Source organism: Passer montanus, unplaced genomic scaffold (genome assembly GCF_014805655.1).
Source record: "Passer montanus isolate IOZ18808 unplaced genomic scaffold, ASM1480565v1 scaffold9, whole genome shotgun sequence".
Lineage (NCBI taxonomy): Eukaryota > Metazoa > Chordata > Aves > Passeriformes > Passeridae > Passer > Passer montanus.
The window spans coordinates 7,550,343-8,127,058 of NW_024374367.1; the positions used below are offsets into that span (position 1 = coordinate 7,550,343).

Here is a 576,716-nt window from a genome sequence, read left to right on the forward strand (position 1 = left end):
TGATGCAGCTTTGTGCTTAAGGCACCTGTAGTAAGAATACCTTGGTAAAAACACATTTCTGCCCTACAGACGTATTACACCCAACCCGTTTGTAGGCTATTGTACATCCTGCACTGTCCCTGTCACTCTGGGAAGGTATCAGTAATGCAACTACACGAGTGTATTATAGACTGAACGATTTTTCTTGGTGGGTATTTTAAATTAATTATAGGTTGGTGTTTTCTGAGGGCATCAGAAAATGCAGTCAGCAGCTTAGCTACTGGACTCACCTCTACAAGTGTGCTTTGTGACTGGAATTCAGTTATTAGCAATAACTACAGCCCTGTAAAGAGGAGGCACAATAAAAATAAATCTTCATCCTGGGTATGGGGTGAGAATCAACAGTCAAAAGATCCATTGTCAAGTTGAATATGTCTTTACCTCAAAAAATAAGTACTCTCTTACAGTAAGCCCATCCCATCCTTACCATTCCAGACTAAAATGTTTCCCTTCTGCTTTGAGAAAACTTTAAATTTGCATGTATTACTTCTAGTTTTACATCTGACAAATGTGATCTCATAGTTTGTAAGTCAAAAGTGATAAAAAGTGTTTAGATTCTTGTCACAACATAAGTTTTCAGCAGAACCAGACTGAAAAATATGCAGACAGTTGGACATTAGAAAATGGAGAGCTGTAGGTGTGATTCTGGCTCTAGTTTTGTGGGATTCTGGATGATTAATCTGATACTTTTCTCAAGCCTGTGTTTTCCAATCTCTAAAGTAATATGATGATACCTATATTTTTATAAGTATCTCTTCTTAGGTCTAGGAGTTGGAAGGTCTGCATATGTACTGGGGGGATATAAGCCTATTACTGTCCAAACAATGTTATTAACTGCAAGTGCCTTGTATTGCCTGAGTACAAAATTTCTTATAAACAGAGCTGAGTTGGGCTCCTGAGAGGGGGTCAGGGTGATGGAGCTTGTCTTTCTCTTCTTTTTGCTGGCAGGTTTAAGGATTACTTGTGATCACATAGCTGGTACATGAGATACGGAATGGAGGTGAGGCTGGAACAGCAGCCTGTCTTGAACACAAACATCTATTCCATGAGGCACAGTTGGTATGAAGACTCAGTGCTCATCAAGTTGAATTAAAAATCTGGAGTGTAAATTTGGAAAGCTTCAGAACAGTGTCCTAGAGTTTAAAATAACACTAGCCCCCTGCCCTGGCATTGCACTCTGTTGGGAGCCAGCAAAAGATGAGATTAATTGTGATGAGATGAGGCTTTCGATGGGATGCTGGTGGGGCTGTAATGGAGCCCTTAGATAGAATTATGGACCATCAATAGCTCCAGAGAGCTCTTCCAAAGACTCCAAAGTTGGGGACTAATGTGCAGCAAGTCAGCTTTGTTCCTTGGGCTTTGTGAGATGGTGTTTATTGTGAACTCAGTACCTGCTTTTTCACAGGACTTGGTCCTGGGTGACAAGGTGAACCAAGCTAGAGCTGAGGAATCCTGCCTGGCTTGCCTGGCTTGTGTGTGCATTTGTGTGCGTATATATAGAGATATAGAGAGTAAGCACAGAAAACAGAGGCAGTTTGTGTCATCACAAACAGTGGCACTGCTCTCTCCGCTTTCTGTGATGTGGCCTTGCTGTCGTATCCAGCGCAATGGCGAGCTCATCCCTCAGCTTAGTTTGCGTTGCCTGTGTGGGCTCTAGGCCCTGTCCATCCCCAAGCCTCACTGCACCAGAGGTGACTGAGACAGGATCCAGGCTCCTTCCCTCCTCTCCTTTCCCAGGTGCAGGAGTTTGGAGCTGGCTGCCATTCCTGCCCACAGGAGCCAGGCGAGGCTGGGGGAAGGTGGCAGGAGCCAGGCTGGAGCAGTCGTCTTGCAGGCCTTGGGGCTTGCATTGGCACATGGAGTTACAAAGCTGCCTGAGACTTCATGAAAACATAAAACAAGGCAGCTGAGGTGTGGAGTGAGGTGTGAAGAGGATAAGTGGGGGTGAACATGCTTTAGGGAGAGATTTCTTGATGCCATGGACAATTTGACTGGCCTAACATTACAAGGGTTTTCCCCTTGCCCATTCTTTGATCTACGGTGAACAGGTGATTTCAGGAGACTCTTGTTTATCTTCGAACTTTCAAAAGATCATGAAAGCAAGGAGCAGAACAGATATAAAATAAAATAAAATAACATGCATTTGTTTAACATTGTGAAGTATGTAGAACTGCAGAGTTACCTGGCCAGTTCTGAGAAAACTTTCAGTTCTTATTTTCATAATTATGTGGGCATGCTAATTTGTAAAAGCTCAATTGCCATATGCAGCCTTGAGCATCAAATTCTGCTCTCAATCCTATCAGTTTAACTAAGACATAGTTCTATGCTGATATGTTAAAAATGTTGCTGAAGCTGCTCAAGTGCTGCAGCAATGTGCTGGATGTAAACAAAGAGCTGGACACACCAAGGCATGACAAAGGGGATTGCTGGGGCAGGAGTGCTGCAAATGGCTCAGTTGTAACAGTGATCTCTCAGTGCCTGTGCTGCCACATGTTTTCCCAGTGTTTTGAATCAGCCTTTTCAAAGAAATCACAGAACTTTCCTCTTGTATGAGCACAGTCTTGGTTTGACCACAGGCCCATTGGCCTCCTCTGGCTACTGGTCCTTCAGCATCCTGCCCATTGTGGCATAAAACAGATATTTCCAAGGAATATTCCCTCTTCACAGGGGTGGGGAAATGCTGTTGCTCTGGTTTCTTGGTAACTGGGCTTTTATGTACCCAAGGATTGTGAAACAGAGGCTGGAACATGCCTTTTTCTCAGACCTCCTCTGGTTTCAGTTGTCACATCTACAAGCAGAAGAGATCATGCAACACATGCCCTCTCAAATCCTGTCAGCTGGGGAATAGTGAAATCTTTCAAGAGCAGGAATTGGTTAGTCCCAACTTTGCCATTTCACCAGCAATGCAAATGTCTGTTAGCCAAAGGCTATTTAGGAAGAAACCTGTCATGATAATGACTGAATATCCAAAACAACATCTTATGACCAAATATTATGAAATCATCAGATTAAACACAGAAAAAATTAGCACAAGTTGCCAGGGCAGAGTTCTCCTCTGCTTTCATGTGACTATCTAATCTACCCTGACCTGCCAAGTTGCTTGAAAGGATGTTAGTGTCTGAGCTGGGGACATTAGTTTTATAGCACTTCTCTGTATTTGCTAGCATGAGAACAGTAAGGAAAGCATGTACCAGAAGGAGATTGATGCTGGTAATGTAATTCACTGTAATGGCTCCTCTGAGACAGAATTCACTATAATGATCTTGTCTAAACTTTGAGAAGATTAAATCCAGGAAACCCTTAGGATCTAGATCAGGGGGTTTATTCTTATAGAAGAAGAGAGGAGAAACAAATACCTCTTCTTTGTGGGAGCTGCCTGACTTCATCCCATCTGACAAGGAAAGACAGTACCTGACCTTCTTTGTAAGACACCTAAAGCAGAGATTATCCTTAATTATCCTCAATATTTGTCCTATAAATTGTCCTGTGGCAGTCAGAGACAGCCCTGGCAGGAGCAGAGTGCCCTGGAGGCACACTTCCCTGGGGTGGCCCTGGGAGGCACTGTGTGCCTGTGCCAGCTGATTGAGAGGCACCTCGGGGTTAAATGCCTTCCTCTGCTTCCCCCTTCTTTCCAGAGATTAGTAAGCAAATTGCTGAGCTTTACCACAAATAACCTGACACCGTCACCTGAGGTCTCGCTCCAGGTGCTGCTGCTAGGGTCAAGAACAGGGCAGGAGCCAAGTCTGCCCTTTGCTCATTGTGCCAACAGGGAAGAGGGATGGGCTCTGTGTCCTTGCCCAGAACCCAGGAGGTCCAGGCAGCATGGGTGGAGAGGGAGGCAGCGCTAGATTTCTCCAACTATCCTTTGCCTGGGTGGAGAGTCCAAATTGCAACTGAGTTATCGCAGCCACCCCAGACAACACCCTCCTTCCTGAAGCTCTCACAAAGTGTGATTAATTACATGATAAGGATAGGGAATGAGTTGCAAGTGAGCAATAGCTTTGTGCAGGGGTTAACTCTGTGCCTGTGACCTTTGCATGGCCCAGTGTTGCTCATGCGCTGCCACAGATATGTGAACTCCAAGACCCCGCTGATTTCGGGGTAAGACAGGGCCTCTTGAGGTCTGTAAACCTTTGGACGCCTTTGGTGTTATAATTCCCTGGAAGTGCACTGTAAGTTGCTTTGCTTTTTGAGGTTGTGGTGGGTTTACAGTAGAATTGTCTTCATCTGCCACCACCAACAACCACACTTGGTGCCCAACAAGGATGGAAGGTGGAGGACAGACAACATGAAGCAAATGTGTGACCACACTCTAATGAGATGTAATCATCAGGGTGATACCATCATATTGATAATTAAGATTATGAAAATAGGCAGATTTGTTATTTTAAAGAGTATTTCAATCACTAGAGAGTTTGGCTTGACACATTTAATTTCTTTTGAGTTAGGGTTTTTCCTCATTGTAGAACTGTCCTTATAAAACATCTGTCTTCTCATACTTCTGTGGATATTATGCAAATGTCCTCTCCTAAGCTATCATGAAAGCATCCTCCCTTTTGTGTCTGGAAATCAACCCTGTCCTGATGGAGCAGAAAGTCCCATTCTGCAGAGCCAAAGAACAACAGTTTTATTATAAGTTTATGTAACTTGAAATACAAAAGGGCCCTAAAATTTGCAGTGTGGAAAACTGCACAACATTATAAACCACTCAGGCTTCAGCACAGAGACCAATTTATCCATGTCATATGACTCCATAGAGCCAGGAAACAATGCACATCTCTTCAGCCTTTCATGAACTTCTTGGTCAATGTGATGAGTTTCTTAAGAAATAAAACATCCTATCATCAACCAGGAAGAGGTATTTTAGACCAGTTGTAAAACACAAACTTATTCAGAATTTACTGACTTCTCTCTGCATGTGGAGTTGTCTGGTAGGGAAGGGGTTTCCTTACAGAGCAGTTCTACCTAAGTTTAACTGAAGTCTGTATAGTCTTAAAACATGCAAGTTGTCCTCTTCAGGTCTAGAAATCAAATTCCAGCTGACAGCCTGCAGCTGAAGTATAAGCTTTCAAGGGCAGAGGGAATTCCTTTATCTCTATGAAGTAATCACCATGTGCCCTGAAGCATGATGTAATCTTACCAGGCTACTCAATTTTTATTAAGGTCCAGTAAGTTAATTATACCAAATTCTGCTATTTTCTCTCTGAGGAATTTATTGAACAATTTTCCTAAAGTTTGTTAAAGTCTACCTAGCTCAATGGATAATGGTAATTGCAATCAACTCCTCTCAGTTTTACCTATCAAATTTATTTTGCAGATTGTCTCAACATGCAAGGTGTCATAAAGTCCACTTTTGCAAGGCCAGCTAGAAATTGCCACAGGTTTTCATTATTGGGAAGAAAATAGAAAGTATAGGAACTCTTGAAAAAAATGAGAAATGCATTTTATGCTTTCAGGTGCTCTGGGACAAACATGAGTTTGACATCAGGGTCTCACCCTTTCAAGTAACCACAATGTATAACTTAAGTGGCAATATTATTTACAGTGAATAAATACTACCCTCTAAGTATTTGGTGGATAAAAACAGAGGCCTAACAAAGGTGAATTCTTCTCATAGTGCAGAGAAAGTGCAAGGGATCCCAGGCCTCTGACATATTCAAACAAGTCACCAATTCAATCAATCCTAATGCAGCACTTTGTTATCAGTGCTTCCCACAAAATAATTCTTCTTCCACTTCCACACCACTCTGCTGAGCAATGCTTGGAAAGCAGCTGTGCCAGCACTGTGGGCTCAAAAGGAGATGACCCACAGGGTGACCACTGCCTGTGAGAACTCCCCTCCCCTGTGGCCCCTTGATCCTCTGCCTCAGTGGATGCCAGAGGACAGGTTGCATCACTCAGAAGTGCAGATCTACCCATGCTTGTCCCTCTCCTTCAAACTAAACCAACACAAAGCAGAATGTGAGGGTCCTTGTGAGGCGTGACTTGGGAACTGGGAGCCTGAGCTGTCCTCTGTGTGAGCTAACCCCAGGACAGGCCCTTCGGAGCAGCTCGATGTGCGTGCGCTGGCAAAGCATCGTGGATGCTTAGGCAACTCTTATCAGATCTCTGTTTATAAATACAAGATTTTGAATTTGGCTTGAGTGCTTAAGCTTACTAGCAGGCAGGCTTCCCCCCCAACAAAAGCACAATAACAACCAGAACGAACAATCACTGTTTCACCTCTCCCACATTAGCTATTAATAATGTTAATTTACTTCCTTTGAGAGATACCATATGGTCCCCTTCCTGATCCCTCTAGAGGCATAAGAAAAAACTAAGGAAATTAGAGAGACTCCATAACACTGATGGCCACATCCAATGTCTTATCAGACTTCCTGTTGTTGGGAGTATTGTTTTCCTTTAAAGATTAATATTTACAATGGTTACTTAGTTATCTTAGTTCATTTGGTGACCATTAAAGATTCCAGCCCTGAATGCGATGAATGAACCTCTTTTTATTTGTCCTTGATGACTTATTTGTCTTGTGCCTCGTCTGGCTGAAAATCAAGGAAAATAATTATTGGGTTGGGCTTTTACTGCAATTTCATATGAGGGTTCAAAGTGCATGTTTCTGTTTGTTTTAGAGTGAGAGCCCTTACCTGCTGTTTCTGCTGATGTATGCATATTTAAGAATATATTTTCTGATTAGAAACAAAGTTAAAATAGGTATTTTCACCTGTTTTTCTTAAGTTGCATGCCTGGTTTGAGTACTCTTTGGGGAAAAAAGCGGATGTTTCACATTTCTTCCACAATTGAATGTACAGCAGCCATAAAGGATCACCAAGGGGGTCTTTGATGGGACAGAAAAGGCAGCATGTGGCTGTGCACAGGCTAAAGGAACAATAACCCAGTTCAGAGTCTGTCCTTAGTTTTCCCCTGTGTATCAGTTGAAGTTCAAGGAATTTCTCAGCAAGGGCTAAAGAAACAGTCATTTTTCTCCTGTATTTTTAAATAAAAGCCCAAAGGCAAAGCAGGAAGCAGTCGCTCAGTGTGACACAGACAGGGATCTCAATGCAGCTACAGGCTTCCAGAGCTACAGAGGCATTTCTAGGCATGAGGGATTTTGAAGCTACCTTGAGTTGTCTTTGTTCCTGCTAAAGAGGAGTACAAAAATGCCCTTGTACTCACAGGGATACTAGACCCAGCCCAGTTCTCTGGAGAACACCAGAGGAAAACTTGGTCCATACTATGAATTGCTGGGTTCTAACCTTGTGCCATGGGCAGCATTACTGCAGGCATGAACATGGGTGCACGAGCATGCCCTGGTTTTCCCCTCAGCTTGGACTAGAGGCATACCTTGCCTTCCCTGGAAGTGGGAGATCCTACCAGCTTATCCTCAGCTGCCCTTAAAACAGATTCATTTCCATCTTTGTGAGCAGAGCCCCTGCAAGTGCACTTCTGGTGGTAATCCCCATGCTGGCCACCTCTCCACACATCCTTCCCACCCCAGCCCATCAGTGTTTTCTTGAGTAAAGCCCTCTGGACCACAAAGGCCAGGATTCAGCCAGATCTGTTTACAATGTGATAAGCATTTTGTTCCTTCCCACCCCAGCCCATCAGTGTTTTCTTGAGTAAAGCCCTCTGGACCACAAAGGCCGGGTCTGTTTATGATGTGATAAGCATTTTGCAGCATGAACCTCACAAGTGAGGTGGTTCTCAGGCACAGTTGATTCCTAGAGAAAGGATAATTTATAATAATGACACTTCCAAGGTCTCTCTTTTTCTCCCCCTTCCCCTCTCCCAGCTCTCATCCCAACTGGTGAATATAGAACAGACCATCCCAGCATTTGCAGGGGGAGGCTGCTCTTCAGGTTTCCTTGCAGAATTCCGTCTCATCCTGAAACAGCATTTTTGATGCACTTTTTTATTGGACTCATTTGCAAAATGACAGATGTTTCTGACACGATAAGGAACGTGGTGCAGCAGCCAGCGGCGCTACAGAGCTGCTCATGCTCCTCACCTGAATCACAAATGAGATAATGCTTCTTATCTGTTAAAAAACACAGCAACTGCACATATAAATAACACGTCACCAAGTGCCAGCTGTTTGTGCCAATGACATTTTTCTTAAAAGAACAGCTCCCCCCATCATCTGCTTTCCCTCTTGCAGAAAATCTGGAGCTCTTTTGCAAGTGCAGCAGAAAATATGTTTTTTTCTTTTTTAAGATGCAGCTACTTTAAAATAATTCCATATGAGCAAAAACCAGCTTTTATGACTCAGGTTTGGGCACTTTTTTTATTTTGGTGGTATTTTTTGGGGTTGTTTTTTTTGGTTTTTGGTACTTCCTTGTCCTTTTTCTGCATCTCTCTCTGAACAGAAGAAAGTAAGTATCACTGCTGCTTTCTGTCTCTTGGAAAATCATTCCTGCAGACCTCGTTGGCTTTCCATGATTTCAGGGCTTCTGTTGTGAATGATATTGAAGAACGTTACTTAGTATTCAAATTTCTTTTTTCTGATTTTGAAAATGTGAAAGAAAACACTAAATCACTTTTCTGAAGGTTTGTAAAAGGTTTTTTGTTACCTTGAAATTAGTTTGAAGGTAAAACCACCTCTAGAATCCCAGGCACAGAAGAAGGCAGGCCTGCTCACTCAATAACCTTTACTATTAATTCTTGCAGACAACAGAACTTAAAAATTCTACCAGGCGAAGTTGTTCTGGTAATTGATCTGTTCGATGTTTTATTAGGATAAAACTGAGAAACATTTTTCAGCGTTTTGCCAGCTCAGGCAGGGATGTATTTCTGTTACAAATGACCTTCTGGGAGAACTTGACTGCAGGGACATGATTCATTGGCAGCCTGCTGGTGACAGCCTTGTTTCTATTGTTCTAAAACTCTGGTTTCACATTTCTCCTGTTAGATAAGCTGCAAACATTAACTACACAGTGAGCTACAAATAAAGTGTGATGTAAGAATTAAGCCCATTATCTGATTGGCAGTGCAGAGCCACTCTTCCAGGTTAAGGGTTTGAGCAGAGGTTTTGTTTTTTGTTTTGTTTTTGTTTTTGTTTTTTCTTAAAGCAAAACTTTGGCTTCTTACATTAAGGGTTTGAGCAGAGGTTTTGTTTTTTTAATTTTTTTTTTAAAGCAAAACTTTGGCTTCTTGCATTACTGAAAGCATTGTCCTCCCAAAAGATAAAATATTCCTTTGGAAGCTGCAGTGTGTATATATAGTGTGAGCTATAAATAGTCTGGGGCTAGTTCTGCACGGTACCAGTCTGCAGAGATATTAAGGACAGATTCTGATTTTTATGGCTACACTGGGGCCACAGGGAAGAACCAGTCTGAAATGGTGGCTTTTAAATTTTATTCAGTATGTTTAGATTCACACCAAGATAAGAATCTTGCTGGGGCTTTATATGTGTTTTAAGGAAAAAAAGGAATTCAGTGGCCTCTGTTTAATCTTCATTTGAGTTGGAGATTGCATATCCATTTCTGGTATTCTTATTTAGGACTAATACAAAGGCAAATGAATTCACTCTTAAATGAGGAATGTCTTGATTATCATGCTAGCTGAAAAATAGGTCTATATACTCCCACAGCTCAGCTGCTGTGAGTGGATGTGCATAAGGACTGAGAAACGGTTGCTATTCAGCTCCTTCAGATGTTAGGATGGCTTTCAGCAATTGAATGATTTATGATAATGTTGATATTCATGCAGGCTATTCGACTGCCAGGATAAAGACCACAATGCCTGATCGGTTTCTTTTTCTTCAGGCATATGGTAGTTACAGGCTGACATTGGAAAATTCTCTGGCTGAAGCAGTATCTTCCCTGCTGCAACGGGGTGGAGGCTGTGGGCAAGGGGACAAGAAGAAAAGTACCTGTTTATAATGGATTATCGACCATGTGTTATCTCTTCTGCTGTAAAATCTTAACAGGACAAAGCATAATAATGTTATTAAGGGCATATGAGACAGGGTCAATGCCAGGGTATTAACCTCACTTAGCAAATTTGTGATAAATATAATAGATTTCATGTTTCTACAAGGACTTTTACAGCAGCATCTGATTATGCATTAAAACTCACTGCCCTGTGTTGCATCCTTTCTTAGATTTGGACAGCAAGGAGAGGCGTTGTTTGTGCTGTTTGCTTGTGCCTTTTAACAGTTTGTGCAGTTTTGAGGCATCTTTCTGGGTTCCTAAATCTTTTTTTCAGTTTGTCAGGTACACCTGAAAGAATGAGTTAGGCCACCCACACAGAGTTGCCTGGTGGAGGAGGCTGCCTGGCCTCGGGGGTGCGTGATGGGTCCCCATGGAGCACTTTGGGGTTCAGTCCTGTGGCACTCTGCTGTGCAGTGGATTGCAGGATTCAATGGAGCAGTTTCATTCATACTGGTGAATTCCTGGTGACTTGTGGAGTGTTTGTTGAGGCCTGTGGAGGTCTTATGCATCATAACTGAAATTGTGTAGTTTCCTTCCAAGGATGATCCATATGACTTAACACATCAGACTTCACCAGCCAGTTTATTTAACAAACTTCTCAATCACTTCTGGAGCAGGACTTCACTCCTGCTTGCATTTATCCTCCTATATGCTGTCCTGGCCACTCTCAGAGGCTGTAGAAAGGGGGCAGGAGAGACAAGAACAACCTCCTTTGTGTATTCCTTTCAGCTCATGACTCACTGAACAGGGACCCTGGAAATGGGCCATGCTGAAATGCACTGCAGGCAGGGCCCATTTCACATCCTGGGAAACATCTCAGAGCTGCCTTCAAGTGCTCTGGTGCATGCCAGAAAGAACAAAGCACCTGCAAGGACCTCAAAATCACTCTATCCCTCTAAAACTTCTGTGCCACCTCTGTCCTTGCTATGTGCAGTTGGGACAGCTGGGAACAGGGAACTGTCTTTCTACAGATACACTGATGTTCCCAGGCCAGTGACACATAAATATGAAAATCAGTAAAGTCCAAGGACTAAAAGGACACCAGTGCAGCTCACTCAGATCCCACTGCTGTGAGCTCCTCTCACACCCAAGAAAAGTCCCCACTGCTCTTCCCAAGTGGTGACTAAGCCCACCCAATAACCTCTGCCACCCTTTTGAGTTCAGCTCTGGCTGTGCCCGTCCCTGTCTGCAGAGATGCATTTCTTGATACAATGGGAGCTGGCCAGATATAATCCCAGCCTTCCTTTTCAATTCTTCACCCTCATGTGGTAAATGTCTTTACTTGTGTCATTCCATTTACCTTTAACATTGGTTATTCTTCTTGCTAGCAATAGCCCTGGAGCTCAAACTTACAGGTGAGCACCTTTTACTCCTTACTCTTAGCTCTGGTGCTGACTGTGGAAATATCTCCCCCTGTCTTCAGCTGGTTCCAGGTAGAGAAGGGAATTTCTGGCAGGCATAGCTCTGTTATTTATCTAGGCTGGTCTGAGTATTTTCCCAAAGAATTTGTGAAATACTCTCTGAATGATCAAAGGCACAAGCATGTGACTCCAGGTCACTGGAGAGCAAGCTATTTAAAAAGCACTAAAAAAAGCAAATCTGAAAGACTATCTGGCACTAGAAAGCACTTAATTTAGAGAAGTGTCCATGTGATGAGTGAATGTCTTGTCATAAGGGAATATTGCAGCATTCCTCAGGGCTAGCGCAGGTCCCACTTTTGTGTGTGACACATGAACAGTGCCACACTGAATGTAAATGTGTTCACACACAGTTCAAATACCCTTGGCCTGCAGTCTTTTTTCTTTTCTTCCTCCATCTGTTTGACCCCTGCATCACTGGGCTGTCTGGTTGATTCATATAGTCTTGTGCACTATCAATTTCAGCTCGATCTTGATTTGGCATCTGTGTCTTTCAGCATCTTCGAAGAAAGCCATTGCAATTCCATGAGCCTCCATGTTTGTAGAATCATTGTCATTTCTCAGATGCAGATAAAATGTTTCTATCTTTGGGACTGAAGATTTGGCGTCTCAGATGAAATTGTTTTATCATCATATAATAGAGATAAGCTTCTTACTTTGAGAATTGTTGGAGTAAGGCTTACTGCTCTCATGGCAATATATACTTGCACTTATTTTCCATGGCTCTGTTTCCTGCTGGACTGGTTTAGGGAATAATAATCTAATGAAGGGCAAGAAGAAACAAACTGTGGTGAATTATTCCCTTTGCACTCTTTTTATTTCGAAGAGTTCATCTCCTTTCAAGGACTGTGTGGATTTTTCAGTTTCACAAATAAGACCTTGTCTAGATCCTTTCCTTTGACAGGTACAGGATCACACAGGAAGCCCTATGAACTTTCTGACACTGGTTCTAACTCAGAATTACAGCTTTTTAGTGAATTCCCTTGCTGCTCCGTAGGATTATTTCACCAACTGTTTTTTCCCCTCTACAGTTTATATAGTTAATGGGCACACATTCAGAACTGATAAATGAGTAAAATGAGCAAACATTATTATCTTTGCTGTAATAAATTGAACAGAGTGGGTCTCTTAGCATCATTTTGTGTACAGTCCTTGGCACTGGGAGCCTTACCAAGATGTGCCAGTTCAGGTCTCCTCACTCAGCTCCCTGGGAAGGCTGTCAGAGTGGCCAGCAGAGTTCACCTTAGAGTTTCTCTTCATGCCTTGCTCTGCAGCTGCTATGTGATTTGCAAGCAAAGTTTCTTTTTCTTCAAAAGCACTTTCATCTTTTGAAAACCTTCCCAAGAAACTCTGCTGCATCCCTAAATTATTGATGTTTAGGATAGGTCTTCTGGTGCCCTGAGGTCTAAAATACATATATTGATGACACCTGCTGGACTATTGTCTGTGTTGGCAGTGGTAGGAGAGACCTGTGGACCTTTAGTGACATGAAACACTGTGGGTATATATGTCTTTCAAAGCCAGCACGGAGATGCAGCTGAACTCCACTCCTTTACCCTTTGACATCCACTTTTTCTGAAAAACATTTTCCAGTGTCATATTTCAATGGATCAATAAAGCATATGGCCTTGCTACTAAAAAAAACAAACCTGAAAGTATTTTTGACAAGCTGAAACCCATGACCTTCCAACATTTCCATGTGCTGTTTGGCTCCTTTGGGTCAGCAAGAATAGCCCAAATATTAATATTAGCTGAATAGCCTTGTAATCCCAAAGAGAAGAATTTTTCCCAGTGGGGGGAGGCTCTCTCTTAAAAGGGCCCTTTGTATTTTCTTGGATGTTTCACAAATGCTGCACCTGTACATGAGAGCTTCATCCAGATATCAAATATGCACTTCAAAGTGTGCTTCCATACACCCCTGAAACAAGAACTCCTGTGCATTTGATAAATCAAATGGGAGTCTGATCTGATTATACAAATATTATGTAGCTACAATGGCTGTGCTCTAATTAGTTTTTCAGCCATGAACCTTTGATAGTGGCCCTTTTCTTCCAAAGGAGGTTTTATCTCCTATATTGGTCAAAATATTTTTAGTTGTCAACCTGTTAAATAAATTCCATCTAGTCCATGCATATTATCAATCCTTCTGTAATGTGTATTAACAAGATGAATAAGATTATTCTAATTTTGGAATCTCTTTTGCATTTAACAGTACAATTTTCCCTTTATGTAGAACACTATTCATGAAGACACATTTTCTAAGCAAGAGGTTCGATTCATTTTTGCAGATCTCAGATCAGTCCAGTGCTCTGTTCTCTCTGGCAAAATTTTTAATTCCCTCCTAGCTGAAAAAAAAAATCCAAATACATAAATTTAAAAAGAAGAAAAAAAATAAAATCCAACCACAACCAGACATTTGCCCACAAACCTTGAAAGTTCTGTGCATCTGAATCCCCCTGGCTGGAGCTGGAGGTGTCACAGGCAGAGATATTTCAGGTATGCTCAACTCAGTAGCAATAACCACGCCAGCTTCTCAAGTCCACCACTTTGACATCTCCAGCAGTTTTCTATTCCATAATGGCACAAGAGAAGGCAGGAGGCAAACCTGACCTCTGTGCAGTCTTGTAAGCACAGAGTGCCAACAAAACCCAGGATGAAAGGAAAACCATTTGCAATTCAGTAGGGATCTGCAACCCTTCTGCAAGGTGCAGTACAGTGACAAACAAGTGATGGTCTCATGCACATCATTACAGGAATTTCTCCATGCTGACAATGTGCTCTGATGCTCACCAAGTTTCATTCTAACAAAGCATGACTTTGTTTTCCTCACCTGCTGGCCTGCACTGCCAGGCCATGGGGTTTGCAGGTTTCATACCTGAGGGAGAGAGAAGCCCTGATGTTGTCTTCAGTGGTTGCCTTTCATGCTGAAACATTTTCAGCCTAATCTCTTTTATTGGCAGCATCCAAAGTCAGATGCTTAAACCTCATATGGAGACTGAATAATTAGAAAAAGGGATTGTATCCAACTGCCTCATGTACTCACATGTGCCTGAGTGGTGAAAAGTCACAAATGTCTTTCTTCTCTCTCGCTCCTTCACTGATATTGAATAACTTTATCCCTGTCAAGTGCAGGGGTGGTGTTGTGTCCTTTCATACACTTTAATAACTGGTTTCCCTTAGTTAATACTCAGTATCACCTGGTTTCCCTTTGACTCGAGGTTTATATTTTATGTTTTCCCAAGGCAGGTATGAAGGCTGGCTGCGCCCAGGTGCTGCTGCTACTGTTGAGCTTCCACTTTACATTCCCCAAATTCCAGCCTGGTGTGTCTAGGCAGATATCTCTTGGCTGTTTAAATTGAAAAACAGTAACATTGAAATACACTGAGGTTAAAGAGAAAGTCAAACAGCTGCTTTAGGCTTAGAGTAAGAGAGTACCAGCTGAGAGAGATTTTGTGGGCAGGAAAGCTAAAGGAATTGGTCTTTAATGCAGGAGCAAAACCACCTCTACAGAGACATGTAGGCTGAATAAGGATATGATGTGAAAATACAAGAAACAGGTAGCTGAAAAATAGCCAATTGTTTTAATTCCAGGGAAATTCCAAAGCGGGACTTGCTGTAGCACATCCAAACTGCATATATTCTGACAGTTTTTGCATTTTTAGTGGTGTTTTCAAGATGTCTTCAAACCACTGGTGATTTTCCCCCTCCCACCGCCCTTTTATCAGCAAGCAAAGATGACAAAGCAGAGTGGGAAATTAGAATATTACAATGTTCACTACCCACAGAGTCTCAGTGACCATAAAGACAAAAAACAACCTGACGTGCAGAGCACCAGCTGTGAGAGTTCACTGCCTGCGTGCGTGTGTGCAGCAGAGAGGGTGCAGAGCGTGGGGGATGAAATCGTGTCACTGCATAAGGAGTGGTTTGGGCACAGTAATTGTTATATCTGAACGATCGTGACATGCAAGCAGAGAAAACAATGATGTTTTCAGACTCTGCAGAGAAGCAAAATCCTTGCTTCTTCCAAGCACGGCTGAACTTTGCAACCAGGAGCTTAATGCCATACCAGGTCAGTTGGGATATTATTGTCTCTAACCAGAACAGTCAAAAGTTGGAGTTTGCTATCAACTGCCTGAATGACACCCAGAAATTCTTTCCAAACTTACAAACAAGCAAAGAGGCAAGTTTGAACCTGAACTCCAGGGAAATCACGCCCCTCAGGAGCATAAACAAACATGGCAACAGCTAGAAAATGATTCTTGAGGCGTCACTTTTGACTGATGCAGATGAGAAGTTTCCAAAGTCGGGGTCGCGACCCCGAGGAGCGCTGATGGAAGGGAGGTCATGAGCCCGGAAAGGAGGGTGGCAGCCCACAGGCTTGGGAACTGCTGAGGTAGGCAGATGAATGGTCACGTCAAAGGGGTCCCCCTGGAATACCCTTTTTCCCCTCTCCTGCCTCAGAAACAGAAACTAGTGAGTTTAAAGCTGACGAGACTGGCTGTTTATAGCATGCTGCTGTGTTTTTACAAGCACCCCTGGAAATGAGCCCAAGATGATTAGAGAGATGGGAGCAAGGAAAGCTCTTGAGGGAAGGATGTAGGACAAGGAGAAGGGGATGAGAAGGAGGTCTCTGGGAAACAGGATCTGCCAAGCAAAACTAAAATTTATCGGTTTCAATGGGAAGAGAACAGAGGCTTTTTAAGGTTGTAGTGGAGTTCTAAAGTCTAACTTGGAAGGTCAAATTCTTCTCCCTTGAGAAGTCTGAGGGATGTTCTTGTTCTCCTTCCCTGTGAGAAGCCCCTGGTGCTGAACTGGATACCTTGGTGTGGAAGTTAACACAAGGTGGGATTAATGTGTGGCCAGAGTAAGGTCTGTACAGCTAATATATACACAGAATAAGATAATTACCTCTAAGTGAGTCTCCAAATGGCCTCCTTTACTGCCCTTGTGTTTTAAAATCTACCAAAGCTAGGCCCTGCATTTAGGTGTATTGAGAGTTAAGACACTGTTACTGGGAACTGGGTGGTTTACTTTATAATGCTCATATAATGGAAGAAAGTGGAACAGACCAGCAAATTAATGTAGCATACATTACTAATTTTGTATCATGTCATTATTAAGAAAAGCATTTTAAGTTTTAATAATGTCATCTTTTGTAATGCAAAACTGGCTTCTATACAAGAGGAGCATCAGCACTGTGAAATGGATACCTTGAACAGACCCAGGGCATGGAGGAGACAAGCAATTTTTGGCAATTAGGAGGGAGTATAGCAAGAGCATAGGTTCAAGTCAGGGGTGGGAAATGGGCCCGGAGGGGATAAACCAACAGAGGCCATCAATGAAAAGCAAACATTAGGTGTGTGTGGTGCAATACCGAGCTGTGGCTACGTGCTGGGTACAACGCAGAGGTAAAGTCAACACCACTGTGTGCTATTCATTTAATAGTGCTATGTTGAGAGGTGTTCACTGGCAGGAAGGTTTTTGTAGCCCTACAGCTGCAGGGTTTCCTGGGTGCTGGCTTTTAGGCTCAAAGATGGCAGGGACAAGTCCTGCTCAGGGCTGAACCCTTGTTCTGTGAGCTAAAAGGCAAGGCAGAGCCAAGTTGTCTGTCTGTCCCTATTGCTACTACAGAGGCTGAAATAAATGCTGGAGAGAGAAGAGAGGTGAGTGAGACCCTGAGAACAAGGAGAGGTAGGATTTCTTGAGCTTTAAACACTGGCAGAGCAGACCTAGGGACTTCTGCACAAGGAAACTCTCTGCCTCTGCTTGTTTCTAGCAAGTTAAGGACTTTCTAGACCTTTTCATGATTAAATGAAATAATGTCAGGCACGTACAACTTCAAATGACAGCTAATTGGTCAAGCAAATTATGCCTAATCTTACATTCTCTGTTGAGGGCCTTGGGAGCTTTTTCCTTGAAGGCACATAATTTAGCAGGATGGTCCAGATTGAATTGGTAGGTGAGATTCAGTTAAAGCTTTTACATGCATATCTGCTAAGTGCCAGCCATAGAGACTGCTCACAGATGTGCTTCAGGTGTGGCCAGATTAGTGTGGAAGCAGTCCATGTATCCAGTTCTGGTGAACCATCACAGACCAGTCTCCACAAGTTTCTTTTCAGGATTTATACCAAACCTTTGTTTTGTTTGAGAAATTAGAAATTTTTATTTTCATAACGACCTTTCGTTTTGGAGCTGCCCTTTGGGCTATCTGGAATCTACATGCTGAACTCTAAATCAAAGGTTTCTGTATTTCATGTCAAATGCACAGAAATCAAGTGTGAGGTTTCTGCTCCAGTCATGTGGAAGTTCTTTTTAATTTCCAAAGCATACTGCATTTTCTTTTAAGAAACTGATGAGTTCTGTTTAATGCTGAGGTCAGAATATATAATTTCAGCCTGGCTGTTTTTTCACATCAAAGCATGTGACTTCAGTTTCCAAAACATTTTTCCCCAAATATCTTTTTCCAGTCTGGAAAATAACCCATGGGAAAATAATACAAATCTCATCATGATGCTTGAAATTGTCATGGTTTTCACATGTGACTGGTGACCATGCAAAGTAAAGAAAGGGTCTAATGTTACAGGATCTTCATGGTCAGTTTGTGTTGTGATTTAAGTGTTTGGTGCCTTTAGTGCAGCAATAATCTGGTCCCGTGGCTGACCCAGGACTGATCCATCTCTTCAGGTACACCAATCTCCAGTGTGCTTCAGTCAGTAGGTTTGTTCAAGGCTTTTCCCCTTGATACTACCTGAAAACCCTTTAAGGTATATTGCATCCTCCTTGCAAGGAAATTTTTCATGGGAATGTCAGGAATTTTTGATTCTCACATGCAGTCTGGTGATTCCTATTCTTAATTCTTCCTGTCACTGCTGGTCATAGAGCTCATCTCTGTGATGGCACCCTTAAAATAAAATGTTATCAGGTTCATAAGTCAATTTGTGATACATAATGTAAGGGCTCATCCAAGTCCTCCTACTCGAGCTCCTAAATACCAAAGGGAATTCTTCCTGAGTAAAAAAAACAAACAACAAAACAAAACTTGGGTTTCAGTCTATTAGAAATCTAAGCTTTGAGAATAAATCCTTTACCCAAAATATCATTCTCCCCACTGAAAGGCAGGCATGATCAGAATGCTAGATTAAATTAAAAAACAAAACCCAAACAAATAAACAAACAAAAACTCCCATGAAAACAAGTAAACAAATAAAGGGCTTTTCTTGCTAGAGGCTGCTACAGGGCAGAGCTCTAGAAATAGATCTATTCACTTAATGAAGAGCCTTTGGATTATAAGTTTTCTGTTTGTAGACAGGAGACTGTCTTTGTATTTCTATATTAACGGGGTTTCTCCTAAGGAGCTGTGACCTTTAATCTCATTATGTATGGATCTTTGTATGTGAATATGACATATGAATTTGTTACCAAGATACTATTTGAAGCAAACATCCTAAGGCCTTCCAAGTTGGCAAGTTGATGCTGATTTCTGAGTCATCCCAGCCTAAAATATTGTTTTGTATTTTTGCAACATTTTGGACTGTAGAGGGAACCTCAGTCATCTTACCTGACTGATGCTATCTGGTGCTTTCCATTATTTTCCTAATGTATGTCCTAGAGACAGCCAGACACACACATCAGCCTGGACACAAATGGCACTGCAATTGAAGGGGATCCAGTTTATCAGAAAGGTGGATCAGCTCAGTTAACTACAGCAACTTATCTATAGCAGGGTAAGGACTTGACAGGCTCTTTCAAGCTTGGTGGAATTTGCATCACCTCATGTGTTGCCTCCCTCACCTTCCTTCTCCTTTCTTCTTCCCTGGAAAGTGCCATCTCCTCTTGGTTCATACACACACTGCTAGTGACAGCTTTTTCTGCTGTGCTGGTTCAGTGGTCGTGGCAGATCTGGGCATGGGCTGCACATTTGTGAAATGGGCTGGGGGGCTCCAGCCTGTGCCACGGTGTCTGGGCTCCTGTTAGTCCCTTGGTTCTAATTTATATAGTAGTGACTACTAATTAACAACCTGTTAGCTTGTTCTGAGAGTTATTCTGGAATGTGGCCTTTAGTAATAGGGGATTGATAAATGGCAGGGGATTCACTTCCAGTCCTGCACTCATTCCAGGAATCCTATAACAGTGCACAATATCTCTTGGTGCTGCATAATGTCTATTTCTGAATTCTAGCTGCAGCTGAGGCTTTCTTTTTTTGTCCTGCCGGAGTTGCTGAGATTGTTTCATTTGTCAGGGGAGTATGTTCAAAGAAGAAATACTAAAATATGTTGAATAAAGATATAGTTAAAGAATTTCTACTACCCTATCTGAAATATGATTTCTCAAGATCTTGCAGAGTATCTGTAGCTTAGCCAGCTGCAATATTAATGGCACTTCATGAAAAAGTGCCAGAGCCCTATAACTTTCATATAATTAATGAATTGTAGATACCACTCTCAGCACGAATAATTAGCAGGATTTATACTGTGTTCTCTTCACGAAGAATGAGTCACTTCTCCCACACTCAAAGCATGCAGAAATTCTCAGGGAAAATGCAGCTGAGTACATTTAATTATTATAATTTCATTTAGCTATTTTTTGGGTTTGATGACAATGTCATCATAAATGAAATCTAGGGCATTTCATACCTTCATGCTAGGAAGCTATCCTTTAAAGGGCGAACATGGCAGTTTTAAATTAGTGTAAGAAATGAAAATTATTTCCATGGACATCAATATTTTGTGGAGCAGAAGTTTATTGAGTAGTATCTCACTTTCATTTTCCAGCAGTCCAAAAGTGAAACTTTAAACACATTTACAAGCAGAGGAGCTGACCTTCAGGAACTCACATGATTTCCAGCAACACCCCATATATAGAATTGAGATAATGAAAGCAATGAAAAAAAACTTGCCATTACAAGTCTCCTGAAGCTGGCAGGTGTTATCTCTGTGTAGCCATGCTCCCATATGTATGGCATAAGGCTCTCTTCCCTTGTGTTCCAAGAATTTATATCACTGAGTAGTTCAGAGAAGTCACAGTCCTGAATGTTATGTGTGGTGGATGATGCTGTGGGGACTTTGGAAACTCACAATGACTGTATCTAGTTGAACAAAATGTACAACCCCTCATGGAGGTAACTTTTAATAGCAAAGTAAATAAGTAAAGCTGGGGTAAGTAATGTGTAACACAGGTTAAAAATTTATCAGGATCAAAAAAGTAGACTCTGGGAAAGGAGGGGTCTGCATGGGCTGAGATCCTTGTTCAGCTGCACTGAAATAGGTCAGTTCCTCCAGCCTAAGGTGTTCCTGCTGCCTTCCTTAACTTGTCCTTGGTGTCTCTGAGGCAGGTTCTGTGTCCTGAGCTGTGTGTGCCCTTTTTCTCTGGTACCTATGCACTATGGAGGCGTTTGTGCAGCTCAGTTAGATTTATCTCTTTTGCTGTCTTCCTAGTATGGTTAAAGGAGAGTTGGGAAACTCTGAATAGAATCATTATTTCAAATATGGTCCAAAAGTTTGTATTTTCACAACCGTGTCTTTTCAGAGAACAGAACTGAGCTAAGTCAGAATAAAAGCAATTGTGGGATTTTTGGAAGGGAGTAGATGGCACAGGGAAAGCAATGTGTTGCAAGTGGGTAGATCCAGCCTGTGGGTACCATATGTTTTGAAATCCGTGTGGTCTGGATAGTGACCAGCTAGATTTTTCAGCCTGAAGCTTCCCCACCCCACTGAGGAAGATTTCCTGTTGCTATGGAGCCCAAAAAGTGCCTGAGCACCCTGAAGTCCCTCTGGCACTTACCAACATAAATACAATTAAAGCACCTTTGCAGCAGAGTGTTTGCAAAGAGAACTGGAGATCATGGCTGTCTATGCCCTGCTTTTCTGAAGGCTGCTGTCTTGATACATTTCTGTATCATGAAATTTCACTAAAATCCACGTTTGAAGTGCAGATTTTCACCAGACAAATTGTGGGTTGATGAGCCTGGCCCGTGAAAAAGTGTCAGCATTGACTGCTGGATGCAAAATGGGATCTGAAGCACAGGGGTCTGGAAGGCAGAAACTTTGTGTTATGTGGCCTTTCTGTTCTTATAATTAGGATATGATTATGGCTGAGCTCTTTCTTTCATAATACACTCCTGTGATGACTCCCAAACATACTCCTTCAGAGATAGTCTGCAGCCAGTTATCCAGATAATGAAGAAGGGCAGGGAGAGGGAGGGGGAAGATTGCCCAAAGCTAATGTGAAACATGTGCCAGTGAGACAGTAAATAGTCAGTGTCTCCATCATTTTATATGCAGAAAGTGCATCTCCTTAGAGCCAGAGATGACCTGGGGCTCCTGGAAACTGTAAGCAGGTGAGAGTCTCTGTCCTGGCTGTGACACTGCCAAAGCTGTGGGGAAAAGACAGAATGGGCCAATCCACGGCTCAGGCAATCCATCTATGGATAATCAAACATTGTGTCTGACATGATTTGTTCATGTCATGACTGTTCTCCTTGTTAAAGTTTCCATTGCCAGTCTAACATGATGAAATTCCTGCCACTGAGGTTGATATCTTTCCTTATTCTAATTAGTAACTGGACTTGGAGCATGCCTTAAGATCAGCTGAGCTATATAATATAGCTTTTTAACATAAAATAGAGGAAGTGGAAAGACTGTATAAAACTGCAGAGTGCATGGCAATACATCTCATTCATCTTTTGAAGATTACTTGACTTCAGTGAAAAAGGCTTATTTTCCTCTGGGTAGAGACATTCTTCTGCTGTGACATAATCTCACATTTTATCTTGTATCTTCTTTATTGTTTCTGGAGAAAATATAGAGAGAGGGATAAAATACCCTCTGATGACCACTACACCTCCAGACTCATTATTGCCTCATGTCTTTTGTGACAGGCAACTTTCTAATGAGTGCTGCTGAAGGAGTTTCACAGTCCTTGTTAAAATGATTTGTTGGCTTCAGGACTTCCATTTGCATGATGGAATCCCTTCCCATTGAGAAGATGCAGACCCCTCAAGTGGCATTTAGCATTACCTTCAGGATCAGCCCCTTGCTGCTTCATCCAGCACTGTTGATGCCAGTAGAAGTTTCACCCTGGATTTCAAACCTGATCAGGCCTGAGGATTGTGGTCCTTTCATCCTTTGGGCAGTTAAGATGCTTATGGCCTTCCACAGGATCTGCAGACACTGTGATAGAGGTTGGGCCTGGTGCCACACATGGTGGCAGCTTTGCCCTGAAGTGCTGACAGTCTCTAAGTTTAGATGTGGAGCAATGAGTGGGACTAACAAGCAAAAGTGGGCAATAGGCACAGTGAAGGTCATGGCAGTGGGACCAAGGTTACTCTGATCTGGCAGGTGAATATCCTGATGGCTGCACTGATTAAATAGTGATTAAATCACCAGCTGCAGGCTGGAAGGAAGAAGCCAGACCTTAGAGGGATGTGGCTGTGGGGAGACCTGGAGGGCAAACATCAGGAGGACAGTTCATGCCCAGAGGACTAGAAGAGCTTGTCCACTACTTTAGTTGTTTAGGCATTTAAAACACACTGGGTAAATCACTGACAAGAATGCCCAAAAGAACAATGTTGCATCACTTATCTTCCTGAGCATTTGACTGGATTGATTTTTATTTATACTAGACAAAAAGGGTTATTAGTGGTGCTTCATCTTTAGTCTGAATGTCTTTAATTTGGACATCCATTAAATTTGGAAGTTTTCCATGTGATGCCAGTGAGACTGTTGGATTGTAGTCATGACTTACAACCAAACATCTTTCTTGCTGACCGCAGCTTTGGTTATGAAATGGGAAAGAATGTTAAACTCCAGTGTATTTTTCTCTGTGGATTTTGTTTATTTTTATTTTTAACATTTCGATTGGACAATGAAATGTCAGTGATGACAATTGCAAGTCTTTAGGTACAAGTTTGCCTTTCAGCCATTGCGTGGGAGTGATTATTTGCTTTTAAAAACTGACAGATGTGGATTTTTAGTACCTTTTTCTTAATAATCTCTGGGAAAATGGCTTTACATAAAAGGCTGCTGTTTGAAAAGGTAAGACCATGGCCAGTTTGGGATGACAACATCTTTTTCATGTGTTGCTAACTTTTCCAGCGAGCAGCAGCAACAAGCTGAGCAAAGGTTGGAGGCAGCATGCTTCTTCTGTTTCCCTTGAATTCCTTTCATCAGTCCAGTGACTACGTGAGTCCTGATGACACATTTCTGGATCACATGTGCCAGAAAGATGGACTATATGGAGACACATGGCATGGAAACTATTCTAGCTGGAGACCAGTTACATACACAGGTTTCAGACATGCTGTAAATGTGTATATTCTTCACATGGACTTTATTAATAGCACAAGACTGAGACAGGGAGAGCCAGTTACATTGCTCCACATATAAGTAAAGCAACAGAAATACAATATTTCTTGTTCCTTAGTGTATTAAAAGTGCAAGTGGCTTGTTAGAATCATAGAATGGCTTGGATTGGAAAGGACCTTAAGGTCATCCAGGTCCATGCCCCTGCCATGGTCAGAGACAGCTCCCACTATCTTAGGTTGCTCCAAACCCCATCCAGCCTGGCCTTGAACGCTTCTAGAAATGGGGTATTGACAGTTTCTCTGGGTATCCAGGCTGTCACCACCCTCAGAGTAAAGAATTTATTCCTAATATCTAATCTAAATCTCTCCTCTTTCAGTTTATTACCCTATAAGGCAGCTTAGACCAGCACAGGCCCATTAGGAAATGCAGAGCAGCCCAAGTCAGAGCACAGATTACCCAAGCCCAGCTGGGGGCTGCAGGAGAGGGGCAAAGGCATGAGGGTGCAGCATCCACAGCCGGAGAAAGAATAGGAGGCCCAGATGAGTATTAAAAGAGCCAGACCCATGCATGACCAAACTGAATGCTTGTTTTGTTTTTGGTCCAGTGGAAACTTTGCAATGGAAGAGTTAGATAGTTTTCTTCCTTGGCTCTGCCATCAAAGGGGTGCTGCTGCCATTCCCAGCCAACTTTCTCACATTCAGTGGGATCGAGATTTCTCTCTGCAGGATATTGCTCTGGTTAGGAGATCAGAGGGAAAAATGCTGGAACTGTAGGTTCTCTTTATTTGGATTTTTTCAGGTTTGTCAGTCACTTCCACTGCAATTCTTTCAGTGGTGATAGTAGCAAGCTGTTGCCCTGGTTCATGGATTAAATAGAGTTGGAGGCACAAACTGGAGTGGTTGAAGACTGCATGTCCAGTCCTCTGGGCTCCCACTAACAGAAAAAACTGAGAAATGTGTCTACAGAAACTTGACCCAAGAATTCGTGTCCTTCAGACACTGAATAATAACACCTGCATGGAAAGAGCTTTCATTAATTACTCTCCTGGGTTAATCACAACAAATTAATTTTATATTCAGCAACATGGAGAAGTATGGAAAGGTTCACCCAGTTTGGCACCTTTGATGAATATGAACCCCAAATTCAAAATAATCACAGCCTGGGCTATGCTTTAAATTTCTATTTATAACTATAAAAAGGGGACACTCTGACATGCTCCAGACTCGTGGTGAGTCCAGATGAAAATACAGACAGCAGGTGGTGACTATTGAGTAACTTAGGGTACTTGAAAAATGAGAGCTATTTTACAATATAGGAGGTGACGTTTTTCTGCTAATGGAATTATTACACAAATTATGTAATAATTCACAGATTTTCATTTGAAAAACAAGTAGAAATTTTTCAATGGTGGTGGCAAGGGGCTTCAAACCATCCTAAGAGGAAGAGTGATCTCCCATTCAACACTTTTGATATGAATGGGATCCTGATCCAGATAATGTGTTCCTAAATGCCAGCAAGGAAAGGAATACCAGCAAACTGGTAGAGCTGACAGCTAGGAGTCTGGATCAGGATTTCTGTCCCCAACTCTGTACCTAACATGCATTTTGACCCTGGTAACTTTTTGATTTTCAAGCCTCAGTTTAACCATGTATTTAAACAGGTAAACCAAAATGTATCCTGTGAGGACACTGTAAAAGTTAGAGGGTATGGAGGGGAGAGATGCTGAGTGTAGTATTATTTGAGCTGTAGTTTTACAGGTTCACTCTCAGAAGAAAATATGTATAATATGTAAAATTCAAAACATTCCTCCATATCCTTAGGTTGAAATTATGGACATAAATGAGAAAAATTGTATTTCAGTGCTAAGCAGGATACAGTAGTAGGACTATTGCATTTCTGTTTGCACTGTAAGGAAAGAATTCATCACAAATGTGTTAGGCTTACATGGTGTTCTATCACATTTATGATGATGATTTACCTCCTGTAATCAAAGTCAGCCACATTAGTGGCTAATGCATTTCTGTTTGCACTGTAAGGAAAGAATTCATCACAAATGTGTTAGGCTTACATGGTTTTCTACCACATTTATGAGGATGATTTACCTCCGTAATCAAAGTCAGCCACATTAGTGGCTAGGAATATTTACTAAGCTATAGGGAAGGAATCAGTTTTAAATTCTACTGATTTCTTTTCATCTGTGTCTCAATTAAACACTCTACATTAAATTCCTGAAATGTCTATGCTGCTACTTGTAATGGGTCAGAAATGTCAGGGCATCCTTGAAGTGGAGCACTCTTCTCCAAGGCACTCTGCATAGCTTAATTAGCACATTTATTTCTTTCCCTCTGCCTTCTCTAAGGGCTTTCATTATGTCAGATGCTTCCAGTTATTAGAAATCAGAGCCAGAAGTCAACTGATGAGCTACTGATCGCTCAAGCTAAATGTAATTTAATGCAACAGTTATCAAAGCAGTTTGCAAAGCCCCTTTGGGGACTGGATGTGCTGGGATGCCCCAGGATGTACATCCCTGCAGACTCTGTGCAGTGCAGCACGAGACGTGGGTGCATCAAAGCACCTGATCCTTTACTAGCCCAAAGTCATCACTATGGCACTTTCTTTTATTCTGCTGTAGCAAGAAATCAAGCAAACAAGCTTTAAAACTGTCCAAAATTAGATGTTTGTTTTGTTGGTGTGTAATTGGGTTTTTTTTTCTTAAAAGGTAGTGAGGGACCTTCCCAATATCTTCAAGTAGCTCTGTTGTCTGGAAGCCCCAGCCTTGGCTGTATAATTTACACTGGGCAGTGAGTGAAACAGTCCTCATTTTAACTCCTGGAGCCAGATCATGTCTCAGAGTCTCTAGCTGAATATTTTTCACCCAAGGTAACTGACTAAGCAGAACTAGTTCTGATTCTGTCTAACGATATGTCATTAATATACAAGTCCTCTAAAATGTTTGCCTATGAATTGTGAGACTTTGACCCTGAGATATCAGAAATCATTCCAATTAGACTAAACACATATAATTCACATAGTTCAGTATATGGTGAGGTCTCTTACCAGCCCTTTTCTGATCACAGCCATTACGTGAATGACAGCATGTGCATGTCATACTGGGATTTTCCACTTGGCCTCTGTTCAGTACCAATCTGATAGTGGGATGAAAAGTGGACTTGAGGAATGCAGTTCAAAGGACTTGCACTCTTGAACCTGTGTACCAAGCCTGGCTGTGTGGATTGAAGTAATGACTTGTGGCAATATCGTAAACTGGAGACAGCCCATGCAGGGCCATGAAACAGAAGATATAGCCCACAGGTGGGACAGGGAGGAGGAGGAGCCAGGCAAGGGCCACTTAGGGAGTGGAAGGCAGCCAAAAGATGCTACAGAAAACAACAGTCATGGCAATACTGTTCTGAAAACAGTTTCTTCCTTCACTTCCCCATGGAGGACTTGCGAAGTTAAAATTCTCATTTTTGTTATCTCTGCCCTTGAAAAGAGTGTGGTTACATTTTTAAAGACATAATGCCAAAATTGCCCCCAAATTCTGAAATGCAAAAGGAGTAAGGAATAATTTAAGTAAAAAATCTATCCAGATTGCTGGATCTTGTTGTATTAGGAAGTATTAGAGTGCTGATACCATGTAACATACAATAAAATTGGTCTTGGTTTATTACCATATTTCATGCAGACACTGAAATACAGAAGCTTTCTGAAGACCAGTCTTATGTCTAATGTGGTGTCTGGTGTCTGTTGGTATACTTCACCTTGCATGTTAACAGCGCAGCAAAGCATTACTGCTGGCTGACATCTTATAAAAAATAACATCTACCTTCTTCAAAAAAAACCTTTTAATTCCCCATCTGGGATGCTGTTACCTAACACTTTCTGTAAAGGTAAGCTTGATAGGCATGTATATTAATTCAGATTCAAGGACCCTTGACCACCTTTCTGTCTGTACTCTTTGCTCACGGTAGTTTTCCTTTTACCAGATCCCACTGCACGTGCTGCAGGCCCCTCAAAGGTACTGTGGTTTTAAATGCTCAGCTTTTTATTGAGAAAATCAATGCAGGTGAATGAACAGTGTGAGTAGAGTGGAGTGGAAGCCAACATGGCTGGGATGTACTGCAGTATCTCAGGAAGGAACAGCCAGATCTGGGATGCAGCACAGTGGGTGGTAGAATCGCATTGTTCCTATAATACTTCTTGAGACTTCAGATATTGTGATTTGTAAGGGTATTCCTACTTTACCAGCAGGCTGATTAAAAAAAAAAAAAAAAAAGCAAAACAACCAAAAAACAATTATAGGTAATGCACATTTTTCTTTTAGGGACAAAATGCTATGCAACTCTGGGCACATCTTTCTTAATAGTCTAGTTGTTCACATTTCACATATGCCCCTCTTGAACTGCCTATAGCAATATGCAACACTCCTCCTTCTCTGAGTTTGGGGATTTCAAAGGCTTTCCTGGCTCTAATGAAGGAGAAGAAAGGCATTGTATGGACTTTCTCTAAAGTTGAACGCCATGCAGAAAATGCAGGGAACAACTTGTTCCATCGCCTTCGTTTAATATGTTGACAAACCAAGGCTTAGACAAGGCAAGTGTTTTGACCTAGTTTACCCAGAGAGCAATAAGGAAGTAAGCTAGAAAATACCAAGGAAATTACCCAGGGAATTCTCCAACAAGGCAATAAAGTACAAATGAGTCTTTTTGCTATGAACTGTCTGCAGTGCCCTCTACCTCCGCTGGCTTTGCACAGGGCTGACTTTGTCAGTGCTTTTTGGATTGAACAGTTTTTAAAATGTCCCTTTTGGGGAGTCTAAGCAGAGGGAAGGTAATTGATCACGTGCTGTAAGTGCTTCAGATGGGCTCTGGATGCTGTCTCAGGCAGCACATGACCTGACATGCTGAGTGGGTGAAGGATGGGTGCGGCTCTGCCAGGGGTGCCTGGGCTTGTTGGGAGGATTGTTGCCATTCCTGCCCACTTCTCGCTCTGTGGTCTTTCTGAAACAACAAGGGATATTAGCAATGGTTGTGTGATGTAATTAATTCAGGGGGGAAAACTCCCTCATAAAGTTTGTGATGCTATTCTCTTTGAGACAAGACTAAGTGGGGAGATGGGCTGGTGAGCTGAAAATTCAGTGGGACACTGTCATCCATCCTGCAATCAAAGGTTCGAACAAATCTTCCACTGGAAGGTCCCGAGTCTGTTCTAAGTGCAAAAGCACAGACACTGAGCAGCCTGCAGTGCCCTGGGCTGTGCACAGGCTATAGGGTTGGCATGGCAACACCAGCTTCCAGTGGGTGTAGGAGCATCCCTGAATCACAGCTCTACCTGCCATCCCCTTGCACCTCCCAAGTGCTGAAGGGGAGTGTCATGGGAGCCAGCAAAAGGCTTTCTCTCCCAAAAATAACTACTGAGAATAGGGAATACTTATCTGACAGGGCCTGCTATTGAAAAACGGATCTTGGTTCATATAAGCAGGAAAAAGACATTGAGGCTTATTTGTATTTCTGCCCCTGAGCACAAAGGGGTTGGAAAGCAGGCGGATCCCACCGATTGTGTGCTCCTCCTGTTTGGAGATGTAATCGGCGTCCACATACTGTGCCACAGCCTTTCCTCATCTCTAGGGGTTGGGTTGGGGCTGGGAATGATGTGTGGGGATAGACCACCTCCAGTGTAGAAGTGAAGATTCCAGAATCCGGGTGGGGGAGGGCTGGTCCCTGATGCAGTCTCTTCCCGTCTTCTGACATGTGGCACACACTGCTGGGAACAGTGTCTGTGAGGAATGGAAGAAAACACAGGGTCACCCTATTCACTGAATCCCAACTTACCAACTGGAGAAAAAGCCTCTGTGTAAACAGCACAAATGAAACGGATGTTTCACTCTGCTACTGATAAGTTTATCAGAAAATCCAATGTGCATTTTGGGCCCTGAGGAAAACACAAAGAAATTATGTTAAAGAAAGAGATGTGGAGGGTCCCCAGCTTACCTCCAGTTTACCACACCCTGGGGATCAGGGTGCTCTGGTCCATGCTCTGGCACATGTCAATCATTGCTCAGCCAAGGTGACTCTGAGGCTGGGGCTTTGTCATTTGTAACCAAAAGGGCCAGTCTTTCCTGGGCTTGAGCTGTTTTAAGTGCTATTGAGACAAATGAACCAGGACTATGCAGAGGAAGGGGTATATGCTGTATCCCTTTGTCTGGGCAAGATGGAAGCACAGCAGGGGCAGGCAGGAAACACAGCTGATGCTGAGGAACACCGTGGAAGGCACTGCTGGACCTTGGGTGAGAGGTGCGGCCGTGGCCTCTCCAGCTGGTATTGTCTGTGAGCAGACCATTGTTCTCTGCAAGGAAGCAAAGAGAAAACTGTCTCTTCTGCTTCCTTGACTGTGGCTCTGAGCCAGTATTGCCTCACCAAGGGCTCGGCACCAGCTCGGAGGTCTCACAGCTCCAAAATGCCTCGCCCACGTTGCCTCAAATGCCTGCTCTGGTGTCCTGTTACACATGGATCATTTTGGCTGGCTGGATTTTGTTCCCTGCAAGTGAGTGGCTGGGAAGGAGATGTGTTTCACAGAGCTTATAATAGAACTCTTGCTTTGACCTCCACGACCAGGAGATTAACACCATTCCTGAATGATATGGTGTGTGGTTTTTAAGGGTCCAAAGGCAATTCCTGTTTACAGAGCTGGTCTGGAAGAGCCTCATAATATTCAGGCTGGGACAGTGGCTGTGCAATTCCTTCCCTATCACTACACTTTCAGGTGTACTTATGCCCTGTTGAGGGAGAACTTGAAACATCCTGTGGATGGCTGAGCCAGGCTGTTGTGGTTGTGCAAAATCCCACTGTCTGTCTCTGAGACAAGAGAATGAGGAAATTCCTGTACCTATCCCTTCTCTTGAAAGGAAATCATTTCAGAGCTTCTTCAGGGTGATTCTTTCTGGGTTTGGATTTTCAAAATTTCTTTTAGGAATTATTTTGATGAGATCCAGAGAAAGGTTGCCAGTACCTGTGGGAAATTTGTCATTGACAGTAAAAATACATTTGCAATAGCCTTGGACTTCCTTCAGTTATTCAACACTGTAGATACAGTCTTAAATGCTTTGATCTATTGAGGTCCAGCCTGCTAATCCTAATTATGTGCTCATGCCCAGCATCTTTACCTCTAATGGGCACTGAGAGTGGGCCTGTTATACTGCTCCCACCATGCCCATTTTTCCAATCAGTACAACAGGCTGAAAGCCCTCTGAACAGGAAAAGTCTCCATCTGCTAATAGCATCAACTCTTGTGTTTTCAGTTACATTTCCAGAAACCAGAGAATACAAGATCTCATTTCTGGGTAAATGTATTCTCATGTCCATGAGGAGCTTGATGCAAGTCAACCATCTGAGGCATTGTGAGCCAGTGGGGAGCCACAGTGGCAGGAGCCTGGAGTCCACTGTCTGATGTGTATTCCCTGGCATGGCTCTGAACAGAAAATTGGTTATGTGTCTTTAGTCAAAGGAGTTATGCACTGAATCATTGTCATGGCCCAAAATTTAAGGTCCTTTTTGGGGAAAGTGGCCTTTAATAAGCGCTCAGGTTTACTTATAAGATGTGGAGTGACACCTTGACCCTCTAAGTCCTCTAGGTGGGACATATTTAGCTTGTTATTAACTATGACCTTATGGAAGGAGAGTCATGTTCATATACTGGCATGGCACAGCTAAGACTACAGTCAGAGGCAGGGATTTTACTTTTGGAAAATTTAAACTCAGATTTTTAGGTGCCAGCAGCACCGAAATGAGAAGATACAGGAATGTGGAAATCCACCATTTGAACAATACAGAGCTCTTGAAGGAAAGGGCAAGGCACACTGAGCACATGCAAAGCTGTATTTACTCCAGACACATCATGCTGTGAGGTGATGACATGCCTTCCTTCCCCTCTCTACTTCTCATTTTTTCTCTGTATCTTGGGTCCCTGACCTTGGAAATTATTTACTTCTCCTTTGCAAACCATGACTCTCCTTTCTTCTCCCTCGTGGTCTCTTTTTGCACAAAGCTTTTGATGTGTTTCAGCCTCTCTGACCAATGCACACGAGCAGTGAGGGGTGCAAATCCCGGCTGCCTTTACTGGCACCGGCCATGCCCCAGTACAGCTGGTGTCTGCTGGGCTGGGATTTTCCGAGTGCTCCTGAGGAGGAGCAGGTTACAGACCGATTGAGACATGTTTGGTGGCTCAGCCATGTTTGCCACAAGGGGGGGTGAAGAACAGAAACTGTCGGTGGAAATTTACTGACTCTGAAGACCGCATGACTTCTTGCTAAATCTGAAAATTCCCAGTATAATTTTTCTAAACCAGCTGTGAAGCCTTTCATTATTTACCTCAGTATTGCAGGGTCAGTGTTTTGGTTTTGTTGGTTTTTTTGTTTTTGTTTTTTTTTTGTCAGTGACACCAGTCCATTATTTGCCATAGGTGTGAAAGTTAAGGAATTAGTAGTCAAGGCACTAGTTTCTAATACAAGAACTTCCACAGAGATGTTGAATTTCAAATATTTTTTTTCCAACAAATCAGCATGTAGTGTTCTATCTCTTGTGAAATATGTACCTATTAGGAGTATAAGTGGGAGCAAGTAAGGTTGTGAGGAATCTTTCTGCAGTTTCTGTTTTCAAACTGGTTTGCAGAAAAGCCGTTTTCTTTTCTTTTTTATTTTAAAGGTTAATATGTGCGAAGCTCTTTAAAACATCTGAGGTGGATCAGGGTTATGAGTAAGAGATAAGGAGGGATTTGTCTGTCTGACCAACTTCCCCTCTGCTTATAGAGAAGGTTGGTGTGTTCAGAAGTGGCAAAATACCACTGAGTGCAAAATGCAGGGCATAGTGTAAACTGGAGTTTTGACAGTTCACAGGCTGAACAAAACCCCTTGAAATGCAAGATGCTGCAAAGCCCAGCTCTGTGTCTGCACAAGAAAAACCTCCAGTGATGTCTATAAGACAAGTGCTCAGTCTCCAGTCCAGGAAAGATCAATGTAATGCCTACTGCAAAGCTGACAGGAATTTTACTCTTAGGACAATTAATGTTCTTAGTCATTTTTATATTGGATCATATCATCTACCCATCAGAATGAATGCTGCTTGTTTAAAAAACTGAGTGAGGGAGAGGGGAATAAGACAGGAGAAACCATAAAAAAATGCCCTGAGTCTTTGTTGTGTCTCCAGGCAGAGCACAAAGTCAATCTGCAATAATGTAATTTCTAAGCAAACCATAGCTAGGAGTATAGACTGCAATGGTGATCAGGGATGACCAGTGCAGTCAACTCAAGCACAGCTAAAGGCAACGCCTTCAGAGCCTGCAAAACTCATCCAGGGCACTGTGCAAGGCCCTGATAAGTGCCTGCAGTGCAGTAAAGGTTACATTTGCTTTAATATTTTATAGATAATGCTCTGTAAAGACAATGGACTGGTTCAGGTGCAGCTGAAGTCATGTGAATATAGATCTGTCTGCTTTGGGTTTTAGCACTGGGGATGAAGGGACGTGGTAAGAAGCTGTATCTGCTCCATGTAGCAGGCCCAGTTGCTAAGCTGGCATTCTACTGTGTTGAAATCCTAATTCAAATACAAAAACTTCCAGCAATTCAGGGCAGGAATAAGATATTTGCAGGTGGATAACAATGATGATCTGTTCTTTGCAGCCAAAATCTTGATTTTGTACATTTAGTGTTATACAAATTGTATTGAGATTTGACATAATGTAAATTCTCTGCATGTGCCCAGGAGAGAGTAAAGAAGATAACAGATAATCCCAAAGACCCCAAGAAAATTCATAAAACACTTGAGATCAGAAAATGAAACCCACGGAGAAAGGCATAACCAGTACAGGCAGCAGATGTGCAGATTGCACATCGCATAAAATGAATGCAGTCCATCACACTAAATTGTTCATGCCTAGACCATATATGTTCATTTTTTGACAAAGTAATCTCTTTACAAAGCTCCATAATGCAGCAGAGTCAGCTAAGAACGAGTTATAAACAAAGAAGCTATTCAGCTGTCAAAGCAATTTTCAGCTATATTAAGGCAGAATGGGATGGAAGGAGTTCTGCCGAGCCTTCTGCTGTCCCGGGGAGCCGGTGGCTGTGCATGTGTGCCTCGTGTGACAAGGGGACAGCGCTCTCGCACGTGTGCGCACACGTGTGGGGCCAGCGCCCGTCGCCTTCCCCAGCTCGTGGCAGAAACTGCAAAACGCTGATTTCAGCCCTGTTTTGGGTCTGCACGTGAGGACGTCACCCAGCTCTGTCCATGCCGATGATGTGTTTTGTTCCCATAGAAACCGGTGTACTTTGTGGGGGGAAAGGCAGAAGGAGACTGAGGGAAGCAGAAAAATGAGGCAGAGCAGAAGTGTGCGGTGGGAATAGATTGCTCAGGTTGTGGGGCTCTTCACTGAAGGCAGTGAGCTGCTGTATTTATTTGTGGCTATGTCATTCAAGAATAATTCAAATCCTTTCAAATGTACGTCAGTTAAATGAACACAGCATCCTATTTCTTCATGTGCACTGTCCCCCACCAGACAGGCTGTGTCAGTGCTGTAGGGGCCAGGTTTCCAGGGTCCTTTCTGCTGACACATGACTTTGATGTTTGCTGTGTCTCTGGTGTCATTAGCAGGTGTTTCCTATCTTCATCCCCAAACTTGGGAAGGAGGCAGGGCCTGGGAACCTACTGATTTCAACTAAGGTTCAATGAAATACCTGTCAAGTCTCCCATAAAAAAAGCTGTGCATGATCTGAACCTCCCAAGGGGTAGACAGGGCAGGGAGAAGCATGCTGGAGCTATTCTATGATTTTTTTTTTTTTTTTTTGTGCCTTAAACCAGCCAACTTGCCATTGAATAATTTAATAACTAATTAAAAGTCCTGGATAAAACACGCTGTCTACAGCTTTCTGGCAAACATCCCAATGACTTCAGTAGAGGAAAGATTTTACCCTTTTCTTGACTGCAGAGCTTGTCTGTTGTCACTTCTTTTTCTCTAGCTGCTTTATGTGGTTTCTCTTAGAAGTGGGGTTTTTTTCCTTTTGTCAAATATTCTCACTTCAGCTCCAGAACAGAAACTCAACGTGATGGACCTCAAGAGTTAGTTCATGACCAGGTAGCTTTGTTTTGCTCATTTCCTTTTCTACTGTGATCTAAGAGATGACAAGGGGTAGAGGACAGGGCAGTAGAATTTTCAGCAGCTAAAGGCCACTTCAAGCATTTTTGTCCAGGCATCAACTTGACTTGCAAGTCCCTGCTGCCAGAGCTATGTGGTGCTTACCGAGGTCCCTCAGCTGGTATCTGACCAGCTGGAAAAAGGATGGACCACTACAGCCTAGAGCATCAGCTGTTTCACCACCCAGGGCTGAATGCCATGAGGAGAAACAGAACCCTGTACACCTGTATCCTCTGTGTGTAAATGCTGTTCTGACAGGATACTGTTCCCATTCTGTCTCTGTGTGTTCTTTGGTACATGTTTCTCTGTCTTCCCCTTTTGTGTCTACCACTTGTATCCTCTGTAATTTTGCTTTCAAAGTCTTAGAAGAGACCATTTTTTCCTGGAGCTGAATAACCCCAAGATGCACCTCTGCTCCCTGCTTGCTTGAAGGTAGGGATGTGCCAATAAGCCCTGCTTCCCAGGGGATTTTTGGTGGGGCATGTTCAAGTTTCTGCTAAGTTCTTCATGAGAAGTTGCTCTTGGTCACACATGGCCCATGGAGAAGGGACATGACCCAACCAAAATTGCCAGACCTTATTGGATTCTTCAAAGTTTAGGGCACTAGAGAATGAAATGACAGCAAATTACCTAAGCCCTCACCAATGCATCGTGTGGGAAAACCCACAGTAGTTGCTTGTGGTGTTGGTATAACTCAAACCCATGCTGTTTAATTTCTTTTTGTGTACCTAAAGCCATGGCACCTAACAGTATTGACAGCTGAGAGTCTCATTTGTTGGTTTATTGACAAATTGTAAGAATAAAAAGACACTTTGTGAAGGGAGATACGATTTTGTTGAACAGCTCTAATCTTGGTTGTTTTCCTAAGCTTTAAACTTTGAATTTTACAACTCATATGTTAAACACTCTGCTTCAGTCCTTTGTATCCAGACAGAAATAAACAGATTGTAAAAAATGTGCTTTGTGGGTGATGTAGAATTCTTCTCTTCTGGGGAATCCATCAGGGAGGATGTTTGCTATATATTTATGAGGTCCCTTGCAGATCTTTAGATGCTGTCAGATGTTCATTTTCTTGACCTTTTTACTGCTAACCTTTATTCTTCTTCTAATGGTAAGCTCTCACAACAATGCAAAGGGTTCAGTTCAAACTCCAAGCAAACCTTACATCAGTCTTGGCTTTCAACAGGGCTCCACACAGAACTCAGCAAGATTTCATTGAGACTTTTCTATAGTGTTGGTTATAGTTCTCTAGGGGGGACAGGGAAAATTACTTTGGGCTTTAATGTTCTGTATTCATTAGTCTGTGATTTGTTTGCTCCAGAGGCTGGCTATTATCTTTGATATTGTGTCATTCTGTAAAGCAGCACTGAGTACCAGAGAGTGACAGAGCATCTCTCATGCTGCAGCTGATTCATGGCATGAACTTCTGCAGTGGGGAAATACCTTGGTCACGTCAAGACAGCTCATTTCTAGATAGTAGCTATTATCTAAATACTAAACATTATGTGACAAGCTTGAAGGCCAGAAGATAATGTTCAGGGCTGATGTCTGTACTCCAAAACATAATCTGCTGGAAGCCAATGTAACTTTACGTGTGAGTGTGGAGAATATTCATGACTGTAAATTCAGGAATGGGCTGCTATTCAAGTACAAGGTTGTAAGAAAGGTTAAAAACACTTTTTAAAAAAAGCCTCTGAAGTCCAAGTGTACTGTTTATCATCTTGTTGTACCAAAACAAAATGTGTACTTTGTGATGTACCATGATGTACTTTGACATGGAATTTTCCAGAGTCATCAGTGTGGTGTTGGTTTTCATCCTTTCTCATCTTGCTGTTTTCTGACTCACCTTTCCAGGCTTTGAAATTTTTATCCTGAATTTCTTCTTTTGCTTTTAATTAAATTTTAAAAAAATTAGTGTTTTGTCCTCAGAGTCTACTGCCACACTAGAGAATTTAAAAACAGAGTCAGCAGGAGATTATGATAGCCAGTCTAATATCCTTGGAAATGTTGTAGCTGAAGTATTTATAATAATGCAGCTTTGTTCCTGGAACTACTGAATTCCACAGCTCTGAAACAGGTAACTGAACCAGCAAGTTCTGGAAGTATTTCCTTGAGAGGAACAGGGGAGGAAAAAGAAGAATGGGGGATACCAGCAATGTAATCATGTAACTGAGCATGCAACTTTCAGTAAAAGAATTTCCTTGTCAAGTGTAGTGTTTCTTCTTTTTGCAAATTTCTTATGTAGAAACTGAAGTTTTTCAGTCCCACTGTTCCAGATTCTGAGGTTTTGGTTTACTTGATGTGGTTACTTTTTGACATCACTTAGGGGTGATGAGTTGGTGTTCATGTGGTGTGATTGGTCAGCTCAGTCATGCTTAATGACTGAAGCCTTGTAAACTGCATTTGACTCAGACAAATATTGTTTGGCTGCTGGAAGGAGAGGCTGCCACATTACTCAGGGAAATTTCTAATCAAAAGATTTTGACATGGTAGGAATCTACAAAGCTCAAATGATTCTTCTGATATGACAGCCATAAGCAAATTTTGGTCACATGCTATTCCCAAAAGTAACTAAAACTGGATGCAAAGAAAGATCCATCTGATAATAATCTAACACATTCCCAATATTTTCTCACTGTTTCTCTACCACTTGTCAGTTCTCCCTTCTTTTCTTTTATTCCCTTTTACTTTTTCTTAGGTTTGTATTTTGATGATACCTGATTTGATTCCAAAATTCATCTTTGAATTTATAGTAGTTGTTTTTGAACATTGATGAATCTCCATATACAAATGTAGATATATAAAGTGGTTTATTTTTAATGGAGGTTGACTTCTTTTACAAAGCAAGAGAGCAGACCTGGTTAGAGACATTGCAAGCACATGTGTGACCAGTCAATCAGTGCAGTTGCACCAAGCGACCTGATCGTGTAACTCGTGCTGTGAAATATCACTTGAGACCTGGCCTCAATTCTTACTGGATAATAGTTGCTTATATCATAATGGTGAGAAATTTCCCTTTTGTTAAGAGAATTTAGGGTATATTCGTTGATTGGTTTTGTTCTGGTTTTCCATAAGATCTTTATCACTGAGTAGGCTCATCTTCAAAAACCTGGTCCCCTCAACCACGATGTTACCTCTGGAATATCTGGCAGCTGGATTAAAAGCAAGTCACAGTACAGCTTGTTCTGCATGAACACTGTAAATCAGCTGTTGGGAAAAGTTCCCCTGAATACACAAAACCCGTGAGTTGCAAGTTGTGTTTCATCAAGAGGTGTTTTTGTTAAAGAATAGCCGGAGACAATCCAAAAATTAATCTTGGTCGTAATATAACCCTGGTACAAAATGCATCAGTTCTTCTTGGCAACTGGAGTGTTTGGCATCAGGAACTATTTACATTTGCATTGTTTTCAAACTTCTGTGTGTGCTGGAAGGTAGAGTGAAATATTTCCTAGATGGCCAGACTATTCCTAAGAAAAGATACACGAGGGAGCATAAACTCAGAACCGTTCTGTTTCAAAGGTTGCTGCAGGATCAGTACAACTACACTGGAGTTTTACTGCATGTTCAGAGCAGATCTTTCATTTGCTTTACATAGGTTACACCTCATTTTTATTTATTTTATTTCACAATGTTAATTTTTTTTTTTTGTATCAGTAGCTGTATGAGCTACCTTTCCTTGTGTCCTTGCTTTGACACATTCCTATCCATCCATGTTCCTATGAGATTTTTTTTTCCTCTCTGCACAAGAAGTGCCAGGAGCTCCTGTTGGTTAACTCATTACACTGTGATTGCATGTCTATCTTAGCACAATTCACTAAGTAAATATAAATGTGATATACTTCTTTGTAACGGTATATGCCTCTTCCTTCCACTTTTCCTGGTACTTGAGCATGGAAAAATTGCAAGGCACTGAGAGAATATTGCTGCATGTGAAATAAATTGCATGGACCTTGATTCCAGGAAGAACATACGCACATGCTGATAAACAGTTTCTTATCTAATAAATACTGAAGAGAGTATTTCTTAAATGGCAGTGCTTCTCTGAAATCATGCTGTTAGTTGCTGGGTTGTTGGTTTGTTGGGGTTTTTTTTTTGGGTTTTTTTTTAAAGTATTTCAACACCCTGCTGATAGTGTTGTGAAATCTTTACTGGGCCTTAGCCAATTAACTGAATCAACTTTTACATGCTTAATGGTTTTATAACACTTCTATTTGAGATAATCTTGCCATTTGTTCATTTAACTTCACTCCTGCATTTTGTATGCAAATACTATCTAATCTCATGGAGATTCCAAGTCTCTGAGACTTAAGTTCTTGCAGAGTTGTCAAATACAGCAATCAGAACACATTTGAACACTTAACAAAGGTCTCTCAATGTTTTTCACTGATATTTTTAGTATTATTTAAGATAATTACTGTTATGATTAACTACATTGAGCTCTCGTATTGTGATGTAATTTTCCACTTTCATATTTACATTTATTAGTGCACATTCCATTTAAAGTCATCTTTCATTGCTCAGTGTGTGACATACTTCGGAGAAGAACTGAGATTTTCCAAATCTGCATCCCATAACCTGTCTGCAAAATATTCCTTCTTTCTAATGGCTAACCAGCACCTAAGTTTAAGATCAGGAGTATGGTAATGTCACTGAAGATATCAAATGATTGACTAGAATTTCTTTAATTACAAAAGAATTGAAAAGGAAGATAAATATTCCCTAAACACTGCAGATTTTCTTGCTCTGTGACTTATGGTATTGTATTTCATGTTTTCAAGCATTCAAGTAATGGACACAAAATTGGAAGCAGAAGGAAAGGTATAGACATCATTACCTGGAGGCAATGAAAGAATGGGAGATTTTTCATCTAGTATTGGAAAAATAAATTTGTGTCCACAGGGCATAGGCATTGAGAGGAAAATAACTTATATGAAACCAAGGGCTGTAACAGCCTAATTTTGTTCTCTGGACCCAGGTAAATTTCATCCTAACACCATAAATAAATACATAATATGAAGTGCAGTGGTATTTCCTGATTGATGATCTTGTTAGACTCCAAATAAACATATATCGTGCTCAAACTGTAATAACACAAGCTTAGTACATATAGAGGGTATTGCATCCACCTACTAAATATGAAGAGAATGTACCAAAGGGGAATGATTTAGAGGAGAATGAAATTTTCTTTTAGACTCAGGGATGATTCTGCTGAGCTTTCCTCTGGAAGACAGTCCTTCTCAGGACAGTACAGATACTTTTACATAATTTGTTTCTCAAGCTAATTTAAAAAACAAACAAACAAAACTCTTAGTGGTATAGAAACAGATTTCAGGCATTTATCTATCTACTATCATTATGCTATAAGCTGAAAAGCAACACTTTTCTTTGTATTCTGTGTCTCCTGAAAACATTTCTTCAGTCTCAAGAGCTCTCTGGAGAGGAGAGCCCATATTTGTCAAATATTGTGGGAATAAGAGAAAGAATAGTAACAGCAACAAATTGCTTAATCATTACAGTTGTCCTTGCTATTATTATTCGTTATTATGAATATAATTTCCTGTAACACCTGTGATGTGGCTGGCAATTTTCAGACATTTCAGTGTTTTCACTTTGTTCTGCAGAGTTGATAATCCAAGGACTGATGTCAGGGCAGAAAATACCAACCATCAGTTTATGGATAGCACATCCATAATTCAGCAAGCTGCCTTATAGCAACAGAATCACACTCTCTATGGAAGGCACCAAACAGATGAGCCCTGGATGACTGGGCAGGGTGTAGGGTTTGGACTGTGGTGTGATGGCCTAGGGCACATTGGGAGTGTGGTTCCAGGAAATGCAGAGCTTGGACCTGGTGTCTGGAAGCCTCTCATGGTTGAGACATGAGAGTAAATGCATGGAAAGGGCACCAGAGTTTAGAAAGCTGAAATTTACTCCATGCAGAATGGGAGACTTCTGGGATTCCAGCTGAGGAATTCAGAACTTCAGTAAGGGAGTTTCTTCATGTGTCTTTGTCAGTGAACCTAATACAGATTTCAGCATCACCCAGCTGAGAATTTGACCAGTGATTTCCAAATCCCCAATGCTACACATGTTGGAGTCCCAAACAGCTGCTCTTTCAGACTCTTGTGTGAGTCTTAGCCTCTCCTTCTCCTTGAGGATGACCCAGCTACCTTGTCAAGGAACTGCAACAAAACTACATCAGCTGACTTAGTTATACAACCTGGAAAACAAATTCCCTCTGCTCTTGAGTGTCCCTAAGGCAATTTTTGGTGCCATATCTTGAGTTTCTCCCCATAGAAAGGCCAGATATGTAAAATTGCTCCTTATCCAGACATACATCCTATTTAAGACCCCAGAATAGATTCAGAAGGATTCTGCTGAAAGGCTGATTTTCCCCTTTGATGGCTGAATCACTGCAACATCTGTGTTGAGCTACAGCACAGCTCAAACACAGAGGGACGAGGGTGAAGAAATAAGTAGCTAATACCTCTTTAAGAATCAACAAGAGCAATGTAATAAAAAAGAAATAAAATAACTAAGATAGTAAAAACATTATCTTACAGGTTTTGTAGAAACTTTGCCTTAGGGATGCCACCTGGATGTGTTCCACTGACACAGCTGTTCACACTTTTTTTTCCCTTTGCTGCATAAAAAAAATAGAGGCATCTGAACAGCTGCTTGGGTTAATTTTTTAATGCCTTCAGTAAGTAAAAATAAAGTCAAATTACATGAATGAGCAAGGTGTTGTTGATGCATCTGTGTGCATCCACAGATGCTCTAAAATATTAACAGAATACTTCCAGGACCTCATCCACAGTAAATAAAGGTCTGTTGTCCATGGAAGGAGCTGAGTCAGAAGGGCAGGTGAGGCATTTGCATTCGTTTGCTAGACAAGGTGTAGGATTCTCTGTCCAGCATCTCTTCTCTGTAAAAAGGAAAGGCTCCTTTTGTTTAGGGCAAATTGGCAGACCTGCTCATATTGAAATCAGTCCACAGTCACCCCATTGACTTCACTGACATCACTAAAAGTGTCATTAATTAAAACAAGCAAACAAATGGAAAAAAAAAAATCCTGATTTTGCTTAAATAGATTCACCCATTCTGAAGCTGTCAGCTCCATTGCCTGCCAGGGAACTACTCCCTAAGAAGGTAGTTGAAGGGAGAATGGGAACAGGTTGTCTGGATAGACATGTAAGGTTATCTGGATAGACATAATTTTTCAATGAAAAAATGTAATTTTTTGTTGTTTTCAAAATTCCTTGGGGGAAAGGGGGAGGCAGAGGAGTCTGCGCTGATTTGTGCTGCCCCTCCTGACACACAGCACACTGAGAGCGGTCCAGGTTGAAAAAGAGTCAGGTATAAAAGGGTGATGGAATGAAACAAGTGGGAGTTGTGATGTTTTTTGTTACCCAGTGTTTCACACACCTCTAGCGGCAAACCCTCTTCGTTGCCAAGACAACCCCGAAGAAATACGAAATCCAGAACAATACGCTGTGTACGAGGAGCCTCGTATTCTCTGGTGCACGCGTTCGTTGTGAATGTCAAGGGAAACAGTGCCCTGCCCTCCACAGCGACCCAGGTAAGCCCAGGTAAAGTTATAGGTGATGTCTGTGAGATTATATTGACTTACATTTAGAGATTGTCTTTTGTCCTGGCAGCTACCAAGCTCAAGGGCTGGCTCTGAGAGCCTGGGCACTGTATTCCTGCAGTGCAGCATTACCCAAGGCTGGTGAGGCAGCACCAGGAGGATTCCTGAGGCTGTCATGCAAGTAAGTCAGGGCTGGGGCTCTGGCTGCTCTGCCCAGCCAGTGCTGCATGTGAAAGTGTCTGCAGTGAGCAGGGAATGCCAGCCTGTGGTGATCTGCCTTTACAGCAGTTTCTAAAGGTTTCTCAGGCAGCTGAACGTGAGGTTGTACAGCCATAGAGGTCTTTTTGCTCCATAACTGGGATATCCTGAGCTGTGCTCTGTCTCTAGGTCAAAGGAAATATAAATGTGACTTAAGCCTCTTTGCTTAAGATCTTGGCTCAGTGCAGGACAGTGGAAGATCTGGAGCCTTGGGTTTGTTAATGCTTATTTATTTAAACCCAATGAGTGAACCTCAGACAAAAGTCCATGAGGTCAGAATAAATATCTGCAGGGATGCTTATGGCACCCTCATGCAAGCAGGAGCCTCAGGAACTTTTTATGTCTCAAAGAATTGTTATGTGCAGTTTGCAGATTATAAATTTTGCTTTTACAATTCATCTGCAAGTCATCTTTAAGATTCTTATTGTATTCCCAGTGACAGGTTTTCTGAAGAACGATAGGGATACTCTTTTTGCTACACTTGAAGCTGTCATTGACCTCCTTGTTAGGAATGTCTGCACCCTTAGGAAGTAATGTCAGCCCCCCATTTGGTTAAAGCTCTGTTAAATGGGGGGCCAGAACTTGGAGCAGGGGACACTGGATTCCACATAGCAATGCATCCATTTTGCTGTGCACCCAGTGTGAGGACAAAGCCATTTTAACCTGCACTGAATCATAGCAGCATCCCAAAAGTAAGCAGGAAAATGCCAACATCTTTTGCAACCTTTCATTCTTTGGCTCTCTGCTCCCTGGGTTCTGTCCTTTGGTATCAGCTGCCTGTCAGATGTTCACAGCAGGAAACTCAGCAGGTGTATCCTGATGAACATGGTCTTTAAGTGGGCAGGGAACCTTGGGGGACTGCAGCTTCCTCTCTTCTGCTGCACTGCTGGAAGCACTTCACATTCCTCCTTTTGCAATTGTGTGCTGAGATACAACAGCTCCAGGACTTTGGGGTCTGAAAGACAGGTAGGAAGAAGTGGTAGTTTGGTATGACAAGAGCACCAAGCCAGCACAACAAACCAGGTAGTGCTGACAACTCCATGTCTATGCTATTGACGCTTGGGGGTTTTAACCTCACACTAATATGAGTTTAGTCCTATAGGCTGAGCTCTGAAACTGTGTGGTATGAAGTGAAGCACAGTCAGTCAGGGATTCACTTCAGAAACACTTACCTGTTCCAGAATAAGACACAGATGTAGACTAGGATTTGTAGAGCTGAGGGTCAAACTAATCAGTGCTGAAAAACAAGTGTTGCATATTTGAGCGTCATAGCAAGAAACTCTGAAGCAGAGCTGGTTCTGCTTTCATGGCTCCATCAGGATATCCAGAGCTTCAGCTTCCATGTCCATGACAGTGTCTCCCTGGCTGTGAGAGAAACCAGAAGCAACAGTTCTGCACTGTGCTTCCTTTGTCTTCCTGAAGAACAAACTCTACAGTGCACTGAGAACCATCACACCTTCATTCTATAAAAAGACACATCCTGTTAGAGCTTCGAGTGAGGCATCCCTGAGCTCAGGCCACTCTGATCCTCTTTTAGCACCTTAGAAACGAACTGAAAACTCCTGGCTGCTCAGGAACAAAGGAGTATGTGAAAGAACTGCAATTTCATAAACTATGGAGTGGGAGTTGGAGCTATTATAGAACATCCCGTTCCAAAAGGAAACAAATGACAGCCTGACGCTGCCGGGTAGTAGTGACGTGTGCGGCCGCAGAGTGAGTCAGTCTGTGTGAGATTCAGATATGGACCTAGAGGGAAAACATTTGTGGCAGCAGGACCGATCACATGCTCATAGATGGAATTACCTCAGCTCATTTTTCATGCATGTGTTAATGTATTTGCTGCGCTTCTTCAGCAAAAGGCAAATAGTACAGAAGGAAAAGTCGCGTGTAGGAGCTGCATTATCTGTCTCTTCTTGCAGCCTCCTGCTTCCCACCCACACTCCTGCACAGCCAGTGATAACGTATCACGTGCTGTGTTTTGGTATATCACTGTTTCGTTCAGTAAGATGGAATGTGCTGCTGTTATTTTTGTTATTATTTGTATTATTTGGAATCCCAAAACATTGGTCTAAAGGCATAGGTGAATCGAGCAATTAAGTGAACTATTGTAAAATTATTTAGTTTATCAGTGATGTCTTGCTTTAATAGCTTAGAGCTCAGTTGAATGCTTGTATTCATTTAAAAATGAAAACTGAAGCCTAAGAATCCTTTTAAGGCCTGAAAGGAGTCTGTAGAGCTGATTCTCTGTTACATGGGGGATGTGTAATGATGTATAAATTGTGAAATGAATTGGCTGTTTACTGGAAAATTATGGTGATCTCCTGATTGCGGTCCAAGATAAGAAACCTTGGCCATGGTTTAAGGACAAGGAAGCTTTCGTAGTAATTCTGTCTTGAGATGTTCCCATCTCAGCTTTTTTCCACACTGTTTCATTCCAGCTCAGCCCCCTCCCAGTTGTATCTAAACAAGTCTCCATGTGACTCTGCAGCAAGCCACATCAGGAACTGCTGGTGGTTAACACTGTGAACAAAAAACCCTGTAAAATAGAAAGGATTTTGTTTTTTTCTTTTTTTGTATGTGTTTTGGTTTGCTTTGATTTTTTGCTTCAACTAGATCAGTGCCTGATCAGCACTGCCCCCGGGAACAACTGCTCTGGCCCAGCTGAAAGGCCTGAGTGTTATTTGGCAGGGGGGACACTGGCAGGGACTGATGGTGGGAACTCTGTGACAGCGCTGCCACCAAAATCTGCAAATCAGGAAACCGTAGCTGGTAAAACATTGATTCATTCAGCAGCAAAACAGAACAGCTGCTGTGTCTCCAGAAGGAAAAAGAAAAGGGGATGTTATTTGGCTACAGAGTGTGTAGCCAGGGTTGGAGGACAAACTGGGGGAAGGATTTGAGTTCAGGATATAGAAATCTCATGGATGAAAAATGCCTTAGAAAGCAATATCAGGCATGAGGTGTTTGCCATCTCTTGCGCTGAAATTTCATAAGCATACATGACATTTCATGGACGTAAATGAAAGCTAAATCCAAAGCAGAATTGTAGGTCTAACTCTCAAACAGCACCAAACTAGTGAGCTGAGAGCAAAAGCAGAACTCTCCTTGCACTGAAACTGAGAAGTTTGGTTTTTATCTCTCTGTGTACAATTGCTTTATTGATGTTTCAAAGCAATGTTAGACTGGGGGAGCTCACCTGTCACCCCTCCCCAGTAGACATGGAGACTCTGTGCTGGTGTAGCTGAAGTCCATTGGTGAGCAAACTGCTCTGGGATGGCTCTGACCTCTGGCAGCACTAGAAGAAAATGGTTAGAAAAACACTATCAGACATTTTGTTTATAGTGAAGCGTTGGCAAACCAGGCTGGCTGCCCCTGCCACAGAGAGAAAGGGAATGTCTTGAAGTAGGTGGGGTGCCTATCTCCCCAAAACGGTAAGCTCAGAGCTGGAGCCATTACCCCGAGCCACCATTATCTGCTGCATCCTTACATGCCCCCCCGTCTGCCCTGGCATGGGCACTCTCCCCTCTTATCAGTGAGGTGCCAGCATTTCATTTGCACAGCTGAGTGCTGTTGAACTGACTCTGTGCATCCATCAAGGTCATGAAGTCATTCAATCCCTTGCTGAAGTAGCCTCCGGTCAGGAATACAGGACTGCAATGCTGTTGGTGCAGCTTACAACACCAGAGGGATAACTTTCCTGCAGTACTACAAAGCAGCTTTCCTGGAAGAGGTAATGGTTTGCCAGTATTGCAGAATGGTAATTTTAAACCCATAAAGAGCTCTTATTGTAGTCTCAAAGCAGACTTGAAAACCGGCCGCGCCCTCTTTATCCTGGCTCAGATGAAGTGCCAGCGCCGTCAAAGAAAAAGGTGTTTGCAGCATGTGCCGTGTCCCAGGGTGGCTGGCACAGGTAGCAACAGCCGGCAGGGCTTTAGCACTGCGCCGGAGATTCTAGGAGAGGGTTTGCCTGCTGTCAGGCGTGAAAAACAGGGCTTCTGCAGCTGCTCCTGCGGGGGCTCGCGGGTGGCATCCCCCACAACAGACGGCTTTATGCAGGGCCGTGCTCCCACCGACAGGCCCGGGCCTGTGCTCCTCACAAACCCCGCGGGCAGCGGAGCCAAGGGCAGCCCGAGGAGGGCCGCGAGGGGCTGATGTCACTGCCCAGCCCGCCCGGGGCTGACTCATGCGGGGAACAGAGAGCCCTTCATGGGCCTGGAAAACACGAGCCCGTGGGAGGGCCTTGCTCCAGGAGGGAATGAGACAAAGGTGCGGGAATAACCCAGGGAGCTTGAGGAGGGGGGCACACCTCAGCCCCCAGCACTGAGGGTTGGAAGGAGGTCACCTCCTATTTCGGATTCCTTCCCTTCAGTTGATTTGAACAATTCTGCCCTTATTTTAATAAAAGATCAGGGCGGGGGAGGATGGATTTATTTGAGAGGAATTCCCCGCGCCTTGAGCTGCCTGGATTAGTCAGGAGCAGGGAGGATGGAGCAGAGGAGGGAGGATGGTGCGTGTCCTGAAAGAGCCGCAGGCAGGGAGCTCAGGCTCCACTGAGGATGGCTGAGGCACATCCCTCAGTGAGGGGCCTCTCCAGGGCTGCCTTGCTGCCCCAGTTCGCCCTGTGGAGCTGCACTGCACCAGGGCAGCGTTCCTAGCAAGGCCAGGTGAATGAGAACAGGGATAACCAAACCTGCTGACACCAAACAAGGGAGGGGATTCACCTGCCAAAGGTGTTGTGATGGAGGGGAAAGGGAGTCAGCTGCTGCCTCCAGGGAACAGGCTCACGGCACCACTTCTCTGTTTGTAACGTCAAATTCCTAAAAGTGACAGCACTTGTGGTCATGGTGGCATGGGCAGTGGTTTCTGAGCACTTCCAAAAGTCTTTTGAGATTGCCTAAATTAAAGGATGGAGTACTGATGATGATAGAATGTGTTATGTCTAATTATATGAGCCCTTAAACCAGCCATTTCCTCTTTCTTCCATCATTCCAATATAACTGGATGCAGGAAGACACTCACAAAAGAAATATTGTTTCTATGAACAACCCCGTGCAACCATTTTCTGCAGATTTTCATTGAAGGTTCAGAACCAGCAAATTTAAATATTCCTACAAATTTACATAGTCTGAACTGGCCACTGCATCTGATTCTTCTAAACTGATCTTTTATGTCTGCAAGGAACCAAGTGAAACCTTCAGATTTAAATACCATTGAACTGTTGGATTTGAGAAATTCAGATTCAACTGTATATCAGCTTCTGAGCCTGAAATTAAGATTTGTTATTGTGACTGCACATGCTGGGAATCAGGATGAATAGCAAACATGCAAATTCAGTTCTTAATTATGAGCTACATGGAATTAAAAATAGACAAGACAGTTCCATTAATGGAGAGGCAAGCAGAAGACTGTGATTTCCTATAGATGTGAGGTCACAGTTGAATGTAGATATGGTTGTCAGGGTTTTGTAAAGATGCTCACAGACTGCAAGGTTTCATGGATTTTCTCATGACCAGAGATTTGCACCATGTTTACTGTTTGCTATTCACTACTATCACTTTTCACTAACAGAGTCAGGAAAACAATGTCAGGTGATTGGTACAATTGATCAACAGATCTAATGAATAGCCAGGACTGAATAGCGAGGCAGAGGGACAGTGAATGCGTTCAAGTGGGACAGTGATGGCCCATGATTTTTCTGGGAAACAAATACATTTTGGAAAAGATCAGCCTTAGTTTTTGAACTAACTGAGATAGGGTCATGTGCTAAATTTGCAATTAATATTATTTTAAAGAATAGATCAAACAGCTCAAGCAGATTTCCTCTAACTGACAAGTTCCATTAAACAAGAAAGCTCATTCTTAGTAGGAGATTTTAATATAACACTGAGAACAGAGAACAAAACAATGAATGGAAACATATCAGCAGTCAATTTCCTGAGTATTCAAGCCTGCATTATACTTTGTTCTTTGCTACAGCCATGGCTCTGTAATTATCAAGCGTATTCATGGGACTTTTTCCTATTGACACTCAGCATGAGTGTGGCTGGAAAGAGATTAAGCTTTTGTGGCAGCCATTTGAATTTGTCTAACTAAAAACAACCTGCAAGGCTGTGGGGAGCTGTATGTCTTGGGGGATTTGTGATGGTCTGCAGAAGCTGCAGGTCACAGGTTCAGTGCTGGGTGTGTGCAGGGCCTGTGGCACTGGGCCCCTGTGGCTGCAGGCACTGGCAAGGTCACAGAGCAGTGACTGATGATGGAGCAGATGCTTCGAGATATTCCTCTGTTATGTGATAAGGCATGCTTGTTGGACCATGAATGGCATCACTGGGTAAGCCGTTGCCCATTGGCTTTTCCTCAGAAAAGGAACTTTACTCCTGCAGGACTTTATCTGGTCTTTCTTGTAGACACTATCTCTGCTTCTCAAGTGATACTCCAGAATAACTCTAGGCCAGGTTACACCCTCTCCGTGCTACCAGTGGAGCCTCATTTTATTAGCCATTGTCTTTGTGCCTCCCATGCACCCTGTGCCTGGGAATCCACTGCCATGCGGGATTTCTGGGGACCAGCCTCTCAATGGCTTTCTGGGCAGGTTTGCCTCTCTGCAGGTGATATGGAGAGATGTAGTGGAGTGAGGAGCAGTGCCTGGAGCCTGCTGGTGATGACTGTGAGGAAGGAATAGGAGTAGTATGTGGCAAGTGGACTGCAGGGAGAGGGAACTGTGAGCTGGTTGCGTCTCCAATCTGAAAAAATCCAGAATGTTCATGTTAACTATTCTGGAGCCTTGATTGCATTTGTAGTAACCTGGAGTTTCCTTCCCCCAGCTGGCCAAAGCTGTGCCCATCCACTATCCAGGCAGGAAATATCTCTCTGAGGGAGCACCATATCTCTTTGCTGTTTGGTGCAAGTGTGGGCAGCACTTCAGCTCCTCAGCTCGTGGCCGTGCTTCAGTCCTCAGATTTGGGCAGGCACCATGTCTTTTTACACAGTTCCCTGTTTCTGTGTAAACAACCATTTTAGCCAAAGATGGAAAACCAAAATCCTGTTTACTTAGGCTCTTTTGCAGTCCCATAGAGCAGGAGCAGCAGTGCTGGTGTTGTGGCTTAGCTCCAAATCAGGTAATTGCTGTGCATTCTGTCCTACTTACACACCCCCCATAGTTTCAATTAGAACAATTGTTTCCATTTTTCTTTCCTGCTCTGTCAAGTATTAATACAGTTGCTGTTAAGCTGCTGGTGTGATCCCTCACCTAGGTGTTGTGTTTCCATGGTAAAGACAGACATCCTCATGTGCATACCTGGACTGAATCTTCACTGGCACAGACTGATGTAATTCCATAATAGAGCTGTGTTGATTCACACCACATGAAGATACAGCTTTCCTATGCAGAGAGCCACATCCCTAATTAAAGGCTCTGTATGTGATCTATTTTTCTATTTTTCTACTCGCTCTTCAGCTTTGCAAATAACATGAGGTTTGAGTAGTCATTCACACTTCTGGTCACAGTGGTGGTCTCTAGAGAATACAACTGCCTCTTTTTAATGTGCTTCCCCCCAGCTGTTCAAGAGTGGGTCTGTAGGAATATCTGAGTTCTTTCACTCTGGGCTGTAATGTGGTAGATAGAGTTCATGATGTGTGATATGTTATGAATTGCTGGAAAATGTGTTCTTTGGAAACAAATCTCTCTAAATTTATCAGGAGAATTAAGAATATGGAAGGATGCCTGAAAGCTACACAACAACAGGAGATTACACGCTTGCAGCTTAAGCCACCTGGCATATTGAGCATTCATGTTCACAGCTGAGGGCTCCGGCACTTATTATGCTGTTTATGTGATCAGGAGAGCCTTCCTTTCATCTGATAAAGAACTAGGCTTGAAATGGCACGTGTTTGGGCTGGTGGGCTCTGTGTCACACACTGGGGTGAGGTTTGCTGTCTGATTTTCTAGTCTGTCACGTGGCCCATCAGATGGTTATCAGTATCATATGCATGTGCTGAATGGATCGATGTTTGTGTGCATGAAGGCTTGAGCAGATCATGGCTTGGGTTTCTCTGCTGCTCAAGGCTGTGGTGGCTGGTGTCATGGAGACCTTCCTAGTGACTTCAGGGAATACAAGTAAGCTGTTATATTTTATGTAAAGTAAGCAGACATTGCCTTTCCCAGCACTCCTTTCAGACAGTTTTCTGAAATGCACAGAATGCATTCATGGCTCAGTTCTCAGCAGACAAAGAAACTGGGAGCAGATCCTTTGCAAACACTGAGTTGACTCACATAGGAGGCAGTTGAGTTGCCTACCTGTATGAAACAAAGCAGGACAGAGTCCCCAGGCAGTGCAAAGGAGAGTGGCTTTATTGCAAAAAACAGGTCTTTTAAGCAGTTAGCCAGTTATCAGTTTACACAGTTTTAAGGCACAACAAGCCCTAGCACCACACACCACGCGGCAGGCAAGCAGCGTGGCTCTCGCGGCTCTTGTGGCTCTCGCGGCTCTCCCATCTCTCTACCCCTGCTCCAGCTGAATCACTCTCCCTCAGTTCCCTTCTGCTTAGCCTAAGTAGCAGGCCTGAGCCATGATTGTGCAAGGGTAACAAGGCCCTTATTTTATAAGGCTTTTCCTATATGCAACACCTACCCATATGTGTCTGGCACTACATAGGATTTGTGATATACTGCAGTGCCTTCATGTGTCCCACATGACCTCCATCTGTCCCTAAAAAAGGATGTGAATCTCCTGTAGGCCCTGACTTTTACCTGCCTTGGGAGGTCACAAACTTTTCAAATAGCTCTAAATGCCTCTGTTCAGATACCTAGAGCCCACCCAGGGGTGAAGTGCTCCATCTGAAAGATAAAATTTGTCTTTAAAATGAACTGTTACAAAATTAAAAGATGTAACAATTTCATTCTAAATTTAAACTAAGGCTGTACCTCACTACTGGTGGGACTTGGACTAGCATCTTCACAGTCTGGTTTGGAGAAACCTGGAAATGGAATGAATGGGTAACTGAGAGGTGTGTGTTAGCATCTCATAGGCTGCAGCATGCTGAAGGCAGCACTGAGGCAGGATTTTGTCAAACTGCTGGATCTACTTTGTGGTAGCTCCTGTCCCTGAAGCTGTTCTCAGGTGGTACAGGCTGCAGTCATCCCAAAGTCCTTTTCACTATATCTCTTGTGTTAAAATGGCCAAACGTCTGCAGGACATGGTTTGTAAAAGTACAAAAAGTTGCTGTATACTTCTCAGTCCCATAGAAAGTGGAGAACAGTATAGCACAAGGTGCAGAGATAATTTTATCCCAACTCCAAATTCTCATGATTTCAGGTAAACCATCCAACTTTGTTCTCTCAAATTGCTGGAATTTTTATTAAAATTTTGGTTTTATCCATATGGGGAAATATTTTTGTCTCTTCATCTTCCCAAGGCTTCTAAATTTCTAAAATGACTGTGGCACTGTGGGTCTAAAATGACAGTCAGCATGCCCTGGAGCTGACCACCAGTCGTTCTTCCTTGTGCAGTAGCTGTTTGCAGAGTCAGGGCAATTCTTTATATACAGGTTTTGTCACCCCCTTCATGCAAAACAAAAGGGTTTGGTTGTTTTCCCAAAGCAAACAGTCTGTGTCAGCTGTCTTGCACTGACAGAAAAAACAACCAACCAAAACAGCGTGAGCTTTTATATCCACGTCCATGAGTGGCAGGTCACAGGTTCCCTGCAGAAGAGACGGGGAAGGTAAACAGCTCAGAGCATGCCGTGTTTGCCATGCCATTCCAGTGCATAGCAAAGCTGTCCCCAGCCCTTCTCCCCCTTATGCAGCAAATCACATTCTGCTGTGTAAATAGCAGTTAATAAAAAGAAGCCAAATTATCATTCTTTACTAGATTTTAATTACAAGACGTTTCCGACATTTCTCTTGCCTGAAAGGCCTGTAGGAGTTTAGGCACTATGAGATAAATCAGGGAAAATTTTAACTCTTGGGCTCAATATGAAAACAAATCAAATGGGAAGGAATACACCTCTCATATCACGCTCTTCCAGAAAGGGAAAGTTCTAAAAAGACAAAAGCCCAAAACACCGGAAGGTTTTATTTGTGCTGGTCTGTATTAAGCCCGTTATTATCCTATCAATTGTTTGTGTAACCACTGTTTATACAAAGTGAAAGATGGCACATAGGAACACGTACCAGCAGTCTGTGTTTTCTGATGAAGCCCTGCAGTGCTAGAGCAGGAGCAGGGAGCTGGCTGCTGTCCGGGTGTCCCCTTGGCGCCTCACAATGGGGCTGGAAGGGATTGGCCACCTGAAAATTAGAAGAGCCTTAGGGATGTGCTGCATTTAGATGGCTGCCTCTGTGGGATAAGGTTGGCATTGTCATTTCTCCCTAGCTATGCCAGAGGAGGGCCGTGGTTCGGTGTCTCATGCCTGGAGGCAGGTGGCCAGGAACAGGGGTCTTTAGGCTGCAGTTTTGGTTAGGGCAGTTCACCAAGAGCAGCTCATCGATCCTTGACACTGTGATGTTTGCAAAGGGTGTAATTGCAGAATCCCGCCCAGCTTCTGCACAGGCTATCGAGTAGAATGAGCAGATGGAAATCAGGTTTATATTTCCCTCACCTTCTTGAAATGACTCCTCAGAGAATTATTTACCAGGTAGTGTGTGCCTGGGTAATGTACTCTGGACCATAACGAAGTACAATATTGCTGACAGAGACCTGGCCTCAGCTGGGCACAGAGAGGAAAAGGACAGGTTTGAAATCAGTTTGCTGTCTAACCAGTTGCCAAGGTGGAGGTTTTAACAGAACGGATGATACTGTCCCTTCTTAACTCAAATCCTGCCGGCCATATTTCACACCATCTGGAGTTTGTGCAGAGCCCCCTTTGGGAAGACAGCCAATAAAGAATTACAATTATCTAATCTTGCCATGATAAAAGTGTGAATAACCATTTCAGAATCTGACTGGAAAACTACAGAACTTGTCAGTGCTCCTTAGATGGTGGCCAAGAGGGCACCCGATGACACGCTGGAAAGCGTGGCTCAGGAGATAAACAGGAGCTGGCCCACACCAGACACCGAGCTGAAAACAGTCGGATTTTCATCAGCTGAAACAAAGGACAGAAGGAGAATGTAACTGCTGGGCTTGGGAGAGGTGACACCCCCATCCACACTGATTCCCATGGACATTAAGGCACTTGGCGCTTTTTGGGAGGGCTGGGGCTATGTTTTACAGCAGTTGCTCCAAACCCACTATCTTTTAAGCATTTGCAGCAGTCTCTGCTGGAAGTCTTTGGTTTCACGCTTTTAATTGGTTCTCAGATGGAATGGGAGTTGGTTTGGTCTTTGTTTTCCAGTGTTGTGGAGTTCCTATTGACATTTTTTACATCCCACCCTGAAAAAGAATTTTCACATAGCTTTCCCCACATTGTTTGCAATCAATGATTTCCCTGTAATGGATACTAAACATTTTTAAAGGCAGCTTTTGGGACTCACTGGTGCTTGGGAGACAAGAAATGTACTTTAGTGATGTTCATGGCTTGACATAAACTTGCTTCTTAGCAGCACCTCAAAAGAACACTGGGATTCACCGATATGAGTATGCTCTTTGTCACCACTTAATTCTCTTCACACCACACTTTATCTTTGCTTAGTCTGGTGCATTATAGATGCTTCCAATTTCTGTCCATTCTCTTCTTTCAGTCTGGCTGCTACAGGGAGTGAGGACAACTACAGAAACCTCTGTCTAACTGTCTGAATGAAACATATAATTCACACTGCATACAGCAGAATTATGCTTCTTTTTTCAAGGGATGTTCCCAAAGTAGACACAATTTGAGAAACAAAACAGAATTACTCCCCTTGGCAAACAGGGATATGCTATTCCACAGCACCAAAGAATGATGCTCTGTGGCCTTTTTGCACACATTCAAAGGTAAAAGTGGGAGCAACGTGCCCAAAAATCTGCCCAAGTCTGGCTTCATCTTTATGCAAGTATTTAACTTTCTTTAAAACTCCCCAGCAGCCCATAGCAGGTGTTGCTGCTGGGTAGGTGTTGTGAAAGGGTCCCAGAGCAGGGCTTGCTGTTCCTCTCTGTTTCGGTGAAGGGGTTTTCCTATTGTTACTGGCACTGAGGTGTGTGGACTCTTCCAAGGCAGGTTGCTTGGTACATGAGAAGTGATGCAAGTTATGGAATCATGCAAGAGCCATGTTGTCACTCCCTAAGTGGACAAAAAGGGTTGTTGCTGGGGGAAAATCCCTCAGCATCAGCCTGCCTAACCAGCAGCCTGGTTTCTGCTTTGTGATAGGAGTTGGTGTTTTGGCTTCCTAGAAACTAGTTTGGGGTGAGGTACAAGGATCTTGATAGGATTTAATAATTGACATTAGTGATTTCAGCACTATTTTGCTCCTTTCCCATTTTTATTTCTAGCCCCTGGCCTTTTGAAGCCATCTTTTAGGCAGAAAGTTTATTAAGGGCATGATTTTTAGAAAAGTCATGTTTGTTTCAAACCAGAACTAACTTCACTTTTGCTAGCTCAGATCAGTGGAGTTACATCCCTAAATCACAGAGAATTAAGACAGAGATAGCCCCTGTAGCATGTTCTCTCTGCATTGCCTTGCACAAAGTGTTATAAAAGAAGTCAGGTGAAGGTTTTGGAGTGGTTATCACCAAGTCATATCCTGATGGTCTGAGTGGAGTTCGGAACAAACAGTCCCAGCATCAGAGCAAACAACCCCAGCACGACTGTCTGGGACTTTCAAAGAATGCCACTGCTTGATCACCAAAAGCCCAGTGACAAACTCTTCAGGACCTTTATTGAAAGTTTCCAGAACAAGCACCATCATTTAAATCACCATCTTAGGTTGCTCATGCTTCAGAAAAGTGCAATTTGCTTTCATTGCCCAGGGAAAGAAGATGAGCCCTGATGTGCCAATGATTCCACACCATGTGCCTTTATGGACCCAGCTGTAGGCAAGGGCTGGGGTGAAGCATGTCGTGGGAAGGCAGATAACACAAACATGAAAGCAGCACAAAACATGAGTGCCTATAAATAGCAGGAAATAAAGAACAATACTGTGATAAAATCCATAAGACAATAAAGACCAATGTGGGAGAGACCATTTCCCCCCCCACCCTTCTCCAGAGTTTCTCCTATTTCCCAAAGCTGCAGAGATCATCTGACTGCTGTGTGGTACACGCCAGTCAGCTAAGCACAAACTCCAGTGCTTGGAGCCTTACACAAAGTATTTCAAAACCCTGTTCCTTTTTCTTTCTTGATGTCCTGCCATGACTATTGTGGTATTTAAAGCCATTCCCAACTCACCAGCTCGTCAGAGCAAGGAGAAAAGAGGGAAGAGGAAGGGGGGGGGAAAGCCCTATGGAGATTTATAGTCATTAACAGCCTTTATAGGGTTTCAGACATTTTTGTGGTAATTCTTTGGAAAGGACACATCCATGATGAGCTGGGGTTTATTTTGCCACTGGCATAAGAAATTAGACCCATTCCAAGAAAATATTTGCTTTTTACCAAGAAGAGGGCAAATGTAACTAGAAAATGGCAATGGATGGGAACTAGGAACCTTGTTTAAATTTTGAGTCATTCCCAGCTCCTCACCTGGCCCCTTTGAACTGGATCCTGCACAAAGCAAGTCTCTGGAAGCTGCTTTCAGAGTGAATCTATGGCTGTGCAGTGGGCACTGCAAAGCTCCCTCCCTTCACTGGCAGCAGCAACTGAAGATGGTTAATTACCCTGAGAGATAGCTATCACTCATAAACCTGCATCTCACAGGAACATGTCCTGTCAGGAGGCAACCACTCTGTGGGCCTAAAATGTCATGAGGACAGCTCACAAGCACACTTATTCCTGGTTTGGAGTGTAAACTTCTCTGGGGAGTAGATTTTCCTGGGTATTTCTGCATGGCCCTGTCCCGTGGTGCCCTAATTTCTGAACCAAATCTTCCAATGGGGTAACACTAACTTGTGTGAATGGCGTTAGGCTGATTTACAGCAGGGGAGGATTGAGGCCTTATTGTAGGGAACAAAAGGATTATATTGGCCTCAGAGTTCATGTCAGAGCTGGGACTGGAACTCAGGAATTACTAAGCAGTTTTCTCAATTGCTTCTGTTAGTTTTAAAGAGGGAGTTGTGTTGAGGAAAACCTCCAAGAATATCCGATTTAATGGCAAATCCACTCTCTTTTTTTCCACGGCTGGTTCTAAGATGCCTGCCTGCTAATGAACATGGCTTTTTGTGCTCACACAATGGAGTTGCTCCCTCGTGGCCCACCCAATCCTCTTACAGGATCCCACCAGGGAGATGCAAGGACAAGTTTGGAGGTGACGCAGAGAGAGGTGCATTATGCAAAAGGTGACTATTTTGATTCAGAGGGTTCAGAGGTGACAGTAAGGTCTGAGGAGCTCTAACTAAAACCTTGACTGGCTACCACTAGTGCTACATCACACTCCATCGTGTGGCATGACAAACAAATGGGGGATTTATATCCCTCCACAGCTGGGGGCTGGATTTCTGCCTACAAGGAAGCATGTCCCACATTATACTCTACAGCTTTAGGTCCCTTCATGCTCTGTTGTGCAGTTTCCAGCTCTGTTTTATGGAGGCAGAAAGCCTCAGATGATCTCCTCTCAACCCCATGGGCCGCTCCTTCCTTCTGAGGCCATGTTTTGGTCTTAACTGCTGTTCACAATTTCCTCCTGTAGGGAAGTGGGTCAAATATTCATGTTCCACCTTTTTTTTTTTTTTGTCAGATATGAACATTTTGTGCAGGGAGATTAAGCAATTCAGCCAATTAATATCTTCTGACTCCTACTCAGTGCTTTAACCCATGTCCACCATCTTTGCTGGACTACCACAGTGTTTATAGAACATTTGACTTCATTTGGTTTATGAAATTTTGCTTATTCTGCCTTTCTTGATCATTAGCCCACAAGGCAGCTTGAATGCTTTTCTGTATCCAACATTTCTTTCTGCCTCTTTTTTTTTCCCATTTCCAGAAGGACTTGTTCCTTAGAACAGATGAACCACATACTGAGAAAATGAACAGGCCAGATTGTCTAGTGCTCCGCACCCACTGCTGAAGACAGATTTTCCGGAGAACTCAGTTTCCAAGGAGGCATCTAAATAAGTGACAGATACTCAGAAGTGGAAATGTGCCCACTTCTTTTGGTGCTCAACTAGTGCTAGAGCTGCTCTGAAAAAAACTTGCTCTGATACAGCTGTTCTCCTTCACTTATGCCACAAGACTTCCACAGCTCATCTTTTGTACTCTATTTATGGCTCTCTGCTGTGCTCACCTTCATGCCATACTCCATGCCACAGGTCTCAGCTGACCTTCTTCTTGTTGCCATGTCCCTCTGCACCATTAAAAGGCCAGCGTGTATATACACTCACATTTCTGTCAAGGGGCCATCGTGGCTATTGCCCCCAAATACAGAACATATGTGCAACATAAATTAATTGTTAAGGCTAATGTTGATTGAAGTTAGGTAATTCAGCCTGCAGGATATACCATATGTTTGAAGTGTATTGTCCAAGTTTAGATTTTAAACTCCCATGGGCAGGGACCACTCCTTCCTCTATGTTTACATAGCATCAATGAGACCAACAGTGCTTGGGTCTGATATACATTAACCTCAGCCAATGCATTGTTAAGTTTAATAATGACATTAAAGCACAATGGATAAAATATATAGACAAAGACTTTTCTTGGCAGAGATTTTTGTCATGGTTTTGATGCCAGGTTCCTACCCAAGTAAATAGTCCCTGGTCATCTGAATCATTGGCATTTTCTTGAAAAATTCTCCCCTTATATTGCACCATCCTGGTTTTCCCTTGTGCAGGAATTGACACTATGCCATGGATCACTATTTAGGGTAACTAAGCCAGAGCCCACCTAAGTGAAAAGTCTGGAATAGGAAGGCACCTAAATGATGTGCCAGACAGTGAACCCAGCAAATCACAGAGCCAGGGTGTAAATGGGCAAAGGAAAATAAAGGTTTTGAATGCAAGAATTTAATGTCATTTCTTATTATTTATCTCATTACTTTGTAGTTCCCAGAAACCCCATTCAAAGGTTACTGTACACAGGCCCTCCAGCGGGAGCATAAGAGAGCTCAGGAATAAATCCAAACTCCATCTGAACTGACAGGCTGTTTTTCAGTGCTAGTTATGCAACATGTTAGTACCTCTAGGTATAGGGCCAGTGGGATTTAAACTTGTACAGCAGATGGTCCGTGCATCATTGCTGGAATGCGCCTGCTGACCCTAGGGCAGAGCCTGAATGGACTTCAAAAGAGAGACTGAGCATGCTTCAAAGTGTTATTGTTTAAATGTTCCACTAAATGGGGACTCCGGAACAAAATATCTAGCTGAGGTCAGTCTGAAAAATGTCAACACACATAATGAGAAAACAGTATGTTGTGTGAGAAAGAATATTTCATAGGGGTATTCTGGCTATTGGGAGTTAAAAAAACCACTTTTTTTCATGTGTGTCAGCAGATTGTCATAATCAAAGTGTCTTTCTCCATGAGATTCATTTGCTTTTATTGGAAAGGACAAAGTCTGTATGTGAAAGTCATAAATACCTTTGGAAAGTGTGTTTTGTCCACAGACAGGTACACTGGGAGAACTGTCAACCAAAGTTATGGCAAAGGTGTGTTACAATACAGCATTTACATAGCCCTGAAAGCCACCCTCCCACTCATTTTTTGTAAGGACCTTGTGTTTAGTTTGAGAGTGTGATCCTGGGATTTCTAATCATTACTGTGTTCTGATTTGTTCCTCCCAAAGCCCATAATTCCTGCTCAGTAATCCACAAGTTTTGGCTTCTCCTAATGCCATTTAGGAAGGATTTCAGTAGGAAAGGGATTGGGTTCATGTTTAAATCAGTAGGTTTAATATCATGAAGGAAGATTTCCTAGGCAAGTCAAGCTTAACAAGATCAAGACTTCAGTAGAAAATTCAAGATGCAGCCTTTGATTTGCTGGTCCCTGAGCTGCACCTTGGGCATTGCAAGTATCAACGGTCTGGTAGGTTTTGGTCTACAAAAGCTTTCCATGCTGGCCACTGGCGATTCAACATGGGTGGCTAAAATATTATTTCTTTTGCTGGAAGCAAAGAGCAGCAACCTGAACTTTCATAGCATCTTGTCCTGCTGGGGCATGCCTCTATCTTGATGGAGACACATTGCAATAACACAGATTAAAAGCTAACCCTCCCTGCAGACGTAATATAGATCCAATGCCAGGAAGAGCAAACAAGACTCATGTTAAATAAAGGGAAGGCTTGTTTCTTTCACATATCAATATTCAGAAAGATCAGCCAACTTGGCATGCTGGGGTGAAAACAAAGCCACCAGGCAAGGTAAAAAACTGAAGGGCTCTGAAGTGAGATGTTGTTAAACCAAGAAGGTAACTTGGGCTTGTTTGTAGATTCTCTGTGTCTATGTAACATGTTGTAACTGACACAAAACTTGAGTAGCAATCAATGTAAGTGGGTCAAAAATAGCATCCACACCCTCCCTGGAGTCCTGGTTGTTGCACCCAGTATCACTACTCAGCTGTTAGCTGTGGCCCAGATTAAGCAAAAACCCTGTAACCTTACCTAACTGAGTGTGAATTCAGCAAAGCTTTCAGGCTTTTGCTTATCTTCAGTGTATGCTTAACTTCAGTAAGTACAGAAACTCTTTGTTAAATAAGGCTTTTAAACCTGCAGAGAGCTGATAAAAAAATCAGAGTTTCACCTGTTTTATCCTGTTTGCCAAGTGCTACAAATAGCTGATACTCAATGTGTAGATTGTTGCAACTATTCAGTGGCCAAAAACTCAGAAGTGTGTCAGTAAGTTAAAGGTGATCTCTTATCTCAGTGTTCCCAAAGCAGAGAAGTTACAACACATTTCTGATTAACATAATTTGTTTTAGGAATTCTGGTTCCCTGGAAATATTGTCACTCCAAAACAAATGCACTCTGCAAATTCTCTGAACTCCAGCTTGTTAAACTGCTTATGGAGAACAAAAAGTACAAGTCAAGACAAAGTGAGTTTGTGACAAAACTTTACACAACAGGGAAATAAACTCCAGTAAACCTAAGGAAAAGATATTCCTTCTATTACTCAGTTTGCATTTTTACCCTAGTACAATAGCAGTATAACCATTTTCTGTCAACAACTTAGAAAGAAACTTGTTTTGAAATTGATCTATGTTGAGTTGCATCTAAATTGGGTACATCTAAATTAGACTGAATACAGAACATCCCTAAAGGTAGCTTTTGGTTAGAGTTAGCCAAGGAACACAGAAAAGAGTTTACAAATATTGAAAGAAAAAACACCCCCAAACCTCAGATTCTCCTCCCTCCATATGCTCATAGTACAGGAGTATTTTGGGGATAGCATGTTTATTTGGGTTTGCACTTCGCAGGCAAGTGGTCTCCAGTTCTTGCCCAGAACGTGCTATTTGGTGTTCTCCTCTTAAAGTGCAAAACATGGCCAAGTGTTTGGCTGAACAAGGAAGGACTTATAAATGCACTGGGCAAGGCCTACAACACTGCAGCTCTGCCTTCAGTAGGTGGCAGGGATTCTCTAAATTCTCTTGCTCATTTACATTAAGCAAACAAACAAAATTACCAAATTGTGAAGCCCACAAACTATGTAGCCAGGCTCCATAATCACAAGTTTTCCTTATGGCTGCTTTTATCTTCCTTTTCACTCACTTGCCTATATTGCTGCTGATCTTTATTAAGGCCCACATTCTACAAACATTTATGCACTATTTACTTCATGCTTTTAAGCAGTTGCAGAGTGTTCAATAGGTGTTAAATAGAGAAGGAGCTAGAACATAATAGAACTGCATAGCTGCACAGATCAGACTAAACCCAGTGAAGTTACAGCTGTGCAGAAAGTTCAGACACGGGGAAGAGTTTGCAGGGTCTTGTAGGGTCTAGTCTCCCAGAGCTGGCATTTGTGTTTGTGCAGCACCTGGCACAAAGGGACTCCAAATCTGACCAGGATCCCTAGATCCCAATACACTGCAAGTAATGAACTGCTCCAGGGACTATAATTAGGCACCAAAGAGCAAGAACTCAGAGTTCACAAAGACTCTAGCATATGGTATTGCCAATACGTCTGCTGACATTCACATCTGTAGACTGTTCATTCAAACACTGCCTGTTTTGGAGTGCTAAAACATTCCCACCACCCATCAGCTGCTACCTGACCTCTTTAAAATAAACTTTCTTAATGGGCATGTGCCTGGATCACCAAAGAGACTATCAAACTTGGCACTGCAGAGGGGAAACCAAGCCTGGTGCTAGTGATGGCTCTGCATTCTTACTCTCAGGCATCCTGTCATCAGGTCAAGGTTGTGGCACAGTGACATGGGGCATGAGCTCCCTGCCTTCATGCTGCCTGTCCAGCATTTAAATCACCATTATTCCAGGCATTCGTTGCACACCGTGGTACAGAGGTACACATACTATCAACTAAAGGAAAAGTGAATGACTATAAGCACTTTGTCATGGCTTCAGAGGATATTAGCAGTGAGAACAGTGTGCCAGGCTGAGGGGCCCAGCCAGCAGCTGGCAAAGCATGTTTGATGTAGATTTGGGAGCACAGACTATGCAAATGTATTCAAAGGATGTTCTTGAGGCAAATTGGTTGGAGCTAAATTTGCCCAGATGCTCTTGAATCTGCTTATTAGAGTCCTTAGCTTGAAAATTAGCTGGAACTGATGAGTCAAAGCAGAGCTGGCTTTAGGATCCTTGCATATTAAGGAAACCACAACCGGATTAAATGTGTGCATGTCTATGTAGCATGGAAATTCAGCTCTCAATGCCTGATCCCACTATTCCCAAGATGGGGGCTTCACAATGCTTAATATGTGGAGAGCTCCTGGAGAGGCCTGGGCAACTATTTTGCCTTGAGTTTTTAAGTTAAGAGAAAATGAAAAAATAGTTTTCTCTTCCATCATGGCTTCTGATTTTTGTACTTGCATCTCATTTTGCCTGCAGAGGCACTCCCTGGCAGTGAACTCATGCCTTCCCACTCCTACACGTTCCATTACCAAAGGTGAATAATCAAGACAAATATGAAGAATGAGACAAGTATGTACTCATTTATTCAGATAATTAATGTGAAAGATGAAATCATCTTAATCCTGAACTAAAAACAACTACTTCAGGATCCTGTTTTGGTCGCAAAAGATACTGGAAGAAGGTGGGATTGTGTTGTGACAACGACTGTGATAATTTTGTTTCCTTGGACTTCTTTCTCATATACAAAGACTTTTAAGGGAAACTATTGGCACTTCTCTTTCACCTGAGTATTGACTTTAAGAAAGGAAACTGTGTCTTGAACAGGGGTTGAAGCCAGTTTCCACAAGACAACATGTAGAAAGTATCTGCTTGCCCACGGGGCATTTTCGCAGATTGGCCATATGTTGTCCCCATTTGTGCCACCTCTGCAGCCACTGGCAGAGCTCCAGGGCAGCAGCTCTGCCATCCCCCTGCCTCTGTCACCCTGTGTCAGACACTAGCTGGAATCAGCCTTGCCCTTGTGGCAGCTACACTGTGTCTGACCCCTGCCTGGGTGTACAAAGGTGGGAAAAGGGTGGGCCATTTCCTGCTCTTAAACAACTGAGCCCTGTTAGCTCAGGGACAATTGAGCCTCTGGTGTTTATACTGTCTTTGTCTGGATAAACTGTATGGACACAGTTCCAATGCAGCCACCAGGAGATTTTCTTGCTGATATTCATGGTGCCAGCATTCCACCCTTAATGTGTATTTTGGGTATCCCCATCTTGAATCAATACCTCGAGCCTCTTAATACTTCTTTGTGGTTATGTTTAGATTTATTCTATAATATTTTTCTTTTACTGAGGAAACCAAAGCTGAACAGAGTTTCATAACACATGGTCTTCATGCTCTGTAGAAGGTAAATGTCACCTCGCTGTGATACATTTAGTCTACTCAAGTATCCTCAAAGAATTTGACACCAAGGATGTCCTAAGGGATTTGCCTCCCAATGCCACCTTCTGGGATTTGAGCACTCAGCTCAATGTAAAGCTTCAAATATTGCTGAGGCAGACAGAGATATTCAGTATCTCGCACTTCACAGAACCTGGACACATTTTGCACACACCAGCTGTGTGTGTAAGGAACTGGGGTTAAATCAAAGAATTTCTCTTCCAGCCTCCAGCTTTTCTATCTGTGTCGCAATGATTGGTCTCCAGCTGTGAGGAAATACAGAAAGCTTCTTATTTAATAAGTTTTGAGTAATTCTAAAGAAGCCAATTGCTCCCTCCCCAAAACAGCACATTCTGCATTCCTTCAGAAACATCTTTGTAAATAACACCAGAAACTGAAAATACCTTTCTGGTCTCGTAGGCTGGGATAGGAATTATAGTGTAGTTGCACTGACATTAGTCCTTATATACTTATCATTTCCTCCTGAATTCTTCCCTGCCTTCTTGATGGTGTGCTGGATCTGCTAAGAGTGGAGAAGGTCCTGTAGGGGTGAGACAATCTTATAACTAGGAGATACCAAGAGTTAGACCTATTTGGATATTTTGCTTGCCTCTGCATTAAGTTTGTACATCATCCTGGGATAGCATGCAATTTTTCATAATGAAAAACATTTGGGAAAAAAACTTAGGGAAAACTACATCTTTAAATAAAAACAAAAATAAGCCCTACCAAACAAATAAAGCCTTGTATTTGTCCATAGAGTTTATGACTAAAAGATAATGGCATAGAAAGTTCCTGGATTTATGGCTCCTCAAAAATCCCTTTCTTCCTCAATGGCAATTATACTCCTGAGAAAAAGTCAGATGCCAGATCTAGCCCTGGCATCTTTCAGTGGATTTTTCCTAAAATCAAGAGGCTTTTCCAAGCCTGGTGGTTTCAAATGTTATGATTGATGTTTATTCATTTGTCCTCTCTTCCCATGGAACTGGCAATGGCTGTTATTTCTGTATCCAATACCACTGTTATGTCTGTTGCTCTAATCTAGCTGCTTATATGGTCTCCACCATCTCAGTGTCTGAGCATATCCCAAGAATTAATTTAAAAAAACTACATAAACCCCTTAGAACAATAACAACCTCTCCCTCCTTCCAGCCTTATCCTAGGCAAGAGTCTCGAGATTTTGAGCTTGTATGTGTGTGAGGAACTAACTGAGGCAAAGCTCAATTGGAGAAATGGGTCCTACCTTCAGCTGGGAAAACAGTGGGAATGGCTGGCACAGGAGAGGCCACAATGGTGACCTAGGCTGCTACAAGAATTTGCCAGGACTAGATGTGCTTCCCCTGTATTTTCTGGTCCTTGGCCCCAGCTCAGTAGTATTTTCTGTGATTCCTGGAATCTGGCAAGTCATAAAATTTTTGAGGGGCAGAGGGTAGACATGAGTTTTTCTTTTGACAAAGAGAAGTACTAGTTCTGCCTGGAGATGAGCTGCCCTGATCATATGCCATTGAAGGTGTTGCTTCTATTTGTTCTGACTGCATTTGGATCAAAATCAGTGTTTCTGTGTGTCTCCTCTCCATCTTGTTTGGGGATTGTTGTCTGTTATTGCTGTAGTCCCCCAAGACAAAATTCCTCCTCCAAATTCAGTCTCTGTTTTAGACAGCTTTCTGTCCAGATGTTGTGAGTAGTGTATAATGGCTTGTTGGGAACCTGGTCTTACCTATAATCCAGTTTCTGTGCTTTGAAAAGGCAGTCCAGGGGAAGGACAGGTTATGAGTCTGTGGGTCCAACAGCACTGGGGAAGAGAGCAAATCCCACGTGCTTGAGATGGTCAAGGTGGTGGTGAAGAATTAAGTGCATTAAATCCTATGTGAATAAGAACAAGCTGACGCTCTTGCCAAGAACTCTGAATCCAAGAACAGCAAATGGAAGAATTACCAATGTATAAAAATATAAATAAACACATGCCAGCATTAATTGGAGGAACATGTCCTTCTCACTGACCTTAGTCCATGTGACTGTACCTCTGCTGGAAGGGACATGAGCCCTTGATTTCTCTGTAACCAATAGACATAGCCCTTGTTTCCAGCTGAGGGATTAAACTGCACGTGAGGAAATAATTGAGTGCTGGATGGCATTTTTCACACGCCTCTTTTTCAACCTGGATCAACGAAAAGAAATATCATTATATCTCATATTTGTGCTAGAAATGAAGTGATTTGCGTACTTGCAGGAATGAGATACAGTTGTCTCAGAAGTTTTTGTTGGCAATAGAACAGGCAGCTGTCAACGCTTCAGCCTAGAAGTAGATGCAGCTCATTAGGACAGTTGGATATCATCAGATTAGCTGGGCTTGGAGATAGGGTGAGACAGGAAAACATATGACAAGAACTGGCATCGCTAAACCTCCCCCTTCAGAAATACTACCTCAAAACCAAGGAATGTTGTGGTTGATCACAGCCAATATCAATACAATATATCCTAGTTTAAGGGCAGACTTGCCAAGTATTTCAGCATGGGTTTCAGTGCCCCTGGTACACATAAAAGTTATGGCATTGGTTCTGGATTATTTACTGGGACTCTGGTAATGATGTTCCTGGCACAGCACTCCTTGCAAACACGTACTTTGGAGGAGTTCCCATACTTTTTTTTTTTATTGTCCTCTAGAGCTGTGGTGGCAAGCTGTGTGAAATCTATCCAGAAAACTGGAAGAAATCAAAACTAAAGGGAAAAAAACCAACCAAACCCAATTAAAGATGTCAAAGCCTTTCTTGTGTAGACCTAAAACAAGGTCTAAAATCAAAAGGATATGGGTTGACTGTGTAAGAGTCATGGGGGAGGGAGTTTTAGATTTTCGTTCAGTGCCCCTAGAGGATGGCCTGATATATTCTGTAGAGTTCTGGGACCAGAAAGATGCTTTCAGACTGAAACCAATTCAAAGATGAATAACAAACAAAAATAACAGCACAAAGTACCTGAGTGGCAGCAGGGACGAATTTTGAAGAAAGCTTAAACAGACTTGTGTCAGTGACAGGTCAAGGTGACCAAGGCCCTCAGCAGTACTCCATGGATATGTAAAAATATGTAAATGGAAGCAGGCAGATGAAGTGTTTGTCAGCATGCATTGCCATTGTTTGTTTTTGTGTTCAAAAGCTCTTTTTTCTAAGCACACTTCTCTTTTCAGAGCATGAGCTTTAGCTTTGCAACCCAAGCAGCAGGGATGCCTTGTGTCTCTTTAGGACTTTTCATCAGATGATTCCAAATGCTTTAAAAGGGTGAATTAAAGGAGCTCCACATTTAGAAAAAATAGAAATTGATTAATTTATTTCCTCCAAAATGCAATCAGCTCTGGTGTAAAGTAAAAGAGGACCTGGATTCTCCAGTGTGTGAGATCCCTCTCCCTTTACATTGCTGCAGAGTCACAAAGGATTCATTACCCAACCTCACTTCCTGTCTGGGGGCACCTTGAGCAAAGGAAAGAATGGTCATGGAGAGTGTGCTGCAGCAAGCAGCACCAGGAATAGAAGTTATATCAAATTAAAACATAGGGGAGGAATAAAGGAGAGAATTGCAATTTCCTCGAAGGGTATTAGGCTTGATCATAATAACTGCTGCCTCCATTCTTAATAGCAGTGAGGATGTACAGACATTTGTGTGATTTCTCTGCTGAGCAGCACCTCTGCTTAGTCAGTACTGATTTGGGGTTGCTACAGCAACACCAAAACCACTTCCTATAGAGCCTGGATGTGCTCTGCAGCCCTCCCAGGCCTCCATGGTTAGCAGAAGTTAGGAAACTGCACAGAGGAAATACAATGCAAAGTACTAAGAGATGTGGAAACCTTAAACAGGGATGTCAATTTGACCACTATTTAGTCAATGCTAAGGGAAAATAGGAGCATGATGGCCTTAGAATCTCTTTAAGGCAGCTTTTAGTCTGTTAATAATTAAGAGGAGATTGCTTTATTAAAAAAATAAACAATTTTGATTTTATTTGAACAGCTCCCTTCAAATATTATTTTTGTGCACACTAACATGTGACACCCATGTGACATTGTTTTAAGCCTTATATTTGTATTCAACATGTGTTTAGCTTTCATTACTGACAAAACTTCAAATGCCAGAGGATGTACAAAACCTGCTGGGTGATTTGCAAAATCTTCTGGTGTTGGAAATTTTTTAATGATTAAATACTTTATTAATTGCTTCTATTTTATCTGATTCCTGGCTATTGCCACAGAAATCTTGAGGGCATTGCAACAAGGAAGATCTGTACTCCCTAAATTATAATTTCTGGGATTATGCTAAAGCACCATGTAAAAACAAGTAATAATTATTATTCATATATAATGTTTCAAACATATCTAATTGAGAAAAAAAACAAGAATTTCACCTATAGGCTCTTTACTAATAAAATCCCCAACTACTTCTGTAGAATTTGATTTGCTGCTCAACTTGTGTGATCCCGGGAAAGAAAGTTCAAGGTCTGCCTAACCTGGAGATTTTTCTCCAGTATGTCTTCTACTGAATTGGGAATTGTTTGAGTAGTGTTTGTGCTAAAAGTATTCCCAATGCTTTTGATGTTAAGCTTTTGCTTGTTGGCTGTTGTGTGTCCTTGAATGTAGCAATAATGGAGCAACTCTCTTCATTTCCCTCATATTGTCAGAACAATTGAGATTTTGGTCCATGCCCAGAGAATCATAAAACCATGGACCATAAGTTTAGGGGAGTGTTTCTACTGGTGATGAAATTACTGCTGGAATATTGAAGTTATTTAAAATTTCATCTTGCTGGAAAGTACTGGCAGCCTGAAAGGAGGAAAAACCACCAGACAGCTTGAGAGCCTCACACATAACAAAAGTTTAGAAGAATGGCTTTTGAGCCAAAAGAAAAGTGGTGATTTTGACATAAGCACAAACACGGAGGTCAGTGTGGATGTTTATACAGAAACATGGGAGAGATCTCACTTACTTTATAGCTGAATTAAGGGATGTAGTTCCTATACTTTTATTCCCTGATCTAGATACAGCATGGCTAAGATGATGTATTGTGTAGCTGGACTACAGCTGGGTCAGAGTCCCACACAAGCATCAGACTAAACAACGTGCCTTGGCCACAGCACCTCCTTGGAGAGCACTCCAGAGCAGGGGCAACCGGAGGTTGGCAACTACATCTGGTAACCATGTCCCCAGGCCACCAACACACACAGGGAGTGTTGGGCTAATGTAGGACATTGTTGCAGAGAAAATGCCCTTTGACTATTGACAGCACATTCCAGTAGAGTGACTGGCTGGGAGGCAGGTACCCACAACAGACCCACTGCCAGCAGCTGGGGGTGCCTAAATCTAGATTGGGCAAAATATTAGAGGCTATGCAGAGTCTGCAGCGGCCCAACACAGGCAGGGAGACAGCTGACTTGTGGGATGTCTGCAGAGATCTCAATGGGTCTCGGCCTTCTCTTCCATCTCTGATTGCTGCCCTGCCAGCCTTGGAGTACATCATTGTTTATTACCCAGAGGGACGGCTGAATTCCTTCTACAGCAACAATATTTTTTTGTGATGCCAATGCCATGACCTTTATTCATGAAAAACAAAGTACAAATGGGGAAAGCTGGGTGGAGCTCTGTCAGAAATGTGATGTAAACAGCTACAAAGATGTGGCTCTGCTCCTCCAAAGCCATTTCCCACCAGGTAAGGATCAGAGCAACAGGCATTGCAAACACAGCAGAGATCCTATCTGATATTTTGTTAAGCTAATTGCCTATACCTAACAGCAAGGCTTAATAAAAATTGCCAAATTGAACTTTTGGTCAGATTAGACAACATCGACAACAACAGTTTCCAAAGGATTTACGGAAACAAATTCCTTGTTCCAGGTATCTGCTGACATTTAAAAAAAGCCAGCCTCTTTTCTAGCATTCATGAAAGTAACATGAACAATTCAGTAGAAGAGCTCCCGTTTTGTTGTGGAAACAGTCTCCGCAGTACCCTTGAAAATTCATCCTGAGGCAAGTTTGAAATAATTCATGCTGCTGCTCTTACAAAAATATCTTCATGTTTAGAGCAAACAGCTGTTTTGCTGGTGGAAAACAGCAGAAACATGACCTGTATTTAAACCTGTATCTTACTGGGAGAACTGGGAGCTTAGCCTCCCAGTAGGGATGCAAAATTCAGGCAGTGACACCTGCAAAGATTTCTGGGGTGGCATGAATTCATCTGAGGGGAAACCTGACTTGAAGCCAGGTGGAGTGGCCATGTGGCAGTGTCCTCTGCTCTGGCTGGAGCCTGTGTCCTGAGCTCAGCAGGCCGGGGGATGTTCCTGAGAGATGCTGTACCCCTCTCCACACGGTTTCACAGGTCCTCCAGAGACACAGGATGGAAAAGCTCCTGGGGTCCACCACACCCTGCACTGTGTGCCTCTGCTCCGTGACTTCTTCAGCTCTGCCCCCAGGCAGTCCCAGGCCCTGCTGCTCAGGATGATGCCTGGTCACTGCCACAGCCCAGCCTGGCCACGCAGCTGCTCCCTGATGCTGATGGCCTCCAGCAGCACTTGCTATGGGGCAACTGGGGTCAAGGGTGTCCTTGTGAGTGCCAAGGGCATCCCAAACCCACTTTGGCTGCTCCACAGTTTGCTGGGATGTGCTTCCCAAGGAAATATGGGAGTATAGGGGCAGGTTTTCACTTCTCTCCATGAATTTCATGAGCCCAACAGACAAACTTGGAGAAGTACAAAGGAGAAAACTTGAGGACTTTGACTGACACAGAGAGTAAGAGACAATTGCTCAGTGCTACAGGCAGTCTGTGACCAACTGTTCACAAAATATTAACCATTTGTGGCACATTTAATAATCAGTAAGTGATAATATTGGGCTTTGATACAGATCAGAGCTAACTAACATTGACCAAAGAGGTTCAGAGGCCCAAGTCTGGATAGTTTGTGCTTCGTGTTGAGCCTATTCCACCCTGTCCCCTTTCCTGACTTCTCATGTACAGACAACAAAGTGGGATTGCTCTGGCTGGGACAGACAAGCAGAAATCGCTCTCTGCAAGGATGCACTGCTGGGTTGGTAGTGTTGCTGCACCCAAATAAACTTTATAAAACCAATCTCTGCCCAGGTTGGGACATAAGCATCAGGTATCCCAAAAGAGAAGTACAGGGATGCCACAGTGAATATTGCTGAATTTATTTTAGGCCACGGAGATTCCGGATGAAAGATCACTTGGGAGCGTGCCAAAGGTCCAGAAAAGGGAATTGCTTGGGGAGATCAAGGTCACCCACGCCTGGGAGCTGCTGGCATCCCCTCAGTGGCACTGCTGCATGGAGCAACGTGCTGCCAGGGGAGGTGGAAGCCCAGGCATCTCCTCGGAGCACGTGGGCAATGCTTCAAGTGTTCGTGGCCTGGCTGTGCTGGGGGACTGCAGGCAGGGCAGGGATGGGCAGAGCCAGGCAGGGCAGAGCAGGGACAGGCAGTGGCCAGCAGGAATGGGCAGGGATGGGCAGGGATGGGACGGGATGGGACAGACAGGGCAGGGCAGGGCAGGGATGGGACAGGCAGGACAGGGCAGCGCTGCGGATGCTGCAGCATCACTCGGCCAGGCTGGAGCAGAGCTCCCACCCCTGCTCTGCCTCCCTGCCACCAGATGCAAGCAATTTGTTTTGCATTTGGACTGGTAGTCTGGAAAACGCTGTGGTTTTAAGTTTATATGATATGCTTGCTTTCCAGTTTTGTTAATTAAAATCATGATACTGGATGAGCAGTTGCTGGAGAGCTTGTAGGGTTCATTTTAAATTTCTTCCTTTTTCTAGACACTCAGGCATTTGAAGCCCTTTCCCTGTTTGCAGTGCATTAATTCACTTAGCTAGAAATTCTTTCTGTCTGAACTCGTACAAGCATGCATTTGGGAATGGTTTTGTTTCTTACAGTACTTTCTCCTGGTGTTTGCCTATATCTTCCAATGTAATTTATCAGAATAAACAAAGTATATAAGGAGTGTATAATTTTCAGTTATACACTCCTCATAACTGTTTCACCATCACTTTGAGAGGGAAGGGAGCAGAGGGACCCATAGGCAAATAGAAAGAAATATGAGCATGTATGAATTCACTCAAGTGATCACTCTTCTTCTTTGGTGGGTTTAATCCATCAGCTTTTCTGGAGCCATTGTGTAAGTCATGAGGGCTCAGCTGCCTCCACAGTACATTTTTTAACTATTTTCCACAGTGATGTCTACTGTCACCTGGGATGTGGTTACGCCAACCCTTTCCAGCTCAATAATCAGCTCCAAATGGAAATGGAAGTGGTTCTTCAGAGCAGCCTCACACTCTGTTGACTTTTATTGCTTTCAGAGTGGGTCTGCCACAACTTCTTCCCTGTCTCCCAGTTTCAATCTCCCACAGCTTCCCAAAATCCATATCACCTTTGCTGCTCCCATGCAACCATCTTGACTTGGCAGGAGCTGTTGTGCTCAGGAAATCTGTGCAGGCAGAATATTTACCTGCAGCATGGCAGGTGTGTTACTGGCAGGGAAAGAGGCACATTCACACTGTGCCTCATCTCCAAGTGCACCCTGTGCTGCTGGAGCACTGCTGACAGAGGACTTGGTCCAGTGAGGGAACATCACTTAAACTGCCCAGATGTGGAGCTTTGCTTTCAGGACTGCCACATTGAGTGTGGACATGTGCAAGGATGGGCCAACATCTGCAGCATTTATTTTGGTCTGCAGACAAAGCTCAGAGTGGCTCAGCAAAGCTCACACGAGCCTCTCCCACGCACGAGTGAACATCACCTGAGCTCAGCAAAGCCTTTCCATGCAAATCCCAACTGCTCTGCATTGTGTCAAACAATGATTCCAGAATTAGATCCACCAAGATGTCTTTTTTTCTTTCTTTCTTTTTTTTTTTCAGCGAGTACATTCAGTGACAGTCTTTTCAGGGCTTATACCTTGGTTATTAATACTACCATTTGCCTTCTTTTGGAAAATTGAACTCATGTGATAGAGGAATTTTATGTGTCAAATTCTGATGCAGAATTTCTGATATGAGTGCTTCGGTAAAATACAGAAGTGGAAAATGGAGATACTATGGTAGGAAATTATTTTCTTGGGTGGTTTTTAAAATAAATTTTATATTATTAGGCTAGCAAAGAACAATGCCAACATCAAAAAATCCATTACCTGTTGTTCTTGTCCTGTTTTTGGTAAATTTAGGCAGGCATTGCAAGATTTTATAAGAACTGTTATGTAATAGTTCAGGCAAAAAAATTATTAAAAGAGATAAGTTATCATATATCTAGTACTAGGTAATCAGATTAAAAAGAAAAAAAACAAACAACAACTGGGAAGTGCAATAACTAGATTTGCTAATGCCACATAAAATAAAAATATGAGTACGTTTTTGGATTGCTGCACAGGGCAAGTGCCACAGAATTTTCCCTAGGGAACATGCCTCTATTGGAAAAGTGTGGTCAAATGCAACAAACAAATCTTTTTTGTCTTTAATTATTGTGATTCTGTTTAAAAGTTAGAAGACGTCAATTTTAGCATGTGGAATGCAGTTGTGAAAGAAAATGGGTTTCCTGAATTTTCAGTGAATGACAAAAATTCACACACATACTGGTTATTTTAATTTAAGGAAAAAGGATTTTGTTTCTTTATCCTGTTACATAACCCTGGATCTATTCTCCCTTGAACACACAAGTATGATTATCATTAATCTTAAAGGGAAACAGTTGTCTTTCAAAATCCTTTCTGAATTTCCAAATTTTTATCTTCTTTTTTTAAAGTTAGATCCCAAATGACTGGATATGAATTGAAGATGAAAGCACATTGTTTATTTTTTTAATTAGATTACTTTAATCTCATTTATACATAGTTCTTCTACTGTTCTTCCCAACAGCAATAGTGAAGAAAAAAACATTGTTTTAGAGTGACTTCCAAAATACAAAACATACGGTTCATATAGCATCCAGCAGGAGACAGACTACCTGTTATTACTTTTTTAGCTCATTTTTATGAAACTGGCTGGCTTTCAGTTCAGAGACATTCTTTAATAATACTTATATTTTTCATTCTATACTGCATTCCTTTCAAGGATTTTAAATTGCCCAGGAGATCTTGAAAATCCCAGTGAAAACCTTTGGATATATGAGAGGCTTTTATTTCCAGGTAGCTGACTGTCAGTTAACTTGAGAGACTCACTTTTTTCAAAAGCCAGTGTGACCACTTTGGTTCCAGGCTGTTTGGTTCCTGTGTGTTTGCCCCTCACTTTAGGAATCAGCCACTGTAAAGCAACAGGCATTTCCAAACTCAGAAAGGACCACCTCCAGCCTCTCAGCCCTGCTAAGTGCCTTAAGTTAATTTGTAATTAGTTTGATGTAAGGAAAGGACCAGTGCAGGCAATCCCATAATGGCTAGGCAGTCTCAAATATAAGCAAAACAGGCCAGCCAGAGCATTAAAGCAAGGGAATTTAATACCAACTGGCTATTTTTCAAGAAGACCTGTGGTTTTTCTTTGCCTTTGTGTTTGACTTGTAAACCGGGTGCAGAGCTCTATCACTGGCAGGTTCACATGATGGGGAGTGTACTAAAAACACAGGTCATGTTTTGGTTTCTGTTTGATACCTTATTTATATTTGATTTATATGGATAAACTAAGAAAAATTAACCGTCCAGGCCATAATTTCATCTAAAATAAACACAGACTAAAACTACAGCAACTTAGTGGATTGCGTGGATTAGTGAGATATCCTGGTATGTAACAGCAATAGCAACAATTTATTCCCTGATTTAGTAATGCTTAAAATCTGCAATCCTGAGTCACTCCATGATATGCAAATCCCTTACAAAATCGGCTTCTCTTTTCAGGCTCAGGATCCTCTGCTATACAGGGGAACCCCAAAGACTGACCCCATGTAACTTTGTATAGGAAATTCATGTATAGAAAATAATTACTGCAATGGATTTATTCAGACCATGGTTTTGCCATTCTTGCTTACACAATCCTTCACAGACAGTGCTGTCCATTTCTCTCCTACATTTCTGCTGGACTTCATGCCTGGATGAACTTCAGTTTTTTAAATTTTAATCTTTATTTGTAAAATCTTCCCAATCCCTGCAAAATCTGCTCTTTGTCCATGCCCCATCTTGGTCCTGAGTCCATGAAACATCATGTTCCCTCTAGCAGCCAATGAAAACAAGGTTTTTCCTGAAAAATGAAGAAATATTAAATTGGTTATCATTTAAAAATTAAGGCGAATTTGCTGATGAGCATATTTTAGGTCCTGGTGTAATATCCCTCCCTCCACCTCACCTTATGGAAACCTGAATTAGCTCTGCCATACCCTTGGCTTAATATTCATCCATCTGAAATCTGGCACTCACATCCCTGCCCCTCAAGACCTCTACCCGGGTGCAAATACAGTGAATCTCTCCTGACTTCCGTGCCATCTCAGTACATTTCCACACGTTGTAGCCAAGCTGGGGATTTGGCCCAGTGTCTTTTTTAAACCCTGTGACCCAGACGTGGAGATTAAAAAAGAGTTATGTTATCGGATTAAACAGATACAAGAGGCACTCGCTGTATCAGCATCCAACACCTTAAAACTCCAGCAAGTAGATCAGCACGGTAGTGGCAAAAATAGACTCTGAAAAAGAGGGAAAACTCGAAGGTGATGGCAAACCCATGCCTTGGACTGGGGTGCAGAAACCTGCCACTCTGCTTGCCAAAGCAGCCACAGGGATATGGTGTTCTGCTTGCTACAGCATCTTGATACAGGATACACTCGAGGTGTAAAAGTCATTTCAACTCCACCTACCTTAGCCAGAGTGATTTTGGCCTTAGTTAAGTTTGGGTTAATGTCTTCACAGTGGGGTTTTTAAGGGGTTGGCTTGATTGCCTTATGAACTGCATCAGCGGACACTGAAATCAATAAAGCTGCAGAAGCAAAAATTCTAACAGATTAAAAACAGACCTGCATGAAAAGGATAGTAATTTCAGGCACCATTTGTATGCTTAATATTATACACATGCTTATGCTTTGTAATTTGGGCTCTAACTTGTGATTTTGGTTACATAAGAGAGTGGAGAAGCCAGAAGCATTAGTGCTGCTGTGCGCCACTGCAGCTGAAGGCAGAGCTCCCCCAAATATTCATTAGGCACATTCTCAGAAATTGTGCTGTCTCATAATGAAATAGCAATGAACACATTTATGGCACAAAATAACATCATTATTATTATTATTATTATTATTATTATTATTATTATTATTATTATTATTATTATTATTATTATTATTATTATTATTATTATTATTATTATTATTAGTTCCAGGTACTGTGTACATGCCTCTGACTTCAAAACGGCTTTGGCTGTTGGTTGCTTACCCCAAACATTTTATTTTTAAACACATGGAGCAACCATGTGCTTTGTGTGGCTGACTTTTAAGAAGTGAGGAGCAACAGAAGAGAGAGCAAGAGACAAAATACAGACTTTGATTCCTCTAGAGAACTAGAGCAAAATATTCCACTGCTGTGTAGTGGTACAGCTGTGCTGGCAGGATCCTTCACACAGACAAGGCTCCAGCCACTACTTACATTTCACTGATGTGACTGCTGGTTCCTAATCTGCATCTAGACATCCTCACTGCAACCAAACAAGTGGCTGAGCCGGTAAGAAACGTTTTGCTTCACTCCCTACTGCAGCCAGAGCCTCCTGTTTGTGGTCCCTCGTGGAGCTCACAAAATGTGAGCTGCCTCCTGCAAAGGATGCCTACGAATCAAAGTTGCAGTACACAAGAAACCTGAATCAGAAGACGTAGGTGGCAGCACGGACTACATCGTTACGAGTTTAAACGAGGCTGTTCAGTGGAGATATGTCATCAATTAGCTGTGTATATTCTATCTCTGTCTGGTTTTCTGCTAAAAACCTTCCGAATCAGTTCGGATATGGAAAATCACAGAATGCACTGGAGCAAGGGAAAATCGGCTGTGTGACTGTGGCACAGGGGTTTTTGGCGTCCTGTATTGCCATCAAAAAGCGTGCAGAATGGTGTAGCTTTTGCAAGAACCAGCTAAGGAAATCAGCCTTTTCTGAGACCTCCCTGGAGGCTGCTGTGATGGAATTTGATCCCTCCAGCAGCCTATGCATTGGTTATGGGTTCCGGAGGTGGTCTCCCAGTAACTGCTGTCCTAGTCTGTGGTGTAGAAAGGTAGCATCTTGTATTCGGGAAAACCTAGAGAGCAGAGGTGTGGGACTATCCACTCTCCTTTGGTCCATCCCTGCTGTACCCAGTGCAAGGTTAGCACCGAGGGACTTCTGTGAAACACAGATGTCCCCAAATCTCCTTTTCACCACAACTGTACCCCCACAATGCAAATGCTATTTTGCAGTACAGAGATTCTTACTAAGTCTTCAGCAGGGGTTATATGAAAATGCCTCGCGACACTGTCTGCTGCTGAATCCTTTCATGTAGAGAACCGGGGGGATGCAGGTAGGAGAGGAAGGGCATGTTTGAGTCATATACCCGTTCGCCTGCAGGGGAAGAGGACCTGCTTTCGGTTCTGTGAAACCCGACGCAAAACAAAACGCTGCCCTGCTCCTTTTCCCCGCCGGTCGCCCCGGCCGTACTTTGTTCTCCCGCTGCGACCGGGACTTCCCGGTGCCGGGGACCGCGCGTTTGGGAGGCGGCAGGGCAGAGCAGGGATGTCCCAGCCTCCCAGGCACCTGCCACACCACGCTCCCGTGTTGCCTCCTCCAGCAGCAGACGGCTCCGGGAACAAACCTGTCCCCCAAGCCTGGCCGAGCGGCACCGGCTCCAGACTCCAGTCCCCCGGGGGGCCGGGGAGAAAAGCGGGAGCGGAGGAGCAGAGCCAGGGCCCAGGCGCAGGGACGGGCAGCGGCGGTGACAGCGCCGTGGGATGCTTTTTCTGTGAGGAGGGCACTCTTTGTGTAAAGATAAAAAACAACGATTGAAAAAACCGAAAAATACCGAGAGGAGCTCAGCGGCTGGGAGCCCTCGCTCCGCTCCCTGCCCGCCGCGGGCCGGGTCCCTCGGGGCGGCCCCGCCGCCGCTCCCGCTGCCCGCGGGGGAGGCCGCCGTGTCTGCGGCATGGCCCCTCCTCCCCCACACCCCTTCCTTTAGGCTCCCCCCTCCCCAGCAAAGAAGAGGCCGTGCCGGTGTTTTTCCACTCAGCAGGATGGGTGATGCTCAAAGCTCCCTCATTAGACAACAGACACGAGAGGTCAGGAAGAAAGCGCTTATAAATTACCGTTTCCTCCTGCTCGGCGCTGCTAGTCGCGCCGCACCGCTCCGCCGGACGCGCCGCAGGGGCGCAGCGGCGCGCAGGCACCGCGGCCAGCGGACACAGGTACCGGCACCTCCCGGGCGGGACGGCGGCGGGGCGGGCGTGGGGCTGCCGCTGCTGCCGCCGCTGCCGCTGCGCTGCTGGCGGTGGCGGAGCGGCGCGGATCGCCCCTCGCAGCCGCGCCGAACAAAGGGGCGGCAGCTCCGCGCCCAGCGGAGCCGAACCGAGCCGGGCATCGTCCTCCCTTTGTCCGCCTCGACTCGGGGTGCCCCCGGGCGCGCTTTCCCTTCCCCCCTTCCATTTATTTATTAATTCATCCTCCTCCTGAAAGCCCCCTCCTCCCCGGCGCTCGCATTACCTCGGCGGTGTTTTTTCTCCCCAGCGGTTATTTACCCCACACCCCCCCCACACCTTGCGTTAACTTTTTTTGGCGATAACATTCTCAGCCATTCCCCGTTGGCCGCCCTCCAGCACATCGACGGCGCACGCTTCTCTCCCCGGCTATTTTTGCCCATTTTTTCCTCCCACCCCTCCCCGCTGTGCTTTCTCTGTTTGCCGTGCGCTAACCTCGAGTGAAGAGACTGGTACAGGCAATGCTGCATCTGATGCTAATGGGCCTACCTGGTGGGTAATACCGCTGCTGCTGCTTTCTTGTGATTTCCCTCGTTTTCCTTTTTACTCCCCTCATTTTCCTTTTTTATTTTGTGGCTTCTTGACATGCTGAAATCAAAGTAGTGATGGGGCTTAGAAATAAAACACAGGGACTACACAGGGCAGGTTACCAAGCTCAGCGTGGTGCGAAGGGGTGATAATTCTGGGTTTGTCTGGGGGTAACTTGGATCCAAAATTCACCCGCTGGCTTTGAGATAATGAATGCCCATTGCTGCCTGGTATTATAGCAGGAGGTATGTGGGAGGACTCACAAGGTTTCCATATAAGAGCATGGGAGAATTTATTTCACCCAGGCGAAGAAATGTGCAGAGTATGTGTTATTTATGATACTGAAGGCAAGCTGTGTTGTCCTTAGGCAGCTCCAAGAGTGGCAAAACTTGGTATTTGGAAACTGTAGAAGCTGATTTCTGCCGTTTAATAAGAGCTATGTTTAAAGGGAAGCACGGATGAAAATAAAAGAAAGGAAAAAGTAGTGGGAGAGGATCCAGATAAACACGAAGAAATACAAACCCACACTTATTTCAGCACAGTTTGTGCCAAGGTGTAAAGATGGAGGTTTTTGATGAGTTCCCATGTTTTTTAACCGTATTGGGAAAGGCATTAAGAAAATGTGCCGAGAGGAGCTGGTTACGTTGATAGTGCTATTTTGGTAACTGCATTTTTTTTTTATTGCTTGCATGTGAAAATGTTTTGAGTTTTGGACTAGCAAAACAGTGAGGCAGTCCTGACGGGGACACATGTCATCGGCTGTGTAATTCAGGGCTCGGATGACAGTTGCTACCGGTTTAGGTTTTATGGCTTTAGGTTTGAGGGTAAATCAGCCCGTTAAAACCTGCTGCTGTGGAATTTCGATGGGAGAGCCTTTGGTGAGAGCTCTGATGGTTGTTGACAGCCGGGTGTTTACCTCTGGGTCTGCGTTCAGCTGCTTTCTGGCATTGCCTACCTTTGCCACAAGTGGTACGGAAAGGTTTCCTTGAAGGTTATTGGGGTTTTTTTTAAAGCAAAATGTGTGAGCAGCTGAGGCAGCCAGCAGCGTGACAGTGACAGTGTCCCTCACAAGGACCAAGTCAAGTCTGAAGCACGAGTGTAGAAGGAGGATGTCTGTTGGAAACTGCATTTTCTGCATTTTTGGTACTTTCAGCAATAGTATCTTCCTGTTTCCCTTTCAACTGTCTCTTATCTGCTTTGCATGTTCTATTTTTGTCCTTTTTCTCTTTATTTGCCTTTCACCCCTGTCCATTTCCCTTCGCACCTCTCCTGCCTTGGTGCCTGTGGCAGCTCCCACTGGAGGGCGACAGACACCTTTCCCCTGCCCGGGGCTGCCCGGGACCCCGGCCGGGCAGCAAAGGCTGCTTCTTGCCGGTGTTTGTTAACCTGCTGCTCTCACCTGCGCTGTGATGGCTCATTTCTGTCATACTTGGCAAAAAGCAGGAGGTCGCAGGTGGCACCGTGGTACCTGTAGGCCCAGAGAGGGTGGATGTGCGCTCGGGGGTGCTGCATCGAAATCCTGGGCCATTTGGTTTGTTTGCTTGAGGAATCTTGGTCTGGAATCTGGTAGAAATTTGGAATCTTTCAAATGCTACCGACTTCTGGTTTATTTTATTTTTCTGTAACCAGAAACAAAATTTGGCATACAGCTCTTCATTGGTAGTTTCAAATGTGGAGCTTTTGCGTGGGTTGCCTGGAGCTTTCATGTCAGAGGTGAAGTGTTGGGGCGATGGCAGGAGACTCCAGTTGGTGTGAAATGCTGGCAGAAAAGAGGTGCCACATTGTCCTGGAAAACTAGGAAGACACTTTAGGTTGGCTTGCCCTTGTTGCAGAGTGCTTGGGAAACCTCCCTTGCCTGAGTGGAGTTCTGTTTGTAAAGCCTTGGTGAGGATCTTGTTGTACAGCTAATCATTGCCAATATTTCAGTGAGGGTTTTTTTAAAATCAATACTCTTAGTGTATCTTAGTGGCTTCCAGCCAGGTCCTATGGGCAGAATGTTTCCAAAGAGACTCTTGGGCACTTTCCAGATGGTGATATTCCTTGAATTTTCATCAATGCACATCAAGGCTCAGCAACCCCCTATTATTTTAATATTGCCCCTTCTATATTTTCCAATGCCCCATATTTTTGTCTCAGTGGGCAGTGGGGCAACAGTGGTAGTGCTGCCAGTTCCACCAGTAAGGGGAGTCTCTGCAGTGGTGCCCTACCTGGGGTTTTAATCATGCTGGCAAACAGCTCTGAAAAGATTATGCTAATTAGTTTCTTATAAATTTAACCATATTACAACACTTAAAGACGGATGGGAAAGCCGTGGTAGTTGCAGCCTTTTGTAAGTAATGTTTATTTGATTGGTCATATGAATAAATTGTAGATCATTTAAGAAGTGAAGCTTTGAATAGATTACCCAGTCGGATTAGTGCCTTCGACTTCTATTCATCACTAACTTAATGACCAGAATGGATCAGGGTTATTTTTTTAAAAAGTAATCCTGTGTCTGCTCCAGTACGAGCTCTATACACGGAACTAAAATTTATTCTAATGGCACTCTAGGGGGGTTGCTTGCAGGATTGGGTCCTTTGCTCTTGGAAGAAAAGTATGAGGATGAAAATGCAGTGATTTAATATTTGTTGAATTTCTTCCACGTATGCCTGTTTAATTGAACCCTCAGCTGTTCTAGCTCCATGGATTTAATTGATTTGTGTGAGCTTTGTTTACATCCCAAGGCATGTAAACTTTAAATTGCTTACATAGTAGCTAATATTGATACAAAGTAATACCATAGAAATTAATTGAACACTCCACTCTTCCCTGTTCGTTTTTCCCCAAAAACCTGCTGTTGGAAGGGCTGCTGTGCTGCCAGTCAGTGACCCTGAAACCATGGCTGGTGTCCTACAGCATCCTCCCTTTTTTCAGTGTATCCAGATTTACACCAGCAAAAAGCCATTTAGTGCCAGCCCTAAACCCTGTTCCAAGAGCATCCACCAAACCCACCAGCTCAGCAGTGTGAATCAAATGCCAGCAAGCTTTGGGTGGTGGCAGCAGGGTGGCAGAGCTGTGGTTGCAGGAGGTGGCTGTTAGGGCCTGCTGGGAAGGTTCCCCATTTCAGCAGTTACTGGGTTTCCTGTTGTGGTTCTCTGTCACTCAGAATTGTCACAGCCTTGAAGGACGCCTCGCTGCTGTGGCTGCCCAACCTGGGTTTGAATGCAGTCAGTGCTTGAGCACTGGCATGGAAAAACAACCCTGCTGTGCCAAAATGCACTAGGAGGGCCCTGCCTCATGGTGTTGGTGTCAGTCCCATGTCCATGGGGAGGAGAGCAGCCCAAACACTGAGCCATGGGGTTATCGCTGAGCTGGAATGTAGTTAAAGGTTCTTTTATTTTTTCATTTTTTACCCAGATCACATGGCATTTGTATTCTGTTTCACTGCTGCAGTGTAATTGTCCTGCCATTTAGAGGGGACATAGTCATATCTCCTGTGATGCACTATATAGGATGAAATGCACGAGAAATGATCTCCTGTTTTGACATTGGTGCTGCATCCAGTGTCTTGGTGTTCTTCAAAGAGAACTTTTTACTGATGAAATTCAGAAAACGCAGTGCATTATAGCATTGAAATATGTCTGACTTATTTTGCTGGACCCATTTTTCCTTTAAAATATTTTTTCCCTTTTCTTTTTCTCTTTTTTTTTCCTAACAGGAAAAGAAAATACATTCAGCAGAGATTCTTCTTCATGTAAGTGTTATTTATGCTTGTTTATGAAATTACAAAAAGGCTTAAAAAACTCATTATAACATTCAAATGCTGAACACTTACCATCTGTGTGTAGAAACCAAGTATAGAGCATGTAAAAATAGGCTGTAGTTATACAGCAGTAATGCTCAGCAACTGATATCTTAAATTTGTCTGTGCAGTTCTTCTGTGTATATCACCACAGAATTTAGAAAATGTTGCAAAGCACTTTGCAGACATTTAAGCAGCATGCCCATAAAGTCGGTGTGTAAATCCTGGAGGGATAGTGTTGAAATGGTTTGCCCAAAGCAGAGGAGACACATAAGTGAGAGCTTGATTTAGCACCCCAGAGTCCTTGCTCCCCAAACGCTGTGACAAAGTCAGCTTTTGTGCCTTGGATCCTACAAAATCCAAGTTCTGCCCATAGAGCTGTTTGCTGTGTGCAGGTGTGTGCATGTGTGTGTATGGGTAAGAGAGTGTCTGTGCGTGTACCTGGCCTCAAATAGCCTGTAGGTATTTCAGGCCTTCTCCACAACCTGTGGTGATGCCCATTAAAGCAAGAGTAGATGCCACCAGCCATTGGTGGGTACTGTTGCAAATGTTTTGTGAAAGCATTTGGCTCCAGCCTGGCTCTCAGTCTGGGGGAGCCTGTTAAAGTACTCTTCGTGGGACTGAGAAAGCTGCATGTCATAAAAACCCAACAGGTTTTCTTCCACACCATCTAGCCACCTGGTTGTTTTTTGGGTTTTTTTTTAGCAGATCTCAGCTTTGAAAACTGTTGAGTAGCATAGAAAGCTCTGCTCTGGTATTTCTTCCTAGTAAATAAATCTGATTAAATGTTTTACGGGGCTGCATAGATGAAGACTCTCATTGCCTTTATGCAAAATTAGCTTAGCAAGGAAAACGACTGCATTGTTCCCAATGCAGGGCCTGCTTCGCATAACTTCCGAGCATGTACTGTGTCCAGTGGCATGGCAAGCCCGCGAGCACTCACCTCGGGCTGATTTCCCATAAATCAATTTATTTTTTTTTTAACAACATGTATCTCAGAATTGCAGCACTCCATTATGCTTGCGTAGCAACTTGCTGGTTAATATGTAGCAAAATGCCGTGTGGTAACAAATGTTTTTTTGCTATTGTTGAGCTGGAATGTTAGTTCAGCTTCTAGATAAAAGTGGCTTGCGCAAGGCGTCCCGGTAGACCATGATTTCTGTGGCTTGTACAGTAGTTCTGTAGGCAGCCGTGTTCTGCTCTTCCTCTCCCCTGTGCTTCCCTTCATCTTCCACGTGAGCGAGGGTGGGCTGATGGAAAGGCAGGAGCTGGCAGCCCTTTGCATCCTGCAAAACGCCAGCCTGGGGTTCTTACTATGCCTGTTGCTAGTCAAGCATCTGTTGAAAACACTCTTTATTCTGGTTGTGTTGCTAGCAGAAACATTGTTAGATGCTTTATTTAATAGCTTTAAACCACAAGTGTTCTTTGGCTGGTTTTATGGATAAGACAATCTTTCAAAAAAAAAAGACAACCCAAACAAAAGAAATCCAGTACTAAGTGAAGGATACCCGACAAAGGATTAAAGAATCCTCCTTTCCTGCTGCTGGCAATCCTAGATGGGGCTAGGTTAAGAACGTACATCATCATTTTTAAAAGGTGACAGAGAAGAAAAAATTCCAGAAAGTTTTTGAGTATGAACATTTTCAACATTTGTAGTTCATTATTATTTCATTCTAGAATGGGAAATTCAAATCTCTTGAAAATCCTCTGAAGTATATGCTTCCTATAGATTATAAAGGGGAAATAGTGAAGCAAAAACCCCTTTAAGGGAAGAAGCTGCCAAATAAAGAACCCAAAGAGATGAACCCTACAGCAGTGACTGTATGGTGTCTGGAAACTGCAGAATAACCACGCAGTGCAGATCTGGGGAGTTTTGCTTGGAAATTGCAGTATTCCAGAGAAAATTCCTAAGTTAAATACATACACTCTAAAAGGAGTAATGAAGTCAGTGGTCCAGAGGCCATTTGCAGTGCAGCCTTCCATCACATGCTGTGGCTTTTCCATGGCTAACAGCAAGCTTTGAGCACCAGAGCCTCTCTCCTCTGGTTCTGTGCATGAAACATGATGACTTTGACCCGATAACTCTGTTTGTGCCTGTCTGTGCATTGGCTTCCCTTGGCTTCTACAATGGTGGGAGTTTCCAAAAGAGAGTTAAACTCCAGGGATGGGAGTATTGAGGTCCCAGTGAAAAGGCAGGATGGTGAAGCATCCGGGACAGGGATCTCTCCCAGGTCCTGTTCAGAGAGTTGGCTCCTGTGGCAGCGAGTGCTCAGTGGGGATTAACCCCTCAGGCCCTGGCTTGGGCCGGTCTCTGACAGGAGGTGACCACTTTGAGAAGGGGCTCTTTGTGATAGTAACCAGCCATATGTAGTTGTAATGATAAGAAAGGGACCATCTTATTTTAGTCACTTTGCGACAAATACTACCACAATTCATTACTTTCCATCAGTGCCTCATCCTATGGAGGAATCACCACTGCCCATCTACATTGAGGAGGGGACAGAAGTCCCGATTGGTGAGTGCAGTTGGGATGGGATTTGTTTAAGGGAGGGTATTAAGGGTACTTGGGTTTTATATTCCTCACATTTGTGTGTACCCGTTTGTCAATGAAAATGGTAAGGTCTGTTGCAAATGTTTTGGGGATTTTATTTTATATTCTTCTTTATTTTCTATTTAGAGCTCCTGAGAGTTGTTGAACACTGCTAGCATTGGTTTTCATTTAAACATAAATCAAAGTACATAATTTATACAGTGACATTGAAAGCTTCTGTGCAGGATGTCTTAACACAAGGCTGAGGAAAGACCAGAAGTATCACAGGAGGTAGTCCCCACTTTGGCCTTTGACCTCAGCGTTGAGGTACTCTGCATAATCTGACATCTGGGTCAGTGTTTTTGTTCTTGCTGACACTCTCATGCCCAGCACCCAACAGACTCACATTGTCCACACCACTGCATAAGCAGAAGAGAGGCAGAGAGGTTTGCCATGCACCTTGGAGTGCTGCACACCCCCAGCTCTGAGCTCTGGGGTAGATGTATTGTCACTACCTGGATGTACAGGTTGAGTGCTGTTTTGGGGTTTTTTTAGATAGAGAAGCTGGCTTGAAGATAACCCATAAAAGAACATAACTAAAAGATCAGTAAGTTGGACTGTGGTGATCTTCTTTGGACAGTAGGAAGTTGTGATTGCAAAATTTCCCAGAGCCCCATCCGTATACAATCTGTTCTGCACTGCATACAGTAAGTGTGCCTTAGCTCTCACCTTGAGAATCTGCCTTGTTGAGCAGATGTGTCTCTTCAAACAACTTTTTCTTATTATATAGCCTGAATTTTTCCATTCCTAAATTCAAGCAATTGCTCCTTGTCTTACCATCTTTTGAGCTAGATGAATTACCTTCCTCTACACACAGTACCTGGAAGGTATTTATAGCTGGATCTCAGCCCAGGAGTTTTCTCTTTTATAGAACATATTAATTTTAGCTCTCTTACTCTCTCCTTAGATCACTTTTGTTGTCCTTGTTTGTATTTCCTTTAATTTCTCTATCTCCTTTCTAATCTGTGGAGACTTGAACAACTCATAATTTGTTCACTGTGGCTGTTTTGACATAGCATTATGCTTTAGATTTCCATCACCCCTTCCCTTGTCCACATCCAGAAATAGCTTAGCCTTTGACCCTTCTGCATCACTCAGAAGCATCACAGAGAGAAACTCTATTACTTGGTTAATCTTACCTGCAGTCACCTTTGGGTTATTCTTGGATTCATGGCTTTGCTAGCTGCTCCTCAGGCAATGTTACTGCTCTCCTGGGATGCTGGGCTTTATACTTCCTAACACTAAATCCCCATCCTATTGCACGCCACTTATTTTATCCAGGAATATTTTCAAACAGTATGCCATTATTTATTTTAATGCCCTAGGATTTTATCATTTACATATAAGCTGTTACTGTTTTACCATGTATAGAGAAAAGTACTTAATATTTTAATATTTTGATACCTATTACAGTTGTCTTTTGCATGTTAGTCCAGACTCCTTTCCCAGCTTCATCATTCTTATTTGTATATCTTCCCTGATTTTCCTTCCTCTAGTTAAGAAAGTTAATAAGAATGGGCAGGTTTAGTCTTCTTGTCTTCATTTTGTCCCTTTTCTCATTATACAATAAGAATATTGTTTCTGTACCTCTTCTATGCATGTCATGATGTGGTCTTCCCCACAGCAGATCATCTTTTCCTCACCTCTCCTGGGGTTGTAGTCAGCTGAACATCTGCTGCACATTAGACCTCTCTTGTAGAACTGTTAAGGTTCTGTCCTGGCCCCTGGGCTTTCATCTTGTCTTTCCCACTGCTCTGAGGAAACCTGGACCACTGAGCTGGTGGCACCTGCACCAAGAAAAATACTGCAGGGCTGATGAGTCACAGAACTGACCAACCAACCAACCCAAAAAAACCCCAGCTATGAGTGGAAAGCTTTTCAGAGGATGTTTGTTCGGTGCTGTCACGAAGCAGGTTGGTTGGATCAGGCTCTGAAGTGCAGCACCAGCTGTGAAACAGCCAGACTGGGCTGGAGAGGGCACTGTGTTTGCTTATTCCAAATAAGAGTCTGGACTGTCAATACAGCAAGCTGTGGTTGAGGGGCAATGAGTGGAAAAAGTAAATGGTGCAGAGATGAGGGCAAACCACAAGCTCTGAGTTTGGTATCTGAATGTCTGACATGGGTCAGGGCTTTTAGATGCAGCATGAATCAAGGTAGGAAGCAGCTGTAAAATTCTGGCCTGGGTCTGGGTCTTGGTATTGATCCTGCTTTCCATTGATCTCACCAGTGTGATCCACATCCAGGGTGCCCATTTGTACCTGTACAGACCAGAACAGGAATAAAACAAAGGCCTGTCTGCATTTAGGCTGGAGAGAAATAGCACACAGTGCAGTTGTTAAAACATTCCATTCAGCACAACCATCATTTACTTTTAAAAGGTTGTTTGGAGAACTTAGATTATTTCCTCATCTGAAACACATTTTGGCTGCTATATGGCATGCATACTATTCTGACCCAGGCTTGACTGGTGGTGGTAGATTGCTTTGTAGCTTCTGTATTTATTTAAAAAATAGAAAATCAGTAGACTCAGACTTTTTCAGAGTCTAAATTTAACAGTGCTAATTATTTCAAGCAATTTTAAAAGGAACATAAATCTCACTTGTTTATTACAGCTGCTTCATGAAAACAGCAGCTACAAATAATGCTCTGTAATGAAAATCTTGCTAAAACTATCATGAATTAGCCAATAAAAGAATGAACGTTTGGGATTTGATCAAGGGCAGCATTTCCTTCTCTGGCAGGAGGGTCTTTGCATTGAGGAGAAGGTGGTTATTACCTAAATGCTGGTTTTATTTCCTTGGGTGAAATGAAGACTTTGGCATCTTTGCATAGAGGAATATGATTTTTGATTGGAAAAAGGCCTGAGTTCTACTTAATAGTTATGTACTTTTGCCTTTTCTTGAATACATTCCTAGAGCAATGTAGCTGAGTGAGATGCAACAAATATTTGAATAAATCAAAGATATTTATGAGAAGATGGGGAATATATTGTGACCATTAGCAAAGAACCTACAGAGCAGTGACAAAAAATTGCAGGTCAAATGCTGGGAGTCTTGGTTCAGGCACAATTTCAACTATCTCCCACTCAATATTTCAGGAGATTCAAGGTGAAGAAATAGGCAGAGCAGGTCCTTATTCCCCACTGCCATTGATAGTAAAGTCATGCCCATATTCTTCCATCACTGTTGTGTTAAATGCTAAAGAAAACACCTGAGACAACACAGTCCAAATTTACGTTTTGTAAGGCAAAAACACAGGGAAAAATATTTGTATTGGTAATCATTGCATTTGGTCTGTACAGGAAACCACTGAAGGAATAATTGTGTCCTTGGGGATCAGGAGCAGTAGAGCTTTGAGCTGGAGTGTTTATGTTTTGCCTTCCAAGTCACATTTGAGATGTTAATGTTGTCTGATACCTATGAAATTAGCTCAAAGACGTACAAATTCAGGATATAATTCTCAACTGATTTATTCCAGCATAGTTTTGTTGATTCCAGTAGCATTGCTATTGCTTTATTGTGCAAATTATGTCAAAAGCCAGACCCCCTTTTTCAGGAATCAGCCCTGCTAGCCTTCAACCCCATTGCACTTCTGCTGCAGCTCTGAGTTCCTACATGGACAAAATCTGAATTAGCCACTTCCATCTTTCTGATCTACTTCTGCTAATGAATAGCACTGGCTTCAGTGTACTTTTGTCAAATGTATACAAGTGTTAAGTAGCCCTTAGCTCTACAGAATTCTTACCCCCATGAAGTCATCTGGGTATGGTGGAAAGCTCCATTAGCACTCTTGGAGCCATGTTTCTTTGATTGTCCTCACAAGTCATGGTGCAGCCTGGGCTCATTTGGGGCATCTTGATTACAAGAGAAGAATTTTCTTGTAACTGCACACAGTTTCTTCTGCCACTACTCAGTCTCTGCTTTTAAGCATCTCTGATGTTTTCTTCATGATAAAAAATGGATTTCTAGTCTACTGCTCTTGAGCAGACTCACTCAAAGAGAGAAGCTTTGTTACTTTTTATGTTTCCTTTTGTAAGAGAAAGTGCCCCCTTTCCAGTCCAGAATAGTATTTGACACCTACAGAGAGCTGGCTCTGTGTCTCTCTAGGAGATTGCCTTCCCTTGCAAGAGAAGAGAACCTTTTTTGTTGCACGTGCTTCATGGTTTGCTCTTTCACGGGGAGCTGGCACACAGAAAGCTTGATTTTTGCCAGGTACTGAGTGCCTTCTGCAAGGTATTGAGTGCCCTCCTATCCTTTGCAGCCAAAAAGGAGTTGATTGCTCTTGGCATCAGTCAAATCTGGACCCAGAAGACCACAGGTAGTATTTACCAATTATTTGTGTGCTTTCGCATGCCAGAGTTTGTCTGAATTGATTTTCATTGCATACGAGAGATTTGAGGCGTTAATGACACTTGCCTGCCACTAAAAACACTTTTAAAAAATAATAATAATACAATAATAAGCATGACATTTATTGTATTGCCATGGGGAAATTAAAAACCCCCAAAATTAACTAGAGTCCAAGTAACTATTAGCTCTTCAGAGCTAATGTGTGAGTTATATACCCTGAATGAGCACCATATGCCAGTTCATTGTGGCACAGTGAGTCACAGGACACATTGTGGAAAGCAATAATTGCTTGGCATGCACTGAAGCACTCAGTAAGGCTTTTTGTTTGGTTTTCTTAAAGGAATATGTTTTACTCTGACAATAAATGGGTGTTGTCTGATATGCTGCCACCAGGGACTGTTGCTTTTTCTGTACTTAACCTGGAGTTTACCCATTGTCACTCACTGCAGACCCCCTCAGTATCTTTTGCTTTCCAACTGCTTGTATTGTATGTGTGCAGTACCAGAAGGGTGAAGAGTGAGCCTTCCATTTGGTATCATCTTGTCATTCTGTATTAATCCTCCTCTCCCTTTTCCTCCTCATCTTCTTTCTTTGTCCACAAAGATAGAGACGTTCAGATTGTTTATGTAGAATAAATGTTCCTGAGCAGAGTGAAGCAGTGGGATGAGTTGCACAGGGATTGTACAGTCCCCACACTTGGCCAGAGCTTGACCAGATAAGGCCATAGGCAAGCCAGTCTGATTTTGATATTGGCCCTTCTTTGAGCAGGAGGCTGGGCAATGTGACCTCCAGAAATGCCTTCTACCCTGAATTACTTTATGGTTCTATTTAGTAGCCACTTCCTGTGCTGATTCAGCCATGGTGCTGTGCTTGTCATTAACTCCTCACTCCCTGTCACTGTCACTCTCATTCATACCTGCACAGAACAGGAGCGACCTCCTGAAGGTCACTGAGGAGACTGAGGTTTTACATACATGGGAACAAGATCAAGATGTAAATGGTGACCTCATACGAGATTAGTAGGTGAAATTTGGTGTCTCTGAAATTATTTGGAAATTGTAGCAGGATTTCACTTGAGTTCTCTTCAAATCTTCAGTAAGTTCCAACTGAAGTTATCAGTTAGAGAGTTTAAAGCATAATAATATCAGGATAATAAGTATTTAAAAGTAAATATCACCTTTTTTTTTTCCTTTTCAGTGACAAATCTCATTCTCTAGCAGCCTTGAAGAGAGCTTTGGGGTATTTAGGATTTAGTGAGCCACCAACTGCCCTGGCGGGGCCGTTACGTGCTGGTTTCCTCATGTGGCTGCAACCACGTGAGGGAGTTAATGCTGCACAGAGCATCTGCTCCTCAGCTCAAGGCCCTCCCAGCCCTGCAGCTGTCTGCCAGAAAGCTGGGACGTGCACAGGGGCATCTGCGAGCTCCATCGGGTAGCAAATTTTCATGGTCAGCCCATATGCTAGCCAAAAAAACGCCCTTCGTCAGAACAATGTTATTTTAATTGTGCTGAGAGAAAGCAAGATCACATTCAGATTCACCATGTCAGCCTAGGGGATTTTGAACAATGATGTAGCTATTCTAAGGCAAAAAAAAACCCCTTCTAAAACTCCCTTGGTGGAAAAAAGAAATAGGAATATTTCATAGGGTTTCTCTTTCAAGTCTGACAAGATAAGGTGCTTTCTCTCCATCTCTCTACTCTATCAACAAGAAGTATGCTGTTTATGTAAACACCTGGTTTCCAATCAGGTTCTACCAAAAGTAAAGTTTACAAATGGGGCTCCCATAGTGGATTGAAGAAGGACTAAATATGAGCAACCAAAAGCTTTTGTTGTCCCCTTTTATACAATGCAGGATTCTAAAATCAAGATTTAACAGGATAGATTTGCTTTCATTGCTGCCCTCTCTTTTCTGTAACCACACAAATACTCTCAACTCATACAGATCCTGCTTAAATGATGCAAGGTACTGCTCTTTCAAGTGTGAAAAGGGTTTGTTCCTGGTAGAGGGAATATAGTAATGGAAGATACTGTTGCTCAGTAGGGTTGAAGTTCCCTTCTCCACCGCCCTTTGTGCAGTACACAAGCAATAGGTTACAAGTCAAATTTCATGGACAGATAGTATCCAAATGTGGAACTTCAAGCAGTACATCTGACTTTGAATCACCTAGGTGATTTCTCCTTCTGTAAAGCTATCACAAGTTCATGTAGCTCTTGTAAAGGTCACCTCCAAAAATTCAGACAAGTCAACCAAAGGAAGTTTCTCACTTTCTACCATTGGTTTGCATGTGAAGTGTTTTTGTTGTTATCTCAGCTGCTTGTCAGGTGCCTGTTGTTTAAAGTGGAACTGCAAACAATTTCCCACTTGTCCATTATTAACTTTTGCATAAGAAAACCAAGTAGTGAAAAATAATTGTGGTTATGATGAAGACGGCTTTAGATACTAATGTGCCACATTGGTATCCTATTTAAGTGTGTTCACAAAGATGAAATTGCAGGAAGAAAAATCCTCAGCTGCTAATAGGAGTAAGTTTATAGTAGTCAGGCCAGGACTATAAAAGCAACCTGCAATGAAACTATCAGCTAGCATTTGTTTGAAAAGATAAGAAGGGTTGGAGAAAGGTACTCAGGCTGTTCACATATTGTCATGCTGTATTTGGGGAAGCTTGCCTGCAAAAGCCAACAGAAAAACAAGTAAACAAGTACCTGTAGCCTGTGAGATTGACCCTGGTGTGAAGGTGGGACTGCACAAACTTGTGTTGTGTTGGAGTCAGCCTTTGCTCTAATACAATTTCCTTTGGAGCCTGCAATTCGAGAGTGAATTCTGTGAGGCTTTTGTCCAAGTAGTGTGTGAGCCCAGGGTTTTGTTCCTGCTTGGTGTGTGCTGTGCACTTTGCAGACCGTGGTATGCAGAAGTGGTTTATGTGTTAGTTTCCTTGGAAAAGTGAAGTATTTGTTCTGGCACTGTTTGGTTTTCATATCTCTTGACATAAAAATGAGCACAACTCTCGGTCTGTGAAAGCAAACGTCAGAGACCCATGGCAAAACTGAACTGAAAATACACCTCTGGTTGGGAATCAGTCTGAATCATATGGTATTTAAAAGTGGTTTAGTGGTCAGTACCAAATGTTCTATTTGCAACTCAGAACTTTATTTATTTATTTTGATCAAATAATGCCCATTGCAAGGCCTGCAGGACATAGTGATACTCCTTCTCAAATGCCCTCCAGGAGCACAGTGAGTGGCTCTGGGCAGCCAGGGAAATTGAGAGGACGGGGCTGCAGCTGGAGACAGAGCCAAGGCTGTTCTGGGATTAAACAAAACATGCCATTGTCCGGCCGTGCAAGCCAGCACCTGGCACCAGCTGCAGGAGAGCAAATAAATATCATAGTGTCTACAGAGCTTCATTTTTTTGTGTGTGTGAAAGTCTATGTTTCACCAATCTGTTTTGCAAAGTTGTGCTCTCCCTGAGCTTGTTCATCAGCTTTGCCACTTCTTCTTTTTGCACGTCTCCTGCAGACCCACCGTGTCAGTGGTTTCAATTTTATTTCCTGTGCGAAACTTCATATGCCTAAATTTTTTGTTCCCCTTTTTTTTTTCTTGTTTTTGCTTGAAGGAAAGAAAACAACAACAGTAAATTAAACCTCAGGGTGCTTAGGAAATTTCTGTGGCTAAAGGCTTGTGAGAAGAGCAGCCCAGTCACCTGAGTACCCTGGTTCATAGCAAAGGGTTGATACTCCACTTCTTAAAAGATTACAGCTCATTTCTGTCACTGAGTCGTATTTTTGCTGGTATTTACTGCCAGCATGGAGGAAAAGTCAAGGCTAAAATCAAAAGTAGCTCACTCTCGCCATTAAGTTTTAGTGCTCATGGCCCAGCCCTCAGGGCTTTGTAACCTGCTCAGATTTTATAGCCCTGTAATGGGACTAACGCTGCGGATCGCGTGCGTGTAATAGCTGTTTTCCTGGTGCAGGTTGGCTGGCTGCTTTCCACCCACACTGCCGTGTTGCACAACTCTTCCTTCCATTAATGTACTCTAGAAAAAAAAAAAAATCAGGTGTTGGGCAGATGGGGCACGGGAACAAAGAAGAAGAAAGGATTGTTCCCTTCCACTGATGGTGTGGGGAATCTAGATTTCTGGGAATAAGGTACTGTATGACATGTTTGTACAGCTGCCACAGGTGGGATAAAAATCTGTCCTCAGTTATTGTTTAAGATGAATGGATAGAGGCAGTAAAAACACAACTCTGGCTTTGTGTGGAGGTGGCCTAGGCAGGTATGGCAACAGCTGATCAAAGCCATTGCTGGGTATAGAAGACTCTATTGTTTTTCAAAAAAATGTGTAATCTTACACATCCATCTGTTTTTTACTTAGTTAGAAAACATAATGAAAAAGTACAGTACTCCTCAATTATGAGAAACCCCTGAACATTAGCATTGGTAAACTCAGTTAATTTAAGGCTAAATTTAGAATTAGCATGAAAGAAAAAATAGGTGAGGGTGAAATGATTTCTCCCCAAGGAAAAACTACTTTGATATAATGAATTCAATATGTTTTATTGCACATTTGCTTCATTAAATTACTACTTTATTGTTTATCTTCCCTGCACAGGGGCAGTGCTCCATTACTGTAGCATGGAAATTGCTGTCTGACATTATCATGTGTTGAAGTGCCTTGCAGAAGTGCCACATAGGATCAATAAACTATTAATCACATGCAAAAAATTCAATAGGCACAATGCACACCACTGACTGTTTGAGTTCATAAACTTTGTGAGCTTTAGGGGGTTTGCCTTTTTTTATAGCACGATGAAGGACATCCCTTAATTGATTTTGATCAATTTGGTGGTTTATTTGTGGCAATAGGAATTAGTTAATTGGCACCAGGGCTTGATAGAGAATTTCATTCCATTCAGATGCAGACCTTCAGAATTGATAGCAAAGCACAGCAATGCTTACTTGGTCAGAAGGTGTATAACTTCAGGGTACAAGGAGACAGAAGAGTTGAGGATGTGCACAGCTTGTTGAATCTTGTTCAACAATGCCCATCTTGCTTGGAAAGCCATCAGCTTGCTACAGCACATGGATAGAATGCATTTTAAGGGCCCTCTCATAAGGACAAAGAGGTGGTGTCACCCAGTGAAGTAATGGTTTTCCACGTTCACAGAGGGTGAGCTGGTGGAGCAGAGGGAGCAGGCAGGGATGGCAGTGGGAAGCTGGTGTTTCTTTCCAGCCTGTTGACAGTCAAGAGGCTGTGAGCTGGCACACCCAGAGGCATTAAACTGGGTCAGCAGTTGGCTTCACGTGAGCAAAACTAGTTTTAACTGGTTGTTCTCCTGCACAGAGTTGCCAGCAGTTTCCCCTCAGTCTCTCTGCGTCTGCCAACCTCTTGCTCCTTCCCCTTGGTTCTCTTTGCCAGAGCAACCCCTGGGTTTGCTTCTCTGAGGAGGGGACAGAGCAGGAGCACCATGGCTCTCCAGGCAGGACACGTGGGACACAGGAGACACTGTGAAATCCCACAGGGGACAGAGCAGGAGCACCATGGCTCTCCAGGCAGGACACGTGGGACACAGGAGACACTGTGAAATCCCACAGGGGATTTCAGTAGACAGAGTCATAACCAGTGTTATGTGTCTTGCATCCCACGCTCCTCCCTACTGCCTGCCATGACTGCCCTGTGCCATCTCCTGGGGAGTCAGGCTCCAGATGAGGACGGGGAGCATCATCTTTGCCTCAGCCCCTGTTTAGGGTCAGGGTCATGCTCCCTCTGAAATCCATTGGAATTTGTGGGTATTCGTTTTCCTCCTTTCCACCCCACACAACAGAAAAGGAGTTTTTCATTTCCTCCTGTTCCAGGTTTAGTTGTAACTGCTTTGTTCTTTGACATAAATAAGTAGAACAAAATGAGCATCTAGAGTATTATGTGACTGCAGATTTTCTGCTGCTGAAATCTGAGCAAAGATGCAGGATTTTATAACAGCTCGGTGCTGTGACATGGTGCCTATTTGAAGCATTTGAAGAACATGAATGGAAACAGCAGTAAGAAAAAAAGCATGTAGGGAAAAAAGATACCTTTTGTCCAGACCACAACTGATGAAAAAGAAATTGCATTAAGCCCTGGGCTTTTCTTTCAGAGTAGGCTTCAGCTTTATGAAGAAGTTCATTTTCCTCCTAGAAAATTTTCAGTGGCAGATTTTCCAGTCAGTCTTAGAAGACTAAAAAAAGCATCACAGTGAAAGAAAAGGAAATGATAAAGTGAAAAAGGAGATGGAGAAAGTTGGAGTAAAAAACTAAGAAGAAAGGACAAATGGATTCTAGGGTTTAAATAACAACCCAAACCCATGGAAAAGTATAGAAAAAGAGGAGTCCATTAAAGACAGAACAGTGAGCTGTAGTTCAGGGAATTTTTAGAGGCACTTTTTAAGAGGAAGAGCGGCTGTGTGGGCAGTAAAGAGGGTGGTATTATTTTTCAGAAATTGTAGGTATCTTGTTCAGTGAAGCAGAATGAACTTGGATATGAATTAGGGACAATAAGTGATGTCAGGTGCTCCTTGGATACTGGTGGGGCACTGAGGGCTGGCAGACATAAAGGCTTTTTTTCCCTCCAGATCAGAAAGGCTTGCACTGAAGCCATGAGTTTGATCAAGGAGCTGTTTATTTTAATCATGTATCGATTGGCTTAACCACACTGCCCCGGGAGGGAGGGAGAGCTGTCAACATCAAGAATTACAGCTTTCAAAGTTCCAAGTAATCCTAGGAAATGAGCCAAACATAATAAATGCAGTTTTATTTGGGACCTGATCCTACTACTGTTGAAATCAATAGCAGTTTTTCCATTGCTCTCAATGAAAGTGGAAGCTGCTTATTTGAGGACCAGCTCTGATCCAGCAATCGGGGCATCTAATTTTGAAATATTCATGAATGTGAATGTAAAATAATAATAATTTTTTTAAAGAGCCAACCCACAAATAGATTGGCAGTTCTAGGAAAGCTCAGTTTTTAAGGGAATGTTGACTTCAATTTGCCGAATACAAAATGACAGAAAATAAGAGAGATGGCAATGTCCAAATAAGCAGTGAGCTTAAACAGGGTTAGAAGAATTATTTATAATGTGGTAAACTGATGTCTTTCAAAAGTCATTGAAAGAGAATACGATGAGAGAGCACTGAGAAACGCAAGATATACATTCTGCACAGGCTGAACTTATTAGAGAAGGGTCCTTGAAAGCAGAAGTAATCATGATACACATCATATTGCAGAAATAGTCCATAAAATCAGTGGTACAGCCATACAGTCATTCTTCAAGCAACATTCCCATCAAGGTGAAAGACACTCTGAATGTGTACTTTGCTTTTAGTTTTCCAACAGAAAGAGAAGCTAGAAAAAAACACATTCAGTTACCACTCTAGTCATGCTGAATCTTTAATCAAAGTTTATATGCATTGACCAAAAAATAAGTATCTGCTTTGCTGTGGTTACTGGTGTTCAGATGCAAGACAGGGCATGCATTTTAGCATGTGTAAATATTTACAAACACATATCTGTGTGTTCAGGCAGACTTTGATTTTCCCATTTCCATCAGCATTTGGATAAATACTGTTTGAAAGGTTTGATTTTTAGTGACTATTAAATGAGGTGACATCCGTGGTGTGCTTGTTCTCGAGGCTCCTCCTGGAGGTGCTGCTGTGCATTGGTCTCTTGTCTTCAGCTGTAAGAAGCTTGGAGCGGATCATTACTGTAATCCCAAAGCAAAAACTGAACACAGTGTATTTTCAGATGTGTAATCCATGGGTTGTCTGACAAAAAAAGTCAGTGGTTCAGTAGTACTGGGAGTTGTGTCTGTTCTGACAACCAGCAAGTCCTGACTGTGCTGGTGGCCTTCCCTCATGGGCATCACTCACCATCTGCCCCCTCTGTGCAGTGCCTTCCCCTTCCTCTACCCCTCTTTTTTTTGCGTGTTATGAGGGATTACATTTCAATGCCAGTATTTTTTTAAAGGGTATGGGTTATCTGAGGTGCAGACTCTGAAGAGCTGATAGCTGTAGCCCAGGGGACGTCCCAAGCCAAGCTGGCTGTGAAAGCACTCCTCTTATGGAGGTATTTTCACCTGTGCATCAAAGACTGATCAGTCATGGGGGGCAGCAAGAGAGCCTGGGTTATTGCAGGGTATTTCACCTGGTGAAATTTGTGCAAGGCACAGACACGTGACTCTCCTGTGGAAGGGCCTCCTGTCTGCACCAGTGAGCAGATACTTGAGAAGTGCAAAGTGCCCATGCTTGGTCCCTTGTTCTGTTTTTCCATATTTTACCAGCATTGATTTGATAATTGATTACTCCATCCTCAGTTAATGAGGGTATGTACCAGTGTATGTGAGACAAAGCCTGGCCCAGTCTGGACTTTTTCTCCCCTTGCTGTCGGATCAGGCTCTTGCAGTGTGACTGGGCTCAGCCTAGGGGCACACCATAAATAGCAGGCTTGACTGCTGCTTTTTATTTATCCATATTGAGTTCATCAGATGAAGCCAAAGTTTCCTGGGGCCATCTGAAGCTTCCTGGAGGGGGTACTCTCACAGTCAGATGTGGCTCCTGGAAGGCAGACGTGTGTCTCTGGGAGGCAGACACATGCCTCAGACTTGGATCGCTCCTTTTGGACTCTGTGGTTGTAAGAGCATTTTTTCACAATATATTTCCTTGGGGGAATCTGATGGACTTAGATCTCGGATACCATCCCCACTAAGTGATACAGTAAAAATAACCTATTATTCTCTGCTTCTGACCTGGGCGGTGACAACATATTGTTTCAGCATCTCTGTCAGACTATTTCCCTTAAGAGCCATTTTAGCCTCACCCAGTGGGACATAGCTAAAGGAAATGAAACTCCAACCCCATTAAGGAAAAAGACAATGCCTTTCACTAAACAAACTTACTTTTCTTGGCTTTTCTTCACCAGGGAGAATCGCCCGTACCCCCCACCCTTGCAGCCTTTGTAGACAGTTCCTGTAATTGGGAATGGCTGGGTGGACACCAATGGTTGGCAGCAAAGGGGGATAAATCCGACATCCCTTGAACGTGACATGGGCTGGGACCACAGTCCCAGGTGGCCTCTTAGTGGCAGTTCCTGTGGTACTGGTGGACAGTACGTGCCTGCCAGCCACAGCTGCCGGTCCTCCAGACACAATTGGGATTTTAGCAAGTCTGTACACAGTCAAGCTGGGCTGTTACTAATTGTGTGCAATCCTTGGATAGGTAGTGTGCCCCACTATTGAGAGCTGGTGACTGGCACCAAGGTTTAGGTGGCTCATCTTCTGCCACCCATCCAGTGAAATGACCCCAAAAGCAAGCATGAACTTGAGGGTTCGTGGACTAAAGGAGAGATCACGAGCTGTCACCACACTCCAGCTAAGGCTGAAGCACAATTTACACTTACTAATTAGGTTTTCAAGCACTGCCATTAATTTGGGGTATCTTGAGACAAATTAGAAATCCCTTTTGCAAGTTCCACTCAGTTACAAAGAAAGAGTCTGAAAAGGCACCGTTTCACATTTTGTGTGCTGCTAATTGGGCCAAACCATAGGGTGATCATCTTGTCCCAGGGAGAGTCAGGGTTTACAGAATGCAATCAACTGGTCAGCCTTCCAAACTCTGGGTAGAACTGACTAACACCTGGGTCAAAGTAAATCCGCAGGCAAGAGGATTAGAGCTGGCAGAAAATAAAGAACTCTGTGTCATGAGATAAAAGTAGATCGCAAAAAATTGCAATCCTGAAGAGTTTTTAATCTTAGAGGTGGGTAATGCTGCAGGTCTCCTTAGGTTTTTATACATAAGGGGAGCCTGTGTTCCCAGTGGTCTGTTTTGGGGTATTTCCAGTATCAGTCTCCATGGGGAGCAGTTAAGCTCCTATTTCAAACCTAATCCTGCAGGGATCTATAAATCTATATATCTCTGTGCCCTCTTAAGCAGGTTTATGGCTGTCCCACCAGTTCACCAAAAAACTGTGTGGAAGATAAGAGCATACCCTAAACCCTAGGTGTGAGCCTCTTTCTTTTGCACGCTTTCCCGCTCTGTTGATGAGTGTTTCAATAGCCCCTGTGAAGAACAGCTTCCATGAGACAATCCAAATGCCCTCCATTCCTCAGCCCAGAATAGCCTGTTGCCTGATGGTTATGACATGCTCCAGCAAGATGGAAGATAGGGATTCAAGGAGCACAAATAGCAAAAGAAAGCAAAAATGAGCTTTCTCCGTACCTGGTAGGTGTTGCAGAGAGAGCAGGACATTAACCACCTGTTTGAAGAAAAGCAGCTATGTCCACTTTTTTTTTTTTTCCCCCTCGAGAGAGGACTCCTGGAGTTTATGCAGGATGATGCCTGTTTGGGGCTTGAGATGCAGGTGTCTCAGGGAGGTTAAGGCTGCTGTGAATCCCTTTTAGAGGCACCTCCATTAATCTCCATTCATGACACTCAACTCAATTTAGCTGCTGTGAATTAAGCCCAAAAGCAACTAAGTGCCTAAAGACTGTTACAGAGCTGGCCCTACCATTTTTATTCTGTTACTGCTTATCAAATACCTGTTACTGCTTATCAAATACCTGTCTCTAACAGTGACCAGCAGGAGCTATTTTGGTGGAATACGTCCTGCCTTCATCCCCGTGCAGTGGTGATGGTCCATCACCCTGTGATTCACTTTCTCCTTCTGTGAGCTCTCTCTGCTGTTGATCACGAGGTATTGCAGTGCTCATGCCACCCAGCACACTCACCAGTGGCCTGGTTTAAAAACCAATAGAAAGTCATAATGATTAACGTTGTGGAGATTAAAGTCCCTCTTTAGATCGTGGCCTGATAGGCAGCTGCTGTCACAGTGCCTGCTTTGGAAGGCCACCAGTGTGCCAGTGGGACGAGTGTGGAGCTGCTGTGGTTTTGGCAGTGTTAGCCCTCTGAAACTTTCCGCGGTGAATGGGGAGCATTGCAGGTACAGTGATGCATATCTATCTCAAAATCATGGTCAGATTAAAAACTTCCTGCAGAGCTAATGCCAGCTCAGTCTTCGGGTCACTGCCACGAGCTCAGTTGGGTTAGGGATCAAAACCAGTGTGCAGGTACGGGGGAGGCTGGCAGCTATCAAACAGGATAATCTGCAGCACGATTTCTTTATGACTGCACTCATAATGACATGTATAAGCAGCCAGTGGTTGTGATCTGGAACAAACTTGCTGGTTTGCCTGGTTCTGGTGAAAATTTCAGTATCAACACACTATGCAATAATAACTGGTCAGAGCCAGCTGAAGTCACTTGAGTTATGTGGGGAATTAATTGGCCACGTATGCCTGACATCTCAGTTAACATGAAAGCTACAGGTTACTCCTAAATTGTTGTCATTAGAAAATCTTAGTTAAAAAGGCGCTTGTTAGAGTAATTCTTTCTGTTATTGTTTTTGAATGTCTGTGATTTTGATAATAAATTATATATGTAAATTATTAAACCAGCTATGATTTAATATGACTCATGACACTGACTTTTTAATTAACTAAGGAGCCATCATTCTCAGCAAACTGTTCCATTGCATAGGTGTGCATTTCACAATAATTGAATATAAAGGCTTCTTTTTGTCCCTTTATTGATGTCAAGGGAAAACAGTGCAGTTATGAAAATGGAGTAAACTGAAAAGATTCCTTCAGTTCCTGCAGGCTGATTAGAACAAATGACTTTCCATTGCAGTTTTTATGAATGTATAGTTTTCTGAAAGGTTTATAGTACTTCAGGGAATGGAAATTGCAGGCAATAAATAATATAGGATCGCTCAAGCTGTTGGGAAGTAGAAGAATAGGTTTTATCTGGAAAGGTGAGATTTACTATTCTGTATTTCACATAAATGCTTTAGAAGGAACCAGATGCAGTGATTTGTACTTTATTTTGGGCATGGAAGCAGCGTTAGACACTTGCCCAGGAGCACCACGTGCAGGAGCCGGCACGGGGAGCGCAGCCAGGGCTCCCCTTCCCTGCGGGCAGCAGGTCAGCAGTGCCAGGGCTTCACGGTGCTCTGCGCTGCTCTGGCTGCAGAGAGGTGACCACACAGCCAGGGGGACTTTGCCTCTGCTGCTCAGTGAAGTCATCAGAAGTATTTTCCTATCTCAGCTTAATAAACAACACTGTTTTGCACAGAACAAGTTTGGCTAAATAGTTCTTGCAGTGTTAGAGAGCTCTGCTGGAAAAGACTGCTTAATAAACCCCTCTTTTTTTTGTTGTTGTTCTTTTTCTGTGTAGAAAGCAGAAATATGGCAACAAAGGAGAAGCTTCAGTGCTTGAAAGATTTCCACAAGGACATCCTCAAACCTTCCCCCGGCAAGAGCCCGGGGACACGGCCTGAGGATGAGGCTGAGGGAAAGCCACCGCAGCGCGAGAAGTGGGCGAGCAAGATCGACTTCCTGCTGTCCGTGGCGGGGGGATTCATCGGTTTGGGCAACGTCTGGCGGTTCCCGTATCTCTGCTACAAAAACGGCGGAGGTGAGTTGTCATCCCACGCTCAGGAACAGGTCTGTCTGCCCCATGCTCGCTGTTTTTCAGTGTCTTCACCCAGTTTTTAAAGAGGATTGTTCGCGCGTGTGTTTTCTGCCTCCCTCCCTCACCCTCACCTCGCTCTTCAGGAGAGGTTGTTTCATCACTGAATAGTTTTTATTTAAACTTCATTAGGGAAAAAAAATCCAGCAATTTCTAGTGTTGTGCTATTGAACCTTTCCTGCTCTTTTACTTCTGCTACAGCTGAGTCTGAGTTTTAACTAGAAGATATGCTATTTATATAGACCATTAGGATTTCAGACCAGGGGATTTCAGAATAAGAGCAGTCTGAGCCATATGAAAGTATTGTATGCCTAACAATCTGCCATTGTTATTGGAGATATTCACTTTAAAGAGGTAAGAAAATGCCCTTTCCAGCCTATACTCATCCTTCTTGCAGAAAAAATGAGCAAAAATACCCCAGAATAAGGTTATTGCACAGTGAAATTAAAGTACCAAATATCTTTCTTTGTTTATATGTGCCTGTTATCACTTTTTTTATGATCTTGTGTAACTTCTGTCATTTAATCTCATTATTTACTATTGTATTTTCTCAACAGGTGCATTTCTTATACCTTATTTCATTTTCCTGTTTGGGGGAGGTCTTCCCGTGTTTTTCCTGGAGGTGGTGCTAGGACAGTATACCTCCGAAGGTGGAATTACATGCTGGGAAAAGATCTGCCCTATTTTCACTGGTTAGTACACCTTGTTGTGCTTTACTGCTGAAAGACCCCTCTGTAAACCATATGTAGCAGCACCATTCCCCTCATGTCCATTAACTCAGCTATTTGCTCTAGTAATTAAGGGTATGATATTGGTTCCTGGAAAGGTAGAAGTCAGAGAGTCTGAAGGGACGTATTGATTTTGATGCTATCAGTTTGTTAAATGGCAAAACTGCCAATAACCAAGAATGAAATTGCATATTATGCCATTTAAGGCAATTGCACATTTTGTTTACAGGTATCAGAGAAAGTGTTGTCTTGAAAGACTAGGTGGCATTAATGAAACCATCTTTGAAATGTTATTTTGGTCTGGAAATCAAAATCCATCTTCCATGTGAAAGTTTATCATTGGCATGATCTGTCTGCTACAGATGCAGTCAAAACCTGGACAGCATTTTTTGGTGGGATTCAGGAGCAGGGCTTTGGTCATAACTGAGCAGGTCCTGGCAAATGTTGGTCTGATATTACCAAAGGGCCTTTGCCTGCTCAGTGCTCACAGGAACAGTGTGAAGGCTGCTCTGGAAGTTAACTAGAAGGAAAAATGAAAGGTTAGAAAAATGACAGAGGATGCCTGTCTTGTGTTCAGATTGCCCTTTACAGCTGGACAGCACAGGCAGAATCATTTGAAATAACTGCACTAAACATGTGGCCCTGTTCAAATCCCATTTGGAAAGAGTGGGCACTTCACACTGGCATGTCTCACTGCCACTGTTGCTCTGCCACTGTTGCTGTTCCAGTCATCTCTCTCCCCTGATATCACCCCAAGCAGAAGTGGGGGTTTTCTCTGAGGCTCACCCTCCCACCTAGTGCTCAAAATGCTGCTGAGGGTGATGTAATTCTGCTGCTTTAGCTTAATTTTCTTCCTCCTCCTCCCACTTTTGTCAAAACTTTTTTTATTTTTGAGGAGGAGGAGGAGGAAGAAGGAATGTTCCTTGTTTAAATAGCAATCTCCCAGGCATCCATAAAGAGAAAGTATAGGTAATGTGACTAGCTGTATATGCAGCAGATGTACAGAATAAATAGCACTTGCTCAGCTTGTTAGCATCTGAGATGAAAATAATCTCTGGTGATAAAGACTCCTGCTGCAATAAGGTTTTAAACTGTAAAATATGAGGCAGGTATCCCAAGTGCTGGAATATCCATCAGAGTGATATTAAAGGGAGCCTCACAGGTTCTTGTAAGAGGCAGCTCTAAATTTTTAAAGGAAGTATTTTTATTTTGCCTGTGGTTCATAACTGGCAGACTATGTAAGCAGAGATTGATCCAGGTAACCATAAGATCCACAAATACCATGCTTCCTTAGCACAAGTGAAATTGAGGCAGAAACCACTACTTTCACACAGATTCCTTTTCAGCTCACTCAAGAAATGTCTTTTTTTCCCCACATAGACTGAGCCCAGCCAGTTGATAACTGAGTGGTGCAGGTGCTGTCCAGCTGAGAAGTTGGCTTGGGGGACAGTGTGGCAAGAATGAGGTTTCCCACACAGGCAGCCTGAGAAGTGAGATGATGCAGCAAACAAGCAAAGCCTGATGCCTTGCCTTCCCTCTACTAAAACTTGAAACAGCTGGGTTAGTGTTAAATTGAGTAGATTCCTGCAGTCCTCCCCTCAGTGTCAGCAAACCATAGCCAGAAACTCAGCCCAGAGTCCAGAGATGGTGGCAGGTCTGTGCTTATGTGTGGTTGAGTTGAGTTTCTATCAGCAGTAGGGTAGGGCAGGATAGAAACCCACAGCACAGTGAAAATGGCACCAGCCCCAGGAGATCACAAGCTGCAGAAGCTGTCACATCTGCACGTTTTTCATTTCTCTCCCCTTCTTTCCAGGAATTGGTTATGCTTCCATAGTGATTGTGTCCCTTCTGAATGTGTACTACATCGTGATCCTGGCCTGGGGACTCTACTACCTGTTCCAGTCGTTCCAGAGCGTCCTGCCATGGGCACACTGCCACCAGAAGTGGAACACGCCCACCTGTGTGGAAGACACTCTCAGGAAGAACAAAACACTCTGGATATCACTGAATGCCACTAACTTCACCTCTCCTGTCACAGAGTTTTGGGAGTAAGTACCCCCTCTTCTTGGTGTCTTCAGGGAGCTTTCAGTGGCATGCCAGAGGTCAGTCCTGAGGTTTTATGGGAGCCCACAGGGGAGTGTTAGATAAGAAAAGAAAATTGCTCTGGATGTCAGTTTTTTGACCAGTGTTTGCTACTGGTTCTCACCTATCTTGAAATGGACTAGTAAGTGTGGGAGTGGTGGAGACAGGTGATAGAAGAGATTTATCCTGGACCATATGGGGAGCTTTAAAAGCCCAGCACAGCTGCTTCTTTGGAAGCAAACTTACTTCCTTCTTGGCTGGAGTCTCTGAGTGTGGCAGGAGAACACAAACAAGTCACTGCAGATGCCCTGATAGCAGGGATTTACAGTGGAAACAGCAACAAATCATCACCTTTGTGGTTGTCTCTTCCCCAGCTGTTAGCATTTGCAGTACACTTTGTGAAGCTATAACACATCTCTCTTCAGTCTGATGGCGATGTGAGGTTCTGACCTCAGTAATAAATCTGACAGAGGTGGTGAACGTTGTCCTGTATTCTAGGTTTCCCAGGTCATCTCTGTTACAACAGTTTTTTCTGCAGTCCCTGAGGAGACTGTTTTGCCAGATGCCTGAATTTCATCAGTCATAAGCTTCTTATTCTCATTTCTCTGTTATTTTTCAAGTTTTAAATCATATTGCATAATGTGATCTCTGAACAGACATGACCTCAAAACTCTGTGTTTATATAAGTGTCAAAACATAGCAGCAGAGGAAGACACCTGTAAGGAAACCTAAATCCAAAGTATTTTCAAATAGTTTATTAATAATTCTTTTGCTTGCTTGCTCAGATAGTCACTTATGGGTAGAATCAGCATCTGGCCCAGCTTGGCTTTTTCAGCATGTTTAAAGTGCAGTTTCATCTCTGATCAACTTGTACCTACTTCTCTATTTTTAAAAATAAGCATCAGCCAAAGCCCCAGCAGGAATCATGTTCGTGCTGAAGATGTTTGGCATGCATTAGGTTTAGAAAAAAATAGTCTCAGGAGCTGTGCTAAAATTTGTAACACAAGAGCCAAAATATAAAGGGGCAGATTGAATCTGGGCTTGGTAGTTTGTCAAAAGGCTCTGGTGGCAGGTGTGAGAGACAGGGTGCAGGTTCTGAGCTCTGTGTTTCCATGTTGAGGGGCAGCTGCTTTTCCAGGTGACTTCCTCTCGTGTAAATATGGAGAAGTTGGAAAACGATTGTTAAGTGGTACCTTTGGATATTTTGGGGGGACTGAGAGGCAAGCTGCAGTAGGAGGAGAAGCAGCTCTCACTCCTTTGGACTCTCCCACAATGACTTCAGACTGAAGGCCTTGAATCCAAATGAGTGGCTGGTTTGGCTGAGTGTTCCAAGGTCTTCTCAAGGCCTCCCAAGGGAGCAGAGGTCCACAGTGCTGCCCCTGAAATAGTCGCTCCCCAGACTCCCAAAGCACTGTGTTCATCATTGCTTTTGTGCAGTGATTTTGCTGACAGTCCTCTTGTACCTGGGGCACTGACCTTGGTGGCTCCTGATGTGACCATGGAATTGTCCTGCTGCTCTGGAAGCTCCTACCCCTGTACTGCACAGATTTGTGGGCCAGATTGTCTCCTGGAGGCCCCAGACAGGATGTTCACCTCAGGAGACTGAAGATACCACAGCAGAAAGGAGAAGGGCTGGGAGCTGGGAAAGGGATTGTAAAAGAGTGAGGGCTCCAGCACACTGGGGAAGAGCAGAGCTCTCTGTGGGTCACACCACAGCAGGTGTTTGATTTAGGGTGTTGTGCCAGGGCAGCCAGGGGTAAGGGGAGTGATGTCCCCATGGGAGCACACTAGTGATGGAGCTTTTAGTTACCTTCCCTCTAAGGAAAACCAAGTCAGAAGACTCCTCTGCAAGCTGAGCCAAATCCTCCTGAAGATGTAGTCAGGCTGGAGGAGCCTGAGGCTGGACAGCAAATCATTGATCCTCACACACGTTGCTGTCCTCGGTTGTGCCCTCACTGTGTCAGTAGCAGAGCTGGAGCAAGGGTTGCTCAGTGATTAGTGCTCCTGGAGTAGCTCTCCCTGCATTTGCAGCCACTGTAACTTGTGTCCTCAACAGTTTTAGGCACTGTAAGCTGAACTCTTCCCTGGACTCTTGCTAGGGAGGAGTTTGGCTTTGTAATCCTACTGGGACAGACACACTGCCCATAATTCACTGTTTCATCATGGGCAAAACTGCCCTTAACCAAGCAAGCTGCCTGCAGGAGTCATGACACTTAGAGGACTATTAAAAATAGCTGCTGTCTCTGCATAAATAACTATTGATGTCTTAAAGTAAGAGCAGAGATCATGCAGCACTGTCGTAATAAAAGTAGCCTAGCTTTCACTTGATGCAAGCTCTGAATATCCCCATATTTTTTCCCAGACGTGCTACTGTTCTTTACAATTCTGAAATTAAAAAAATAGTTTGAAGAACTTTCAGGTACCATGCTGCCACAGACAATACTGGCTGCCAGCCAGCCAGCTACCAACATTGAAAGGACAGGTAATAATTAGTCTTTAACTGAAGATATCCATCTGCTTTGTGGCACAATTAATTCCAGTTTAATTCAGAGGTTTGTGAGTATTTGGTTTCTGAAACCCAATGCCATTTTTATTGTGGGACATTTATATAGTGTCCTCATCAGCACTGCTTTGTAAAACTAGTGCTGCCAAGGTATAATTGACCACATAGATGCATTAACCTCTTCACGCTGAACTTCTCAGCCTGGCTGGGTATGTAGTGCAGCCTGACATTTCAGTTCATTTGAATTAATGTTTGGTGCAAATCACATGCTTGCTTGAGCAGCAATAAAAGGGGGTTAAGAAAATCAGGCTTTATTTCAGGAGACTTACCTCTTGGTATCACATGCTTCAGGTCTTATTTCTGAAGATTTTATTTTGAAGTTCAAAACCTTAAAGGCTTACACACATATTAATACATAAGGGATAAGTGTAATAGGGTAATTAGGGTTGAACAAAACCCCTGATTGTCTGGTGCTGGCCTAGTGTTTATAAATATTTGGTAATCAGCAGATTTTATTCGTCCAAATCCCAAGAAAGACCATCACATGCTAATGGCATGTAATCCTAAAGGCAGCAACACAAAAAACTAAACAAAATCTAGAGCAGCTGTCTCTGCCTTTAAGAGCAAACGTGAGAGTTTTTTAAATTGTTTCATATTCTCATTTTAATATTCTTCTGTACAACCTCTTCAGTGTTAATTATTCTTGTCCATCCAACATGAAAGGGTGCTTCACCTTTCCTGGTTTAAAAGGTCCTGTCTGCATTCATTTGATTAATGAGCTGGAATATCCCCCAAGGATTGCATAACTCTCTTCATTTTATTTTTGTTTATGTTGTAGAGCCAGTTACAGCTCCTGTTACATTTCCATACTGCGCACACTAGAACATATTAGTGTTCAAGGGTCAAGAACTCCTGTTCATAACAAACTCAGCCCCAGCCTGTTGTCCCATTGATTATACATGAGTGACAGTTAATGACAGCATCAGACTATAAATCTGAATGACTAACAACTCCATGTGTGAGTGGTGTCAAGGTAGCTGAGTGGGCTTGGCTGAATCTCAGTAGCATGGGGGTTGTGTAACAAAATTGAAGAGCTATCAGCACAGCCCAGCTCATGCTGCTTTCTGAACTTGAATTTACAGGGTCAAAAATCTACGTTGAGTGCTTCTGCAAAAATATGTAGGGCTAGAAGTCATAAAAGAATCGTAATGCTGAACCTCCCCTAGTAATTCTGAGCCTATTCCTTGAGGAAGTCAGTCTTTGTGAGATGGGATAAGCAAGAAAAGCATGGAAAAGAAAGATACCTGTCTCTCAGTCGCCCACTGGGTTGTCTTCCAAAAAATCTTGAAAGAATTACTGGGGCAAACTCTAGGAGAGATGGCCACTTGCTTTTAGTTCTGCAGTAAAAAGCAAAGTCTTAGCTGAATGCATTAATAAAGCTCCCTATTCCAAAAGGCATTTGCAGTTAATTATGCACTGTTTCCCAAGAGCCAACTCTATAGATTGCTTTTTCAATATGAACTGCCCCTTTAACTGAAAAATTGCCATTTATTTTTTTAAAAGGCATAGAAGGTTGCAGCTGAACTTTTTCATCTTATAAATGTATTTTCTTCTTTTGTATATGCACAGCAGGTTTTTCCTTTGTTTCTTTAAGCTCAGGTGAAGCAAGACTGCAACTTTATGCCAAATATTCATTACTGAGGGGGTTCTCATAACTATTGAATAGCTGTGCTGATTAGGGCAGACTTATCCTGTCTGGTGCCATTAGTCCTTTTCCATAACAAAATACACACACGTTCAGAGAGAAGAAAGCATTTGGTGTGAGAGCACGGTCACACAGGTAATCCAAGTGAGTTTGGCAAGCAGAGATGCAAAAACAGATGGGCATGGGTTTGAGTCCTATTAAACTGGTCAATCCAGGGCTTTTTCTAAAAACTAATTGCAGATTTTCCATCTGTGACTTCATTCACTATTATTTCCATGGTAATAGCAAAAAAAACCCCAAATTCATTAGTTCAGGGGAAAACCAAACCACCCTGGTCTGTCTTGTACTGGATCCCCATGCAAAGCTGTGCACGCCACACGAGCCTGACCCACACTGCTCTGGGCTCTGCTCTCCTTCACTCTGGTGAGTGAAAGTGCCTGACTTTTACAGCTGTTGGAAAGTAAATTTTAACTAATAATTAATAAAAAATTGGTTAGATAGCAAGTGCTCTTCTGTAGTCTTGGAACAAGGCATTTCTGTGGTAATTGAGGTCAAAACTTATCTTTGACCAAAAAAGCCTTGCAGAGTTTACTGGGTTCATTTGCAGAGTTTTAGCTTAGTGAACAGTAAGAAACAGTTTGTTCTTTTACATATTTGACAAATGAAGTGTTGAGTATAACAAGGCCTGCACAGTGGTGTGAGGACAGTGTATGTTGCATGAAATTATTTGAAAAATAGTTTGAATTAAGTATTTAATGGTAAGCATGGGAATTTTGAAAAGAGAGAAGCCTTAATAAATATTTCCCCTCTGGATGAGATTCTTTTAATGGTCAGATGTTGCTCCCTTAAAACACAGCTCAGGAATTACTTTTTTATTTATTAACCTAAGAGAGGAAATTAAATTTCCTAAATAATCTGGTGTTAGCTAAATGAGACCCTGGTGTTGGGAGTGCTGAGGGCAGGTGGTAACACCTGGGCAGTGTTTGTTTGGGGGGTCCCAAGGGGAAAAGAGATAAACGGCTTCAGCCTTCTCCTTGAAAAGCTGCATGGCCTGACACTTCCCTGCACTGCTTTTTCCCTTTCCTCCTTGTGGCAGCCTTGCTAATGAACTGCAAAGGAGCAGAAACATGTGGATACAGGTCAGCTGCAAGTGTCCATGATGGAGACATGGTGTGTACCACTGCCAGGTAGCTTCACTGGGGCAAGTTGGTCTTCAATCTTCACGAAAGCAAATACTCTTTTATGTCATATTAGGGTGGTCATAGGCTGCTAAAAAAGAGCTTAAGGTTTTTAAATGCAGTATATTGAATGAGGAGTCCCACAGATATTGGGGAGATGTAGGGTTGCAAAGCACAGCTTGGTTCACATAAGGCACTGACTTAGCACGTGTTTTGAGAGCAGAGATCTGTCTGTGCATCAGCTACCTTACACACCATCGTGTCTTCTTAGCCATCACAACCAGAGTCTGCATCAACTGAGCTCCTGCATCTCTGTCTTCTTTTGTTTCCTTTCAAATAATCAGGCGCAATGTGCTGAGCTTGTCCTCGGGAATTGAAGATATTGGTATTATCAAGTGGGATCTAGCACTGTGTCTCCTCCTTGTCTGGGTGATATGTTTCTTCTGCATTTGGAAAGGAGTCAAATCCACTGGGAAGGTAAGTGCTCTTTTACCCATTCTAAAATCATTACAGTTAGAGACATTAGGAATACCAAGTAATGCTGTTCTGGAAGATATTCACCATTTCCTGGAAAAACTGTATTTTTCCATTGAGTAAGAGAATTCAACTGGCTTTTGAAGTTCGTTGCCAGTGTCTAAAATGCCTGTGAGTCAAGTAGCCACTACTGGAAGGGCATCAAGAAGCAGATACAAGCACAGATTGAGCCCCACCTCGGCTCTCAGAGGACAGACATCCCACTGATGTCATGAGTGTGGAAGGTCTCAGGCTTGTGGTGGGTGGTGCTCTGCACTGTGTGTCTGTGTTCTCACTCCAGCCCAGTTCATCCCAGTGCAGCAGGATGGATGCTGACAGAGCTGTGGTAGGGGTGTTGTGGAGGCACAGCATTTTTGAAATGCCGCTGCCTTGCGGAGGAGCTCTGTGGAGACACACAAGGCTAAACTTAGGTACTCCTTCAGGAGCATTGTCACTAACAAAGATCCTGCATAGCTTGTGGGTTGTCCCATCACATGCTCTTCAGAATCGTGTTTTCCTGTGAAGGATAACAGTTGCATCCCTCCTGAACATCCTGCTGCATTGCAAGTCTTGGTCAGTCACTTGGCGTGAAGCATAATGCTATTTCCCCTTGCATTCAGTAGTGGTATACCTATTTTCGTAAGTTTTTTAAGCCATTGTGTTTGTGTAATTCTTAGCTTTCAAAATTGTTGCTTGAGACACTGTTCAGATAAGTCTGACAGAGGAGGAATCTCAAGGTACCAAGTTCCCCACATTTCTTCTCAACTAGGTGGGAGGAAGTGACCCCATTAGTGCCCCTCTTAAGAAAAAGGCCACAGTGTGAACTCATCTTTTATAAGTCCGAGAAGTCAGGGGGAGAAATTCCAAGCGCCTCAGCTGCAGAGAGATCATCATTTAGCAGTTTTAGCTTGTTGCACACTGCAGAATCAACCAGGAGACAAAACTTTGTAGGAAGCCAGACCTCATGAGTTCCACTGTTGACTAAACCACTTGCTTTACTGCAGTTTCTGTCTTGCTTTCTGTGATTTTTATCAATGAACCTCATTAAAATGCTGGTGCCTTACCCTGGATTCCCTCCACCTTTTCCTCGAAGAGCAGCTTCCACACCTGTAAAGCAGGCATTGACAAAAATGTTTGTTTCAAATGATTGATGTCACTCAGTGAGGAGCTTGTACAAATTTTACAGTAAAGGTGGGTGCAGTAAATCTCTTGCAGCAACAGGGTGGAAGTGAACATTTCTGCACCACCTTTCACAACCCTGGTGTTGCTCAGAAAAGGCTCTGGTAGCACAGAGAGGCATTCCAAGCTCCCTGTGGTACTGTTTCCACTCCCCATGAAGATAAAAGGTTGAAAACAGGTCTGTTAAAACAAGATGTCTAAAAATCTGTGTTTGCTGCAAATCCTGCAAAATGGTCTCATGTCTAAAGCAGGGTGGTTGGTAGGAACTCACTCTCTGCTCTCTGCAACGTCAGGGCTCGTGCAGCCAAAGAGCAACAAATCCACTGGAAAGTCTCCGGCTGACTCCATTAACTTTGGGGTCAAACAAAAGTAAACTGTAAACTCTAATGGAGGACTTGAATTATTTGAAAAGTCTAGTTTACTTTAGTAGAGGGTTGTTTATAGCACTTCCCTGCTTTCCAGTGTGTTAATGGTTCTTTGGAGAGCAGGGTGGGGGGTGGGGGGAAGCTGTAGTTTTCAAATCTTTTAGTAAAGCTTTGGACAAATAAATATGATGAAAAATATTAGTTATGCTTAAGCTTTAGATAATGTGATTGGTCTTAAAAATTCCTGCAGCATTGTGAGAGAATCTCTACCTGCAGTGCAAAGACTTCTCTGTGGGATTTTAATTCAGTTCCTGCAAATACATAAAAACTTTCCTTTTTTTTTTTGGTAGGAAAACTTTGATTTCTTTCATAGTCCTGGCTTATTTAAAAAAAAAATAAGAAGGTGCAGAAATCCTCCTTTTATCCTGGTTTTGGTGAAACTAGGCTAATGTGCATTACATGTTATTTGTGGAAAATATCAGAAAACTCAAATTGATAATTAAAAAGGGCATGTATGAAAAAATTTCATTCTATGAAATCAAACCCCCTCTGTGAATTATTATGGCAAAACAGGCTTTGTGGAAAATATCAGAAAACTCAAATTGATAATTAAAAAGGGCATGTATGAAAGAATTTCATTCTATGAAATCAAACCCACTCTGTTGGGGGTGGCATTATTATGGCAAAACAGGCTTTTAGTTCTCCTCATTATTCTCAGAGGACACACTTATGAAGAAAAATGGAGCATCCTGGGAACTTTGCAGTAGTTAAGCAAATTCTGGAAAACAAAAATACATTTTAACTCATGGCAGCAAACTGTAATTACCTGGGGGAATCATCTGACTCCAAGAAAAATGCCCGTTCTTGGACAGTAGTGGCTGTAGCACACAGCAGTTATATAAAAAATGAGGGAAAGCACTGATGAGCAAAGAAAGCAAAATGTTAGAGGTCAAAAAGTGTGGGTCTAAAGATAGAACTGTCCAAATGCAAGCTCAATTAACCCTCGTGCTGGAGATGAAAGCAAAGGGCTCTTTCATCAAATGAATGAGGAGATAACAAGAAGAGAAGAAGTAGGCTGTTATTCAAAGAGAGTGGGAATAGAGGTTAAAGATAATGAAGACATATTTTCAAACTGGATGAATAGAGCCTTAGTTTCCAGTAATGATGTTGCTGAATAGGCAGCAAGGGCAAGAATGAAGTTATAGGACTGGAAATTACCACTGTTGAGGCTGATGCCAACCTGAAGGGCTTGATGTGTTCAAGGAGATAGGAAGGGAAACCCAGGAGCACGAACTAAATGACCTTCACCTCTGAACACAGTTCCTGGGGAGGGTGGCTGTAGGAGCAGCAGTGGGGCTGCACAGCAAGGTCAGAGGTAGCAGCAGAACTTGCGAAACAGTTCGCCATTTGTAAGTTTTAAAGTTCCAGTAAAGAATGAGGTAATAATATTTCAGGGGCCCTCGGTGAGTAAACCTTTTCACTTCCCTGGCAGAGGTGCACTTAACATGTGAGGAGCACAAACCCAAAGGCAGAATTTTTGAACAAAAGTCATGAATTGTATAAAATCATGTCTGAGTGATGTGACCACTGATGAGGCCCTCTGGAGGGATTTCTGCATTGCATTCAGGCCTAAGGCAGTGAGCTGTTAAAGACCACTAAATAAAAGTAGACACAGAAACTCAGGTTGGAGTTTTCTGAGCTTTTTAGGTATGAAGAGGCTTTGAATTCCCATTTTTAGACCTCTCTTGGTTCTGGAGCTTTGGCTGCCACAGTCTAAACATTCCTTTTTTTCTTTTCTCATTTCCAGGTAGTGTACATCACTGCCACATTCCCATTCATCATGCTCCTTGTTCTGCTCATCCGTGGTGTGACCCTGCCTGGAGCTGCAGAAGGCATCAAGTTTTATCTTTACCCTGATATCTCACGGTTAGCTGACCCACAGGTACAGAACCAGGAGTGGGGAGCGGGATGATTTCCTGTGCAAAGGGAGGCGGGGGATGGTGTTGATGTAATGGCAATCAGGTTTTTTTTCCACAGTCTTCAGAGGTCCAAATATAGCATGAACTTTAATGCTGGGTTATATTTTCCAGAGCTCTGCTTGAGAAGGTCACTGTTAAATGTGTTAATGCATCTTTCCATGTGTATGTTTGTGTGTATGCGTGTGTATTTTTTTTGTGTCAAAGGACTCTGAGGCTGTAGACTCTGTCCCGTTATACAATCTCAGCTTTCTTGTGGGTAAGGTAAGGGAGATGCATTTTTTTAATGAGGATAGTCTTTAGTTTCAAAGGAGAGACACGTGAGCTTCACAGATGGAACAACAAGCAACAACTGTGAGTATCAGTGTCACTTTTGTCCCACTGCTCAATAGGAGGAGATTGGGAGAGCAGTGAATAAAATTATAGAAGAATGAAAAGCCATGCAAAGGTGGAGAAAATACTTTCTGAGGAACAGGAACCGCTTGCTTAGCCCTGGCTAGTGGGAGACAGGCTTACTCTTTCTGTATAGATAGAAATTCTGTCTGTGCTCACAGAGTGCAGGTATGGGATACTTGAGCAGATCAGCATTGTTTCAGCTGATAGTGTTCATGTGAGAAATGAAAAAAAATACAATATTCCCCCATTTAAAAAAGAAAAGAACACAAGGGATCTTTGAAAATAATACAATGTTTGTCACAGTGATAGGAAATAACATCTGTCTTTGCTATTCTTTCTAATGAGTACTAAGTTAAAATAAAACTCCATTGGTCGCTAAAGGACTGAAGTAGGAAAAGGGTAATTGAAAGAAACATGAAAATTTGGTTCATTATCTAGTCTTGTCCTCTTTTACAAGACACCCTTTTCACAGGAGACATTATATTTTATGGGTTAATCTTCTTTTATGGGACCCTATAATTTTTATGATCTACTGTTAGCCCTAACCAGAGTGTCAGCAGATAATGTAGGAGAGGTTCATGTGAGCTGGCTGGCTCCCACCCACAGTCTAGCAAAAGCATCACTCCAAGGAGACAGAAGTCTCCTCAGTCTTATCAGCAAGGTGCTGGGAAGTGATGGTGGGAGGGAGGAGGTAATGGTCCTCAGTCTACATTCTCACTTACTCAAACTCCTTGGTGGTTTCCACTGGTGTTAGCAGACTTGAATTTGCAGAAAGAAGAGAACAGATGGGATTCAGAGGATGTGTTTTGATAGCTTGCTATGTATTTACTAGCCAAGAAGTTCATAGTGTATGGTTATTTCACTCTCTATGTGTTTTTTTAAATGTAATCAGGGCAAAGAATCATGGGACCAAGATCAGATATGTATCTTATAAAGTGCATTGTATTTTGCTTGTTTTCCCCCCCACCCCTATGGCTTTTTATCTTGCATTTGAACAGGTACAAAAACAACCAGAAAGCTAGAAAAATAAATAGACCAAATACACAAACCTGTTTCTCAAGCTTTTCACATCCTCAGTTTAAGGACTCTGTCTGCTGACTCTAACTGAAATGAGTTACAAGAGAAATGAGCAATGTTATAAATACTTCTGCATTTCCTATTGCATTGAAACACGTTTATTGTTGTGCCAACAGGAAGGATCAGCTGAATGACTAAGAGACTAGAAATACTGAGCATCTCAGGGGAGGGGAAACAGGAACTATTGTAGAGATTATGTTCTTCTGGGTTCTGATGCTAACAATTCTCTTTTCCTTGTGAAAGCCAAACTTGCAAATGTGTTGTTCTCTTTCCGTGTCTCCCTGGTCCTTTAGCTCTCACCCTCAATGGAAACAATTATTTTGTAGATTTTGCTTAGTTTGAACTGTGTGTTTGTGTTAATTATTGCGATGCAACAATGCTGGTAGTAACAGTATTTCTATCTTTCCCTTTAGGTCTGGATAGATGCAGGGACACAAATCTTCTTCTCATATGCAATCTGCTTAGGAGCAATGACTTCCCTGGGGAGCTACAACAAGTACAAATACAACTGCTATAGGCAAGTTTCCATCCAAGGGGGTTTAGTGTTTTAGCTAAATGATGTAAATAAAGTAGGGACAATGGGTTAATTTTTTTTTTAATTAACTTGCTCCATGACATATGTGTGACTTAGGGACTGTTTGCTGCTGGGATGCCTGAACAGTGGTACCAGTTTTGTGTCTGGCTTCGCAATTTTTTCCGTCCTGGGCTTCATGGCACAAGAGCAAGGGGTGAACATTGCTGATGTGGCAGAGTCAGGTACGATGGTGTTGGTGGCAGTGGTGGTGGGCACTGCCGCCCAGCGTGTGAGCAAAGTTCTGCAGACCCAATCAGCTAACATTTAAGTGATAGAACAAAATTTCCCATAATTGCCAGAAAAAAAAAGCACGTTGTTGATTTGGGCTTTAATCTAGAGCAGTGAGGGTTAGCTGGGGTTGTACTGTTTACTCTGTTTTGATTAACAGGGCAGCAAACACATTTCCTAGGGTGTGCTAATCCATTTGACTTGCGATTAGAGCTAAGATAACTACACCATTATCCAGAGTCCAGAATGTCATTGATTCAAGAATTTATTCCATCCTTCTCTTCAGACTGCTTTTGTTTTCATTCAAATGCAAATTGCCAGTGTTTATATATTTTTCATAGCTTAGTATTGCTTGCTTACAGCACTAGGGTAGGATTAGTACCTTGGCCTTTTGAAGGGACACACACACATACATTCCCAAATCTCATTGAAAGGCAAGAGAAGTTGGAGAAGTCCATCTCCAGGGTTTTGTGAACCATTTCAGCCACAGGAACTCTAGGCATTGCAATCATGCATTTCTCTGTAGCTTTCAGCGTGAGGTTAACAGAACTGTCAAAGTCCATTTTGAAATTTGATGTACATTTAGATCTCTCCCTTATTTCAGAAGTGTCCTTCCCATTAACATTCACCTATGCACAGGCAGAGGTAGAAGCTCAATCCTCAGAGCTTGTGACTGTATCTCAAACAAAACAGATGACATTTTTCCTCTGTGCATTTCTAGTCCACGAGGGCAGGTGTAACCATGTGTTTTCACATAGAACAGACAGATTAGTTGGGAATTACCATGGAAAAATAATGAATCAGGCCTTGACAGCCATGAGGCTTAAAGCTAATCAGATTCTAGTAATAACAATGTCACCCGAGTGCACTGTTGGTATTTCTTTCTAATTTTTTGAACACTTTTAATTCACCTGCATAGAATTTGAAAGCTTTCCTCTGCAAACATGCTGTTAAAATGAAAAAGTCAGTATATCTTCTAATCACATGGTTCTGGGAGTTAAGTCTTTAAGAAAAATGTCTCACTTCACAAGGGCTAGTGAAAAACTAATGACATTGATGGCACCACTGGATTCTTGGGTGGCTGCAATTGGCATAACTCTTGCAAGTGCAATTAGTAACAATCTTGGCCATAATGCTTATTTGGATTAGAGGTTGATTGCTTTGTTTGGAAACAGGAAGCAAGGGAATAGTCCTATTGAATGAATCATAATTAGCCCTATTTTTTTATTTATATGTAGGTGGATCAATTCCAAGAGTAGTGTTTTTAAGTATTTGTACATTAGGTTTTTATCTGGTCAATATTTATTCTAATTTTTATTATTAAATCTCTGATAGAGGCAGCTACATTCCTGTCACCTGACATTTCTAGAATTAAACAATTCTATAGTAACACTGGATTGTTAAGTAATCTTTAAACACAAATTAACTCAGTGTTTAAATAGCCTATTTCCAGCACCTCAAAAAGCATTTTTTAAAGGAGGGGTTTAATAGCTCATTATAGGGACAGCAAGGGCACAGACTAGCATCTGAACTCTCCTTTTGATTTTTTTGCATATTTTGTTGTCTACTCCCCATGTCACTGATGGCCAGAGATTGCAACTGGCTCACCATGCAGTGGGTGCCCATCACTGCTGGTCTTTGGCTAAGTCCTAGGGGACATTTTTACATGACAGTAAGCACTACTGAAATTATCCAAAAGTATCCAAACCACCTCCCATGTGTTTTCTTGCTGCTTTTCTGAGAGAGATAAGTGCAGAGCTCCTGAAGACCCTTGGTCCCCCTGGGATGAGTGTCCCAGGACCTGCATGGGGCTCTGGGAGAAGTTTTCCTTGCTTCTTCTCAGCACAGGAGGATTCAGCAGGTGCTCGAGCCTCTGTTTTCTGGCTTTGCCTTTTTTGGTTGCTTTTGATACAAGGTCAGAACTGCTCCCCTGGGTCAGGAAAAAGCAAGCAGAGGTGCTGCCACTTGGCTGCAGCACTTGGCAGAAGATGTTGTCTGCAGGGCTGAGACCCCATCCCTGCCCAGCAAGTTAAATTCCTCCTGCCCTATCCATGACACCATTTGTTTGCCCTCCTGAAAGCCACGGGAACATCAACAAATTTGCTGACAGAAGAATCTCATGGCCACATTTTTTCCCAGTGCCAAATTCAGTGTCGGTGCCATGTGCCTGGGTCACACTTGTCAGCCAGGGCTGGCTCTGGTCACAGGCTGAAAGCACTGGTCACTGCTGGCCTTCACTGGCTTTAGCTGGTTTACTCAAAAGTTAACTCAGATTTCTGACTCCTGAATGAAAGCAGATTTTAAATAAACAGCTTCTTTTTCTTTTCAGAAATTCTTTTAAAGATAGAGAGAAAAACAGTAGGGCTCAACAAAACCATAATGAGTCCTGTCTAATCCATGTGGCCTCTGTTTGGCTGGAAAAAATACTTTACCACCCATGCAATTTGTAGCACTGTTACACCAGCACAAGATTTGCTTTTTGCCTTTTTTTTTAAATTCCTTTTGCAAACAAATTCAGATTAGGTCACCAGCACAAGATTTGCTTTTTGCCTTTTTTTTTTTTAATTCCTTTTGCAAACAAATTCAGATTAAGCTTGTCTGACAATAGTGCCTTGGGTTTCCTGGTGCCTGCCTGGTCTCTGCCCCTGCAGCTCTCCAGCCATGCCACAGCACCCCATGGCAATGGGCCAGTGCGTGGGCTGGGATCATGGCAATGCTCACTGGCTTTTAATAGCAGCCACAAGTGCTTCACTTTTGCAAAACACTCTTCAAAACAACAGGGTTTCAAATTAAATACAAATTTTAGATTATTTATGTTTCGGTTGAGGGCTTGCCAGGAACATTTTCTTTCACATGGACTTTTTATATTTCAACACTTAGTTTCAAAGGAAAATCAAAATATAGCTCAGGGCTTAGGGCACTTGGTATTAGTTGGTATCACAGTGCAAGAACAGTTTCATTGGCCAAAGCATACAAATTGCAGCAAATTTTGAGGAGAGCAGTTTTACATCTGTCTCATCAATTGCACAGATCAGCTGCAAATGCCATCTGTTAGCAGCTCTCCCTCAGAGAGGATCTACTGTATCCACTGAATTAAGGGGGAAAAAAAGCAAAGTTCCCCAAAATTTGAGACATTCACCAATTTTTTGGTATCTTCTGTCGTATAAAATCTTAGTTGCGTTTCATTAAAATAAAATTAGTTGTTTGATTGTTGGTTAATTTGTATTTATTTATGTTCAAATATTTTCAGTGACTGAAAGTTTTCTTTAGTTTGAAAAAAAGTCATCTCATTTTACCTCTTTCTCTTGCTTCTTTTTCCATCTTTCTTGTTGAAAGGAAAAGTGGGAGGTAGGAAGAGCAGTGTTAGAGATTTTTCTGTACAGATGAGAGATAAGATTTTTTTGGCCCCACACTGCAGCATCTTAAGAAAATTCCTTTTCCCATTGAAAATTACATGAATCCGCTTGAACACTGTCACTTTGAAGGCTCCTCAAACTAAACAAGCAGATGAGCCAGGCACTCCTGGTTTCAATCTGTATTGTAATCTGCCCTCAGAATTTTTTGTCAGCCTCACCAAATTTCTTCATCTCCTCTGAGACCCTGCCCTAAATGCAGAGTTGCCAGTGTTCCTGTCTGCCACTGGTGGAGGGCTCTTCCTCTCTCCAGAACAGCTCTCACAAAGGACAGCTGATAGCAGCTGGCTCCAGGTGAGGGTGCCTGTGCTCCCTGTGTGGGCACGAGTGAGGTGACACCTGGTCACAGGGCAGGCCAGACCTAGGGAGGACCACTCCACACTTTGGGTTCCAGAGCAGAGAAGCTGGGCACTGAGCCCCAAGCACTCAGCCCCAGCTCTGCTGGTCCTCCTACACTTGCAGCCCATCCTGCACCTGGGGCTGATGATGGTCATGCTCAGTGTCACCGTGGCAGGTCCATGTAGGCTGGCCTGGATAGGGGCAAATGGTGTAACAGCATGGGGAAGCAATTTTCCACAGAGTGATTTTACACCCCAGCAGTTCCTAAGAGCAGTTTTCTCAATTTTCAGTTGGTAAAATTAGGAGTAGCCTGATCACTCAGTGCAGCAGGGAGGGTTTGCAGAAGAGAAAGGAGCAAACTCCTTGGAGTGCAAAACCTGGTTTAGAAAAGCCATGCAGGGTTTGGAGGTTGCATACAGAGGGAGGCAGTGGTTGCGTTAGTGGAAATCCCAGGGAAAGTTTATAGCAGAGTCCCTTTCCCTGCATGCAAAAGAGTTTCATCATCATCATCTTCATCACGACCATGTGGGCTAGCAGTGGGATTCTGCCATTCCCTTGGGTCACCCCTTGTCCCCCAGCCCCGAGACTGTCCTGTGTCCGTGCAGGGCAGGTGTAGGACACCTCCATTATTGGCATGTTTGAGACAGATGTTAAAACTGGAGATCTGTTAGCACTGGCCTTGGGGGTTTGCCCGTGGTTTCTGCTGTAGTCATGCGTGCTTCGATTTCAGATAAAAGAGCCAAACTGTTTCATTTCTGGTATTTCCAGCTGCGTTTGGATTTATCTGAACGGAACCAGGCATTCCTGAATTTGAGGGTGGCTGCCTTTACAAAAGAGCTGGTACTTACTACTTTTCTTCCCTTCCCCCCTCCCTATTTTCTCTTTCTCTAGGTCCAGGCCTGGCCTTCATTGCCTACCCAAAAGCTGTGTCCATGATGCCACTGCCCACCTTTTGGGCAATCCTTTTTTTTATTATGCTTCTGTTGCTTGGACTGGATAGCCAGGTTAGTAATGAATAAGGGATGTGTGGCTTATTGTGTCAGCTCTGCTCACTGAGAAAAGCTGGTTTTACAGGGATGAATTAACAAGACAATACCTCTAATGCTGCTTGAGAAGAATTCATCTGGGTTGCTTTTTACTGCAGGGGCTGCACTTGATGAATCTACAACATCATAATATTGTGTTGTTCAGTAAATCTTTGTCATAAAGGGTTAGTGAGGTCTATCCCACTAGGGCAGTACTCCCTAACCTAAATTTCACTCCTAGTACAAAATACCACCATTTTGGTCACAGTATTTTCTTTCTTTGGATAAAAAGCTTAATCATTTTAAAACATAAAGGACTGCAGTAGTTTGTTCCACAGAGTCCTTTGTGCCATTGCGAACACCTGCAGGGCGTATACACCATCATTAAAAAACTAACAGTTAATAACTACTAGGAGTATGTGTTTTGATGGTTGCCAAGTGTCAAAAAAGAAAAGCAAAGTCAGCATGAGGTACAAAAAAAGCACATAATGTTTTGTACAGTATATCCAGGGTGGCTTCAAGAGCAGTGAGAGGACAAAGCTGCAGCCTTTTTTGGTGGCCTTGGGCTTGGAGGGGCTGAGCAATGTGGGATCCTGCTGACTTTCACGTCAGCAGCATGCATTCAGTACCTCCAAACAGGCCAGAAAGCATCTCAGATTCCAGCTGCACTAATTTTATAGCACCCACTGCTATTAATTAGTGAGCATGAAAAAAAATCAAAAACTTCAGTCAGGAAGTTAGGTTATTTTTCCCAATGGTTACTTGTAGGAATGTTGGACAAATACTGCCAAGGAACCTGTAAATCATTACTAGATAGTCTACTTACAAGGAAACATGGGTGACCAGAGATTATGCAGTAACTACACATTCAAAATTGCCAGAATTTTCTGCATTCAAATGTAAAGCCACTAAGATTAAATATATATATATATATTCATAAGGATTAAATGTTTCTGTAGCCTAAATGCTGTCTCATATGAGGAGAGCTCAGTAAATGGAATTTTTACCCAGTTGTTGTGTACTTAATCTCTGACTTTTTTTTTCATTTCATTTGCTCTAAATTACTCTTTATGGCTTAATCTTTGAACTGTACTGAGCAACTCTCAATTGCTCCTAAGTAAATGTGAAAGTACCCAGTGCTGTGGTTCAGCAGCCCTATGCTTATGCAAATTGGAAGCTGTCTAGTAATTTTAAAAAGCTCCTCACTGGGCAGAATGATTAAAACTAATTGGAGCGCTTAATTTCTCTCCTCCACCCCTCTGGTTTTTTGGAGTGCAGTCAAGCAGGTTTCTGGAATGCCAGAGCAGTTTCAGATCAAATCAGCTCAAAGGAAAGGGTTGCATTTAAAAAGAAAACCAGTTTTACACAAGTCAAAGTAACAAGACAGGAGGCAATAAAATTTGGTGGAGGACAAAATCTGTTTGCAGAACAGTCTGTATTTCCAAAATAGAACTTCAGGAAAGAGGGTAGGGTTGTTACAGGGCATTTCTGGGTGCTGTAAGAGCAATGAGGTGCCAGGTAGGAAAATGCAGCTTTTTCTGAAATAACTTCTGTCTTAGGTTCCCCATGATAAGTTTTTAGTTAAGATGATGTATCTACTTAAAGTGAAGATCTTTTATGCAGAGGCAGCCTTGATGGATACCTCCAATCCATATCCTCATGTCTTCAGTGAGCTTGGTGCTTTTGTACCTTGCCAGGTTGAAAGTACAGATCAGTCAAAAGATCCCTTCCATGGTTTTACTTGGGGAAGTTCAGTGGTTGCTTTCCTCCAGGTGCAGAAATGTCTGGTTTTTAATTAACTTTCAACTATTATTCAAATCCAGTTTGGGTTATTTGCTTAACTCAAGTTACACAGTTGTATAGTTTTCCAAAGACAAGTGAGTATAATACAGTTATCATGAAGTGAGATAAAGACTTTAGCTCATTTATTCAGAGCTTCATTTTTGGTTTACAAGTGCAAATAGTTTGCCAGATCATTGAATGTGGACTGTATGAACGGTTCCATTATTGCTGCAGAAGTACCTAGAGCCTCCATCAGAGATAGTCCTCTCACAGCTCCACAGAGAACACTTTCAGTCAAGAAGAGCTGCTGTTTCACATCACAGTCTGCTTTGCCTTGGCTGGATTTTCACTAACAAACCCAACAGCAGAATTATATCGAATTGTGGAAATAACCTAACTAGTGTCTGTGATGTTTCCTGGCACATCAGAAAAAGTCTGGGAGGTACTGTGCTAGCTTGGACTTTTTTGAGTGTTTTCCCTCTGCCTCTTCTCTAGCATATATCCTATGTTCATCTGGAACAGTGACAGCATAAAAGCCACATAAGTACCTTCCTGTCATCAGGCGCATAAGTGCCTCCTTCTTCCTTGTGGCTTGCATTTGCAGAGCCCCTTTTTAGCTCATAAGGCGTCTAGGTAACAAAAAGAAATTCTGAAAGCTTGTTCCAACCTGAAAGCTCCCCCCACGCACCAACCTCGGGTTCCAAAGGAACCTTTTCTATTTCTTTATGGTGAGCAGCACAGAGCGCAGGGCTGGGGTGCTGATGGGGAGGTTTGTTCAAGCAGGAGCCTGGATGAACTGCATGACAGGTAATCTCCAAGTAATTTCTCCTGTTGTTTTCCCCCTGTAGTTTGTTGAAGTTGAAGGACAGATCACGTCATTAGTTGATCTGCACCCATCCTTCCTAAGGAAGGGTTACCGACGGGAAATCTTCATCGCTATAGTGTGTTTCCTTAGCTATCTTCTGGGACTAACTATGGTGACTGAGGTAAGTGGCACCAGTGCTGCAAATTGCCTTCTTCTTTAGCCATTTTCCAGGCCATTTTTAGCTATGATTGAGACTGCAAGGAATAAGTGACTCAGAGGAGTGCTTTTTAGATGGACAGAGCATCTTTCATCCCTAGGTCTGAAAGCATTTTGAATGGTAGTTACATGTCCCTTCCCTTTTCAGTCACAGGAACAGAAACATGAAACCTCATTAAATTCAATCTGATCTCAGGTACCAGTCAACAGGAGTATGAGTGTTAACATCTAGTTCTAAATGATGAAACATAGAGGAAACCTTCAGCAGAGCACTTTGAGAACCCATCCAGTGGCATGCAGGGAAAGAGATTTTTATCTTACACTGATTTGAATTAATTAAATTCCACTTGGTTTATTCTAGTGTAAACAAGACAGGAATATGTTCCAGTGCCTGCACTGTTGTGATATTTATCTTGAAAATAAAATCCAAGCCAGATTTTAAAAACAACTGAAAGAGCATGACTGTGGGAGGTAAAATAGCACCTGTAACAAAGATGCCCAAACCCTACAGTTTTTCAAGTGAAAGTGCAGTGTAGTAAGAGTAGAGTCTAACAGCAGAGTATAAATAGAGTTATAAAACAAAAAAATGAACTATTTTCATGAAACTAGCCCTTTCACTCAAAAAATAAATGAAGACCCTCCTGATGAACTGACTTTCATTTTTAGTCTTTTAAGGTGTTAATGTTAATGCTAATGTGTCAACCATTTGTTTCTTTAAATGCCTTCTTTGTAAGAAGGAAAGGTTTAAGTGTCTCAGTAGATTGTATTAAGTGGTTTAATTTTGTTTAATCATTGTCTTGTTTGGAGTTATTCCTGTAGTAAACATGCATATTCCCTGGGGAAGGTAATACCAAATATTTACTTTACCTGTTTGCTAGATGCTGCTTCTTGTTGGACAGGAGTCATTGGGATATGTTGGTAGATGTTACTGGGAGCTGGGCCTGAATTCTTGGGGTTTTTTTTTCTTGCTGGATCTTAACCAATTATGTTTCTCTTTTACAGGGTGGCATGTATGTTTTTCAACTCTTTGACTACTATGCAGCTAGTGGTGTATGCCTTTTGTGGGTTGCATTCTTTGAATGTATTGCTGTAGCCTGGGTTTATGGTAAGTGAGAATCCTTTCATCTCATAACTTTTGACAAGTAGGTGACAATTTTGCTAGCCAAATATTTAATCATCAGCCACCTCAGATTCTTCTTCCCAGCAACAGACACATGCCATTAATATAACTTTGCCCTGACCTCTGGGAGACAAATTTGCATCTGGGATGAATCCAACCTCCAGTGTTTTTCCACAAAAAATGAGTATTCTTCCATTGCTAATTAATAAGGGCACAATTAAGCATTTTTCTGTGTTACATTTAGAGGTAAGAGTTGAAAGTGTGGCCAGCCATGAAAATTTCTGTTTGTCTCTCAGAGATTTTCCTTTCAGAGCTGCAATGTCTGCAGGGACAAGCCAACCAAACAGAAAGTACAAAAAGAAAGCTGAAAGTATATTCTGCCCCATTACTTTTGGCAATGCCAAGCACCACAGTCTGACAGTGGCCTCTCTGCCTGAGCTGTGGCTGGGGAATAATCAGATGTTTGCTGACTAGGACTGCTTATTTCTCTGATTCTCCATGAATTCCATGACCTCAGAAAAGTAAAACAAACAAATTCAGATTTCTGTAGAAGCAGGTGCATTGTTTGCTGTCAAGTGTTTCCCGTGGTGATCCCTCTGGGAAGTTCAGAGAGAGTCTGGAGAGAGGAAGGGGGGTGTGACGGGGGCAGGAGAGATTAGCATCACACTCCTGCAGCCAAATAATGAGGGGAGGGTGGGATGAGAGATCCCCCAACATGTGAGCTTTTCAAGAAGATCATCTTGGACTTCACAGCTGTGAGAAGCATTTTAAAGAATACATCTGACATCCTCATCTTCCCTTTAAATACCCCTTGGGGAGCCTGGGAAAGCAGCTTTAATCCTACAGTATTTACAGGCTTTCATTGCTCGTTTCTTCCAGGCGCTGATAATATTTATGATGCCATTGAGGATATGATTGGATACAGACCTGGTCCCTGGATGAAGTGGAGCTGGATTGTGATCACACCAGTTCTCTGCGTGGTGAGTACTGACCTGTGCTCTTTCAAGTCTTGCACTTGGCACTGCTAAGCCACCTCTTACTGCTTCTCTTCAAGGGAAGGATGTTGCATTCAGAGGCCAATTTGCAAAGAGAAGCTGAAGGTTTGAACATACCTTTCAAAGACATCATGTTCTCAGATGTCAGCTTCTAACATGACAGCTCTCTCTACTGTGCCTGCACGAATTGCAGTTGGCCTCGTTTAAGCGGATTTTTCTTAGGATTGGTAAAATTCATGAAGAGAAAACTAACTCACCAAAGAGCAGTCCCTAAGACATAGGACTGCTAGGCTATTGTAATAAAAAGATTTCAGCAGTCTGAGGCAGACCTTGGCTTGAAGTATTTCATTGGGTGGGAAGAACATCCTGCTAATCTTGCAGTGTACAGCAAATAGTTGAGCCCTGAAGGAGAATTGGCAGTGAACTGCAGCTGTTCAGCACCATCTCATAGCACTCTGTCATCACACAGCAGATGCTATAAGCAGATGCAGATGCTCTTCCAATGATTGAAATGGAAGAACAATTCCCCCATTGGTTTAAAATACATATGGTATCCATCACTCTGCCTTTCACTGCCTGTCTTCCTCAGGGCCAGTGGCTGTACCAGAGCCCTACTGCTTTAAGCATTTTTTGAGCCTCACTTTGTTTTTCTTTCTCATCCACAGGGGTGCTTTATCTTTTCTTTGGCCAAGTATAAACCACTGACCTACAACAAAGTCTACACATACCCAGACTGGGCAATTGGCCTGGGCTGGGTTCTTGCCCTTTCCTCCATGATCTGTATCCCTATGGTGATGGTCATCCGCATCATTCGGTCAGATGGGTCACTCATTGAGGTAAGAACAACCAACTGTCTCTCTAGAGGAGAAAGGGAGCTTTAACTTGTTGTGTTTTATACAAAGTAATGCTTGGAAAACTGCCACCTTGCCCAGGTAAGGCAAATAAGACTGTTAAAGATCACCTGTCCTCTGGGCAAACAGTAGAAAGAGAACAAACACAAAGCCTTCTGTCCTCAGATAAACACCAAGTGATTTTACTCATGTTCCACTTGTGCAGCTTCCAGCTTGGCAAATCATTACCTCCACGTGCAGACAAACATTCAAGGACTGGGGTGTTTCTGAGTCTCAGGTTTCTCTTCTCCAGCCCCCAGGGACACAGAAACACCATCCTGAAAATTGCTGGGAAAGCAAGATAAAGAGAGAGAGACCTGGGTCAAACCTGGTTGTGTCAAAACCCATTGAATTTCAGGGAAATTCAGATAAACGTGTGGATTGTGTGGCTCTTAGGCATGTCCTTCACTGTGAGGGACTAAATAAAAGTCGAGCCCTCTTGATAGAGGGCTTTATGTTTTAGCTTTTTAAATGTGTGTTTATTTTATTTCAAACTGAAACACTGGATCCAGATTGCCCTGGTATCTGGAAAACTTTGTGTCTGATTTAGACTTGACAGTGCAGATTCCCTCAGGTTTGGATTTGCAGGAAATCTCTTGCCCTTTGCAGTTCAGTCTGGGCTCCTGTATTTTTTTTTTTCTTGTGGTGGAAAGTTTTTAGAGGCTGTGCAAGCATGAAACTTAGCAGTTCTCTTCAAAGTTTTCAGATTAGTTTTCTTTTTGTCTAACAAGGTGATCTTAAATGCAGCTCAGGATATTCTTGGGGAAGGAAGCGGGACAGTTTGGGTTAGGAAAAAAGAGAATAGAATTCTAAAAAATACCAAACCCAAACATCCCAGAGCACAAACATTTGCATTTGTTTTCGTCCAAGTGTTAATGGCCTTTTTCAGCTGTGGCCAGGGCATAAGTGTTAATTTTCCTGCCTTCATTGTCACCATTGTCACCATGAGAGACAAGTCTAAAAGTAGCCAAAACACTGCTCAAAGTCCATGTTAGGAAAGGAAAAAGAGTAAACACTGGTCAGATGCCATTCAGTTCTTCCTTTGTGAGCTGAAATGTAGGACAGAAGTTGCCACTTGGCAGTGAAGGCTGGGCTGAGAGGCAGAGCTGTTTCTAAACGAGGGAGGAGGACGCACACCATTTGCAGCACTGAAAGCCCAGTGTGCAGGATGCTGGATGATGCTCCTGCCTGATTTCCTGCCTCAAGTCAGCCTCTCAGCTGAGCAGGAGTTGAAGGCTCCACAGATCCCCACATCCTTACAGAGCCGCGGGCACACATCTCCCACAGCCACCATCCCTGTCCTTGGAATGCTGCATCCTGCACGTGGAGACACAGAGGCCTCCTGCTCACCTCCCTCTGCTTTCCTCAGAGGATTTATGCTCATCTCTCCTCTGCTTTCCTCAGAGGCCTCCTGCTCATCTCCCTCTGCTTTCCTCAGAGGATTTATGCTCATCTCCCTCTGCTCTCCTCAGAGCCTTTATGCTCATCTTCCTCTGCTCTCCTCAGAAGCTTTCTGCTCATCTCCCTCTGCTTTCCTCAGAGGCTTTATGCTCATCTCTCCTCTGCCCATCTTTCCTCAGAGTCTTTCTGCTCATCTCCCCCTGCCCTTCTCAGAGCCTTTATGCTCATCTCCCCTCTGCTCTCCTCAGAGGCCCCCTGCTCATCTCCCTCTGCTTTCCTTAGAGGTTTTCTGTGTATCTCCCCTCTGCTCTCCTCAGAACCTTTATGCTCACCTGCCTCTGCTCTCCTCAGAGTCTTTCTGCTCACCTCCCTCTGTTCTCCTCAGAGCTTTTATGTTCATCTCCCCTCTGCTCTCCTCAGGGTCTTTCTGCTCCCCTCCATCTGCCCATCTTTCCTCAGAGGCCTCCTGTTCACCTCCCTCTGCTTTCCTCAGAAGCTTTCTGATCATCTCCCCTCTGCTCTCCTCAGAGGATTTATGCTGTCTCCCCTCTCTGCCCATCTTTCCTCAGAGGCCTCCTGCTCCTCTCAGCTGTGCTCTCCTTCTCTCTTGCAGAGGATAAAGGCGGTGGCTGCCCCCAAGGAGGTGAACCGGTGGTCCAAAGAAACGGAGAGTGGCACCCCCTTCTGCCCCAATGGAACTTCGAATGGCGGATTGATCAAGCCAACTCATATCATTGTGGAAACCATGATGTGAGCTCTCTCTGTGAGAGGATAAACCTGCTTTAACTGCCGTTTACTAACCATAGATTCTCATAGGACCAGGTTTACAGAGCTTTATATTTGCACTAGGATTTATTTTTATTTCTCACAGAGAAAGTTATTTTTTGTGTGTTGTTTTTTTTTTTAATATTTTGTAAGGTAATCACAGCAGACGTCTCTCTGTAGAGGGAGAGCTTTCATATCAGACTAGACATATTACAAGAATTTACTATTATTGGGTTTTTTTAAATATATATATCTTTATCTCTAAATATTATACACCTTACCACTTGAATTGATTGTCTTGCCAGCAATACATTCAAGTCTCAGAAAGCAATTTTAGGTGCTGGTATGGTTGGGAGCAGGGTAATCTACAGAACACACAAAAGGAGCTCTGTTGAGAGATACGTTTTTTAAAAAAATGCTGTTTCAAGAAAATTTTCAAAGGTGTAGTATTTCCACCCTCTGGTTCAACTGTGGTAAACGACAGGTGTCAGGGTCACTTTAGGGAGCGGGTACAGTTTTGTTTAGTGCAGTCCCTGGATAAGAATATAGCCAAACAGCTGGAGTGGAGAGTTTGCAAGGGATGCAGAGAAGCTGGATGTGAACAGTATTGTGGCTGTACCTGCCGGGGACAGCACTGGGACCCTGTCACACCAACTGAAGAGAACTTGGGGAAGGTATTTGCAGGATTTGGCATGGTTCAGTCTTTTTTTGTTGTTGTTTTTAAAATTTTTGAGATTTTTTTTTAAACATAAGTGAAATGCCTGCTGTTTGTGTGTGAGCAGGGAGGTTGAGTACCTGCTCCTGAGTTTTCCAGCAAACCATATTTTGGTGTGGTGGCACTGGTGTAAACTTGAATTCTGCAAACTGGGAGGGCAGCCTGTCCCCAGGGCAGCAGGGATGAGCACAGAGCAGCCAAGAGGGGAAAAGCAGCACCTGCTCTCTGGGTGCTTAAGGTGTTTGCTTTCTCATTTGGACTTCGGTTTGGGCAGGAAAATAAAGGAGTCACTTCTGGACTCTGACCGTGCAGAGGTGAACACAAACCAGGTCATCCCTGACAGGAGGAACAAAATCACTCACCTGGTGTAACTGGTATTGATAACACACACGTTGTTAATAATAATACTAATGATGATAATAATATCACACAGCAAACAGGTGCTTTTCATCCATGTATCTCAAAAATGCTTTTCCAAGTTCAGTAACCAGGATTTGCTTTATTTATTTATTTGGGGGAGGGAGGTCATTGCTGTTGGAGGAGCAGACAAAAGGACTAAGTGAGTCCCTTGTCCCATGTTTCTAAATGGCAGTAGTGGACCTAGAGGCCCCAGTCTCCTTGCTCATCATTGGATTAACCCACGATTTTATTTTATTTTGCTTTATTGTATTCTATTTTATTTTTAAGGGGGCTGGAGGGTGGCAAACATATTTATGATTCTTATCTGCTGAAGAGACAGGGCTCTTTGGAATTTAAATTAAAGCAAAGGGAACATATAATACTGAAATATTTTGTGTTGGTCAAAGAAATTGGGTACCATTCCGGGTGAGACTGGGAAGTGAAGAGAAACCCCTTCAGGAGTATAGGAATGGGGGTTCCACTTCAGTGTAGTGCAGGTGAATGTTTCTGTGGGGAATTGGATCCCTGAAAACTGTCCAAAACATGGACAAAAGCCTTTTTCTAATTTTTTTCTTCTTTTTTTTTCTTTGTTTTTTAACTTGAGCAGGTTGTGCTGGGAACGGGTTCTCTGGCAAAACTCAGTCTTGTCATGTGGGCATTGTATTAGAGGGAGAGAGTTTGTTTTTTTTCTTATGATACCACAGGTAGTCTATCCAAAGGTATTTAGAAGAAATACTTGATAAAAGCAGAGTTTGTATCTGCTTATTCTGTTGTAAGCTTAGTCTGTCAAGGCAGAGGTTGTCACTTATTTAAACAGGAACATAAACAGTTCTTAACATTCCTACACAGCAGCTTCATTTCATTTTTTTTTGTCCCATGTGCTAACTGGCCACAGCAGCACAAACATTTCTTAACTTGTTGGTTTCCCTGTAACAGAAACAGGGAGATTTAAAACTAAGAGATGGACCAAAATAATTATTAATTATTAAAGAAAAACATTGCTGCATCTATAACTTCCAAATTTTTCTATTATGAATTTGTAGATACTTTTACAACAGAGAGCTGAGTTGCAGCAACAAAACCAGCCATGGTAGAATTGTTTCTTTTTTCTCATTGCTATATTATGAGAGTTCTGAAGGGAGCTTTTGCACAGCTGGAGATAACAAACATCTAAATGACACCTGCTGGGCCAGTAGCAGAAACCACCCAAGGTTACAGGAGGAATTCTGAGAGCCAGTGGGTGTCATCAAATGTGCCCAAAATAAAGAAATATGCATGCAGCAATTTAATTTTTTTAACAATCAAAGGCAAGGAAATGTAACTAAAACCACTGTCTTAGTGGGCTTCAGCTTGGACTCTCATTTTTGAGTTACAGTCAGTGTCTGCAGTAAACAGACACAGGTGAAGAGGAAGTAGAAGGTTAGGGGGGTCTAAATTAATTTTTTTTTATGAGTGCAGATGAAACACTGATGCTTGATTTATTTCTTTTTTTTTATATATATTGTCATACAACTATGTTTGAGGTTATATAGTTTGCACATGACTTTTGTGCTATAGAGCTGAGACAAGCTTTAGTTAGGGAAAAAAATGGTTTGGCTACATCAAAGATGTCTCCAGCAAGTCAGCTGGGTGTTTAGGCATCTCCCGTGTTGTGTGGAGAGTGTCTTAGTGGGAAGAGCCAGAGGAATAATACTACACCTTTCAAAATGCAACTACCAGAGAACAGAACCCAGCCCCATTTCAGTACAAACTGTGCCATTCAAATCAGTCGCTTCCATGTTCCAAGTGAAAAGGTCTCGCACATATGCAACAACCTCCCTGAAGATTGTCTGTGTCAGCTTCCCTGCCCTGCTGTGCTCTTCAGCACGACTGCCAGGGAGGGCTGGGACTCACCAAGAGCCAAGAAATCATTGTTTATGGAAAACAGTTCCCCTCTCCCCTCCCCGACAAAAAAAAATGTACTTAATTCTTCTTGTTTTATCTGGGGTTTGAGTTCCAGTGAGCACATTTGCATTTTTACAGTTTGGGGTTTTTACCTAACAATTTTATCAGGTTTCTAAACTTTTCTTGGTGATTAATTTGCATTTCAATATGATCCTCTGCCAAATTTATTAAAACATAATTTTTAAAAAAAGTTTGTGTTTTCTACCTATTTTGACTGCAAAGACAACTGATTTTTTTTCCAATATTTACGTGTTGCTCTTATGACGTATTTTACCTGTTTTGTGTAAATGAGGAACTCTGTGTTAAAGCATCATGACTAGTCATAGATGAACTGGTTTGGATCTGGGAAAATAGTGCAGTTTTGGCATGAGATCTTTAGCACTAGATCCCTGAGATTGAAGCCAGCATAAACCAAGATAACACGCACACTTTTCCATGTTTCATGTACCTTTGTATTCATGGGGTCTTCTGGGCTTGAAAACAGCACAGTTTCAGCAGTATTTATTTCCAGCTGAACTGAAATCAAGAGATAGAAGAAATATAAAGGGGAACATTTCCCCCATGAGATTTTTCTGATCTCTTTCTTATTTCCCAAACCTTTTCAGTTCACCTGTCACTAGTGATGATCTCTCTGAATGAGTATCTATTCTAAGGGACTTTACCAGTAGTCTGTATCTCAGTGTTTAAACAGTATGATTTCATAAATAGAACTGGTTTTTTATTGTTGTTGTTATTATTCTACTTTTCCTTCTCATCTATAGTTATCCTTTTCATCTGGTCCAAACAGATCCACACACTTAGAAAAGTCCTCTTTCAAGTTTGAGATAGTAGGTCCACAATGGATTTGTTCTTGTGTTGTAAATGAAAATACAAAAGCCTGGCAGCTGTGTTTGCCGTCAGGAACAGTGCTGGTGGCCACCCCGCAGCAGCAGCACAGCTCCTGGAATTAGGGGTGGAGGGGAGTCAGGTATGATCTGCTGAAACAGCTCAGCAAAACTGATTTTCACTGCTGTTCTTGAGGAGAGGATGAAATGAGAAAAAGTACGGGGGAAGAAAATAGTGCAGCCTTACAGTTGCTGTAACACCAAGAGAAGCCCAACAACATCAGCAGAGCTTTCATTGTCGCCGCCAGGACAGCACCTCCTGCAGCTGTTTCCAGCCCTCTGTTCATCCTCCTTTCCCAACTGCAGATGCTCCTGGTTCCTCTTCTTTGTCTCAGCGTTAGATAACTCAAGTAGATCTGAAGACACATGGACATCTCCATTCAGTAGATCTTTTCCAAGTCTCCTCCTGGTCTGTTTTTATTTGCTAAGGAGACTTTCTGTTTTGTTGAGGTTGTGCTTTGATATTTGGGTTCAAAGCTCCCACTTGTTGCATCACTGGCAAACTTCCAGCTGTGGGAGAAGGATTTGAACACTTTTGAATAACTGATTATTAGCTTCCATGTCTTGTGGTCCCTGCAGGATCACTCATGGAGGCATAATGTATATAAGATGTTAAATAAGCTGTGCATTGAATGCAGTGGACAAGTTAGTTAAGCAGCTCAAGTACACTTGGAAGAAAGATGACCCTGACATCATTTCCAAGGAGATTCAATGGAAGTTGCTCACTTTCAGTAAAAAGAATAAAAATAAATCTGTGTTTAAGTAGACTAGTAGATGAAATCTTCCACCCTCATATGCACGCACACAGTGGGGACATTGCTTCTATTCCTAGGCTGCAAATCATGTGTGTAAATCTTGCCAAGCTGTTCAGGATGAGGATTGAGGAGGTTTAGGCACCACTTGCCTGCATAAAGCCAACCTGCCAGGGTGTCCAAATGGTCTTTCCTAAATGGGGGTGGTGGAAGAAGGAAAGAAATAACAAAATCCTGGACCATGGCCCCTCCAAAGAAGCCTTAAGGTTCAATTTGTAAGCTCTCCTGGCTCCTTGTAGGCACCACATGGCTCCTGGCATGGGAGGTTGGGTGTGGTGTGGGTTCAGGCAGCTGCCCTGGACTTGTTTTCTCCAAAATCAGCATCCAAAGCCTTGTGGTTAGGATTGACGTGTAGTTGTGTATTTGTATATTTGCATGAGCAAAGGTCAGGAACTGTCAGACCCTGGTAGCTTGTTTTATTTCTTATAATCAAAGATAAGTTTAAGAAACGAAGTATTCAGTTGATTTGGTGACACTTGACATTTAAGAAACCCTTGAACTTGTGCAAAAGAGGTGCCCTGAGCTACATATTTGAGTCACAAAAATTTTTTTATGGTGTTAGCAGTCAATTTGAGTATATGGGAAAGATTGCTCAAGAGAGACTTGAATATAACCAGCACCAGCACCCACTGGAAAACTGCCCAAGTATAACCAGCCCCACACCCTCCACCAGATTGTGGCTCTTTTCTGCCAGCTCAAAAGAAATGTGTACATGGACAATGCTTCTCCGAAAAAAAAAAAATAAAATCTCAATTTGTTTCTATTAAAAATAAACAGAAAAAGTCACATTCTTTGTGTGGTTTTCTTTCCAGCTGTCATTGGGAATTGGTGATTTCAATTTACCCATGTCCTAAAACAAGAGCAGAAATAGCTTGAGACACCATTTCACCAGAAAACAGGAACAAGCTCAAAATCCTGCAGGTTGAAAACTTTAAGAAAACAAATCAGCCACCCATCCCCATCAAAGATGGAAAACTTTGGTGACAGGGTTTGTGCCTGGAAAGAGCCTGACCCTGCTGGTAATGTTGGGCAATTGAATGGGTGACACAGCCTTTTTGTATTGCTGATGTGTCCTCATTTGAAATAATCAGTAGAAGTGCCAGAATTTAATTACCACGAGTTTAGGAGTAAAGTAAATTGAAGATAATTTTAAAGAGGCAATTTTGGGAAGCTTGTTCCCTGTGGCTCTGCAGTGCACAGCAGAATGGTGCTGCTCACTTTCACATTTGCAGCACAGGGAAAACATGGCCTGACCTGAGGAATCAGAATAAATAGTGGGAAAAATAAAGCTATTAAAAAAAATAATAAAACTCGAGGCTAAGGAGCTGTGCACATGCTCTGTGTGTGTGCATTTGTGGGGGAAGGCTTCAGCCCTGTAGCACAGGGAGCACGATACACACTGTTCCTAAATGTACCTGCTTCTGCAGCTGAGGTGTTAGAAAGAGTTGAATTTGTTTTTCAATATATAAAGAAAAAAAAAAAAAGAAAAAAAACCAATACAAACAAACAGTGGCAAAATTATGTTGAGAGGCTGATAAAACAAACAAAACCTGAGGGGGCAAGTTGAGTTAGTTCATGACCTGCTCCTGTCCTGGAAGCCAGCGCTGGTCTCTCAGCATCGCAGCATCCCAGTACTGTTCTGAAGTGCTCGTTGTTCAGTAGGATGTTATTTTTCTCCAGTGTAATGTTGTGATTGTTACCTGATAATGTTGCCAGGGACTTCACATTGTAAGAGGTGATCCATCTTGTTTGATGTGTTTGGCTAAAAAACAGTGGTGTTTTTTTAATTATTTAAATTCCTAGCAACTGTGACTACAGTAATGTGATAATGAGTAGCACATGCAGCGAGGAGGCGAGGGCGATGATAGCCTCCTTAAAAATGTCATCTGAACTTTTTTTAAAGAAAAAAAACCTTAAAAATATTTTTAAAACATTTTAAAACATTTTTTGTGTGTTCCAAACCGGAATATTTGTATTTGAAAAAAAAAACCCTGGAGTGTAATTTAATCCTAAAACCCCCTAGCCTTTGTGTATATGGTAAATGTTTGTATTTTGCAGTTTCTGTTTTGCTTTTTAGATAAATAAAATGTATATGGATATTTTTAAGTCATCTTTGCTTTTTTAGATGAGTTTGTAATCACCTTATAACTGAAAATAAAACTTTCCTTTATAAACCAGCTGTGCTCTTGGATGGGTTTTTTTTGGTCTTTGAGTAGCTCAGTTTTTCCTTTATACCTGTTACTTATTTTGGGGTTGTTGGTGTGGGGTTTTTTTGCCATTATAAAATGCTATATATATATGTGAAATATGTGTAATCACTATCTCACTTCACCCTGGTTGGCAGCACAGCCCCACACACAGCCACTCACTCACCCCCTCATTCAGTGGGATGGGGAGAGAGTCAGAAGGGTAAAAGTGCAAAAATTCATGGGATACAAGTTAATAAGTAGCAAAGGAAAAAGGGGGTGAGGAAAAAAAAACCACAACAAAACACATCACAGATAAAAAACAAAATTAAAACCCCCAAGTGATGCAAAAGAAAGCCATTTCTCACCAGCCCATGCATGGCACCACTACTGTGAGAGTTCAAACATGTCAGAAAAGCCCAATAGGAAGAAAAAGAAAGGGAAAAAACCCACCCCAACATTTATTTTTCTGGTGAATGGGACTGGTTATTTCGCTGACCTCTTGACCTCTTTGGCTTCTTCAGTCAAACAGATGGAGGTTAAACCAGTGTCTATTCCTAAACCCTGATTTGAGGTAGGGAAAGAAAAAACCAACCTGTAGGTGGCTACTCCTTGTGCAAATAAAACATTTGAGTATCACTGCTGGGCCTCCAGCACCCCATGCCCACTTGGCCATGAAGGGTTGTAAAACCCAGCTCAGCCCCTCTGTGCTGGAGAGCAGAGATTCCCTACGGCCTCATCCAGGGAGCATTCCAGCCTGTGCTGCCCACCCTGGGGGCACAGGGAACAAATCCTCGATGCATGGACACAAGAGCTGTGTTCTGGCTTCACGGCAGTCAATTCTTGGGATGTCTGGTTTCAGAGGTGGGGTAATTTGGCTACCACGGTGCAGATCCCCAAGGCACCCCGCTGGAGCTGCAGGGTTCTGAGCACCAGATGGGACCTCTCCTGCCAGCACTTCATTCTCCAGGAGTTTTCTAACCCATCCCCAGGGATTAACCACAGCTTTGCAAACGCTGCCACGTCACGGCTGCCACGTGCTTTGCTGTGTCAGTGTTTTGTCACGGAGCAGCCCAGCTTTAAGCCAAGATTCCCAGTGTGGAAAAGCTGCAAGCAGTGCTGGAAACACGTGCGTGAGCATCTCCAGATCTTCCTGTTAACAGCCGCAGCAAAATTGTCTCTATGGGCACAGGGAAGGGAGCAACCCAAGTCCTGCTGCTTATGGTGGGTGGGAAGGGACAACATTGGTAGCCCTACAAACATCCTCCCCCTTGTCCCCCAAGGTGTCTTACAAACAGTGTCTCCTGGCAAGTTAAAATATTGCTGGAAGCAAAGCATTGCCTCACTATCATCCTCCAGCAGAAAGTAACACAAACCAAAATAAATGCATTTCATTTGCTTTTATTTAATTTAAAAAAAGTCAGAGTCATTCCAATCCCATTTAAATACAGAGATTTACAAATAGGTCCAAAACAGGACTAAAATATCCTTTGAAATGCTGTACTTTTAAATATTGTGCTTTCATAGATACATAAGAAAATTAGCATATAAAAATACTTTACAAGGAATACACTCTAATATATGGATAAAAATACACATTTAAGTAATGCATTTCATCTTCATATCATTCAAAATGCATAGGAAGGGATACAAGGACCAAGTTTTTCTTCCTTCTCTTTTTTTTTTGTTTTTTAAAGCCTTTAATAAAAGTCTTCATTAAAAACCTATGAGAAGCCCCAGTGAGCTTCCACTGCTCAGAATATTGCATATAAAAACACTTTCGGCTGCACTGTCAATGCTCCACAGTATCAATTATGGCACATTATCTAGCTGTGGCAGCAATGGTATGGGATATTGCATACTCAAAGAGAAAATGGCTACAACGACAAGGAGCTGGATGGGGCCGTGCCTGGGAGGAACATCTGTGCTGTCACAGGGGCTGGAGGGGACAGACAGCGCGGGGACAGTCCTGGCTCAGCAAAGCGACGCAGACGTGCTGCACACCCGCCCAGCTCCCTCCACACAGCCCTGGCGTGCAGCTGGGCATGGAGGAACTGGGAGGGCAAGCAGGGAATGGGGCAGTGGGCTCTGGAGCTGCTGTCTCTGACCAAAGGAGCTCTTGGACTCCATGGCCCAGCCTTCCCAGGGAAAGCGAAGCTGCACGCCACCACCAGGACAGGGACATCATCATAAAGTGCTAATGTGGGAAACAGGGCAGGCAATGCAAACGTCACAGCCCCTCTGCCACGCGGGGCTCTCGGGCAGCAGGGGAGCAGCCACAGAGCTACAAGAGGCCAGCAGCAGGCAAAGGGGCACACACACCCAGCCCACAGGGACACAGGACACCACCTCCACCCAGCCAAGGGTTTGTCATTCCTCTGCCTCAGGGGAGACAGAAAGGTTTCATTGATCCAAAACATCAGGGGCAGCCATGGGAATTTTGCTACTCTGCTATTTGCTTCCAAGCACAGGCCAGGTTTGCAAGCAAGACATCTCTGTAAAGCTCAGACAAACAAGGGGGATTCAGGCAGGTACTCAGGGCCTTTAGCTTTGGGTATGGCCTCTACTCTGCAATCACTACTGAGCACAGGTAACAACACTGCTCATGGGAATCAGGCACACAAGGCGCCTAATCCCACTACAGGTGAGCCAGACCTAGGGGAGAGTGTGGATAGGGCTGGCAGGAGACAGCTGCAAACACCAATTTCTGCACAAGAATTGCATTTAGCCACTCTCAAGCACATTTTAAAGTGTCTTTTAACTGGCTCTCTCCACAGCCCTGCACTGGGAGTGCAAGGGGCTGCAGGAATTGATTTGCCAGGAGTGTTGAAAGGATGGAGCTGGGCACAACATAAAAGGAAAGGCATTTCAGTCCTGCTGTATGTGATTAACTGAGCAAAGAAAGAACATAATAGCACCATGTGTGTTTGTAGGATGGCCAAGGCCTTTCAGGGTGAGAAGAATGTCAGAGGCAGGACCCTGCACACTCGATGGCAGAAGCGCAGGGGGATGCCCTGCCATGGGGGATGGCTGTGGATGCTCCTTCCTCCTGCTGCAGTTTGTCCTGCTGCCATCGCTGCCACAGCCCCAGACGCACACCCAGCTCTGACCTTCCCAGAAATATTTGGCGGTCTACAGGCTCAGTGAAGACCCACCTCCCCACTTGCAGGTTATGGTACACAGAGCATTTACAAATACCAGTGCAAAAAAAACAGGAATAACACCCCAAATACCACAGGAGCTCAGCAGAGGCATCCTCTGCTCTGCTCCTGCTGCTCAGAGTGTCTGGACACTCGCCTTGACCTCGGCGCTGTGGGGCACCTGTGCTGGGAGCTCTCTGTTCCCCTCCGAGGGAGCATTGGCAGCCAGGGCCAAGGGGTTCCGGCTAATCACCAGGTCCAGCTTATCTCCAGCCTCTGAAATCAAGGGAACGGCCAGACAGCAGTCAAAGTCTCTCGTTCGGATGTGGTTTACCTGCCAGGATGGATTTAGGACATGCCATGGGAAGGAACAACAGAAAGATCATGTTTGTTAGTCAGCAAATGCAAGATTAGTGCTAAACCCCAGCTGGAAAAAATACACAGTTCTTGGGGGTCCCTGATTCCAGGTTAACAATGGAGAAGAGCAAAAGCACCCCTTCAGAATGAGCATCCATGCTTAGCTGAGGAACAATGCAGTAGCTGATAGAGGAAAGGGGGAAAAGTCTGGAATGAACCCTGACCCTCAGTGCCTGGGGCAGTATTACAAATATTAAACACTGCAGGGCTCAAAACCAGTTCTCCTGTCCAAGTCTGTAGAAAAAAAGTTGCCATTTTCCATTATTTTTTTGCCATAATGGCTTTTACTGGCCTTAAATTTGGGGTGCCAAGTATCCAGCACATAGAAAACAAATGAAGGCCTGAGGCTTCTGGCAACCATTTTCCAGCTCAGCCAGAGGTAAACCCAGACTATACCAAACAATTTCTTCTTCCCCTCTCCCCATTTATATCCTTCTTTTCACAGAGCCTGGATGCATTTCATGTCAGCTCTGGAGGCAGCTGCAAATTCTCTCTGTAGGATTCAACAGTGAAAGCAGTTTCTGCTGGCTCTTGCAGACCTTCAAGCACATTTCTAGGCCGGGTCATCTGGAGAAATCACCCCAGCTCTCTCACCTACAGTTACCAGAACACTTGGGCTTGGTGCCATGACAGCTCTGGGACAGAGCAGGCTGGCAAACGGCACAGGGATGGGAAGTGGGGAAGGGGAAAAGCAATTTCCCATACACCTTTGGAGTGAACATAACCCCTGGGGCCAGGTGTTGCTTCCTTCTTTGGGTAAGGGCTGGGTATTTGACTCCATACAACCCTTCCATGCCAAGCCCCTTCCCAGAATTAATGCATGCCCACAGTGCTGGGTCTGTGAAAGCAGCAGTGTCCCCCCACCCTAGCCAGTGTCCGCACAGAGACCCCACTACTGGCCCTTACAGCACAGGGACAATTTCTAGTCCACTTGTGAACAAGGAGAGACAAACCACAAGCTTGCTCTGCCCCTGCTCTGTGCCAGCCAGGCAGCTCCAGTGCAGAAGTGCCACCAGTGCAATGCCATGCTCCAGTTAATCCATGCAGCCAAGAGGCAGAGGGTCTGTGACAGCAGGGACGAGGTGTTTCGCTGGCCTTCGGGCACATCACCGTGCCCACAATCAGCAGCACTGTGCAGCATCCTCAGCAATGCAGCTCTGCACTTCTTGAAGGGAGTCACCTATAGCACATCTGCAATCCCTCATTCCCAACTCCACGAGACAACGTGATGGCAGCTGCCTCATGTGCCCGTAGGTGTGAGCTGTGTGGCACAGCATGTGGAAAAAGGGTGTCCAAAGTCTCCATGCCGCTCTGTTTAGGATTTTGGGCACACCTCCCAGAGCACTTGGCACTTGCAAAAAGCAGCACATCCAACACTGAACAGAAAGGCAGCCCAGAGCCTAATTAGCTTCTTGTTCATTCTTGCACCATCTTTTATTTGAAGCTGAGAAGGAATAATTGTATAGCAGCCAACTGGCGAGAGACCATAACAAGCTTAAACAAGGTTCCCCACAGTGCTGCCAGTCCTCCAGTTACCTGATGTACATAAAGTTTTGGCTTTAATCCGACTGCTAAGAACCCCCACCTAGAAATTAGTAAAACTAAACATCTGAGTGTTTCCAAATATGGTGACAATATCTGCATTTCCAAATGGTAGCAATTTTTCCACAGAGGTTGCACTTCCTTCAGTTGCTGTTTGAGTTGCCTCAAAGCTAAAATAGTTGGTTTTCATCCACACAGAGCTTGTCTCCAATCTCCAAAACTCACCAGGTTTTTTCTGTCCCTCCAGAAGTTGCTATGCCCAGGGCACATTTATTACAGACTGTGCTTTTGACCAGTTTTGATTCTGTTTCTGCATCAGCTGTTTCAGATGAAGCATTTTTCAAAGAAAAATATCCATAAAAAATACCTTGCTTGAAGGATGTGTTTCCTAGAAAACTTTTCTAGTTGTCAAAGGCATGCACAGAACTTCATGGACTTCACGTAATTCCACAAGGGGCTTCACAGGAACACATATTGGTCAACACAGTCTGGTTCATCCAAAAACTAGGAGTAGGATTGAGGGTGAGGAAAGGAAGCTACACAGCTTTTCACTTGTTTTGAGCCGTCCAAGCTCAAAAAGGCCAGTGCCAGAACAGGCTGTGCTCTGGACCAGTGTAACCTAGGAGTACCACCTGGGGTACCACCTGAAGTACTACCTAGTGATTTCTCATTATAAAACTCTGGACCAGTGTAACCTAGGAGTACCACCTGAAATACTAGCTAGTGATTTCTCATTATAAAGCACAGGTCCCATTGAGTGTTGGTGGCTAAGAGCCAACCTAGTTGGCTAACTATTACCTTTCATTAAAGTTAGTGCTGCCATGGATGGGTCTCACTTCTCTCTTCCTCTCAGCCACTCATTCACTCCGTCCCAGCCTCCAGAACTGCATTTTGCATTTATTACCTGAAGCACTCTGTCATATGGCTTGAGGCCACACTGATCTGCTGGCCCATCCGGACGGACCATATTTACATAGACACCTTTTTCTAACAGGCCATCCGACAAACTGAATCCAAAGTCTTCACTCTCTGGGTCTTTGTGGAGTGTCATCTGCAGAGGCAGAAAGAGAAGAAGCAGGTTTCAATGCAGCAGAGTAAGGAGGTGATGTACAGGGGTGCCAGGATGGGAGCAGCATGAGTAATGTGTGCAGACCTGCAGCAATTCTGCTCTGGGTCTCCTGGGCAGGTTTTTCATAGCCTGGGCAGATAACACAGACTGAGCCTTATTTACCTGACACCATCATCACAGGAGAATTGCTTTGGTGACTGGCATAAAAACAACCCCATGACAGTCCCTCGCTCTTGGATGTGGAAGGAAACCCAGGCAGTGTAATACAGACAGCACTCATGTTTCACCCAAAGAGCAGCAAACAAGTGTTTGTAATAATTGCCTCCCCTGGCTCAGGTTATGCTGTGTATCCTCTGGGTGTGCCAGACCAGCACACAAAAAATTAACATGTTTACTGGGAATTTTTAACATTGTGAGTCAAATGGGAAGACAGCTCATTTTTAATACATCACTCAGCAGGAACATCTAAAGTTCTCCATATTATTTACAAGTTATTTTCAGAAAACTCATATCAGTAAGTGCTGACGCTCTGAGGACAAGAAATGGGCAACCTCATCATCCTTCCCTTGGGCACATCATGTTTTGGCGTTGCCCAAAGGAGATGAGCACTGCTGGAAGTGTCTTCCCATGGGGTAACACTGGGAACCAGGGACAGCTGATTCCCCAACACTAGCAAAACCTCCCATTGCCTTCCATGAGCTGGGAGTGAATCTCTACCATGACTGTGCTCCAGGCTGGGTGAGCCTCATGGATCTGCGGTCCTGAGGAAACACAATGCTCAGGATGACACACAGGAGCATCCCCTCTGGCCTCAACCTCATTTCCAAACACAGCCAAAACCAGATGCTCCAGGAAAATGAAGAGTCACACTATAACACGCCTGATTACATAGCTCTTCTCCTTCAGGTACAAAGGAGTTTTATTTAAAGACACATTTGCCATGCTCTGGAGGGCAAAAGCAGATCAAACATGAAAAAGTTGTTTTTTCCAGCTAGCACAACTGCAGGTTTCATTCTGAAGTCACATTAGGAAAGAAAAAGGCAATCAAATTTTTGAAACCTCTCCAGCTCCCTTCCCTGCTTGCATTCTACATCAGCAGCTTCTACAGTTAATTACTTTTCTTAATTGCCATTGCCTTGCACAATGGTTAAACTGGCTACATTCAGCTGAATGCTGAAATCAAACCAGTATCCCATCACTGAAGTGGAGTGGAAGCAGAGGGAAGTAGTTTCTTTATTTGAGAAGTGGCCTACTAAATGGAGTGTACCACAGGAAAAGAGCTGATGGGTCTCCAGGGGGCCATACTTTGAGCTCTCTCACTTTTATCTGTAGCACAAATTAACAAATGCCAAAACACAAGAACCTGGAAATCTTACATATAAAGAGAAACAGCAAAGCCCAGGTTTGAACCCTGCTGAATGATGGCAGCTAAATCCCATTACTCTTCTGAAGTACTCATGAGCTGGGAGTGAATCTCTACCATGACTGTGCTCCAGGCTGGGTGAGCCTCATGGATCTGCGGTCCTGAGGAAACACAATGCTCAGGATGACACACAGGAGCATACCCTCTGGCCTCAACCTCATTTCCAAACACAGCCAAAACCAGATGCTCCAGGAAAATGAAGAGTCACACTATAACACGCCTGATTACATAGCTCTTCTCCTTCAGGTACAAAGGAGTTTTATTTAAAGACACATTTGCCATGCTCTGGAGGGCAAAAGCAGATCAAACATGAAAAAGTTGTTTTTTCCAGCTAGCACAACTGCAGGTTTCATTCTGAAGTCACATTAGGAAAGAAAAAGGCAATCAAATTTTTGAAACCTCTCCAGCTCCCTTCCCTGCTTGCATTCTACATCAGCAGCTTCTACAGTTAATTACTTTTCTTAATTGCCATTGCCTTGCACAATGGTTAAACTGGCTACATTCAGCTGAATGCTGAAATCAAACCAGTATCCCATCACTGAAGTGGAGTGGAAGCAGAGGGAAGTAGTTTCTTTATTTGAGAAGTGGCCTACTAAATGGAGTGTACCACAGGAAAAGAGCTGATGGGTCTCCAGGGGGCCATACTTTGAGCTCTCTCACTTTTATCTGTAGCACAAATTAACAAATGCCAAAACACAAGAACCTGGAAATCTTACATATAAAGAGAAACAGCAAAGCCCAGGTTTGAACCCTGCTGAATGATGGCAGCTAAATCCCATTACTCTTCTGAAGGGGCTCCTTCATCTTAATCTGACCTTCTGGAAACCTTTGCTGCAGACCTTGGTGAGGGCCAGCTTTAACAAGGACCAATTTCTGGGGGTCCCTCTGAGCAAAGCAGATTTCTTACAAGGTTGCAAAGGTTCTACAGCTTTAACCACTGAGGTACTGCAGTGCCACAGTTACACCCACCCTCGGCGACACAAACCTTGTGAAACTCGAGGGGGGTCGGGGACATGATTTCCTGCATCTCCTTCTCCATCTTCTTCATGTCCAGGTTCCTCTCGTTCTTCTTGGCGGGGGAGCTGCTGCCCTCAGTCTGTCCGTCGGTGCAGCTGGAGTTGGCTTTCCTCAGTGGGCTCATTCCCGAGGGGTTGACAGAGTCCAGGAGCAGCTTGCTGCCCTCCAAGCCCAGGTTGTGCACGCTCCCTGTCATGATGGATGCCTGCAGGGCGAGGGCACAACGTCACTGCTGAGTCAGCAGCAGGAAGAGAGGGACCAGGCGGTCACTAAGGCGCCGCAGACAGCACGGCGGCACGCTGCTCTCATTAATCAGAAAATTAGTACCAAGAAGCTCTTCCTGTTGGCTCTAAGAGCCTTTCCCAGACCTTGGGAGCTTGCTTCCAGGTCTACGGCTGAGCCACTTTGTGCTCTCCACCTCCACCCCAACAGGGACCTTAATCTCCGAAGGAAGCATTTGTGAAGCACTGCCTTATTTTTCCATGACCCCTTCCAAACCAACTGGGCCAGGCAGGCCTCATCTTGTGCCTGAGCCATCTTGAGTCAAGGAGGACGAATACACCATTCTCAGGGAGCTCCCAGAGGAGCCAGTGTCAGCCTGCTTCTCCAGCCTACCTCTGCAGGCTGCAGCTCCTCTCCAGCATCACACGGTGCTGGCAATGGCCCAGGGGAGTCAATGCCTTGGACTCCACTGAGGGCAATTCAGCACAAAAATTAGGATTTTATCTGTCAGTAAACAGGAGCTGTCACTGAGCAAAATTGAGTTAAAAATACAAAATTAAGTCATGTTTAAGCCTGGTCATCCTTGATAGCATCCATTAAAAGATGCCCCTAAGTAGACTCGACTCCATTTGGCAATGCTTTCCACTAATGAGATTATGTTGATCAAAGCTAACGAAGGAGTCAAAAATCCAGTCTGTGGAACCTCAGCTGGCTCCAGGTCATAGAGTCCATTTAAACAGTGTAATGAAACCTGTAATTTCAAAGTTCAAGTTCAAAGGGTCTGCAGTGCCAGTAAATGTCAAAAGGGAGAAGAAATTAAAGGAAAGGTATGGAGCAGACAGCAAAATTCTTCCACACTAAATGTGGCAAGTCAAAGAGCAATTGATCCTGTGCACAGGGGAAATATCATCCAACTAAATCTCTAATCAAGACCCTCCAAGGTGGAAAAAAGGCAAAGTGAATTATGGTGGCAGTAGGAAAATGCCAGCACTACCCACATTATCCTAAAAAGGGTTGGATAAAATAAAGAAAACCTTTCATCTTTGCACTTTTCAGGTCTTCACACATGACTTGATCAGCTCAAGTTAGGGCAAAACTCAAATACCTGTTATGTGGAAGGACACTGACTTATCACATATTTGAAAGGTAGACTAGCAAACAACAGCACAGCCAGCCAGAGTACATTTGGTCACTGCCCTTGGGTAGCCTCAGCCCCCAGGGTGTTGTGCTGTGCTGTCCCAGCACTGCAGAGCCAGGGAGAACAGGAAGGTCTGTGCATACCATGCCACTGCCCTCTCCCACAGGCTGCAAATACCACAACCAACCAGGACCCAACAGCACTGGACTCCTTTTCCATCTTCACGGCATTTAAATTCTCCTTGCAGCATCATCAGCAATTTCCTAAAGTTTTTTCCATAAGCTTTAGGTTTAGGGCAAGCAGCAAAAAGGGCAATTCCAGACTTCTCCAGCCTGTGGCTGCTCTGCATTATTTTTTCCCATGTCTTGGCTGCCTCAAAGTAAAGCAGAGACACACACTTTACTGGAAAAAGCCTGTTTCTTCCCATACTCATAGCCTAGATTTGGATTCTGACTGTGTGTGAACCTGTTTCTAGGCTATCATGGGTCACCTTGCATGACTCCTTATTTAAAAGCAAATTATGAAGGACCAATTTTTTTTTAGAAATACAGACAAATCCAATCTCTGACTGTCATATAACCATGGGAGAATGAATGTTGGGGTGAGAAAGCTGCAATACAGCAAGGGCCCCAGTGAGCTCTGCACATCCCACAGCACACTTAACAAAGGCTGAGCACATGGAGAGGAAGGAATGGATCAGGAGTATTTTGGATTTGATAAAAGGGGAGTTGAACCCAACAGATTCCTGCTAAAAATAGAGCACTTCCCTTCTGTCCTCAAAACTTTCAAAATATTCTAGAAACGTGCTTAATACACAGAAACCCTGGAGGTGCTCAGCTTTCAGTAAGATTCCTTTATATGTTAAAAAATATTCCTGTAACTGTCAAAGCTCCAAACAGCATAAAACAACAATTGCACCACAGATCCCTGGAAAACAAACATGAGTCCAACAAATCCCATCTTTTGCATTTAGATACCAGCAGAAAATAAATATTTACGCATCATTTTAGAGAGGTACTTTCTCTTAAGCAGTCAACAACTGCTGTTTAAGAAAGGTTGAGAACAGCTGCCTAAACTCGTTTCCAAATACATTCAGATCCAGGAAATAAGTGATCAAGGGGAAAAGTTATAGTCTGAGAGGGCTGGGGATTTGGGATTTTTGAGTGTGTTGTGGGGTTTTTTAAGTCAGCATTTTCTTAAGCAGCTAAGATAATAAAAACAGCATTCCAAGCTTCAGCACAATAAATTTAATTGAGATTTCCTCCTCCACTTACAGTTGCTAAGGATCAAGGAGGAAAGAACAATTAGCAAGTCCCTTGTCACAATACAAACCAAAACAGGACTTTCCTCTTCGACCTTCAATTAGTCAGAAGTTGCCTTTTTTTTTCTCTGAAACCTCTGCAATATGCAAGTTTACATAAAACCAGTCCCACTGGGAGTGATGGAGGGCATGACCCAGAGAGTTCTCCCCAGCCCTCTGCACCTGGAGGGCACAGGGAGAAATGGTCTTATGGGGTCCTCCTCTTTCATTCAGGCTGTGGAACTAGGGAAGGGAGCAGCACAGGCCCCATCCTGCCAGGCAGGTTTGCTTCCTGCTGCTCACAGTCTCAAGGGGGCCCTTTATTTGCATCCCATGACTTAGAAATCCAGGCTCCTCATCCTATAACCGGACACAATAACATGACCTCCAAAGCATTTTGGATAAAGAAAAGAGAAAGTGGTTTGTGAAGAGAGGAAACACCTTTATTTCTGCAGGAAGCAATTACTTTCTCAGATTTTTCCATGGGGAAGGCTGGCTGAAAAGCTTCCAATTACCTATTTCACTGAAAGAGTTTCCGGCAGAGTGACAGCTGAATGCAAGGTACGTGTGCCTGTCAGCACTTGAAGCACGCCAAGGTTTCAGTCCCAATGGGGGTCTGTGGGGCTTCTTTTGCTTGGCCTTCAAGTGCTCTGGACAGACAATATCTTTCCAAGCAGAGGGTTTACCACTGGATAGGGAAGGCTTGCCAAAAGTCATGTGAAGGTTATTGGCCAGCAACGGTTTGTGAAAAGGGCGTGGAGTTCCTGGCAGGCAAGACATGGGCTCAGAGAAAGAGCACAGGCAAGCAGATGTCTAATGAGACAGAGTTACCCATTAGCACAAAGCCTGACAGGAATTAAACCCAAACCCTTCTTCACACCACCGGCAGCTCGGGGATGTTATGGGCAAGTAACATTTGGGGAAACGGTATAATATTTATGGAAAGAGCACAACAGTCAGGTCAGCAACAAATTCAGAAAGTGATTTACCTCAATCTCCCTCAATAGTTCAGACTGGCCGCATGTTTCCAAATCCTCCAAAGCTTCTCCAAAAACACGCCAAAAATTGTCCTCATGAGTGGTCTCAAGGCCATTTTGGCGGTTGGGGTATCTGTTGTAACGTAGGAACCAAATATTGTCAGCACTCTTCTGCAGCGGGGTGAAAGCTGCAAGGCTACAGCAAGTGTCTCACCAGTAAAAGCAGACTTGAAGAATCTTCATATACAAAAGCAAACAATATGAACTTTTCAAACAAGAGTCCACATACGAGACCTCCATGCATTTACTAACGGGGCAAGTGTCCTTCAAAGGAAGCGTTAAGTTGGTGTAGCAATGTCAAAGTTCAAAGGGTAAATTAAAAAGTGCCTGTAGGAAGATTGTAGGTTTAGGAAGACCTTTTGGTGAAATAGAGAAGTGAAAGAAAAAAGGATGCATTATGGGTAAACCAGGAGCCTCAGAGACTGTTAGTACAAAGGCTGATGGGATAGAGCTCAGATCTGAGACACAGAACACCTGAGAAGAGAGAGAAAAACACAGAGGGTAACAGACATGGTGAGAAAATGATAAATACATTAGGTCTCTATGAGAGTAAATAATGCAAAGATGTATATAAAATGACTGCCCTGGGCTGGACAAGCAAACGCACACTACAGCCAGCAGTATCAACAGTGTCATGTACAACCCATACAAACCGAGTTTCATTTGCTTTGGGATGGCCAGGGAACTGAACTGCTACTTTCAGGAGGTCTCTCTTTTTTTTGCTGTATAGCAGTCTTGGCACTTACAGCTGTGTAAAGTCTGCCACCAGTTCTGTCTACAACAGAGAGTTAGGTTAGAGAGAACCTCTCTCATGCTGATACCGACACACGTTAATGTGACCACTGTGTGCTAGGGTTCTGCAATTCCCCACCTTGGCAGTTGCAGCACTTTTTATCTCAGACCACAAGCCAGGGTCAATTCTCATATCTCTAAATCAAACAGCAATTAAACATGGTGAAATCCTCTGAACAAAAAAGCAGGTGATTCTGGACACTGCTTACTGAACACCAGACTGCAAAACTCAGACCAGCAGTGCTCTGTTTAACAGGAGCCTATTGAGAGAAACTCTCTGTGGTGTTAAATCAAGATCACGATAAACCCAATAAGGAGTCATGGGAAGAGCCCCAAGGGGACAGTGATATTGGAGCAGCCCTAATGCATCTTATAAGGAGCTGCATGGATGATGCTCCAGCTCAGCACCATGTGGTAGGACCTTGCACGGTTTAATGGTCTCCAGCTCCACAGACAGGAAGGGACACTCATGCACCACAGCCACTCAGCAAAGTCAAAACATTTTACTTGAGTAGATGTCACAGAGAGCTAGGCCTCCATTAGATATATAATGACCCCTTGTCTTTTTCCAGATGTTTAATGACTGCAAAGTCTTTAGCACACACTTTCCCTTTGATCCACTGGTTTAAATGGGGTCTGTAGCAGGCAGAAACTCACTCACACACCCTTTTGCTCCTTGTGGGATCACGGACTTCCTGAAGAGAACAGTACATGACATGGCTTATTGTATTTTAAATTCACCTCCTATCTTTAATCAACTTTTAAAGGACAGTAGCCTTTACACCAGGCAGAAAGGTCAAATAAACACCCAGCAAGACTTTTTAAAAACAAACCAAAATTTCCCCCAAAAGGAATTTTTTTTCCCCTTACTCATTTCCTTCCTCTGCTCCCAGGTTCCCAAAGAGGCAAATGTCCCTTCTAGTTACCAGTCTTGCCTCTCAGAGCAGCAATACACAAACATATCCAGGACACAGATGAATCAGAATGGGCTCCCACATCACTGGGTCAGCAGGTTCTTCCAGGCTAAAGGCTGTCAGGGTTTGTTTTTCTCTTTAATAAAGAGGGCTCAGCAGCATGAACCATCTCACTTGCACTTTGACATCAGGGCTTGGAGTCCTCATTAGGGACACGGGGGTTTCGAGGGCTCAGATTTGCCAACTTCAGCTGCCAGCAGCCTCGCCGGGAGGGATCAGTGACCTCTGTGAGCTGGCTCTCGCTGAGAGGCAAAACAAGAACAAAGTCTCCAGCGCTGCCAGCCTTCCTGCCAGCTTGATCATCTTTAAATAGGTGGAAATGGCCATGAGATGTTCTAAGGGTTTTGTTCGGACAAACAAAAGTTAAGGAAAAAAAATAGGAGAAAAAAGAACCGACAGTAACAACACGACACACACAACTGTGGGGACTCTGGAGGATGTTGAGGGAAGGGAAGTTTTGAAGCAATGGGGCTTTTCCATTATATGTGGCTCAATGAAGGGCAGCCTGTGGCCAAGGCAGATCCAGCAGGATTTTCACCCAAAGCACGGGGCAGCTGCAGCTGCCTCCCTGGCCTCAGGAGGTGTCACAGCATTTTCCCCATGCTGACTGAGCTGGGGGATTCATTTGACCATGTTCACACAGTGTAGCTTTGAGGTGTTGGAATGGCCAAAGTGTGATGGAGAGAGAATCCAGCCACAGTTTTGGTAGATTTTAACATGGATATGCAACCTCATGCTGGTCCTCCAAGAGTTTGATTGGCCTCTTTTGCTTTGTGGCACTGAGCTGGTGTGAAGTTGCATCCTTCCTCAAAAAAGTCTGGCCAACATATACAGGGACAACCCTGACCATCTCTGTTTATTACACCTAAACAACAAAAATACTGCAGCCTTTACATGGCAGGAAGAAACATGGTAGGAACGTGTGGTCCATGCAGCTGAGACCACCCTAACTCCAGACACAAATGTCACCTGGCCATGGCAGAGCTGTCACACAGTTACACTCAGAGTAACCTGGCAATGTGCAGGTGGCCCAACACAGCCAGTGCACCACCAGTATCCTTCCCCATGGCTTGATGCCAAGTGGGACATTCCTGGCCACTCCATCACATTCCAATGCCCCTCTTGTCCCTGTGCCTTGACACCCATACTTCCAAACACCTCCCTGCCTCCTCCCACCTCTCCGTACCTGCTGGATTTGTCCCAGTCATCTTCACTGAAGCTTCCATCCATGTAGGGGTAGTTTTTCCTGGGGTCTGCTGGAGGGGTGCTGCTCTTCTGCCTGCTGTGTCTCCACTCGTGTGGATGGAGGGCTATGCCAGCAGCCTGGGGTATGTACGTACCTAGGGAAGGCAAGAAGGAGAGGAAGAAGAGAGAGGGCAATACCTGGTCAGAAACCCCAAATGGAGTAGGACACGCAGAGCCAGGAGAGCCTCCTTCCCTAGGTCCCAAAAGTGAGGTCACATGGACTGCACACTTGCCATCTAGCAATACAAAAGCAGTTCTTCCAGTCTCTTCTGGATTTAACCAACGCAGCTTCTCAGGATGTTGACATGGGATGCCCCATTTCTCCTTTTCTCCCCTGCTTCTCAGTAGTTTTATGGTGTGGGTCTGGGATGCACAGACCTGGAGTACACATACACACCAATGCAGATCCTGCCTCCAGCCAGTGCCAGCTGTGGTTAATAGCTTCTGTTTCCACACTGAATCCAGCAGAAATTATGTAGTTGAATCAGTCACCTTTAAATACAACAAGTTCTTCAAAGCGCAAAGGGAAGATCCTGACAAGCTTCCCTCAGTGGTGGTAATGAGGAAAAATCAGCTCTTATCCTAAGAGCTGCCAGACAGTTCTCCCAGAAGTCCCAAGCCTTTGGGATCAACTGGTACAGGTACAGGAAGCTGCTTCAGGGATGTGTGTGTGAAAGGCAAGGAATAGCATGGAAAACTCTGCTGGCTTGAGAGCAGAGGAGGCTCATCTATATCACATTTGACAGGAGATCAATACAGACTGTTAGTATGAAATCAGACAAGTTTCACTACATCTGCCCCCATGAACTTTTCCATACTTCAGTGTCTTACTTCAGAGATGAAAATCCATCATTACCAAGTCACAAGATCCTCAAGTCTCATGAGAAGATGCCTAAACAGAAAACTTCCAAAATAGACCATTCCTCAGCAGTGGCAGTGCCATCTGCAGTAGAAATACATCTCCTGAGTCCCCTGCCCACCTCCTACTGCCCATTCAGTGTTTCAGAGAAATCCTCAGAGCCTTTCCAAGAAGCACCATATGCTCCCATCACATGCTGTGCCAAGCAAACAGGAAGAAGTAATGGAGAAACATGTAATTAAGGGAGACTTGACGTCCTAAACAGCTAAGAGCACTGGAAATACCCAAAGACAATGCCAACATTTTCTCTGAAAATGCCAAGACCTGTTATTTCATTTAACGGATTGTTTCCTCTGTGTGTTTTTAAAGGTTAGACTTCTCTGGAGAAAGCCCCAGGAAAATTGCTTGCCAACATCTTACAGCAGTGGGAAGCACTCACTGCCTGCCAGAGCAGGACAAGGGCCCTGGATGCAGGCCCCTGCAGCGGGTGGGCAGCAGGTCTGGGCTGGGCACGGGGCAGGTGTCCAGAGCAGTCACTATAGATTCATCTCCTCCTTCCAGAGAGAAGGGTGGGATCCCTGGGATTCAGAGCCACCTGGTGGCATGTTCCCACCAGGCCCAGCACAGCTTCCCTGCCAGAATTCTTCCTTGAGCAATCTCCTACTGCTGTGAATGAACCTAAAACCTACAAGGCTGCAGAGCCTGATCTGTAGTTTTCCATTTGGGGTGTAACCCCCAATCTCCAGGCTATTTGATTCACAGGTTTCCCTGCACCCTGCCTTCTGTGCCATCCCATGGGCAACCATCCATACATCCATGCCCTTCTCCCTACCTTCCAGCACCCCCCTTCCCAACCAGCACCACTGCACCACCATGCAGCCAAATGCAATTACCAGGGAAGACAAGAGAGCCCCTGAAGCAAAGTTGCAGTGTGTGGATTTTGGGCAACTTGGCACCAGCCCCACTCCCTGGGGCGCTGTGCTCAATTACTTGTTCTCAATTTACCGGCAAAGCAATCACTTCCCAGTGTCCAACTTGTGTTAACATTCAATTAGATGGAGAAGGATTGCAGCATTATGAAGGCCAGGGGATTCCTCCTTAATGAAGCCTCCAGTCCCAACTGTGCTCCCAAATTAATATTTCAGATGAACAGAGGCTGAAAGAAGATGCAAGGATGGGGAGAGCTGGGGCAGTGCTGCCCTTTGAACTCAGCCAGAGTGCAGTGAGCACAGCACACTCACACTTTGCAGCAGCATCCCTCCCTGGTTTCACATTCTGCTCTGGACAGGAGCCTTTCCACCAGCTTCCTGTTCCATGTTGGTTCAGGATTTTGGGTTGTTTCAACACGGGCTAGTGCTAGCTTACATCACTAAATCTGAACTGGTATAACTATTTTCCAGGGCTTTTCTCCAAGTAAAAATATATTCCCATGACTAGAGTATCCTCCATTCCAGTTCCACATCTGCTAGAAGCTACAGCTGAATAAACCTGACCTTGAAGACATGTGTTCATCTGATCACTCACTAGAGAGAGATACTTTCTTGTAGTATTACCTTAATTATTTTGTTAAGCAAGTGCTTCTAGTCACAAGACATTCTAGTGGATTTTAAAACATCCTGAAGAGGATTATTATGGCCTACAAGGCCTCTCTGGAGAAATAAAAGTAAGCTATGGACCAAATACTCTGTAAAACATATGGCCAGTGAATACTGTCTCTGATTACGAGAATTATAAAGTGCTGTAATGGTTTTGAAAATTATGAGAACAGTATGATGCCACATAAGCCAGAACAAATGTGCCAATAAAAGCCTAAACAGATACACCAACTCAAAGCACCACATGAGTGCATTCTAAAATATATTTTGTTCCCTTCTGGAAGTAAGAGGCCATACAAATGTGGTCAGGCTTTGGCTCATGCTCAGAGATAAGACCCAGACAGAGAAGGGACCCCTAAGAAAACACAACCCTAGCTTACCTTGGCTTCCATACCCAGCATCAATGGCAGAGCCATCCCAGGACTCCACAGTATTGTCCACACTTGGAATTGTGGAGGAGTACATCTCAGACAGCTTGCTAGTTTTCTGGGAGTCTGTCAGCTCATCTTCTGGGTCACTCACTTCGTTTATGCTCCCCGACTTCTTGGGGTAGGATTCTGCAACCAGAACACCCTGCTTTAGCAGGCACGAAGAGCAAGCCTCAGGGAAAAGCTTATGCTGACATGGGAGCAAGCCCAGGTACTGTTAGTCTTTAAAGTACCTCTTTAGCTCTTCAAAAGCAGCTGAGAAAGGCATGTGCAATGAAGCTGAAAGGATTTAATGCATTACTCTTATCTCAAGCTGAATCAAGAAAAAATGCCTTTCCGAGTTTTTAGCACATGGAACACAAGGAGCAGTCATGGGGATTTGAGGATTACCACATATGAGAGAGTTGGGACCTAATCTCAATTCACAAGCACATCTTCCTGTACATTTGGAAGCTTCCTGCAAACAGCCCTGCCCAGAGAAGTGTTGGCTCCTGCAAGCAATACCCTGTAGCTTCTCTGGACTCAGAGGGCCTCCTTTATACTCAGAGCAGCACCAGGGCAGCTGCTGGCTGCAAACTTGGCTACAAACAGGTGTTTTAATGAGACTCCAATGACAACCACCACTGCTGAAGTTGCAGCCCTCTTCCACGACTGCACAACCCTGAAAGAACCCAAAGCTAAACACCACCTCTCCAGAGTCTCCCACGCATGTGACAACAGTGGAATTCCTGGGTGTGGTATTTTGAGGCAGAATTTCCCCTGATCAGTGATTGGAAAATGGGAGCTGAATGTGAATGATGAAGCTCAGACCTTCCCTTTCATTATTTTAGTGCTAACAGGCACTTATTATCATTATATCAGATTTCCTTTCAGACAAAAGCTATGCAAAGAATGGTTTCTCAGCACAAGCATTTCTTTGTACTGAATATTTTAAAGTCCTTGTTGATTAGATATCTTGTTAGCCATCCACACCCTGGATCTCTGACCTGAGGGATAAAAAGCCCTCTGAAAGTCTGCATTTGTCAATGAGGACAGATTATTTTACCAAACAAAGCCTGGTGTCCTGAAAGTCCCTATTTTCCAAGCCTTCAGAAGATTGCTCACCATGATTAACTCAAGATTACCTTGAAATTTCAATTACACCTGCTTCATTCTCAGAATGATTAACGAGTTTCCAACAGGCACTTGCATGTCAATTATTTCACCAAGCGCCTGTGACAATGCTAAGTGTCAGCAGGGGGAGAAAAGAGCATTTCAGACCAAAGACAAGACATTTAGCTACAGGGGAAGAGACTGGGGCTTCGTGAAGAGGAATCAACTCCCCAGCTCTGTCTCTATTTGCCACATCCCTACTCTCTGCCCAGTCATCATCCATTTGTAAAACAGGTGCATTGTCACATATCTGCAAACTGCTTTGAGGCCTATAGAGGTTCTATGTTTAAGAGTGATGTCACTTTTTCAGATGCAGGACAAGCATCCAAAGGGCTACGCTTGCTTAGGAAAGATTTATCTCTTGATTTCTTCTAATTCCCACAGCACTGTGGGCCATTGGCTGGGTAAGTCCAGCCAAATCTACAGACTGCAGAAGCATGGCACCAAAAAATGAAAGGAAAATACTAGGGGTGGGAGAGACTAGAATGAAACCAGGCACCTGGTACTTTCTGAATTTAATGGAAAAGCCTCTGTTTGGCTGTGGTCATGCAATCAGAGAGAAAAGTTTGCATGGTCCCTCTTTTTTTTCAATCACCCTTCTGTCCCCAAGTGACCTGCCAGTACTAAGTATGCTTCTGCGTTTTTATACTATGTCAACAACAGCTTCAAAGCCACAGGGAGCTTGTCAGGGAAACCAGAAGGGGATCCCTAGAATGAAGTTAGATGCTTTGAAAGATGATCTTAGAACCCCAAGCCAGGAAAAGAGGTGTAACACATTCATTGCCAATTGTTTTCAAAAAGTTGAATTAAAGACTGGGGGGTCGGGGGGGGAAATTTATGGATTCTTCCAACTCAGAGTCTTCTAGCTCATTTAGCAGGGTTATAGTTTTAAAAATCCCACATTCTTATACTTCTAAAAGTAACTTCTGCTTCACTTCTTTGGGAAATACCAATACAGACGGGGAATGGCAACAACAGTACAAGTTGTCAATCTGAATTAAAAATTACTATTGCAAATAAACCTGCTGTTTCACCTCTCCTTATCACTACAGAGAGACTTTGGGTTGCCTTTCTTTCACCTGTGAGTCTGAATTTCAAGAAACACACACGTTTTCCCACTGTGCCCAGCCATGCCCATGACCCACACTGCCTCATCCCACCTTCCAAAGGACAGGAGCCCCCCCATCAGTGCCTGCTCCATGGCCCAGGATCCCTGCTGGGGTGAGCCTTTCCCCTCCCCACCCCAGCTCCTCAACTCACTCTCTGTCTGCTTCTTGATCTTGAGGGTGACAGTCTCCCCTGCCATCTGCAGCAGGTGAATGGCCTCGCTCAGCGGTTTGCCCTTGAGGCTCACGTTGTTGATCGCCAAGATCCGGTCCCCAACGTGGATGGCTCCGGTTCTGGAGGGAAAAGGCACTGTCAGGAACTCAGAGAAGCAATTCCTCGGGAGGACAGGACATTCAGCTCTTGCTGGAAGAAATTAACTCTCAGCACTTTAAAATATGTCTTTGTTCCTTCTTGGTACACTCTACAGCTGTGACTTCCCCTTCACCACCAAAGTACCAGGAATCCAGGTCCTCCCCAGCTTCCATGTGCACAGACATACAAACACACAGGGGAACACATGACCTCCTCAAATCCCAAGCCCCTCAGGAACTGGGAATGCAGACCAGCTTAGAGACAAAACACTTCAATGCAATGGGGTTAAAAGCACAAGCATTTTCACTATGTGGAGTCCAACACAGTCATCAAGCATGGAACTGAAGGACATGATCACCCTGATGGAAAGAAATTATGAGACAAACCTAGAAACCTATTGGACAAAATAGCTCAACAAAATTGCTCATGTATGTGGCAAGCACGAGCTGAACCAGCTGCAATTAATGATATGCTTAAAGTTCACCCTACTCAGCTACACCCTTGTGACTTTCTCCACCAGCTCAGGAAGAGGTTGTGTTTTATTGCTCTGCCACATTCTAGCACTGGCTATTGCTCTCACCTAGACAAATCCTCAGGCTTCAGCAACAGGAATGAGGAAACGAACAAGTCATGGCAATTCTCCCCCTTCTCCATCCTTCCCCTCTGTCACAGACAAAAGCTCCCTTTACCTCTTCCCAGTGAAGCTCTGGGAAGAGCAGGCAGGGCAGGATGTGTCCACTGTCACAGCCACTGCCAAACCTGGAGCTCACACTCGCTACTGGCTGGACTGAGCTTCCCAAACTCACACTCCAGCTCCCAAATGCCAGCACACAAGAGCAGCAACCACTTCCTGCTCCAGTACTGTGGGAGGTTCTGCTGTCAGGAGATGGAGTCAGGAGGAGTTGCAAATCTGGACTGCAATGTCTTTTTGTCCTTTTTGCCTTTTTGGAAACTTGTCTCCCTCAGGCTGCATCTCCAAACTGGACTGCAAACAGTCCCTACAGAACTGGAATTTGATATATCAAGGCAGGAAAAACAGCTCTTGGCTTTCCCCAAAACATCAAAAGTCTGTAGACACATTGCTGTGAAACTTCCACTATAAGTACATCAAATCAGGAAATGCAGCCAAGCAGCAGGCAGGACTGCTCAGGCTTCTGCTGCTGCTGAAGTACTCAGCAGTGCCATGTTGGTCCCACCAGCCACTAGATGTCCGTCTTGTGCCACCCAAATCAGCGTGGAAAAGCTGTCAGGGAAACAAACATTTCTGCATTCAAACAAATTACAGATGAAACTGGGACCGGAGGATTTGTCTTAAAAGTTTCATCTATTGCAGTCCAGAGAATCAAGCTAAACTTCTGGCAGTTTACAGAAGATCCTTTTCTCACTGCAGTGCTTCAGCATTCAAGGGTTTCCTGCTGTTCCCTGAACCCAGCATGGGGACACATCCATCCAAGACACCCTCCCAACCACCCAGCCCTGAACATGATGGCTCTGCAGTAACTGTGAAAGTCTCTCAGCAGGGAAAAATACAGGAACAATTAAAGAGAAAGGTCACATTCAGCCAGGTATATTTTTTCAAAGGGGAGAAAGCAAACCAAAGTCCAGTTCTCTCAGGGTCCCCCTTCTGAGGCCAAGCAGAAGGTGAGAAGGACTGACAGAGGAAGCAGTTTCCAGCTAGTGACCCTTGTGCCTCTCCATTCCTACCAACAGTCCTTAACTCACCTCAAACACAAAACAGCCCAAGGAGCCATGGGCTGCATGTCCCATCTTGCTCAGTGGGGACATGCAAGAATAGAATTGAGTAACAGGCAAGTGGAAACGTGTAAAAGGGGCTGCTAGAATTTCTCAGCAAGCACTGGGGAAGAGGTGGGTGCATGCATCTTGTAGGGATTAATGTGGCACATGGGCAGTGTCACCATCCTTTTTGCTCCCTGCCAACATGGCTTGGTGCTGGATGCTCCTAGACCAAACTCTCCTACAGCTACCCCCATCTACTTGAGCAGGTGGCACTAAAGGAGGCTGGTCTGGCACTTTAAAATGTCAGCAACAGCCAAAAATTGCTGTTGGAGAACCATTACACCTCAACCAGAATTCAGTGTTCAGGCACACTCCCTTGGTCAAGAGGAAGGAAAATACAAGTCCTGTGGCACAGGCTTAAGCCATCTGCAGGCACTCAAGGAGGGGACACAGACAGGAACATGGGAGAGACCCACAGCCACATCAATCTAACAGCCTAAGCTGCTTTTGTAGGTTTCTGTAAGATCAGACACGAGGGGGAAAAAAAGTTCAAGGTCAAGATAAAACCTAAATCATCTGACTCTGAAGCCTTTTTGACTTAGTCAGCCAGTCATCCACAGAGAGATGTGTGACAGATCCTTGAGGACAACCTGCCTCCCCCACTGCCAGCAGCCCAAAATGCAGTGCAGATTTTCACTTGCGCCTCTACAAGAATGGCCTGGGGATTCCTGCTATCAGACACTGGGGTCAGGTCCCAGTGTCAGTGCTGGTGAACCATGTCCTGTGCTCCAGCAAGAGCATGGATTTGGATTTAAGTCCCCATCCTTCACTCAGAGCCTGGCTAAGGGCATCTGTGGTAGAGACATGAGGAAAGGGACAATTTAGAATAGCAATAGGAGCACCCCTCTTCCCTTGACAAGGTCAAGTCATCCCCTTCTCTCACTCACAAGAGAAAAAAATGCACCTTTCTTGCAAGCAGCATCCATCCCAGTGCTCCTCGCCCTCCCCACAGGGAGCCAAGGTTACCCAGAGACATCCCTGTGCTGCCCTGTCACCACGCTGTTATCTGCTACTCAGGCACAGTGAGCATGCTGAACAGCTCCATCACTCTTCTCACAAGGCTTTTCATTCCTCACTGGCTGCTCGCTCCTGATCAAAATTCAGTGGTACTGCAGCTCTCGCCTGCACTGCATTTCTGGACACAGCAGTCACCGATGTGCGTCCGAGTTCACAGAGGAGCAGACGTGGAATTGCAAAGGGAACTGAGATCAACAAAGGTACAATTCTGTCTTCTGACACCTGACAGCATTTGAGCTGGCTGTTCTTAACCTCTCTGGTGCTGGGTTGCAGGTAAGTACAGAAGTGCTACACAGAAACACCTTGGATACTCTGTGGCTACTATTTTATAGGGAAGAAGACCAAACCCTACAGGAACAGGCAGTGACGTAAAATCCTCAGTGAGAAGAATCACTAATGACAAAGTCTATCCCCTTCCTTCCCAGGAGGCACAGACCTTCTGCATTCTGCACCAAAGGGAAGCAGTGGAAATGCACAGCAGTGTGCTGAGAGCTCTGGGGACCCAATGCAGTGAAGGACACAGAGCTGTTTCACAGTCCAGCTAAGAGGAAGCATGGTCTTGAAAGAGAAAAAACCAAAAGGCCAGATCTGCTGTCAAACATCCCCAAGGTCTTGCACTTTACAGCAGTTTGTTCAGGGTTTTTTTTGTTGCTGTTCTTCCTGTCATCAGCACAAAGTAAGAGACCCTCAGAGAAGCATGAGTCAAGGCTGCTGAAATGATCTATTTACAAGTCACAGCTCCCGTATAGAAAGATTAATTAAGATAGAGTGTATGACTCAGTCCCACCTTATACTCTCAGGAATGTCCTGATCCTTTAAATCCCACACATCCACACATATTCAGACCCAGGCACACAGTAACCTCCCTGGAGCTGGAAGGTAAATCTGCTCCTACGTTTATTCAGTATAAATGTCTGATGCTTGGGCACGCCAGCCTGCACTGACATACCTCACATGTAACACAGTGAGCAACAAGCAAGGACAGGTCAGAATACACCTGAGATCCCTGCTTGCAGCAGGACACACCACTGCAATGCCCATAAGCCAGTTTAGAAACAGGGGAATCCTGGACAGTGGTTTCACAGACAGGCTGGGCACTCTCCTGATACAAGGTGTGCATGGCAAATCCCAGACCAGGAAGCACCTCTGTGGGAGAGGGGCAAATAAATATGTATTCCTGGCTGAAGACTCACTGGGTCTGACTTTTCCTGAAGTGTCTCTCTCATTGCCCCAGCAGCACAGCCCCCAACACCTGCTTCATGTCACTTGGAACCTTCAGAGCACCTTTCCTCCTTAGCAGACTAAGACACCAAAGAAGAGTTTATGACAGTGGAGGAAACTTGGCATGGTTCAAGACCCCTTCTTAAATCAATTCAAGTGTTCTCTCCCAAACCTCACCTCTCTGCCAGCCCTCGTTTAGTCAAGCCTGAAATGACAATGGGATCAAAAGGCTCCTCTGTCCCAGAGATGGTTATTCCCAAGGGGCCTCCATATCGTTTCAGCTCCACTGTGTAGATAATAGCACCAGTTGTCTCCTGCTCATCTGAAAGAGAAAACAGGAATGCTGAATTCTTGTCACTTCCCAAATAAAAGTAGTCATAGGAAAGACTTGAAGCCTCTAGAAGCAAAAGCCAGAAGTCTTCAGTGACACTCATACCAAATAGGATTTTAACCTTCCAGACATCACTTAAGGGCAGAATAACAAAAATAGACTATAATCAATTGGAAAGTGGTGACTGGATAGCAGCAGCCCTTATCTTTGTTAGTTTGCACTACCTATTGGGAAATGTCATTACAGTGGACAGGCACCAGTTTGCATCAGGATTTCTGTACCAGAGTTATCTTCATCCTTCCTAATCTTCAATTTGACCAGGTCTTCACACTGCCTTAAAATCTGCACAGCATCCTCCATTGAGCAATTGTCGAGTCGGATGTTATCAATGGCTAACAGCTTGTCTCCAGGCTCCAAGGTGCCAGTTCTACATGGAGAGGAAAAGAAAACTAAGAGTACATTTGTATTTGCCTTTCAGATCCCACAACACATTCAGTTCTGCAGTGGAAATGACAATATTAAGTTTTTACTGTCCTTGATCTTTTCTGGAAAACAACCATGAGCTGAGTCTGGGACACCTGTAATTTTAAAGAGAGGAAATTTGTGTAGAGCATGTACCCAGACAGAACCAGCCAGGAAGGTTACATAAATATCCTGGGCAACCTATAACCCTGAAAATGCCTGATGTTTAACTGACAGATATCCTATCCCTTATGGAAACTCCCATGTGAGCACTCTTAGAAATAAGCCATACAGCCACGCTAAATTCCTCTGAACGCCTTGCTATGAGATCTTGGATCAGAGGGGAAGTCAATAAATCCTGAGTTATTTGCACAGTTCTCCACCAGTGCCCACAATTCACTCACTCTGTTCACCAAAGCAGGAGCTGGGACATGGCAAACTACCTGATGAGCCATAGCACCTCCTGGGATATAGGAAGCTCTTTACCACATGCTCTTAAATGCTAAACATCCATCTCCTAGAGACACAGCAGACATCTAAACCAGTGCCCTGGTCATCTTCTCCATTAGCTCAACTCTATTCACTTCAATACAGACAATTTTTATTGTAAACCCTACTGTGGTCAAAGAAAAACCTCTAGTGCTGAGATCTCCTTGGATTCTGGAAATATCCAGACCCAAGTGCTACTGCTTGGGCTACATTCAGCTCCTCTGGTAGACATTCATGGAAGGCCATTTTGCAGTGGGTTAGACAGATAACCCTGAAGAAAATCCTGCACTCACCTGTGTGCTACACTCCCCTTCTTGATGTCAGAGATGATCAAAGGATCCCCAAGCTTTCTGCTTGCAGCTGCAAAAGAGACACATGGTACAAAGCCTGGTGGTGACTTTGCTGTGGGGGACAGGCACGGTAGATAGGTAATGGAGAGAAGCAGCCATAAGGAAAGGGGATTTATATTTCCATCACAAAATGATGCTTCACATTTGAATTCTGGAAGCCTCTCCAGAAAGAAAGAAAAAAACCCAAAACATAAATCCCTGCAGTTTGTTCATTGCCCTTTGCCCAGGTCAATTTCCTTTGGACTCCTGAAGGAGAGGACATGTGGTGTCCAGCAGCAAGAGGTGCCCAACAGGAAGGGGTGGCACTGCCAATCCCAGCACTGTTGAACACTCCTCACCACCCCTCACACACAAGAGAAGGGAGCCAAAGGTCGTGGCTGCAGTCACAATTAGCACTGCTGCCTGGAGAGCATCCAGCTCTGCCCCGTGCTCCATACAAGCATTTCTATGTTCTTCAAGTAAAGTGGGCTGTGAAATTTTCCAGGTGGAAAATAACCCAGTGAAAAAGCTCAGTTTTTCAGCTGGTTCAGCTCTCTAGGGCACTTAATCATACAACCAGATGAATCAGGGATGGTTTGTGCTGGAGCTGGAAGGGGTGGGTGGTTTCCAACTCGTATCTCCTGGCCGACCCTGATAACTTTTTCAGCCCACGAGATGTGAATACACATCTCTGGGAGCATTTACATTTTCAGACTTGCCTGCAAGACCTGCTGCTCTCCTGAGATACCCAAGAGAGATTTATGACTCAAACTCCTCCTGACCTCCTTGTCATGCACACACCAAACATACATCAAGAAAGAGCATCCATTCCGCCCTGCATCCTTCCCTCCTGCCTTGCTATGGGAATTGCATTGCCTCATTTAAAGTTGACAGAGCTTCTCAGCTTCTCACAAAAACTGTGTGGGAAGAAAGAAACTCACAGCCTTTGAAGATATCAGGTGCAGGGCAGAGATTAAAATATCTGTGAGGCACGTGGCACCAAACACACAGAGATCCACCTGCCTGAACAGCAGTTAGAGAGCACCCACAAAGTCAGACATAGTAAGTGTTTACCAACCTCTCTGCCCTAGATTTTTCTGTTGTTTATATTCATTTATGAGATTTTAAAACATATGTCCAACCCAACAGCTTTAAGGATATCCTCTCCTAGAAATAACCAAACCTTCTGTACTAAAGAGAGCAAAAAGACAGCCAATCTCAGTCATGGCAAGGCTGAGAACCACAGTGAGGTCAGACAGCAAAAAGCAGACTGTGACTGATTTTATAATAGTCACAGCAATGTGACTGCTGAATGGTACAGAGCCTGGAGGAATCCTTTTCCCCATGTTTTACTGGAGCCTGGTACCAGACAATTTTGGACTGGACACTCATGTTCTGCTTCTGTCTGCAGATCTAAGGGAGAAATATATGTTGTGGAGATTCCCAGAGGGCTTGTGCCTATATTCAGCTTGTCCACAGCATGGACCAGACTGCAGTGAGGACAAGAGAATCTGGGCAAAGCTGAGCAGTGGGAACGAGGGTGGGGTTCAGATAAAAACAATGCAGAAATCCCCATGCTGATGGAGAAGGCTACACACCATGGACTAACAGCACAGGGATTGAGATGTACCACTCTGGTAAATATTACTGTTGCATTCCTTTTCAGTATAGGACATGTATTTGATGCTGACAGAGGTGTGCAGAGTGGTGTCTGAGCAGCAGTGAGGGCAGACCCTGTGAGCACACCCTAAGCCCTGGGTCAGGTGGCATTGCTGCATGTTTAATCACTCCCTAGCCTGGTTCTGTCAAAACAATCCAGGTTAGCAAAAATACTTTTCACTGCAAGGTTTGTTTACTAGTTTCAAAGCAGAGGCAGTGTGACAGAAAGGGGTTAGGAAGGATCCTAACCTGTCCTGGTGGTGGGCTGGAATGGCCATCTCTAACCTGACCAAGCTACAGCTGAACAACATGTCTGGAGAGCATGAACATCAATAGAGCAAAGAGGGAAGGGAGGGTGACAGAAAGGGGTTAGGAAGGATCCTAACCTGTCCTGGTGGTGGGCTGCAATGGCCATCTCTAACCTGACCGAGCCACAGCTGAACATGTCTGGAGAGCATGACCACCAATAGAGCAGAGGGAGGGGAGAAAAAAAAAGTCAAGCAAGCAATCACAGACAAAAACATGCCTCAAGCTCTGCAGGATTTATGTTTATCTCAGTGTCTGCTTGCAAGCCCTGTGACATGTGGGGGGATCCTGCACACAGTCAGTCTCTGAGCAGAGAACCAGACCTTGTCCTTCTGAAGCTCCACAGTCGGTGTCAGCACTGAACACAGCACGAGCTTCCCATGACAGAAGCAAGGGTAACAAACCAAACAAGTGCTTTATCCATTAGAGAACAAAGCAAGTTTAAGGAAAAATCATTCTGGGTTTTGTTTGTAGAATTTTTTTAGAAGGTGTGCTCTCAGAACAGATTTTCTTGAGACCTGAGTTAAATGGAAGAGCCATATACAACTGCATACAACTGTCCCTACCAACAGAGAACTCAAACTTTAATACATGTAAAATGTAAATGTAAAACATTCTAAATATTCAGCACTGAATCATTATAGAAACACCTGGCTTTGAAGGGACCTTAAAGATCATCTAGTTCTGCTCATGGAACAGGGACACCTTCCATTAGACCAGGTTGCTTAAAGCCCCACCCAAACTGTCCTTGAACACTTCCAGGGATGGGGGATCATCACATTATATAATTTCTTAATGTAAAATGCAAAGACTTTATAAAACCATCAAATTTGAACGGTAAGTTAGAGACACTTAATGAATAACCATGTTCTCTCAAGAGGCGAAGACACAAGGTTAAGATAATGAAATCTCACAGCACAGAACAGAGGCTTGTTGTTCATTCTAAAAACCTGTAGTTACTGACTCCATTAATTAACCTTTGGCATCCCAAAGCCCTTTCTGGGACACAGCAGAGTGTCCAGATGGGCTTCCTGTCTGTCTGCTGGGATAAGGTTGCCCTGAGCACCCCTGAGAATCACAATTTTAAACATCTTGGGCCATTCATGCAGGGTGACAATGTTTCCCCCTGCAACAGCTGCCTGTCTGACGGTGAGAGAGCTGCAATTTCACTGAAGGAGTGGCTCAGCAGAGGTCAGAGCCGTTAAATACATGAATCCCTGGTGAGATTTTGAATAGACAATTTCCAATTTGCCTGCAATTAAAACAGCACCAACCTAAAGTACATCATTATTAGGGCTGTGGTCTTTGGCATTAAGACATTTGCACAGATGAATAAAGCCTCCTTATCCATTCATTTCTGCTGTTAATGTGGTTATATCTCTTCAAAGGACATTGTCTTGGGAACTCTGCTGCAGGAAGGCACAGTTTGGACACTCAGCCTTGCCTCTGGGTTTTGCTCTCCTGTGTGTGAAATGGAGATGGCAGCAAAGGAAGGCAAGGGAAGAGATGGAGGCAGGAGCTGGCGTGCAGAAACCCATGCTCACCCCCAGCAGGCATCCTGGCTGTGGCCTCCATCTGCCAGGACAAGCCATGTCAGGTGGAAACAGACCCTTTTTCAGACCCATTTGTATTTTTGGTGGATTTACCAGTACAAAAAGGTAGTTTAAATCTGCTCCAGTGGCCCAGAGAAGGCTCCATAAATCAACAGCTGGTAAAGGTAGAAGCATGTGGTAGGGAAGAAACTCAAAATGAAAACACTGCTTGGCAGTGGTGACAGGGCAGTGATAAAAAGGTGAATTGATCAATACTGTTATTTACTTTTTATAAATTGCTTTCAGTCTCTCTGCTGGGGTTGTGGCTAACTCAGTGTTTACACTGTGATGGATGACGAGGCCAGGAACACATGTCCGGTTTGTGTTTTTAATAGAATGCATAATGACTTGTACTGGTAAATTATTCTCCTCCAAGGAGCACCAGCACATATTTCACAGGCATCAACCCGTTAAAAATGCCCTTTGTTATTGACCAAGCCAAAGCAACGCTGCCAATGTGTAATTAAAGAAATTGTAATAATGCCACGAGAATGCATTTAAATAAGAAGCATTTTTAAATTGGAAATAACAAAATCAGAAACCAAATAATCTCAGGATAGCTAAGGAATGAGAAAAGGAAAAAAGTGAATCAGAATTGATTACAAAGAGCAGCAGTGAAAATCAAATCCTCAGTACCCAACTTTTTCCTCTATCATTCATTAAGTTTAGCAGCAGGTGAATAAATTATCAGTGCCTCCAGCAGGATATCTGCCTCATCACAGATCCTTTTCCTTTCACAATCTCCAGGTAGCAAAAGCAGATCAGGATATCCCACCAGGATAAAAGCACTGGAGTGAATCAGCTGTAGTGTGAGTGAGGGGGCAGGACAGGTGGCTGCTGAGCCTGCCCCGCCTGCAGACACACTCAGCTGGGCTGGTGGCAGGGCACAGGCTAATACAGAGCCAGCAAAACTAGATTTGCTTGGCTCAGAGATCCATCTTCTCACTAGGACAGTGATTACACTGCTTAAGCGACTTAATCGAAGTTATCTATCTACCCAAATTCCGGTTTTATCACCTGCAAGCAGATATACTGCCTACTCCTTATCTGCAGTACTTCACACCAAGGGCACAGGAATTGATTTGTTAAGATATATAAAGGTAATTTGATAAACAAGCTATATAAAGCATTAATTCATATCCAAAATTAATGGCAATTTCAGTATCTCTTTAAACAGCAACATCAACACACCTCTACCCTACAGTGAATGTCACAACCAGCCCTCGGAGAGGATATTTGAGACAGGAAAAAAATCCCAAACTCTCAATACAAAAGGTAATCTTTTGTGTAATCAACTATCATTTTCCAGAGGGGAATAACAAATCTATACCTTATTTTAAGAGGAGAAGTATTGAACATATGAGAATAGAATTATTATTACCTTCTCACTGCTGGAGATTTTAATTTATAAGAGATTTACAGAAAACTTTCAAAGGCATAACTGCATCATTAGAACTGGATGCAGCCAGCAAGATCAGAGCATTTGAGGCATGAGTTCTGCTAATGGAGATGGGTAGTTCAGGCTAACAAGAGTCAAATCTTCACATCCCTGTGTCAAAACTCTCGGTTTACCAGTATTTGCATCCTCACTATTTTAGCCCAGAGGTTGCTGCAAACAGGTAAGCTTCAGAGCTCTTTGAGCAGAAAGGAGCATGCTCTGTTCTTCAGCCAGAGTAGCTGCTCTACAAACAAATGCCCTTCTGCCTGGTACAGAGTCTGAGGTACTGGAGCACAGAGAAAATGAGAGTTTAGTTGGCTTTGTGTCTCTTCACTTCTGGACAAAGGACATGGAGCAGCACACACGTGGCAGCTTGTTGTTGTTTAGCATATTGAGGAGACTGAAATGAGGCTTGAGGGCACAGAGATCCCTCAGAATCAAAGCAGTGTCAGGGAGAGGCTCACCCCTTGGCTTTTGTACTCATCTTTTGAGGAATGGGAAGGGAAATAGTGCTGCATGGATGTATTTCCACCATGTATCTTGATTTGCTGTGTCCCTTTGCCACACTATGTTTGAGCAGGGGGAAGAAACCCATCCATGCTCTCAGACCACAGCTGGAGACTCATCCAGCCCAAGCCTTCTCTTTCTGGAAAACCCTGAGATCTCTGAAAGATTAATGCCCTCAGCAAACATTTGCCCCTCACCAGGAACAAGTACGACCCCTCTCTGTATTTTCATCCCAGAACCAGCAGCATCTGCCCTCCTCATACACAAATCTCCTGGGTTTTCAACCCTTTTATAAGCATTTCCAGCAGATTTATGGCTCCTCCTACAGCCAGCTCCATTACATGAATTTTTCCAATGCATCCATCAAGAATCCTGCCCTCCCCCCACCCTTTACCTAGTCCATCTCCCAATTAGTTCTGAAAGCCACAGCACAGCAAGAACTTGATCACATTTATTTCTGGAGTGCTCCTCTGATGAGGTCGTAACACTTTCTGCCCATTTAAGAAGGCAGAGGCAAACCTTCCTAGGCAGAGGAATGAACTACAGAGAAGCCAGCTGAAGCCAAGAGGTAAAACTCAATGAAAGCAACTCATCTTACATCTGTAGTGTAGCTAGACGATAAAGTTCACGAATAAACCCAATTCTGTGCCATGACAGTGCAGTGGATCTTCTTCTGACCCCTTCACCTTGTCATGTACTCAAGTTGCTGCGGTTTTACAGAGTAGGGAACAGGAATCCAATGCAAGAGGCCAGTAAACCAAGTTCTTTAGAACAGTAGTTATATACTTTTCCATTTCAGAAGGAAAGCTGTAAAAGCTGTTTCTAGATCTACACAAACACTCAAGTCAGCAGAACCAAGAGGAAAGGAACTGAGCAAAACAGAGAAGGGTTATTTTTACTTCTTTTCTTTTACTGCTTGCATCACATTCCTGCATGCACATCATGTCTCTGCAGGAAGTACTTAACATAAGGCTGCTTGCTTTGGTTTTAATGTTTGAAACTGGTATATTTATCTGCCTGGTCAGAGGCAAAGTGAAAAAATGATGATCTAATTTTCTAAGGATCATGTGGACATAGGTTTATATAGACTAATATATGAAAACAAAATTAGGATTAATCTTGAATTTCATCCTTGCCACCACATTTTCTGAGTGCCTGACTTTTTTTTCCATTTGTAAGTATAATTTTGGCTTTGACTCAGAAAACAACTCAATATATTTTAGGTTTTTGCAAGTGCATTACTTAAATAATGTCCTACAAACATGTTCAGCAATCAAAAAGATCAAATCAATTATAGTGTTAAAAAGCTGCTTTGTAGTTGAATAATGGGCATCTATTTAAAACCCAGGGGTCAGTTCCTTTCTATTAGCAGTGATTTCAAAAAAGTGTGTGAAATCACTTCTTTTAACAAATTTTAAATGAAAACCTTTCCAACATAAAAATATGTTTGAAGTGTAAATGCACATCTGAAGCAGATCCCGTTCAAATAAGACTTCACAAATAAAACTTCTGTTCTTGCCAGCAGCTCCCAAGTTCATTTTACTCTAGACATAAACTAAATTTTGAAACTTAATAGGACCTTGCTCCAGCCAGTTTTTGCTACCAGAGCCATTACCCTGGGTTGCCTCCTGAGGCTGGAATGCCAAGGCAGTTTCGGGGCAGCAGGTTGGAACCCAGCAGAGTCTGCACCATGCATTGCTCCCCACCAGTGAAATGCCATTATAGACAGCCTGCTGCTTTCAGAAAGCACTTTGATGTCTTCAGACAATAACTGCTACCAAGCCAAATGTTAAATACTGTGATATTATTTCTCAGGATTGTCTTTGTGGCACAAATAGGGGAAGCTGAGAAAAGGGAGAAGAAATATCACTAGGTGCAAAGGCATCATCCTGTCAATGTTCCAGTCACTGAGAATCATCCCAGTTAGACCAGAACACTTCCAATTAACTCTCTAACTAATGCTGTAAATGTCAAGAGGTAATTACCACAGCTTCTCTTTTAATGAAACCTAGTTTTCAAGTGTCCCTTGTGACTCCATTCCCCAGACACAGCTGGGTCCGTGCTCCTGAGGGCTTAGGAAAGAAATCCCATTACTGCCATCTCACAAACTGCTCTGCTGCAGATCAGAGGTGGTGGCAGTCTCTGGGCATGGCAAACCTCACATGATTCAACTCACTTTACCCAGAAGTGAGAGAGGGATGAGAGATCCAAGACCTGCATGTGTTTGCCATACAGGAAAAATTCACTGACATAACAAGACCCCAGGTTAGCCAGAAATTTGGGATGGGTCTGCCTAGATCATCCCCCTACAGCATCCTCTCCAAAGAGGCCAAAAGATCTTTAAATGAAAAACTGTGTTCAGAAGGGAAACAGAGATAATTAATCAAGTGAGCAAAGTGAGAGAAAGAAGAGAGCAAAGAAGAGAGAAAAGAAGGAAAAAGGTTTATGGTCTCTTCCCTCAGTGCACACCGAGTCCTGGCACATGGCTCTCCTTCTGCATGGCTTGAGCTTGTAAATGAAACAATTCCTGGCAAACCCTGGAATTTAAAGTGCCTTGCCCTGTCTCTAAAACAAATCCCCCTCTTCATGCTCCTCCTCTTGGCAGTTTCCCCTCTCTACCCTTCAAGCTGTGGGATTCACCTCTTACTTGTTTTCCTCCCTCCACCTCTTTTTGCAAGGGTCCCACCAGACCCAGGCAACTCTTTTTTAAAAGAACATAATACAAGTGTGAGCAAGGAAATAAAAACAATAGAATAGAATAGAATAGAATAGAATTCTGCACCATAGATCAAGTGATCAGTTGAGACGCATCCTTTGTCCCAACCCTTCCTGCACCTGCTTTTCTCTGCAGCTGCCAGCTCATGGAGGCAGGAACCACACATCTGATTCATTGTGGGATAAATCACGAGCACTGGAGTTCCACAGAAACCCCACATAATCTTATCTCTCTGTAGAGTCTTCTAAAATGCCTGTGTGGAAAGCAGAGGCTCTTGCAACTGCTACTGCAAGTCTGAGCAATACTTACAGCTGATTGTAATTCCAAGCTCTACACCTCTTTTCTTGGGCAATTTAACGTGGAAAGTACCGCTGCTGGGTATGACAGACTCTATAAAGCAAAAAACAAACAAAAAAGGAGAAAAAAGAGAGTTTTCAGTTGCATGGATAGTTTCTTTGGAAACAAGAAAACAAGCCCATGAAGCACTGCTTTATTGGTTCAAATAAGGTTATCTGAGGCCCTGTGGACTTCAGGTTGAAATTTGGATTCTCATTAAAAATACATGCTCTGAACATCAAGTTAAGTGCTCGCATCACACAGTATTTCAAAACTGAAGCAGCTCTGTCAACGTAAATGGAAAAAAAAAATTAATACAAACCTGCACTTTATCCCTAGCCTACAGCTTTGGCTCCCTCCTGGCTTCAAGGCCACAAATGAATATGAATATTATTCCTATTAATGAGAAAATATTTAAAGTGTGTCCTCTTCATCTACTCCTTAGGCTTATCTCAGCCAAGCAGTGAACACAGAACGTTTATGAAAGGATCAGAAGAACCCTCCACTTCAGCGCACATTAGAGAACAACAAGAAAGGGAGCAGGTCCTCACGGGGTTTCTCACTCTTCCCTCTGAGCCTGGTGAATAAGCTCCCTTCTCTGGGTTAGCAAAGGCACTGGCAGAGTCCCACGGGCAGGAAGGAGGAGCAGTTCCTTTGGGAACATACCTGCGACATCAAACTCGATCTCGAGCACCACTTTGTTGGTGAGCGCCGCGTCCCGCAGGAGCTGGTTGGCCTCTTCCATGGTCCCGTCCTCCGTCGCGATGCCGTTGATGGAAAGGACTCTGTCTCCTACTTGCAGCAGCCCACACCTGCAGTTCACAGTGGGAAAAGAGGGAATGGGAACAAGGAGACAAGGAAAAAGAGGGAAGGAGGAAGAAAACAACCCCACAACCAGCCATGAGTTACTTGTGCCAGGCAAATCTGTTACAAGACACACAAAGTACTGTCATATTCTGCAGAGGAGGCCCCAAAGAGAAAATAACTCGTTTTGTTGTGCCCATCACAAGGTCCCTGGAAGGGCACAAGGAAGCAAACCTTTGTGGGTTTCTAAAGTTCAAACATACTTTGCTCCTAAATAACCATTTCTGGTCACATTCTTTGCAACAACCAAGGTGGGGAAAAAGTAACCCTCGCCTTTCTAAAAATCAACACCATGGCTGAGAAATGAGAATGATAAACACAAGGGAATGTGACTTCCTTCCCTATCTAACCACAAACAGCTCTACCCATGCACCTGCACCCTCTGGAACACAAACTAATGGCACTGAAAATTGCACAGATTCCTCTGCTTAGTTCATGGCAAATACTGAAGCTACAATCCAATAAACTCACTGAAATGTCTCAGCAAATTAGATAATCATTTATCCCTTCTAATTGCATTTCTGGAAGCCAAATGCACAGTGATACTTTTTAACTGCCTTGAAAGGCCAGTGTTATTCCAGTGTGATGGCCTGACAATATAACCACAACTGATCCTTTGGGGCTCTTGGTTTAGACCCACTTTCTCCAGGAACAGAGATCAGCAGGATTTTTACTTTGGAAGGAGAACATGATGGCAAGGCTATGTTGGAGATGTACTGCTACAGCACAGTTTGTCTCTTGGGACCCCCCTGCATTTATAAGCAAGGTGTTTTTCATACATTCCTACACTCAGTATCCACCCACACTCCCTTTTTTTTACACGTACTGCAACACCAGCAAGATGATCCTCCAAGTTATCTCCCACATTATCTCAGTCAGCTCCCACCTGAGCTGGCCCATGGGTCTGTAACAACAAGACTGCAGTGCTCCCTGCAACCAGGGGAAATTGCTCATCTTCCTTCTCCTCTACCAGTTGTTCACTTTAACTACATCTTTTTAGACTTTCCACTTATCACCTGGCTGTCCACTAGATCAGAGCTTGGGAAACCACTCTTCACTCATCACTAACATAAGCTACAGAGTGGTCTCCAGAAGAGTTTTAGGGTTATGGCATCAAGTATAAGGTTCCTCTCAAAATGTGGAGTTATTTTACTACAAAGATTCTCCAGAAAACATTAGTTAGCCTGTTTTAAGCCTTCTCCAGAGAATCTTTATTCCCTTACTGTTTAATGATCAAACACATCTTTGTCTTCCCCTTTCTTTCACAGATACCTCACAGAAGACAGCTTGTTTTTTTTTACTAAACCTTCCAGTCACTCTTCATCACTCACACCCAATTCAGCTGTAAGAAAACACAGCACCACAGCTCCAGGCACACAAAGGCATCAAAGGCGACAGACACTTGACTGTATTATTCACGTCCAAACAACAGGATGTATATGAAAGGCCGAGTTATCAAGAAAAAGTACACACATCTGAATTCAAGAAAAAGTAACAAGCACAACAGCTTGTGCCAGTGGCCCATCAAAAGCTGAGATAGTAACAAGTTCGGAGAGAGCCCAGGGAAGTTATTTTACTGGTAGGAAGGTATATTCACACTTCTGCCTGAGTTCATGCCATCGATGGAAAAATGCTGGCTACTTTATGAGATGCAAATTAGAGCTGTTTGTTCAAGGATTCTTGGATTAGGACAGACAACTCCATGATGTATAAATGAACCCACCCTTGTGAATAAATTACATCGAGTTTAATTGCAGTCCTTTACTGGACTTGTGGCTATGCAGCCACATAGAAATATCAGCTTATAAATATGAAGGTGGCACCGAGTACAACAGAGATGACTCCTCTGTCACCAAGAGGTCTCTTGCTATGGCAGAACCTTTTGCAAAGGAGGGATCAACAGCTGCATCACTCAGACATCACTGTCATCTCAAGCTCACACAGGGACACAATCCACTTTAGCACCACTCTTTCAGCTACAAGGGCTGGGAGCTCATAGGATAATATTACACTGCATCAAAGCAAACATTTGCCACTTTTCCCACCAGAGCCGCCTTCTCCCAGAACAGCCATTTCTCATGGTTTTTCACTCAAGGTGCATTTGCCTGAGTCTTTTACAGCCAACAGCTCTGTTAGGTCAAAGGTATTTTATTTCTTTTATTATTAGCCACAGTTAATCACAGTTGTTTAAGCCCTGGTCTTGCAGATATGTAGAACTTTGTAGTGTGATGCCACAACCTTCTGGCTTCCTCTGCCAAGTACAAGGAGGCCTGACATTTCTTGTTAACCCTTCAGAATCATTCCAGAGACATCCATCTCCAGCTGTTATGAGTCCTTGCATTGGGAGTGGAGCCTGGGGAGCCAAGGGTCTTGCAGAGCTCTCCTTTGCTCTGCCATGGGATCCTACAAGAATCTTCAGACAGTTTTTCCAAAGAGAAGGCATTTGTCTCAGAGACACTCAGTCTAACATCAGCACCTAAAAAGTGCTTTCAGACTATGGGAGTAGAAGTGTCTTAAAATCAGAAAGAACAGGAGTACAGGCATCTCCTGGAGCAAAAGACAGCACCATGGATGTGCTGGAGTCCATGATGGGAATATCTCCCTGGGGCAGAACAGATTTGCATTTTGCCATGACTCATTCCTTGGGCTTAAAGACAGCAACAGAGCAGCGGAGGCGTCTTGTTTGATACAGAGAAGCACATATTCAAGCCTTGGGCAGGATCTACACTGAAGAGCTCACTCAGCATCATCCACATCTGCATGGTCACTCCAGCAGTGGGGGGAGCAGCTGTGACTGTGGCCACACTGCTGGATGCAGAAACATCCCTTGTGCCCCTTAGACAGCCTGCACAGGTCAGACATGCACATCTGTGTGTGTGCACATCTGTGCCTGCACGTTGGTGGGTGGGTCTCAGCCCCTAATGGATTAAAGCTCTGCTGACAGCTTCAGCCAGCTGCTAAACTTCGCTTTTGCAAACTATTCATACTCAAAAGGCAGAAACACAATGATCAAACAACTGTGTCTGAGCAGAGCTACAAAACATGTAGCTCAGCAGGAAGCATTGATTTTGGATACCAGGATGGAGAAGTCAGATACTCTCCCTCTGCTGCCAATGACAGCTGTGGGAGGAAGGACACAAAAGCTTTGTGCTTCAAGGCAGCCAAGAGGGGATGTCAGGCTTCTTCCCCTTCTACCCTCCCTGCTGATAACAGGGGCTGAATCACTGTCTCATTCAGAACCCAAAGGCTTCATCATGCACCCTGGAAACAAAACAACAGGTGGGGAGGGAGGTCTATTAGAGGCTATTTGCAGTAAAACAAATCACAAGTCAGACAGGTGCAAATTTTTTGCATCAAACCTCTTGGCACAAGCTAGCACAAAGCAGACAAAAATGTGAGGCAGCCCAACATCCCTGAAAAGAGGGTGATGTCATGCACCTCCCTGGTAGTGCTCACTTGCTGGGCACCCCAGAGGCATCTCCTCCACAACAATCCAGATGGACAAAGCCAGTGAGGATCACGTGCTTGTACAACAGCACATTCAGATCCACAGATTTTGCAGAGTGTGTGAACATCCAGATCAGATTCAGGTTGCTAAACCTGATCCCTATATCCCTAAAGCTCACCTTTTTGGCAAAGAGCAAAAACTGCAGCACAAGAAAGAGCACAGTCCAGCCTCAGCTGGGAGCCCAGCCTGGTAAAGGGGATGAAAAGGGCTCTAATGTCTTGGGCTGCAGCTACAGCAGAACAGGGAATAAGGTATCTTGAATGACAGAGCAAAGAGCTCTGTGAAACAGCAAGAAACAAAAAATTAAATAAAAACATAAAACTGCCTTTTTCACTTCACTGCAAACCCAGTGCACTTATCACTTCAAGATGGGGAAGAAAGACAGCATTTTCCTGCCAGCTAGGAAGAGCAGTATGGTTTAGGAAAGAATGAAATGCACAGCAGAGATTTAATCCCCAAATCAAATCCAGGCTGCAAATGCAGAGGGGATTGCTCCCAGTCTGCAGAAAGCAGCAGCCAGAAGAGCGTGAATGCTGCCGGGCAGGCAGCACAAGGGCGAGCACGGGAGTGACACATCAGAGCCAGGCAAGGCTGCACTGCCAGTCACTGCTTTTCCTCCAGGCTTGGCAAGAGGATAAAGCAAAGCCAGGCAGATTTCAGCACATCTCCCTCGTCCCCTGGGACACCAGGCTTTGTTGCTGCCTGATTTATAAAAGGAGTTTGGTGCTTCGCAACATGAACCAAGTTCACCCACAACAGAGGATAAAAAACTATAATGCCATCACCTTAATTTTTAAACTTTGTTTGGAAACAATCAAACAAACAAAAGGCATAACAGGCTTTTAAAATCTCTCTTAACCTGCATCAAGACAGCTCTTTTTCCTGTGCCAGCCTCTTGTCATTGTCCTCCCACAGACACAAGCACCAGGTACTCCTGTTCCACCTTGCCTCTGCATTGGCTGACCAGAAAGGCTACAACACAGAGACTGCTCTGCACAGCAAGGACTAGCATTTCATTTTGCAGACACTTTCCCTGCCATATGAGTCTACAACTCCCCTAAGTGCTGTTTTTCTGGGCTGGCTTGGAGACACCAAACCTTCAGCACATGCTGATGGGGCCATCAGAGACTTCTCCAAGAAAGGCTCTGCAGCAGGCACTGTGTACTGCTACATTGCTGCACCTTTGGCGCCCTTAGGGAGGACAGACCACAGTGGTAATCAAAGGTGGGAAGAGAAATGAGCACAGGGACATTAAGTTCCAGCCTAAAGAAGAGAGAGAGATCAAGCCATGCTAGGACTTGACCTGTTTAGTAACAAAAACCTTACCAGAAGACACCTAGATTGTAGTGCACAGACACTCGAGCAGACTCTAAATCCAGTCAGCAGCACTCTAAATCCAGCATTGGGTGCAGCTGAACTCTAGGGCTGAGGCTCCACCACTGGAGAAGTCACTGCTCCCTGTGTCCTCAGGGTGATAGAGAGCAGTTAATGCTGCTCCTCCCTTCTGCACTTTTCCCAGCCTTACACTGCCAAAAGCAGGAGGGATTAACTGCAGCACCTACCTGCTCCTCAACTAGAGCTCTATCTCTGTAGTTCAAAGCCTTGTCTTTATGGCCAGTTCATACAGCTGGGTTTTGCTACAACAAAATCAGTGAAAAAACATTTTGCAGGGGCCACTTATTTTGACCTTTCCCCTTTTTGGCACCTATACAAAAGATTTATCTTTCAAAGAGGAATTTAAAAAAAAAAAAAACAAAATCAAAAGAAAGGGAATGGGAATGGCACTCTCACACAGACACACGCTCCCTTCCTCCTCCTCCCAGACCAGCCGCAGCCTGGTGCCAAGACGTTCACCTGGGGTGCGAGGGAGGCCGCGGTCAGCCGACGAGTGCAGAAATGGCAGTGACAGTAAACCATGCCCAGTGAAGAATGGGAGATATTACAAGGATGATAGTAAATATCTAAATGAGCCTCTGAGGAGAGAAAACAAACCAAACCATGAAATGTTCAGTAGCAGCACCATCAGCATCCAAGGGCAAGGTCTCTAACCTCTCTGCCGGGCTGTCAGGCTCAATAAAACGGACGAGAGGTGGGGAAGACAGAGTTTCCGTAGCAAAGATGCCTCCCTGGAGCTGAAGTCCAAAGCCATTCAGAGGGTCTCCCCTGAGGATCACCTCTGTTGTCTCCGTGTGGACTATCTGCCCGCCAGGACCCACCGTGCTGGAGGCCAGTGACACTGAGAGGATGAGAGAGACAGAAGGTCAGGGCAGCCATGGTCAACAGAATAAGCTGGGTCCAGACCTTGGTCTGGTGACCAAGGATGAGGGAGCCACTGACAGTGCTGAGATGAGTGGCTCTACCCCAGCTAACCATTGACAGCAAGGATGGCAAGGCAAGCATGCATTCCCCCTCCAACCCAGCCTGCTCTTACGTGAGCTCTTGTGCTCCTTCTTCTTCTGCCTCCTCCTCAGCATGGTGGTGCGGGGGCTCATGGGGTGGGAGCTGCGAGGTAGCGTGTTGGAGTTCTGGCACGGGAATCCCTGCGCGTTCATGGTGGGAGACGAGAAGTTGGCAGCCACCAGAGCTGGGGACACACAGAGGACATTAGGGACATGCACGGGGGCTGCAGCAGTGGTTCACTACTAACAGTGTCACCAAACACCTCACGGGTATGGAGCAGCTCCTCCTTTCCAGCTCCAGGGTGCAAGACTCAAGGAATGTTTGCTTCCAACAGTTTGGACACAGTGCAATGTGTCCTCTTCACTATCTTACTGCCACAAGACCAGAAACCTGGAGCAGCACAGAGCCCACTCCTGACAAGAAGGGCATCTACAGATTTTGAAGTAGCCATAATCCTGCTGTTAACAAGCAGTATGGCACTAGGGCTGAGCTGGATGAGCTGCATCACATTCCTACACAACACCAGAGACACCCTTCCCTGTCCCACAGAAACTCATTTTTGCTGTATGAAACCAGGCATGGAACGTGGGGTTACAGGATTGGGTGCATGGGTCTGCCCAGCACACTGCTCTTGTCCCAGTTACCAGATCTGTGTGTGCTGGGCTGCAGATACTGATTTGGTACCTCAGCACTGGGCTGTGGAAGCAGAACTAGGTGACTGAGGAGCAAACAAGTGACAAACCACACTATGGATCTGAATATTAAGGAAATGGAGAGGCACAAGAACGAACACAGGCAGGATGAGGGCAATGCCATGCACTGAGGTTACATTTGCAGTAATCCTGTCCAGATGTCTGGGTCCAAGTGGGTGTCTTGCAGTGTCCAGGGTGGTGGGTGTGACAGTAGTTGACACAGGGGTCCCAGCAGTGATGGTGGTCACTCTTCTGCACCTTGACTGATGGCATCCAGGGGAGCAGAAAGTGCCACAGGCAGGAAGGAGAAATGAGAGAAAGAAGAGGTAAGAACCATAAGCCAGGAGATTGCAGAAAAGAGCTTTATACTGACTCTGAACAAGTCAGGACCCAACCACAGCGTGTCAAGCATCAGCAGCAAAAATGCAACCCCACATAACCTCATGACACTTGATGCAAAGTGGCAGAAATCCACCCCTTTCCCACAATAAACTTTGCATCCAATGCCACCAGCCTGACTCAGCCATGCTGGCAGTGCACACATGTCATTACCATTTGCAGTCTCTTGTGTGATGTGCAGAAGCTCCATCCAGCCAGGAGTTTCCTGAAGAGGCCATCAGCACTCTCTGACAGCACCAGGGAAACCTCCTTGTGCTGTTTCTCACCTTGCTGCCAGAGCTGCCCTCCCTGTGACAAGGCTCAATGCCTTCCCCACGTGCTGTGAGCACTGTGCTTGGCTTCAGCATTCAGTTGTTTAGCGGCTACTCTTGCACAGGAATGCACACATGGTTGAAAGACAGGAGTAGCAGAGAGCCACCCTTCAAGCCACCTCCAGCTCACAACAACAAAAAGGGGTTTATACACCACTGCTTAAATTAAGGAGGCCAGCAGCACAGGAAATATGCCAATGCTGTGACAAACATCAAGTGAAAGCATAGCACCAGCATGGCAGAGCCTGTTCAAGGGCACAGCACTGCTTTAACTTTTTAACTTCAACCCTATCCCCAGCACATGCTGGCAGAATCTGTTGCAGTGTGACATTCATCATGTGGAAACCCCTGTTCAGGAACTGCAACTTTGCAACACCAAGTCACAAAGCCACAAGTCTCTTCTGAAGTGCCTCAAACAGTGCCCAGGCACAGGTCCCTTGTCTGTTCTCACTGATGCTCCTTTTACCCCTGGGCAGCACAGGGTCAGTTTGGTTTTCCTTGTCCAACACCAGGTGTTCTGTTCCAAATCTCTGCACCATGCTGCCTTGAACCTGTTTTCCTCCAAGAGGAATTTCTGGTTAAGAAGCAGGATTTCAAGTTTTTTTTATTCAGCTAAGCATGGAGAGCATCCCACAGCAGAGCATCACCGCAGCCACACATTATCCCAGGGTTCTTCGGTTCTTCATCTCACAGCCACTTGCACTGACATGCCACCATCTTCCCATGAAGGATGACATCTCCTCCTGCCTCTGGGTGCTCTGACCAGGTAGAAATGCCAACAGCACTGGCACTACCAGAACCTTCTTAGGGCGCAAACCTGGGAGAGGGACTTATTTTTTTCACTGAGCCCACCCAGAGATCTCCTCTAAAGGTCATCTATTAGTGCCTTGAACAGCAGAAATCCATTTTGTGTGTGTGTATCACAGGCATTAAATCATTTGGGTCAGATTTTCTAGACAATATAGTGATTATATTTTGTCTTTGCTAAACATTTCGTGAGTTTAGCACTTAATCTATCAAGCTTTTAAAAATACATTTCCAGCTCTGGGGTTTCTATTTTGCATGTTTCCAAAAGTAAATTTTGAGCCAGGCAGCTTTTAAAAACAACAATCAAATTAGCTATAGCTAGACAAAAAGAAAAGTTCTTAATAAAATTAAACACTTTGAACATAGGGGACAGAGCTTATGTGTACAAAATAATTTAATCCATTTATAATAACCAAAACTCTCCCATTTGTCTATTAATTCTTAGCTTACATTAACAACAGAAAAAATGTGCCTTTGAAACTCAGCTGTCAGCAAATTCAGGGAGAGGAGGCATTTTGGAAATTCTGTAAAAAAACCCTACAACAGCCTTCCCCAATCTTTCACACATCATCCCTGCCTGAGGAAACCCATCCATCCCAGCACTGCTCCTGGGCAACATCTGCCCCCATTGATCTTGTGAGCAGGGCATAATCCTCCCACAAACTCTCCAAGTGCCCCCAGAACCACAGAGAAAGCCAACTCAGTTTGATAAATCCCATGCTTCAGCATCAGGCCATATTTTTGCATGGTAAGTGATCCAGCATCAGATCCCTCTCCATCTCTTCCAACCAAATGCTGACTGCACAAGAAACCACTTTAAAAAATATAATGATGAACACCATGCATTCACAGGCTGAAAGGACTCAGTAATGCATGTGCTGAACAGGGATGGATCTGCATCATATCCTCTCCTCAGTTTCTTTACCTAGGTTCCACTCTCTTGCCAACCACAAGAGTTTGTTTTTGCAGGGTCCATGTTTCCTCACTCTCTCTGTTTGCTAAACTCAGAAAGAGCAGCCTGTGGAGTTTGCACAGCATCCTTCTCTATGATCCCTCAAGTGTTAAAGAGTTTAATCAAAAGTGGGAACAATTGTTACATCCCTGAGTTTTCATACTCATGTGTTGCAACTGTTGTCCTAAGTTTGTGTTCTGTATTTCTGCCACAGCAAACTCATCTGTGTATGGGGGTTTGGGTAAACAGGCTCTGACCACACCCAGCTGTCCTTCCACAGAGCCTCCTGAGCAGCTGCTCAATGCACATATTCTCAAGAAGATTAGGAGGAGGGCACTAATGGAAGGAGGAGAATACTTCATCTTAACAGCCATTGGAAAAGGATTATAGCTTTCCATTTTTTTGTGGGCACAAAGGTCAAATCATCCATTCACTTTGTTAAACTGCTTCAATTCTGCACAATTTGGACTGGACATATAAGGAATTTATTTCTAGACATGGAGATGGTTTTAGGTTTCACTGCATCAGTTTAAGGAAAGCCATAAGATATTTTCTTCCTTTTCCCAAACCTCCCTAGAAGAGAGTGCAAAGAGCAGATATGCCATGGGCTGCTGTGCATCAATACTATTGAAATGCGTGTCCCTGAGAGACAAGTGATTGAAAATGGTGGAAAAAGGAACAGTCACACCCAAAACACCTGAATTACAAGACTGCCAGTATAGAGTGTAACAAAACTGCAGGCAAGAGCTGCAACAAATACACTAATACTGAGGCCATGGTCACAATGAATTTTAATGGAGAACCTGAGACAACTTCTCACATGGAGAGGGGAACAAACAGTGGGCAACAAGAATGCTCACCAGGGTGAATTCCTAATAACATTTTGCAGGCATTTTGGCCTTGATCTTACTGCAGCCAGAATTTACTTCCTTGGTATTTCTTTTGTATGAGTGATGGAAACCAGCAGCTGCTGGTGAGCTCACTCTACCCCTGGCTGCCCAGACACAGCTGCCTCTCAAGCAGGCTGGTCTGAAAGATGAACACTTGTATTCCAGCTTTGGAAGTTCATCAGGACCCTGTCCAGCTACTGAACTCATCCTTTACAAAGCCTTAACAGGAATCAGCAAATAAAAACTGAGCTTGGAAATGTATTTGCCAGTAGCAAGGTTGTCAAGGTTGTTTTCCTCCCTCTTGATCAAAGTCTCTTATCTAAGGCACTAAGGAAGTACATTGCAAAACCCTGGGATTCCCATCTCCAATTTCCCTATTCAAGCACAGATGTTCAGATGTTGCCTCTTTTCCTATTCACATACTTGAAGAACATCATCTAATCACATACATTTCATCAAAACATCCATTTTTTTCCCTCTACAGATGTCTCTCTTTGGAATCTGTTGTCAGCACTCAAAAGCAAGAACCCTTTGTAGGGAGCTAAAGTGAGTTTTGAGGGTGACCAACAGTGTAGGCACAGAAGACATACCTGTTTCTGGAGGCTTCAAAGGCAGCCTGCTTTGGTGAACAGGTAATATCTCCAGCTTGACATTTTCAGAAGTGGCAGCTAAAAGCTGAGTTGCCTCTAATAAGGAGCAGTGCTCTGTGCTTGTGCCATCAATGGAGAGAATGTGGTCACCAACATGCAACGCACCACATCTGCAAAGGGAACAGCAGGAGAGAGAATTACACACACGGCCAAAATCCATGTCCTTTTGGTAAGGGGAACATACACAAAATTCAACTGCAAATTAGTGGTCAAATTCTTGTTAATTTATTTTCATATAAATTGTTTTTCATTCCAATCTGAACCTCAGGTTCAAGCATTACCCAGCTAGGATGGTTGTCATGGTTGGACACTGGCCCAATGCCAGGCATCCACAACAGCCACTCATTCAACCTCCTCTTCCACAGCTGGGCAGAGGAGAGAAAAAAAAATATTAAACAAAGGGTTCATGAGTTAAGATAAGGACTGGGAAAAACCACTCCTGGGACAAAAGAGGCTCAACTTCAAGGCACAAAGTGAGTTTATTACTAACAAAATCAGAGAATAATGAGAGGTAGAAGCCCTTAAAGCACCTTTTCTTTCCCTAATCCCTCCCTCCTTCCCACTGACAGTGCAGGAAGACAGGGGGTGGGGGTTTTGGTCAGTTCATCACCCGAAGTTTTCTTCCAGTGCATAGGGAGAGGAGTTTTCTCCCTGTGACACTGTGGGGTCCTTCCCATAGAGACAATTCTCAGTGAACTTCTCCAGCATTGTTCCAATCTCACCAGCAGCAGTGCTCCCACACCTGCTGCAATATGAATTCCCCTCACGGTTAGGCATTCCTCCCAAAACTGCTGCAACATGGGGTTCTCTTCCCATGAGGTGCAGTCCTCCAAGGACAGGCTGCTCCAGCCTGGAAGGGCCCTCTCTCTCCACCGGGTCTCTCACTGGATCCCAGCCTCCTCCAGGCATCCACCTGCTCTGCCATGGACACCTCCCCCATGGGCTGTGGGTGGATCTCTGCATCCCCTGGATCCCCATGGGCTGCAGGGGCCCAGCTGCTTCACCATGGTCTCACCACAGCCTGCAGAGGAATCTCAGCTCTGGTGTCTGGAGCACCTCCTGTCCCTCCTTCTCCACTGGCGTGGTGTCTCCATGTTGTTTCCCTCCCTTCTCCTCTTTTCTAGTTGAAATTAACACTGCACGCAAAACTTCCTTTTGGATTTCCTCTTGAGTACATTATGACAGAGGCCTTATCACCATCTCTACTTGGCCCAGTTTTGGCCAGATGGTCCATCTTCAAAGCCATCAGGGATTGGCTTTGCTAGCCATGGTGGAAGCTTCCAGCAGCTTCTCACAGAAACCACCTCTGTGGCACCCCTTGCTACCAAAAACCAGACCATGCAAAACCAACACATTCATGTTTGAGTCAGTGTTGTTTGTGGCTTTGCAAAAAGTCTTTTTAAGTTTGTAAGAGTGCCCCTCATAGACAGTCTGGATGGCTAAGGGCTCACCCAGCAGTATAGTTAAGTCCTGGGAGCCAGGAGTTCAGCTCAGCAACACAGCTGAACACAGCTAGTGCTGCACAGCAGCCTGTCTGTGCATCCCCACGTAAAGGGTTTCCTGCCTTGTCCTGCAGGAAAAGGCTCCAGACAGAAGTTTCCATAATAGGCTTTAGCCGTTTCACAGCTCCAGCACAGTCAGACTTGAGGTTTTTAAAACTCAGCTTTCACATGCACTGAGTTACCTGCAATTCCTGCTGAGGAGTGTCCACTGCTGGAGCATCAGATATTTTTAGTACAAACAGTGCTAAGAACATGTGAACATGAAGATTTCAAGGCAAGACTGAGAAGAATGGCTTATAACTAACAAGGGGCCAAAAAAGCAGCAAGAAAACGAAAAGCAGAGCTAGGAACAGCCTGTTCAGATCTGTACCTGTCCACCACGCTGGCTGGCTTGATCTTGTCGATGACGATGACCTGCTTGTTCCGGTGCATGGCTGTGGTCAGTGTGATTCCCAGCGTGGACCCTGGAGTCTTTGCTATTTCAACTAGTAAAGGACCAGAAGCATTTGCTACAGTATCTGAAAAACAAGAGAGCACCTGAAGACACTTCTCATACAGCCTTTTCCATCTCTAAATGCAGGGGTTGGCCAACAGTGCTGACCTGCCATGTGAAGCAGCAAATCTTTACCTTGGACATCTGTAGTCCATGACACATGTTGAATTAACAAAGAACACTCAAGAAGTAAAATTGTCTCTGCACAAAACCTACATGATAATGAAGAGTATTACAACAATTCACTCATGGAAAGAACTCTCCTTTCTCTTTACTTTGGATTAAACAGCAATATTGAGGAATAGATTGCTCAAAGGCTCTGCAAAGTCACATCAATGGTATTACAAGCACAAAAAAGGAAGATCATAAGGACATCGTTGTTATTGGCTTTTTCCCAAACCAACCAAAATGAAAAGGCACAAGGATCCCATTGTCTAAAATACTCAGAAGTTTCATGGCTGATGACAAGCCAGTCAACTCCTCTGTGCTTCAGCACCAGCTTCAAAATACCACCTCAACTGCTTGTTTGAGCTCCTCCAGTGTGACAGTGGGAGTAGACACAGCATTTGAACCCCCTGCTCACAACAACCTCCTCTCCCATCAGACAATACATGGGAAATTTTTAAAAGATGCATCTCTGCAATAAGCTTAATAGATGCTGTAAGTGAGACTATGAAACTCCTACGAAATTGCACCTGTTAGCATAAGCCTGCACCAAACCTTTCCATCTCTTCTGAGGAAGGGGGGAGGACAAAGAAAGCCTGTGTTTCTGGCTGATTAGACAGAAATTCCCTCCAGCTCTGTTCCGCACATTTGCTTCCAGATTACCTAAAGCCTTCACAAAGAGGTAGGATTCACAAATGTATTATCACTATCAGACATCCAATAACCAGCTCCCCCCATGTGTAGGTGACAGCCTCCACGAAAGCACTTGTGAAGACCCAGCCATCACTTCAAAGGAAAGGCCAGCAGAGCCTTCAGAGCACCTGATGCCTTCTCAACCCTTAATTATTCATAGTAAGGCTTTTCTCTTCCAAAGATATGCTCCACTAAAAATGCTGATGCTACTTGGCTCCAAACCTGATGCATGGCTCATTTTCGCTCTCTTATAAATGGGAACTTTAATGCAGATCTGGGAAGCTAAGCTGCAGCAAGGTCTTTTCTGAGATTTGTTGAAGATACATAGTCTCTGGAGATAGAAATTTACCTTGGAAATTCCCCTTGGGGATCAGCCAAGGGATGCTCAGGCTCTGGTCTACTCACAGTGTCATTTTTCACAGGGGAGGAAGCAGGAGGAATGAGCCACATTAAAGGTTATGCAGGTTTCACATAAAACACTGTTTATTCTCTGATGAAAAGGACCACTGGGGAGATCAGCAAGCCTGGTAAAAAGCACAGTCCCAGTTTAATCAAAAGATACACAAAGCACCCAGCTAAAGCCTGCAGAAGGTGCACTTAAGCATTTGTTAGCAAAGGAAGCACCAAGAGACTGAGGATCTCTTCCAACAGCAAACACCAGGTATATGTCAGTTTTGCAGCCAGTTTTTTGTGTATGTCCAGCACATGTCCTCTGAAGAATGACATGGATTTATATCCCTCCACCTGAAGGGAAGAAGATAAGGAAAATAAAAAGACCTTGCTGGACCATCGGACCTTTCTTTGCAAAGAAAACACCTACTCCTCTCCAGTTTATCCAGCATCCAAGCTGCTCAGCTTTGCCAAGTGCTTCCCAAGGAAGTCTCAGCATGATGGTGAGAAAAAAGAGCCTCAGGACCAGGGTCATTAATAAGACTGTAGGAAACCACAGTGCCACCTCCAGCCCATGGTCATTCCTCCTGCCACACACAGCAGGGCCACACAGGGCCACCTTGCTGTCCCTTTTAAATCTCATCTCCATCACAGACCACAGACATCTCCTCCAAATCCATTTTATAGAGGCATTTATTGAGAAAATACCAGCCAAGCCTCTATTAATTATTCCAGGAGAAGATTTGCCTCAAATCAAAGGTCAGGAGTCAGCAATCCAGCAATATTTGTGAGGTGTGATTAACATGGAGCTATTACACCCGAGCCAACTTTAAAAGAAACACGGAAAGGCCATGCAATAACTTTACTGTAAGGAGTCAACTGGCATTGTTGCACTGGCACCAGGAGGTGTTTCTGCACCGTCATGCACAGCTACAGCCTCCCAGGAGGACACAAAGGACTGTGCAACACTTGCTCACACCCATACGCTTGTGGGGTACCCAGCAATATTGTGATGGATACAAGGGGAACAGAGCCTGCTCCACGCTCTCACTCACCCCAGTGTAGAAGATATGGGAAAGGTGGTCACCCCACCACTCAAAACAGGGGGCTGGCAGGTGTTTTCTAGAAGATCTTTCTTTTGACTTCCTGGGCCCCTCTTCAGGCTCTAGCCTCTGCCACTGCTTGGCAGACACTGACAAGTCACCCTCTTGTGGGACACTACCAGCCCTCCACTCAGTCAGCAGGAGAGCTCCACAGGCTTAAAACTTCAGCCTAAAACTGAATGGGTGGAGGGGCAGCCAGGGGAAGGGAGAGGAGGAAAAGGACACAGCAAACTGCTTTGTTCATCCTTCATCTCTGGCAGCAACCTTTCCACTTTCATGAGTCAACCCCAAAGGCTTGCAGCCCAGATCCTTGGTACATGGCACACACAGATTATTTACAAAATAACTACTCAAATACCATTTTCTGGCTGGTCAGTTTACTTGAGGTGATTTTTTTTGGTTGTTTTTTTTTTTTGCATTCTCCCGTGTTTTTCAAAAGGTCCATAAGATAAAGTGCAGCCATGGGAAAGCATCTGTTCAGTGCAAAGATGGGAAGAGATTTTTCCCAATGCCCTGGAGGGTCCACGTCCAGTTGGCACTCATTTAAAATGGAAATAGCAGATTATTTTAATTCCTTCAGTGGCCTTGAGAAATCTTAGCCAACGTGACAAAAAGCCTGCCATGGTCCCATCCTACGCCAGCCTCCCTGGTGAAATCCCTACAGGCAGGGGATGCCTGGTGGTGATGGCAGGCAGCTGCCACATCCCTCACACCAAGAGCAGGGCTGGTCCCATGCAGATCATCCCCAGTGCACAATTTTGGCTGGAAAACCACAGAGACAGCTGGGGAATGCCATGATTCAACACTCCCCCGCAGCAACCCTGGGCTCTCACCAAGGACAGATGCAGAAAAACAACCTTCCCTCCTCAAGGGTTAGCCCACACCACCCCAGCACATACAGCTGCAGCGGAGAGAGCACCATGTAAAAACCTCTATTTTCCTGAGGATGAACGGGACAAGACCCCTTCATTGTGGTGTCCCCAGCCCCTTCAAAATAGGAATTAAGAGTCCTTCCTTTGGGCTGAAAATATCACCAGACTACATTCAGCACCAGCTCTTCCCTTCCCTCATCATCTTCCAGAGGCTGTAATAGTTGTGAACTGGGGATGATGTACTCATCTCCCACTGCAATTATTAGCTGCTGCCTGGCAAAACTGGAGAGATTGTTGTAAGCAACATGTTCTTATCACCTTGCCTTAAAGAAAGCAGGACAAATATATTCCTTTACAGGGTTGGAGAGAGCACTCTCCAGGCAAAAATTATCTAAGAAAGGGACAGGTTTTACATTTTTGGGAAGTTTCTAGTTTTGATCCACAAATTAGCAACACAAGATGGAGAGCCATTTCCTAAAACCTGCTGTGCCTCCAAGATCACTCAACCCTCACAGTTTTAGGTGAGAGTTACCCAAGAAGAAACACATAGACACCAAATCACCTTCATGGCTATTTTTGCTCCAGTCAGGTTTTAAAACAAGAAGCTTTCTGCAACATAGACACCATGGACTGCAAAAACAATAAAGCCCCCAAAGGTCCATTTCCCATGCACAATTAATTGTTCACCATTGTTCAGACTTGACAGCTCCATGCAAAATCCCTCCTTACCTCCATTTCCCCCCCTCCCTGGAGCGGTCTGTAAGGAGAGGAATGGACATGTAACTGCCCAGTTACCCCAAAAAATCATAGAAAGGCAGAAAATAGATTTTGGGTAGTTTCTGCTTCCCACGGTTTAAGTGTTTCCTCTTTATCATGAGCAGTTTCCAAAGAGAAGCTGCTCCTGTGGTGTGGCAGAAGTCAGGCAGTGTGCAGGCAACTGCCAGGCATCAGCTTTTCCTTCCAGCTCTTCCATGGAGAACTTGTCTGTGTGGCACACACTGCCCAGCTCTGGGCAGCCACCCTGCCAGGGGAGAGCCTCTATGTCCATGCTTGTGGAGCTTCTACCAAAAGGAAGGGGAAAGTTTGTAGTGAGGAGACTCAATGGGAAGCAGAAAGCTCTCAGGGCTGTCACAAGGAGCTCCCTCATCCTAGTGCACATTGCATGGGTGAGTTCTGGTGTTCTCAGCTCTCTTTCCTCAGGGGTGACATAGAATCAAACTCTCACAGCTTCAGACTGTTTTTATTTTCCTCCATACTGACAAATCAGAAAACAACCTGATATCATGGACTCCTGTTCCTCATTGAACCCTGGCTCAGGCATGTTGGACTGGTTAGTGAGATTTGTGGAAAAGACTCCAACCTAGTCCAGCTCATGGCTCCAGGGAGGCAGAAACCGCTCTGGAGATGGATATGAAGCATCACAACCTACTACACAGCTTAACAAGCTTTCAGAACCAACACAGCTTCAAATTCTGTGGTAACCCTAAACTCATTAACAACACTCCCTGCCGTAACAGCTGTGTGTCACAAAGCCAGCTCAAAGTGACTTTACAGTAGCTAATAATAAATCCTTTCCCAGGGCTTGAAACTTAACATCAAATTAAAAAACAAAACAACAAAAACCACAAAACCAAAACAAAACAAACAAAAAAAAAAACCAGCCACCAACCCACCAAACCCTCAAACTGTGTGAAATGCTTTTTAGAAATACTCATCCTCTGCCCTCCAGTAAATTCTGTCTTATTTGGGGTCAAGCATTTGATCACCTCTCATTTATTTCAGAAGAAGATATGAAATAACATTTCTAAGAAAAGGAAGCTCCAGAATTAAGCAGGGTCAAAAATCAGATCCAAGGCCACAGCAAGTCTGCCTGCATGCAGCTCACTCCTCTGCTCACATTTAATAGTGCTATTTCCAGTGCTGGCAGAGCGCTCCAGCCCCCTTTAGCTCTGACTTCTCCTGTGCCCTCCCTGCCTGCATTAGAAAATCCCCTTTTGCCCTCTCCTCTAAAGCCACTCATCATTCCTATCAAGACACATCACTGAATAAGGGCATTTCAAATGCATTTAACGAAGCCAGTGTTGAACTTTACCCCCTACATCCATGCTGACAGCACATTGCTCAGCAATTTTTCCACTGAAATTGAGTATCCCAATTACTGTCTCTAGTCTCACATACTTTCCAGGCAGTCAGAGAAAAAAAATCCCATCAGAACCATCTTGTCCTTACCCATGATGGTCACATCATACTCAATCTGGAAAAGTGCCTCCTGGCTGCACTGCCGCAGGATGTTGAGGGCATCAGCGTGGGTCATGCTGTGCAGAGGAATCCCATCCACACTCAGCAGCCTGTCCCCAATTTTCAAGGACCCTTCCCTGTAAGAAGCCAAAGGCAATCCTCTTCTTTATGTGTATATATATATTTATATTTATATTTATATTTATATTTATATTTATATTTATATTTATATTTATATTTATATAAATAATGTATATATCTTTATGTAAATATCTATATTTTTATATATACACATTTGCTATATATCTGTATTATCTATATGTAAATATAGAAACATATTTTATTTGTGTGTGCACACATATGTATGTGTGTGTGTATGTACGTACACACACATATTAGGAAGTTAATTACTCTCATCCTGTAGGATGGAAGAACATTCCTTGGACAATAGTCTGGGTTATTTATAGTACCAGGCCCATCATATTAAATTATCAGCACAAGAGTAGATAGACTGGCTCCTGCTTTCCAACACAGCATCAGCAATTCAAGAGCTAATGAAGGGGCTGCCTCTGCAGGAGCAGTTTCTGCCTTTAACTACAACATCTGCACTGGGCCAGCCTGGGAGCACCGTGCCCACCTCCCCTCCCAGCACAGGCATCACACCCCTGCTGGCACTGCACACCAGCAGCATGAGAAGCCACCAGAAGGAGGACAGGAAGGGCACACATTCAGGGGACAGCTGCTGTGTGTCCTGTGGAGGCAGATGTGCAGGTGTGGCATGAGCAGTACCTGTCTGCAGGGCCCCCTGGCCTCACATAGGTGAGCACCAGCGGCCTGGACTTGTGCCAGTCTTCATGGGCTCCCCCTGCAATCAAACCAGGAAAGCCGTAAGTCACTGGAGGTTTGAATGTCTGAGTGAGAGTGCTGAGAAAGAGACATTTGTCACATAACAGCTGACACAGCCTGCCAGCAAAATCACTGCCCTGGATGAGGCAGCCGGCAGTCCTCAGAAGCAGCAGGGGATCCTCTCCAAGACATGCACTGACTGCTTAGCTGAGGTTTTTGTCATTCACCTTCTTACTTTTCCCACTTTCCACCTCTGCTTCTGCTTTTCACTGGAGAAGCTACTAACCTCTCAGCACAAAGCCAAAGCTGTTGCCTTCCTTGTAGAGGGACACTTCAATGGTCTTGGGAATAATGCCAGCACTGCTTTCTGGCACTAAAAGGAAGAGAGAAAGACCCAGTTACCCCAGATAAACCTTTTCCAACCACAGTGCAAAACAGTATCAAAACTCATCCGAACAACACTGACATTAAAGTCCAGCCCAAAACCCATATTTTATTTTCCCTGCTTGGAAGCAAAAAGACCCCAGCCCGGACACGTGAATCTTTATCAGAGCCAACATCAGGTTTTAGGATGATTTCAGCAGCTCAGTGTTGTGCATCTATCCTCAAATTTGTCTTGGTTAATACCCTGACATTCAAGTAAAACCATCTCGTTTATCAACTGGCTTTAATGCATTCAGTTTTTCTCAAAAGCTTCTGCCACAGATAGAAACTTATTAAAAAAAACAGCAGCAGCATAAGGAATCAAGTCACTAGCTGACCTTAAAGAAAATGAAAATCCCAAATCCTCAATGCATAAAGTTGGTTTCTTTCCCTTACCTCTCATATTTTGGATTTTAAAAAAGATTAAGTGAATCCTTTAAACTGATCCTAGGGGCAATTCAGTATTTTTATGTTAAATACACAGTATTATTTGTACAAAATAAAAAAAAATTACAAAGCAAAGAGGAAAAGAAAGAAATGGTTTCCATCTCTTGATGTCCCCTACTAGGTAATGATTTATTGCACTACTGCAGTGGACAGTTTCCCAGTCTTCTCCACCCAGAACTGCACATAACATTTCAGCCTGGTCCACTCTGAAAATTTCTAATTTTCAAACCAAGTGCAATGAATGGCCACAAGGATAATCTGGAAAAAAAAAGACCAAGAACTTGACTTGGAGATGAAGAGTGCCCTAGGAACTTCCACACTGCCATCTCCCTTGGCTCAGGAGGGGAGTTTCAAAGCAAATCTCCTCACTGTCCTCACTGACCACACTCATCCTTCCTGCCAAGCACCCTGAGGGCTTGCAACCTGCAGCCAAATTAGGCTCAGCCCAGCTCTTAAGCCAACCCGAAAGACATGCAATGGAGGCATGGTACTGCCTGCAGGCAGACAGCCCTGGGGACCAGCTACAGTGAGGCCAAATAAACCTCCAAACAGTGTCCCCACTTTGCTCCTACTGCTGTGCACAGACAGCTAACAGGGACACTCCTCCAGAAGGGAGTGCTCAGGGCATGGGAGCACCCTGAGGGCTTGCAACCTGCAGCCAAATTAGGCTCAGCCCAGCTCTTAAGCCAACCCGAAAGACATGCAATGGAGGCATGGTACTGCCTGCAGGCAGACAGCCCTGGGGACCAGCTACAGTGAGGCCAAATAAACCTCCAAACACTGTCCCCACTTTGCTCCTACTGCTGTGCACAGACAGCTAACAGGGACACAGCCTAGAAATACTCCAGAAGGGAGTGCTCAGGGCATGGGAAGGCTCCCAGCCAAGGGGTGATACTCAAATACCAAGAAAAAGGGTATAAAGTATCCACAAATGAGTTCAGAAGCTATCCAATTTCTGTCCTAAGCATTGAAGTATGAAGTGCTGCAACAGTCTCTTATGAGATCAGTGGGAGCTGGGAAACCTGAGCCAGTGTTAACACAGGGTTTGGTTTATTTAGAAAGACATGATAGGACACAGTAGCCTGAAAACTAGACTTGGACCTGCAAGATCCCTTTCAAGGCAGGAAATTACAGAGTGGGAAGAAAAAGTCAAACCCACAAGCACAAGATATCGAACTGCATTGTATTTCTGCTCTTTGCTCAGGGACAGACAGAGGTGGGGGGATGGTGAGCATACACAGTGATAACAAACCCTCACAGCAGATAAAAAACCACAATGAATTGGAAACAGGCAATAATTGACAATTCCCTGTATTTTGCAGTGCTTCTTTGTTTGGACCATTCATAAACAGCTGCAATAATCTCACTGGAGAGAAGTCACTATCTCAGTGTGCTCTTCCTGCTCATTTAAAGCTGAGGACATCTCACATTGCTGCTATTGATTGAGCTGGCACCACTCCTTGGCTGGCAAGTTCAGTTTATCAGATTCCTCATGAGGAATATCACAGAGAATAAGGAATACCATGGAGAAAGGTTAAGAGTGGTCATCTCTAGGGGTCATGAGAACATGGAAGAGTTGAGGCACAGCTGGCTTTACCAGAGGTGTTTGCAAAAGCTCACTAACATTTACAGCAGAAGAGAGAGGAATGATGGATACAGATTCATCTATTCCAGATTAGATTTTATTCTTTTGGGCTTTACACAGTCACTTTTATATTCAATACTTTTTGTCTAAAGGCAGCAGCTACAGCAAAGCTCTGAAATGTAAAATATCTTCCTATCTGGGGCAAAATGTTAGATTTCATTAGTTTTGTTTTTCCTGTCATTTTATTTTTAGTTGTTCTATTTCTTCTGCCCAATCATTGTGTGATTGATCTGGGTAAATGAATGAGCAATAACTGGGGGGATTGCATTTACAATGGAAAGACTGTGATGAGAAACTGTATAGAGGAATTTGTTTTAACCAGAAACATCAATCATCAAAACAAGTGGGGTCAAGAGTATATAGTCTCCCATGACAGGACATAAGCCCTGTTATTTGGACTTGCCATCTTCTGCCAGGGCCCCTTAGCTGGAAAGCAGATTGCTTCAGTTTCCCTTCTAAAAACACGTAACACTTCAAAGAATCCTGAGGACTAGCAGCACTTGCCACAGTTCAGAAAAGGGCATTGGAAATACATGTTTAAGACTGAATTAAACCTCTTGCAGCACACTCCAAAAGGGAAAATGAGAAGCTGAAGCAGCATCAGGAGGCAGATTGGCCTGCGCTGTCGAGTCACTCCAAGGCAAGACAGACCTAATCAGCCATCCCCTGTCAGTGTGCATGAGCAGGCACCCACTGTGCTGGAAAAAGTGCTCTGCTCCAACTGCACAGAGCTCGGCAGCCTCCACCACCCATGTGAGCAGACGAAGCAACGGCAAAAGGGCCCTGGACACTGCCTTGGCCACGGCACCTCTGCACAAGCAAGTCCATTGGCACCCCAGGACAAAAAGCAGCCAAGAATAGAGCAGCATTGTCTGAGAGGCACCCACCGGCTGGAGGGAGCTCATACTCGACTTCCAGCACCACCCTCTCGCCCACATTCTTCAGCAGGCTGATGATCTCGTCGTGCCGCAGCTTGGTCAGGTTAATGCCATTCACCGACTTGATGTAATCCCCCACGTTCAGCTGGTCACTCCTGCAAAGAAATAAAATAAAAAGCAGTGGTAGCACGAAGTCTCCAGCTGGCTGGTAACTGTAGGACTTTCTGAACAAGCCAGCAATGCTGGACTGATCTCTGCTGTCTGATTGCATGTGTCTGCTATCAGAGGGAAGTGCTAAAATTGAACCCATCTATCTTTCTCGGTGGCAAGTGTTCAGATCTGTACATACAGCAACAATTGCAGTGTACGTATTCACAACCTCTCTGCTGTTGCTCAGTTCCCATTCATGTAGAGCAATCAGTCAAAGAAAAGCACACCAAGAGCTGTCTGAAAAAAATCCAGCAGGGAAAGAGAAAACATCTTTCCTTTTGCCTGTTTTCTGCAAAATTGTTCAATTACTCTTTCCTTTTTCCTGCTTCTTGGAGCCTTTCTTTGCCCATTCCTTTTCTGAGCCAATAATGTTACTTATACACTCAGTATTCAGAGCAGATACAATATTAAACCACTTAGCTTGATCAAGATGTATTGTACCATGCAGCTCTCCTGACAAGGCTGCCTAATTTCACAGAACCACAAATATCCCTACAAAAAATTTCAGAGCATAATTGCACAGAGCATAGGAAATAACTCAAAATAGAACATGTTCTACTTCCTGAAGCAACAACTTTGCATTCTGGGGCACTTGAAAAAAGGGTCTTGGGTGCCAACTACTTTAATTATAACTCTATTCATTCTCTAGCTGGAACATGCAACTATTCCTCTCCATTCCTGCTGTGCTCTCTGCACCCCATTTCCATTTCTCACCTTGCAGCCAGTCCCCCTGGCCTCAGATTGGAGACTCTTGGCTTTCCATCTTTGTCTGTGCCACCTGAAATGGTTAAACCAAGGGTGCTTCCTTCTTTCTTAATCAGCTCCACGATTGTGACCCCTCTGAACTCTTCTGAAAGATTGAGAATAAAGACAAACAACTCAGTGGAAGGCACATTCCCTCAATCCCAAGGACATCCTTTTCCTACAGGTAGTGGGAAAGTAGATTTGAACAATTAGCATGAAGAAAAAGCCTCTGTTTATTTGAAGTTGTAAAACAGAAGTGTGTCCTGGTAGACCCACAGCAATGTTTGCATGCAGGTCTGGCAGGCAGGACCAAAAAAGACAAGGCAGAGCAGTCTGGGCTTATGAGAAAGTAAAAACCTTGTGTTTCAAGGTGCTGGAGTCAGTATAAAAATTCAAAACCAGGATGATGGGACCTCAGCAATGGTCCAGGGAGACCACCTCAGGAACTATGTTTGATATAGAGTGGGGAGGGCATTGACAGAGCTGTTAGGTGGTCACAGTTACACAGGAGGAGGATGCTCCTGCAGCCAAGTCCAAGAGATGTGGACCTGCAGTAGCTGCCTGGATGGACCAAACAGAGTGGATCCTAAAATACCATGATTAAAAAACTATCATGAGACATCAATATAATTGGGAGATACAGAACATAATGTGGAGAAGGGTGAGATCCTGCCATCATCAGGGGTGGAGAGGGAGGCATGACCTTCCCTCACTCACAACAGTTTGCTCACCCATCTGCACCTAGTCCAAGTCAAACTCCTCATCTGCAGCTGGAATTGAAGATACAAGTCACTTTGACACCATGACCTGTTCCACATGCACTGCCTGCCATCAGACACAGGTCCAGGGGATGCCCACCCCACAAGTGCTGCACCAGTACTGCTGCAGGCAGTGCACATTTTACCTTTTCTAGTCAGAGACAACACTCCTGTCAGCCCAGTATCCAGTATATAAGCCCAACCGCGTTCTAGTTTTGATCCCATCACAGATCATGTCTTAGTTTTACAAAAACAGGTTTCCTAAATTATTCCAGCTTTTGGGTTTGGCATGGAAAGGGCAGTAATTGAGCAGGAGAATCAGTCCTGAACTAAGGAAAAGACCAAGAGCTCCAAAAGACTTGGAAAAAGGCAGCTCTGCAATACTGCATACAACAGACTCACACTCTGCTCAAAGGGGGACTAGCCCTGGGGCAAATAAGGACAACATCCACACCCTGTCAGAGCCTCCTCTCAGAAGCTTTTACACAATTTGTCCATAGAATTATCCATCCACCTCCACTATCTCAGTATACTGAAATCTTCCATGACTTTACAGGAGGAAACCAGTCACCCTCACACAGGGTGCCTTTCTCCAAGGCTATGAGGAGAAGGTGGTGATTGGCACTGGCAGCACACAACAAACAGCAGCCCCACAGATGTGGACAAAAACCCCATGTTGCAAATGGTCCAGGTGCTTGTTTACACAGTAAACCTTAGCAGGCTTAAATGAGATGCTCTGTTTGGAGAGGGAACAGTTGAAACCTCTTGCACACTGACTTCCAGAGCAAGGCAGGGCTCCTTAAAGAGCATATTGACACAGAAGATCTATGCTGGTGCAGGGCCTTGTCCACCCATCCAAAACACAGGGTGTATTGGCACTGTGGTGCCTCATCACCAGCACTTTGCTCCTGTTCAAAGCCACCAGGACACCAGAAATTGCAGCTCACTTAAGAGTCCTGCCATGCACTACCTGTTTTGTAAAGCACTTCCAAGAATAATCTGTGCACTTGATTAATGTGAGTAGGGAACCTCTTTGCAATCCAACTCCAGTCTGGCAGCATTTAGGCACTGCTGGGCACCCATTTAATGTGGCACTGGCAGCTCCTTGTAAAAATGTCAGGTCCATAATACTTCTGCTCTTTAAACTCAGTTTTGATCCCTTGCCAGCTGCAGTAAGTTAATTTTCAATTCACCAGCCCAGGAGCCCAGGGGCTGCCAGAACCTTGGGAGGGCTTGCCACCGTGCTGGAAAGAACAACATCCAGCACCATCCTGCAAATTTCCTCTCAACTACAGACATGACTGATCAACACAGATGGTGCCACAAGGGGAGATTATTAGCTTTTCAATGAGGTTTAATTTTGATCCTTGATAAGTGTTTAAAATGAGAACTCCCAGAGTGCAATTACCCATTGTTATGGGTTCAAGGAGAAATTACTGCTCCAAAAAAGGCAGATCCCTGACATCAACCAATCAAGGTCAGCCATAAGGAATTTTGACCCATGCTTCTATAAATCTACTGCCACTGTCACAGACCCACAAAGTGTAAAAGTGAGCTGGTTAAGGAGGATCTGGTCCTTCAAGACATAGTCTTTAAGCATGACATATGACATAGTTTGGATCTTTTTCTACTGGCATATATGATTGGATTTTGCATCCCAGGGCAGGAAGAGCACGCCTGAATTTTTCCCTCCCTATTGAGGTGCCTTGAGCTGGGGTTGTTGAATGCACTGGCTCTTGTGAGCCTTTCCCCATCAGGGCTGCACTACAGTGGTGTGTTGCAATGGTGTGATGCAGAATATCCTCTGCAACAAGTGTTGAAAGATGAAGCAATAGCAGAAGGGCCCCACCTCCTCCCCATTACCTAGAACACATTAAACCAACCCTGTGACCGGGTCATTAGCAGCCAGAAGTCAAAACCAAGTCCCTGGCTTTCCTAGAAAGATGAGTGGTCCAAGGCAGCCCATCCAGACCTGCTGGAGTGCTTCTGGCACGTGAAGCCCAGTGCCAGCAGAGGCAAATGAATTACCATTTCTCCACTTCCTCTTCAGCTCCCGGGGTGTTTTTGCATGGGAAGGTTTATCTCACACAAAAATTTGCTGTGACTGACTAAATATCGAAACAAACTTAGTCAGATGTGGGAGATTTGAAGCTTGCCAGTTTCCGTCCCTGCTTGAGGAGCTCAGCTATGGCAGCATTTCTTCCCTCTCTCCTTTGCTGCTGTTTTCTTCTTTGTGAGTGTCAGTTCAGTGCAGGAATAAGTCCTTTCCCAGCTCCCTGTAGCTACTGTCAACAGGCCCACACAAGACAGGGATTGTACCAGTAACACACTACTCACTGAGACCAGTTACCACCATCCATTTCTGTCTTCCAGCAAAAGCCTTGCTGATGGATGCACCAAAATTAGTGTTTTGAGGGGTTTTACTTATTTTAGTGGTATCCAGGTAAACTGTAATGGATAATCCAATGTTTTGGAGCAGGAGCTGACCCCTCCTTTACCTGGGATGCTTTGCCTCCTGGAGACCAGGGCTGCATCCATCCCTCCAGAGTCCTTGCTTCCCTTTGAGTAAGGGCCATCATCTGTAAGCAGAGCAAACACAGAAGCTGAAATTAGTACCAAAAGCCACAAGCAACTGAACCTTTAAGAAGTTGTCCTGGTGACACCAAAATTGGAATCCTATCTGTATCACAGACTGCAGGCAAGAAAAAACATTACCAACCCCAGCTTTGCACTGCACCATGTGGACTCTCACCTTGTAGAGAGGGAAATGGGAAGGCAGTAACATTATCTGATTTATTCTTTTTGGAGCTAATCTGCTAGGAGAGAACAAAATTCCCTTACTCCTGTAATTATGTGGAACAGCTGAGGATAGAAAAAGCTGGGGCATTCGTATCACAAGTTTCAAGCCTGTCATTATGCTTGTGGAAAAACTTACGGTGTTTGGAAATGCAGTCATACATCAGGACACTAACAGGGCACTAAATCACTATACTTGAGTGAAACTGCCTATTCTTATAGATCCCATTATTTCAGAGTCACCTTTTCCAGCTGCAGTTCCAGCCTCTGTGCAATATAGAGAGCACCTTCTTTTAAATGATTAAAAGGAATAAAAAGTCAGAGTGATGAGAGAATAGCATTATACACTGTAAATACACTATCCAGCATAAGCTAAAATTTAAAGCATCTTTGTATTATATTGTGTCCTATTGGAAGACTGCTACAGCATTATCACAGAGTTTATCTGCAGAGAAGGTAGCATGTTTTTTACAGATCTCATTTCCATCCATCTAAAATGTCTATTTTTATGGCATTTCATAAAAAGCTGGCACTTTTCCAATCAATAATTTCCAGTAACCATGTAGTACCAAATAACTCCCATTCTCAGTAACCACATTCTTGAATTTTTTAGTAGCTGTGAAGATTTAGAAGTTGTACATGATAGTATAAATATAGGTTACTGAAAACCTTATCCATTTATTCGGGTCCACAGCCCTTAAAAAAGTTACAATTAAGGTACAAAGAAGTTTTTGTCCCACTCCATACAAAGTGAACAAAAATTTTAATTCAGCCTCATTCAAGACAAGGGTCTGTACAGAGTGGATTCAACCTCAATGTTCATTTTGCTGGCAGCCCACTTTCCCATAGCCAAAAGAAAGATGGTGCAAATCTTAGTCTCTCTTAGCAGGAGGTTTCTCATAATATCCTGGTTCTCTCTCACCAGGAGGTTTTTCCCAATATTCTGGTTTACCCTCTCTATCACCTCATCCCTGGCAGAACTGCAGAGTCAGATAACAGGGATGGTTTGGGTGTATAAAGGAAAATGGCAATGCCCAGGGGAGCAGCAGGACAAATCCAACTGCTCCCTGCCCACATTCCCAACAGCTACAATCACCCTTTATTTCTTTCCCAAATGCAGCAGCACATTGGAAGAGGGATCCTAAAGCTCAGGAAACCCAGCATAAGGTTCCTTTTTCAACACTGGAGGTAATTGTGCAAAAGGCACCTGCAACATACCCTGGGCCACCCAGGGCTGGAACTTTTTGCTGGCATTGGAGCATCAGTGTGCCTTTGGTGCCACAGGCCACTGTGGATGGTGAGGACCACCCCAGCATGCAGCTGCCCTCCACAGGAGAGCACTGCTGCCAGCTCTGCCCCCACATAACATGCTCAAAGCAGTAAGGTTCTGCTGTGGATGGGATCCCTGCCTTCCTGGGAAACCACGCAAGATGGTTCAAAGCCAGCTCCATAATCTGCTGGCAAACTGAAGCAGAGAACCATCTGTTTCACATAAACACACCGCCCCAGACCAGACAGGCACCAGCACCCTTCTGCGCTCCATTTCCCCATCAGTGTTGATAGGAAACACCAATTCGCTACTAGTTGCCCTCCCTACCCCAACAGCTGTTGGCAAACATGCCTTGGTTTCCCTTTGAGCAAGAAACCAGGTTGCCTGTGCATTAACAACAGCTTCCAGCAGCAGCCAAGTGGCCAAGAGCAGTGACCCGAGCTACAGGCCCTGCCGGCAATTAGCAACGCCGCCCTGTGCCACTGCTCCTGACAGCCACATCAGCCAGCAAATAATCAGCACCACAGCTACCCTTCTCCTATTGCTCCTCCCTTCCAAACTCAGTTGATTGTGTGAAAAATGTTTGGGTTTTTCCCCTCATTATCTGGCTAAAACGTTTGAACAGCAGAGGAGGCTGCCACACGCGGCCTGCTGAAATGGGAACCGGCATTGGCTTGCAGGAGCATCCCCACCGTGTGCACGGCTCTTTGTTCATTTGCAGCCGATTTCCTGCTCTGCCACTCAAGCTGGTAATAATGCAGTCACTTTTGATGAACTTTTTTGTTTGTTTGTGCAAGAGGTTACATTGTTTGGGTTTTGTTTGTTTGTGCAAGAGGTTACATTGTTTGGGTTTTTTTAATAAAGGAACTCCTTTTTGTGCTGTCAGTAATTTCTCCTGCCTAGCACAGCACTGGTTTGGGGGTGAGGCTGCTAACAAGCCTGATTGCTCAGTCGGCCAAAATTGCAGGCAACAACCCAAGCACTGAAAATCTCTCTTCTCCTTAAAATTGGGAAAGTAACTCTCTTTTTAAATCCTGTGCAGGTTCTTTTTGCAAGCAATCCATGCTGGAGCTATTAGAGTTGTATTTATCAAGCTTTTTCTCTCACACCAAGAGGGCCAGAAATCTTCCAAAAAAAGATTGTGTAATTGATGGTTTTCAAGCAGTGGTAGTAATGCTAGCTCTAAATCTTTCAGAAAAGCTCACCAAGTGCAAAAGACCCTCAATAAAACCTAGATTGCAACACTTTCCATATATTGATCCCATGGGAATCTGTGGCAACATACAAAGTTCCTGTAAGTCTTTGACAACAGTTTTTACTATTTACATGCCTTACTATTTACACAACACCAGAGAGAGAAGAACTGAGTCCCTACACCTTCACACAGAGCTTTGAACTCTCCTCCCCTGCAGAAGCAGTGCAGAACAGTGATACACATCAGTGTACAGTGTATAATGTACAGTGACAGTAAATGAGAGAGAATCCCCATCTCATTCCTTCAAAAACAAACTGAACAGATGAAGGAGCAGGAAAAATCTCCATGCTTCAGCTGGGGGCCAGGAATAAAGGACAGTCAGGGCAGACTCCACTGCCCCTGCAAGCACAGGCTCCAGGGTCTCCTGAGATCAGTTAGCTGCCAAGACAAACTGCTGAAATGGGGGGAAATGGCTTCCTTGGAAAGAGCACTGATTTAGGAGTTCATTATCCCTGCCTGTGGGGGGAAAAAGGAAAGTTTGGGGTTTTTTTCATTTAGAAGAGCTATTAGTCTCTATTATTAGCAGAGATCACTTCTTAATGAAAATGAGCATTGGCTAAATCAGATTCTATGGCAATTAGGCTGCTGTCTGCAAGTTGTTCAGATTCCTGGATCACTTTAAGACAGTTCCTGCAGAGAAAGTGCATTAATCTTATGGGAAGACCAAGAGGTAAAACCTCCCGTTTGTTTAATGGAAAAAAGACAGTTGGAGACAGTTATTTTGCTACAGGGTAATTGCATTCCTTGTTTAGGGAAATGAATACCAAACCAGCATTAAGAACCAAAAGCTGTTCACGCTAAGGCAGGCCGGTATTTTTTTGCTAGAATAAAAGCATCACACTGGAAGCAGAAATCCAAATGATTAAAACTAATTTCAATTTGATCCATTTTGAGCAGAGTTAATTCTGTAAGTCAAGGGAGGCATTTATCTGTAGTCAGGCAAAGAGCAGCAGAGGGTACACAAGCGTGGGTCAGCCAACCAGTGATGATTCAAACTGCAGCTCTGGGAGCAAACCTCCAGTGCCTGGGATTTTAAAGATCTCTGAGTGCCTGAAGATGCAGACATGTACTTCAAAAACAGACTATAATCATCTAGCTGCAGCTTTAGGCATCTCATCACCTTTGAAAAGTTGATATATTACCAGAAGGAGGGGAAGGGGAAAGTGGTATATCCATGCACACCCATTCTGAATCTGAAATTTGTTTTCAGCTCACATATGACACAGTCCCCACTACAGCCTGGCCAGGGGCTGGACCATCATCAGAGGAGGACATAACACAATCCTTCCCACTCTCCCCAGGCTGGCACTCCACATTGCAGCACAGCCAGAGGCATCTCATGTGCCAGTGATGGATTTGGGCTGGATAGCAAGGTTGTACCCAACTGCCCCTCCAGCACAGCTCCCCAAGGGCAGTTTGGGTTATTTCAGCACCACCACAGCAGGCTGGGGACAGAGTGCTGGTGTCAGCTCTGCACAAGAGCAGCACAGTGGCGGCCTCCCATCTTCAAAGCACTTAGCCTTTAACATGGGAGACAGGCAGATCCAAAGAACCCAGGACAGGAAAACAAAAAGCCCATTGAATACTGTTACAAACTGCATGATTTCCTGAAACTACTTAATTACAAAGTTCACTGCAGAGCAAGAGCTCCTCTCATGTCTTTGCTTCAGACAAGGAGCTGTTTGCATGAAGGATCCCACCTTCCCCAAGCCTTCCTCAGAAGGTGGCCTGAATTTTCTTCTGCCCATCTAAATCCACAGCTCCTCAGGCCCTTGGAAAATCTCTACATGAGTTCACTATAATCATAACAGCTGCTCAGGTCTTTTCCCATCTCTAGAAATACAGTGCTTTGGCTCTGTATCATTAAACTTAAAGAAAATAAATAAATAGAACCCCAAGAAACAGATGAAACACCTCTATCCCAAGAAACAGATGAAACACCTCTATCAGTGATCTCTAGACTGCTTTTCCTGGAATGCTGGAAAAGTTGAGCTAAAGCATAATCCTGCCCTACATAAACTAATCCAAGCATGTAGCAACAAATACACTAAATCCTTAGACAAGATAGTCCATGCTCCTATGCTTAAAACAAGAAAACAGAAAGTCACTTTTGCTTTAGGATTCTGCACCACAATTTCATTTTCATCACACTGATTTTAGCTTGCTGCATTTAAAAAAAAAAAACAACAACAACAAAAAAAGAAACCACTACAAACAAAAATCCCAACCCAACCCTGAAAGGGCTCAATGTTTCCTCACTTTTTATTCTTCAGAAGGTGGGGTGGGCTTGAAGAATGCCAGTGAAAAACCCAGTGCCCAACACAGCTCTACCCCTTCCTTCAGCCCAGGGCACCTTCCATGTGACTCTCTCACAGCACTAATCCAAAGTCAAGCAGTATTTTGACATGCTTTTCCCTTCCTTTCTGCCAGGAAGATTTAAAAAAAAATTCCCCTTAACCAGCAAGTTCAGGCTGAGAACAGACCAAGTTATTTACAGAGCAGCTCCTCCCTAATTTCATAAATACACGTATCAACAAATCTAGTAAAAATTGCAGAGATTGCCTTTTGTGAAGAAGAGCCTCTTAATTATCCCTTTACTGGCAACAAATCCCCTCCCAGCTCATACTCAGGAGACAAATGAGAAGTTGAGGAAGTTTCCTCTTAACTTCTTTCATCACAAATTTCTGAGTGAACAGCCCAGGAAAACAGTCATGCTGTACAAGAACAACGTTTGCTGGAACTAAGGCTCTTGCCCCAAAAACAACAACTGAGTTTTATCCCATTTTCCCAGATAATTCTGGGGAAAAAAATTGTTCTCAACCTGCTGCCAGTCCCTGTGCCAGCCCTACTGCAATGACACTGTGTTCCCAACCCTGGCCTGGGGACGTGCTCCATCAACTGCAGCTTCTTGTGCCACCAGAGGCTGTTGTGTCAGCTCTTCCATCCACTTGTGCAGTTGCTGCTCCTGCCTTCTGAGCCAGGAAGAACTTGTCCATACTTCAAAGGTATTCCAAAAGGAAGCTGTACTTCTTAATTTCTTCTCCTCAATAGACACAGCGTGAAATTCGTCTCCCCACACCCTCCACTTCTCTCCTTCTTTTTTTCTGTATTCATTCACCTACCAACCTTTCTCAGGCATGCACAATTTCATAACACCTGCTGCTTTATTCACAGAAATCAGTTCTAGGAAAATACAATAGCCTATTGTTCAACAGAAACTCCATGCTTTGTTCTTCTGTGTTTTTTTTTTTATTTTTAATAAGAAACCAAAATTACTTTTAAAGAAACAATTTGTTTCAAGCAATCATTTTCAGCTGAAATACTGTAGGTAATTATTTGCACAGCAGTGGCCTTTATGGGACCAAGATATGAGCCAGAACATGTCTCTGTTACCAAGCAGGTAGGCTTCCAAGGGATATAAGAGCATATTTTTTACCCCCTGCAAGACTGTAGCAGATAACACTGATGAAAGATTCCTGCTTCACATGAAGATGTGGGAAGAGTTTCTGCTTTTAGTGAACAAATTTTGTGTGCACAAAACCCATTCAAGTTGGCTTTGCAGAAAAGCCAGGCTTTGGTAAGGTTCAACTCATATCAACTTTCATAGGATATTAAACACCTCTCAAGGACTGATCCAGGTCCCATCTGATAAGAATGAATGCTGGACTCAGCTTGCAGTGCCAACATCTGGTGCTCCTCGTGTTTTCATTAAATACATTACATTCCAGAAAAAGGAAAAAAAAAAGAAAGGAAAAAGGAAGAAAGGAAAAAACCCACAATTTAAGAATCTACAATCAACCTGCCATTACACTGATGTCTTTTCTATACCAGAGCCCTTTCTACAATGCATTGTTTGTTCTCATTATTGCTTTGGAAGCCAACACAGAGTCACTTTATCTAATCAGCACATCCAAGGGACTCTGTGATAGAGGACCTGGAAACAGTTCTTAATTTCCACTCAAGCTGTACTGAGAGATGGAAGAAAAAATACTCGCAAAAGTAAAAAAAGAAAAAAAAAATAAAACCAGCTCCTTTGTCTCTCCTGATTTTGTATGAAAGTTAAATTCCCATGCTGTCCATCTACTGTCCTCTCTACCTCTGGAATCCAGTGGCCAATATCCATCAACCTGGAGTGGGGAGAGAGAGAACAGCCTCAAAGAGGTTTATAATCTTGTAACTTTCAATAAAAAATGTGTTTTGAGTACAAAAGACTTAAGTTATTGCTTGCAGAAAAGCAAAGAGCTGTTGTGCAAACCAGATCTAGATCAACTCCACCACTCATTTTCCTCTGCATGGTAGGGAGGAAAGCAGGGAATAGTAGATGCAGAACTTCTGGAAATGAAGCATTCCTTTGGTCTTCTGTTCACAGAGGAGCTTATGTTGCTCTTCTGAAGTAGCCTGTGATTTTGTTTCTTTCATTTAAAAGTATCAGGAATGACTCTTTCCTGATTCCGGTGAGGATATGATTTTGTGCATTAATTTAGGCTTATTAAGAGCTGCTTCAGGGATTTCACTGGCTGGATCTTCAGCACAAATAGCTTTTCCCAAACAAAACCCAAGTATCTTCACTTTTATCCATCTCTTTCTAACAATCCTCTAACAACATCAACACCAAGAAGATCCCTCTTCACTCACTGAGCCCTCTCTTGTTCACTTTTCTTAAGCAGTCCCCAGCAAGATTTGCATTTCTAGTGTTAAAAAACAGAAGGAGAGAAATGGAGAGAGACTTCCCTTCCTGCAACCCTTCTCATCCTCCCAGGCATTTTGAGACAGCTTCATCAGTTTATATTTGTGGATGACCCAGTGGCAGAGGAAGCCCTGCAGTGCCTCACCCCCTTGCAGGGCATTTGCACACACAGATTCACACAAAGCATCCACAGTAATTCTGTGCACAAGAGACAAGAATAGTGCAAAAACCAACTCCATGAGATTATTATTTCTCAATGGTTCTAGTGCTTGAAATGATGTTATTAAAGTTACATTTTCCAGTCAATCTGGCAATTTCTCTTATTAAGCAGCATAGAGTGTACTGGGGAGAGTCCAACACTAAGCTAGAAAGATGAAATATTGCTGATATATTGATTGTGTTATCTGAAGAAACTAACTTTCAATAGCAAAAAAATCAAGAGGAATAAGATACATTTTCAGACTGATCTTTCATGGAAATTATCCAAGTTAGCAATTGTAATATGGTGAGAAATTACCAATAAAGTCTAACATCATTCCCAAGGAAGAATGCCTCACTAGGTACAACTGGATTTATTAATCTAAGCAGCAGGCAGCAGTCAATCCTAGCTGGCAAGGGAATCAATTCTTCCTATTAACTCCATGTAAGTTTCCAAACTCTTTCCTAAATATGGAGGTGGATAAGAAATGCAGCCTGCTGAATCCAAACCCTGAGGACTTACCTTCTTTCAAACTCCAAATGCCATGCTAAGTGACTGTGGAGTAAAATCAAATAACAAAAGACAGCTCTATTGTGGGTTTTCAATCAAATGAAATTAAGTACTGTCAGTTTATTAGACTTCAGCATTCAAATCATTTGGTGCCATCTAAGTCTAGAGGCCACTATTACTTACATCTTTAAAAACCCTGGAGTTAGTCAGAAAAGAAAAACGAGGTTTGTTTTAATGAAAACTATCATGAATGTTTTCACTGCACAGGGTTTGGCTCCAAGCTGCCTTCCACTGCCTTCTAACTAAGGTAGCTTGTCAAAAGGCTACACCTTAGCAGGCAAAAGCTTTAATTTTTTAATATATCAATAGTTGAAGCCAAAAACATTATCAATGTCCATATTACAATGTATTTCATCTTGGTGTCTTGTTGGGGTTTTTACTGTTTTACCTAATTCTGGGTTTAGACTTACAGAGGTCCAGGGAGACAAGACTCAAGGGCCATTGGCAGTGCCAAGAGCTGGGCACCCTCATGCACAGCCTGGGTGGGAACATGAAGCACAAAGCAACACCTTGGGAGTGACAGAACAGGGAGAAGTCAGGACTTCCATCTTCTGAAGTGGAGATCAATTTGCTGCAGTGATAGTGATAGCAAATTCTTGCACCTATTTTGCTTTTTAAAAACTCTCCTTTGATCCTTATTATGATTGCTTTAAAAATGGTACCTGTTGTCTTTCATCCTGCAAGATCTTACAAAAGAACTGTTAAATCAAGAGGCTGTTAACTTTCCAGAGAGGAAAGGAATTTAAGAAGTACAAGGTAGGGCTGTACTGAAGAGAAGGGAGAAGGCAATCTGGTCTGGTGTGTGAGCCTGGCAGGAGAGCACAGAATTCTTCAGTGCAGAGCTAGAGAGCCAGAATTTGAGAAGGGAAGCTATAGATGCATCCTAGATGTTGGGACATGTGCATGTCCTCTCTTTCCACTGAATGCAAAGAATTAACCACCTGGACATTGTGTTACAGAGTGTCTTGGCATGATGGATGGACATCTTTCTCAGAAGCATTTGGCAGCCCTTAGGCAATTCAGAGGATGGCTCACAGGAGTTAAGCTCTTTGACCTGTATTATGCAGGGAGTGAGACTAGATGTTGAATGGCTCAGTCACAACCCAGTCTTACAGAAAAACCCAAAACAAAACAGGTGAAGGTGCCATTTGGGATTAAATTGGCTGAAAAGAAATATCACAGTTCAGTGAAAGGGTAATTTTTGCCCACAATAAATCTTTTCTGCAGTTTTGACCAGCTCAAAGCTGAAGATCCCACCTTAAATGAAGCAGAAGGATACATCAATATTACTGCAGCAGAGACAAAAAGCAATGACTGACAGGGTTCCCTGAGCTACTTTTTAATGGTGAAAAGATGTTTCATTTCAAACAGAGGAAAACTGGAATACCCACTTCCCAATATATACCTGGATAGGAAGTAAAAAAACAGAGCATGAGTTCTGAAATAGAAGCAGGAGTAATGAAAACAATCATTGGATATCCCGGAGTTTGTAAATTAGGGGCTTGAGACAACAATTTTTAATTCTGAGCTTTGCTACAGACAGATAACTTTTCCCAATTCAGCAGGCAAATTGTCAAGAGCAAATCTCTTGTGGCAGGCAGTAGACAAAGCAAAGGAAAAACCACTGGATTCTTCACCAGACAGGGAAGATGAGGTGGCAAAAAGATATTGTGCCAACATTTAGTCTCATAATCCTTTACAAAGAGGGACTTAGCTACAGTAGTAATGTCTTTTTTTTCTTTTACTTCTATAGTACTTTAAAGAGTCCTTATTACAAAAGTAAATTATGTGCCCCAAAGAGCACATGAAAAATTTTAGCACCTCTAAACTAACCATGTGGAGACCAAGTGAAGAGAGGTAAACCAAGCTTAAGGAAACCTTTTAGAAAACACAGCTCCTTAGATGAGTTGGGAAAAGCCCCTTCTTTTTGCTTCTGGAAAAGCAAATCACATCTTGCTTCCCTGCTGATCTCATCACTTTGACATAAGCAACACTTGTACCAGCAAGATATAACAAGGGGTGGGCAAGGAGAGCCCAGGAGGGCTTTTTCAAGGAAGGTCACCCTACCACATATCCAGGTTAGCACCCTCTCTCTGCTCCCAATTACAAGTCTGCTCTGACTCATGGGAAAGGCACAGAAAATTAAATGAAGGATCAAATCTGGGAGATTTACAGTGCCAGTTCAAGAGGTGGCTGAGACTGATACAGGTCATGTGTGGTGTGTATCAATCTCAGTGCCAAAAGCAATAAGAAAACCCTTGCAAACCACAGGAAAACAAAAACAGCAGAACCAAACAAAATAAAACAAACAAAAGAAAAATACTGGCAAATATAGGCAACAGAAGAGGTGCATTTCAGTGCAGTAACATTTAATAAAAGCATGAGTCTGAGGTCAAAGTGTGAAATGAGCGAATAGATTCAGGTAAAACTTCTCTCCTACAGCTTTTTGCCTAATCCCATGGGCAGTGCACCGAGGCATCTCACAGCCAGGTTTGCCAGCAATAGGGTGATGCCCCAGCTGGAGCCCCCAGCCCACAGTGCAGCCCCCAAGGTTTGGGAACCTATTTTAGCACTGCAAAGACAGCTGGTGCTGCAGGAAGGTGACATCAGAGGAAGACATTTAATGCAGTAGGTGGCAAATCAGGTGCTTTATCCCAGATTTGCACTGCATTTTGATGCAAAGTGCTTAAAAGCCAGTGGGAGTGAAAAAAATAAGGAAGAAATTCCAGACAGCATTAACTATTTTAAAAGAAAGATTTCTGGCACCCCATTTAGACTTGTTTCCAGCTTATCCATGAAGCTCTGCTAAACCTTACTAAGACTTAATTCCCACAAATGTGATTCTCCCTCAGTGTTCAGCTAAGTAGCAATGTTTCAAAAAAAGTAAATACCAAATCGTGGGAGTTGGATTATTCATTCATGTGGTAAAAGCCATTATATATTAATACATACAGATGTTTCCACTTCAGGACTGATCTAAACATATGTAGATTTTAGGCTCTGACACACAAACCATCTCTTATGCAATGGCCCGTGTATGAGCCCGGGCTGATTTATCCTAGACTGTGTCAGGAGGATTCACAGGAGCTGTGTGAGAGATGGAATAAACTTATAGCTAAATGACTAGAAAAAGTAAAAGCAAGAGCCTCACTTAAAATGAAAGGAAGGAGGGAGAAGGAGAGAAATTGAAGAGCCAGGGAATCTCAGATTTAGCAGGACAACAAGATAAAATATGAACATTCCAAAGCTCCAATTATTTGATGTTGGAACTGGTGCAGCCTGATCTCATCAAACCAGCTGTTAAAAATTTGCCTGAATTGTCTATTAAATCTTGCTTCCAACAAGCTCAGCTCCTGTGTTTGCCCACTTCTTGCTTCCCATTAAGCCTTGACTTGGTTTCAAACTCTGCCAACCTCCCAGCCTCCAAACAGGCTGATGTCAAAGATCAGCACAGCACCACTTTGATGAAAGCAAACATCTGTTCAGTATGAAAGATGGATGAGACCCTGCTCCAGCAGAGTTATTAATGTATTCCAGCTGTTTTCCATGGCTGCCTTAATGCAAACTGCTGTGCTGGTTTCCAGTTGCTTTATATCACACAGGTGAAACAAAACAGGTGGAAAACCCAGTGTCAACTTCAGCCAGCACAAGAATTCACACAAGACATGTAAACTCCTGGTGAAATTCAGAACAAAATGCTGCAAGTCATGCTCTGTGACCCTCTGAAAAGCTCACAAAGATGTTTCTTGTGAGCACTTGCAAGCCAAGACACCTTGAGATTTTCACATGGAAATCCTGCTCTGTGAAGAATTCACACCCCATAGTTCTGTGGGTCAATTTTCCCTTGGCCTTTTTTGAAACCCAAAACCACAGCAACCAAAGGATTATCCAGGAGCAAGGTATGGCCACAAGGAGCCTCAGGTGTGGACATGGGGACACTGGTTAAAACAGCACTTGGAATTTGGTGAGAGTCCCAGCTCTCCCGACCATCACAAACACCAGAGGCACTGGCAGACTCACCCTAGGACTGAGGAAAAGTCAGTTTGCATTGCCCCAAGCAGACACCTGCTCCCTGCTCCTCTTTGAACATGGGAGAGGAACCTGGATAAGAAGGGGAGAGGCGCAGCAGCTCTCCTGGGGCTGGGCTGAGCAGCTCCAGCAGCACAGCTCCACCTGCACCCCAAACCTGCCCTCTCCCCACATACCACTACCCAAGGCCAGGCAGGTGTGCAGCAGAATGGGGCCATACATCTGAAAAAATGCAACAACCTGAATGGTTGCAGCTGGGAGTTTTACAGCTTACAGACGATAGGAAGTAGCAATGAACTCAGGAAAATTCAGGTGTAGCTAAAGATTGCAGAGTCTTGGGAAGAGAGAAAGTGCATGTGACTGCCTTTCTCCAGGCAGGAACACAGACCATTAAATGTAATGCTTCGCATTATGCTTCCAAATACCCACTTAATTTTGATTCAACAAGGCACTTGTGCTAATAAAAATTAAAACCAGCAGATTCTGTAGAGTGTGTAATGGATGTGTGGAAGAGCTGCATGCACAGGTATATCTAAAATTAACTATGAATACTAAACCTGACTACTTTCCAAGTCTGGAGAAGTGGATGTCAGTGGACTGGCATCCACTGTAAAAACCTGGATGCCAGTCCTCAGCAGAGAGCTGTGCAAGTGACCATCCAGCCCCTCACCTCACCAAGGGTCCTCAGGATTGTGGGGGGACATCCCTGCACCAGGTATCTCCCATTCCCACCTCTCTAACCTCCAGATGGAGTTTGGATTCTCCAAAAGCAAATACTGCCATAAGTTTACCTTTTGCCACTGCATGCCAGAACCAAAGGCAGCTGCTGATGATGCATTTCCACCAGTTTCACACAAGTATGGATGTCTGTGTGTCCACACTGCTGCAGGAGAGCTGAGTGTGTGCTCAGGGAGGCAAGGGGGAAGAGATTGTCTCAGTGAATGTCAGATAAAGCAGGTCCATTTAATGACTAAACACACATGACTGTTTGCTTATAAAACACAGTGTCACATAAATCTGCTAGGAGCTAATTGCCTATTATAGCTCATGACACTGCTGGAGTCAGCTGCTGAATTATAAAGGGTCCTTTACAAAGGAGGGAAAGCCAGTAGAGCTCTGCTCACCCGCCTCCACTACAGTTTCCAAACATTTTGTTTTCTAGTTCCTGCAAGGTGAATGCTTATCCCCCCTCTAAGTGATGGGGCCCCTCTGCCATGCTCGCTGGAGTGAAAAGATTTAGGATAAATTGAAATACAAGGGAGAAGAGGAGTTTCTTTGATTCTTTTTTGAAATTATTATTATTAATCATTTAAAAATTTCTCTGTTGTCTCAAGACTCTTGTCCAGCCTCACAAATCACAGCACCTATCTCTCAAATGTCTCTGCAGAAATCCTGGACCTGGGTGGCATTGGCCACCACCTTGATAGCAGCAGTCACCTCCCATGGCCTGGCTACAGCAGCAAGGAGCAGGGAATGGCAGGGAAAAGATCCACAGCAAGGACAGACAAGGGAGCAATGGACCCCAGCGTGACACCTAGGTTTGGAGGAAAATAGGAAGCAGTGAGTGAATGAAGCAATGAGCACCCTCTGTCTCCGAGCTCTTCTAACTTCACTCTGATTTTAACCCCACATGTATAAGGTTTACAAGTCACCTAGACTGTCTCATCCAGATCTGCCCATCCTTGAGCATCTTCCCACTGATTCCAGACATACGTCTGTGGCTCCATCCCAGGACCCCATGTAGTCAATTCCTACCTCAGACTCACATCCCCGTGATTTCCCTGCATGGCTTCACTGCTGCAGAGGCATCAGCTGAGGCTGAACCTGCAGAGATAGTGCCACAAGATCCCCCCTGCTCCTGGGGGCTGCTGGGCTGCAGATTGGAGGCATTCTGAGAGCAAGAGCAGCAGAGCACAGAGTCTCATGGCAGGAGGAAGGAACAGGATCTGTTTGCACAGTGGGTTATATAGGAAATGCATTATATTATTGGGGAAAAAAAACCCTTAGCAAAACACACACCTTCATCTGATGCCAAGAGTTTAATCCTACCCAAATGGCACCACATTCCATAAAGAAATTATCCTCAATAAATCACTGGGCAGGAGCAGTCCACTTCCCTCACATTTTAGAGTGAAGGATTCACTGCAGTGAGGACCTGTATGGATCAGCCATCATGACCACAAGGGAAAAGGAGGGGATCTCCACTGAAATCTTATGGAGAAGCAGATTTATTGCTACAACATCTCCACCGTGTGGGCTGGTAGCACAACAGTGGGGACTGCTGGAGGTCTGACTCAGACCCTCATCATTTGTATGGTCATGCATGTGGCTGCTCAAAGACCAAGGAGCAGATCCATGACTGAAGTCTGCAATTTGGCTGGAAAAGCAGATGTCTGGAGCTGTGCCATCCCAGCCTCAGATGAGAGCTCCCATAGGGCAGGGGCTGAGGGTGCTGGACCTCTGGGCTCCCCACATACTGAGAGGGCCCTGAGGAGGGATAGAACTTGGGAGGGAAGAATTATTTGGAGTCTCAAACAAGTTAGTTTACTCAATCTCTGCAAACAACTTGGCACATGACCTCCAAAACAAGCACACACCAGATCAGGGACCTCACATCCCTCCTTTGGAAAGAAGAAGATGCAATGATGCAGAAGAGTGCAACAAATCCTGTTTTCATCCACACACCTGGCAGCAGGGAGCCAGATCATACTCTACCCAGCACAAGTTCTTGCCTCCAGGACAAAAGCATGTTTATGCTTTTGAAACTGCTCCCCAGACCTTCTTACCAATGCTGTTCACCCCAGACCTGAGCCAGTTCCTACCTCAAAGCTTCATTATGATAAACAACACAAGTGTTGATTATATATAAAGACTGGAAGTTGGAATACTGCTGGGAAGAAAACCACAATGCCTTCACCTTGCTAAGATGAACGTGCACAGTAAGAAACAGATCAGTTGTGAGGAGTGATGAAGTGGATCATCTCTTCATCTCTCAGCTACACTAAATAATTTACAGGGCTGTTTTGGGACTGACATGCAAAGCAGTTTAACAATGATTTAACAAAAAAGTATGAGATTCCATCTTTTCATGGTTTCCAGGTGTTGAGATCAATTTACTTCACAGCAATTTTAATTTCTGGGCCTTTCTTTTCCCTCCTCCCCACAAAACCTGCAGCTGCCAACTATGCTGGCATCTACAGCAGCTAGGAAACGAATTTCCCTGTGAAGCAAATTCTTCCAGGATGAATTGAATGAAGGCAGAGCTCATAATTGCACATTACTGAAAACATTTCTGATAAAAAATGGGAGATATTTTTATCCACATCTCCAGTTGAAAATTGCTGGGAAAGATGCTTTTGAAAAGCCATCATCTCCAAGCATGTAATTATCAGATCCTTGAACAAAAACACACGGTCAAAGGAAAAAAAAAAAACAACTTCCATTGAAATAAAAAAATCGGGGGTGGCAATTGTTAGGAATGGAGGGAGAGAAATTCTTCGTCCTGTGTGATTTTGCACATTTCAAGTTACTAGACTGATTTGTAAATCCACAGATTAATAAACTTGGCAGCTAAGAAAATCAAGCTCAATAATTTTTTTTTTGTTATGAACAGAATAATAATAATAATATTATAAGGAAAAAAAAATCAGACGCAGACTAGCAGTCAGACTGTCACAGACCCAGAATTTCCTAACGCCCACACAAGCACGTTTGTCTTGAAACCAAGTTCTGCCACCTTGAATAGACAGGCATACAATGACCTGGGGGCCCCATCCTATCAAGGCTTAAGACCATGCCTACCCTGATGGGATTACTCACATGCTAAAATTTATGCAGTAGCTGAACCGACAGCTGAAAAGACCCTTAAATGTTCTTATGCCTGGTAGCATTTCATTGTCAATTGATGAACATTGCTAAATTTTTTTTTTTGCTCTACTTTTTCCTCTCCAGCTCTGCATTAGCACATCTTTCTGGTTATTATTACTTGTTAGATTTAATTGTTTCTTTTATTTGCAACACCTACACATGCCTACACACAAAAGCAGAGGTGCCCTTCCCTCCAAGTTGCCCAATACCTTTTTCTAACTTTCTGGGTAAAATTCCATTATTTCCATCTTTGAGTTAGGTGGATAATATCACAAGCAGTAAACATTGACATCCTCACACAATCAATTTTAACAGTCCATTTTCAAAAGAAATCAAATCCTACATGCCCTAACATACACAAACACTTTGGCAGTGCAGTTACCCTTGGCTTCCATGGATTAATAAAACAGAACAAACATTATAAAGAACAGTGATCATAGATATAAAGCCAAAAGCAAGACTTGACACGCCACATGAAACTCAGTCCCCTTCTATGGGTCACTCTAAGCCAGAGTGAACCTCTTTCAGTTGCAATGAAATTTTTTTAAGCAGGGTGGCAGGGAGGTTAATGCCTGGGCTGGAAACTGGGCTCCAACATTTAACACTAGAGAGAAAACCTCTATAGCAGTTGTTCAACTGACACTGTGGACCAACATTTCTATCAAATCTCCCAGGTCTTTGCACTGAAAAACATCCTTCTCTTAATAAATCTGTAGTAATAAGATGTGCTTGACCACAAGCGTTTGAGAGAAAAACTCAGTAACCTCCATACTGGAGGAGAAAAACTGAATTTAAAAAATTGTTTCTATAGGCCATGAAAAGCTGTAGGATATTACTTTCATCTGTTTTCTTCTATAAAAGAGCAATTTCAGTAGAATGGGTAATCTCTAAAAAAGAGCAAGAATTCATTTTGACAGCCCTGATCAGCTCATTTATACTTAGAAGTTTAGTCAACAAAACTTTAGAGACCTGGTCACCAAAGTCCTAAAGCCATCAGGAGGTATCCATAAGTACCTAAGGAGGAGGGGTAAGACTTCACAAGGTTGAAGAATAAAATGCAATGTTCAGTTAAAAAAACCAAACCAAAACAACATGCTACCAGAGTGGGGGCGAGAGAATGACAAATCCATCACCCTCTCTTTCAGTTCCTAGAGCTGACTATCTGTGTGTGAGCTGTTAACACCAAATGAGGGGGACTAACTGCAAATCTAGATCTACCACAAATAAGTCATGCCCACTCAATTGCTTTCCATACGAGAGTAACATTTCTGGATAGACAGAAAATGCAAATTGCTATATCTCGATTTTAGAAATGCTTCTGATACTGTTTCACATGCTATTTTTGTAAGTATGTTTGGGAAGCAGGATACAGATGATTATGAAGTGTATGCAAAACTGATTGGAAAACCACACACTGAGAAAATTCATCAGTTGTTCACAATCAGGAGGGAAAGATGTATTAAATGAAGTTCTGTGAGGACCCTCCACCAGCCTGGTATGGCTCCAAGTTTTCACTAAATGACCTGGATGGTTGCAGAGATCTTATTAAGTTTGCTGACAGCCACAAGGCATGAGGGACTGGAAGCAGGCTGGGAAGTAAATTTTGAACCCAGAATGACTCATACATGAAAGGACAGATCTACAATTTGGTAGAGAGTCATGCAAGCTACCAGACCCAGGCAGGAACAATCTAATGAATGAAGGATGGGGAAAAACTATCAAAGTGACAGCAAAGACTCTTCAGATACTGTGGGCTACAAACCAAATGTAAATCCACAGTGCCACGTCATATGAAAGAACAGCTAACACCCTGCTACAAGCAAGGTGGGTATAGTCTATAAAATCTGTGAAATCATCCTTTTGTTTTGCTCAGCACTGATAAAAGCCTGGGCTTGAATACAGTCCCCAGGCTTGGGTACCACAGCTCAACAACGATGTGGCCCAGCTGGAGTTCATTCAGGTTGGATCAGTGCAGGCTGGTCAGATATCTCAAAGACCACAACTTCTGAGGTTGGGGGGAGAGATGAGTTGCCTGTGCTAAAAAGAAGAGAGGGAGGAGGAAAAAAAGTATTATTACTCTCCTCAGATATTTGGACATGATGCACAGAGGGAAAGGAGTAATCTGTCATCTGTGTTAGGATGGAATACAAAGGCACTGAAATTACAAATAAGCAAAGCTTTTCCTTAATATTTCAGAGTACTGAATTAATTTGAGGTGATGCAGTGTCCCTAGATTGGATATATTCAAATGCAATGTGGATGGATGATATCACAGGTATGGCTGATACTATCTCAAGACAGAGGAAGAGCACAAACTCTCTCTGCCCAGATTTGGCTCAAGGAAATTAACATCAATGATTCAGACCCAGAGATGTTTGTCTTGGTACACACACCCCAGTTAGTTTTTCTCTTAATCTTTCATTTGGCTGCAACTGAGGCAAAGCTGACAAGTGACGTAAGCAGCCTGATGAGCAGGACTTATATTAAATAGCACTATTGTGATGAATTCTTCAATAACAAAGATAAAATCTTTCTTCCTAGGAGATTTATCTATGAAGATTTCCTCCTGTCTTATTCTAGCTCCTCACATTAGTTTTCTATCCCTTTCAGGCATGTTTTTTTTTCTTTTCTTTCCCCTGCTTATTTGGCAAGCAGAGAGAGAACAGGGCAGCTGATCCCTTGAAAACTGAGAGCAGGAAGGGGCAGAGATCTATTAACAGGTCTCTTTTTCTGGCCATTCCGACCCTGCAATAAAGGGTGCAGCTTGCCAGTCTGGGAAAAGGACAGGAAATTCTGCTCTACTTGGTCTGCAGAGAGTCCATCTCATTCTAAAAGTGTGGCTTCTGTTGGCAAAAAAAAAAAAAAAACACCCACACCTAAAACCAAACAACAAACCCAAACAGAAAAGCACTGAACATCCTCACTCATCTACTATCTTTATTCTTCCTTTGCCTCCTATACAAATAGTATTTTTAAAAAATCAGAAATAATTAAGTCACCCAAATGGATACATCTGAAAGAAAAATGGTCTTCTGAAGTTGTCTGTGCTGTCTTCAATTAACATTTGACATGGGCTGGTTTGGGATGGGATCTTCAATGGGTCACTTGGAGCAGCACAAAAGAGATTCAGTGAGTTCTGTTGCTCTGCCCATTTCTGCAGTGATCCCGCAGAAAGGACTAACTGAATGTGAAGTTTGCTACAGCAAACACAGAGGATGTTCCTGGACTTCAGAAAGGCTATAAAGGATTTCAGGGAAGTCTTCCAACAGCAGGATTACAAAGTCTGTTGTGGAAACACAATCACCCTGCTAGCAGCAGAACTACTCACTCTGAATAGGAAATAAACACCACCCCCCATAAAACACCACTGCTACTTTGCATTTTCTGGCCCTTTCTGAAGGACACACAAAATCTCTCTATTATTAAAATGTCCCATCAAAAAATGTCTGAAAGCAACTGACAGAAAGAAATCACCAATACCCTAATGGTGGTGGGCCCAAAAAGCACATCTGAAATGTTTGGGTGCTTCTTTGAAACAATCCATTTGGTTTTGCCTATTCCATTTAAAATGTTAAAATGAGTGGTAAGATTGCAATTCTCTTCATTGCTTCCATTCTAGATTTCCAGAAAGCATTCCCATGAAAGCCATGATCTTGGTCCTCAGGAGCACCACAAGCATAAGCTGTGAGGGTCTGACACCAGGGTAAAAAGGCTTCCTCACCCACCCAGTCACTGCACCATTCCCTTGTATGTGACACAATACTGGCCCAAGATTCTCAAGAAGTGTTTGGGGCTGACATCAGGAAGATTTCTCATTTGATCACCCAGCATCCAGACAACATCACCATTTGCAACAACACAGCCATCTTGAAGCACCAGAGGTCTCTAGTGTCATGTTGGAAGGGCTTCACATATGACCCCCTGGGTGGCTGGTGGCATCAAGGAGACCCCTCCAGCACACTCAGTGTCAGCCACCTCCAAACCAGGGCCCAGGTCCTGGCTCAACCCCCAAGAGCAGTGTGAGATTCTGCCAAGTTGTCTTTTGCTCTTTCCATGGAACAAGTACATTCCTGCCAAGTCACACGCCCAGACTCCCTGAGCCTATCAGGACTCATCAACGTGTCTCTGGCAGCTTCAAATTAAGCCCCCAAAATGCTTCTTGCTGTGCTGGTACAGTAGGTGGACACTGCCTCCAGTCATTCTCCATGGGATTAGGCAACACAACCAGGCTAAAATGCTTTCCACCTGGTTCATCTTACCCGCAGATTTAGGGAGGGAAAACAATTATCTAAAGTTAGGTTCATGCTTTAGGGCTTCTGGATGCCAAGGAGAGGACGAAGTCAGTCTCACTACATCACTTCAGGCAGTGCAAAATGATTCAGAAACCATAAATTACCTCTGTACTTCCAACTCCAACGTCTTTGCTTTCAGAAGGGAAATGATTGTAACAGAGTGGAAGACAAGCTCCATGCAGCACATTCAGCTGCAACAAGCAGAGCTACAGCACGCAACAAAGTACCTGAATACTGCACTCAGTTAGAAATATAAGAGCCTGTGCATCCTGGAAAGACTCAGGCCGGAATTTGATGCCTGCCCTTTGTAAAGGTGCCCTTCTACACTCATATACCTAGTCTTTTGCAGAAATGAAATAGATTTTTTTATACTTCACAGTAACAGTGAACTCGTATCTAAAGCAGGGGTTAGCAGCTCATTGAAATGGCAGATTTCTAGCAGGAGCTAAAATATTTATTAGACAAGGTAATAGTGGATTATAGAGGAGTGGGGGGGCAATGGCAGTGATCCCAACACATTCAGCAGAGTCCCTTCTCCCCTCTTCCTTCCCAGCCCCCTAATCAGTATTGCTGAATGCCCAGACCAGTCACATACTGAACCTGGAAAATAAGGAGCTACATTTAGATTTTGTTTTTTAAAAAGCCAAAACAGCTATAAAGGCTCCACAATATCTGAGGTGCCATAAGAACAGCCCCTGTGACTGCCAATCTTCCAGGCAGAGAAGAAGGCAGCCTGAAGGGTACTCTCCAGTGGTCACAGGGAGAAAATCTTTACAGAGAAGCCAAGAAATATTTCACAAATCAAAGCAATTAAGTTTGCATGCAACGGTTTGGATTTGTAAAACCACTTTGAAAGTAGCATGTGAAACTGTTCATGATATTAAAGATGCTTAAAGAAAATCATATTAAACAAAAGTAAACTACTGCACAAGGGCAGAAAAAAAAATACAGACAAGGCTCACTCACCAAAGTCTGACTGCAAATCCTTTTTCAGTCCACAAAGCATGTCTGCTGTTATCTATCAAATCATTCAACTAATTGCAAGAGCCGCTCCGTTTTGTCCCCCTGCCTGGCTGGAATCGCTCCCCGGGCAGCCCGGCTGCGTCCCCGCGCCGAGCGCGGCTGCAGCGCACACGCGGCTCCCGCACCGCCCGGCAGCGAGATCGAGCACGAATCGTCCGGGGCTCTCCAGTTTGCGAGGACTCAGAAATGTGGCAATCCTTTAGGAAGAAATATCTTTACACGGCTGTTTAACCTGCGGCTCGCCAGTCCTGTGTAGAAATAGGAAAATTAAGGGTATGGGTTTGTTTTTTTTTAATGAGGTCCTAAAAATCCGGTGCTAGTTCTCTCGGCTCCACTGTCCATCAGGCATTGCCAAGCAAAAGTTGGAAGCGCAGTGATTAACCGGAACAGCTGGTTGAAGGGGAGGCAGCCGCTGAACCCTGGCGCTCCGGCAGATGCAGCAAATGTCGAGCGAGCACTTCATTCCCGGCAGAATTCCACCCCGCGCCCCGCCGGCGGAGAGCGGGCATCATCCCACGGAGATGTGCTGGCCCCTTCCTGCCCGAGCCCCTCCGAGGCTTTCATGGGCATTTCAGGCTGGGGGTGGGGGAATAAAAAAAGGCATAGACGGGAGGGGGGCGGGCAGGCGGTGCTGCGGCGGAGGCAGCGCTGCCCCCGCGCCGCGCTCAGCGCCAGAACTTGGCCGGCAGCGGAGCCGCGCAGCAGCCCCCGAGTTGCAGTTGCAGTTGCAGCAGCAGTTGCAGCAGCAGCAGCGGGGCTGAGCACAAGAAAAGGCTGCGACTGCAGTGTTGCCTGACACACTTTCCTCTCCCCCACCCCCTCTTGGCAAGTGCTTGCAGAGCCTCCAGCACCTTTCCAGGCAATGTCAAGCTGCTGTCAAAGCATTACAGTGCCTCCCAAACACACACACACGGTGCTCGTAAGGGAATATGAGGCTGCAGCCTTGTGTCCTCCCTACAGTGTTTGCTGAAAACTCGGATTAACCCTTCCTTAAGAAGGTCGGAGGAATCAGCACAGGCAAAAGACATGCAAGTCCTGTGTTGAGACCTTGGCGAGAGGAGGCTTTGAGGGCAGTGCTGGGACCCAGCTGGCCACGGGGAGTTTGGCCCTCCAGGACAAGATGCTGCATGGCTTCCCTCGAAACTGCTGGCCTGGCACTGTGGGTAGGGAAAGGGCACTGGCCTAGGAAGAAAGGGTTGCAGTAAACCAGTCTCCTTCCTTTACTATTAAAATGGAAAAGTTGGCTGACTTGTGTTTGAAGATCCAGAGCCCTGCCCACGGGGCTATAAGGGTGTGCACAGGGTCAGATCCTGCCTCCAGCACCGTGCACGTCTCCTTCTCAACCAAGCTGTGAGATGCAAACTGTGCTGCCCAGCTCATTGCATTCTCCACAGTCACCCTATTCACTTGAGAACTACTGTCATCTATAACAGCAAGATAATACTCACAAACAGTGAAGAGAGATCAAGATGAGCATGGATTAAGGCACAAAAGTCATCTACATATATGAGGGGCCAGTCATGGTAGAGACTGCTATTAGATTTGTCTGAAAGTCACCAAGAGGTCACAAATTTAGAAGGAACCTCATGGAAAGGCAGCAAGGTTAAGCCTTATTTCCTTAGGAAAGAAATCAGGATAAATCAAGAGGAACTAAACACATCTGAATGTGCCAGCAGGAAATTTTTACAGACCTGGGGGCCCTAACTCTGTGTGGAGGAGGATAACTGGGTTTCAGCCTAATGCCAGAGCTCTTGTTCAGATTGAAATGCAGCAGCATCTCTATTGTGGTTCAAATTCAGCTGTTTCATGAGAGGATAACTTAAACAAAAGCAATAAAATCACAAAATAAAAAAACTACTTACAAAAGAGATATTTTGGTCCATAATTTCTTTAAAATAAGTTGTTCAGCCTGACAATAGACTTAATTAGTAATTGAGGCAAAATTTATAATTAGAAATCTTTTCACACAGCTATTAATGCTTTTGCTGCAGAGAAATTTCATCTTAAAGGAAAAAACATTACCAGTTGCACCACAAATACAAGAAGCTGCTAATTTGAGTACAGCCAATTGCTTTGGATGCCATGAAATGGATGTCTCCAAAATGGTGTTTTAAAGAAAAAATTAAAATAATTGTGTATTTACACCACCATAAAATTCTTCCCAGGTTATCTGCTGCACAAAGAAAGTGTGTGAGAGCACAGGTCTAATACCCAGTTGAAGTTGCTTGTTTTTGTGGATGAGAACTGGCTGGAGCTGCCCCATTCCTGTGCTGTTGGTGAAGAAGGAAGAGGTGTTTGGGCATTTCAAGCCCAGAATTGCTGGTGGCATTTGCTGAGCTACTTGGCAAGACACCAGAGCACCAGGAGCCTGGAGAGGACAGAGATGTTTACTCTATGGTTTCTGGCCAAAATCCACAAACACAACACTTTCTTCATGTTTCAGGTGGCACGATATTAAAACAGGTTGAAGTGAACAGCTTGAGTTTCTAATGGGGAAGGGAAAGGATACACCACACACCCCAACAAAACAAGGCAGGGCAAAAACATATGGTATGGCATCAAAATATGTAGGTGCCACAAAAGAGAATGAGGCATCAACCTAAGCTATGGTGACAAACTCAAGGAACAGTATGTAGAGTTTTGATGTTTCAGGAACAGTCTGTGCATTGTCCTGTACCTTCTTGACATAAACTTTAAGTTTGTGTGCTCAGAATTAGCAGCTTTTCAAAAATGCTCTGGCAATGTCAGCTACATACAAGCCTCACCTATGAATGTATGGTTTTTAAAATAAGTTAATTTTGTGGAGGAGGGGTGTTAAAAAAGTTTTTTCATGGGGAAAAAAAAGAAAACAAAAAAAATCTCCGTTCTGTTTTTTTGGCATATTCTGATCTCCTATTACCATTCCAGGAGGAGAGAGGTTTTAGGGAATGCTTTCTTGCACCTCCACTTCAGTATAAAATGCTCAAGAAGAAAGACAGCACAGGCTGAGGACAGTCCATGGCTAGAGAGCTTCTGGGTGGTCTGGTCCCTATTGGAAACATCCATCCATGCAGGCTCGTGGCTCTCACCCATACAGCTGAAGTGGTGATGCCAGAGAAGCACCCGCTCTGCAGAAATGGGCATTTACTTATCTCAGGAAGAGGCTGCCCTTCAAGAAAAGTTCATTTCTTGTAAGTAAGGAGTATCTACCTTACACGCACAGACAGGTACTAGTGCTTGGTTTAGCACTTCTTGTACCCACCACATCCTGTCCTGCTCGTGAACCTCATACATATTTCACCACAGCTGCCTTACAAATCCTCCCAGAACCTCGGTGGGAGTGATGCTGCAAACCTAGCATGACTTAAATTGGCTGGGACAACATTTACAGAATACACTTTTATCCAAACAAGACAGGGAGGACAGCAGAGGGAAGATCACAAGCTATTCAGAATGTCCATTATTTAGTCCAGTGTTTGATGGGTATTTGTAACCATTACTTATTTAACCACATCCAAAGCGATCCTTGTCAGAAGTCACAGGACTTCTGACACTCACACAGGATTCTGATATGAACCATTTAGAGCTGAACATGCTCTGAGCTGTGGAGAACACGGAGATAATCTTACATCACTCCACATTAGGAAGTCTCAGGAGACTCTCTGAAGACAGCTGAATGAACATAATGAACAGTGAGCCACAAGAAGACGATGAGGAAAAACCCCCAACCACATGCACTTAGCACAGAGAAACACCGACATTCCAACCGCATATAAAATGATATTAATAGCAACAGAAATTGCTTTGGGTTAGGGAAGGTTCAGAAGAGACTGACACAGATGCTTTCTACTTTTTTTTTAGTTCAGATGTTAAATTAAGATTTTCCATTGCCATCTCCTTCTTCTCATCCTACTTCTTCCATTTAATAATACACGCCTGCACATCAGGGACCCCTGGGACTGGGGACTCATCTTCCTGCTCATCCACCCTCTCATGGCTTGTTTCTGGCACAGCAGAGCCTGTGCTTCCAGTTGTCTTACTGGGAAAGACAGTTTTACCAGGAATTCTAAGCATTTCTGCACAAAATCAAGAAGTTTGGAGAGCCTATACCCTTCTTTGATTGATTTTTGGTTGCAACAGACGGGAAGGAGGAGGAAGGACAAAAGGAAGACCCATCACTCTCTTGGTGGAGGAGACTTCACAGCTGATTACCCAGCTACCCACTGGCTGCACATTTGCTCCATTTCATCTGCTCCAATTTTACGTGGTTGTGCTTATTTAGAAACCCCAGACAACTGCATATCAGCTTCAGGCTTCATCTCTGGTCTAAGCAGATGCCCTGATTTTTACATACAACCCCAAAATGCAATGCACTGTTTCATCAATATATTTTTATGGCAAATGGAGAAGGGACTTGGAAAGAAAAAAATCTTTAAGGGTATTTAAACAGCTTAATAATGGAGCCAGAGGAAGAAGTCCTTGATTGTTCTTTTCTTCAAGTGCAAATTCCACCAGCCAGTCCTAAACATTAATTTATTACGGGTAATGAACACTGAAAGATAAATTGACCCATCCAGTAGGCAATTAGAGCCCATGCTGCACGCACACACGCAGAGCACTGAGACTGAGCACTTCCTTTACAGAGCAAAGGTACTTCCAAGACCCCCATCCATTCCCTCCACCACCAGAGCACAGTAAAATGATTCCTGCACATTTTTCTGGGTAATCAGAGTAGGACACACTGGGGGTGGAGACCCCAGTGCTGATAAGAGAAACAGTGGAATACAAATAGGCTGCAGGAAAGTACAAGGTCCTTTATTCCCCAGCCAGCTCTAATGATACAAAAGAGCTTGTTCAGGGACCTTGTTAGCAAAGGTCATCCCAACAAAAGTGAATCTTGGCTTCACAATGATTTTTTAAGCCAAATGGAGATGAGTTTGACAAGACACAGCAATAAGAAATACAGCAGGAGGTTAAAGATACAACAACAACCAGCAGCCATGCCAGGGCTAGGCTGGAGTTTATGACCTGGTCCAAAAGGAGCAGAGCTCTGGAAGTTGCATGCACAGCATCTGAAAGCAGGTTCATCACTTTCAGGTAGACAGAGCACATTTCTCTCATTTATCTCTACTTCTGTGGCTTTATGTACAGAACAAGTACTTTTTCTAGGCAAAATAAACACACACCCCCCGCCCCCTTTTAGAGATTCTCCTATTTGGTTTTACTTTTTACCCCCCTCAAATCTTTCATAGCAATAAAGCTGGCTGGTATCCCACAGCCTTGTGACATTGGTAAAATCCTCAAGCATGCGTGTGATTGGAGGAACCATGCAGACACAGGAAGCAAGAGCAGCAGCATACCACTAGAGGAAACAAAATGCCTACTTCCCAGCTTTTAGTGATCCGTGCATTGGAATGACAGCAATGTGTTGACAGGGAAAAAAAAAACCTGGAGGGCAAGTAAGCATCTAAACTTTTCAATGACGGGACTGATTTCCAGTTTTAATGTCATTAAATCACTCCAATCCACAGCAAGTGCATGGCAGCTACACTTGGCACTTCAATATCTGCACCAGTGGCTGCCCTGAAAGGGCCTGTTGGTGATCCCTCCTTCAGCAAAAATGCTGTTTCTTCTTTATATTTTATTCATGTCACCAAGAATGAAAAGAGTGATGGGTCTTTTAGCAGCTGGCCTGCATCCACCTTCCTTCTACACTATGGGTGAGCAATTTAGGTGAAACAAGTTCTAACACAAAGTACAGATGAGAGAAAACATATTCTGCTGTACTGCTATAGACCTTTGGATATAGAGAGAAAATGGGAAACAGGCAGTGCAGCCCTACAAGAATAGGACACAACCTTAGAGCTCAATCAGCCCAAAGCATGGCAGAGAGCAGAGGTGTGAGCATGTGGATGGGGCTGCAAAGCACATCAGCAGCCCTAAAACCCTTACTGCATTACATGCCACAAGAGCTCAGGTCTTTGCAGTAGTAGGGACTGAAGACTTCTTCCTCTTGATCCAAAAGGATGCAGTGTTTGAGCCCAAACAGAGGACCCTTCTAGTAGCAGGGATGTGGCCATGCCACATCTCACCCCAAAAGACAGATTAAGAGGCAATGCTGCAGCCTGTAGGACAAGTCTTTAGTCAGCATCCAGCTCCACTCCTGCCTGTGGGAAGAAAAACCTCTGCATCTTTCCCTTAAAGGATTCATCTTGGCACTGGTCTCTGCAGAGGCAATGCTGCCAGTGCAGATGGAAAAATAAGCAAGTGGGTCATCAGTCTTACCCGTTGTCACACAGTTTCTTTTCAATGAGTAGCAGTGTAACAATGCATTAACAATAAATGAAATGCCATGTTAACACTAATTTGCATAGTACAGAGCCACATTGCTCTGCTGCCTCTATTCTCTTTCCTAACTCTCCTGACCTGCATATGAAACAAGATGAAATTTAATTGCTGGGGCATTCAGTAGAATCACTGAATTCCTGCTTAATGAGCCTTCATTTGTACTCTGTTGCATCCGACACCTTCTCTCCAAGGTGCTGTATTAACTAGCTCAGATATAAAATATTTTCCAAGGCACATTTTCATATGTGTTTCAACAAAGAAATAGCAGGAAAAGCGCTGACTGCAAAAGACAATATTAGTATCAGCAGCATGATAAGGCCAGTGAAATCCCAAGAGCACCAAGACATATTCCTCCACCAAAAAAAAAAGCTTTAATGGCTTTTATATATGCTCTAGCATGCTACTATGCAGCATCTACGCTGTGCAACTCTTCTAGAGGAGACAAGACAAAGCTAGGTGAGACCTGGCCAAGGTCTATATGGGAGACAGCCAAGAACTAGAAGCAATACCAATAATTTTGGTGACTCAGAAAAAGCACAGCCCACGTTGCACCCAGGAGTCAGAGCTCTGGCTGGTTTTGCATTCAGATATCTCAGTGAGCTCACCTCATTCAGAAGTCCTTGGCTGAGGAGGTAGCTCATGTGAGGCACCTCAGGCTGCATGGCCAGGCAGCTCCCTGAAAGGTCAGCCTTCCTCCTCGGCTTTTGCTCAGCCGTAGCACAGCCACTACCAGCAGCACATGGCTGTGCTTCAGAGTCACATGTGTGAGAAATGAAATCCTGGAGACGGGAGCTCTTTTTCAGAGTGGAAATAGCTAGTTGATGTTGATGAAGTTGATAGGGTCTTAATTTGAAGTGTTGGTCTGTTGTTGAATATTGAATGTTAGAGTTATGGGACTTGCCTTTGGTTGCCACTTTTAAGTGTTACTATCTTACTCAGTATTTGTATCCCTTTCCATGGGGTCGGGAACCACTTCCCCTGCTCCCAGAAGAACTTGTACCCAGACTGGATTTAATGAGGGGTTGTTGGTACTATATGGACCCTTGCAAAAAACAAACCAGCACATAAGCTATGATTTTAACCTGGCAGAACTACAGGGAACCACTTACCATTGACCAGAGCTGGATTCCATCCTGACACCATAAATTTAAGAGTACTCAGTCTGGATGACACCCCTAAACTACGAGTGAGCATCTTCACAGGGTCATCCTTTGGGAGCAGCAGTGGTGTGCGCAACCCCTTGGGTTCCTCACCCAGAGCCGTTCTTAATAAAGGCCTTTTTAAAGGAGCAGTCTCCTGGCCCTAAAAAACAAACCAGCACATAAACTATGATTTTAACCTGGCAGAACTACAGGGAACCACTTACCATTGACCAGAGCTGGATTCCATCCTGACACCATAAATTTAAGAGTACTCAGTCTGGATGACACCCCTAAACTACGTGTGAGCATCTTCACAGGGTCGTCCTTTGGGAGCAGCAGTGGTGTGCGCAACCCCTTGGGTTCCTCACCCAGAGCCGTTCTTAATAAAGGCCTTTTTAAAGGAGCAGTCTCCTGGCCCTTGTCTATTATGCATGTAGGGACCAAAGGTGACAAAGCAGGCGACATTAACTCGTAGTAGCAGGGGTCACGGGGTAGACAGGAGTGCCCAGCTGAGCGGGCACACAGCGCTGGGAGGCCGCGGGCTGGGGTCGGCCCCAGCCCTCATCTGCCCCCCACGCCGGGCAGCAGTGTCGGCCCCAGCCCGCAGCTGTCCCCCAGCAGTGTCGGCCCCAGCCCTCAGCCGTCCCCCACGCCGGGCAGCAGCAGTGCCGCACCCGCGGTGGCAGCAGGAGCGCGGGGGGATCGATCACAGAGAGCAGAAGCCGTGACCCGAACGGCACTGCCACGCCACAGGCAGCAGCTCCCCCGCGCGGGGTGGAACCAGGCCAGGCTGCCCTGCTGCCTCAGGAGGGCTCCCGGCTCTCCGCAGCCGCCGCGGCGCTGGAACCCGCGGCCGCCCTCGGACCGGGCTGGTGCTGGCGCAGCCGCGTGTGCCGGGCGAGGCCTTCCCAGCTGCGGGCTCCCGCTCCAGCTTGTCAGGTTTTACCTCCCAGGCTGGGGCAAGGCAGAGCCACACACAGCTCCGCGTAACCCCCAAGTGCTGAGAGAGGTGATTTTTGAAGAATTTTGGCTTCAGAGCGTGCGGAGCTCCCTGAGGGACTGCACATTGCTTGTTAGGGCAGGTTTGCAGGATGGGAGCAGCCTCCCTGCTCCCATCCGCTCTCCCCGGAGCAGTTCCAGCACGCTCCCAGCAGCCTGTGAAGGTTTCTCCTTTCACTGGTGTGTTCCAGTCCCCTGTAAAACACTGCTTAGGCTCATCCCCAGCGCGGGTCCGGACAGCACCAGTGCATCCATGGCAGCTGCAGCGGGCCAAGAGACCAACCACAAAGTCAGCTTCCCGTTTGCGTTGTGAGCAGAAAGAGTGGGGATCAGGGTATGGTGTGAGGCACTACTAATTATCCCAGGGTAGCTAATTATAAAGGACGCAAATTGGCAGAAATAAAACCACATGGTCAATAATAGTATTTTTTTTAAAGCTGGAAATTTTAGCCCATTATCTTTCCAGCTGAAAAGCTTTAATTGAAAATGGCTAATCTTCCAGTGGGTTCAGGAAGGGTTTACGAGCTAATTGCTCTCTTTTCTTTAGGATTAACACTTTGTTCTGTGAATAGAGGTGGAGGGCAGCAGATGTGCAGCCTTTGCTCTCTTTAATCCAAATACCCCACTGCCACAGATGCTCCCAATGCTGTGTGGTGGCATAATGGAATCTCTTTCTTGCACATAAAGTGCTTGTTCTGAAATGAAATTACAGCTATCTATTAGGAAGAGTACAATAAATTTCCTCCACCACACATCCCCATCACGAAAGACACAGCATTGGGCTGTAAAAATCCCTGATGGAAGTAAATCTTGCAGGGGAGAGAGCAGCTAACAGATGAATTTACCATGTTCCTTTTGTAACTGGTAGTCAGTGTCATTTGGACACGGGCAGAAAAGTCATTATCCCACGAAAGTCAGAACACGGTCCCACAAACCTCAGGGTGGCTGCGACCTGGCTGCTAAACTCTAGGCTGGGAGAAGATTTAAAGCAGCCAGTTGGGAGAACAACTGCCTTCCATTTAAAAAGAGAGAAATTAATTCTGCTAACCACAGTGACAGCTACAACCTATTGCTCTCACAGACTGCCCATAAGGCTCACTGGCAATCTTGACTACCTGGACTAGATGGGATTTGTATTACATGAGAAAAAGGAGTTGGCTTGATCCTGTGATCTCTCTGGAGAGATGTACTTAAAGGAGAGGAGGATCCCTAACAGCAAAGGTAGCATGAAGCCTGATTCTCAGAAAGAGGGGAAGGGGAGAAAAGGTACATTCAAAGACATCTTAAACGAACAAAATGAGGTCATGGCCATTCAGCTCTTGCTGCTGCAGGGCAAGGAAGACCAAGTCCTTCTTCACCTGAAATTGCACTCCTGCTGCTCAGAAAACCAGTGTCTGACACTTCCTTGTGAGATCCTGATTACCAGTCCTGAAGGATGACACAGCTGTTAGCAAAGCAACTTTTCCTATTGCCATGATCAGACCAGGGAAGGCAGCACCATTAGGAGTAACAGTGTGCCAGCCCACCCTGCCCAGACTGGAGATCACAAAAGCAACAGAGCACTTGGGCCCAGAAGGTATGGGGAGAAGGAGGAAGCATTTGGTGTTTGAATGTTTTGTGTCATAATGTCTCAGCAGTGCTGCTGAGGAAGGCTCCAGGGAAGGGATCCAGCCCCACATGTATGAGTTAATAGCATCTCCAGGGCTTCCTCTAGGATGGCCAAGGAGGACGACATGCTTGCCTAGAGAACAGGTCATCTCAAGTCCCTTGAATCAATTTCCTAACTTTGGCAAACTGTAACCTAGAGAGAAGATTAATCTCTTGTGACAGAACAGCAAATACAGCTCAGTAACTGCTTCCCCTATTCCTCCTCTCCCTAAAACCTAGAATTTTCTGCTGAATCACTATCAAAAAGAACATACTCAAACCCAGGAAGGAAGCAGTGCAAACACTACCCATACAAGAGTGTCTCAGTCAAACCCATGGAAGCAGAAGACACAAGAGTCTGGGGAATGGGTACCATAGTCAGAAATTTCAAAAGCTCAGCTAGTTTTTAAAAACTGAATTTATGTGAAGTACAGCTCAATATTGCCTTTTCAAACCCTTCCTGGAACAGTCACGATGTTGCTATCCTAATTCAAGCCTTTCATTAGCTGGTGAATTGGAATATTTAGTGTTCAAATGAAGATGAATTGTTGCCAGTCACAGCATCATCCTGCATTCAGCACTGGCTGATCTTAATCTTGCAAAGTATTTCCTCAACTAAGGGAGAAAATCCTCAGAGCAAGCAGATGACAGACACACATATCATGAGCATATGACCATATTAAAATCTAGATGGATGCTGAGATACTAGAGGCATGGGTTAGGAGGAATATTTTCAAAACTCTCTTAACCCAGTGACCCAGTTTATGGGAAAGATGCTTTATCATTTGTACCTTTAGATTGCACATGAGAAGAGGCAGCAAGTGCACACTTTTCTACCCCAGCAGCTGTTCACATGCTGAAAAAGTGGTAGTTACTTGTGCAAGAAGGCATTAAAAGTTAGAGATTTGTTCATTATTGCTTTCCTGGGTGTTGTTTCTGGTACTCAAAGGCACAAAAATCCTGCAGAAGCTGACTCTCTAGAGCTACACCTCCTACTCCAAGAGTGCATTTCTGTGCAAGAGCCACTGGGAACAACACTGAAAACCTTATTACTCCACAAAGATGAACACACAGAATCCAAGCCAGAATCAACACTGGATAAATTATGGGCAAGAAAACCAAGTTTTAAAGCTGTATATTTGCCAAAAGATGCTTTGACTGTCTTCTTCTTTTCAAAGGAAGACAAAAAAGCACAGAAAATTATTTTCTGAAAACTGTAACAAGCACTGTGAAGACCTAGTTTTGTAGTTTTGTGAGCACCCACCTTCACATTAGCTGACATCCCTGACATGCAGTTACAGACCTACTGCAGAACTGAACTACCATTCCAGGAGAGCTTCCTAGAAAAGCTTTTTGTAATAGAAATATTTTGTCCAATTATTTATAGAATGATCACTTAAGGATATTTATTCTCCAAAATATACTGTACTATAAACCCCATTTACTCAACTATTAATTAATTTCTGAGAAGCAGCACAAGGCTTAGTGAAGCCTACAGAGACTCTGAACTAACAAGCAACACCTGAGGGGAAGGTCACAATGGGGACATTAAAGCTTCCTTGCAAGATTTCAGGTGCACCCCTGCAGTAACCACACACTCCTGGAGACCATTGCATGTAGATGGTGCCCAGGCACGGCTGACTAACAATTACTTACATTTTATGTGGTGTTCCAAAGTAATTAAAAACTGGATTCCTTTAGAAAAAGCAATGCCTCAAGCCCATCAGGATGTTTTTTAGGCAGTAGTCTCACCATTACAAAGGGTATTTGTGATCTGAATTGCAGCTACATTAAATACATTATTAAATATACAAAGCATCATGCAGCTGGAGTTATCCCCAGAATGACTCACTCCTGGTGTACAGTGATTTAGCCAGAGGAGAAGGGTATTGGAGGAGGAAGGTGCAAATGTTTTTCACAGGTCATTACTGTAGCTGCCACACCAATCCTCTCTCCAAGCCACTTTCTCCTTTCCCTTCTTCATGGAATCACTTGGGTTGGAAGGAACCTCTCTGGAAACACTGCCATTAAGGAACTCCATGGACAAATAAAAATGCTCCCCTTACTTGGGAAGCTTCCAACAACATAAATGTTTGCACTGGGACCACATGGGTGAGGGAAGGTGGGTGTACCTGCTGTCCCCTGCAAAAAGGGACATTGGCAGAGCCACTCCAGCAGCATCCACCTGCTGATCCTGCCCAGGGTGGGAGCCATGCCCTCATGGCCAGGATTCTCCTCTCTGCAGAGAGCAACCCGAGTGCACCAGCCTCCCTCACTCTAAGAAGGTTTTGGCAGGATTTGACGGTCAAGCATAATTCCAGATGAAACACGCCAGATTGAAGGATTTCTGCATAATTAGGGATATAATACTGTATTTAAGAATCTCCCAAATACCCGCAGTTAACAGAGGGCAGCGTGCTCAGCGGAAATCCATCTCCTGTCACCAGGGAATAAAGCTGGCACTAAGTGGATGCAGATCTTCACTTTCTTTAATACCTCAGCAGCCCAAATGCAGCAGCCAAAAAAAGTCCTTTCCAGAATGGGCCTAAGTCCACAGGAGATCTCCTGGACTGGATGGCCCCAGCTTAGAGGCATCCAGTGTTCCCAAAACAGTAAAGTGGCTGTGCTGGTACCCAGGCTTTGGGAAAGTTTCTATAGCAACAGGACACAAAGAAAATTTAGGTGTTTACATGGCACAGCTAATTTACGCCATCACAGCTGTGTTTAAGTCATTGAGGCCGAGGAAAAAGCCTGAAAATATGCAATCCCCCATCAGAGGAGTTTTTCCCTTTATTTCATCCCCTAACAGTTTTTAAGTCTCAGATTTTGTGTTGATAGGTCACTTTTCTGTTACCTCTTCCAAGGCCCATCCCTGTGTAGGTGCTTGCTTTCTACCCCAGCTGTTGAAAGGCCATAGAATCCCAAATTTTCCAGCTTTCAGAAAGACCTAGTCCAGACAGTACTGCAAGATACACTCTTCTCAAAGCAGCAGGTGCAAATATATTGGTTGGTTACTTTGCATTGTCATTTCATTTGGAGAAGAACAGGACAGCTATACATGCACATCTTTTAAGTACACATCCAGATTTCCTGCAAAGCTGGCAGGCAGCAGTGGACAGCACCACCATGGTACATGGGGAACTCAGGGTGGGCAATCCTCTGCACTGAGACCAGGAACACACTGCACAGCAGCTCTGTGCCATGAGGTCACAGATTTAAGGCTGGTGGGGACCTTCCTGTGTGTTTTCTTGCCAGCCCACAGACACAATGAGCTCATCCTCACACCACTGCAGAGGACACAGCTCCCATGCCTAGCAGAAACCCCAGGACAGAAGTGTCACCTCAACAGGCTGATCTCAATGCTCAGAATAAATGCAAAAAATTCCTGCCACTCCAGTCCCATGCTGCAGCAGCCACCTCTCAGCATTATTGCTCCCTCTGCCCCTGGATTGGCAGGCTCTGCTTTTCCAGAGGGATGAGTGCACAGGAGTGTGCTGCCCTCACACAACATACCACCACTATGGAAACCCTGTCTGGGGTGAAATCTGAGGCTCTGCTCTCACTGATGTTTGCAGCCCTGCAGGCTCCTGCCCCAGCAGGACATTGCCTGTCCCCTAACCCTGGGGTGACAGAACAGATTTATGGGCTCAGAAATGTGATGCTCATCTGTATCACGGGATGGAGAAAATAGCAGCTGCAAAGTTCAGTGTGCCATTAGGACAGCTATGGCTTTTCCCAAGACAATATTGCTGCCCAGCTGCTCTCACAGCTTCTCTCCCTATGCTTTCACCTTCCCTGGGCTTCTGCAAATTAGGAGTTTCACTTCAGTTTTGCACTAGCAAAAGTTTCAAAACAAATGAGAGGTGACCATTCAGTGTTTTCTCTCACCTTTCTTACAGGTGAAGAGCTCCTGAAGGACAGTGCCACAAAGCCTTCCTCCCACTGCAACCTCACACCCTCTCCCTGAGAACACTTGCTGGAAGGCAGTTAAAACTTAAAAAAAAAAATTAAATTGTGAAAAGGACAGGCAAGGAAGGGGAAGCATGGGGATTGAGCAGACAGCAGATTAATAGCCTGGCATTTATGGCAGTTTAATAGTAGAGCTGTCACAATAGGAGAGATTTACTAATTGCAGAGTCATTTGCCATGGATTCCCATCAAGCTGCCATTTAAATCGCTGTGCAGTTTTTAAGATGGCTTTTGAAACTAAGGAAGGGGGGAGAAGAGACATCACCCACAGTCTTTATGAAGCTAAATTTAGGGAAGTATTGTGTTTTCACAGAGATGACCAAGTCAATAAGGAAGCAAGGAAGGAGCCAGCAGTGCTGTGAGGCCCAAGGAGCTGGGGAGGAAGGGGGCAGGTATTTGTGTCTGAGTCCTGCCATGCTATAAGCAGGTCTTACATCTGGGGACAAGGCTCTGACCTCAAACTAAGTCCTGGAGAGTTTTACCTAGGTTTAACCAGTGACCTACTAATACCTCCAACACCTCCCCAGGCATTGAGCTATAACTTCAACATGTCTTTTTTCAGAATTAGTCAGCACTGGGTTTAGGGACAAAAGAAGAGTAGTAATCTCTTGGGTCTGTCAGCAGGGAGGATCAAGTTGGTCCTGACTTCAAAGTGAGCAGTAAGCTCCTAATTCAAACGTTCTCATCACACAGAGCCTCAACCTGAGGCATGCACAGCTATTTTTGTCAGGGCAACCTGGTGACAGCTTGCTGCAGTGCTCTGCATGCCACCCCCATAACTTGGCTCTTCTCCATCGGGTCCCTGAGGCCACCAGTGCCAGGCCAGGGAGTGATTCACAGAGCTGTGAGTCCTACTAGACTCATGACACCAGGTTTGTAGGAAAATTAAACAGGTTGAGATTTTTTTCCAGCTAAATCCTCAAGTGACTGTTGTTACCTGGTGAAAATACCTCATTCCAGTCAAACCTGATGTTCCTCAGCCTTGACCAGGAAGTTTCCAGAACAGCCTGGAAACCAACCCAAGTGCAAGCAAGAGACCTGATGAATGGATGATGAATGGAAGATGGTTCTCAATCAGGAAAAAGAGCCTAGGAGTTTTATATACTAGAAGGGCACCCTTACCTTTCGGGAAAGAAGGGTTCTCAGCACTATCAGGGGCAGTTCTGCATCCAGACTCCTTTGCCCCACACTCCCACCCTCCCCAGCATCACTCTCTGGACTCATTTTCCCCAGAATAAAAGGGGGCAGCTGCCCTTTGCACCTTAGTCCTTTCACCTGCAGAGGCACAGGACACTACCACCATCACCAGGGTGCCAAGAGAACTTCAGGACACTCAGGTGGGCTCCACTTCGTGCCACAGGAGAGGTGGGGGAGAAGCTTTTTGGGGGCTTAGGGCAGTGATGCCACCCCATCTCAACCAGCAGCACAAGGGAGGCTGTGCCTTCTCTGTCATACATGTTCTCATAGCTCAGCTGAGAGGCTAGAGAAAAAGGCTGGTTGACTCCTCTTCTCCTTTAGGGAAATAGAGCAATCTTAGCAGTTCAGCCAGGGCTTTGCAGATCATCAACAATTAGCAGCCTACAAGGGTGCACGGTTGAGGCTTTTGTGGCATTTCAATTCTGCTGTCATTTAATAACCACCCATGACTCAGGCTTTCCTCCCACAGGCTGTGGCCCAGCACTCCTGATCTTTTTCATCCATTTGGATCCACTGGTACAGAAGATAAAAATGCGTTAAACAAGACTGCTTTGCCATTGCACCTGCAACTAATCTGACACCCCAAGAGCGTGATTTGATCAGGTATTACACCTTGTCCTGGTCTCCAGACTGTTGTTCAAATGCATTTACAGAAAGGATACTGTATTAAGGCAGCATAGAACTCTTCCTATACTTTCTCTGAGGACAGGACAAGGCAGGACCAGCCCCCATCCAGCCCCAGCATCCAGCTCTTGCTGCAGCTGCTTCTAAATGGTTTTGGCCTACCAGGAACACATTTAGACACAGATGAGAAGTGTTACAAGGAGTTTTCTTCTCAGAGGCACAATCAGTTCCCATTTTACATTTAGCAGAGATAAGATGGCTGAAGCATAATTGATTTTATTTTATGAGATGCCATACAATGAGCATCCTTAAACAGAACTCAGTTATAATGAACATACAGTACAAGATGAGTCTTCACTGAGGCAAATGTCATTGCCTAGGGACAAGTTCAGATCTAAGTAACATCAGATTCATTACTCTGCATCTTAGATGAGGCTCTTCAGTCATGTTAAGTCAAACGTACCAACGTTTATGTTCCTCATGCATTCCCATCAAGATGAGAACAATGTTTATCACCAGCTCCCTTGCAAATTCAATGTCTTCCACTGTGCCTGTTCCACTTTGGAAAGTCCTTTTCCTTCTGTGTCTTCCTGTCAACTCATCTGTGGTACTTGGGAAATCTCTCCTCAGGCTTTGCAGTGACATTTGGATCAGTGGGAGAAGTTAGGGCCACTTCTCTTTTTTTCTGCCCAGCACCCTGAAGAGCCAGCCCAGTGCCTAGGTTTTGGGGTCCTTCTCATGCTGCTCCAGTTTGGAGGCCACAGCTGCCAGCCCAACCACTCCTACATCACCACAGACACCCACTGCTCTGGAGGGGAGCTTTTGCTTGTTCAGACAGGTGCACCCCACCACCCTTGGCCCCAGGATCTAGCTCTGCTCCAGGAGCTGTGGGAACACATCTTCCCACCCCCACTAGTACAGCCAAGAACTGCTTTGTCTGCCACCACACACCACCTCTCTATGGACTACATGCCCAAGGAGTTAAGTTACCCAGTGAGCGAGCTGGAGAGCAAACAAAATCAACCACTGAAAGAAGCTTTTTTTTTTTCACCTTTTGAAAATTCTGGGCTCATGTAAGGACAAAAGAGGATTAAAGAAGTGTTTGAACAACATAAGTGAGTGGTGGGGATGCAAATTTGGAAAGTCCCATTGAAAGAAAGTCCCAAGACTGATGAGGCAAAAATTAAGAGGCAAAGAAGAAAAGAAGAAAAATGTAGAAAATTACTAAGTGTAGATGTAGAAAAATGTAGAAAATTACGCACGCAAAAACTGAGAGGTTTTTGCAGTGTGCTTTTTCTTTGATGTTAGTTTTAGTTTTCTGCCCCTACTTTCTCCCCAACCCTTCTTCCAAGTCTGAGCTTCAGGCTTGCTTTCCTTGTGCATGGAGCAGGGGAATGAGGGAAGCAAAAAGAGGAGGATGCTCTGGAATCTGTAGAGTCTAAGATGTTCCAGCAACACTCTACTGAGTTCAGCCATCACATATTAATACAAGCTGTGTCTGATCAGAAAGTGAGTAATTAGAACAGCCTGGAAGGTTAATGACATGCACCACCTACCATCACCTCATTAGAGGATAATCTGTAATCCAGACACCAGTATTGCACCTGCTTAGTACAGGCTTGCAGAGTGATAGATGGCAGAGCTGCCTCTGAACCCTGACAAAGCTGCACATGGGAGCTGCTCCCCAATCACAGAAGAGACTGCCAGCATAGCTTGGGTGATGGCATGGCTCTGCCTTCAGTTTTACAACTCCAATTTTTCTTTCCAGGAAAGAATTGGAGGAGAGAGCCAAAAATGAAACGCTATTCCCATACCCCAGGAGAAATTCCAGAGAATGTAGAGTTGTCCATTCATCATAACTTTACTGCTGGACTTCGTGGCATCAATGAAACACAGAAAACTGAAGATTGTGTGGAGTCTTACCTAAAAATTGCACAGGTCGCACTTGTATTGATTGCCACACTTCAAACTGTTCAGTAGAGTTGTGCCATGGATTTCAATTTTGATACAAACCAGCCTAAATAACACCCATTAAAGATTTCCTCCTGATAACTCCTTATCCAGAACATCAAGCACAGCACAAAGAAAAAACCCTCCCCAGTGCAGCAAGTACCTGTGCAGTTAGTACACTACAGGTCAGCTACATTGCAGAAGGATAACACTGCTTCCAGACAGTTCCTCATGTTCAAGATTGTGAGAAAGAGAAGAGAAGAGAAGAGAAGAGAAGAGAAGAGAGAGAAGAGAAGAGAGAAGAGAAGAGAAGAGAAGAGAAGAGAAGAGAAGAGAAGAGAAGAGAAGAGAAGAGAAGAGAAGAGAAGAGAAGAGAAGAGAGAAGGAAAATATCCAACCCCACGAAGCCTGATAGGCTGGCACTGGTTGTTTCCCACTAAGTTAGCCCACTGCTGAAATGAGGAACTGAGAAACCTGTGTTTCCTTGGCATGGAGACTAAAGCAGCTAAGAAGAAAAGCTGTTGACAAGAAAATGGTTTTGGATTGCACCTTGCAGCTGGGACGCAAGTAGGAGGAAAGCTGAAGTAAAGCAATCCAGCCCTGCCAGTTGTTTCTCTGCCATGCAGCTCTGAAAATCCTCCAAGTTTAAAGAAAACTGAAAAATCCCTTGAGGAAGAGAAGCTCCCAAGATACAGAAGGGCAAAGGCAGAATGACTCAGCCACTAATTTCCCAAGGACAAGTTGTTTCTGCTGTGCTTCAGCTGCCTTTTGGAACTTTGATCTAATTGGACTCTCAGTGTGGGAAGCAGGGACTACCTTCCACCATGGTGCTGCACAGCCCTGGGACTCTGGCTGACCACACCTTTCCCTGTGGTGGGGTGAAAACCAGCTGAAGTGAGCAGCACACTTTCCTTTGTCCTGGGGACAGTCTACAAATCCCCTCATCCTGAGGCTGAGGGCAGCAGACAGCTTGGATGGCGTCTCTTACCTCCACAAACCCTCCTTAAGGAGCACTTGGGAGCCTGGATGCCAATCACATGTCAGACAGCTGTAGTTGTGCACTGAGAGTGATGGCAGTGCAGGAGGGGAAGGATGACCTGTGGGTTTTCTTCAGACAGACAATATGCTCAGAGACATGAGAGAGCCTTGGGTATTTCAAATTTTCAGTTTTAAATTACTTCATGGCTCTGATGAACTTGCTTCAGCATCCAGGCTGTGTTTGCAGCCCAAATACTCAGCACAGACTTTGTCTCCAGTCTAGGATCAGGGACCTCAGTGTCTTCTCTGTGGGCACTCAGGTTTTAGATCTGCTCTTGATCAGATGAAGTTAGAACAAAAGTGTCTCCCATCCCAGGATACTCTACAGGGAGGAGAGCGGCTCAGAGGGAGACAATCTCAGCAAGAAGGACTTTCAAAAAGTACCTGCACTGTGTTACACTTCAGTCTCTAGGCAGGATCCCAGAGGGAGTGGCTGAACTTATCCAAGTCATTATTTTCCACTGGAACTGAAAGAGATGCTACAAGATTTTCTCCTCCCATCGCTCTAAATCTAGAATTTATTTAAAAGCCTTAAACTCTGCATTTCTGCATTATCTGAAAGTGCAAAGAGCAACAACCAACAGGTGACCAGGAGGCAGTCTCCCACCGTGATCATTCCAGTTCCTTCCAGGCTATGTCACAAAAGACAGGCTCAAAATGTGCCAGTGTTATTGGCCTGCTCATTGTCTGCTCAGGAAATGTGTTCATTAGCAATGGCACCTCTACTGTTTTAACTGCAAACAGGACCTGTGATCTGCATTTATGCTATTTGCAGAGTTCAGAGCCATGCTAGTGAAGCTGCCTCCATGCATTATTACCAGCACTGCTCAAGCCACAGCGCAGCTGCTAATTAGCAATCAATTTATGTTTTCAATTCTAACATCAATATTAATATGAAGCTTTTATTAACGTCATAGAGAGACCACCCACAAGTGTAGCACAGATACTGCTGACCTTCCAAAGCAGCTAGAGAAGGGTCACAAGAGATATTCCTGTCTCAGCTGTATATCCCCCAGGTGACACTGGTGCTGAAGGGCGCGTTCAGAGGGACGGAGCCACATTTGTGCCCACAGCCCAGCAGCTGCTCAGGCTGTCCCCGGTGCCAAGGGCAGGGCCAGCCCCGCTGTCCCGCGCTGGGGCCATGAGCTGGAGGAGCTCTCGAGCCATGAGCCAACTCTGCCCTCTTGCGATGACAGCCAGGCTGCCAACCTCTCCCCAGCCCCGAACATCGGCGGGGGAGAGGGCTCTTCTCCAGAAAATCACCTGATTCGGGCACACGAATTAATTGAATTAAATTTATCATTTATCTATTGAATTTTCCAAGAGACAGAAGCTGCTGGATGACGGTGGGATTTAGCAGATTCCTCAACAGAGCAGGCACGCAGGGCAATTCCTTCTCCTCCTCCTCTGTGGGCACGTCCCGGACCTCAGGTTTGCTCGGTGCTTTGCCAGAGGGATTTGGCCCCGCGTTTGGCAGTGCCCAGGACTCTGCCTTTGCCTCAGGCTGCAGCACTGCAGGCACACACAGGGCTGCTGTGGGAGCAGGCTGGACATGCACGCAAACCTCTAATATCCTGGGTGTGTATACAGGCTCTTTATCTTGACTAATCTCTAAAAAAGGCTGGAGAAACCTGTCCCTACCATCATGTCCTCATCCTTCCATACCGCCCACCAAAGCCAAGCCAGCTCCACAATGTATTCCTGCATGTTCCATCCCAAGGCAGGGGCTGGCTGGAAAATAAAGGCAGGAAAGCCATTCATCTCATCACCTGTAAAATCTCCTTTTCCCTTTCAAAAAGAAGTATCAGTCGTTTCAGAGGCTGAGCCTGAGGCTGCAAGGTGGAGCAGCGCTGTGCTCCAGCCTCGCCTGCAATGCCTGGAGCTCCACGAGAGAGCAGCATGTCCCTGCACTTGGACTCCACATCTCCTCTTAAAATGGCTAACGGAGAGCTGCAGGAGGACAACGGGGACAGAAAGCAATGCAGGTTAATATTTTTGTTCTTACACAAACCTACATACAGGGTCCCTTTTCTTCCTGCATGAAAGAAGGTGCTGATGCAATGCACAGTTGATTTATTTTCTTGCTTTGTTCCTTGTATAAGCTGACCTACCATAGTAAATAACTGCTAGACAGTTTTAAAATAAATTATTTTAAAAGCCCAAATAACAAAAACAAACACCACCCCAAAACCAAACAAAACCACCAGATGTCAGGGGGAATTAGGCTTCAGAACAGGCTTCAACCCAGTTACACCAGGCTTTTCAGGATTCACAAGTCAGGTATTGAAGCCAGGAGGGCCTGACTTGGCCATCATAGTAACTTGCTGATAATACAGTCAAGTGCATCAGAAGCGCAGGATACCCTTTATATTCTCCCTTCCCAGTATTTTGACAGAAATGAGATCCTCTTTTGACATTTGCCTTTGCTGCTCCCCTCATGTAAACTCGGCAAGACACAAAATTCACGTGCTAACTTAAATTAAATCTCACAAAGAGTAAAGAAAGAAAAAAAAATTTACGTCAATCCCTAAAGCCAGGAGTTTTTGAAGGCACAGAGCAGCCAACAAGAAGGTGATGGGGAGTGGGTTAAGACAGTTCACACAGGCTTTTTGCACCATGGTATTGATAATGTAAGGAATAAGATTACACACAGTTATTTCCAGTTATTCTGAGTTATACATCCAGAACAGCTCAATCAGATCCCTGTGAGGTCAGAACCCATTCATTTTGTGGTCATGGACATACAAAATGCCCTCATGTAGTCACAGCAGCAAAGCTTTTCAGTAGGAAACAGTGGAGTGGAACTGCACAATGCCACAGAAGGGAAGAGAACAACACAGCACAAAAGCAGGAGCAGCACAGGTTATTTATTGTCAAGATAATACTATCACAAATATTTACTTGGGATATGTTGGAAAATGAACAGTGATACTTTATAAAAGACCTTTCAGCTCTGGTTGAGCACGAAAGTGGAATATAGCAGAAAGCTGCAACGTGTCTGCCTGGGAGCTTGGGGATAACACACAAAATCCCCACCATCCATTGCTGCACCAGCAAAGGAATGTGGTAATACATTTAACTGCCACCAAAATATTTATACACACATATATATATATTCCTACATATGTCTCTCTACAGAAGCTTGTTACATATGTCCCTGTCACATTATGTCACCACTGCCTGTCAGACAAAATGACAAGGAAGGATCTGAGCAAGGGTTTGAAAGTTCTGTCAGGGATGAGGATAATGAGGGATGCCCTCATGAGTGCTGTGAGGGAAAAGAAATAGCAATATCTCAAGGAAAAAGAAAAGAAAAAACCTAATAAATATCAGCACTTTCCCTTCACAATGTTGTTTCAGAAAGTGTGGAAAAAACCCAAACCCTAGGAAATGACCTGCTACAGGAATTACACTTTAGAGCAGAAAATTATTTCCAGCTAGGATGTTTCCCAGGGCTAACTTGTAGAAAAACCCCTCTAAGGCTGCAGAGTCCCACACTGTTGGGGCTTGGCCCAGAGTCCTGCTAGGGGTGGCCATAGGGAAGTGTAGGTATTCTCTGAGAAGAGCATTTTGGTCATTGCTCAAATACCTTTTGTCAGCTCCTGTGCTCTGGTAGCTAACACAGAGATGTTTAGTTTGCTTGGTTGGTTTTTTCTGTGATGTTCACTAATCACACCCAGTTGTGTAAGGGCTCCCCCCTGCATTTCCCCCCTCCCAGACATACCAGGCATAGATGGAGCAAGAACACAGAGTGACAGATGATGACTTGCTGGCTGCTTCAGCCCTAAAGATACACACACACACTGGGTAGAGCTGCTCCATGAATTAGCAGTGAATCTCAATCTGTCAAATTCAATGAATGCTGATTGATATAACCTTTTAATTGATTTTTTCAGGAAAAATAAAGGAAAATTATAACATAGCCCAAACTGCTGCAAGAGTTGATGTGGACTGGGGGTCAGCTTCCCCTGTCCCCTCACTCCCAAAGCCTTTCATCTACATTTTCTGATTTCAACCACAGGAGTTTAAAAAATCCAGTAAACCCAACTGTGCCATCTCATTCCATCAAAACTTCTCTCCCACAGTAGCCAGTTGGAAGGCTGGTTGATGCTTACAGGAAAGTCTTACAGATCAAATCACACCAAGCCTGCTTAGACACGCCTGCTGTCCAAAAGGCTTGTCTGGATAGCTCCTGATTAGCTCCAAGTCCAGCACAGGTCAACAGCAGATGAAAGGCAGGCATTTAGCAAGCACCAAACTACTACAAGACTGCACTCCCCAGCTTCTTACCCACCCTGTACTTGCAGCTGCAAGCTCCTTACCTGCATCCCAGAAATCTGGATGTCAGCAGGTCAAGGGCAACAGTGTTGTCCCATGTTGGACATGCTACATCTTTCTTCCTATGACACACAAGCTCAGCTAGTTCCACATATTTAAGGAACTAATAATAATAATAATAATAGAGTGGTTAACATTCCCAGGATCCTGTTGGTTACCCTGTAGCCACTGAACACACACACACACAGCCCAGCATCGGCTCCCAACACCAAGCACTGAGCAGACAAGTTGCTCTTGGTAGCCATGTCACTTCTCTTCCTGGGGGACAGGAATGAAAACCACAGCAGTGCAATAGCTTAACCCCAGTCAGTCCAGAGCCAGCATTAGCACAAATCAGCAGAGACATCACGATCACAGCATCTTACACGATTTTTGTTTCCCTACTAACAACAGCCTAATGGAAAATTCCAGTAATATTTAAGGATTCCCCTTACCTATGTACTCTAACTCTGGTATCCAAGTAGGAACAGGGGACACAAAAATCCATCAAGGAATTCCTTTATGACTTGAAAAAGATAAGAACTGCAGAGATTTTTCAAAGAAAATTCTGTTCCTGCAGGGAAAATTCCAGTAATATTTAAGGATTCCCCTCACCTACATACTCTAACTCTGATGTCCAAGTAGAAATAGGGAACACAAAAATCCATGAAGGAATCCCTTTATGACTTAAAAAAGATAAGAACTGCAGAGATTTTCAAAGAAAATTCTGTTCCTGCAGAGGCCCACAATCTCAATGAGAGCCAGGCACACACTGTGGCCATGTGTGGGTGCTCCAGGAGTGTTTCCCTCATTAGGGAGATCACCGTCTCCCATGGGCTTTGGTATTCTCCAGAGCACATTCCTCTGGAGGATCCCTCTCCTGGATAGTAGCAGCATACCACACTTTAACCCCTGTAATGCAAAGATCAGGTCTAAAAACCTGAAGATTTCTGACCTGCCCAGGCAATGTGTACATGGAGTTGAACTAGTGTGTGACACAGGTGCCAGAAAGTCAACTCACTCACAGCCCTGCAACTCCACCACAAAGAATAAACCACAGGCACAGAGGCAGCAAGGGCTGCTGGCAGGACGTGGGAGGTTTGCTATGAGAGCACACAAAAGTACATTGATCTTCTACAACAGTGTTATTTAGGAGGTGTTTGGGAAATCGAAGGTCCATAGGAAAGGGTAAGTTGTAATTAGCTGGATAACAGAAAGCAGTATGTAATAATTACCTGGATAATGTGCTCATACACAGAGCTTAGGAACAAAGAAGCAAAGGATGAAGTTGTAATTGTCAGAAAATATGGGGAGAAGAAAAAAAATTAAAATGTATCACTGCACTTTGGCCAGATGCTTCAGGAAGTAAAAAGACTCTTAATTCCTACAGATTTTCAAAGTAAAAAGTTTGCTGTCTTTAGGGCATCCAGATTTGGATGAACTGGGTTACTAAATGCAATTTCTATTGTATATCACTGCTGCATATTTGGATTCTGTGGCTTCTTGACAGTGAACAATTTTCTCAATATGCAACATGCAAAAGGCTTAGAAAACTACAAATAAACCTTCTGCTGAGGCTCAGCAACACAGTACCTGTTAGAACAGTGACCCAAGCCTCTGATCTCTTTGTCAAACCAAACTTCTCTGATACTCACAAGGAAACATCTCCCCAGCCCTTTCCCTGCCTCCCACCCCAGAGGATGGGGATGACTGCAGTCCCTGCTGCAGCAGTGCTCTGTCCCCAGCCAATTCTTCTGTCAGGAAGAGGATGGGAACATGGAAAGCCTGCAAAATTTAAGTAAGTAGTAAAACATCCAGATGAAAAGCTTATTCAATACATTAAAACATATTGTGGGCAGTTAGGAAGTTAAAGCATATGGATCATAATTTTAGATCTCTAGAAAGCAGAGCAGTGCGTTTGGCTTTCAGCACAGCACATGGCTGCTGTCCATAAGGAGGACAGCACAGACACCTTTATAGAAGGACAGAGGAACATCTTAAGGTATTTGGCAGGGGCAACTACTTCCAGTTATTTTGTTAAAACCTGCATAGTTTACGTCACCTATAAGTGCAATTCTTAAGGTTGTTTTCCTCAGCCTTAAGAACAGCAGGAATCAAATGCTTAAAGGAAAACAGAAAGAGCAACAGAAAACAGCCCACTGCCACAGCAGACTGCTCACCACTGCACTGACTCATGCAGGGATTAGATACCAGGAGCAGTCAGCAACCCTAGTCAGGCAGAACACAAAGTCCAGCTGTTCCAGGAAAAAATAAAGGCAAATAAAATAATTACTTCTCAGGGATGACTCAAGTTCTCCCAACAAGCACCCACCTCACCAACCATTTGGTCACTTCAGAAGAAGCCAGTGTGCCATCCTGGCCACAGCACACCACCATCCCCAAACTGCTCCAGCTGTGCCCAAGGAGACAGCTTCCCACTTTGTTTTCCCATAAAGTGTCAGCTTCTGCAGCATGCTAAATTTTCCTGTGCTGCTCTTTCAAATCATCTAATCAAGACCATCACACTTCTGATACCCTCAGTCACCAACAAACAAGGCTTAAACCCACTTCTTTTAACAGGCAAGCCCCAGATCTGGTAATAGGAACAAGCCTCCAAAGGCAATCAGCCTTGTAATTAAAAGCCCATAACTGGGGAAGGGGACAGACATGCCACCTCTTTTTCCCCATCCCCTCTCAAGCCCAGGAGCACAGAGGCAGACAGGGGATCGTTGAAGTTGTGTTCAGTTATTGAAATATCAGCTGCAAGATCTGCAGATGAGCTTAATCACAGACCTCAGGCATGCATCTCACAACCCACCCTGAGATTTTAATCAAAGCAAAACAAATGATGAAAGGTTAATTAAGCCACAAAACAAATGAAGAGTCCAGTTAGCAGTACAATTACCTCGGAGTGCCCTCCACCAGAGGAAGGTCTGCAAGAAGTGCATGCTCTTTTTCCTCAGTCCCGGAGGAGGTGGCAGCATTAGCAGGACCAGGGCTGTTCCACAGCTCACTCACAACTGCTCCAGCATCCCCAACCTCCTTCCAGCCCCAGCCCTGCCTCGGACCAGCCTGCGCAAAGTGCACCTGGTCTGCTCTGCTAATCACTGAGGGGGAGTCCGGGACTTCTCTCTCTCATGCTCTCTCCCTCTCCAAATAAGCAATTAGCATGAATAATTACAGCACTGATAATAATACCCAGCCACCTTTGAGCAAGAGGGAAAAGACTGTAATTAACTCTTTCTCAGGGATCAGAGGAAGTTGAAATAGCACAAGCCTAATTATCTTCTTCTGGGACGCCTCCTGGCTACCGAGAAGCTCTGGAATGTGTGGGAGGCAGGGGTCAAGTAACATCCTTTTGGAAATCTTTCCATCCAACCCAATTTCACGTGTCTGCTACCCAAGTGATCATTAGATGTGCAAATGTACACAACGGGGAAGAACCCACATTTTCCCTGCACTGTGCTAATCAGCAAGGGGCTGTCCATTCCGAGACTGCCTGCAGCGTTATCCCACGATCAGTCTTTGGCCACTGAGGACTTCGGAGCAGTTCCCTCCTGGGGGATACATTGTGGTTATGTGTGGCTCCTTCCATGCACAAATCAGAGCCACACCAGCTCTCAGGAGACCTGACCCCAGGCTGGAGAGAGCACCGATGGCCAGACATATAAACTCAGCACAAAGGCAGTCCCACCCCAGAGTTCTCCTCCTGCCCCATCCCCCGGGTCACAGAGCTAGGGGAAAACACATACCTGATGCAGGTAAGGGCTCCAGATCAGCTCAGCAGGGAAACTGGGCTGAGCACATTTAAAATGGCCTTGCATAGAACTGGCTTTGCCCCCTTCCCAAAGCCTCTCCTGGCAGGCAGGTGGGACAGGCACACGTGCATGTGCTGCTCCCAGCTCCTTCCAAGAAGAAAAACACTCCATGCAGCACCCCAAAGGAGTTCTGGTGAGTTCAGAGGCTAAAACAATAAATGGTGGCCTCTGCAGTAACTGTCCCAAATTGCACAAGGCTCTGAAAGGATGCATGGGTTAAATGGCTGCTGTAACATACCCTCTTCATGTTACTAAAAATGTGATAAATCAAGTAATTATACAATCCTGTCATGCTTTATTGCTGCTGTGGTATCTGGAGATGTTATTAGAGTGCTGCAGAAGAGCAGCTGCCCTCCAAACACTCCAGTTTCTTATAAAAAGAGCACAGGTTTTGTTAACATCTCCTCTTGTACTCTATTGACCCGAAATATTTAAGAGTGGAAAAATTAACGTGTTTATGAACCCTTATCACTAGCCTTAGAAAAACTGCTGGAATGTTTATGTCTCTGAGCATTTAAGCATTAATTTTCATATTATGAAGATTCCACATCATTGTTTTATTTATGAAGTCAAGGTGCTCAGGGCACTGCAGAATATAATCAAGCACATTAAAAAAACAACATAATATAAATAAAATAGTTTCAGTAATTTAATGATATTTCAGTTATTTAATGATTTTGTGAGACTTTACCAAGATGTTGTATATAATATGCATTTTAACTTTCCTTACTTCCTCTACTCTTTTACTACAGAACTACCTTCTATTTTGCTCATTTCTTGAAAACTGAGAAAGTAAACATATTCCTATAAACTGCGTGAATCCCACAAGTTATTATGTATATTAGTTTCCCTGTAACATGAATTGTTGCATGAGCACTAAGTAGACTAAGCAGTGGAATAAATTGAAGCCTATATATTAAGATCCAGACCCTGAAATGGTAATTATTAATAAATAACACGATCAATATGGCTCAATGGTTATGATACTGCAGTTTTAAAATGCTGGTTTGTTGTGAAAAAACTATACCTGGTGTACCCATACTTACAGTGTGACCCAATGTAATTTCAAGATTTGGTTAAATTTGAAAAGATTGCACTTTTAGGGCTTGACTTTAAATTTTACTCTGACCTAATTGCCAGGGCAGCCAGTCCAGCTGCTGCTCTGGATTCTTTCCAGCTTATGTGTAACCCTCAGAATCTCTGACCCAGCAGGCTATTAATGTGCTATTAATGGACACTGGAGGTGGAGGCACACACAGGGATTCTCCCATTGGAAATGTCTTTCCTGGAAGCTGGATGTGCCCCAGGGACAGGGAGGGCCTCGGTGACACTGCCCAAACAATGGTGACAATCCCCATCATGCTGTGGTGGGAGCCCACAGGGATGCACTGCTGCAGGAGCTCCCACCCGGACACAGCACCTGGGAGCTGCCTGAGGTCTGGGATCTCCTCAGGGAAGTGCTGTGATCTGGGCATTGGGCAGAGGACAGGAGCACCCACAGCTCTGCACTGGCAGCCCCAAGGAGGGATTTGCACAGATCTACAGCAAAGTACAGACTTGGGAGGTCAAGTGAAATATGCCCAATGGATCTGTAAGGGAGGACAAATTCCAAAATTATAACCTATGGGGAAGCTGCAGCACAGGCACTCAGAGACAGCAAATTGGTCTGCAAGCAGGAGCCTCAGCTTTTTAAACAGGGGGACATTAGAGGACTGGGGCTGTGCAGAGATCTGGGGCTTTGTGGCTCCATCATTTGGCTCCAAGTCTTAAAGATGCTCTTTGATCCACAATTTTTGGTTACTACTGATCTCCCTAAACAGGAGTGAGTGTTGCAGCCTGTTGTAGTCTGCTCTACACACTCGTGTACCAGCTGCCTTCAGGTGTTACATTGCTAAAATTTCCAATGCTTTCAATTAACACGTAGCAAAGCCATTAGTCATGTTGTCTTTCTGACAAATAATTGCTCTCCCTGGCTCTCTTCCACATTATTGTGAGTTTCCATTTAATTTATGGGCCCTAATAAAACATAAAGAAACCAAGACTAATGCTTCATCAGTTTCTTAGGTTTTCCAACATCTTTGGTGGGGAGGGGAGCTGGCACTTTACTGTTTTATGGCTCTGAGGGGAGAGTGGCTCAGCTAGCAGCAGACAGGGAGTTTGCAGCAGCGCAAAGGACAAACTCACACCCTCTGAGTTACATCTGGAGCATCTGCAGGGTGGGAACAAGATCCAGCCCCTGCTGCACTGGGATGTGCCTGCCTGCCCCTCGGCTGAGCCTCCCACGCATCCCATGGCTGTGCAAGGCACTTGCCACAGAGGCACGAGATGAAAGGAAAAGGATGCAAACATCAGAGGAAGGGGAGAGGCTGTGGCATAAAGAAAACACAGCTAATTCCTCAGTAATTATTCAGACCCCAGGCTTTGCCTTATCCAGCAGCTTCACACAGGAAGCACAGCCAGGGCCAGCTGGGGAAGGAAGAAGGTGCTTTCCAGCACTGGGGGTTCCTGCAAGCCCTGCACTGGCCACCAGTTGCACATGATCCATGGCCTTGATGCCCTCGAGGACAGGTTCAGGTGTTCCAAACTCTCAGCTCACCCATTTTGAAACACAACCCCAGTAACAAGGACAGCACCCACTGGGCCCAAATTCACCCTATGCCTGTCCACACACATCCAGTGTGTGATCACAGGCCAACACACTCAGGGTCACCCCACACCTGCCCCATAATGGGCACAAGCCCCCGCCTCGTGCTGAGACCTGACAAACTTCTTTGCACAAATGACCAGAGACAGCAAATCAAGGCAATGAGCAACACCCCCAAAAACAAAAGGCTGAAGAAGCAACGCTTGGGTGATTACAAAAACTTGAACTGAAAGCTGTTCAAAAGGCATCCAAAAGAGAAAGGGAAGAAGGCTGCTGAGGCTGACTCCCCAGATAAAATCTCCCTGCTGACAAGTTCATCTCCAATTTGCAATTCTTGTGTCTGGCTGCACACAGAGTCAATGCCAGCCCTGTCTGATGTCTCCGCTTGCACAAGTATCTGCTGGAGTGAGAGGCCATTCTTGGAGGAACAGAGCACTCAGGGCAGCTGTCCCATGGTCCCCACTGCCCAGTGCAGGAGCTGGGACTGATGGCCACCCATGGGCTGAGCCCCAGTCCTTTCCCTGCAGTGCCACAGGATGAGCAGCAGCTCCGGAGCTGCCAGGCTCTTTAAGTGCTGCAGCCTGGACAGCCTTGCTCTGAGCTTCAGGGTGGTGTGAGAGGCTTGAAGGGAAAAGCAAAGAACTGTGAATCTCAGCAGAAATGGGGGTTGTGCTATTATACCCCAGTACCAAGGGAGAAGACTAAATAATTAATCACAAAAGCAACTGAGTGTTAACGAGCCACACAGGATCAAACTGCATGGAAGATGCAAAGGCCCCCCAACCCTCTTCAGTGAGCTGACAAGTTTCATTTTAATAACTTCACTACCAAAGCTGAGAGGATATGCCACAAATAAATAAATGTATCCCAATATCCCCCTTGGGCTTCTGCTGGGGATCATCTTGACACCTTTGCCACCAAAGGAGCCAGTTTGGAGTATGCTTTACAGAGGGGAGTCCTGAGAGAGAAAAATCTCCCTGGCTTTGGGTGCAGAGGCCTTCTGCACATGCAACCCCACTCCCTCTGCAGCTTTAAGGAAAGGGAGGATATGCATTTTGAGTAGGAAAAGCAAACATAATGCTGCTTCAGTGCCATTCCTAAATAGCAGAGTCTGACTGCGCAGAACTGAGCAGCAGCATCCAGGAGCTGTCAGGGATAGCACAAGACAGGAAGGGAAATACATGGACATGCCACTCTTGGGTGCTCTGTCTTGTCAGCCATACTGAGCACAGACCATAGAATCATTGAAATTGTGTATTATCCTGCACACAGAACATCCCTGTGCAGACCTAAGGGCTATCATATACTACTAATACCAGGACACAACTAGTAAACCACAATTTAGACAGTACCAGCATTAAATCTCTTTCCTTCCCAGCCCATCACTCCAGACCCAGCACACACCTCTGTTACTGCAGCTTGTGATGGAGATCTTAAGTACCAACATTTGCATCACAGTCCCTTGCATCAGGCTTTCTCCATCCTGCAGAGAGAAAGGGTTGTGCCAAAGAGGGTGAAAGACCATGTGGATTCCGTTGTGCCAACAGCTACAGCAAAATGAAATCCAAATAATTGTATATTCTGCTTAAACAGCACCATGGCTTCCAAAAGAGCTTTGAGATGTTAAACTGACAGGCAGGTCATAGGCAGGGTTCTGCAATCCATCACTCAGATGCTACAAGCTGACAGGAAATAAGGATCCTGCTTAATGGCCCAGAAGGAATATATAGAATTTAGGGGTATTCACACATTCAGTGCAGCACACATACACATATCACCTTCAGGGATCCTCCACAGGAGCTTGTTCTTGTTCTAATATCTTTGTCCTGTAAAATCTGAATTAGCTGATTCCCAGGCAGCTGAGCATTGGAAGACAATTCAAATAAGACAGTGTGGTGAGCTTTTCTACAGCTTCTGTGTGATTGGAGGGCACCCAGCCTAATGAAAAGACCCATGTGCTGATCTCAGAATGATGCTTCTGACAATTCCCTGTCATAAAACACAAAGTCTTCTCTCCTCCACCATGATATCAACATCACAACTCTGATTAAATTAAGGAAAGTCATAATCTAAAACAATATGCACACTTGGTGCCTTTCCAATATCCATATGTAAACCTATGGGCATCAAAAGAACTTTAATCCTGTGTATTTTATCTGAAAAACACGATAGACTATGGAATTACTTCCTCTGCCTGCATCTCTTACTGGGACTGGAAGGGAACAGAGTGAATTTTGTAGGCTTGCCCATCAAGGTATGCCCACAACACACCAGCAGGGTCAAGATTTCCAGGGACAAGAGCCCCACAAACATCAGGATGCAGCAGGACACATTTGCAATTATAAAGGCCAGTCTCGTAGCACAGGTGGGGGCAGAGAACTGAGACTTGGTCAGCAGTTCAGAATTTACTGAGGCACACTGGCTTGGGGAGGCTTTGCTGCAACACTTTAATGATACATGGGCTGAATATTCTGCATTTCTGTGCATAAAACCTCACTCAGCTGGAATGAGGTTGTGTCCCTTGCGGGACATCATTTACATCAAAATCTCCCCCACTCCTCAGCAGGACTTTCATGTCCCCCCAGCTTCGAAGGCAGAGGCATGTCTGTGTGGGGGGATAGAAATGTCGTTTTTAAACATTCATTGAGCTGGAAGTGTGGAAGATGCCAGCATACGAAGGGTTCAACTGATGTGTAAATGCAGCTCTTTGAAAAGAAGGAATTGAACACCAAAACTGGTTCAGTGCAGCTAAATTGGTCCCCTAAGGGCCAGTGGTAACAGAAACCTTCAGCCCAAATAAGAACAAGTGAAATATTCAGCAAACAGCATTTGATGCTTATGTGCAGGAGAAAAAAAAAAAGCGGTGCAACTGTTGGAGAAAGAAAATATCATGTTACCCCAAGTTACATTAAAAGTAGCAGATAAAGGGTTTTTGGGAAAATGCTCTGGGTGTGGCAGAGTTCCAGCAAGCCAGTGCTGGAAACCCCAATGTCCCAAGAACATGGATGAAGTGAGCAATGGAGGTTGTGCCACTGGTTCCAGCACAACACCCCACTGCTCCCTCCAGGCACTACAGCCCTAAACCCCATTCCCTGTGGCAGTGGTGGGGAGACAGCACAGGCCTGAAATGGGTCCCAAGGAATGAACACAGATGATATCCAGGCTCTGAGCCATGTATGAGTAGGACATTCATGAACAAACTTCCTTCTGTGACACAAGGCTGTCTCTGGAGACCTTCAGCTTTGATAGAATTTAAAGGCTGATGATATCCTCCTGCCCTTGGGCTGAACTTCACCTGGTGCTAGGAGCAGGAACAGGACCCAGCTCTTGTTTGCTCACTGGGTGTGTCCCCATGGACTGGGAGCATGAGCCCAACATGCAGTTAATTCATTTGTATTAACCAATATCCAAGTAATTATCCAAGTAATATGAATATGCTGAAGGATCAGGGCTTGTGCAGGCTTACTTCACCCCCCGAGGTTCCCAAAATCAGGGTGCAGCTGCCAGTGAGGCTTTAACCATCAGAATATTCTCCTGTGCTGCTGGCAGCCTGAAATCAGCCTGCTCCACTGTGCCAAAAGATAGCACCTTAGCCAGCCAGCCAGACAGACAGACAAAGCCTGAACTTGCTCAACAAGAGCTCAGTTCTTGACTGTTTTTCAATAAAAATATATCAGAAACACCGCAATCATTTTAATTTCTCTGTGAGGGATGCCAGAATTGCTTTTTGTTGTTCAAATCAGTCTGTTTTATCCCCTCCCTATATTTTTTCCTGTTTTCTTCCCAGAAAGGAATGTGTAAATGTGGGTACTCCAGTGCCTGAATTTCTTGAGTCACTTTAATTATCTATTATTATGCTCATTGCTTGAAGACAAAACTGTAAGCAATAGCTCTTTCCAGGGCAGGAAGGGAGTTCATCAGAAAACATGACAATAGATTCAAAGAAAGAAAATGCATAAGAAATGAACTGCTCAGGGAAGCAATGCTTGCTTTACAGGTGCAACACAGACAGCATATTATTACCACTTGAATTCCTTGCTTTCTGAAAACTGCTCATCTTTATGACCATTCAGCTACACATCATAGAAACAAAAAGGAGTTATTTCTTCCTGCTTTACCAATCAAGGATGATTTTGTGAAAGAAAGACCTTGCCAATACCTCTGGGATGTAAGACCACAGGTATTGTTAATATATGGCAAGAGCAGCTGGTAAACTAACTGGACATTATTTTATTTTCCAGCAGGATTACTGAACAGATATTGGAAAACACAATGCTTACCCTCGGAGCCCTGACTTAAAGGCAGAGGGAGAATTATTTCAGGAAGAGAGACCCATGTTATTGAATTCATATATCTGTGCTTTTCCTGTTGCACTGGCAGTGAATCCAAGTGGGGAAGTATTTTTTTGTCTTGCAAAACCAGAACTTCGTTTGTTGTTTCTATGATGATGCAGAAGCTGTGCATGCCACAGCTGATAACCTAAAATAACCTGAGATGTCAATTCCAACTGCAGATCTAAATCAGGCACATGAGGGATGTGAGCTGGAATCCCTCTGCTCACATGAATATCTTGACCACCCAGTCATTACCTGTTTCTCATGAAAATGTCTCCTTCTTTTTATTCAGAGTGTGGTTACAAAGTTCATCCTGGACTGTTGGAATTTCTAATGGCAGGTACATCAAAACTGCAGATCTCATGCATCTGTGAGTTCTGACTCTCCCTTTTGATTAAAAGAATCCTAACTACCTTCATTTCTTAGACCACTTATATTGCAATAGAGCTGGGAAAAAATTAGATGGACAGACTCTGCCTTCCTCACTGCCAGAGGTATCAGCTACATTCATAATTTCCCAAAACTTTTAAATATATGCAAATGTATTTTAAGCAAAACAAAATATAAACAAGCAGAGAGGGAAGGGGGGAAAACCCCAAGAGTAATGTGCAAAGCCTTGAAGTGAAAAAGGCTGATATTTCTCCTTGGTTACATGCCAGCTGAGAAAAGGCAACATCTTCTCAGAGACAGCACCGAGCCTCTGCTAACTTCATATTTCATCTGAGGTACCTTGGTGAAAATTATGTTCATACCAAAATACCTCAGCAACTGTTGGTTTGTAATCATTTTTATTCTCTAATTGGCATTTGGCCCCAGTGCAATGCATGCTGATCTCTCCAAGCAGCACAGACACAGCAACAGCATGAACAACCCACTGCAGGATTCTGGACCAATGCCCAAATTCATTTTCTGCTCAGGTCTGTTTTCTCAGTGGAAAAAAGAGTGTGTATGAGGAGAAAACATTATCTCATGACTGTTCTGCTACACTCCAATGCACTCAGATGAGAAGGGGCATATAGGTTGCAAAGACAAACCATTTATTTTAAAAGGCACTTTGTTTCCTTTTGGTTTGTGTTTCCTGAAATATATTGTAAAAAATGAAACACAGACATAAGTCTTGAGGATTGATATATCATGTGGCAATTCTGTAAAGAGCACAACCCTTCCCTTGTGCCCTCCCCACAGTCAGTCATCAAGCCCTGAATTACACACTGCTGTTGATTTCCATGGCTTTGTATGATTAATCTGGCTGTACTCTGTAAAGCAAAAAGAGCAATTGGAACAGAGAGGAAAGGAAATCACTCACAAAAAAACTAGGTTACAATAACCCTCAGGAGCTGAGTGAAACCAAGAAGAGGAGAAGAGTTCAGCACTAGGCTGCCAGCCTGGCCAAGGACACAACCCTAACTCCAGCATGTCAGACCCAGTGAGCCTCAAATGCACAACACAGCACATTTAGAAGAAAGCTTTTATAGACCCATATTAAAAGAAAGCAATGGATTTTTTTCCCAAGGACTTAGACCCTAGGAGGAGGCACACAGTGCTATTTTCTTTGCTCTGAGTACAGTGAGGTGTAAGTAGCTCATGCAACACAGAAAAAAAGTGAACAGAGGAATCCTGTTCAGACCACTCCCAACACATTCTGCAATGAGACAGATCACTCCTTTTAACTGAGCTAAATGAGCCAGCACAGCATATCCAGGAGGGAATAGAAAGCTGGGGAAGCACTTCTTGTTATTAGCTAACAGTTGCATTAGGAGAACAGCTGGTGGCCACCAGATTTGTTGAAAGTAATTGAAAAATTACTGTAATTTCAGCCTACAGCAAAAGTCAGTGTTGTTTAGTTTCTGTTTGTATCTGTAACTCAGAAACATCTTCTTTGGACAGACTACAAATATACAAAATGAAAATACAGACCTTTTACCTTGCCAATATGTGGTCTTGTTATCATCTCAGGACCCCACTAGAATCAGAATGCTGAAACTTCACATCACATTATTTTTGTCCTCTTACTCTTCTGGAAAGCATTGTTAAAATATTTTGCTAGTTAATAAATTAATTTCATTTCATTTTGTCCATTTCTGTTCAAAGTAATTCCTTCAAAGTATGAAATAAAAACCTACTTCCTTACCAGGTATTTACATTGAGACAGGATGGAAAGCTGTCCTGGGGTGACTTTATGATGCTGAATGGTATCCCCATTCATCTGTTTAGCCCAGAAATAAGTTTTGCACCTTTAAAAGCACATCTGAGAGTGAAAGGGGGAGAAGGAGAAGAGGTGGAATGCCTGAGGCAGCTGTATCCAAAAGCATAGAGACAAGAGCTTCAGCTTTCTCTGTGTTTCTCAGACTGTTGTCTGCAGCACAGACAGCGGGACAGAGCACTCATTTGCTTTTTAATTTTTAGCTAGTTGAGGTAGAGAAGTTCCCTAGACTGTGGCTTTTCTTTTTCTTGGAACTGATCAGCCCTGCTCTGGACTGAAACCCAGAAGAGCACTGGGGGCTCACACCTGTGGCCCACTGGGGCCAGGACGTGGCATTTGCAGCATTTCCAGACAAGGGACTGACCGAGCTGAGCTACAGCCCATGACAAGGACTTGGTGAATTTGCCATCTCTTCAGAACAGCAAGGGGTTTTATTGTTTAATGTTATTCAAATTTTTATGCTTGTGAATACTTTGCTTGTTAAATAAGCAGTTTTATCCACTTTTCTGCAAGGAAATCTTTTCCCAAACCAGCAGGAGGAGAAGCTGCTTGAATCTGCTTTCTAGAGGAACCCTTTTGGAAGTTTCTTCCCAAATTTGCCCTAAACCAGGACAAGCCCTAAACTTAAATCTGCCAGCAAATACAAAAAATATACCATATTGGTAGCATCAGTCTGTAGATAACTTCAGTTCCCGCCTTTCTAGCACTTTTAAAGAATATACTTTTGTAGATTATTACAGAAGAAAGAGGTTAAAGAAAAATACTCATTTCTACTGATATGGGATTATAATTTTGGCTTGTTCCCAGTGTCACACTGGAGGCACAGATCAGCCTGGTGGAGTTTGATTTTAAGACTTTCAGAAGAGAAAGCATTACACAGAATTTACTGAGGGTGCCCATGGGATGATTTTAGACTTTCAATTCTGTCAAATTTAGGTAGATTTTTACAATTAAAAGGAAAGTACTTACTGCCACACTGAGAGAACAGAGGAGCTAATACAATCTCCTTGACATGGCCCTGAGGCACAGGAGCAGATTGGCCTCCAGACAGACCCACTGCAGATTCCCTGTCAGCTCCAAAATAAATGAAGAATTGTGATTTGGCACATCCCCGTGAGTATGCAAAGTCAGACGTCTGTACACGAGGGAAGAAATGCTATGGAAAAAAAAGTTGTACAGGTGCAGGGGAATAGGAAATCAAGGTATTTCCTCACCTGTTTTAAATGCTGCCTGCCAAGCTGCTTTGTATTATTCACTGATTTAGAAGACTGTGACAAAAACATCCCACAGCTGTATGTAAGGAATGGAGTCAAGAGGAAATAGCTCAATGACAAATAGGGAAAACAACTTCCTTTAGATCCTTGGTTTTAACATCCAAATCCTCTCTGGTGGCACACACACAATGCAAAAAAAGAAACTTCAGGTACACCTTATAAGCGTCAAGATGGTAATTCTGAAATAATATTTTTAAATCTTGTTTCTATTGACTCTGAACTCACTATATCTTGCAACTTCAGTGAACTGGGTTTTGTTTATAAAGCAGCTAAATAGCAACTATCAAATCACAGTACCCTGTGCATTTGCATTTCCTTCACTCACATTCTGCACATAGACCAGTGGTGACCTCATGGACCTTCTGCAGCTTTCCAAATTCAAGGCCTGGTTTTCCTCTCTATGACAAAGCAGATTAAATATCATCTGAGTTAAGGAAATTATTCTCTGTTCTCCAAAAATGTCTGTCTGAGCTTGCAAGCCAGAGATGCAAATCAGCAGCACTTCCCAGCCTCAGGGGCTGCCCCATGTCACTGTGACATGTCCTTGTGCCAGGGGGTACATGGGACACAGGGAGATGGGTGATGCCCTGCAGCCAGTGGGCAAATCCATCCACATAAACAAGCCTTGATCAATAATTGGCACCTGCTGTTGCCATCCTCAACTTTTCTCCAGGCAGAGAGCTGGAGTAGTTGTCACAAAGGAAACAAATGCCCAGTAAAACCACCTGCACAACAAATGGTTAACCACAGTAACATAAAGGGAAAGTATGGGACAGAGTCTCTAGCTTCTGTGTTTAGCTCTAATAACACCCCCAAAACCCACACAGTTTTATATGCAAAACAGAAAGAAGGCATGGATACACACAAGGAGCACAAGGATTTCACCCCTTATTATTTTTGCAGGGTCAAAAATCAGGGCTCAGATTTTCCAAACAACTCCAGAAAGAGCCTGGGACTCCCTGTGCAGCACAGCAAAGGGCCAGTACAACTGCTCTTGTGTGACATATCCACAGCAAGGCAGGGTTGTCTTTCATTCCTGTTCCAACAGGTGGGATCTGGGCAGGATTTGCACACAGGATTCCAACACATGCTGTATCCTTCGAGCAGGAAGGGTTAATGCCCCTCAGACACACTGTTTTGCACATTGGCTTCCCTGCAAGGATTTATCATCTGCCTCTGGGCTGCTAGGGGCTTTTTTCATTCAATTACCCCCTAAGAGATCTATATCCTCTCAGCTACTGGAGCCTGGAGGAAGATGAGGGATGAGCTAGGGCTGAAGGAACCACACAGTGCTCAGAGCTGGTGACAGTCACCGGGGATGCTAGAGCACCAGGCTGAAAAATGGGCTTCATTTGGAGATATAAATAAAACATGCCCAATCATGAGTTATTGATGAGACAGGGAAAGGGCTGAAGCGTAGCCACGCTGGCAGGAAAGGAATCACAGCCACTGGAGCTCAGTGGTTTGGGTGAGGGAGTTCCCCGTGTTCACCACTGCCTGGTTTGCATGGCTGCAGCAGGAACAGCCCCATAAATATTCACAGCAGCACCTCCAGGATGCCTTCTGCTTTCAAACAGGCAGGTGAGGATAAATCCTGGCAGGCAGTGATCATCCTAAGGAAAAGGTGGCCAAGCAAGGGCCAAAACACTGCACTTGGCCTCACCATGGGCTCAACCTCTGCATCACAGCTTCATTTTGGGGATGAGTCTGGTTTCTCTGTATGTTGGTTGCCCATCTGCTTTGTTTTACTGGCTCGTCTGGGCCTGGAGGATAAATACAGAAATAATAATGGTTTCTCTCCTCCAGGAGTAGAAGCTCCACTGGACTTTTCACTCTCTCATGTCACTGTGTGGTGCTCTGGACTTGGCACCACACCACAGGATGGAAGCAGCTTACCTGCTTGCACTTTTTTTTCTTTTTTTTTCCCCTTGCCAAGTAGAGACTCAAAACTTTTCTTGTCCTCCTGCAGCGAGGAGAGCAAATCTTTTTGTGGCAGAAACACAATTGCAGCAACACTCCCTGCTATGAAACACAGCCAGGATGCTTTAAAACGTGATACTGCTGTACAGCAAACAAGGGGAAGTGGCACAAGAGCATGTTCCCAGTTCTTGGGATTGATTCCCATGACACTGTTCTCAATAAAAACATGGAAATAAAAGCAAACATCTTCCTACACCAAGCAGGATGCAGTAACTTCCATCTAAGGGACAAGAATGCCTGCATGCCCAAATGTGTTATCATTGAAAATCTGGGTCTCATGGTAAAAGCTGCTGTTCTAAAACTTTTTTATTGAAAATTTCACTCTATATGACAGTTCTTCTGAACATATCCTTCTATTTTATTCCTGGGGGCTTCAGGGTGTTTTTTCTTTGCTTATTTATTTTCTCAGTTCCCAGACAAACACAAGAGAGGAAGAACAAAATGCCAGAGAAAGCATCTAGTCCAAAAAAGAATGTAGTAAAAATGACTCGGTGAAGCTTAAAAGGCTGAAAAATACTGAGGTATGTAAATGGAAAGCAGAACATGTATTTTCTTTTACAGGATGTGATGCCTGGCATGTGACAGTTTTTGACAAAGGAACAGCAAAATTACTTTCATTACATCATTCACACCACACAGTAGGAGAAACTAGACTGGACAAAAATAAACATGTTTTAAGTTTGAATGTCTCAAACCAAGGAACCAAGTTTTTCTTCTGCCATGGCAGTGGGGTCCAGGCCCCCTGGTGTGTGCTACTGTTTGTTCAGGCAGCTGCTGGTCCCACCTGCTCTTGCAGAGCATCCCCCTCCCCTTGGGCTTTGGAAAGCAGGGGAAGCAGTGAGGACACCTTTGAATTGCCTCATTTGCTACTTTTCACTCCAACACATGTATCTGGTTAATTATTCAAGCTCTTCACTGCTTCTGTTTACTTATTTATAAAATACAGTTGATTTGCTGCAGCAACTGGGGGCTAGCAGGGCAGGCAACCACCAACCAACCCTCCCCAAAGAGTTCCTTTTGAGCTCAGCTGAATGACAAGCACGACCAGACAGAAATTATTTCGCTTTTCCAATTGAAAAACCCACTAATACTGAGGAAAGTTTAGTTATTGTATTGGACAGGTGTCTATGTTTCTTGGGGTCTTCAGTAGCACCTTCTGCAGAGGATCAAGAGTCCTTGAAGAGGACCGAGGAGCCCTGCAGCTCTATGAGCTGATGTTGGCCAAAGACAGCTGAGAGCTGTGGGCAGGGAAGTGCTCCAGCCCCAGCCAACCGGATGGATGCCTGGTGGATTAACTGTGAATGTTCCTCATGCCAGGAAAAGCTCAAGGGCTCAGCGAGAGAAGGAAAGCAGGAATCCAAGAGGACTGACAGCAAGAATTTCTCCCCGAAGTGAGGGGATTAGCTGGCGAGGAGCAGGCAAAGTTTGAGGGATGGAAAGAAAATAGCAGAGAAGGCAGAAAGTTGGGGGAAGGGGTCTGTTTTTAAGCAGAGAGGAGCAATTAGTACAGGGAGAGCAATCCTTATTTCTATGAGGATGTTTAAAGCTAAAACTACACAAAACTAACAGCAGCCACCATAGCTGAGATTTGAACACTGAACCTTATAATTAATTAAAATCAGCTTTAGCAGAGGAGTATCCCCTCAGCAAGCATCCCCCTGCAGAGCCAGGCAGAGCATGAGTTTGGGACACTGGGTCACATAAATGCCTGGACCAGAGGACAGACAGATACCTGGGCTGGGCTATCTGCCACTCTCTTTCACACATCCCCTTTGCCATTTCTTCCTGTCTCTCTTCAAGAGCTGGTGGGAATTTTTAGTGCCAAATAATGGCCTGACCATCTCCTAGGATGCAACATGTGAAATGTAGCAGAGTTTCATGACTCACTAACATAATTCATAGCAGCTCCTGTCCTTGATTGCTGCCCAGTCATGATGGGCTCATTCTGGTACCAAAGTGCCCAGGCAATATTTATTTTTGATAATTCTTTTGGGTATGTTCATTAAACATATCTGTCCCAAAATGCTGAAGACAAATAACAATGTCTCTCTCTGGTTGTTCATTTCAAAGCTCAAGTCCCAAAAGCCACCTCCAGCTCAATTTAATCCTTGATCAAAGCAGTATAATTTATCATTGGATTAGCAATTCTCTCATTTAAATCTGTCACTAAGAAAAGCAGGTGATCTAAGTCAATTCTGAATATTTCAACTAAAGCCACTAAAACTTCATCAGGTAGTACAGGGATAATTCTTTTTTTTTACCTTCATTACAATCTCAGGCTGCATGTTCAGTGTTTTGCAGGCACAAATGCACTTATTCTGCCCTGTGTTCCTTGCTTTCCTGGAAAACTGTAGAAGAAAAACCCATCGTGTTCCAACACTACTGCCAATTCCTTAAGGATATGTACCAAAAATGCATGCCAGGGAAAAAGAACTGTAAAAACTAATAAGGTACCAGACTTTCTCCTGGCATCTGTCAATTAAAAAGGGACCCCAGGGCTGTGTTTGATTCAAGCACTTCCAGGCATTGCTCTAGAAGGTGGAAATACTGCCTGTGCCAACATGTTTTATTGCAAACATGAAACTCCTTCCATTGCAGAGAAGCCCACGAAGCCTCCAAACTATGGAGGCAAAGAAACAAAGAAGCATGAGGATAAACTGTCAAAGGCAAGTGATGACAAAAATATATTTATACATCTGAAGTAAGTTCAGCTCCAAGGCTGCCACAGCAGGACTGTAACCCTGGGGTGAACATGCCCTTGTGTACAGCAGAGTGCAGGAGAGCATCTCACTGTCTGTGCACACAGGAGGAAGGAGCGCAGTGGGGCAATCACACCCACGTGCCCTCTTAGCACCCCAGTAACCCATGCCAAGTGAAGCAGCCCTCAGGCTCCTGTTCCCTGTTCACATCTATCCCATAGAATTGCAACCTTCATCTGAGTAAATACTTTTTTAATTACTAGGCAAGTCACACACAGGAATTGCATCCTAGACTTAAGGTCCAGTCCACATCAGAAACTTGTGCATTGCGTTCAGGCCTTTCTCTTTGCTACCAAAGTTTTCTACCTGCCGGTCCTGACAGAGTTTGTGTGTCAGCACAGAAACCCTTGCATCAGCATGTAAGTGTCTCTCCCCTTAAGTGAGACTAAAAGCTGAGTTTATGCATTCATTTGGAATCAATAGCATCAGAGTTACACTGAGCCCCTAAAAGCTCTTTTGCTTTAGAGGTCCCCATAAAAATGCAGGTCATCTTCCTTAACAGCAAAGGGCTTTGATCTGCTGCAGGAGTGCCGCTGGCTGGAAGGGCTTGCACAGGGGAGTCAAGCTCCAAGCAATGAGATCTGCTTCAGGCTCCATTAAAATGCAAACTTGCAAAAATCAAAGGCAACAGCAGCAGGAGCGAGTCCCGGCTGCAGCGCACCCGTGAGCCAGGAGAGCAGAGACCCCCGAATGCTCACACAGCTGAGCTGGGGGTGAGGGACATCACAGTCCAGCACAACAAAACTTCTGCACTTCTGATCACAAAACTGCAGAGAGGTGAGTACAGAAACTGTCCTGTCTCGGATTAGGTTAGATTTGGCACTACATTAACATATTAATTTGCAAAGTAAGATTTTCCCTTAGCACACACGAGTGCCTGCTTGCACTTCACTGGAAAGCTAATCGAGAGATTGCTCTGAAATAAAATATTACTGTTCTTCAAACCTTTTCAAAGTTGATTTTTTCCCCATTATCCTGCCAGGCTTCTCATCCTTTCAACCCACTCCCCTTCTAGAAGGAGTGTAGGGAGGGACAGACACCATGACTTTCTAACAGTCTGGTGGAGTCCAACACTCAAGTGCTTCTCCCTGCAAAGTAACAGCTCCCACACGGGAGGAGGGAAACCTTGTGAGACTCTGAGGTACACCTAAATCTACTTTACTGCTGTAATAACCATGGTAGATGAATAGAGAAAAAAATCCAGAGAGTCAATGTTAAAAAAATCCCGCATCTGAAAAATATAGGACATGCAAGAAATTAAAATAATCCTACTCCCGCCTGCCAATGCACAGAGGGTGAAAATCAATCACAGACCAAGTAGGTTTTTTTCCTCTTGCCCAGCTAAGGAAAAAGCAAATGCTCAAGCGAGTGCCCTCCACGTCCCTCTGAGGCAGGAGCAGCTGCTCTGCTCTGACCATACCTTTGCTCCTGCGTCTCACCACCCCGAGCCGGCACTTGAGCGAGACAGCGAACATCTTCTGCAGCCTCCAGCGCTGCGCTCACATGGCTCTGTGCCGCGGCTCCCTCCGCACCCCTGCCTGGCTCTGCGAGGGGCTGCCGGCTCCAAATTAATGGATCACGACTGTGGAATCGAGCCGGGCTTTAGGCAGTGGCACAGGGAGTGAGAGGGAAGGGGTTTTGGGGGGAGAATGGCAGAGACTGAGCTGGAGGGGGCACAGACTCTTTTCGGTACTTTCAGTGCAGGGCTGTTTTGTTATCTCGTCCAGATGAATAAAATCACACATTGATGTTTTAAACCTATCACCGGTCTCCCACTGTTAAAGGCTGGGAATCTGGCACTACATTAACATATTAATTTGCAAAGTAAGATTATTCCTTAGCACACACCAGTGCCTGCTTGCACTTCACCAGAAAGCTAATCCAGAGATTACCAGCGCAAAGGAGATAAAAGCCCTCAATTTTATGGGAGCAGTTCACCAGAAACCCAGCACCAGCACAAAAACAATGGGACTGTTCTGGTAACAGCCCCAGCAGGGCAAGTCCTGCTAAAGAAACTTGTCTGCAGTAGAGCTTTTTGTGTCTGTAGAAACCACTGACAATATCATGCAGACCTAAGAGGAAAGCCACCATCCCACAAACCACAAGTTGAACATCAATTTCCCAAACAAACGTCACACTATTTTTTTTTATGGAAGGACTTTAGAGAGGGTTCATGATGGCACACAAGTCTCACTCCCTTTCTTGCCCAGCCCTGCTCATCCCCACACTCTTCTGGGAGAGCAACACCTGCTGAGGACTCTGCCCGAACAATATGTTACTACTCCCTTTCATTTGAATTTTAGACCAAATCACACTGGGAGCAGCACTTTTCTTGACCTTTTCTGCTGAGCTGAGCCTCTCCCAGCAGCTGAATAAGCAAAATATTCTTCCCTCTCTCTATGGGAACTCAGACTACAGCAGTAGTGGTTCTCAACTATTTCTTACCAAGCTCCCAGGGGAGCTCAGCAGTGCCTCCCAGGAACCCATAGGGAAACTCTGGATCTGTACAAGAAAGCTTCATTACTAAATCAGTACCTGAGGGGTACAGGCTGCCCTCAATAGATGGACATCTGGGAGTTTACCTCTAGCCAACATTTCTGCTGATCCCACAGATGACTTTGGAGATTGCAATTTGCTGCCTGCAGCCATTGGTCTGTGGAAACAACACACTGTGGCTTTCCAGGAGTCTCCTCAGAGACATGACACAGAATAATTCACCTCCAGTGCCTGATCTCAGCAATGCTCTGCCACTGAGTTTTTGCACTTAGTCACCAGGGCTATCTTCCCACTTTTCAGGCTAGAAGAGCACATGAACAGTTTTGCAAATTCAGACTCAGAGGTCTAAGTTTGGAACCAAAGGAAAACAACACAGACTGACCCAGAAAGCTTTCCAGCAGGGAAGGGGCTATGGAGAGCTGCTCTGGTTGTGTAGAAGTGTCAGCAGCACACACAAATGACAATCCCAGAGAGCTAACACCAAATTCCAAATTCAGGAATTGCCATTACAGATCCTCAACAATCAATAAACCCTCAGTAATTTCGTGGCCAATCTTGATGTAACAACACCATAGATTTTCTTCTTCCCTCCATCTTATTTTCTTTAAAATTATATAGAGTTGAAAGTACTGACAACTGTGTACGTGTGTATTAACTATAGATAAATTTAGATGTAAAGTATGCATTTAAACCTTGTACAGAAGATGAAAAGCACCTGGGGGCTGATTAGACCCCAAATGTTCAATTTCTGAGACAGCCTGAGCACTGACTCCCAGCTCCCCACGCACAGTTGCACGCTCTGTTCAGGCTGCCTTTTCTTCTCTCCCCTCTATTGAGCACAGGCATCTCCAATTAATTTCACTGGAACTGTAGCAGAGGATCTTACACTCTTTCTCCAGTCAAAATACCATTTTGCACCACAGCTTCCTTGCTTTCATGATGCTGAAGTACCAGTCTACAAATAAGACTAGAGGAACCATGCCATTTCATTCTCTCTCTGGGTTCATCACTACAATTTAAGCATATTCTGATTTAAACCTGAATATTAAGATCCAATTTACGCTCGTCCAAGAGTCTCAGAGAACTTCCTTAGCCAGGGGAATTGCCTGAATGTCCCAAGACAATTGGTTTTACCTTAGAGGAAATGCCAGTTGAAAACAAAACAGCTGTTTCTCTTCGATACTGAAACAAATGTGTTTTCTGCTCTCCCATATATAAATCTAATCCTCATTTCAGCTCAGGAAATGACTGTGGGGACACTGGTCATCGAGAGTGCACAATAGAAGTAGTGAGAAATGCAGCAATTAAACTAAGAGGATAAAAAAGCATTTGTATAATGGGAAATCTATTACCATTTATCATGTCTAGTATTTGAGGTGGCTCTGCCAAGCCATAGAATCTATTGCAAATAATGCAAGAGGATAATGAAAATACACACCAAGTTTCAGAAAAAAATAAAGCCAAACACAGTGTGATTAATGAATATACAGTATTCATAATATATGTATGTACTGCTATGTTTATCTGTCTGACAATGAATACACTTTTTCTATAACAGCAACCAGTGGAGAAATGGCAAGCAAAAGAAACAGCCTTCTATTCAAGTAAACATTTAAAGATATGTATCAGAACAAAATTAAAGGAGCGGAAACTATTCCAAGTAGAGCTCACATTAAATTAGTTCGTTTTTCCCTTGAAGTTGCCATATAGTTTGTTTTCTTCCTCGGGAATAATAAAGCAAAATCCTGAGTGTCTAATACATATCCTGAAAATTACACACTGTACTAAAATGCATTTTAGAAGGCAGTATTTCCTTACTAACAGGTGCAGTTACGGCTGAATGTATTAATGTTACAAATACTGATAATACTGCCTTTGTGAATTTGTTCTGATTATTTTCATCTTCTCTTCACTAGTTTAAAGGATGTTCCCACATTACTTTTTATGTGCTTCAATGACTATCAGAACAGTCAGTGGGCAGACCCATAAAACAGGCTCTGGGGAGAAAAATGCAGATTTATATGGAAAGGCAGCCTTTTCTTCTTTTCTTTTGGTATTTGCACATTGTCTGCAAAAAATAAAACCAGGTATTTCCAGGTACTGGACTAACAGTCTTTTTATCATCTCTATAGCTCAGACCACATTAAAGTGGCTAACCAGTGTACACCTTCCATTTAGGAAGAAAGCAAAATAAATGAAGTTCACCACAGATAGTTTTTCTCTGTAAATAGTGTATGAGTATATATGGGCATATAGATTATGTGGGATTACTGTCCTGCAAAAATATGTCAAACAGATGGGCTGACAACCATCTGAAGGCATCTCTCAAAAACATTCATGCAATAGTGAATATTATTATAATCTATTGCAATTAACAGACAACAGATCCCCCACAAGAGCCTGAGAGCTCTTTGAGAGCTACAGAAGAAAATAACATTGACCAACTGTGGCATTAAAGCATTTGGAGACAAAAAGTCTGCCTTAGATAAGCAAGCAGGATCAATGCTGAAACAACAAATCCAATACAGTAAGCCTTGAACCAAAGGCAGGATGAGCTGATCTATAAAATTGAGGTATCCCACAGACTCATTGGCTGCTATCTGTTGGCAATGAAGCCCCCCTTCCTGGCACAGGAATTCCCACAGAAACACCCATATCCACTGTGGAAGCAGAGCAGCACCAGAGAGGCCAGAAGGGGCTCACCCCTCCTCCATGCTCCAAGCTTATTGCCTCTTGGAGTGTGTTAAATCAAATGTGCTGATTAAAAAAATGCTGTTGTTTCGGGCTGGGGGGGGTCAAACTGGCAGCTCAACAAAGCCAAAGTGAAGTGCTTTTCTCCTCATATATTGACATTGTCAATAACAGACATTTGGAAGAAGATGTTCTACCCACATTGACATCTCTACTGCTTTAACTGATTACCCTTAATAAATGATCCTGTGACAGTGTGAACAGTGAATAATTTCATTGGAACCACGCTCATTAGTAGACAATTCCCAAAAGGAAATGGTCTAAATGATGCTTTACAAGTACCTTGCCTGATCCTAATTAGCATGGCTACAGCTTTCCCTGTGCAATGCCACAGCCTCCAACAGAGTAAAACGTGGGTTGGGATGTGTCATGTGGCACTGGAACGTTTAATTACCCTGACAATAACTTATGCAGGTGACAGTCTGCCACATACTGTGTTCAGCAAAAAAGGCAAACATGCTTCAGTAATTAACACTCACCCTTGATACTTTGAAAGTTCTTATTTCCTGCATCCAGGGGCACTTTTTCTGACACACATTCTTAACATCCTGTGCAATTTCTTACAAACTCACCAAAAGGACACTTCATGAGAAATGCCACATTTAGTTTACAGCTACATGCAATTATTTCCCCTAAATTAGAATTTCTCCCAGACCCTCAACCCCCTGTAGCACCAGCTGCAAGAAACCAGCAAGAGGCTCTTTGGAGAAATTCCTAGTTCTCACCATTGCATTTGCTGAGACCAGGAATGCAGTCATGTGTAACCATCACATGTGCTGACAATGTCTTCCCATTCTTCCTCTCCATAAGTCACACCCCTTATGAGCAGGAAGGGTGAACACACAGGATTTTTTTGGCACTTTTCTGCAATTCAAGTGGGTGAATGGCATTTGAGTTATGTCCCAGAGCTAAGATGACTACTTTAGGCATTCACCTCTATGTTCCTTTCTTGAAATTCCAGCTTAAGGCATATCAGTATTACTTGTAGACATCTCTTCCTACTATGCCTATTTTATCAGCTGATATTTGGAAATGGGGTTATCAGAGCTGTATTATCCCAAAGAGTAGTGACCAAAGTGCTGCTGCCTATTTCCCACAGTAAGAGGAGTGGTCCTGCAGGTGAAACACTTTTGCCAGGATTCAGCCTAAGACCACAGTTTATTTTGCCAGGAAATGCTGAAGCTATCCTTTAATAATTAAATGACACAGTATGTTTGCTCAGTCTGTGAATCCATAGACAAGACATCAGTCTTTCCAAGGAGGCAGCTGAGTCTCCTGAAGCAAGAAATTAAAATAGTCTTATCTCCGTGTGCTGTGCTCCGCTCGCTCCGACTGCCAATTGACTTGGGAGAATGAAAGGCTCCTGCAAACGCTGGCTGCAGATGCCTGCCTAGACAGGGGTCATGCTCTGCCTTCATGGATGTACTCCCAACAGTCTTCTCACTCTATTTTACATTGTTGCTGTACTAATGAAGCAATTAGCCAGGAACAGCCCCGACGAGTTAGAAAGCTGAAAGCCAAAAGGCATCTGCCTTTTAAGCAGGTTCTTGTGCCCCAGTTTAAGTGTCAGCTGCAGTCCTTTACTGTGAACACAGTTAAAGATAACACACAAATCTGTCACTTACAGAGCACCATCAGCCCCAGAAAGGATGGTAGGAAAGCTGCGGTCACTGCAACCTGCAGCTTAGTTTTGAAATTAAAACAGCCTCATTTTAGGCATTTTATACAGGGAAAATTTAAATAACCATGCAGAATCACTTCTGCTCATGCTAGGATGTATATGTACCTTTTAAAATAGCATGTTCGTGCTGGTAGACTTGTTGTTACAAATATTTAGCACCCAGTAAAAAAAACTACTTTGTTTTTTAAGCAAAATATTGGAAGTTTCAAGTTAAACAATTATTAATCAATAGCAGAATGTTCAAGAGGTTTTAAGGATTCATGAAATTGAATTTTATTACTCATTAAACACACTGCATCAATACTATGTTTGCTTATAGAAGCCTCATCTGAAGGTTCATTTAGCCTACAGTGTACAGATATTCCCATGTCACACTGAGTAGGGTTTAAGTAGAAGAGGTAAAGAATGGGCCAAGAGAAGTACAATTATTTCTATTTTAAACTGTTATATGCAGATGCCTTTTCCAAATAATACCAATAAAGATATTTTAGTCACAAGAACAAATTAATGAAGGCAACACCACATTATCTGTATTCTGGTTTCCTTAAATCAAAACCAGACGTCTGCCTACCAGTAAACCAACCAGGTTTGCCTTGATCTTCTCCAAGTTGCCAGGGATACATGGCTGAAGGATTTGGCCTGTGTTTTCACAGGACATCAAGCTGAATTATCCTTGTCCACCATCAAATCTCATTACCAAATCCACTGCCACACATAACTGGCATTATTTTTTCATCTGCAAAACAGCTGTACCCAGAAAATTCGCTCATCAGTGGCCTAGCCACCAGACTGGAAGCCAACAGCAGAGTAGGTAATAAAGCCCAGCCCTGAGTAAATCCATATATCCATCTGAAAATTCATCATCCATTTTTCCTCGTTTTCACATTTTTCTTCTCACACCAGTCTTGAACTTCTCACCCCATTTGGTAGTAGGTGTAGATTTACCAGCCCCTGTGGTTATCAGACCCAGAGCTGCACCATCACAGAGGTTACACAACGCTCACTTTTCCAAGAACTGACTGCACTGTCAATTAACTAGAGATTTGTTTTGGAAGTGTCTAAATTGTAACAATTATCACCATGATGGCATAATTAATAATGGATTGAATCTGGCCAACAGCTGATATTTTGAAAAGCACTTACCAGCAATTCCATACTTCCTACTAAGTGAGATATTTATTTTTGTCATCCAAGGGAGACTTTAGGAACTCCATTTCCCACATCTACTGTCTTCAGACTTAATTTATTATCCCCATTCCTGAAGTATTTTCCTACTCCAATAGCTTACATCTCCCTCATCCCAGAATTGCCAAATTGATTTCACTAATCAGCAGTGCCAAACTCAGCTCTTCACAAAGGCTGTGATTCAGTCTATACCTTATATTTTATGTTGATGTCTAAAAGCAATGTCAAGGCTGCATTTTATAGTCAGGGAGACTGAAACTCTCACTCTCTATTTGCATTTCCTTATTAATGGGTTGGTCCCATCATCAGGGGAATGAGGTGGAAACACTTTGCTCCACAGTCAGTGTTGATACATCCTACAGGTGGGATTTCAGATGAATCAGAGGAAAGATGGCGTCTGGATTTTTCTGAAATTCTTTTGCTGCCTGGCTTTGCTTATTTATTTTTGGTTTTCAACTGTAGAAAACCTGCCAAAGCAAGTGCTGCAGAGTGTTTTGAGAAGCTAATTCAGTATGTGTCTCTGCTTCCCTAGAAATTCCAGCTGTTGGCCTCCAGGCTCACCTGTACTTGTCTCAACCACAGACAAATTCAAGATCTGGCTGCAAAAAGGACTGAACTACACAGCTTCTGCAACTACTTTATAAGCAAACAAGGTGTGGATGCCACCTCTAATAATTTGAGCATTCATGTACTTGCTCTTGAAGAAGAAAAAGGTCTGTCTCATCAAACATTTTCACTCATTTCCTTAGTGTTTATTACAGTTGATCCCCAGATGGAAGGATTGGATTGAATCTGATCACTCCAGTCCTCTGAAAGCTGAAACCTGCAGCTCTTATTTACCCCCTCCGTAGTGCTTGGCATTATAGGAAATGTGAGAAAGAGGCACACAGAAATTCAAATAACACTTTACAATAAGAAAGTATATTTATCAGAACGAGATTAAAGAGATTTAAGGACCTCATATACTTTTTCTTTTTGCAAATATTAGCCTTCAGCAAAGACATAAAAACATTTGTCTTCATTCTAAAGATAATATTATCAACTAATTAATTTCTAGCACCAAACAATCCAAATGTAGAAGGGTTTAATTGCTGAAAATGTTGGAACAGAATATTTTCTCAGCAAAATTTATCTTTGGCTACAATGGACTGAATCTGTTTGATCAAAAGCTTTCTCTGTACAATTATCTTTGCTAGAAGTTAAGAGAGACCATAACCATTTGTGAGCTTTTAGTCACCTCTGAATCTCCAGTGAATGCCAGCAATTCCCTTTCCATGGGCACTGCAGGACGTGCAAGTGGGGTGCCCAGGAGGAGCCATAAATAATGCAGCTCCACAAGGCCCTTAGCAAAGAGAGAGATCAGGGCTGCTGGGGCTTGGAAAGGGCACCTGGCTCCAGTCAGGAAGCACAGCTTTCTCCTTCTGCTGGTCCCCACAAGGGAAATCACTTTGAAAGGTTAAAAAAGGGCAACTCTTTCTTGCTCAATAGACCAGTTTATATCTTGTGCTATGAGCAGAGCTGCTAATAACTGCTTCATTTACAGTTCACTCACCACTGCAGGGCACTGGAGGAGGGAGGATTATTAGGGTCTTCAGCCTGTGGCTTCCTTGGGATCCTTTGCCTTTATCTACAAACATCCCAGCCTCGATGCTATTAACCCTGACTTTTTCAGAGCCACACATTAATTCCCACTCTAGGTTTTCTCCATCCTACCAGCAACAGTGCTGCCCTCGCTAGCAGAACACTTGGTGCCAGGTCTCAGTGCTGTGCCAGAACCTTCAGAGGTTTAACCTCAGCTGCTTTACTGCTGTTTGCAGTGCTCCAGCACCATCCCCAGACCCCACTTTGACCAAATAGTGCAGCACGCATAGACCCAGCCTTGTGTCAATGCTCTGCCAAAAGGATCTCTTTCCCTTTCCTGTTTCTGTATCTTCCCTGGTGTAGTCTTGTCCAAATCACTTCACCTCTTGCAATCCCATATAAAAATTTATTTAGAGGTTCCTCACACTATTTAAGTTACCACTGCTTTTACCAAATATCATTCTCACATCTAGGGGCATACAGAGCTCTATGAACAGCCATATTCAAAGAACAGAGGCAGAGGAATACACAAATCTCTTTTTCCAGCATTTGAATTTATGGCTGGAAACCAAACTATCAGCTTTGCAATGATTTACTGCTGTACAATAAGACCCACAAGATATAAACAGAGAAGACAACCCGGCAGGACAATAAATTGCATCAAGCCAAGCTGTCATCACAAAACTCATAAAAGCCTTGTGAAAACCACCCTGCTGATGGGACACAGGATTTTATGGCAGCTGCACTTCTGCAGATATTAGGTACAGGGTCTCTTCCAAAGTAGGAGATACCTATGCCTGGCTTCCACCACCACCTGCAGCTCTTCCCATCTTCTCCTCTGCCAAGGGTCTGGGATACCCATCTCATGAGTTTTGCACCTTGATTTCCCAAAGCACACAAACCCTTTGGACAGCCTGGCCATGCAATTTTGGACTCCCTTGTTGATGCAGCCCCCTTCTGAAGGGGAATCACTCTGGAAGGCACCTCTCTGAAGATGTTTGTCTTCACCACAGGAATCAGGTATGACAAGACCAGCTCTGAGAGCAGCCCATCAGAGATCACTGCAGCTTCTGATCTCCTTTCCCTGCCAGGGCTGCCCTTCCGTGGGTCCTCATGTCCCTCCAAGCCCCAGTACTTGTGAACTTCAAAGCCACAAGAAATACACCAGCAATTCTGGCAAGCTTGGCCAGTGGCTTTACAAGGATGGCTTGGTTTTAATCATGTGCCTGGGGGATTTCTTGTGGGAGGATGAAGCAACTAGGTCTGGCATCACTTAGGAATGAAAGGGTAGGATTAGAACAGAGGTGATCTGAAAGGCTGAGCAACATCCCTTTGACTTAATTTATATAACCCAGAAGTTCAGCAGCTCTGTATTTTTAAGGTAGCCAATACTGGGTGAAAAATCATAAGAATAAATGTATCTTAGCTTTCAGAATGACCAGAGAGGGGAAAAAATTAGTTCCCCTTAAAATTACATATGATTGGGATGTAGGTTTATATTCAGAGCCGTAGAACAGTGCAGAAAGAGCTGTGATAGCACACATGTTTAGGTCACTGACAATCACCCCTCCCTTACCAAATTTCTCTCTTGATAATAACATGAGGCTTTCCCAAACAGCTCCTTTGCTGAATCTGTCTTTGTGCTTAGACACCACAAAGCCAGGCAACTCAGTGCTGCTTTGCAATGGGAAAGGAGGGGGACACAAAACAAAGAAATCCAGAGAGACTGTCCACAGGGAAATCCAAGGAGCTATGAGAAGATAAAACAAGAGGCAAAGAAAAATCCTTATTAAAATGCATGAGATGTAAAAAACTGACAGTCCAATTAAATATGCCTAAATAGGATCAGAGATTATCCCAGTGCCACTGTCATGTCCTATTGTTCTCCACCCTCCCTCTGTTCCCCCTCCTCAGCCTCTGGAGCAGCTCACTGGAGACTCCCAGTCCCTCCTGCTTGTCCCTCTGACCAGTGACAACCACACCTATCACAGACCCATCGCTCCCTGCCTTGTGCCTCTGCTTTTCCCAGCCCTCAGCCAGCTGCTGGCATTCCCCCTCCTGTGCCCTGCTCCTGCAGAAGGAGCAGGAATGCTGAGAGCCTGCAGGGAGTGGGGGCTGGCTGATGCTTCTGTAAACACCACTCTAATCCGTTTCAGATATTAGACTCCCATATATGTGTTTTTAATAATAAAGGCAACATTTAGATGCTGCCAAGGTGTCAGAGAGCCAGCAGCAGACACAGAAGAGCCATCCCCACCAAATAAACAATGGGAAATGCTCGCTTATCTTTTCATACCACTAGGCCTCCAGGCTCCAAAAGAAATTATTGCATTCATTTACATTTTATTGTGGAGATATAACTGGCTGGAATAACTGCCAGCACAGAACCCAACTGCAGGAATGCAGTATTTTTCTCCCCATTTGCTTTAACTGATGCTTTTCTCTTTTTTTCTGTCAATCTATCTCTATCACTGTTGCCTGGATGGCAGAAGTGCATTGACCCACTACCAATCTTGCATTTAGGAAAAATAAAAGCCATCAGTTGAGCTTTTAAAAAGCCTCAGGCTTACAAATTGTTGCAGAGTAGCAGAGACTGTGAAAGAGGGGACCCTTCACCTAAAGCATATCCAGGCAATAAAGCCAAAAGGTTCTTAGACAGTCACACATTCATGTTCCAAAACCCCTACAAGCCATATAAAAGTCAGCCCACAAGTGAAATCTTAGCCTGCAGTTTTACTTCCCTTACAGTCAACAGAGAGGAATAGACTCTTCAGAGAATTCATAATGCAAGTTTGTGATGTTTTGGGTTGAGAAGCCCCAGTTCTTCTTCTTTCCCTGCTTAGCAGCCTGAATCCATGGCTCAGAGGGAGAAGTCCACAGTGTACACCCAGCTGAGATGGAATCAGGCTATCTAACTACTATTGCGCACACAGCTTGACATTAACTACAAGTTCAAAATATCTGTGTCATTCTTTTTATCAAAAGAGATACCAAATTAAAAAATAACCAAAGCATTCCATCTCTCAGGTCCACACCTAGGAGCTCACTAGATGAGATGGCAAGAAGGAAGTGGACTGAATGTAAAACTCAGCCATGATGGGATCACATTCCCAGCATGAGAAGCTCAGGCTGGAGGTGAACCTTCTCAGTAACAACTTCCTATTAAAAAGATGGAAGTAAAGTACACACAGGGTTACCAATACAAATTGAGTGTCTTACTGTCAAAACTGGTTAATGTTTTCTGCTGCCTCTTCACATTCTGATACCTGAATACACACGTAGCTTCTTAAAGATAAGGTAAGAAATATAATAAAAATTTTAATCAGTTTCCTAAAGATAAGGTAAGAAATACAATTTTAAGCAAAATTATTTTACTATATTCACTGGAAAAAATGGTGGCAGAAACAATCAGACTGTTGAACTAACAAAGGAGGTAAGAGAGGTGAAAGTCTGGACAACTGGAAGCTGAAGCCAAGAGCAGGACAGTCAGCAGTGCTGCTCATCATGATGCTTTCTGAGGTCTCAAGCTCAGAGGCCAGTGCCCACCCCTGCCCCAGTCTCTGTAACCCGGGACAAGTCCAGTAACATCTCTGTGCCCCAGTCTCCAGCTGTAAATGAAGCCACCCAAGGTCCTGCAAGAACGGAGCCATCAGATGCTCCAGGGCAGGGTCACTAACACAGCTCAACAGAATTAGGCATGTGAGAACGAAAAAGAGTGAGTCTGTAAATGTACAAAAGCTACAATGCTATTGCAAACAAACTACCAACTGTGACAGCAAGAAGAGCACTGACCTACATTGAACCTGAGCATGGCTTCATCCTAAGTGTGGTTTCATAAGGGCTTCATGTCCCTTCATATGCAAAAGGAAGGAAGCTGAGCCTGATGGCCAAGTGCACAGACCTACACATTTTCCTCTGCTGGGTCACAGCCCCCAGCAGAAAGTTCAAACATGCTGGGAACGTGCCAGTGAATGCCCTAAATGACCCTTTTTCATGTTCTCGGCATCTTTTGTTTTGCTGTTTCATAGACTAAACACAGAATAATTTTCAATGATATTACAGCCACAGTATTGTTTGCTTGGAAGGCAAGGGTGGATATAATGGACCACACCAATTTTGGTGGCCAAAAACATCCCTCAGAAAAACAGCAACCTAATTTCATCAATTCCCCATTGCTTTTCAGTTGCATAAATATACAGAATAAACATTCTGCCTTAAATATCTCAAAATGCAGCCACAAATATCAAACAAAATTCTGAATGAGCTACACATTCTCCCTACATTTCCAGGAGCACCATTCTTCCAGAAAGAATATTCCCTTCTCTCCCCACTTCACAAATGTGCAAAATGCCACCTACACAAGCAAGGGAAGGTTTATAAAAGGAAACCCAGGAGTTTCAGTTCCCTGTCTTCACCACTTCTCCCACCAGTATTTTCCACAAAGAGCAGAGCAGCAGTGTCTGGCTGTAGGAAGCTCTCCTGTCACACATAAGCAATGGATGTCAAACAGGAACATTGTCCCAAGGTGAGCAGCAACGTTCCCGTTTCCTTACCAGCAGTACAGAGGTGCAGGTGGCACAAACCACCTGGGTCACAGAGTTCCTGGCTCTCCCCTTCCTCCTCCACCCTCAGCTCCTCTCTCCATCTCTTCCTTCTCCTCGATGACTTCTTAAGGATCTTCAAAACCTTGTTCACTTTATTCATTTGGTCTCAAGGCTGCAGGGAGGGGATGGGATCTCCCCAGCTCCGGTGTCTCAGCAGCTCCAGCTCCCAAGGAAGGAGGGACAGCTAGAAGCAGGCAGGTCACTAGGAAAGCGCTTGTGTGTGTGTGTTTCAAAAGCTTCTTTCCACCCAAGGAGAGAATTTTGGGTGGTGATGGGAGAGGGGGGAGGAAGGAGAGGGATTTCTTTTGCCTCTGTCCATCCACAGCTCTTACAGACAACAAGAGCAGGCGTTTCTTCTTCCTGATGACTTGGGAAAGCACATAACTCACAGGGGCAGCAGATCCTGTGTAGGGTTTTCAATTTCTGTTTTTGACAATACATGCATTCTGGCAGATTTCAAATACTCCTCAGGCAAAAGAGCCAGCATCAGCTCAGAAAAAGCAGTGACTCTTAAAGAATTCTGGCTTCTTTTCAAAGACTAGAAATAGCTAACGCAGACAGCAAATAATATCTGCATCTATGTGAAATGCTAAATAACTCTGCAAGCTTGTAGGAAAAAACCTTAACTTTCCTGTGCTCACACAGTTGCTCACCTTTCAGCACTTACTTTCTCACCAGCATCTTTGGACAAAGACAAGGAATTTTTCCAGTTTCCTGCAGACACTGAGGCAATGCAAGGTGAAGTAGCTAGTCAAGACATTTTTAGCAGAACCAATGAATGCATCCCTGAAAATAGCTTCTCTTCCTGTTTCAAAAGCTCAGATTCTCTGAAGTTTCCAAAAAAATTTAGAGCCTTTAAATGTTTCTACACAACCCTCTGGTATTTTTGTGAAGACTTTAATGGGCAATAACAAGCAGTCTACAGTGTCCACCCAGTGCCATAGCTGCTCTCAGACATCACCAAACCACTGGGAAGAATGCAAGAACCCTGTGTGGGAAACTCTGACATGATCTCCTGTCCATGGCAATCTCCAGAGAGAGAGAGTTCAGAGTCCCTTGTACTGCTGTGCTCCTAGCACTGCAGACCAAAGCATGGATGAGCAGTAAGAAGGGCATTCCCTTTGAAAAACTCATTTTGTTTGTAAATTACAGTTTTGCAAGTCAAGAGGCTAAGTAAAAAACAACCCTGTGTGCTTGGGAATGACTGCCTGGGAGTCAGGTGGGTGACAGGATGAGACCCTAAACAAACTAATAGAGCAGGTGGCATCCCTGCCCATGCCAGGGTGGGTCAGAACTAAATGATCTCTCAGGTCTCTTCCAACCCAAACCATTCTGTGATTCTGTGATAAACACACACCTTTACTGCTGGCTTCTCAGATTCAAACCAGACCACGAGACTAAGATAGATGTTTATTAACCTATTTATACCCAAAAGAAACAATAGCAGAAGCAGCTTATCAGTTCTCTATAGTCAGGTCAATCCTCAGCCAATCTACAAAGTTATTTGCCTGAAGGAAGAACTTACCTTGGAAAATTTTGGGAACTGAGGTGGTTCCTAGCCCAAAATTTCTCCTGTCTCTGCCCTGCAGAGAGAGTCAATACCATCCTATCTCCCACCCACCAACACTGGTGGGTGTCTCCCACTGACACCAAAGAAATATCATTATTACCTCCTGGCCATTTCAGGGAGGAATGATGATTTTTGGGCAGTGACTGCCAGCCTGGAAGAACCCTCCCCACCCAGGCCAGTGGGGTTAGTGGAATGGAACAGACCTTCTCCAAGCAACCATGTGCAGGGATTGGACATGGTTGTGCTGGCAGCAGGACTGAGAGCCTGTTAATATACCTAAAACTCCATTTAGAGTGATATAATTAAGTACAAACCCTGCAGTAGATAGTATTAATGGATGTGCAAATTAAATTATTATGCACTTCATTTAAGGCATTATAAATAGGGCCATCATTCTCACCACTGAGCACGATGCAGCCCACACCCTCAAAGGCCAGCACAGGGCAGAGCATGGTCACCAGCCACAGCCACTGCCAGCCTTGGCTAACCCTCCAAGGCCTGAACTCTCAGCACCCAGACATGGCCACATCAGCAGTGCCACAGAGCAGACCCCAAGTGCAAGATCTGGCAGATGCTTCTCAGCTCATTAAAGCCCATATTTTAATGAGTCTTGTCTCCAGAAAAGCAGCGCTGTGCAAATTGCACCACCCCAGGAAATTGTGCTGTTCCCATGCATCACTCTGAGGCATAATTCTCCTCCTGCCACCTTTCTCCAGGGCAGGAGGTAATTTGCACTGCCTCCTCTCAGCAGTTTACCACTGTCAGGCTTGGCTCACTGTGCAGGAGCAAAGGCAGCTCTTCTGCTGAGCAGGGATCTCCCTGCCTCCCCTCCAGGGCTGCATGGATGTTCCTGCTTTCCTTTCCTCCTGTCCACAGGCAGCATCCAAATCAGAGCCTGCTCCTGGCAAGAGCTTGTCCCAGTTTGCAGTGGTCTCCACCATTTGAGATCTGCCTGCTCTTCCCAGGCATTAAGGTTCCCCATGAGCTTCCTGGGAGATGGGCAGGGCTCTGGCCCAGCCTCACACAATGGAGAAAGCCTTTGCAGTGGTTTCCAGATTGGATGTCAAGCCAGCAGCAGAGTCCCAAAGGGAAGTGGGAAGCACTAGACAGGTAGCCAGGCTCATGGGCAATGGGATCCATATTTCCTGATAACTTGCAGGAAAACCCAACCTCATCCACCCAGGCAGCTGCTGACTTAGTCCCCTTTGCTCAGGCTCCTTCTCTGAATAATCTCCAGCATATTGCTAGCTCTCCCTAAATTTTCTTCCACCTCCATCTCACTCCTACTTCAGACTCACTCCTTTTCCTCTCTTTTCCTTTGGAGAATGGCTGTAATCCTTCATGTAGTCCTAATCAGTGAGATTTATGAGTACAATTCTGTTTCATTTTGATGGTTAATACTAGCACTAATGCTGCTGTCATGTCTCCATAATTAATTACAAGACTAATAATACAAAACCAATCTAAGAGTCACTTTATTAGTCTTCAGTGTCATTAGTTAGAGCTGGCATAACCAATTCTAGTTGTCATCCATACCGAGTCACCACTGCCACTTCTATAAAAACAAAACACATGGATTGGGACTGCACTGTAGCCCAGACTCTCAGTCCAGCAAGCGATGTTATAGAGGGTCATCTGAGGGCAAAATCCTTCTCCTCTCATCAATATTTTAGAGAGCTGTAGCAATACAGTGAGCAGCAGGAAAGCAAGACAGCATGGAGCAATGCAAAAGATTTTGCTGAGATGGGCTCTCAGGGACCAAAGATACAACCTGCACGTCCCCTGTGACTGCAGATGCTCCCTGCACTCAGCCCAATCTGTATTTTCCCACCTGCCAATATAAAAGGCAACAAGCCACCACGAACCACCCAGGTCTTGCGGGCTACTTTTTCATGATTAAGTAATCAGAAGATCTCTCTATTTTGTAAAGATTTCTGCTTTATGGCCTGGCTGTTAATCCTGTAGATTGCACTCACACTGCTTTCAAAATTTATTCCACTGTCAGAGCAGCAAGTTGCTGTAGTCAGTTGAAGGCCAAAATCGCTGTCTCAAAGCACTAAGGATTTAAGAGGTGAAAAAACCTTCGAAGCATCTCACTAACTGCTGTGAGTACTGGGAACACTTTGGTTTCCATTCAGGTAATCACACACTCCTTTCATGTCCTACTCCCACTTAGTTTCACCTATTGCTTCTCACAAATTATCTGAAGCTGTTTGATTTAAGCCACAATTTGGGTAGAATTTAGGAAGGTTCAACAATAACAATAATATTGCTAAGTTAATGTAAACTATCTACTTGTCCCTCCTTTTCCAATCAGAGTCCCACAGTTAAAGTATAGCTGCTATTAAATATCTTCCGAAGCAAACCACGCATGTTTCAGATTGGTCTCAATTTAGCAGTTTTATTTTTGTGTTAAATGATAGGGAACAGCATTAGCACAAGGGTCATTATGTGAGTCAGCAGCACACAGCAGCTGCCTCTTCCCAATATGACTGAGAACAGCTCCTGCTGCCCTTCATCCTGGGCAATCCTCCTCTTCTTCTGTTCCTGTCTAATCCCACCCTGACCACAGAGCCATTCTGTGCCCTGTGGAAGAGCCTGCTCCCTAACCAGCAGCACTGTTCAGTACTGCTCAGCACTGGGACATGCCAAGTGATTTCAAACAGGAGGAAGCCAATACCATTGCCTGGAATTTTTATAAAGCATGCAGATGGTGCATCTGCCACAAACGCTAAAGGGAGAGAGGTTTTCAGCAGGAAGACCCCAAGGAGCAAGGGATACAAAAACACAGCCCTAACTGGCTGTGCCAGGCCATCCAAACCACAGCTGACAGATCTGAGAGATTTAAGTAGACCCAGCCTGTGGCCTGTTTTGGTAGGCAACCCTCAGGCAAAACTGAAGGCATTGCTCTCCAGAGCTGGTTCTTGGCACTAGGTTCTCAAAGCCATCCCCACTGCTGCAACACGGTTCCAGGAAATCACAGGAGCACAGGGGTCTGCTGCAGCACAGACACACCATGTCCTTGTTCCACCCTTATCAAACACCTCCAAACAAGGAGATGCATCCTGCCTCAACTACAATTTCACAGGTGAGCCCTTATGATCCTTCCCTACAGCATTCTGTTTCACTTGCTGCATAACTCCGAGTTTCTGTGAGGCTGGAGGCAGCACAACATGCTGCAGTTATTAATCACACCCTGCAGCACTGCTGTTAGGCTTTATGTCATCAAGTCTTCACCTGCTTTAACACCAATCAGTGCCACTGACTCCCTCTGCAAGTTTCTGCTGATGCCCTGTCATTTCATTCCCTTCCCTTCACTATTTTCCAGCTGTTTCAAAGACCATGAGAAGCTTTTGAGAAGACAACAGCTTAGCGTCTTGCAACTGCTGTGTCTCAAGTGAATTATTTTGGGCTTTTGGCTTTATTACAAAATAATAAACATGACAATAAATCAAGGCAAAAGAGAAAGAGGATGGTGTTGGAGTTTTGCCACCTGTGTGCATCTTACCAGCTTAACTGCAGCTACAGAAATTAAAGTTGGGGATTTCAAAATCTTCAAGAAATGAAAGAGCACAGGCCTGGCAGAGCAATGAAGGATTTACCCAGCTACTTCCAACCACTCATACTAAGCTAATGCTTATTTCAAGGGAATGTGGTCTCAGAATAAAAACTGTCAAAGAAAAAAGGCTCAGATGGTTTTTAAAACCTTCACAATTTTAAAAGCATCAGGTGCATATTTGGCTTTATCTTTATTTTTTCTAGGGCTGGAAAACACTAGCTGTCCAAAAATACCTACAAGAGAATAAAGAGCTGTAATTGCTGTAGAGACAACAAAACCCACACCAACCGCATAAATAAATTTCAGTGCTTGACAGTGGCTATGGTATTTTCACTGTAACAACAACAATACTGGGAACAAGGAACAGACTGTGGCCATTAATCATGGGAAATTATTCAAAATACCTGAGTAAAATATGAGTTTATCGGACTCACACATTTTCTTTTCCAGGTCCTTTTCTTCAATTACCTGAATTTCTCTCACTTGTTTGATAGTAGTTCACAAGATATTCCAGCACCTGCAGTGTCCTGGCTTCCAAAGGTTGCGATCATAATAGCACCAATTAAATAATAAGCTTCACTAGGCAGGGTGAAAGCCACAGCTCTGGAAAAGTGAGGTGACAGATTTGGTGACTGACATGTAATCCCTGGCACTCGCAGACACCAAAACACACGCTGCAGCCAAGCCCAGGAACGTGTAGTAGACACTTTTCTACTGGAAGGGAAAGTGGAGAGACCAACACAGAATTGTTATAGCAAAACTCTGTTTTGTGGAAGTTTGAATGCTGCACAATTGATGCTTTCAGGTGCTGTTTCTCAGCACTCCCATGTTGTAGCTCTGAAATTTTATTTTGGTTTAGCAGAGAAATCTGGAAAGGTGACAACTCTGATCCTGTGCCAAATGCAGCTTGGCAGACAGCTGACAAAGAAAGTAAGCTCAGAGAAACATGGAGTTTTTCAGGAGCATAAAGTATCATGGGTGGCTCAGTAGTATTGAGTCTAAAGGGACTGACCCTGTAACCATGGTTTCTAAGTGGAGGATGATGTCACAGGGGCAGAAAAACACACATTGGTCCAAACTTCTGCTTTTACATGAAACCCTGAGGCTCATAAGTAAAGGACTGGAAAGAAAAAACAGCACTGGGAGAGACAACTTAGAAAAAGCAAGCAGAGACAAGTTACACATGTGGCTTTTAAGACAGGAGGCTGGGGAAACATTGGTGGAATGAAACTGGAAGCTGCCCTGCCAGTCTGAAATCAGCCCAGGGGTGTCATGCAGAAAGAGGCATTAACTGACAAGGAGTTGATTATGAGATGTGAGACTCAGCCCAAACCCTAGTGAAATATGGCCTGTGTTCAGTGGGCAGTTCTGATGGAGGAGGGGGATTCAGCAGCTCAGAAGAACTTGGAAGATATTTACTCTGCAGCAGACCAAAGATGTACTGACAGTGCAAGATGTTTCAGTGGGATGAGGTGGGCTCAGTTTGCTCTCCTACCTCCAAAAATGTACCTGTTCTGCAGGCAAACAGACATCACCACACCTCACTGAGGGGCTCTGGGCTCAGTCCCTCACAAGGGATTCACAGTGACAAATGTTGGTATTATTTTCCAGATCAGAAAGCAGTGTCAGGTATGACTGTGAATAATCAGCCTCCCAAAGCCTACTTGCAATCACTGCAGTTGAAATAGCCCTGGCTGTCTTGCTGTAATCAAGAAATGGAGGCACAGGGAGCCCACTGCAAACAGACAATAGCTGAGGTTGTAAGGACCTCTGGCCAAATCATGGAGAGACCTCAGAGCTGCCAACTGGCCCCAAAACACCCTTCCTTTTCTAGTAGGGGATCCATGATTTACCACTAGGAGAGGTGAATGGCATTGCTTCAGGACTGTACAAGATGATGGGCCACACAACATGGTGCCAAGCCAACCCCTTGAAATCAGCAGGACTTCGGCCTCAAGCACCCAGCTAAAAACAGGGACACAAACACATGCACCATCGAGTTGCTCTGAGAACTCAAGTACATTCAAGCACTCAGATAACACAGTAATCAGGGATATAATACAAGGATCTGAGCTTATTTGGGAGGAAAACAATGTTGTTCTCTCTTTCAAATGAAGGGCTCCTATGGCCAGGGGTCAGCCTTGATGAGAGCTGCAAGAAGAAAGCTGTTCCTAAGTTTCTCACTGCCTTCCTCCTCTTCCTTTAGCTTCCACCCAGGATCCTGGCTCAAGTGCCAGAGCATCCTGGCTGGCTCCTTGCTCCCTGTTAATTGCAGGATCTGCTGACCCTTGAAGCTGCCATAGCCAGTGAGAAGCAGCCAGCTCACTGCTCCTCCCAACTCTCACCATCTTAATGTCCTCAGGAGATGCCATTTGGAAATGAAGTCATGGGCTCATTACAGCTGTTCAGAGACTCTGCTCTCTCACCGAGCTTCTGAGGGAATTGAAACAAAATGCTCTGAAAAGATGGCACTGCCAAGCAAAGCAATTCACAGTGGTGCTTCTGGCACAAGATGCCGAGTTCCCTCACCAGCACCTTAGACAGTTAATAAACAAAAGGAATGACACTTCTGGACCCAACTTCCCTCTTCCATTTATTTCTTTCTCCAGTGCCTAACCCAGATCAAGCCTAAACATCAGTGTGATTTCCACTCGCTCTCTGCCATCAATCTTTCTTTGTTTCCACACTGAAGTCATGCAGCAAAATAGTTAAGGAGGGACATTTCCATACCACATTCTGTCAGTACAGATTATTTCAGTCCCCTAAGCTCCTTGGGGGTGTAATTTGCAGGAAACCCAAATGAGGCAGATGTCTAAAGCCATAGGCTTGTGGAAGCAGGTATTACTAAAGCTTGTCACCAGCAGCAGTGAAGTTTAGCATATTCTCCCCAGACATTTAGGTTCGGTTCTGTAATCACCAAGATAGACTCAGGTGAAGTTGAAGCTCTTATTGAAAAATAATCACTGCACAGCAGCTCCAAATAAACAAGAGCTCTCGCTAAAGGACTTCATGACAGTAAAAACTCCCTGGAATCCATCAGGACTAGCCTCCAGCTCTGTGGCTTCTCCTGCTGCCCCAGAGAAGTTGCTTGCATTTTTCCTGCTCCTGCTAAATCTGGCTGCTTGCAAGGGGCTGGCAGCCCAAAAACAGCACTTGATACCAGAACTTCAGGTTGGAAATAAAGGAAAAGACAAAGACAAGCTTGGGAATGGGAACAAGAAAATGGATGAGTACAGAGAGGAGAAACAGCAATAAAGTAGATTTCTGATTAAATGAGTGCTTTTTGCAAGGGGCTGGCAGCCCAAAAACAGCACTTGATACCAGAACTTCAGGTTGGAAGGAAAAGACAAAGACAACCTTGGGAATGGGAATGAGGAAATGGATGATAGAGAGAGAAGGAACAGAAATAGAGGAGATTTCTGATTAAATGAGTGCTTTTCCAAAGGACTGGCAGGCTTTAAGAAAACTTTGATAGAAGCAGCTCCATTTTCATGAACCTGCAGGGGAGCCTTGCTGCTGGCTGGCTCTGCTGTGTTTCTCCAAGGTTTTCATGTCCACAGGAGCCACAACATAGATAATGTTCAGAAACCAACTCATTTAAGGGTCTGTCAGGGAAAGTTCAAAAGGGAAAAGAGAGGAGAGATGGATGAATATCAGGCTGTGCAAGGTGTCTGGACCAAATGGCTGGAGGCCAAACAAGAAGGGTGTGCAGTTGTGTTTTCTCTTCAGGTGCTACAAGCACACACCACAATGGCCAAGCAGCCTGCTCAGCCCTGTCTGACACTTGCAGGTTCATTCCTGGCTGAAAGCACAGGGATCCGTGAAGCTGCAGAGGCTGCAAGCTCCAGAAACTGCAAATTTGACTTGATGTGAGTTCTCTCACTCTCCTACCACCTCCCCCTGTGGAACTCAAATGAAGATGATAAGAGTAATGCCAACTTCATTTCCCACAGAAATGCCAGACAGCAATCTACTCTCCTGGAAACATATTTTAGTCTTTTCATAAGGAATATACTAACATTTCAACTTCCTGGAAAAATTTTAAAGTTTAGATGCATTCTGATTTAGAATTCATTATTGTCCCACAAACCTCAAGAATGATTATGGAAATCAGTTTTTCAGTGAACTTTAATGTAAATAAGCAAACAAATGCAGTATCTCCAAAAAATTCCTAAATCTCACTTGTTTCCTTCAAAACCACCCATAGCAATGACCACTGCAGGAAGCAGGAGGTGCCTCATTGGTTTCAAGGGAGTCTGAAGAATGCCCTTGTCCTAATGAAGGAGAAAGCTCAAAACTTTTGGATAAAAAGAATAGATGCCCATGGCAGTTGAGACTCATTATCACCAACCAACAATCCCAAATGGTGTATTTCAAGGTTTCTGGCTGACTCAGCTGTCAAAACCTGCCATCCTAATCAATGCTTTTAAGAGCACTTACACTCAGTGGGGCTTCATCCAAGTCAACAGTCCTGCTCCTGGCAATTAAATAGAACCATCCAGGATGTAAAAAACACCAGTATTATTGAAAGAAAGATGTGCTGGGTTAGTAAGACCTACAAATGGAAATACTGTTTCCAAAAAATTCATCCACTGAAAATTATTCTGGAAGAGAATAGGGGAGTAGAGACAGATAAGTGAAGAGGGACAAAGAAATATTCATAAGTTTGGGATGAATCCAAAAACTAATTTAACAGATGAGAGATTCCAAGGGAGAAATTGAAAAGGCAAAAGGAACAGCATTCAAAATGGCTTTTTTATATTATTATTAGAGGGTTCAGAAAACAAATGCAGCATAATGATTTACCTGAGAGTGGGAGTTTTTTCTTCTATTTTTTTTGTGGCTAAAAGTCTTATTTAAACAGTTTGAAACCTACAAACCTCATCTATCATGGGAAGAGGAGAATGTTCTTGTATCTCTCTGTTACACAAACCACCAACACATGCCAGGAAATAAGAGGGCTCCTGCTCCCTCATGGAGGGAGCAAAGCCAGCTCCTGCTGCCAAACCACCTTTCTTTGCCTTGGACACAACACCTCCATTTGCTATGCCCCTCTCCAAAACAGATGTGCAACATAGAGGGGCCTCCTCAAGCATGTTTGTTAAACACCAGCCAAATAATTTAAAATACCTCAGCTGAAAATTGCCCTGTGAGTTGCTGGAATGGCAGTGCTGTCACTGGCTGCAACCCCTGCCCACAGCTGATGGACAGAGCCCTGGGAGGCACCAGGAGAAATCCGTGAGCCCATCACCCTCCCCACTGCAGCACAGCATGACAGCCTCAAAGCTCCTTCCTGTGCTACCAGCAAGGCATTAATTCCTGGTGGAACAACAAGCTTATCAAGTAATCATGACAAAAAGCATTAATGACCTTGCCTTTACTCTTGCCAAGACATTCTTAATGTGTATAACCACTGCGAGCGATCAACGCGGCTAAAAACACAAGCAAGAAAACCCCAGTCAAGTGAATCACTCTGTTATTCCAGAACTTCTGACAGCATCCCATTATGTCAGACTGCATTGGATAAGGTCATATAATCCATCATAACCTGACTTAATGAGGCAATTAAAAACAAATGCATTTCATGGGCAAACTGCTTGCTATGCAGCCTTTTTCTTATTCCACTTGGCTTCACAATTTCTTAGGGGTGAAGAGTCCAAGACAAACTAAAAGGAGTAAATGAGCTATTTATTTAACTTCCTTTCAAGTACATAAAGCATAAAAGCAATACTCCCCTTCAAACCACAGCTAAGTAGCTATATACCTGAGGTGGGTGATACCAGAAAGGTTTCCTCAGAGCTAAACAGATCAAAAACACACAACAAAAGCATTTTGGTTTGGTATTTTGGTGTTTTTTTTAACATAAGGGCAGGATGACAGCTAGGCTCTACAGAAGGATTGAAACAGAACATCAAATTGCAAAAGCATCACCACAGACTGGTGCTGCAAACCCACACAGTTCTCTGTCACCACATCAGGAGTACCCCAGCCCGAAGCCATGGCACATCTGGAAATGCAGGGGTTTGTTATTTTTTTTCTTCAGAAGGAATAGCACAGAAGGCTCCTCACTTCTACAAAGGTTGCTCCTGCACGTACCTGTTGTAGAAGACACAGCTCCAGCTAGAAGCAGTTTGTACTTGGACCCAGAGAACATGTTCCCTTCATGTACCACCCCTGTGTGTTCATCAGCAGGTAATCTATTTCTCCCATAATGGATTATCAGTCAGTGCAAGAGAAAAAAGGCAGCAAACCATTTGGGTTGACCACCTGGGGTTCATTGTGCTTTTCCTCTTTCCTTTTTCCTTAAAAAAAGCCCACACATGTTGGATCCTGCTCCGTTGCCTCACACTGGACTCCAGCAGAGGACCCCTCACTGCTTGTGACTTTTGCTTGTGACAAAAGCAGCACAATTGCTCAGCTTATCCAATTTACCACAAGTTGTGTTTCAGGCAACTACAAGGGGAAGATTTGACTTGTCACTGAAGAGGATGCAGCCCCTGGATTTATCCATCGCTTCAGTGGGGTACACCAGCAGAAAAGCCCCTGAGGCACAGATCCCCTTCCTGCACTGTGATCACTGGTGAGCGCTCCCAGCTGATCTCCTGGGTCATTTACTGCTGTCAGAGGTGACACTAATGCACTGCTCAAAACTCGGTGGAGAGATCCCCACCCTCTTCCTCTTCCTTAGCAGCTTGAAAGGAGCAAACCTGGCACTTCCAGCAGCCAATGCAAGACAGATATAGACTCCAAAGTGACCCCAGGGCATGCACAGCATTCATGCCTGTACAGTATGGACACCACAGGTCACACAAACAGGGGCTGCACAGCCACAAATAAGTGCCACTCCCCAAAAAGTGAATTGGACAACTCTGCTGATACAGCGAGGAACAAATTGTTTTGCTCTTTAAAAGCTGAGGCATTTTCTAACATTTGCTACTAGCCCTGGTCATTTTTTCTTTCAAAATCAGAGGCCTCCCAGAGAACGAGACCCAGGTTCAACAAAAGGGGCTGCTTTGGCCACAATGACTGTGGAGGTATCCACTGCTTCAAAACACATGAAGGACACTTATGGATTTACTTAACCTGCAGAAAAGTCAATCACCTTGTAACAATTTGAAAAAACGAAGTTCAGTTCACCATGATCAGGGAGAGAGAAGAAATTAAATGGAAGCTTCACTCCCCTCCTGCAGCCAGACCAAGGCTGTGTCCCTCCCCACTGTGAGCCACGAGGAGGGTGGGAGGTCAGGCTGTGCATTGCAAAGGTGCAAAGAGCTGCAGCCTGGCACAGAGCACTGCATATTTCCATGGATGTACTACAACAAGGCCAGCACAGCTGCACTTGCAGTACACAGAGACTATTAGCAGAACAAATTGTGGAAGAAATTTACTCCTTTTCCTAGCAAAGTAGTTACTGCATTTATTTTGCCCTCCCCCCCACCAAAAAAAAAAAAAAAAAAAAAAAAACTACAGAACTTCAAATGAGCAAGAATTCCTGAGTCCTCAAATATGCTCATATTTATTGAATTGGGTGACCTGAAAACCACCTCTCACTCTATGGAGAAATGGGATTTTTATAAATACATGTATCAGCAAATGAATATTTAATGTTTTCTGTGCATATCAATGTTCAGGGTCTGCAATATTTAAGCTATCAGACTTGTCAGAAAATGTAGTAGCCATGAGATAATTAGATCTCTGGAGTATTTTGATGCATAAAGGGCAGTCAAGTGCTTGTATTATCTCGAGATTGTGATTATGTCACAATTACAACATCATACAGAAAAAAGTTATAGCCAGCAAAAAAAAAAAAAAAATCCTACAGGATGACCACTCTGTAGCCTCCTTTGTTCAAAATAATAGTATGTTCCTTCATTATCAAAAATAATTATACCACTGTTGTCATTGCAACTGACACAATATTTGAATTAGAAGCTGCTTTCCACAGTAAAATACATTACTTAACAAACAATAAATTCTCAGCCTAAAACATATTTTCTCCTGCTTATGCCCAAATTTAGAGCCAATTATACTTCTAGACAGAAGGAAACTATTTCTAAAGTGTTCCTCTTCGTCCTGTCTGATATTTCTGAATAAAAATAAACATCTCCTGTCAGCAAAATGCTAACATATGGGCTTTAGGAAGAATTCAGCCATACTTAAGTCCTTTGATGAATCAGGACCTAAGACTTTTTTAGATATCATAAGCCTAATTCTGCCCTCTCCTTTTATGCTGGTGTCAGTCTAGACTAACCTCATTCCCTTTAAGACAGCTAAATCCAGACTGACATCAGCACACTCAGACCCAGCCTCCTGCTCCTTCTAAAGGCTTTCTCACTGCAAAACCTAAATAAAATTTTTGAAATGGCAAATTCCTCCCTTTAAACTCCTTGTCCAGCAAAGTCCTACCTTGCAGGTCCACCCTGCAGGTGGGAATACCTGACAAGACATCACCCACGGGCAGGTTTGCCAGTGCTGTGGACTATTGGAAAATATTTCACAATTTAGGATTGCCACTAAACTGAGCTCTCCAGGAGGCTTATCTTTATGCAAGGGGAAAGCAGCAGTGCCAGCACTGATGTCAAAGCTTTGCCAAGCCTTTTTTCCATGGTGGATCTGGAGGGAAGGGGTCTGCACACAGCGTGGCAATGTACCCCCTGCTCCTCCCTTTGCAGGGACACAGCCATCCCATGCCAGGGGACAGCAATGCAATCCATACCACAAGCAAGGGGACACTCCTCCAGAGGCCCAGAGCTCTGATTTCCACCAGTGTTTCTCCCAGCCTTTATAAATAAACTACTTACAGCAAATTGATACTTCCCATCCCTTTCAGGCTGATTTTCACTAACCTCCTAGGAGTCATAACTCACACCCTGAGAAAGGGAAGAAAGATTTATAGGAGCTGTGTAGGAAAAGAAGCAAACAAACAAACCATTTACAGCTTCCTAGAGCAACAGGACAGATTGTGAGTAGCAAAAAAGAATAGCCATAGTGTCACTCCTGAGATGGTTTGGAGACCATTTTTCAAAGCCAGGAGACTAGGACAAATCATCCTGGAAACTGAGATTGTAATCTCAGTGGGTTTCTACCCAGATAAATAAAGCTAATAAGAAGGACCAAGCAGAAGCCAGGAAATTCTGCAGATGAACAAAACTTTCTGCTAATTGCCTCTCAGTTATGCCTTGTTCCTTTACCTTTGATTCAGAATCAATTCTCAAGAGCATCCTGTGAGAAGAAGAATAATTTTTTTAAATGCCCTTCCAGAACAATGAGCAGGATCCACAACAATATGTTGTTGCTGTGAGCAAGCACCACAGAAAAATAATCAATGTTACTGCAGAAAAATGCTCAATCTCTTTGAGCTATTTTGTACGGTGAAGGCATAAGATCCCATTTGCAGTTGGAAGCTCGTCCTGCAAAATGCTGAGCAGCTCCTGGGACACACCAGGCATTATGTGTTAAGACCTCAGAGCATAATTTAGCAAGGCACCACCGTGCCAGGACACAGGGAACCTGATCTGCTGGCAGACAGGCTGGCCCCAGGCAGCTCCAGGCTGCCAGCTCCCACTTCCCTGTGCTCAGCAGACCACGTGCAAACACTGCCACTGCCTGCCCTGGCCCTGGCCACTCCAGACAGATTGCTCATAAAAACCACATGAAACAGAACCAGGTGCAAGAATATTAAAACTATAAACTGCATGATGAAAGCCTTATGAAATGCACATTTAAGGGGTTTTATTACTTTAATTCAGCCTCTGAGTACATAAATATGAAAGTGCATGTTTTTAATTATAGGATATGTACTATTTTTAACCCAGAGTCTCATCTTCTTTCCATTCAGTGGTTTAATGGTGATAACCAAAAGGCAACAGTCCTTCCACACTCCAATGAATCTACAGATCCAGGGGCCTCTCAGAGTCCAATTCACCTCACCCCAATCAAAGGCTGCTCTAAATCCAGGGTCCCATGGTCATAGTTCCTCTATAGCAGTAAATCACTGCAGCATCCAAGTGCTTCACAATTATTATTAAATTGAACTTCCTCCTCAGAAATGAGGGGGTTTCTGGTCTCCAACAAAAGGTCCTGCCACAAACAGCCAGAAAAGATGTTTCTTCTTCAAAGCTCAATTTCAATTTTCAGGAAAAGAAATAAAAGAAAGTTTCACTTTGCCCTTGTTTTGGCCTGCAGCTCTGCAAAGAGTCTGCAAGAAATGGCTGCATGGGAAATGGAACAGGTTTGGAGAACCTGCACTTGATCAACACAGAGACCCTACAGTCTAAGATATCTTGGTTCTGTGCATACAACTAAACAAGTTTTTCCCTCTGATGAAATATAGGCCAACACATTCCCCTTGCTCTCTTCCCCAAGAGGCACAAAACATTAATTCAGTCATTTCATTAATTCAGAGTTCACACATCAAAGTGAATTGCTCTGGGTTTGCTTCTGGATGAAACTGAAGATATTCTAAACACCAGAGCTTGATGGGAGAGGGAATTTAAGACCCAGTGTGAGTCCAGACACCAGCATGGACAAGGACTGCTTGAAGATGGCAAAGGCTGCTCAGGTGCAGGAGAGAGCATGGGAGGCATTAAGGAAACTACGCTTCAAAGAGAACAAGTGTAAGTTCACATCAATCTCTTCTTTTCACAATTCACTTTTTTATGATAATGTCATGCTAGAGGCTGCTTGAGCCCTGCCATGCAGCTCTCAGGTCCTGTAGATGCTGTCTAGTTTCCCATCTCTGTGAAAATACTACAACAGTAAATGCACACACCACTATCCCTGCTCCTCCTCCAGATCATGGCTCCCTGTGCGCTGGGAGATCCAGTGTGAGGAAAAGTTCTGCTGCTGCTGGGCTGCCCCAGAGGGACAGGGGAGACTCACCAAATGGGAAAGTTAGAGGAAGACACACAGACAGATCTGGAAAGCAGGAAAATCCAAACACAGGAAATTCATTTATCACAGAAAATAAGTACGAAAAAACACAACGCATCTCACTTCTGTACTCTCAACAGGCTCCATGTACAGGCTACACATCTTGGGCTGTGCTCTGCAGCAATTGCACTGCTCAGTGCTTGGGTGGTACAAGAAACAGGAAAAGCTGGAAAGGACCTAGAAACAGGGAAGTTTCTTAGAAAAACCCATTTCTTCAGAGATTGCTGAGCTCATCATCTCCTTGTGTGCAAGAGAGAATCCACATGGCCCATGCTGCAGGAAGGTCACTGCCCTCACTGGTGCAAGCCCCAGGCAGTGGTTGCACAGCACTGAGGCAGCACTGCAGGCACAGCAGCTGCCCCACCTGTAGGAGCAGGACCGTGTCAGATACCTTCAGTGTCCCCATGACTGTCTCAGTTCCCAAAAACCCCCTTGGTTTCTGCAGCCCTCCTTTCCCTGCTTTCAACCTTTTGGGATATGTAAAGCTTCTGCTGATGGTACAGCTCTCAACCTCTGCATGTAAAGCTCTCCATTAGCTAAAATACAGCTCCTGGAAGTAGCAGGAGCCTAAGATTCTATATTCAAATCTAGACTCTGTATTCAAATTCTCCCTGCTGTCCTCCTGAATGGTTACACACGCAACTGCTGTGTCTTTGTAGGGTGGGATTTTTTATCCTTTAATAGTAACAATGATTTCACAAACCTACATTTGTCCCACCTAGTGACAAAACTCATCTGAATTCATCCCTAGACCAACAGCAAAATATAGTAAGAAGACAAAAGAGGTCCTCCCAGAATAGCATTATGGACAATACACTCACCTTAGCTGTGGGAAGAGTTTTAAGCTTGTACCCCGGCCAGCTTTACTACAGTGAGTAGAACCTGAATTTCACACACATCATACACAGTTCCTGTGAGAAGCTTTTGCACATTTCAGACCCCCATCATCTCCGTTTGACCTGTAATTTCACTTAGACTCACTCCCAAGCACATCTACTCTCAAGTTTCATCACATCACCACTACACTCTCTGCAACTTACTCTCATGGAATAAAGTGAGTGGTAAAAATACAGACAAAGAGATAAGGTGCAAAAATCCACTGAAGACATGAGGGACAGAAAGCAGAACTAAAACCTCAAGCCCCCAAAACAATTCTATAGAAGCAAGGTGATCATGAAACTGAGAAAAAAAGCTGCAAGGACAATGTTGAAATGATCACATTCTTCCAAGCTCCCTCATCTGAGTTTCCTAGCTTCTTGTAAGAGCAAGAATCTCCATTCTGGAGACCTGAACCAAGGGTTGAATCAGGGAAAACATTTCACACTGCAAAAGAGGAATTTTCAGAAAACATTCTGAAATGTTTTCCTCCTCTGAAGGAGGAGGAAAAAACAAGTAGGCTTGGGAGAAGTAATTAAGCATTTTCCATCAAATTTGACATTTGGCATCTGCTCAGGTGTCTGCTGAGACTTGCTTTGTTTCCAGTTAATATGTGTGACATAATATGATTTAGCCTTTGGCTAAGAAACTCTCAAGAGGCCACATTCAGGGAGAGAGACAGGCAGACTCAGGGGTGGGAGGAAGGAGATGGGCAGTGTAATTTGCTTTGCTTTTCACAACAGTGCAGGGTATCTGGCTGCATAGCACCACATGCCAGACAGACATGTCACAGAAGCAGTACAGCCTCATCTGAACTGGATTAGGCCCTGACTAACCAGCATGGCTGCAAGTGAGGGCAGCACTGAGGAGATTATTCTGCACATAAGGCTCAAAAAGCCTTGCTGTTAGTGGGGATGTTTCTGTGCCACGAAACGGTTGAAAGGAAAGAATTGATTACATACATCTTAAAGTGTGCAGTCCTCTTTGCCATGTAAAGCCCAACATTTTCTATATTCTAGCACTGACCTTTGCAAACCCAAGAAGACACAAACTAAAGCCCCAGCTTAGTGTGGAAAGGAAGCAGCGGGTCACTTCCAAAGCACAAGTTCCTCCCCCTGCCCCACAGCTCTGAATTTTCAGTTTGGCAGGTTGATCCAACCCTGCCACATCAGCAGCAACCACCACCCAGCAGGTATTGCAGAGATCAGGGCTTCCCACAGGAGGGTGAACAGGTGTTTTGTGGTGCAAAAACAGTGATACAGTCACATTATGACCTCACAAGGTACCCAGATGAAGAAAAACTACCAACCAAGAAGATTGCAATTCAGGCTCTTGTCATGAGGAATAAAGGTGAGCCTTTGGAAGTCACCCTCCTCAACACTCACAGGAGACACATCTGGAGCAGAGCCTTGTGGTCCAGGTTTAATTTGCCAAGGTGTAAATTGGCTGCCAGTCCCTGCACTGCCAGTTTGTGGGAAGGACATGCAGGACTCTGCAGCCATTCAAGCCCCAGCAGTACTCACAGCCTGCTCCATGCACTGCTCCTCCTGCCCGTGCTGTTGGCTTTGTAGGTTGCTGTTCCTTATCCCTGCTCACAGCAGGGAGGTACTGAAGCATCCCACATCCCCTCTCTCACTGCTGACACATGGGGTGCCTGTCCCCCAACACAGAAGCTAATTAAAGCAGTTTTCCTTAATCTTTACCCCCCTCCTTGCTCATGCCAACAAATTATGCCATCCATATTTATGACTCCAGTTTTTCAAACACAAGAGCTCCTGGAACAGCACAAAAGTATTTTTTCTATGTAAAAGGGGCCAGCCACAGACCCAAGGTAGACTTGAGGCACAAGTGCCCAAAACAAATATGCATCTTGGAACAACAGCATTCACCAGTGGCTGAGATGTGAGGAGAAAGGAATAAATCATGATGAAAGGGAGAAGTGTAGGATTTGCTCTGAGGTGCTTACTGCAGGCTAAACTGACAGCATCTGCCCCAAGCCCTCCTGAAAGTGTCTTTCATCTGGGTTTCTGTTAAATGTGTGATTCTATTTACATACATCCAACTAATTCAATCAAAACTGAACTCTAAATTGGTCCTCAAGGGAATCCTTGAAAACACTTTTTATCTTCATGCAGAAATGAAGATTAGAAGGAAAACTGGGTTGAAGAACTGTCTTCCCAAGCAGCTCAGAAATACTGCAAAACTTGCTAGCAGCAGAACCCACCTTGGCTTTAGGCAGGGTCACAGCTCAGTGCACAAACACTGAGTGGCAGCAAGGGAAGGACAAGGGCTTTGACACTCGAGGGCTGAGGTGACAAGTGACAATGGCCATCTTCATACTGGTGAGGGGCCCAGGCAGGACACCTCTCCTGGCTTTCAAGCTACCATTCTGTCTCTTGCCTGACAAAGAATTTGAAAAGCCACAAAGTACTGAGAAAGGAGATCAACCACTGAGTTAAATCCCACCTCTTATCCTTTGTGAAGCTTTGCTTTTCCTAAGTAGTGCTGAGCTTCTCCAACCCTTCTCAAAGTCAAAGTGCAGAGCATATTTGCCTTTCATCCAGAGCAGTTAAGTTACACAAAGAGCCCCCCTACCCCGACTGCTCTTTTTAACATTGAACTACACTAAGGATGCAGAGCTCTGCTGGGCTGGCAATGTGGAGAGACAAACTTTATACTGTGGCACATGTGGCAGTGGCAGGAGCAAGACAACCCCTTGGTGCCTCACCTGCCATAGCCAAGGCTGATCTTCAGCACCAAAATTCCACTTGCTCTCAGTCCTTTTACTCTGTCCAGTATGTCCAGTTATAATATCCATACAGGAACAAATGGAGACTACCATGACACTTCATAAAAAAACCTCAACAGCCACATTATTGTGAGGACCTTTTCCTGTGAACAAGCTTGTAACCTAGACTGAAAAGGCAGTAATTCAGCTACAAATCTCTTGAAACTGTGATTATGTTATTCAGTTAAATTTATGTGTTACAACATTGCCAATTTTTCATGCAGATTTGCCATCATTGTACAGATATATCCTTAGCAATTCAGTGTGCCTTCACAAAAGACAACCTCTGGATCACAGGATAATTTTTGAGCAATTTTGTATAGCAACAACAGCACTTCCAGTGAAAGGAAACACAGGGGTATTAATGCTAGAAAAACCTCAGTTAAAAAGAGGTTGCTATGCTAAGCAGTGTGGTATTTGGGCCAGCTGGAAAACAACAGGAATAAAACTTTGTAACAGAAAGGAAAGACAACACTGGATGAAAATAGTTCATACAGGAAAAAAATACATCTGCTTTTTTTTGTGACTGGCTTAGTGTAGGGTTTTCTATGTAAGATGCTGATGAAAACTACTATTGACTGACACAAATTCTGCCTTTTTCACATTTCCTCCTAAGAACAACAATGAACTAAAAAGGACTTGACATCCAAACACAGCTTAATCCTCTGTTGAATAAATCAGCGAATGTCCAACACCAAGATTAACTGAACTTTGCTGCCTTCAGCAGTGGGCACAAGAAGATATCAAGTGAAGACCAGGGAGAGAGCAGCTGTACATGACTCCTGCAAGAAATCTCCCAAGTTTTAAACTATGTTCGTGTCTGTGCTCTTCTCAGCCTGAACTTGACCAACACATCACTGCACCAGGCACTTCTCCCAATTATAAGGAAAGGTCTGTGAATGTCTGTACAAACCTCCTGCATTTATAGCAGTCGGTGGAAAGGAATTCTACAAGCTCACTGTGAACCACCTCCGTTGGTAAAATTTGTCCCACTACCACCATAAAGCATGTATGGGTTGAGGTGCAATTTTCTGTAATGGCCTTAAGCAAGAGTGGTTATGAAACAGAAGTCAGAGTCAAATAAAATTTGCAATGCTGAAATTCTAAAGGAAAAGACAAATGCATTTAATGAAGAACAACTGTATCCCCATTACCATTAAATTTTATTGCATTTCTATGAAAGTTAAGCTGATACAAAGCAGCTGACTTCTGCATTAAAAAAGTATCATATGATGGAATTTTGGGACTGAAACCTTATAATGCACAATTTGTGGTCATTAGCTAAATAAAAGCATATTGAACTCTTTAATCGCTATGACAAAGTGCAATAAAGACAACAAATTGTGACAGATCTTGTCAGTTGGATCCAAAAAAACTACAATAAACCAAACACACCACATCTGCAGTGGCAGCTCCTCTGGGAGCTAAAAAAACTCCTGTGTTACCACCTTGGGATTCAAAGGAAAACAAAATTTGGTAGGATCCCAGGAAGAGTAAAGCACTTCACAGCTGTGTGGCCAAGGCTAAAATATCCCACCTCTGGAAGGGTTCAGGACCAGGATGGATGGGGCTTTGAGCAGCCCAATCTAGTGAATGGCATCCCTGCCCATGGTAGAGAGGTTGGAACTGGATGCTCTTTAATGTCCCTTCCAATCCAAACTACTTTATGATTAAGATGCTCTTATCAGACTAAGGGGACCCCTTACCTGTCCTCTGTTAGCTCTTGCAACAGACTTGCCCTCAAGTCCTCCTCATTTCTACAGCTACTGACCTCTTTAGGACTCTGATTAGGACTAGATCAAACCAGAACTTGCAACCAAAACAAGCACTTCATGCTGCTCCAGAAATCTTGGTTTCAACCAACATAAGTACTGATTATGTGGGCTTGTCTGACATTGCTGCTCATGTCTGATACCATCTGCTAAATCTATCTACTGGTGTTGTTAAATCATCTGGGATATTACACAGAGCACTCACCATGGTGATTTCTGAATGCAGCAGAACAGAATGTGAGTCCTGAAGCTGGCCTGAAGGAAACTAGTGAATAATGCAGCTGACATCTCCCCATGCTCAGCATCATTTCCCTCCCCCTCCCCTTCTTGTTGGCCTATCCTTCTGTCTGTAGGGCTTCTTGCTGCCCATACCCAACCCACCAGCATCACTGCCCCATCTCTTTCCAGTCACTTCAAATCAGGAAAGGCTCCCAGGTTGAGCTTTCAAGAAGGGAATATGCATTGCTAATGATACACCCTCCCTGAGAAGTTTCCTGCAGGGCACAGTGCATGTCCTTAGTCCCATAAGTGGGAAACTGCAGGCAGAAAATCTTACCTCTTATCTCATTTGGTCTTTGCACTTTGTGCCTGTATCCCTGCACCCTGTAGGAATTTAATACTGAGCCCAAGGATGTATTGATCATCTTGCTTGCAGAGTGAAGGATATCCTTGGAACATTAAGGTAAAGCAGTCAGACACTTCAGCTTACCCCTAAAATGGAGGTAACTCAGATCTCCAGTGAGTCATTCCTAAGATACAATGCTCCCTGTGACAACCACCTGTCTGTTCCAAGCATCAATTCCTACAGAGCTGTCATAGCATTCAGACAGCTGTCATTGCACCAAGGACAAAGGAAAACCAAGCTAATCATTACGTATTTATACCACATTTCCAAAGAGAAATCAAAGAATATATTTTGCTCCCTGTTTCTAAAAATCAGAAGTGATCAGAGAAACATCTCAGAAATCTACCAGGTGATTTGCCAAACCCAGAGAGACCAAGAGACCATGCTCTGGACTTGGTGGTGTTCCAGTGCTCACCCTCAACACAGCCCCACAGCTATTTAATTTGAAGTTTTGACAATCAACATCTTCCACAAAACTAATGAAAAACCCTCTCCAAAACCCAGTTTCTTGACTTACCACAATAACTTAAGTGATCAGTACTGTGTGGAAGCTTTAAATGGATTCTATTTTAAAACTAAGGCATTCAACTTCTACTGTCAAACATACATCTTAAGAAATACATAAAGCCCATGTGAAGGACTAGAGAAGACAGCAATCATTTTATTTTTCTCTATCCAAGTTCTATGTAAACACAGCTCAGAGACCACAGTCTCAGTCTAACATGGCAGGCAGTGGGAAAGTGGAATGCTTCTGCTGCATCTTCAGTCAAGTTTGTTGCTGAATAGTTGCACACAAACAGAGAATAATTGGCAATTATTTTTATTTCACTTTTTATTTTTTATAAGACAGACAAAAAGAAAAATCATCTCTATTTAGAAGGTCAATTAGATCAGGCTGCAAATAAAACATATCAAATTGAGACATGATTTTAACAGTTTCTCTTTATGTTTGCTGTTTGTCTCTGCACAAAATGCTGCTTTAGAATCTCTCTGTTCTCCTGTCCTCTGTTTCCAGCACAAGTTCCTTTACTAATCCTGTACACAGCACATACAACGTGATGCTGCTGCTCTGCAGCTGTATAGGCCTATCACCATTTCATGTGTCTGGAAACCTTTTCTTTTTCAGAACATCTGGTTTCAGCTTAAAACCATGTTCTGAAATACACTGAACTGAATTCCTGGGGAAGTGAGCAGAAGCCAAATCCACTGCACTCCTCCATCCATCATCATCCTGGGCTAGAACACAACACAACCCCTCCCAGTGCTCTGCTTCCCAGGAACAGAACCCCTCCACAGCTAATTGCCCACACTTCAAGTTTCAGTTTGAAACCTGCTCTGCCCCATGCAGATGACCCCCTGTTACTGGGAGTTAGATATCACAGCTGTAACTCTGAGCTCCCCTCTCCCATCACTGCATGGAGTGCAGCTGTTATTCACACAGTTATTTTCCTCTCCTTTGAGTAAAGCTATCCAACTGCTATTGCATCAATATTGAGACCCTCTGACTTTTAAATTACACTCACATTGTGGCTGTTATTTGCATGTTTATGCTTTCCTGTGGGTATAGTTACCTGATACTATTATCTGTGTAGTTAGTTATATCTTCCTAAGGGTGTACTTACTTCACCAGCTGTATTTAAATCGTCTTCCACAGCTGTAGTTACATTGTCAGATTTATATCAATGGTGTGGTTACAGTCAAGCAGGCAATGCTTGCAGTGCTGCAGTTATTCATAAGCATGAGGATCCCATGGTATAAATACCTCACTCAGAGGCTGTTGCACTGCTCTGTGTATAAATAATTGGTGGGAAAGTGGCTCTTGATCACAGGGCTCCTACTTCAGAGTAAAGCACAGCACCAAGAAGGGAGACAGCAAGGTATTGGCCCCTGTGCCTGCACACCCCACAAGGGATGTGTTGGCTTCAGAACTCCAAATTCTCAACATTTCTTTTCTCAGAAAATTTCTTGCACTGTTCAGTATGATAATTTTCCAGGTGAATTGCTGTGCCTGCCTAAAGGACTTTTACTATTTCCATCACTGCATCATCTCAGTGCCAAGTCTCATAAGACAAAATCCACTAATATACAGGCTTAACTAGCAGCAACAAGATATAGTGCAACAGCCAGGCAACACCACACACACTGGGAACAGAAAACTGATTATCTGCTCCCAAAGGATGAGGAGTTTCAGTGCTGCTGTGCTACCAAGTCATCAACAGAAATGATTGTGTTGATGTAGCAGGTTAATACATGGCAGATCAGATCCAAGGTCCATCTAAGCTCATAATTCCTTCTTAGGCAGCAGCCACACATCACACCATGAGAAAAAAAGATGAAAACTGAACAAATCAAGATGAAAACTAGTTCTCTGCATCTCTGCCTTCAGTTCCAGTCACTCTTCCCCAGCCCATATTCACATATTCACCTCAATTAACTTCTGCCCTGCAATGTTGTCAGAGAGCTCTATTTGCGTAGATGTCTGAGATAGGAATCCACCAGCAAATCTCTCCTCACTTTCTTGAGGCACCAAGCTCTCTCTGGCTTCCATGGTGAAGATGACACTGAGCAACACCTGCTGCTCTGTCAGAAGCATTTTGCACTAATGTGAATCACTGTCCTTCCTGACAGTGTTCAGATCCACACACATCCTAAGAACTGGCAGAAGGGATTGCTGCAGCAAGCAAAGCCAGCAGCACTGCAGAGATTTGATCTTTTGGCAGGCAATCTCCTCAAGGAAGCACCTCAGTGAAAAACATACAGGAGTTCAATGTGATGGGTCTCAGAAGAGAGACACTTAAATGGTCCACTTTGAAATTGCATGTGAAACAGTTTGGAAGTGGCATCCTTGGAGCAGAAGTGGCAAGAGACTCTCTACCAGCCTACAAAAGGGTTCACCTCCACTGGTGATGTTACAGTGGGGGCCCTTGGCACAAGGAAGGAATATTTGCAGCTCTCCTCCAGTGCAATGGTGAAATAAAAGCCCTTTTCTAAATAGTGATGGCAGAGGCAAAAAAAAAAACAAAACATTGTTTCTGTGCAAGTATAAAATTCAGGTAGTAGTCAAACATCCAAAAGTATCTTGTTTCTCCTTTCACTGCAGCTTTCCACTGAAATATCTCCAGGGACACACACTACATGTTGTGACAAGTGAGGTTTTTTGGGGTGGTTTTTTGTTTGTTTGGTTGGATTTTTTTTGTTTTGGTTTTTTTGGGTTTTTTTTTTTTTGTTTTTTTTTTTTTTTTTTTTTTTGTTGTTGTTGTTGTTGGGGTTTTTTTACCATATAGGATCTCCCCTTTGTGACACTTTCTACCTATATAAGATTTTCCTATTAGAGAATTTCCTAGTAAAGCAACAAATCATTAAAATATCTTTTTAAATTGCGAAATTACGTCTTTATAAAATAAGTGATCTCAAAAAATGTCCTCCAATTACAAAGTAGCCATAAATTATGATAGAATTTATATTTGAAGGGAGACATCAGCATAAATGTTTCGTCCAGACTCATAAGATTGATGGGCATACTTTAATGTGATAAAAATTACTCACTCTTCAGTATTATCTCTGTACTTTCAGTCCATACAGAAGTCCTAGAAACTTTAAGGAAAATGCACCACTTACCAAGTCCTCAGCTGCTTCAATTCATAACATCTGAAGCCAGGAGACACCATTTGATAACCAGTGACATCTCTCTTCTAACACAGACCATTATCTTTGGCCCAGTTTTCTTTACACTGAGCTCAGCAGTGCATAATTTCCTGAAAAATACCTTCCAGAAAGGCATTCAATCATGATCTGAAGGTATCGAGAAATGTTAACTCTCCTCTATTCTTTACCTCCTTAATCTCAATGATTATCTAAAATTACTCCTTAAAACATTCATCACTCCACTGCTGTAGATTCATCTGGCTCTATCTTTCAGCCATTAATTCCTGTTATGCATCCCTCTGCTAGATTCAAGAGCTTTTCAATAGCCAGTATTTTACCATAGTAGGAATATTTATTTATAACCTGTAACTAAGCCACGGCAAAACTGTGTTGATAAGCAAACCAAACAGACTCAGATAATACTTTGAGGTGTACCCAAAAATCTAGAAGCTTTTCTGCCTTTGGTAAAACAAAGTTTGAAGCTCAGCCATCACTAGGGACTAGGGATAAAAAAAGGATTTTTATTTTACATCTTCTGCAGACTAAGATACTGGCTGATATAACCCATCTAAAATCTAAATCAGAAAATCTCTCTCAATCTCCACCCGTCTCCTACACACTTGTGACAAATGGCCAGATGACAGATTTCTCTAGATGAAGAGTTAGTTCTGATTCCTTGATACCAAGTGGCCTTTCCTTCTTTCACACAGGCATATATGACACCCTAAGCTTATCAAGAGCCTCCATTAGATTTGGATTCCCTTTAATACTCTAGGAATCAAACAGAATATTACTTGAATGTCTTAGATCACAACCATCACATAAATGCTTTTTATGCCTATAAATCTTGTGGTCCCCAGGTAATCAACTGAAACAGTCTCTCTGTATATCTGATAAAAATCAAAGACTTCATCACAATAAAAAATAAACTTTTTTTTAACTTTTTTTTTTTTTTTTTTAAGAAAGCAGTCATACATCATGATGGAAACCAATTGATAAAAATCAAAGACTTCATCACAATAAAAAATAAACTTTTTTTTAACTTCTTTTTTTTTTCTTTAAGAAAACAGTCATACATCATGATGGAAACCAAGACACTGTTCTCCCAGGTCTCAGTCCTTAAAAGGCAGCACAACTCATGGGGGCAATCCCTTAGACAATTCAATGAATCACTTCAGGACAAAGTATTCATGGTATATTTGAGACATAGTGAATACAGAGATTGACCAGAGCTTTGGCCTTACATGCTAGTCTGATCTTTGAGGCATAGAATGTGCCAAGGGGCTTTTCACAGGCAAAACTTGTTTGAGGGCCTTTGTACAATAAATGCTACAGGTTTCTTTCTTAGTTTAAATACTTAGCTACAAGCTGTGGTTCCCTGATCACCAAGATTAAGCCTCAAAACATCTGCAAGTAGGTACAAAATTGTATACACCTGAAACAATTTTCATGTGCCTGTGTTTACAGGACCAGATATTTTAAAATCCCAGACATATCTTTAATTATTATAAAAGTTTTGTCCAAATCTCAAAATTATTTCAAATTATACTGCAAGGACATACTTAAATACCAAGAGATAAAAACCCCCTAACTTCTACCATTTTCTAAGCTTAATCAAGGAAAAAATGCAATTATAGAACAACTATTTGGGGAAATCAGATTAGATACTAACAGTGGTAATTAGGAGATAGAATACATTCTCCTAATTGTTCAGCTAAAACCTGTGTGCTTCAATAGCCTATGTACAAATGTAAATAGGAAGTTGAAAATGGGTTGCAGTTCAGCTCTGTCCTCTTCTTACAGTGTCCATGCCTTGATTTATCCCACCATGAATAACAGACATGGTCAACAGCCAGGCTGGGCATGGCTGGTAGAGGACAAGAGAGCAGGGAGTGTTTGATTGCCAGATTTTTGGCCAGTTTGGGTGAGCAGGTGACTGAATCAGCCACAAAAAAAAAGTCAGTATTGTAAACTGGGTACAAAACTTCAGGTCAGCCACAGGTTCCTCCCCCTCCCCCTCCCACCTGATCTTTGCATTCCTCAGCAGCAGCAAATATGAAAAAAAACAATTACACTCAGCTAACCACCCACCCTTCTCCACCAAATACCAAAACCCTGTTGCTTTCCAGGCCATAAAAATGCAGCTGCAGCCTACTCAGTTGACCAGTTAAATAATCTTATCTGCCAGCAGCAAATTTAACCTTTCTGGCCACGCAGCAAGGGCTGCTCCACAGGCCCAGTGCAGGACTGGCAAGTCTCTCACAGGAGCCCTGGGGTTACCTCTCCCAGTGTCAATCACCATGGTGTCCACATACTGCCAAAATCAGCAGGACTGCCCTCAGCACCACTAAGCAGCTGATTGTGCACAAATTAAATTTGGCAAAGATGTTAAATGTCATGGTGTGAGACACTGAGATGGCAGAATTAGCAAAATGGGGGGGAAATCTCTCTTTCCGTCCCAGTAGGAAGAGGAGCTTTGAGGAGATTTGCATACAATTTGAAGCAGCAGATGATAATAGAACCTGATTCTGATTGTAATAGCTTGCTATAAGTGTTAAATGTGTCCCATTAGAAAGAAAAAATTGGCTTGTGGTGGGTCATTTTCCCCTGTTTGTAATTAATCTGGGCACTTGTGCTGATACCCAAGCCTGGCCAGGTGTGCAGCTCTAACAGGGGCTGGCCTGCACAGGTGTCTCAGGTTTGCACACATCCTCTGCCAGATTCAGCCCAAATTCAGAAGTCTCTCTTGTTCAGGCAGCATAAGAAACTTTAGATGTAGCAGATGTGCTACACTATGCTTTAGAGAAATTTTCTTTGCGTCCTTATGTCCTCCACATTTCAAGACCAGTTTTCTAATTTCTTCCTCTGCCCTTCAGCTGAATTTAAGCCACACCATGAAGCTGACATGGGAAAGAAACAGAACCTACCCAAACTTATTACATTTTTAGAGCAATTCTATTCTATCATCCATGAGCTATCAGTTTGGGGTTTTTCTCCTATGCAATGTCTCCTACCCTGATGATAAAAAGAAGTAATTATCACTGATATTTTTTCTCTTTTGTAAATACTAGAGATGGAAGAAAATTGGCCTTTTGATTCAGTGTTTCTTTGGAGAACTGAGGAGATTGCACTTTTAAATTTCCAGATCCCAGCTCTCCCATATAGTTCAGGTTTCTGGTCACTTTGAATTTCAACAAGATTGAAGAAAGAAGAATACTTCCATTCCATTATTTTCCACATTTACACACACACAAAAATCTGGAGGGCGGTAGCTCTGACGTCCCCAGTTCTGATACACACAGGCATATTTGTAGCACAGTTCAGAGTGTGTTCACTAGCATCTCACTTCACTCTTCCTGGGTGTCTCACTGCAGTAAATGAGCTTTTCTTTCGCTGGATCCAAAACCTAGAAAAGGCCTCCACCTCTGCCCACCTGCAAAGAGATTTCTCATAGAAATTAGGAAAAGCAAAAAGAAGCCAGAGGGATATTTTATGCTTTCATGTTCTTAGGAATGACCCAACAGGCTGGTGCACAGCATGGATCAGTACTTCAGGCAGTGAGGTTAATGTTCAGGAACACAACAAAATGAGATTTATTTTCCTCTATACCAACTTTCACAGAAGAGAAAGGACTGCTCTGAGGATTATGAACAAGTGTTTCACAAAAGCTTCTCAAGACAAGAACTAATAAAAATATGACTTATCCAAAATGAAACGCCCATTCTGGAGGTCCAAAGGCCCAGACATGAGATCAGGGCCACCGCAGGCCAGTTCTGCAGCACGAGGCTGATTGGTGGATGGGACAGATCCCAAAAGCAAACAAATCTCCCAGAGATGATGAAGAGCTCCTTGCTTAAACCACAGCAGTTTGATCACAGACTGAATGTTCATGTCAAACAGACCAGGGCTGCTGGCCTGCCCATAGCACAGCCATTGCCACCTCTGGTAGCCCATGATGGTGTGACAAAGGTGATGGCACGTGTGCTGAAGGCAGCAGATGTTGATAAACTACCTAATATCAGCCAACTGAAAACAAACAAGCAGAGGGGAAGCTATCAACAGAGCCTCTGTATTTAGGTCCTCCTCGTTGACATCTTGTGGTTGAAACTAGTTAAGTAGGGGGGAAAATCCCAAACTAATTTTCAAAGCCTCTGACAATGGGTCTGATTGATCTCTGTTCAGTGCCAAGGAAAGCAGCTCCTGACTGCAGAACCTCAACACTCTTACATAACATAAGAAAGCCAGAGGCAGCAGACAAGGTTTGACATCTGTGCTCCAGTGATGCCCAAAGGGGTGCTGTCAGTGACTAAGATGGAGCAACAACTGCCCCCAGAAGTAAAAACTACTGCAAGGAACAACTTCTTAATATTCAGAGTGTGCAGACCAGCTCTGAGTGAATTCACAGGTTGCTTCCCAGCTTAGATTTGTTTCTCTCTCTGTTGCTGACTGGACAAAATTTTCCCATGAGAGAGCTTATATTCTGCAAGTCTGAGTGCTCCATTTGGAAAAAAATTCACCAGAAGCTTCTTAAAATTAATTCCTGTTGGATGAAATGCACCATTCAGAGGATTGTTGGCATTTAACCTGTCAAATGAAAAATCTGAGGGTATCCCCAGAGTGGCCAAGCCTTATGATATTACTGTGAGTCTCAACATTTAGAATTTCTTTTAAATCTGCAATTCCTGAAGCCAATTGTGGGAATTTCAGTTTTCATTTTTGAAAAAGCACTTGTAAACTTCACAATTATCAACAAAAAGAGTCTGAAAGCATAAACTCACTGTGGCTTAAAGGAATCATAACTTATATTAAGGACTCTAAATGTATTTATAAAGGAAAAAAACAATATTAAAACTCATTTTGAGGCATTAGGGACAGCAAATATAGCTAAAGAGAATTAATTCAGTACTAGATAACGAAAGGTGGAAGAGAGTCACAAACAACTTCATTTTGCACAGCTGAACAGACCCAAAAAACGTAACACAAAATATTTTTCAAAGTTTTAAAGGTAACAAACAGAAAATGTCAGGGAGACACAAGGCAGTGCAGAACATCAGCAAGGGCAGAGGAAAGACACTGTGACGCACCACATGCCTCTAATTCAGGACCACATAACCCAAAAGGATTGTTGTTCCAGGCAAGGGTGAACACACAAAGATGGGTTTGAAGCATTTCTGCTTCCACACTACCATTACCTGAGCCAGGAAGAGCTACTGAGGGATTTCAGTAACTGCATCTCCAGAATATTGATAGGATCTAATTCCTGATTTATTACTTTGCTGTTCTTGCACACAAGGGGCTGATTGGCTCTGGCTGAAGATGAGGGGATTTCTCACATTTGAGCACACCACACCATCACTCCCTGTGAAAAGTTCCACAGCTTGGATCAGCACCCCATACTTGCACAGACAGTTCTGTCCTGCTTGCAGATCTGCAGAGCAGGAGAGCGCTCAGAGCCACCATTGACTTTGGACACCACTGGTTTCTGGATCCTCAGTTCAATGAGTCAAAGACCCAATTCCTGCAACACAACACTTTTCACAAAGCATCTGCTAACCCACATGCTCAAAAGTAGTTTCCCCTTCTATAATTACTGGTAAGATCCTCAAGTACATTTTCATTTACAGCCAGAGGATAAAACAGGCCAAAAAGCTGTAAAATAACTTTAGTCCCTGCAGCCACTCTGTGCCACATAGGTTTGTAAATCACTTCTGCAAATATTGCCTTTAAATCAGGATTTGAGGCGAGGTTGCAAACACAGCAGTAACCTTTCAAACCATCCATTTTGTCTCCACCTCCTGCAGCAATTTTCAGGAGAGCCACTGAGGTGCTCATCCTGTGGGCACTTAGAGCACCACTTCAGCAGCAAGAAGCTCTTCAAGTGTCCAGCCTCTTCTGAGCACACAAGGAGGGTGCTTTCAGTTTTCAAATATGCTATTGAGAGTGCAGGCTACCACCCTGTCAGCCTGAAAGGAGCTCTTGAAGTAATGAATGAATCCTGTTGTTCCTACCAAAACAGGGTATCACTCATCCTGACAGCATAATGTATGGGTTCCCCACAGCTATGCAATGCGTGGAGCCACCCGTGCAATTCAGAGCCATTTTACAGTAGGGTGCTACAGGGTTCATATCGTTATGTAGTTAAACAAATTCTCTATTTCTTTATTGTTCATTCAACACACAAAGATTTAGCCATTACCCAGTCCCTCTTGCTTGTCACAAAAAAAAAAAAATTAGATTTAGCCTCCCGGGCTCCTTTGCCTCCTGAAGAATTTGAAATGTGCACAAACCAACAGAGCAGGCGAAGGAAGGCTGCTTCATTAGTTACTTTTCAAGGTGAAAATTTAAGGGCAAAATTAAGGAGTTGTCTAACCCAGATCTAAGGCTCCTCCACACTTGTTCCAACTATAATTATCAGCAGATTTCTACCTCTAAGCCCCCATTTCACACTGTGAGATTACAGGAACCTAGAGGTGGCAACATAAAAACCTACAACACCCAAGTGCACTTCAGCTTCCCTAGGACCCCGAATCCCAGGAGTTTCCATAATCTCCAGGGTCAGTTTTCCCATACATGGGTTTGAATTTTACTGAGTTGGTTGCCAGAGGTAAAGCAAATAAAGAATAATTAATTAGTAATAGTTTCTCTACAACAGGGTAAAAGCAGCAGCTGAGAACACAGGCACCATCTCCGAGCTGCAAACACTTGCCCAGAGAGATGGGCTGCCCTAGTGGGAATTGGGTCAAGCCTCGTTCATTCCTTGGCCAGCCATTGACAGTGTTGTCTGGAATAACGGCGGGAGTATGGGAGGCATAAAAAACCCCACTGAAGCCCAGCTGATTTGGTTGCTTTATCTTCTTTTTCACCCTGATTGCCCTTCAGCTAATGCTGTGACTGACAGGTACACTTCAGCTTTCCGCTACCCTATCCAGGACCGTGAAATTGTGAAAAAGTTGCAAAGAGAATTATGAAATAAATACTCTTCTATCTGATCTACTACAGCTCTCACATGACAGCTGCTGCTTCCCAGGCTCCTCTTTATCCTTCTGGCAATGAACATTAAAGAAGCATCCTGGAAATTAAAGGCAGCTGAGAGAGACTTTGCACAGCTGGAAAGAAGCCCATGGCAAACACAATCCCAAGGAAGCCAGAGAGCAACGGTAGCACAAAAATCTGGCTGGTACATGAGCTGCACAACCAGCTAAACCCTTCCAATCCCATTGCTTTGGTCCTTAAGCATCTGCACTAGTACCACTGCAGAAAGGAACAAGAGTGCCACCATGTCCCTTTGGTGAGCTAAACCAACTCCCTGAGCACATTTGTTTATCAAAGAAATTAAAAACTGTGTCATTTGCCATTACTGCTCCGTTTACACCACATTCAGAACATTAGGCCCTTTTGTTTATTCAGCACCATATGATTGTGTGATTGCTCTGACGTGAGGGGAGTGGAGAGAGCCAGAGTGTGGGGAAGAGAGCAAGGAGGCGGAATTGCATTTATTTTCACAATTCCTCTTGGACAGAAAATCATTAAACTTTAACTCACATCCTTCCAAGCAACCAGAGCACACAAACAGAATGTAATTTATAGTGCAAAGGAAGTTCTTTGAGGGGAAAGTAGCCCGGACTTAGTACAAAGTGGGTGGAACCATGCCCACATTTCCCTTTGGTCTCTGTGGTGCTGCTCCACCTCTCCCTCTTTCCAGAAGGCATGAGGCCAGAGCCTCATCTCCCATAAAACCATTTGACCTTTTCCTTGATCATTTTAAATTGTCTAAGTAGATGACCCTCCACATTTCACAGAACGAAGTTTTTGCTGATAAAAGCCAGACTCTCACTGCAGTCAGGGTAGGAGGATGGGGTGTCCCAGGTAAACCTGAACACAGGCAGTACTGCATTGCTCCTTGAAACTGCCCTAGTTTCCATGTAAAACCAGATGCAATGCAAGTTTGCCCCAGGCTCAGCAAGACTGTTGAAAGACGGTGGCAGAAGGGGAATTCACACCTGGGTGTTTTTAGTTATTGCACAGGGAGAGAATGAAAGGGCAGGAAAGGACAGCAGACAAAGGGAACTTTGCCTGCCACGCTAAAATCTGGGCATCTCAATCAAAACAAACAATCCCCAGAAGCACCACTTTACTTTCTTCTCACTCCAGAAAATCTGGGGGACATTTTCATTTTTGACACTAAGGAGAACAGGAGCAGAAAAAGGGTGGTTTTGGGCCAGTCAAAGAATGCAAGGGAAGGTAAGTCAAGACCCCAGTAAAACAGACTCCCAGACCTGAAGTTGGACCATCTAAATTGTGTGCAGGTTAACTGTGAAAACAGGATGGAAATGAGAGTACTTGGGCTCCCAGTGCTGATGATGGTATTTTGAGTGTATCTTTACTAGAATTGCTGTCAGAGAGGATAAAGTAGTGGGACAAAGCCCAGCTTCATCCTAGAACTCTGCTCCTCCATTTATGGCAGGAACAGCCAGGGGAAATGCTCAAAGGCACCTCTGCACATCAGCCCAGAAGAATGGGATCCTAATTTGTGCTACTGCGACCAGCATGCATCTTAAAACTATTGGAAAATTGATTCAATTGTCCTCCTATTGAAGTTGTTAGGATTTTTAAATGTGTTTATCCCTCCCTGTCACTAGACAGTTCATTAAACCCAAGTCTTGGAGGGCATAACTTTAATTAGTCCTTTGCAGTCTCTATGTGAAAAAGGACCCCTCAGAAGTTGGCAGGGAGAATTGCTTGGCCCTCTGCATGCTGAGTCACAGAATAATTGATGCTGGAAACTCTGGCACAATTATTCTCCTCCCTTTCTAACCTCAGGCCATGTGGGGCACTTTTAGGAGTGAATCTGCTGTGGACGTAGGGACATTATCTCAATCTGGAGCACAGAAACAAGGATCTGTCCTTTGCCTCCCTTGCTGGACACAATCTACCTTGGATGCCACAGGGGCAAAGGAAACCAGCTACCTCTGTTGATAAAGTTTGGTGCTTTTCCTCACCCTAGAGCTCTGTCCTAACCTCCCTGTGTGCTATTTTTAGCCACTCTTTTCTTGGCCTGTTCACTATGGACATGGGGGATTGTCCCCAGCCACTCATTTGCCTTCTGCAAACCAGACTTGATGTGCCTAAAAGATTATGTAGCCATGAACAGGAGGCAACTTCAAAATTTAACTGGAAAATTTAATTTTGTGTGTGCTTACAGCAGCTCTGTTCCACTCTAAAAAATGCATACTAAGACAGACCTCATCATCATCTAGTGAATAAGGACATCCTATCCATTACTAAGAAAAAACATCAAAGAGTATATGGAGAAAAGCTCCCTTCAAACTGTAATGAGCACCCTTTCCTGACTGGAGAGAGTGCCTGCCATGACCATACCAAACAAATCTCACCAGGGAACACTTATAAAACTGCACCTTTATAAATTAAATCTTGCTCAGTAAACACAGAACAGAATAAAACATTAGAAGCCTTTCATTTAATCCTTACTCATTATGGATGTAAAATCTGGATCTTGTAGTACTCAGATGCTTCATCCCCAAAGGCATTTCCCAAGCAGGCAGCTGAGGTCCAGCAGCCCCAGAGAAGAAACAGCCTTAACTGCTCATTGCTCTGCTGAGCTTCACATACTGTTTGCTCTTAAATCTCCTTCAATTTCTGCCTGGTGACACTTACGTGTTACTTCAACATGTCTTTAAAGCATTTCAGCTTATTGGACAGCACAAAGAACTGTAAAAGAAATTACCTTCATGTTTTAAAGGAAAAAAAGAGAATTCAACTGCCACAGTGCAAAAGCATTCATTAGGCTATGTGTAAATTTTGCTGCCAGTTCAGCTCAGATTTTCTCCTTTGTTTTTCAGATCTTTCATTTCAGACAGCTGAACCTGAATGCCTTGGCCTCAAATTCCTTGCAGAAGCACACTGACCCCCTCACACAGCTAATAATCTCTTTTCTCCTGTTCCATCTCACCTTGAAGTATAAGCATCAGTCATTATCCAGAAATCAGCAGCACTGAAAAAATAAGCAGCCTTTCAAGTCAGGCAGTCGGCTGCTCCTCCTGTCCTTCCATGAACTCAGCCTACTTTCACCTCTTTAATTGCCTGCAAAGATTGAAACACGTTTCTGTGCGCTGACTTTGCAAACCACACACTGAAATGGGAACACTTTGGAATAAATTACACTGAGAACTAACAGGTAGACAAAGAGCTCAGAGAGCAGCCTACAAACGTGAGCAAACAGATTTGCTGTGCCAGGATGCAATGGCTCATGAGTTAAAGAGGCACAACGCCCCTCAATCCCAGTGCTGGGCTCTTCCTCTTTGTAATTTGCAAGGCAGGAGTTGCTTTTCCCCTGACAAATGCCATGTACAACAGCCACAGATAGTAAGTTGTGTTGCTGTTATGCCCAGGAGACAGATGCCACCAGAGGATAGACGAAAAACTACTGTAATCACTCTGTTGGCAATAAGAATACAGAAATCAATGTTGTCCTATTCCCTTCAACACTGAAATGTATTATTTGCAATTCTCATAGTCCATGTTCTGTGATTTCTGCCTTGTTGCCTGCAAGCAACAGCTACCAAAACCTCAGCCTATTAACTGAAGTTTTCCAAAACTCAAAGGCAGGGAGCACGGGGCCCAAAACAATGAACTTTTTGCACTTATCACTGAACTAATAAAACAAAATGGCACAACATAAAGACAGTGACAGATGCCAAATCAGGTCCCCAAACCCAGCTAGTTACTAGGGCTCTTTAACCAAAGATAACATATACACACACAAAAAAAACCAGAATGCTAGTGAAATAGAGTTGTCCTTGAGTTGATTTGTGGCTAGCTTCTGAACAGGATCCATTTTTTCCAGGCCTCTAGTCCAACTTTGAGTTGCTTGGACAGAAGGAAAAATCTGGTCCCACAAACACTGAACAGATGGCTTTTGATTTTTCCCAGGTGCTAAACACACACAGCTCTCTAAAATCTCTTCAAAGTGTAGCAGTGCAGAGCTAGACTATAAATTCTACCTCCCAGGTTCCTCCATGTCTAGCTTAGTTATGCTGCAGTTTATTTTGTTGCAATATTGACCTTAAACAATAATTACAAAAATAAATCACTGTGGCTGAGCCATGCATTCAATCTCATTCCTGGTCTGTGCTCAAAGCAACTTTGATGCTACTGAGTTTTGCTTCTCAGGTACCCTTAAGCTGTGCTGTTTTATTAGAGCATCTTGAAAAAGCACTAGCAATAGGAGTTTCCTTAAACCTCCTCTCTTACTACCTCAGCAGGACTGTTTGCTCTGCAAAGGTGTGCTGCTTTTCCCTTTAACTACAGGACAAACTTCAATCCATAAAGCTAACCCAGGCTTGGAGGAAGTCTGGAGAAAATTCTAAGAAAACCAAGAGCAAAGGGGCTGGGGCAGATACAGGAAGGAGGAACCAGCTAGGTTATATATAGCTTGTAAGGAGTCTCCTCTGCCTGAAATAAAAACATAAAGCAACTGAGAAGACACTTGGCTGCTAGTGATTGACCCTGAACCAGCCTGCTGTAGATATGGGATTCTGCAGAGAAGCACCAACCACCCCCCACAACCACGTGGAAGACTCAACCCCTCTCATTCCTATAGCAGGCAGGGACTTCAGGGGGCTCACTGCACTCAATCAGTTTGCATAAGGACAGAGTTTTTATCTCCCACATATATCTTTATTTAAAAACAAGAGTTTTGTTTTGCAGATGTGCAGGCAAATGCCGACCTGCTTATTTCAGTTGTTCTCTGCAGCTTTGGACACCCATTTGTCAGACCTCTTCATCTGCCATTAATATGCACTCAAGAGAGGTAGATGGACAATTTAACAGAGAAACAAAATGGTATAAGACAAAGAACAGTAAAAAAAAAAATCACTTGAAATTAAATTATAGAAACTATTTGCTACATTTTAAAAAATTATTACAATACTCAGAGCATGCCTGGACAACTGCAATCACATTTCACTTACACATATAACACAGCTAAAGATTTTTTTTTTGGTCAAATGTCTGATAATTGCCATTTCCGAAAACCAGCTACTGTCTCCTGTGGGATCTGGAACACATCATGAGTCCCTGCTGCAGAAAGCACCACTCCATCCTCTCAGCTGTCCCTACTGTCTGGCCTGACTCCCCATGATTATCCCAAAAGCCAGCCAACAAAGGAAGAAGGGAAAAAATTAATTCAAATTCATAATTGGTGGGAGTACATGATTTACCACCATCAAAACCTACCAGAGTGGAGTGATATGATGCCAACCATTGGCTAGGGAGAAGTAAGAAATTTGCTGAAAGTGGGAGCACTCATATATGGCTTTACCCATGTCCTCTTTTCCTCATTACCCACTAAAATGAAAGCTTCAGGAGTTTGTGCTTCCTCTGACATGGACTGAAAGCATTAATACTCCCCAAGGCTTTCACAATTTTCTGCCAAATTAATGGAGTGGATGTGGAATATTTTTTTAAATACATCATTTCCATTCTAATTTTCAAAAAGAATTATTAAACACAAAGTATTTCTAAAAACTAAGGATTACCACTCTAAAAAAAAAATCCTGATATTCTCTTTTCCAAAAAACTAATAGCTACCAGAATAGTGCGCTTCTTGTTGCACTAGTTGTTTTGATCAGATCAGTGCCTCAGGCATAAAAGTTACTGTCATTCCCCAAGCAACATTTCTCTGTATATGGGCTCCAAGAAGAAAGCTACTGACTTCATGGCAGCAGTCAAAAAGTCCTTAAGACTTGTCCATATCAGGATCACTGACATGAAAGAGCACACACTGATATCTCTATCTCCAGTTTTACTGCCTCCAACAGTTTCATGCCTCTAGGTAGTTCCTGGATTATTAAAATTTGTAATCTCCTCTAGGATTTAACCCAATCTGCTGCTGCATGCCTTATACACAGATTGCTTGGACCAGAACAGATGAGAACATGTGTACTTCAAGGCACCACTGGAATTTTGGTCTGCAGAGATAATGAGTCCCTGGGCCCAATAACAGCCCTCCAGGATGTGCTCCTGTATCACACAGACAACCCCCAGTCCATGCACACAGCCCCAGGGTCAAGCTGGGCCATGCTTGCCACAGCCTGACCCTTGACAACCATTTTCAGGGTGTACAGAGCCAGTCTGAGTCCATAAACACCTCTCCTCTGCAACCTGAAACCAAGACTGGTTTTCCAAAGGTTGACTTGAATCAAACCAGACTCGTTCTCAAAGCAGTGTGTGGCAGAGGGAAGCAAGCACATTTTTTATTTCCAGCAGGGAGAAAAGGTCAGTCCCAACCCACAACTCCTGTGCCATCACTGTTACCTGTGAGTACCCTGCCAAGTACAAACTGAGAGCAGTTACCCAGACACACTGAGAGCTTGCTTTGCGCTTTCCTGCTTGCTGCTTCTCTCTTCCAATGCTCCCGGGAGATTTCCCAAAAGCTGCCAACTCGTCAAGGAACCCAGGCTGCAGGAAGACTCCATGGGCCTTACTGCCTAACCCACATCAAGAGTCTAAAAGTCATCCAAAACATGTCATATTAGATCTCAGCAAGCAATTAATTGGATGTCCTTTAATAGCAGCCTGCACAAAGAAGTGAGACACAGACCAAGAGCAGGCTTTGGAGCTAAACACAGCAGCTCCATGAGTTGCTCAAGCATCCCAGCACAGGACTTATTTTAAAATGTGACTACAGTCTTTCAAATCATCCTGTCACTCCTGCTAGAGTGCAAGTCAGACAGGGAACTGTTTGGAATGTGTCCTTTCATGTCACTATACTGAAACAAGAAACTGAGGCAGGGAGAAATCAGAGATTTGTTCAGCATGATCTAGAATTAGTAGGATAAATGACCACTCAGATGTGACTCATCTGCTTTTTTTGCTTGCTGCTGGAAGACAGCAGTGCCACACCACACACCTCAGGGTGTTCAAAGGGGTCATTTCCACCAGGTCTTTTGTTAACTGTGTACATCTCTGTTGATCCTGATTTCTGCTGTGGCAGGCTATTTGCAAGATCTGAGCTCCTGACAAGAGATACAGAAACGAGCAGACCTTAATTAAATATTTACCTGTCACCAGCCAGCCTGCTGTCCCCTACTCCCCTACTTCCCATCACACCCCAGCCTGGCTTGCACAGAAAGCAGAGGTGTCATGTCACTTCACCTATTCCCAAGTACCTGGAGCGTGAGAGCAGACCTCAAACAAGATCAAGCTTTCCTTTATATCAGTTCCTGACAATTTGCATGGAAAGACATATTTGCATGGTTTTTCTGGCTTCAATCAGACATTAGCAAAGATCCACAGGTACCTTCAGTTGCTGTTGCTTTCCAAGCTCTAAGTGACTGGCAATCTCAGACCAAAATTTACACTAATTCAGTAATCGTCCTGTATTTATTGAAAGGCTTATAATCTCCTCAGCAAAGACATTCAAAAGGCTTAAGGAAAGGAAAAGCTGCTGACAGTAGGGCATGCAAAGAGTCACTCATAATGGCATCTTAAGAGGGTCTCTAATCAACAAGATACACATGGCACAGGGAGTCAGATTAAGCACAGCCGTCTTGCTAAAATGATTTGAACTGTGATGTGGGCATGAAAATGAGGCAGGCAAATAAAAGCATGTAAAAAAGTGGGATAAAGATGGAGGCAGGTCTGCATTATGATATTATACCAGGTCACCAATGAACATTTCGAGGCTGAGAGTCAAGCTGTCGGTTTCCCGGAGGTTCTTCGGATGTTTCGGCTAAATGGGAATTTTCTTGTCACCTGTCAACATTTGGATCTGACTCACTCTTCTTTCTCTTCTCCTCATATGCACTGTGCACCCTTTCATGTGTATACGCCTGCACACAGACTCATTTACATTCACACAAATGTACTCATGTACTTTGGCATGCTCTGGTTATTCTAAGCCAAGAAAAGAGCAATTTAGCCACAAAGTAGCTGCAGACTGTGCCCTGGCAATGCAGTCTTTTCCCTGTCCTATCAAGGTGCCTTATATTTGATATGCTGAAATCACAAGACATCATTGCCTCTAGAACTGACAGGAGAGCAGTCTTCACAGTCCATTTAACCTCTCTATTCAAATGGCAAATCGATTTTTCGTGACGCAGACATCTGTCCCAGTAGGGACTAAACCAACACTCGCCAAATTATTCTTCCCAGATTACAGAGGAGCTATCAGATAGTAAAGACTTCTGTGACAGTGACTCAAGCTTTATTTGAATCACTGATGGAAAGATGAAAGCCTTCTCCCTTTGTGAGACAAATGTGAGAAAAATTATCCCCTTGTGAAGAGCAGAGCACACAAAATGTCTTGTTCCCAGGGCACAGGGAACATCTGTGAACCTTCTGGGAGCTGAAGTGCTGCTCAGGCACACTTACATCACTCCTGAAGTTTACTCCCAGTATCCAAAGATCTGGGAACATCAGGGTGTTGAAATTATGTGGGAGGTTCACTCAGGCTTGCAGAACTCAGCACAGTGCAGAATTTTATCCTTGCTGCACCTGGAGAATGAAAACCAAAGCAAGATTTCCTCTGGATATATTTGATCAGCCCTACATTGAAAACATCACTGTTCAGAAAGGACAAAGGGCCTCATGCCCACTGGCTGAACAAGCATGGTTCCCACATTGCAATTCTCAGTGGTAGCCAACACAAAGACAATCAAGTCTCTCGTAGAGAAGCTTGCCCAGGACTTTTCACTACTCAGAGCTCCCCAGTTGCCAAAAGCCTCAGAATAACCTTCTCCAAGCACTTCCAGCACCAATAGCAAGGCATACACGTGGGCATCAAGCACATATTAAATGCACTGAACAGTTTCTGGACTCTCTATCCTACAGAGAGAGATGTTATAGAATCAGGATGACCAGAAACAGTCAGACCAAGCTGCAACCTCTTCCAGCACCTTAAAAAGCCCACTGTTGTCTGAGGCAGGCCTTTCACTCACACACTGTTTGTTGGAAAAGCCTCTTACCCTGACAAGCATCTCAGCCAGACTTTTTAACTGCTTGTAAAGAGTCCAGATTTATCTAAACTATTGCTCTTACATAGAAAAAGACAAAACAAACCAAAGAGCACCTGCATTTTGTAAGGATTACAAAAAATTTGCCCAGAGTCAATACTTTTAACAACAGGAAGAACTTCATGGCACCTTAACTACCTAAACCACCAACCACCCACCAAAGAGCAGCACCTTCAGTCTCATTTTAGACAGAAGCTGAGGCATAACTTCATGCCACAGCACAAAAAAGAGTGGCAGTCCTTTAGCAGGCAGTGTCGAGAGCAGAAAACTACCAGGATCCTTCAGTGTCCTCCGTGTGATTTTTGGAGCAGCCTCCAAAGCCATGCAAAGGGCATCCACTAAAATGAAGGAGCTATGCATGGCCTAGGTGGGAAGGGAGGGCTATTTAAACAGATTGGCTGCATTTATGTCCTTCCTGCTTTTGATTAGGATTTTAAAATGATGAAAGGGAAGGCATGAGGAAGAAATGGTTGTAGGAGGTTGAACACAAGAAGAGATGAGAGCTCAGACCTGCTTGGGCAGCCAGTGCTCCCAGCCCCACTCACCACACCAGCCCTGCACAATGCTGCTGCTCACCCAGGGCCTTAAGTGTCTCCAGCACTTTCCTACAGTCACTTTCCTGCCTCAGAATCAGAAATTACCACTGAGTCACTCATGTGCAGTGACTGGAGGAGATAATTCCGCAGTTTGAGGAAAAGCAGGCTGAGCTGTCTGCTCACAGTGGAGAGAAGAAATTATCTACAAGGAAATGTCTGCATTAATATGTGCCCATATTTTTAATTTCTGCCTTAACTTTAAAACTGGTTTTCTGACATTCTTCTAGTTCTACCCTATTAATTCTTTATTCTCTGCAGCACCTTTCTCTACTCTATCTTTAATTTATCCTCACAGCATTCCCAAGGGAATGCTGCCAGCTGCCATCCTTGTGTCAAAAAAGGTAATGAAGCACAGATGCTAAGATCTGGTTTCAGACCTACAAGTTCACACATCTTGCTTTCATGTGGGCTGCATGTCCCCAGAGATGCAGCCCCAGCCAGGAACCACCTCTGGCTGCAGAATCTCAGATGGGGCTGATGCTTCTCTTGGTGATCTGTACAAGGTCTGAGGGAATTGTGACAAAGAACAGAATTAAACCAAAATATCTCAAATACCAACCAAGAAATGTCTCTAACAGACCCATCTTTTTATTATGTTTCATACAGTTGCTGCTTATTTAATGTAACAGTGACCACTAGTGTCCTCTTGTCTCCTGAAACTGCAGGATGCACTAACAGAGCCAGGACCCAGCTTCATCTTCCACTATCCCTCAAAAATCAAACACCTCCTGGTGGAAAATTTCATGTTTTACCACTGCACACAGCTGTGCTGGCACTGGAGCCTCCTGGAAATGTTTTTATAGTGTCAGGTGATGTTCATTTTGCTCAGAGCACAGTCCTGCCTACAAAGGGAAGGTGGAGCAGAATTCATCAAGTCCCACTTATCTGAGAGGGCTTGTGTGGTGTCATTTCTGAGAGGGTTCAGCCAAAATCAGTCAGCAGCATCATGACTGTTCAGCCACACTGTCATTTTTCACCCAGCAGATATACACTTTCATGGGCTACTTTTTCCCTTCCCCCCCCTTCTAATTTAAGCTTTTAAATAATAGAAATATTAGTATCAGCTAAACACTTGGTAACAGGACTTCACTGGTAGGCAGAGACACATCACAAATATGAACCGAAACTGTCCCTTACTATTGTTTTCACTGTTGTTGGAAGAAAATGTCAGACAGTCAAATGTCAAAGGTGTACAACAAAAGAGATAATGACAGTGATTCAGTCATCTCTGAAAAGCAACAGAACCCAAAAGCTGTTATTTTGACATTTTTTTCCCCTCCTCTGGAAGCTTAAATATCCAAAAGAGAGGTGGTCTTAGAAGAATGCAGCACCTATTTTGAATTGAAAGCAAGGGCACAGGATTTGCTGAAATAGTCTACAGACAAAGGTATTGCTTGCTTTTTTTCTGGTGTTTCCCATCATATGCTCTTGAAGGAAAAAAAAACAGAACTAGATTTAAGGACAAAAATTACACTGATATGTCTGACACTGAGGCAAACACTTCCCTCCAGTGGAGCAATACAGGATTGCTCTTTTTTCGTCAAAAACCTTCTCTGACTATTTTAGCTCAAACCATGCATGCTGGCTTTTCTGGAGAAGGTGGAATCTCACTTGTGCTGGGAAAAGGAGCTACAAAAGAACTAGGAGTGCCCAATTACTGAAAGGGAAAAGAGGTCACAGGTTTATTTCACAAATTAAAGCACTAAAATAAAAAGCCAGCTAACTAATCCAAGAACTTTATTAAAACTTCACTGTAATAAATGTAGTAACTTCAACCAGTGCCCTTCAACTTGTGCTGGAGAAGATGACATTTGCTCACGTTCAGGCTGAAAACAGAGCATGTCCAGCCAAAATGTTTAGAAACAATTCTTCATCTTTCAGTTTTGCTTTCTCTTTCCTAAGCGCTTTAATTCAGAAATTGAGGTGCAGGTACCAGAAAATCCAGTAGAGACAGCTGCTCTGCAGTGTCTTTACCCAATAAAAAGGTGTGTATCCTCCTTAAGAAGTGTCCTTTCACATTCATTCCCAAGGAAACAGCCAGTTCAGAAACCACAACCCAGTCCTAACACTCAGAGTGTGCAGTCCTCAACTAAGCTCAAAACAGCTGGAATGCTAAAAAAGGGAAAAGATTAATTTAGTCTTATTTCTTCCTGAAATTATTGCTACTTTCAAGCAAAATTATAAGAAGACAAAAGTGTCAACAGCACTGACTGTTGGTAAAAATGGGTCAGACCTTTGGTGGAGATTGGATTCTGGCTTATGTTAAATGCATAAGTTCCTGTGGAGTTGTAGCACCATGAATAAATGCATAAATCCTCAGTGTGGTGTAGGAAACATAGATCTAAACCTACACACAGGTGTTCATCTATCATTTCCAGAGAAACCTGAAGGCAGAGAAACCATATTCCCCCACCAGTTCTGAACTCAAGAGGTCCCCAAGGACCCCTACACATTGCTATGCCCATTTTCTGATGCACCACCAGCTCGACTCCTTCACCTATGGATTAGTCCTTAGGAATTCCTGTGTAAATTCTGTAATGTCACCATTACAGAAGCAGTCCAGGCCCATCCCCTACTGTTTATTCTTCTTGATCACCCCCCTGGCTGTCAGCAGCATCCTATTAATGTCAGAACAACTGGGACATCAACAAAGGATTTATTGTGGCTTCAGGTGGGAATGAGAGAAGATGAACTATTACTTGAGACACGCTTTACATACAGTCTGACTAAACTCAGTCTGGCAACCCATAGAGGCAAGGCTCTGCATCTCACTACTAGTGCCTAACAAGGCCCACTGCTCCTCAATAACATAGGGAGTATTTTTTATTTATTTTAAAGTTCATGAAGTTTTGTACTCTCCCTTTATGGTCACTAGATTTGATTACGGCTAGTCTAGCATTACAGAATGAAAAACAGGGTTAAACATGGAAACTCAAAAGAGCTTCCAAAACCTCAAGACAGTGGCCATCACTGACTTTAGAGGAAAGTGGGGAAATGCAGGGCTGTCCTTGGGCCAAACATCACTACAAAACTAGAGGAAAATTATTTCCATTTCCACTAGAAATGTGGTCAATTAGCAGTCCTCCACACAAAGGCCCCTGGGGAAAAGGGATGATTTCCCAATGGACCGTGCTATGCTGGCAGCCCATGTCTCTGTGTCACCTGTGCCAGAAACTGCATGAAGGATCAGGTGCCCCATGGTGATGCAAAGTCATTATCACAAGAGGCTGGAAGTCCAGACACTCTTAGAAACCTGCTCTGTAAAGGAAATGTCAGCTGAAGCAGCAGCCCTGAACTTCTTTCCCAGGGCAGGTTATGCCACAGCCTCACTGTTACATCATTATGGATTTTGCAGTCAGTGTAGCCTCTAAGCAAAGGTGCCCTTTGCTTGTATAAACTGATTGAGCACATGTGTGCTTGACATTTCACATGGCATTACCACCCTATTCCCTGCTCCCAGTGATGGTGTGGAAAGGGCAATCAATGCAGGCAAGGAGTGGGAAGTGCTGCATCCAATAGGTTGAGCCTTTCAGCTGCCAAAATGTGCTTTGCCATATCAAGTGATAGTGAATTAAACCAAGTTAGCAAGCTGTTATAAGAATGAACTGATATCTCTGCTGCCTATGTCCTTCTAAATTAAAAATGTTTCCTAAATCAGAAAACACAAAATGATGACGTTTCAGGTATGACCTCTATGAAACAGAAAGTACAGAAGCTCTGAATGCCTCTTCGAAGTTTTTCATGGCCACACATTGTAAAGAGTGTCTGGGAGAGCAGCTGTGTTCATTTTAGTGACTGATGATCTAATAACAAACAAAAATTTCACTTACTGGGGTTGATGGGACAACCACACTGACACCACACTGTGCTCCTGAGAGCACTACTGGTTTGGTCAAGGACCAGCAGCATGAAGGCTGTAAGACTGCAAAGCATTGCTAGGCATGATGTTTCCTATGTCAAGCATTAAACTGATATCCCAGCACTGCTTGTAGGCCCCCATTTTCTAGACATGTCAGTCTGAGTGAGCTTTGCCAGCTGCTTGCCTGACCACAGGATGTGGATTTGAGCCTTGAACCATTCTGAGCTTGCATCCTTGCTGCTCAGGAGCTACTTTTCTCCTGGATAATAACAGAGCTCTCAAAGCTGGTTTGAGATCTCAGTACCCCCTTCACCAGTTCAGGAAGCACCAGGAGATAGAGCAGAGCCAGCAAGTAGTCTTTAGACTGTGGTTGTCTCCCTCAGATCTTCAGAGCAGAAAAGCCCTTGCTCCTGCACTGAACAGCTCAGTCCCACCTTGTTGAGACTGGAACTCACACCAGCATCACTACAGTTGCCATCCCCAGTTCCTGCAGAACTTCCCATCCAGTACTGACCACATCTGATAAGCCATCCCACCCCTATACAACTCTAAAACCAAACTCCAACAGCTATAGAATTTCTTACTTTTTTTCCCCTTCCTAATGATTCTCTTATTCTTTTTGCTCCATTTATGCCACCCCCAGTTCCTGCAGTGCTTCCCATCCAGTACTGACCACATCTGATAAGCCATCCCACCCCTATACAACTCTAAAACCAAACTCCAACAGCTATAGAATTTCTTACTTTTTTCCCTTCCTAATAATTCTCTTATTCTTTTTGCTCCATTTCAAGTCTCAGCATGATTTTTCCTGAACTGACAGCATGCAAAACAGCTAAGACTGGTTATTGGGGTGGAGGGGGAAAGGGAAATCAAATAACTTCCTTTCTGCTTCATGCAACATTACCAAACGTCATGTTTAAAAAAAGAAAAAAAAAATCAGAACCATGCTGGCTTTGGCTTTAATAATACACAGGGTAAAAAGAAGCCAACCTACTCCCCCACAGCTCCAAGACACCAATGAGTTTGGATAACAAGGCCTGTAATTTTGCCTTAAACTAGCTGGATGTTTCTTTGAAGTCCAAAAGTAGCTTAAGACTATTGGTTTTCTTGTTGATGTTTGTTCTTTGTCTGTCTTTCTCTGTATTTCCTGTGACTATCTAGGAAAGGAAATGCAAATTTACAGTGTGCAATCTCCCTAGCTAATCCTTCACTGCTCATCAGGATCGGTTTTCCACTCCACTTTTCCTCCCTAGCTGCCAAGTCTTAAAACCAATCATCCATGCAAAGACAGCTCCGCCACGTGGCACTGCAGGGCTGCTCACAGAGGTCGGCAGCCAGAGATGTTCCACAGCTGTAGGCTGAATGTCACACACACAAAAAAATCAGTAACAGTGAACTGAAATGACCAAACCCTCCTGGCAGAGCTAAAAATACCAACAGATTAGAGCTCACATACTTTACCTATCTTCAAAGAGCACACTGGCTGCTGGAGCAAAGCCATCTTTTGCTCCTCTGTGAGGAGGACGGGACACCACAGAAGGGACAAAGAGATGCAAAGGTCCTCACCACTGGGGTTGGTTACTCCACTGTTAAAATCCAACACCATCAACGAGCAACCAGGCTGCTACACAGCGTGTTGTGGGCTCTGAGGACACATCACCTCAGTTTCTCAAGAGCATGACATCTCTGTGTCATGGAAACTGTTGTCACATTCAGCTCCTTTCCTCAACACACCTCCTCCTTGCAAAAAGGGGATAATAATATTTTGCTTTTGCTACTTTTAGAAATATGGACTTGGAAGGACAGACAAGAGGAGTTCAATTTGGTGCTGCTGGGTTACTCCAGAGGCTGCACAACCAAGTGAGCTGGAAGGACAGCCCTCAGTCAGGGAGAGAAAGGGGAAGATTCATAAAGCACAACACTGACACCAGCCTGCAGCAATGTAAGCACTGTGACAAAGCTCTTACCAAGCTCTTTCTTCTGTCGTGGAGGCAAATGCAGCCCCTCCTGTAGAAAAGGGTATAAAATAATCTACAATTTGAGAAACAAATAGACAAAACACTCCCTTCTTTCTTTGTGAAGTCTGTGATGGCAGCTGCAGGCTATGGAAATACAAACTGTCTGTTAAAGGAAAAGCCAGTAATGGCGAGATAACAATTTGCCACAGTTTCCAAAGCCTGCAGGGATGATGTTTTGTGTTAGGTGATGCACAGGAACAAGGAGACAATGACAGAGGCAGAAAACAATATAATCCAGCTATCCTAAAGCTCCAGTGCAAGAGTCAAAGCAATTACTTCCACAGCTTCACAAACCTTTGCACATTTATGTTAATGCATTAGACTTTGTTATATTAATTGTACTTTTTTTTCCCCTGGGAAAAATATACATATAAACATATACACACACACACACACACGTACATACACAGAGTGATTTGTTTAGAGAGGGGGAAATTAATCTGTATTCTTATTTACTTTTACTCTTCATCTTTTTGTTCTACTACTCCTTATATCTTTTTCTTTGACCAAAAATGCTCCTGCATTGACATTTCCTACTCCATATACCCTCTTCCCTCCAGAGGCCCATAGAGACAGGAGCGTTTTTATTATTTTCACAATTGCCTTGTAGATTTATGGTAGATGATGCTAAAACACATGTTAAAAGTAGAATCAACATTTGTATCCATCATGGAGAAAATGAGGCGTGGGAGAAGACCTGTCCAAAGATGCTCAAGAAACTAATGACAGTCTCTGTTTTCACCACACAGTAGCACAAACATCCCAGTTAGTTTGAAACCATCCTCCTAAATAGGATAGAAATCATCACCAATGAGTGGATATAAGTGCCACAGATACAACTCAACTTTATAAATTTTAAAATGTTATCAGTCCTTGAGGCCTTTCCAGCCTTTTCTTTCCATCTTCTGCTTTCCAGCTCTGTGCTACTGGAGCAGCTAAAACCAAGCTGCTCCCACAGCATTCATCTGCTCCAGAATGCAATTTTGTACTCTGCTAAAATATGATGCACATGACTAAAATCAATGCAGCCACCATAGTTAAGGGTTGCGACAACTTCCCATGGTTTTACTCTCTCACTCACCACAGACAGGAGCAAAGACACCCATGGTGTGAGCAGGGAGTGATATCCCAGCCAGCCAGAGGAGTGCAGGAACTCCTAGGAGAAGTTCTTGTACTCCCCATCATATCCAGATCCTCTTACTACTCTGCAGGCTCAGCCACTTCCTTCTGCCAGATCAGCCCTCAGCAACTGCTGATCAGCCTGAAGTCCATTCTCCTCTTCCTACACACCCTTATTTCCTCAATAAAATCCTCACCCTTCCCCTCTTGTCCTCAAGTACAGCAATGCTCTCAGCACTGGATTTTCCCAGTGCCTGATCTGAACCATCTTCCTCTTCCTCCCTGTCCTTTCAAACTTTGTTTTTTCCCACAGTACCAGCTCTGATGCTAGAGCTTTACAGGTGTGAACACTGAGGCAAAAGCAAATTTTATACTGAGACACTCAAGTATTTGCAGGCTACACATTTCCAGCCATCCAGCCATCCATCTGCAAACAATATGGACTGTTCCAAATTCACGCTGCTGTGGTCACATATGGGCAAAGTGCAGCATCGCCAGCTGATGTACACTGTGAGTTGCCACAACATGAATTGCAAACAGCTTGAAGGAATTGTTCAATTAACAGCTTCAGGCCAAGAACTACAGACTGAAAAAAGGGTGCTATTAAATGTAACCACTGAATAAATATGTGAATGTTGCTATTTCTTCGCAGAGGAAAAAGCAGAAGGAAAAGCTTGGAATAAATTCTGCACTATAATTATTTCCTCACTTTCTCCTCCCACATCTTCTCTTCTGTCCCTTGTTGAGACATACAATTTGTGGTTTTGGTCCCTTCACCCTTACAGAGTTCTCCCAGACTCCTGAAATTTGTTTCTTACTGAACATCTACAACACAATTTCATTTAGAGAACGTCACAGAAGTTGAACTGAGCCATCTGCTTCCTAAGAGAAAAAGAAAATTATTTCTTTTATGCTTCTGCCTATGGTTTGTGGGTCACCAAATTGAGATTATTCAGGCACAAAAGCATGTAAGGATTTGTTATTTTTAGAAGAACACACAGATCTCTTTTTTTAGGATAATTAACAAGCTAATATTAAAACAAACAGAAGGAACAACCAAAGTCCAGCTGCAAGCTTCCATGCTGATGGAGATATTCCTCCAAGAAGGCTGTCCTTGCTCAGAAATCCTGGTGGCATTCCTGTTTATCACTGTGGGTGTTGTGCAGCCACACACCTTGGAGCATCAACTGGATATGGTGTAACCTGCACCACCCCTGTAGGTGCATTCTCCTGTGTCTCTGCTGAAGGGGAGGAGCATGAGTGGAACACAAACACATGAAATGTTAATAAATCCAGGGGTCCTAGTCCTTGAAAGGATCACTCATGCTACAAATGATCCAAAACACCAAAAAACAGTCCAGTCAAGCTACAGTCTGTGCAACACCTGTTCCCTTCACAGGGAGGAGTATGTGCCCATCCATCAAAATATCTGTTAGGGACTAAAGCAGGATGTAAAGCAGAAGAGCTCATGCATTTGGGGCTTTTCTCCTTTGATAGAGCCAGGTTTTTCATCCAATTCCTTATATCTCCATTAGGAAAATGGGAGCAAGGCCCCAGATCTGCCTCTGCTGCTCTGCAGGTACAGTGCCACCTTTGAGTTCCCCAGCAGCAGCACTGAGTATCTCCATGCTCAGCTACAAATCCAGGTCCTAAAAAGTCAGGACCACTGTGCAAAACCAGGACAAGTAGCCACAAGCCTTCAGCTCAAAGGGAGCAAGGAGACAGTCCTGCTGTCCAGCACAAATAGCTGAAAAGCCTCTGCTAACCTTTTCCCACAACACTCAAGCTTTGGAAAAGGCACCCACAAGTGACTGCTTTGTGCTGAGCACTGCTGTGGGGCAAAGCCTCACCCAAGGCTTGGCCACTACACCCAGACACGCAGCTGGGAGATGGCGCATTCTGTTCCCTTTTCCCAAAAGGATATTTAATGTGCTGGAAAGCTTTATTTTTCACAACAGAGCCAGAAATAAAAGCACAGGACCGAGACACGCTGCTGCCCAGCCTCCCCTCCTGGATGCAGCTGTCAGGAAGCATCAGAGCAGTTGGGCATCGAGGCCGGCAGCACCTCCCAGCACATCCCTGCACGTGGGGAGGGCACCCCAGAGCCACTGCCACAGAGCTGGGCCTGAAAAGTCACCCTCACAGGCAAGGATAAACCCCAGTTCAGCATCCAAATAGCAGAAAGGAGGAAAGAGGGGAAAAAATACATAGAAGGGGAAAAAGCAATGAACAAAGCAGAGCAGCATTCAGTGTTTCTGTGCCTGAAACGGAACAAGGATGGGTAACACACTGTAAATGAGCAACAAAACGTGCCCTCTTCATCGATGGTTCATAAGGGAAGGAGACTTTTGCACACAAGCATGTGTGCATGCATGAAGGTGGCCACACACAGAGATACCTGGGGACAGAACCCAACCTCAGCTCTGCCAGCAAATATAAGGTATGTTTGCAAATATGGAGAGCTGGCAGCGAAAGCAGAATGTGGCCCAGAAAGACCACAAGACTCAGCTGAACAGAGTTTCCTTTTTTCTTTATGCACACAGGCATGTACTAGCTAGAGAAAAGAAATACAAACCAAAGCAATTCTTCAAACATAAAGATGAGTCTCCAACAATTTTCTAGAGCTAGAAGTTCTGCTGAAAATTACTATCAGATATCATCATGCAATAGCACAGCTTGAAAACCTTCAGCAAAGACCAGGGGCGCAAAATACATTTAATAGAATTCAAAATGCTCTTTGTGTTTTGAAAAGCAGTGATTCTCTTACAGTCATCTGAAAACATTCATGGCTAGTCAAGCTCACATACTCCAATTAGCATTTTGTTCATTCTCTAATGACTAATAAATAGTAATTAATGAGTTCCACTCCATGTATTACCGTTTTCCCCTCTCCTTATTATTATTTATATGTTTTGCCCACATAAGCCAGCTAACTAAGCACCAGTAAAGGACATGACTCCTTCAGTTGATAGGTGGAAAGTAGTAAAATATTAATATGTATTAGCACCCTAATCAAAAGAGAGATGGTAATGTGCTTATATCCAGGAATTTGCTGTTTCACAGGGGTTATCCAGCAGCTGTACAAACCACGAGATCACATCTTTCATGTGCAGGTGTAATGTACTGTACAAAGAACTATCTTATCCTGCATCTCTTCCTTGCCTGTCTTGCCTGGAACAGCCTGCAGTGAGGCACAGCAGTGGGCTTGTGCCTGTTACCTCCAGGATCCTGTCCCACAAGCTGACCCAGTGGCTGCCCATCCAACTCCCTCCATGTGCTCCATTCCTTGCCTGTCTTGCCTGGAACAGCCTGCAGTGAGGCACAGCAGCGGGCTTGTGCCTGTTACCTCTAGGATCCTCACAAGCTGACCCAATGGCTGCCCATCTACCTCCTTCCATGTGCTCCCGTGAATCCAGCCCTGATCTCCTTCCAAGCTGAATTGCATAATGGAGAAAAATTTAATGACAGGAGAAAGAAGGAAAGGGAATTCAATAATATAAGTTCAGTGCTCAGCGGCTCAAACTTTGACAAGATCCTGGTCAATAATGATCTCACAATTCAACTTCTTTAACATAATCCTGACAGCTATAAGTTCAGTGGCTCAAACTTTGACAAGATCCTGGTCAATAATGGCCTTACAATTCAACTTTTTTTAACATCATCCTGACAGTAACACATTCTGGACATTGAAACACCCTGGTGTGTACCTGTGCTCCCTTTGGCATCTCTGGCCAAAGGCTCCAGGACAGACAACACATTAGACAAAGCACAGTCTAGAGTACAACCCTGCTCTGCTGGGGCAGGGCCAGAGGAGCAACCCAAGAGGATGTCTTCAGTCCTGCAAAGCTGAAAAGCCATGTTCAGGTAGGAGTGCTACTGCCTCCAGCAAGGTGGGCTCAAGGCTCCCAGGATCACATCAAAGCAAACACATTGAGGCAGGGCATGCTACAAATATAATTGAGCTGTTGATCAAGGACTCAAAATCTCTGCAAGGGTCTTTCTCCAAAAGGCTGCTTGAGAAGGGCTGTAATAGGTCACATATGTCCAACACTAAAATCTCCCTGACTACTTTCACATGTTACCACCTCCAGCTTGCATTCCATTCAGACCCTCAAAGTCAGCCCTGACACAAAATACATATATTCAGATTTTATACTATTACAGTGGCAGTGTGAAAGCTTTCAAGCCATTAAATCTGCCCTGCTACCTCTATAATTTTATACACTACACCACGCTAACAACTGGATGGCAATGTCATGTTAACTGGGAAATTTGCATTTTTCCTTCCCAGCACATATGCATCATGAAGATCCCAAAAGCCTGCAGGAGGAAGGTGGTAGGATGCTCTGCCCCCAAAACAACCCCATGCAATGCATTCTTGCACCTGCAACAATACAGACTGAAACCAAAGACAAGAAAAACACAGGAAAAGCAGTCAAGGAATGCAACAGAGTATGTGACTTTTCTGTGATGATATGTTTGAAGAGTCTTCATTCTTGGAAGAAATGTAGATTTCTTGGTTTTGCTTTTTGATTTGTCCTCACATTTGAAACGTGTCCAAGGTTCAAGTACTATCTTCTCCATTAAGCAAGCTAATCTGCACCATCATCTCTGTGCCCAGCTTCACGCCTTGCAAGAAGGCATTTGGAAGCAAGACAGGCAGGACATGTCCTGTAAGAGGGTCATTTCCCTGCCCCCTATTAATGATAAACAAGGCCCTGGTGCACAGAGTAAGGCTGTCATCTAGTGGCAAGCAAGCAGCCCGCAATTAAATCTCATTAAGAGACCAGCAAACCCAGAGCTGTGCAATGTTAGGAAAGTCCACAAGCTCTTTGCCTTCCTCACCTCTCTCCTCTCCCTGGAGACCTGTGCATGGCAAAGACAGCAAGTCTTTGTGGCATCACTTCTCCAAAGAGAATTAATCTTTTAGTACTCTTTGATAGTGAAAATTTATACTCATCTCCAAATCTGTCAATGCCCTTTAAAACCACCAGCTGCCACACAAAACTTGGTTTTGTACTTAAAGCTACTTTTCCCCCCTCTATGGAGGGGCAAACTGCCAATCCAGCCAAGAGCATCCTAGGTCAGTTATTTGCAAAACAATCAAAGCAAAGGGAGGAAATAGTGAATTTTTCCTCATCCCAGGTCCTGCTCACCCCACAGGCAATACTCCAGTCATTAAATCAGTGTCTGGTGCTACATCTTAGTGCAGTAATAACTCCTCACTTGCCTTCACCAGTGGAGCAACAGCCAGCACTCACTTGATAAAACCCAGTGCTTCCAAATTCACACCAAGATGCTTCAAGCTGTTTCAGAGGCTGCTGCTGCTCTTTCTCAGGTCAACTGCTTTGCGAGGATGTTTTATTAGCAGTAATTCTTTGTCTCCATTTCCTGTCCCTGGCACAGGCAAATTAAAACTGCCTTAAGTATGGGAAGGACCTTCAACATCCTCTCTGATTTTATACATTCAGATATGTCTAGAAGCACTCCAAAATCACCTCCCTACCCTTGCAGGTCATACAGTGGTTATAATATCATTTCAGGATTTCACACAGCTGGTTTGGTTTTTTGCAAAGCCTTTTTCTTAACATCCAATTCAAAAAACTGTTTCTTTTCAAGTCTAAAGTTTTTTATCTTCTATATTATTAGCCATTCAGGAGCTCTGCTGAAGAGTACCTCAGTGCAGTCTTCCCTACTCAGATATCCAGCCTAGCAACATTTTTAAGACTGGGCAAAAATTTTCAAGCAGTACCAATTTTTTTTCCCCCAAAATAATGCAATTCGCCTCCCTCCTCCAAAAAAATATCTACCACCTACAAGCAAAAAACTTTGCATTCAGGCTCATGAAAGCAATGAAAAAAAGAAGTGGACCACTTCTGTTTAAAATACCAACCAATCCATATCTCCCTGATCTACCACTGCCATTCTCTTTTGGAAGAGAATTACGACCCAGCTCCAGTCATTTTGTCCCTGTCAGGTCAAATTGGATCAGCTCAATGAGCGCTGCTTTTATTTGCAGTCATGTTTGAAACAGATAAATCAGGCCAGACATCAATGGAAAAATCCCAATAAAGTGAGTGTCTCAGAAGAAAAGTGTGTGTTGTTACAGGGCAGCAGCATTTGAACAGATTAGCAGGTTTATTGCTTCTTACACAGAACAGTGGATGTGTGTTCACTGAAGTGGGAGCATGTGGTGTCCTTTCAGCCTCAGGAGGGAGGGATCTTCAGCTCTCCACCACAGGAATCCTGAGCAGCAATGACTGCAGGAAGAGTTTGCCAGTCCCACTGCAGGGCACAAGCCAGCAAGTCATCAGATTTTCACAAGGGAGCAAATAACATTTAACTCTATTCTTGTACCATCTGGGACACTCCTGGACCTTACAGGACACAGAGTCCATAACACACAATCAGAGCAAGGGCCAGCGTGGTCCCTGCCCTCCTGGCAAAGCTCAGCTCATACCAATTACTGGATGTTTCTCTGCAGAGCCAGGAACAATCCCAACAGATAATGTGGAGGCATGCCAAAACAGGTGCTTCAAACACCTTCAACAATCAACAGGGCACCACACGACCTCAAACTACACTCCATGAGAAGACTCCAACTAACCCTGCTTTGACACTTGCCCCTGACTGGACCTCAAGGGACTGCACCTCTCTCTGTGGAAAGTACACTGGACATTATGGAGCAAGGTCCTTGTGGCTCTGTGTGTGACAGGGAATAAGAACTGCCTCCACTTGATAACTGCAGTTTTCTTATCAAATAGTCTCTTGTCCCTAGGCATTCTGTTCTCAATCAAATTTAGAGAAAAAAAAACCATACAGTTAAAAGAGCGTTTTTCTGGAGAACATAATTTTCCTGGTGACTCAATCTCTGAAGCTCAATAGTGTCCAACACCACAGACTGGAATGCTTTGTAGATCCACCTCAGTGTTTCAAATGACAGATTTATCTGCTTTGTCTCCTGGGACAGGAAAGTCACATCAGGCTCTCAGTGCTCTGACTGCAGAGCTGTTGGTGGTCACTCACTGGAGTGAGGCTGACCTTCCCCCTATGATAGGCAAAACCATTTATGAGGTGATTCTAAAGACCTCTGCAACTCCATAAAGAAACAGTTTTCAAGCTCTTCCAGACATCACCTGACCAGCTAAGCCATGAGTCCAGAGAGCTTTGGTAGATCACCTCCTGTGTGCACTTCCAGCATTAAAAACAAAAACACATTTCCTAACCCAATGTGACTGGAGCAGGCCAAGCTACACGCTATTTCTGGAAACATGCCTTGAGCAACACTTTCATTAATCTACAGCTGTTTGAGCAAATTATTAAGGCTACAAAGCTACAGATCTTTTCCCTTTAAATCAGACATAATTGTAACTGAATATTTCTTATGGGCTTTGAAAGTGTGCTCCTGGAGCAGGAAATGTGTAACAGCCACTGAAAGTATAATTTATGGTTGGATTTTAAACATAAGTAAACAATGCAGGCATCCTACGTGCAAATATAACTGAAGCATCAGCCTTAGACACTCAGCAGATGGTCTTCTCCATACCTTTGCACTTAAGCAGCTGCAGTACAGCTCTCCAGCCAGATCTAAATCCCACCAGGTTCATCTCTGGGGTCTTCCCTTGTACCAAATGTGCTGATGTTGATATCCATGAGAGGATGCACCAAGCAGCCCAACAATCCTCCTTTTTTGGGCTGGTTCATACCATACGTTGTCTTGTCTTTTCCAGGCACAGTAGAAAAACACTCCCCTGGGCAAAAAATATCCCTTATTATATTTTAATGTAGCACTTGGCACCATGAAGATTTAGTCTGAAACTTCTGGGCACTTCAGCTCTGAAGAGACTAGAGATTCCTTTACAGTGGCAGGAGGTTTTCCAGGGAGCTGATAACAAGTGGCACTTGGGGAACCCAGAAACCCACCCAAAAGCAGAAAGCCTCTAAGCTGGAAGGATAGGAATCTCCAGAAGTTTGAGGTTTAGGAGTGACCCCAGGTCTATGCTGCAGATCCTTCAGCCCTTGTACCTCTTCTACAACGCACCTACTATCCACACCATCCAAGTCTTGTTGTCTTGCACTACCTGTGTTTCATCCAGAGGAAGACTCCTCCTTCCTCCTGTATCATACCCCTTCCAACTTAATTCCTTTCTTCTCCTGCTTCACACCCATTTTTGGCTTGCCTAGGGTGACTTTAATCTCTCCCACACAATGTCACACACAGGCAGCAATCCTTGCTCTTCCATATCAAATACTGTGGGCGTAATCCACATCCTCTGTTCCGCATTTCCACAGAGCTGCCGTCTTTCTCCTGTGCCCATCCTGTTCCCTCTCCTCCCACAGTCACACAGTCAAAGATGCTCCTGCTGAAGGGCTTGGAGAGACTGGCACACCACTTTGCACTTTGACAGGCACGTGGGATATCCACCCTTTCCTGCACAGTTACTACAGATCACTGCAAGCCCCAAGTACACGTTTAGCTCATGCTAAATTCACTCACAATCCCTCCCAAAGAAAGCTGGGATTTCCTGGGAATGGCATTATCAAAAATAAAAATTTAAAAACTTTATTTTCAAAAGCACCATGAACATTTCCTTGTGGTCCCATGTTGACTGCTCATTGCTGTGGCTGCTGTTGCACAGCAGCCCTCAAAGCTGTTCCCTCTTTCCCACCAGCAATGCCTGGGAGCAACATGGCATCAATAGGATTTCTGTGAGGGTGAATATGCTTTCTCATCTCTTTTTATCTTTTTTTCCCCTTAGTACTGTCTCCATCAGAAGTTTTTCTTCTTATGGCATTTCAGTTCAGCTGCAAAGCTGCACATCATCCCAGCCAGTGATCAATACAGCTGCATCCCAGCCCTCCCACAGCAATGCTCACACAGGGGCTGGAGACACACAGTGAGACACCCACCGAGGGCTGACAGGACTTTGATGGTGTGGGTACAATTCTCTCCCTGCTCTTTTGCAAACCCAGATGACTAATGGAGTATATTACATTCTCAGCAAGTGTTTTGTGCTTTCTGTGTCCTATCTGATCTGACTGCTTGCTGCTTAATGAACTGGATGAAAAATATGTCATTGGAGACTTTGATCCAAGCTTCACCAAATTTGGTGAAGTCATAGCAGCAGAGGTTTTGGCCAAAAGCTACTAAATATCCTAATAGTCCAGAAAAACAAGGTATTTATTCTGATTCCAGGCATGCTGTCTTAAATCCAGATTGTTTCCTATGGATTAATTCTGTAAAGTGGAGGGGGGAAATGCTCTGTTTCCTACAGTCAGTCTCAATCAGGCAGGGGACCACATTTGTCCCTTCCACAAAGAGGAGCATTCTCTACCTTACTAACCCTTTAAGCTCCCCAGTGTCACTGCTTGTGGTGTGGACAAACACAACCAAGTCCTCAAGCCTTGTGCATTCCCAGCAGGAGAACAGTCCATAACTCTGATCACCTGGTCACTGCTGAAAAGATAAAGTCTGAACCTAAGACACCCGACACCACAAGAACAATTCCCTTGATATCCCAGTTCAAGAATCTCTCTCACAGTTGATTCTTTGTGACTGAAACAAGATGCATGAGGCCAAGGGGAACCCACATAACTTCTGTTTTCATTACCACCCCAGCCATCTGGGCTCAAACCTGTGCATTTCCCCAGGCTGTCTTCCAATTCTACAGAGCAAAGGATTTAGGGCGTCCAGTAATGTCTCACACCCCTCAGCCTCCTGAGTGAATGACCTACTTGCCCCAAGAGCACCAATTCTACAGAGCAAAGGATTTAGGGCGTCCAGTAATGTCTCACACCCCTTAGCCTCCTGAGTGACCTACTTGCCCCAAGAGCTGCTCAGCAAGGCCAAAACTGGCATCACACCATTAGTTCCAGCTCAGATGAGGCTTTCACTGGTATGCTACTGTGAGGTGTGATCATGAAGACAAGGTTGGTAGGATCAAGTGAAGATCCTCAGTCAGGTTCCAGACTCTTGTCACTTGTTCTTCCCCTAAACAGGCACAGACAAAGGCCAAACCTTTTCAGAAGCACCTTGCTGAAGGAACAGGAACTTTCTTGACAAATGGTTATTCTACACTTGATTAAGAACATTGTTCAGCACCTGGATGCTCTGAATGAGGAAAACAAGCAGCAATTAGATGCTAATGAAACCCTTTCAGATGAGGAAGAATGAAGATGGGAACAGAATCGCCTCTCAGGTAGGTAACACACAAGAAATCATTAATACAACCTACTTAGATATAAAGGCTCTTTCCACTACTCCTCCCTCCCCACTTGCTGGCTGCTGCTGGTGGGGAGATTGGCTAAAAGATTCTTCTATAGCCCAGGTAGACCTGAGAGAACTTTTCATTATCCTGAACTTTTACCCTCAAGCCATTCAGCATTGCAAATTAGAGCCACAACCCTTAGAGTCATTCATTGCTTTTGCTTTCTTAGAGAGAACTTTTCATTATCCTGAACTTTTACCCTCAAGCCATTCAGCATTGTAAATTAGAGCCACAACCCTTAAAGAGTCATTCATTGCTTTTGCTTTCTTTAAAAAATAAAAATAAATTACTAGAAGGTTTATTAGCAAAGCCAATTTGTACCACCTGGGCTTGAATGGACACATGAGTAATCAAACACCAACTCCAGGACCCTGATTTTCACCTCAATTGTCCTCCTTTTGCTCTTCCATCTGCCTACTCCCTCCCACTGCACTGACAGCTACACTAAACATATAGCAACAGAAAAATTAAAATTCTAAGTAGCTTGCCAGTCTCAGCAGTAGTTTCTTCACAGTAAGATTCAGAGTATAAAATTGCAGCCTACTCCTTCTCTCCATGATTCTACATGCTGCCTCCAACACACTTCCTTTCCTCCTCCAGCAGTGGCTCCACCATCCCTCCTTCCTGGGAACCCCCTCTCAGCTCCCCAGCTGCTGTTTAAAAGCAGCACCTCATGGGTGGTACCAGACATGACTTGCAGTTTGCTCCCCAAGCAGAGCACTCAGGGTGTGTGGGCTCCAAAGACATCTCCCTCCTGCAATGTGGCCATGAATAAACCAAACAGGACTGACAGTGCTGCTGCGTCTCCCAGCTTTGTCTGAACCCTGGGTGTCCCTCAGGGAGGCTCTGCTCAAACCCTCCATCACTCCTGCCTAGATACTCTTCCCTTCCCGCTGGGGGAGCGAGGGCTTAAGGCAGCATCTTCTGCAGTGAAGCAAAAGACAACATTTTATTTTTTTTCTCAGATAGGATCACCATCTGCTAATGAGGTACCATTGTTTCAGACAAGTTCTGCCAGCCTCTTGAAAATGCTATTTTGATCCTTTCTAAGCCTGTACAGGCAGCTTTAAAATTACATGCATGGCTAAACAGAATCCACTTTCATCCACAGTGGAAGAAAACAGAGATGCCTGCCTTCCTTAGTGCACTGTATTTTTCAAACTTAATTTCTCTTTCTAGTACATTTCTTGAAAACCTGACACATCTTCTACATGTTCCTAATAGACAGTCACTTTATATGTCCTGGGGACATATTCTTCCAATTTCCAAAGTATAATCATCAGCAGAGATGTTCTCTAAAACACATCAGACAGGCACAACATACTGTCCACTCCGCTTTTATGAATTGCACTCTCACTGAGGAATGGTACTTAATTTATTTCCTTTCACTAGAACAGTAGGATCAGAACTAAGCAGCCCCAGATATATTTCCAATATTATTAGTAAAAAAGTATTAATATTTAACACAGCTATTAGTGCCACCACCATAGGAAGGAACCCAACTAATATTATAAGGACTGCAAAAAGTGATTCAGAAAGAGACTACACATGGCTAAATATCATCAGGCAACTCAAAATTATGAAGGAGGACTCAAGCAGAGGAGTATTATAATTGGTTGCAAATTATCCCAACTGGCTAAATTGGGACTATCTCTAAAAAAGTTTGTGTTTAGCTCAAATCTTCCTCAGGGAATAGTAGGGGAAAAGTAGTCCCACAATCTTAAAGTGAATAATAAAGTACTGCTTTGGCTATTCCTGCGAGGAGAGAAAGCAATTGCTAAATGCTCTCTTTGTCTTCCTCCCCACAGAGGTGCAGTGAGGCCACAGAGGGGCATCTATAGGAATTTTATCTACTCCCTCCTGTACCCACCCAGCCGTGTTCCCTGGGCTGTATTCATGAAACCACCATCCTCTCTGCTCTCCTGCAAAACACTGGCACAACTCAGAGGCCTAAAGGTTTATTAAATCCTAAGAACCCTAAGACTCCTGTTGCTGTGCACCTACACAAAGATGTCCCAAGTAAGCATCCCTTTAACTCTCTTGCTAGCTCTGTGATAAGAATCACAGAACACTTTTTATTTGGTAAAATCACAGAACCAATTAAGCTGGAGGAGACCTCAGAGATCATCAAGTTCAGCCTTTGACCAGACACCACCTTGTCAACTGGACCATGGCACCAAGTGTCACATCCTTACACACTTCCAGGCATGGTGACTCCAGCACCTCTCTGGGAAATCTGTTCCAATGCTTTGACAATTCTTTCTGTGAAGAAATTCCCCCTAATGTCCAACCTGAACCTCCCCTGACACAGCTTGGGCCCATGTCCTCTTGTCCTGCCACAAGAGAAAGAAAAACATGAAACAAAGCACATCCTGCCTGTATTTCACCTTGGTTATTATAGAGTCAGGTAACAGGTTTTCTATCATATATCATTTGTGCACCATGAGATGGGGAGAATTAAATTACCTGCTGTCCTTGTCTATCCACCTATGTTAAACCATCCCCTTACCCTTTGACAGAAAGGGATTTTCCCATGCTGGGACTGTGATTTATCAGCTCCTCAGTGATTTCCTCAGGCCATGCACCCTACATGCCTTGATACCTGCATGGGACTCCACCTTTTTTCACATGTACACATCCTACACAAAAAGTCAAATATATCTTCCTGCCTTACAATATAACAGGCTGTGGCCAGAGTTGAAGGTATCTCCCTCTATTAGAGAAAATATAACAATAATTGGGGGTTTATGGCTCTCCCTCCAACACAACTGAAGTTTCAGTCTCAGGGGGAAGCAGCAGCACCCAAAATAAAGCATCTTGCTGCTGGTTTGGCCCCCTTGGTCACCTGAACTATTGCATTCAACTACACATCACCTTACAGATCCATGAGCAACCCAGCACTTAGGGAGCACTGATGGCTAAAATCCTACTTGGCATCCACTGGTCAGCATGGACAGACTCTGGGCCATGCAAAGCTGCTGCTCAAAGCCATGCACATGATTCTCTGCTTCATTGCAGCTTCTAAACCTGGCTGCATTTGAAGAACACGTGAGAACCCGACTGTCACAATTCAGAAGTAAGTCATCAAAAGCTTGCCAGAAAAAAGAGCAGAGAGGTTTTGTTTGCTTAATTAAAATTGGCTTCATAATGAAAATTATCATGGTTCATCTCAAATAGCAATTAAGAAAGCAGGATGTGACTGCTGGCTTTGCTCAGAACAAGAGCTAAGCCTTTTCTAGACGCCAGCAAATCCAAATAATGATGACTTAGCCCAGTATGGAGGAACAACAGGCCAGCACTGTCAGTCTAATTTTATCCCAAGTCACACCACATTTACATTTTCTCTTTGGTCCAAATTTTGTGCACACACAGGGATAGTGTCTAGTTTTGCAAAGGAGATGATAGAAAAATCTTGAAAATATGATCCAGCTGCAGAGGAAAATTTCAAAACCACTGGTAAATGAAAAGAGAAACACTTTTTTTCCTTTCAATTCCTTCATTTTTGATCTTAGGTCTTGAGTATTTAACACTCCAGCCATGAGTTTTGAACTGGCAACCCCAGGAATGATGTCAGACAGAAGGACTGAGAGGGCAGGAGTCTGGCACTCCACATTCATTCCATTAAGAGCTTTGGCCAGAGCCAAGGTAATCACCAAAGCCACTCTGAGGCTCCTGAACTAAGCTGATTTACACAGGTAAAATCCAGCCATGGGCACTCACACACATGTCCATACAATTACAGTTCTCTCTGCTCAGCCTCTGAGAGGACCAGCTGGGAATGCTCATCTCCTGGAAACAGTGCCCTCAGTGATCCTTTCAGCACAGCTCAATCCATGAGCTGTTCAATATGTGATCCATTCAATGAGGCTCAAGAGGCATTTTCCTCAATTTACTGGACTCTGAGTTGTGCTGAGAGCATTCTATCTTCCACTACAAGACTATGTCCTTTGCTGCTTAAATCTCCACCAAATTTGAATGGATGGGGATGACATTCTCCATGTCAGGTGTTTGTCTCAGGCTCCACATACACTGGCACATTCATATCTGTGCATGGATACAATGTGGGAGGAAGGGTGAGATTTCATGTGAAGTACTTCAGCTGTTTCCCAGGCCAGTGATGGAAAGGCTGAGCTCAACCACATCCAAAACATCCTTGTCAGCCCAAACAGCTCCAGTGTCCTGACACAGCCCCAAACTTAAATTTTGCACTGAGTCACTTTGGGTCACTTTGGTCTCTGACTGTCACAGGTTGTAGTGCAATATTTAGCACACTGTCTATACAGAGCATTCCCCCTGTCCCAAGAACTAGTTTGGCTAGCTGTAATTTTTGGGGTGCAACTGAGATCTTTGTTTCTATCAGCAACAGAAAGCAGGAGCAATCCCATGGATGTACACATCATTCCCCATGACCTGGCTGAAACATGAAAGTGTTACAGCCGTGGCACAAGCTTGGTGACAGATCACCAAGGTCACCTTGGTGACAGGTCTTTGTTGAGGATGGGAAGGAAGGACAGCACAGAGTTACAAAACACTTGGATAAAGCCTGATGTTAATTCAATTGCTCTGTAAACTTTTAACAAGGACTTCAAATCTTTTCCAAGGCATCACAACACCCTTTCTTATCTTCCTTTCATGCAGCCACCAGGACATACAGCAGCACCTCCTAGACTCTGTTTATTATTTTCATTACTTCAAAATGCAGCCCTAATAAGTGTTTGCTCCCACCTCACTTATCTTTGCTCCATTCTGTGTGTTTATGCACGGGAACAGGGCAGCAGCAGATTTCAGACACGGATATTGAGAAGAGATAAGATAAATTTCTTAAAGAAATAGAATAAAGCAGAGAAAGCTTTTGACGTAATTAGATTGGAAATCAAAATCTTGGGCTTTGAAATGCCCTGGGTACAGAAGCAGTTGCTCACATGGGTCAGCCAGGAGCTGGAATGTAGCAAGTGGTAAATGGAGGTGGACAGAGCTCAGCCCTCTCCCATTCCAGGCCAGGTAAACCTTGTCTCCACAGAGCACAGCAGAGGTGGGCACATTTGCCCTGCCACTGCTGCATCAATGGCCACAGGGTGCCTGGTGTCACCATCCCCTGTTCCTGGCAGGGCTGGCCTGTCCCACACCTTCCCCCTGAGCACAGCACCCTCAGTACAGTGCATACACAGTGCCAGGGTGATTCATGAGGTTCATTGTCAAATCTCAGTGCCTTGATTTCAGAAGCTGCACTAACAGACAAAAGCAGCCATAAAACACACCAAATGTGACCATACACTACATTCAGAAAAAAAATCCAAGTGTCAGAAAATGACCAACATAAACCAGCCAGAAACCAAGAGATGTGAACAGCAAACAGAAAGAGTAGCTCCATGCAAACTGAAGTAGACTCCCCATAGACTAAGAAGGCAATGAAAGAAATAAAAAGGAGACTCAGTCTGTCTTTGAATCTCATTTTCTCTTTTTGAGCTGATGCTGACCTTTTCCCCCTCAAATTTCAATCAAATATTCACTGGCACTGCCTTCAGTGCAAATAACCAACAGGCAACTTAAGAAATGTGGCAGAGTTCTGTTTCACTGTTCATATAAAATCTCACTATTTCAAAAATCTGTGACTTACTGGACATGTTAGAACTTGCCAGTCTTGTGATATGAACCATAGGAAAATACATCCCACTTAGTAGAAGAGAAATAAAGTGCACTCATTCTTACTGCAGTCTCTGATACATTGGTGAAAAGAACCTTCTGAGAGAATTAAATCATTTTTACACAACAGAGAAAAGACTTTCAGCTCTACTATGCTTTTACTCTGTTTGCCTCTCTCAGTAGCACTGCACACAGTCAGATGAAAAAATATTTTTTCTTAAGGATCCTTTACCTCCCAATGTCTTAAATCGAGAGCTGTGAGGTTGACACCAGATTGGACTGAAATAGCTTATAAGTGCTCAGGTTAAGCCAGAGAAGGTCAGATATACTGGACTAATTCTCAGGTCAATGAAAACACAGAGTAAAATTAAAGGAAAATATGAAAATAATTAGTTGATCTCTCCCTTGATTTAACAAAGCGGGGAAAGAGCATCTACACACATGCTCTGACTTCAGAAAAGCCTGAAATTTAAAGGAAGGCACCTCATCTTCTTCATCTTCCCTTCCTATGTCAAAAATATAACATGACAAATGGAAGTCATTGGGTAACATTTTTCAGACCTTTCAAAACCCTCATGAGAAATTCATCCATCACTCACTTGAAACAAGAAAAACAAAACAGTCTGAAACTAAGCAGCAGCACAGGGGAATCCTGTCAGCTCTGTCCCAAACACCACAGGCTGGCAGTCAGGGATGGCACCACAGGTGATGCCAGCTATGTGTCTGAGGTCTCTCTCACTCTGCAGTCTGCCCCTGGCACTCAGCAGGGCAGCAGTGGTCCAGGGCACGGGGCAGGGACTCATCAGCTCAGCAAGCACGTGTGGGCATTAGAAAAGGTCACACCTTTCATTAAGGGACTGTCAAAATCTGTGACAAGCCTCTCCTCCACTCCCCTGCAGATCTGTTAGAGAGGGTCACACTTTACTGTTAATTACTGTTAATTGAGCTGAGCCTGAAGCCATGCTTGCGAGGCTCTGCCTCCCTCGCACGCTATCCTGGGCGGTCTGAGCCCAGAGCCTTTGAGCAGCACTGAGCTGGAACTGCAACTGTGCTTCCATGGGAGATCCCCTTCCCATCCATCACTAGGTCCTGTTCAGAACACATGGATAAATCAGTGACAGTAGGATTTTAGCTCATGGTCTGGACATTGGTTCCAAGAGCTGGTCTGAGATCTGTTCAATCTTTGCTTTACCCAGTGCAAGGTTAAACAAACAGCCTGCTTCTGCCCTCTGATCCCTTGGGAATTTTACAGAAGATAACCCTTTGTCAAGCACTGGCATCCTATCCCCACTGCTTACCTTCTCCCCATGAAAAGACCAGGAGAGACCGAACAGGGGTAACCAACAAAAAGAGCTACAGTCACTGAGCAGGTGCATTGAGCAGGTCATGTCTCAGCTGCCCATTGAACTAGACCTGGAAATAAATGTCAGGGACTCTAAGCACAGCAGTCCCCAAACAGGTGGAAGGTACCCTTTTCCCCTCCTTCAGCCACAAAAAAAAAAAAAAAAATTTGCAGCTGGGTTGCTCCAGAAAAAGATAAAAGAGATTAAAATACGTGGACAAGACATGCCAATAGGCTCCTTGAGTACAGATAGATATAAAAGTATATTTCCATAAATGTTATGGACACACAAAATCAAAAATCTAAATACTACAAGGAGATCAAGGCTTCAGCAACATCTCGCATGTACAGCTCTCCTATCCCTTCACCTCAGCAACAGAACTCTGCAGATCCAGTGAAAAACACTGTTTTAGGAGAATATGGTTTTGGTTGATGATATATTTTGAATATTCTCTTCATTAAAAAATAAAACACAGCTTCCATAATAACAGCAGCACTAAAGGAATCTCCCACCACTAATCCCTAAAGTAATTTTGCAATACAGATTTTTTAATGGGTTTTTTAAAATCATTATTGTTTTTCTTTTTGGAAGGATTAAATCTTCAATTAAATGCTGTTTTTATAGGGAAAATAACTGCATCATTATTATTTCTACTTAAATATGTTCTTGCAGTGCTTCAGGGCAGCTCCAGCTTTCTTCTATATTCTTTCAGGAACAGAGCAACCTCACAGGTAGGACCTGCACTGTTGGACATTGCACCGAGGTGGGGCTTTGCTTCCTTCCTCTGGTTCTGCTTTGCTTTTCAGCAGAATTGCCTATTTAAAAACCCATCTTTCTTATTATTTTTGCTAGTTCATATAAAGAGCAAGTTTCTCTAGACACTGATAAGGAAAAACTAGGAAAAGGATGGGCATATTCTACCATAAAAATCAAAGTCTGGACTGTTTGACATTTGTCACAGATTTCCTAAAAACAGGAATGAGCAACAAAAATGTCTTCCAGCACAATCTGAAAGCTGAAATAGCAAGTATTTTCAGTAATGGTTTGCTTCCTTTGAAAAATCATTTCTCCTAGAAAACGAATTTTGATGAAAATACTTTAACGAGACACATGGCCTTTCTATGAGATATAAGCCATGCAGTGCATGAAAGAAGACTGATTCCTGGCTTTCTCACTGGGGCTTTCTACAGTTTTCTTTTGCTTTCATTTCAAACAAAGGTCAACATAAAGAGAAAAATATTGGAGCTGCTCTCTGCATGTGGGAAAATGAAAACGGAAAAAACACAACTGTCAAGGTTCTGGCAGAACAATCAATGAATTAAACACTGTTTCTGTGTCTGACAAGCGCCTACCAGTCTTGGTCTACAATCTGGTCTCCTTTGGGATACACACAAAAATATACAAGTAATAATATCCCTGCTGTAACAGCCCAAATCCTTCACTTCTGAATCTCTACTGCAGATGAGTAGTCACCAATGCAGTGTCAACTGCTGTCAACAAAATCCCCACGCCTGCCTCTGGGATGTCCAGTCCTGGACATGCCCAAGTTGGCAGCATCAGGAAAGCCAAAGCGTGGGCAGGACTGGCCAAGGCAGCTGCTTTCCTTGGCTGCCAGCCAAGGGCAGAGGCAATCCCACAACCCTGGAGGAATTGGGAGATCTCAGCTCGATCATCCTCGCCCTCATTCTGCCAAGGCATCCCTGTTCAAGGCAACATCCCACCACCAGCACATGGAGGCTTGCAGGGGTTTGCATTTTGAGTGACATGCAGACAGCTTTGATTCCCCCCCAGTCAACTAAAATTTTTGTCTAACACTGAAACATCTCTGAATGAAAACAGCAGCAGCAATCTTAGCAAGCCAGCCCCACTGAGATGACTTGAACTGTCACGTGTACCTCTTTAATGAGCAGAGAAGCAAAGAGTTGAGGTGGCAAGGTTTGGAAGACAGACATGCCTCTTACGTAAGCTCTGCTTTAGACAAAATCCAATAATTAATTTCCACACGGCAAACAGAACTCTTTTCAATTCCATCCCACATAAGGTCAATACCACTTTCCATTTAATTTCCTCTGTGTCCAGGATGTCCCTCACTTTCTTCAGGCCACAGTTAATTACTGTAATACATTCCCTAGTTCTGCAGTTTTAATTTTTTTTTTCCAGCCACAACAAATCACTGCAAGTGCAATGCAAGCAGATCCCTCAGGTCCAGTTCTCAAACATCAGCTTTTAAGATGTGTCAAAACTGTCTGGGAAAGTTTCAAAGCACTGTTTTGGGACATTTACCTGCTCTCTACCAAAGAGATGCAGCTCCTTCATCACTGGTTTTCCCAGAGCCATAAATTCCCTGTCAGATAAAGCACAGGCAACAGGCACAGCTGGGAACATGGGAAGCATGTCCAGCAAGCTAGGTGAGGAGCCCACTGATTTCCTCCCAGCAGCACAGCCAGGTCATGATGAATCTTCCTCCTTTTGGCACCCAAATTAACAAGCACTGACTGGAGCACAAGGCACACGAGTGCTCTGGCTGGGTCTGCAGCACCTTTGGCACCCACCTGCACTGCCCGAGCCCTGAGTTCCACAGAGGCTCTCTGCAGCCACAACCCCCCCAGGCAGGGTGCTGAGGCACCACAGCTTTGCCACTACCACAGCATTTTATCTCCTTCAGTTCAGCTTAGTGCTGGTTTCCCAGTTCCAAGGGAACTTAGCTCTGCCTGCAGCAGCTCCAGGGAGGATTAATCCTTCCAGCAAGATTGACCCCTGCTGTCCCCTTTGGTACCCTTACAGCACCTCAACCCTGCAAGAAGTAATGGATCACACTCATCCATTCAGGTGGTTTTTGCAAATTTACAGATCCAGCTTTGCTCTGTGGATTTGATGTTCTTACAAACGTGAAAAGGAAACTGCCTTGCCTCACCTCTTACCTGTAACTCACCCCTTATGTGACACACTAGGGAATGGTGATTTTTGAGGAGGATTTTAGCTCAGCCCTGACCAGGTGAGAGAGTTACTGCCTGCCTTTTCCCAGGTCTGACTTTGTTCCTCATCTCCACTTCTTGGGCTACCTCTCCACCTTCCCAGGTTGCCTTACTTAGGCCTCTTCAGCAGCCCAAAGCTGAACAGAAAAAAAGGAAATTAAGCCCAGCTGTTCATTGAGAGGATGTTCTCTGCAACCCTGGACATGACCACACCGTTTCCTGGATTGGGATGGCAGGGGATCCCCACAATCTGCTCTAGTCCACAGAACACACATCCCAAGTTAGACTTCTTGCCGTGTTGGATGCGTGTAAGGAAATGCAGAGCTCAGCTTGGTATACCTATTAGTTACACAAGAAAACACAGAAAACACCCAAATCCATCCTTTTCTCAAGATAAAGCAAACCTGGGGTAACTCAGCCAATGCCAAAAGGCTGAGGTTTTTTTCCCCAGTCTCATATTGACTTGGCATACACACAAGTTCACCAGTTACATTAGCACAGAGGAAAAAAAAGAAGGAAAGAGGAGCCAACCTCAAATTCCGTTTTTAAACAGGAGAAATACACCAGTAAGTGGGTCCAACCCTAAACCTGATCCAAACCACCTACATCTCAGTTTCCTGGCCACAGATTTGTGGCACCTTTGGCACTTCTGCACTAAATCAAGGTGAACCCCTAGGAGCCAGACAGGGAGAAAAGGGCTCTGCCCAATGGCTCCTGGGCATTTCATCACTCTCCACTATACTTCTAGCTAGCAGGTAGTTTTAAATATAATTCATCAACTCTAAGTATTAGAGTCCAGAATTTAATTAAATTCAATACAAAGCAGCAAGGAATAATACCCAGAGAACAAAGAGATAGTATCTGTTTCTCGTCTCTTCTGTTATGCTGGTAAAAGCATAACACTTTATTATTTGTGTCCCAAAATTTCTGAAAGGACATGCACATATATATGAGTATAGTACTTAGTCTGCAGTTAAGATGATATTCATTAAGCAAGTCTTTTGTGATTCTTGTATGGCATTGGCAAAGGCAATTTTTCAGTATCTTTGTGTCAAAGCAGCACAGACAGGCCAGTGTGTTAAAATGCCTTATGGATGGGGAAATGAGCAGTTGTCAAAAAAAGACAAAGTGTTTCCCTATGGGCAAGTGGAGCAGGGGTTCAGGAGGCAGAGGTGTCTGTCTGAGCAGAAAACAGCCATGCCCACAAAAGCAGGTGATGCTCCCACCCAGGACACACAGCTGCAGCCCAGCAGTGCAGAGACCAAAACTCCCAGCCACCTTTGTCTCTTCCAGGTGAGAGATTTCTGCCCAGCACAGCTGCCAGTCTCAGCTTCAGCATGGCATTAATAGCTGCTAGCTGTGTCAGGGAACTCCTGGGAATCTCCATGGCACAGTGCTCCCATTGTACCTGGCATTTCCTTTTACAGTGGTGCCTGTGGAGGAGGGAACAACACAGTCCCAGGCACAGCCCCAGCCAGCATCTCTGGCCACAGATCCATCAGCTGCAGCCCAGCAGTGCAGCAAAGACCTTCAAACCTTCTGATGGGGATTTGAATTGCTACAGACTCACTCAGTAGCTGTGAGTCAGAGGACAAGTGATCAGAGGAATGGGTTTACCCAGCTGCAGAGAGAGGCAAACCTGCACAGCAAGAACAGGCAGCAAATACATCACCCCAACAGGGTACAAACTCCATCTTTTCCATCCAGGGCAGTCTCCAATACATAATCCTGCTACATCTAGATGTAAAATCAGGCAAAACAGATGGTTAAACTGTGAAATTAACCAGCAGAGGGAGTTACAGCAATACAACAAAACAACACTTAATTGCAAATGCAAAAATAAAATTAAATGTTGTAGATATTAAGATATTAATTCAAGCGAGGTATCTTCCTTTTCCCTCTGCACCAATCCTTGCAAACATACAGATAACAGCAGGACAGCCATCCTGCTGCAGTCCAGGAGCATGGAGATAAGGCACCCACATAACCACAGAGGTTGTGCACACTGCCATGAGCACACTTGTCAGCAAATAAAGCCCTACAAGTGCAAGTCTAGGTAATCAGAATGCAGCATCAGATTAAACTCTGTGACTCTCTCTTCAGTGATCCATTTAGCAAAAGATCTTTATCCCAAACATGACAAAAAAGAAGCTGATGCCACCAGAAACATGCTGTGTTTAGCAGCTCCTTACTCTGGCATCATGTACCTCATCTTTGTGACCCTTCAGCCACAGCCACCCTCTTCTTCCTCATACTCCTGATTCATCATCCCAAAGGAATTCTCTGAGCCATGCTTAGCACAGTGGAAACCTGATCAGAAGCCTCCAGACACTGCTGTGATAGTGCTGATAAATAATTAGTGAAGGGGATAGAGGACAAGACAGGGGAAACATGAGTTTCCCACCACCCTATCTATGAAACAACACTCAATAGTCCATGTACAGTCCTGATCTATAATATCTATCCCCATGATTAGTCCAGAAGAGCTGCTGGTTTGGAGTATAAAGAGAAGGGTAGCCACTGCCCTCAGGGAGGAAAAGAGGGCAGAAATCCCATTAGACACAATTGGAAAAAGTTGGACTGAGCTTGAAGAGGGAGTGGTCTGCAGGACTATTCTAGGTCTCACAGTGAAATGCATGAAAAAAATTATAGATGACATTTTGGTTGCTTATTTCTGTTCCTAAGGGAAAAACAAATATATTCTGATAGCAATTAAAGTAACACATTTTTCATGTATTTATTTATTTCAGTTTGAATAATAAAAAGGACACAGATACCAGGCTGGAAGCAAGCCATTGGGAACTCTTCTGAGGAAACACCAGCTCTGTTGAGTAACTAAACCCAAAGCAATCCTGCTTGAGACAGGGTATCAGGGGAAAAACACAGACACCCCCATGAAAGGTATAATGAGCAGGAAAATGAGTGGGAAGGATGGACAAGTGGCTCCTTGTCCATCATGAGCAGCCTCAGGGAAATCTTGTCTCTCCATGGGTGGTGGGGGACAGGCTGAGCCAGGTCTTGGGGCTTGTGGCTAGTGAGCTCAGCCCTGAGTGAGGGGCCCCTGCCAACTGCAAGAAATGCTTCTCTCATTCAGGGCTACTCGTTAAAATCACCATCCACGACCTCGCACGGCAAAGCACGGCTGCAAAATAACACCCAGCGATCTCTGCCAGAGCTGCTGATGCACATCAAGCTGATGGGCTCTGATAGGTTAGCAGAACGCTTTCCCAGGTCAAAAGGCAATTGCTCATCAAAATAATTGAGCACCTCCACAACTCAATGGGTCGCATGCTTGCTGGAGATGGGGCATGAGCAGGGTCAGGCCCTCTCTGTGCCTGGCTTGGAGCTGGCAGGAGAGAATCACAGGGGACACCCCAACCCTGCTCCCTGCCCTCCATGAGCATTCTCTTCCCAAAGGGGACTGCACCTCCTGCCTTTGCACTTGAACTCCTAACAGGCTGTGAAGGCTCCCAGTTTCAGCTTGCATGGAATAAACAGTCCTAAACCTATTCCTCCCACCAATGAAAATTCTGTTTTCAAGACAGAGGGAGGGGGGAAAAATAATTCCAGCATTCCTGGTATAAAATATCAATATAAGGATTCAAACCACAAAGATTATATATAGCCATAGTAACTGTATCTTCAAGTCTTTTTCCACCTAAAATTCTGGGACAAAAAAAGCCCCAAGTGTTTCTTTCAGGTTTTTCCCTGAAAGAAGATCATTTGGAGCCTCCCGGGTTTAGCAGCTGCCCACTCAACTGTTTAAATTCATTTTGCATGTACAATAATGAGGAGACAGAAAGGGTGATGTAGAATGGCAAGAAGGGAAGAAGGAAGAAATGTAATCATTGTGTGGTTGCACCACAACAAACCTTGCAAGATATTTAGCAATTTCTTAGCATAACAAATTAAAACACAACTAAATACCCTGCAGGTAAAACCTAGAACATATTCACCTCCAGGTATCATCAGATGAAAGAGTATTTGCATTCATAACCTGTATCTTTATCAGCAAAAGGACATTAAATAAAGCTTAAAAGACCTTTTACCCTACACTACAGCAATGCAGGGGTTTAAAAATGCTGTGCTGCTTTCAAGTGCCCCCTGATGCTCTTTGATGCACTCATTAGTGACAAGGCATTCTCATTTCAGAAGAGGCTTTGTCAGGGAGAAAATTTCTCCCATGTATTTTCTCCTGGAAAAGTATAACTGTGCCCTCCATTGTTAAGAAGGCAGCAGGATTCAGTGCTTCTCACTGGCAGGAGGAGACTGTTTCCATGGACTTTGCCCCCAAAGCCTAGAGGGAGGCTTCTTTACCCTTTTCTTTCATCCCCATCTGGGGCTACAAGGCCAGAGCTCTACAGCTCCTTGTCTCCACAGTGACAGTGGAAAGACCCCAGCTCTTTGCTGTCAGTGCAGACATATAAATTTGGACAAGACAGATTCCAGTCAGCATCAACAAAAGCTGATGCCTTGCACTGGAGTGTCCCACGGTCCAGCAGCATCTCCCAGAACAGCACATCTCAGAGGCAAGGAAGCTGCCTGTCCTGCCTGCAGCCTTGGTTAGCCCTGGCTGATCCCTCAATACCCATTCCCCTCCTCTACCATCTTCCTACCACACCACCCCAGCCTGTTTTCCACTGGTCCCATACATCTGACAGAGCTTCCCTTGCAATTCTCACCCCTCCTGCAACGAGACAAAGCCAAGGCATTTAAATCATCCTCAAGTCCCTGTGGCAGGGGAGCGATGCGGCATTAACGAGGCAGCGCCAATGGCAATGAGAACACTTCTATCCAGCAGTGCCATCAAACACAGCACGAGGCTTCCACTGAACGCTGAAAGCAATCCATTTACTTGAAGGACTCAGCCTGTCCCTGTGGATTTGTGGAGGAGAAGTTTCTGCACACCTTGTGATTCCAAAGTCTGGCACAGAGATGGGGCTGTTCATTGCTAAGCCCCTGGGGACACATCAAACTCTCGACACCACAGGACTGCAACACATTTAAAGCAATCTGGTATCTTACACTCTGCCATCTGAATTACAAGACTGCCTTCCAGGCTGTGATACAGCAAACGCCGCTTCCACACCTTCTGCTGTACCTCCTCTACTCCTCTTGCTAACCAAGATGATTTACCAGTAGCTTGGGACCAACCTTACTTTCCTGCAATAAGAAAATAATCTCTTGCAATCTACTACTAACCTTCAAAATCCCCTGACATAAGCCACAGAGCTGTCTGATAGCAGTAACTGTTTTTAGTAAATCAAGCACCAGACTTTTCCAGGCAACATCATTTTTAGCAGCCACCTGGGTTTTGGATTTTTTGGAAGGCTAGAGTTGTTTCACATGACTACTCAACCATGCCATCTTTAAGCTATTTGGAGATATTTGTGTTCAAAGCAACAAAGTACAAAATGAGCTCTGATTAATACAGTGATTGTTGGATGTGAGGAGCAGGGAGTTGGACTTGATGATCCTTATGGGTTCCTTCCAATTTGAGATATTCTATGATCCCGGTGCCTTGAGTACTCCAGCTGCAAAGTGACAGAGAGAAATGGGAATGTATTTTCATCTGTGGGGGAGGAAGCACCTCAGAGTGAGGAACCCATGCATTTACAAAACTGTCTACAGAGCAATTCAGCTCAGAGATGAAGGATAGCCCAAAGGTCAGGGAATTTGGGTTTCAATCCCTCCCCAGCACTTAGCATGACAAGAAAGACACCAGCAGCTTTACCTCCAAAGAAAAACAACTTTTTCTATCCATGAAAGGTGCACATCAAAATAATGTGCAGAACACTGCACGGTTTTAAAGGTCAGATTGAAAGGCCACCAGGTAGGTGGATAGACAGATCAAGGTTTTCATTGTCCTGAGGGAAAAGCATCAAGCACCACCTTCACCCCTAAGAATGGCTTTGCCACACTGAGCAAATGCAATGGATGTATTACATTGGCCAGATACACACCAGAGACAGAGCACATGGGCATGGCAAACCTTAAGTACCTTTCCAGGAAAATTCAATTTGCAAAATGTGTCCTAGAGGGGCATGGCAGCTTCACCTGAAAACTTTCCACAAGTCCTGGTTTGCATGCTCCTTAGGTTTAGCTGTAACCAGATTTTCATTGCATTTTCCAATCTTTCCTAAAACTCTTCTTGCAAACAGTACAAGTATGTGCACCTGAGAAAAATGCTCAAGAGTCCACAACACTTCTATTTTCAGTTTAATCCCCAAAAGAATCCACACCCCAAATCTGGGTTGACCACAGCACAGAAAAAAACCAAATACTATGCCACCCATGCCACCATTCACAGTTTGGATCTGCAGACTAAAGAAGCTACAGAGAAAAGAAGACTGTAATTAACTAAATGGGATTAATTCTGAGACAGTGCATTCTGTTTAGCAGAAATAGGCAGAGGGGAACAACCAAGGGATTACTGGCTAAAAGCTAGCAAAGCCCATTTGCAACAGACAATTCCACCCATCAGAGGCATATATAAATCAATGAATTGTTGATCCACCACCTCAGTTTTCCTGATTACTTCTTACAATGCTTCAAAGAGCCCTCGGAACTAGAACTCCCACTCTGAGTTCCCCAGAGATCATCTGTTCAAAGCAGTCAGATCCACAGCGGACTTGGAGTTTGCTTGCTTTGTTTTTAATAATGTACATCACTGTTTATAGAAATTATAAACCAGTTTCACCATTATAAATCATAACAGTGACTTATTCAGTCCAGCAAAGAAACATCAGGCTCTTTTGTTTGGTTTTGCTACACTTGAAGGAAAAAGCCACTGAAGTGTTCTCAAGAAGCACTTGGCAGAGAGAGAGATAAATTAAACTGTAAATAGAAATGGAAATGCAAAAGCAGAGTCATCAGTCACTGCAGCTTGTACAGAAGTTTATCAGTCAGTCCCAAGTTGGGAAAAGCCAGCAACTGAATTTGGCAGCTTTTTCAACCAATGGCAAAAGCATCAAGCAAAATCACAAGGGGATGGGGCACCTCATGAGCCATCTCACTCTTTCCTGTCACCAGAGCATTTCTGCAGGAAAAATTTTGATCTTAAAAAAAGAATATATATACAAGAAGGAGAAACCAGACCAGCAAAAAAAGCGGGCATCCCAACTTGAATTGCACTACCCAAGGCTTCCAGATTAACTGGTTGCCACACCTTTCTAGAAAGGTAGGGGAGGATTATTTGGCTCCTCAGATCAAATACTGCCTGTGAGATTGAAGCCCCTATGAACACCAGTGCCTCAACTCACCACCACAACAGGACTGGAATGATGTCAAGAGGTAATAAAAACTTCATTCTTGGCTTCCAGCTGGTCAGCCAGCAGCTCAGACCACAGCAGGTCTTTCATGTTGCCTTAAGACTCAGCCACTCTGGGACTCAAAAACCTTCTCAAAACATGCAGAGGTCAAGCCCACCGACATTTACCCGTAATGCAAAATACATCTGCTGCCCATCTATCACTTACATCAGTCAGCAAGTGATGGCTCTGTATCCCACCTCTGCCCAGGCCACACCACCCATCCCTGATTGCCTGGGATCTGTCTGCATGACTCAAGCACCAGCATCATACTCACACACAAACTGACACATCTTTGGCTTCCTCTGCAGAAGCACAAGTCTAAAGCTTTCCCTGGATTCTGACCTCCCAGGAGCTTCAGTTATACCTAGCAATCCTCTTTAATTCATGTTCTGCAGCTAAATCCAGCAGCACTCCCTGCAACTTACCAGCTGCCAAACCCCCCTCCAGCACCGGCCGCATGTGGAATTCCCTGCAGAGCAGCTCTTGCACCCATCCTGCATTTTATAGAAGGTGCCAAGTATTTGGGAATAGCCAGTTATAAATCATATTATATTTATGATAATATTACAAAGCTTGAAAGAGTATCACTGCATTACATTCTTGATTTACAGAATCAGGTTTGTTTCTAAATGTGAACCAAGACCTGAGCTCATTCCTCAGCTTTATTGTATGTTCCCTGCAAGGCCAAAGAACTGGTAACCATGAGGTGCAGTACAGGGCAAAAATAAAGAGAGAAGAAGCCATGAAATACAGCCCCCTGGAGCTCAATTACTTCTGACTCATCCTCTCAAATGAGTTCTTTGCCTCCATAAATCAGAGGGAACAGAAACAGTCACACTGCTGAGAGAGGATAATTATTCTTGCACTCTGTGAGGGGAAAACACACATGCTAATAGTGCCAGCTCATGAGTCTGTGCTGGTGTTGATAGGGAGGAAAACATGCTTTTAAACAGTGAGGGGCCCGTTGCAGCCTGTGTGACAGCACAGTCCCATCCACAAGCTCCAAGCTCAGGAGAGCCATGGTAGCCCCTCCAGTCTGCAATCCAAAAGCCTCAGGATGACAGAGCATGGGGACCTCCACAAGAACAAGGTGGCTCAAACCTTGTTTACATTCATCGTGCTCACTTTCACCTGTCTGCACCAGGAGGGACTTTGCTTTGGCTGTTCATCAGGGAACTAGTGGAGCATCCTTTAAAAATTGCACAATTTCAGATGTCATTCGTTTTTCCAGGGCTTTTCTTTCAAAGCACAGAACTTAGCAAAACTCAGGACATTTGTGACCTTTTCTAACATATGTAGGTTTTCATTTAGGAAACGCTCCTGGTCCACAAGCAGCAGCACACAAGACAGAACATGACTGCTGGTGCAAATGCCCTATTGGGCATGTAAGAGCACACTGTTAAATATCATCCTTTGCAGTATCCCATTCACATCACCAGGCCAGTGGGTTATTATAAGATATTGCAAATCTTATTTTCCTCAACTCTTTTGTCCTGATTTATTAATTCTCAGATTTAGGGAGAATTTATTCAGCCTATAATTATCAGCTTATTTTCCACATTACATTTTTTCACTACAACAATTCAGCAAAAGCCAATAGCAGACAAACCTTTGAACAAATAAAAAAATTTGTTCTAGTTTACAAATCTGGTCTGACAAAAAAGTTATATTGTGGTTTTTTTCTCAGAGAGCAGAAATCTACTTAGTTTGGGAGTATTGTGACTGCAGTGCTCCTTACCAGCTACCTCAGCTACTCCTTGGAAAGCTGTTTTTGCCTGTCCAAGGCTAAATTTTTTGGCTTGCAATTAACAGCAGGACCTCATGGGAACTGATAAATGAGAGAGTGGAAAGTAACATGTGCATTTCTAACAGACACTAGTACTTAAAACTATCTAAAATTTCAAGGCTAGAAAAACAGAGGCAATCAACAAAAAATGGTAGATTGAAGTCTGAATAAAGGTTGGTCATTGAAAAGCAATCTGGGATCTAAAAAAGGACTGAGATTTTGAAAAGGAGGGTCACAAAACACAGGTCAGGTCCTCTTGCTCACCCCTTCTCACATCTCCAAAGTAATTCTGGGGGAGAGAACGCTAACAGCAGCCAGGGGCATATCCAAAGAGCTGAAGGCTAATGGGAGAGCAGCTGTAGTCTCAGCCTTGTACAAAGCCAGATGCACTGAATATCCATTTAGTCTAATGTTTAGGTGAGCAGACAAACTCTCCTCAATTAAACACTCATTTATTCGCAGGGCAGTCATATGTCCTTAGCACATACAAGAACCAATGCAGATGTCTCTACCATGCCCAAATGCCAACAAAACACTAGGCAGGATGTTCTAAATAAGATCTGGCAACTACCTGGCGAGTTTTGACCCAACTCAACTCTGCTTGATCCTCACTATCAACAAATCCCTCCATGGTAGAGAGAGCAGACCTGTACCTGGGCGAGCAGCAGCCAAAACAGCATGCATAGGGTGTAGCCCAGTAACACAAAACTACAGCAGCAACCTCACAGATTATTTCTAATATAATTGTCTGCATTTCACAAATTAAAGAGACTTAAAAAAAAAAAAAAGCCTGACATGGTCCACAGCCCTATTACTGGCAGGCACTCAGATTCCAGAAATATCTCATTCTGACGAGGTAACACTTGCCCTGAGCAAGGAGAAAGGCCTCAGCTTGATGCAACAACCAGTGAGATCTTCAAGATATCTGTCCAGATTGAAAACTAAATTATTTTGAAGGTTGTTTCCCCTTCCAGAGCTTCCTTTTAACTTTTTTTTATTTTTATTAACAGAGATAAAACCCAGATACCGTGCTTGGACACGTATCTCATCTGCTTTTCTTCCTCAGTGTAAGCATGTCATGGCAGAGGTGGTGACAAGAAGCAAAGCCAGCGAAGTCCACTGCTTCCCAGCCCCACTCTGAACACCTTCCAACAAGGCTGATGGAACTAATTATCTCCCACAGCAAGGTGGGTCTGCAAGACACCCAGGTCTCCCAAGGAATGCTTCTCCCAAGACCTACGTGCTCCATTGGGCTGAAATTCCAGACTCCAACCAAGCCACAGGAATGTCACATGTTGCCAAATGGCACCTATGCCACAATGGCCAGACAGCCAAGGGCTGAACAGCAGCACTGCAATTTCAGGACACACCAGCCAGGGAACAGCATGAATTACCACCCTACTGTGATACACAGAAATCAAATCAATTTGTCTCTAGTCATGCACTCACCGTCTTCTCTCCCAGGATACTTTTCTGCCATTCCAACACTCAATTAACCTTTCATTAAAGGCTTCCTAGACATTTACAAAAAGGCCACAGCACCTATGATTAGAACTTTATTTCACATGCTTTGCTGCAATTGCACTCCCCCCACCATCCCTTGCCAGCAAAACTTGCAATCTTGCCCTTCCCCTGATGGAGGTCGAACACCATGGAATCACTCCCTATTTACCTTTACCACCTGTGATGGTTTTTACAGACTGCTGCTGTATTTCACCTTAGCCATTCTCTTTCATAGTCTAAGGAACCCTGGTTTCTTTAAAAATTCCTGGTAGGAAAAGAACCCAATACTTCTGATTTAACCCTGCTGTGAGCCTCTTTGCAGTTCTCTTGGTTTGTTCCAGAGCCAGGAGATAAAGAGGAGGAGGCAGTGCAAACACAAGCTTACACAGCTGCAGCATGTTTTCTTCCCACTGCCTTTGCTAATAACTTCTAATGTTCAATTTGGTTTTCATCACTGCTGAGCACTGAGCCAGTACTACCACTGAGCTCTACATAACCCAGAACCCCAAGCCCCCAGAGCCTGTTGGCATCTCACAGCTCATTGCCTTATGTACATGCAGAATTACTTTTATGTGCATCACTTCACATATTCCTACCCTGAAATTCATCTGTCATTTTAGCATCCCATCATTCTGTTTCAGAATATCCTTCTGCACATCCTTGCATTTTGCCTGTCTTTACCACCCCAAATAGTTTGCTGTGTTGCCAAAACTTATTTCTTTTCTCTTTTATTCCTTTTTCAAGTCTCTGATTCCTATTGGAAAGACACAAGGTCTCAGCATGAGACCTTGCAGTATTCTGCTGGTGACTTCTCTCCACCAGGAAAATGCATTATTTACTTGTACTATCTGATCATCTTCTTTTAACCAACCATTCTTCTAAAACCCTCCCTCTCTTTTCTACTGCTGCTTCATTTCATTAAACATCTTCTGCAGGAACTTTGATTAATGTCTTTGAAAAACCCAAGCAGGCTTTACCAACCGAGCACTCTGCTCCACATGCCTGTTAACTCCTTCAAAGCAGCATTTTGCCCTCTCCTTCTCAGTGTGTGTTTGCAGCAGTTTTCACTTGAAAGCAAATTCTGAGTTTCATGGGACACTATTGAGGGAAAAGCTTTTCTAGCTTCAGGTGTTTTGAAAATTCATGCAAAAGGAAAAATTTTGTCCCAAGTGACTCTTTTGTTATCTCCCAGACACCTCCTGGACTACTTTTCCCTTTATGTAAGGCCAAAAAAAAAACAACCCTTGCCAAAGCATAATTATCAATACTAATGCAAACCTTTTATCTTGAGTCTCTTTCCTTCACTGTCTCAGACAGTACAGGGTAGCCTGAGTCTACTTTTAATAAAGGCTTATGAATGTCTTATTGAAAATATTTGTTTGGGCACTGACCCCTGAAACAAATCCAATTCATCTAGTTGCTGATTCAGACAGCATTTCAGCTCCTAAACGCACAGATCCCTTTCTGCAGAGGCCTCCCATCCCTCACTGAGCTTTTCAAACCCCTTTATCACACTTCTCTTCACAAAGCTGTAATCGATTCGCATTTGCAGGGTAGGGCTTTCCAAGTATCCCCGGAGGGAACTAAATGCCACCATTTACAGTGATTTAAGTATGTCATTTCCATGGAGCCCACTGGAAATCCCGGATTTCATGTTAACATTCACTTCTTCAGCACAGCCAGTAAAAGTCCTGCTTTCAGGCACCTCCAGCAGGTTGATCTTGATGGGCAAAATAAATGCATCGAGCTGATACCACTCACACTACTCAGCACTACAGACTCTGTGCCTTCCACTATGGGCACTGAATTTTGACTCCACAGTGATCTGTATTTCCCCGTTTTGGCTGTTTCACCCTAATACAAGAGCCTTCAGGCTCAGTTCTTGGAGATGGACTGCCAATTCTGCAAATGTCCCAGGCTGAGCCCCAGCATCCAGCAGGACAAAGCACTTTGGGATTATTCCTGTGCCATCAAAGAACATACATCAAACAAGCTATTAAAAAAATGCACAGCAGTGGGCTGGAAAGAGAAGGGGATGTAGGTGAGGAGCAAGGAAATCACAAGAACAATTAAGTGCTGATACAACAGCTCCAAAACAGAGTCCAGCAGAGAGAGGAAGAAAACCACCAGAACTTTACCATAGCTAAGGGAGCTGTGGTAGCACACCAGGGTGGCCATGCACTGAACTGATGCCCACCTTAAATGCAAATCATTTGAACAAGTTGTTTTTAACTTGAGAAAACGCCTGTTGATAAAGAATGCTGGCCACTTAATTTATGTTTGTTTTCCCTTACATTTATTGTACAGTCAAATCCTTCTGTAGAAAGGATTTTTCCCTAGAGTCACATAAAAGCATGAACCCAGAACTCCATTCCACAACCACTTGCAAGAACACATTTTACTCTGGGATACACAGTAGGGACAAAATCTTTTCAGAAATGCTTACAGTGCAGGGCAGGAACCTTTGTGGGAGAAACATCTAAAGCTGACAAAATAGAAACACACTTCTATAGCACAAACACAGAACAGCTGGGAGCAACAGCTGGTGTCAAATCTGGGAGTTGGTGTCAAGTCTGGGAGCACAGCAGCAATCTATGCAAAGACTTTTCACACACATTCTCCAACAGGCTGACAGGGATCCAGGGTTCAGAGCTGAATGCAGGTTGTTAAGTAGTATCACCCTTTATTGACTCTCTCAGGGAAGACAATGCAGAGGAGGAAGCAAGATTTTCAGTATTTACAGATTTCTTTAGCAAACTTCTATCTTTGACAGTTTCACACTCGGTGTGCTGCCACAGGTGCAGGATTGAGTAAGTACAGTGCTTCCCCTGCTTCTCTCCTCCCTTTTTAAGCTAATTGAATAAACCCTAAAAGCAAGCATAAAATCTTCAGTTTTAGCAAATTGTCCCAAATGTGCCCTTTGGGCTTTGCTGTCACTGAAGTATTATGGTAATTTTCATGTTCACATGTCCATGTTCAGCCCACAGCCACACATCTGTGCCAGATGCCTCACCACCACCACCAGCAGAACCACGAGCATGGCAGAAAACTCCAAGGAGAGCAAAACCTCTGTGTGTGTTTTGTCAACTACAGCTTGAAATTTCACCTCCATAGACATTAGAAAGGAGAAGCAAAGCATCTCACAACAGACTCACATCTAAATAAATTCCTTGAAATTCACTTTTGGTGTATGACCTTTAGCACTTCACAGACACTTCCATTCTATTTTTAATACCTTCACTTTCAGAAAATTGATGTATTTCACATGTTTTCATCAACAATAATAAATATATATTTAAATATATATATATAATGGTAGTGTAAAGTTGATATTTGATGTCGGTTTTTAGCCATAAGGTCAACTTTACTAACTTCATAATTTGTCAGAAATTATCAGACAAAGGAATCTTTCTACATTAGGAAGCAAATATCATGCTTCAAAGAGCCTACAAGAACATGCAAGTACATGTAGCTCTCCGACTGAGAGGAGGGGGCCTTTATGTTGTACCAGCACATGCCAAGTGTTGGGATCAGGAGAGATAAAAAAGTATCCAGAGTATGAGAATTTAGTTCCAAATCAGAGCTTTACAGACCTTACTACTCAGCTTCAGAAACCAACACTACATCTCTCAGAAGTACAAAAAGCCCATTAGGCTCTGCATCAAGGGTAAAAATACACCTAAACTTCCTTCCCCAAAAAGTGACAATTCCAGGACTTCCCACAAGAAGTGATTTCTCCCAGGTTCAAATGCAGATTACAATCAACAAAGATGATGGCAATTGAAGGAAAGAAGGGCAGCTCATCTCCAGCCCATGAAATTGCAGACTGCCAGCAGAAGCTATTTCCTTCAATTCAGAATATTCCCTCCCTTTTTCCCATTTAACAATGGGTCCAGAAAAAGGCAGCGACATCTGTCAAGCCCAGATGGCTCACTTGGAGAGTGACTGTGTGTCTGTTTATAGGCAAAGTGGTAGAATCAACAGACAAGGAGTGGATATTTATGTGTGTTGGAAGCTGCTCATCTCTGCAATGACAGCTTGAACTTGCTGCCAGCTCCACTGCAAGCAGGACCAGAGGGATGCTGTTCCACTAAGGAACCTCATTTGCAATGGGCCACATTTAAGAAAGATGAGATACTGTGGTTGAACTGTTCCACCCTGCATTGCAAAGGTCTCACAATCTTCTAACCAGGAAATTCTCCTTAGGAAAAGAATATCGAGAGGATTATTCTGTAACTCTGCATGCAGAAGCAGCAAACTACAGGTCCTGGGCCCAGCTGTAAATATAACATAATTCTGCCTTTTAAAAGAAAGTGGGGAAAAATAAAAAGGAAACATAACTCTGTACTGAAAGAGTAATTTCCAGGGGATTAAGCTATTGTGCTATTTGCTTGTGTCTATTTCAGCTGGTGCTTGAGATGTTAACCTCACTACTCCCAGTGAAGCCATGAAAACAGCTATTATGCTGGCAATGTGAATTGCAGCCGAGAAGACATGCATGTTAGGAAGGAGAGAGGAGTCCTGCTAGGAATAACTTCTTCCAGTCCCAGCAGCATCCCATAACCAGCAGAAGTGTCTGGTGCCTTGAACACAGTGCATCAGCCTGAGTGAGCAGGTGGACACTCAAAGGGACAATATATCCACCAAACCAACCCTACACAGGGCACAGCAGAGATGTCACAGCAAGGAGAGCCTCTTAAAAGAAAATTGGATTGAGGACACCTGCTTTTGCTCAGAGACCTTCACTTTTACTAGGAGATGCTACCAAATTAATACCACCCAGAGAAGAGCTTAAAGCCCTTAGGAGTGTCACTGTATGGCCAGAAGTTGCTTCTTTTCTAACCAAAACTTGTTCAGTGTGCTGGAAGCTGGGGAAGAGAATCAGAAGCTGTATGTGGTTATGGTGGGACTCTGATCATGACAGTGGGACACAAACAATAATGTGCTGGCTGCAGACACCACACAGTTAGGAAAAGAGGGGATCTGAGCTGAACACAGCCCCAGTAGCTTCTCAAAAGCCCTTGTGCTGTCAGAGAGTAATACCAGGTCAGATAATGCCATTGCACATTAAGTGAATTTAGTTCTTGCAAAAAGTGCCACACTGACAGAGGCCAAGAAGTGAAGCAATTTCTGTAAAGAAGAAAAATACAATAAATACAATTTCTTTCCCAATTTATCCAATTGTTGTGTGCCTCCCTGACTCTCTGCTGGTAACAGGACACCAGGACACAAATCCTTTCGTAACTCACACGATTTGCTCTTTAAGTTAAACAGAGAGGCAGCTTTTGCCACTTTCACAAAGATCCAGTGATCCTCCACCAAGATCCACTGCCACTCCAGGATTAGCAGACCCACACAACACCAGGGATCCTCAGTGAGCACAGCCAGGCCCCAGCAGGCACTGGGACCCTGCCACCCCCATCAAATCTTCAGACTCTGCATCTTCCACCAGCACAGGCTGTCACACCAAGCCAGTGACAGACAGGCAGGGACCTTTCCTTACATCTTGCCAGTTTCCTTGCTGATTACAAAAAGGGGTCACAGCAAAGACACTTCAGCAGCTTTGCTGAGTTCTGCACAACTTTGCAGCTCCCCATGAAGCTTTGAAGGCTTCTCTAACTCTATTTGGCACTGCTATTTCTGCTGCCAGAGCTGGGAATTGCTAAGGGGCAGTGCAAGACATTGTCTCTAAATAAAATAAATATTTCACAATATCCTCTCCCCCCTAGTTTGCAAAATAAACAAGTACTACTGTATTTCCAGGAATTTGTCTACTTTGAAACAAGAGCATCATCCCACTGGAATTAGCTATCAGGGCCCGCTCCATCCTACCTCTTTCTCAGTACCAGGACAAAGGATTGAGCTGCTAATAGCACAAATCAAACACTTCAAAGTGTGCTGCAACAGAGCTATTTCTTCTGGCCCCTCTGTTTCTGCACTGAGGTACAGGAGCTGTGGCAGAGGCAGTTGCTGCGTGCTTCTATCCCAGCTACAGTCACTGAGGGCAGGAGAGATCCACCAAGCAAGTCCTTTGGGGCCACCCCACAAACAACAACAAAGAGCACTGCAGAGCCTCCTCTCCCAGCACCAAGTTAATTCCAGGTCCCCTAGGACAAGCAACCAACCAACCAACCGCACAGGGTTCAGATCCTGAACATTAACTTCTAGAGGTATAAAGAGTTAAGGCCTGCAGGGTCAGGTCAAATCCAGCTCAAAGAAACATTTATTTTGTAAGTAAACTAAAGAGTTACTTTTCAGAATTACATTAAACTGAGAAGATGAGAATTCCATTAGCTAATCTAATTTAACCTGATCTGTTTGAATTTCATTATATGTGGCTGCACTGGAGACTCAGTAATGAGACTCCAGTATATTGGGATCTTGACAGCTTCTAACTCAATCTCCCAACCTGATGCAGACAGCTGTAATCGTGTTAATTAGCTGAAGAACCTGTGATGTACTTCAGCTGAGCTCGGGGTGAAGAGAGAAACATTAAAATGAAGCCAGATGAATGAGAAAGCACCACCCCACTTGCATACAGGATACAGGAGTAACACCCTTTGTGTGCACAGATGTCTTCCCTCGACTCTGATGGGGGAGGGCTTTGCATAGGAACAAAGTGTCCCTGGGTAAGATCAGTTAATTAGCTTGATAAATTAAAGGATGAGATTGAAGGTAAAAAATAATATTCTTATTTAAATAGCCCCCCCACAAAATCCTGTCAGCCATTGGAAGCTACACACCAAAGGTATTTTGGAAAACAATCAGATCATTGTTAATTCTAAAATTAGCTTTTTTGGGTGTTTTTCATATAAAGAAACCATTGCTCTTACATTTGTCAGCACTCCCACAGAGATCAAGAGGATGCCAGTTTGAATAAGCAGTGAGACAGGCTGGATGGCAGCTTTTGGTCCCAATCCCTGCTCAGGGGAGAAGGGCCCATGCTGCTCTCTGCCTACACCACAGGCTCACACTCTTGATCACAGCACGTGTCATCGTAGATTTTTCTGTCAAAAAGAGCCTTTGAACTTCAGGACCCCCAGAGTTAGTCTGCAAAATAAGTGCTATTTGTTGCTGTGCCCATAAAGGCAGTTGTATTGGAACAGGGGAAGCACAGGCACACAGAGGATCCAAGCTGCCAGCTCTCACACCCTGACACCTGAGGAAGGCTGGCTCAGAAGCCACCATGTATCTGAGCTGCTTCAGGTGATAAGGATTAAGATCCTCCAGCCAACAGGACAGAAAACAAGACTACACACACCAGTGGTAATTAGTAAGACTCTTCTTTGGATTCAATGAGATTTTTGGGGGGTTCACAAGCTTGAGTAGTTTGGAAAGAGGGTGGGATGTTGCAAAATAGCCTGGGCTCTCCCAAAAGAAGTTGTAAGGCCAGAGTCAGGCCCATTTCCTGATGAAATACATATTTGCAGGACACACATAACAACCCCTTCAATTCTCCACACCATGACTTTCCAGGTTTCCTACATCTTCTCAGGGAAGGCCACCAGGACTGCCCAGAGAGCCTCTCCAACCCCACTGAGGCACAAGGCATTAACTCAGACCAGGTTTTCTACAGCACAGTGACACCTGCAGCACAAACAGACACCCCTGAAGGACCCAACCATCCCAGTTAGCCTCTTGGCTTGTCTGCAAATGCATTACAGAAGCTTAAATGACTTGAGACAAAACCAGAGCACTGCAGTGCTTTTCCAGCTTAAGGTCTTGCATTTTACCTTCACTGCAGCCCCCAGAAGCCCCAGAGGAGCCCATTCCTGATAAGCTCATCAGGAGACACAGAGGTACAAATCATCCCAGCACACTCCTGCCTTAATTGATAACTCCTTTGGAGCCTGCAGCAGTGACAATAAAGAGCTTGGAAAGCAGTGCAGGAGCATGTTTCTTTGAGAAGGAATAGAATTTAGCCAGGGAGAAGTTTTCTATCCTTCTTCTGGCCTCTCCCCTCTCCCACAACCTTACTGGCACTCAGAGCACCCTGTGGGACAGAAAGAAAACCTAAGAGTAGCATCTGAAACCTTTGAGAAATACAATACCAAACAATTTACAAACATTAAATGCACTCAAATGGTGTAGGGAAGATCTTATTTATAGCTGGGGGAAAAAATGGATAGAATTAATCCTGATGTCTCATGGAACAGTCTGTCCCACTTAAATACTGAACTGTTTGTGGTTGAACTTACTTCAGGCTTTCCCATTCTGTGCAAAAAAAAAAAAGTCATATTGATTTCAGAATTGCTTTCAAATTACAAGTGCTAGCAATAAAATTAACTGCATTAATTTCAAGCATTACATTTCTCTTGCAATTTCAATTATCGATTAAGTACCATGGCTGAAGATTAAGCCTTGAAATGTTAACAGTGATTATTACTTTGTTGCTGTGGGCTTCAGGGTCTTTTTTATTGGTGTTTCCCTGGTTTGTTTTTCTGAATTTTTAGAGCACTGCTTATGTTGGATACTCTGGGAGCTGTAGTTCAAATGCCATCATATTCAATGTAAACAGAGAGATAAATTGTTATCAATTCATGCAAATACAGTGAGTTTTGAAAGCAAAGAGTAGATAAAACATCATCTTTTAATGGCCTGGCAGAAATAGCTTTGTAATTAGCAATGGATGGCCTTTCTGCTTTTAGCCAGTATTTATAGAAAGAGGCTGCACACTGCTCTGAGGGTTTCAGCAAAATGAGGTGTCAGGGGTTTATTCACAGAGAAGCAAACAGATTTTCCAATCAGCCTGCCATGCCAAGTAGGTTGCTGGCATAACTCCACTGGATACTCTGGATTTTTTTCTAGAGAAAAGTACCCCATGACTGTTAACCATAAAAAAAGCAGAATTATTATAATCCTTTCTACCTGCAGAACAAGCACGTAATTCACAATCTTCACTGGCAGAGTAAGAGCAACAGGAAAGAAAACAGACATGTTCCATAGGAAGAATGCAGCCCCATGACCTGAGGGCTGAGCAAGCTGGGTACAGCACTCCCTTTTGCAGGGTGCTGCAGCTGCTTGCACTCACCTCCTGACACTGCCATCACAAATGCCCGGCAGCTTTCAGCTTGGACACCTGCATCTCCCTAACTCACACAGCAGAAACTAATCCCAGATGGGGAGCAATCACAGCACTGGTTTATCCACCTTCCTGTTTATCTTTCTGGAGCAGGTTTGGAGCTACCTCAGGTGGGAAAGTTGAGATGTGGATGTGCTTACCGAGAGGGTGTGTGATGTGCCTGCTAACACACACCTACAGGGGAAGAGGGACACAGCCAGTAGAGGGTTGTGCTTTTGTTTGTCTGCAGAAAGCTACTGCAAGCTGGAGCCATAAGGATTTCCAGAGTCTTGCTCCACTGCATGCAAGTCACATAAAGCTCTGCTTGGCAGCTGCCTTCTCTGACAAAGCTGGTCTCTGAAGGTTGATCTCCATCACTCTCTAATTTCTAGTTCTTCTTAAACTAAGCTGATAAGCTGTGCTGAACATCAGTTCTGAAATCACTCAGCAAAATCTCACAGTGGGGCAGACAGTTTCAAAATTATCTCAGTGACTTAAACTCTCCTCTTCCCTTCTCTTGTGCTGCACTGAAAACATCATTTCCACAAAAATCAAGAGCCCATTTCCTCACATCCATTCACAGTGTGAGTCCAACAAATGCCAGTTTGCTCACTGACTGCAAGAGCTGTCCCACATATGCTCTGCAGGCAAGAGAACTCACACAGCTAGAGCTGTATCCCTAAGGGCATACCAGCAGCTGTAGCCCCAGCATGGCAAACCAGTGCTTTTCCCAAGAGTTTAACAATATCCTTTTTACTTTTTGTTTGTAGGGTAAGAGACTCCAGATGCACATCAAGGCTCTAATGGGTTTTTATGCGTTCTAAAAATACACAGGGAAACTGGAGCAGCTTACAAGAGCATCCCAGCTGAAGACAGGATCCTTTTGGACATGCAACCCCCATGGCATGACTCCAGCCAGTCAACCCTCATAGCAGGGAGCCAGGATGTTTTACCAGCTAGACCTGAAGTCAGCACAGGAGATGGTGCCACTGCTAACAAGACCCGAAAGCTTTACAACTTTCTCACAGTGATATAAAGCAATATATGACATCCCAGAAGAAAGCCACTTATATGCAAAGACTTGGGTGATAACAGTGCAGCATGGATAAAAGGCAGCACCCAGTCTTGGGTTCAGGAGAGAATCTGGGCTCACTCCTGGTTTACGCTTCCCACTTGCTCCAGCAGGGAGGAATTGCAGACCATGCCAGCACCTCCTGCTTCTATACTGTCTCTCAGGGTGGATGATTTGAGTCTAATCCATGAAACCTCGTCTGTTTCTTAGTGATAAATCCAGTTTGGAAAACTAGCACTTTAGAAATTAGCAGTGTCAGATCTCGAGGGTAAGCTGTAAATCTCCAAAGGGCAGCAGCACACAGAGCATCCCTGCACAGGCACGTGGCAAGTGTGACAAGCAGGAAGCATTCCTTCCAAGGCTGAGGGTTAGATCATGAGTCAAGTCTGAACACACATTCCCCTCTTGCCTCCTTGGGTTTCATATTTTGCCTACTCCACAACTGGATCATTCATGCCCCACAATATTTCCCTCCTCCCTAAGAATTTGGCCTTTTAGCTGGAGACAGGAGTACCCTGGTAGTGTAGGGCACACACAAGGACAAATCATTTAAACCAAGTGAAGCAGGGCTGTTGTTCTTGCACAGTTTACAGCTGCATTGTGGAACTCACAGCTGAAGGATGGGGAGGAGGCTAAAATCACAGGTGGGATCCAATAGAGCATCACCAACTTGCAGCCAATTCTCAGGGAGCAGGACAGCCAGCCAGGAATGAGACAGGAGCAGGGGAAAGACAAGGAATCAGCACCCACTGTATACATTGACACTGTCCCCTTTACTGTGGCCATCCTTTAGTGCTAGCAGGGATCAGATAACTGAGCTAGATAGTCTGACACTATCTTTTCTTAGTAGTGAGACCATAATTCAAGCACATTCAAGTTCCCTGAAGACAGCAACTGACCATTTGAACACAGGTCTGACTGCTAAGTGAGCAACTAACTCAAAACTGAAAAACTAACTGAAATATCCCCAAAGAACATTAGAACTAATATGAAAGTCTACCCTATAGCTAAGCATAGCAGAGAATTTCAATTTGATTCATCTCAGAAACATTAATGCACCAATTAGCTCTGTTTCTCTGGGGAGAAATCACCTCATCATTTCCACACTTTGTTCATATAGTAGGGAGGGGGAAAATTATGAAAACACATGTGAAACACTTGGATGTGCCCAACTACCAAAGACTTCATAATGAATACATTTGATTTGTGTTACTTGATGCAAAGAGGATTTTGTTTTAACTAGAAGCATAACAAGGAATTATAACAGCTGTGCCTGTCGTTATTCTGCTTAGCCAGTTAATGGAATTAGTTTGCTAGAACCAAATTGGTTCAACAGATTAATTAAAACCAGGTGCTTCTGTACAGTAACTTCTCTACACCACACTGAGTATTTCTTGTGGCTAAACCACCTCCACTCTTCCTTGTGACCTGCAGAAATTTGCTTTGCTCTTCTCTGGGACCAATAAAACAGTGCTAAAATTAAATTCAGAACACTGCCTGTGTGACAGAGCAAGGACCACCTTAAGAGAAATTCCATGTCCAATGAACTAGGAGGCTGGTGCTCAGGAGCCTTCTGCAGAGGATGGTGCACCCTTGGGAATGTCTCCATGTCACTGTACACCTCCAGAGGTATAGCCTTTGTATAAGTCATCTCCAGTGGGAATTAGAAATCCATGGGCTGAAGCTCATTAGCCTCAGAAAAGGAGAGGACAGCTTGAAGAAGCTTTCCAACAGTAAGCAGGGAAGTTTTCTATTTAGAGTTTTTGTCACCATCTCTGCTGGTCACATGCAGCCTAGAGCCAAGACTCCAGCCTGTGTCAGAACCTCAGAAGCATGCTGGCTAAACTTCTGCAGGCAAGGACTTGAAATACTGCTCACACAGCAAAACCCAGCCATGCCAAAAAGGTTTGTCTGTTAACTGAGAAAAGCAAAAATTTTTGGGCCCGAGAATGGACTAGGAAGCAGACAGTCTTGCTAAAAATACACAAAATTTAACAGAAGACTAGTTGAGAGTCACACAGCCAGGGATGCTTCATTCACACACGAATCTCTTTAAAGAGCAAATCAAAAATCCCTGGCCTGTGATCCTTCAAACCCTGCTCAATCACAAGCAGTTAGGATTACAGCAGGGCCAGACTCAGCAAAGAGAACAGGCTTCAGCTCAGTATTTTATCATGTCCTCTTTCATTTCAACTCCTAGAGGAGCAGAGGAAAGTAGAATGAAAACCCATTTGAAGAGTTGTTTTAATTTTATTTCTACTTTGGGTCACAAGTGAGTTCCTCTTCTATCAATAGTTATTAGATTACCTCACAGCTAATTCCTAATATTCATTCCTGCCTCACTGTGTTTTGTTTCAACCTCTTTGTGGATTGATATAAAATCCTGAGCAACAGCAATGTTTGGAGGGGATAGAGAAGTGAACAACAGCTGCACATTCCTTAAACAGTTGCTAAACCCAAGTGCTATCACATGCCTAAAAACCACCCCACAAACCACAAGCCAAATGCAACAGTTCCAGAAGCGACTCAGTGGTTTTCACCATGGGTCAGCATGACAGGACCTGCTATCACAGAGGGAAATCCTAAGGGACAACAGTGGCCTGGCTTCACTTCCCTCCTATTACCAGCACCGAAATAGAAAATTCATAATACTACCAAATCATTTTTCTCTTATTTTCTAAGAGGTAAATCTAAAACCACCAAAGTGTGGTGCTTCAGTTTTACTTACACCAACAGCTGGGAATCAACAGCTATTGACTTTGCAGAATAAGCCAAACAACATAGGAAGATCCTACTGAACTCCTTCCCCCAGTGTTACCTGGACCCCAGGTACGAGGTGAGAAAGGCTGCCCAGCACCAAGTGGTGGGAGCAATACAACCCTGGCAGCCCCCACCTCTGCACCTCCACCTGCTGCTTCCATGTGTCTCATGTCCTGCAGGATCACGTCTCCTCAAAGCAAGTACATTCCCCGATACAAATCTCACCAGTTCCACAACCCCCGTGGGATGCAAAATTAACCCTTCCTTTGGCAGCAGCCCCAGCAGAGGGAAGCCACCTTTCATGGCCAAGCTTCTGGCCTGAGGTTTAAACAGCAGCTGCTGGCGATTCTCATTTCAACAGGGAGGTGAGAAATGCTGCCACAGTCACCCACCTGCCACCCCGGGGCCAGGGAAGCAGGAGAGCCTGGTTAAGGCAGGCAGCAGGATGCTCACAGCTCCCAGTGACAGACACACACCCCCACGGCCAGGCTGCAGCCCAGCTCCAGTGCTGACAGCCTGCAAAATGTTCAAACCATCAGTCCTCTTGGATTTGCTAATGCGTTGTCATTAAATTTGACTGCAAGGCCATGGGAATACCTTTTTCCCAGAAGAGCCTTCACAGGAAAAATGAGGCATAACATAACTACTGCTGGTGCAGTATTTAATTTTTTTCATTCTTCTGTATCTTCCAGCAGGAGTTCTCTAGTAGAATGGTTTAGAGGAGAGCAAAAGGATGTGAGCTTTCCATACTCATTTAAGTGGAATTTTGACTTGCATATAGGTGGCTACATACACCTCATACAGGTACATATTGCACATAGCACACACTCCTCTCATGCCACACCATCTCTGCTTCCTTCATCTGCCCTGATGGTGGTTAGCAACACCCTTGTGATCCTGCTGTACAAAAACACTCCCTGGTGCTAGAGGGAGGGCTGAGAACATTAAAAATAGCCTTTTTTCCCTCTCCTTCATTAACTTCTCTACAAGTACTTCTCTTTCAACAGCAAAATAATGAAAATCACTTTCCAAATTTTTTCACTCATTAAAAATCTAAATGCATTTTAAGGGTGAGCAGAGCACACCAAATTGGATTTTTAACAAATGAACAAAATTCAGTGTTTTGAATTCACTCATTCTTTGCTGTAGTGTTTCCAGAAGCAAAATCTATTTTTAGGTGCAGATTGTTTTATCTGCTCCACCTAACATCCAGACAAACATCTGGGCTGTCCCTTAAGGCTTCTTTTTTCCTGCTCAACTCCCACAGATTGAGGAAGACTGTATCATAGTCACTTTTACCTTCAGTGTCTTTCAGGGTACCTTCCCCTCCCTCACTCCCAAAGGCTTTCAGTAACCTCATGCTTGCTGGTTCATTGGTTCAACTCTTCCTTGCTCAGCTTTCCCCAGCTATTCTGCAAGATGTCATCTTCACTTCAGCCATCCAGCCTGGCCCAGTTCCAACCCTTTCTTGAAATATGTCAGCCAAAGGCTGCCCTGTCTCTTAGATGTGGAACTTACCAGTCTTCAGACAGTTGGATTTTACAATCAGCTGTTTTAAGATGACCTCAGTTTCCACCAGTAACTCCATCCTGTAAAAGGTGGTTTGGGCATGTCCACCACATCCCTCCACAAATAATCACACAAAGAAATTTTTGTATTTTTTTTAAAGCCCGTCACTTCCCTTTATGTCCACAAATCCCCTCCCACTGATGCCCTTGAAGTTCTGCTGGCTCCCATCTCAGCACCTGATCCAAGTTCCTATTTCTTAGCCATGCATGCACCCCAGAACTCCCTGCACATGGGGTTTCTCCTTGGCCACCTTCCTCTTTCATTGCCTCAGCTCACTAAGCCCAAGTGCCACTCCCCCACTGTTTACACAGGCATGACACAGCTGCCAAGAAAGCTGCCAGTTGGCCACTTTCCTCTTTTGTTGCCTCAGCTCACTAAGCCCAAGTGCCACTCTCCCACTCCCATGCTTTTGCAGGCATGACACAGCTGCCAAGAGCTTTATTTATGACAATAAAGATTATGGGTTGCTCCAGGCTGAAAGAAAAGGTAGACGACAGAGCTAAAAAAGTGCCTAGAATCCCTTGGCAAGGTGGACCCCATGAAGGTTTGATGCCCTTTAAAAAAGAATCTCTGTCACACAGGTATCTGGCAGCAAAGGCAGTGCAAGAGCCCAGTCTGGGTCCTCAGGGCCCAAAGATGATTTCTGAAGTCCCTTAAAGACAAGGATCAGAAGCAGAGATAGTAAACTATGAGCAACCTCCTTTCAGGGGCTCGTGGGATCAGCCTTCAGTACCAGGGCATGAACAGCCCCACAAGTTCCTGTGGGCTTCTCTTTGTTTGTAGGCTTGTCACTGAGTGGCACATCAGTGCATGGTATCTCAGCTCATTGAGAGGGTGCTCCCATTGGGAAGGTTGTAAACAGAGCATGAAACTGTCATCAGAGGCTATTAATGTTTTCTTAATATGGGAACTGAGCTAGAAACAGAGCAGGAAAATTAAAAGCTTGTGTGGTTATTAATGGTGCCTCCCTTACTCATCCTCTGCTACCTGGAGTTTTGGGGACGTTAGTAGAAGGGGTGGAAAAAGAGGGATACTCCTTGGCTTTGCTGCTGTCACTGCAGTCAGCCCATACAATGCCAGCAGGGCTGGGGGGAAAGGATGCTGCAGCCTGCTCTGGCTGCTCTCCCATCTGGTCCTCTCTTCCATCACTCAAAACCACAGAAATTCATGTTAACACAGGATCTTTGCTCACTCAAATGGGAAGACTCCTTGCTGGAGATCAACAAGCAGCCCTTGGGACATGGGACCTGGATGTTTTTTGGAAGACTACATCATTACACACCACTGCCTCCAGTTTGAGGTCTAGAACAAGAAAAAGCAATGTATTTCTAGGCAAAAGTCAGTATTTAGAATGACTGAACTCATAATGACCGACTTCATTATACCACCTGAGCAGGTAATTATTTATCTAGGGCAGCAAGCAAGCCAGTGCCATTCTCCACCAGGCTGTGGGCACATGGTCACCCAAGGAAGGGATGGCAGCAGTGGGGCAGAGCTATGAAGCTGAGCCACCAGGGATGGAGTTCATTGTAAGCACAAGGCACAGTAAAGTTCTGCTCTGGGACAAGGATCAGAGGCAGAGATGGTAAACTGTGAGCAAACTCCTTGTAGGGGCTAATGGGAACATGAGATGGGATTTCCTGCACCCCCTCAGGGCTTGTCTTTATATAAAAGCTGCTTGCATTTAATTACAATCAGTTACATTAGCTACATCAGTCGATTTAATTAAATTGCAAGGACACTCATAAGTTGATTTAACTCTGCCTCAAATGGATTTAGCAAAAGTTGGCAAGAAACTAAATCAACATAAACCAAGATTAAATCAACTGAAGAGCATCCACACAGGATTTTGCAGCAATTTAGCAAAAACCGATTTGAAGACCCATTTTAAATGAAGCAGAGTATCTCAGGCACAGAGAAAGATGAACTGGGATGAAAGAAAAGTGTCTAGCACTCCAGCAGCCCTGTCTAATATACTTGAGCCATGAGGAAAAAAAACAAAACCCTCCTTTTCCTCTACATCCTGGAGTTGGCAGGTTATTTTAATCCACATGATTTACTTAATTCATGATCTTCAGACAGATTTGTCCAACAGAACTCAGCAAACAGCTGCCATTTCTGGGCCAGACACACAGGACAGAGGTCACAAATCTTCCCCTCTACAGAAAAAGGCTGAATGGGGAGAACGCTGCTATTTGTTAAGACAATTTAAAAAGGCTGTGAATTCGTGAGCATAAAACATCTACTTCAAATTAACTGCCAGCTCTGAACACGCCATTTGCCTAATTGGTAGCTTTTAGCACTGAAATTTTCAGTACTAAAGTGGTCACACACAGGTGACAGGAAAGACAGTCATGTTGCAGGCACGTTGTACAGCATTGCTCAGTCCTGCAGCAGTGGCTCCAGGAGATGGTGAACTCTGCACAACTTCAGCATGCACCTGAAACACCTTATTCTGTACCAAGAGCAGAGTGATAGGAGGGTAGAAATGGAGTTTTGTACATGGAAAAACCAAGTGAAGCACACTGCTAGCACCAGGTGAGTTACCCCATTCCTGGCAGAAGTCGTTCCCAGAGACTCCCAGAAAGAGCAAATCCCAGCAAAGATTCATAAACACATCCACTTGGATTAAATTGCTTATTTTCAGCTCCAGGTTTGCCAGGACTGATTCCTCCCAGCCAATACCAACATCTTGCTTACACTGCAGTGGGTTATTTTTTTCACAGCTGCATTACAACTTGTCATCACAAACCAAGCACCTCTTCTGTGGGACCAGAATGGTCCTAAGAGCTTTCCCAGCAAACCAAGTGATTTATGATCAGCTTAATGACACTTTTTATACTGCTGTAAAACTAGGATTACAGTTCAGTGACTAGTAGAAGTTAAAGTAAAGCTGCCACAGTTTCCTTAGTGCTTTGATGACTATTATAGCAGTCATACGCTGAGAAATGATGAGCCTGCCATAAAGTTTCAAGATCACTTTTTATTTCAGGGAGGAGACATTTCCAAGCCCAAGCTCTGTAGAAGGAAAGAAAAAGAAAATTCACAGCGTGAGAACCGCAGTTTAGAAAAGAATGAGTTTCCACACCACCTCAAACTACTCCAGCCAAAACCTGTCCCCAGACCATAAAAAGAGCAAAACTTCCTTGCACCAAAATCCCAGAAGCTGCAAAGCGAGATCTCTCATCCCTGCAAGGAAGACCATATGGTCTACTAAATCATCAGAATCTGGTCCTGTTTCAGCTTTGCAACCTGGACAAATCTCTCCAGCTCCCCACATCCTATCTGTAAGATGCAACCCACTGCTTTGAAAAATGTGTTGGTAATAGGACACAGCAGAAATACTGGGAAGCAAGCAATGTTAGAAATTAGACTCAGCATGCTGGGTAGACTCAATTCAGTTTAAACATAATGGAATGCCTGAGTTCTAGTATTTACACACATATTTATAGTAGAAGTCATGCTTTCATATTTACTTTTCTATGAAGTTTTTTTATAATTCACAGTAAAACTAGTACCTGGAAATTCTGAAATTAATTTACCACCAAAATGCTATTTCTGTCTCTGGCCACACTATGTAAGATCAGGCATGCACAAAGACAGCAGAAATGATGCACTTTTTAGCCACACACAGCATGGCTCAGTAACTGGGTCTTCTGTCAATCCAAATGCTCAGTAATGACAAACCTGCCACTCCTAGGAAGGCTCTCCCAATAATGTTTGGTTTGCAGCACACGCCTTACTCATCCTGATGTCTTTTCCTCTCCTAGGAGGTGATTCATTTAACTCCATGCATAAAAACAAACCTACCTAAGCAGGGAAAGCAAAGAGCACAGAAGTTTTTTTCTGCCTGTGGGTGATCTAAGGGATGTATGAGACATGGGCCAGGCATGGATCAGTTCAATGGATTGAACGTTGTGTGAACCTCTCAACCACAGAGGCCAGGCTTGGCCTGCTGTCACATGTCTGTCACCTGAAGCCATTTCACTGATTTTCATGGAGGATTTACCAGGCTGTGAAGGATGAAGGCCTTTCATGCTACAGATGGAGGAAGCTGTCCAGGCCTTCTTCCCTATTTGGAGCAAAAAGTTCTATCCTTCCTTCCTCTTTACAGAAATCATTAAAAGGTGAAAGACAAAGATGACACCATGCAGAGAAATCCTCTGTTGCCATACATAGCAATGTCATTTCTTAACATCTCTGTTACTGCAAACAGCCCACCCCCAAGAGCAGGGGATGATCACTGCACTGAACAGGCTGGTGGCAGCTCTGTGTAGTGTCACATCTCAGCTCATGGGCATCAAGAACTAAAACAAGGGACCAAAAATAGAATAACTGAACACTCCAATTTGTTCTTCCCCAGACTGACGATTGTGGTACACATTTACAGATATCTTTTCTTATTTATCTCTTTTTTGGGCTAGGTTCCTTGTCTTTTCTTTCTTTCACGTCAGAAAAGCTTTAGCATGTCATTAATTCTTCTTCCATCCTCTGAATACTCATAATTCTGAAATATGTTGTCTGGTATGGAGTGAGCATCACCCACTGGTCCAAATAAGAGGTTCAACAGATGAACACAATATGTATCTTGACATAACTAGATTAGCTATTTCAGATACCACCTACCATGGGTTGTTGTGTTTAACACCCCAGAAGCCTGATCTAGTGAAACAAATCTCTCAGGAAATCCACAGCCACAGGACCAGACTGCTGCAATTAACAGCAATTTCATTCCTGCAGTGTCACCCAGGGGTCATGCTCACAGTCACTGCAAAGGCACCCAACAGAGCAATAGGGGCAGCCAGCACATGATCCAGGCATCTCCAGCATCCTCTTCTGTGTGGGCCTCGTGCCTGGCACCTTCCCAAGGGGCTTGATTTTTTCATGCCCTCCTTGTGCAATCAAGCCTTAAATATCAAACAGCAGCCTTCCTACCTCTTTCCCCAGGGGCTTATTTCATTGTTTAAGCATTCCTCCAGCACAAAATGCAAGAAGCTGTCAGCAGCACAGCTAATACAGTCATCACCCAAAAGCCAGCAGCCCTGTTCTGTGCAGATATTTGTATGTTACTAAGTAATCTTCGACAGGATGTGAAAGTGGCAAGGGACTGAGATTTGTGCAAAAACACTCCAGCATACACCCAAAAAACCTGAAAAGATGGAAATTAATTATTAATAGTCATGAAACTCCCAAGAGAGCAGCAAGGATTAGTTTGCTGCAGTCTTCTGCAGGAGGTACCAAACAAGCAATGAAAAACTGCTTCCATGCCATACTAAGGATGGGAAGGAAGCACCAGCACTGACTCTCACTTCAAGGCTGCTGCAAGGTCCTTTACTGGGTCATTTATCCTGGGACATTTGGCTTGCACTTTCCTCAACAGCTAATCTTGGCTGCCAAGTGAATGCTCTGCTAGCAAATTCGGTCCCAATCTTGCTTCCTGCAGTATGACAACATTTGATGCCATATACCAGTGCAGAGGGACTGGTTCTGGTTTGTGGGCACATTTCTTCCTAAAGCAAGGTCCTCATCACCCCACCACAGCTTGCCTGCCCTTCTCATTTCATAGTTGACGAGAAGTAGCAAAGCACAGGGCCTTTTGTGAGTGAAGAGCAACAGGAAAGGATGACAAGGACTGGAGCCACATGTAGAGCCACTGCTTTTCCCAGTCAGCCAATACTGACTTTCATCAATCCATTTATCACAAAGCAACTAAACAGGATATAGGAATGAGCTAAAGAAAAGCTCCTTGGTGCAGTGTCATCCTGCCTGCATCCATTACAGTGGGAATTATGCCTGGGGGATGCACTGTGTGCTTTCCCTAAGCAAATAGAGAACACTGACATGTGCTAGATCTGTTCAGCCACAGTGTCATTTACAGCTTCCACCAGGTGCTAAACACTGGTGACTCCCATAACTCAAACCTGTAAGCATGACTGTAAGGAAAGTTGTTAGATGAAAAAAAGGTTAAAATACAAGATGGGATGAAGTAGAAGTTTTCTTGTCGCAGCCTCCTCAAGAAGTGCCATCCATGTGCCCTTGGACAGGGCTGGCTCCTCTTCTGTCCAGGAGGCTCAGATCAATACCCAGGAATAGCACTGATCAATTTTTAAGAGGAATAACAGACACCTCACCCCTTCACTAAACAGCTGCACACACATTATTTGCAGTTGCTGCCAAACCCCTGAAAGATTCACTAGGGATCACACTAATCAATTTTTATTTCTATTAAACTGATGCCTACAGCATGCTGGAGGAAATAGGGGCAGAAGGGACTACCCTAAACGAAGATCTTTAAGAGTCAGCACAGCAGGGATTTACACCAACTAGCTGGTCTTTTGAGTAGGCCAAAAAAGATGAAAGAGGCAATCTGCCAGTTAGCCAAGACACTGTTCCAACTTGGGACACCAAGTGTTTTTGTCATTCCTTTCTCTCTGCCCTTAGCCACCAGCACAGGCCTTCTGCTTTGGAAGTGAGATCTCTGAGGACTTGATAAGCAAGGTTGAGATTTAATGGACTGACTGGCATATGTGAATCACTAATCAGAGCCTCTACTGAACAACTCAAATTTCATTTTTATCCAAATCTCTAGTTCCATTCTCTCCTGCCTCAAAGCCAGCAAAGAGGACTCCTACAGATTCTTTCTGCTCACCTCTGAAGTGAGCTGTAACTGTATTTTTCAACAGTTTAAAGGTTTTACAATTCTTATTTGGGCAAGGAGGAAAAGCAGGGTGGTGCATTTTGGAGGCCAGAATAAATAAATCATCACTTTTACAAAGTCAAACTATCAAGCTGTAACACTATTCCTGAAAGGTACTCCCACATCTTTTCGTCATAAGATAAAGCCAGCAGTTTGCATTTATCTTCTTGCATTCCATCCAGACTTGGTCTTCCATTGCCTCATTTCCACAAGTCACAGTTTTGAAGCTCTAGAGAAAGCTATACAGCCTCTTCTTTCAGGTCACAATGTCCATCAGAGGTTTGGGACACCAACAAAGATGTCATAAGGTCTTAGAAGACAAGAAGCCATAAAAATGAAAAAACTCCCCATGAGAGATCCATATCAACCTTGATAATAACATGAAGTGAGTAACATTAGATACTCCACCATCACCATGCCAAGAGCAGAAGATAGGTGAGCTTTCAAGTCCACTGTGACCTGCCAAATACCTCGAGTAAGTGCACAGGCAGATCAGTGAGAATCTGGCTGGCAGCTCTCTTGAGTCACAGTGGCTCTGGACAAGCAAAGGCTTGATCTCTGCAGCGTGGGCTGCTGTGCTCTGGTACGGACCCCAGAGATGACACATGCTCCTGTGATGGGTTAGATGAGACTGTGGACAGGGAGGTCTGAAACATCCACTGGAACATGAGACCAAGGAGGTACCAGAGCACAAAAGGCACAAAGGCCCTGAGAAACCTTTATAACTCCACATCAAGAGAGACATTGCACTATTCAGTCTCCCAGCAAATTCAAGCAGCCTCAAACTGTTATTCCCTCTTTTTACACCAAAATATTCCTAGTCAACTTAAGTAATTTGCCGCAAAAGAACTCTCATAGTGAGGAAAGTCTACTTCAAGGTTTTAATGCTTAAATCTTGTTTCATTCCTTCCCCAAAACAAAAAGAAAAAACAACAAAACCCAAACAGCACCAACCTGAGAACTAAATGAGCTGTTGCTGAGCTGCTTACAAGGATTTCTTTTGAGTTTCAGCGTTTGTTTCAGTACTCAGGTGCTCCCCTGTTTGGTTTGCTTTTTGCAATGCAGTGATTTTTGCTGCTGGAAAATGTATCCACTGCAGAAGCAGCACTTGGAGCAGTTCGAAGGTGCTTTACTATTCCCTATTTTCTTGGTTTTTGGTTTGCGGGTTTGGTTTTTTGTTGGTTCCCCCCCCTCCCCAATGGATTTCTGGTGCTTTGCCTGAAACAGCCTACACACATAGATAATGTAAATGACAACTTCCAAAGGCTCCCTGCTGCAGGTATTCAGGATGGAGGTAAGGGGAATTAGGGATTCACAGAACAAAGGTGTCTAACTGACCTTACATCCCTCCACCAGGTTCAGCTTTTGAGTTTCTCTCTGCTCAGGAGAGAGCACTTACAAGTACTTTGCCCTTAGACTGACAGATGGACTTTTCTCCTCCAGAAGCACTTCAGCACTCCTCCTCCAGATATCTTGGGATTTCCCTCTTTGCTCACTGACAATGGCATTTTGCCTAGTGCAGCTTCTGGTCCTGGCCAAGATCAGCACTAGTACTTTTGCTCATCTCATTTGCTGTGGTCTCTCCTCCTTCTCCAGCTCTGATATTTACCCCCTCACACAAATATTTGCATGTAAGCACTGTCAAATCCCATTATGAGTTTTTTGGCGACAACTCCTTCTGCAGGCTAGAGAAACTCAGGACATCTCAGCCCACAACCATTGGAACAGCAGTTGGATGCAGAGAGATCTGTAGTAGCAATGGCATTCCAGGGTGGTTAAAACAGAGATACATTAATGCTTGTTGTGTTCCTTGGGATAAAGATTGTGATGGCAGCTATCACTGTTGGCGCAGAGAGAGGATTTCGGGATTTCAGCTGAAATCTGGCAGTACTCACACAGGTAATGCAGTGCCCACACCAGCACTGCACCACTGGGAAAAGCTGGCAGGTAACACTGCTGCTGCTCACAGAAGGGCTTTAATCTGACCATTATGTATAATTGTATATACACCCCACTATCAGTTATTGAGAGAGCAGCCTCCCAGAGGACTCAGTAGGCTGGGAAGAAGGAACAGATCTGTTCAGTTCCACATGTAAATGCAAGACTACAGCCTGAATAATACAATTCCTTAGGATCTAAAGGACTTACACCAGAAGACTTCACTAAAAGTTCCTTGTTCCATACCATAGAGATTTGTATTCCAGGAGGTTTAGAGATGTGGAAACTCTATGCCCACAGTGGATCCCTGGGCAAGCTCTCACCCCCTCCTCCAGGAGCATTTCTTCCCCTGCCCTGCTTCAGCACATACATACTACAAGTAAACTAATTTGGGAGCCTGTAACAGCCAGACACTGAAATTAAAGAGAAAAGGGGTTTTACTAACATTATGAAGAGCTGATAAAGCAGACACTCTTAACTTATGAGCTTCTTGTAGCAGCTGGAATAATCCTGGAGAATGGGAATTCAAATCAAGATGGGGGAGAAGCTGGAGAGGCATTTGCAAAAACACCTGCACCAGCACCCTCCTGTCCACAGGGATGACAACACAAGAGAGAGGAAGGTACCCTGCACTGCTTGCACCTTCATTGGCCTCCACCTAATCACACTGCTGCCAATAATTTTGGCACTGGTAACAGTAAGATTACGCCTACATCAGGCACAGCAGACAAGGAGACAGTCTTCCATTCAAGTGACAGCTGCTTCTGCAAACACAGATGTCTGCAGGCAAGATTTTAAAACACACATCCACATACAGAGAAAAACCCAACCACACAAATAACCACAAACACATAGCATCAATTCCTCCTTCAAACCATGCAACACTTGGGTGCCTCAGAAAAGCTGTCCTCACATGGTTCAGTTACTATCAGGGCAGGTATTTCTTAGGTACTTCTGATTTTGTACCAACCACATACAGAAATCACTCCTGGAAAAACCACATTGGCACTTTTACAAGGGAGGTATTTTTGTAAAGAAAGATTTTTTTTTTTCCCTAAGGAAAAAATAAAAGTACACTAAATCTTGGATTTCTATTTAGTAACAAAAAAAAAAACCCTGAAATTTCTCACATGAAAATTAATTTTACACAGACAGCTTCATATCAATATGGAGCAGAATAGTACACACAAGTTGGGCAAGCAAGAGTTAGGATTAAATGTTTTCCTGACAAGAGAGATAGATGGGGCAAGAGGGGAAGTGGCTCAATTATATTTATATAATCACAGGTAGCATTATAGAAAAAGTAGAATTTTATATAATACTTTGTTTCACTTTGGAAAATAACAGTAAAAAAAAAGACCATCAAGCAAAGAGGAAAAATGGTAAGTTGCTCTCACAACTGGATTTGGAAATATGTCCTATTTTAAAATATGTTAAACTTCTGGGGGGAAGAAAAAGATAACAAACCAAAACACACAAAAAATAACCACCAAAAGAGTCACCAACACCACAAGAGCCACAAAAACCAACACCAACCAAAAAAAAAAAAAAAAAAAACACACACACACACCAAAGCCAAGTGTTTTAATTCCAGATTCAGATGAGTACTTGGTGCCTGTGGAACTATAAACATGAAAAATAATCACAGAACATCCCAAAGAAGACACAGATAGCTCAGGTCTAAATTTAAACCTTTAAAGGATAAGTACAGTTTCAAAACAAGTTACTAAGTAAATCCAATTTCAATAACTTTCTTCTCTTGATGGCTGCATTGTCAAGCAGCACAGAAGTGCTCTCTCCCTCCATCCCCCTTTTTTCTAAATAAAATAAGTTCTCATTTATACAAGGAACAAATGCAGTCTTCATGTATCCTCCATACCTTGCTTTTCCTATAAAATCATGGAAATCAGAATTTTCCTGAGGATGTCTCAAGAGATCAAGCCCATGCCCACCTCACCAGTGTTTTTTGTAACGTCTTTCAACTTGCTACCATCTTAAAAATTTAATGAGCATATTATTTTTCTCTTCAGGAGGTTATTAAAATAAGGGTTGACTTTTACTAGACCCTCAAAAGATGCCAGGGGAATCTCACTCAATCTGTTTGTGGATAGTGACAATTCATCACTGTCCAAGACAAGTACATTTTTCCAGTCACCACATCATAGCTTCACCCAGTCTGTCTTCCTACAGCTCATCTTCCCTAATTCTTCAAAGGAAGTTAAAGACATTAACACAAGAAGCAGCTCATGCTGACTGAGAAGGTTTCTGGTAATTTATAATCCCAGTTCTGCTCCTAGCAAATTTGCCAATACTTAATATACAACCTTATCTGAGCACCTCCACAGCAGAGCTTCATAAAAACACTGGGAGATAACAATCAGTGAATTTTGAAAACATAAATTACAGACCTATAATGGAAGGTTTAAGTCTCCAATTCCCTTGGAGAAGAAGAGAAGCTACAAATTCGATGAAATAAAATCTGCAGAAGAATACCTCTGTGCAAGACTTGACTTCATATACCCAGAATAAATTTCCATTTAAGACAGGGGGAGATCTGTTTACTTTCCTGAAAAATGGATGCTACAGAATAAATCTATCTAGAGCCTGATGTATTATTTCTTCATATATCTTACTAGATGGAAGAAGACTATAATTAGAATTAGCTGTAAGGCCAAGATATAAAACAGAAACACGCCAGAAGTTGCAGACTTTTTGCTAAGAGCATGGGTAAGAATTTAACAGGACATCTAGGCAAACAAATACAAAGCTCCAGATTCCTTAGGACTATTTAGCTACATTCTATTAAAAGTCTACTCCTCCATTTTTACATGGACCTCTAAAGCCAAAGGCTGCAAAGCCATGGCTCCATGGTCCATGTAGAAATTCATTGTCTTGAAATGCATTTAGTTTTAAAGCAACTTTTTTAGTTTAGTTTAAAGCAACTAAATAGTTCAAACTGCCAGCATTTGAAAAGAAAAAGTAATTATTTTATAGTGATCAGAGGTGTCCAAGATGCTTCAGAGAATACACAGAAAGGCACAATCCCTGTGGACCTTACAATCCAATTAACTTAATTAACCATGTTATTCCCCTAGTTCCTGGTACTCCATAAATCAATGAACTAAGACTTAATAGCAAAGTACATCACTAGCAGCTTTATTGATCATATCTACATACAACACTGACTGAACTCCCAAAGTCAAGACTTTACACAAAACAGAGAAAATATTTCAGCACCAGACTTCCACTTCATTAAACAAAAGCCCTGTTCAGTAGCAGAGATAGGAAAGAAGGCATCAAGTGGGGAGTGACATTCAAATAGTGAGAGAGCAAGTAACCATGGGCTTAATGTTGGTCTACAATACAAGAAACAAAAAAACACCATTACAGTATTATTCAATTTTTAAATTAAAATTTTACATTTTGTTCATCACCTCTCAAAGGTGAATCCCAGAGTATTTTACAAAGGAGGCCAGACCTCAGGTCTCCACATCTTCTGTGGCAGCCTAAAGCCCAGAACAAGAAAGCAGCTCCTCAGCCTGGGCAAGGAGAAAGAAGTTTTCTTTTCTTTTTCCTGCCAAGAAGAAGTTTTGCAGGTAAATTCCCTGCTGTTCAATTCAGATATCCCCATGCAAGGAGATCTTTAATGGGAGAGGTGCTTTACACCAGCTCCAACTATCCAGCACTGCCACATCTCCTCAGCAACAGCATAACACCCTTTCCTTATCTTAAACTTTAACTACACTCCCAAGAATTGTTGGCTTCTTATATATAAGGTGTGCTGCTTCTTCACCCGTAAAAAAATTGAGTGAAACAGCAGCCACACACAGTGTAGAGCAACAGCAGGCACAAGGAGACCCTTTAATCCCTTTTTACCAGCTCTTGTCCAGGATGATCTACTACCAGCTCCTAATGGCACTGAGGAGGTTGTTCATTTTCAAATAGGTCAGTGACTCATCATTTTAACTCACTTCCCTCTGCTAAAAATCAATGAGCTCCTGAAACAGCATTATCCTGGATGATTGGTGCTTTAATGTCTCACTTGCAGGGAAAGCAGATCCCGGAGGTGCCTTCCAGTGCTGGGTCACCACAGTCAGCCAGGAAGATGGACTTGTTCTCTTGGCTGGAAACAAATACCTCCTGGGAAGAGGACACATTTCCACAGAGATTTTTTAGTGGAGGATGGGTAGATTTGTGTCTGTCTTCTCTTGCAGTGAAGTGTGAATATTGTACACTAGAGGAGAGTTGCACTTCCCAGTACCTCCATCCAGTCATGGCACAGTGTAGCTCCATCTTCTTGCTTACTTAACTGCATAAATTAGTTTTCCTACTCCCCCTCTCCATCCCCCAATTGTTTGTTTTCATTCAATTTTTTATTAATAAAAAGAGGGAAATACATTTTTTAAAAATGTCTTCATGAACCTCTGCTCCTTTACTCACAAAATGTTCCCCAAAACACTATCAGGAATACTCACAGTACAAATCAAAGTTTGTGTGTTGTCTGATGAGGTCTATTTCACCTCTGACTTTGTGAGCCTGACTAACTCATTGTGTCAAAATGAGTTGAATGCCAGTGGCTAACCCACCCAGCTGGTTAGTGGCAGGCTGAGGAGGTGACAGGTAGATGGGAGTCACACACCTGCTGTCACATTGGCTCAGAGCAGTGACACATCACAGGAAATCTGCTGGGCTTCAACTGGAATTAGAATTAGAAAAGCTGTAGATGGGGAAGAGTTTGTAGTGGAGTACAGTGCCTAGACCTGAGTTTGAAAAGGTGTCACAACTTTAGGGGTGTCTTCCTGGCTGTCACTGACTTGGTGTTGAAGTTCAACAGGTCAAATACTGGACTTGCCCAATATACAGGGCCACAGCTAATAAAAATATTACATTATCCTACTATACTGAGGGGCTATGAACAGCCTCTAGAGCCAATTCACTCTAGAGTTAGAGTCACATTAAAAAACTTGCACATGGTCATATACACAGGGAATTCCTCAGCTGTTTTGCAACTGCAGGGGCTGCCATCATCACCTGCTCCTCCAGTGCAAGGGCTGCTTTGTCAGTGGTTCTGCTTTACACGGTGCTGAACAGGCCTCCCCCTTCTCCACGGGGACTTTGCCAGCATGTCCATCACACCTGAGCATGAGGGATCTGCCTGCAGAGCAACTCAGTGCTGCTCTCCCTGCGCACTGCTGAGCAGCACCTCCAGCCTGCAGCCAGCCGTGCTGGAGCTGGATTTCTGTAAGAAGCTCACAGCTGCAGAGGGAGATAACAGTGAAACAAGCCCCCTCACTCTGCACTCCTCTGTCCCTCACTCCCACCTCTGTGCTCTCCACCACAGCATTGAAACTAAGAACTACCATTGCAGCTAGCAATTAAAAACCATGGTGTGAATGTGCACAAAAGAAGCACAGAAAAACAGCACCCCAAGGACTTAAAGCTCACTAAGTATGTCAGTGGCAAGATAATGAAGGGCAGGCAGGAATCTGCCCCCCCCCGCCGTGCCCAGAAACCCCTGGAGACAATCAGCTACTCCAAGCAACAGCCAGGGAAGCAGATGGGTGGCAGAGGATGGCGCTCCCTGGCCAAAAGCCACACTCTCCCTCTTAATTATTCAGAGGCAGAAACTGGATGGCATTCACTGCAGCATTGCCTGTCACTGAACCTCTCCAGGCAGTACGTGACCCTTGGCAAGGCGCAGCCCCGAGGAGCAGAGCAGGCCCAGCTGCCACAGCAGCACAAGGCTCACCAGAGAGCCAAAGGCACAGGGGCTGTACAGCTCATCCCCGGGCAAGCACACCCTACAGCCAGCAAGCCCTGGAGAAACCAGAATCCCAGCCTGGCCTGCACACATTTTGCTTTCTGATTCCCCACCCACTTACTAACAAGTCCCTGTAGAAGCACTGTAACAGTGAAGGAATTATATTAAAGCAGGACAGGATGCACCAAAAAGCCAATTACAGTGGACATTCCAAGGAAACAACCCAGGAGCCTTCTCTAGACATGGCCAAACAGCCTTGGCAGGTGGTGGGTGGAGGAAAAGCAGAATAAATACAATTAAAGAAGCAAGACAGTTCAGCTTTGTGTTACATGTGAAATGCAGTCTCCAGAGGCTGAGGAAGCAGCATGACTGACTAGAGCAAATTTTGAAATTCCTCAAAGGCAGGTTGCCTAGATGTGCAGCCAGAGCCAGGCTGACAGAAATGCTGCTAACAGCACCGAATTTGCTAGAGGATTATCACTTGGTGGAACGGATAGAAACTAGATTAGATAGCTGGTAAACTCACAGCACAGTTCATTACTGCACAGGGAAATTTTTATCCACTTAAACAGAACTTCTTGTTCTGTCCAGCTCTATGCTGCAATAGATTTGCAGGCCTGTGCCAGCAAGACATTTTCTACCTCATTTTTGTTCAAATATTTGGCACAATTGGTATAATTATGAATATGAAGATACTTAAGCAGAGGAAGACAGCCATGAAGTTACACTTAAAAACTGCACTTCCATATTTGTTTTGATCTGAGCATCAAAACCTTTTAAAGTGCAGTCATTATTCATGTTCTGCACACACAAAGAGTGGGGCACGCAGAGGTTTTCAGAGTGGCACAGAACCCCTCAGTCCTACTAATCTCAAATGACACAGAAAATACCCCATCCCTCTCAGAAACTAAATGATAAAATTCTTTTGCTGCAAGCCCTGTGCTCAGTCAGGAGCACAGGCACAGGAGCAAAAGGCCCGTGGCTCAATCCCCAATACCAACCAACTGATCAGTAAGTGCCAGCCACACTGGAATTGCTGCAGTTGCCACTGGGCTGAGCCTGATCTGCTGGGGAGCATGGCAGCTATTTCATGCAGCCAGCTGCTACTGCACAAGGTGTCTGGGTAGGATGCAAAGGACTCAAGGTCTGTGAAAGCCTCTGGAATAGCAAAGCATGGCCAGTGAGTTGGAGCAGGCACACAGCATCAATATCTCATCCAACTGCCTGCCATGGGATTTGCAGCATGCCTGAACTTTGCTTTTGTTTGAAACAACTTGGAGGCAGCACAGCAGGCTCAGCTCTCTGCGGGGACAGAGCCCAAGCATTTTACCTGCAGCCACCTTCCAGCTGAGAAGGAACCTCCACAACCTGAAAGGGAGAACCAGATGGAGGAAGGCTGAAAGGATGATGCTCCCAAGGGGAAGAAGACTGAGATGGCACCACCCCACCTCACACAGATCTACCTGCCTTCTAACCTCAAAGGGGAAGTTTGTGAGGGCATTTTTACAGACATGACTGCATGTACAGTATCAAGATTCACTGCCTCCTATTTCAAGATGAAAGAAAACAAAAGAACATTTAATCTAGAAACAAAATATTCATTCCCAACAGTGCCTTCTGCTCAGGATTAACACATAGCCCTGAGACAAGCTGCTATGAATACTAACATATCCTCCCAGCCCTTCACTAAATCCATTCCACTCTGACAGCCCCAGGGAATTTCCCCTGACTTCCAATAATCAGAAGCTATGCATCTTGGCAAGACAGTTTTAATGAGGAAGGCCCCACTCCTGGAATCATCATCATTTCCTGAACACACACAGAAAAACTGAACCAGAAAAGCACATTGGTACCAAGTAAGAAGAGAGCAACTTAGCATCACTAATTTCTGCAAAACTGTCACACTACCTGACAGTTTGCCTTATTATCTTATTTTTCTCCTTGTTTCTTTGCATCTCATTTGTTGCTAAATCTTCAAGGCCTCTGCTGCAAGGGGATGCAAATGAGGACAAGCCCTCCACCCCCAACACTACAGTCTACACCCTGCTCCTGTGGTTACAGCTCTCATCAAGCTGAGGCCAAAGGTAAGACTGGAGTCCTCTGTGCACAGATTCTGTACATTCAGCTCAACTTTGCCTGGAGAACAGAGAAGAAATTTGAATTTTTTTTTTTTATAAATTCAAGACAGAAGAAAAAAAATCCAGGGGCTAATCTCAGCTCCATCCCATGGGACCCAAATGAGTCTCTCAGGCTTGATGTAAGTAGCAGCTCCCTTCTTGGGCTGTATGAGGCAATACTCAAATGTGAGCTGGGACCTTTATTTCTATGTACAGATGAATGAAGTGTCACCAGGATGACTAATATTATCACATGTACAAGAAAAGACAACAACACCTTAATCCAAATAAATACCTTGAAAAGCCTCTGACTGGCAACAAAGCAGCAGCCAACATTAATATAATTGCTAAAACTAAAGCCCTGCAGTGCTTTGTTCACAGTAAAAACGAAGTCATTAAGCAAAAAATTGTGTTACTTCATAGACAACTTGAAGAATGTAGCATTGAATTTATTTTGTGGCCTCAGCAAGAGGTTTCTACTCATCAAGACACAGCAGCTTAGCTGGCAGGGTCACTGACACCTCTACTTAATGCACATAAGACATGGATCTAACCCCATCCTAATGCAGTGCATTTCCTTGAGCTCAAATACCATGATAACCCTTCTCCTTAAATGCAGAGTGGTCTTGATGGCACATATCTGAAGCTGTCAGAGGAAAATGTTTGAAGTAATTTCCCAGTGGAAAGCAACTCTCTCAACACTCTCAGAGAAATCAGTAAATTTTGATGAAGCCAGAAAATAGTTTTGGCTGAAAAGTGAAAGCCAGTAATTACTAGATGCCAAGTTCATCTAATATTAATGAGGGGGAGAGTCAGGAACAGGGAAATCACCATAATTGCTAAAACAAATAAATTTTACAAACTTATTTGAATTCCTTTATTTTCCAAAGACAAAGAGGAGGAGGAAAATTGGAGAAAATAAAAAGGTAATTCATTCTTTTGTCAAAACAAGCAAACTGAATAAAAATTCTGCTTGGATGTTATATGAGAAGTTTCATTACATTTTTCTCTCAATGGATAGAGCACACAGCAAGACCAAGAATAACTGGACAAAATGCAGACCCTTCCAAGAGGGAGTGTTCCATTCCACTGTGTGGTTTACCCAGACCAAACACTGCAGAAGAGATGCTCCCATTTCCAATAGACACCATCAGCATGGGATTTATTTTCCCAATCAAACGCTGCCCATGTTCCACTCCCAGTTACACCAGAGTCAGTGCACAGTAGCTATACTCGTTTCAGGAACACAAACAGATATTTAGATGGTATGACTGCCTTTGACACAAGACATGAATGCAGGAGCAGTTCCCATACACATGGGATCATCACCAACATTCACTGAACATGACACGTGGCCTTTCAAGAGACTATAATGGGAAAAAACTTTTCCCCTTCCTCTAGAAAAGAGATTTTTCTCCAGAAAATCTAAGCCTTCTGCACACAGATGACTGCTCTGAATGTCAAGGGTTAGGTCTGACTTGTAAAAGAAATGGCTCCATTTATATGATGCAGAGCTCCAGAAATGTCTGGTTCACTGTCTTGCGACTTATCTACAAAGAGGCAATTTCAATAGAGCACTACCCCTATAATGATTCTACTACATTTACACCTCTAAATTCACTTCATTTTCAAAATAAATACTTTTATTCTGTTATAATGAAGTCTAATACTTAACAAAACAGTCAGTGAAATGGGACACTTGTAGGAAGGCCTACACAGTCTTGACCATAGAAAGAGAACCCGGCACAGAGCTCATGTCCTGGTGGACAGCCTTCTTTTGCCTACCACCACGCATCTCTGCCACTTGTGTCTACTTAGAAGAGACAAACAAATGGAAAAAAAAGGCACAGCAAATCGTTCACCTCAGACTGGTCACACACCTTGGTTTAACCTGAGCAATCTTCCTCTCAGTGCAACCCCAAACATCAGAGGATCTCTGGGTCAGTCACTGCAATCACAGCTCTGGAACAGTTTCAAAGACCACATCCATTTCTCAGGAATTTCCCATGTGTTTTTCCACTACACCTGGCATGAGTCCATAGAAACACCAACAGATTTGGAGAACATCAAGCATGGCCTGATTCCAGACAGATCTAGCAATTCTTGTCACTCTGAAATTTTCCTGGCTACCACAATTCATGGTTTCCATCAAGGTCTTCAGCATCCTGAGAGGTTTCCCCCACACTTTCCAACCTTGGCAGCTCTAATGGAAAAGCATGCCAAACCACTGCAGCTGAAGCTTTTGTCAGCACGGAGCATCATCACTCAATATTGCTAATAAAACTTCTTCACAAGAATCCCCAGAGAGTAATAACAAACAAGAGAGCAGAAGCCACAATGTCCATTCAGTTTCATAAAGCCAAAGCCTGCAGATACGGGAGCACATTCAGGTTGTAAAATCTGGCAGATCACTTCAAAAAGAAAAATATGATCAATCTCTGTCTTTAATCAAATCTCAATGAAGCTTTGGAGTCATTCCATAAAACCTTTGTGGCTTCATCCCCAGGTTGTGCAGGACTTCTCAGTCAGAGTTACATTTTCAGACTGCTGAAGTATGGGATCAAAAGCAGCAGCCCAAAGTCAGAGCAGTGTGACAGCTGCAAGGAGGGGAGCAGGGAGCACAGGGCTCGGGCGCATTGAGTGAGTTATTACTCACTCAAGGGGTGCCAAATCCCCATCAGCATATTAATGAGTGAAAAAAGACCCCATCAAAGTCTAGCAGGATTTGCTCAGCTGTTCCATCAGGTTGATAAGTGAGCATTATCCCTTAAGCATTACCACCACAGCCTTCATGCAATCCTAATTCCTCACCACACTTCATTGGAGGGTCAGAACCTCTATTTTTACATTTTGTTTAAAAGCAGTGGCCTGTATAATGAGTATTACCAACAAACAGCAGCCCATAAATTCCTGAGCTCTGTGTGAGCAAGTCCTCATCTCTGATAAAGCTTGGACACACTGTAAAGCAAAAGTGTCATATGCAGAAATAAATTAATACACCACATACAGTGGACAGATGTAACAGCCCTTCAGCTGTAACATTTCAACTGCATGCTAAAGTGACAGCTACACAGCCAAATTTCTTCACTGATAATTAAGTGCCAGTATAATAGATCACGTCATTGTAGGTTTGGACAAAATGACTCCGTAAAGCAATGTATTAAAATGGATTAGACTCAGCCTAGCACTGAAAGGTGGTCCTAGGACAACTTGATAACCCAAATCCTTTCCAAATGACTGAATTATTTCTTATGTGGTAAGCACAAGGAAAGAAAAAACACTCTATTTTAAACAGCAGAATAGTTCAACTGATTTAAAGTTATGCACACCATACCATTTGCAAGATCAAAATGTTTATGGGTAAGTGAACAAAAGACAATTCACATTATTTTTAGCAGTTATTCTACACATCACATGCATATCACAAACATGGAACCCGTTGAAAGATCTAATTTTCTGCTAATCATGCAAACCCAGCAAATTTCCATCTTAGTGGGATGTTTCACCCTGATGCATGTGAATAAGTAAAGAAGAATCCCATTTCTAGTCATGGACATAGTTTCAGAGCTATGGAGCAAAACATCCCAGTACATTGTTCTGAGGAACTCAATAAAAACCTGATGTCCATAGCCCAGCTGTTATAAGCCTCCTCAAAACAGACTGTTGAGATATTTTTACTTTCCTATTATAAAAATTTAAATAGCTCTGCCAAAACCATGAAAATCCACCCCCCTGTTCAATTTTCCCCAGGGTCCCACTCCTGCCAAACTGTACCTGCAGCAAGACAGGGCAGCCAAGAAAGGGAGATCTTGCAGTGGGTTTTTACTTTGTTACCCTCATCCTGCAAATCAACCTGCACCATGAAAGATTTTCCTTTCCATGCACCACAGGACACCTCTGCCCACGGCTGCACAGCAGCAAAATGCCCCTATATGCTCCTACAGCTGTTTCCAAGGTAACAAGCACAGAGCTGTATACAAGGGAAGGAGGGAAATAGCAGCAACATAACCCTGCTATATTGTCACTTTTTGAAGCATTTCTGACTTGTCTCTTTCCCCTTCCCCTTCTTGCCACCTGCCTCATGATTCAAGCAAGGGTTAGATAACCCACTTCACATTTTATAATCCCATTACCTCAGTCTTTCATAAGGTTTGGTTTTGATTTTTTTTTTTTATTAAGTCATCATATTGGAGTTTTAAAGGTAAGAGTCAAATTTTCTGCTTTTACTCAAGATAAACCATCTGGGAGAGGAAGAGGAATTGTAGCAACAGCCTAAATTTACACTGAAACTCTGTATTCCCTCCCCCTGAAAGGCAAAAAACACCTCAGGTTAAGCAAAGGGTGCCTGCCCACAACCGTGGCCCATCTTACACAAGTCTTACCCATCTAGCTAACAGAGCTTTTCACCAGTTTGGATAAAAGTATCTCCACTTCTCAGTCTGCAGATACAGTTTATCCTTTCTAGACACACAGTTTCCACATCCACTCAGATGTGCCAAAAACAGAGACTTTCCCACCTGCCCACATACATCCTTGCTACCAAAGCAGAAATTAGCCTTTGCTTCTTCTGCTACTGAAAACCTTGGAGCAGTGAGAACGCAATTCCAATCCTTCAGTCCCACACAGAGGACAGCAACAGGAGGGGTGGAAACTGGGATGGAAAAGGGTCTGGCTTGGCCAGCTAGTTCTCATCACTGCCTCAAAAGAGGATGAGTTATCATGGAGAAAAATCAGTAGAAGGTCTGGTCACAAAGCTCTGCACACAAAGTGAGGGACAGAAAGCCAGACCATATGCTTTAACCTCTTCTTTCAGACCTGAGATAACCCCACAGTAAGGCAGGGAGGAGCTGAGCTGATGACCCCCACGATTTTGGAGTAATAGGTCTGTTATCAATGCTGGCAGGAGGAAACATTTTCCACCAAGTATTTCTAAGTCATTGACATCAATTCTTTTTTTCCTTGCATGAAACGCAATAAGCAGTAGAACATCCCATGTACAAGTCTCTTTGTGGTGGGGTAAATCAACACATTATATAATGAAGCATTCTGCATACTGGCCAGAAGTCACTTCCATCTTCCAGGAGACAAATTTTAAGGCAAAACATGCATGAAGAGACTCACTGTGCACGGTATTTGAAATGGCAATCATACTTCAGCACAGTTTGTGTATATCTTGCATTTCCCTATATGACTTACCATGGCTGACCTTTTCTACCAACTGTGATTAATGAAGCTTCCAAATCATCATCTCTGAATGGCTGCAAATTGCAAGAGGTGCTCATCACTTCAATATTCAGTAACCAAAATATACCACTCTTCTAATTACAATTGTGCTACTGCTGAACACCAGGCCATCTCCTTTGGAAGCTTAAGTACTATGGTCCTTAGAGGAAGTTAATAAATTGATGGGCAGAGTAGACATGCCCAGGGGAAAAAGCTCCCTAGCTTGGGCATCAAAAAAAACCCCGAACTTATCACAACCACATAGCCATAGAGATGTCAACAAGGCAGACATAACTTGCTCTGAATAAAAAAACAGAGAAGTCAATATTCCTTCACATACTGGTTGGAAGTTGGTTTGCAAAATCAAAATCTGAACAGGGCAGACATTTCTTGCAGTGTTGTTATAGAATGGTTTGGGTTGGAAGGAACCTTAAAGAACATCTAGTTCCAATCCTCCCATCACAGACAGGGACACGTCATGATGCAAAACCTTCTCTAAGGTACCTGTTAGCACTGCAGTGCTACAAAAAGATTACCAAATACTTCCTCTGCTGCCCCTGCAGAGTTAGATGCTATAACACAACCATCAAACTGGTTACCCTGTAGAAAAGGGAAAGAAGCTCCCTCCAAGCTCAGCTAATCTTCCTCTACACAGCGTATCAGCTCAAGCCTGCAAGATTTATCCATCCAGATAAGCCATTCTGTGATTAAATGGCACCTTCCTAAGACTGACTACTCTGTGAACCACCCACGGAAATAAATGCAATGTACTCAAAGGGACGCACACCAGCCACAGACTCACTGCAGTGCTGGGACTGAAATCAGAGGGAAGGGGGATGAGAAGGAAAGGCATTACAGAGCCAGACACAAGAGCCAGTACATACACGTATGAAGTCACAGAGAAAGTAACCCAGCACAGCTGTAGATCAAAGAGATCCCTGCTGTGAGTGTTTAATAAGGCTCCCAAAGCCACCCCGATCCAATGGTGCAAAAGCATCCGTGCCAGCTGCAGCAAGGCAGCGTTACAAAGCACTGCACCATAACAGGGCTGAATTCATGCCAACAGGTCTCGGTGTGTTGAGCAGGGGATTGATTAAGTCTTCTGCAGGACAAGATATTTAACAGCTCTGTCTCAGGGGGATGGAGGCTCCAAGGGGAAGCCATGGTCCTAGAACCGCAGAAATAGATGGTGCTCTCCCAAAGCAGTGGGAGCCAGGAATCAGCATCAGAAAGGCACAGCAGCTTAATGACTCTGTCCTAACACCTTGCAGGGGATCTAACAGCACCATTTCTCTCTGTGCTTATTAACCAGCAGGTTCAGAGAATTCCACGATTCTTGCATTACTCACACGAAATGCTGCCACAGTGCCACTTCATATATTTGTTAAGTCTATTTACAGATTAGAACAGTCTAGAGAGGTAGTCTGGGAAGGGGTCCAAAGGAAAAGCCTGCCATTAGCTACTTTGCACAAAAGCAGCAGTCTTATAAAGCACACATTCCTGCTTCTTTCCACCTATCCCGGATCAGCTCCTGCACCTGAGTCCCATGAGAGCACAGGAGAAACGTACTTGATTTCAGAGACATAAACTTTCCCCACCACTCTCATCCCTGTTCTTCTACAAAGGCAGGAGCCGGAGTGCAGCATTTAAGCCTCCCTTACGCTGTGCCACCTTGTGGATGTCTTCTCACTACTTTTATGAGCCGCAGGTCCAGCATTTATTTAACATCACGCTCTTGAGCATGTAAACAAAAAAATTCACAGTCACTGTGAGCAACAGTAAGCGGCACAATAGGAATCAGATTACCGTGATACGTCCACTGTGCAATTTACAAACCCTTTATTCCCCAGGTGGACGTGGCGCTGGGGAAAATTACCAGCTGAAAACAGCATCACCAGGCGCTTTAGAAAGTTGGGGCTCAGGTTCTACAAGCCCCTCTAAATAGCCAAAAAGGACGGCGCAGCCACCTCGCACTCAGGTTTGCCCCCACCGCTAGAACAAGAAAAATAAACAAAAGCAGGAACCAAGCAAGCCCGGGGATGGAAGGGAAGATTGGCTGCGGCAAAGTTTATCGGCACGAAGAGCATCCCCCCTCCAGTCCTTTCATCCGCGGAGCTCCATACCAGCAGAAGATCAGAGGGACACCCATCACCACCCCCCCAAAGGGCAACGGGAAAGGGGAGGCGGACGGTAATTCCGAGCACCTCCAGCTCCCCTTTCCCCCCGCCGCGCTCACCATCCTCTTGCATCCGCTGCAGGCACAGGGCGAGGCTCTTCCTCCAGCCCGGCATCGCGGCAGCGCTGCCGCCCCCCGGGGCAGCGGCGAGCCTGGAGGGGCCCGGGGGGCCCTCGGGAAGCGGCGTACAGAAATTGTGTCAATATGTACGTGTTGTATATTTTTTTTTCCCCCCCGTGGGGGGGTCTGCGTAGACAGAATGGGCCCCGCCTACAAACAGGCGCCGGGATCCGACCCACACCGGCGCCCTGCGGGTCCCGAATCTCCGGCTGACGTTGGACAGACACATGCCCATGGAAGATATGGAGAGCACGCTGTTCCCATTCTACATTCTCGTTACGGCTGTAGCCTGGCGCCTCTTCCCTTCAGCGAGCGGCAGCTGCCTGGCAGCCCCGCACAGGTGCGCGCATTGACGCGTGTGTTTATCCCGAAGTTGGGTTCTCTGGTAAATAAAGTTGCACAGCAGCCAGGCTGATCTATTTTGTTTGTTTCGCTACCACCTTCAAGCAGCTGAAGTGTATGGGGAAAACTTACAAGCGTCTTTTCAATTACTTAATAGTCTGGAGGTTTCAGCACTTTTACTTGGACACAAAGGAGATACTTATTGCATATGCCAGGGTATTCCTGGTTTTAATTTCCTGGGGGCAACATATCTCTGCAATCACTAGCAGCTTTTTTTGTTCTTCATGAGGCCTTTTATTAGCTATCTGGTCGGTGTCATTCTGCATCTCTGCCTCCTTTTGTGAGAGTTATTATATTATGTGAGACATCTGCTATAATCTAAAATATTAGAGACCAAGCTCTCCTTGGGATAGTATGAGCTAATTCCAGTTTCAGAGGCTGATGTCTCACACCACTCAGATGGAACAAGGCAGCTATAACAGCAAGAGAATGCATCCATATGGGCCTTGGCTTTTCAGTTCAGCCTTTCTGTCCCTACCTGCATGAAAAGCAGCTGTTGTAGGACAGCCTAGCTCCCTGCCAAGGGGCAGCAGCTTCACCCTCTGTGTTCTGCTCACTTCTGAGAAGCATTTGCCATTTAGGGAGCTGCCAGCCAAGTGTGGCACTGCATATGCCAAGCTGGGCAGCAGGAGTCTGGAAACCTTTTCAGTGCCTGGTGGAAATGGAAGAGGCTCAGCACAAAGGTACTTGGCAATCTTCTTGAAACAACCTCCTAAAGGTCTGAGCACACCAAGGGAGAAAATCAGTTTCTGCAGGAAGGGGAAAAGCAGAAATCTGTGACTTTAGGGCAGTCTGCGGGATGAGAACCCTAACTGAGGTACTTGAGTTGAAGGCCCACTGTTAAATTAGCTTTTCCTGCTGCCCCCCAAGCTCTTGAAGAGTAATGTGGGAGCTGGGCTGCAGAGGGTCTTCTGAAGTTACTAGTGTAGCATGATTTTGCAGTGAGTTAAGCTGGAATAGCCATAAACTCATGAGAACAGACAGCCCTCTTCATTTGAGCATAAAGAGTTTGCAACACTGCAGAGGCAGACAGCAGCATGCAATGCCCTAGGACTGCATGAGAGGTTCCTACCACAGCAGAGAGCAGCACTGTACAGGCTGATTCCCTTCCATATTTCTAACCAGAGTTATCCATCAGTTTAAAGGACAGTGATGGGAGTGATGGCACCTGAAGGCTTATTCCAGCCAGCTGGAGCAATCACTTCTAAGAGATTTCCTGAGGACTGTTGGCAGCAGGAGCACAGATATAGCTCAGACCTGCTATACCCCACTAGCAGCACAGAAAAATTCACAGACATAAAAATATATTTTTGCCCACATTTACCTTCAAACTAGAAACATAAGAAGGGATTGACTCCCCACCCAGCTAAACTTCTTAAAGAGCTCCTTTCCTCATGCTAAATACAGCACATTTGCACAGCTTGTTCCCTGGAGGAAAATAAATCAACACCCCTTCCCTGCAATGTCTTTGTACTTTTGGGACTCACAACAAATCACAACTCCACAACTGGATTGGATCAGGGCACATCATGCTAATTTATAGAAAGTTTGTGATATGCCCCAAATATTCTGATAGCAGAACTCAGAAGCTTTTTTGAGAAGGACTAATCTGAAGCCAGGAAAATTCCTGGGGAAAGGAAATGCTGCTTCTTCAATAGTTAAAATGCAGCACATAGAGACAAGTGCTGTTAAGTTATATGACTAACTCAACCACCCACACAGGCAAATCACCTGCATTTCTGTGCCTTGATTTCCTTAGCTGTATTTTATAATTGCATGATGACAACCAGATTCTGGGCATTAGAAAATTATTTCCAGCAAAGTGATTGTTATTGATCTAATCTTGTTCTCAGGAAACGTAATGAGAATCTGAAACAAACATGATAAAGGAAGGGGCTCTTAAAAGTAAGGTTAAGTTGACACTTTTTGTACCTAAAAGCTCATCTGGTTTTGCCGTTTACACTGGTTGTTCTCACAAAAGACTCTTTCCCTGAAGTGTCTTTAGACTGTCATGGATAGAGCAGAACTGCTTTTTAATGGACACAACTACCACAGAAATAATTAAATGTGAAAATAGCAAGCATATTACTAGATGAAAAAGCAGCTCAGAGGTCTTAAGAATCAAATTTGACATATCCATTATTGTAGAAAGAGCCAAAGCTAGCGTGGTGAGTTTTTCTTGAGCACTAACTTCAGCACTCACATGGGAAACTGGTTTAGAGAAAATGAAACATACCTAGAAGTACCAGCATGGAATTCAAAAGCAGAATCAATGTAAGACAGATCCACGGTACTTCCTTGGAGGGAAGTCATGGAGGGATATTATAAGCAGCAGAAAGTCCATAGAAAACTTCAGAAGTGAAGAACAGCCATGTCACTGAGCAATGTCTAACCTCTCTGTATAACTGAAATGTTATACAGACAAAATGTTATTCAGACACAGGATTTTAGGCACCGCTGTGACATGGATACTGCACAACTTTAGAAGTCACTGCTGTCCTCCCCCATCCTGCAGAATTGGCTGTCAAACCAAATTTGTGAGGCAGAGATTCCTCTTTGGCCACATGCCCCAGGACAGGATGACCTGGTTTGATCAACTGAGGACTTTTCTGTGCCCTGCTCATTGGCTGTTTCAGCAGCTGGTGGTCTTGTCCCACTGAGGAACACAGAGTACAGCAAGACTAAAGTCACAGCTGCTCCTAAACTGGGCAAAAGGAAAGGTCTCTGCCCTGCAGTGTGTGCAGCCTAAAGAGGCAGCATGGCTCAGTACAAAAACCAAATTTTCCTTGCATGAATATTGGGGTATCTCTCTAGGGCTGGAGGAACAATGGGAGGTCTTGAATTAGAGGTTTGCTCTTAATAGGTTGCAGAGAGCATGGTCCCTATGGTCCTGGCTAGCTTCAAACTCTACCCCTCCCTCCCAGCAGTTTTCAGTGGCACACGAGAGGGGACAGTTGGCTCCACTGTGCTTTAAATACCACTATAGCTGTAAGAAAAAAATATTAAAACACCAAGTTTTCCAATCTCAGAAGCTGGCAACTGAACAATGGTTGAGGCCTGTCACAGGCCTTCAAACCAGAATTTGCAAATGGGATGGATCTCACCTCTCCTGCACACTGCATGCACATGGTGGACGATAGACAGTGATGTCACTTGTGTGGCAAGAGGAGGCTCCCATGTAAAAGTCCCATTTTCCTGCAGGGGTTAAGGCAGAATGTCCATGATTTTTAGCTTCTATTTTGTCCTTGAACTTTTTGCCTCCAGACAGCTCCAGCTCAAACCCTCTTGTCATGTGTTCCCTCACTCTGAGGGTCACTCATTTCATCATCTCACAACAAGAGTAAGCAGGCTCTCTGCAACAAAGAAAGTCAGTGAAATGAGTCAATCTTCACTTTCAGCCCCCAGCCAAGTGACTTAAGAGCTCCTCTCTTGCCATGTCTGAATCCATAAGGATCTGTCACTTGGGAGACCCTTAGGAGTGGTGTTCTGTCCACCCACCATTCCCAGCAATTTAAGTGGATGTACCACTAGTGAGGTGGCACCACTAGAGAGGTGGCATTACTTCAACAGTGCTCTGGAGGCACCATGGAACCCTCTGGGGAAGCAGAGAGAACTGTGGGCTCCCTCCCCTCCACACTGGCCTGGTGCTACTGGAAGGCAGCATTCAATAGTTAAGATCAAGCTAAAAATTACTTTGACCTATGTAATCCTACACAAAGGAAATCTATTTAGGTGTCTAGAATAAACTTTTCCTTTCTCACTCCCACTCCTAGACTTAATTAAGTAAAAGATAAATTTTCTTTCTCTGCCAAGGCTGGGCTACTTTGCTGAGTATCGAAGCAGTGCACCATGTATCCTTAGAGATGTACATGGAGAAGGCAGAGACTATAGGAAATTTATTTCCATTCTACCATGATATGTAAATAGCACACGGCTGCATTAATGCAGAACCAGTCTCTACTTTCACCTCTCAGGCACATGGAAGGGTAGTGGGGATATAGAGCATCAATCTCTGTCACAACACAGCGTCACAGTGGGTTTGTCTCACTGGCTGCTACACTTGCTTTTATACCCATACACAGCAGTGAGATCATGGAATTTAATAATGATCCTGTCATGATAGAAGGTTAAAGGCAATTTCAAAATGGATTCTTTGCTACCACCAGAGGTTGATTAATAGCAACTTTACTTAGTAATCCAACTTGGTTCTGTTTTTGCCTTAAATTCAGGCAGTGCAAACAGTTTACTTGTTTTGTTGCTTACCCCTTGTCAGGCACTTCATACTATGGATTTCTCTCTTTCAAACTGCTTTCAGAACACCCTCCTTTCCTTTATCATTTAGTTTTTCCCCTGCACACATCACCATGTTTTGCCCTGGACACACACACAGCATCACTAATAAAATGTCACCATTTGCACCATGTCCAAGTGTTTGTCTTCATAAAGCCACATAACCCTCTCAAGCAAGAACTGTGCTTACCACCATGTACCCACAGCAAAAATCTCCAAACCATCCCACTGCTACAGAGGTTTTCATTCCAGACATCCACTTAGCAGCAAGATTTGCCTCTGGCTATGTAAGGTTTCATCTCTGCTCCTCATTGCAGAGGTGCCCCAGGGAAATTTTACAGATCACTTAAGTGAAAGAGCTATCAGGTATAGGATAGGTGGCTCTGCACCACCCAGAATGCCAGGTACCAGACAGCCTGGGAAGGTTTCCCATTAGGGCATGCTCTACATTTTGCTTTGTTTTCCTGATTGACAAATTGTTCTTTGTGTGAAAGGATCTTTAAGCTGTTCCTGCACTCCCAAACTGCATTTTTCTTGGTTACCAGCTGTGCAAGTAAAAAAAGTTGATCACCAGGGATTTGTCATTTCTTCCAGGAATAGCTCAGTGTCTTTTAACAACCATGAAAGAAATACACAATGGAACTACTTCTGTGCCTTCTATTAATATGATTACAGTATCTGCCATGTCAGAGCTCCATTCAGAACTATAGTGGAAGGGAAGTCAAATCAAATCCCAGAAAGTCAGACTCGAAGTAGCAGCTGGCAGGTTTGACTCCCAAAAGTTTGGCCCTGCTAATCCAACAGTATCCAGAATCTTATGAATCAGAAGCTCTGAAAAATGAATTTATGAGGTGAGTTACTGTTGTGCATCACTGGCAGATGATTCAGGACATGAAGACAGGCTTGGACCCAGCCTTCACTCACAGTCTCAGGCTCCCTCCTTAACCAGAGCTGGCATTAAGCACTCCTCCATTCCACCAAAACCCACTGCACTTGACAGAAAGCAGAGAAACACTATCCATCCATCTCTCAGTAAAACACATGACTGATTGAATCTCATAAAAACTAACTTCAAAATTGCCATTAGAAAAAATTAAGTGGTTTTCTTTTTTCTGGTTGATGAACAGAAGCAGTTCAAGCAAAGAGCAGGGTGCAGAAAGCAACACTACATCTCTGTCAACATATGTTAAAAGTCATTACCATGACTGTCTTGCCTCCTCGTCCCTCTCATTGTGACCCAGCTCCAGCTGTCAGTAGCACATTAATGACTGCAGTCTATTTCAGATCAGAGAAGGAGGCAAGACAGTTGCAAATCATTGATATTGACTGTTGGTCTTAATGGAAACACTTTGTAATTTTGCATGTACATTCAAAAGGGATAAAAAAGTACAATTGCCTCTTCAGAGTTCTGATGTGTCCCAAATCAGCTGGCAAGGAAACGAGCACAGTGGGCAAGAGCTAAAAAATGTAAAGCTCCCTTCACTTCTTTACAGAGTGGGCTCCCTCCTTCAGTGCTTCATAAAATACTGGAATTCACATTTTGTATGGCTCCTTGGTATAGCTGAGGGGTTGCTTGGCGCTCATCAAGGCCTTAATAAAGAAATCATTGGACTTTTGCCTGATGTAGTTATTCATTTTGAAGCATTATTCTAGTTCTCATTCCACTTGTCTATATTTGACTAATAGCAGCAGTGCCACACACACTTTCAAGCTCTCGCTGTGCACAGAGACTCAATATTTCTTTTCTCAATTATTGCTAAAATAACATCTACAATCACTCTAAGCTTTCATGATTCATATAGCAACACTTTGGTGGCTTCTATTTTAAGTAACATTTGTATGGGAAGGCCTGCATAGAGAGTAGCCTTTGTATTAGGGGCTGACGGCCCATTCAACAACTGGACAGGAATCACTCAAGCAAAAGGAACATGGATTTCCTTAGGATGTGTGTTTTGGTGTCTCTGGAAAGCTAACAACCCCTTTGGATAACTCCTTCCCTATTTAATCTTCAATCTCAGCCCTTGCAAAGCCATTGTCAGCTGGGAAATTGAAAGGATGGCTGCTATTTCAGTCTCTTAACATAAAAGCACTTGTCCAACCTTTATTGCAGAGAGCTGACCAAAGTAGTACCCCAAACTCGAGTCCCACTGACTCTCACCAAACAGACTGGCAGCTGGAAATCTGGGGCCAGCTCTTCTCGCAGTCCTGGGTTCTCCCCTTGTCTTATTTCTCACCTAACTTTACATGTATGACACCGGAGGAGTGGGGAGAAGAAACCAATTTACCCCCCAGTGCTGGCGAGATGACAGGGAGGTGCAGGGGCGACATTCATGCGAGGTCACCTCTGCCAAGCGCTCACGGTCCCGCCGAGACGGGAATTACACGGCTGCAATGACAGTCTCGCAGTGCCATCTACCGCCCTGAGGTCCCTCTGCCAGCGCCAGTGACACCGGGACACTGCTGCAGAGATGGAGAGAGCCATCCACCACTATTCCTTTCTTCCTTAGACGCTGCTCTCTCTTTTCCTAGGAAAATTACCTTAAACAGCCTTTTGAGCCTCTCCTCAAACAAGCCTCTCCTCAGCTAATTTGTCCAGAAAGACAACTTATGTCTTTCACTTCATGTTTTTGGAATAAATGACAGGATGATGGATAGTGAAAGAACACTTTATTGCAGATAAATCTCACTGTAGAAAATAGAGAAATCCAAACTAGAGTGGACCAAGGCTTTGAGCTACAGTGGAGGAAAAAAAATTCCCTTAATTCTAAAACACCTAACAGCAGCTTTTCACTACCAGAGTATCTTAGAAGGATTATATATACAAGATAGTTTTGTTCCCTTAATAAATTAATCATAGCTGCCACTTAGCCATCTATGCAGGCAGATGGAAGATGACTGCTGGGTAATCAATGCCCATATGGTAGAGAAACCCCATCCCCAATTATGCTGATTTAAATCTCTTTGGTGCATCAAGACAAAAATGACCCCATGCCAGAGATGTGTCCTGCCTAAGTACACAGATCTGATTTTTTCCAATGCATCAGTAAATCACAAGTACAGAAATAATTTGTTCTATTATGCCAGCCCATTTTCTGCTCAGTGTCAAGAACAAGACCCTCCATAAAGAGTAAGTGTGCAGAAGTGATGTCTTTGTGTTTGCATCTCAAAGTGCAATTCAAAGATCATTCATAACCACAGAACAAAGATTTATGTATACATACACTTTAAAATTATTTATTTATTTATTTATTTATTCTTAAAATAGTCACATCCTTTACATTTTTTGCATTTTTAGCCTGGGAAGAAAAATGAAAGACCTTAGGCTAGAGATTTCTGATGCAATTCAAAGATCATTCATAACCACAGAAAAAAGATTTATATATACATTTTTTAAATTATTATCTATTTATTTATTATTAAAATAGTCACGTCCTTTACATTTTTTTGCATTTCTAGCCTGGGAAGACAAATGAAAGACCTCAGGTTAGAGATTTCTGTGGGTCTAAGGGAAAAAAACATGCTGCTTTGTACTGAACAGAAATCCCACCCAGTTCAGATTGTAATGGCACTGTTCAATATACGTTAAAAAAGCATCAACTGCAATTCAACATTATTGTACAAAGACTAGTAATATAAATTATTCCCCTCCTCCAAAGTAGCCTAGTAATGTGCTATAGAACCCAGATTTCTGCCAACATGCCAGAAAACCCGAATCTGCTGCCATGAGCCTGCTGGTTTAAAATAATTCAGCTCAAACAGCAGGATATAAACAAGCATTTTACAAGAAGTGATATAAATATGACTTACATCATCATTGTGACACTAAATCAACATAAATAACAGGGTTTAAACTCACAGCTAGAAAGTAGCTTCTTTGGAAAGTTACAGCTATAATGAGCATGTGTCTCTTTACCTGACACAATCAATAGCCCAGTGTTTTCTTTAAAAGAAAAACAGACCATAAAGTAGGCACATGAGGTTTAGAGTTCCCAAATGTTATGCTCTGGTAGATGCTTTTGATAGACATAAAAGCTCTGTTAGGCCAGGTTCAGATTAAAGTCAGAGCTGCCAGCAAAGCAGGTATGCATTCACTAGCAGCATCTAGACCAGCACTTTGGAAGGGGAACAGATTTCAAGCTGAAAATGTGCTTTCTTATGGGAAAGCTGCACTGTGGATTTGATTCTTTTAAATAAAAAGTGATATGTTTTAGGATGGATCCTGCAGCTTTAACAATATCTATGAGCAGAAAAAGAAGCACTGAACTCGACCCCTTCCCAGGGGCATCCCCTCAGTTATAATCTCCCCTTTGCTGTTATGTTCCCCTCTTGCCTTACCTCTGCCCTGCATTCTCCGCAGACAAAAAACAAGGCACTTCCTCCAGCCTGGCATCGCAGACCTAGAGACAAAGAAACACAAGTCTGTAGTGTCTCAAAGGAGTTTGCAGATGTGCAGCTGGAATACAAAACCCAGCTTCTTTGTAGGGCTACACCTTGACAAAGAGGCAAGTCCATCCGTGCTTGCAAGGACAGGAAAGCTGCTGCCTGCAAAAGCCTGACTGTGAACCATCCAGGCTGCATTTTGCTGCAGGCATGGAGCAACTTCGCGTGTCCACAGCAGAAGAAGCAGATGGTGAAAGAAGGGTGGACAGATGAATGGGTAAATCACAAGGAGCTGAGCAATTCCTTAAAGGGCATGTTTGTCTTTTATGCCAACTAGACAGAAACCACAAACACATGTAGTCAAATAAATTAGAATTCCTGTTCATGGGATGAAAATAGCCACACACCAATGAAATTGATAAGGCAATTTCCTTTGGAAGTTTCCTTTTTACATCTTCAGTGTAGAAAATATATCTACTGGTATCTCTTAGTACAGGAAAACAGCAAAAAAACTATTCTTTTGAACTCATGCTCAATTTTTTTTCTTATGTTCATCAGACTTAAGAACATGCACACATTCCCCAAAGGAGGAAGGGTGACTATGCCCATTTGCAGTAAAGCTTGCTAAAATGTATACTAAAAAAATCATGGCTATCAATAACAGTTTTCTAAGCTAATTCTGGTTGCAGTAACTATGTCACTCCTACAGATTCTGTTGCAAGATGACATTAAGCCTATTTCTGATTGAAGCTGTTGGATGCTCTTAGGAAATCCCTACTTTCAAGCTGTATTTGAGAGGAATTACAATTTCTATACAACTAGCACATAACAGCATTCCTTCTCTCATAACATAGATGAAGACAGAAGAGAGGACAACACTGTAGACATAAGACATGATTTAAAGTGCATTATAAAACTGAACATAAAATACAGGTTCCCACAGAACAGGACAAGGCTCCTTTAGATCACCATTCAATTCAGCTTTAAGTCATCATCGGATTTCTTTTTCCTTTTTTTTTTTTAGACCAATTTTTAGTTTGCAAGCAAAACTAAGATAGCACAAAAGCAATCTGGCATTGCAGCTTGTGACCCAACAGGCAAAAAACCAAAGTCACATACATGCCAGTAAAACACTTACTATGTACCTCTTCTGGTTTTGACTTTCTGCTTAGGATCATGCAAAAGAACTCAAGCATTTATCAAACCTTTGGGATTTTTTTCTCCTAGTCTGCACACCTGCCAATTACCTACCCAAATGATTCTGTTAGTCTTCCTGAAAAAAATAATCCACAGTGTCCATCTAGACTTTCTACCAAAGGGAAAATTTCTTTTTTTGCTTGTTTCTTTTTTTTTTTTGCTTGTTTGTTTTGCTGCAGCAATTGACATTTATGAAAATACAATACAAGAATTTAGAAGTGTAGACTATGCTTCAGGTCCCCTTAGGAAAATCTAGAGAAGCAAGTAAAACAGATACGCTGGGACTTGATTTTGGGAAGAGATGTAATTTTTTCTAGGAAGGAAAGAAACACTTTTGGACCTCTGGTGCTGAAAGGATTAGTTTGTAAATCGTTTTGCTTGATCCACAGTCACTTTTGGCCTCACACATACTAAGACACACAAATTCCACAAATACTCCTGCTCACCAAGATCATGCAAACTATGGAAAGCAAAGAAAAACTTGCTCTATTTTAAAAAAAATATTTTTGTTGACATAACACAAATTCTTTCATACAATAACTTCTGAGATTAAAATTCAGAGATTGTAAAAAAAATATAAAAGAAAGCCAGAAGGAATTTCTGCATCCCTCAGAAAAACATGGATGAGTTGCCTTATGTTGAGTGGCTCTGAAAGTGTATGAGGACTGAATGCCCTAGCACTAGGGCTTATCTCACAAAATGTCCAGCTGTTATTTACAGTTTTATTTCATCTTAAAGCCAAGAAATAGAAAAATAAGATAGAATATCAAGGCCTTAGGGTAGGATGAAACCTTAGTGTCTGAGATAAGAGAATCAGTCTCAGAAGAACAAAACCTCCAAACATCATTTGGTCTGGAACTCCTACAAGTTTTGGTTGGGGGTGTGTAGGAGAAATCCACACCAAAGCTTGAAACTGATTCATTTCAAGTTTGTACAGCCTCTCTCACCAATTTCCTGAGACAGTGAAACACCACTGTTTTATAAAAAATCCCCTTAGAACAGTCCACTGCGATCCCAAATCTTCCTCAAAAATAATAAACAAGCTTTTTGTGTTGATGCAGCTTTGTGGAAACAAACACAATTAGATCTCATTCTAAAATGAGCAGCATACTAATTGGAAGTGATGAATCAATTATTCCCCAGGAATTCAGGGCTATCAGCAGTCTGAGATCAGACATGGTAGTTTATATCAGTTATTCCTGATAAAAATAAGCACAGGAAAGCCACACTGAGCTTCTACTGTACACTGAAACAGATTCCTCCCCTTCCCCACCTCATTTCTTTATGTTAAGCTGGTTTTGCTTCACAATTTGAAGTGTTCTTATTCCTCCCTCACTGGAATTTTATTAATTCCTGTGAGCTGGATTAAAAACATGCACAGAATAGCCCTTCACAGGTTAGAGTCGACAGAGCCTTTCTGGGGGAACCATATGTGTGAAATCTTGTCAGTTCCTAGGCTGTAAATCCGAGACCACTGAAGCGACACACGGTGTTCCCAGAGCCATCTGTCTGTGTGTGCTCTCGGTGCTGAATCCCCCAGCAGCAGAGCAACGCCCCAGCTGGGCAGGAGCAGGGCTCCCTCTGTCCTGGAGCCTGGCAGCAGAGCAATCCCATGGCTCCAGCAGGAGCAGGGCTCCCTCTGTCCTGGAGCTCAGCAGCAGAGCAATCCCACGGCTCCAGCAGGGCTCCCTCTATCCTGCTCCGTGGTTTTCCCTCCCTGCTGATGCTCCAGGAGAGAGAACCTGAGCTGAGGGTTATCTCATCACACACGTCCCTCGGTTCTGTGCAGCACCACTGACACTGCCTCATTCCCAATCCAGACATGCCTGGCCAGACCTCTGCTACCCACAGGACATTCCACAGCTCCTTGCAAGAACACAAGGGCCAGCTCTGCAATCCTCACAGCAGCACGAGCTAGCTTGGAATTTCTAGGATTAATTCCTTTTCCCACATCCTGTCATGCAATTCAGTAGCACAGATTTTCCTTAAAGACTTGGTGATGAATCTCACCCTCGACCTGAAAGGAACATTTTAAGAACAAACTCTAGCGTGATTTTGGGCTGGTTTTCCTTCTCAGTGTTGTCACTAGATGAGGTTTGAACAGGCAACAAGGAATGATTTGTTGAAGTGTGATTTAATTAGAACAGCACAGATGTTTTCATTCATTTGTCCTATTTTCCAGTAATGTGCATTTCTCCTCTTCCATTGCAGATTAAAATACTTTATGGCTCTAATGTGACCTGCACTTCCCTGTACCTGATGTCTCTCACCAATTTCCCTTTTAAACAGCCAAAAGCAAGACAGCTTCACTGTCAGAAATTGCTTCATAAGGGCCAGAAATTGTTCTTTCTCAACTGCACACTTCACACTCCCCAGAATACAGGTGCAGCTTTCTTGGAAACTGATTATCCTGTCAGCTTTGCAATTCTGTGTCCATAAACTATAAACACAGGCCTGACCCAGCTTGCCAAACACAAAAGCAATACATTTCCAAACCCAGAACTTATCTGGTGCTTCTATCAGCTGTCACACTGCCAAGCAGCAACATCAGAGCACCTTGTATTTTTTTCCACTTTATTAAAGACAAGTGAGAGGCAGCTTCTTCTTGCAACCACAGATAACTATGATCTTCACTGTTTCAATTAAAACCTATCAGAGAGTCCTTTTTCTTCATGGGGATGAAAAAATTGTATAAAGAGTTAGCCAGTACAATTAAAACTCTGAATCTCACTCCCCAAGAGCACCTGTGCTGCTCTCTGAGGTTGCAGAGCTGGATCCATCACGTGGAGGTGGGTTTGTACTTGGCTGTGATGTTCAGGTCTCATCTGTGTGGCACTCACCAGCTGAGGTAGGAAAGAGAGTTTTAGTTTGGGTTGGTTGGGTTTTTTCCTGGTTGTTTGGGGGTTTTTTGGTGTGGTTTGTTTTTTGGGTTTTTTTCTCTTGATGGTACCAAACTTCCCAAGTTATGAGGCTCTCAAGGTTTTGATAGGGGGTTGAGACAAACTTTACTCTTTTTTTTAGGTGTTAATCAGTAGCTATGGCTGGATAGTTATGATCAGGCAATTGCACTGTGAGCATCATACGTTTGGCTAATCTGTTTTAAGAAAAAAGAGAAGACAATTCCCAAATGAATGGGCTGCCTGGGTGAGAAGCACCAAGAGTGAAGTCAGGACTGAGCAGTACCTGGGGAAAGGTGACTCTGGCAGTAGGACATTGTGACAACTCATTGACCACCTACTCAAAACAGCCCCAGACCCAAAGTGAGGGAAGAACTGCCTGCAGATTGATGAGCAGGAGAAGCACGAGACAGAACTAGCAAATAGGGGAGTTGAGTAATCTGTAACCAAAGAATGTTGATGTCTTTATTTATTATGTTGTATAAAGAGTGTGAACTTTGGATGATCGGTGAATTAACTTCCCATGGGTCACCACCCAGCTCCACACTCTGCACAAACAAGAACAAAAAATAGGAATACCTGGCCTCAGCGTGTGACTCGGCACTGGCACAGGGTAATGAACCCACCCTGATGCCAAATTTGAACCATGTTCACCGAGCCCCACCCAGCTGCGGGCCAGCCTGCAGTCCTGCCAGCCCAGGGCACCCCAGCTCCGCCACAACAGCAGCAGCTCCCGCCCCGCGGCTGCACAGGGGCATTTCCAGCGGGACGCCTGAAGGATTTGTCCCGCACCTGCCACAAACGCTCATTTCCTCACTCAGTTTGAGGGCAGGGATTCCCAAAACTGGAGAAGCCGCCTGACCTCCCCAACATGGCGGCAGCGCCCGCCCGGCCGCCCTCAGCGCACTGTCGCGATAGCGCCGCGCTCCCGCCGCGCTTTACGGCAAGGCGGCCTGCGGGAAGGAGGCGGCGGCGCCGGTCCCGCCATGGACCGGAGGAAGAAGCCGCTGGACGTGGCCGCGTCCTCGGTGAGTGACTGAGCGGGGAGAGGCAGAGTGAACCCATGCACCTGCCCGGGAGGCTTGTAGGGCTGTGAGGCGTGCTCAGCCGCCGCGCTCCCGCGGGCGGGCAGGGCCTGGCCGGCGCAGGCCGTGCGGCTCGCCCGGGGATCCGCTGGTGCGGGGAGGGGCCGGTGCTCTGCTGCTCGCGGGCGCTGGGTTCGGGGGCTGGGTTCAGGAGCTGTGTGCAGGTGCTGGGTTCAGGGGCTGTGTGCAGTCCCTGCAGCAGGCGCTGGGTTCAGGTGCTGGGTTCAGGGGCTGTGTGCAGGTGCTGGGTTCAGGGGCTGTGTGCAGTCCCTGCAGCAGGCGCTGGGTTCAGGGGCTGGGTTCAGGGGCTGTGTGCAGGGGCTGGGTTCAGGCGCTGGGTTCAGGGGCTGTGTGCAGTCCCTGCAGCAGGTGCTGGGTTCGGGAGCTGGGTTCAGGGGCTGTGTGCAGTCCCTGCAGCAGGCGCTGGGTTCAAGGGCTGTGCTCATGGGCCGCATACCGGGTCTGTGGCGGTGCCGGGGCTGGGGGTTTGTCCCCTCACCCTCCTGACCGGGCACTCGCCCTGCCCTGCGCTCCAAACCCGAGCCTGCCCGCCTGGGTTTGCACTCCCGATGCAATGATTAAATCAGCCCGTAACAGGGAAAAGCGTTTTTCCTGGAGAGCAGGAGGTCTGTGCTGTGGCAGATGAACTCCCCACCCTTAGGGATGGTGAGGTGCTGCCCCTCGCTGCTCTCCAGGACGCTCACGAGAGATTCTGCCAGACACTTCAGATGAAGAGTTATGTAAATAGTTAATGTATGCTAATAGTTAACTGTGAAATATTTTACATTGAATTTCTGGATAATCACTTCTAAGCAGAAGGGAGAATGAGTGATTTTTAAGACACTGCACTTCGTTGTCCCAGGGACTTGAAAAGCAAATGCTATAGTGCTTGGGACAAATATTAATACCAAAGTTTTGCACTTTCCTGGTTTAATGTGCAGCTCTGAATTTTGTCATCTGTAGGACTTGCAGGAAAAGTAGCATAATATCCTCTTCCGAACTAGTTTTGTGATCCCAAGATAACACCCCTACCCATGATGTTTCGTAATAAAAGCTGAGATGGAGCTTGGTCACAGATGGCAATGCTACTCATGTGTTTATTTAAAAAGAAGGATAAAGAAAATCTAAAACTATTAAACAGTACATAAAGCAGTGGGGAGAAAATGTATTTTACTATAGCAAACTTTTATCAATTATTTTCTGAGACAGGATTTTATTAATTATCTAATGGTTAAAAGTTCTCATAGCCAGTAGTGTTTTTCATTGCTTCTTCTCTATTTATTTGCCATTAGGAGGCTGGTAAAATCTAGACAGAGCTATGCCTCTCTTATCCTCAGTGTGTAGCAAAAGATCAAGGATATCTTTGAGGATTGTTTTAATCCCTAGTCATAATTTGCATTCTGTGGTTCTTTATTTTGTTTGCTGTAAAAGGTGATCTTAGTGATCAGATCAGTGCTTCAAAGTTCCACATAAAAATGCAATTAAATGCTCCTATAACTGTAAGTAACAGATTGTTTTCCTAGAGATCCACTTATTTATTGCAGCAGCTGATGCCTGTGCCTGTGATCTGTTATTTGTGTGGTGCAGCTGGTGGATCTCAAAGCCGAACTCTTCCGAAAGCAAGAGGAATTCAAGAAAGAAAAGCTGTTGAAAGATGCTGGTGTCTTTGCAAAGCCCAGAACTTCTAATAAGGTAAAAATAATCTTCCACTGTTGTTTTTGTCATTGTCTTTATCCTGAAAGTAAGGAAGTTATACTCAAATCTAAATAGTAGTAAATGCTCACCTGTGTTTCTAGTGAAATATAAAATGTACATGATGAGAACGTTCTCTAAAGTTCATTTCTGGGTGAGATTCCTGTGCACAGAAAGCTTAGTCATGTGCTTCTGCCCATCTAAATCCCCACTTAATCTTCATTCCCCAAGGATGCACACCCTTTAATTATAGCAAAATATGTTTATTTTTTTATTAGAGGATTTTATATGATGCTGCAGGATGGAGGATGAGAGATTGTTCTAGAGTCACTGAACTCCCTTGATAAATGCTCTGCTATCTGTTTTTGGTGTACAATAATGAATACACAATTACTCTCTTGTTTGCTCTATACTGCACTTTGGGTTTTGTTCATTCTGCAGCTCTCTAGAAGCAGAATGTGCTGCTCCTACCATATTTGAAGCACATGCAGCATTTACAGTGTTATGCTGCAAACAGGCCAACTGACTGTATTTTTTATCTAAAATGGAGACAACAGAGAATAGAAACAATTTTTGGCTTTGTTAGTATTTAATCAGCAAGATTGGGGTTTTTTTAACCTTAACATCTTTGCCAGAATATATTTTTTCTGATTTCTGAGTACCTGTGGAATTTTTAGCTTCTCAGCCTGCCCTTAACTATGATACCATCCTGCAACCTGTACAGCACAGGATTGGTCTGAAGTCAAACACGTGTAAGATGTTATTTACAAAGCCTTCCATGATTCATGTGCATCATTTGCATTATAGAGTTGAAATATTTTTAATTGTTACAATTTTTAATATTTTCATCTCTTTATTTGTTGTTACAAAATTTTCGTCTGCAGAAACCAAGTATCTGGACCAAACAGAACACAGGAGTTGTAAATCGAGCTGCAAAAGATGTTGAGCAGAAGGCAGAAGAGCAGGATATATTGGATAAATCAAGGTAGCTCTTAGGCTCTGTAAGAAATACTGCAAATACTTTGCAGAATTTTTTTCTTTGGTATTTAGGAAAGCATAGAAAGGAGTTTTTTGGACCAGCAATTCTCATTAGAGCAGCCAGTAATTCCAGCATCATCCATACTTTTTACCAGTAGTGTACAAACTGCATCCCAGCAGTCTCATGCTCTCATGAACTCACATTGTCACAGCTGTCTAAATGTGTCAGGTTACTGATTTTTAGGTCATCTTCAGAATTACCAGCCAGTGCAGTGACATGTTAGAATTCTATAGCAAGGTGTTTCTTGGGCTTGACAGAAAATGGCTCACATTTTCAAGAATTACCCCATTTTCTAAATGGGTTAGTGGTACAAAAAGGTATATGTGGAAAATGCCATTTATAAATCATTTGCTGTGCTTCTCTAAACAGTACCTTGCTCTTAGAAATTTTATAAATTAGCTAAGATTTTCTCTTCAGTTTCTAAGATAAGGTGTAAGTGTGTTATCTCTTTTTTTTCCTATAAAACTGTTTTTCAGTAGCTGCAAATCATAGTTTTGTTTCCAGTATTTATCTGACAGACCACAGTACTTAGATAAAGGTGGAATTCTTCTAACATCATGTTTCTGCCTACTTGACAAATTACATTTGAGATTAAATTTGTAACTTCACTAAAATTATTTTCAATATAAATTCTGGAACTGGAAAATATTATATCTTCAGAAACGCTAGTGAAGGTTCAAAACAAAAGCCAGGCATAAGTCAGCTTCTAATAAACACCTCAGGCACTCCCAGGATTTTTCTATTCCATTTATATAAGGTAAATAGGTCACTTTAAAATGTGCTTGGAATTGGTAGCATTGCAAGGTTCATTTTTTTTTTCTTTTTTCAGGAAGAAGCTTGAAGAGAAAGCAAAGCTGTATGAGAAAATGACAAAAGGAGACTTTCCAGGTGAACAATACTATTCCAAAATAAGCATTTATATATGTATAAAGTCTTGGAATTATTATACAAACTGATTGTCATGGTTTATTCCACTTTGAGAAGGAAAAATATACATTTACTGGAGAAAATAAAATTACTTTTGAAGGGCACCCTGACCTGGTAAAGCACTAGGGGCTTGTTTCACTCATTCATTAAGTGGATGAACTATATTTTGGTTTTTCAATACAGTATCTTAGAAAAACAAAGAAAAATTTCTCTCTATTGTGCAATCTTTGGATTGCATTGCTGATGCTCTGTCCTGCATTCTAATTGTTGGGCCTTTATGAGGAGAAGAGGATCAGGAGAGGAGTCATGGCATATGAATGCCAGTCATGCAGCTAATAGGGATAGAGAATGCTAATCTGTTCCTTTCTTCTCTCACACATTCAGTCCCTTTCAAAAAGTAATTATTAAAATAGAATACAAATCTCCTTGAAATTAATCTGTTTTCTTTACTGGTGTCCATCTTCATCCACATGACCCCACCACTTCTTTCTTCTGCTTTCCTAAAATCTACCCTCATGAATGCTTGAGTCCTGCAAACATATCAAATGTTAAGCATCAAAAAAGTATTTGAGCCATTATATGACAAATCCTTTGCCTATGAAATAGTTAAAGAGCAGAGAATGTTTTGCTGCAGAGAATGCAGCCTTTTCTGTACTGCACACAATGCCCCAAAACTTCGATTCAGAAATAGACGTTATCACTGTGGAGCCACTTGATAGCTCTGGGTTTGTTTGGCACTGAATGAGATTTAAGTACTCCCCAATACTGTGGTCAAGGGCATTGCTGGCAGCTGAAAAGCTGATTGTAGCTATTTGGTATTGATTTTGTGCTCAGTTCTGTTCTTTTCATGGCTGTTCGCTAAGAATCGATTTTCTGCCTTAGATGAAGAAACTGAGGATTTGTACCTGGTGGATTTCACTCAGAAGATCATAGACAAACAGCACGAAGTACAGGAGCTGAGGCAGAGTGAAGCTGCTGGGAAGACTTCAGAAAGAGACACAGATGAGGAGGAAACTCAGCCTGAAGCAGACATTCCACCACCAGAGGACCCGGATGAGGAATGGTTGGTGATACTGATAGGGCTCATCTGTCCTGGCCACTCTTATTCTTGAGAATTTAATGAGAAAATACTTTACCAAAATGTGTGAAGTGGCACCTTTGTTTTTCCTTCTTGTTTAATACTACGCATTGACAAGGAGGTGTTAAGATTCTTTCATTTCTCCTATAAAGACAGTCCTCCATGTATCTTTCATTTCCACCCACATAGGTAACACTGCAATAGAATCTACATCTTGGATCTTGAGAAATTGCAATGAAGGCAATGTGCTATAGGGGGGACAACATCATCTCCTCTCTTATTTTGTTGCATAGTTTATGCAAGTAGTCATCACATCACAGTATTTGTGCCATTTTATGCTTTGATGTGCTGAAGAAATGTATTTTAGCAAAACTTGAGGATTTTATGGTATTCATGTTCCTTTCTTAATTGTGAGTGACTTAAAACTGAGCAATCATTTAATTGTACAGCCTTCCCTTAAAGGAGAGAAACTCTGGTTGGAATAAGAGCACAATTTTCAGCATTTCTTCCACTTTGCTGCAGCACAGCAAATAGTCTCTGACAGTTTTCTTTGTCATTCCAAGTAACTACTATTTTTTCACCTGAGACATTAGGAATGATTATGAAACCAGTCCTGACTAAACATTTTCACTGCCCATTTGTTTAAAATGTTTACGGAACAAGAGATTTTACTTCTGGTAATCAGTTTAAACCAGCAGTAACCACTACAAAGCAGACCTTCATTCTTCAAATACTGAAGTGTAGATATCCTTAGAAACTATGTAAAGGACTTAGTAAAAGCCCAGATCTTTAAAAGTTTGGGGGCTGGGAGCTAGACTGCCAGTCATACTTTTTCAGATGTAATATTCTTTAGAATAGGATAATTGAGGCAGCTTGATGCTAAAGAGCTTTCCACATTACAGGACAGTAAGTGTAGCTCTTAACAGCTTTTTCAACAACTGTAAATCAGGTGTTCAGTACTATAAAGAGTTGAATAAGAAGCACAATAGCTTCAGAGGAACATTTTGCTTGTGTTTTAGTCAGCCTTTGTTATGCAGTTGAATGCACACTATCAGTCTGTTCTGAATGGCCTTTAGACCAATAATTGAAATGTATTGTAGCAATTTCATATCCACAAGAAGTCAATGCTGCATCATTATCTTCACCATGGGAAGCAAACAGTAGGCTGAGTTCTATTTTGTTGTGAAAACTACGTGACATAGTTACTTTTGAACATTTTGTACACCATTTTATTGCCCAGGTGAGCAGGGGTCTCTAAGGGAGATAGAATAAATGTCTGGTAGAATTGTTACATGCCCCATTCAGAACTGTGCTCTTAATCTGCGAGTGCATTAAATGAAAAGCAGGAGCAACTGTCACACACAGACTGGGAGGTGACAGACACTCTTTGGAAAGGGTCACTGCTTCTGTCTTCTGGGTAAGATTAATACTAATCTGCAAATAGAAGTTTTGCATCACTTTTCTTTTTCTTTCATTACAGGGTTGATTATGTTGATTTCTTGGGCCGATCTAGACGCTGTATGAAGAAGGATTTACCAAGCCTGCTTAAAATGGATCAGGAACTTCAAGGGAAAAGGTGTGGTTTCTCTAATGGAGCTGCATGTTCCTCTCAGTGTTTAACTTTTTTTTTAATGAAAAGGAAGAGAGGCTGTGCTTTGTCACCCCGTTCTCAATCCAGAATTGATGTTATTGCTTTCTCTAGATTTGCATAATTTGTAGAGAAAGGTGTTAATCAATCTTAGATATTTGTTGCATCTTTTAAAAACTGGGGTCCTTGTGTTTCATTATACCTTCCATACAATGCCAGGAAAGTTATTACTGTTCTCTTTAATGTGGAAATTTATGGTAGTCTTTTAACAATTCCAAATTCCTCATGATATTCAAAGTAAATTTGTTAGACCTCCATTTGTTTGGTTTTGTTCTTCTGTTAAACAGCTGTTTAACATCTCTTTTGTTAAAATTACTTCTTTATTAATACTTGTGTGTTAATATTTGAATATTAATATTTTGAGTAGATCTCTTGTGTAAATGCTTAGCTTTTTGTTACTTCAAATACCTTTCATTTTCTTACATTAAATTTGAAATGTTCCTATATGTGATTGCTAGAATCCCCACAGATGCCAATAACTGATTATTTCATCTCCCATTTTGTGATTTGGAATTATTTTGCAAATCTTCTGAGAAAGGATACAATTTTATTTGTCTTTTAATAACATGTTGTACCAGTATCTTGTTTTAGAGGCAGCTTTGTATTTCTGTCTTGACCATGCACCATAGTCATCAGCACTGTATCACTAAGTAGTGAATGCAGTGATCTGTGTAACATGGAAACTGCAATAGTGGATCAGACCAAATTGTACTTGCACTGTTTGGTACTGACAGACTGGTAAATTCTGCTCTGTAATCCTTAATTTGTTTTAATTAGACAAGAACCTGATGGGAATACTCTGTTATCTGAAGACATGAGAAGAGAACTTCAGAGGCAGCAGTGGGAAAAGGAAGAAGAAGAAGCCCTCAGAAAACCCATGGGACCCATACATTATGAGGACATTCGAGAAAATGGTACAGTGCCATACTTTGTATCACCAAAGAAATCAGTTGTAGAGGGAGCAAGGGAAAGTTACTTCTGTGCCTGTGTGGCAAAGTGTAAGTGTGTGTTAAGCCACGTGTGTGATAACTGTTGAAAGTTACCAGTACATAAGTCTAGATTTACTTTTTCTTCAAATTGTATTTTTCTCAAACGTTTCTCTACCTCATCCTGTGTTCTCCTTCAAGAAGCTTCACTTTATGTATTATCTAAAGCAAGCCTTTTTTAGCCATCTAAAACCAGTCCAGTGTTGGAAATAATTCCACGCTGAAAGCAGGGTGCCTGCAGGGTGTAGTTATTGTCAATTATGAACTGAATTTAACTTAAACCTATTGTTTTTCTCCTTTTCAGAGGCCAGGCAGCTCGGTGTTGGTTACTTTGCCTTTTCTCGGGACCAAGAACTGAGGCATAAACAACGGGCAACCCTGGATATGCTGAGGGAGCAGGTATGAGAGTGAAGAGCAGACTGGGCTGCAAGGGCAGAGTGGTTTCAGAGGTTACTGTCTTTGATTTGTTGTGTAAGTGCTACATTAGGTGATGCCTACAACTGACTCTGAAGAAGCCAAAGAAATTTGGCTTCTTTTTTCCTGTTGAAACCCGGTACTTGATTAGGATTGCTTTTAGTTGTTTTGTGAAGAAAGATATGTACTTGTTTATAATAACAAATGAAGATTAATTCATGTTTCCCTTTGCTATTAAGACACTTGATCAGAGAAATAAACGTGAACAGCTGAAGGAGAAGAGGAAGGCAGCTCTAGATGCAAGGCTGTCCAAACTTCGAGCAAGGAAGATTAAAAAGTTAAGGGAAGCTGGATTAGAGGAAGAGGCAGAAAAACTGGAGAATGGAGGTATGATCTGTCTTTTTAAGTTAAATACTTGCTGTTTCACCTTGTTCTTGATCTGTGGACCAACAGACTCTAATTTATATTCATTTAGATATTCAATGTATTGGTATTATGTATTCTATATATGCAATTAACATAACTTTTAGGATAATGAGTGCTGATATAATTGTGTGTAGATATAAAATCATGCCAGAAATAGCTTAATAATGCAGGTAGAAATACAGTATGTAGATTGTAGCCTTTTTGTGATTCACAGCTGACAGCAGGAATTACATGGGTTAATTATGCATATTGAGGCTAGAGCTGCTGACAGTGTACTGGCTTTTTCTTCTATGAAGATGAGGTAGAATAAGCAGTAACAAGTCAATTTTGATATCGTTCAATAGACACTCTGACAGTTTCAGTGCAGTGTGTGAATTGGAGATACAGATGCCTCTAGGATTTAGGATAATGAATTTGAATTCTAATCCTCTCTCTGTGCTGTCTCCCCTACAACACTGATAGTCAACTTGTACTGTCTCCCACTGGAAAATGTAGCTGATATTTTACTGTGTCAGAATTCCATGCAAATGATTAACTGTGAAGTGTTCTGGAAATGAAGAACAGCATTGTGCCACTGCTCACTGTTATGGTTGTTCAGAAGAATAAGAATGCAAATTGTTTTATCCAGTAAATGAAATAGAGATACTCTTCTTATTGGAGATGTATGGAAATAAATGTTCTTTTTTTTACCTGTGAGAGTCATACAGATTTTATTCTGTAACTGACAATCTCTACTATCTCTTCCTGTAACACAGAGGTGAAAGGTGCTGCTGAGGAACCAGAACCTCCAAAAGTTACTGCAGCAAGTAGGAAGGTCGAGGTCATCATCCAGGAGAGGAGAGATACAAAGCCTGGAGTGCCTTATGTCCGAGAGTGGGATAAAGGCAAAGGTAAGGAATTGTGGATTCAGGAACATTGTTGGAAGAGAGCATGTACACTGCCACTTTCATTTCTGTTTTGTGACCAAAGTATGGTAAAACTGAGAAGCAGAAATCCTTTCTACCTTGGTAGTGATGACTCTCCAGTGTCCAGGGCAGTGATGACAAGGATTTCTTAGTGCCAGTAGCTGCTGTAATGTCCCCACAAGTTTTCTTCTATATGAGTTACTGAATTTCTGAATGATCTTGACAGGTTGACAGAATGACAAATTCTGTACTTCCTAAGATGTACAGTGTGATCTTTTCTTGATATATTCCTGTGGTTTCTGCTACCTGGTAGATGTATCATACAAATATCACACAGCACAATATTAAAACATGATTCAGAAGAGACAACTTCAGTGCCTGTGTCCCATTTTGAAGCACCTTCCTTGTCACAAAGTGATGGCTACCTTGTAGGTCCTTCCCAAACCTACTGACTCATTTTGCACTATTAATCTAAGCTCATGCACATTCTTCTAATCTGATGCATAACTTCTAAGTAAAAGCAAACAAGGAATAGACAAAGCACATAAATGCTCACCTTCTTTAGTGCTATAACAGCACTATTCCTCTTCTATGCAATACTGGTATTTCCAGATTCTTTATCAATCTTTTGCTTTTTCAACTTTTCAATCTTTATGCTCCATTAATGAACATCACTGTGAGGGGAAACTTCATGATTCCATTAAACCCCCAAACTTTCAGATCCTATCTCATAAATCTTTATCCTCTCTGACATTGTTTTTTTCCTTCCTCTGATGAAGCCTGGTATCTCACCAATACCCAGGCAGCACTGCAGCAAATTATACACTCAGAAAGCAGAGGACAGCTTACTCTAAAATGCCAAGTGAACTAACTGTGGTTCACTGAAGGAATCTGCACTAGATTCATGTATTTCCATGTAGTATGAGGTGGAAAAGGAACTTCAGGTGGCTTTAAACAGTTGCATCTTCTTTGTTTGCCAATTTGTTTTCCCTCCTGTCTGACTGACCTTCAGACCTTGAAATCTATGCTAAATCTACCATTTTCCTGTTTCTGACAGAACTGATGTTTGGACAATGGGAAAAGAAACAGGAAGAACTGAGAGATGAGCGAGACCCAGAATTTGCACCACCTTCTGATTACTTTTTGGGAGAAAAGAAAGATGATTATCACCGAGGTCGGAATTTGAACAGTTCTGAAACCTCCTCTGAAAAACTGGAAACGGAGAGAGCACAAAACCAACAGAGGCCATCGGTGCCAGGGGGCAGTGGCAGCAGCACTGGAGATGTGCCACTGTCACCACAGCCTTCCAACAGCAACGTTCCAGTTAAGCCAGGGTCAGCAGAGCCCAGTGGCCGTGACACTCAGGGCGTGTCATCAGCAGAGGATGACAGCAGTGATGATGAGGACATGCTGCCACCAGCACAGGCTTACAGCTTCAGTGCCCGAGCTGTGCCACCCCCGCTGCGGGGTTACGGCTACAGCAGCCAGGCTGTGCCACCACCCATGCCAGCCTATGGCTATGGCACTCCCGAGGTGCCCTTCCCAGTGCAGGCTTACGGCTATGGAGCACCAGGAATGGTGCCACCAATGCACAGCTATGGCTATGGCACTCCTGAGATGCCCTTTGCAATGCAGGCCTATGGCTACGGCACCCAGGGTGTGCCCCCAGCAATGCACACCTGTGGATGCAGCTCCCAGGGTGTGCCACCAGCAATGCACACCTGTGGATGCAGCGCCCAGGGTGTGCCACCAGGAATGCAGACCTGTGGATGCAGCTCCCAGGGTGTGCCACCAGGAACACAGGTCTGTGACCTCAGCAGCCAAGATGTGCCACCAGGAATACACACTTGTGGATGCAGCAGCCAAGATGTGCCACCAGGAACACACGCCTGTGGCTGCAGCACCCAAGAGATGCCACCAGGAACAGAGACCTGTGGCAGCAGCGCCCAGGATGTGCCACCAGGAACAGAGACCTGTGGCAGCAGCGCCCAGGATGTGCCACCAGGAACAGAGACCTGTGTCAGCAGCACTCAGGATATGGCACCTCCAGAGCAGACCAGCAGCAGTGACACTCCAAATCAGGAACCACTTTACCAAAGTTTAGATGATATGCTCTCTTATTATAGACAAGTGACTTGAGCTGAGCAAAAAGATAAGCAAGAACCATGATCTAAAGAACTGAAATATAATTAATTATGTCCTCTACAGAATATTATTTTCCTACATATGGGAAAAATAAGTTTCTGTAAGTACATCAGAATAAATCTGGACACATAAGCTGTTGTACATCACAGTTATATTTTGCCCTGTTGGTTTTTTTTATTACCTCTTTATTAAAATTTAGCTCTTTGACTCTTACACCTGAACTTAAAGCTATATTAATCACTTGCTTTCAAGAGATAAACTCCTTTAGTTGAGCAACTCCTGGCTGCTTCTGGTTTGGAGGTACTACAAGTTCAGTGACATTCATAGAAACAGTATGGAAATGGTAGGTCCTCTGCTGCCAAACAGAATGGTTTTGTTCCTCACTTAATCTCCTGTCTTTTAGGAAGTGCAGAATATTATGGAGTGAACACTGGTGGTTCACATGGCCTCTGCATTCCTGAGGTCCATATATAATTCTGTGCAGCATTTTAGAGTGGAGACATTGCAGAAGTCAATAAATAATGATGGGTAGGCTGAAAATAAACAAAACACTGAAGCAGAAGCCCTGACACCTGAAATTACTGTCTTACTTGTTTAGAAGATGCTCTCATAATTCTCCCAAGTGTGTTTTTCTTGCATAAGGAGTTACATATATGGCTTTATTTAATTTTTTTTCAAAAACTGATATTGGAGTCATTAAATATAAAAGCAGACCAATCTCTACCAAACTAACTTCTATTCCAGAATCTTAGTAAATGAGAATACTTGCCATGTAGAAGATTTTTATTTCTAAAGGTAACCTAGATCACTCCACTTGTATTTTAAAAGCCTCATACAAGGATAAGACCTAGAAAAGCAGGTGAGAATGGGCAATTGCATAGATCATTAAATGGCAGAGATAAATCAAAATAATGACCATTTAAATGCAACAGTGAACTGGCCAAGAGACAAAACTGATTTGCTGCTCTTGTGTGCTTCAGTCAGATCTCAGGCTGCTCTGCAAGCCTGGTGAACAGCAAGATGTTCAGTGTGACTGAAGGACGTGCAGAACATATTCTGTCCTCAAATTCCAATTTAGCCTCAGGTCCTACATCACTGGAATTTGCAGAGCAGGAACAGTACATTGAAGTTATATATTAATTTAACCTCAGAATACTATTGTGAAGTAATATAATACCACTATCCCAATTTTGAAGAAAACATGGATGAAAAATGTCTTGGAGGAAGTCACGCCCAGTTTTCCAGGCTGGCTGAGTTATACTAAAGAAGTTTTCTAAGTCCTCACAGAGTCAGTATCTGGAAGCCATTCAGAGCAGAGTATAATTTCCTTGGAGCTGAACTATAAAGAGTGGGCAAAGCCTTTTCAAACACCAGAGCTTGACTTGAATTGATTATGGCAATCCTGTCCTTCAGTGGATTTCCCTGCAAAGAATATTTGTGTCTATTTTGCTGCTATTTTAATTGACATCCATTTCCAACTGCCTTTTGAACTTTGCTTTTTTATGCCCTTTAGACTGTGATAACTTTATGTATATCTATGATTTAGGAGTTATATTGTCTTTGCATTAGTTTAACATTGAGCCGGAGCTGCAGAAAGGAATGAAATGCCATTTATTACCTAGTGTTATGTAAAAAGATACAATCAAAGTGTTCCTTTGTTTAGCTTCATTTCCACAGCCTAATATTAAACAGGAGGGCTCTTGGCCAGGAGGGGGATTCAGTGCCTACATTAAAGTTAAGCCTGTTGAGAACAGCTCTCACTGCAGTGATCTGTCACTTTGCCATTTGGTCTGCTGCCCTCTTGTCTTGCTTTTCTGCTGAAATGCTTTTTGCATATTGTCTCATGCTGTGGAGCAGACATTTCTGTTCACTGTCCTCCCCTCAGACCACCTCAAGTTAGCTTGGCTGGGATCAGCAACCTCATTCATTTCATTCAGTCATTCCTGGGGCAAACAATTCCTTATTGATACACTGCCAAAGTTTCATTTCTCTCATATTTTGGAGCGTGCTGTCTCCCTGTCTCTTCCTCCTCATTCAAACCACCCCCAGGTTGCACACCAGTGGAAATGGGGGTGCAGGTGGGCAGGGACCTGCCACCATCGGGGTGTGTGTGACTGATGAACGTGACTAAAGCCAGCTCGTGCTCTCACTGAGCACACACAGCTGTGAGCACACTGTCTCTGGTTGTGTTTCATGGGTTGTTTTGTCCCAGGAGGTACCAGTGCTGGCCTGTGCTGCCTTCAGCGTTGTGCACAGATGCAGGAGCAGTCCCTGCTCTATAGCTAAGGCAGCTTTGTCCTGCATTCTTGTGTGAACAGTTTCCTGTTGCCAAAGGTGCCCTTATCCAAAACGCAGGAATGATGCAATCTTGAATTTCAGCCTTCACACACTCTATCTGGCTGGCAGGACTCAATCTGATGTCCAGAAAAGTACTTCTAGAGAAGACAATTTCCTCCGTATAGCCAAGGGCTGATTTATCCCCTTTTGGAGGGCAGCAGGGATCTGATCTTCCTATGAACCACGTGAGAGGAGGCTGATACACGGGGTACAGACTGTGTCTGCAGCTGTGTGAGCTCGGGGCCCGGGCAGCTGTAGGGCACAGGACGCGGCCGGAGCCGCCCGGGCCGGGCCGGAGCGCCCCGGGGCGCATGCGCGGAGCGGAGGCTCGGCCCGCGCCCGCAACTCCCGCGGCCGCCGCGCGGGGGCGGCAGAGCCCGAGGAAGGGCGGGACCTCGAGTGCGGCCCCGGCCCCGCTCCCGACCCTGATCCTGATCCCGGTCCCGGTCCCGTTCCCGACCCAGGTCCTGCTGTAGGGCACAGGACGCGGCCGGAGCCGCCCGGGCCGGGCCGGAGCGCCCCGGGGCGCATGCGCGGAGCGGAGGCTCGGCCCGCGCCCGCAACTCCCGCGGCCGCCGCGCGGGGGCGGCAGAGCCCGAGGAAGGGCGGGACCTCGAGTGCGGCCCCGGCCCCGCTCCCGACCCTGATCCCGGTCCAGGTCCCGTTCCCGACCTCGACCCTGATCCCGGTCCCGCCGCGTGGCAGGGGCGCTGCCGGCGGCCCTCGGCGCCGGCTGATGGCAGGGTAAGGCCTGCGCCTCCCGCTCCCAGGTGTCCAAGGCACCCGCCCTGCTGAAACGGAGCCTCGCGTTTCAGAGGGGAGCAAACGCCTCTAGTCTTCTAAAAATGCGCTGCCGGCGGCCCTCGGCGCCGGCTGATGGCAGGGTAAGGCCTGCGCCTCCCGCTCCCAGGTGTCCAAGGCACCCGCCCTTCCCGCCCTGCTGAAACGGAGCCTCGCGTTTCAGAGGGGAGCAAACGCCTCTAGTCATCTAAAAATGTTTTTTTTTTTTAACAAGGAAACCCTGTGAGTAGCGCCTGTGCACGGAACAACCAACACCTGCGGTCTCTTCCTTAGGAGCAGAAATCTGTACAGACCCAAATTTCCCATGTAGCTTCCCCCTGCCACTGCAGCCCAAGTCTCACTGTTCTCAGCAGCCATTCCCTCCCTGCAGCCATCAGTTTTACCTGACAGCAGGAACAGTCCCTGTCTCACCCTTTCTCTTCAGTAATAAGGCTTTTGAATTGATTCTTTCCCTGTAACTCCCACCTTAGGAACAGCACATTCCTTCCTTCAAGTCTCCATAACCAGTGTTCAGCCAGTGCTATTCATGTCAAGAATTCAGCTACTGCTCCCTCCCCTGTCCACCCCAAAGGCATTCCTGTGATGTCAATATGTAGCTCAGGAAAACGGTGCAGTGACAATTTGCAGGACAAAGGCAAGTGTTTGTTCAGCAGGCAGTGGCACTACAGGGCACAGCAGTGCTCTAAAGCAGGAACACAGAAAGGAGTTGTTTTGGAGTGGCTGCCCCCAAGGTGCTGCTGATGGAAGTATAACCCAACTTTTGTTCAAAGAAAACTTAGAGCTCTTAGGAGAGCACACACTGCTACAGCCACATCTCAGACAACTGTAGCTAAACCTAAGCCTTCAGAATAAAACTCTGTAGATTTTAACACTCAGGCCCTGACTCCACTGTCAAAAGAGAGGAGAAGTGGAAATTTATTCTTGCAAATGACCAGATGCACTCAGGCTGCACAAGGGCACACATGCTCTTCAGTAAAAGTTTCATTTCCGGTATAAAACAGTAAAGCCATTTTTAAACAAAGCCTACAGGTAAAGAGAAAATATCCCATCTTAACAAAAAGGATTTATTGTGACTAAACAAAATGTACATTGTTTCCCAAATGACAGAGCGTTTTCAAGACTCTCTAAAGTCTGCAGGTCCATTCAGTAACTTGACCACTTCTTACCCTGCAGTTTGATCAAGCTACTTTTTGCCAGACTTCTTTATTCCACCACTGGCTGCCAAAAGAAACAACACAGCTGGTTAGGTGACTGTGAACAGAGCTCAGCTACAAATGCAGTTCCTCATCAAGCTGAATCCCCCCACCAGACAGCCTGCACAGCCCAGGTCCCACTGGTGAATTGTTTCTGCAGGTGTGACTCCTCCTGTGTGGTTTTGATCTCTCACACCTTACTGTGAACACTGATTTATTTAACATTAGAAATTAAGTTTCTCCTGGATCCAAATATGCCCCGTGAGTCTACAATGGAACGAAATGTTCCCACAGTTACTTTGTTTCTCCATTGATTATTTCTTATACAGCAGGAGCAGTATGGTCAAATCAAAATCAAAGCTAAGGGAATAAAAGCATTGGTATCCCTACACCAAAGTCCCCAGCTGGGATCAAAGCTCTACAGAAGCAGGTACTGGAATTCCCTGAAGATTACTGAAGACACTGAAGTGAAAGAACAGCAGATATTGACACAGCAACAGGTGTGGCATTTGCTGTAAATGCTGTTTTTCTCCAGTTGTGTCAGGTATGACCAGTGGGAAGGAAAGAGAACAGCAAGGCTGCACCAAGACAGACAGCAAGGGCTGAGGGTCAGCAACAGACCCTGCACTGCAACTTGATTCCAACAGCACTGCTCTGCTAAGGCTCTTGGAAATAGGCTGGCCCTGCCACAGCAACACAGCAGCTGTTACCTACTCTGGAAAGCATCAGACAAGGGCCAGATGACTGACACTGAGTCTAGAAAGGGGCAGAGAAAGAATTCTGAAGAGATCTGTGAGCTCCAGCACCCCACAGAGAACGAGTTGAGGATGGTAAGGACAGGACAGAGGCAGGCAGGGTGCACCCCTGGACACCTCTGATGGGACCATGGCAAACACTGGAGGAGCCGAAGGCGAGTGCAGACCATGTGAGCACCCTGACTGTCACTGAGACAGAGATTGGCCTCCAGAACACGCCCTGTGAACTCACTTCATGTCTCGTGTACTTTACAGTCACTCAGGCAGAGGGATTGAAGCCAGACTGGCCCCCAGTCACTTTCTTATAATGAAGAAATTCATCCTCTCAGAGGACAAGCACTGGATTTTTACTGGATTACATGTAATACATCTGAAATGACTGGTTTGCTAAAAAAAGAGCAGAAATGTCCCTGCACATACTAGTGGAATAAGTCAATGTGTCAGACACAGCAATTTGCCTGCTGAACCAAAAGCTGCATCATTTGGGGATGAAAATGTACAGAAAAAAAAATAGCCTCTATTTGTTTCATATCATCTGTACCTGCCATCAACTTACTTATCAATGTCAAAAAACCCAGAGGCACCTGCCTTTTTATGTTTGTCAAGCAAAAACATTAAATTTTTCAAGCCAGCAAGACCCCATTTCTCCTGCCAGGATGGCACCTCACTTACCCAGAGGCCCTTTCCCAGCAGCTTTTGCTTTCATCTCCTCAAGTTTCTTTTGCTCCTCCTTCTGTTTTTGTTTGAATGCCAGATCCGTCTAAAGGAAAGAACAGCAGCATTTTTTAACATCTCTTCCACAGAAAAATTCAAAAACAACTAAGAAGCAATGAAAAACAAATGTAATGTTCCAGCAGCAACAAACACCTGACTGGACCAAGGCAGGATGGCTGAATAATGCTAAATATGCAGAATATTCTGCATACATCACCAAGGTTTTTGCTGTACCACAAATTAAACTTTTAACTCTGTATGTTTGGTCTTTCTGGAATTATTTCCCATGGCATCATCTCATTCTGAGATTATGATTCCTCTGACTGATAGATGTTTACACTAACACCATTCATGAACATGCCCTCAGTGACACATGAAGCCCAGCAAACAGGCACTAACAAAAACATTTAGGCTATAAAGAATGTAAATAAAGTAAGGCTGTTTTGACCTGTAGAAAAAGCCTAATTTTAAAAAAATCCTCCAACACATATGTCATTTTTGTTGGGTTCAATAAATTTGTATTAATTCCAAGCAATCTAATGAGACTGCTGGCAAATTGCACAGGCAAGGCAGCTACTGAGCCCCTTGCTGGATGAGCCTCCAAATCCAGGAGAAGTCAGACACACTCTGTCTCTTAGATACACATTCTTCACAGACATCAAGGCTGAAAAGGACCCAGATTTTCAACTTGGCACTCAGGACTTTGGGGAAACTGAAATGAGGACCTTGACAACTGAGATTCCACAGATTCTTCACCAAACCAGTCTATGGCTCATCTTTACAACCCCAAAGCTCTCCTCTTCTTTCAGTTAAAGCCTCCCTTGCTGCAATGTATTACTCCCCCTACCTACCCCTCACAGAACAGAATACTCTGTTTCTCTCTCCAGGTTTTCCTGTCTCCAGTTGGCTAACGTGTCTTTCCTAGTAAATCAATCCCTCACATTTATCCACTTCTGTGGGGTTTTTCTTGCAATGTGTTGCTCCCAAGTGCTCGCAGTATTGCAGAGCTGAGACAAAAATAAATATTACATCATTTGACATACAAATGTTTATAACTTGGATCCTCGTAAGCACATTTTAGTTATACCATTTATTTAACAATAAAACTTATTTAGAAAGCTATGGGTTTTTTTTCTTTTTCAAAGAGGTATTGTATTTGCCTTTTTCCAAACAGTGGCACCTCATCCATCACACACTATTCTCAGAAACAGCAGCTGACATCCATACTTAAATGTAAGGGTTCAGAGTATCTCTAACACGCAGTTCACTGGTACTTAATTTATCCAAGCGACACAACAATGGCAGGCTGCTGGGGCCGCAGTGACTGACCGAGCTCAGCTCGCAGCCTGATGCTCTGCCAAGGGCGTTCCAAGCTCCCCCAGCTCTGCTGCATCCACCAGCAGGGGAACACGGCCGGGATGTCCTCATGGCATCAGGGAAACACAGAACGGCTTGGGCTGGAAGGGATCTTAAAAATTATCTCGTTCCAAAGCCCTGCCATGGGCAGAGACACCTTCCACAAGGTTACCTTCCACAGCTTACCCCAAGTTTCAACCTTCCAAAGCCCTGCCATGGGCAGAGACACCTTCCACAAGCCCAGCTTACCCCAAGTTTCAACCTGCCTTGAACACCTCCAGGGATGGGGCAGCCACAGCTTCTCTGGGCTGTGCCAGGGACCCACCACCCTCACAGGCAAGAATACCTTCCTAACATCAAATCTAATCCGCCTCTCTTTGACTTTGAGCCCATTCCCCTCGTCCTGCCACTGCCCGCTCCGGTAAGTGCCAGCAGGAGCCCCTCGGGCAGCCAGGCCCGCCGGCTCCCTCACGGCCGGGGCAGAGCCGCCGCCGCCGCCGGGGCCCTCCCGCCGCCCTACCTCATCCAGGTCCTTCGTCTGCTTCTTCGGCTGCTTCAGCGGCTTCTTCTTGCCGCCTGCAAAGACAGAGGAGACAGTGAGGGCCGGGCGGGGCCGGCCGGGCGGCACCCGCGGCCCCGGGCCCGGCCTTACCCTCCCGGCCCGACATGGCTCCGCTCGCCGGTGGTGCGGGAGAAGCCGGCCGCGGGATGCGGTGCCGCCCCGGCAGGGCCGGGCCGCGGAGCGCCGCTCGCCGCCGGCTCCGTGTGCGCGGCGCTTTGGGGTGTCGCTGCCGTCTGTCAGTGGCGGCCGGCGGAGGAAAGGCTGCTTGCGAGGGAGGCGACAGGGGAAGCAGGCTCGTAGCGCAGTTTAACACAGCGCTCTTGTGTCCTCTGAGCTCAGGCTGAGACCGCGGTCATCGCAGTCTGGCTGTCTGCATAGAAATCCCTAAATCTCAACTTTCCCCCTCTTTTTTTTTCTATTCTCCAGTACCCTGAATATTAGGTTAAACTCTTCAGGTAGTATTGCAGTACGAGAGGGGAGTTTTGCAGTCTGGAAGAGACAAAATTGAGATTATATTTACTGTGGCCTGCAGTGCAGAGTAGCTGTTCAGCACTGCTGCTGACAGGAGATGTGTGAGTGATGCCGGCAGGAGGGAGAGCTTCTTTCATTTCCATGTTCCTGTGGGTTTGATCTTACATGTTACACGTGTAAAACAACTGGTAAGATTTTCATAATGCCACTTGGTGTTATTATTAGTTGTTAGAGCTAGTCAGCAGGGGAATGAACCTGTAGTGGTCAGAATTTTTCCGGCCGTTTCAGTACTTTTTTGTGGAGATGCCTGTATTAACCACCTAAAATTAACAAGGAAAGCTGTTTTAAAATCATTTTTTAAACTATGCAGCAGCTATCAAGTGTTCGCAATAAAAATTCATGTTTTCATGTTATAGTAGTCAAAAACCTAATATAGTCATACTCAAATTTCATATAAAACCCGACTGAAAAGTTCTCTAGTTTCTAGTTTTTAGAGTAATGTGCCTCAGTAGAACTCTAAGATCATATTTAAAATCAGTAGACAATAAGCCATAAGTAGCAGCCTGCTTTTGCAAGGTAAGCAAGAATCTTAAGCTCATTTTAAAATGCAGCCCTGTGTTGGAATGCTGTGCATTCACTGCCTGAGATTTTTCTGTTCCTGTGGCTCGTCCTGGTTTATTATTTTGTAGGCAGTTTCATGGGAATACTTGTATTCAGTTCAGCACTTCTGGGTTTTCCCTCTGTCCTTTGTGTTTTTGTCTTTGCATCCTTCAGCACTTTCTGTATCTGTGCAGTGGAAGATAAAGAGAATGATTGAGCCACACTTCTTTTTTTATCAAGATTTTGTCCCCTCTCTGCCTTTTTTCCTTTTCTGTTCTTTTGCAGAATTGTGAAGGCACAAACCACGTCGTGCAGTCACTGCTCTGCTGAAGCACTGAATTTCTCTGAAGTTCTCCTGCTGCTCCTGGATCTGCACATGATCGCTGTTCACGCCGTGGGCGAATTAGTAATCAAGAAGCATGAAGCATGGTGGGAGTACTTCCTAACAGAAAATCAGGAATCTGTGGCACAATTGCACTTTGTTGAAAATTGTGTAAAGTTCTCTAGGTAAGCAGTCATGTAAAAGTAGCAGTGGTTTAGCCATTCCTGAATTGATTTGTTTTATCACACGTGTAGTTGAAGAGCTACGAATCAGCCATTCTTCAATAACCTCTCTTCTTCTTCCTTGTAGCACTTTTATTTAGTAATTAAATTCAAGACATGGGGCCTATGAAATACAAATCAAGCGTGTCCTCAGTGTCCTGTGGTCTGCAGTATCACCATTCATTGATGAAGTGGAGTCCAAAAGTGAATTTACACATGGTGAGGACTTACTGCCCATCGGCGCCCAAGAGGCCCGAAGCCAAGTCTGCAGTGGAAATGGCCATGGGTCTCCTTCATCGGATCACAGAATCAGGGACTCTTATGGGCAAAAACTCCCTCCAAAAAGTGTCTGCAACGTGCAGGAATTGGTGGGACAGATACGAAGAATTTGTTGGAATCAATGAAGTTCGAGAGGCTCAGGGAAAAGTGACAGAGGTAAAGATGGAGATAATGCGTAATTTTTAAAATGATGAATAGAGCCATATGAAGCATAAACACTGAGGCAGAAAGGGTTATCCAAGGAGAATTATGTCTTTCTCTGCTTTGGCTGTCTGTGCAGGTACTGTGAATGTGTTCTAGGCTATGCATGTAGTAAATATAGCTTATCCTCTGAATTGAAATAGAGTGTGTTTTATTTGATTGGTGGTTTTTTTCCTCCCCACACAAAAAAAAGTATAATTAGCAATTTAGGTCTGTATGGTAGTAAGTCTCTAAAATAAATGCTCTTTCTTCTCAGGCAGAAAATGTCTTTATGATAGCTCGAGGGATAGTACGAGAGGCTCGTGAAAATGTAGAAGCCCAACAGATTAAACTGAAGGAGATTCGGGATCGCTTAGACAGGGTCTCTCGGGATGACACCCAGTATTTAGAACTGGCTACTCTGGAACACAGGTTGCTGCAGGTAATTTGTTGGCACTTAAGCATTGGTGAATATGCTGAAAATTTGTGTGCTTTGCTTCCTTCACTAGTGATTGATTGTTTTTGTAGATGCAGTTCAGTTCTGAAGTGATCAGAGTTAATTTCTGAGGGTACTTGTTTTACTTATTATTTATTATCAATGGTTTGAACCCCTGTGCAAATTTTATATGTTAATGCTAAAGTAGAGTAGTAAATTTGGAGAATCAAACTGAAGATAATGAGCCTAGATAATTAATTGTTGTAGTGGTGACCTGTACATGAGTAGTTAAGAAAAAGCTGCTATTCAATGAATTAACTCTCCATGGGATGAGAGAAATTCTTTTCTGGCTAATCCATGGAAATTCTCTCAGCTGCTTTCTGCTGGTGTCTGGAGAAGTTAGCAGGGCTGCAACAGTGAACATTATGGGGAGTGAAAGACCTTGCTCACTCATACCCATTTTCTATCATCACGTGGCTGATTCTCATGTACAGGATCTTCAGCTGTGATTCCTGAAAACCTTATCCATTTCTCAGACTTAAAATGATGCCTCATTGACTTAAGTAGGATTAATAAAGAAAATCCCACAGTCAAGGGAAAATGTCTGAAACTACTAATAGATGTTCCCAGTTTCCATTCCTTCACGTGCACTGGGGCTTGGGGGTTGGTTAGGGTTATTTTTTCTTTTAGTACAGATTTATAGCTTCATATTATACCTTCTCTTTTCATCACTCTATTTCTTGCAGGAAGAGAAGAGGTATCGAGCTGCATATTTAAATGCAGAAGAATCTGAGAGAGAAAAATTCTCTCTCTTCTCTGCAGCTGTCAGGGAAAGCCACGAGAAGGAGCGCACAAGAGCTGAAAAAACAAAGAACTGGTCTATTATTGGCTCTGTGCTGGGAGCTGTTATAGGTGTTCTTGGTTCCACCTATGTCAATCGAGTAAGGCTGCAAGAATTGAAAGTCTTGGTGCTTGAAGCACAGAAGGGCCCAGCCAATTTACAAGAAGCCATCAAAGAACAGGCCTCCAGCCATTACTTGCAGCAGAAAGATCTCAGTGATGTCATAGAAGACCTAAAAAATGTGCTGCAAACAACGGCATCGAAGGGAGGGAAAGAAGGGGCTTTGTTAACTAGAGAAACCAGGAATGACTCCATAAAAATAGATTCTCTTTTAATGCCTTTAAACGAGCAGCTAAATTACATTAAACAAGTCAGTTCATGTCTAGGGAGTTTACAACAGCAGTTTAACAGTCTGCAGGAAAGTATCACACAGGTGCTGTCTGAGCTGCAGAGTGTCAAACTCGCCATCCAGTCCCGACCTACAGAAAGAGTGATGCCAAGGCCTTCAGGGGAGGGCAAGGGCCAGGCTGCTGCTGTGAGAGATGTGATTTTGGAGCTGTGTGACACGGAGCGCAGACTGGAAACGCAAATCAAGAGAAGTTCTATTTACAGCACTGCACTGACGTGTGCTATGTTTGCCATTACTCTGCCTGTACTCTATATCATCCTGAAAGGGAACTGATCCCTAATTAATTGCCACAACTTACTAGATTAATAAAGGTAAACTTGCACTCTAAGTACTGGAGTACAAGTCCAAATAAAGCTGCTGTAGTGTTTCTCATTATGCCTTCTCCTGTATATTTGAAATACTTGAAAAGCCTTAGTCCATTACTGCTGCAGGCTCCATGGCAAGTCTCTGTCACACTGTGCTTTTTAACAAGCAAAGGAAATGCCACAGCTTGATCTGTTCATTTCATTCACTGTTTCACTCTTACTGTCTAGTCTTGTGGATCAAAACAGCACCCAAAATGCCCCTCTCAGCCCCAAATTGCATCTGCAAGGCCCAAAATGGCCCCTTCAGACCCTGAGTTGTACCCCTGCTTGCTCCCAGTGCCCCACATCACCCCAAAGTGGTCCCAGTTGTTCCCATCAGGCACAAACTAACCTCAATGGTCCCTAGTTTGCATCCCCAGTGGCCCCAGTAGCCCAGACAATCCCTGTGGTGTAATCAGGTACATATCCTGGGTACCCTGACCCACAGATGACTGTACCCAGCCCTGAGCCACTCTCTGCAGCCCCCAGCCACCTCCCAGACCCCTTGAGATTCTGGGGTTCAGATACATTTATTCAGATGACAGTAAAACATGGGTCAGGTTTTGGGCCCTGGTCCCTCCATCCCCACTGTTCCCTCTCCCCCAGGTGTGGGCACAAGGAGGAGTTTTCTTCAGCTGCACAGTGCCAGAACTGAGCCAAGGTGATCCCCCCAAGTCCTGCATCCCCTCAGAGCCATCAGTGTTCCTCTGTCCCCTCCTTCTCCCCCAGGACACCATGAAGTCCTGTGACATCTTCACCACTCCACACTGTGGACCAAATGACAGAACCTCAAGGTGGACATGATACAACTGATTAAATATACAGTGATTTTCACTCTGGAGCTGCATTTGTGATTTCCTGTTCCAATTATTCCTTTGCTCTGTCATTGATTTAAATGCCTCATGTATAATTCTCTGTGTTTTGCTCTTTATTTCTTCATCGTTTTGCCATTTGTTCATTCACAAATCATTAGGAGTTATCCTAACAAACAGCTGGATGATGAATTTAAAATACATTGAAGCTACACATGGTAACCTTTTCCAAAGATGGTTTGTCATGAAGCATCCAAAACATTTCTGCAGCTTCAGCTCTTTGTTATTGATATTTACATGTCCCTTCAGGAAGGGAAAGAGGCAAAGAGTTCAGATACAGAGCTGTATTAAGTGTGATGGTGTTTATTCTGACAATGTAAGCCAATTATGCTTTCTCTACAGTCTCCTTAACTCATCATTCCCAAGGTATTTTGTGGTTTTAGCAATCATCTGTGGAGCAATCACTTTCTTATCCTGCTAGTATCTCATTGGGACTTTCTCCAGTTTGTTGTGTTGGGGTTTTTTCCTATCTTGTCCTGCCTGGTGATTGAAATGCTACTCTACAGCAGGTGCTTTTAAGCCAGTACATTAGCAGTAACAGACACAACCTACTGCAAAACAATATTTGGAAAGAAGTGAGAGGTCCAGCTGTCTGTTTTTCCTGGAAGGACGAAAATTGGCTGATTGAGGCTAAACACTTGCCTGAGCAGTTAAACATCAGAGTCTGTGTGTGGCCTCACACAAGGTTTCTGCTATGGCTCAGATGAGGAATCGTGCTCTCCCTGGGATGGCAGCAGATAGGCAAATCCAGTGTGGAGCTGCTGCTTCACAAGCACCTCTGTGGGACCTCTGCAGCCAAAGGAGCAGCCTGCTCGCTTCACATTGTCATGCTTTTGTGTGAGCAACTCGCCTGTCTGGCACACACTGCTGTGGTGGGACTTTCTCCTCTTCCAAGAGAGTTTGAAGTTTTGATTATGAGCTCCTGAGACTACAAGATCTTTGGTACAGGGACGTATGTGGCACCAACTTCCTTTGGTATCACTGGGTGCTAATGACAGTATAAAGAAACAGTGTTAGGAAAGATCTCTGATGATTCACTACCTGTAAGAGAAATGAAAGTGCAAAAGGTGGTTTTGGGAAGTGCCACTGCTGATTTATACATTGATTATTTGCAGTGTGAAGTGAGTAACAGACATTTGTCAGGGAAGCAGTTTGATTTTCTGGCTTCGGAACTGGGATAAAAATTCCCATACACTTATCTGTATCAAGAAGTGTGTTTATAGATCAATAGAATTTTTCAAATCTATAATATTTCATTTTATCATTTCACAAATATTTTTACAGGACATTGACGAAAATCAGACAACTGTGTAGTTAAAGGGGAAGGACTAGTACAGTGGTTCTATTTGTAATGTGCCACACTAGTCACTGAAAATTTTGTTCTGGCTTGGGATTTGGGGTATTTTTTTCAGTTTAACTACATAAACTTGACCCCCCTTACTATAACTGGCTGAATTTTTTATTTGTCATCACTGGACATGTGGATTATATATATCAGCATGGTTTTTAAATGCTGAAGGTTAGGCAGCTAAACTTGAAAGTCAGGGAGCACTCACTGAATTGTACTTGGTGGCATCAAAATCAAGGAAAGATCTGAGGCTAAACCTGTGTACAATAAATGAGAATACAAAACTGAGGACTGTTTATTGCTCTGAAGAAATCTGCTTTTTACCCACTTAAAAAGAATATTATGATAGTCTGTAGCTTTACCTCTGTATAATTACAGGAAGAAAAAGTCAGTCAAGGACAGTATGAATGGTCAATGAACAGTAGCAAACAAATCTGTAATAAACGATTGTTTGAAATAACACCTGAAAATTGAGAAGAGCTGGAAGGTGTATGTATCAAGATGAAAATAACTGGTCATTTGTAGGAAGTTTCAAAGACTCAGGAACAGATCCTGTGTGCAGCAGGCAGAGCTCTGTGTTACAAGTAATTACCATGGCTCACTTAGTTCTGCTCTTCCTTGCTAAATCCTCCTATGTGAAGTGACAGCAGAATAATTTCAATTAGGGAAAAACCCTTGTAATTAACTGTGACTATATAATAATTAGGAGAGAAGATTTATGTATTCCCTCAATCCTGGATTAATCATCACTCCATTGTGGCAATGATCTGAATGTGTAGCTTGGCACTGCACTGTATGTGCACCCCAAAGCCAGAAGGTGTGGCTGCAGCAGTGGCAGCTGTACCTGAGCTGGCTGAAGGCAATATCCAGCAAGATGCTAAAACATGGGCTCTGTGTATAATCTGTTCAGTACTTTGTGCTAAACTTTTGTCATGGTAACACAGGCAGCAATTACATGAGTTTGAACAAACCCAGCACAGCTGAACAGGGGGTGTTTACCTGGGCACTCACCTCAGTTCAGGCACATTTACAGCAGTGATTTATACAAGCACATGACATGCACATGACATCTCAGTGCATGTTTCCTGGTGATTCAGCCAGGAGTAAGTGAATACTTTGTGCCTGTGCTCTTCAGATCTATTCTAGTAAAACAAAAAAAAACCCAAAAAAACAAAGAAGGGAAAAAACCCCAAGAAAACCACACACACCAACCTGCATTCTGTTGTTCTGTTGCATACCTTTGGGTTATTAAAAAGCTCTATAATAGATAGCTGAGTTTCCGTTTTGGAATGAGGTCTCTCAGCAGATCCTTTCTTCAGCGAGCCATTTCTGCTTGCTAAGGCCTTTTGAGACTTGAATTCTTACTCTGTGAGCAAAGACCTCTCCAGGCAGGATGGTTCAGCCAGCCCTGGGCCCCAGTGCTCATCCGAGGGGGATGGTGTTTGCAAAACCATACACAGGACTGGTGAGGCCAGGGCTGACCTGTGTGCAGGGCAGAGGAAGGCAGGTCAATCCAGATCAGTTCCTCTGTCTGGCAAGACACAGAAGCTGAGTTAGGGAGAACCTGGGAAGAGCAACAGGAAGCCCTTTGATAGATATTAACTATAGAAAAATGGGTGGCAGTGGCCTGAGCTTGGCCCATGCTAAGCTATTTTGGGTTCTTACTGCTCCTTGAGAAACCACCAGCAACTCAAAAGCAAACAGCTTGTGGCTATGGAAATAACTCTGAATGAGGTCACTGCAGACTTCTAACAGTAGGTGCATTCTCAAGAGAAAAGTTGCCCTTCCTTCCACTCATGAGAAAACTAGAAAATGTTGCTTATGAAGACAGGACAAAAGCAGTCAGATGTAGTGTAACAATCAGAATATATATTTATTTATTAATACTTGGGTTCCAATATTCTAGGATCCTGGTCGGAAGTTGCAGGTGCTCCTGTTGATTTCTTTGCATCTGTTTGTTTGGAAAAGACAGTTCCTTTCACAACATACCTTCTAAAAACAAATACTTCCCTCTCTGTGGAGCATAGGAGTGGTAGAGATGTCCTGTTTACCTCAGAAAAAGGTTTGAGATTTGCTGTAGGAATGAGGTTTGTGAGCTAGAAAAAGGCAGACAATGCTAGATTTGTCTATGTTATATAGACAAATATGTGTATATTAGAACTGTATTTTATTGCCAGATTTTTGCTAGCAAGTTCCATTCATGACCTCACTCACAAAGCATAGAGAAGTGAGATTTCTGGTGCTTGGCAGCTGGATAATCTGAGAAGGTCTGGGTTTAAACACAGCAGCAGAGCTCCAAAACAAAGGGATTGCCACAAGCATCCCAAGCTTGTTTTGCTGTGCTCTGCAGGGACAAAGGCAAACCTATGCAAATAGGTGTGTGCTCAGAGTCTCCTGCTCTACCTCTGCAGGTTCTGGGGTGTTGCCTATTCTTTTGTACTCAAAATCAGATCCTTAAACATCAACAGACTGCTGCCAGCAGATCTCTAGGTGCCCAAATGTCCATAACAAACACCTTAATGCTGTTTCTGAATATTCTGACAACTGAAAGCTTGAAAGGAATGGAGTCAGATATGAAGTAGGGCAGATGTAGTTAACCTTCAGCTGGTCCCTGAACTACTGCTCTAAATACACTTTATTCCCAGAAGCTATAGACAGTATTCACATATCCCTTGTGACTTTCTTAACTCGTCTCATCCCTGCTTGGAGGGGAGGAAGAGTAAGAAGGAAATCAAAAGGAGCATAAGCAGCTGCTTGCCTTGTGATTATCATAATAGTTACGTAAGAAACTTAGCTAACCTGCTTAGAACCAGACACTGACAAGGGTTTTTACAGAAAAGGATCCTTTAGGGATTTAAATATACTAAAAACAATACAACAAAACAAACCTTCTGAGCAAATGGAAATCAAAAGTTGCTTTCATTTGTCCCTCAAAATGTTTGTTTTTTGTGTGACACCACTTTCAGTATAATGTTTGAAAATTAGATTTTTCTCTAGGGTTTGATTGGTTTGTTTGGGTTTTTTTAAGAACTGCAAAATTGTTGTGCTGACTGATAAAAACTCTTCCTAGAAGGGGGAATGGTTAATCCCACAGTGGTTTTACAACACCCTTGTCACTGAGAAGGGCTGTAAGAGGGGTGGGAGGGGGGCACTGTGACATCCCTAAAGTGCACAGAACTCTTCTTGCCCTGCTCCCAAGGCAGGCCCTACACCCAGTTCCCTGCACCAACCCTGCCATGGGCAGAAGGAAAAGCCTCTCCTTTCAAACGTGCTCTCATAGGGGTTTTTGCTGCTTTTTATGTGAATCTTGCAGATGTTTTTTACCAGACAGAAGGGGCTGCAGGTTGGGACTGGCTCTGGAGGAAAGGCACAAAGCAGATTAGTGTTTTGAGTCAGGAATGGGTTGGAGCAAAGAAAAGTTAGGGGATTTCTTTTTTTTTAAATGCTCTTAGTCACCAAAACTGGATTTTGGCAGATGCAGTTTGAGTGCAGTTAAAATGTCTCTGATTAGTGAGGTGATAATTCAGTGAGCCCTAAGCTAAGGAGCGATTCAGTGAGTGGGGTGTGGTAACAGGATGGCTTTTTCTGTGTGGGGAGAAGGACAAGTAAGGGATCTTCTCCCCAGGGGAGCCCTCATGGGCTCTGCATCCAGCAGGCTCCAAGGACTCTTCAGCACAACGAAGGGCCAAGGAGCAAAGGTCCAGAGAGGCAGCCAGCAGTTGCCTCTGAAATAATCCTTCCTTTGGGAGACCATGGTCATACTGCCAGACCCTGGGGACTGTTCAGCATCTCTAATCTTCCAGACATTTTTTTTTCCTTCATAAAATTTGGGGGCTGGGAGTAAGAGAGACTGATGTATTGTAACAAAGACAGTAGATGTTTAATGACACGTCTGAACGCGGGATTTGTACCAACTATGTCCCTCTGAAATGCCAGAAATGAACGTGGGAGGAAAGCCCGATTCAGACTTGCAGAGCAGCATTATGCCTTCAGTGGAGATCTGTAGTTTAATTTGTAGCCAAAAAGGAGAAGTGATGGGCATCCCACTTCAGAATAAGGCAAAAGTTTATACTTTGCACAACCCAGGCCAGTGCACTCTTCCTCAGTTTGCTTTTACCTACAGCTCCTGAATCACTTCTTCACATCCTCAGAGAGGTTTTCTTTCCTCCACACAGAATTCGTGGCTGGGTGCTGAAGGCATAAGTCCATCTTTTGTCTGGGATTGCCAAACATCTGGCAGTCAGCTCAGCAGGCGAATGACCAGAACTTACAGTCAGTCACTGCATCTATAGCCAGTCAGTTGTTAGACTAACTGTATAATCGCTGATCAACAACACAGCAGAGCACAGCACATCTGGGAAACACAGAAGTTACAGTGTGAGCGAGAAAAATGGGAGCATTAATCCTGCCCCTCCGTAGAACTGTCACTGACAGAACTCGCCCCTCATTCAGAGAGGATTTTATGCAGCCGGTTCTCAGTGGCAAGAAACGCCTTTGTCTCTCACAGAGAGCACCAGCCTCTGCTCTGCCCATAACTGGAGCTTCCAGCTTCACAGGAATAAAAATCACAAAACCAGGAGTTTACATTACACATATCACTCCAGGCGCTCCTGCTTTACGGTGCTTTTGTCTCCACCGACTTCCAGCTGGAATGGCACGTCCTTCCCCGTTCTGCAACTGCAGATAACCACGCTTTTGTCACATTCTCCAGTCTCGCTCGTGTGCCGGTTCCCACACAGGCTGCGCGCTGCCCTGGGCCGTGCCGGAGCCCGCCGGTGCCGCGTGTGCGGGGGGACGAACCGGGTTTGTCCCAGCCCGGCTCTCCGGTGCCGCTCCCGGTGCGGCGGCAGCCTCCCGCCCGCGCACCGGCACCGCTGGGCTGCGAGCGCCGAGCACAAAGGCTTGCGAGCCCCGCTGCAAAGCTGCACTGCTACAGACGCAGAGCAGAGCGAAATGCCGCGATTTCTTCCAAAACACACGGCTTTATGCCCAGCTCTCATCAGCGGCGCCGCGGAGCCCCTCTGGCGCGGCGCTGTGCACTCGGACCGGCCGGCAGCCGCCGCTGGTTTTGGCGGCAACATCCAGGAGGGTGTCGCTGGCCGGGGCTCGGCCGGTGGAGGCGGCGGAGCCGGGAGCGGCGGAGCCGGGCCCGCCAGAGCGGCCGCTCCGAGCCGCTCCCGCGGCCGGCTGTGCGGGAGGAGGGCGGGGGTCCCGCGGCTCCGCGCCCCGGAGGGGCGGCAGGAGCGGCGGCGGGGCTGGCGAGCCCCTCCGGCGGCGGGAGCACCGAGCAGCGGGACCGGGCGATTCCCCGCCACCCGGGCACGGCTCGGGGGCGGTGGCACCGCGCCGGGGTCGGGAGGAGCTGCCCGGCCCCGGCCGCGCTGCTCGGGTGGTTCTGCCGGTCTGGGGTCTCGTTTCCCATCTTGAGCGCGCTCCTTTTGAAGGAGTTTGCGGCAAGTGTCCGGGCCCCCCTGAGCAGGTGTGTTTGGTGTTCCAGGATCTGCAATTTGAGATCTTGATTTTCTTAAATCTAAACTTTCTGTGAGTGCTGCTTTATCTCAGGGCAGCAGTCTGGAGCAGGAGTACTCCTGGGAGAGTATCTGGAGTGCTGCTCTGGTTACAAAGAGGAAGGGGCTTACAGCCCTGAGTGTTGTAAAACAGCGGGGTCAGTATTTTACTTAAACAAGCGCTCTATTCTGTGTGAGGCTGAATGTGATCTGCTCACTGGTGAGCTCACTTTTTGAACGGGGATCACAGAAATGTTCTACCTTGTGTACGGATGCAGAAATCAATGACTTTATTAACGATGTGTCTGCGTGACGTCGGGGGCTGAGCCAGTGATGGAAGCATTCACCCTGATTCAGGGGGAAGCTGATGCACTGAGCTGTTTTTCTACGTGGTTTTGCATTGTAATGGGGAAATTGGTGTTTCCCCTTGCTACAAATACGGCATGGAATTTCACAGGTTTTAACAGGGTCACTTTGAGAGGCCAGCAAAACCCAGCAGAATCACAGGAGAAGGGAGCAAACAAGTTATGGATTGAGAAGAATTTGGCAGGGAAGGTTACTTGTAGGTAGTTTGGTGCTGAGCAGATTAATTCTATGCACATCCACACCTGTGTGCAGCTGAACCAGAATCTGCAAGCCAGGGACTTGCCCTGAGCTGAGATTTGGCCAGAAAGCATTTACTATAGCGTGGTCATATATGGAATTTTCTCTTTAAATTTCTTCCTAACATGTGAAAAGAGTTAGGTTAGTAATACGATTAACAATATCTAATAAGATTAAAATCACCAGCATAACTCTTGAGAAAGGTGGGTGCAGACTGTCAGCAGTTGACACTTTTAATCTCTACTTTCTCCCATGTGAGTGCAGTAAAGAGTTCAGGCTCCGAGACTCTGCTTGCTTCTCAGAACAGAAAAATTCTGCCCTCGCCTGCTGACAGCTCAGGTATTGCCTTACCTTTCATGTCCACCAACAGCATCATATTGCCAGCGGGGCCACGGGATGTTCCCATATAAGGGCAGAGGGAATAGCAGCCAGGGCTGCAGTGAGTGTGCGGAGCTGTTCCCTTCAGTGCCACGCTTTGTGTGGAGCGGGGCTGCTGCTGCTGCTGGCACGCTCGGGCTTTCCTGGCACTGCCAGCACAGCCTGCAAGGACTGAACCAGTCTGAAAAGTATCTGCTGCTGCCCGAGGTGGCCCCGTGAGCCTGGAGGGAGGCTGCCTGCCAGATGAAGCAGTGCCAGTTGTGTGTTGGGTGTGCTCTGAAGGAAAAAGCACCCACCCAGGTTGCCTGTGTGGGGTGTGTGCTATCCACCACTGTCCAACAGAAGAGAAAAGTAATGGCATTTTCTGTCTGCCACTGTTGCTGTTTGCTTTCTGGAGTGTTCCTTTGGCCAGCAGTGATGGGTGCAGGGAAGCATTATACCTTTTTCAGTGTAAATTTCAGTGTCAGCTGGAGAGGGAAAGCAACAGACGAGGACAAGTTCAGAAGAAGATGAAGCAGCCACTCCCCAGAATGCTTGAGATTTTTTTCTGGTAAAAGCTTTACTGCTGAATTGGGTAGTTTGACGTTATTTCTCTTCTGTCATCTTCTTCTCTGTCTCAGTCTTTCCTGCTGCCTGTCAAAGCAAACTCACAAGGACATCAGTTTCTTCTCCTCACTGACAGCTTCTCCATCTGCTCTGTTTTTGTTTGTAACTGTTGGTTTTTTTTCTCCTGAAACTTCAAATTGTTTGTTGTAGCCAAGTTCTGAGCTGAGCCCTCCCAATCTTGCATAAGGGCATCTTGGAGGAAGATGATAGGACTTTGATTCATCCCAGCTTGGAGGCTGTGCAGGGTGGTAGCAGTCAGAGGAGGCATGAGCCTGCCTGCTTCCTTGTAAGAATTAGCCCTCTAGATACAAGCTAGTTTCAGGAAGCAGGGCTTGGACTGGTGCCTTTTTTGCTCACCTGGATCTTCAGTGAAATGTCTTTGTGTTCTGCGTGCTGGGATCTTGTGCGTTCTACTGACTCTCCTTTGCATTCCCTATAATCTGTTAAAGCCCTGGATTTGATTTGCATTTATTTGTGGTTCTTGTGAGTATCTGATTGCAGGATTACTGTATCTGAAAGGATTCATCTTCTGCTGTTCATGGAAACCACAGGAGGGCTGCTTTTGCCTTTATGGGAATGTGCCAGCTGCTCTTTCATTGTGCTGGTATCATTTTCCCTGTCCTGTTACTGGAGGCGTCTTTGATGACCTGATGGTTGTGATGATGTCTTTGGAGAAGATTTATATTGATCATTATTTGAGCTTTGTCTGGTTTCGTCTCAGTGCTGGAAGACAGTTCCTATAAATTCTTGCATGTGTTTTTCAGAAACAAGTGACTGAGGCAGTGGGAGCACGTGCACAGTCTCGTGACACGATACTGCTGTTCTGGAAGGCAGAGTAGATGCTTAATTTGATTGGGAAACAGCAAACTCATGTGTTGCACTGTCTTTACTCCAGCACAGTGGTGAAAGCCAAAGGAACTTTCCTGGTGGCACACTGAATCTGGGAGACTCTCTGAACCAGCATGGAGGGGGTTTTGCTACCTGCATTTTTCTCTGGAGCCGTGAAGAATCAGCGTGCGTGCTGTGGTGTGCCGCAGTGATAACTGAGATGCTGCCCTGCTCAATAAACTGGCCGGGGCTGTAGCTGCTGGAGCTCAGACTTGCCAAAGGTGCAAAAACACGAAGGAGGATGTTCCAACCTGTACCAACACGCAGCCCTGACTAATGGGAGAACCACAGTGCTTTGGAATGAGCTCTCTAAGGCTCTGCCTCTTCTCCCCAGCTGCTTAAGTAATAAATGCGGAGGACTTGTTTTCACTGCTAATAATTATTTTTCAGCCAAGTAGTAACTAAGACATCTGAGCTATTCTGAGGTTCCAGGAAACAATTTAGGTATTCTTTTTGTTAACTAGAAGTAAGTGCTGCCTCCCAATGCTTGTGAGGGAAAGAAAAAAGAAGAAACAAATGGTTTCAGTTTAGCTCAATTTTTTTGTTGTTAGTTTGTTTTGTTTTGGATTTTTTGCCCTTTTTTTTGTTTTTTAATTTTGTTTTGTTATGAATCAATTTTAAAATAGTTTCTAATATCTTGAATTTCATTTTAGACCTTCACTTTCAAGTCCTGCCTGCCAATCTCAAGAAAGGAAAAGAGGGGAAAAGGAAGTAGAAAAGAAATTTGTGGTAGCATGATCTGATTTTAGATGCTGATCAAAATGTGAAATGAATCTTCAAATTAAACAGATCCTAAGGAAATTTCCAGATGCCAGGCTTTAATTGAATGGGCACTTTAGTGATGTACTTGCAGTGTAAAAACTGCAAGTACTGTTAGAATCACTTCTTCTGTGCCTGGTAAACGTGTGAGATTTTGCTTTGCTTTTGGCTCTGAAGTTTAACTGTGGAACAGCCTGGAACTGTTGAGTTTCCCCAGCCTCTGCTCTGCACTAGCACTGCTGCTCTCAAAATTCTTGCAACTTCATAGCTACTCCCTTTTAGAAAATGATAATTCATTTCCCTTCCTGAAGTATCTGAACGCTGTAATTTTATCTTGCTACTTGTATCTATTCCTGGTCTATCTCATGTGGGAAGTCCCTGGTCCCTGTGTCTCAGGCTGTAAGGGAATTGTTCTTTGCTTCTGCTGGTGGCTTAGCTAGGCTGGCTCTGTACTGGGGACTGGAGTTTAGGAATTGTGTCACCACTTGCTCCAGATACCCACACAGAATCTGTGGTGAGCCATTGGGATGCACAGCTGTAAGGTATTGACTAAATGGTTTGCTGTTGCTTTGTATCTGCAGGTGCAGACAATTTCAAGTCATCACCATTCTCCCTCTCTTTGCACTTTTCCTTAATTCTGAAATTAAAGGCAGTGCTTCTGGGTTTCAGTGAAAAAAAACATGTGTGTCAGCTTATCTCAGCATAATGTGGTATTGAGTCTCAATGATGGGGTTCATCCCGCTGCTGAAGTTATTCCAAGGAGAATGCAGTCCTTGTGTCCTGCCCTTCCCTGCAGCTCTGCTGTGGCAGGAGGGTAGCTGTGCCTGGAACCGTGCAGGTGGAGGAAGCTGATTGTGTTCAAGCAGTTATGTTGATGGAACTTGTTTTCTGACTAAATTGCATGTCATTCTATAAATAGAATGGTTATGTTTGACATCTTACCCTGTTATAATAATTCTCAAAATTACTACATAGAAGTAGTGTTTTCAGCTGAGGGTTTCTGCCCATGTATGTAATTTCAAAATAATTTTTGTTTCAATCTCTGCTCTTTTAGATTTCCTGTACTGCACCATTTCACAGTTTGGTTAAGTGGCTTCCCTGCTCTTTGTGTGGAGTTACATTAAGAATTGGATGCCACCTGTCTCCCCCACTCTGATCCTGAGTCCTGGAGGTTGTGTGCTCTTGAAATCTCTCTGTGCTTACCAGTGCCCATGCCCTCGTCCTCCTGTGTGAGACACTGCAGAATTTTTGGGTTCTCTAGTTTCCATAAAGAAATGCCAACCTCTGTGGACAGCTGGCCAAGCAAATGCTTGAGAAAATGCTCCTGGCATTGCCTGCTGAGTGTTCTGCTCAGCTGGAAGTCCTTCAGACAAAAAATATTTGAAGCAGAGGAGCCATGGCTTCATAGATGGTCCTGCCAGACCAGGCTTTGTCAGAAATCATGTCCTCACTGAAGCTGTTCTAGGGTTTTGGACAGCTTGGAGTTAGTTAATGGTCCTGAAGCAACTCTCTCTTTAGTACTTTCAGCCTTGATCCCAAGATTTTTTTGCATTGAACCTTCTTAAAATACTGGAGAGAGGGATTGTGTTAGTGAATTACAAAATTATCATATGTGAGAGCATTTTGGTAATACATGTGATGAGAATTTTGATCATCTGTTTGGTGTCTTCCACACACCAGAGTCATAAGCTCTTCTTACCTGTCTTCTACTGTCTCCTACTTCTAGTGTAGCCAAAAGTTGTGTGTGCAGAAGATCTCAAGTGCAGTAGGAGTTCCTGGACTTCTGAATTGCACTGACATCAATATTTTGATCTTTATTTGCTTCCTGCTTGACTTTTTGCATACAGATTGCAGTCTACTGCTGAATGATTCTACCCCAGAGAATGGTAAAGCTGATCTGCAACTGAATTAATTGCATGAGATCTGTGTGTGCCACTGTGGGAAATGGAGAAGTACTAACCAGGGGCTTGGTTTATTTGCCAGGTCTTTTCAGCATTTTGATAGAAATTGATGAAATGAGGCTGCAGAAAGGTTGAAATACCTGGGGAGACTACAGCATTTGTGAATTTATATTCTGATCCTTAGCTGAAACGTATTTTGAATTGCATTGCATGTCAACCTGAAACTTGAGAGAGATTTAAGACAAAGATTGCAGGGGCTTTTTGCTGTTTGTCCTGCGTGGCAGTGCAGTTTTCTCATGGCTGTGATGGAGAGGTGTGGTTCCCTTGTCTGACTGTGCCTTTTGAGGCACTGCTGTGGCTGTAACGGGTAACACTGACTCGTACTGTTTATTTCCTCCTTTGATCTAATTTTTTTCCTCCCTTTTGTGGATTTGTAACCAGAAACTGTTCTCCAGATGTGTGACAGCCAACAGAGGTGCATGTGCAATTTCAGAATGGCCCTGGGTGATTGCTACCAGCTTGTCCTCTTGGCAGCCCAGGCAGAGTTGGAGTTGGCAGGAAGGCAGAGCAGCCCCTGCGGCACTGCCATCCCCGAGTGACTCGATGTGCTGAGCTCCCTGGCCTCAGGAACAGGCAGCTGCAGCCCCAGAGCTGGAGTGGCTGCTTGTGCTTTGTGCCCAGCACGGCTGAGATGATGCAGAGCTAAAGAAAAAGGAGTGGTGGGGTAGAGCAGCTGCCATACAAATGCTGCTCTTGCTCTCTGTGCTGCCCAGAGGGCAGGTACCTGCAGGATGACCTCCCACAGCAGCACAGATGGGCAGTAGGGACTGTGCTGCTGGCAGTGTGGCCGTACAAGCAGCTGCACAGGACCAGATGAAAGAGCCATTTAGCCTGTTTTGCTTTCTCTGGGCTTGGGACAGTCAAGTCTCTGTCCTCACAGTGCCCAAGTCACCATGGCCCCTTCCTTCTGCACACTGAACTGGTCTGCAGGGGAGGTGAAAGCCTGTGTCAGTAGCCTCAGTAACAAGCTCAGCAGAGTGCCACAAATGTAAAGGCTTCTGACAATCATGCTTTCTTGCTAATTATGTTTTTTAGTTATTCCTGTATGTTGTAGTGGCAGTACTGGTGTGGATACTTGAGCCTCTTAAATGCATTTTTAATTTTAAAATGCATTTTTAAATTTTAATTTTCTGGGCATAGAACACAGGCAGCCCCCAGCCATCGATGGTCTTGCTAGTAATTGTTCTGTTTCATTGTGGGTCTGATGCCTGTCTGTACAGGGTGGTGGCATCATGAAGCTTTCCTTGATGAACTATACTGATAATGGTCACTGTTCACAATGCTTAACTAGGCTTCACCACTGTGGAGAGCTGTCTCTGTTGAACTCTGTGAACAAGGATTGTGAAGAGTGGAAAGAGTAGGCAAGCTGATGAACATATCACATAACAGTGTTATTTTGGATCTGGCCATCCAAATGCATCTACAGCATCCCACCATCACAGACCTGCTGTAGCAGAGCTCTTACCATGGACCTGTGAATGCCAAACTCATTAGCTGCAGACAAATAACATCAGAATAGTGTTTACCCTCCAGTGGATGACAGGGATGGGTGTCCTGCTGGGAGGAACTTGTGTGCTGGTGCTGCTCACACAGTCCCAAGAACATTTCTGTTTAAGTACTTCTGCATTTCGGGTTTCCTTGCTGATCAAAGGTTTGTGTCTGCGCCCGGTGCAGTGTTTAGCATCCACATGCAAGTCCCAGGATGCTGCTGGGATGCTGCTGCACTGAGCAAAGCTGCTACAGGAGAATGACCTGCCCTCCCAGTTCTGTGGTTTCATCCTTTTCCTGACTGTTTGAAAGCCATTGGGCTATGCATCTGTTTCCCTTCCTCCCAGTGCTGCCAGCACAGTGTGATCCTAACGGGTGCTGCAGTGACAATTACAGGCACTGTGTGTTCTGCAGGCTGCCAGAGCCTGTTTGATCATCAGAACACAAATGACACCTGGCTGTTCAGCTCTAGGATTGTCATCTGCATCCCCAAGTGCACCATGTAGAAAGTACCAGAAGGCAGAGGGAACTTTGCCCAAAACACAATGTGTTTATTTTAAGCAGGTAGAAATTTTATGTCTGCAGTGATTCACAAGGGAAATGGTCTCAACCAGTATAAACACATGGACCATCCTTGTTATTCCACTCAGTAATGAAAAATACATCTCAAAACCCTCTTTTCTGTATAGAGAAAAAATAAAACTTTTTGTGCTTGTAAAACTCTTATCTCTCCTGGGAACTGTCCTCTGTGTTGCTGCTTCACAGACTGAAATAGAACTGTTAGCTGACAAAATAGTCCTGATGTCTTCACCACTTAGTGACCTATAGGAAGATTTGTGTTTGTCTTCAGGCTGCTTTCTGTGCATGCTCTGAGAAGTCTTGTGCCTTTGGCCTGTTTTGGATAGAAAGGTGAAAAGCTCCAGTGGAGGAAGGAAAATTGATCTTTTGAGAGCTGCAAGAAAAAATAAAGTATTGCAGGACTTTCCCTCTCAGGGAGCAAAACACTCCCTTTTAAATGAAGACTGTTTACATCTGTTAATTCCCTTTGGTTTTTTGTGGGATGGAAAGGTCACTTTGTATCTATCTAAGCTATGAAAAAAATCAATTGTTCAATCAATTTCAAAGTAGATTTAGTGAAAATGACTACTGTGGTGTGGCTTGGGCTTTGATGTGTGGAGGTGTCCCAAAAAGCTGCTACAAAAGTCAATGCAGGGCATTGCTGGACATGAACTTAGAGAAATTGTAGGGGAATTTTCTGTCCCATTCAGTATGTCCACGGGGTGGTTTTTTTTCCCTGCCCAGTCCCAGCGTGGCTTCCTCCTGGTGTTCCTACTGAAAGAATGGATCTCTGCGAGCAGATCAACAGAAGCAGTCATGCAGTTCACTTGAGCGGTCATGCATAAATATGAGCAGATTTCTGCTGTTCAGACTGATGGGTAGCCTTCCCTGAAATCAGTTTTCCATAGGCTGCTTGTTCCTGCTGCTTGGAGCTGTCTTGGTGATCTTGTCCCTGACAGACAGCCAGGTATTGGTGTTCCCAGGTAGCTGGGCTGGGGGGGTTCACAATGGGAAATAAATTTCCTACCTTGAAAATGCCAAGGTAAGGACTGGTAAAAGTCATATATTTCATTCTGCTATTGCCTTGGAATTATTTTCTTGCAAGTGGTGTAACAGGCAGAGCCCTTCCAGCTGTCACACTGACCCACACCCAAAGCTGGCCCGTGCTCCTGCCTCTACACAGAGCATAAGCTCTCTGCCTTGTGCTCTTTGCAAACTTAGATGTGGGTTTATTGTATAACACCAAATGAGAAGTAACACAAAATGAGAAGTGCCACACTATGTGTTAGAAATGTGGTTAGAGGTGGAAGTTCAATGGGCCTGCTGCTAGAACAGAAGTAGAAGAAGGCACCAGTCTTTGTGATATGGAGTGCCTGGTTAACATCTACAAGGGATTCATGCTTTTCATGCAGTCATCTTGAATAAGTCAGGTCTTTGGGGAGGTTTGAGCTATAATGTTGGTGTATACTTCAGAGGATATACACCTCTGAAGGGATGGATTGTGTTAATAGTGAGAAAGTGCTGCTGGAGAGAAACAGGGCAGCAGGTGACTGTTCATGTAATGTGTTTCTTGGATGTTTGACTTGGAGTCATAGAATGGTATGAATAATTGATCTGTGCCAACACCAACAGCATACCTCATAATTATTTAATTAAAATAAAAGGCTGGTGCTTCTGAAATCATGGGTTACTGGGTGCATTTCAGAAAGTGGTATTCCTAGCAGGTGACTTCGGCAAGTGTCAGTAGTGTACTCTGCTGTTGAGTAGTTCATCAGTATTCTGAAAATAAGTCTAAACCACTGCTAATGTTGATTCAGCAGAGAAGCAGGCCATGCTGAGGACAAATTCAAAACCATGTCTAGAAATGACAGGAATGTTGGGATTTTCTTGCTTGAATATTCTGAATAGTATGTAAGTCTTTGGCAGAATGGGGGAGGTGGTGAAGTTTACCTTAGAGATTTTGGAGAAATGATTAAATGGTGATTAAGAAAGATACGAGCTCCTTACACTCAGTACAGCCAGATAATTGACTGTTAGTGAATTGATACAATCTTTGCAGCCTGATTTCTGTAGCTCCTCCCTTATGTAAAATGAGTCCAGTGAAGTTACATCCATCTAATAAAGGCAGGTTTGGACTTCTGTGTGCCAGAGATGCTGATTTTTCACTGATTGTGCCTCACCAAAGCTGTGACCCTTTGTGAAGGGGGAAGAGCTTGGGGGAGGACAATCAAACTGATATTTAAAAACAAAAAACAACAAACAAAAAGTAAAAAGCTGTTCAAGGACTCAAGAAAAGATGTCTTGTACTGAGACACTGACAGGACCAATCTGTTGATTGCCAAAAAAGCTATTGAGAGGTGAGTTGGTTAAAACATGTGCATAATTGACTCTGAGGAGCTCCTCTTTAATCCAGCAGAGAAGGAATTAATGGCTCAAGGCAGAAGGCAAAGAAATAAGAAATTAGTCTGGCCTCGCTGCCAGAAAGAATGATGGAGCCATTGTAGCAAACTACTAGCAGAGTAGTGAACTTAGGTTTTGACCTCCAAAGGCCTTTAGTCTGGATGCCATAAACCACTGCATTTCACAGAACCACTTAATGGGCTTTTTGGAGGTGTGAGTGGATAAAATGGAACAGTGCCTGTGTGTTAGGCAGGAAATCAGAGCGGCTGTACCTTAAATTATGTGACTCTGACTAGTCCTGGTGTAATTGATTTCTGTTTTTCTGTGCTTTAGAAATAACCCCAAGACCAATTCAGTCATGTTCTTCAAACCTGTTTGTTCTTTTCCTTCCAAACTTTGTTTATGTCTAGATGTTTTATGCACCAGAAGTGGTACATCCTGGATGTAAAGAATATTGTTCATGACAGGAGTGTCAGCTTGAGGTTTGTACTTCAAATATCTCATGAAAATGAAATCTTCTTTATTTTTTTTTAGACATATCAGTGTAGTCGTGAAATAGTGTATCTCACCTGTCTTGCAGTATTTATTTTATTGATTAAACTTTCTAGGAGAGTAGAGTTTTATTAAGCAGTTAGTGTGTAAACCCATGTACTCTAAGGAATTATGTTAAATTCCAGTGGCATTTAAGTCAGTTTCATAATCTTCTCCTGCATTCAATGTGAAAATCCTATACAAGAAGTAAATCTGATGAAATTTAGCCTCTGATTGTTTTAGAATAACTTGTGATTGTTTACAGGCTGAAAATGAAAGAACTTTACAAGGCTGGGAAATCATTGAGCTCATTTAATTTGATGCTGTCTAAAGCAAGGCAGTGGCCTTTCTTGAATTTAAGCTAAACATTCAAGCTGAGACTGAATGTTAACAAAGAGAAGAGTTGCAAGTGATGGAGAGCTTGCCCTACTAAATACATTTCAAAATACCTTTGAGAAAAGAAGCTTGGAAAACAGACCTTGGTCTGCTCAGGCCAGAAATATGCAATTAGCAAATTATTAACCTTGTTGTGAATGGTTTAAGTAACGTGGTACTTGTTCTGTTTCACTTCTGATTGACTATATAATAGCCACCATCAGCAGTCTCTGCTGTGTGCTGGATTGCAAAATCTGCTAATTAACACATTCGTTTCATATTGCTGCTGCCAATGTTTGCATTGAAGAACGTGGCTTTTTTTGGCCATATGGATGGGTGGGAATATCAAGATCGTGTTATGGCTCTGTGCTCATTCATGTGTGATGCTTTGTGCTCTGTTTTTCCCAAGACATCTAATCAGGCTTGGGGCTGAGCAGTGCCTTTTTGGAGAATCTTTAACTGAAAGGTCAAAATAAGCACAAGGCCCAGAGACAAGTCTTGCTGTCACTCTTCCCAGCTGCCCCCCCGCCCTCCTTTGTGTGTGTCTCTCCTCGTATACATATGTAGGAGTCCTTCAGCCAGCACATTCAGCTGTTTTTTCTTTCCTGAGGCTCGGGGCTTTTGAGTGCCACTCTTCCCAAGCAGAGCACAGCTCTGGATCTCCCTCAGGCTGGGGGTGCACGATTCGTGGTGTGGGAGCTCCTGGCACTCACCTGCTGATGGGGCTGCTGGCTTTGCACCATTGCTGTGCCCTGTCAGCTGCCTGGCATCTCTGTGTCTCAATTAACCTCGTGTAGGTAGACCAGGACCCTAAAGGCAGTATTTGCCCATGGGCTGGTATCTGGTGCTTCTTCCAGGGAGTGGGAAGGAAAGTGTGCCTGCAGTGGTCTCAAAGTGGGGGCTCCAAATGATGCCATGGAAGCTGAAGACTTGGATTTGCAGTCCAGATCAGGTCTGACATAAGTAAATCTGTTCACACTTACCCTCTGCTACCTCCCATCCATGCACTGAAAGCGTTACCAGGAAACTCCCTGTGGGAGAGCATAACCATCAGGAGGGGGAGATGGTAAAATCTGGGTATTTATTCCAGCTCTCAGGGTGCATCTGAGGAAGATGTCTTTGTTTTATTGAATGAGAGATATTTTATGGTATTGATGGGCTTGTGCCTGTTGTAAGAGCATTTGAGGCAGGCAGCTCTTTTGCTTTTGCAGTCACTATTTCAGCCCTGCTTGGTTTCTCCTTTCCCTTACTCGCCAAGTGCAACTGAAAATGAGGTACTGAGGCAGCCCATCTAGGTTTTTGTATGCAATCTAGCAAATATTAGTGCTGGAAACTGGGCTCTTGCTGCTGTTTGTCTGGTAACATTACCCTCTGTTGTTTCCTTGTGCTGCTTTTGAAAAATGCTGGTTTGGTTTCTGTTTGAGAGGTGGTTGGCCCATAAATGTATTCCAACCCACCTAATAATTCTTCTCTCAAATCTTTCATCAGGTTTTTTCTGTTATATAGTTTAAAAAGAAAAAAAGACCCAAATGCCTTTCATTTACCCCTGGAAACAGGAGTAGTCTTGTTCTGCTGAGCTGAGTGCTGCTCATACTGATCACTGCTGTTCCCTTTGTCTTCGTTTATTTAAGAGTTAAGTTATAAGCTGTTCAAGACTAGGCTATTTTTGTTCCGTATTTTTGCAGGATCTTTTACATGGGTCTTCTAAACACTAAAATAAATGCTCTTAAAGGCAAAAGTACCATCTGTATCAGGGCAATATGGTCATTGCTCTAAAAAATGAAGTTTTGTGGGTTTATTCTGATAAACCATTTTGGCAAGCACATGCCTGCACAGAGAAATGCCTGTGTCAGGGCTGGGCTTGTGACCATCTTCTGTCTTTATGTTGGATTGCCCTTTGTCAGCCACATGCCTTATGATCCCACCTTCTCCCTGTCCCTCTTTTGACAGTAGCTGTGGTGCTCAGCAGGGGCTCCCAGGCTGTGTTTGCTTTAGCTGGAGAGGTGTTTGCCTTCACTGCAGAATTCCAGTTTCCAGCTGCCAGGAAACCTGGAGTGCTTTTGTTGATTTGTTAGGGCACAGTGCACCTCAGGAATGCCTTTGCTAAGGAGCTGGGAGTGATGGAGGGGATCCTGCCTGTTGCAGTGTGAAGCCTTGTTCCTCTCTGCAGAAGCACCAAGCAGGAATCCCCTAAAGCAAGGCTTTAGGGAAGTGGCTCACTCAGCTGACTGCTTTGGAGGGTGTCAAGGTGAGACTCACTCAGGCTTCCCTGGCACAGAAGTAAGGCAGTGGATGATAGCTGCAATATTAAATGAGTTTTTGTCGGAGATGATACTGTGAATTGCCCTACCAGAGGGTTTGTATGCATTTGGTTGGTGTTAAGAGCTGGCATTCCTGAGTCACTGACTAGGGCTTTTTTCGGGAACTTGGCTTTGGGCCATCTAAATCTTTTGCACTTGGAAGAAGCAAGTTTCAACCACTTTGGATTTGCAAACTTCTAAACATTTTACAATAGGGATGCAACAATGGATTTGGCTTTTAAGTTATCTTTGGAGACAGCAAAAGTCTTATGGACTACAAGTTTAAAAACCAGTGATATGAGCATGTCTTCCTGTAGTGAGTTCAGCAGAAAACCTTCACCTCTCTAATGTGTGGCAGCCATTTGATGTGCACCCCCTTTCTTTGCTTGTATTGCATGCACACACAAATGCACATTTCTGGATTCTCATTTGAGATTTTGAAGGCTGTTGCCCCAGGTGATCTGAAAATGTTTGGTGTTTGTACAGGGTAGGGTGGTTGGTCAGCTGGTCATTTTGTTTTGATCAAGTATTTGGTAGCTGCAGAGTAGGTTGTGTTTATGGGGTATTGGTGCTGAGAAGGAATTTCCTTTCCTGGCTGAGGTAGAAAGGCTATCCACGTACAGCTTTATTCCTTTGCTTTAGCATTCCTTGAGGTTGTTTCCCTATTTTACAAATGCATCTTTTGAGAACTGCCAGGAAAATGTCTCTCTCAAATGGAAATGGAAATTTCTGAGCTCACAGGAATGAAAACCTTTGGGTCTGTGCTCACTGAGTGAAAAGAGGATTACCAACCAGCCATTCTCCAGTGTGCAAAGCAGTGGAGCAAAGTCTGCAGTGACCCTCTGAAAGTTATTGGCTTTCCCAAGGAAGGGTGCTTGTGAATAGAATTGAATAGGGTTGCTTGCATCCCTCTTGGCTTCCCTGCTGCAAGTACAGAAAGCAGTGAAACTTGGAACTCAGTATATGCCTGAGTAAAATGGGAAATGGTTTTTTTTTAAGTAGATTCCTTGTGAACAGGTCTAGAGCCAGTGTTCCTGCATTACTGTAAGAGAATTAATGGCTTTGTGACTGTATTTAGGCCTGAAAAAAAAGCAGGGAGGCAATGCTGATTTTTCCAGAACTGCTTGAAGGGTTCAGAAATTAGAATGGTGTGCTGGAGCAGATGCAGATGGCTTATTTTCACTGGGGACTGTTAAACCTGCCAAAGTGTAAACTGCATCTTAACAGGAAGATGTGAGACAAGGTCTGCACATCTCTCCCTCCTAATTACTACAGCTCAGCTGCTGCTGTCTCTTATGCTTACACATCTGAAAGGTGACAATGACAATGTATTGAATGGCAAAGCAATAGCAAGAAGGGTATTTTTTTTTCCTGTAGTCTGCAACAAAGAAGTTATTCAACCAATAGTCAAAAATATCCCTATGAAAAATCCTTCTCCCAGAAACTGCATTTATTATGTCAGAAGATATTAATGATTTCTGTAGATCTTGATGGCTTGTCTCCTGAGTGACTACAGGTAAAGCAGCAACCAACTTTCCCCTCTTTCCCACACTGACAGCTTCAGCAATGTTCATTACAGCAGTGGGACTTCCATTTTTGCTGTTCCTGCAGTTCTGCACTGGGTTGCCTCTGTACACATTATCTTTTCCAAGAAGTTGAAAAGCTCTTCTCACCTGTTCTGGCAAAAATCTCCTGACCTCCTCTTAGAGGAACAGGTCCTTCAGTGGGAAGGATGGTACTGTGGTTGTGATGGCATTGCAGGGGTACAGCCACAGTGGAGGCAGTGGCAGCTCCCAGCTGGGCTGCACGTGATTGTTGGATTTGGTGTTTCTCCCTGAAAATCTCTTTTAGGTCAGGGTCTCTCCTGGCAGTCTTGCTGGTTAGCTACAAATGTGTTCAATCTTCCCTGACCCTTCCTCTGTTTCACTGTATCCCTGTAAATCTGGTTTAAGAAACAGCTTTGTGGAAGTTTGTCTTCCTGCCTCCCCACCTGTTCTGCTTAGCTCAGGAGAACATGCTGCCAGGGCAGGATGGATTGTGGTAAAACACTGCATGGGCTGATGGGGATCCTCTTCACACAGCAGAAAAAAAGGCAAAGCAGTGCTAAAACCACAGATTTTTTTAGGTGAGAGGAGAATGTCCTTCTTCATAGCCAGTTCACAAATAGGGAATAAAAGTTGAAGCAAGGGGATGCCTGTCCATTTGTGTTAGCCTGGGAAAAGCTGGATTTCTCTCTTGAGGCCTTTGCTTCAGGCATCTTGCCAAAAGGCATCTAGTCTATTCACTTCAAACACATACAGCTCCTAAGCCAAAAATGTGCAGAAAGCTCATGAACTGTGATCAGCTGAAGGCCAGAAAGCATGACCTGGTTCTTCATAAAAATCAATGAATTGAAGAGCTGTGACTTCTGGATGCTTTGGAAGTATGAGCAGCACCTGCTGTGCAATGTGAACCTAAAGAGCATCAAAGGGTAATCAGCTCAAACATGGATCTAACCATGGTTAGATGGTATTTATGGTAGGAAAGTATCCTGGAATCTCTGCTGAAAATTAGAATTTTCCTAAGTGAAGTGTTTTAGCAAACACATGCAATTACTTTCTTTATGGATCCTGTGTATGGGATTTCTTTCTTCAGAGCACAAAGAGTTCAAGACAAATTTTACTTTGGAGCTAAAAGGCATGTTTTTAGCAAAGGCAGTGCAAGCAGTGTTGGGACAGACTCCAGGTCTTTGGTGTTCCTGAAGAAACACAAACAACTGCAGAGGAGGGTATAGCTCAGATCCTTTTGCCAGCATGCTTAGCAGGCAGCCCTGTACCAGATCTGGTTCAGGCTTCGACAAGTGACCTCTGTCACTGAACAGGAACATAAAGAGCCTCAGTGAGCTTTGGCTGAACTAGGCTTTTGCCTGTCTGCTCTGGAGAGAGAGTAACCTCAGTGTTCCCTTCCCTCCCTCCCTCCGTGTGTCTGTGAAAATACTAACTTGATTTAGCTGCCAAAAAAAGACATTTGAAAAGTGTACATTGCTCTCCTGTGTCCCAACTTCTGTAAAATATGGGTTATGGTTGGTTCCTGTATATGGCACTCAGTAATTTTACAGAAGAGAAAACTGCACCACTGCAACTATCCACACAACACTTAATACAGTGAGGTCTTAGTCTGTGCTAGGACTCCAGAGTGCTATTCTGGGCATTATGAACCTGATTATATTACACACAGAGCTCAGATGGCTCAGAGCCACACTCAGGATATTAACTGTTTCTATTAAGCTTTGCATTTAGAGATCCTTCTGTCAGAGGAGGGGGGCAATGCTGGACGAGCTGGCGTTCCCACAGCAGAGCAGTGTGTGTGAGCATGGTTAGGGAGTATTTTGTGTTTCAATTGCACAGGGGGTAACCCGAGTTCCATAGCTTGCTAATTTATGGGTGCTCAGTGTAATAATCTTTTCAATGTACTTGTTTTGTAGCTGCAGGTGTTGAGAAGGAGACACTTACTGATGTAGATGTACAGGAGTGCAGGAGAAACCTTACAAAGTGCTATAAATGTGTCGTAAGGGGAAATCCGTACATCGTGTGTCATCTGGCAGAGGCTGTGATAAAGTGGCATTCACTGTGATTATTTGTGATTCTTGACAGCCTGTGCCCCTGAAAGAGTGTTTTAAAGACTTGTTTTAGTTTGTGATGAAGGTGGCTTTAGGAATAGTGAAGGTCCTTCCATTTCTCTTTAAAAAAAAAAGTTTCTTTTCATGGTTTTGTTTTGCGCTATTTCAGATTTTGTAAAAACAAACACCCTGAAAGCCCAAACAACAACAATAATAAAAGAAACCCTTTGTGGATCACCTCTGTGATCCAAACAAAGTTGATGAGTTTCTCACTGTTTGAATACACATTGTCTGCCAGGTGGGAGCTGTGCGGCTCTTCCTTCCCTCATCACCCTGCAAGTGCAGGAAGAGATAAGAGGAATTTATTTAATCCTGCCCTCACACTGGCTGAATTTGAAGCACACTACCAGACAGGTATGCTGAATTTGGAGCCTAAAAGGCTGCCTTGGGTAGGGAAGGAAGGCAGAGTGAATGGGTATGGATATGAGTAACATATCCTGTTAGGAATATGAGGCACTGGGATAGTGCTAGTGGGAGAAGAGGGATGCTGGACATGGTAGCACATGCTGTGGGGAAAGCAACCTCTCTTCTTGCCCTGCAGGTAATGAGAATTTGCCTTTGCAGGGCTGGGGGTTAAACCCTCTACCCAACAAAACTGCAGTTTGCAGCTCCTTTCTCTGTAGCGGGAGAGATGAGCTATTGAGCAGGGACTGGCTACTGTGCAGCCAAGTTATTCTTTGCAGGAGACAGAAACAAGTGGATGGAGGTATCCACGTGCCATGTGGATCCATGTGCCACTGTTCAGTTCATGCTTTGGCTGGTGGAGGGGGGCTGAGTTTGCATGTGTTTCACTGAAGAATATCCCCTTTCTCAGAAAGGAAACAGCTGACATCTTGACCTTGGAAAGGCTTGCACATCTTTACCTTTTGAAAGCATTGCTGTCCAAATGTGGGTCTATAGTGCAAGAAATGCATGTGATGACCTTGGTCTTCCTGTGCCTTCTTGGCTACACTTTTTGTCTGGGATGCCAGTGACCCTGAGATCTGGACATTTCCCTCTGCTGTTTTGTGTTAAAAATGAAGAACGAACTGTAATGTGTGGAAGCAGTTTGTGTGATGGAACCCATCAAAATAAACTTGAGGGGATGGTGGTGGTGGTTGAGAGAGCTTGGCTGAAACCTGGTAATTGGGCTGGGGATAGCGAGAAGGAAAAGGGCAGCCAGGAAGGGATTGAATGGAAATCAGTCCCCAAAATAAATATTGCATGAGTGGGGCATAAAGAGTCTCCTTCAAATCAGATTCTGTGCCTGAGCCTTCCTCCAGAATTTCCTGCAATTTAGACAAATGACCAACTTCAGATTTTTTAAGTGGTGTTTGTGCTGAACACTTGCAGCCGTGCGCTCCCATCCAGCTGCTGAGCAGAAATCCTCCTTCTTCAGTCTTGCTGGGAGCTGCTCTGCGCTTTTTTGTGGCAGCAGCTTTTTGCAATAGGAGCTCCCCCCCGGCCCAGGATGGCTTTTTCTGTGGAAGAAGGCAGCGCAGCCAGGCAGGCATTATCCCCTTGCCGGAAGGAGGGACCGGGGTCCCTGGGGAGGAGGGACGGGGAGCGAGTGATTCATTGCAGCTGGCTGCAGTTTGGCCTCCTCTCTCTCTTTGCCCTGGGTGCCAGGGAGTGACAGCTTGTGGGCAGCAGGCCAAGCTGTGAAAAGAGGAGTGTGTGAGGCCTTTAGCTTTCTCATGCTTTATCAAGCTGCAAAGAATAGCTCGATATTCAGCCAGCGTTGGTGCAGGTCAGGAGAATGGAAATGCGAACTTAACTCCTGACATGCTGGCTGATGGCTGACCGCAGGCTCCGCGCCCACGAGGGCGGCTTTGTACCGCGGCGTGTGGGCAAAAGGGAGGAAAAGTGCCTTGGTGACAGGGCAAAGATAACTTTTTGTTAAGTGGGGCAGCCTCCGGGACCTGCTGGGAGAGTGGAAACTTGAATAAAAGGCTTTCCTCTTGTGGCTTGCTGGCTGCGTGCTGGTGGAGGATGGAAACACTGCAGAGCAGAGCTGCAGGAATGACGAGCGTCCTGGGAAAGTGAGAGGGACTGTGGTGGACGAGTGGCAGGTCTGTCCCTTCACTGCTGGCACAGCACTGGGGGCTGTGGGGCCAGTGCAGAGAGCAGGACGGGCCATTCCCGGGCTGTCCCGGTGTGCCGAGGTCCTGCCAGCCGGAGCGAGGGGCTGCCCGCCGGCGCGCAGGGAGTTAAGCTCCTCACCGCCCGGGGGTGAGCCTACATGGGGGTGTTGAGCTCCATTCCCACGGCTTTTCCTTTCTGAGGGCTGGGGGAGGGATCGCCTGGAACAAGTGAAATGCCTGGAGGCTGGAAAACAGCACCCCGGCCCCTCTGGCCTTGTGTTGGTCTGCGCTCCACGGCAGGCTGGGCAGGGGCTGCCAGCCAAGGCCGGGGTCTGTCGCTGCGGGGCAAGAGCCTGGGTTATTTCTCTCCTTTAGGCAAAGAGAGATGGCTTTGCAGGCAGCAGGGTGCCTGCCTAGGGACTGAAATAACAGAATTCTCAGCTGGAAGGACGTGAGGTAGAAATGAAGCCCGAGCAGTGCTATGGGCAGATCGCAGTGCAGGTTAACACACGGGTGTTGTGGCTGAGGGGGAGCAGCAGCGCTGGGTTCCCTGCTGCACATGCACGTTTCTCAAAGGCAAAGGCAGCAGAGTCCTTTCTTCCCGATGCTGACTCTGCCTTCTCCTCCTGCATCACTTTGAGCTGCTGAGTTGAGGTGTTTGAAGCCTGAGGAGCAGGAAAGGGGCAGGTGAAAGTCTGAGAGGCTGAGTAAGGGAGTTAGGGAGTGCTCAGAGCTCAGCCTGCGGCTACCTGCGAGCCTAAATCCCACTCTTTCTCCATCAGCAGTGCAGGGGTGTGGGAGAGCAGGAGAGCTTTGCCACATCCCAGTTTGCTGTGGAGCTGTATCTGTGTGAGGTACTAATCCCAGCCAACACCTGTCTCCCACCAGAGGGAGAAGGGAGTTTGCATACCTGCTCAGCTCCTAGAAAACTCTGAAGTCCCCTCTGAGGTATAAGGTGTGCAGTCCCTATTCTCAACAGCTTTTGAATTCAAGGCAAGGTGAAGTGATGTGAGCAAATGGGACCCAGTAGCAGCATAAAGCAGAGATGAGTTGTGGGCTCAGAGCGCAGTTACACAGTTTGATTCTGCTGGGCTGTGTTTGTGCTGTACAGACTGGGGTATGCCAAAAGGCCAGCAAAGGTGTGGTTAGAGACTGGATTTTTGCTTGTGCATTGGGTGTCTGGCTTTGCATCTGCCCCAGATCTTTTTTGCAAAGAGTGAAGTACTGTGATCCTCCCACTTGCTGTGCTGACTCCTGTGGCAGGAGGATCTGAAAGGGAGAGGGTTTGGGAAGCAGTATTGCCTGTGTGGGCAGAGGCTTTGTGTAGCTTGGGTTAGCAGCCAGATATACAGACCATAGTGATAAAACGACAGGGTGCAAATATTCTGCAAATACCAGACTCGTGGTGGATCCTGTTGGTTGTTAATGCCAAAATCCTAAGATTGGTAGGCAGGAGCCCTTGTTGTCTTTTCTGCAGCTAATAATGGTCGCCGAGCTGTGCTGTGAGTGTTCTGCAGCTCTTTGCTCTGTCCATTTATTCCCCCAGCACTGGGGAATGTGGCTGGAGTGGGAGCTGGGGTCCCAGGCGGATCTGAGCCCTGTGCAAGGCAGACCTGCAGCGGATGCACAAAGAGAAACTCTCGCTGGCTGCGAGGTAGCTTGGGACCCAGGTGCAGCGAAGGCACAGCGAGAGCTGGCTCCCTGCAGGGACAGGGGGTGTGTTCCCATTGTGCCTGTTCCGGTTTGCTCCTGTCTAGCCTCTTCTCATTATTCTCGCCTTGAGCTGTCTCAGGCCCAAAGGCAACGTGCTGCAGAAAGCTCTGTGGGCTTTCCCTTGAGAGATGTGGGGTCCTTGGAGAGTGGCTGTTCAAGGGAAGCGCTGCAGTGGGCTGAATTGAGGCTGTTTCAGGCTGCACAGTTCTGAGCTAATCTCCCAGAGGCAGAGACATTACTCACCAATCAGGAATGTGTCTGTATTTTTCCTAATGAGAACAAAACATTTTATCCCTGTTCATTAGCAGAGAGTTAGCGTGTGCAGTTGCTATGCCAACAGACTCCTCTCCTCCGCAGACGCACTGGGGGTGTCCTCCATGCCATGGTTAGAAGGGTGAACAGGAAGGCTGGTTCTGGCAAGAAAAAGATCCCATTGTTTTCCCAGGGCTGCCTGGACTTTGTGCAGCTGGGCAGACCATGCCTTCTCGGAGGAAGGGAACCACAGCGGGAGTCAAGTGCAACAGATTTAATTTATTGGAAAAATAGTCTTTGCATTTCATGCTCTGTTGTTTTTTCCAGCTTGAGGCACACTCCTCAATAAGAGAAATGAAGGTGTCTCAACGTTCCCAGGAGTCCAGATGGTAAGCAAAATGTGCCGGGAGCCAGCACTGGGATGCCCATGGACAGCTGCAGCCCGCTGGGCTCCTCCGTGCTCCTGATCATCTCCGTGTGTGCGGCCCCTGTCATGCTGGGCAGCCTCTGGATGCTGCTGCGTGACGAACCCACCTGACCAACTGCACCACCTGTGATCAGTTGGACGAGTTCTCCAGGCACGTGGTCTACTGGAAAGAGTGAGTGGCTGTATGTGGCAGTGTTCACTTGTTCCCTTTGCAAAGAGAACGTTCTCTTTATGCAGGGAAATCCTGTGAAGGATAAAGGACATCTCTTCAACAGAAGCTCTGTTCTGTAGAGTTCTGCTGTAAGCACATGTATTTACTCCAGAGGTTGCCTATTTGCTTGTCATTTTTTCCTTTGTCACCCCAACTTTCTTGAGAGAGTGATTGGGAATTGTGGGTTGCAATGCTACCAAAGCCAGGCCACTGTACACCTTTTGCAAGTCTTGGCACCTCTGGTGCTGCACTTGAAATATAAAAACTAACTTTTAAACTTTGAATTTTCTGTAGAAGGGAGTTAATTTAACCTACAGACAGAAACAAACCAAAAAAACCAAAACAAAACCGTGAGTTTCTGATGGTGATCTATAAGTAGAAATGGGCCTGTGAGTGTTGCCAAATCTGAAGACAGACTCCTGGAGCAGGAGTGATGTTCATCTCTGTCTGTCAATCACCATGCAGTGTGATGAGCTGGCTGAGCTTTGTGGTGTTGACAGCTATAGACCCTTGAAGAAATGTCTCCCTGAAACTGAATTCTTTCAGGCTGCTTCCTATTAAACAGGCTAGTTACAACTCTGCTGTCAGTTTGCCTGACGAAGCACTCTGTAGGTGAATACATGCAATTTGAATATGGGAATTTGAATATCAAATGTAGGGTGGTAGACCAGAGATCCCAGACTGAATGAATTGCTGGAGATCTGCAAATCTGCATGAACTTCTGTCTGGGAAGTGAAACCCTGGCACCTGGATATTAGGAGCTGATGTAGATGAGTCACTGACTTTTGCACTGGAGAGATGAGTATCACGTTAGAGCACTGGGAGTACAGGAGCCCTTCATCAGAAGTATGTCTGCTTGTTGGATTTGCTGCTCTAACATCAGGAGAAATGAAATCAGCAGAAATAAAAACAATGAACAGAATGAGACAACAACCCCCAGCCCAGACCTCTCTGGGGTGCAACCTGAAAGTTTGGTAGTGGACCTGGATGGAACTCTTCAGTAATAAAGAGCAAGTTTTCAGAAAATCTCTTTCAATCTGGGGCAATCCAAGAATAAATCCTGAATACGTATAACAAATGTGCAAACATTGGAGAGTCTGGTTGCCTCAGCTTTGCATTGCTCTGGGTGGTTCCAGTAAAACCATTAAATCAAAGCAGTTTGAAATAGGGAGTGAGTAAGTACTTGAGATTACTTGAATTCAGGCCAGTCTCTTCTGGATCCATGCTTTCAGGGTACATAAAAAAAATACAAGATCGTAAGGAGGCCAGAGGTTTGTATGTTGTATTCTTTGAGATACTGAGGTGATTCTGTCCAGATGCTATTGAAAAAGTGCTCCAGCAGAAGTGCACTAGAGGACATGCTTTTTAGTACCTTTAAGTGTGAAAGATCATGTCTGAACAAACTAACTTCTGAAATGTGAGTTACGGTTATTATCTGAGTCGCGCTCCACTTCATTCCTGTGCAGCCGGAGTAGCGACTTGGTGTTACCTAGGAGAGTGTTATTTGTTCTCTCCTCTTCCCTCCCCTCCCTTTTAAGCAGTTCAGGGACTGATTTTCTGCCCTGTTTTGTGTGTACCACTAGTTTTTAAGAGTAAAGATAAACACACAACTGCTCTGCTGTGTGCAAGGCAAGAATTCTTCAGGAGAAACATTCACCTTTGCCTCTGAGAACATCTCAGGTGCTCATAGAACCCTAGGAGAAGGGTTCTTTGTTTATATCAGGATGAGTTATGGGCCATTTGTGGGGTGAGGTGTTCCTTCTAACCCTTAGAGTGTGGTTCAAAACTCTAAGCTGTGGGGTAGGTTTATATTTTTAAGAAGCTGTTAGCACTGAGTATTGTAACTCTAGGTAATGTACTGTTCTGTTGGGTTTTAATGGCCTTCTTTATCTTTCTTAATTCCAGTTACACTTCTACATTTCTGCATCTTTAAAAAACACTTATTTGACTCTTAATAGTAAAACTGGCAAAGGACAGGGTAAAGCCAGGAAAGTTATTTCAGCCTGACAGGAAGGTTTAGGTTGCTTAGTCAGCTAAGCATGTATTATTAACAAAGTTCTATATCTCATAAAGAATGTGGGAAGCAATTAGTGCATTTGTGAAAGAAATCACTCAGGATTTTTGGGAATCATGAGACAAACAGTCTCCAAACCCAGATATTCTTATATGACTCTGCAGGAGAACAAAGTCTGGTAACAATATTGTTCTGTGTAGCATCAGGAAATCTATAAATACTCTGCCCATACTTGAGGAAAAACTGCTGGATTTAAATGTCCATGGAGAATGTATGACAGAGTAAAGCTCTCACATGATCTTGTGAGGGATCTACCCTTCATCAGGGCAGGCTGATTCACCCATAAGATAATTTGTATTTCAAAAGAAATAACAGGGAGAGAAGGTTTTTTAAAAATGCACCCTGTTCTGGTAGAAGGGTGCAGCTGAATGCTGTGGCTTGAAAGTAAACTTGCTTTGAACAAACTCAGTTTAAAGAGTTAGGCTGAATATTTTAAAAGTGAGCTACCAGCTGGGCAATTCACTATAGAAGTGGGGAATCCCTGCTGTATTTGATAACCATCACAGTAGTTCCTCCAGTTCTTATGGAAGTTGAGTTTTCTACAGCTTTAGGTAAACCATTGCCATCTTGATAGAGGTATCTTCAGTTTTTAGAAATGGAACAGCAGCAGTAGTGAACAGAGGTGAGTGTTACCTTCCATACAAAGCACAACAGAATAAGTTTGGATTCTTCCACCTGAAAAACAATAAATTACAGTTATCTTCAATTTCTGAATCAGCTGGAAAGTTTAGAAGGGGAGCAGCCTGGTTTTTTTTTTCCTTTTCCATTAGAAGTATGAGCAGGTGTTGCATGGAGTAAGCTTAAAACCAAGGAACAACTTAGTCCTTGATGTGTGCAGTTAACCTGGGAAGCTTCTTGCCACAGGATGTTGTGAATGCCAAATATCTGAGTGTATGTGAGGCCATGGGGCAAGTCTGTAGAAGAAGGAGCTATTGAAGGTTACTAAATGCATAGAAACCACCTTTTTCCCCAGAAGTCCCTGAGCTGCTCATTGTTGAAGCCTGGGAGAGTATTCAGAGAGGTAAAGTGCTACTGTGGGTTTGCTTCAGTCTGATGTTTCAGGCCAGAGCCAGACAAGTGCAGCCTGGTTTGTCAGCATGGGGTGGGAGGGGGATGCTAATAAAACTGGTAAAAAAAGAGACTGGCACAGCTTGTGTTCTAGGTTGGTTCTGTGCTGCTTGTGATGTACAGCATGCACCTCTTGCTTGCTGAAGGCACTGCCTTGGGCTGCTGGAGTCTGCAGGCTGTTGACTTGAATTTAGAGAGGTGGAGAGTGTATGTCTAGAAACTACACAGGCAGGAAAAGTGGTGTGAAGATAATATTGTAAGCTGAGAAGCTGACTTTCCCCTTTTCTCTGTGGCAAATGCTATTCCTGCTATTATGGAATAGTAGGTTTTAGTGAGATACAGAGACTGCCTTACTGCTGATAGCCTACATCTTACTTCTGTTAATTTCCCTCCTTTGAAAGGGTGTTTCTTGCTTCGTAATGGACTCCAAATTAATTTAAGCTAAAATGGTTGATAAGCTGATGCATGAACAGTAAAACCTCTGTTCCAAAGCTTTTTCAAACTAAAAATGTCATGGCCTACGTGAGGTTCATACTCTTCAGAAGTACTCAAAACACTGGTCCTATTTTGGGTCCTGTCTAAACATTTAAAAATAACTCAGAAACAGGGCTCACTTCTAGATGCTTCACCCTTGAAAGCCAGCTCTTGCAGTTAGTTTTAGATGCTTACCCAAATGTGCAGAGGGCACAGTACAGAAAGCCCTAGTTGTTCCTTTGAACGTTTAATTTCAGAAGGAAAAGAACAACGTCAGGCTATCTGTTATTTTGTCTCTAGAGACATGGTCTCTGCTGTTTTGAGTTTTGGGGATGGGAGGTTTAAAACTTTTTGTTGACTGTCTTTGCTGCTGTGATCCCTGGGGAGCAGCTATGCAGAGCTGAGCAGTAGCAGAACCACGGTGCTGTGTATTCTTGGAGGCAGGCTCTTAGGACTGAAAACTGAGTTGGTGTGTTTTGGGAAGCTGTAGCCTCTCTCCAAGGATACAGAAACAGTCTTGTGTGCATATCATGTTCTGGAGTGAGTATTACTCCATGGAGTGGCTGAGGAGTTGCATGCTCAGATTGCAGCTGTGGGGAATACAGACAGACCTGGGGCTGAGGGAGAATCCAGGTGGAGGGGGCTGAAGTTCCTTTCCTGTTGATTGTTATCCCCCTTTATCTTGACTTAGTCAGCTGTGATGCAGGAAGACGTTTCTATCCCAAACACTGTCTCAATCATGCAGAGTAGCAGTGTGCTCAGTTGTTACCCCATTTACAGAGTATCTTTCCTGGTTTGTTCTCACTTTCTCAATTATTGTTTTCATCAGTAGCTTGGTTAAAGCAGTGACTCTCAGCTTGCTCCTGTGTGTGCTGGACCTGTCTGCCATTCTCCAGATAGTCTGTCCAGATTAGTTTTAGTTTGAACCCATCTTTAGCCAGTATGATCTTTTCTATTCCTAGCTGATCCTTGATTTTAACTAGTGTATTTCCCACTAAGCCCTGAGAAGATTTAAACTAAAACTTTTGTATGAGGCTAAATTTGTGTCAGCCCCACCATGGACTCCTGGGTTGACATTGGGTGGCTGATTGCTCAATTTGGTCCATGTATAAGTCTGAAAAGTGCTGTCTGAGCCACACTTTGGTGGGATTTTGATTCGTTATCTATGCATGGCAGAGTAAACTGTTTCCTTTCCCAGAGGAAGGCACAGTCCCTGCCATGTCTGTGGAGTACACAGCTTAAAATGACAGAGGGCTGCCTGGAACTGGGACAGTCTGCAAACAGAACTGTGATGACCACAGGCTATGGTTTATCCTTCTAGCACAGTTGGGCATACTTCTCCCTTGTTTCCTTACCAGTCTCTGTGGTCTGTCTAGCTGTCCCTTCTTGCAGAGGAGCAGCCACTCAGCTGTAGAACTCAGTGCTGTTCCTAACAAACTACTGTTAATCTGGTTTTCCTGTCTCCTGGGCACTTTTTTGCCCAGGGGTGACCCTGGCAGGCAGCATGGTCTTGAAATGCCAACAGTCAGCCAGTTATACTGGCTGAAATTCCTGCTCATAGCAGTTTGCATTTCAGATTGGCACAGCAGACCTGTTTAGTGCATCTCTGCAGCCCTAGGGTGAAGGTCTGGGCTTCTCTGAAAGGGGGAAGGATGAGCCAGTCAGTCCTGCTCAGCCAGTGACTGTCAGACTGTGCAGGTGGGAGGGTAGCAAACCAGATGAAGAACAGTCTCAACCAAAAAGTCTTTAAAATTCATAGCTCGCATGAGCAGGTAGCTGGTTCTGAACCTTTGTGCCTCTAGGACAGCACCAAAGAAGTTTTCTCAGCCCTGAACCAGGAGCTCAAATATTTTGAATAGGATCTCCTTAATCTGAGTGAACAGAAACTCATATTTGTAAAGCCACTTGAAGGTATAAAATTTCTTACTGGGAATTTTTTCTTGTTATACAATTTCTTGTTCTGGATAAGACATGACTAGATGTCTGCATGTTAACAAAATAACTGGAGAACTCTTTCTCCACGCAGTTTATTTCTCCAAGTACCAAATTTTGCAGGGTCCCAGCTTCTTCTTCCTTTGCCACTTAATTTTACCGTTGCTTACTTTCACTCCTCCAGGCTGTGGACCCTCTGTGGTAGGAAGGGACAGCATTGCCTCGTGGCCTGTGCCCAGCAATAGTTCTCTCACCCCTCTCTATATACAGTCTGGTGCTCTAAATTTTATCCTTGAAACAAGAACTTCCAAGTGTGGGCAGTGTCTGGCATGATTGTGCAGGAGAAGAATAAGGCTGCATGGCTGCTGCCAGCCTGTGACACCTCAACCATGTGCACCTTGAGTGCCCTTCATGGATGGTTCCTGGGCCACCATTCCTTGCTGGACTCCATCTGAAGGCACTGAATATCCAGCCTGCATGGAACAGTCTTTGTTCAGAGCTGTTGAGACTGGGGTGAAGTTGATCCTGGCTCTCAGGTCTGCACTCAGCCTGTTCAGGCTTCTGCACTAGTGTGGTGAGAGCTGTTCTTTCTTAGATGTGTTATGTAGGTGTGAAGCTTCCCAAGCTTGGGAAGGTAGGTCCCCAGGCTTTTTGAACAGAATGGTGTGTTGTTATCTGTTACTGGCTTTATGAAAGCCTTGGTGGAAGAAAATGTCTGGTCACCTCAGTTTGGATCATTATCTAACAGACCTGTGTAACCTAATTGCCAGACTATTGAGCCTAGTAGTTCACAGCTGATGACTGAGAACCTTCCAGGCTGAGGCACTAATTCATGGCAGATAATTGATCAAAGCGTCATTTCTGATAATGCTTTAACATAACTTGAGTAATACAAGGTAGAATATACCTCATCTTGGTTTGAAGGCAAACCACAAGCAGATTGTGGTAGTGATTTGGAGTTCTGTTTATTCTGCTGTCTCTTCTGGGTGGGAGGGGATAGGTACTACTCATGTGGCTGCATTGCATTAAATGAATTTGCATGTTACTGCCTGTATTCATGGCTGCAGCCAGAACTGCTGACACTCTTGGAGTGAGAGGGGAAGACTGTCAAATTGCTGTCAGGATGTATGGCTCTCCACAAGATGAGAGGAGGGCAGAAAAGTGAGTTTTATTTGAAATTAAGGAAAACACCAAGAAGAGTTCTTCCTGTCCACCCAGGGCACGTTAGTTCTTTATAGATCTATTGTGGTACTAAATCTGAGACTTAAGGATGTGAAGAAAATTTCTGTAACAGAACAGAGCACCCTGCACTGCTCAATGTCTGCAAAGCAAAATTATTTATTCAAGACAGGCTGCAGTGCTTAACATTTCTCATTTGCTCTTGACAACTGGATGGTGGAGCTCGGGATGTGGTCCTTGTGTGTCTGCCTGTGGTTTGTACCACTGCTGGCATGAACTCCTTCTGTGGTCAGCCTCTGTTCTCCCTTCCACTGTGCAAACCTGCAGGGCTGATGCTGGCATGGAGACCGTGGGGTTTCCTCTTGCAGTGAAAGTGTAGGACTGGTGCTGTTTCACAAGAGTTTCATAGGATGTTTGAAGCTTCTCTCCTCTCTTGCTGAGTTACTCCAAGGCCAGGCTGGATGCAAAAGAACTTGCCTTGGAGGTGTGGCCTTTGCCTCTGTGAGAGCTTGGTTAGGGGTCACAGTCCTGTCCTCTGGGAAGCATGTGCTGTTTGCAGAGATCTTCTCTCTCCTTTCTGCAGGGCATCCTGCCAAGGAAAATAGACTCTAAGGCAGAAGTGATTACATTGAGATCATGTGCTGTCCTGGCTGTTTCTGGATGAAGCAGCTGGGCATTTCTGTTTTATAAAAATTGGCACAAAACAGCTATGGCAGAGCAGGATTCTGGCTTTTGTAGCTGGTGGAGCCAAAGCTGAGAACAGGAGGATCCTGGCTGAGGCTGGGAGAGGTGCCCCTAATGACAGGGAGGGCAGTGTGGTTGGGAAGGTGTGCCTTGTTTGAGGTGGAGGCCGGTAAAATATGAATCACATCTGTTTGAAGTAGTGATGAAATCCCAGATGAAGGTTTTCTGTAATACCTGGCCAAACAGTCTGGTGTGCTCCAGCTTTCCTTTCTCCCTGGTTAGAACGGATGGTCCTGACCTACTTTTAGCACTCGTGGTTCTGCTGGGCGCTGCCCAAGGCTTGGCTGTTCCGACGGCACACACGGACCCACTGTGTTCCCTCTGAGTGAGGAGTTTCCATCAAATGCTGGCAGACAGGGAAGAGCTGTGCCTGAAAGAGGGACTGTGGGTGCACTTAACTCGGATCTGCCCCTTCTGTGCTCTGTGGCTCTGGCCCTGGGTTTGCTTTCCCATGGTGTGCATTAACTTTTGTGTTGCACTGTCAGGATTCAGTTAGATGGTATCTGAATGTTAACATGAGAGATAGTGCCTTCAGAAACAGCCAGGGAAGTTAGGCTTCCAGCCTTCTAAATATGTGATTAGGCAGGGCTGGAGTACATTCTTAATATTTAAAAATAAATAAAGTCTATAAATGTACCATAAAATAGAAGTTTAACTAGAATATCATCCTGGGGCAAATTGCAAAGCTCTGTGTAGCTCAGTGTCCTGCCTTTGACAAGATCCAGAAGCAGATGCTTAATGAGGATTGTAAGAAACAGGGCATGTATAACGTGGTGGGTTTATTTTAGGTTTTTTGGGGTTTTTTTCTATTCTCCCCCCCCCCCTCCATTTACCTCCCAGCTTATAACCATCATCAGTTTAGGGCCCTGCTTGGCATGAGGAGTTGTATCTCATCATGTGATCTTGACTGTATCTATTCTCCATTAATTTATATAATCCCTCTTCTCACTTGTTTATGTTTCTGGTCTCCATGACATCCTACAGCAGTGAGCTCTACAACTTAATTATGCATTTTAAGTGTTATTTGAAATATTCTACATCCAGTGACAATGTCCCTGAGCTGACTTAGGAAAGTTGTCTGTAACTTTGGTGAGTGCTCTCTTGTTTCTGCATTGTAAAATATGGTAGTGTGACTCCATGGATAATTCCATGTTTTTCATCTTGACACTGGCATGTTTCAGACCTCTTGACTTTTCCTTATCTTCCCCGTGGTTGTTTCTTTGTCTGTCCAAAGTCCTGCTCTGCTCTCACTCCTTATATGGAGGCTGCTCCATGCTTTTGGTCATCTTTGTTGTCCCTTTTGTTATTGTCTCCTTTTTCAGATGTGGGAATCAGAACTGCCTTCAGCATTTGACAGCATAATGGGGATACGTGTTTTCTTTCCTAATTACCCCACAGGCTGTATTTGCCTTTTTGCTTGATACTCAATGCTGAACTGACCTATGAAGTTTTCAAAGTTTTTCTGACTGGTAACAGCTAGTTTTGATCCTGCTGCTTTTATGTACTTAGAATATTTTTTGTTGGTTTTGGTATTTATTGACATTCTAAGATACTGTGTAGTTACTTTGAAGTGCATGAGTTCTCTTTTTACAGTCTGAATTTGATTGTGATTACTATTTTCTAAATAATAAAATTTGCCACTTATAGACATATTCCTCTTCTCAGATCTTATGTGAACATACTGAACAGTGCAGATTGCAGAATAAGTTCTTGGCAGATCTCACTGATAACCCACATCTGACAGGAAAACACCTGTCTTTTAGCTACTTATTAAATCATGATAGGGGCTGTGACTTTAATTCTACAATAGCTTAACTATTTTTTTCAAAGCCTTAGCTGACAGTTCTTTTTAAATCAGTTTAGTTAATGTTAACCAGCTTAAAAATTGTCTCTTGGATCTCAATTAAACAGAAATGGGAAATCTGTGCTTGGAATTTCCTGGGTGCTGAAGATGTTTCTCTGTGCTCCACGTATTCATCTATATATTGGGCAACAATTGGCTTCTTGAACTCATGCAAGCAAATTTGTTTTTATGTAGAGTGATGGGCTTAGATTTATGTACATTATCATAGAAACAGAGAATTTGCTCAGCAGAGCCAATTGGATGGCTAACTTCAGTGAGCCCTGCTTTCCTAGCAGGGTTTTTATTACAGCTGTAAACCTGTCTAGGCTCTTTGGATATACTCTAAGAGACTGGGATATTTTTTCCTAACTAGGTTTTTTTTCCCTAATTGAAAGAATATTTAAGTCACTGATGCAAATGTAACTGTGGCAGCTGGAAGATCAAGGGGTTCTTGTGGGTAAGTGGGGAACTGGTGGGTTCAGACTGGGTAAAATAACATTTGAGTGCAGTGTCAGCCAAAGGAGTGGCCTGTCCAGGTCAGGTCCTGTCAAAAGAGATGCTTATCCAGGTCAGGTAGCTAAAAAAGTAGGGTGTTGACAAATTGGGATGAGATCAGAGAGCTACTAGGAAAATTAAGTATTTCTGACTGAAGAAGCTCAGACCACTTAATGTATCCATCCAAAGGATTACACATGGCTGCAATCTGTGATTTGGGAAAGCTCAAAGCTGGCACGATGTGTAAGGGAAGGATTGCAGTATGCTTGTCTGCCCTTCGTCTACTTCTTAGGCATCTATTATTGTCTGCTGCTGCAGCTAGGGTTTCTGTGTAGGTGGACCTCTGTCAGACTTAGAATAGCTGTCTTTATCTTCTTGCCCAAGGAGGATTAAGAAGGAGGATTAGTTTCCAAACTGTTCATGCAAAAAGTGACTAGAAGCTTCTTGGAGTTGGAAGATTTTGTGACAAGCAAAGTTAGACAGTATGAGAAGGCATTTTTCTTGGGGTAGAGAACCCTCAGGCATCACCTTGCTGGATTAAGATGGTAGTTTCTATAACTTAGGAGCCCTAAGAAAAAATCCTGGTATCATGAGGAGACTTTAGTCAGGAGCTCATGCTAGAAGGAATGTGTAGGAGAAGGCATTTTTCTTGGGGTAGAGAACCCTCAGGCATCACCTTGCTGGATTAAGATGGTAGTTTCTATAACTTAGGAGCCCTAAGAAAAAATCCTGGTATCATGAGGAGACTAGTCAGGAGCTCATGCTAGAAGAAATGTTTATTGGTGTTCTGTGGTTTGATTACACAGAAAGTTGGAGCAGATCCTAAAGGACTTTAATCTTCAAATGTGTAACACTGCAGAATGTTATCTTTTGGTTGTGTTAAGATGCTGTGAAACTAACAGCTGGCTTGATTTTCCCTTTTAAAAATGCACATGCAAGAGGGTCTTGAGTTCACATTGAGTTAGTGTTTGAGAGGATGGTAAAGTGAAAAAGTCAACCCTTGATTTGCAACGATAGAGTATATATGAAGAAAGCTTCTTCAACAGTAAGCATCTTGTGGTTACTTTATAGTCCTTGTAAATGTTTGTGTAGTTGGTCTTGGTTTGTAAAAATTTCACATTGTATGTAACATTGTATTAATCATTAACACTTCGTTAGCTAGTTGTACTGGAAGCTTAGTGTTTATAACACGTTTTCATGAGTGCAAGAATAAAGTTTGGTTGTGCTAGAACTGTTTAGAGGAAATACCTGTTCACTACCATCAGTTAATTCCAGTACGGCTGAAATTAATGTTTAAGTAGCCCCACAGTTTTTCCAAAAATGCCATGAGCATTATTGAAGTATCACATAGTTGACAATATTTTGTGAGAGTCTTTCAGTAAAACTTTAATCACCATCCAGAAAGGTACCTTGTAATGTTCAGCAATAACTATCAAAGGTTTAGAAAACATAATTTTCCCAAGTATTTATCTAAGAATGCTGTTAATTCTGTAGTACAGAATTTCTGCACCTTGCCATTTCATATTTGATACTCTCTTTAAGGGTTTGGGATTTTTTTATAAGTTATTTTGACCTCAGCTTTGGTGTTGTTCACATCTGGTATAACAGAGCTCTCTTGTCTGTGCCAGTCCTGCTCTGACAGGATTGCTTGAACTTAGGATTCTCCTTGGGGTCAATTTTACTTGGAAAACAGTATTTTGTGTTCGTCTTTGCCAAAGCTTTTTGGTGCAAGTCTTCTTAAACAACAGAGCAGGGAACTGGCCTGGTAGTAGTAAATAGGACTCAAAGGAGATGTATTTATTTAATGGGAATGCCATCTTTCACAGCAGAAAACAGCAAGTCTCTGTTGAGCATATGAAGCTTAGAAGGGGGCTATAATTCAGGGCTTTTGTGCAGAAAACAGAGCAGTGGTCGTCTTCCTGCTGCTGGCCCATTTGAATGTGCTGGAGCACAAGGGTCGTCGTGCAGCTGGAAGAAGGGTGCTTTTAATTTTTAAATCTTTTAGTGCTCACACTGTGGGTTGGCTCTGCAAATGATAAGGTGGAAATTGCAGGTGCAGATTTCAGAGACCTATTTTTTTTTCCAAGGCTAATTTTGCTGGGTTTGGTGGTAAGTATGAAATCCAGCTAGAAGTTGGAACATTAACTGACCTCTCTATGTTTGGAGGATAGAATGTGGTATTAGGGAAATAATCTGGGAGGATTGGAATAATCTCTATGTGTTGATACGCTGTTAAAATGTGCCCAGATGAGTTCTGGGTTTGTTTCTTTATTAAATAAGCAAAGTTTCTCAGAGGGATACGTGAGGTCAGGGAGGTAAAAATAGTGCTACAGAAAACACGGTCTTACTTCAAATTTTAAGTAACACAATAGTGCCATTGCTTTAATGTTACTGGTTGTTGTTACATGGCTGTGATATAAATATTCTGTGGCAGAACTGACTAATCCTCCAGCCCTTCTGTTGTGATCCAGATTAAATAAATGAAACTCAGCAGTATTATTTGGATATTAATATTTTAGAGTGAGTTAGAGGCAATGTTCAGAGTATTGTCTGGAACATTTTCCTATTTAACGGGAATTCATCAAAAAAATGGAATGTTTAAAATGAATCTTTAAAGCTTGGCAATTGCACTCAGAATTAATTAAAGGCTACACACTTTTAGTGCAATCTGTCTGCAACAGCTGTGTTATACACTAGCAGTGAGCACAGGAAGCAGAACGGTTCAGTAAATCCATAAAGAGCTCTGTAGTGTAGCCTGTCATGAAACCATCAGATTTAAATGTAGGTTATCCTCCTCCTTCCTGTCCTCCCGGAGAGGTTGTCATGGGCTTAACTGAAAGGCAAGCATAAAAAAGGCAGTGATGCCTGTGCTTGAGAAACAACTTGGAAAATGGAATCAAAACACACTGCTGGCTTTTTTCCCCTCTCTATTCTCATGTATGGTGCAAATGCTTCTAGCTACTGATAGCTACACAATCATGCTCATTTCTAATGTATGTTTGCTCACCTAGCAATAAATACAAGTTCATTTGCTAATGGATCTGTAGCAAAGAGCAACAAAGAGCACTATATTCAGTGTTTATCCATTGTGCAGGGTGATTAGAACCAGCCTGCAGAACATGCTGTGCTACCATTCTGTTTTGTTTTCTCTGTTCTCACAGAGTCATGAGGACCAGACAGTAGTTTCTTATCTGAATCACTTTTAAGGACTAGCTCTTCACAAAGTGACTTCAAGGGGGATATTAGTGACTGAAAGAAGAGTATCTATATGTTAGAGCCTTGACCACAGCAACATCTGATTATGGTCTGCTGGAATGAAGGACTAATTGATTTTCCAACCTCTTTCCAGTAGAGTTGCTCCAATAGGTAAAATGCTTTCAGTGAAACATTTGGGGTAGGTTCAAATACAGATCGATGAGCTTGTAACAAGATCCATTTTGCTGGAGTAGTGTCATGTGAGTTGAAGTACTGGTTAGTTCTGCCCTGGTGGTTGCCAGTGGAGCTCTGTGGGACACAGAGCAGAGTTGTGCAGCTTGTAAGCATAACCTCTAGCCAGAAAGCCACTGTTTCAGAATCCATAAATCCTGGAGACACATGCCGATTTTACTTTGTAAGTGCTGGCAGAGGAAGGTTGCATTAGCTCAAAAGAAGATTACAGATTCCTCAGAGTGGTGTAGTTATAATGATGTCTTGTGATTCTCAGCTGCTTCCAGATCAAAGATTCTCTTCTCCATGTCATTGTTGCTGTTCATAACATAGTCAAGCTCCTGCTGTTGGATGGCCATCAGCCCATTGTTTTGTTTGCAGGCATTTTCAGCTTTGAAACTGAGGAGACTCCAGACAGTCGCACAACAAGCCATCATGACATCTGCGTGATGGCAGTGCAGAGGTACAGAGACAGTTGTGTGGTTAAGGGTTCCTTAAATCAAGTTCTCTCCAACAGAAATTATGAAAAAAGCATTAAAAATAACTGACATGTTGGAGTTGGAGCAAGATCTTTTCTGCTGATCTAAACCTGAGGGGATAGAGTCAAATTAGATCTCCTTCCTTCAGTCTGTGTGTATCTCCTTGCTGGGTTTTCTCACATAACGTCTTCAAAACGATGAGGGTTTCTCTCAGGTGCCACAATGTACTCACTTACCACTCTGGAAAAAGAGACTCCTAGGGTAGTTCAGGGCTGTTTGCCAGTCTGGGTGAAGCAGAGTGTGTTCATAGCTCTGAAGCAGAAAGCACTAAGTGTCCATTATCAGGGCAAACAAAAGCCCCAGTGTGCACGTAGCCTAAACACGGCGCTGGTGCGGTGTGAATCAGTGGCTGTGTGCTCTGGGGGAAAGCTGCCAGCCCAGAGCCAGCATTCCTGTGCCTGGGCATATCCTGACAGTGCTGCCTACTTACCTACAAGAACCGTGTGAAGTGGAACTTTTCCAGAGCTTCACAAAGCCTATATTTAATAAAGTGTTGTTTTTATAATACCTTCCATCCGCTGGATTTCACAAGTAAACTAATCCTCTCAACTGGTCTTTAGGTAGAGCAAAGATGCCAGTTTTACTGACAAAGGAGCCGGAAAGCAGACTTCTGTGGGGTTTTTTTGCCATAGCAGGGGAGCAGAAGATGGATCTAGAGTCTTACAGCTATTGTTCTCAGTATTGCTACTGTTTTTTCTGCACATTGTGTGCTGGGCATTGTATAGAATGAGTGTAAGACACAGTTTATGGGCTGAGAAGTTTGTGGCCTAAATGGGTTAAGTCCTGAAGTAAATGCTGGAGTAGTTTATTCTTTAAATGCTGCAGGTCTTTTTCTACCTCTATGCTTTAAGCACTTCTGAGCTAAAAGCACTTTGAGCTTACCAGGAAGACCCAAGGGGGCTGATGCCCTAGGAGGGAAGTGATGATAGTTTTCTTAACTTTAACTACAAAATAATATCACCCCTGAGGAGCTGAGTTGCCAAAATGAGCAGAGCAGATTACAGGGCAGTTCTGGAGGAGATACTGTACTCATCAGCTCCACGGAGCCTCTGACCCAGCTTGGCAGCTGTGTAGCTCTGTGCAGCTTTGATACCCGGTCTGCAAGAGGGAGGGAGGGGTGGAAGGAAATAGATTCACAGCTGCATCACCACCTACTTCTCAATTTAAATGAGGTGGTACTCATAGTAAATTATTGAGTAGTTGCAGCTGTTTCCCTTTCTCCATGGGGAAAGTGTTAATCTAAATGTTGCAGGTACTTATTACCACATTTCCACCAGGCTGTGGGGTTCCCCATCTTGTCCAGAGCAGTTGTTGCCATCCGTGGCATGGCTTGAGTGGATCACAGTAGGTTTCAAAAGGAGTTGGTCTAAATATCCTCTGGAGAGGAGCTGAACAGGTCTGGTGGTTCCCTGGGTCTGCCCCAACATCCACCCTATGTGGACTTGCTTGCGCATTGAGACATGGGAAGGAATGGAGCATTGTCCATAGAAAAGGCATGTTTGAATCACCTTTCACAGTACTGGGAGAAGTGCTGTGGAGAAATGAGCGCCAGTAAGAGACTTCTACCCCAGAGAGTGCAGTAACAGGTGAACAGGTAAAGGTGATCTCTCCCTCACCTGGTGTGCTGTGTAACTTCCCAAGAAGATGGGGTCCCACAGGGTCTGGCTTGGCAGGTCTGGGGCAGACTGACAGCCCCAGAGGGGAGGCTAGGAGCTGATGTGACTGATATTCCAGAGGCTTAATCCTGGCACCCAGGTTCTGCTTGGGTGAGTGATGCTCAGTGGCAGAGATGACATGGGAAGGTTTCTTTTGAAGCCCAAGTGGAACAGCTTTAGATCCACAAGAGACTGTTGATAGCCATAAGTGCTAACAAAGAGAGGGTTTAATTATGATATCTAGATCAAATACAGAGCAAAGGGCTTATAAGTTTGCTCCAGTTTGGATCTCAGCCACAGTTTATTTAAGCAATGGTCCTGCAGGTTGTGTTTGTCTTAGACAGTGGTTTGTTTTACTGTGGTGTTGCTCATTAACACCATATGCAACATGCTGGCTCCTATGGAAATTTGGTGCTGTCCTGGAAAACTTCCAATACAGCATCGTAGCTCAGCTGTGCAGGAGTCAAGTTAAATGTGGATTTTTTCTGATGTTACAAGAGTAGTGATCAGCTTCAGTGTTGCATTTACTTGCACTAATGCAGCTTCTCCTGAGGATGCTGTGCCTGTCATCTTGATGTGGAGCTGACTGAATTAAATCTCTGATTCTCCTGAAGGCCTCTTGCTGTGGGTGCTATTGAAGGATTTTTGAGTATAAATCTTTACTTCTGGCTCCAAGGAGTTATAACAGCCTTTCCTCTCTTGCAGAGTGTTTACCATGCCTCTGGGAACGTTCTTCCTTCCTGTTCTCTGTTTCTTGGGAGCATCAATTCCACGGGGACTGCAGTATGTCACGTTCTCACACAATGCTACAAAATTCCTCCACCTGTCCATGGACTTGGAATCTGGGACCATTTACTTGGGGGCCACCAACTTTCTCTTTCAGCTGTCATCCGACCTGCTGTTGGAGAACATGGTTCAGACTGGGCCAGTTCTGGACAGTAAGGATTGCCTCCCGCCGGTCTCAAAGCTGGAGTGCCCTCAGGCACACCACACTGACAATCACAACAAGCTGCTGCTGGTGAACACTGTGCAGAAGGAGCTCATCGTGTGTGGCAGTGTCCACCAGGGGATCTGTGAGAAGAGGAGCCTGGAGTCCATCGACCACGTCCTCTTCAGGCCAGAGAGCCCTGGTGACACTCAGTACGTGGCTGCCAACGATCCCAATATCACCACTGTGGGACTCATCGCCTACTCCAAGGATGAGGTGCCCTTGCTGTTTGTGGGACGAGGGTACACCAGCCGAGGAGTGGGAGGAGGAATTCCTCCCATCACGACCCGGAATCTCAGGGCCCACGGAGGGGATGTTCAAGCAACAGACTCTCACTCCATTTTCTCCTATGAAGAAACAGCAAAACTGGCTGTGGGCCGGCTGTCAGAGTACAACCACCATTTCATTAAATCCTTCACTTACCACTCCAGTGTCTATTTCCTCTTCTACCGGCGGGACCTCAAATCCCAGTCGCGTGAGTACAAGACCTACATTTCGCGCATCTGCCTGGATGACTCCCACTATTACTCGTACGTGGAGTTACCCCTGCTCTGCCGGAGCAAAGCCAACACATACAGCCTCCTGCAGGCAGCCTATGTCACCCGGCCGGGAAAGGAGCTGGCCCAGGGGCAGCTGGACACCGAGGGGGAAGTGCTGTTTGCAGCTTTCTCTGCCTGGCAGGCTTCCTCTGGGAAACTGAGCGAGGAGTCTGCGCTCTGTGTCTACACAATGGAGGAGGTGGATCGCCTGACCAACTGGACTAGGGATGTTTGCTACATGAGAGATGGGAAGTCAGAGGAAGGGACAGAAGTGGCATATATTGAATATGATGTCAGTTCCAACTGTGTCCAGCTGCCAGCGGTAAGTGGCTTTGTACTTTTGAGCAGTCTGCTGCGTGTTCTTGTGTTGCTCTGTGTTCCTGAAGTTGTCTTGCTTACACAGATGGATGTTGAAATCTGGGTTAGAAGCCTTTGGGCTCAGTCTGTTGTGCCCCACATGGGCAGGAGTCCTTGCAGAGGGAGAGGATCTGTATGTGGCAGTGGGAAGAGCATCTGGTGTGACCTGGCCCTGAGGCCTGTCTTGTGGCAATACCAGGCAAGAGCACTGAAGCTGCTGTTCAAGTCATTCTTTATCTGTGTCATCTCGTGGTCTGCACTGCAGGGAAGGAGAGGGGCATGTGTATGTGCTCCTGTGTGTTGGGAAGGGAATTTAAGGGGTGTGCTGGGTCCCTGTTGCTTATAGTGAAGTGCACCTCACAACAGATTCCTGCAAGAACACTTGGGAACAAAAAGGAACATTGTTAGCAAACCAAGTGTCAACAAAGAGATGTTGAAAACCCTCCTAGATGCACTCCTGTGTAACAGATTTTAAGTCACCCTGCTTTGGCAGAGGGGTTGGACTAGATGGTCTCCAGAGGTCCCTTCCAATCTTAATAATTCTGTGATTCTGTGAAAATCCCAATTTCCTATAGACTGCTTTAGTCCTGCAGACTTTGGGCACAAGAAGGACCTTCTCCTGAGCTGGCTCTTTTTCTCCAGAGCTGCATGAGGTGGTAATCCTTTAAGTTCAGTGACAAAAGCATGATGGGGTGTTGCAGGATGAAAATGTGACCTAAAGTGGCTGTGACCCTGAATTCTCTCCATCTGGCAGCTACACTGGCTGCAAAATCAGGGACAGTGATTCAAACACAGGGCCGCAGTGCTCTCCTGGATGCAGTGTCCTAGCATGAGGCTCTGTGACTATGTGCACCAAGGGTATTTCAGGTCCTTAGCAGAGCAGTAGGTTATCTTTTATCTTCCCTCTACAGAACAGACTGTCCAGAGAATTGCCTCTTCCCAGCCTGTTGCTGCAAAGAGCAAAGTGTTACCACAGAGCTTTAGAAGTTTCTGGGGTTGGGTGTGTGGCTCAAAACCAGTCTTAAAATTATGGTTTTCCTTTCAGTAGTTAAAGCTGACTGTAGAGTGCTTGTGGGACAAGGGAAGGGTAAAGAGCACACTTGGAGCAGGATGAGTGTGAGGGTAGGAAGAGTTGGGAAGAAAGAGACTGCCCAGCTTGTTGTCCCGCTTTCACTGTATTTCTTAAGCATGTCCTGTGAGTCCTTTGAAAGGCCACATGGAATGACTTATTACAAGTGATTTTTAGGGAAGCTTAACGGAGTTAAATGTTGAACAGGTATGAGCAGATGAATTTTTCATTCAAAATGATGCAGAGTACCCTTACACCATTTGATCCAATGGAGAAGTGGATGCACAGGGTGGGAGGAAAAGGCAGTCTGTCTGTGATTCCTGGTGCGTGATCCCAGGGTCCCAGCTGGATGGTTTGGCTTGAGTGGGCTGACCAGAGTGTGATGTCTTATTAACAAGTGTGTCCAATGATATGTAAATATCCTAACGAACCTGATCCTTCACCATTCAGCACACGGTAGCGGTTGTCGCTCAAATTGTATCTAACATCATGTAAAGGTCTGTGCCAGCTCCAGCCTGCTCCACTCAGGGCTGCGTGGAAGTGGCTGTCAATGGACGTTTTATGCAGGAACAGTTTTAACTTGTTTTCAATGGTGGCAGCTTGTGCTGGATGTAAGGATAATGCTAATTAATTTCATATTTTTCTGCCTCCAAACCTACTAGTGCGTAAGGTATGCCCTTTTCCTTAGTTAGTCCTGCCTCTGGATTTCAGCCTAAAAAGGGAGACTAAAATTGAGTTTTACAGTTCAATACAATCTCTTGAACTGGGGGGAAAAAAAAAAAAAAAAAACAGTTTGTTTTCCTAAGAATTTCAGCTCCAGTATATTTGTTCAGTTTGCTGGCGATTCATTGGTTACAATATGCAGGAGGCTGTGTGGATGCTGTTTAGTGACTTGATAAATTGGAAGTGTGAAATGTTTCTACAAGGCTTGGGAAGGCTGCATGTCATCTGTGGGTGTAGTTTTCAAGGCATGTATCTTGCCCTTTGGTTTTTAGGCTCTTCATGCCTAGATATAGCTTGCCCTATTGTTTCCTACCTGTGCAGATAGGATACACACAGAAGAATTCACAGCAGCAGCTGCTGCATTTCATTAAGATACTGGATGATTCCTCAAGTGCATTTTCTGCAACGTTGCCAAGATGTTATTCATTGCAAGCAATTCAAACAGCTTCCATGTAAATTTATATAAGTACTTTATACAGACAACCCCTGTGAGGCCAGGGCTGGGCTGTGCCAGTGCTGGGAGAGCTTGCACAGGTCATGTTGGTTTATGGTAGATAAATGTTGTGTGTCAGGTGACTTGCCCTTGGCATCACATAAAGGCAACAGCAGTGCTGAGCATGACTGGCTTACAAATATTTCTGACTTGTATGTGGACATTTTTTAAGCAGTCTTTGAAAAATCAGCCAGTAATGAGGCCATTAGTCTCCAGAAATTGTACAAAGGTTGCAAAAGATATTTAGAATCCCATTCAAAATAAGCACTTAATGCTTTGGAGCATGGAATTTTGGCGGTGGTCTGCTTCCTAATAAATCTTACAGGAATTGGATAGCTGGAGAAATAGGAACCTTTAAGTTGCAAGAACTCTATTGGAAGAAGCTTAAAAATCAAATGACAGGTGTTAAAAAAATGTATACCACTAAAAATGAATGATAGTTTAGAGGATGGTGAAAACTAGCAATCATTAAAAGCTATAACCCCTCAGACTTTGTCAGAGCCTTATACCAAGTGTGGAGAAAAATCATTGAATTAGTATTTGAAAGGAAAACAATAAGGCCCTGGAGTGAAGGCAGTGCTAGTCTAACTGGCATGGCTTGTTAATAGGACTGCTGTGTAAAGCCTTGCTTCCCTGCAAAGATAACAATGCATTTGAGAAGGGAACAGAGCTGAACAGGTTAAATATATTTTCAAGTGGGATTTCCACAGACCTTACCAAAAGCTGCCGATTGCTTCTGGTTTCTCCAGGAAGCAGTCAAGTATTTAAAAAACAAACAAAGCCAACAACACAAACCACAAAAAAAGGAAGGAAAAAAGGTAGAAATGGGAGGAGAGGGGAGAAATGGCCAGGTTTTCCCTGGGATCAGTGAGTGGAGATAAGCAGACAGCTCAGGAATGCCATGATGTGCTGTTATCATGGATCTCTGACAGGGGCAGCTCCGTTGCCTGGTGCCGGTTGGTACCGAGCAGCCTGAGCTGCCAAATGCAAAGCCACAGACATCAGACAGAAGGAATATGTAACTCTGCTCACAAGGAGTCTAAATTGAACCACGTTGCCTGAGGCAAGAGAGAGAGCTGGAGTCAGTATGGACTGCACAGTTAATGTGCTGCTCCACGCTCTGCTTTGTCAGAGTAATTAGTGAGGGGCTGGAGAGGAGAGTGAAAACATTATCCATAAGGGATTTCGTGATGAAAATCTTGAATTTACACAAGCCACATTGTTTGAAGACAAGACACTGATCAATTAAAAAATGGTGGTTTAGATACTAATTGTTGGGTGAACAATCCTGCATTCAGTCTCCAAAAGGATACTGTAAAATTGAAATGGACATGGAACAAGGCACCAACAAAGATATAAAGCAACAGAGGAACTATCCTAGACAAGACTGAGTTTGTTGCTTAGGAAAAAGATGAATCATAATGGGATATCTTTTCTCTGCACACAACAAATAGTAAATAAGTTTGCAGCTTTCGTTGTGCTTCTTTAGAATGCAGTAAGTGAAGGTTTGGTGGCACTGGGAGGGAATTTACTGGAACAGAAGAATGACTGTTTCTGCACAGAGCAGTGGAGTTAATGTTCAGAACTCTCACAAGACTTGGAAAGATTGAAGCTGTGTGCAATGATGTCTCTTGTATGTGCTCTCTGATTCCTAAGTGCAGTTAGTGAGCTCTTTGGAGCAGGTTGTGTCCCATCCTGTGTTTATGTGAGTCCTGATTCTACTTCAGTCTCAGAATTTAACTTGTAGGTGTTACAGCAAAACCGGGCAAATTGCTTGAGATGGAACTTGTCTCAAGGTGGCTTTGCACTGGAAACGGAAATTCTCTACTTTTTCCTTTGTTCAGAAAAACACAATCTTCCCCAAAGCAGTATCATGGCAGTGTGTAACAAATGTTTTTTTGAGAACTTGAGGGAGTTTCAATGCTTTCATTACTGATGCTGAATGAACTGGCTGAAATGTCTGCAGGATTCTGTGAGGGTGCAGACAGTCAACATACCTAAACTGATTATTAAAATATGGGTGGTTTTGCCCTCAATAAAAAAGCTTAGAGGGGTTAAAGCTGAATTCACTGCTGGAGAATTTGGGTAGTAGGGGGATGGTGGGAAGTATTAAATGTCCTAACGTTATTTGTACCCAATTTTTTTGTGCTGATTTCCCTGTTCTTTTCACTCCTCCAAAAAGGACACCCTGTATGCCTATCCCTGTGGCTCTGACCACACTCCCAGCCCTATGGCCAGCCGGGTGCCCTTGGAAGCAGCCCCTCTCCTGGAGAAAACTGACGCCCGTCTGACAGCTGTGGCAGTGAATGTGGAAGATGGCCACACCATTGCTTTTCTGGGGGACAGCAGAGGAAGGCTGCACAAGGTATGATCTGCACACAGCAAAAAGGATAAAACTAGCCAGGAATGCTCAGGTAGAAGAGGAAAAGGGCAGGTATTAATTTTCCTGGGAAAGTTGGGTTCCTACTAAAGATGGTTACTATCAGATGGTCTCTTCTCACCCTGTACTGTCTGTGAAAAATGCGAATGCCCCAAATGTGGTCACATTGCCTTTGGTTACATCTGCACTGAGCCAGCAGCAGGGCTGGTGCATCCTACATGGTTTGCACAGGTGTTTCTGGGCACGTGCTTCACATGGCTGAAGTCACTGCACAGAGTTCTGGTGGGAGGTTAAAACCCTTGCACACAGCAGCAGTTCCAGTTTGTTTCTGTTGTAGCACATGTGCCCCCAGCTCCTGTGGTGGTGCTTTGCCTGCTCACGACTGTGGCTCTCTTGCAGGTGTACTTGGGAGCCCAGGGAGAGGCACACACCTATGCTTCAGTATCTATCCAGGTGAACAGCAGGGTGAGTGGAGACCTGCTGTTCGACCAGTTTCAGGAGCACCTCTTTGTCATGACCCAGTCAATGGTAAGAGCAATACAATCCTTTCCACAGAGGAGCTGAAAACACTAGTTGTCCAGACAAACTGCTGACTGGAGCAGGGGAGGCAGGGAAACTGCACCTGGCTAAGCCTGTGCTGAGCAGCAGCTGCCTGCCAGTCTTCTTACAGGAATGGGGACTGACCTTTCCCAAAAGCTGGAGGAAGCATGGAGAAAGCTTTTTAGCCTAATCTGTGGCTTGTTTGTGTGTGCATTTTCTGAAGTCTGTCAGGCTGTATCAGCAGTGATGGAGGAATGTGAACTGCAGTCTGTAAAAAGCTGCTCTGCTGGCATGAATACAAGGGACCACCAATTCCTGGATTCTGCTGTGTTGAGCAGGAGTTGTTTGGATTACAGTTTGCATCTCCATTTGAGCAGAAGAAAGCCTCTGGGTTCACATGTGACCCATCTTTGTTTTCAGGAGTTAAAAAAGAGAAAAGAGAGATTTTGTGTCATTAAAGTGTAGCTCTTCTGGTTTTAATCAGTTAAAAGATCAAGCTGTTGTTCTGTAACCTAGAAAAAGCAGAAATGTGTGGAAAATGTCTTCAGATAGCAGAGGTGTTCTCTGACCAGGGATATAATAACAGTCTTGCAGATGAAATCAGGCTGTAGAAGGACCCATGTAAAGCAACTTTCTCTTTACCCCTGATTTCTGTAATTCTCTTTGTGCCTAGAGGCAGGTGAAGGAGAAGAGGCATTGCAATGCCTCAGGCTTTTGGGATATTGGTGTCTGCTGAGTAGGAAATCCAGCTATGGATACTTTATTTGAGAGGATTTTTACCACCACTCATATCAGCTCCTTGAACTGGAAAAAAAAAAGGATTCTCCTAGCAAAGGAAAAGCAGTCCTTGAGTTACTCTGAAGGAAAGAATAAACAAAAAATGAGAACCACTGCTTCCCTTTACTCCCCCAGTGCACTTTGAGATACTTGTAAAATTTGTAACACTTCAAAGCAGGAGTTGAAATCTGTGAGTGGAAGAAGATTAGGGAAATCTGAAATATATCCTTAACAGTAGTTGTTCTGCCAATTAAAATATGCAAATTACATCATGTACTTAGCAAAAGTAATAGGTCTGGGATTAGAAGTTGGTATTTCAAAGTAGCTGACAGTAGTAGCTGAAGTGTAGTAGCAGATTAAAGAGGGCAAGAGGCTGAAATCAGCAAGGGTGGTAAGTTGAAGCAGAAGAATTTTGCAAGTAAAATTTACCCTGAGGTGGCAGAAAGTTTTTATTCCACACTGATCAAAGCTTCAAGGTCTATTTTCAGTCAAAATGATAGTTTTGCCAGGTAGAGCTGGGCAATAGTGCAGATGGAGTCAGAGGCCTCAGCTGTAGCTGCTGTCTCCAGCTTCAATCACTTGTGTGTCAGGACAGAGTCCAGAAAAGCAAAAGAGTGGATGATATTCAGTTGGCTATTCTATAATTCACTTTGTTAAAATGCAGTTTTATGACTAAATACAATTTCCTGCTTGCAAAATGTGTTGCAGAATAACCAATGAATAACAATACAATTTGCTTTCCTCAGTGCTCCTCTACAGCTTGGTGTTTAGGTGTCCTTCAACAATATGTGAAATTGCCATTCAAATGGGCTCTGGAAACTTGTTCCCATTTTATTTGTCTTTAAGGGAGGATAAATTTAGGATCAAAAAGTTGTTTTGATGAGCATGAGGATGATGGGACTTGCTAATTAGCCAGTGACCTGGGAGCTGTGTGCTGTGTTTTTCACTTTTCATTTTTTTCTCTTGACAGGTAGTAAAGGTTCCCATAATGGAATGTTCCCTATACTTGGACTGTGAATCCTGTCTGGCACTGAAAGATCCCTACTGTGGCTGGTGTGTCCTTCAGGGAAGGTAAGATAGATCCCTCTTCACCTGTAAGGATTTTGGAGGGAGAGTGCCTAGGGATTGTCTCTGCTTACTCTCTTCCTTATATCTGTGTCTAGATTTTGTTTATTTTTAGTTCCTGTATGGGATATTTGCTCTAACTTACCATTCCTCTCTCTGCTTCCCCAAAACACTGCCAGCAGCAATAGCAGTTGCACACGGGGGCATCTTTCCATTGCTTTTTGGGTCTTTGGCACCACTCACAATTCACATTGTTCATTAGATTCAGCCTGGTTTTAGTCTGACTTCAGCTCAAACTGCCACATTGCAAGTTTAGAGAAACTATCTTGTCTCTTCTTCTGGTGTCTTATTTAGCACTCGTTTACTACTTGTTCCCCTACTGATGTTGCTTAATGAGATGTGGTTTATTCCAGTGTCTGTGTCTGCCTGCTGGCTCTGCCTCCCTGTAGAAAGTCACAGGAATTAGTTCATGACCCTGAAGCCCAAGAAGTGCTTACCATCCATAATTTCACAACAGTTCATCCTGTTATTGAAGGTGGTGGGGGGCTGGGACTTCAGTGGCTTGTGCAGCAGCTTCCCCAAGACTCTAGCAAGGCTTGAGACAGCCAGTGTCTGCTTGGAGGCCAAACACAAACTGCTGCTCAGGTCTCACAGGGCTTCTTGCTGTTTCCCTGCAGGTGCAGCCGTCGCTCCGAGTGCTTGCGGTCCCGGCTGAGTGAGCAGTGGCTCTGGAGCTTTAACTCCACTCAGCAGTGTCTGTCTGTCCAGTCACTAACTCCAGCCAATATCAGCAGAGAGGAAAAGAGAAATGTGAGTGGGGGTGATCCTCTGATGGTGCTTAAGCTTACAGAAAGTTCTCTGCAAACTGAGGAGTCACAAGTCTTTCTGTTGCTTTCACTGGGGTGCTGAAACACTGAACCTTCAGGCATGTTGTCTGCCTCACTTATCTCCTGGTACAGCCAAGCTGTTAATTCACTTGTTTGGTTGTTTCGTTGTTTTCTCTGAAACTAAATGTCCTTGCCTGCTAAATTCTGGAGTATGTGATGCCTGCTTGGATGGGGACCCTCCTTGTTTTAGTATCTGTAAGGTGCCTGTGTCTATGCTTTCAGCGTTTCTGTCACTTGCTGTCAGGAAGGCCTGAAAGGAGTGGCCCAAAATTACAGCTCCTGTCTGTGATAGCTGGCAGAAAAGCTAAGAAGGTGCTGGAGTGATTTGAAGTCTGTCATTGTGTCAGGAGGTGGCAAGAACCTGTCTTTTGCTAGAGGCTTGAGCAGTGGGGGAAGTTATCAGTTGCTGGAGGGATGCCAAGTTCAGTTCAGGAATGGCAAGAGATGATGAATGGAATAGTCAGTCCTAGGAGACATTATAGGAAAATGAGCATTTTTGTAGATAATTACTTTATGGGATTCTTGAAAAAAACAGAACCAACAAATTATATTAAATGAAAGCAAATTATTTACTGGCTATTATTGAACTGACAGATATTCTTGGCCATCTCGGACTTACCTTCTCTGCGTGAGGAAGAATTTTACTCATGTTATTTTGAAGATTACGAAAGCCCAGCAGTTCTGACAGAGTCAGGAATCATGTGCCCTTCTCCAGATCCCAGCCAAGCAGCAGCTTTGCCAACAGGAACAGGTTAGTGAAATGCTTTAAATGGGCATAATAGCTCTGATAACATTGTTGGGAGAAAGTCTGTTGTAGGCCATCGTATTGCCAGGATTAACAGCCATGAATGTATGTGGACTGTCAGCAGGTGTTCATTTCATTCCTCATAATATCTGTTTGCTTTCTACTTGTGTCACACACTTCCTGTGCTATTTTGGGCTGTTGCCAAATTCCAATGCCAAATTCTGATAGTTGGAAAGGAGATCCTGTTTGAAGGGGTGTATGCAAATCTGAATGTGATCTGAAATGCAGTCTAGAGAGGTGGCTGGTTTGGCAGCTTTTCCCTAAATCTGGGGAGAAAACTCTCATAAATATTGCTTTATTGTTAAAACCAATCAAAATGCAACCTTCTCAAAATCCATGTAGTGGGAGAAGGAAGTACATAAGGGAAGGCAAGAAGAGACCCATGGTCTTTAAAGAGATAAATAAATCTGCAATGCAGCATAACCTCAGGAAATACACAGTCAGCCTGTGAAGAGTAGCTGGCTGAGTACTGCTGATTGGCCACTCTAAAAACCTGGAAAGTTCTCAATTTGTTTTCTTTGCATTGGATTTTACCCAGCCTGTCAGTGTGAGCTTGGATGAGCTGATCTCTTGTTCATCTGAAATCATCTGAAGTAAAAGACAGGTGTCCACTGGGACACATTCCACACCATTCACCTAAATGGCTGAACAGATTTTTCTGTGCAAGTATGCAGCTGGCTAATAGGTATGAAGCAATCTCCATGGACATAACATGACACCAGAGCTCAGCTAACACACTCATTCAAACTCCTTCATTTTCAATATTATTTGCAATATTTTAATACCTGGCTTTCACGCTGCTTTAGTCTGGAGCAAACCCACCAAGTCTCCATTCAGGGTGGTCAGGCAGAGGGAAGAGGGCTTCATGCACTGCCACTGCAAGCAAGTGGCAGAGTGGGCAGGATTTGCTTCTCTGTTTAGTTGTATGGGCCTGAATGTAAGCACACTTGTGAAAAATCAGTGTAGATAAAGCCAATTTTAATACCTGGCTTTCACGCTGCTTTAGTCTGGAGCAAACCCACCAAGTCTCCATTCAGGGTGGTCAGGCAGAGGGAAGAGGGCTTCATGCACTGCCACTGCAAGCAGAGTGGGCAGGATTTGCTTCTCTGTTTAGTTGTATGGGCCTGAATGTAAGCACAGTTGTGAAAAATCAGTCTAGTTCTCATTATTCTAGGCTTCAGATATTCTTATCAGCTCCTTTGTAAGTCAGCCTTGCTTTTATTGCAAGATACCTTTCCTACATTGCTTTCATATTGTGTCTGAGACTTATCAAGTGGCTCCTGTTGTGCACCATAAGCTTGCTCGTGGATGGTTTCTGTCTGTTTGATCTATTTGTGTTGTCCTTTTGCTTCCGCGCTGCTTCTCCCACTCATTGAGCTATGGCCAGGCATTCCTAGCACAGAGATTTGCTGTTTAACTGTGCCAGCTTCTTCTTCATGTTCTCTTGTTTCTCAGACTTCCTCTCTCCTTCGCTGTATTGCAGCTTCTTCTTCATGTTCTCTTGTTTCTGAGACTTCCTCTCTCCTTCGCTGTATTGTTATTCCTTCTCTGCGTGGCTTCTGTACTCTGCTAAGATGAATTTGAAGCTGGTAACCAGATTCATACATTTTTTTCTAAATGAGATCTCATTAGGGCCTCAGATACCAATACTTTCCTATTCCTACTTATAATACTTTCCCCAGTTCACTAAAATATTTGCTGTTTTCCAGCTTTATTTTATAGGTTGCATACCAGCTCATCCATCATGTGTAGCTGTTGAGCTCCAAGTTAGCAGCACAAACTCTTGCTCTCAATCTGCAAGTGCTCGACCTCATCTTCTGTACTGTCAAACAGTATTATTGGCAGTCATGGGAAATAATGGCCTTTCTGGAGAAAGGAGTATTTATAAATATGGTGTCATAACCCTGAAATCCTGGGAGGCGTTAGCCTTTCCACCACTGCCAAATGCAATCACCTCAATGACAGTGATAGGAGTTGGCAGTATTGCAGTGACTCCAGCCTCCAGCTGCACAGGATATCCCTTATTTTCTGCACATCCTGGGTTTCAATACACCCTCCATCAATGTTTTGTTAGCATACTGCTTCCCTTGCCATCCTGTCAGGAACCCAGCTTAGATCTGACTGGTTCTTCACATGTTGATTGTTTTGCTGTGACTAGAGATTGCTTGCAAGAGGAGCTCTGAAATTTCATTCTGAGAGGAACAGTGCACAAGGTTCTTGTTACTTTTATTGCAAAGTGCCCTAGAGAAACAGCAGCTGTTGGGCTTGAGCAGAGAGTGCAGTATGCTCCCATTATTTGGAGAACTAGTAACCAACTCTCAGGTTGAAGGCATTTGTCTGGGACAAGACTTATAAGCCGATTTAGTACTGTCTTATGCAAAATATCTCCTTCCAGCTGATGCTATCAGCTGCAGTAGGATTTGACCATCTCTGCAGCTGTTTGGTCTACAGAAAACAGTGACAGTCTCTTCTCAAAGAGAACAGGGCTATCCTGAGGGTTGTAATTGAAGTGAAACCTGGATTTTAAAGCAGATAAGCCTTCAGTTGTTGCAAATTAGATTACAAATCTTATAAACCTCTTCCCTGACACTTCTTAGTCTGGTCATAGAACAAAGCTCTCAAGGTAAAGGCAGCATGTGAAGGGCACATCAGTTCTAAGGTTTCATTTTCCTTTGGATGACAAAAGAAGGCAATCAGCTTTGAGCCTCAGTATTACTTCTTCCTGTAATACAGAGATGGCAGTGGAATTACAGAGATAAAGGTGGACAGATCTTCAGACTAGGCTTCTTTCCCATGGGCTGGCAAGAGCTGTCACAAACTACTCCTGATGAACTTGTCCAACCTGTTTTTAGTGTCCATAGGATAATCCAGTGATTGAGGTGCTTAAAGCATGGAAGGGAATCTGCCTCAGTGTCTATCCTAAAGCATGCTGTGTCTCCTAACAGTATGGCAAACTTGTAGGGGCTCCATTTCTAAGAAATTTTTATTTTCATTTTCAGATCATGTCACCATAAAGCTTATAGTGCGTTTCCATGACATCTTCATTGCTTCTGTGGACTTCTCTTTCTATGACTGTGCTGCAGTGGCCCTGCTGTGGAAATCGGCACCGTGAGCACCTGCTTTTTCTCTTCTGTAGTTTTAGGGAGGGTGGCTGTCCCTTTCTGGGTTGTCCAGTCTTAGCAGCTGCTTTTCTGTCATTCCTCCAGGTGCCAGAAGTGTGTGAGCAGTCTCTGGGGATGTAACTGGTGTATCCAGCAGCACCTCTGCACCCACAAAGCAACCTGTGAGGAGGGAACCATTATCTACAATGAAAGGGTATGTCTCCTGCTCAGTCCTAGTCCTGTGTGCTCTCACAGCCTCAGTGAGACAGATCTCTTCTCAGGTAAAATAGCAGCTGTCAGTCACATCAAGCAAGGAGGTGAGCTGTTGGAGCAAAGAGGAGCTCTCCTTGGAGTGACACAAGGCTCTGCATCCCTGATAGATACTACAGCTTTCTGGGGAAGTGCAGTCAGATGAAGAAGGTCACTGTCCTGGGGGTATGCAGCCAGTGTTGTCACAGTGGAAGGAAAAGAGCAAGCTGGCAGGGAGGTTGCAACGGGGAGGTGGAACACATGCCCAGTGTGTGGCTGCCACAGGTGGCCTTGCATTTTTGTGGAGGATGAAAACTAACAGACCTCCCTCTGAGAGGAGACCAGTGCAGGCATCTGTGGGAAGAGGGAGTGTTGCTGGATCGTCTGCACTGTGAACATTCCCCAATCCCATCACACAAGATGATACAAGATATAGCTCTCATTAAAATCCAGAGGGTGAAACAGCATCTTATCTATGGGAAGTCATACGGAGTGTTTTTCTGCTTGGCTTTTATTGTTTCATGTCTTTCCCTCTTCTCATCTCACCGTGTTCTTTCTTTCTAGGCTCAGATCCCAACTTTGAGCGTGTATCCCTCTTCAGCTGCTCCCCTCACCAAGTCCTCCACCCCAGCCGCCACCATGGCCACAAAGGCTGTCACCACCCCTGTGCACGTGGGCCCGAGCACTGTGCCCCACACAGAGCCCGTCTATGTCACGCCCTCCGCAGCCCCGGAGACCGCGACGGAGCCGGCGCGGAGCCCCAGCTACACCCAGCTGCCCCTCCCCACCGAAGCTGCCTCTCTGCAGGCTGCCACGGAGCCCCCGCTGCCACCGCCAGCAGACAAACCTGTCACCGTGCCAGAGACGACAACTCCTGCTGCATCTGTCCTCTCCAGCCCGTCTAAAAACATGGATCACATAGCCTTGCCCACTGAAGGGCCAGCCACAGCCCAGGAGGCCTGGCACACAGAGCCACCCACCACCCTCGGGGGTAGCCCTCTGCACACATCTGCACTGGCAGCTGTTACACCTTCCCCTCATGTCACGAGTTTCAAGTGGCCTCCAAGTCCTTTTCCTACCACAGAGGCACTGACATCTGCCATCTCATCTCCCCAGACACCCAGCCAGGTGCCAGGGAGCCCTGTTGTGTCTGATGATGCTCCTGGATTGCCAGGAACTGAGCTCCCTGTTTTGGGGCTCCCAACATCAGCTCCCCCAGAATGGCTGCTGGAGGAAGGCACAGAGCTCCAGGACACAGAGGACTGGATGGATTTGCTGCAGGCTGAGAATGACACATCTCTTTTCTCTGCTTCCACTCTTCTGTCGGGTGATGGCGATTCTTCAGAGAGGGATGTCCCTGACTTTCCCAGGATCCTTCACCCTGACCTTGATTATCAGTATGATGCCCCTGAGTTTTGGGAGGAGGTAAGTTACTGGCCTATTGTAATTCACAGTCTAAGTCTTTGAAGTAACTCTTCACAGCAGTAACTCTTTGAAGTTTTCTTACAGATTGCCAATCTAGTATTTCAGCACACAGGAGGGTTTGTGTCCTATGGGTTTTTTTCAGAGTGAAGAGCCCAGCTGGGGTCCAAATGCATGTCCCTGTGTGCAGGGAATCCAAGGATCTTCGTTGTTTCCAGTCAATGTGGCGAGGAAGATAACCCTGCTGGGAAAGAACTTCCACCTCTATCAGGTAGTCAGCTCAATGCCATCACCATCAAGAAATTGCATTAATGCAGGGCACTGTTTGAACTGGCCACTGGGCTGCTAAAAATATGTGTAAGATACAGGTGTGACTCTGCCTAGGTTTCTCCTAGAGGAATAACCTATTTCTGTGCATGAAGAATTTCATAGCTGGATGTATTCGTGTGTAGAAGGTCACCCAGAGAAAGGGAGAGTACAGGTGTACTTCTCTGCTGGAGAAGATCTGCATGTATTTGGATTAAATTGCACCTGTGCTGCACTGCAGGTGGTAGTTCTTGGAATAACTTTCTGCTGAATCCATCCTGTTTGTTTCTCCATAAGCTAAAGACAAGTCTTCTGTTCCCTTTCCTTTCTGGCATGCTCATGTTAATGTGGCTATTCCTGCCATACCTGAAACTTCTGCAGTGGGGAAAAGCATCCTTGACAGCTGTTTCTTGGGTGTGCCTCTGATAAAATTCTCTTTGCTTCTCAAGACAGAAAATGATTTAGTAACCTTTGACAAAAAAAAAAAAAAAAACTTAGAACATGCAACCCACAGTCTAATTGTTGCTTTATACATTAAACCTGACATACTGCACTGCTCAGAGGAGCAGAGCTGGTTCCAGAGAGATGCATATCTAGCTTTTTTACAGGAAGTATCTAAGCAATTCAGTGGAAGGTTTACAGGAAAGAAACAGGGAGGAGAAATACACACTTACTGGTTTTGACATGCTCTGCCCTAATCTGTGTACTCTATTCTTCATCTCCAAGCTAGTGTTTCACAGGGATGTACTGACATAACTTCACAGTCCCACTGTTTGGGTTTTTTATTTCTCCCTCTGTGCTACCTTCTCCACACAGTGACACACACACTCCCTTGTAGGTGTTTTGTGTTGGTTTGCCCTTCCTACATGGAGGCAGTCACAGCACCCTTGAATATAGCATAGAGTTGGCATGGCTTGGTGGGCTGGGGAAAGGTGCTGAACTGGAGAGGCAGGATGACACCTGTGCAGCCCAAAGCTCTGTGTCAATGAGGAATGGTGCCATGTGTCTCCTCCTGCAGGACCAGCAGTGGGACTATGAGTGTGTCTTGAATTTGGAGGGGAGGACAGTGGTGATGGAAGCCTATGTGGAAGGAGAAGAAACAAACAAATCCCTCTGTTATATCACCTGCCAGATGAACCAGGTGAGTGCTGTGCCATTTCACAGTTCACACAGGTGCTGGTTTTTGTCAGCAAGAGAGTAGGACAGAAGGCAAGCTCTGGAGAAAAGAGCATATTTTTAAGTATTTGTAGAATATTTAGCACCCTGGGGCACTCAGCTATGATGCTGCTGCCTGCCAGTACTGGTACCTTCAGCCTCAGGAAGATTGTGCAGCCTGAGCCACATGACCTCTTGCTGCACTAGGTGTAGCAGGGGGTGGTGCTGTCTCTGAACTGGCCAGCATGGTGCCACTCCTGCTTTAGCTTGAGGCACTGTTGTTTGCCATTCTCTGCATCATGGCTCCTGTGATAATTGTTCTTTTGTGAGAAGAAAAATGCTGTTAGTACTGATTTTGTCCTTGGTGATAGAAGCAAGCCTGTGGATTGTAAAATTATCAGGGAAAACTAAAACAGACATGTACACTTATGGATGCTGTGTGAATTTTACTTAAGGCAAGATTTGCAAGCAGAGATGTAATTTTTAGTTTACAAACTCGTATAGTTAAGGGAGAAGAACAACACAGGCTCTTGTGCACGAGCCCTACAGACCAATTGTGATCCTACATCGTTTGCTCTACTGAAATTACATAAATGCCAGCTTGAGCAGCTTTCTGAGCAGGTGGCTTGTAGATCGGAATTGGCCACTTAGAAATGCAGTTAGGAAGTTAAACAAGTATTCTTGTGAGCACAGACTTGGTTTTCAGTGTTCATCTTAGTGAGCCAAAATCTGCTACTCTTTCTAGAGGAGAATTGTGATTGTGAACCATGAGGACAAGCCTGTGCTGCCACTGCCCCAACTAACACTATCTACATGCATGGAAGTTCCTTGTAGGCTGTTTGTGCTATGCACTTTTCAGTATGGATGCTGGTGCTTCTTGCCTATTCAGCTGATTTGTTTTTGCCTCTGTTAAGTCCTCTTAATGATCTTTGTCTTTGCAGTACAGTTACACAGCACCTCAACTCGAGTTCAATGCTGTGGTGTTTGTACAGAGGCGACGACACCTTCGAGTGGACAGTGCTGCAGATCTTCATGGTAGGAGTGCAACACCTTCCCAGTAAAAACACAGATGAGGTGGAAGGGAATTGAGAAATCCTCAAATGAGGCTTTTAATATTTGTGGTAGTCCTATCACAAAACTAAGGAAAACAGAGCTGCACTTCTGTCACTTGTCGCGGGGGTAGGAGGAGTGGGTCTGTAAAAGACAGCAGGTTGCTGGGTTATGCTGTGCCCTGTGGGGATGTTTGCAGGTACCTCTGAATTTTTCTCCTTTGCAGTGACTTTTTACAACTGCTCTGTGGGACACACTGACTGTAGCCGCTGCCAAACAGCTGACTCAAAGTACAACTGTGTGTGGTGTGGAGGTGACAACCCCAGCTGTATCTTCAGGGGCTCTTGCAAGGAAGAAATTGAAGACCTGTGTCCAGCACCTCTCATTCACTCTGTGAGTAATTTGCTCACTGGTGCACTGCACACAGGGCAAGGAGGGCTCCGTTCTGCAGTGGAAATCAAGGGCTGTGAACTCAGAGTGCAAACAGTGCAGCTCATTAATCTATTGACCTTCTGAAGAGCAAGTTCAGTTGGAGTCCCTCAGTGTTGTGAGGATTCTAGACTGTTGTTGCTGGGCTTTCAGTTTGCTAATAGAGAACAGTGGGGAATGATTCATTTGTATCTCAGCTGAAACTGGCACACCAGAATCATTCAGGAGCTGGGAAATGGTCCACAGGATGGATCCTCCAACTGTCCTGAGCCAGACCCTGAAAGAGGTTGGCCCAACTAAGCCTGGGGCAGAGAAGGGTAAAACCTAATGAGAACAGCACAGCAATGATGGGAAAGGCACGACGGGTTACTGGAATTAATTATTTTTTTGTCTGTTTATTTTAAATGTTTCTTGCTAACTGCCACATGACAAGTGTCTGTAGCCATGTGTCCCTTTGCTGTCAGCTTGTCCTCCCTTCAGTGGCACACAACATCCATGTGCTGCATCTTGTCTTAGTTTACCTTGGATGCTGCTCAGGGACAGAGCTTTGACATTTGTGCAGCATGCAATTCATTGTCGTCCTGATGCTGAGGGGGGAATGGTGCTTGCTGCTTCAATACTAGTAACATGTATTGGCTTGTGCATTCCCACTCTTCAGCAGAAATGCCCTGTGGAGTGGTCAGCATGTTGATGGGAAGGCAAAGTAGGGCAGTCTTTGCCTTCTAAATGGATTATCACCTCTGGGTGGGGACTGCTGGCATCAGCAAGGTACGGGAAAGAAGGCTCCAACTGTGATGTTCTTTATGGCCTTTCTTCTGATGAGGCTGCAACCTGGGACTAGTCCAAGCCAGTAAAAGGAGTCAACGGCAGTGACCTGAGGAGGCAGAGGTTGCACCAGGGCAGCTGAAGGGCCCTGTGCTGTAGATCAGTCACCAGACTGTGGAGGTCTGAGATACTGTGACATTTACACGTGCGCGGATGTCTTTGCAGGTGTACCCCCTGTCTGGACCAGTGGAAGGTGGCACTAGAATCACCATCACTGGCTCAAACCTCGGGCAGAAACATCAAGACATTGCAGAAACTGTCACTGTTGCAGGAATTCCCTGTGCCGTAGATGCTCAAGAGTATGAGATCTCTAGCAGGTAGAGTATCTGTGAAACCTCCTCCCAGAGGCAGGCGCTGGCTTTTCCCTTGGCTGCTGACCCAGCCTGAGATGTCTTTGCCTTTGCTGTAGAGGTGTTGAGCCCTGCCCATTCCCAGGAAGTGCCCTGAGTAAGGTCACTGTGTGAGCACTTGCTCAGGCAGTGACCCTGGAGAGATAAGGGTGTGTACAAGGTGACAGCCAAATACTGATATTGTGTTCCTGCCACGCTGCCCAGACAGCGTGGAGCTGTGGGCTCAGAACCCTGCAATTTCATGGGTGTCTCACTCAGCCACAGGAGATTGCAATAAAGCAAAAGACATGGCTTGTGCAAGTGTCAGTGATAGGGAAATAGCCTGACTGTGTTAACACAGGGTGAGGATGGAAACACATGTTTGAAGGCACACCCCTAGACTGTCAGTCTTCACTTGCTGGCAAAACTTCCCCCCAGGAACAAACTCAAAGAAAAGATCCTCTCTGTCAGGGACAGATGAGGAAGTCCTGGTGGGCCCAGTGCCACTGTTCTGGTGGCCAGGAATGCCTGACAGGTCACACAGTGCTTGTAAAAGTAGTGGCAAGGAGAAGGATGAGAAGCAGAAAGACCTATCCACCTGAATCTGGCTCGTGTCAGTCATAGAGAATTGTGCAGCTGGTGTGTCTGGCCAGGGCAGAACAAAATAATAAAGCAGTGGTTCAGTGCTAAGAGGTATGAATGGGAGATAACCAGGAAGAAAAGAGAAAAGGACATTTGTGTAGTTGGCCTGTGGCAGGGCAGGTAGGTGGGAGCTTTGGACAAGGGAGGGAGAGTAGCCAACCAACCAGCAGGAGAAGAGGAAGGCAATTGTGAGTAAACTCTTATCAGAGCTATCACAAACATGTTTTTCCATTCCATGGTAGCAGTAGTTGTAGCACCCTTCCCTCTAGAAGCCAGGTAAGATCCTGCTGGGAATGGCTTGCTGTGTTGAGCAGTGTTGTCCTGTCTGTGCAATTTGTTTGTCCTGGATCCATCTGCTTTCTGTTTTCATCCTAGAATTAGAGCTTAATCTTTCTGGGGTTAGCACTGTCTGTGTTCTGTATCTGTAAATCACCTGGCATCACAGGGTCTTGGTTTGGACTGCACTGCCTGAGTTCAAATTCCTCAGCCTCTTTAGTTGAGGGGATATAGCTGTGAACCTGGAACCCACTCCTGAGCAAGGCCCAGACAAAATTAATCTCCTGCTCTGCAGGGGGGCTGGGAAGTCTCCTGCAGATTAGCTTTTCTGTTAGCAAATGAGTGCTATAACATGGGACTCCTTGCTGTTCTGTGCTAAATACAGTTTGACTTTCCATCTTGTCAGCATCTCCCAAATTATGTCTGGAAGAAGGGCTGGGAGGAATGACTAGTGCAGATCAGGGGATCTGGCTGGTTGCAGAGGCCACTGGCTGAAGACCAGTGACAGCTAAACCCAGGTCTTGAATCTTCTCGTGATCAGACACAGCACTAATGTGTGGATTGACCACTGCTGGCCAGAGGTCCCTCCAGATGCAACTGATTTGGATCAACTCTGGAATATAGAAGAGTTCTTGGACTCTTTGTGTATCTGTGACACAGTGGGATTCATCCTGTCTCTCCCAGAAAGAATAATTTTAGATAGGATGGGCCTGTTTGGAACTGGTCCCTGCTTTTTTCTGCTGCACCTAACCCAGCTTTTTTAGAGGCATTTCTCTTTTGGTTGCATATTCTGAGCATCAGATAAGGCTGGAAGAAGAGAACTGTGGTTGCTAGATGTTTTTTAGGACATGCTGCAGTGGATGCAGCTCCCCTGCTCCCCCCTGGAGTGACTTTGATCTTGGATTGTCCTGCAGCATCGTGTGCGTCACCGGCGGGAGCTGGACTGAGAGGTTTGGGCATATCGTGGTGGAAGTGCCTGGAGGAGGTCGTGGGGTTTCTGGTCATGTTTTCACCTATCAGGTAACATAACTGTAATAGCTCCCCTGTTTTCCCAGTATCTCTGCTAAATGGCTGTTTATTGCATGAACTTACGGGACTCTACCAGGCACTTGCTGCTGGTATTTTTATCTGATTTTTCTGCTGCTTGTGTTGTGTGGTGTACTGGGATTTTTTGTTGTTTGGTCTGGTTTGTTTCTCCCTCACCCCCCTTTAGGTTATAAGAACAGCTGTACTGGTGATGCTCAAGATCCTGTCGTCTAGTGATTTTATTTCTTTTGACAATGGTTAAATACTTGGAGATAGTCTGTATTTTTCCTCTCTTTCCAACTTGAAGATTTTTTTTTACTGATGGCTAACATCTTACAAAGACTTCTGACTTTTCTTTTGTTAATATGCAAATTGCTATTTGAACATGCTTTTGTCTTCTGACCTTCAGCAGCTGGTGGCAGTAAATCCAAAATTCCTGTGCATTGTGTGGAGAAATGTTTCCTATCATTTTAAACACATTTCTGATAACTTTTTGATATCTTAAACCCAACAACTATGAAATAATACATAGATAACTTTTAAATACAATTGCTTCTTTTTCTTGCTTTCTGTGCAATTTACAAGATTCTGACAGGTCTTAATTTCTTCCATTTTTGGCTTGATAAAACCATTTTATGTACTAGATTATGCTTGTTGCTCTTCTTTTGGTTATCACCTGGATGCTGTTTAGAGACTAGCAATGGTGCATGTTTGCTTTTTATCCTTTAGTCTTCTTCCTCCTTCTTACTTTATGGATCTTGTTTTTTGTTTGTCAGCAGTGACTTATTTGTGCTACTCTGCCTGGTTTCTCTCAATTTTGCTGCAGCTCCTCAGTGGTACTTCGGTTTTTTCTTGTTGAAGCACAGGTCTCAACAAAAATTCTTAGGGCTCCCTGCTGTTAATCTCCTCATCTTCTAGGCAAACAGGCAATTTATTTGCTACCTTGTTTTTCCTAACCTGAGTTATTAATCCAGTTACTGATTTGAGCAATCCCTTTGGACTGTAATCCTCGGGGTTGAGTGTGAGGCTCACAGCTCTGCTGTTTGCAGCATCCATATGCCTTTGGCACTGTGTGGAAAGGTCCCTGATTCGTGGTTCTTGCTGGTGTTATTGATCCCTCCTCTGCTCAGTAAAGTAGCTGCTGGAGTATAGCTGAGGCCTGCCTGTGGTTTGGATCTGTACTTTCTATTTTCAGAGCATTGTAGGCTACTGAACACATTCTGCTGTTTTCTTTCATTGTCTTGTCTTTTGAGGTCCTTGTCACTCACTTCCCTTTTTTCTTTTTTTTTTCTTCCTTCTTCTAGAATCCAGAGCTGAAATCCATTGTTCCAACTCAGGGTCCCAAAGCAGGAGGAACCTGCCTTACCCTTCTAGGCTCAAAGCTGCTGACTGGGCATCCTAATGAGATCAGTGTCCTGCTTGGAGATCTCCCTTGTCAAATGTAAGATCACAACTTGCCAGTATGCTAGCTGTGCAATGCCCTGAGTCCATCCTAGAGCCTCCCAGGGTGTGATGCTGCCTGGAGCAGCTGGAGCTCTGCTCTCCTCTGTATTTCAGGGGATCTTCCCTGTGAGGGTCATGGCAGCAACCTCAACCATCTTAGATTCTGGCCCACCTTCCCTGGATATGAGCAGGGCTGCACACCTCTGTTCTGCTTGTCCCTTGACAGGACTGTAACCACCCCCTGACACTCTGCTTTTCCTGGTGGGGAGCTGCAGTTGGCTCCTGCAGCCTGATCCCAAGAGCTGCTTGTTTCCTTGCACCCTGGGACACGTAAACCTGCCTCACCTCACTGCTGGTGAGAAGGTGCACATGCCTTGGTAGCATGTGTCCAGTCCCTTCAGTCTGAACAGTGACTGTACCTGCCTTTTGTCTGTGTGCTGCTCCCAACAGCTGCCCAGCAATTATTACATGCACAGATAAGACACAAGAGCTTTTAGCCTGAGATTTAGGAAAATAGCAGAAGAGGTTTGCAGACTCTCTGCAAAGAGAAAGGCACAGTACTATAAAATCTGTCTCTGCAGTAGCTGTGTTAATCCCTTGTTCTTGTCTCTCCAAGCCTCTCTGAGATGACAGAGGATCAGCTGGCATGCCAGACAAGTCCCAGCAATGTGTCCACAGAACTCCCAGTCACCATCAAATACGGGGAGCAGGAGCGGAGATTGGAAGGATCCCTCTTTAGATATACTCTGGATCCCAACATCACTTTTGCAGAACCACCTAAAAGCTTCCTCAGGTAAAAAGAATGAGTGTCCCTTCCCCTGGGCAGTGTGCTGGGGCTGCAGCACCAATGTCACCTCTCTTGAGCAGCACTTTGGGGTGAAGCCAGGCTTGTCAGAATGAGCATAAACAGAAGGATGGGAGCATGGACAAAATTGAGCTAATGAATAACAGGTGAGTCAGATCAGCTACTTTTGTCTTTCAGTGGAGGGAGAGTGCTCAGAGTTCATGGATACAACTTGGATGTTGTACAGAAACCAAAGATCCGAGTCACAGTTTCTCCGTCTGAACGCCGGCGCCGAGGAGTGGCGCGATGGCGGAGGATCGTCCCAGACTCTGAGTGCCCTGAGGGCTCCCTGTGCAGCATCCAGCAGGTAGCACAGCACGCTGGGGGGGTGTGGGTGCACAAGGGTTGATGTTCCATCTCTGAAGAGGTGGACTTCTGTCCCTAGGGCTTTTTTCCTCCCACCACTTGCTGTTATCTGCTTGGATTGTACCAACAGTCTCGGCCCATGGAAGTGTTCTCTGCCAGGCTGAAAGGTTAAGCACTTCCACAAACATTTCCATGGGCTGGGTCTGCCTCTGCCTAGAGATGTGCAGGATTGTGATGTGGGACAGAAATAGCAATGCAGCAGTGTGGAGATAAAGGAATGTACATCTGAGCCAGAGAGCTTGTGTGGCTCAGTGTGTCTGTGCTTCAGATTCTTCCTTTTGCATATTTCAGTCTGTCCCTGTAGCTCCTGAGATGTCTTTCACTTGACATACAAAACCAGGCAGCAAAATTACCAGCACCACAATTACTTTCTGCTCTCCTGCTGCCAGTCTGCTAAGATGGGTCATTACAGAGGTATTGATGTTGTAACCAAGGTCACAGAGCACACAGCAGAATGTGCAGAGGAAGAGGGTGGTTTGGCAGCCCAAGTACAAGAACAATTTGCATTATTAGTGCAAGTGATGAAGGGCTTCCTGTACATAAAAGTGCTCCTGATGCACATGCATCAATAACAGCTGGTTTTATCAATGTTCTTAGGAAAGATTTGTGGCTGTAGGGCAGAAAAAAATAAAAACCCTAATACTTTGACCAAATGTATAAAACATATCCAACCGGGCATGGGAACACTTTCACAGAAGCATTCAGACTGGGAAAACAGCCCTGCATTGAAGATGTTTGGTCCTATTCTCTCAGAGCAGGGAAATCTAAAGCTGGTCTCTCTCCAGAATTTGCTGCCAGGGGAATGTCAGGGCTGATTCCCACTGCTGAGACCTTCCAACAAAACCAGTGCTATGAAAGCTTTCCTTTAGAGGAACATGGGGAATTCCTCAGATCTTGGATTTTTCCCCATTACAGTTAAGCAGGGTTCTTCTGGCATTTCTCCAGATTAGAAGAATGCAGACTGGCCCTAGATTGTTTGGGGTGGAAAGTGTTGCCAAGCTGAAGGAGAAGCATTGGTGTTCCATTACTGACACTTTTTTTTGCCCTTTCCACTTAGTTTGAAGAACCATGTCTCGTTAACTCTTCCTACCTGATCCTGTGCAAAACTCCAGCCATTAACCTGCTGTTGAGGAGTGCCCGTATCAAACTGGAATTTATTCTGGATAATCTGAGCTTTGATTTCAACTCACTGCATCCCATGCCTTTCTCTTATGAAGTCAACCCCATCCTAAAACCATTGAATGCTGAGGACCCTGCCAAACCATATCGTCACAAGCCAGGAAGTGTCATCTCTGTGGAGGTAAGACAAAAACCAGCTGGAATTAATGCTCCTTGTATGAAGTTTTAAGTTGGTGTCATGCAGCATCCAAGGTTTTTTAAGCATTTGACAGGTTACAACCTGTTACAACAGCACATCTGCTTTGTCCTGTGAGAAACATTACATAAGAGGAGGGAAAAGAGTGCATCAAAAAAGCCTCTTGAGTCCATAAATCATTGCTAGGGCTTCATAGGGCTTATGGAAATTTCTGTGCTTTGTTTTTTAGATTTTATTTAATCCTAATAAACTGTTTGTATATGGGATGTTAGTACTACATTATCCCCACATCCTGTTCTCAGCTGCTGACCCTATCATAACTACTTCAGTTTCCTCTAGAAGTAACTTACGAGTAAAAGAATCCTGCCAGTGGGGAAGACCTGTTACTAAGTGAAGGCGGGAAAATCACTCATTAAAGATGATACAGTGACTCTAAAGAGCACAATGATTCTATTTTTACCATACATGAAAGAAAAAAAAAAGTTGAGGTATTTCATTTGTATGAAAAGGTACTTTTCAGTCCAGTACTCTTAAAGAAAGTAATGGCTGCAGCCGTAGGTGCAAATTCTCCACAAGCTCCCTTTCTGCATATGGTTAAAAAAGAAAGCATAGAAATGCCTAGACCACTACCATTGGAGTTGACTGCATCTTGGAGATGTAGGGCAGTTTGAGAAAACTGGAAGAGAACTTTAAAAGACAAAGGAGATTGATCTGTCAACCTGTTGGGATACCCTGACAGGGCTCTGGGCTTAGAAAGCATTAAAGCATAAAAATCTAATTAACATCAGTCAGCATGGTTTTATTAAAAAAAGAAAAAGTCTTAATCCTCCAAAATTAAAGCAAATAAGAGAAATAGCATAGATATGTTACACCTTTGAAAGGCATTGATTGACTCAGCTGAGTGTGCAGGTTAACTGACGTGAGATTACCTTTTTAAATACACAGAGTGAAGAGCTGAGCTTAGCTGGGTTTCACTGAAGAGCCTTAAGAGGACAGGCTATTTATAACTATACTTATGCAGCATGCTACAGGTCCTAAAGCTAAATCTGAATTTTTTAGCTTACAAACTTAACTCCTGTGGCCTATTCACATGTGAGCCTAAACCAAGAAGAAAAAAAGGCTGCTTTCATCTCATGGTATTGGTCTCCTCCATCTTCTCTGAAGCCATGGCAGTACATAGTTGTTTTTTCACTGATCTCATGTGCTGTCCAAATGTATTTCAGGGGGAAAATCTAGATCTGGCTATTTCCAAGGATGAAGTTATGGCTATGATTGGGGAAGGCATCTGTGTGGTGAAGACCCTGACAAGGAATCACCTCTACTGCGAGCCCCCGTCGGAGCAGCCGGCCCCGCGGCACCGCACCAAGCGGGAGGGCACGGACCTGCTGCCAGAGTTCACGGTAGGGAATCTGCAGCTCTGCCAGCAACCCTGCCTTTTCTTGAGGCATGTGGGAGAAGTGGGAGTGGGATGTGAAGATAGGAAAGGTACAAGCCCTGCTGAGGGACAGGGGAGGTAATAGGGTTGGCAGGGAACTGATCTTGTTGTCAAATTCTGCTCTTAAAGGCTAAAGTTGCCTGAAAGTAAACAGTGTAGCTGGGTTATGTGCTGTGGGACAGCTCTTCTGGGAGGCTGTGTGCCCCCTGTGCTCATTCTGGAGAAGCCTTGTGGCTTTGTATTTCATTCCTGCGCAGAGGAATGGAATCATCATGGCAAATGTTTTCTTCTTACAGGTTCAGATGGGAAACCTGAACTTCCTCCTGGGCCGAGTGCAGTATGACACGGAGAGCCAGCTCACCTTCCCGCTGGAGGCACAGATTGGTTTGGGTGTGGGTGCATCCTTTGTGGCACTGATTGTTCTGGTCATCGTCTTCATATACAGGTAACGACTTCTGGCATGGATGAGGCCTTTAAGTTCCTCTCAGTGTTTTTCATTGGGTGCCACCAAGTGTACGTCTTGGGCCTCAACAAGGTTACAGTTTTCTTTATTTTGTGCCAAATTCTGAGCCCTTGGTGGTGTTGGCTGCAGGAGACACATTGCTAATCATAGTCTGCACTGTGGTTCATTCAGAATCTAATGGATGCTTCAAGAGACACATCTAGTTTATGGAACACTGTGTGGTGTCCTGCAAAGATGATGCTCTGTAGAAGTCGCCTCAGCACCAACTGCCCTCGAGTGTTTGGCAGCAACACAGCAGTTGGCAAGGACAGTCCCTGGGCTAGTGCCACCAGGAACAATTTTGCTTCTTATTGCAGGAGGAAGAGCAAACAGGCTCTGAGGGATTACAAGAAAGTTCAAATCCAGCTGGAAAATCTGGAAACAAGTGTTCGGGACAGATGCAAAAAGGAATTCACAGGTCAGTCACTGAGCTCCTGGGTTTTTGTAGCTTCAGGGAAACTTGGAGAACCACTCTCAACCCTACCTCTCTTCCCATTCCTGTGTACTTGTCTGCATAGCTCTGAGCAGGCAATAATTTATCCTGTACCCGTGCATAGAAACATAGAGCCAAATTCTTCCTTTTTTAATTCTTTAATTCAGGGCACAGTGATCTCTACAGACCTTTCTCATTCTCCACTTCATCCTTCAAACTCAAGTGAAGAGCTAAAGTTGAGATAGCACACTTGGAGGGATCTTAATGACAACTACTAACCCAGTCTTTGTGTAGGGCAAGTTGAATTACTGCCCATGTTCTAAGCTTACAAACTTTGTACTTCAGATCTTTACAACTGTGAGAGACCTGGGGCTCTGAAACTCTGCAGGTGACTGAGACTGTAGGCCCCAGTTAATGTGTGAAGGAGTGAGGAGTAGATCTCTAATACTCTGTCTTTGCTGTAGGTAATGCCTGTAACCACAGATGTGTGCTGAATAGTGGCTTCCTCTTTATAAAATTGGAAACCAGCTCCTGATTGGAACGTTCCTCATGCTATTTCTCCTGCTGCCTAGTCTAGCTTTAAATGTTCTAGCAATGAGATCCCAATATGCCTCTTCCTGAGAGGAAACATCCTTCCTCTTTCTCAGTCCCATGCTGCTGGCCCTGGTTCCTCCATTTACCTCATGCTCTGCACCACCAGTTGAGATCATGTCAGTTGTATCATCCTCATGGGCATTTTCCTTTCCCTCAGACCTGATGACTGAGATGATGGACCTCACAAGTGACCTTGTGGGCACAGGGATCCCCTTCCTGGACTACAAGTCCTACGCAGAACGCATTTTCTTTCCGGGCCACCGAGAGTCCCCACTGCAAAGGGACCTTGACATCCCCGAGTGCCGACGGCAAACAGTGGAGCAGGGCTTGGTGCAGCTCTCCAACCTCCTCAACAGCAAACTCTTCCTCACAAAGGTAATGTCCCTCTCTCTGCTGGCAGCCTGCTGTGGGGTCAGAGCCAGCAGGCTCTGATACACTGGCTCAGCTGGTGTATCCTGGTGTATCAGCTGGGCAGTGTCTGTTAAGGTTCATTCCTTAATAGTTCTCTGCACTTCTTCCAAGAGCCAGCAGCTGTGACTGCTTTTTTTCCAGCGGATTCACACACTGTTTTTTCTCTCTCCTCACCAGTTCATCCACACTCTGGAGATCCAGCGCACTTTCTCTCCGAGAGACCGGGCCTATGTGGCATCGCTGCTCACGGTGTCGCTGCATGGGAAGCTGGAGTACTTCACTGACATCCTCAAAACACTCCTGAACGACCTTGTGGAGCAGTATGTGGCCAAGAACCCCAAGCTGATGCTGCGGAGGTGAGTGAGCCATGGTCCCACTGGCAGCTACCTGAGGGTAGAGGGACAGAGCCTTTTTGCTTGGCTGGCCAGTGCTGAAAGGCTCTGCCAAGTGTTGTAATCCCACTTTGCTGTTTAGAGGTCTCTGGGTTCACAGCCATGCCATGTTTGGAAGCTAAACTGAGATATATCCCCTGTTTAGATCCCCAGTAGTCTCTTATCTGGTGCATCCTTCTGATCTGAACACATTTCCCTTGTTTGAGACCTACCAGAGTCTTTCCACTGTTCCCTGCTTCTTGTCTCTCCAATTCTGTAATTTGGTGCCTCCTTCAGGCTGACAAGTGTTTCCAATAAGCAGTGCTGCTCTCAAAAGGCTTTTTTTTCCCCTCTCCATTCTGTATCATGACTTAGTGTGCCCTTCTTCCAAAGGGAATGATCTTTACCTCCAAATCTCCCCCGGTTCTGCACCACATTCCTGTGACCAACCTGATGCTCTCTTTCAGGACAGAAACAGTGGTAGAGAAGCTGTTGACCAACTGGATGTCCATCTGCCTGTATGCCTTTGTGAGGGTGAGCTCTTTGTCCTGTTGTAATGTAGAGGGGCCAAAGGAGGGATGACAGGCACAGCTTTGCTTTGTGCCTCACTCATAGCTGAAATAGTGCCAGGGTCACCTTGTATTTCAGGGTGAGAAATAAGGGGTAGGCTGTTCACTGGGAACTGGGATTCTTAAATCAGTATCAATACCACTTGTTTCCAGCATGTGTCACTAGGTCGTGGAGGCCTCAGTGTAGCTCCTTTATCTTGAAATACACAGGACTCAGGCTGGTCTGTGCATGAGAGGACAGATGCTGGTCTAATTCCTTTTCTAGAGGGCTGGGGAGGTGGCAAGGATTCTCTCAGATTAGTGACACAGAGGCAGAACAAGGCCTTGGTGATGTGCATCTCTCTGGTAGCTCAGCAGTGCACTTTTCCTGTGCATGGAGCAGGAGCTGTTGTCACAGGCTCTGTCTTTGCCTACTCTGGCTCAGCTGGTGTATCCTCAGTCCTGCTTGATATCCTTATTTCCATGCCTGGGGCTCTGCTGGGAGGAGCAAGCTGAATTTCTCTCCTTCCTTTCCATGCCAGGATTCTGTTGGGGAGCCCCTTTACATGCTGTTTCGAGGAATCAAACACCAGGTGGACAAAGGGCCAGTTGACTGGGTGACAGGGAAAGCCAAATATACCCTGAATGACAACCGCCTTCTGAGAGAGGACCTGGAGTACCGCACTCTGGTAAGCACCAAATCTTCTGTCCTCTGTACAGCAGGGCTGAATGTCTCTGCTGCCATAACCAAAGCACAAGTGCAGCACATCCTGCCCCTGGCTCCTGGGAGCCAGGTTTGTTCCAGCAGCACAAGTGCATAGATGGTGAAGAGCTCTGCTAAATCAGGCACTTTTACCCCAGGCTGATGGGAGCCTGCACCACACTCATCTGATGTACATGCTGTGCTAAGTCTAGAAATAAAGGGGTGACGTTGCTGATGGCACATCGAAGCTCCTGCCCAATGCTCTTGAACTAGCTTCCAGCTCTTGACACAAGGCTAAGAACACAAGACTGAGGTGTTTAACATCAGTGGTGTTTTCTTTTCTGAATCTCCCAGTGAAAGGACTAGCTGTTAACTTGCCTGAATGCCAGCCATCAAAGGTGTAAATGTGTCAGATGTAATCTTATCAGCTGAGTAGCTGTGACCTTTTCTTCCCCAGACCTTAAACGCTTTGACACAAGCAGGAGTTGGTGCAGGAGGGGCAGAAGAGTCTCAAGGGATTTCTGCAAAAGTGCTGGACTGTGACACCATAACGCAAGTGAAGGAGAAAATCCTAGATCAGATCTATAAAGGGACGCCATACTGTCACCGGCCAGACCCAGACACCCTGGACCTCGGTGAGCAGAGCTCTTTGGTGACAAAACCCAGTGAGGAAGTGAAGGAATGGTGGTTTGCTGTCTGTGCACGGCACCCTGGCACGTGTGACATTTGTCATTTTGGACTGAGTGTGCAGAATCACTGACCACTCTGACTGGGCACAACAGGGTAACAGAAAGAGGCAGGGGTGGGAAAGAAGCAGTTGGGTTCACCCTCTTTCACTTCATGGTGTTCTTTGCCAGACTCAGACCACAGCAATGGCTTGGGCAAAGGGATATGGGAAAAGAGTATGGAAAATGTGTAGGAGGGGAGGAGGATTTGAGTGCAGTGCAAAGATGCTGTGGGCATAGACTGGCACTTCCTGCCAGTGAAGTCAATGGCAGCCTCTTAATAATATATGTCAGGGAGGATTTTGCCTATGGTAGTTAATGATTGGTAGAACTTACATTGGGAGAGAAAACACTCAGTTTTCCATCTTCTTAATGATGAATAATGGTGACATTTAGGGATGAGAAGGAAATAGTAGCTGATAAGAACTGTGGGTGCATGTTTGTGGTTTGAACTACCTGCTTGAAGAGTCACAATCTGACAGAATTTGTAGGAACGTGACAGGTGGAACATGGGAGGCCATGATGCCTCCTGTCCCTGTGCTCAGAGGGGTGTGTCCTGTGACTGCAGGACTCAGCATCATGACAGGCACTTGCTCAGGTTATGTTGTCTGTGAAAGAGCACAGGTAAAAGCTGACGAGGACCAGAGGGTGTGTAATGAGGTCAGCCAGGTTGACGCAGATGATGCCTTGAGTGAGCAGTTAATCCTTTTCTTTTCTGTGTTTCACTGGCTGTAGAGTGGAGATCAGGGCTGGCAGGTCATCTGATACTGTCCGACGAGGATGTGACATCTGTTGTTCAAGGAACCTGGAAACGTCTGAACACTCTTCAGCATTACAAGGTCAGAACTCAGTCTGCCATTGCCTTATCTCCCCTCTCATCCTTCTACACACTGTCAGGCTCTCTTTGTAGCTCTGGCTCCTGGTGGACCACTGTCAAAAGGTTGGACCTTTCTTGCAGAGCATATTCAAATTAAGTCAGTGCTGTGGCTGCAGCCTGACGTCCTCAAACACAGCCCTGTCCTTATCCCACACCTGAGATGTGGGCATGTGTAGGGCTTGGAAGGGTAGGCACAAGTTCATACTGCAGTGAAGGTGATGTGCTGGATCTGTTCCTGTTCCAGGCCAGATCAGTTAGGAGGTGATGACACACTGAGCTGCCAAGTACCTTCTAACAATGGAAAGAGGGATTTTTTTTAAATTACCTTGCACCAGTGTTGTATCTTGCAGTATGTTAGTACCTTGTTGCAACATGTTCTAGATCTGAATGACCTCAGTCCCTGAGTATTATCTTCGTTGTACTTTGAACATTTGTTCTTCAATTGGTACAGACAAGATTTTCTCACCCTCGGGAAAGACAGTGATGGTGCCTCCAAATCCTTGTTTCTGTCCCTATTTCTAGTGATGGTACAGCCTGTTATGTTCTACAAGCACTTGCCTATTATACTGATGAGAAACATGCCCTTTGCTTTGAATATTGTTTTGCTTCTGTGCAGGTGCCTGATGGAGCAACAGTAGCACTCGTCCCACGCCTGACCAAGCACATCCACAGGGAAAATCAGGATTACATCCCAGGAGAAAGTGAGTTTGATGCCTTGTTCTCATAAAATTACTTCAGAGCACTTGCCAGTTAGTGGGACAAGTCCCTTGCTGTAGCCCCAGCTTTATGCTGATATAGAAGGCTGACACATCCCTTGGACTCTCATATGCTTGTCAGATATTTGAAAGCTTGGTCAGGTGAGGTCAGAGGAAAGCAAAAGTGTGAGAGCTGAGGAAGGCTGGGCTAGGTGTGAAAATACAGAAGCACAGTTGTCTGACTCTCTAGGGCTGAACACAGTCTGCAACTTGCAGAAATCTTTATGTCTTCAGGTGCTGGGCATGGCCTGAGAGGGATGATGGGATGTCAGGCAGTGTCCTTACTGCCTGACAGAGTGTACAGCTCCATGGATACTCCTGTGGCATGAGGCACAATAGCTACAGGCTGCAGCTTAAGAGATTCAAATTGGATATGGAACAAAACTTCTTCAGCAAAAGGGTGGCTCAACCCTGAAACAGACCACTGGGGTCGTGGGGGATCTCTGTGTGGGTAGGTTTCCAAGACCTTGAAGGTTTTGGGTGAACAAAGGCAACCTTCTGTATAGTTGGCAATGGTTGTACTCTGCAGAAGGCTGGATAGAGGCCTCCAGAGATGCCTTCCCATTTGTGTTTCTGTTGTATTGGGAAATCTTGCTTTCTTGGCCTCACCTGGCCAAGGTCTACTGTGAGAGAGCCAACACTCATCTATAAACAATTGCTTGATTTAGAAACACCAATGCTGGAGGATGCAGATGAAGGTGGGATCAAGCTTTGGCACCTGGTAAAACCAACAGAAGAGCCAGAGCTTCCCAAGCATCGGCGTGGGAGCTTGAGAGATCGGGAGCGGGCCAAGGCAATCCCAGAGATCTATCTGACACGTCTGCTCTCCATGAAGGTGAGGGGAAGCACAGATTGTGTTGTGCTTGGGATCTTGCTTTCCTTCATATCCCCCAGCAGCTTGCAGGGGTGTGTGTGAAGATGAAGCAGTACCTGCGGTGACTTTGAGTACATTTGAGTCTCCTCTACATTTTGCTTTGCTCACGAGGTTCTCCCTGGCCTCTGTTCCACACACCACCTTTCTCCTTTGTTGCTGCTCCCTTCAGTGGGGGTGGAGTACCCTTGGATGGGTGAGGGGCTGTCACTGAGAAGAAGCGTGTGACCTCTCATCTTTGAGGCCCAGGTTCTCTACTCTCCTCTGTCTGTGCTGACCCTGTCCTGTTTGATTTTCCACAGGGCACTCTGCAGAAGTTTGTGGATGACTTGTTCCAGGTGATCCTCAGTACCAACCGCCCTGTTCCTCTGGCAGTCAAATACTTCTTTGACCTGTTAGATGAGCAGGCCATCCACTATGGGATCACAGACCCTGAGACCATCCATATCTGGAAGACAAACAGGTGGGGTGTTCCTGAGGGCCCTGGAGGAGGCACTGCTGGCTTGCTTAGAGCTTGCAAAGTGACAGCCACCTCTGCCTACTGAGGAGGAGCAAAATTCAAGTGCAGGGCAGCAGACTATAGGGTGAAGAGCTGGTTTTGCTTGGAGGGCAGAGCAGAGAGATGCAGTAACATGTAGAATTTCTTTCAGCACTGTGGCTGTCACCTCTGCTGATGCCCTTTTGCCTTTCTGTCCTCTCTACAGCCTCCCCCTGAGGTTCTGGATCAATATCATCAAGAACCCCCAGTTTGTTTTTGATGTTCAGACGTCGGATAACGTGGACGCTGTGCTGCTGGTCATTGCACAGACCTTCATGGACTCCTGTACAATAGCTGACCATAAGTTAGGGCGGGTGAGTACAGAGGGAGAAGGGACCATGGCTGGCACAGAGAGTTGAGCAGTGCTGCCTTAGGAAGGCAATAATGTTTACATAGCACCATGGGGACAGCAGGCTCGGCTCCCCCTGGTTTCCATGTGCAGCTGGAGAGGAATGGGGGCTCCTGGGAAGAGAGGAGAGAGGATTAGATTTTGTTTAGCAACAAGAAATTTTTGAGGAATGCTCTTTATTTAAAGCTTGCAGCTGTAAATAAAGCTACTTGGGGGACAGAGCTGAACTCCAGTTGACTGTGGCAGACAGTGGGAGTCACAGGATGCAACTTGGGACATTCTGGCCTCTAGAAAGGCTTTCCACCATCACTACTCACCCTGTGCTGAGGGTGGAACAGTCCTGCACAATTCACCAGAGATGGGGTGGGTGGATCTCTGGAGCACATCAGGCATCAGCTGTGCAAAGCCATAGCCAGTGTGATCTCATACTGGTGATCACCCAGCTCCAGGGGGAAGGCTGCACTAGGGATCCCAGGGTGCCTTCATCAGCACATCTCAGGGTGTCTCAGACTGCATTACTAGAAGAGAGCTTGCTGTTTGAAGTGCCTCTCCATGCAGAGAACAAAAAATTCCTGATCCCAAACAAATGGCAGAAATTGGGCGGTGGTGTTATCTGCTGAGGTTAGTCCACAGCACAATAAAAGGAGCTTTTCATAACCAATTCTGGTTTTGGATGTTCAAGGACTCTCCAATCAATAAGCTGCTTTATGCCCGGGACATTCCTCGCTACAAGCAGATGGTGGAAAGGTAAGTGATGGATGTGAGGAGTTGTGGTTTCAGCAGTGAGGAGGGGGGACCATGCACTAATTCCTGTGTGCCCCTGTCTAGGTACTACTCAGACATTCGTCAGACCATCTCTGCCAGTGACCAGGAGATGAACTCTGCCCTGGCTGAGCTGTCACGGGTAAATAAAAGTGTTTCAGAAGTCACCTGGCCCCTCACCTGTGTATCTAGGAGAGAGTTATTAATGCAAAGATGAGATATTCCAGCTGAGTGTGCAGTTCTGCTCAGACACACTGACTGTGCCTAGTGGCTGCTCTGCACCACAGGGAGGGTGAGGGTCTGCCCAGCAAGCACTGGAGAGAAGAGGTGGTATCAAGGATTCAGGGCAAGAAATACATGTGATTTTTCCTTTGCTAGCAACTGTTGGTGAATTCTCTTTCCTGTTCTTTCTTAATGAGTTGTGAGGACACAGGATGTGACAGGACAATTGTTAGGTGTCTTACAGTTTTGTCTAATTTCTTCTCTTATAAACAGAATTACTCAGGTGACCTCAATTCCCTGGTGGCTCTACATGAATTGTACAAATACATCAATAAGTACTATGACCAGGTGAGTGTGTGTTTCCAGCAGCTATGAGTATACCTTTCTTCTTCTACCACCCAAACAAAAAAACTACAAAAATTAACAATAAAGGGCCAGACTATTCCAACACTGTGTATTTCATTGGCATGCATAACTCATGTCATGAGTTTGTTTTATTCTTATCAAAGAGCAAGGGAGGAGATGAGCAAAAAGAGCTTATCTCTAACTTGGAGGCTTTTGGCATTTCATGTGCACCTCTTCATTTTTACTCCAATATCCAAATACTCTACTTAAAGAAGAAATTAAGTTAGTTCAGATTAATGTACTAAAGACTTAATTTTGAGGTGAGAAGTTTAGCATTCTTTTTGCCCTGTGAAGTCTGTAAGTTACTACAATGAATCTAGAATACTTCTTTTGTAGTTAATTTGAGATTAGTTACTACATACCCACTCTAGACTAGAGCATGCTGAATTCCAGCTTGATGTCCTCCATAATGCATGGAGTTCAGCTGGTTGGGTGTTGTGTGCTGGAGAAAGGCTGCCAGTGAGCTCTGTCTTGTTGCAGATCATTACTGCCTTGGAAGAAGACCCAACAGCACAGAAAATGCAGCTTGGATATAGACTGCAACAGATTGCAGCAGCTGTGGAGAATAAAGTCACAGATTTGTGACAGGCACAGACAGACTGCTCTCCCCTGGCTGAATGGGGACAGTGCTCATCCTAGTTGATAAACAGGGTGTCCTGCTGCCATTGGAACCAGACTCTCCAAGGAACCTGCGGGTGACATGAGCAAGGGGATGGCCAAGGCAGTACAAAGTACAAGCGTCCTTGCATCTCAGAGAATATTTTTTTACAGGTTTTTTTTTCTTTTTAAAAGCAAAATGAAACAAACAAAAAAAAAGGACAAACTCTGTTTTTTCCCTGGTAGACTGCTGAGGGACCACAGAGGTCCTTCCTACAGATGTTACGTGAATGTGCCAAGTTTGCAAACCATGTTATTGAAGAGCCAGGTGACAACACTGAGCACGGTCTGTGGAGTCCTCAGCCTTGCACAGATGCTCTTTCCAGTGCTGGAACACTCCCTGCTGCAACCACTCACTTCCTTGGGATCAGGAAGCTTTTGATTGCTGTGCTGACCTCTGTTTCCAGCTAGCAAGCACTCCTGAGAAACTCCTTGCAGCAATGTCCCTGCTGGTCCCAGATGTTGGATGTGAAAAGAAGAGTGTCCAATGGTGAAGGTCTCTTGCTCCCCAGTGCTCTGGTCTCTGACAGCTCGTGTGTGGCACCTGCTTGGCTGGAATGTGCTCACCAGCATGGGTGTTTGCCATGGGGCCCACTGTAAATGGACAGCACCCCCTCACCCTTTCCCTCAGGACAAATTCAGTGGGAGAGTCGCTGCCTGGCTCGCTTCGGTCTCCACTGACTCAGCTCGGATCTGTCTTCCTGGTTCCTTGTGGTCAGAGGTTGTCCTGCTCTTTGGAAAAGCACAAATGCCTTGTGCCACTCCCCCTTCCTCCAGTGTCCAGCTGTTTTGCTGCTCTGAACTGGACTTGTAAATACCCTCAAAGTTAATGTATTTAAATGCTAAAGGAGAATGTTTAACTTTGTGGCTTTGAGACAAAGCTTTTCTTGGAGAAGTATCTCTGTGCACTTCTACTGACAAACGTCTGTCAGCACTGGAGCAGTTTTCTCCACTGCTTTGTCTGCAGGGATAACTTGTAGGTGTCTCTGTCGTACCAGCAGCTCGCCTTTCCCCACAGCTCAGTCCCAGACTCTCTTTGTGCTCTTCTCTTAGGCTTGCCTTACACCTAACTCTCAGCTCCACTGCTCAAACTCTGCTGTTGTGGCACATAGAAGGGTTACAAAAGAGCTGTCAAGCACAACCACGATGTTCCCAAGGAACACCTAACTCTCAGCTCCACTGCTCAAACTCTGCTGTTGTGGCACATAGAAGGGTCACTTGGTGAGCTGTGAACTCAAAGGAGCTGTCAAGCACAACCACAATGTTCCCAAGGAGTCTGGTGTCCTGCAAAAAGGAATGATTTGTGCATGGAGGAGAGGCCGTGCAGCAGGCACAAGCATAGTTAGTTGGCAGCTGTCACTGGGCAGCTCCTCACTGCTCCCTCCTTAGTTCCTCTACCTTGTGAACAGCCCTCTGCCCCTCTAGGAGCTAATTTATAAGGGTGCTTTACTTGTTCTCTCTCCTGCTTGCCCCACCCCTGCCCCCCCAGCTGCTAATTCCACACTGATGTCCTGTGTGCCTGGGGCAGGTAGACAGGTCTGACTCCTCTGCCACTACTCTGAGGTGGTGATTGTGTGGGCCAGGAGGGAGCAGAGCTAGACCAGGGCAGGATGACATCCCTACCTCTCTTTACATTGCAAATAGCAGTAATTCCAGGCCTGCTCCATCAGGCTTTGTGCAAGTGCTATGTAGGTGCAGAATTGTCCTTGGAGCAGGTTAACGCTGGGCCTCTCTTCTCTTCTGTGACCCTCTCTCAGCAGTGTAGCAGTATTCCCAGGTACATGGTGTGCCCAGAGTATGAGCATCCCTGTGCAACCTTCTGCTCCTATCCTGCTGTACAGAGAGAGCAGCAGGGTGGCTGGCTGGCTGCTGCCAGGCAAAAATGGGGCTGCAGAGTTTGCCTCTTTCCCCACATGAGGACCAGTTAGGGTCTCACTCCTGCCTGACCACCCATTTCCACAAAACTTATGGGAACTTAACATCTCTGGAACCTTTTGTCTTGACTAAATCTGATTAAATTGGTCACCCCAAAAAGCTGAGCCGAGGAAAGGACTGGGAAAAAGCCAATACAAAGCATGTTAGTAAAGCCCATTTCTTGAGGGACTGCAGGAGGAGATTCCTTGGTTTGAGGCAAGTGCAGGTATAGTGGTGGAGTAGAATGTCCCCTTGTGTGTTGGTGGATGGACTTTCTACCCTAGGAAACAAGGCCTGGTTTGTGGCCTCTCCAGCTTGCTCAGTGTCTGCCAGAAGCCACAGAAAATTCCCTGGATTTCTGGCTCTACAGACTGTCAGTGTCTGCCCCTATTTTTGCAGAATTATCTCTGCACTTTCCCAGAACAGAGTGGCTTGAGGCTTAATTCTCATTCCACCTCCCACTGGTATCCACATTCTCCCTGCTTCTCAGTGCTGTTCCTGGATGTTGGAAATCGTCTGCTTTTTCCGAGTGTATCTGTGAAAGTCTGTTTTTATTAGATTGATAATCAAGACTTAAAAATAGAGCTAAACAGAAGTTTATGACCTATTTAACATCTTCAGTTTGTCCTTGCTGGCTGCACAGGACACACTGCCCAGTGCAGGTGCAGTGAGGGTGGACAGCTGGTAGTGCCCATCTCCTCCCATTCATCTTCCTCGGTGTTCTGGATACCAGCATCCTCCTCCCTGTGGACACACACCGAGGCCCTCCTGGGATCAGCTTGGCTGTTTAGGCGTGGCCCCTCTTATCTCCGTCCGTGCCCCTCTCCTGTGGCAAAATCCGTTTCTGTGGCAGGCTTCTGTTGCATTTAAATTTGCACAAAACAGTTTTATTGTGAAATTCCCTTTTGCAGGGAAAACTTATTTATTTATTCCTCTTGATCCTTCCAAGTTTTTCCCAGTCTCTGCCTGATTCCACAACCAAGCGGACATTCCTGGTCAAGGACAGAGAATCCTGTCTGCATGTTCCTGTTTGCTCACAGGTAGCAAGTTCAGTGGGCACCAGCAGAGAGAGCCCTGCTACCGCAGCCTGCTGTGGGACACGGGGATGTCACTGCTCCAGCGGGACTCCCAGCACAGCGATGTTCCCCCCGTGGCAGGCACCAGCTTTATTTAGTGCTGTGGTCAGAGGGAGGGACTTGCTTTTGCCGTGGTCTGGGTGAAAGGCTGAGAACTGATCAGTGTTAAGATAAATCTCCCTTAGTGTATTTGAACGTGTCTCCCTTTGGCACGATGAAGCACAGCTGGCACCCACGTGATGTAGATGTGAGAGCTCTTGCTTTCATCTGTCTGGTGGCAATTTTTTTTGTTTTGGTAGAAATTATGGCTGTTTTTTTTAAATGAAAATAGAGAATAGAGGGTTCTTGGATGCTGCTGCCTTGGTGGAATGCCATCTTTTTCAGGGCGTGCCCTGGCTGCAGCAAGATGCTTTTTTTTTCTTTTTTTTTTCCTTTTTTTTTTTTTTTTAATGTGTGCCTTTCTTGTGGGGATGGTTATTTTGGTTTCCAGAACACCCAGGGCATTTGCTCTTGTAGTCTTTTTCCTGGTCTGTGTCGTGGTGACTCTGCTCTCTCCCAGCCTTGTGACTTGGTGTCTGTCTGTCTGTTATGGTATGGCCTGACCTGCATTTATGCCCTGCCACACCTTAGGTTCTGCTCAGAGCGCCCAAGGTACTGTCTTTCTCAAGTTTGAATTAATAATTAATATAAAAAGCTTGAAAAAAAAATCTGAATTTTGTTACATAGTGTAATAACTGTTTGTAGATACTGTTCTGAGATGTAGGAATCTATTGGTGATATAAGAGGTTTTGTCTGTAAATAATCAGTTTAGAGTCAAAATGATTTTAATAAAGAGAATTCTTACACAATAATTCAATAAATTTTAATATACAACCTCTGTGTCATGCTGGTATTGCATGATGATGCAATTACACAGAATGTATTTTCTTCTTTCTAAGTGGAAAGTGTACTCTGAAGCACCAGGACCCCGAAGCTGTGTGAGGAGCGAGGCTTCTCCCTCCTCCCTAGGCTATGTTTCTTCAAGATAACCTTGTGCCAGTTCCACCTGCATCCCTCTGCAGTTTCCAGAGCTCAAATACCATCCCTGCCCACGGGAGCAGGCAGCCTCCCTCCACAGACACTCGTCTTGGCTGGCACTGGGGCCCCGTGGTGCATGGCAGCTCTGGCTGTGGTCTCTCACTCTGGGTAAGGGTTGCTGAACCTTCACTCTTGTCATTGTTGGTCACTGTTGTCCAACAGCGTGAGGCAGAAACCAGTGCTCCTAATTTACCAAAACAATTCTTAAATGAATTTCACAGCTCTTCCCAGACAGCAATCTGGCTCCTGGCCCATCTGTCCTCTTTTCTTCCCTCCCCTTCCTTTACTAGCAGAGTTTTGTACAGTCTGCCTCTCCCCCTCTTTTAGTCCCTCCTCTCTGTACTCTGTGTGTTCCTGTTGCCCTTTAAGGGGTCACAAGCCACTTGTCCCCTGCACGCTGCCCTGCAGGGCTCAGCACCCGGCCTGGCGCAGCCTCTGCCCCCTCCCTTGGTATTTTTAGTGCAGGGAAGGCAGGTGAGAGCAGAGGGGCACAGGCAGGGGGAGAACCACTCTGGGAGGCCCTGGCCTGGGTTTGGCAGCCTGGAGCTGCAGCAGAGCTACTGCAGGCAGGGTTAACCCTTTGCTGCAGGGCTGGGGCCTGCTCTCTGCAGCCTCAGCCAGGAAACCCGAGCTGTGCGAGCCCAGGGCCCCAGCGAGGGGGAGGCCAGGCCATGCCCAGCTCCGGTGTGAGCCTGCAGCTTGTGGCAGTGGGGGGGAAAATGTGATTCTTACTGTGTGTGGCCTTTTCCTCCCCTGTGTTGCGTGGTGCTGGGACGCTCGTGTCCCCCCAGGGCTGTGGGAGGATGCTGCTGTGCTTGCTCTCCAAGAGACAGGAACAGGGGCAGCATGGGCTCTGTGGCCACCAGCAGCATGCTGTGGTGGTGTTGGACTGTGTGCAGGCGCTGCTGGAGAGGCTGGGGTTCCTCAGGTCTGGCAGTGTGGCACACGGGCTGGTGTGGGAACAGGGATGGCTCTGCCAGGCAGAAGATGGTGCCGCAGGGCAAGTCCTGCTGACACTGCTGGGAGCAGGGAGAGAGTCAGGCAGCCCCACGGTTTCTGGGTCTGGAGAAGGCAGAGCAGAGGGGGAGGACTTCTCTGTTTCCATCTCAGCAGAGCTGTGAATTTCCCGCTATAAATAGTTGCTGTGGAGACTGTGAATCTACTGCAGGCTGCCAGGCCTGCTGCCAGGGAGGCAGGGAGAGGCCAGCAGTAAAGTGAATCCACCGCAGCTGTCTGAGGTCTCCTGCTCTCCCAAAGCCAAGGTTGTTCCCAGAAGTGGTGCTGTGATCTGATACCCTGCCCTACTCCTCACCACGTCCATCCAGTGATGCAGAAGTTCGGTGGGCTCAAGGCCATCCCTCCTGGGACAGTGCAGACTAAAATCAGAGCAGGACCAGCTGGTATCTCACTTTGGGGAGCTCCAGAGCGAGCCAGATGACAGAGGGAATGGCCTGTCCTACCCGTGAGCTGCTGCATGGTGAGTCTGTGCTGGGCCCTGGGCTCAGAGCCTCGCCAGGGCTGCTTGTCTGCTGTGTGCTGTGGCTTGCAGGGGTGCTGTGCTCAGCCTGGGCTTGTAGGTCTGTGGTGCAGGAGCTGAAAGTGTGTATTGGTCTGGTGAGTTCTGACACACCAAAGGTCCAGGTGTCATAAGGCTCTGTACACTGTTCATGCAGGCTGGGTGGAGGACTCCAGGCCAGATGTGAATCATCACTCTTTGTCCATGGCTCTCACAAACCAGGCAGGAGCAGTTCTTGAGCTGAAATTCTCTGAGCTAGTCCAGGCCTGCAGCATTCAGTGGGTTCTGCACAAAATAGTTGGAATGACAAAAGAAAAATAAGTTGTATTTAATGTGAAAGTATCAAGAAATGAAGGATTTAAAGCACCAATTGTCCTTTATCACAAAGCTTAGAAAAGTGCATTTCACTTTCCTGTACCAAGTTGCATAGCAACACTCTTCATCTTTTGCCAGCGCTTCCATCCAGAGAGGGTGGATGGAGGTAAATCTTGCATGCCTAAGGATAGACTTGGCTTGCCTCTGCAGCAACAAGGCCACCAGGGCCTGAACTGCCCAAAAGCCCCATCCACCCTAGGGCTGAGTCTTACACTTTGGGTCTGCCTCTGGGTCCTATGTTCTCACAGAAGCCTCCTATCACCAGAACACTCCACCAAGGGAAGAAGCTGTTGAGCTCCCATCTCCACACACTGAGTTTTCCTTTGGCAGGTGAATGGTAAGCTGCATGACTAAAGCTTGCTTGCTCTCAGCTCAGGCCCTGCTGTCCTCATGATGTGGGTGAAGAAGGCTCAGGCAGATGCTGGTGGTGCAGGAGTGTGTGAGGGTACTGATAAGCTTAGTCTGTGCACAAATAAGGAAGTTTTTTATTTCAGTTTTGTTTCATAGGTGGCATGTCAGGGTACATTTACTGTAAAGAGTGGCCATGCAGACATGCAGCATCCAGGGGGTTTATATCAAACAGACTGATTCTGAACAGCATAAATGCAAGGGTAAGAGGTGTAGAAATGTGTGGAGGGGGAGGCATTTTGAGCTCCTTTCAGACTTCTGTGCAGGCATGGGTGAACAGAGTAACATCATCTCTGGTACTTCGGGTTTTCCTTGACAGGGTGAAAGTCTTGAGCTCAGTCTGACCCTTAACTGGAACTGTGTTGGGAGCCTGCTGGGTGCCCAAAGGCAAGCTGTGCCTCTGGCTGCTGTGCTGGGAGAGGAACATCAGCACATGGAAAGAAACTTCAATGTTTTGAGGAAGTCAAAACATTGAGTCAAAACAGGTTCTCTGTCTCAGCAGCTGGAAGATGTTACAGCTCCAGAACAACTCCCTGCCACCAGCACTGCCAGCCCTCTATAACTATTTCTGAAAATCTTCTGGTTCAGATGAGTTCTGAGCTTTAGTGACCTGATTTGGAGGATTTAAAGTTCAATATTTCTACCTGTGCTAATGCCCTTGATTGGGAGCCTGCTGGGTGCCCAAAGGCAAGCTGTGCCTCTGGCTGCTGTGCTGGGAGAGGAACATCAGCACATGGAAAGAAACTTCAATGTTTTGAGGAAGTCAAAACATTGAGTCAAAACAGGTTCTCTGTCTCAGCAGCTGGAAGATGTTACAGCTCCAGAACAACTCCCTGCCACCAGCACTGCCAGCCCTCTATTTCTGAAAATCTTCTGGTTCAGATGAGTTCTGAGCTTTAGTGACCTGATTTGGAGGATTTAAAGTTCAATATTTCTACCTGTGATAATGCTCTATGGGCATTACTATCACCTGTCTCGAGCTCTGACAGTGTGTGTTAGCCTGAAGCTTCAGCTGTACTGCAAGTGACATTTGGAAATTATAAAAGGCTGGGTTGGGAGTGCCGCAGCTACTGTGGCTTCAATCTGTATTTCATTAGCAACAAGAGCTCTGGGCTGCTATTTCAGGTGACCAGTACTGAATCCAGTCCTACCTCAGTGCTGCAGCACTGGGGGACAGCAGTTGGATCAGTCTGTCTGGGCTGTCTTGGTGTTTATGCTTTGGACTGTCATAGTAACAAACCCCATGAGCAGCCCCTTGCCAGGATGTCCTGTGGCCTTGCTGGGATGTCACACGATTGTCAGTGACAAACCCGTGCTCCAGCCCCAGGGCTGGACTGTGGGAGAGGAGCAGCACTGTAGTGTTTAGAATGCAGGTTCTGTTTCACACCCCTCTGGAGCAGGAGCCTTCTCCTGCCAGCCAAAGCCCAAATTCCCTCCTCAGCCAGGATGGGGGTAGGGAGGAGGTGCTTCCCCTGGCTGTGGGAGGGGATCCCACAGACCCCGCTAAGCCCCTGAAAATACACACTAGGAAACCTGAGACTCCCACCTGGCCCTGGCCTGGGACCAGCCTGCCAGCTTTCCTCTTCTGAACTCTTAAAATAATCCCTGTCTCCCTGAAGTGCCAAAAGTGTAACAGCCTGACTCCAAGAGCTGCAGAAGGGAATGGGAAGGAAAGGGGTGAGGGCACAGCAGAGGCATGGCCACCCTGCAGCTCTCCATCTCTCTTGAAAGGAATGAAGCGCTGAAGCTCCCACAGCTCGGTGTCCCACTGCCTCCATCCCCTTGTGCCAGGATCTGCCATGTTCCAGGGCCATGGAGGAGCAGGTGCAGCAGGAGATGCCATCAGCCCAGCACACAGGTCAGTCCTTGGCCATGAGGCTCCAGAGATGAGATCATGCCAGGCTCTTCCCAGGCTAGAGGAGGCCACTGGGACCTGTCAGGCTGTCCTCAGCTGCTCGTTCAGTCTGAGAGCATTTAGAGATGTCATTAATATCTCTTGGTGATGGTTTTCCACAGGAGGCCACCAGCCTGTGCAGGAGGGAGAGGTGCTCAACACGCGATACCAGGTGCTGCACAAGCTGGGATGTGGCACCTTTGCCACTGTCTGGCTGTGCCAGGACATGAGGTGAGGGGCTGAGTGCCATTCAGGGAGGTGGGAAGGGGTGGCTGATGTCCTGGCAGGGCTGGCCCCTCTTGCAGAAACAGCAGAGCACAGTCTGGGAGCATGCCAGGCACCCCTGAGCACAGGGAAAACCTGACAGCAAGATCAGTGGGGTGCAACGAGCAGAGCTGGTCCCCAGAAATCAAAGAATATAAATGAAGTGGGATCAGCCCTCGCTCTGCATTTTCTTTTCTTGTTTAGACTCTGCAGTATCCATGTTCTTTTTCTCTCCAGTCCCTTGCTGGTCCCTGGGGAAGTTGTGCTGCCAGATGCCAGCAGGAGGGATGCCCATGGGCCTGGTGTGCTGCAAACCAAGCCAAGGGTGCCTGCAGAAGGGCAGCACCTTCCCTGGGGAGTCCAGGGCTGGCTGACTGGGAAAAAGGGAAGTGCTGCTGGTCAGGGCCACTGACATGCACTGGCTGACAGCTGTGGCTCGTTTCCCAGGAGGAAGAAGCAGGTAGCTGTGAAGGTTCTGAAAAGCAGGGAAGGCTTTGCTGACACTGCCCAGGATGAGGTGGCTTTCCTCCGCTGTGTGAGTATATCCTGTGGGTCTGTGCTTTGCTCCAGCAGATGGCCACTGAGTTCAGGTTTGAGTATCAGCCTCATCATCCCCTCTGCCTGCTCTCAGTCCACGGAGCTAGGTGGGGAATAGGAAAAAAAAAACCAACCTGAAAGCTGGGGAATTCATAGAAATCAGCCTAGCTCAGGACTGGACTCTGAAACAGGCATTTTCTCCTTCCTGCATCACACTGAGACATGTCCCACTTTTCTTTAAGCTGAGACTGAAATCCAGCAAAAAGGAGGAATCTGCAGAATGATAAGGTGGATAATCAACAGAAGAAGGTGGTAATGCTCTTAGGCAGGAGATAGGAACATGTCTACTGTACCTGTATAATTTACAGAGGAACATCACTCAGGACATTGCTGTATCAGAACACTGATACTGAAGTAAAAGGAACTATCTGCAATAGAAAAATATATGACATACCCAAACACAATAAACATCTGAAGTCAGAAAGCTTCTGGCCTCTGCTAATGGAGGTGATAATTAGGTGCCTGTATCTGGGTTGTAGCAAGTTGCCTTTGAAGTTGTCTGGAACTGCTAGTTCTAGAAAGCTTGTGGTTACAATTCTTCAAGTTTGTTCAAATACAAAGTTACATCAGCTTCAGATGAGTAAAAGCTATTAAATTCTGCATTTTAAATTACTCTGTGGCCTTTCTCCAACAGGTTTGGGAAAGGTTTAGTTAACACCTGTAAATCTGTAGGCCCTATCTAAAGGGAGATGAGCCAGATGCAGTGATGCAAGAGGAAGTACCAAGTGGCACTAATTTAATGTAATCAGAGGGCTGCTTTTCCACACATCAGCACAACCCTGTGTAGAGAGTGAGCCTTACCCCTGATTTATTATTAATTCTGAGAGACATGCCTGCCCATTCAGCAGCACACAGCTGGTTCCCAAGGCTTGTTCCCACCAGCACTGGGGCTTAGTGCCTGCAGAGCTGCCAGAAGAGATGATCTGGTCTCTGCTTTCAGGGCTGCTCTCTTGTGTTGTGCCAGAACAAACCTTCTGGCACTGGTGCAGGTGGATCTGGTATCTGCAAAGTGAACCAAACCAAAACCCTAGCAGCTGTGGCCATGAAGAGAGAAAAAACCAGCATGAATTGCTGTACCAGGATAAGTGCTCTGGGAGAGCAAACCCCTGGTGCTCCTTGTCACACAGGTGTGTGGTGCTGGGGGTGCTGTAGCACCTGTGCCTGGACGTTCCCTCAGCACAGGACCCTGGGCCAACAGCACATGTCCAGGTGGGTGTAAGGACAAACTGAGCACAGGGTGCTGCTCCCACTGAATGCTCCCCTGGCCTGTTGCAGTTTCTAGCCACAGATTTCTCAGGCCAAGGATGATCCCTGTGGGCAGGAACTCAGTGGATTTATCTTGAACCCTTACAAGTCCCTGTGAGATTCAGTAACCACAGGCCTCTGTAACAAGAAGAGTCCCCAGTCACCCATGTGCTCTGTGAAGAACCATCTCTGGTGTTTTTGGACCTACTATGTGCTGGGTTTGAAGGCCCCTGGCTCTAGCACAAAGGGTGTGTTCACCTCCTCCACCACCCCTCCATATCCCATTGATCACTTGCCCACAGCCAACCCTTTTCCAGCACAAAGAAGCCCCCTTCACTGAGTTCTTCCAGATGTGGAAGCTGCTCTCTACCCTGATATGACAAGTAGCATTTGAGTGGCCAAAGGCAGCCATAATGCCTCCGCCTCTCTGCAACCCCTTGAGTTAATTGCCAAAGGGCTGGTGTGAGGCAAAGGAAATGGACAGTCACTGATGCTGGGAGCAGGGAGCTGTCTTCTTGGGGGAATCCCCTTCCAGCACAAGCAGGAGCACTTTCTGGGTCTGCCTGGAGAGAATAAGCAGCAGGAAATGTGCTAGATACTATCAGCAGGATTGGTGTGAGTTGTTTTGACACTGAGGGTGTGATGGTCCCACCTCGTCAAGAGCAAGACAAAACATATAGAAACTCACTGCTGGTATTCCTGATGTTGTTTTCATGGGATTTGTCACAAAGTGCCAGAAGAGAAAGTCTGTCAGACAGGATAAAACAGGTGCAAAGTGTCCTTGTGCACATATATGTCTCTGATTGCAGCTTTCTTGGAATCCTCCCCCTCAGGTAAGCTGCATGAAGAAGAAGGACCTGGCAGGAGAAAACATCGTCTCTTTGTTAGACGACTTCAGAATGATTGGAGAGAATGGTTTCCATATCCTTCAGAGGAGAGTGCTTTTCTGGGCCAGAAAGGATGGTGTAAACCTGAGTGCTGTGCTGCCATGAGGAGGATGAGCAGGGCTGCAGCTGGACCAGGGCACATGGGCATGGCTGGAGGGGAGAGGCTGAATCAGGAGGTATTTGGTTGCCCTGGTGAAAGGCAGAGGGTTGGTGGTAACACCTTTCCCGTTAGTGAATCCCTAACTCCTTCCCACATTCTTGCCTGGTATTTGAGGTGCTGGGTCCTTCCATTCGATGTCTGATGGGAAACTACACAGCCCAGGGACTGCCCTTGCCTTTTGTGAAAAGGTCTTTACAGCAGGTGAGAACTTAGCTGCAATCAGGCAAGGGTGCCAAGGGGCATGTGGGACATGCCACAGTCTTCCTCCCAAGGGGAAGGACTTGGGTGTTACTGCCTAAGCCTGCAGCCTCCTCAGGTTTGGGAAGGAGTCAGGGCCACAAAGTGCCACAAGCCTGCAGATGTACACCAGGGAGTCAGGACTGGTACTTCTGTTCCCATCAGCTCAGTAATTACTGGGTTATCTGCTGCTCATACACCTAGCAGGGGACAAACAGCCTGCCATAGTTCTACTTCTTGTGGGCAAACCATGTCTGCCCTCCTGCTGCCCAGAGAAGTCCCCTCTGGCAGTAATGGCAGACTGCTGGCATTTGCCTTGGCATCCAGCTGTGGCATCCATTGTCAGCTCCAGCAGCTTTCTGCATGGTACCCATGAAGGCTGATCAAGGTCTCCCTCCCATCTCCACATGAATTTCTAAATTGCTGATTTGGTCAGCTGGTTCTCTTTCCATGCTGAGGTTTCCCTGTGCAGAGCCAACTTTTCCTTCATCCACTGTAAGGATGTGTTGTGCCTATTTAAAAGATGGTGAAAAATTTCTTCAGGGCTGGCTCTTCTTAAGGAATGAGAAACCTGAGTGAGGCCCCTGAATAGTTAAAATTACTTTTTGCCTCTCGTGCTGAGATTCATCAGAAGTCTGCACACTTGCCAAGATGAAGATTTGCTACCCTGATTCCTGTGCCCTTCTAGGGATACTAAGAAAGAAAATTGCTTCCTCCTTCATCCTGTTTTCTGTAGTAGCCTCTCCTTTCTCTAAAGAAGCTCCACTAACACCTGAGTATTACACAAAAATGTAGTGGCATTACCTCTGTGCTCTATTTGATACTCAGTCTTTTGCTGATACATTATCTGCTTTAATTGTAGAATCTCAGTTCTGTTTTCCCCCTTCAGAACAGCACTGGGGCAGTATTTACCTCTGATTCATTCCAGTTTAGTTATTTAAATCTTTCCCCACATTTCACAGTTACCATTTAAGGCTGATATTTCCCTGGGGCTGGTGTTCATCCCAGAATAGAATTTGATAATACAGAGAATATTTACCAATCCTTTATGACTGACCAGAGTGTTAAAAAACAAACCTAAATGTCCCCATAGCCTTTTCTCTGTTATTGATTTCTGATAGTGAGTCTTCATCTCTGGAAGGTGTTGTTTATTTCTCCCCTGTGACAGGCCAGGCTCTCCCTGCTGCATCACAAGCTTTTCTTTCCCTACATGGCTCTCCTGCAGGGCCCTGAAATCCTCTGTCTGCACTCACTCATGGTCTCTCCCCCTCCTGTCTGTGTTATCCTGTGTCTCCTTCTTTCCTTGTATGATGGGACACCCTCCCATGCCTGTCATTAACACCAGTCCCTTTACATGTCACTGTCATTCAAATGGAAGTTGGGGGCTGGTTATAATCAGTGGCAAGGCACAGAGGTCCCAGGACACAACAGCCATCCAAACAAGAATGTTTTTTCAGAAGAAAGTTCAGCTTTGTAATCATAATAGCCTCCTCATAGCCCCATCCTCCTCCCACCTCCCTGGGCTTGCCCATCTGTGCTGGTACCTGTGGATTGTCACACTGTGCTGATTGACACTTTTGCTGTGTGTCACCCCTAACACCCCTTTCTTCACTGGGCTGTCCAGGCCTCCCCTTGCTCCTGGGGCTCTGCTGTCATGTGGGGTGATGAACCCCTTGTGCCTGCTCCCATAGGCCACCCCCCCAGCAAACCATTCATTGCCAGGGGTTACCACCAGTGCCTGACTGTGCCTGCCTTGCACTCCCGCTGTGCCTGCCTGCTCTGGCAGCTGCTGGGGCAGGAGAGGTGGTGGGGACCCTGCCAGGGCTGCTGTGACACTGTGACAGTGCTGCCTCATTGCCAGGTGCTGGCAGGGCTGCATTTCCTGCACGAGTGCTGCCGCATCATCCACGCAGACATCAAACCAGAGAACATCCTGCTCCATGGGCACAGCAAAGGCCTCCAAAGGCTTCTCACGGCTGCACTCGACTGCCACCAGGGAACTGAAGGGAGGCTAAAGGGAGCAGGTGAGCACTCCAGGGCTTTTTTAACAAAAAAATGGACTTAGGTGTTTATTGGCAGGAGAGAAATGAGAGGCAGCAGGTACAGATGCCTTAGGAAAGGTTCACATCTCCTACAACAGCCAGTACAAAACATGACAGCCAGTATAAAACATTATAGCCAGCTTATGCTGCTGAAAGGCCTCTCCTTTCTCTGCTTAGCACAAACACCAGGCTGGGCTCAAGGCACCTACAGAAGTGTGGTCCTGCAGGTGGGTTTGTGTGAAGGACAGCTACAGGTCACAGATATCTGTTAACAGCCCCACCACCACCTCGGAGCTCACTCTCAAGGCTTGAGGTCCAGGACAATTCCATGTATCTGATGTTTTCAGCTGCTGAAAGGTTTACATACAAAAAGGCTTGATCAGAAAGCTGTATGACACTCCTGCTCTTTATTTCCCTCATTTCTGAGGTTTGTGGGAGACTTGTATGTGCTGCTAATCTTCAAGGCCTTCTGAGACATAATTTATGTGCACAGAATGGTGTGAATATTGAATTGAATAAGATGTAGGGCTGCAGAGTTTCTCGAGAGATTATCTCATCTCCCAGCAATGAGGCCTTTCATATTATCCTTGCACTGTGTTCTCCTGTGAGCATTTCTCCCATGACAGTGTTGTTTTGTCTCTCAAACTCTGGGGCAATCAGGGAATGCTAAATTAGTGACCGAGTCTTTTGCTTGGAGCAGAAAAGCACACTATTAAGCATAGACTGACAGCTCACTGTAAGGCACTAAACCAGGAATTACCTTTTCCTGGGATCACATGGAAGCATAAGGTCCATGTTGCTGGCCAAGCAGGCTGTATCCAAGGTCTGTGACAGCCAGGGTTGCTGAAGGCTGAGGGGGAATTACAGATGCTTGGGCTCTGACTGGTGCTCTCCTCTGGGCCCACAGTAATTTAACCTTGCAGCAGGACAGGAGCCTATGGTCACACTGTTCCACTCCAAGCTACTGTTCTCCCATTCTCTCATGTTTTACTGGATACCAGGTCTTTTTTTGTGTTCCTTAAAAAAAGAGGGGTGGCATTTGATTTACGATAAAAAGTATTTAGGAGCTTTTAGGCCAAGAAACTTTAAGGGAAGGCAGACATACCTCTCCTGTGGTAAGTGGTGTGTACCTGCTGGTTCAGAAAGACCTGATTTCTCTTTGTCCTTCCCGTCTAGGAGGTGATCTTGGCAATCAGTTGGAAGAATCTGATTTAATGAGCATAGAGGTGAAAATTGCAGATCTAGGAAGCGCATGCTGGACAGTGAGTCTGCTCCAAGTCTCAATCCTGTGACAATGTGTGATGTTGTGTGCTCCTTTCCATCCCACACTGTGTCTGTCTGTCCCTTTACAGCTGAACAGCTATTTCAGAGATGCCAATATTGGGGAGTTTTGTTATGTTTGCCACTCTCAGCTCCAAGATGTGCACGGTCTTCCTTGAGCCACTGTCAGTTTTGGACATTTCTCCAGCTTGCAGTTAGTCCCTACGATGAGAAATTTAAAACTATGTTCAGTGTGAAATGGTGAGAGGTGGATTCCCACTGGTGTCAGTGGGGCAGGAATGTGCTGGCTGTGCCCTGCACAGAGCTGAGAACACACATCCATTTGTGTCCCCAATGTCCTGTCACCGCACAAGAAGCTTGTGACCACCAGTGCTGCTGTGGCTGTTTAAGGAGTTTTTACTGTTTTAGTACAAGCCTTTTTCCAAGGAGATACAGACGCAGCCGTACCGGGCCCTGGAAGTGCTCCTTGGATTAGACTACGGCACTCCTGCGGATATCTGGAGTACAGCCTGCCTGGTAGGGCTGGGGACAGCACTGGGGAGGGGACAGGCCATAGCTGGCCGGGGCAGCATGTCCTGAGCATCCCTGTAAAGAAAGCTTCCTTTCGGAGAAGGCAAAGGGGGCTGTTGGCACTCGTTCACTTTAGGGCAAAAGTCTGCTGCTGGTACGACCCACTCCTAATTTAGTTTAAGCTCTAAGGCAATTCACACTCCATGTAGATTAGCTCAGAGGCTTGCCTGCATCAGGCACATGCTGCTTTTCATCCTGATGGAGATAAAGGTGTTGTTTCACTGCGGTACAGATCAAGCCAGTGTGAGTATTTCCACATTTTAGGACCAGTTTTGTGTGATAAAGAGGGCAGTATCAGTTAGTGGGCAAGGAAAACTCCAAGACAATCAGTGAATTAACAGTGCTACTCCATTTCTAGGCATTTGAAATGGCAACTGGAGAGCGTCTATTTGATCCTCAACCTGGGAAATATTTCTCCAGAGATGATGGTAGGACTCCATGAGTTTTATTCATTTCACTGACAGAAGTGTCACAGTCTGTATCTAAATTTGTCTTCCCTCCCTCCATCTAGATCATGTTGCTCGTATTATTGAACTCTTGGGAAGAATTCCTCCTCAGATTGTTTTCTCATGGAACAAGTCAACAAAATTTTTCAGCAGGCCAGGTAAGAACTGGCATAAGGAAGTTTATTTTAAAAATCACTGCAGATCTCTGACACACTCCTACTCAGCTCATGCTGAACTCCCCCAAAAGTTACTCACACAATGCAGGCTACAAGCAGGGATGGAACACAAATGGAAACTTCATAAAGAGCAGTAACACTCCCTGCCCTGCCTACTCTGCAATCCATGAGCATTCCAGGGATGAATGCACAATCCTGAAAAATGGTCATAGCAAACACTGAACAGGGAAAGCATTTCCATTCTTTCTCCTTTGGATTTGGAGAAAATGGAAATGCAGACAGGAAACAGTTCCATGCCAGGAAGGCTGAAGAGTGTGTAACAGGCTGCACTTCACCCAGTCACTGACAGAGAACAATGATGCCCAGGAATGGGACACTCATATCCTTCCAATGTGGCTGCTATATTTAGGCTTCTGACCCAACTGCAACATCTCTTCTGTTTTATTCTCCCCAGTTCCTCTCCCTTTGACTCATGAGTCTTGAAACCCTTCTTTGACCACAAGGCATCACATGACTCCACCCTTCTGCAATTTGGCCTACCATCCTTCTCTGCTTTCATGCTCACCAGCCTACCCACAGTTCATGCAGTGCTTAGTACTGGTCCCATGCTGGAATTTAACCAGTACCTCCCTGCATATCCACATCCTTTGCTCACACTTATGTCTTCTATGGTTCTTGAAAGAAATTAGTCAAAACTAGTTCTACATTCACTGTCCCTGTGAACCACCCTGGCCTGACCACACATGCCTGACTTGAATCACTGTATTTACACCATGCACTCGCCAGGATGAGGGTTGCTACACTCTGCTGGGCCCCACAGAGCTGCTTGGCATGTAACAAATTCAACAAGAGTCTTGCGAGCTCTGACACTGAAATAGCATGATGCATCCGGGTGCCTGTGGGCAGGCACAGGGAGCAAGCAGCAATGGCTCTGGCGTGGTTATTCTGGGAACACTTTGTGCACTCTTGGCACATTCTCACCTAAGGAAAGTACTCAGGAACAGAGAGACTCCAAACACCAGCTTGAAAAGGTGGTTCCTGAGAAGCACCCGAAAGCCAAACCTGCAAAGGGGCAGCTCAGGTGGAGCTTACAGAGATAATTCCAAGAAGAAGGCAAAGATCTTTCGGGATGCCTCGGGTTAATTCTGAGGCGAGGCGCGGCCGCCTCAGCCGCGCAGGTGTGACTGAGGCGCTGTGCCCACGCTGTTTCTGCCAGGCGCGCTCCTGCGGCTCTCCCGGCTCCTTCCCCGCAGCCTCCCCGGCATCCTGGCGGACCGGCACGGCTGGAGCCCGCGGGAGGCGGCCGCCTTCGCCGCCTTCCTGCTGCCCGCGCTGCACTACGCGCCCGAGCGCCGCGCCAGCGCCTCGCAGAGCCTGCGGCACGCCTGGATCGCCGCGCCGTGACCGAGCCGGCTGTCCCCGCCTCACGGCACCGAGCTACCGCAGCGACCGCACCGCCCTCCCGCGGGCGGCGCGGCTGCGCAGCCCCGGCGCGAACCCGCGGCCCCTCCGCGCCCGAGCTCCGCTCCCTTCCTCCCGCGGCCCCGCAGCGCTGCGGACCGCACGCACCGCTCACTGCGGGCACCGGAACCGGGCGGAGCCCCTCGGCCGAGCACCGAGGGGCCCCTCCTGCCCGGCTCGGCCGCCCCTCCTACCGCGGAGGGGCCGTCCCTCCGCCTCACTGCCCCGCGGCCTTTGTTCGGGGCTCCAGGGACGGCGCCCGGCCAGCTGTGGGAGCGCTGGCCCCGGCGGCCCGAGGAGGGGCGGTCCCGGCCCCGGGCGGCCCCGCCGGGACCCCGTGAGGGCAGTGCCGTTTCCGCCCGGCCCGGGGAGAAGCCGCCGCTGCCGCCGGGGGAGGGGCCGCCGCTGCCGCGGCTGAGCGCTCGCTCTCGCCGGCTGCCCGGGACACGCCGTGGCGCCGAGCCGGGCCTGGTGCCGCGCAGGGGCCCGGGGAACGGGCCGGCCAGGTAGGCGCGGGCAGGCGGGAACCGGCCGTACCGGGCGGCGGGAGGGAACGCTGGGGCGGGCGGCTGGGCGGACGGCCGCGGGGGTTCCTGCGCGGCCCGCGGTCTGACGCTCTGCTCTGCGCTGCCGTGGCAGCCCGGTCGGCAGCGCCCCGCCGTGCCCCCGGAGGCTCGGCCCGAGCTGACCCGGTCCGGCGCGGTGTGCGGGCATCATGGCGGGCCCGGCGGTGCGCGGGCTCGGGACGCTGGCGGCCGGTGCGGTGCCGGGGCCGGAGTTGGGGCTGGAGCGGCCGCGGGGCTTTGTCGGTGAAGGCGAGCGCCGGGGAAGCCCCGCTGCAGCCCGGCCTTCTCCGCGCCCCCGTGTCCTCGCATTGTCCCGAGGGGCCGCGGGGGTCGTCGTCCGGCTCGGGGCAGCCTCCGGGCTGTGGCTGCCCGCCCCGAACCGCCGGCCCCTCCAGGCCTCGGTGGAGGCGGTGTTTGACCTGCATTTTCTGCTTTCTCATGGTGCCCGCGCGGCGCCTTCCTCCGTAACCCCCGCTCCCGGCGCCGGCGGCTGCAGCGCGGATCCTCCCGCATTTCCTCGCCCGTCACCGCGGCCGCCGCCGGCGCAGGGGGGGTTCCCCGCCGCGCTGCCCGCGCTCCGACCCCCGACGGCACCGGCAAGGTCACTGTCGACCGGCGGCTCGTCCTTGCCTGCCGGTGACCGGAGTTCACCGCCGGGCCGGGCGGGGAAGCGGCGCCGGGCAGTGTCTCGCCGTCCTCGGGGAGGGAGAGAGGCGAGGCCGCGTGTGGCCCCGTGGAAGCGGGGCAGATGGGTGTAGCAGCGAGGGGGGTTCGCAGCCCCTTCCCGGCCGTGTCCTCGTGTTCCTCTGACACCAGCTGAGCTCCTGGGCGCGCTGTTGGGGGGGGAAGAGCGTGTTCTGCGGGGCTGGAGAGGTCACGGGGTGCTGCAGGGCTCCTGTGGCTGCTGCGGACTCGGGCCATGATGTAATGAGAGCGTTGGGGGTACGGCGGGGGCGAATCTCTCTCCTTGGGTGAGGGAAGAACTTGATGTTGGTGTCTGATGGTGTGCTGGTACATTATGGATTTCAGGCAGTTGCCCCCACCCTGACTGGGTGTTGCTGCCAGAATCTAAATCCAAAAAAGGAATTTCTTTTTTTTTTAAATAATCAGAGATTCCTCTTTTCACTTGTATAGGAAATACTAGGATTTCTTTTTTTCTTCTTCTTGTGGTTGACCCAGGAAGTCATCTTGTTGCCGGCATTCAGGGTTTTTTTTTGCTGTAGAGGTGCAGGGAGGAGGGTGTTGCTGTGCTCTGGATCCTGTGGGTAAGCGTTGAAGGCAGTGACAGCAGCTGCTGTTGGCTCTGGAGCTCTGGTTGCTATGAGAAAAGCTTCACTAGACTTGGCTGCTATCTCCAGGGAAGGACAGCAGAGCAGCCTCCATTAGTGTGGTGGTAGAGGGATGGCTCACTCATGTTCAGCAAAGGACTTTACTTTTTGGGCTGTTTCCACAGGCCTAAAGCAGAAGCAGGGATATGTTTTGGGCCTGTGGGACAAAAATATCCAAGGTGGGTTTTATCACCGTTCTTGAGTTAATGGAATTGCATTAAAGTGTGGGCTGGAAGCCCCAGGTTACCCTTTCCACATATTTTGGTCTGTGTGAAAAGTAGGGCAGCAAGAATTGATATGATCTTCCTGTGAAGTGAAGCTGCAGTTGTGTCTTTTTTGAACTCCAGTCTCCTTCCCAGCCAGTAACAGAGCCAGATGCTTTTCTTATTGTTTGTATGTCTCCTTCCTCCCCTCCCAGCGCCTGGGCCCCACTTGCCTTATTGACTGGAATTTCTGCTGTGTGCAGTGGGTGTGTGCAGCAGACACCAGCCTGCTAGTGCTGAGGAGGGATTTTCCATTCACAGACCAGGGAACTGTCAAAATAAAGTCCCGACTCAACTTTAGGACTGGAAGTAGAAAGTGGGGAGAGGAGTTTTCCTCTGCTGCAGAGTACAATTTATTCTCTGAGCTTCTTACATGCTTTTATGTCAGAATGTATAGGAAATGTTGCTCTGCTGTGGAATAGGGAGGTAAAACTCCTGGGGATAATGGGAAAGATTCCTCCCTTTCGGTTGACTCAAATGCTTGAAGGAACAGTTTGCAGGAGGCCATTTTTGACGTGACTCTGTATTGTGGAATCTGCCAGCTCCCATCCACACTCTGTCTGCCTGACTGCAATAGCTTCCTTTTTTTTTTTTTTTTAAAGGAAGAATGAGTGCCTTTCTTATCTGCTTAACTAACCATTTGGCACTGGCCCCTGTCTGTGTGATATTGTGCTGTCGAGTTAGAGCTATCAGCATATTCCAGTGCGTTTGTTAGAGATGAAACTGTTAGTCGAGGTATGCAGCATGGGAACACATTAGCATTAGAAAACACTGCCATCTTTGTAAACTAACACCTAGCATGGGGAGCCCCTTGCCCTGGCCTGAGTTACCCAACTCAGAATTACTATGAGCTCGAAGCAAAAAATTCCAGGACCAGAATAATGTGAGAGAGATTAAGATATGCCCTTAAATCCGCTTGACTGGCAGCAATCATGTGCTAGATGCCAAACTCTGAGTAGCTTTTATATTTGAGGATCTGTAGCACACAAATTGCCTCACAAGGTGGGGTGAGCAACTTTTTAACCCCCCTAAAACACATCAGTCTCTGGGGCTGGAGGTGTCATCTGCTGCCTAACCTGGAGTGACATGACACCAGTACTGAACTCTGAATTTTGTGAGTATGAAAACGGCTCCTTGTTTTAATGAAATACAGAAAGTGATCTTCATGGCCCTTTAGTCTTTGTTTACAGTCTCTCTGTAGGTTGTTTACAGTCTCTCTGTAGGTTATAATGGGGAATTGGTCCATTGCCTCACATTCTGTTGGATAACTGGCACTGCTTTGACAAGGCCCTGGCTCTTCATTTTACTGTCAAATCCCAAGTGACCTGAAAGTAATATTCCTTAGCTAATGTTGTCTGATATTTCCCTACTGCAAGGTGGGGTGATGAAATCCCATGTACGTTTGAATCACTTTTTAAAAAGAGCCTCAGTTACCACAAGATTTTATTTTAAAACTTAACAGGTCAAAGTTGAAAAAACACAGGAAAGGGATGGCATTGAACTGGAATCTCAGAACATGCAGAAGTTATGTTCTTTTTTTTCTGGAGGGGAAAAAACCCAACCAGCAATCATGGATTTAAATTTTCCAAATGTTCCTTGAAGTAAAAAAAACCCCAACATTTTTAATTCAAAGTTCCAGGTGCAAAGTGTGCAAGGGAGAACTAAATGTGTGATGTCCCAGATGTGTAATTTATTAATCTGTCCAGTCTGTACTTTCTCCCATTTTGGATGATCAGACTTTTACAAACTTGTGTTGAATGATGTGATGAGATAAAAATGTTTCTATCTATTCTGGCAATATTAAAACAAACATAATGACTGTTTAGAGGTTTGAAAATTCAAAAATCATTGTTCTCATGACATTATTACTGTATTACAAAAGCACATTTGTGTTTTTACTCTGGTGCTGCTTGTGTGTGTAACTCTGAAATTTTGCCAATGAAATGCTGTGTTGTGTGCAGTGTATGAGAAAGATTGCAATAGGGAAACTGTTCTTTATGTGTACAAGATGTAGTAGCAGTGCTTGAGTTGAAATGTTAAATGTGCTTAAGTGTATAGCGTGTGAGCTGTTAAGTCTCAGTTGCCTCTATGAAACTTCAGCTGCTATTTGATTTTAAAATAAAAATTGTGTTGTATTTTACATGTCTGTTTAGTTGGCTTTTTTTTTTCCCTCTTGCAAATTAAAAGAAAAATAGCTATGGGTATTACAGCTGTTACAGATTCTACAGCCAGTCTTTGGCTCCCATGACCGACTTGTGGCAAGAGTTAGTGCACTGTAAGTTTGCACTTGCATTGTTAGGGGTGGGTTTGTATAAATCTGGCTTAACCTAAACCTTTTGCTTATTTTGATCATGGAAAAAGCCCCAGACCATAATGCAGCAAGAGTTCAGCATTTTGAAACTGTGGGAGCTGAGGTTTTTTTCCACTTTTTCCTTTTAATTCCTTATTGAAGTTGCTTGGGGGATCTTGGTTAGGGTTGGTTTTTTTTCCACAGGATTTGCTATTTTGGTGGCAATTTTCCAGTATTCCTGTAGCAAATCAGCCGAGCTGCAGCCCCTGTCCCTGCTGAGCAGGGAGAATGTGCAGTGCTCCAGGCCTCCCTGCTGAGCTCACACAGGGGTGGGACTTGCTAAGCTGCTGAAATCGCAGCTAATGCCCACTGAGCATGCTGAGAAACAGTTTTTCAACTGCTCCTAGTTTAAATTTTTTTTCTATAATTAGCAAAGATGCTCTTTGTCTTGAAGGATGATCTATGGGACAAATCAGGAGGTTCTGGTTCATCGTCCCCCTGCCCCCCTCCCGAGCCAGTGGTGAAGTAGTATTTTCCTGTAACAAAAATAGCTGAAGAGATTTTTCCCTCACTTCAACCGATGAGTCTGAACTTGAAAAGCTGTAGCCCAAAAAAAGAAACCTTCAGCAAATAATAGTCTTAATGCTAGTTTCTGTTGCCACAAGTGCTATAGGACCATCAGTATGGTTTTTTAAATTGTAAATCTGCGTCATTCTGATCCTTAAATCTAATTTAAATGCTGAAACAAGTAGAACAAACAAACTATATTTTAAATAATATATTTGAGAAATAAAGTATTTCTTGGTGAGTTTTATTTTCCTCCTGCCAGACATGCACAAACCCCAATTATTTTAATGAGCAATATGGGAAATATTCAGCAAAGTGTACTGATGTACTCAGACTTAAAGGTGGAAAAATGTGGGAGGATTTGTCAGCGGTTTGAGTGGCAAGCTTTTAGTGTGAGCGGGAGAAGTAATTTCTTTTGTGGTCAGGAATCTAATAGTCTCACATTCACCAAACACGAAGAAAAAAGGGGGGACTAAGAGAGAGGAACATAGCAGAGTGGCATTGAGAAATGGTCAGGAATTTGACTTTTAGAGTGAAGTTCAGAAATGATCTGTTGTTTATGCTAAAGTGTAATCCTTATAAACTTGATAACGTAGACAGGTCTTGCATTCCTCCCTGAGGGTCACAGAAGGGCTAAGTTTAGCAAAGGGGAGGTATCCCAAACACTCAGATCTATCTAGTTTTCAAGGCAGCAAACTTCTCTGTTTTCATCCTGTTCTAAACAAGCCTAGGGTTTGGGTTGGTTTTTTTTGTTTTTTTTTTTCACTTACAGGCAGCCTTTTGAGGCAGAATGTGAGTTAGCTTTAAAACCAAAATGCCCTAAAATATTTCAAAGTAATTTCATGGTAGAAAGGTCAGGATGCTTTTGATGTGTTCATATTTAGAACATGATTACAATTGCAATCATACACATTGACAAGAAGATATTGTCTGGATTTGGTAGCTGCTCATTTAGTGACTCAGGCCTATTCCTGTTGTCCTCACAGAACTCATACCAGGGTTTTCTTCTGCAGCCTTGCTGATTTACAGGACAAAATGTTTTCAGTGACCGTGCCAGCAACCTGGAAAACAATTTGAAGTTCTTTCTGATACTTTCTTTCTTTCTTGACTTTAAAGCAAGCAGTTTGAAATGCAACTTGTTGATAGGGAAGGCGTGTGAGACCCTGCCACCGAACTTTTTAACAGAACATGCCTGCTGCTACTGATTCAGTAAAGGAAAAAAAAAAAGAAAAAAAGAGGATGCAGCCTGGAGTTTTAGTTCATTGGCATCAGATTATGTGGCCTCTTGGTTTTGCATGACTTTGAATCATGAAAATAAATGGCTGAGAATTTTTGAGGATTTTGTTGGTGGTCATATTTGGATAAGGAAGCCCACATAAGACAGTATTGCTCACACTGTAGGACAGAAAGTCACTTCTTGCTTCTGGGAGCAGAATATGGGAGGTGCAGAGGTTGTAGCTGGTGGAAGGATGAGGCCAGGAAGACTGAAACTTCCCATCACAGTTCCAGGTAGTTCAGAGAATGGGAACAGAGGCATATTTTTCAGTGTGGTCATGTTTCCCAGAGCTGCCTCTGCCCAAATTACATCTTTCTGCTAATGTTTGAAGTCAGATTTTAGGACTGGAACCCCTGCAGGATGCTGGTGTGGAAACTACTGCCAAGGAGCAGTTCTCAACTGTTTTTTATGGGAGAGAGTGAGGAGGTGCGAACGTATCCTTGCTTGTAGGCAGGAAGGAGTACACTGGGAAAAGTTTGAGAACCAGTGATTTGGGAAACTGAAGTGCCCTGGGGGTTCAACATGGAGCCCTTAAAATAGCATGCCTCAACCTGAGCTGCACTATCAATTTATAGATACTTGGAAGAGTGCACAAGCCTGTTGCATTTGTGTGGCCTTCAACTAAAGACACTAAAACATTATTTGCTGTGTTTCAGTGGCATTGAGTTGGAATAGCTTATAATGTTACAAGAATGTTTTCAGTAGTGTGGCTGTAGATTAATTTTTGCTACAGCTAAGATCTGGAAGCTTCCTGTATAAATACATCTGAAGTGAACCTTTGAAGAAAAGATGACTGCTTGTTTGAGTTAAGTAGGCTCTGTTTGACTGTAGGGGAGATTGGCTTCGTGGTTAAAATTCTCTTGCAGTTTTATGAACTTAAGGATGTTGGCGTTCAAGATGGTCTGGAAGTTAAGAGGGAACAAGGATACTTGCAGGGTGAAAGTCAGGTTCTGAGCTTGTCACAAACTCTCTTTGTTGTGCAGTTCTTCTAATTTCTACCTCAGGCTTTGCTGGTAGATGGAAATTCATGTGTTAAACTGGAATGGGTGTTCGTGACGCACAGTATATTCACTGTACAGCTTTGTGCAGGTTTTTGGTGCACAAGTGTTCTGTGGCAGTTCAGGCTGACAGTCCTGTTCTTCCCAGTGTCACTTCTGCCTCTCTGCTGGCCCATGCCTGCCCCAGTAGTGAACTATTCGGAAGACTACCATTCAGAAAACAAGTGCATTTCATTTTTGAAAGGAAGAGTTTTCTGCTGGCTTCTGCCTGAACTGCTTGACTGTGGGGTCAGGTTAGCACCAGTGCAGGGAGGGATGGGGAGGCTGCACTGAAGCTGTGCCAGCTGAAGTCAGCTTGAAACTATTGCAGAACTGCACCCTGCGAGCGAGGTTACTCCGGGTGAAGTTACATGAGACAGCTGAGCATATCCAACTGCTCTGCTGCTGAATGGGGGAAGTTTTGTTCCCCCTTGCTCTCTCACCCAACGGGGAGTTCTGCCTTTTTTGTCTGCCAGCTCTGGTTCCTGCTGGATTCCTTTTCTGAACTCCTCCAGCTTGCTAACCCAGCAGAACGCTGTGTTGGGGTTATTTTATGTTTTGGGTTTTGCTGGATTATTTTTTTGCCAAGATAGTGAACCGAACTGGCTCACTGAGAGACTTGTCAGGCATCCAGAGCCCTCACAAAATAAATAGGGGAGAGCATATGGGTGGAAGTGCAGAGGATGTGGTGGGGACCGGAGAAGGGGAACAGGGTCTCCGCCTTTCGGTGCCGCGCCCAGCGCGGCCAGCTCAGGCTGTCCCCTGTAACTTCACACCCCTCTGAAAGGAGAGTGAGCCACCATCCACTGCATGCTGACAGACCTCTGCCAGTCCGTGAGTTTGTGCCCTTGATCACTCTGTGTGGAGTGCTTTATTTAGACAAACTCTTAGTTCCCTGCTTGAAAATTGATGATGTAGTCTTGCCTTCATCTGTTCTTGTTTGTTTGAGAAGCTGGTCAGATGTGAGTTTTAATGTAGGCTTGATCTGTGATGGTGAAGTGTTACAGCCTAAGCTTGGTGCTTAACTGTTTCAAACCAGCAAAATATTCTAGGTATACTTTTGCAGAAAGTCAATACAGCTGAAAGCTGGAGTGATGGCTCATTTTGGAATATGGCAAAAAGTTAATTAGTATAAAAATATTACTAATAATCTGTGTAAGTAAATGCACCACACAATGTTTCTTTTTTTTTTAACCTAGGAATTAGAAAGTCTTTGTTTTATATTTACTTGCCCCTTGATACAGGTAATGAAATACCAAGGTGTGCAGAAAATTACAAATTACTGAATTATACACTGTCAAATGTATAAAAAAAGATCACGGTGTGAATTCCATATAACTTCTCTGAAAATACATAAGGTATGACTGGAACAACACAAAAATGTAATTCAGCCAAGGCCAGTTGCAGCAGAAACTTCAATCCTATTTCTTTAATATGGAAAACTTGGTTATAGCAAATTTGAAACAAAGCAACTGTGCACTGCAGATCCTGTTGTGTGCTGCTCTGTCTGCTCACTGCAAGCTGAGGCTTTGTCTCATACCTAGTGAGACTACTTGGTCTAACAGAACTTGAGGCAGCATTTTGGCTGTTTGTGTTTGAATAAAGGTATTTAAATGTTAGCATGTCATGACATCTCCAAACGCGTATTGCTGTGCAAAAAAAATTCATGATGGGTGTGAGCAGTATGTCTCATAAGCAAGAAATCTCATCTGTTGCAAGGGTAATCTTTTATTTAATGAAAACATTTGCAAATAGCCCCAAATCAATCACTTTGCCATAAGTATATGCCATAGATATGTCCCTTATCAGTAGGAAGATCTGAGCTGAGGTTAAAGCTGTGACTTGTGAGAAACGCAGAGGAAATACCTTAACTCTGCCCTGCAGTGGCACTGCTTGGAGGGGCTGTTTCTTGCATGCTCTGCCTGAGGTGGGAGGCACTTGGATGCCCAAGTCCCAAGGCTGTTGGCATTCTTTCCACACCTATGGAAATCACCATTCGTGTTGCTGAGAGTGGTGCTTGTCACTTTTCCAGCTTAGCTCCTGAAACACTTGGAGCATGGTGTGGGTCACTCAAAGTCAAGAAGCTGAACACAGAAGTGTTTGCATCTGACAGCACAGGTTTGATCTCTGGTGAATTCTCTTTGGCCACTGCAGGTTCAAAGTATCTTTTATAAAATGTTCAGGTACAGAATTTGTAAGATTAAAAACTTGCAAACTGGGAAAAGACTTTCCCCACAGTCAGCCATGGAACAACATGAGAGTTGAAATTGATGTGTCACAGTTCCTGTTTCCTGCTCCTGCTTTTCTAAGCCTTACATGTGCAGACAGCAGTAATAAATTAATAAAGAATAAAGCACTGGCTTGTTCTGAAAGTGAGACTATGCATTAAAACCTGCAGTCATTAGTTAAGCCTCTCTTGGGTGCAGCTTGGGACTGTCAGCTTGAAACTGGTCAGCAGAAATTTGTTGAATCACATGTGGAGAGAGAATCCCAGGGAGAATGAAATGGGATGTCCAAATGTTCATGGAAGTTCTGTGGTTTTTGCAGAACTGTATGAACTGTCACCAGGATCCTCCCAGTGAAATCCTTTGCTTGAAAAAAAAAAAATTAACAGTTTTTAAACAGTGTCACACAGCAGAGATGTATGGGGAGCAGGCTGTTCTTGCAAGCAAAGTTTGTAGCTTTCTGTTGCTCTTCCAGTGTCAGAGTTTAGGCGTCATTCCTTTTTCTGAGTAATAGTGAAGCAGTCTGTTCCCATGAGAGTCACTGGGCTGAGGCAATACTTGAAAGGAATTCTAAAATTTTCAGTTTCACATGAAGAGAAGGTTGTGAAGGAGGAAAAAAGTAGCTTTGACACATATTTTAAAAATGTTGTGAACTTTTTGCTGAAGCTGTTGAGAGATGGTTGTTACTGAAATGGTACATGATTTTAAAATTTAAAAATTCATCTTAAACAATTGAACTTTCTATGAAATTCTGTTAGTACTGAAAAGGTATCATTAGCTTAGGTTAAAATTTCTGCAGTTCTGCAGACTGATCAGCAATGAGTCTGCTGACTGGAGTCTTCTGCTTCCCTCCCAGGATGCATGTGTGGTCCTTAGCTTTTACTGACCAGGAATGAAATGTGTGAAATAGCCACTGACTGAAATTTTTTTCAGGTGCTTTTTGCCCCCTGGAAGTTCAAGATGAAATGCTGGCAAGATGATGTGTCCCCACTCCTGTTCTGCTTAGAGCTAGGTATTGCCCTGGCTTTCACGTCTTGAAACACTGTATGTGACATCTCAGAAGTAGATGTCACATTTATGTCACATCTTAATATTTTTACTGCTAAAAATATTAAGGCACAAAAAAGGAATTTACTTGCATAGGACATCTTATAGGCAGTGTGGAGGAACAACATATTTGGTTTGGGGGTGTTCTTGGCTTCTGGTCTAGTGGTGCAAGTTGCAGTTTTAGGTGGCTCTCTCACCCACACCAGTCATCACCTCTGCCTACATGTCCATGTTCTGTAGTGTTGTGTTCCTTCTTTATGTATCTTCAGTTTCTTTCAGTAAAGCTGTCAGTGGTTTTAATACTGCTCTTAGTAGGTGTGGTGGGGGAGTGCATTCCGTAGTGGATACAGGTGAAAACATCTGTATGAGTTGATGATGGGGAAGCATGGTATTATGAGCCAGGGTGTTTTCCCTGCCTGTTTTCACTAGCTTTGTAATGCTCCAAGGTAGTTTGGGTTATGAACAATGCTGCTACTGATTTGTAGCCACAGGACTGATAAGCTGTGTAAAGGGGCCTTCAGAGTACTTTGGCAATCTGTGTTTGTGCACACAAAATCTATCTGCATTACTCAGGAAGATAATTCCTGTCTGTGCTGTTTTCCTTCTGTGTTTAGATCATTCTTCTATCCAACTCTTACCCAGCTGAGGTCTCGGTAGTTCTCAGTTTTTCCATAATGACAAAATCAAATCAGCCCTATGAGTGGTGCATATGAAATTCCTTTTGGTTAAAGCACATTGCCCTGAATGTTTTCAGAGTGTTGTTTTTTTTTTTTCTTGTGAGAATTCAGAGTTTTTCCATAATGACAAAATCAAATCAGCCCTATGAGTGGTGCATGTGAAATTCTTTTTGGTTAAAGTACATTGCCCTGAATGTTTTCAGAGTGGTTTTTTTTTCTTGTGAGAATTCAACATCTTGTGTTTGAAAGAGAAAGGAGAAAAGATGCAGATGAGGAAATGCTGTTGTTTAAGGTACAGGGAGGAACAAGTAACTTGTTTCTAGAACATAATCTGTCCAGCTGTGACTTAGTCATCCTCAGTCTTATATAAAATGCATCCAGTCTAAATAGTTGAGCATCTCCCTCCTGAATGCGGCAAACCTTTTATGCTTATGTGGAGATGTGAAGCTGTAACAGGCACAAGGCATCATCTTAGGAATACCTTCATACTTGGGAACCTGCAGCATCCATCATACTGTCAAGCCTCATTTACTCATGTGATGGGACTTTTTTTATTTTATTCTGTTCCACATTTTTTTCAAGCCTAAAGAGATTCCTTGCTCTTGGCAGAGAATACAGCACTAATAATTCCAGACAGGAGAGCAGAGAACGTAACGTGAGAACAAGGGTGACTCTTGAATCAGACTGAAGGTTTTGTTCATCTCTGACAGGGCCAAAAATTGATGTTTGAGGAAGAATGTAAGGTGAGGAGATCACAGGATCTTGGCTAATGTCTCTAATTTCAGTGTAGTAGTTCCTGCTGTTACATTACATGCAGCCCTCCTCTTAGTCACTTGGATTTCACATAGCTGTTCTTCAAGGAAAGGGGGATAACTTGACTATTATGAAATGCTTTTACATGGATAAATGTATTTCCACACAGGTCCTTTGTTTATATAATTATGGAGGTTTTGGAGGGGTGGGGGAGATTTTTCTTAATGACAAGCAGGAACTTGTAAGCTTTGTAGGAACTGGCATGTGTGAGTTGAAAGATATTCTGTACTGGTTAAGGGACGATGGACAGCCTTGTTTAGGTAGTCAAGAAAACTGATGCTGTACAACAACAACAGCACTGCTGAGTGTGTTGTTAAATAAATGTATTGATAAAGAGAGGTGTTGATAAATCTTACGACTCTGGACATGGAAGCTGACATTTAAAATTCTGTCAATACATTTCCCATTAATACACATTTCATGAAACTGGGGAAGCTGGCCTCTTCAGTCACATATGTATGCAGGGGAAGGTCTTCTTAGGAGGGGTACTTGGAGCTGTGCTTCACTTGGGTAGTTGGAAACATTCTTCAAAGGCTTCTGAGAAAGTGTTTGATGTAGTTTTAGTTCTAAAAAAAGTTATACAGTTTTTTCATAAGAACTACAAATACACTGTGCTCACTGTGAAGACTTAATGGCTTGGGTTGATGCTGCTTGGGGACCTCAAGGCTGCAATGCATTGCATGATTTTTGTGGTAAATCCATATATTTTTTTCAGGCTGTGCTTGACGAACATGGCCTAGCTCTCAAGTAATCTGCAATGCCAAGTGTAAAATTGACTAGGTGAGATTTTCCATTCCTTGTTAGGTGGAAATTCAGATCATCAGAAGGTTATTTTTTGCCTTAAAATACATAGTTACGCAAAGACTTAGTGGCCCTGGAGAAGAAATGAGCAATGCCCTGAGCAACTGATCCAAGCTGACCCCTGCTTTGGGGGTAGGGAGACAGTGTTTCAGCCAGTTCAACTTGCAGTGCTCCCTTCAAATCTGGATTATTCAGTGGTTGAGTACAAGACTGGCTGGAGGAGGTCTGGGGGGACCTGGCTGTTTTAGGTGGAGAGGGCAGAAGATAGGAGGAAGAAGGCTATACTCTGCTACTGGAAATGTTTGTGCTGGAGAATTTGTATTAACAGTGGAGACCTGGAATATCTGAGAATTGAACTTGGCAAGGACACACCTAGCTTTATAGATGATTGTGAGATGAAATCAGATTTTAATTCACTGTTCTTTAGATATTTTTTATCTGGACAGCATAAAATATTTGATGATTCTTGATCACTGGAGAGTGCTAGTGGGATAATAAAGTATATTTTAGGATCTCTGAATTGTTTTGCCACATTTCAACAAAAGATGTGAATCCATCCCGTTGCAAGGTGATGCATTTGTTAGCAAAACTGCAGACCCACCTATAAATTGTGAAACAGCATTTTGGAAAGCAGTAGCTTGAAGGGCTTTAAGGTCTTTACAGCTTGTTGCCTCTACATTGTACTTGGGCCATTATTTTATTTGAAAGGGTTAATGTGATTCTTGGGCATATTGAAGAGGAGGGAAAAAAAGTGGGGGAAAGGAATGTGAAGCAAAATAAGTAATCTTATAAACACAGCAGTGTTGAGACTGATACTGGAATTGAATTTTGGTTTCCATGCTTCAAGAAGAATGCCAATGTATTTGGAGAGAATTCAAAGGACAGCTGCAGAAATGATCCAGGGACTGGAAAATAAGCCTCATGATGTGAGGTTTAAAGAAGCTCAACTTACTCAGGTTATTGAAAAGACAATTGACAGAGGACTTGATCTTTCTGTAAAAGGACTTGTGAGATTTGCTGACAAAGACATAGCAATATCAGCTGAGGTTAGACAAATTCAAATTTGAAGTGCAGTTCCTCAGCAATGATAGTAATTAAACATCAGATTTGTTTACAGGCAAGGGGAAAGGAGCAGACATTCATCTTAGTCTTTTATGAAAGGCCCAACTTAGTTCTTTTTGGAGAAAATACATTGCAATTTATTTTTTAACATTATGATAATATGCCTTTCCTGACACTGGAGTTTAAGAATCTTTGAAGATGTTGTGCCATGATTAGTTGGTGCAAGTTCAGGTACATGAACTTGCAGTCACAGCCAAGATTATGAAATTAAGATGAATTTAGAGGAGAAATAGTTAAGCTGGTGCTAGAATACTGCCTTGCATAACACACATAAGATGTGAAGGGAACTCTGAAACTTAATGCTTTGTGGTGTGCATCAATGGAATGCAGCTCTTTCCCATACTGTGTTGCTTCAGATGTTTAAGATATGGTTAAGGCTTTCTGAAAGCCCCTACAGAGAAGCCCTGATGTAACTGTGTACACTCACTGTATTCAGATGAGCATTCCTGCATTCCGGTTGGCCACAGCAGAAGTCTGTAAATCTTTTTCATCCTTTTTTAGAAACAGTATGAAAAAAAATGCACAATGGCAATATTATTATAATTCTTCTGAGAGTAAGCACTAACTCTCCTGGTAGGTTTCATTCTTAAATGTAGGATATTCTCTATCTCTCAAGCTAACTGGACTTGTTCAGAAAGTATATTTGTGTCTGAACAAATAATTGTAAGAAGTGGTGTTCTAATGGCACTTGTTTGCTGGTTTTCATGCTGTCCAAATGAGAGTACTTTAGCAATTCTACTTGTCCATCACTTTGTAAATTCACCTGGGGAATTGAGTGACTCAGTTTGGTAATGGCTCCAGATCATGCTTCTACTTTTTATTTGCAGTTGTGCATTCCACCACTCCCTTGACGGCTGCCAAGTTTCTGTATTTCCATAGATTACCTTGTTCCAGATGCCTTTGCAGACATGCAGAGCTCTTAAATTCCCTTCTGGTAGCTCTCAGAATCTGCTGCTTTGTGCAGGTGGAGCTCTCCCAGTTGGTTCTGCCTGGGTGCATGCTCGTCCTTGCCTGTGCAGAGGAGGACCTTGAGCTACCTGGGCTGCTCTTTTCTCCTGTGTAGCTGCATTCCTGCCTCTCCTCTCTTCCTCCTCCAGCTCCAGTCAGGGAGGAGCCCCATTGCTGTCACCTCTGCAGCTGTGCAGTAAGAAAATGCTTCCATGTCCTATGGAAGAAAAGGCAGCTGAACATTTTCTGCACATTTTCTATCAATTTGTCACATAAATTGTGCTGTTTCTGAGGTGGGAAAGAAGTTGTCTGGCAGCTGGAAGTTTCCTTGCTTAGGGCTAGAGGAGTAGCAAACTACAGGAACGTGTTGGGGCACTACACAGCACAAAGCAAAGACCTCCAGCTTTGAGATCAAGTGCAGCAACCCCTGCTACTCACCTTGTCCAGACAGCCCTGTCTGCCTTAACCTGCAGGAGCAGCTCGCAGGAAAAAGTCACAGCTGCACGCAAAAGAGGTTGTGAGGGCTTAGTTTAGGAGTAGGGAAATATCCCTCTTCCTTGCCTTCCCTCTCAGATGTGTCATTGTCCTCCTCTCCACAGCATCACGAGGCTGATGGAGAGGACCTGCTGGAGGAGGGCTGTCAGTCTGTTCAGCCTGAGCAACTTCTTGCATTTCAACCTCTTTGTTTCATCCTGTTGTTGTACATATATGTGCTTAGTTGCATTTATGATAATCATGAAAAATACCCTGAATGTATTACTCTGCTCGTAATTCAACATTCAAAAAAGATGGAGGTAGCAGATAGCATTACAAAGATGTGTTACAGAACCACTCACTCAGCATCGCTCTCTGTGTGAGTGTGAGCACTCCTGGCCAACTGTTTGATGTCAGTGCTCCTGTGTTACCACCCACAAGCAGTTAAGGTGGTTGATGGTGTGCTGTGCTCTTCTCAAAGAAATTACTAATTTATGTGCAAGTCATCAGAAATAAATCAGGTTTACGTGATTTCTGTCTTTTTTCAGTCACTGGTTGCAGGTGTTTTACTGCTGATTTCTGGTCATCAGCATTTACTTTGAAAATGTGTTCAACTGGATTATCTACTTTATATCTTGTTAGTAAAAAAATGGGCTATTCAAAAAAGTGATCGTGGCTCTCAGCACTGTCTTACCAAGCTTTGCATTTCTTGCCAGCAGTTAGGAAGTAGGTATTTGGGAGTTTCCTGAATAAGCATTACACCTTTTTCTTTGTGATTGTAAGAGCAAGTCTGTGATTATATTGTTTTACAAAAAAAAGTTATACCAAAATAATGTTTAAAAATTTATATTCCTTAAATCTGGTTGGGCCAATTATTGCTGGCTGCTGTGTTATTCTGTAAATCTGATGACTGGGTGAACATCCTCTCTACATGGAGGATCCAACATGCAGAGCTGGGGCATGCCGAGTCAGTAGTGCCTGCATTTTGTGTCCAGTGCATATCTTACCAGTGCCAAAATACCATATAATGTGAGATGCAACTCATCCAGAAAAGTGAAATGCAATAAAGAACATCTCTTGGACATTGTTCAGCATCATTGAGCGTTTGGAAGCCCCAGAAGGGGAGCTAAGGGGTTTTGGCTGATGCTGCCTTTGAGTCTCATGAGTGCTCTCCACCACTGCCGTACTGACTCAGTCTGCTCTCTAACAGGTTTTGTGCTGGGAAAAGCACATCTGCCAGAAATGTGTGAATTTGCTGGGGGTTCTAGAACCATCTTACATGACCAAGAGTGCACGTGGGCACCAGGTCCTGGGCAAGTGCTGCAGTTGGTGATGTCTCCTAAAAGATATCCCTGAGCAGGGGATGTGGTGGGACAGTGCAGTGGGCTGAGCCTTGAAATCTGTCACAACACGGCGATATTGCCAAAATCCTGTAAAATTCACTGGATTTTAATGCTTAACAGTGATTGTGTAGCTCGGTAATGATCTGACTCTTGCCATGTGCAGCACGGGTTGCAGGTGTTTTTGTCACCTGATTTCTCACTCGAGGCCCATCGGACAGACCAGTGTTTGTGGAACGCGGCTCAAGAGCGTTACACAAGCCTGGAGTAACTTCCTTACAACGCGGAGAAAAAAGTATTTGCATGATCTCGAGCCCAGGTGCAAGGCTGCAGAACTTGCCAGTCACAAACCACAGAGGCCCGGTTGGAGCTGGAATGGCACTCGGAGATGGTTTGGGCAGGGGAGAAGGGTCAAAACGAGTCCTGTAATGGAAAGCAGGGCTGAACCTTCGCGTGGGAGCTGCGGCTCCATAATTGCCACACTGTGTGATGTTGCCATGGCTGCCCGGGCAGTCCCTGCGTGGTTTCCCGATGTGTGAGAGCAGGCCGAGGCTGCCGGCGAGCGCAGAGCTGCCCTACGTGTTTGGGGAGCTCAGGCGTGCGCTGGCAAGCCGCGCCGATGGGAGGATCCCTGTGTGGGAGATTGGAGCCTTTGAGCTCAGTCTCTTCCCCGTCTCTTCCCTCACAACAGATCAGAGAAGGAGCTGTGATTTTTGCAGGACTTTAAAACACTTTTTTTTTTTTTTTCTCACTCCTTTCTCTCCGTTGCAAAGTCCTTCATTCTGCCTTAAGCCGGGGTCGTGCTAGGAGCGAGGCTGCAGTGTGAAATGGAGAATCCTGAGGGCACGAAGGAAGGCCTGGGGGGGCTTGCCGGGCCTGGGGGACTCTGGCATGTTTTGATCCGAGAGCCTTTGGCTGCCTTGCCATCTGCATAGCCTGTGAATAGTTTTCTCTGGCACAGACCTTGTTCCTTAGTGTTGCATCATCTCTGGGAGAAAGGCCAGGTCCGGAGCCCCAGCACAAAGGCTTTCTGAAGCCGATGAAGCTTGTTCTGTGTGCGGAGCGTCTCTCTCCTTCCTGTCGTCCTTTCCATGCGATTCCTGAAGCGGCCTCCGTCCGAGAGCCCCCTCGTCAGCAGCTGCTTTTTCTCGGCCGCTTCCTGCACACCTGGCTGATGCAACGTCTGCCCTGGAAGGCTGCGGAGCCTCCTCTGAAGCCGGGTTGTTTGCCCCGGCGGGGAGTGGCCGGGCAGGCAGCCTTGTCACGTGGAGCCCTTAAATAGATGTATAAAGGACGTACAGCGAGACCTCGAGGCACAGGCACAGAGTATTTAGTGGGATTATGCAGAAATCTTTTTTCCGATACTGGGACTGGAGGTTGCAGTCCTACTCCTGGCAACTTGTTAGTGGTTAGCCTTCCTCTGGTTGTGAGTTCGGGATACTGCTCTGTGCCAGTAAATCCTGCTGATTCCCCTTCTATATTCAGCGACTTCCCGTGACTCTGGACTGTCTGAATTCTCATGGGAACTGTAATTCTCTGGCTTTGGATTTGGTCCTAGTTATTGCCCTTTTTTGCTGAGTTTCCCTCTGACCTTGCATGTGGTACAGGCTTTTCTCTCTGAAATACCTTCAAAACGCAATTTCAAGGTCTAAAGGTTTTTGGTTTTTTTTCTTTTTGTGGGGGGTTGTCTGGCAAGCTTTTAAATTTAAGGTTTGTCTACTTAGGAAAGTTTAATAGTTGCATGGATTAAATCATTCATCCACAAGCATCAAAATTTAGTACAAGGAAGCACTTTGGTGTGCTAAGATTGAACCAATGTTATTTACATTGTTTAAATTAATCTTGAGTCTTACTTGATCTGTAGCCATTTTCTGGTGTAGTCAGGTCTCTTAAAACCTGAAAACATAGGGATATATGGACACGGTGTGGTAGACTGAGCAATGGTGTTTCCAGTATTGCTGTTCCTAGTTACCAGCCTCCTTGCAGAAATTTATTTCCCCTAGAACAGTGTCTAAATGGGAATATGTATTTTACCTGTTTCTGCTTTTAGTCCAGTCTTCTTGGCATCAGCTGCAATTGATGAGACATGGCAGTGTTTCCTTCCTGCCACCTGTTTTGGCACAGACTTAGAGGAGATGGTCGCAGCAGTAACATCAGCTGCCACAGCTGGATTCACTGGAGGTTGGTTGTCAAACTCTTAATCTCAGAGTATCTGTTCTGAACCTTTTTGTTTGCATTTTTGTGACATACAGGCATTTGACTGTTCTCTTTCACCTCATGGGAAAAGAGAGCAGCAACCTCACAGTATAGGACCAGCATAGCAATTAGGATGTGCTCCTGCACTGCAGAATAGTTTTGCCCCATGATTGTTACAAAATCAAAAGTTTGTGGAACTGGAAGAGAAAAGGGATGTTTTTCCTCTCTCCTATTCCATGTAGTTTAGTAATTTTTGTGTCTTAAACTGTGGTGCCTCATGTGTAATCCTTTTTTTGTCTTGTATTACTATATATTTTCCAGAAAATAGTAGAGAACAGTATTTGAAAAAATAAAATGTAATAAATACAATAAAATATACTAAATTTAAGAATATAATTTTAAATCCTTCATTATTAGAAGAATTTGTCACCTTCACCAGCAACTTGGAATGCTGTGAGATAGAGCCACTGTAAAGCAATGTTTTTAGCGTAGAAAGGGGTTCTTTTTGAGTCTGGGATTTTTCTGAATTTCTCCACTATTTCTGTTATTAATTTAATTTTATTTTGATTATTTCAAATTTTCATAGTGTTGTGATGTTTTCTTGGAAGACTTCCTCTGCTCATGACCCTTAAAATTATGTGGACTTTAATATGATGTTCTTGGTTGGGATAGTCCTTTTTGCATTGCATTGTTGTCATTCCTGTAAAACATCATTGGTGTCACCTGCTCAGCACACTGTGTGTGCAGACCATGCAAATGCTGCCAGGTCCCTTCTCCTCAGAGTGGGGTGCAGGCAGAGTTCCCTGGCATGTGCCTGCCACCTCTGTATAAACATACCTCAGAATAATTTGGTCTGCCACGGATCACTGATACTCTGTAATTTGCTTCTGCTTTCTAATATGGCATTTTTATGGAATTATCTTTATGAATGACTCTTCAACCAATTTACAATCAGTAGATTACAATCAATAAACTTTCCAGTAAGGTTCTGTGATGCAAATTGTATGTATTAAGAAAGTCTAGAAAAACCCTTGTCTGACATCTTTACCTCTGGAGCATATTGAACTGTCAAGGATGTGATTGAATTGTCCAGGAGAAGGTATTTCTGGAGGCAAAGTCTTACCTGCCCTTTTTTTTATCTCTTACTAAATTTTTCTTCTATTTTTTATCATAGTATCTGAAATCTTTAATGATTTCAAAAGAAAAACAGGATTTTGGTTTGGTTTGCATGTCTTGACTGCTGAAGCAGCAGCAAAGTTTTGAGGTTATTCTTTTTGCTTTTCAAAGTAGTTTTGGCAATCTTGGGTCAGTTGCTAAGAGTACTTGACTACACATTTTGTAATTTCTCTGCTTGGTTTAGTTTCTATCAGTTGCTCTCTCATCATTTGTAGTCCCTTAAGGTGTAGTTCACAGAGGAGTTTAACTAAAATTGATGTTTTCTTCATGAGATAAAATGATGGAATCATGTGGATGGATATTGTGAAAATTGCCTTAAAAAGGCTTAAACCTAGTTTAATTTTCTAAATTAAATTTACTTACTTTCCATCTGTTTCCAGATTTTTATCAAAATCAGTTTAACTTGCTTGTACCTCAATTTTAATAATGGCTTACATAGCCTTCACTGAACAGCTTTATCATGCTGATGTTAGCTAAGTAGGTGTATTCATAGACATGTGTTGAGGTAGTGTGTAGTGCTTTCATAGAGCACTTCAAAAATAATGGGAATTGTTAATATGATTTCATATCTTGTAGGGAACAACTTGACTGATGCATAGGCCCAGGGATACCGAAAGCGTTTTAAGTCACCCATGTTCTTAAAGCAGCAGTCTTGCTGTTCCCTGATCTCTGACTCCAGCTCTTGTGAGTGTGATGAGCAGGAACAGCTCTCACTGGCTTGTTCCTTTTGACATTTTATAATTTTAAAATGCTGTTATTCTTGTTCTAAGAGCTTGTCAGTGTTTTTTCAAGGTTCTCTAGATCCCAGAGAGCAAAATGAACTCTGAACTAACTATGTACATACAAGGATTTCTTGTTGCATACATATAAACCACGGGACAGTGAGAAAGGCCTAAAGCAAATAAATCTTTAACCATTGCCTATACTTGTCAATAATTTGGTTATCATGGTATCATAGCTAGTAATGAATTCCAGTGTTGAGTGTTACTTTGATCGTTTCTGTTGTAGACCAGGACTGAGTTCTCCCCGACCCTATGGGATAGAACTGCTGTCTTGCTTTGTCAGCCCACTGGCAGATGATGTATGGATCTAATGATAATAGTGAATACTTATATCAATATTTCATTCTTTAAAACTGGCACCGTTGTTTCCTTGCTGCTTAGTGAACCCAGCTTGTTTTCAGAGCAAAGCTAAGCTTTTGTATTGGTAGATTGAGGCACAATTCAAGTACTTTTAGCAATCTGTTTCACAGTCAGTTGGAGCTAAATGATTTAAGGATTTATCTGCTCTGCCCCTGTGTCTGTGTAGGTGTCCTTATAGAACAAATGTCTGAAATTCAGGGAATTTGATGCATTTTTTTGACCTAACTGTTAAATACAGAAAACCTTGATCTGATTCTGTTTGCTCTAAAGGTGCTTTCGCTTCTGTTCAGGATCTGACCTTGACATGAGGTTTGTGCATGTACAGGGAGTGCTTGATTGGACTCAGGTGGACTGTGCACATATTTGAGTGGCACTGGCTGATGAGAGGACTTTTTCAGCCTTGTAATGGAAGCTGTTCTGTTTACATTAGATGTCCCGTAGATTTTGATTATTCTGAAATTTCCAGGGGAAAAGATGAATGATGAAGAAGATCTAAGATGCTAACACTTGTTACACTGCTCCACATGCCGTGTGATTTGCCACTGGTGCAGATGACAGTGTAAGTATGAACTCATCAGACCTGGCTGTTTCTGTCCCGAATGAGGCTGGCTGAGAGGCTGCCAAAGAAGGCTGCATGGCAAAGCTGCTGTTACCAGTTTTCCACCAGCTCTGGACTGGCCTGTGGCAGTATGAGGTGCAGGAGTGAAAAGTGCTTTGAATTTGATATGACTGGTAATGGCGTGGGAGCTTAAAAATGTGCAGCTCATTATACACGGGGCTCATCCTTTATAGGTGACTTAGAGGCCCATTGCTGAGCATAGAGAAGATGATGGTGGTTATTGTTCAGACACTAGTAATTCTGGGTTGTCAGAAGTCTGGAATCTGTTTCCAGTTTGGGACTTCAGTAACTGGAGTTGTTGGGAATTGTGGGGAGAGGTAAAGGAAGCACTTGTCTGTCCTTTACTGTCTGGGAACAAGAAGTGGCTGCCATCAGTGCACATAGAGGTGATTTCCTTGTTCTCCTTGCTCTGGCTCACTTGTTGAAGTTCTGCATAATCAGAAAAAGCTTTTGTCAGTTTGTCCATGATATGTTTGTACCAGTGTTACCTTTTTATCTTTCTTGGCCATGCATGAGACACTGGATACACAATGGTAAAGTATTTCAGGCTCTCTGTGGACACAGACTCACAGACGTGCACTGACCCTGCAGAGGAACAGGATGAATCTCTGTCCTCCCCCTGCTTGGTAACTGCTTTGCACTTGAATCTGTGACTGTGGGAGGGTGCAAGGGACACGTTCTGTCCCCCCTGAGATTGTACAGCATCACCTGAGCAGCACCAAAGGGTGATAGAGTCTGAATTTAGGTAGCACATGCAGTCTGTGAGGCTGTGCCCGGAGTTTTTTGTCTGCAGGTGAATTTTTCATGACACAAATACTTTGTAGAGTCTGTCACAGGTGTTGCACACCATGAATGTCCAGAGGTGTCTGTATGACTGGGACACGAGTGAAGACAGGTGCAACCACACATCTTGAAGGAGGAAGCTCTGCTGAGCTCTTTGACTTGCCATGCTTGATTGTCCCTGTTAGTACAGGCCTTTAACACCACAAGTAATAAAGTGAGTTTCCAGCAGTAAATCTTCTGCATCTGCTTTATTTGTACATGGATGGCACTGGCTGTGGAAATGAGCCAGTGCAGCGCTGCAGCCATTGCATCCTAAACAAAGTTCCAAAAATTAAATTTACTGTTACAGCAGCAGGTGTTGCTTAACCTTCACTTGGCCAGCTAAGATTTATTACAGTCCTTTCTGTCAACACAGGATGTTACCTGAAATAACTGAATAGCTTATATTCAGTGTAGCCAAGGGAGCCCCTCACAGTGGGTCAGTCCTTGGCTGAGTGAGAACTGGGGATCCCAGCTGGGGTGGCTGTGTGGGTGGATGCTCATCTGGGCTGTTCTGATGATGTTGGGGAAGACCAAGTATCTTTATACCGGTATGACTGGTTAAGGAGGCTGGTGTGTAGGTGCCAAATGTGGGGGGAAAATATCTTTAAATGCTACATTTTCAAAACCAGCTAAATATTATCTGCCTGTTAGGCCATCAAAATTTCCATTTTCATTTGATTTCAAGAAGAATTGTGTTGTAAGGGAGACAAATTTGTGCTGTGGTCTGAAGCTCATTAGATTTGAATTAAGACTTTGAATTTAGTAAAACTTCCAGTGGCAGCAGAGAGAACTGGGTATGACTTCTGTTTTTTTCTCCTTCAGCTGTATATTTAGGGAAAGAGGTAGGAATGACCTTGGGAATTGAATATACAGGAAATTGGCCAGTTTGGTGGGTCAACATCTAGATCTCAACCCCAGCATTTTCTGTCAGGCTGATGTTTTGCATGTTAGCAGGCCAGGTGTCATGGAGTCCAGACTGTAATGTAACCTGAAGGTGATGTGGTCTTGGACATCACTTGAAGTTGGTCTCAGCAGTTTTGAATTGTCACAGTTGAAAGTACACATAAAATAGCAGCACCTAACAGTAAAATCTGACCATGGGTGATACTTGGGCAAGTATTACTGGGTCAACATAAAAGTGAACTGGAATTTGCCTTGTTTAACCTTTCAGTTTGCCATTTCATGTTTCTCTAGTAATCTCCTTCCCAAAAATGGGAGTTGAGACCATATCAGTGCATCAGCATTTGTACTGTACTGATAGAAAGAGGGTTTCCTATGAGAAGTGGGTGAAAACTTGTCCCAGTTACTCCTGGACTGCCCAGGTATCCTGCAGCTCTGTAGTCCAGAAGCTGCACCTGAAATCCTCCAGTTGTGCTGAGTCACAGGCAGGCGGGAGGCTGGAATTCATCCTGCTGAACTGTCAGGCTGCTGCCAGCTGGGTACAGTCATTGGCAAAGGCATGTGATCAATAGAGGGAAAAACATCTAAACAAGTATTTAGAAAGATTACTGGGTGTGGGGAGAGGAAGAGTTTTCCATGTTCCTTAAAGGGAAGGATGCTTCAGACACTGATAAACTTGTCTTATTTCTTTTAACCTTGTGCTAGAGTTTTACGTGACTCGGTTGAAGCACGGATTGATGTCTGTAGCTTTTAGCTGTATTTTAGGAGCAGTTTGTCTCATCTTATGGCAGCGTAGAAATCACAACTCTTGTCACAAGCACAAGAAAGGGTAAATAAGACATTTCTGGAAGGTCCTTTTATTTTTTTTTTTCTTCCAGAAAACACACTCAAGGACACTGGGCTATCTGGGGTTGGAACTGCTTGTGAGCTTAGTCCTGCCTGTTTCCTTTTTCATCTCCCACCTCCCTGTGAGACCATTGCTTTGGGGCATAACAGGGAATTGCCACAGACCACTTAGAAATCTTCATGTGCTACTTCTGTAATTCACTGTATGCCTGTCATACTCTCTGAAAGATTTTCCATAGGGATGTATGCTGAAGAAGGAAAGTATTTCCTTGTGCCAAGAGAAGTGGCCTGCCTTTTAAGACGAGAAAAGGCAACATAGCATGTAGCATTTAAACTTTCTGACTCTCACTCTTCATCTGCCCTTATAGTGAGTGTGTGTTTTTTGTCTTTCTGGGGGTTTTGTGTATTAAACAATGGCTGGACTGTGGTGTCCAAAGGCAGTTCCCTGTGAGAAATTCACTACCCACAGGAAAGCTTGGCTCCCGGCCTCTCTGCAGCCCAGGAGGGTTTGCTGGCAGAGCCCCGAGATGCCGGGGAGCATGTGACAGCAGGCTGGCTTGTCTGCGCTGCCGGAGCCAGCGAAAGGCAGTGGAAAGTATTCAAGGCTGCCCTTAAAGTTTAACGTGCAGAGAGGGTGGTTGTCACCATTTTTCTTTGGGTTTGGAGCTACCTTTGCTGCGTGCAGAAATGCAGCTTCTCTCTGTGTTGTGGGGGCTTCTCTCGAGCTGTGTAGAATAATAGCTCCTTTATGCTCATGTGTGTTACTGAGGTTATTTACATAACGAGGTGCTGATCCCGTTTCACCTCCGGCCGCCATCCGACCCGAGGAAGTCCGCGTTTATCGGCGATTCTGCCGCGGCCGTAGCGAAGCGCTGTGGTCAGCAGGGACGGTGCAGCCCGGGCTTCCCCGGCGCGGCCCCGGTGCCGCCGTGACTCACCGGGCTCCCGCACTCAATGGTCCCGCCGCCTTCCCCGCGCCCAGACGTCTGACGTGGCTGTGCCCTGGGGAGGTGTCAGGGACACAGGCCCGCTGTGTCAGGGCTCGCTGAGCCCAGGATGGGCCTCGTGGCCCTGGGGAGCCGTCGGTGCCGTGGGAGCAGCTGCTCTGTCGCTCACTCTCACCTGTGCTGCAGGCCTAGAAAATGCACGTACAGACTGATCTCCAGGGAGAGGGCTCAGCTCGGTCCACCCTGGCATTGTCTAGTTGTCCACAGAGATGGGATTTTGTCTGCAGTTTGTGTGGGGAAGGAGTTAGGAAATGCTGGTGGAGGGTTGTGGGTGATAGGTGACAGCTGCTGCTTATATGCAGAAGGAGCTAATAGATTACTTATCTGATAATTAGTCCTAAGTTTACTTGGGGGAGGAGGGAACTGTCATTATCAGCTTTAAGGCAAAGCAGCTCATTGCATGTCAGTCCAACACTGTAAAAAACCCCCAACCTCCCCACCAAACTACTGCCATCTACCTCTTCCCTGGCCCTACATACCAAAATGAAGTAAAAATGATGTGGCATGTCACTGATGGAAATCTGTTTCTGCTTTTCTTTGCTGTGAAAGCCTTCTTTAGAGGCGTACAGGGAGACCTCACCCCGTAACGGAGATGCAATGCTTTGTTTCTGCCCCGGTAGGTTTCCCCATGTCCGTGACGTGTTGGCCGAGGCTCTGCGGCTCCTCTCCGCCCTCGGAGCGGCCAGTCGCTGCCCTCTGGACTCCGTGATCCCCGACGGGCGTCATGAGCATTGCAATCCCTCTGGGAGTCACCACACCAGATACGTCCTACTCCGACATGGCTGCAGGATCGGAGTGAGTGTTACCCACGGATGAGGAGGAAGGAGAACGGGAGGGTGCCAGAGGGCTGACCTGGAGTTGGGCTGTAGAATTGGTGCCAGTGCTTTCTCCACTCAGGAGAAAGGGGTTGCTGGTCCACTGGCTGTATGAGAGATGAGTATTAACAAATGCACTGTTACAGAAATTGGTAAGTTTAACAGAGGATATGGGGGAAAGTACATCTATACTCAAGTGTAGGCAGTTGTGCATTTGCTGTACCCAGGCTTGACACTGGCATGGTACAAACCAGCTCCTTTTCCAACAGCTGCAATGTGAGGGATCAGCGTGCTGAACCTTCCTCTCAGTAGAGCCTATTAGCTCAGACTTGGTACCAGTCTTGTGTGACTGATTTGTGGAGACCTTTGGAGTTTGACAGAGATGTGAGACAGCATCAGCCTGGTAGGCACCTTTATTTTGTTTCTGCCCCTGAACAGACTCCAATGAGCACACCTCAGAGAGCATCCTCTGGAGTCCCCACCACAGGACCATGAGCAGGGCTCTCACTGCAGCCATATTTCTGAGGCCTGTTGGAGGGAACTTACATTTCCTTACAAACACTCTGCTTCTGCAGAGTCAGGAGCATTTCAAAATCAGGAAATACTGCATTGTGATCTCTTCTTAAAACCCTTGTTAGAATGATGTCAGCTAGGATTAGAGTATGCTTTTGTCAGGGATGAGAGCGAGGGCTGAAGTTTATTTCTGTGTGGTTCTACCTCCTGCTTGCCTGCATCCTTCTTTGAAACACAGACTGTAGTATCTCTTTACAAAAATCTACAAATGATGTTTTGGAGATAGATTTCTCCCATGTGTTACTTAGAGGTATCTACTGTGCAAATACCTGCATGTCAGCTGTATCAGTGTAGAACAGAAATTATTGATTTTGATCTGTAAGAGCAATGGGCTGAGGTTTGTTTTTCCCTTCCATCTCACCCTGATTTGACTGTGCTTAGAGTTTGACTACACCATCGTACTCTCTGCAAGACTGCTAATGCTCTTTTTTGTCTGTCTTGGCACTGGCCCCATTCTAGCCATTCTCTTTGTGATGCTTCATTCCATCCTAAAGCCCACATTTTTACATGTTGTTTTTAAACAGAGAATCAGAATCTAGTAAGTCACTCATCTGCACTGGTTACATGATCCTTCACTTTTCAAGATCTATCATTTAGTATTGCTTGTCACCCTGCTTCTCCCACAGCAGCACTTTGAAGACTCAACATGCAGGAATTTAAAACTGTTTATGGCAGGAGGAAGAGTGCTAAATAGTTTGCTCATGTGCTTTGCTTTCGAAGCTGAGCGTGGTAGGGAGAAGAGCCAGATGTGTCTGCGCATGTGTCCTTTGTAGCATTTAAGTATCAAAAAGACTGACTGTAAACCTTCTGCAAAGCATTTTCTTTCTCTTCTACAAAGAAATTTGTAGGTCTAACTTGAGGCTAGGCTTGGAGTGCTTTGAAAAAAGGTGTTTGAAGATTTCTGAATTGGTTTCTCTATCTGTTTTCTAAAAATTGGGAATGCCAGGACTTCATCTGCCAGGCTTTGCATCAATGCACTGTTAGCTGAAGTGTCCTTCATGGGTCTGTTCAAAGTTAAGGCTCTCTTTTGCTTTGCCTTTTAAACTCTTTGGTTTGATACATAAAGTCTGGGGTACCTGAGCTTTGTACCTCTTAAAAGGAATTGATTCCAAGATGTGCATCACGAATACAGTGGGGAAGGTAAAAGGAAAACTAGCTGATCCTCTTCACAGGCTGAGCTTTAGCATCTTCCCCACCCTCTGATACAGAGAGGAGGTGAAAATGGTGTAGGGTGTTGCTGTTCATCTGAGGGTGACATGGAGGCTGCAGAGTAGTTTTGCTGTGTTAGTCTGACTGCGTGTTGGAAGGTGTGGAAGCTTCTTGGCGTGCTGCTGCTGAGGAAGCATGGGCCCCAGCGTTGTTGCCCCTGGACACCGTTGCACCAACAATTCTGAAGTTTTATTGCTAATGCTTGCGGCAGCAGTGCTGGTATTCCAGTCTGACTGTGGTTAGGAATGTGGGTGACTTGGACAGAGGACGTATCTGCTGTTTAGACTGTTTAGGCTCTTTTCCTTCTAATACTGAAATATTTCTGAAAGGGCTATTAAACCTGAATGGATTTGACACTGTACCAATCTGAAAGTCCTAAAGGATTGTTGCAAAGGCTGGATTATGTGGCAAGCTCTACATGGTACCTTTTATTAAGAAGTACATCCTTTGAGAGAGATCATCTATAGCTCCTTCTTCTGACAGTTTAGCTGGCTGTAGTCACATTGAAAACCAACTGAATTTATCATGTCATGCACCTAAATCTTGAGCTACAGAGGTGTTGTTTGCATAGGTATAATGTCTTCTACTTTCTGCAGTTCTTTGTACAATAAATTACTGCTCCTTTATGTTGTAAAGACAGATCCACCTTACTCCAGAATAAGCCAGAAGCTCAGAGGTTGGTGCCTTGGAGAATAGATGAGGTTGAGTGGCAGGGTGGGGCAAACTTCAGTGCAGCAGAGATTTCAAGAGCTAATAGGAAGTCCAAAGAGCAAGGGGTTACTTTTCCTGGGTGCCTAAGCACTGCCCCACGTGTGATTGCTGGCCATTGTTTGATGGTGCCTGATTCATGCTGACTATGTAGGTCCCACTGAGAGTCCTGTGAGATCTCACCAGAGCAGCAGAGGTCCGAGGTAAAGTTTTCCTTTTCTATATTTTTCTTCCCTGCTTGCTCAGTTCTCTGCTGTAATTTTTATGAAGATTCCATCTGCAGACATGGTTCGGTAATATTCTGCCATACTCTGATACAGGCCCTACTTCTGATCTGTGTAGAGGTTATCTGACTTGTATCTTCTACTTGTAACAGAAGACAGCATGTTTCCTTGCTGGTGTTCTGTCTGTAGCCTCATTATCTAATATCCCCTGCATTGAATTGCAGCTGTCCCTTCTCTGAGTAGGTTTTCTGCAGCTTTCTGCTGAGGATATACCTTTGATTTTTAGCTGTTTTTTTTCACCACCCTGTGGTGGAAGAGAGCATTGTACCTTAGCAGCAGATTTCCTGTTCTGCTCATTGCAGGCTGCTGTATAGAAAGCACAGGGTGAATCTGATCTGTCTGTGGCCACTGTCTGTCTAGGACATGCATTTTGTTGTCTCTTTGTAACAGGAATCTCCAGTTCCTGGTATTTGCTGTCAGGATAGCTGCAGTTTTCATGCAGGCTTTATCACAGGATGTTGGACTCAGTAACAATTGGTATCTGAGGGAGAGAGAAACAAGCGCAGGTGCAGGAAAGCTGCTTAGCTGCAGTTGAAATAAGCTGTTGCAGAGATAAAATGGCAGTACTGTTCAGTGGCTTTGAGATTAGGCTAGCTGGGTTCAGATGTGAATGCTGAACTAGACCCAATTTCCTCAACAATAAGGAAACTGAGCTTCTTACATGCTAATTACCTTTTTAACTTCCCAGACTGAGACCTAGTTTAATGAGCTATATAGGGTGGCCCTTACTCAGTTCCTTCCCTCTGAAAGCAGGTTCATCCTGTACAGCTTCTGCACACATGATGCTTGGTGAAACGCATGACACAACCTCAATTTCATGAAGTTTCTTCATTTTGAGCTCATGTGTTCAGTAGAAAACTGGCACTAAAAAAATGATGTTGTATTGATGGGTTTTACTTCTGGCCCTTTCTGCAGCCCAGAGTCTGTGGAAGCTAGTCCAGCTGTGAGTGAGAAGAATGTGTACTCCAGCCACGGCTATGGGGCCACCCAGAAACACAGCTATCGCGGGCTGCCTTACGCAGTGAGTACTCTCTCTGCAGTGAACCAGCTCTTTACTGTCTGCTTTTACTCTTTTCTTCTTGTTCCATAGTTCTCTGCCTATTAAGCCTTAGGAATTTTGACTTATTTCTTAGGAAACACTAGGTTAGAGCTGAGTTCTGCCATACATTTTTTATTTCTGTATTTGTTGTTTGTGAAGTCTTGCATACTTTACAGCAAACTTTATTAGTCTTCTAGGTGATAGATTTTTAACTGAATGAAATAAATGAATGAAGTGTGAATATATATGAATATATAGTATTTTCCTGGTGGTAATTTTATGCCTCATTTGGTTTATTGTGCACTATTTATACTTGTTTCAACTGTGCAGATTTTCACAGTGGTAACTTAAAACAACGAGAATCAAGGAGCAGTCAGGAGCATGGGAGTGGGAGCATGGCTTGAAGCTGTGGGATGAAGAGGGTGTCACAGAATCATTGAGGTTGGAAGGGGCCTCTTGAGATCACATAATCCAACCTCCCTGCTCAAGCTGACTCTGCCTGAGCAGGTTGCTCAAGACCATGTCCAGCTCAGTTTTGAATATCTCAACAGACAGAAACTCTACATCTCAGGGCAGCTGGTTCCACTGTTTAAACACTTATGTCATCTCAGATTATTAGCAGTACAACAGTTAATGTCGAAATAGCCTGGTTGTTTTCTTAGGTTTTGAGTTTAATTCATTGGTGTTGAAGGAAATAATTTACATGTTTCAGGGCTATTACTGTACCTTCTTGGTAGGTTGAGGAATTCAGGCTATTGTTTTACACCAGTTAAATATTAACTTGGGAACTGTGGATTTGGGACTTCAGTTTCTAGGCATCATATCTTCACATTAAAAGTAGTACTGCAAATACTCATTTTCAGGATCATAATTATGGAGCCCCTCCTCCTCCAACGCCGCCAGCCTCTCCTCCTGTCCAGACCATTATACCTCGTGCAGAACTGAATGGCCTGCACTCGCCTGATGAGGAGAACTCCGGGGATAGTGAGAGCTCCTCAGAAGGAGAATCAATTCCCACTTGGTGCCACTGCAGTGTCTCCCAAGATGGTTTCCTCCTCAAGTGTGAAAAGTGCAGGTAAGCTTTGGTGCAGTGCAGATCTGAGCTGCTTCTTGTCTTGACTGCTCATACTGAACCGTGTCACCTTTGGGCTGTGGGACAGACTTCCTTTTGCTAACTGGAGCGTTCTTTCCAGTGCTTTACCCAGTATTGACCCTCCTCCTTTGCGTTGTCAGCCTGACAAGTGTTGGTGGCACCAGGAGTGGAGATGAGGATGTTAAATCGATGTTCTTATCATCCTGGGCCCCACTGAGGGCACGCATCTTGTGACATCCTGTTGAATTTCAAGTGACTTTACTCCTACAAACCAGCTTCAATTGTGCATTCTCCTTTGGCAGAGGAATGAGCAGGGGGAAGGTGATCAGACTCCGCCACCGGAAGCAGGACAACGTGTCAGGTGAGTTTGAGGTTATAATTCTGATAACACTGACTTATTTTCTTTCTTCAAGACCTTTGTCTTTTGGATGTTGTAATCATCTAACTGTGATCAGTGCCAGCTAATGTTCTTTGCCTCCCAACCACTGGGATTTTCTCCTCTCCTTACGCTTCACCTCAGTTAGCTCTAGGGAAAATCAGATTATCTTGTGAACAGAAAAGGAGAATTTTCATCAGTGCCATTCTGTGACATATCAGAAGTTTGGAGCACCTGTTCCCAGTTTGGGTGGGAAAACAGAGGTGGTATAATTTTCTCAGGGAAGAGCTATGCAGGGGCAGCAAGTTGTCTTGCTGAAAATGGACATAAGGGTAAGCTGTGCTCTCAGGGATGAGAAGCTGTTGCTCATGAAGCACTTGTCTCTCTAGGCGGGGACAGCAGTGCCACTGAGAGCTGGGATGAAGAACTCTCTCCCTCCACAGTGCTGTACACGGCCACGCAGCACACGCCCACCAGCATCACGCTGACCGTCAACCGCGTCCGCAGGAGCAAACCCAAGAAGAGGAAGAGGAGCACGGAAAAGGCTCGCGCTGCTCCAAAGGCCAAAAAGATCAAGGTATGTGGAGAGAGACAAGGTGGCTGCAGTTCCTACCAAATGCTGTGTTGTTAGGAGCAGGTTGACAAGCTGGCAGTAGACAAGAAATTTTTGTTCTGTCAAGAATTGCTCTTTCGGGTGTAATAATGGGATGCCTTGTATTTGTGACCTGCTCGAGTACGTGGCTGTTGGTTTAAAAATTACCTTGCTGAACTCCACCCTTATTTCCCAATGCTGTCCATTCATCCTCAGCGCCTGGACTCAATTACATATTTTTTCCTTTTGCTGTATTAGGATTTGGGGAAGTAGCTTTTGGAGTCTGGCTGTTTGTGGGAAAGGGTCAGTCTGTGAATAGATTGAAAAATGAAGGGAGCATGGTATTTTTTAGCAGGCTTTGTTGAGGAATTTGGGCTGCAGAGCTTCTTGGCACGGTTCTTCGGGGACAGAGATAGTGCCTGTGTGGAGAACTATGTAGGTAGTGATGAACATTTGTTGAGGGATGACTTTACTGTCTTGTTTATGAGGATCTGGGGACTGAAATAATTTTGAATTGCTTATATTGGAATGCAAGCGTGTGAGCAGCTGGTTCTTTCCCATCATCTGCCAGCTTTACCATGATTTTCCACAGGTTAGGTTTCCCTTGAAGTTCTTCTGGTAGGCACTGATTAAATAAGATGCTGGGGGCAGGAGCTATGTGCGGTCTGGAGGGGTTATTTTGTTGTTGTGAACTACCTTGATTCTGTTGCTAGACCGTTCTTGTATCAAAGCAAGTGAGGTTGGGACAGTTTTGGTTTTGATCTTGACATTTTTACTAAGTGTGAGGCAGGCTTTTTTAGTTCAGAAATCCTGGCCATCAAGCTTTTCAGCAGCTTCCACTGGATTTGCATTGCAGAGTCTCTTTTTGTTCAGGTCCATTGTTTCTTGTGTAGGTTTTCCTGTAATTCTCACCATCTTTTATTAAGGATTGGAGTAAGATTTAGTCTGGTTCTGGGATTCTAATTCTTAGGAAATTTATAATACTTTATTTTTTCTCTCTCTCCTTGTGTGGGGGACAGGCTTTTCGAGAGGGCTCACGAAAGTCTCTGAGGATGAAGGTGAGTAGAAATGACAACCCTCTGTGTTGATGGTGGGGTTTTTTTTCCCCTTTATTTTGTCCCTCTTTTGGTTTACCTGGGAATTTCTGATTGTGGGGCCAGCCTTGTAATAAACTCAAACCTTACAGTGCACCACAAGGAGCCTATTCAAAAGGGTATCACAGGAATTGCCCCTTGAACCTTCCATTTGCTTCTGATAGCTTCCAGTCAGATAATGCAATCCAGTTCCGAGAGGTGATTGATTCATGGCACTTGGGAGTGGGGTGTTTGATGTAAGGGATGTAGAACTGGTTGTGGCTGCTCTTCTGTGAGGGTAGTTATTGTTTGATTGCATCAAAGCTATTTCAAGTTTGGACATCAAAGTAGTTCACAAGTTTAATATTGGGAGTCCCTAGTAGTGCTGCCTTGTTTCTCTCCACATCCTCTTACTAGGAATGGATGGGACAATATATTTATCTCTGACTTCCTGCAGTAGTGGTAGGTGTGGCCATTGAATAGGAAGGTTATTTGACAAAAAAGTAGACTTGAATTGAGAGCTGCATTTGTTTCTAGACATACAAGAGGTGCCTTAAGGTTTGCTTAGTTCCACCTGACCCCAGTCCTGCAGCTGGCAGTGGCTTTTAGCAGGTGGCTTAGAGGAAAAAGGACAGTACTGGGGTGTCCCTATGCACCATCTCCATAGTATGCAAGTGACTTGAGAGGGTAAAAATGCATGGCAACTCTTACTGGTTTTAATATATATTATTAAAATAATGATTGCTCTTCAGTTGTCCTTGTTACTAAGACCTCAGTGTCATATGTGTCTCAGTGCTTTATGAAGCCAATTGAGTTGCTGAGCTCTGGAGTATTTGTTGAACTACTTCAACTACTGCCAAGTAAAGAATGAAGCTTAAGTCTTTTTCTTTCTACCAGCTTCTGTTTTCCCCTCCTTTACAAGACAGTCTAAACGGATTACCTGATTTTGCCCTCTCCTCTGCTTAGGACTTGCAGTTTTAACCCTGTGGTATTAGCTTATGCTCTACATTCAGTTTCTTGAAACTCTGGTGACCATTTAGCTGGAAGGTTCAGGACTATTTTTGGATCAGTCACTGCAAAGACTGAGATGCAGTCAACATCATTGAGCATTGTGTTAGCATGAGTGGGTTGACTGTAGGACAAGCGTACATGAGATTTATTTGCCTTTATGTGTTCTGTGCCTTTGCTTTTTTAATGTACTTAATTATTTTTCCAAAGTGGCTTAAATTTTTTTTCTGGCCATGTACTAGCCTAGTTTTATTTTATGTAGCAGTGCCAAGTACCAACTTTCAAGAGGTCTTAGTTCTGCACAGAAATCTCAGTAGATTTCTGAGTGACACTGTTGTACAGTGTTCTGGAGGGTGCAGATGCTGAAAAATGTGTCCTCATAACCAACACTTACATAGCTTGGCACTGATTTGCCTTCTTTTGTAGCTTATTCATGTGCTTGGAGCACTGTGGATAGATTTTCCTGCTGTGTACTATCCATTCATTCTTTGCTGTTTGGTGCAGAATTCCCCTTCTGAAGCACATGCCTTGGATGAAAACACAGCTGAAGGGTGGGAGAATCGGATCCGCCTCTGGACAGACCAGTACGAGGAAGCCTTCACCAACCAGTACAGTGCTGATGTGCAGAACCTGCTGGAGCGTCACCTGAACTCTAATAAAGACTATGTGGGCAAGACTGCTATGCTGGACACAATCAACAAAACAGAGCTGGCCTGCAATAACACTGTTATTGGGTCCCAGATGCAGGTAAGGACAAGCAGCACAGAGGTGGAGTAGGTCAGGGCATGGGTGAGCAGTATTGCAGCTCAGATACACAGTAAAGGAGAAATTATGCCAGAACAGAGAGAGATTAACAAATATTTGCATTAGACCAAATCAGAATTGCTAGGCTGGGGATATTTTGCATGTTTCTGTAATGTGGTTAACAGGTATTTTGCCATAAATACTTCGGTCACTGAAGACAGAACCAGATCTGTCACTTGCTGGAGATGGGAAATTTCCTGCTTTCCACCTGAGTTTTCCAGTCCCCTTTATTTATTTTTTATTTTATTTCTTGACTCATGTTGTTTGGAAGGCTATTTTAAAGAACCTTTCAGCATTATTTCAGTTTTTGGATTATTTGGACTCTTGTAACTTCCAAGTACTGCAAAACTACAACTGATTTTAGGAAGCTGGTCTCTCCCTAACTTTCCAGTGATGAGCAGTGGTTGGTGTCTTGCCATCTTTATGGAGTGCATGTAAACAAGCAGAAACAGGAAAACAGTGTGTTTGTGTGATATATGTCTTCCCCATTCATACTCTTGCTAGCTGTTTTTTCATCTTATCTGATCTTGAACAAAGCACAGCCTTCCTACCCAGTTTAGGCTTTTCTGGGCCTTCCTTGTCCAGGAGAATGGAGATAGTTGCATCTGAAAGGGTGGGCTCCAAAAAAGAAGTGGAGCATTTGTTGTGTGTAAAGGGAGCAAAGTCAGAAACCTGAATATCAGGTATATGTTTGTGCTTGAATCATTCTTGTTTATATCAGCTGACTCACTCAGTGAAGTTCATGTGCTCCCTCCTACCTTTCCCTCTGCTTTCACGCAGGTGAAGCACTTCAGGCAGAGCACAAATATTGCCAGTAAGGGAGAGTGCAGAAAGAGGACTTTGGACCAAACTTTCTTCCATTCTTTCCTCTGGTTCTGCAATAAATAAGATTTCTTGGGGGGGGGTGGAGAAACATTTCTTGATAGCCTTTCTAAAGAAAGCAGGAAATGCAGATAAGAAAAAGTTCTACTTCTCTAGAAATCTTAATATTTTTTGAGACTAAATGTAACCAATTCTGTCTGCCTTGCATGGGTTTTAGGAAAAGTCCTGAAATAAGTAAAAAAAACACATGCTGTGTTTCTTGATATGTGTACAGCACAACACAAGACTGTAAAAGATACCATACATAAATGTGCTTGTTCTTGCTGTGCTCTTTCAGCCTCTCCCTTCCCAGTACAGACAGAGGTTTTCCCATAGGAAAATGTGGCTAGAATTCCAAATCAGAGGACTCCCAATGTGATACAAAGAAACAAAAAAGTTGAAACTTGCAAAACTTGTTAGTGAGCTGTAGTTACTGTAAACAAGCTCTTGGTAGATACTTGTCATTGCACATGCTGGGAAGGTGTCAGGGGACTTTGTAGTTTCTCTTGGACACTGAGAAAAAGCCAGGTGTCTGTCCTGGGTTGCTGCTTGTCAGCTCCTGAGTCCTGCTGTCTCTGCTCAGGAGGTGGCTGTGGATGTGGAGGAGGGCACCTGCACAGGTGTGGAGCACGTGCTCTCATGCACTGAGTTCTATTTTTGTTTCACCCATTTGTCTCACCTGTGGTAGGCAAACTGAGAAGGCTTCTTGGTTTGCATCAGTTGTCTATTAACTAGGTGTCTACTGAACACAAAAATAGCTTTTCTGTGAGATAAGGGAAAATAGGTACTTTGAGCTAGAAAAAAATCAGGAGGCTGTGCAAATATACATTTGTATACACATATATATATATATTGCTGCTCTTTTTGGCTATGAAGACTCTGGAGAGAGGAGAAAGAAATAAAAATAATGTTTTATTATGCCCTGCATACTCTTAATAGTTCAGAGAGTCATTTGACTTTGGTCAACAGTGATGCAAGTATATACTTAAAAGAGATTGAGATGTGACCTAAAAGCTTTCTCAAATCAGGAAGGGTAGGGAAAGATGGGTTATACATGGAGGATATGGGATTTTGTTCATTGGAATATTTTGAGTAAGACAAGAGGAAATGGTCTGAAGTTGCACCAGGGGAGGTTTACATTAGATATTGGAATTTACTTTTTTTTTTTTACCAGAAGGTTTGCCAGACTGGAATAGGCTCCCTGGGGAAGTGGTGGAGTCAGTATTCCTGGAGGTATTTAAAAGATATGGCATGTGGATGTGGCAATGCAGGATATGGGTTAGTAATGGACTGGACAGTGGTGGGTTAACAGTTGAACTCAATCTTAGAGGGCTTTTCTAACCTAAATGATTCTGTGATTTCATGATAAACCAGTTCTCAGCTGTCCTCAAGATGCAAAGGGAAAGTTTTGAAAATATGAAACTGTTTAGTGTTATGAATAAAATCATCTTAGTCCTGGCTATTGCCAGTTGCTCGACAAACTGAAAGCTGCGAATCACTTTCCTGACTGTTGTTGCCAAACCAAGCCCAGGGTTAGTATTTGCCCTTTGCTGCCTCTGATAATTGCTGACTTGAGCTCAAACCCTGACTGATTTCACATTCTGAAGAGCAAAAGGGCTTTTATAAAATAAAGCCACTGAGTATTATGCAGATGTTGCTCTGCAAACATATCAGAACAGTTTTGGCTGATTAGCAGTCAGCAGTCCCTAGCCTGTGACATGAATAAAATCATTTGTTCTTTTCACACATGAAAGCATGGCAGCTAATCTGCTTCATATTTCTAAATTCAGAGAATGAAAACAAGCTGATCTGTGTCTTACCAGAATGTGAGATCATTCCTGTTTCACCAAACTCAGATAAATAAGTCACACAGATGCAGAGTTTCTCTTTCCTGCATGGACTTTCTCCTCCTCTGACCACCCCACCTTAGCCCACCTGTATTCCCCAAGCTGTTTTCTGGCATGAGATGAAGAGTAATACAAGTCAGTCATGGGGCAAAGGTGAGAGTAAAGGCTACCAGACATTAATTTCTGAAAGATATTATCTTGTTATACTCTTAGGGTGGTAGAACAGTTTGGGTTGGGAAGAACCAGTGAAAGTCATCTGGTCCAACCCTCCTGTGTAGGTCCAGCTTAGGTGAGGAGGTATAAAAACAAATCAGTGATAGTATAGAAACAGAATTATTCAACTGGAGACACACTGGGTCCTAATTAATCTAATAATTTCAGATACTTTCTTCTTATCTCCTGTCATACACTAGGAAATCCAGTACCATTTATTTATTCCTTGTTGCCACAGTTGGACAGTACAAAGTGCTGAAAGTAATTTAGCCACTACTCCGTGTAGTGCAAACAGTCTGATCCTACAGCTCACTCATATCGTGGGTTTGTTGATCAGAAATCAGGTCCAACAGTGTGCTTCTTAGTCTGGAAATAACATGTTTCTGTGGACTTAGGGAATCCTCTGTGAGCTTCTGTCAGGACCCAAGACCTGAGGAGGTGAACGCCCTGCAAGGCTCTTCAGAGTCTCCACTACATATATCCAGGTTTTCCCAATTGCTGGCAGATAGAGTGGTATAAGACAGGTAAACCCAGTAGGCATGACAAATGTGACACTGGAGTGTATCTCAGGAGGAGCTCTGGACCATTACTCCTATATGAATAGGTTTCAAATTAATATTTTTATAAAGCTATCTTTATCTTGAATCTGAGTGAGAAAAGTCAACAAATACACCTTACTTACTTAGAAGATGTGCAGTATAATGTCTTATAGAGACAACAAAAGTCATTTTCTTGAGTGGCTTTTAAACAGAGGAGATAGAGGATCCCAATCAGAAAAAAAGGGTTTAGAAGACCTGTGGTTCAGTATCTTCATGAGCTCAGTATGAGGGTTTTGCTGGGTTCCCAGTGCTCAGTGCTGCCTTAAGACATTAACTTTTATTTCCACAAGGTTAGAACGTCTTGTGTTCTGTCATTATTCAGGCTGAGCCCCTTAAACTAATTTTTATCCATTTCAGCAGAGTGCTCAGTAGCTGTTTCTAATGAGAGTTCTCTCAGGAAAAGTTGGGAACTTGCTTTCAGTAAAATTTTGTGGTTTACTCCTAATTTAGATACTTGATTGTCATTATTACCAAAGTCAGAACCTTTATGCTTCAATCCACTCTGGAAAAGTGTCAAAACTGGGCCCTTATGAGCAGTGAATAGAGTGCTTAGGAAGGAGCAGGCACAGCAGTGGTGGTGAGGCAGCCAGTCATCTTCACATAACCTTTACTTACAGAGAGGTTTCATCTGTTAAGTAAGAAAAGTATTTTGTTTTTATGGAATAAGTCTTTCTTATACCCTAGTGCTTATAACATCCCGTCCATCATTCCATAGAATTTGTCATATATGGATGTCTGTACTTAAAGAATGTTGTGGTTTCATGCTGTCAAGACACGTTGTGAAAATCAATTGTAATAGAGCTGTTGACTTTAACAAATGCTTTAACGAACTGTCACTACTCCATTAAAAATTTAGTTCCTCATGTTAAGAAAAATTACAATCAACAGCACTAGCTGAGTGGAGATATGTAGAGAAGTTTCTGGATGGAGATGGAAATTGCCAGCTTAAGTCTTTGGCCTGTTTGCTGGAATTTACCATCCTCTGCAGAAGGAAAAGCTTGCATTTTTTTCCTCTGAATGTGTGACAACCCACAATTTAGGGAAGATCTGAATTATTCTAGCTGTGAAAGTGGCCATAATTGCAAAGCAATTCCCAGTTAGTAGCAAGTGACAGGTCTGGTTGTGCCTCCTAGCTGCAAGACTGAAATACTAGATTTGACAGACTATTGTTGAAGGAAAGGAATAAATACTGTTTGCTTTTGATAAATATTATCAAGGTTATTGGTAATTACTAAATTATGACGAAATAAACAATGTATTCACCTGGCAGAGTTTCTGTGTGTTGCTATTAGAATATTTTTTCTTTTTATGTAGGTAAAATACTCTTCATGAGTTAGAGGCCTTTGGTTCAAATTTTCCTCTTTTGCTCTGGTTTTTGTTACAGCTGCAGCTGGGAAGGGTGACTCGGGTTCAGAAGCACCGGAAGATCCTGAGGGCAGCAAGAGACTTGGCACTAGATACCCTCATAATTGAGTATCGAGGGAAAGTTATGTTACGACAGCAATTCGAGGTCAATGGGCATTTCTTCAAAAAGTAAGAGTACTATGAAATGATGGGTATGAGAGCATCGTGGCACAGAGAGACTGGTGTCTCTGTGGGATAGTGCTCACTTACAGGGTCCTGTCAGCTGTGCCTTCCATAGAAGTGGGAAATCAGATGTATCACCTCAGCTTGATGCTCTGCTTATGGACCAAACCCTCTGAAATAGATCTTTTAAATAGTTGGAATAATAACCCCCAGAGCAATAGTGCTGATGGAAGTTCTGCTTCCAGTGAAGTGAGGGATACTTGTTAACAACCGTGCTGTGGGAGTTGGGTATTTTGGGACTGAGATGTTCTGTTGCTTCTCCAGGCCATATCCCTTTGTGCTGTTCTACTCCAAGTTCAATGGCGTTGAGATGTGTGTTGATGCCCGCACCTTTGGTAATGATGCCAGGTTCATCAGGCGGTCCTGCACCCCAAACGCAGAGGTAAATTCTCTCTTCATCATCACTGTAATTGCAAATACATGTTTTACATAAGCTTAGTGCTTTCCCTAACTTAAAATGCACTAAATGCAGTAAATTCTCTGTGTCTCTTGCTTGTTTGATGGTTTATACTTGGAATATGAGACAGTTTGGGAACATGAGGGAGTTTTTTTTGGAAGAGAAAGATTTCTTTTATGTCTTTCCTTTGGCTGCATAATGGTACAATAGTACAGAGGGTAAGCAGGTGGTAGTAGTTGTGAGTGGAAAAGCACAGTATGAGACAAGAGCAGTGAAGCAGGCTTTTCCCTATGGAGAATTTGGGATAATTATTCCTAGAGTAGAATAAGAGCTACTTTGCAAAAGGAGACTTCCGTCTTGGAAGTAGGAAATGGAACCTGTGGAGACGTCAGCTTCTTTCTGCTTCGTTTAACAAGGTTCGCCATGTGATTGCTGATGGGATGATCCACCTGTGCATCTATGCTGTTGCCACCATTGCCAAGGACACAGAGGTTACCATCGCCTTTGACTATGAGTACAACATCTGGTGAGTCCTTCACCTCGCCCAGGAGCTCTCCACTGCCCTCCTGGACTGGACATCTTCCTCCAGCCCTTTCCTCGCATTCTACATATTGCTCCGTTTTCTACTGAATTGCATTTCCCGGCTATTCTGTCCAGTTCTGCTGGCATATTCTACAATAGAGGCCATAAGGTAGCCTGCTGTCCTTGCTTTGGCACGTGGTGAGATGTTTAGTAGGAGATGTATTGAATGTCTCTGTGCAGGGGTTGAGAAATGAAGAGTGACACGAATTATGTTTGTGTTTTGGAGCAGCAATTATAAAGTGGACTGTGCGTGTCACAAGGGGAACCGGAATTGCCCTGTGCAGAAACGTAGCCCAAATGCTGCAGAACACCTACCTCCACCTGTTTTAGGCACACTGATTGGGGCAGAAACTCGCCGGAGAAAGGCCCGGAGAAAGGAGCTAGAAATGGAGCAGCAGAGCATTGCGTCGGATGAGAACAGCAGTCAGCAAACTGAGGAAGTTCCTGAGGGACCTGCAGCAGTCAGTGACAATGAGGTAAAATCTTTGTCCCCTTGTTATGTATGTTAGCATTCAGTGCTGCAGGAGTCTGATCCAATAGGATTGGAATCTTCAGAACAGAAACTGCAGGAAACCTTTTTTTAAACCTTTATTTAGTGCCTTAAATTACCATAGAAATCTTGGTAACTTTGAAACAGTACGGGGTTGTTTAATCTGGGTTTCTATCTCAGGTGCCAGAGAAGGAGGAGAAACAAGAAGGGGAGAAGGAAGAGCCTGTGGATGAACAGGGAGCCTTGGTCCACAGCAGACGGGCAAGTAGCTCTTTCTCTCTTGGTATCACCCTCTGTAGGACTTGCTTCATGCAGTGACCAACAGGTCTAGTTGGATATTTCACTTGTTTGAGCACAAATTCCATCTGTTAGTAATCTTCAGTAATTTGATTAGCAATGGCAAAAAAAAAAAAAGGGTTGGGAGTAAAAAACTACCCAGATTTGGTTGACTTCAAGTCGCAGGATTTATGTTAGGGTGCTGCAGATCAGGAGATAGATTATAGAACTATAGATTTGTTTCCTCATGGAAAGATTTAATTGTTACTTTCAGGGCTGTTCTATAGTCTAAACCACACCTTTAGCAAAACCATCAGTACCAGTTTCCTAAAAGGTAATTGGATCTTTATGTTCCTGCTGCCCTTCCTTATTGCTAGTACAAGAATTTATGGCACTATATAGAACCATAGCATAGTTTGAGTTGGAAGGGACTATCAAAGGTCACCTAGTCCTACCCCCTCAGTGAGCAGAGATATCTTCAATTCAATCATACTATGAACCAGAACCTGATTTTTTAAAAACTTGATCATTTTTGCTGGGTTAGATTTGTAAACAGGTATCTGTTCAGTGTATGGTTTCATAAACATGTTGCCATGTGTGGAAGAGTGTGATCCAGTTGCAAAAGTCAGTAAGAAGGGGTAGACCACCAGGAAATCTCTGTATTTCCAAATTATTGTCATCTTCAGCAGTCTTGATCAAAATATATCTTAGTACTCTGGAATCCTTGATAATACAGTTCTTTTTTAGCCTTCATCTTTACTGACTGGAGCTGGTGGTTTTTTTCTTGTGTTGCTTATGGCTCCTGGGATTGCTGCCTGGATTAGAATGTTTTATGCATGTGAATGGAGCTGTTCTGGCTCTTAATTCATTAATTTAAATAAACAAGAGAAAAATCCAAACAAAAATGCAAATACACAAATAAAACAACCAACCAACCAACCAGAAACCCAAGGAAGAAAAGCAGGAAAATTGCTCCCATCCTTTTACCAGACAACAAATGCATGGAAGCTAGGAATTCCCTGTTTTTCTTTGCTCATCAATATCATAATCACCTGCCTTCCTCTAATCAGGAATACGAATCTGCCAAGTGTAAATTTCCTGAGAAGTGTAAATTTCCTCCAGAAATTTCTGGAGAATTTCTCCAGGTTGCTGCACTATCTTAACATTTACATTTCCTTTAAATGTTAAGATAGTGCAGCAACCCGGAGAGCCAAGGGCCATCCAGTGGAGAGATGCTTGGATTAACTGATGAATTTTTTTAGAACAGATGAGATAAAGCAGTCAGTTTCCACTGAAATTTGAATGAGAGCACTCATCCATCAGATTGGCCTTAAAGCTTTGGAGGGAAGATTTCATTTTAATGCAGGGAGGCTGATCTCTTTTTGGGACAGAATAGTTCAGTAAGCCTGAGTGAAGTGTTGGTTTCCTGTCAGCCTGTAAGCCCAGTTCCTATAGGTTGCACCAGTTAATCTGCTTTAATGGGATTCAGTTTTCTATACTTGGCATCAGGTAAATACCCATCTCTGTAGTTTCCCCAGTCTCTCTTTGTGTGTGTGTGTGTGTGTGTGTCTGTAGCATTTTTTAATAGAAAGCTGTAAAGGCCAGGCATGGGCTCCAAGATACTTTTTTCATTATAAATCTCAGAAGACACTTGACCCCACTTCTTAAAACCCACTTGATTCTTGCCAGTCACTGCAACATTATTGTACTGGGCTTTTTATATGCATAGGTACCAATTATTCTTGACACAGCCAGGTGATAAGATTTCCTGTCCTTTGTGTTTACCTAATAAATTGACTTGGTTTGCCTCTCTATTCTCTCATGTTCTGTTTTTCTTAGCCACTACATAAGCTGCTTAGACCAGAGCTTTTATTTTTGAGCTGGGTCATCTTCTGACATTCTTGCTGGGAAGAGAATGAATCTGGAACATTTTAATCAGTTTGTGTGGTGTATTACACTTGCTGCAAATTACTTAATCACGTACATCTATTGCCCCTGGCTTCTGTTTGGTTGGTCATTAGCAAATAGCTCTATTTGTTTCCAAGTCATCTCTCCACTCTACTTATGTTTTCTTACGGTTTTTAATTCTTCAAAATTATGCATTTCCTTGTGGCTTTTTATTAATATAACTCAGTAGTATCTAAGTGGTCCTATTTAAGAACAAAGTCAAGTTCTTCTACTTGATCTACAAACACATGATTATGTTGTTATTCTGGGAAATTTGCCATATTGAAAAATGCAAATAACCGATAAGAACTGCTTCTCTCTGTCCTCTGTCTGGCTTTTGTCATTGCTATTTGGCAGTTGTTCTCTTTGTGCTGCTTCCCATATCTGTTCTTGCCTTGTTTGTGTGCATAATTCACCATGCTTACTTCAATTTACCCTTGTGTTGTAGTCCCGGGAAGACAGGAAGGTAGAAGCCATCATGCACATGTTTGAGAACTTAGAAAAGAGAAAGAGGAGACGAGAGCAGCCATCAGACCGTAACAGCACTGATGCTGAAATCAGCGTCAATTCTGAAGCTCCTGAGCTGGAAGAAGTAAAAACAGAGACTCCTGAAACTGAAGATGGAAGTGCAGCACTGAGTGCTCCTGCTCCTCCTCCTCCTGCTCCTGCTCCTCCTCCTCCTCCTCCTGCTGTTTCTAACAGTACCAGCAGTACTGGGGTGAACACACGACGGTCCTCACAAGTAGCGGTAAGATGAAGATGGAATTGTTTGCTATCTTGTACAAAGCTCAGGTGCAGCGTTTCTGATCATAAGATCACTCAGGTGGGGAGGAGCTTTTTGGGCCTTTCTAGCCCATTCTGAGTTAGGTAGGGATAGCTCTGAAGCTAGACCAGGCTGGCCAGTGTTTTATCCAGTCTTCGCCTGAAAACCTCCACTTTTGGAGATTGCATCTCTTCCAGTTCATGATTGTTAGGCTGAAAAAAATCTGCCATGTATCCAGTCTGAACCTCTCATTTCAGTGTATGTCCATTGATGCACCACTGCATCTTCTTAGTGGCTTCAGGCTGTTTGTAGGAAGACTGCTGTTACATCCCCCTCAGTCCTCTCTGGGCAGAACAAGCCCAGCTCCTTCTCCAAGTGAACCCCTTTTGAGCTTAAGTTGGATGTGTAAGTGCAGTGATGGAAAGTTATTTTCTTTTTGTTTGGATTTTTTTTTTACCAGTCTGCTTTGGATGCATGTGTTCCCATTTTATGGCAGGGTTCAGACACTTGCCTGGAGTGCTCCATGTCAGCTTAGGTCAGGAATAAGAGCAGTTATCTTGAGACAAGCAGCAAGTTTCCTAATGCTGCTTTCTTCCTAAAGACCCATGTTCTGTCCTTTAAGAATGCAGAAGACAAAACGATAATGTGCCAGTGTTGAAGGGTCCCCAAGGCCATCTTATGAACCAGCACAGAGTCCAACAAGATTTTGAGAGTCAGGTAGTGTCAATAAATAAATCTCAATTCTTGATCCTGTATGCAGAGAAAAGGAATACTCTAAGAGGTGCTCAGACTAATGACAGTTTATTTTGTAGGATGCTGTCCCTGAAAAAACAGTGACTAAGCCAGCTCCAGCAAAACCCTCCAGGCCCCGACCAAAAAGTCGCTTCTCTCGATACCGGACCAGTTCAGCACAGAGACTGAGAAGGCAGAAACAAGCCAGTTCCCAGCAAGCTGAACTCACACAGGCTGTCCCAGAGGAAGGAAACACTGCCAGCTTGGTAACCACAACAGATGTCAGCAATGTGGAAGGGCCAGGAGAAGGCAGACAGTTGACAGGATCTGACCCAACTGCTGTCCTGGCTACAGGATCCCAGTCTA

The 576,716-nt window shown here is 44.2% G+C and overlaps 8 protein-coding genes and 3 long non-coding RNA genes across 36 annotated transcripts in view; 6 read left to right on the forward strand and 5 right to left on the reverse strand.

Annotated features, from left to right (window-relative positions):
* Window positions 1-38,404: 38,404 nt before the first annotated feature.
* Window positions 38,405-44,506, reverse strand: LOC120495676. The gene is made up of 3 exons (XR_005626110.1): window positions 43,888-44,506; window positions 43,440-43,670; window positions 38,405-41,794 (listed from the first exon to the last, which is right to left on the reverse strand). It is a non-coding gene; the product is annotated as an uncharacterized LOC120495676 (long non-coding RNA).
* Window positions 41,790-129,539, forward strand: SLC6A6 (solute carrier family 6 member 6). 11 transcript variants are annotated; one of them, XM_039695437.1, is made up of 17 exons: window positions 77,881-78,018; window positions 82,313-82,348; window positions 84,846-84,911; window positions 89,247-89,303; window positions 101,590-101,829; window positions 102,441-102,575; window positions 104,425-104,659; window positions 110,424-110,556; window positions 113,944-114,078; window positions 115,999-116,102; window positions 116,217-116,341; window positions 121,031-121,143; window positions 123,795-123,932; window positions 124,970-125,072; window positions 125,967-126,067; window positions 126,748-126,918; window positions 128,987-129,539. In XM_039695437.1, exons 3-17 carry the CDS (start codon window positions 84,857-84,859, stop codon window positions 129,125-129,127), a joined length of 1,986 nt encoding a protein of 661 aa, XP_039551371.1. In that variant the 5' UTR covers window positions 77,881-78,018; window positions 82,313-82,348; window positions 84,846-84,856; the 3' UTR covers window positions 129,128-129,539. The 11 variants fall into 11 exon arrangements, with proteins under 11 accessions (XP_039551380.1, XP_039551379.1, XP_039551371.1 ...); XM_039695434.1 differs by lacking the exon at window positions 77,881-78,018 and adding an exon at window positions 78,438-78,579; XM_039695438.1 differs by lacking the exon at window positions 89,247-89,303.
* Window positions 71,186-78,346, reverse strand: LOC120495677. 4 transcript variants are annotated; one of them, XR_005626111.1, is made up of 3 exons: window positions 78,314-78,346; window positions 76,246-76,420; window positions 71,186-74,857 (listed from the first exon to the last, which is right to left on the reverse strand). It is a non-coding gene; the product is annotated as an uncharacterized LOC120495677 (long non-coding RNA). The 4 variants fall into 4 exon arrangements; XR_005626114.1 differs by having other exon boundaries at window positions 76,246-76,407; window positions 78,314-78,335; XR_005626112.1 differs by lacking the exon at window positions 78,314-78,346 and adding an exon at window positions 77,920-78,056.
* A 7,924-nt stretch (window positions 129,540-137,463) lies between the features above and the next one.
* GRIP2 (glutamate receptor interacting protein 2) lies at window positions 137,464-395,183 on the reverse strand. Of its 5 annotated transcripts, none has more exons than XR_005626109.1 (24): window positions 246,031-246,154; window positions 198,426-198,506; window positions 195,140-195,275; window positions 194,225-194,370; window positions 191,109-191,195; window positions 190,766-190,841; window positions 189,968-190,113; window positions 184,393-184,540; window positions 182,461-182,630; window positions 178,649-178,774; window positions 177,851-178,003; window positions 177,469-177,655; window positions 171,714-171,859; window positions 171,021-171,101; window positions 162,458-162,524; window positions 161,495-161,640; window positions 161,060-161,204; window positions 156,689-156,828; window positions 154,229-154,405; window positions 151,336-151,489; window positions 148,336-148,456; window positions 144,655-144,891; window positions 141,886-142,228; window positions 137,464-141,809 (listed from the first exon to the last, which is right to left on the reverse strand). XR_005626109.1 is itself a non-coding variant. In XM_039695431.1 (24 exons), the coding sequence occupies exons 1-24, from the start codon at window positions 395,146-395,148 to the stop codon at window positions 139,355-139,357; spliced, it is 3,270 nt and encodes a 1,089-aa protein (XP_039551365.1). In that variant the 5' UTR covers window positions 395,149-395,183; the 3' UTR covers window positions 137,464-139,354. The 5 variants fall into 5 exon arrangements, 4 of the variants coding, with proteins under 4 accessions (XP_039551365.1, XP_039551366.1, XP_039551364.1 ...); XM_039695431.1 differs by lacking the exon at window positions 246,031-246,154 and adding an exon at window positions 395,094-395,183 and having other exon boundaries at window positions 137,464-139,552; window positions 142,082-142,228; XM_039695432.1 differs by lacking the exon at window positions 246,031-246,154 and adding an exon at window positions 263,558-263,663 and having other exon boundaries at window positions 137,464-139,552; window positions 142,082-142,228.
* Window positions 395,184-409,261: 14,078 nt separating this feature from the next.
* Window positions 409,262-420,876, forward strand: CCDC174 (coiled-coil domain containing 174). 2 transcript variants are annotated; one of them, XM_039695481.1, is made up of 12 exons: window positions 409,262-409,347; window positions 410,992-411,096; window positions 411,981-412,081; window positions 412,965-413,023; window positions 413,945-414,125; window positions 415,621-415,716; window positions 416,566-416,702; window positions 417,079-417,173; window positions 417,428-417,575; window positions 418,370-418,504; window positions 419,577-420,269; window positions 420,312-420,876. In XM_039695481.1, exons 1-12 carry the CDS (start codon window positions 409,306-409,308, stop codon window positions 420,656-420,658), a joined length of 2,139 nt encoding a protein of 712 aa, XP_039551415.1. In that variant the 5' UTR covers window positions 409,262-409,305; the 3' UTR covers window positions 420,659-420,876. The 2 variants fall into 2 exon arrangements, with proteins under 2 accessions (XP_039551415.1, XP_039551414.1); XM_039695480.1 differs by having other exon boundaries at window positions 419,577-420,876.
* Window positions 420,877-424,845: 3,969 nt separating this feature from the next.
* On the reverse strand, window positions 424,846-428,515 carry LOC120514180. Its single transcript, XR_005630422.1, has 4 exons — window positions 428,473-428,515; window positions 428,341-428,396; window positions 426,423-426,510; window positions 424,846-425,020 (listed from the first exon to the last, which is right to left on the reverse strand). It is a non-coding gene; the product is annotated as an uncharacterized LOC120514180 (long non-coding RNA).
* CCDC51 (coiled-coil domain containing 51) lies at window positions 428,505-432,494 on the forward strand. Of its 2 annotated transcripts, none has more exons than XM_039734396.1 (5): window positions 428,505-429,041; window positions 429,739-429,960; window positions 430,085-430,431; window positions 430,733-430,897; window positions 431,638-432,494. In XM_039734396.1, the coding sequence occupies exons 3-5, from the start codon at window positions 430,114-430,116 to the stop codon at window positions 432,412-432,414; spliced, it is 1,260 nt and encodes a 419-aa protein (XP_039590330.1). In that variant the 5' UTR covers window positions 428,505-429,041; window positions 429,739-429,960; window positions 430,085-430,113; the 3' UTR covers window positions 432,415-432,494. The 2 variants fall into 2 exon arrangements, with proteins under 2 accessions (XP_039590330.1, XP_039590331.1); XM_039734397.1 differs by lacking the exon at window positions 428,505-429,041 and adding an exon at window positions 429,067-429,429 and having other exon boundaries at window positions 431,638-432,414.
* A 28,575-nt stretch (window positions 432,495-461,069) lies between these two features.
* On the forward strand, window positions 461,070-513,518 carry PLXNB1 (plexin B1). Of its 5 annotated transcripts, none has more exons than XM_039695375.1 (37): window positions 461,070-461,134; window positions 477,518-478,661; window positions 483,164-483,346; window positions 483,761-483,889; window positions 485,649-485,749; window positions 486,421-486,553; window positions 487,225-487,381; window positions 490,435-490,543; window positions 490,642-490,750; window positions 491,350-492,210; window positions 492,353-492,478; window positions 493,532-493,654; window positions 494,610-494,703; window positions 494,945-495,111; window positions 496,138-496,289; window positions 498,134-498,239; window positions 499,550-499,686; window positions 500,305-500,481; window positions 500,671-500,839; window positions 501,956-502,198; window positions 503,437-503,613; window positions 503,945-504,093; window positions 504,468-504,568; window positions 505,335-505,552; window positions 505,766-505,944; window positions 506,427-506,493; window positions 507,050-507,196; window positions 507,668-507,845; window positions 508,671-508,774; window positions 509,429-509,513; window positions 510,236-510,402; window positions 510,741-510,901; window positions 511,143-511,290; window positions 512,008-512,072; window positions 512,154-512,229; window positions 512,583-512,657; window positions 513,195-513,518. In XM_039695375.1, the coding sequence occupies exons 2-37, from the start codon at window positions 477,528-477,530 to the stop codon at window positions 513,297-513,299; spliced, it is 6,612 nt and encodes a 2,203-aa protein (XP_039551309.1). In that variant the 5' UTR covers window positions 461,070-461,134; window positions 477,518-477,527; the 3' UTR covers window positions 513,300-513,518. The 5 variants fall into 5 exon arrangements, with proteins under 5 accessions (XP_039551309.1, XP_039551307.1, XP_039551308.1 ...); XM_039695373.1 differs by having other exon boundaries at window positions 461,076-461,344; XM_039695374.1 differs by having other exon boundaries at window positions 461,076-461,323.
* Window positions 513,519-518,307: 4,789 nt separating this feature from the next.
* On the forward strand, window positions 518,308-531,019 carry LOC120514021 (SRSF protein kinase 3-like). Of its 2 annotated transcripts, none has more exons than XM_039734019.1 (12): window positions 518,308-518,915; window positions 521,469-521,595; window positions 521,754-521,862; window positions 522,343-522,430; window positions 524,571-524,658; window positions 524,879-524,985; window positions 526,883-527,045; window positions 528,240-528,325; window positions 528,753-528,860; window positions 529,273-529,342; window positions 529,426-529,518; window positions 530,753-531,019. In XM_039734019.1, exons 2-12 carry the CDS (start codon window positions 521,550-521,552, stop codon window positions 530,938-530,940), a joined length of 1,146 nt encoding a protein of 381 aa, XP_039589953.1. In that variant the 5' UTR covers window positions 518,308-518,915; window positions 521,469-521,549; the 3' UTR covers window positions 530,941-531,019. The 2 variants fall into 2 exon arrangements, with proteins under 2 accessions (XP_039589953.1, XP_039589954.1); XM_039734020.1 differs by having other exon boundaries at window positions 529,991-530,882.
* Window positions 531,020-531,022: 3 nt separating this feature from the next.
* SETD5 (SET domain containing 5) overlaps window positions 531,023-576,716 on the forward strand; it is a 65,439-nt gene continuing 19,745 nt past the window's right edge. Inside the window, exons 1-15 of one of the 2 annotated variants that reach the window (XM_039734017.1) lie at window positions 531,370-531,503; window positions 557,103-557,277; window positions 560,987-561,092; window positions 561,974-562,185; window positions 562,506-562,564; window positions 562,969-563,156; window positions 564,191-564,229; window positions 565,757-565,999; window positions 570,961-571,109; window positions 571,428-571,545; window positions 571,977-572,086; window positions 572,372-572,618; window positions 572,813-572,893; window positions 575,304-575,603; window positions 576,431-576,716. The exon at window positions 576,431-576,716 is cut by the window's right edge and continues 32 nt beyond it. In XM_039734017.1, the coding sequence (XP_039589951.1) occupies window positions 557,207-557,277; window positions 560,987-561,092; window positions 561,974-562,185; window positions 562,506-562,564; window positions 562,969-563,156; window positions 564,191-564,229; window positions 565,757-565,999; window positions 570,961-571,109; window positions 571,428-571,545; window positions 571,977-572,086; window positions 572,372-572,618; window positions 572,813-572,893; window positions 575,304-575,603; window positions 576,431-576,716 (2,209 nt within the window). In that variant the 5' untranslated portion in view covers window positions 531,370-531,503; window positions 557,103-557,206. Of the gene's footprint in view, window positions 531,504-557,102; window positions 557,278-560,986; window positions 561,093-561,973; window positions 562,186-562,505; window positions 562,565-562,968; window positions 563,157-564,190; window positions 564,230-565,756; window positions 566,000-570,960; window positions 571,110-571,427; window positions 571,546-571,976; window positions 572,087-572,371; window positions 572,619-572,812; window positions 572,894-575,303; window positions 575,604-576,430 lie in introns of both variants that reach the window. The other variant, XM_039734018.1, reaches the window with a different exon arrangement.
* On the reverse strand, window positions 531,215-532,003 carry LOC120514089 (collagen alpha-1(I) chain-like). Its single transcript, XM_039734218.1, has one exon. The coding sequence runs from the start codon at window positions 532,001-532,003 to the stop codon at window positions 531,215-531,217; it is 789 nt and encodes a 262-aa protein (XP_039590152.1).

Excerpts from the sequence above, each read along its gene's own strand:
- SLC6A6 (XM_039695434.1), top strand. The coding sequence starts at position 78,549 with ATGCTGCATCTGATGCTAATGGGCCTACCTG. Across the intron at positions 89,304-101,589 it reads CTGGACCCAGAAGACCACAG|AAAGCAGAAATATGGCAACA; the intron begins GTAGTATTTACC and ends TTTTCTGTGTAG. Across the intron at positions 126,919-128,986 it reads CAGATGGGTCACTCATTGAG|AGGATAAAGGCGGTGGCTGC; the intron begins GTAAGAACAACC and ends TCTCTCTTGCAG.
- CCDC174 (XM_039695480.1), top strand. The coding sequence starts at position 409,306 with ATGGACCGGAGGAAGAAGCCGCTGGACGTGGCCGCGTCCTCG. Across the intron at positions 412,082-412,964 it reads GATATATTGGATAAATCAAG|GAAGAAGCTTGAAGAGAAAG; the intron begins GTAGCTCTTAGG and ends TTCTTTTTTCAG. Across the intron at positions 415,717-416,565 it reads CAGGAACTTCAAGGGAAAAG|ACAAGAACCTGATGGGAATA; the intron begins GTGTGGTTTCTC and ends TGTTTTAATTAG.
- PLXNB1 (XM_039695375.1), top strand. The coding sequence starts at position 477,528 with ATGCCTCTGGGAACGTTCTTCCTTCCTGTTCTCTGTTTCTTGGGAGCA. Across the intron at positions 492,479-493,531 it reads AGAACTTCCACCTCTATCAG|GACCAGCAGTGGGACTATGA; the intron begins GTAGTCAGCTCA and ends CTCCTCCTGCAG. Across the intron at positions 511,291-512,007 it reads CTGACCATAAGTTAGGGCGG|GACTCTCCAATCAATAAGCT; the intron begins GTGAGTACAGAG and ends TGGATGTTCAAG.
- CCDC51 (XM_039734396.1), top strand. The coding sequence starts at position 430,114 with ATGGGGCCTATGAAATACAAATCAAGCGTGTCCTCAGTGTCCTGTGGT. Across the intron at positions 430,432-430,732 it reads CTCAGGGAAAAGTGACAGAG|GCAGAAAATGTCTTTATGAT; the intron begins GTAAAGATGGAG and ends CTTTCTTCTCAG. Across the intron at positions 430,898-431,637 it reads TGGAACACAGGTTGCTGCAG|GAAGAGAAGAGGTATCGAGC; the intron begins GTAATTTGTTGG and ends TATTTCTTGCAG.
- LOC120514021 (XM_039734019.1), top strand. The coding sequence starts at position 521,550 with ATGGAGGAGCAGGTGCAGCAGGAGATGCCATCAGCCCAGCACACAG. Across the intron at positions 524,986-526,882 it reads TGAAAAGGTCTTTACAGCAG|GTGCTGGCAGGGCTGCATTT; the intron begins GTGAGAACTTAG and ends CCTCATTGCCAG. Across the intron at positions 528,861-529,272 it reads TCTGGAGTACAGCCTGCCTG|GCATTTGAAATGGCAACTGG; the intron begins GTAGGGCTGGGG and ends CTCCATTTCTAG.
- GRIP2 (XM_039695430.1), bottom strand. The coding sequence starts at position 246,109 with ATGCTGCCACCTCCTCCGGGACTGAGGAAAAAGAGCATGCACTTCTTG. Across the intron at positions 195,276-198,425 it reads CAGGAGGCAAAGCATCCCAG|AAGAGTTCAGAGGGGTCACA; the intron begins GTAAAGGAGGGG and ends TCAATCTTTCAG. Across the intron at positions 142,229-144,654 it reads CCCCCCTCGAGTTTCACAAG|ATGACACTCCACAAAGACCC; the intron begins GTTTGTGTCGCC and ends CTGCCTCTGCAG.
- LOC120514089 (XM_039734218.1), bottom strand. The coding sequence starts at position 532,003 with ATGAGAAAGCAGAAAATGCAGGTCAAACACCGCCTCCACCGAGGCCTG.